This window comes from Rhinoraja longicauda, chromosome 3, assembly GCF_053455715.1.
Source record: "Rhinoraja longicauda isolate Sanriku21f chromosome 3, sRhiLon1.1, whole genome shotgun sequence".
Taxonomy (NCBI): domain Eukaryota; kingdom Metazoa; phylum Chordata; class Chondrichthyes; order Rajiformes; family Arhynchobatidae; genus Rhinoraja; species Rhinoraja longicauda.
The window spans coordinates 73,519,228-74,095,943 of record NC_135955.1 but is presented as its reverse complement, the minus strand read 5'-3'; the positions used below and the strand labels follow the sequence as shown (position 1 = coordinate 74,095,943).

General features: G+C 42.3%; 2 protein-coding genes and 1 long non-coding RNA gene across 3 annotated transcripts; 1 reads left to right on the top strand and 2 right to left on the bottom strand.

The window, feature by feature from the left end:
* Positions 1-174,893: 174,893 nt before the first annotated feature.
* On the bottom strand, positions 174,894-440,528 carry LOC144592092 (solute carrier organic anion transporter family member 3A1-like). Its single transcript, XM_078396429.1, has 10 exons — positions 439,006-440,528; positions 412,827-413,292; positions 244,492-244,590; positions 242,184-242,456; positions 224,135-224,299; positions 207,358-207,556; positions 199,780-199,918; positions 189,404-189,579; positions 185,249-185,313; positions 174,894-176,846 (listed from the first exon to the last, which is right to left on the bottom strand). The coding sequence occupies exons 1-10, from the start codon at positions 439,135-439,137 to the stop codon at positions 176,464-176,466; spliced, it is 2,097 nt and encodes a 698-aa protein (XP_078252555.1). The 5' UTR covers positions 439,138-440,528; the 3' UTR covers positions 174,894-176,463.
* On the top strand, positions 439,061-476,874 carry LOC144592094 (uncharacterized). The gene is made up of 4 exons (XR_013547069.1): positions 439,061-439,353; positions 440,932-441,624; positions 475,029-475,076; positions 476,584-476,874. It is a non-coding gene; the product is annotated as an uncharacterized LOC144592094 (long non-coding RNA).
* Positions 473,697-543,818, bottom strand: LOC144592093 (solute carrier organic anion transporter family member 4C1-like). Its single transcript, XM_078396431.1, has 13 exons — positions 542,496-543,818; positions 532,175-532,438; positions 522,645-522,839; positions 521,563-521,659; positions 517,081-517,202; positions 508,841-508,956; positions 505,425-505,569; positions 504,494-504,689; positions 502,593-502,752; positions 488,864-489,030; positions 484,389-484,453; positions 481,804-481,941; positions 473,697-475,746 (listed from the first exon to the last, which is right to left on the bottom strand). The coding sequence occupies exons 1-13, from the start codon at positions 542,719-542,721 to the stop codon at positions 475,625-475,627; spliced, it is 2,013 nt and encodes a 670-aa protein (XP_078252557.1). The 5' UTR covers positions 542,722-543,818; the 3' UTR covers positions 473,697-475,624.
* Between the last annotated feature and the right edge of the window lie 32,898 nt (positions 543,819-576,716).

Below are 576,716 nucleotides of genomic sequence, written 5' to 3'. Positions count from 1 at the left end.
TTGGGAAATGATCACCTATGCGTCCACGATTTCTAGAGCCACCTCCTTGAGTACCCTGGGATGCAGACCATCAGGCCATGGGGATTTATCAGCCTTCAGTCCCAACACCATTTCCTGACTAATGTACATTTACTTGAGTTCCTCCGTCACCCTAGATCCTCTGTCCACTAGTACATCTGGGAGATTGTTTGTGTCTTCCTTAGTGGGGACAGAACCAAAGTATCTGTTCAACTCGTTTGCAATTTCCTTGTTCCCCATAATAAATTCACCTGTTTCTGTCTTCAAGGAACCCACATTTTTTTCCCCTTTTCACATACCTGAAGAAGGTTTTACTATCCTACTTTATATTCTTGGCTAGCTTACCTTCGTGTTTCATCTTTTCTTCCCGTATTGCCTTTTTAGTTACCTTCTGTTGTTCTTTAAACGATACCTAATCCTCTGGCTTCCCGCTCATCTTGGCTATGTTATACGTCTTCTCTTTTCATTTTATACTGTCCTTGACATCCCTTGTCAGCCTCTTACTCCCCTTACAATCTTTCCTTCTCTTTGGAATGAAATGATCCTGCATCTTCTGGATTATTCCCAGAAATTCCTGCCATTGCCATTCCATCCCTGCTAGGGTCCCTTTCCAGTCAACTTTGGCCAACTCCTCCCTCAGACCTCCATACTCCCCTTTGTTCAACTGCAATACTGATACTTTTGATTTTACCATCTCCCTCTTAAATTGCAGATTAAAACATCATATTATGGTCACTACCTCATAATGGCTCATAGAAACATAGAAACATAGAAAATAGGTGCAGGAGACCATTTGGCCTTTCATTATGATCATGGCTGATCATCTACAATCAGTAACCTGTGCCTGCCTTCTCCCCATATCCCTTGATTCCACTAGCTCCTGGAGCTCTATCGAACTCTCTTTTAAATTCATCTAGTGAATTGGCTTCCACTGCCTTCTGTGGCACAGAATTCCACAAATTCACAACTCTCTGGGTGAAAAAGTTTCTTCTCACCTCAGTTTTAAATGGCCTCCCCTTTATTCTTAGACTGTGGCCCCTGGTTCTGGACTCCCCCAACATTGGGAACATTTTTCCTGCATCTAGCTTGTCTAGTCCTTTTATAACTTTATACGCCTCTATAAGATCCACTTTCATCCTTCTAAACTCCAGTGAATACAAGCCCAGTCTTTCCAATCTTTCCTCATGTGACAGTCCCTCCATCCCAGGGATTAGCCTCGTGAACCTAAGCTGCACTGCCTCAATAGCAAGGACCTAATTTGGTCTCCTCAAATTAGGAGACCAAAACTGCACACAATACTCCAGGTGTGGTCTCACCAGGGCCCTATACAAATGCAGAAGGACTTCTTTGCTCCTGTACTCAAATCCTCTCGTTTTGAAGGCCAACATGCCATTAGCTTTCTTCACTGCCTGTTGTACCTGCACGCTTACTTTCAGTGACTGGTGTACAAGGCCACCAAGGTCTCATTGCACTTCCCCTTTACCTAATCTGACACCATTGAGATAATAATCTGCCTCCTTATTTTTGCCGCCAAAGTGGATAATCTCACATTTATCTACATTATACTGCATCTGCCATGCATCTGCCCACTCACTCAACCTGTCCAAGTCACCCTGCAACCTCCTAACATTCTCTTCGCAGTTCACACTGCCACCCAGCTTTGTGTCATCCGCAAACTTGCTAGTGTTACTTCTAATTCCATCATCCAAATCATTAATATATATTGTAAATAGTTGTGGCCCCAGCACCAAGCCTTGCGGCAATCCACTCGCCACTGCCTGCCATCCTGAAAAGGACCCGTTTATTCCTACCTTTTGCTTCCTGTATGCCAATCAATTCTCTATCCATGTCAATACCCTACCCCCAATACCATGTGCTCTAATTTTGCTCACCAATCTCCCATGGTACCTTATCAAAGGCTTTCTGAAAGTCTAGATACACTACATCCACAGGCTCTCCTCCATCCATTTTACTTGTCACATCCTCAAAAAATTCCAGAAGATTAGTCAAGCAGGATTTCCCCTTCATAAATCCATGCTGACTTGGACCAATCCTTTTACCGCTATCCAAATGCGCCGTTATTACCTCTTTAATAATTGACTCCAGCATTTTCCCCACCAACGATGTCAGGCTAACTGGTCTAAAATTTCTTGTTTTCTCTCTCGCTCTTTCTTGAAAAGTGGGATAACATTAGCTGCCCTCCAATCCATAGGAACTGATCCTGATTCTATTGAACATTGGAAAATGATCACCAATGCTTCCACGATTTCTTGAGCCACCTCCTTGAGTACCCTGGGATGCAGACCATCAGGGCCTGAGAATTTATCAACCTTCAGTCCCATCAGTCTACCCAATACTATTTCTCGCCTAATGTAAATTTCTTTCAGTTCCTCTGTCTCCCTTGATCCTCTGTCCACCAGTACATCTGGAAGATTGTTTATGTCTTCCTTAGTGAAGACTGATCCAAAGTACCTGTTCAACTCTTCCACCATTTCCTTGTTACCCATAATAATTTCACCCGTTTCTGCCTTCAAGGACCCACATTTTTCTTTACTAATCTTTTTCTCTTAACATACCTAAAGAAGCTTTTACTGTCCTTCTTTATATTCTTGGCCAGCTTCGCTTCGTACCTCATCTTTTCAGCCCGCATTGCCATTTTTTGCTATCTTCTGTTGTCCTTTGAAAGTTGCCCACTCCTCTGTCTTCCCGCTACTCCTTGCTATCTTATACATCTTTTCTTTTAGTTTTATTCCATCTCTAACTCCCCTTGTCAGCCATGGTTGCCTCTTACACCCCTTAGAATCTTTCTTACTCTCTGGAATGAAATGATCCTGTATCTTCTGGATTATGCCCAGAAATTGCTTCCATTGCTGTTCCACTGTCATTCCTGCTAGGATCCTTTTCCATTCAACCTTGGCCAGCTCCTCTCTCATGCCTTCATAGTCCCCTTTGTTCAACTGCAACACTCTCATTCCTGGTTTAACCTTCTCCCTCTCAAATTAACTCCTTTTCCTTGAGTTCCCTTATCAAATCCGGTTTATTGCAAAACACTAAATCCAGAATTGCCTTCTCCCTGGACGGCTCCAGTACAAGCTGTTCTAAGAATCCATCTTGGAGGCATTCCACAAACTCCCTTTCTTGGGGTCCAGTACCAACCTGATTAGGTTGATTAGTTTAATTGTGGATATGAGGGGATGTCAGGGGGGGCTGAGTTTAGATCTGAAAGAGTCGGAGTGACTAACAACAAATTAAATTTTACTTGAGATCTTACTTGCACCACTCACACTTCCCTTTTGTTATAGATTCAGGAAAGAAAAGGCATGTTTCACTTATCAATTTTCTTGCAGGATACATTAGAGCATTTAAAGATAAGCCACAGGATCATTTTTCACATGCAAGACCAGTTTATCAATGGGTCCTGGAATCAGTGTAATTTGCATTCACTAGATTTAGTCAATCCTCTTGAACAACTTTAGGACGTCTTAACTAATACTGCATTTGATCATGCCATATAGAACAGTATAGCACAGGGCCTTCAGCGAATGATGTCTGCACTGACCATGGTGCCAATTTAAACTGCACATCAAGAGTCAAGAGTGTCTTGACTCTTGTTCCGAAATGGAGCAACAAAATTCTTACGTGCAGCAGCACAACAGATATGTAAACACAGGACTCTGTAAACACTATAATAAACAACAAAATGGTTTAATGTATAAAAAGCAAACAACAATAGTGCAAAAACTATTAATAGATAAAAGCATCCCCCCCAAGTCTATGTAGTTCAGAGCCTAGTTGGAGGTAGTGTTTAATAGGCTGATTGTTTTGGGGAAGAACCATGTGACATGTCACATGTCACATAGAAAATAGTTGCAGGAGGAGGCCATTTGGCCTTTCGAGCCAGTAACAATAAAGTACTATTAATTCATTCATTCCAGCTGCTCCTGAACCTTGACATTACAGTTTCTTCTTCCCTATGGCAGGAGTGAAATGAGAATGAAATGAAAGGTTGCACATGCTCTATATCAGACCGTTGAGTCTCTGATATTGTGTTTGTCACATAATATTAATGTCATTTCGAACACAGATCAAACTCGGGGATGAGAGTAAATTTCTATCTGGTACCATTTAACCCACTTGCACTGAATGCATTCGACAATTTATAACCAGGATGTTGTATCAACTTGCTGTCATTTCAGGAGCAGATGATATTTTACTAACTCACAAAATAAATGCAGAATATTAATTAGACTTAAGAATTTTCAATGTTGCAGCTGCAAAGGTTAAATTGTGATTAAAAACTATTGTTTAGTGGAAAATAATTTAGTATGTAACCTCATGGTAGATCAATGGCTATGTAATGGAACAGCTTGAAAGGGGTTGAATAACTTCTATGAGTTTAGTGATTTCAGCAATAAAAAATGAACTGTTTGAAGACCTCAGCAGGTCAAAGGAGATGCAAAGGGATGGTCAATGTTTTGTGAAAAGATGCTGTAGCAGGAGCCCTGCTGTTGCTGCTTGACCCTTTGAGTTCTTCCAGCAGTTTGTTTTTTGCTCCAGATTCCAGCATCTGCAGTTTCTTGTGTTTCCTGATTTCTGCCATTTCTCATTTTAATAGCAGTCAAGCTGAACACAAAGCACAGAGGAAAAATCCAAAGACATCCTTATAACAGTTTCATAGTTTCATAACATAACACAAGAAATAAAAAGTAAAAGAGGGCAGTGAGTTCTGTCTGCCCTACAACATCGTGACTGATATTATGCCTCAACTCCACTCTGCAGCCTGATCCTCATTCCCTTTGATTATCAAAAGCAATTGATTTATGTTCTGACTTCATAAAAGTAGGCTGATTCTCAGTAGCACAGTCAGTGCAATCGCTCCATCAATAATGACTTGATGTTTGAAAAGGTTTTATACTAGAAATGTCAAACAATTTAAGTAGCGAGAAGTTTTGTTCGTATAAGGTCACCACATTTTCTGCTGCCAATATTATGGTATGGGGTATGCAATGGTAAGAGGCACATTAACCCAAACATTGCAGGAAAGACCAAATACGAGCACTCGCGTTAAGACTTAGTCCTTTAAAATGGCTTGGCAGCAGAGGATGCAGATCTTTATATACGGCTCAATCGACAAGCTTAATGTTAAGACACTCAAGTAAAAGAGCACAACCATTAGAAAGTACTTTAGATGTCACTCAGCATTCCTTTCTGTTTGAGGGGACAGATGCACTCAAATACATAACGGGCTACTGCAAGACATTGCCCATGGTTGTCAATATATTTATTTTAATGGGTGGTAAAAGAACAACTCGTGATCTGTAATTTCCCCACGGTACAATTCCCATGAATATAATTCCCTGTTGGGAATGCAAGATCACACTTTTGCCACTTGGATAAATGCATCACAGGATAATTGACAACTTTATCCTCTTGGTGAGCATCTTCACCCACTGAGAGGCAATGGTTGAAATTCATCTGTGAGTTGCTGATGGTATTCTGACCATGAAAATTATAGTATGCAGTCTGTATCTGAATCCTGCCTTGTATCCCCCTGGGCAAGGCTCCTTCGGTAATGGGATGACTACCCTGTATGATTCCGTTTTTCTTTGCTGCAACGTTGGGTTAAAATTGAAAATAAAGCTTCCAACTTTCCAGTAATTGCATCTGGTGTAGGAAGTGCACACTTAGTCCCTTTAGTTGGGTGATCTTCCAAGCCATTTCATGCACATTCCAATTATAAGATAGGATTCAATGGAATTCAGCTCCCAGGATGGACATAGATCTTTACAACTGTGTGTGAAAGCTACGCACAGCACATATTTTGTAACATGGGACTAAATCGCGAGACATTTATAAGCACTGAAGGTTCCCAACTGAAACATTAACCTTTTTTTCCCACTCACTGACTGACCTGCTGTGCAATTCCAATATTTTCTATTTTTAAAAGAATCCTATTGATTTACAATCATTTCACTTTTATGTGAAATGAAAAATAAGAGCGAATAAGATTCTATGCTAGGCCTCGGAAATCAAAGATTTGTGCAGCAAAAGCAATGCACAGTGACTTTAAAGTGGCACTAGTAATGCAAGATAACCATTGTTTAGCTGGTAGACACAACCTGACATCAGTCTGAAGAAGGGTCTCGACCCAAAACGTCACCCATTCCTTCTCTCCTGAGATGCTGCCTGACCCGCTGAGTTACTCCAGCATTTTGTGTCTACCTTCGATTTGAACCAGCATCTGCAATTATTTTCCTACACATTATTTAGCAGTGTGCACTGAGTCTAGATGCCACCCAGCGTTTCATTGTTTGAGGGGACTGTAGCTCTCATGAGATACACTCAGCTGCACTGAGTCAAGTACTTGGAGGTCTGACCTCTGGGAGAATTGAAGGACGACAATTGGGATTGTCCATGTGTGGACTCTTGACAATTTAACCTTTGAAATGGTGGTAAATATTTCCCTTCCACGTTTAATGCAGCACAATGTTGGGGACATAAAAATTGGATGTTAAAAATCAGAGGATGACAAAATATTTATAAGAGAGGAAGAACAATTTAGTGCCTCAGTGATGGCATAATTCGCCAGCTTCCAGCCCATGGCGATCCAACCACATTATGTGGATCAGAGTCTTGCATCTGTGTCGAAGTTTATATAGTAGCAAATGTTGTTCCTTCATACGAGTCAAGAGTGGTGCACTGTCATGGATAGAACAATGAAATTCTTATTTGCAGCAGCCCAAAAGAATATGTAAACATCGTACTCTGTAAACAATATAATAAACGAGATTAAAAGTTCAGTGTGTGGAAGGAGGGGAGTTGAGAGAGACCATGGAACTATCCATGGAGGCCGATGAGCATCACGTCAGTGGGAGGGAAGCTGTTGGAGACGATTCTTCAGGATAGGATTTACTCCTTTTCGGGAGTTAATGGGTTAATTGGGGACAGTCAGCATGGCTTTGTACACAGCAGGTCGTGTCTTACTAACTTGATCAAGCTTTTTGAGGAGATGACAAAGGTGATTGATGAGGGCAGGGTGGTTGATGTTGTCCACATGAATTTTAGCATGGCATTTGATAAAGTCCCCCATGTTAGGCTAGTGCAGAAGATTAAGATGTACAAGATTAACTGACTTGACCATATGGATTCAGAACTGGCTTAGTGATAAAAGACGGAAGTACAATATTCTGGCTGGAGGTCTGTGACCTGTCGAGCTCCGTAGAGATCTGTGATGGAACCTCTGCTATTTGTTGTATACATAAATTACTTGGATGTATAGTATAGATGGGTTGGTTAGTAATTTTGCAGGTGACACACAGATTGCTGGGGTCGTGAACTGTGAGGAAGGCTGACAAGCGAGTTTTAGTGTTAGATTTAGCTCTTTGGGCTAAAGGAATCAAGAGATATGGGGAAAAAGCAGGAACGGGGTACTGATTTTTGATGATCAGCCATGATCATATTGAATGGCGGTGCTGGCTCAAAGGGCCAAATGGCCTACTCCTGCACCTATTTTTCTATGTTTCTATGTTTCTATAGATCAGCTACAAAAATGGGCAGAGATATGGCAGATAGAGTTTAATGCGTGTTACACTTTGGGAGTTCAAATGAAAGGAGAAAGAGATATACGGGGCAAGTTTTTATTAACGTAGAGGGTGGTGAGTGGTTGAAAGGTGTAACGTAGAGGGTGGTGAGTGGTTGAAAGGTGCTGCTGGTTGTGGCCGATTCAATAGCGGTGATTAAGAGACTTTTGAATAGGCAGAGATATGCAGGGAATGGAGGGATGTGGATTATGTGCAGGCAGGTAAGAGTTGGTCTTGGCATCATGTCTGGCACAGACATTGTGGGCCAAATAGCCTATTCTTGTGCTGTACTGTTCTCTCTTCTAAGTTCAATGGTACCTTTCAGAGCTCGAGATCATTCCAAAACAATAGACAATAGACAATAGGTGCAGGAGTAGGCCATTCAGCCCTTTGAGCCAGCACCGCCATTCAATGTGATCATGGCTGATCATCCACAATCAGTACCCCGTTCCTGCCCTCTCCCCATACCCCCTGCCTCTGCTATCATTACGAGCTCTATCTAACTCTCTCTTGAAAGCATCCAGAGAATTGGCCTCCACTGCAGGTGTAGTTATTGATAGAATGAGAAACTATATCAGCTGCATTTCCAGACACCAAGCTCCAACAAACGGAGTGGTACGGTGGTGCAGCAGTAGAGTTGCTGCCTTACAGCGCTTGCAGCACCGGAGGCCCAGGTTCGATCCCGACCACAGGTGCTGTCTGTATGGAGTATGCATGTCCTCCCCGTGACCTGCGTGGGTTTTCTCCGAGATCTTCGGCTTCCTCCCACACTCCAAAGACGTACAGGTTTGTAGATTAATTGGCTTGGTAAATGTAAAAATTGTCCCTAGTGCATGCAGGATAGTGTTAATGTGCGGGGATCACTGATTGAAGTGGACCCGGTGTGCCAAAGGGCCTGTTTCCGTGCTGTATCTCTAAACTAAACTAAATTAAACAAGGATCTACTTTTGTGAGGCATTTCATCAATAAATATTGGATGAGAATTCAGGGATCATTTATTTTCTAAAATATGGTGCCATGGTTTTTTTTTTTATCCACCTGAAAGAAAAGACAGGACCTCAGTTAATGTCCCCTGTAAAAGATGGCACCTCTGACAATGCCACACGTCCTCAGCACTCCACCACAGTGTTATCTTGGATTTTTCTTCTCAGGTCTGTGGAAGTGGGCTTGAACCCACTGTCTTGCAAATGGAAGCGGAGCAGGAGGAGGTGGGGGGGGGGGGGGGGGGTGGACTGAGATGGTACATTATCTTATATGAAGGATATTAGCAGGCACATTGAAATTTTACAAACAAATTGCAGACTTTAAGGAGGAGAATAGGTTGTGATTTACTCATTTCAATTTTTAAAGCTTCCTATGGGATTTGACCCACTTACTTTTCCGGATGGTAGTGTATCGTGGTCAATGGATTCATGATCAATGGATTCTCATAAAAATCCTTTGTACTGAATTCTGGTAGTTGCTCTATATTCCTCTGGGTGTAATCCAGTTTACTAAATGCACATATTCCTGACAAACCGGCATGTATTAGTATATGATGTAAAACTGCAATTGCTAGATACATAAAATGGAAGCAAAAATTGTTGTAAAATTACAGCAGATCAATAAACATCCAAACAGAGAAAACGAATACATGGCATTTATGGGGCTTATTGATAAAATACATATTTACATGTAAAATGTCATAACCAAACATTTTGTTTTTATAAATGCTGAATGTCTTCTTCACACATTTCCTGTTTTTATATTTGGTGCAGAAGGATGGCTTTCAAATTTGGAACCAATACACATTGCTCGGGAAGTTTAAAAATTCTTATGATCAGGTAAGCGTTAGGATTAGGCATTACAGAGGATGATTCAACAACAAATTGTGGAAGCAATAAAAGTAGAAAATGATAGAAGTGCTCAGCAGGTCAGGCAGGCATCTCTTTCAGGGCAACAATGCATCTTCAGAACAAGAGCAAAGCTTTTTCAAGTTGGCAACCCTGGAACAGAAGTGACTTCAACAGTAATTGAAAAATAAAAAGAAAACTACAGATGCCGGCAATCAGAAATAAAAGCAGAAAATAATAAAAACACTCACCAAATTGTGCAGCAGCTATGAAAAGGGAAACAAAGTTAATATTTCAGGTCAAGCATTCATCATCATAATTCAAGTGTGCTAATTGATGAAAGGTCTTTAACCTGAAACACTAACTCTGTTTCACAGATGCTGCCCAATGTGTTTCATGGCAGTTTTTGATTTTCATTAACTAAGGATGCACACTTTACTTTGAGTAATAAAGTACTTCATAATTTAAGAAGTATTTAATAGGGGCCCTATTTAATAATTTAATAGGGCCATCTGCTTTTCAGCTTGTTATTCATTTTTTAGATCATTCAGATCAATCCACCTGGAAGATATAGACAGGAGTCTGAAGTAGGGACCTGACCTGAAATGTCTCGACCTGAAACGTCACCAACGATAGACACAAAATTCTGGAGTAACTCAGCGGGACAGGCAGTATCTCTGGCGAGAAGGAATGGGTAACGTTTCAGGTCGAGACCCTTCTTCACACCCGAAACGTCACCCATTTCTTCTCTCCAGAGATGCTGCCTGTCCCGCTGAGTTACTGCAGCATTTTGTGTCTATCTTCGGTTTAAACCAGCATCTGCAGTTCCTTCCTACACTAAAACATCACCAGTTCATTTCCTCCCCAGATGCTGCCTGATTAGTTTAAGATTATTTCTTGAAGGATGTTGATAGAAGTAAGTTGATTCAGTGCTATTGCATTATAGATAACTAGGGCCTTCAGATGATTGGAGAAACAAGAGACCGTGGATACTGGAAACTGGAGCAGAAAACAAACTGCTAAAGGAGATCAGCAAGTCATAAAGATGATTGTTATGGGTGAAAACGTATAGTTCTGAGGTTCAGGCTCATGGATATTGTTGAGGCTGAGAAGCTTTCCCCTTTTTTTGCGTCCACCAATAACCCTGAAAGAATGCCTGATCCAGACACTGATTGTAAGCAGAAGCACTCTGATCTTTATGTACATTAATTTATCAAATAATTTATTAAAGAATTGAATGCAAGATTAGAATACAAAATCATGAGAGGAATAGATTGGGTAGATATACACAGAGTCTCTTGCCCAGAGTAGGCGAAATCGAGAACCAGATGACATAGGTTTAAGGTGAGGGGGAAAGATTTAATAAGAACCTGAGGGGTGACTTTTTCACACAGAGTGGTAGGTGTATGGAACAAGCTGCCGGAAGAGATAGTTGAGGCAGGTACTATCGCAACATTTAAGAAATGTTTAAACAGGTACATGGATAGGATAGGTTTAGAGGGATTTAGGCCAAACACAGGCGGGTGGAACTAATGTAGATGGGCCATGTTGGCTGGTGTGGGCAAGTTGGATCAAATAGCCTGTTTCCACACTTGAAAACTATGACTCGACTAACAGATAAATTATAATTTCATTCATTGGGACATCAAGAATCCTCCTTTGTTCAATAGCAGTTAAAGCCAGGGCAACTGAAAAAGAAACTTAAGGCTTTAGTGAAACTACCTTAACATTTAGGATTAGTTATATTATTTATCCTTAGAAGTATTTTGTAAATGACATAACAAACATGTGTCCACCTGTGGCATAAATATTCCTTCTCTCTAAACCAGATGTTAAAATGGAACTTCAGATTTGAATTCCTGGATAAAGGTTGTAGAAGTGAAATATCTGACCCCAGTCTATAGGGATCAGAAGATTTAGGCTCATGTTTATGATTGAATACTGACCCGAGCATGATGGCTTTGGGAATAAAGTCACCGCTGACAAAAGGAATCAAAATTTATGGTGAATGAGAGTGCTCTGGAAGTCAACATAATCATGTTCCAGTGCAGGTAAGAAGCAGTGGGAGGAATGAAGAAGTGTACAGTAGGAGGACAGTCTAGCTTGATGCACAGGAGGCCCAATGTATTTGATTGATTGAAAGATAGATACAGCATTAACAAAAAACTCTCTTGGCCCACTGAGTACACACCGACCATCGATCACCCGTTCATATTATTTCTATCAGTCTGAAGAAGGGTCTCGACCTGAAAGGTCACCCATTCCTCCTCCCCAGAGATGCTGCCTGTCCCGCTGAGTTACTCCAGCATTTTGTGTCTATCTTCGATTTAAACCAGTATCTGCAGTTCTTTCCTGCACATTATTGCAATGTTCTCCCACTTTCGCATCCACTCCTGACACACTAGGTGCAATTTACAGAGGCTAATTAACACACAAACCTGCACATCTTTGGGATGTGGGAGGAAACCAGTGCAGCCAAAGGAAACCCATGTAGATCTCGGGAAGAAGCAGCCCTATTTCTCCGGACCCACAAAAAGCTTTGCATATTTTTTTAAATAATGTGACTCACCAGGTCTTCCTGTAACGAAGGTTCCCTGTGTTTCTGCATAAAGTCACACTGGTAAGCTTATCTTTGTTCATTGTTTCTTCAAGTATCTGCAGCACACTGTGGCTGAAGACAGCCAGACTTTTCCCTCTGTGGTCACTCTGGGCTATCTGCTCTGCTGCAAGAACGTTTAATCAAAATTCTGCACATGTACATGTTTTCAGTGGCTTCCCAACAGTGGACTTCAGCATGTGTAGACACTAGAAAATCATCAACTGAATGGGCTACTACAGAAAAGTGACTATTTTCACCCACATGTTTAGACCGTAATGGTGTATCCTTATTGTTTCGATGTGTTTATGCTTTATTCTTAATTGTTAACTGTATGTTTGTGTTGCCATTTGTGAGCGGAGCACCAAGACACATTCCTTGTATATGCATACTTGACCAATAAATTTATTCATTCATTCATTCATTCATTCATTCATTCATTCATTCATTATTATGATGGCTTGGGATTTTATGGACCTTTAGTGCTTAAAACATTTTCATTTATCTTCAACGTGGCAATCTCTGCAGTTAAAACTGTAATCTATTTTGTAAGGATATCTTGTTCCAATTTTTTGCACTTTCAAGGTGAATGATGGCGCCTGATGCTATTTTAAAAAATCAAAATACAGTGATTAATCATTTAGTTTTGAGTTTTCTTTGCAACTTTTAACTGATACCTCGACTTAAGGTTGAGCTATCGGTTTTTAGCTTTCTGGCTGTATTTCCTCCATCTATCTTCTAAAAATATACTTTGCTACACTACGGATCAGAATTGCTATGCCATGGCATTATCAATGCTGTTGTTAAATTGGCTTGCTTCAGCACATGTACTGCCTCAGAAGAAATCTATTTTTTCACACTACCGTCATTGTTCTCTTACTTATGCATGATTGTGCTTTTGTATCGTATGGTTTAGTGAATTGTATGCAAAACAAAGCAATTCACAGTATCTAAGTACAGAAATGTAAGCCTGGAGATCTTCAAACATCCCCCCCCCCCCCCATCATTGAAAAGAAACTGGAAATCTTGCAGAGACACAAAATGCTGGAGTAACTCAGCGGGTCAGGCTGCATCCTTGGAGAACATGGATAGGTGGCATTTCAGGTCGAAAACCTTCTTCCCTCAGTTTGAAGAAGGGTCCCAACCCGAAATGTCATCTGTCCAATTTCTCCAGGGATGCTGCATGGCCCGCTGAGTTACTACAGCATTTTCTAATGCTGGAGTTCCTCCAGCATTTTGTGTCTTTCCTTGGTAAACCAGTATCTGCAATTCCTGTTTCTACATGGAAGTCTTGCAGAATGTGATGGATGGGAAATTGGTATATTTGGAGCAAGTGAACCTCTTTTGATTAAATGCAAGAAAGGCACAGTAAAAGGAAATGGGATCTTACTGCACAGAACAATTTTTTATGATTTAGGAAGACTGTTAAGCCAATATTATACATTTGTTTACATGTTGCATAACCCCGCTGCAATGTCTCAGCGATGCAATCTGCTGAGCTATTGACCAACATTCACATCTTACCATCCCCCACTGCTAGATCATTGAGGCTTTATTTTTAATTTGACCTCTGATGAAACCAGACACAAGCCTTTTTTTTTATCTGTTGCTTCATCCACTCAATCTGTTTTCCCCTTCACACCACTTGAGATTTAGTTTAGTTTAGAGATACAGCGCTGAAACAGGCCCTTCAGCCCACCGAGTCCGCACAGACCAGCGATCCCTGCACACTAAGACTATCCGACACATACCAGGCACAATTTTTATAATTATACCAAGCCAACTAATCTACAAACCTATACGTCTTCGGAGTGTGGGAGGAAACCGAAGATCTCGGAGAAAACCCATGCAGGTCACGGGGAGAACGTACAAACTCTGTACAGACAGCACCCGTAGTAAGGATCATACTCAGGTCCCTGGCACTGTAAGGCAGCAGCTCTATTGCTGCGCTACTGTGACACCCCAATGAGATGAAAAATGATTTTATGTAAAATACCAAAACTGTAATCCATTTTGTAAGGATATCTTGTTCCAATATTCCTTTCTTTTTGGACTTTCAAGGTTAATAATTTTGTTTAGAATTTTGTTTTACAAACTTTAACTGATGCCTCAACTTTAGGTTGAGCTGTTAGTTTTCGTCTTTCTGGCTGTATTTCCTCCATCTATTTTCTAAAAAAGTATACTTTGTTACACAACAGGGCAGAATTGCCATGCCATGGCATTATCAATGGTTTGGCTTACTTCAACAAGTTTCAGATTTTTTTTAAATGTCCGCTCACTTTTAGACAGTGCTCACAATAATTTTGCTTTGAGGGAATCTGGTCACTTGAAAGCTAAGTGAATATGGTAAGATAAAAGGAGAAGATCTAGAAACAAGGAACTGCAGATGCTGGTTTACAAAAAAAAAGACCCAAAGTGCAGGAGTAACTGTGAGTCCGGCAGCATCTCTGGAGAACATGGATAGGTGACATTTCGGGTTGGGACCCTTCTTCAGGGGAAGATTGATGCCTGTGAATGGGCTGCGAGTTCACCTCCTGTGCCCTCAGAAGAGCTCTAAAGGTTTTGAGCTCAGCTACGGGAAGCGAGCGATAGTGCCCCCACTCACGGAAGTAGAAGGGCGGCTACGGGAAACAATAGATGCCGTGTTTGGGGGTGGTCGCAGGTTGAGGAATTGTTGGAGTAGGTCTCTGGAGGCCCGACAGCAGCCAGGGGAAAGCGTAGATGAAATGCGGATGAACACTCAGGTCAGGCACAGCGGCGGTGGAAGATACCAACAGCATTAGCAGGCCAGGCTGACCCCCACATCACCCCTTCAGTCTGTACACGCTAGAGTTTAGAAGGATGAGGGATGAGTTACTCCAGCACTTTGTATCATTTTGAAAATACCAAATCGTGAAAGGCCTGGATAGAGTGGATGTGGTGAGGATGTTTCCACTAGTGGGAGAGTCTAAGACTAGTGGTTATAGTCTCAGAATAATAGGCCGCACCTTTAGAATGGAGACAAGGAGGAATTTCTTTAGTCAGAGGGTCGTGAATCGGTGGAATTCTTTGCCAAAGAAGGCCATGGAGGCAGTCAGATATTTTTAAGGAGGAGATTCACAGATTCTTGATTAGTACGGGTGTCAGCAGTTATGAGGAGAAAACAGAAAAATGGGGTTGAGAGGGAAGGATAGATCAGCCACGATTGAATGGTGGAGTAGACGATGGGCCGAATGGCCTTGTTATGCTCCTATAATTTAATAACTTTATGACAGAACAATGTGCCTTAAAGTCTAAGATTTTTTTTTACAATCAATATTTTTAAGAACGATATTTGAAAGCTACAAGATAGCACTGGAAACGTGTCAACTCTTTGTGTACTGCCTCAGCAGAAATCTATTTTCTCACACCACAGTCATTGTACTCTTTTACTTATTTATGATTGTGATTTGTATCGTATGGTTTTACTGAATTATATGCAAAACAAAGCATTTCACGGTATCTATGTACACGTGACAATAAAGAAACTTGAACTATGAGGTGTCCGACTTCTGCCTTAACCAACATTCAAGGATTGGAAATAAACAGCTAGGAGACTTAAAAGGATATATTAAAGTAGACAGACTTAATATCAAATTAAATACACAAAGGGGAAATAAAGGGAAGGAAAGAAAGGCACAATTGGGTATGAGAAAAATAATAGAAATGAAAATTAAGAAAAAATAATCTAAATATTACAAATTAAGAATTCCTTTAAACAAAGTACAATTTGAAGAAATGTAACATAGTTTGCAATGCTCAAGACATTTCATGGAAATTATTTATACATATCACGTTATTAAGATGCTTCTAATGCTTGTAATTACTAGTATTGTATTTAGCTCATCCACCATGCTAAATTGGTATTATTTAGCTCCACCACCATGCTAGATTGGAAATGGTCTAATCATCAAAAGCATGCTATAATGAGTCAGACACAGATTTCAATGCAACACAACCTTAACTGCAAAAGCTGAATATCGACGTTTCCATACATCTGCTCCTCACCAGACCTTGCAGCCCCAATTATACACGAGCAACTATGTCACATGAAGGGGGAAGTGCAGCATTTGCTGCAATATTTACTGACAGTCAGGCACGATGAAGGCTTGGGCATTATGGGCTTTATTATTTTTTGGTGGGAGATGAAGATGTTAGGCTGATGATCTTCAAGCATTGCCTCCTCATTGAAAAAAACTGGGAGCCTTGCAGAGAAGCAAAATGCTGGAACAACTCAACAGGTCAGGCAGCATGCCTGAGGAAAATGGATACGTGATGTATTGGGTCAGGACTCTTCTTCAGTCTGAAGAAAGGTCTTGACCCGAAACATCACCTGTCCATATTCTCCAGGGATGCTGACTAACCCACTGAGTTACTCCAGCGTGTTATGTTTTATGGTAAACCAGCATCTGCAGTTCCTTGTTTCTATATGGAAGCCTTGCAGAACGTGATGGAGGAGAAATTCTTATGTTTGGGGCAAGCAAAGCTCTTTTGAATAAATGTAAGAAAGGCACAGTAGAAGAAAGTGGGATCTTACTGCATTGAACATTTCTTATGATTTCTTAGGAAGACTGCTAAGCCAATATTATACCTTTGCTTACATGCTGAATTACCCCACTGCAATGTATCAGCAATGCCGTCTACAGACACTGCTTGGGATGGAATATGAGTTTGTGTTAAATACCAAAAATGTATGCTTTGTGGTTGCAACAAAGGGTAACTCACAACCTCTGAAAAGTTAGGCACATGGATATGCAGGGAATGCCTGAATGACCATGGCCTCTCTTTTGTTCATTGTTGCGTTATTCTGGGTTGAGGATGAGATGTTTCCACTCCAGCTCTGTGTGTTCTGAGGTGGCTGATGAGGACCAGAAACCAGCAAGCATTACTTTAAGGTAACAGGGGTAACCTTCAAAGGAGATGTGCAGGGCATTTTTTTTAACCACTCAGAGTATGGTGAGTGCCTGTAACATGCTGTTAGAGCAGTGGAAGCAGATATGATGCTCGCATTTAAGAGGCTTTTACATAGGCAGATGGAAATGCAGGGAATGGAGGAATATGGATCACCTGCAGGCATCCAAGATTAGTTTAACTTGCCATCTGGCATTGTGGGCTGAACGGCCTGTTCCTGTGCTGTACTGTTCTATGTTATCTGTTCTGGGATAGTGTAAGACCTGTAAGCTCTACTGTTGGGACAGAAGGTACTTAATGGAGCTGGCTGGTGTGTAATTTCAGAGACGTTGGACTCCTTTTGCCATTCACGCACGTTTATTTTGTACTACCACGTGAATTTGAGTTTTCAATTCCACCCTGTCATGCTCCTTCGTTTTGCTTGGCTGTGGGGCAAGGATTCCCACAGGTCATTAGGGATGTTTCATATTTTTATTTTTCATATTTCAGATACAGCGCGGAAACAGGCCTTTTCGGCCCACCAAGTCCGCACCGCCCAGTGATCCCCGCACACTAACACTATCCTACACACACTAGGGACAATTTTTACATTTTACCCAGTCAATTACATTAATTCCCAGGAGACTTTGAGAACATCCTTGAATCTTTTCTTCGATGCATCTGGTAAAGTCTTGCTATGACATGCTTGGAATAGAGTGTCAGATGCCTTCCGGAGTTGCCGCTGAGAAGCCGAGGCCAGAGCCTCATGGGTTGGAGCCTCGCCAATGGCTGGAGGTGGAGCCCCACGTGTCGACAAAGCCCGCGGCCAATGGCCCCTGGGTCGACGGAGCCGTAGCTCGGGCCTGGGTTCCGCTTGCAGCAACAGTGGAGAAGTCGGTGCGGCGATTGATGGGTCGACCGATGGATAAGAATGGACACGTGGAAGTGAGAACGGGCTGCCGGGGGAAGGAACAAAGGAGGACCTGGCATGGGAGGGGGGGAGTTTGTAATTTTATAAGCACCCTTTATGGGCGACCATTTGCATCCCTTGGGCATGCAAGCAAAGAATTTCACTGTGGCTTGTCACATGTGACAATAAAGTATTCATTCATTCATTCGGTTTTGGGAGACAGGCATTGCACAAGCGAATGATATGGATACAGAGCCAGAGAGTGTAATTAGAGTTAACGTCCTGGGGATTATTAATCTCGATGCTGACAATGGGCCGCCAGTGGATGTGGAGGATTTTGCAGAGATAATTTTGGTGGTATCTCTCCAACTTTGAGGGGCCTGCCATGGCACTGAAGCTGAGGGGCTTTACACGAGTTAGCCACTTGCGCTCATATTAGTATGTCGATGTATTCAAGAGAGAGTTAGATGGAGCTCTTAGGGCTGATAGAATCAAGGGATATGGGGAAAAAGCAGGAAAAGGGTACTGATTCTGGATGATCCGCCTGGATGAATGGTGATGCTGGCTCGAAGGGCCGAATGGCCTGCACCTATTTTCTATGTTTTCTATGTGTGCACTTCCACACTCCCACACCAGGGTCTTTTCAGCATTAGCACAGCCATTGGCATTCACATCATGATCAGGTGCAACAAATCCAACGTACAGGAACACAAAATGCTGCAGAGAGTGGTGGACTCAGTCTGATCCATCACTGACACAACCTTCCCCTCCATCTGAAGTGCCCACGTGAGGCACTGCCACATCAAGGTGTCATCTAAGATCACAGATCACCACCATCTGGGCCATGCTCTCTTCTCACTGCTACCATCAGGCAGATGGTAGAAAAGTCCTACATCACTAGGTTCAGGAACGGCTACTCTTCTGCAACCTTCAACTGACAGTTAAACTAACTAGCACAACCCTAATCCTACCTCAGCAACAGACCTTCTCTTGCACTTGTATTTTTGCACCAATATTTTGTTATTGCAGTCTCTTTCCTTTTACTGTCTTGTATCATTTGTATTATTTATGCATCATTTACATTTTTGTGTGTCATCTGATCCCATGTGCCCGTGAGGCTGCTGCTGCTGCTGCTGCTGCTGCAAGCAAGATTTTCATTGTATCTCACCGTACTTGTGCTTATGACAATTTTTTACTTGACTTGACGGAAAGATGTTTGCTTTTTCTGTCTAGCGATTTACCAGTGTGGAGGTACTGGCACCAGAGAGGAGCAGGAAGCAGCCCGCTGAGAACCCTTGAGAATCAATCAGACATTCGACTTCTCAAGAATTGACACGGAAATATTTTGGATAGAAAGATCAGAGATCACCTAATGATGCACAAGGCATGACTGGATCAAGAAGCGGAGATGACAGCAGACAAGAAGTGTCAGGCAGGGAATAAGTTCTATTGATTAATCCCCAGGAGTTCTTTATGTAGAAACCTTAAGAATCTTGATAGATCGCTGTATGGAATAATAGAGGGGGCATAGATATCCAAATCCCAAGCCCATGAAGGCGTGTGAATGCCATCTGTCCAGTCTCCTCTCTCCCTTTAGAACCTTTGACAGCCATAAAATGAAAATATGCAAGCAGATTGGGGGATGTATCAAGTCAGATGTATATATTTTGAAGTGCAAAGGAATAGGTGACATTTCAGGTCAAGACCCTTCTTCAGAAAAGATTGAAAACAACAGGTGAAGTTGGGTGTTAGCCTGTCGGTGAGGGAGAATTTATAAATTTCAAAAACAACGTCAATGTAGATATGGTTGATGATAAGCAGAGTGGCTCAGGAAGGAAATGCAAGTTTGCTGCTGTCAGCGCATTAGCGAGATCAAATCAAGGAAGATACGTTAAAAAGTTAACATGAAAGGCACTTTATCTGAATTTCCAAAGCATTCAAAACACAACAACCAGCTTGACAGGTACTCCATTCACTCATTCCACTACTGATCCACAATCGCAGCAGTTTGCATCACCTATAGGATGTATTGCAGCGACTCACCGAGACCCCTTAGAGGACACCTTCCAAACGCCTAACGCCCACCAGCTAGAAGGGAAAGGGCTGCAGATTAATGGAATACAACCACCAGGAAGTTCCCTTCTGAGCCATACACTGTGCCGACTTGGAAATATATTGCCATTCCTTCACCATCACTTGGTAAAAATCCTGGAACTGTCTCCCTAACAGCATTGTGCGTATACCCACACCTGAAGACTGTAACAATTCAAGAATGCATCCCACCACCACCTTGTGGTGGCGATTAAAGATTGTCAATTAAAAGCTAGTTCAGCCTGCAAAGCCCACATCCTTTGAATGAATAATAAAGGTAGATAAATAAATGACACGAGAGGAGATTAATGGGTTTGATTAAATTGTGGTTATGGAGATGTGGTTAAATGGCTGGGAACTAAAAATTCCAAGGCACGTGATGTTTAGAAAGGGAAGACAAATGGATATGAGGGTGTACGCAGAGCCTGCTTGAAAAAAATATAACATTTCCTTGACTCTTGAGAAGTCACAGCCTGTGAACTGCCCAAAATGGAGGCATATTCAGCATCTCTTGTCTCTTTAACGTGGGCCACTCAAAGACTTAGTGGTAAGAAAAACTGCAGAACCTCCCAGTTAGTTCAGGGGTTATGGGGAGAAGGCGGGAGAATGGAGTTGAGAGAGAAAGGTAGATCAGCCATGATGGAATGGTGTAGACTTGATCGGTTGAATGACCCAATTCTGCTCCTATCACTTATCAACATGAACTTATGAGCCCACCCTACACAGTCAAGGCTTTCCACCCCAACTGTGGAAGTGTCTGCCCCTTCCATATTGGCCTCAACAACCAGCTCAGGACCTGTAGAACAAGAGTAGAAACAAGTCATGCTGATTTTCATATTACTGCTTACAGGGAAGTAGTGAGAATAGACCTATGTTCATAGAATTGGGAAGTAAGTACCTATGGGTGGAAAGGATAATAAGGGACCAAGATCACAGTTGGGAGTGGTTTATATCTTCCGTTACAGGGTGCTTAAAGAGTGCTTTTGACAAAGATAATACAATATTAAGGGAGATATTTAATCTTAATATAGCCCAGATAAATATAGACCAATGACGTACAGGTTTGTAGGTAAATTGGCTTGGTAAATGTACAAATTGTCCATAGTGGGTGTAGGATAGTGTTAATATGCAGGGATCGCTGGTCGGTGCGGACCCGGTGGGCCTGTTTCCGCGCTGTATCTCTAAACTAAAACATAAAATAAATTGGACAAAATAGTTGAAAGAGAGTCAATTACATTATTGAGAGGGGTTAGCCAGCCAATGCGGATTGGAAAACGAATGCCATTTCCTCTATTTCCCACACATCTGCTCTGAACCACCTCTCTGCCAGATAACACAAAGGTGGAGTTCTCCGGTACCCAGCTTCCACCTTATCAGACAATTATCTTTCACAATTTCTGTCAGCTCCAACATAATTCCACCACCAATCACATCTTCCCATCTCCTGCTCTTTCCTCATTGTGCAGGGACTGCTCAGTTCAGTTCAGTTTATTGTCATGTGTTAGGTACCATGAAAAGCTTTTGTTGCGTGCTAACCAGCCAGCGGAAAGACAATAAATGATTACAATCGAGCCATTCACAGTGTATAGATACATGATAAGGGAATGACATGTAGTGCAGGGAAAGCCAGTGAAGTCTGATCAAAGATAGTCTGAGGGTCCCCGATGAGGTAGATAGTAGTTCAGCACTGCTCTCTGGTTGTGGTAGGACGGTTCAATTGCCTGATACGGCTGGGAAGAAACTGCCTCTGAATCATGAGGTGAGTGTTTTCACACTTCTATACCTTTTGCCCGGTGGGAGAGGGGAGAAAAAGGAGTGGCCAAGGTGCGATTAGATTATGCTGCTGGCCTTGCCGAGGCAGCGTGAGAAATGGCGTTATTGGAAGGAAGAGGCAAGGGGGGAAATGGGTGATATGAAAGGGGAGAGGCAAAGGGAGAAATAAATGGGTGAGATTCCAGTTGGGGCACAGGGAAGATGGGGTGGGGTTGGGTGGGGGGGGGGATAAGAGGAGGAGTTTAAGAGTTGTTTGTAGATTAGTTACCCAAAATTGGAGAATTCTATGTTCATGGTGTTAGGTTGCAGGATACCCAAGCGGAATACGAGTTGCTGTCCCTCTGCTTTCCATGGTGCTTCACTCTGGCAATGGAGGAGGCCAAGACAGATGGGTCAGTATGGGAAAGGAAAGAAAGTTAAAATAGTTGTATCCAAGGAGATCCAGCAGGCCTTATTAGACCACGCACGTGTTCAGTGAAATGAGACTATGCTTATTGTTAAGTTGTAAACTAGGGATAAAAAAAAGAGGAGAGGGTTAGAGTTATACCAGAGGACCGAGAATATTTTAGGATTTAGCAGCAGAAGACTATAAAAATGAAAAGAAATAAAATGAGAGAAAATCTTCATGTAGCATTAAAAATAAACAGTAAAAATATGTATGGATCTATAAATAGGCAGAGGGTGGTCATGGTAAACATGGAGTCTCCAGAGAATAAGGCTGATGAATAAATAACAGCAAATAAAGAAATGGCAGAAATGTTGAATACATTTATGGCATCAAGCTTTACCATTGCTGATATCTCTAAAATATCAGACAGGCCATTTTCAAATAACGGTAGAACTTACCAATTATAAGGGATGAACTCAGGGGCAGAAGGCAGACAGGTTGCCAGGACCCAATGGACTGCACACTAAGGTTTCAAAGAAAGTAGCTGCAGCAATAGTGGACCCATTGTGTTTGAAATCTTTCATAAGTCGCTACATTCTGGGAATGTACCAGAAGATTAGAAAACAGCCAAAGTGATTCGCTTGCTCAGAAACAAGTGAGAAAGGCAGACAGAGAGAACCTCAGGCCTGTTAGTTTAACAGTTATTATTGGCAAGATGCTCGAGTCAATAATCAAAGGGAAATAGTTCATCATTTAAGAAAGCTGAACTTCATTTAACCCAGTTAACATGGTTATTAAATTTGGTTGAATTCTTTGAGGATATAACTGGGAGAGTTAGTCGAAGGAACACATTGAAGAATTTAGATTTCCAGAAGGCATTAGACCATGATATCTGAGGAAGTGCATTAAAATGGACTGGAAATCAGCTGTCTCATATAAAACAGAGTTGGAATAAATGGGTCCTTTTCAGAAGGAGGTAGCTAGTGGAGTACTGCAGGCATCAGTTCTTGGCTGGCAATTCACTATATATATATAAATAACCTAGAGGAAAGAACATTATGTAAGGAAATTTGCCCATGATACAAAAAATAGTTGGAGGGACATGTTATTACAAGGATACAATGATTCTGCAACATGGTGTGGACATATTGGGTGAGTGGGCGAAAGACTGGCTATTCGAATTTAAAGTATGGAAGAACGAGGTCATGCACTTTGCTGAGTTTAATCAAAAACTAGATTATTATCTAAATGGAGAGAGACTGCAAGTGAATGAAATACAGAGGTATCTGCATGTTCTAGTGCATGAGTCACAGGCAGGTTCAACAAATTCTGAAGAAAGCAAATGGCATTTTGTCCTTCATTGCAAAGTGAATGGAGTTTAAACATAGGAAGGTTTTGTTGCAATTGTGTCGGGTGTCACCTAGAATAATTTGTTCAGCTTTGGTCCCCTTACCTAAAAATAGATATCAGAATATTGCATGCAGTGCAAAGGAGATTCATCTAGCTAATTCCCGGGAGAGAGACCAAGTAGTTTGGGCCTGTATCACTTCGAGTTCAGAAGGATGCACAGTCTCTTGTCCAGAGTAGGGGAATTTGAGGACCAGAGGATATAGATTCACAGTGAGGGGAAAAGATTCAATAGGAATCCGAGGGGTAACTTTTTCACACAAAGGGTGGCGGGTGTATGGAACAAGCTGCCAGAGGAGGTAGTTGAGGCTGGGACTATCCCATCGTTTAAGAAACAGTTAGAAAGGTACATGGATAGGACAAGTTTGGAGGGATATGGACCAAGTGCAGGCAAGTGGGACTAGTATAGCTGGGACATTGTTGGCCGGTGTGGGCAAGTTGGGCTGAAGGGCCTGTTTCCACACTGTATCACTCTACAACTCTAATGGGGGTGACCTTATTCAAACATATCAGATCCTAAGGGGACGTGATGTTCAACTAGTGGGAGAATCTTGTGCAAGGGGACACAGTTACAGTATAAGGGGGCAGTCATTTAAAACTGAGGTACGTAGAAATTGCTTCTCGCAGATGGTGGTGAATCTCTGGAAGTCTCTGCCTGAGTGGGTGATGGAAGTTGGATTATTAGAACTATTTAAAGTGGAAGTGAGTAAATATTTGATAGATCAAAAAATAGAGGGCTCTGGATATAGGGCATATGAGGAATTGAGGCTAGCTTAGATCAACCATGATAATAGTAAATGATCAGGAGCTTGAAAGGGCCTACTTCTGCTCCTATTTTCTTGTGTTCTCTTGTTCCTCCATCCCCACCCACCACTCTGTGCCCCATGACCTTTTCCAAGCAACCAGAGGAGATGCAACACGACCATTCGCCTTTTCTCTCCCACAATCCAGAGACCCAAACAATCATTCTGGGTGGAGATAGACACAAAAAGCTGGAGTAACTCAGCGGGACAGGCAGCATCTCTGGCGAGAAGGAATGGGTGACGTTTCGGGTCGAGACCCTTCTTCAGACTGGTTAGTGATAAGGGAAACGAGAGATATAGACGATGATGTAGAGAGATATCGAACAATGAATGAAAGATACGCAAAACAGTAACGATGATTAAGGAAACAGGCCGTTGTTAGCTGTTTGTTGGGTGAAAATGAGAAGCTAGAGCAGCTTGAGTGGAGGAGGGATAGAGAGAGAGGGAATGCCGATGCTACCTGAAGTGAGAGAAATCAACATCATACCACTGGGCTGTAAGCTGCCCAAGCGAAATATGAGATGCTGTTCCTCCAATTTGCGTTTAGACTCAATCTGACGATGGAGGAGACCTAGGACAGGACGGTCTGTGTGGGAATGGGAAGAATTAAAGTGTTTAGCAACCGGGAGATCTGGTTGGTTCAAGGTGGAGTGATTCAATTGCACTGTCTTCAATCTAGTCTAGTGCAATTTTTCACTATACTGCCTCCTCTAGACTGGAAAAGCCAAATGCAGATTGGGTGTTAATTTTATGAAACATCTGGATTCAGTCTGCAGGAATGACACTAAGCTTCCTATTGCTTGGTATTTTACTTCCGAATCCCACTCCCATTCCGATCTGCCTCTCAGTGGCCTCCTCCACTGTCATTGTGAGGCCCAACACAATTCATTGTCTCCCATTACCGTTTATATACCTTTCTCATCCTTTTTCTTTAAAATATGTTGTTAATAGTCAGTACGTGATGTTTATCATCTGACCTTTCTTAACCTATCTCCAGATAGGCTTTTGTCTAACATCTCAATTCTTATTCCAGCTCTGCTTTGAAATCTGTAAACCCTCCACTCTATCCTGAAGGGTCCCTAATGTGAAATGTTAACTGGTTTCTCCTTCCACAGATACTGATTGGCTGCCTGAGATCTTGCAGCATTTCTATTTCTGTTGCAGGTAAACAAAGGCAGGCATTCAAGGAAATATTTCCCACCCTATTTACATTAAGTTGGATCTGGATCTGCCGTTTGTCCGGTTGTGCAAAAAAAATATCTTGGAGGAACTCAACAGGTCAGGCAATATCTGTGGAAGAAAATGGAGAGACAATGTTTTGGATTGGGCCACATCTTTATTGCCTCGACAGATGCTGCCTGACCTGCTGAGTTCTTCCACCCCTCTTTATTTTGCTCAAGATTCCAGCTTCGTAGTTAGGTAGCAGGGTCAAGAAGCCTTTCAGACCACCAAGAAGGGAAGCACTGAAGACCTGAGCTATGGAGGGAGGTTGGGCAGGCTAGGACTCCATTCCTTGTAGTGCAGGAGGATGAGGGGTGATCTTATAAAGGTGCATAAGATCATGAGATTAATAGATAGTGATAGTCTTTAACTAGAGTAGAGGAATCAAAACCAGTGGACGTAGGTTTAAGGTGAGAGGGGAAAGATTTGAGGAACCCGAGGAGCAACTTTTTCACCCAGAGGGTCGTGGGTGTATGGAACGAGCTGCCAGATGAAGTCGTTGAGACTGATACTATAACTATTTAAAAGACATTTGGACAGATACATGAATAGATAGAGGGATATAGGCCAAACACAGACAGGTGGGATTAGTGTAGATGGGGCATCTTGATTGGCATTTCAAGTTGGGCCAAAGGGTCTGTTTCTGTGCTGTATGACTCTACGACTCTATGACTATAGGCCAACAAATTAGCAATTGATTGGTCAACATCCTTGGATTGAAAAAGCAGCGGCTACACAGGTAACAAATTTAACCCAGGATCCATAATTATTTTTTAAACACCTTTTCCAACTGACCTCCTCACTGATTGAGGTTAAGCAGCTCAAATCCCTGTCCCAGAGAATTCCTTTTCAACACCCAGTTTAAGTTCGTCTCCTAAAATATTCTAATGCCATAGGCAGCAGAAATCAATTTCCCAAAGCATTTCAGTCTCATAATTAGTTCAAATCCCTCACCCAGCTTTTTTCAGTCCTCTGCCAGTTGAAATCTCTCTTCCAGAAAACGAAGCAATTCCATTGCTGGATTGAAACCCCTCTACTGGAGTATGCAAATCCTGAAGCCACTTCATGTCACTCTCCCACGGCTTTCCTACTCCCAAAATATTCCTTTCCTGGAGCCACATCAAATCCCTCTTCCAGATCATTTCAACTTCTTCAATCAGCTTAATCCCTGCTCCAAGAGTATTCCAATCCAATAGCCTGCTCGTATCCCGCTCTCAGATTCCCACTGCATGCTCAAGTCTTGATTCAAGAGTTAGACCCTCTGAAAGCTTAAATGGGCATTCTCTCAAAATGTGTAGGAAGGAATTGCAAATGCTGGTTATGCACCAAAGATTGACACAAAATGCTGGAGTAACTCAGTGGGACAGGCAGCATCTCTGGAGAGAAGGAATGGGTGACATTTCGGGTTGAGACCCTTCAGACTCGGCTGAAGAAGGGTCTCGACTGGAAACATGAGTTACTCTGAGTTACTGAGTTCTGAGTTGCTCCAGAATTTCGTGTCACTCTCAAAATCATTAACAGCTCACTTTATCACGTGGGTGCCACAATGTGGATCTGAGCCAGAAACTATATCATCAGGATGATAAACACAAGAATGTGCAAATGCTGGAATCCCGACCAAAAACATGTGTTGGAGGAACCTAGCGGACCAGGCAGCATCTGTGGAGGGAGGGTACAGACAACGTTTCAGGTTGGTGCCACAGAGCAGGAACAATATACAGCCCACAATACTCGTGCCGAACATGATGCCAAATTAAACTGGTTTCATCCACACCCCTATTGCTTGCAGTTCCAAGTGCCTATCCAAAAGCCTCTTAAATGCCATTATCGTATCCGCCTCCAACACCACCCCTGGCATTGAGTTGCAGACCCACACCACCCTCCACGTAAAAAAACACATGCATCTCCATTAAACATCCCCCCTCTCACCTTATAGCTATGCCCTGGATATTTCCACCCTGGAACAAAACGTTCTGACAGTCTACCTTATCTATGCCTCTCATAAATTTATGTACTTCTATCAAGTCTCCCCTCAACCTCCGACGTTCCAGAGGAAAAAAATCCAAGTTTATCCAACCTCTCCTTCTAGCTGAAATCCTTTACTCAGGCAGCATTCCGGAAAACCTCTTCTCCATCCTCTCTAAAGCCTCCACATCCTTCCTCTAAAGTGGGGACTAGAATTGCACGCGATACTCCAAATACAACCTAACCAAATTCTTGGAGCTGCATCTTTGGAATTTAGGGTCCTGACCGAACACATCATCTGTCTATTCCCTCAACAGATGCTGCCAGATCCATTAAGTTCCTCAAACACATCGGGATTATTTTTTTTGTCATCAAAAAGTTGCCTTAAAAAAATTAACTGTGGAATCAGTGAAACAGCAGGCAATGTGAAACCTAAACTAAAACAGAAATGCTGAAAACACACAGTATCTGTGAAGTGAAACTGTTACTGTTTTAAATCAATGACCTTTCATCAGAAGTGTCAATAACCTCCTGGGCAGACGTGGTTTTTAGTTTCAAATATTTGCTCCCCTTCTTCTCTGCCATGCATTGCTGCAATGTACTTCTTAGCCACCTTCCATAATAATTCTGTGCTGTTTCTACATTGAATAATAAGCCAGCCACCCACAGCTTAGGTCCACTTAAGATGCCCTATACGCCATATCCTTTCCAAAATTATTGATTGCCTTACTCACATGATGACAAAGTCAATGTAAAAGCTGTAAACTATAACCTCATCGCTCTTCCTGCAATCATCCCATTGGATTTTGCACGACTGTGCCTTGAAGGAACTTATGAATCACTCTCAATCTGATACAGGTCACAATCTGCTGTATGTCGCAATGATTCCAAATGTGTTCATCAACTTATGACATATATGACATTCCACGAAAATCTTTTAAACAATGTCAAAGTGGCCTTCTCTAAATAATTACATCTGTTCCATGTTTTTGTTGAGTGCCCTTAGGCATTATAAAAGCCTTCATCATCAGCATTTAAAACCGGATATGAGTTGTCCTCTCTGTTTGTTAAATATCAGAGGACACACTTGTGGTAGCACAGCTGGAGCAATAAAGCGATTTCCTTCCATTATGAAAGCTATATGCATGTGATGATGCAAAATTCAGATGAGCTATTGTTGCTTTTCCTTCACACAAGCACCCTCTGGAAAATAAATGTTTAGATTTAGATTTATTATTATTGGCCTGTGTATCAGTCTACAGTGAAAAAAATTGTTTTGCTTGCTCTCCACGAGTATACACATGAGTATAACTGGCAGTGCAGAAAGAGAAACTGTGCACTATATTCTGCAGTATATAATGGCTAAGGATCTTTAGCCCCCCCCCATCGGTCATGACTGACTATGGGTGAAGGATAAGACCTTACAATCTATTGGGTTGTGGCACTATTTATCTGCACTTTTTCTGTAGTTGCAACATTTTATTGTATTGTGAATGGTTTTTGATTATGTTGGCTGCTTTCCCAAGGCAGTGTGGTGTAGATGGAATCGATCAAGGGATTAGGTGGAGCTGGTTTGCATGATATACTGGGCAGTGCACAACACTGCAACACTGAAGAAGGGTCTCGACCCAAAACATCACCCATTCTTTCTCTCCAGAGATGATGCCTATCCCGCTGAGTTACTCCAGCTTTTTGTGTCTATCTAGTGAAAAACCTGCTGTCTTGGGCAGAGCATTTGCCACCCCAAGCTGTGATGCATTTCGATGGGATAGTTTCTGTGGTGCATTAACAGAAATGTCATTGGAAACATATCAAATTTCCTTAGTCTTCTGAGGAAGTAGAGGCATTGTTGCGTTTTCTGCAAGTATCGTCAGTGTGATTGGACCAGGACAAATCATTGGTGATTTTGTGCTTAAAGACTACCAACACCTCCTCATTTGTGGATTACAGCTATTAGGTGTGCACAGTAACTAATGTAGACATGTTTTAAGATATCCCTATTTTCTTTCTTGAATTCATTCCCTAGCTTCCGTGACCATCTCCATGGTTAAATATAGAATTGCCAAATGTGTCCCCTTTTTCAGAAAAATACCCTTATTTGCAGTCCCTTTAAATTTCCTGGAAGTATTCTAGCCATCAGACATGAAAACAAGATGAGTTCATCAGTATAAAGAAGGGTCTCAACCCGAAACGTCACCCATTCTTTCTCTCCAGAGATGCTGCCTGTCCTGCTGAGTTACTCCAGCATTTTGAGTCTACCTTTAATTTAAACCAGCATCTGCAGTTCCTTCTTACACAAAACATGAAAACAAAATAGTTTGTGCTGAAATATAAACAAATGACCTACCAAATGTTTACAATGATCAAAGTTAAAACCAGGTGAGTTAACTTCTAATTACCACAGCAAGTGTCCTTTTCTGTACAATGTACAGCCATGATTTTGTTGGAATAGTTCAGAGGTTGTGACTCATTCAAAATTGGCATGACCCCATTATAGAACACTATTTGAGAGGAATAGATCAGGTTGATGCACAGAGTCTCTTGCCCAGAATAGGTGAATCGAGGACCAGAGGATCTAGGTTTAAGGTGAAGGGGAAAAGATTTAATAGGAGTCTGAGGGGTAACTTTCTCACAAAAAGGGTGGTGGGTGTATGGAACAAGTTGCCAGAGGAAGTAGTTGAGACAGGGACTATCCCAACATTTAAGAAACAGTTAGACAGGTACATGGAGAGGACAGGTTTGGAGGGATATGGACCAAACGTGAGCAGGTGGGACTAGAATAGCTGAGACATTTTGCCTGGTGTGGGCAAGTTGGACCGAAGGCCCTGTTTCCACATTCTATCACTCTATGGCTCAATGACTATTTCCATTTGCATTATCAGGCCCTTTTATGCAGTGGAAGTACTGACCACTTAATAAAAGTCTGCAGAGATGTCCAAATAGGATAACATAATATTGAATCATTAAACCTGAGGGAAAATAATACATTAGTTATTGTGCTTTCTTGATATTAGCATGTTATACCAAAATGGAAATTTTATAATAAAATATGCAGTAATGTTCATAAATTTTACACAAAAGAGGATTTTAAAATGGCATTGTACTAATGACATAATTTTGAAAGCAATATCTATTACAAAATTTGAAATTAGACAAAAATCTAATTTTCTTTTCAATTACATTATGAGAATTTTTCAAAGTCTCTTACCAATTTAATATAATCCCATTGTGGCAGGAATGAATATTAGCCAATATCTATTAAAAATATTATTAGAGAAACCATTTATTTCCTTGTCAAGTATTTTTATACTCAGCTATTAAAAACATTATAGGAATGGAGATGCCTGGGTTTCACTAGAGCAGCACTATTTCTGAAACAAAATGAATTTCCCCAAAAATATGCTTTAATTTGATTTACTCTGATTCAATGTTACAGGCAATATCCATATATAATCAGTAAGGATCTATTTTTAAAGACAAGGAAGTTGCGATTGGACAATGCCAGTAGTGGAATAGAGGCATATAGTAAAAGATATGTGGCAAAGGAAGAGATTACATTGATTTAAATAAGTTATGCTAGAAAGTTTGCCACTGCTACAGAGGTGGGTTTAAACTAAATAGTGGGGGGGGGGGGGGGGGGGGGGGGGGGGAAGACAAATTGGAAAGACAATGATGTTAAAGGGAAAGAGAGTATAGGACAAGTTAAGAAAGACCACTATCTTCCAGTGGCATTAAGGAATTGATGGTGGTCTTCCTAAAGCAGGTGGGAACCACACAATAAAGCAGAGAGTGGTTCCTTAATGACCACCGTCCAGTGGCGGTGTTGGTGGTGCAAGCCACAGGGTGTTGCATGTGTGTAGTGCCCTAGTATAAATCCAGATGCCGCTGGTTAGCAATTTTTGCGAAAAACGGAGCCGAGTACGTAAGCCTCCCCCTGCCAGTACATATCCTCTGCATCATCAAGACTCTCGTAATGCCTCCGCGAGGCAACACATGGTAACTGGGGCCACCTTCAGTCCCAGGCTAAACTGCGCGGGGATCTCGGAGGAACTCTGGCCGCCAGAGATGCGACGTGCAGGCCCACCGGCGTGTGGACACGTTCTGACGTCCATCAACCAGGTCCCAACTTTGGGTTAAATAGCACCACGCTGCCTTGTGGGTAATGCTCAGGAGAGCCAAAGACACTGGAGCTGGAGTCCCTAAAGATGGTCGGCTGATCCCTCGTGCGTCCGCCTTCCGGCAACTCCTGCAACCGAGTTGGCCCCAGATGTAGCAGCCACGCCATTCCTCTGGAATCAGCCTATCATGTCGAGAGGGGAATGCGTATGCTGGGCAAGTTTGTATTCCCATTTACCTGCCCAGGCTCAGCGGCCAAATCAAATGGAGAGGACACTGCATCTTTGCTGGGCACAGTGAGATGTAACCACAGATGAAAAATCCCCCTCTCCAAGCAGGACAGCGTCAAGCCACACCATCGTCTCTCACAGATGGACAGATGCCAGTACAGTACAATACCGTCCAGTGGCTCTGACAATCCACCATTATGAAATGGTTTAAGACACAGGTCATGACACATATCAATGTCCAGCCTCCCAAACAACATTGATTCACTGGAATTTATCTACTAGCTCAACAGTCCATGGCAGGCTCCATGTCCCTGGCCCTTTTTCTCAGGATGTTGGAGTCTATAACTAGTGCACATAGATTTACTGTGAGAGGGGAAAGGATTAAAGGGGACGTAAGAGGCAACATTTTTGCACTGTGGAACAAATTGCCAGAGGGAGTGGTAGAACTTTACAATTATAATATTTAAAACGGATCGGAACATAGAAAAGATTTGAGGGATAAGGTTCAAATGGAATTAGCCAAGATAGGCTAATTGGTTGACATGGACAAATTGGGCCAAATGGCCAGTTTCCATGCTGCAATATCCTCTGATTCCATGACTCTAATTCATTTCCTTCAAAAATAAGAGAAGAAAATCAGCATCACATTGAAGGACCACCTTCACCCGCTGCGGACCGTCCGGCGCGGCCTCCAACCACAACAACCTGACCGCGGGAGAAGACGGCAGGAGAAGGGAAAGACATTGTGGCCTTACATCACAGTGAGGAGAGGACTGGAGGAGACTCACTGTGATGGATGTTTCTTTGATGGATGTTTCTTTTTTTGTGTGTTTTTGGGGTTGTGTAATTTTAATGCCTATTTAATGCTTTTATTGTTGGACTGTGGGTGACTGAATTTCGTCCAATATTGGATGACAAATAAAGCTATCTTGAATCTTGAAAAGTCATGCCAAGTAACACGTAGAACGATTAGCGAAGGAATCATTCCTTTTCATCACAACTTTCCATTGTCAGAACCTTTTTCCCCAGGATGGAAATGTCAAGGACTAGAGGGCGTAGCTTTTAGGTGAGAAGGGTAACATTTAAAGGAGATGAGCAGGGCAAGTGTTTTACATGGAGAGTGGTGTGGGCCTGGAACAAGCTGCTGGGATTGGTGGTGGAGGCAGATACGAGAGTAGCATTTAAGGGTCTATTAGATAGATAGGCATGTGATATTTAGGGAATGGAAGGATATGTTCAGCGTGGACATTGTGGGCTGAAGGGCCTGTTCCTGTGCTGCACGGTTCCATGCTCTATGTTTTAACGGCTCATTTCTGTCAAGCAATGAATTAGAAGGCTACACTTTCTTCAGAGACTGGAGCCTCGTGTAAAAAGATCCTCCAGCACGTGTTCAGCTGGCAACACTGCACCTGCTGAGATTGCAGCAATCATCCACTTCCTTAGGTCGATAAGAGAGAGAAGCAAGAGTCGGCCAGTCACTTGTGCTTGCTCTGCACATGAGTAAGATCTTGGTTAATCCTTTATCTCAACAATATTTTACTGCACAAAATCTAATTCCCTTGATTACTTAACATACTCAACAAATGAGCCCTCATGGCTCTGTTGTGGAGTGAATTCCAGAAATTCCCCACCTCTTTTCATTTCTTCCTTGGATTACCAATTCTTAATTTTGAGATCTAGACACCCTAACTACAGGAAATATCCACACAGCATCGACCCTGTGAAGTCCTTAAGAATTTTGTATATGGTTCAATGGTTATTTTATTATAACCAAGGTACAGTGTGATTTTTGTTTTGTATGCAGATCTGTAAGATTATTGTCATAACTACCTTATGTCATAACTACCACTGTCAAAACAGTGAAGAAAGCTGATGGCATGTTGGCCTTCATAACGCAGTGAAGAAAGCTAATGGCATGTTGGCCTTCATAACGAGAGGATTTCAGTATAGGAGTAAAGAGGTTCTTCTGCAGTTGTATAGGGCCCTGGTAAGAACACATCTGGAGTATTGTGTACAGTTTTGGTCTCCTAATTTTAGGAAAGCCATCCTTGTAATTGAGGCAGTGCAGCATAGGTTCATGAGATTGATCCCTGGGATGGCGGGGCTGTCATATGAGGAAAGATTGAAAAGACTAGGCTTGTACTCACTAGAGTTTAGAAGGATGAGAGGGGATCTTATAGAGACATATAAAATTATAAAAGGACTGGACAAGCTAGATGCAGGAAAAATGTGGGAGTCCAGAACCAGGAACCACATTCTTAGAATAAAGAGGAAGCCATTTAAAACTGAGGTGAGAAGGAACTTTTTCACCCAAAGTTGTGAATTTGTGGAATTCTCTGCCACAGAGGGCAGTGGAGGCCAAATCACTGGAATGATTTAAGAGAGAGTTAGATAGAGCTCTAGGGGCTAGTGGAGTCAAGGGATATGAGGAGAAGGCAGGCACGGGTTATTGATTGTGGATGATCAGCCATGATCACAATGAATGGTGGTGCTGGCTCGAAGGGCTGAATGGCCTCATCCTGCACCTGTTTTCTATGTTTCTATGTAACTAAGTATAATCCCCGATTAAGTACAAAATGCATAGAAGCAATCTACTGAGTCCTTTGATTCCTCTACGTGTACTGCTTAATCTCTCCTAATACGATAAAGCCAGCATCCTGGGAATCAATCTAGTGGATCCCTGCCTAACTCCCAAAAGTATCCTTCCTTGTGGAGGAAGACCAGATCTATACAAGGCATTCCAGATTAAGGATTAATAAAGTTCTATGTAATTGGAGCATGCCAACTCTTCTCTGTTGCATAAATGTTCTTAAAATAAAGACCAATGTACTATTTCCCTTTCTGGTTGTTTGCTGAACCTACATATCAGTTTTCATCAATTCATGTACAAGGGCACCGAGCTTCCTGCTGAACACCAATGCCATTCAATCACATTTCAATTGAAAAACAAAACACTTAAGATGTTGGAAATTCTAAATAAAAATGGATTTCCACAACTTATACAGCATCCTTGAAGGAGACAAATTGATAAATAGAGCTTATATTAGTGGGAATGTTTACAACAAAGAAAAAGCCCATTCAATCCATTGGGTCCATGTCAGCTCCCAACAGAACAATCCCATCAGTTCCATTCTCCTCTCCTTATTTCCCTGTAGCCCTGCAATATATTGTCTCTCACATACTTATCAACCAATCTTTGAATCTTTTGCCCCTTATCTACACTGTGGGGTGATCAATATTATTGATGATATATTTTGTAAAATGATGACACCTGCATCCACTATTTTCATCACCACCACCTTTATCCTGCATCAATCTGTAAGGGATTCACATTCATCTTAGCTCATCTTTTCTTCTTTTATATATCTAAAGAATTGCACAGGATTTAATGTTATGCTTCTCTCTTGATTGCTCATGTTTTACAGAGAATTACAGAGACATGGCTGCAAGAGGACCAGGGCTGGGTGCGAAATATTCTGGGGTATACAACCTATCGAAAAGACAGACAGGTGGGCAGAGGGGGTGGGGTCGCTCTGTTGATAAGAAATGATATTCAGTCCCTTGCAAGGGGTGACATAGAATCAGGAGATGTTGAATCAGTATGGACAGAACTGAGGAATTGTAAGGGTAAAAAGACCCTAATGGGTGTTATCTACAGGCCCCCAAACCGTAGCCTGGATATAGTGCAAGTTGAATCAAGAGTTAAAATTGGCATGTCGCAAAGGTAAAGCTACAGTGGTTATGGGAGATTTTCACATGCAGGTAGACTGGGAAAATCAGGTTGGTACTGGACCCCAAGAAAGGGAGTTTGTGGAGTGCCTCCGAGATGGATTCTTAGAGCAGCTTGTACTGGAGCCTACCAGGGAGAAGGCAATTCTGGATTCTGGCAGTATTGTGTAATGAACTGGATTTGATAAGGGAACTCAAGGTAAAAGAGCCATCAGGAGGTAGTGATCATAATATGATCAGTTTTAATCTAAAATTTGAGAGGGAGAAGGGAAAATTGGAAGTGCTGGTATTGCAGTTGAGCAAGGGGGACTATGAAGGCATGAAAGAGGAGCTGGTCAGAGTTGACTGGAAAGAGACCCTAGCAGGGAGGACGGTGGAAAAATAATGGCAGGTATTTCTGGGAATAATACAGAAGGTGCAGGATCAGTTTATTCCAAAGAGGAAGAAAGATTCTAAGGGGAGTAAGAGGTGACCGTGGCTGACAAGAGAAGTCAAGGACAGTATAAAAATAAAAGAGAAGTATAACATAGCAAAGATGAGCTGGAAGCCAGAGGTTTGGGACTCTTTTAAAGAGCAACAGAAGATAACTAAAAAGGCAATACGGGGAGAAAAGATGAGGTACGAAGGTAAGCTAGCAAAGAATATAAAGGAGGATAGTAAAAGCTTCTTTAGGTATGTGAAGAGGAAAAAAATAGTTAAGACAAATGTGGGTCCCTTGAAGACAGAAGCAGGTGAATTTATTATGAACAAGGAAATGGCAGACGAGTTGAACAGGTACTTTGGATCTGTCCTCACTAAGGAAGACACAAACAATTTCCCAGATGTACTAGTGGACAGAGGTACTAGGGTAATGGAGGAACTGAAGGAATTTCACATTAGGCAGGAAATGGTGTTGGTAGACTGATGGGACTGAAGGCTGATAAATCGCCAGGTTCTGATGGTCTGCATCCCAGGGTACTTAAGGAAGTGGCTCTAGAAATCGTGGACGCATTGGAGATCATTTTTCAATATTCTATAGATTCAGGATCAGTTCCTGTGGATTGGAGGATAGCTAATGTTATCCAATGTTTTAAAAAAGGAGCAAAAGAGAAAACGGGAAATTATAGACCAGTTAGCCTGATATCAATGGTGGGGAAGATGCTGGAGTCAATTATAAAAGAAGAAATTGCAAAACATTTGGATAGCAATAACAGGATCATTCCGAGTCAGCATGGATTTACGAAGGGGGAATCATGCTTGACTAATCTTCTGGAATTTTTTGAGGATGTAACTCGGAAAATGGACAAGGGAGAGCCAGTGGATGTAGTGTACCTGGACTTTCAAAAAGCCTTTGATAAGGTCCCACATAGGAGATTATTGGGCAAAATTAGAGCACATGGTATTGGGGGTAGGGTACTGACGGATAGAAAATTGGTTGGCAGGCAGGAAACAAAGAGTAGGGATTAACGGGTCTCTTTCAGAATGGCAAGCAGTGACTAGTGGGGTACTGCAAGGCTCGGTGCTGGGACCACAGCTATTTATAATATACATGAATGACTTAGATGAAGGGATTAAAAGTAACATTAGCAAATTTGCAAACGACACAAAGCTGGGTGGCAGTGTGAACTGTGAGGAGGATGCTATGAGGATGCAGGGTGACTTAGACAGGTTGTGTGAGTGGGCAGATGCGTGGCAGATGCAGTTTAATGTGGATAAATGTGAGGTTATCCACTTTGCTGGTATGAACAGGAAGGCAGATTATTATCTGAATGGTGTCAAGTTAGGAAATGGGGAAGTACAAAGAGATCTGGGTGTCCTTGTTCATCAGTCACTGAAAGTAAGCATGCAGGTACAGCAGGCAGTGAAGAAAGCTAATCGCATGTTGGCCTTCATGACAAGAGGAGTGTAGAAGCAAAGAGGTCCTTCTGCAGTTGTACAGGGTCCTAGTGAGACCGCACCTGGAGTACTGTGTGCACTTTTGATCTCCAAATTTGAGGAGGGACATTCTTGCTATTGAGGGAGTGCAGCGTAGGTTCGCGGAATGGCGGGATTGTCATAAGTTGAAAGACTGGAGTGACTGGGCTTGTATACACTGGAATTTAAAAGGATGAGAGGGGATCTCATTGAAACATATAAGATTATTAAGGGGTTGGACACGTTAGAGGCAGGAAATATGTTCCCAATGTTGGGGGAGTCCAGAACCAGGGCCCACAGTTTAAGAATAAGGGGTAGGCCATTTAGAACGGAGATGAGGAAAACGTTTTCACTCAGAGAGTTGTAAATCTGTGGAATTCTCTGCCTCAGAAGGCAGTGGATGCCAATTCTCTGGATGCTTTCAAGAGAGAGTTAGATAAAGCTCTTAAGGATAGCGGAGTCAGGGGGTGTGGGGAGAGGGCAGGACCGGGGTACTGATTGTGGATGATCAGCCATGATCACATTGTATGGCGGTGCTGGCTCGAAGGGCCGAATGGCCTACTCCTGCACCTATTGTCTATTGTCTATTGTATTCTGTTTTTCCTTCCCTTATCAATGCCTTGGTTCTTCTTTGCTGTATTCTAAAACGTCCCAACCCTCAGTCATCCTGCTCTTCATGGCTACACTATTAGCCCATTTATCTAATGCCATCTTTAACTTAATGCCAAATATCCGCAACTGTACCACTTATCCAATTGTTCCATTGAACTAAATGGATATATATTACAAACGGTGCATTAATTCTTTAATCGATACCCACCTTTTTTTTAAACTATCATTACTTTTAATGTAATTTCCATATCTATCTTAGCCAACTCACACCTCATGCCTTCATAGATTGTTTTATTCAGATTTAAGCCCTGGTGTCACGTTGAACTAAATTACTTTCATATAAAACCTGATCAAATAATGATCATAATTCCATGAAGGCCCTTTAAGCACCAAATTAAAGTTAACCCTTTTCTCATTACATGATACTGGATCTAAAATAGCCTGTCCCCTTATTGTTTTCTCGACATACCAAACTACAAAATACTCTTGCACACTCCATAAAATGTCCCTTTCGGTATTCCTGCTCCTTTAGCTCACTCAATCTAAATGTAGATTAAAGGCCCTTATGATTACTCTTTTTGCGTGCTCCTTTAGTTTTCTGATTTTTACTATGTCCTACATTTCTATTACTATTAGAGGCCCATAGACTACTACTACCTAAATCTTAAAATTTCTGGGATATTTCATTTCCAACCTTGGTTACTTTGCAACCCTCTCTCTGTAATAGCATTTCGATTGTCGCCATTTATTTCTATTTGTGCCATTAGTTCACCCACCTTATTACAAATACCATGCCCATTCAAATTAAGATCTTTCAGTTTTGCCCTTGTATCATTGTTCGCTACTCTGACTCGAATTAGAGATAAATCTTATGTTTGTAAGATCTGTTCAGATTCATCAGAACCCACCATAATTGAAAGCTTTACATTCAGTCTTGTTTTGTTTATACATTTGAATACTTCTAGTTATGGACTTGTATCAATGTCATATATATCATATACTGTACTGTTACTTGTCGGTTGTGAGTCCGTTTTCTCTCCACATAAAAGCATACAAAATCCATTAGATTGATGAAGGATCTTATACACTCTGGAATGGGGGTGCTCTAAAGATTGGATTGCTAGATTAGAGATGTAAACAAAATTAGAACTGGTGAAATAGTATTGGCACTGTCTAATGTTTTCTGTCCAACATTCTAATTATTCTCACAAAGTGGCTGCATTGAAGAGATCATACACCTCCTAGGACTGGTATTGATTCCTTAACCATTTGAACAACACTGCTTCCAAAGCCAATAAAAAGAGTGCCATCAATCATAAAGCTATTCAACGATTGAGATGTTGTCATGTAATTAATCATTGCTAAGAAAGTTCCACTTTCACCGGATTAATAACATCCACTGATCAAGACAATGAAAATCTAATAGTCTTTGCAAATCAGAGAGGGGGTGCAGTTTATCGACTTAAAGATCATTCTTAAGTGGAGTTTTCAGAAAATTTGAGTGAATGAAACAATTTAAAATTAACACATTTTGTATTTCCTTACAAGAAGATTTACATACATGAACAAAATAAAGATTAAGAATGTTTAACCTGAATAGAAATGTTGCACATATAACTATTCATATTCAAGAAAAGAAACACCGATATTTGAAAGGTACAGGTATGCCTTCTTTAGACCATAAAAGAATGAAAAATATTTTCCAAATTTTCAGATCCCCTCTTGATCAAAGCCATTGTTAAACCCATTTTGCAATTATAACTTCTATTTTGCATATATCAGTTATCTTTCCACTTTCCTTTGTCACATGAAGTTAAGCCTATATGGATTAATTCCTACCTCTCATAGTAGCTAACACATATTATGTAATTACTTGTGGTCCTTGCTTAGTTTCTGTTCCATAGCTACATTTAGAAGCGTTGGATAAACAAGTGCTCAGTATGCCTAATTAAGGTCCTGTCCCACTTAGGCGATTTTTTAGGCGACTGCCGGCGACTGTCATAGTCATAGCAGTTCGCCGAAAAACAGGCGACTGGACCCCCCCTACGACAATGTCTATGACAAGCTACAACAACCTACCACTTAATCGACGTCAAATTACGGCAAGCTACCGACAACCAGCGACCCAATCGTCGTGAGTAGGACGTCCACCTACGACCGCACCTATGACAACTTACGACAACACAGGCGACAACCTACAACATCCGAAGTCAACCTAAGTCCACCCGCGACAAGCTACGACTAGCTACAACCCTGTCGGCGACAACTGAAGACAACTGAAGACAATTCATGCCATTTTGGCCTCCGGTTTTGACGCCAGTACCTGTCGCGGGTTGACATAACAGTATAACAGTATAACAGTATAACAGAGCTTTATTTGTCGTTCGGTACCGAAGTACCGAACGAAACTACATAGCAGTCACAGAAAAAAAAAAGAACACAAGACACATAACCCCAACACAAACGTCCATCACAGTGACTCCAAACACCCCCTCACTGTGATGGAGGCAACAAAACTTCCACTCTCTTCCCCACGCCCACGGACAGACAGCTCGTCCCTGACCAACCCGCACAGTCCCCGCACCGGGCGCTGAAACGTCCCGCGGCCGAACCGGGCGATGAAAGGCCCGCGACCAAGCCTTGCGCAGCTAAGTCCCGTGGTCGAGCCGCACCGGGCACTGTTAAGTCCGCAGTCCAGCGATGAAAAGCCCCGCAGTCGAGCTGCACCGGGCGGTGTTCAGCTCCGCAGCCGAGCTGCACCGGGCACTGTTAAGTCCGCAGTCGAGCCGCACCAGCGATGAAAAGCCCCGCAGCCGAGCTGCACCGGGATGTTAAGCCCCGTAGCCGAGCTGCACCGGGCACTGTTGAGTCCAGCGGCCAAGCCGCAGCGGGATGTAAAGTCCAGCGGCCGAGCCGCACCGGGGTGTAAAGTCCAGCGGCCGAGCCGCAGCGGGTGATGTTAGGCCCCGCAGCCGAGCCGCAGCCCGCGCCGTGAGGAAGAGAAAAGCCCCCCCCCCTCCCACACCCACACCCACCCCCACCCCCACCCCCACCCCCACCACCCCCTCCCACACATACACAACCAAAAAAATATACAAAAACCATCCCAACACCGACACTCAACAAAAAAAAGACGGACAGACTGCTAGTCAGCCGCTGCCGTTAGGTTGACGTAGGTAGTCGCCAATGGAATTGACCGAAGTCAGCACCGGCGACAACCTACGTCACCTGGCGACATCCTGGCGACAATCTACGACACCACCTACGTCAGGAGAAGTCAAGCTACAGTCATTGGCATTAAACCCACTGTCGCCGAAATTTTTTCAACATTCTGAAAATCCAGCAGCGACCAGAAAGACGCTTTGGGCGACTGAGGAGATTAATCATGACCATACAGGTGACACCGCGACCATGTGGCGACAGCCTAGTCACCTGTAGTCGCCTAAAAAAATTGCCTAAGTGGGACAAGGGTTTAAACAAGTGAAAGGTCCTGTGTCTGTATCACCCTACTTGAACCTGTGACTGATATCGAGTCCTCACCAACTAAAGAATCAAAGTGTACCTGACCCTTTGACTCAATAAATTATGGAATTTCCCTTGATTGAATAGGTTTGTCCAAGGGTAGAGCAAGAGGTCAAATCTACTGACATCTGTGTGCTTCTATGTTGCAGTATGCAGAATAAAGTTTCAGAAAGCACTGAAGATAGACAAATAAAAGCTGTAGTAATTCAGTGGATCAGACAGCATCTCTGGAGAAAAGGAAAAGGAATAGATGAAGTTTCGGGTCGAGACCCTTCTTCAGCCTTTCAGAAAGCACGATTATGTGCATTGCAGCAGGCTGTGAGTTCTGTATGGAGTAGTTAGCTAGCTACCAACATGATGCACCCACTATTAGATTAGTTGAGATATTCCACTTTGCATTAAACATGTAGTATAATTCACCTATTTGACATGAAACTGAATGTAAAACATTGAAAATGCTCTAATAGCTGATACAGCTATCCCTCATGTTAAGACAAAATATTCCCTTGTCTGCACCGTAAAAAGAATTCAATAGAAAAAATGCTGCAATTTATCACTCAGGTCCATTGCCTGCATGTGATGTGATTATCAAACTTTCAGTAGTCCCTGAAAATCACAAAACCTAAATCTTGGTTTGCAGAAATGGACACGGGTAAGTGTTGGCAGTGCTGATTTAAGACAGGGTGTAAGATGCTTCATGTGCATGAAGCTGTAAGTGGCTTCTAAGCTGATTAAATGCCAAGGATGTAGGGCAAGGTGTTTAATCAAATCATTCGAGCCAGGTTTACAGAGTACAAACGAGAAGAACAGAAATTAACACATTTTGTATGTTTTTTTTAAAGAGGCAAGTCGCAGCAAATTTGAACAGCAATTATATTCAGCCTGACAAATTATCTTATAGAAGCAATTTTTATGCCAAGTTTTTCTAAAGTAGACATTTAACGATTGCTTTAATTCATAAGAATTCTGTTTAAAAAGTACTTTTTAATAAAAATAATGTAATTGTACTTTTAGAATTTATTTATCAGCAATTAGTTTTCATTTAAGATTATTCTTCAACTTCAGTAGATTAACACAATTGTGTAAACTCCACTTTGGTAAAAACTAATTTAAGAGAAAACATGCAAATCAATGACTTTAAAGATTACATGAATCGTCATGAGAGACTAGAATGTTTAATTGTCATATGTACCGACAACGGAACAAAGAAATTCTTACTTGCAGCAGCATAATCAGTCTGTAAAGACAATACATATAGACATTACGCAATAAAATCTTGATTAATAAGAGTGTCAAAGGCTATGGGGAAATGGCAGGAAAATGGGATTGAGAGGGAAAGATAGATCAGCCATGGGATTGAATGGCGTAGCAGGCTCGATGAGCTGAATGGCCTCATTCTGCTCATATGTCTTTCAAACTTATGAACTTATAAACCAAAATTCAGTAAGTTAATAACCATTTCTAGTTTAAAAAAACCCTCCAAAGTCCTTAGTGCAACTGAAGCCAATCCATAATTCATAGATTAGTCATAAGGTCATAAGGTCATAAGGTCATAAGGAGTAAAATTTGGCCATTCAGCCCATCAAGTCTACTCTGCCATTCAATCATGGCTGCTCTATCTCTCCTTCCTAACCCCATTCTCCTGCCTTCTCCCCGTAACCTCTGACACCTATACTAATCAAGAATCTATCTCTGCCTTAAAAATATCCACTGACTTGGCCTCCACAGTCTTCTATAGCAAAGTATTCCACAGATTCACCACCCTGTGGTGTTGTGTAGTGTTCAAGAGCCAGATGGTGGTTGGGAAGAAGCTATCTTGAACCTGATGATTAGGATTTTCAAACCATACTCCTTCCTGATGGTTGGTGTGAAATGAGAATGTGGCCAAGGTGGTGTGGGTCTTTGATGATACTGGCTGCCTCTTATAGATTCCTTTGATGATGGGGAGGTCATTCCCTGTGTTGGACCAACTAGTGTCAACCATTCTCTGTAAACCCCTTCCTTCCTGGATGTTAGAGTCGCGGAGCCAGGCAACCAATCAATATGCTCTCTACCATATAGCTGTAGAGGTTCAAGAGAGCATTTGTCGGAATACCAAATCTCCGCAATTTTCTAAGGAAGTAGAGATGTTGATGAGCTTTCTTTATGATTGCATCTATGTGCTGGGCCCAGGACAGATCTTCAGAGATACGCATGTTCAGTAACGTGAAATTGTTGACTCTCCACACTGCCAATTTCTTAATAAAGACAGGGTTGTGGAGATTTTTGAGTCCTTAATAAGTTGCATGTATATGAACGAAGATTCCTCCAGGGTACAGTTCCAATGATGAGTTTCTCATGATGATGGAGAATGAAAAGCCTCGTGGGAAAAACAAACATATAGGACAAAATGGCAGCATTCTTGTTTAAAACTTGCTATAAGTTTTGAATTATATTTCATTTCTGAGATTGCTTTCCACCATTTCCTTAAGTTCTTCTCCAATCCCTTCTCAGCTCCATGTTCAACAAGTTGAATGTTCATGTCCATAAGATACAGAACAACCATTCAGCAATTTATCTCTCTTGCCCCTGTTCTCAAAGGCAGTCCCCCTTCCCAATTGAACCACTGGACACACTCTATTTTCTGGTTTCTCTCTTACACTGGGTGGCAGGGTAAAAATCAGGCCATTGATATCTCTTCCTCCTGGTAAGTCCTTCAGTAGCTCAATGATCCTTTACACCCTCTGAGTCTCTTCCCAAATCTTCTCCACTCTCTTCTCAGCTTACATCCAGTTGTGCGAAGTACTCCAGCATATCTTCAACCTGAGCCTAGAGAGGGTTCCTGTGATGTGGAAGACATCCTGCTTGGTTCCTGTACCAAAGAGGATATGCCCCAGCTCCCCCAATGACTACAGACCAGTGGCGCTGACTTCACACATCGTCAAGTCCCTGGAGAGGCTGGTGGGCACTCACTCACCTGCGACTCCAGATTAAAACCTACCTGGACCCGTGCAGTTCCCATAACAAACAAAGATGGGGGTTGAGGACGCCATCATCCCCCGCTCCATCGTTCCTCCGATGCTCACCTGGATAAGCTGGGAAGCATTGTGAGAGTCATGTTTTTTGACCTCCAGTGCTTTTAACACCTTTTAGCACTGCTAGGGAACAAACTGACGAAGATGCGGGTGAATGCTCCATTGGCATCCTGGATCACCAACTACCTGACTGGATGACCACAATCTGTCAGACTACAGAACTGTCTCTCGGACATGGCAGTGAGCAACACAGGGTCCCACAGGGGACTGTTCTCTCTCCCTTCCTGTTCACCGTCTATACCTTGGATTTCAGATATAACTCAGACTCTTGCAGAAGTTTTCACATGACTCTGCAATTGTGGGCTGCATCAGTGAAAGCAGGGAAACTGAATACAGATGTGTAGTCAATTACTTGGTTGAGTGGTGTGGGCCGAATCACCAGCAGCTCAACAATGCAAGACTAAGGAGTTAGTGGTGGACTTTAGGAGGAGAGGAACACCCCTGTCCCCTAGTCCCATCAATGGTGTGGATGTGCAGTTTACCAGGTTGCACAAATACCTTGGAGTGTACCTGGACAGTAAACTGGACTGGTCCAGGAACGTTGAGGGACGAAGCCATCTTTACTTCTTGAGAAGGCTCCTTCAACATCTGCAGTAAGATGCTGCAGATATTCTACCAATCAGTGGTAGCCAGTGCCATCTTCTTCGCTGTCGTGCGCTGGGGCAGCAGGGCGAAGGCTGCGGATGCCAAAAGAATTAACAAACTCATCAGGAAGGCTGGCTCCATCCTGGGGGCGGAGTTGGATTCATGGGAGGTGGTCTTGGAGGAGAGGTTGCTCCTTAAACTGCGGAGCATCCTGGACAATACAGTTCACCCCCTCCATGACACACTGGTCAATCTGAGGAGCACCTTCAGCAACAGACTGGTTCCACCAAGATGCAGGACAGAACGCCACAGGAGATCCTTCTTCCCTGCGGCTATCAAACTGTACAACTCCTTCCCCTTCGAGCGTGGGGTAGACTGACTCCCTCCCCCCCTCCCCAATCTTTGCACTCGTCATTTTAATTTCTGGTATTTTGTGATTTTATGACTGCTGGCAGATAAATTCCCCCCCAGGATAAATTTTAGTTCAGTTTAGTTTAGAGCTACAGCGCGGAAACAGGCCCTTTCAAATATAAGTGTTTTGCTTATATTTTATACAATTGGCTAACGAATTTCCTCCCTCAGAAAATAAATTTCTAACCTTCGATTGTGGATTATTGCTAATTTAGCTGAGCCCATTCGGGACACGTTGGGAATGCTGCATTGGCCCCTGTGAGATAGCAAGGAGCAATTATTCACGCAAAGTTTATTTACATTAATGTCAAGATAGAAGAGATGAGATTACTATGATACTTTGCGAAGTAGCAGTAGAGGGACTTAACTAACATGGGAGTCCATTTCAGCATCGCGTTAATAAGATCTGGTGGTTGAGGGAAGAACCACTTCCTGTTGATTAATGATCGTTCCTGAAATAAAGTGACTCAATATCACACACATCATTCCTTTCACATTTTGAACACAAAAACAAGACATCAAAGTACACTGATCTCACGATCACTGTGAAGGTTAAGCACAGCTGGAAGTACTTGGTTGAATTTCTGACACAATGTTTAACATGACTAAATACGTTTCAGCTGCTTTTTCCTCACTGAACTGATGCCTATTGGATCCTGTTGTGCTAAAGGACACAGCCTGGCAGGACTCAGAACAATGGGCTTCACCAGTAAAATGATGGCAGAATATTGGGAAGAAGAATCACACACACGTTTTGTCTACAGCATTGTAATGAGCAACTTCCAAATATATTTTTCAAAAAATGAATTCATTTGTAAATTTCTGTCATATATAAATCTCATATTTAAATTATAACCAACATTTCACAGCTCATTTCATGGTTTAAAGGCTAATTGATTCAAAGCATGCTTAACTTGTGCCGACCTAATGAAGTAAAGCAGACAACTCCAATGCTGTGTGCTCCCCAGGATGGGGGTTTCTCTGGAGTGCCTCCAGCCTCTGCATTGTACAAATATGACAAATTGACAGTGTGCAAGTGCAGGTGAGGTTGGTGCTTCTCGTCAACTGAGATTACAGCAGTGGAGCGGAAGCTGCTCTGAGGAAATCGCCTTCAAATGAGTCAAAGTAAAACACACTAAACCTCAAAGAAAGACACTGGAGTATTCAACGGATGTACAAGAGTCACTGCCTCAAAAGGGCAGCCAGTATCATCAGAGACCCACACCAGCCTGGCCACACTCTCATTTCACTCCTGCCATCGGGAAGAAGCCTGACAACTGTAACATCCAGGTGCAGGAGTAGCTTCTTCCCCACACCCATCAGGCCAATAAACACTACAACCTCTAAATAGGCTCAAAACCACATATACTTGGGGATATTATTTTTGATTTTGCACTATTATTGTTTGATTCTTTATCTGTTTGTTTAAATGTAAATACATCATATATTTATAATATTGTACATACACACACACACACACATATATATATATCTATACATATTTATTTATATAATTTCATATATATATATATATATATATATATATATATATATATATATATATATATACACACACACAAAATGATGGAGTAACTCAGTGGGATAGGCAGCATCTCTGATGAGAAATGGGTGACGTTTTGGGTCGAGACCCTTCTTCAGACTGATCTGTATATATACCCTGTATATATAATCACTATATATATATATATATATATCAGTATATATGTACTGAACTTTTTTTGTTGTTCATTATGGATTTTACTGAGGACTATTTTTACATATCTGATATGCTACTGCAAGTAAGGAGGGGGAAACGACCTTAGTCGTGGGTTAGTTACCTAAAATTAGAGAATTCATTTTTCATACCATTGGGTTGGAAGCTACCCAAGTGGAACATGTGCTGTTTCTCCAGTTTGGTCTTTCTTTGGTATAAACCAAGCATCTGCAGTTCCTTGTGTTTACACAAAAACTCAAGGTATGATCAGAATTGGTGGATGAGGAGAGTTAGTACAACTATAGGCTACCAATGAAACTGATGTAATTTCTATCCTGCTGAAGTTGTGATTGTGACGATAAAAGAAAGAATGTTTTGGAAATAATCATGAGTATGTTTCTTATGATTTGTGACACTGTTAACAGCATTCTATTTTCTGTATAAAATGTTTGTGCAGGATATGTTATGACGCCTGGACATTGATTTTTTTTTCTTCTGCCCTTGGAGGTTCAGCATGTAGTTGCTGGCATCTGCCTTGTAAGACACGTTTCCAAGTTTACTGACAAGACAAAACTCACTGCTGATGTAAGTAGAGAGGAGGATACATACATAGACATAGAATAGCGCAGCACAGAAATAGGCCTTTCGGCCCATAATGGACGTGCCAAATATGTTACCAAGTTAAGCTAATCTCTGCCTGCATGTGATCCACATCCCTTCATTCTCTGCATACCTTCTTCGTGCGTTTGAGGCAGCAGAAGTTATGAAGCTGCTTCTGCTTCTGCTGTCCCTGTTTGTTGTCGTTCGCCTGACTGAGGTCAGTTGACAGGGCTCACCACGGGGAGATCGACAACATGAGCCCCTCTGCATACCCATGTGCCTATATAAAGCCTCTTAAGTGCCACTCACTTATTTGCATTCGTCACCACCACTGCCAGCACATTCCAGGCACCTACCATTCTGTGTAAAACATTTGCCTTGTAAACCTTCTTTAAACTTTCCCCCTCTGTTCTATGCCATCTAGTTGGACAATACGTTGGCGAGGCCACGTTTGGAGTATTGTGTTCAGTTTTGGTCACCCTGCCATAAGAAAGATGCTGTTAAGCTGGAAAGAATGTGGAGATTTATGAGGATGTTGCCAGGGTTTGAGGATCTGAGCTGTGGGAGAGGTTGGGCAGATGAGGACATTATTCCTTGGAGCATAGGAGGGTGATGGTTATCTTATAGAGGTAGATAAGACCATCAGGGGAATAGATAGGGTAGATGCACAGAGACCTTTACCCAGAGTAGGAGAATCAGCAAGATTTAACAGGAACCTGAGGGGAAACTTTTGCACATCAAGAGTGGTGAGTATATGGAATAAGCTGCCTCCAGAGGTGGTTGATGCACATACTTTGACAGCATTTAAAAGAAATTTGGACAGAACATGGATAGTAAAGGGTTAGAGGGATATGGGCCAAATGCCGGCAGGTCAGACCTGTGTAGATGTGGTATCTTGGTCATCATGGGTAAGTTGGGTTGGGTTTTGTTAAGAAACCAATTTGTTGTACGACTCTATGACTCTATGACGAGTGTTTGATATTTCCACCCTGGAGTAAAAGGGTCTGAATGTCTACTTTATCCATGCCGCTCATAATTTTATATACTCCCATAAAGGAAGTGCAGGAAAAAGGTCACAAAACTACTTTTTTGGATGGTGAGTCTCTAACATGAGGAGAAATCGAGTAGACAAGACCTCTATTAGACATAGCGTCATGGAGTCATAGAGTGATACAGTGTGTAAACAAGCTCTTCGCCCCAACTTGCCCACACCAGCCAACATGTCCCAGCGACACTAGTGCCACCTGCCTGTGCTTGGTCCATATCCCTCCAAACCTGTCCTATCCATGTACCTGTCTAATTGTTTCTTAAACGTTGGGATTGTCCCAGCCTCAACTACCTCACCTGGCAGCGTGTTCCATACATCCAATACCCTTTGTGTGAAAAAGTTACCCCTCAGATTCCTATTAAATTTTTTTCCCTTCACCTTGAACCTATGTCCTCTAGTCCTCGATTCCCCATACTCTGGGCAAGAGACTATGTGCATCTACCCAATTTATTCCTCTCATGATTTTATACACTTCTAAAAGATCACCCCTCATCCTCCTGCGCTCCAAGGAATAGAGACCCAGCCTACACAACCTCTCCCTATAGCTCAGCTCCTCGAGTCCTGGCAACATCCTCATAAATCTTCTCTGAACCCTTTCAAGCTTGACAATATCTTTCCTATAATGTGGTGCCCAGAACTGAACACAATATTCTAAATGCGGTCTCACCAACATCTTATACAACTGCAACATGGCCTCTCAACTTCTATGCTCAAAACTCTGACTGTTGAAGACCAATGTGCCAAAACCCTTTTTAAACAACTTATCTACCTGCAACTCGACCTTCAAGGAACTTCATACCTGCACTCCTAGAACCCTCTGCTCTACAATACTCTCCAGAAGCCTACATTCACAGTGTAGGTCCTGTCATTATGAGACATCCCAAAATGCAACACGTCACACTTCTCTGTATTAAATTCCATCAACCATTCCTCAGCCCACCTGGTCAATCAATCCAGATCCTGCTGCAATCTTTCACAACCATCTTCACTATTCTCCAGAATTCTAAATAATGTGTGGTGTAGCATACAAAATTCTTTAAGACTTTGTCAGCTAGGGACAGGGAGGATGTTTTTTTTCCCAGCAAAGGAAAGTAGAACTTGGAGTAATAAAAACAACAAACAGTTAAAGGAGAATCTGTAGAGAGAAAAACAAAATAACAGAGCATGTGAACTGAGTACACCCATAATTTCCTGTTACTATTTCAGATTTTTGGCATCTGCAGTTTCTCTTTTGTTTTTATAGAACTGGGGTTCGCAGTCTCAAAATCAGGCAGAAGCAAAATAGAACTGAAAGGAAGAGAAACCTTGACACTCAAAGACTGGTGATTTTTTTGAATTCACCAGAGATCTGTGGAACTGTGGAACCATAATGAATGGATGTATTCCAATCAAAGATTGAAGGACTCCGGGAACTGGAGGAAACAAGGAAAGTGGTGTTGAGATGGAGCGTAGGCTATGTGCAGCGTAGGTTTAACTAGGTTAATTCCTGGAATGGCGGGACTGTCATATGTTGAAAGACTGGAGCGACTAGGCTGGTATACACTGGAATTTAGAAGGATGAGAGGGGATCTTATCGAAACGTATAAGATTATTAAGGGGTTGGACACGTTAGAGGCAGGAAACATGTTCCCAATGTTGGGGGAGTCCAGAACCAGGGGCCACAGTTTAAGAATAAGGGGTATGCCATTTAGAACGGAGATGAGGAAAAACTTTTTCAGTCAGAGAGTTGTGAATCTGTGGAATTCTCTGCCTCAGAAGGCAGTGGAGGCCAATTCTCTGAATGCATTCAAGAGAGAAGGCAGGAACGGGGTACTGATTGAGAATGATCAGCCATGATCACATTGAATGGCAGTGCTGGCTCGAAGGGTCGAATGGCCTCATCCTGCGCCTATTGTCTATTGTCTATTGTCTATTGTCTATTGTGGAAGACTAGTCATGATGCTATGGAAAGGCAACGTCACCTCAAGGGCCAAATGGTCTTCTCTTGCTCTTTTTTCTTATATTCTTATCATTCCTGCATTCTGTGCGATTCACAGATATTAACTTTTGAATGTGATTATCTGCTTTATTGCTCTGTAAGAAGCCAATTTGCAGTTAGTTTGTGAATGTTCAAGTACCTATGCCACAATGCTTTGTAATATTTAGAGTTTTGTGTCCGTTTCCTTAAGGATGCCAGGAGTCGTTTAAGAGTTGCTGATAGTCCACCCTTGACCCTTCTAGACATTCAGTTGTCGCTGTTACTGAAAGCATAGCCGGTTTTGTGAGCTGACCTTTCATTTCAAGATCAAATCATTAGCAGTGGCTCAATTGGTAGCGATCTCTCTGTGTCAGAAGACTATGGGCTTAAGTTCCATTTCAAAGGTTCAGGCATGAAATCTAACCCAATACTTTGTTAGAGAGATAAACATGTACTGAGCTACTGGAGGTAACATTGTTCAGATGAAATGTTGCACTGGTGTACCTCTTTCCTCTCAACAACATCGTGACTGACTTTCCACTTCAACAGTATTTTCTTGCCCAGCCCCTCTACCCCTGATTTCTCTCACATTCAAAGTCTCTATCCATCTTTGTTGTGAATACAATTAGTGATTGAGACTCTACTGATCCCATGGCACCATTCTGCAGAAAAGTAGAGGCACATTTTCACAAAGAACACAAAATGCTGGAGTAACTCAGTGGTTCAGGCTGCTTCTCTAGAGAACATGGATAGTTGAATTTTCGGGCTGAGACACTTCTTCAGGCTGTTTCATGTTTTCAGAAGTGTTCGCCAACATTTACCCCTCAGCCAGTAATCAAAGACAAATTATTATTGTGTCATTACTGAGATCTTGCAGATAGCTTAGCACATTTCCTATAAGATAACAGAAATTGCAAGTGAACAGTTCTTTAATTGCAAAATGCTTTGCAATGTCATCTGATCTTTTTCTTTTTCATTAGTCAGGCAATTCCTAAAGTGCTCAGGATGGAGCTGGGATATCCAATGCACCAAAACTAGATTAACAGCCTGATATATTTGTATAATATAATTTAATATTCTGAAGAGCTTGAAAATTCCCAAGATGAAAAAGGTTCTGCTTAGCTCATCTAGAAAGTTAAACTAATAAATTAATATTATTCCATTTCTTCACTTTTGCAAATGGCAATGATTACACAAATTTCAATTTAAATGACATTTTAATAAAATATTTCTTCAATGTCCCCTATACCATATTCTTTTGTTTCAGGGATTTACTTATGTACATGAATAGCAATTCACCATTAACTTTATGGTTTTATGAAATAATCACCTGATGTCTCATATCAATTCTAAATTTGGTACATACAAAATTCAGACAAATATTGCATTGTAAATCTGTTGAAATAATAAATGAATGATTAGTAACTAAATAAGTAAAATAGCTTTTCAACTTCCTGTCCAATACCCTATCAATGTCTGACATGAAAACTGAGCAACTTAAAGATGAATCGGTCTCATAACGAGCAATGTGCAGCATTTTCTTTTGTGGTCTTCACTTAATTCCTTTAAAGTATTTTCAAAATAGACAACTACACTGGTTGTAGTCACACCTCCCAAGATGGAAGATGGACGTGGATGCCACAGGTCATTCAATCCAGTCCCTGCAGGTTTTGCTCAGAGAAATGTCTTAGGCCCAATCTTCTTCAGCTGCTTCATCAATGTCCTTCTGTCCACTATACTATAAGCCAGGCTGCAGTGTAAATCGCAGAATATACCATCTACAAATGGCTCTGCAATTATTAACCCTGGCTATTCTTGACAGCACCTCCCAAACCCAGGATTCTACCACCAAGAAGGAAACAGACCACATGAGAACATAAGGTCATGAGATAGACCTTATGAGAACATGTCATAAAGTCATAAGCTTGATAGAGCTCTTAAGGATAGTGGAGTCAGGGGTATGGGGAGAAGGCAGGAATGGGGTACTGATTGAGAATGATCAGCCATGATCACATTGAATGGCGGTGCTGGCTCGAAGGGCCGAATGGCTTCCTTCTGTACCTATTGTCTATTGTCTATTGTCTAAGTGATAGGAGCAGAATTAGGCCATTCGGCCCATCAAGTCTACTCCACCATTCCAATGGCTGATCTCTCTCTCGCTCCTAACCCCATTCTTCTACCTTCTCCCCAAAACATAACATCACCACTTGCAGATTCCCCTCTCAGTAATACAGGGTGTTGTGCATCCTAAGCTGGAAATATATCGGCAGCATTGTTCATAAGAATAAATCTCAAAATTCCCAACCCAACACCTGTGTGGGAATATCTTCACCAGAATGGTGCAACGGTTCAAGAATGCAGCTTATCATTACCAGTGACACTCAGATCCAACAATTTATAATAAAACAAAAGTTCAAGAGAAATATTGGAATCATGAAATATTACGGGCTGCATTTGGCCCATCCTGTTCATGCAAGCAAAAAGTTGACTTAGCTCAAAGGTTTAAAGGTTCAAAGGACTGTTTATTGTCACATATACCAATTAAGGTACAGTGAAACTCGAATTAGCTAATTACATTTTTCAGGAAGTTATTATAACAGAAACCAAGAAGTCAAATGATTGGCAAGTAATTTACATAATCTTTCTAGAATTCTCTAATTACAGCAGTTAGAATGGTATGAATGCATGTTTAAAATGCATCTAAAAGATAGATAGGCCATATGAGGACTTTTCAAGTCACTGTAAATGCTCTGGGTTACGAGGAAAGAAAAAGACGTTCAGAATTAAAGGACGTTATTTTAGGAAGGAGATTAGGAGGAATTTCTTTCATCAGAGGGCGGTGAATCTGTGGAATTCTTTGCCACAGAACGCTGTCAAGGCCAAGTCAGTGGATATTTTTAAGACAGAGATAGATAGATTCTTGATTAGTACAGGTGTCAGAGGTTATGGGGAGAAGGCAGGTGAATGGGGTTAGGAGGGAGAGATAGATCAGCCCTTATTGAATGGCGGAGTAGATACGATGGGTCAAATGGCCTAATTCTACTATTCCTTCTGACCTTATGACATGAATGGATGGTGTTCGAGTTTAGATATTGCTCTAGGACTCAACAGCAAGATTTAAGGGTATGTCTGGTACTTTTTATTATTATTTTCAATTTCCAGTAAGTGTAGCATTTTGCCTTTGCCTGTTTTTTCATCTTTTGAAACAATATTCAAAGCAAAGAAAGAAATGCAGAATTCATATTTTCCCATTATGGCTACATAATTTTAAGAGAGGGAACAGAGTCCATGTTTCAAGTCAATGAGATTTCACCAAAACTGTGATTTTTAAAAAAAATAAACTAATTTTGTTGCAGAGAAAAATGTGAGGAGAACAACTGTAAAAGTGTACGATAAAATGGAGAGATTGAATGGGGCAGTGGAAGTAAGGAGAGATCTGAGATTAGTGGGCAGATTAAATAGCATGAGAATAGGTGGAGAAACGATACCTGGAAATGTGACTTTTATTTCTTTTGTTATTATCTGAATGGTGTCAGATTAGGAAAATTAGGAGGTGCAACGAGACTTGGGTGTGCTTGTACATCAGTCATTGAAAGTAAGCATGCAGGTACAGCAAGCAGTGAATAAAGGCAATGGCAAGTTTGCCTTCACTGCGAGAGGATTTGAGTATAGGAGCAAGGAGGCCCTACTGCAGTTGTACATGGCCCTGGTGAGACCACATCTGGAGTATTGTGTGCAGTTTTGTTCTCCTACTTTGAGGAATGGCGTCCTTGCTATTGAGGCAGTGCAGCGTAGGTTCACCAGGTTAATTCCTGGGATGGCGGGATTGACATATGAAGAAAGAATGGGTTGACTGGGCTTGTATTCACTGGAATTTAGAAGGATGAGAGGGGATCTTATAGAAACATAAACATTCCTAGAGGATTGGACAGGCTAGATGCAGGAAAAATGTTCCCGATGTTGGGGGAGTCCAGAACCAGAGGTCACGGTTTAAGAATAAGGGGTAGGCCATTTAGGACTGAGATGAGGAAAAACTTTTTCATCCAGGGAGTTGTGAATCTGTGGCATTCTGTGCCACAGAAGACAATGGAGGCCAATTCACTGGATGTATTCAAGAGAGAGTTGGATATAGCTCTTAGGTCTAATGGAATCAAGGGGTTGGGGAGAAAGCAGAACTGGGGTCCTGATTCTGGATGATCAGCTATGATCATATTGAATGGCGGTGGTGGCTCGAAGGGCCGAATGGCCTACTCCTGCACCCATTTTCTTTGCTTCTATGTTTCCTCGTTTCTCAGATTTTATTAGTTTGCTTCTATTTACACATCCGCCGGCCAGACCTTGCTCTAGAATTCCCTCCCTAAACATCTTTGTCACACTTTTTCTCTTTGTTATGCCCTGGAAAACCTATCCCTTTACCAACTTTGGAATATTTCAGGGTGAAAGTGACTTAAATTTCATACTGGTACAGTTGGTCACTAAAATTGTCTATTTCAACCACTTGTACTGACTGCACTGGCTGCTTTCCCACCATTACATGTTACCAATGGCTGATTTTCACCAATGACAGCATGTTGACTCAATGTCAAGTCTTTCTGATAGCTCCTTGTAAAGTAGCGTGGGATAACCATCCATGTTAAAGACGCTATATAAACATTAATTGATGGTGGGAGTTTTAAAACTGATGAGAGCCATGAGGTGCTTTCTGATGAAGCAAAAGAGATTTTTTTTTTTGAAAAGGCACCTGAGAAATTGGAGTAAAACACCAGCAGAATAATTTTATTTTCCGCTGGTCCCATAAGCCTTGTTACAACACTAAGAGGCCACAAAAACAAGTACAATTGCAGAGTACTGGTATATGAGATTGGGGGTGTGGGTACAGATTTGTTCTTCTGAACCACTGATGAACTGGAAAGATATTAGAGCTGATGATGCCAGCTAATCTTTTCCATCCCACGGGCCAATATCCAAGTGCAGATATCATAGGTTTAGGCTTAGGTTTGGGTTTATTATTCTCACGTGTACCAAGATACAGTGAAAAGCTTTGTTTTAGACAATGGACAATAGACAATAGGTGCAGGAGGAGGCCATTCGACCATTCGAGCCAGCACCGCCATTCAATGTGATCATGGCTGATCATTCTCAATCAGTATCCCATTCCTGCCTTCTCCCCATACTCCCTGACTCCGCTATCCATAAGAGCTCTATCTAGCTCTCTCTTGAATGCATTCAGATAATTGGCCTCCACTGCCTTCTGAGGCAGAGAATTCCACAGATTCACAACTCTCTGCTGAAAAAGTTTTTCCTCATCTCAGTTCTAAATGGCCTACCCCTTATTCTTAAACTGTGGCCCCTTGTTCTAGACTCCCCCAACATTGGGAACATATTTTCTGCCTCCAACGTGTCTAACATCTTAATAATCTTATATGTTTCGATAAGATCTCCTCTCATCCTTCTAAATTCCAGTGTAAACATGCCTAGTCGCTCCAGTCTTTCAACATATAATAATAATAATAATAATAATAATAATGCATTACATTTATATAGCGCTTTTCATATACGCAAAGACGCTTTACAGGGATTTTGAGAACATAGGGAAATGAATAAATAGATAAATAAGTAAATAGGTAAACGAACAGAGAAAGGAGACAGAAGGTGAGGTGACCTTCAGTGGTTGAAGGCAGTACTGAACAGGTGAGACTTCAGTGATGTTTTGAATGTGGTGAGTGTGGAGGAGTCTCTAACGGTCTGGGGTAGTGAGTTCCATAGGGTGGGAGCAGCGATGGAGAAACATATGACAGTCATTTGCATGCTATCCATACAAATCAGATAATACTATACATAAATACAATCAACCCTAGCTCAAGTACAATAGGTTGAGCAAAGGGGAAGATACAAAGTGCAGAATATAATTCTTAGCATTGTAGCGCACCAGTTCCAGACGGAAAGTCCAATCTCCGCATTGGGTTGGAGGTGAATAGAAGAGTACACAGCTTATGGAAGGACCATTCAGAAGCCTGATTACAGAGGCGAAGAAGTTGTTCATGAATCTCGTGGTGCACGCTTTCATCTGTCTGCAGGTTTTGCCCAATGGAAGTGGGGAGAATAAATGATTGAGGTGGATCAAATCTTGATTAGGTTATGTGCTTTGCTGAGGCAGCATGAAGTATAGATGGTGCTGACAGTGGGGAGTCTGGTCTGTGGACTGGGCTACTTCCACAACTCACTGCAATTATACGTGGTCTTGGGGAAAGCGGTTCTCCACTTATGGTGGAATTTCCTTATTAGGGTTTCAGTCAAAGAATTTTCCACCAGATGCAAATGTGATCATCCATAAATCTATTGCCTACGCCCTGAGTCAAGCTGTATCGCCTTTAAATCTGCTTCAGGCAATGTGCAAACCACCCCAAGAGTATTTTGAGGAAGAAGAAAGAAAACTTATAGTTATGGAAATATAGATTCCTTTGAATTTTGGGCTTTGAGAGACCAATCTTTGACCAATTGCATTAATTCCACCACTGTGATCTCAGAATGTTAAACTAGTTGGGCCTTTTGCTTGCCATAAAGAAGAATCTAATAGCGAAGTTGCTACTAATTTCAGAAGGCACATTTCACTGTTGAATGTCAAAGATCTTTTTCAACTAATTACCAAAAAGGGACAAAATCATTGAAAAAGGTAATTGGCATTCAAGAGTAAAATCTCACATGTACCTTTGAAAATTAATTGCACATATATCATTTTTGGAAACAAAACAAAACATTTGCAGACTCTAGTTTCTAATTTCCCCAGAGGATTAAAAACTAAATGTGGGAATTGCAGGTCACAAAGTTCATCAGCACCAAGTCCATAATCACAATCTTGGAACTGTGGTTATGGTCCATGAATTAAAGCACACTGTGTCCCTTCTTCAGTGCATGTTTAACATTGCATTATCTGTTGGATCCAAAACTGAGATCATTTAGCTTATTAATTAAAGTCAACTTTTGTATTTGTTTTCAATTAGTGGATTCATGACTGAAGCAAACATATTAAAGGAAGATGAAGGTAAAACATACAGATTTCAGCTCTTGTGAAGGAGAGATAACTGCAGATGCTGGTTTAAATCGAAGGTAGACACAAAATGCTGGAGTAACTCAACGGGTCAGGCAGCATCTCTGGAGAGAAGGAATGGGTGACGTTTCGGGTCGAGACCCTTCTTCAGACTGAAGAAGGGTTTCGACCAGAAACATCACCCATTCCTTCTCTCCAGAGAGGCTATCTGACCCGCTTAGTTACTCCAGCATTTTGTGTCTACCTTCAGCTCTTGTGAAGTTTGGTTAATTTAATATAATTTTTGAGGGAAAGAATGATGCTTGCACCACACTTTCAGTATATGGAAAATATTTCAAGTGGCCAAAGGGGCCCAACCAGGATACCATCAAATGTACAAAGGCATTATTGAGAGGGCACTAATTCTGGTGTGAATTTCCACATGCGAAAACCAGCAAAATACAGGTCTAGACTTTTTACATAGGTCTGTTTTTCTTTCCCTTCACCAGTTAATTTGATTATTTTATATCCTATGAATGTAACCTTCAAAGTTACATGAATTAACCTAATTGCTGGAATAGAGGGTTGTCCTATCACAAGTGGATGAAAACATTTAATCTATATTCTTTAGAGTTCAGAAGAATGAAGGGGTGTTTTATTGAAACACATAAGACCCTTAGAGGGCATCAGAGTAGAGATGTTTCAACTCATTTTAAATAAAGAGACATACAGTACAAGATAATAGGATCGTTACTTAAAACTGAAGATGCATAAAAATGTCTTCTTGTAGAGAGCACAGAGTGGCACAGCTGTAGAGTTGCAGCCTTACAGCGTCAAGGACCCGGGTTCCATCCTGACTACAAGTGCTGTCTGCACGGAGTTTGTACGTTCTCCCTGTGACCACGTGGGTTTCGGTTTCCTCCCACATCCTGAAGATCTACAGGTTTGTAGGTAATTAACTTCTGTAAATCGTCCCTAGTGTATAGGATAGAACTAGTGTATGGATGATCGCTGTTCGTCATGGATTCATTGGGCCGAAGGGCCTGTTTCCATGCTGTATCTCTAACTAAACTGTAATAAATCTAAACTATGGAAGGTTGTGGAAGCCACATCAAAAGGGTCATTTAAAGAAAAAGTGGGTGATTTTTTGAAAGATTAGGGAATTGAGGATATGAGGAACAGGTATGGAGGAGAAGGCACAGGGACAAACATAAGGGCTGAGTAGCCTAGTCCTATTTTTAATATTTATCGCTGTTTTTCAGAAGAATAAATCTTCATTTGCTTCTATATCCTTTCCCAGTCACCCAAAACCCATATCCTAAGATTACCCTTCATTCAATTCATTCACTGTATTTTATCTACCATAACTATTAATGACATTGAATTTTAAAATTTCTCCTTTACATTTATTTCTAAGGAAAGCAATCACAGTTTTTTCAATTTCTCCATATAATTAATGACCTTCATCTCTGATACATGGTAAATCTCTTCTGCACCCTTTCCAAGATCTTGACATGCTGCTTTGTGTCCTACACAGAGCTGAAAACAAATTCCTAACCTGTGTAGGAAAATAACTGCAGATGCTGGTACAAATCGAAGGTATCACAAAATACTCCAGCATTTTGGAATTCCTAACCTGTGCTTTATACAGATTTAGCACAACCTCCTTGCTTTTGTGATCTATTCATAAAGTATCTCTTTCTCATCAGTTCTATTGGTTTAATTTAACAGCCACCCCAATTACTTGATTTTTCTAAAGGTTCCTGTAGCAAGGGGAGTCATTAGCTTGGATGCTGTACAATCGTTATGGGTAGAACTGTGAAATAGCCAAGGGCAGAAAACGCTTGTTGGAGTTGTACACAGACCACCAAACAGCAGTAGGAAGGTTGGGGATAGCATCAAGCAGGAAATTAGGGATGCGTGTAGCAAAGGTATCATGGGTGACTTTAATCTACATATAGATTGGGCCAACCAAATTGGTAACAGTGCTGAGGAGCAGGATTTCCTGGAATGTATACAGGATGGGTTTTTAAACCAATATGTAGAGGAACCGACTAGAGGGCAGGCCATCCTACATTGGGTATTGTGTAATGAGGAATGATTAGTTAGCAATCTTGTTGTGCAAGGGCCCTTGGGCAACAGTGACGATAATATGGTGGAATTCTGCATGAGGATGGAGAGTGACACGGTTAATTCAGAGACTAGGGTCCTGAACTTGAATAAAGGAGACTTTGAAGGTATGAGATGGGAATTGGCCAGGATAGACTGGCAAATTATACTTAAAGGGAAGACAGTGGAGATCCAATGGCAAAGATTTAGAGACTGCATGAAAGACTCCAAAAAATGTTCATCCCTGTCTGGCGAAAAAATAAAACTGGGAAGGCGGCTCAACCGTGGCTGACGAGGGAAATCAAGGATAGTGTTAAATCCAAGGAAGAGGCATATACATTGGCCAGAAGAAGCGGCAAACCAGAGGATTGGGAGGAATTTAGAACTCAACAGAGGAGGACAAAGGGGTTAATTAAGAGGGGGAAAAAAGAGCTTGAAAGAAAGCTTGCGGGGAATATAAAAACTGACTGTAAAAGTTTCTTTATGTATGTAAAAAGGAAGATTAGTGAAGACGAATGTAGGTCCCTTCCAATCAGAGACAGGTGAATTTATAATGGGAAAGAAGGAAATGGCAGAACAGTTAAACGAGTACTTTGGTTCTGTCTTCACCAAAAAAGGCACAAACAATCTCCCGGAAATGCTAGGGGACCGAGGACATAGTGGGAGGGAGGAACTGAAAAGAATCCACATTAGTCAGAAAATGGCGTTAGGTAAACTGTTGGGACTGAAGGCAGATAAATCCCCAGGGTCTGATGGTCTGTATCTCGGAGTTCTCAAGGAGGTGGCCCTAGAAATCATGGATGCTTTGGTGATCATTTTCCAATGTTCTCTCGACTCTGGATCAGTTCCTGTGGACTGGAGGGTAACTCCACTTTTTAAGGAAGGAGGGAGAGAGAAAACGGGGAATTATAGATCAGTTAGCTTATCGGGAATTTGCTGGAATCGATTATTAAAGATGTTACAGCAGTGCATTTGGAAAGCAGTGATGGGATCGGTCAAAGTCAACGTGGATTTATGAAGGGGAAATCATGCTTGACTAATCTTTTGGAATTAATCTTTTGAATGTAACAAGTAGAATGGATAAGGGAGAGCCAGTGGATGTGGTGTATCTGGACATTCAAAAAGCCTTTGACATGGTCCCACACAAGAGATTAGTGTGCAAAATTAGCGCACATGGTATTGGGGGTAGGGTATTGACATGGATAAAGAACGGGTTGGCAGACAGGAAGCAAAGAATAGAAATTAACGGGTCCTTTTGAGAATGGCAGGCAGTGACTCATGGGGTGCCGCAAGGCTCGGTGCTGGGACTTCAGTTGTTTACAATATATATTAATGATTTAGATGAGGGAATTAAATGTAACATCTCTAAGTTTGCGGATGACACAAAGCTGGGTGGCAGTGTGAGCTGCGAGGAGGATGTACTGTGCCCTGGTGAGACCGCACCTGGAGTATTGTGTGCAATTTGGTCTCCTAATTTGAGGAAGGACATTATTGCTACTGAGGGAGTGCAGCGTAGATTCACCAGGTTAATTTCCAGGATGGCGGGACTGACATATGATGAAAGAATGGGTCGACTGGGCTCGTATTCCCTGGAATTTAGAAGGATGAGAGGGCATCTTGTAGAAACATATGTCCCAAAACATCACCCATTCCTTCTCTCCTGAGATGCTGCCTGACCTGCTGAGTTACTCCAGCATTTTGTGAATAAATACCTTTGATTTGTACCAGCATCTGTAGTTTTTTTTCCTATAAAACTTGGGGGATTGCTGGGAATGTAATTTTTTTTCAATGTGAAAGGTGGGATGAGCAAAGGATTAAAAGTACTATATTTGAATGCGTGAAGTATAAGAAGTAAAGTGGATGAGCTTGAGGCTCAGTTAGAGATTGGTAGATATGACATTGTGGGGATAACAGAGACGTTGTGGCTGCAGGAGCATCGGGACCGGGAACTGAATATTTAGGGGTACATGTCCTATAGAAAGGACAGGCAGGTGGGCAGAGGAGGTGAGGTAGCTCTGTAGTGAGGGATGAAATTCAGTCCCTTGTGTGGGGTGTCATATGACCGATGATGTAGAGTCACTGAGGATAGAGTTGAGGATATGATTAGTTTTAATCTGCAATTTGATAGGTAGAAGGCTAAACCAGGAATGTCAGTGTTGCAGTTGGACAAAGGGGACTATGAAGGCATGAGAGAGGAGCTGGCCAAGGTCGAATGGAAAGGGATCGTAGCTGGAATGACGGTGGAACAGCAGTGGCAGGAATTTCTGGGCATAATCCAGAAGATGCAGAATCATTTCATTCCAAAGAGCAAGAAGGATTCTAAGGGGAGTAAGAGGCAACCATGGCTGACAAGGGAAGTTAGAGATGGAAAAAAACTAAAAGAAAAGATGTATAACATAGCAAAGAGTAGCAAGAAGCCAGAGGATTGGGCAACTTTCAAAGGACAACGGAAGGTAGCAAAAAGGGCAATATGGGCTGAAAAGATGAGGTACGAAGCGAAGCTGGCCAAGAATATAAAGAAGGACAGTAAAAGCTTCTTTAGGTATGTTAAGAGTAAAAGATTAGTAAAAACAAATGTGGGTCACTTTGAAGGCAGAAACGGGTGAAATTATTATGGGTAACAAGGAAATGGTGGAAGAGTTGAACAGGTACTTCAGATCTGTCTTCACTAAGACACAAACAATCTCCCAGCTGTACTAGAGGACAGAGGATCTAGGGAGATGGAGGAACTGAAAGAAATTTGCATTAGGTGAGAAATAGTATTGGGTAGACTGATGGGACTGAAGGCTGATAAATCCCCTGGGCCTGATGGTCTGCATCCCAAGGTACTCAAGGAGGTAGCTCTAGAAATTGTGGACACATTGGCGATCATTTTCTAATGTTCAATAGGTTCAGGATCAGTTCCTGTGGATTGGAGGGCAGCTAATGTTATCCCACTTTTCAAGAAAGAAGCGAGAAAGAAAACAGGAATTATAGACCAGTTAGCCTGACATCGGTGGTGGGGAAGATGCTGGAGTCAATTATTAAAGAGGTAATAATGGCGCATTTGGATAGCAGTAAAAGGATTGGTCCAAGCCAGCATGGATTTATGAAGGGGAAATCCTGCTTGACTAATCTTCTGGAATTTTTTGAGGATGTGACAAATAAAATGGATGAAGGAGAGCCAGTGGATGTAGTGTATCTAAATTTTCAGAAAGCCTTTTAGAAGGTCCCACACGGGGGTAGGGTATTGACATGGATAGAGAATTGGTTGGCGGATAGGAAGCAAAGAGTAGGAATAAATGGGTCCTTTCCAGAATGGCAGGCAGGGGCGAGTGGAGTGTCGCAAGGCTCGGTGCTGGGGCCGCAACTATTTACAATATATATTAATGATTTCGATGATGGAATTAGAAGTCGCACTAGCAAGTTTGCAGATGACACAAAGCTGGGTGGCAGTGTGAACTGCGAAGAGGATGTTAGGAGGTTGCAGGGTGACTTGGACAGGTTGAGTAATTTGGCAGATGCATGGCAAATGCAGTGTAATGTAGATAAATGTGATGAAATAAAGGGGAGGCCAATTAAAACTGAGGTGAGGAGAAACTTTTTCACCCAGAGAGGTGTGAATTTAGCACGAATTTGTCATAGACAATAGACAATAGACAATAGGTGCAGGAAGAGGCCATTCGACCCTTCGAGCCAGCACCGCCATTCAATGTGATCATGGCTGATCATTCTCAATCAGTACCCCGTTCCTGCCTTCTCCCCATACCCCCTGACTCCGCTATCCTTAAGAGCTCTATCCAGCTCTCTCTTGAATGCATTCAGTGAATTGGCCTCCACTGCCTTCTGAGGCAGAGAATTCCACAGATTCGCAACTCTCTGACTGAAAAAGTTTTTCCTCATCTCAGTTCTAAATGGCCTACCCCTTATTGTTAAACTGTGGCCCCTTTGTCATTGCCAGGGCCGGTCCCAGCATCCTCTCTATTATCAACAGTTCTCTGGCCACTGGCACTGTTCCAACCTGTTTCAAGCACGCGGTGGTCCAGCCCCTACTGAAAAAACCTAACCTAGACCCCACCTTGCCTAGCAACTACAGACCCATTTCCAAACTGCCATTCCTGTCAAAAGTCCTTGAAAAGGCAATTCTAAACCAATTAGTGCCCTACCTACACCAAAACACCATCCTGGAAAGTTTCCAGTCAGGTTTCAGAGCCCACCACAGCACAGAGTCTGCCTTGTTGAAGGTACACAACGACCTGCTTCTCGCCATCGATACCGGCGACTGTGCAATCCTGCTCCTTCTCGACCTCAGCGCAGCGTTCGATACAGTGGACCATACCATCCTTATTGACCGTCTCCGGTACGCGGTTGGCATTGATGGCACTGCCCTGAGCTGGTTCGTTTCCTACCTCAAAGATAGGAGTTTCGCCATCAACATAGCCAGCTAGCCTCTCCTGCGGAGTTCCACAAGGCTCCATCCTAGGCCCCATTCTCTTCTCTCTATACGTGCTCCCCCTTGGCCAAATCATTCAAAGGCACGGCATTTCTTTCCACTGCTATGCCGATGACACTCAGCTTTACCTCCCCCTGAAACCCAACAACCAGTCAAATTTAAACAGCCTCTTACACTGCCTTGAGGACATAAAATGTTGGATGGCACAGAACTTCCTCCAATTAAACGAGAGCAAGTCTGAGGTCATCCTATTCGGCCCCCCCGACCATCAAATCGATAACAGGCAGTCTTGGAAGCCTATCCTGCCTAGTCAAACCGCATGTCAAAAATCTCGGCGTGATATTTGACTCTGCATTAAAATTTGACAACCAAGTCAACGCTGTGGTAAAAGCCAGCTTCTTCCAACTTCGTACCATAGCCAAAATCAAACCTTTCCTCCAATTCGACGACACTGAAAAAATCATTCACGCTTTCATTTCCTCCCGCCTAGACTACTGCAACTCCCTATACACTGGGATCAGCCAATCTTCCCTGCAACTGGTCCAAAACGCCGCAGCGAGACTCCTGACGGGTACCCGTAAAAGGGACCACATCACGCCGATTCTGGCCTCTCTCCACTGGCTCCCTGTACGGTACAGAATCAACTTCAAGCTCCTCCTATTCACATATAAAGCCCTAAATGGACATTCCCCCCCTACATCAAAAATCTTCTAACCCACCTCTCTAACTCCAGGTCCTTCAGATCGGCCGACTTGGGGCTACTCACTATCCCGTGGTCTAGGCTTAAGCTCAGGGGTGACCGCGCTTTTGCGGTTGCAGCTCCTAGACTGTGGAACAGCATCCTTCTCCCCATCAGAACTGCGACTCCTTTAAGTCCAGGCTCAAAACCTATTTCTACTCCCTAGCGTTTGAGGCTCATTGAGGAGGCGCTGTGAACTGTTTTGTATGTGCTGTTATGTTTGCTTGCTACTGTATGTTTCATTTTTTCCTTAGTACCTAATCAGATGTACAGCACTTTGGTCAACGTGGGTTGTTTTTAAATGTGCTATACAAATAAAATTGACTTGACTTGACTTGACTTGTTCTGGACTCCCCCAACATTGGGAACATGTTTCCTGCCTCTAACGTGTCCAACCCCTTAATAATCTTATACGTTTCGATAAGATTTCCTCTCATCCTTCTAAACTCCAGTGTATACAAGCCTAGTCGCTCCAGTCTTTCAACATATGATAGTCCTGCCATTCCGGGAATTAACCTAGTAAACCTACGCTGCACTCCCTCAATAGCAAGAGAGACCAAAACTGCACACAGTACTCCAGGTGCGGTCTCACTAGCGCCCTGTACAACTGCAGAAGGACCTCTTTGCTCCTAGAAGGACCTCTTTGCTCTGTGGAATTCTCTGGTACAGAAGGCAGTGGAGGCCAATTCACCGGATGAATTTAAAAGAGAGTTAGATAGAGCTCTAGGGGCTAGTGGAATCAAGGGAAATGGGGAGAAGGCAGGCACAGGTTACTGATTGTGGATGATCAGTCGTGATCACAATGAATGGTAGTGCTGGCTCGAAGGGCCAAATGGCCTCCTCCTGCACCTGTGTTTCTATGTTTCTATGTTTCTATGTTAAGGGAATAAAATGGGTTTAGTGTTAATATGTGCTTGATGGACAGCATGGACTTGGTGGCCAAAGGTTGAGTTTCTCTGCTCTATGACTCTCTGCCTTCATTATAAAGATGTTTCCTCTGTAAGTTTTTGACACTGTCAAATGATAATGGGAAGCCAAGAATTATATGCAATTTGGGACTATCAGTTTAACTCGTCAGCACTTACCAGAAGGGTCCAAGTCGTTGTATTAAAAATATTCATAAATGTGTTCTTATTTAAAGGTATTTTTACAGTAATACCTATGTGATTTATTGGATATGACATCAACTCGGGAGCATAATGGCTTGGATTTAACTGTGGTGGTGTATTTTTAGTTTTAGCCTTCCAGAAGCTAAGTAGTGATGTAAAGGCTTGAAAATTTGTTTTCATTTAATGGTCAAACAGTTTTCTTTATCTTAAAATTTGAAATATTGGCTACCTCGATTCAGATGGTGGATATTTGTGAGTATGTGGTAAAATGCCAAATTAAATGTTCTATTAATACATGTTTGAAAGGTAACCCGTAATTCTGTGTTGAACATTAAATGTATCGAAACAGAAAAAATGTAAATTAGGTTCTTTTATTCTGAGAAACAAAACCTGGAAAATAATTTATGTTTTTGAATATGGGTTGTAGCTGCTCACTAGCACAATGGCTTAACTTATTCCCTTTACACTACTGTTTGCTAATTATTTCTCTATGGAGACAATCAGCAGTTTACTTTTGATCAAAGATCTTCAGAACTGTAATTTTGGCTATTCTTCAATGTATCAAATGGAGCAGCGGTATAGTTGCAGTGCTTGCAGCGCTTGCAGTGCCAGAGACCCGACTATGGGTGCTCTCTGTACAGAGTTTGTATGTTCTCCACGTGACCGCATGGATTTTCTCCGAGATGTTTGGTTTCCTCCCATACTCCAAAGGCGTACAGATATGTGGGTTGGTGCATGTGTAAATTGTCCCTGGTGTGTGAAGGATAGTGTTAATATGCGGGGATCATTGGTCGGCGCAGACTCGGTGGGCCGAAGGGCCTGTTTCTGCACTGTACCGCTAAACTAAACTAAACTAAACTAAACTAAACACTTGCTTCACAAAATGCACAGAATACTTTTTACCAGCATCACACCCATTGCTGTTCAGACCATAAGATTGTATCTCGGGTAAATTTCAATGTTACGGAAAAAGGTTTTGTAACTTTTGAGCACAGATAAAGACCGAAATCAGCCGTACAATCTCTGTAGCTTGTCTCCATCATGATAATCTGCATCTCAACATCTCGCAGGATAAGTATTTACATCAAATAAAACAATTCACTGTGCCCAAGTGTGAGGTGATGCCTTTTTGTTAGAAATATAAGAAAACTGCTTGGATAATTTGGAAACAAATCAGATAGATTAGCAAAGGGATCTATCATATGATCATATAGATATAGACAATAGGTGCAGGAGTAGGCCATTCAGCCCCTCGAGCCAGCACCGTCATTCAATGCGATCATGGCTGATCACTCTCAATCTGTACCCCGTTCCTGCCTTCTCCCCATACCCCCTCACTCTGCTATCCTTAAGAGCTCTATCCAGCTCTCTCTTGAAAGCATCCAACGAACTGGCCTCCACTGCCTTCTGAGGCAGAGAATTCCACACCTTCACCACTCTCTGACTGAAAAAGTTCTTCCTCATCTCCGTTCTAAATGACCTACCCCTTATTCTTAAACTGTGGCCCCTTGTTCTGGACTCCCCCAACATTGGGAACATGTTTCCTGCCTCTAATGTGTCCAATCCCCTAATTATCTTATATGTTTCAATAAGATCCCCCCTCATCCTTCCAAATTCCAGTGTATACAAGCCTAATTGCTCCAGCCTTTCAACATACGACAGTCCCGCCATTCCGCGAATTAACCTAGTGAACCTACGCTGCACGCCCTCAATATCATAATGATCATAAGACATGGGAACAGAATTAGGCTATTCAGCCCATCGAGCCTGCTCCGCCATTTGATCATGGCTAATCTATTTTCCCTCTCAACCCCATTCTCCTGCCTTCTCCCCATAAACTTTGACGCTCTTACTGATCTACATGTATGCAAATCCCTTCATGAAAGAGACTAGGTTTATTTCTAGTAAAATAAAATTGAAAAGAAGAGAAATGATGTGTTAATTATTGGTTGGACTGCACTTGCAGTGTGATGGCCAGTGAAAAAGAAAAGAGAAACTAAGAAAGAACCATCAAGGATAATATGATGCTACAAATGCCAGGAAAGACTAAGAAGTAAAAGATTCTTTCTCCTAAACATGGAACATTTTTTTTGGAATATTTTTTTTTATTGAGTAGTCTAATGGCTAACTGTTTATGCATTGATTCCACTTGTGGGAGATAAAGTGATAAATTATAAGATTTCAATAATCACAAATAAATCCATCAGAGAATTTATGTAATATATCCTATTTATGTTTTTTATCCATACATAAAATTGGGACTCAGTCAAATCACACACACTTAAGATTTTAATAGACATTAGACAATAGACAATAGGTGCAGGAGGAGGCCATTCGGCCCTTCGAGTCAGCACCGCCATTCAATGTGATCATGGCTGATCATTCTCAATCAGTACTCTGTTCCTGCATTCTCCCCATACCCCTGACTCCGCTATCCTTAAGAGCTCTATCTAGCTCTCTCTTGAATGCATTCAGAGAATTGGCCTCCACTGCCTTCTGAGGCAGAGAATTCCACAGATTCACAACTCTCTGACTGAAAAAGTTTTTCCTCATCTCAGTTCTAAATGGCCTATCCCTTATTCTTAAACTGTGGCCCCTTGTTCTGGACTCCCCCAACATTGGGAACATGTTTCCTGCCTCTAACGTGTCCAACCCCTTAATAATCTTATACGTTTCGATAAGATCCCCTCTCATCCTTCTAAATTCTAGTGTATACAAGCCTAGTCGCTCCAGTCTTTCAACATATGACAGTCCCGCCATTCCGGGAATTAATCTAGTAAACCTGCGCTGCACACCCTCAATAGCAAGAATATCCTTCCTCAAATTTGGAGACCAAAACTGCACACAGTACTCCAGGTGCGGTCTCACTAGGGCCCTGTACAACTGCAGAAGGACCTCTTTGCTCCTGTACTCAACTCCTCTTGTTATGAAGGCCAACATTCCATTGGGTTTCTTCACTGCCTGCTGTTTTCTTTTTCTCACTTTTCCAGGTCTAATACAAGTCATTTAATTGAATTGGTTAAAATGCTTGTTTGCATAATATGGGAGTTTAATGCATGTGTAAAATGTTATTGATTGCATTGTTGAAATGCAGGCTACATGATTCATGCCTGTTTGCTTGAAAATTTATGAAATGACAAAAGTTTTGAGAAGACCTGCCTAACGTTCGGGAGTATTGTTCATAATAATTGTTGTCGGGATATAAAATGTTATCAAGGAGACCATGCGAAGCAAGAGGCTGATCAAGATCATGACTTTGCTTCGTAATCTAGAAAAAAACAAGAACCAACATTTGAACGAAGGTAACATCTCTACCCAGAGGTGAAGTGAAGTAATTACATTTATATTTTTCTGCAACTACTTCTTAATGGGATCCATGTCCTGAAAATTATTCCTAGCCATGTTGGAGTATTGTATTTTGTCACGAAAATTCATATTGACTTGAGTAGAATGAATTTTGGAGGTAGAATATAACATGTTGATGCCGTCGTGTACTATGAAATCTATTCTTGGCCCGGACTGGATTTCTAGCAAGTCTATGTCAAAGACTTGGGCAAACACATTTATATTACAAGAAAAGATAGGCATAAAGTGCTTGAGTAACTCTGTACGTCAGGCAGCCTCTCTGGAGAAAAAGGATGGGTGACGTTTCGGGTTGGAACCCTTTGTCAGATGTAATGAGTTTGGTGGTAAGAATTAGCTGAAGGTAATTTGAGGTTATAAAACCCTACACATAAATACAAACTCTATTTTATTTTCCCCATTTTAATTGTTAGTTTCTGGAGATGCAATTTGTACAATTTACCTCCATTGACTCAAATAATTTCCAATTCTGGATTGGAAGTTGAACTGTAGGTTATACGACAAGATGAGGTAGACGTTAGCTGGTATATATTGACGGCGTTGAAGTAGTGATGGTTGAAAGCTTCAAGTTCTTAGGAGTAAATATCATCAGCAATTTGTCCTGGACCAACCACATCGAAGCAATGGCCAAGAAAGCACATCGACTCTCTCCTTCCATACGGCATGTCTCTAACAACTCTCACCAATTTCTACTGATGAGCCATGGAAAGCATTCTATCAGAATGCATCACTACATGGTTTAGAAACAGCTCCATCTAAGACCACAAGAAATTGCAGAGAGTTGTGAATGTAGCCCAGACCCTCATACAAACCATTCTCCCTTCTATTGACTCTATCTACACTTCACGCAGCCTCAGCATGGCCTCCACCATAATCAAAGACAAGTCTCACTGCCTCTTCTCCTCTCTCCCATCAGGCAAGAGGTACAGAAGTTTAAAAACACATATCTCCAGATTCAGGGACAGTTTCTTCCCAGCTGTTTTCAGGCAACTGAAGCATCAGGTCACCAACTGGACAGTGGTCCTGACCTTCCATCTACCTCATTGGAGACCTTCGAACTATCTTAAATCGGACTTTACTGAACTTTATCTTGCACTAAATGTTGTTCCCTTTATACTAAATCTGTACACTGTGGACAGCTTTTCTCATCATGTTGTAATCATGTATAACCTTTTCGCTGACAGGATAGCATGCAACCAAAAAGCTTTTCATCGTACCTCGAAACATGTGACAATAATAAACTAGGGCGGCACTGTGGCACAGCAGTAGAGTTGCTGCCTTACAGAGCCAGGGACCTGGGTTCGATTCTGCCTACAGGTGCTGTCTGTACAGAGTCTATACGTTCTCCCTGTGACCGGGTGGGTTTTCTCTGGGTGTTCTGGTTTCCTCCCACACTCCAAGGACGTACAGGATTTTTAAAAATGGTCTCTGCTACTTGTAAATGGTCCCTAGTTTGTAGGACTGCGCTAGTGGTCGCTGGTCAGCGTGGACTCAGTGGGCCAAAGGGCCTGTTTCTGTACTGTATCTCTAAAGTCTAAACTAAACTAAAACCGTAGGTCTCTGTGGAGGAACTTTTCATTGGAGTTCTAATATTAAACTATCAATTTTATGGAAGAATGTAATGGATTTAGAGTGATCCATTTATTTAGGTATATATTCAGCTGAGTCAGAAATAAAAATAATAGTTGGGACCTCGATGATAACAATTACATTCCATTGAAATTTAATGTTGTATTTGTAGAGTTGCTTTATGTGGAACCTTGGCTTCACATTTCAGCATTTTTTTCATCCAATGAGAAAAACTCAATTTATTTCAGAATTAGATTTGTTTGTCATCCTATGCATTTTAGTTACAGTTTATGATACTATTAATTCCATGGCTTTTATTTCATCGCTTCTTGCGCCATTGTTGAAGGTATATGCACCACTATATTTTATCATAAGCTGTAAAATTACTGTCAGCATGAAGTGAAAGGTGGTCTCAATGTATGCCACGTAAATTCAGAATGTGGCCTCGCAGTTCATTTTGTATTTGATGATTATTTTGCACAAGGGTGAATTGATTCAACAATATCCAAATGTTGATGTGAGGTTGTCATGAAGTAAATTAAGGCAATTCTGAAATTCAGCACAGGAATGCAAGGTGAATTCAGGTCTCAGATAAATTTAGCAAGTGATTCAATGGGATTTCCTCAGGGTTGTTGGACACAATTACAAGGAAAGGCATGTTTTCAAACAGCATTTTAGAGTGTAGTACCGGACTTACCAGGTTTTGGCATTCTGCCAAATAGCACTGAATTACCTCAGGGTACATTATGTTCTCTATTTCATTTCTGCTCACTGGTTTCATTTCATATTTTGCACAATTGTAGACCATTCATTCTAGGATATCATATCATCATTATACCACAACTGCATTCTGAAAGGGAAGTTGGGTTTAAGAGGCCGCTTTACAGTTATGCCCTCTTATTGTGTCATCTTTTACAGGTTAATATTTTAGCACACTTATTTTCTTGCCTAGAATATTCTTGTTGACTGAACACATTCAATTTAGGGTCCACAGTGGTGTATGATACATCTCTCATCTCAACTTGTTCAGGTAACTGTTCTGCATTAATTATCTCACAGAACTAATCACGCTGACAACCTGCCATGTGTCTTTCAGAACAAGATTTCAGATAGTGATGTTGCCACAATCAGAGCTGATGTATCAAGTGGCTACACTTCCCCATCCTGTTTGTTGTGGGCCAGGTTCAATTTCGACCATATTTGTTAAAGAAGTTTAAAATACAGAACAACTTCTCTGGCTTTGTAACATAATGACATGAGAAGTAAAAGTAGGACAGTCACACAGTTATACAGCATGCAACAGGCTTCTTAGCCCGATAAGTTACCAAACTGAGCTAGGTCTATTTGCCTGCATTCTGTCGATTTCTTTCGAAACCTTTCCTATTCATGTACCTGTCCAAATGTTTTTTTAAATTTACCCACTTCTACAACTTTCTCGAGAAGCTTATTCGTACGGGTGCCAGGGGTTATGACAAGAAGACAGGAGAAAGGGGTTGAGAGGGAAAGATATGTCAGCCATAATTCAATGGCGGAGTATACTTGATGGCCCGAATGCCTTAATTCTGCTCCTATAACTTATGAACATTCCATATACCCATCACCCTCTGTGTGAACAGAGGTAGACCATTTGCTCCCTTATGCCTGCTCCAATCAATAAGATGATAGTCCGTCTTTTACCTCAATACCCCTGTTCCTGCACTAATCCCATAGCTGTCATCAAGTTTGATATGTAATACATGGTTAATCAAAAGTTGCAAAGACAAGTAGAGTCTGCAAATAAAGTTGCAATAAAGTCTATGAGATTCATCGAGACTGTTTAACATACTTTGTACTTGGAAGTGCCAATGACACTGCCAGACAATTGAATTCTGAGCAAGATTTGCTCATGACGGACATCAAGTGATTTAATTCATTACTAAACGAGAAGCTGTACTGACAGGATTGAGCTCTGTTCTGCCCTTTTGCAGAACGTCAAATGCATTAGTGTGGCAACTTTCAAACTAGGTGGAGCCAGTCACTGCCATATATATGAAGCTGACAAAGCTATAATGAAGCACATTAAGTGTAAACTTGATATTTGCTTTGGTATTCTGGAGTTGTGTGCAATGTGTTTGCATCAGGTCATGGATGTGATCATCCAAAGGACTGAATGTCCTTTCCGTGGGACCTGGCATAGTTAAATGTATCAAATGTCTCTGCTTCTCCATGAAGACTGTCACTGAATCATGCACTTCCAGTTGCCACAACTTGAGTCTCGTGGACATCATTGTCTTTCACCAGGACGGTCATCATGATCTCTGACTTTTTTGTTTTTTGCCATCTTGACATTTTGTCTTACGTTTTAATAAAATTGGTACCATTACAAAAAGCAAATTCAAGCTGTTTCTAATTGATAACAACATCATTACTGTTTTGCTGTGCAAATACTATGTATATATGTGATCAGCGTGATGTGGTTTCCCCACATGGAGGTGTATTGGCACCTCTCACCATGTTTATGGACCATTTAGAGGATAGGATTGGCATATCCAATTTGTCAATGGCATAAAGGTAAACAAGGTTGTAAACATTACATTACAATAAAAAGGCAAAACCATAGCTAATAAATTGCAGTGTCGACACGCATGAGCAGATTTACATGGAATCTAAAGAAGAACAAAGTCCATTCTAAATAGAAACAATGTTAGGAACAAAGCTCATTACAATGCCATAAGCGAGTGCAGCAATTATCAAAAAGCCTACTGGAATATACTTAGAGAGCTAGGATGCACATGAGAATTGTGTGCAGTGCTACAAAAAGCTACACCCATCAGTATTTCTGGGCTACATACCTTAGGAAAGATATCTCAGCTTTGGAGAGAGTGAAGATAACCAGAATGCTACCAAGACAATGTGGTCATACACACCACATTATGAAGACTTTATGCCCTGCGATTAAAAGTTTATAGTTATTTGGTGAAAATGTCCCTGATCATCAGACAGATTTGAAACAAATCAAAGTATTAAAATAATTTTTAAATAATATAATATTTAAAAAAGCACATTCAACTTATATAAATTGATTGAAATATTAACATTAATTAAAATAAAGTAGGTAAAATAAACTCTAAGTTTCAGGTATCTTTCTAGGCAGATTCATGGCTATGTTAACACGAATTGGACGGTGCTGGATGCACCAGCAACTGCTATTGTAAAGCCATAGGGTTAATGATGAAATATATGGGGATATGGGGAGAAAGCAGGAGCGGGGTATTCATTTTGAATGATCAGCCATGATCATATTGAATGGCAGTGCTGGCTCGAAGGGCCGAATGGCCTATTCCTGCACCTATTTTCTATGCTTCTATGTTTCTATATCTGGCCACTCATTTCAGTAGCTGACAGACCTATGCTTGGACTCAATAAGAATGCACAGACACACTTATCACAGCTATCCTGTGGTTCTCTGCAAAATCATCGGATGGTTACTAGCAAAGTGGCTATGAGGTTTATTCTGGCACCTCAAATCACCAACATCCCAAAATGCAACATCAACAAATGTAACATTAGCAGTTATTAGGAAATGTCACATATTATTGGAGGCTGGATCGGATCCATATGAAAAAAAATCTCACCTGTAAGTCTATTTATCCCCAATGATAAGCTGCCAGAAGAGATAGAAGTTGAGGCTGGGACTATCCCAACATTTAAGAAACAGTTAGATATGGATAGGACAGGTTTGGAGGGATATGGACCAAATGCGGGCAAGTGGGAATAGTGTAGCTGGGACATGTTGGCCGGTGTGGGCAAGTTGAGCCGAGTGGCCTGTTTCCACACTGTATCACTCTATAACTCTGTAGGTCTAGACCTTTTGAAAAATTTCCTAACTGTATGTTCCAAATGAAAGCAAGGTTATGAGAATTGGATGGCAACAAGTATAACTCTTCACAGTTATCATAGAGCATTGGGAATGTAGGTCACGTAATGTTAATAGTCCAGTGCTGGTTATCCACAAGAGCATATATTATCAACAGGTGTTGGTTGCATGAATGTACAGTGCATCAGAGAGCATCAACGTTGCTTTTGTAACTATATATGTCTACAACTTTGCAGAAATTATCTATCTGCAATTTACAGAACCCAAAATGTCAATATCATCCTGATAATAACATGTTAAATGTAGGCCAACACATCTCAAAAATCGCACTTGATGTGTGTATAAGACCAGTATGTTGTAAAGAGTGGTAAGGAAAGATTACATTCAAGCAACGTAACAGATTAAACTTCAGGATTATTCAAGAAACTTCAAGAATATCTACATTTCCTTTCAGTCATCATAAACAACCTTTATACTTTAAAGCTGCTGGTGAATACAATTTAGCAACAATATTTGTGCTTTGAGTACATTGCTCATTGTAAATCCGGTTAATCAAATCTAAAGAAAATCATGGTTTAAATGTAATAATTCTAAGCAGTAAATTCTAAGAGCTATTTTCAACAAAAAAATAAGATTCTGCAACTCTAACGATTGGGACAGGTATTAGACACTGCAGCTGAGGCCCTAGAAGATTTCCTGAGAACCCAACATGAAATAAATTCTGAAGGGTTCCATGTTAGTTTTGGAGAACATTACACTCACCTAATGGTGACAATGGAGGCTGACCACATTTTTCTGAACCTGGCAAGAATGGCCACCAAATAGGATGGCATTTAAAATTGATTTAAAATGCTGAAAACACTCAGCAGGTCGGGCAGCAAGTGCAGAAAGAGAAACAGTCAGTATTTCAGGTTGGATGAAGAATCTTGACCTGAAACGATAATCTCTTCTCTCTTTCACAGATGCTGCCTGAATTGTTGAAGGTTTCCAGCATTTTCTGTTTCAGAATGCTGGGACTGTCATATGAGGAAAGATTGGAGATACTGGACTTGTATTCACTGGAATTTAGAAGGATGAGAGGGGATCTTATAGAAACGTATAAAATTATTAAAGGACTGGACAAGCTAGATACAGGAAAAATGTTCCCAATGTTGGGGGAGTCCAGAACTAGGGGCCACAAATAAAGGGGAGGCCATTTAAAACTGAGGTGAGAATTTTTTTTTCACCCAGAGAGTTGTGAATTTGTGGAATTCTCTGCCACAGAAGGCAGTGGAGGCCAATTCACTGGATTAATTTAAAAGAGCTCTCGGGGCTAGCGGAATCAAGGGATATGGGGAGAAGGCAGGCACAAGTTACTGATTATGGATGATCAGCCATGATCACAATGAATGGCGGTGCTGGCTCAAAGGGCCAAATGGCCACCTCCTGCACCTATTTTCTATGTTTCTAGAATAAATTCTCATAAACCATTGCCAGAAATGTTTCTGGCTTAGCTGCAATCAACAATCAGGGTAGAAACTGTGATACTTGTCTTTTCAAGTAGGCTTTTGGTTCAATTTTGCCACAGAATGCTGTGACGGGTTATGCGATATGGGATTGCTGTCTGAGAAGAGATTAAGTTTGTATTCTCTAGAGTTGGGGGGGTGTGGGGTGATTAATTGACTACATACATTGGATGTAGTGAGAATGCGTCCCCTAGCTAGGGTGGTCACTGCCTTAGGTTTCAGGCCAATAGGTTTAGGACTGAGACATGGGAACATTCTTCTCTCAGAGGTGATGAACCTGCAGAATTCACTACCGCAGAGGCTGGGGAAGTCAAGTCATCCAATATTTTTAAGAAGGTGATAGATAAATTTCTTGATGCAAAAGGCAACAAAAATGTCTGGAATAGACTGGGAATATGGTACTGAGATAGAGCATTGGCTAGGCTCAAAGAGCCAAATGGCTCACTTTAAATTATTCTATGTTTCCATTAAAATTACTTGCAGTGTTAGGAAACAATACAATCAAGTAATATCTGCATGGTAGAAACAAGGAAATGCAGAGTTACAATAAATAGATAGAAAGTGCTGGTGTAGCTCAGCAGGTCAGGTGGCATCTCTGGGGAACATGGATGGGTTGCGTTTTCTGTTGGGATCCTTCCTCAGACTGAAGATATTATTGTGATATGCAAGTTTGAATAAAGGGATTACACTAGAAAAGAGAAGTATAGAGGTGGAGAAGTTTAAGGATGGATTTCCTGAACATTGGGAATTAGATGATTTGGGTGTTAAAGATGATATGTCATGGGGTAGCAATCAAACTGGCAAAAGATTGAAGGCAATAATATCTTAAAGGTGGCTTAGTGTAAAATGTTATTCGATAACTGGATGGATTTAAGAGAGAGTTAGATAGAGCTCTAGGGGCTAGTGGGATCAAGGGATATGGGCAGAAGGCAGGCATGGGTTATTGATTGGGGACGATCAGCCATGGCTCGAAGGGCCGAATGGCTTCCTCCTGCACCTATTTTCTATGTTTCTATGTAACTCAGGGATTGCTGGTCTGTGTGGACTGGGTGGGCCGCAGGGCTTTTCTGCGCTGTGTCTCTAACCTAAACTAAACTAACTGATGAAGTAACTTGGGATGTTTCACTACAGTATAGGTGTTATATGAATTCAAATTGTTGTTGTAAATAAGAGGCCAGTGGAGTTTAAGCTCTATGCTGCTTATTATTGTTATTGGAGCTTGAACTGCTACCTTACAGCTCCGGCAACTGGGGTTGAACCCAAATCTCCATCGATGCGCCCTTTGCTTTTCATCTATGACCTAAGGGTGACTCATTTGACCTAAGGGTGACTCATTCCCCTGAGCACATCAGTTTTCACTCCAAAGACGTACAGGTATGTAGGTTAATTGGCTGGGTAAAGGTAAAAATTGTCCCTAGTGGGTGTAGGATAGTGTTAATATGCGGGGATCACTGGGCGGCACGAACTTGGTGGGCCGAAAAGGCCTGTTTCAGGCTGTATATATATGATATGATATGATAATCCCAAGAATTTGTATAAATCGGTGATTGTATCGGTGAGTGTTGCAGTCTGGCGGAAGCTGATGGGGATGTAAGAAGAACAAAATGGGTGCATTTACACTAAATAAGTTCTTGATGGTTAGCGTGGATTGTCTGGATTGAAGGCCATATGATTGATTATCTCACTCTAATTTTAAGGAGATCACCCTCAAATTTGAGCTTGGTATATATTCTACTCTGAATGTGCTACAATCCGAATGCTATCTAGTTCCACTGGCGCAAGCTGATTTCGTTTCTTTACGATACTTTAAAAAGATAAGTAGCAGCAAAGTTGGTTAGGTTTGCTGAGGTCAGATATGCAGTAGATAAATGGAGATTATTTATCTGTAAAACCTGGCTGCATTACAGTTGTTTTTTGTTTATTTTCAAAACCCAGGCAGTGAAAAAAACACCATTTTCCCTACCCCACTCCCAATAAAAGCAATGCAATAAAAATCTCATATAATTCAGCCACTTGTGGTTCGAAGAAGAATCTATTCAGCAGGAAATTATGTGGGTCACATCTCTCTGAGGGCAGAAAGAAACATCGTCAGATTTTCCTAGTTCCTTTAAGTTTTTAATTATATTTCTAAATAACCAACTCCTTTTTAGTATCCATTCAGGCCAGTTTCTTGTTTTTTAATTTACTTTGCCTTTCGCATCAAGATTATATTATTTGTACACTTAAAACTTACATTGGCATATTTGAAACCATGCTATAATTCTCTGTTTAAACCAAACTTTCTTAATGTCAGTCAAGGCATGAGTGTGAGAAATTACAACCTTCTATTACAAGGATCACTTTAAACAGATATTGTCAGCTTTTGGTCCAAAGGACCCATTTGATGGCAGATCTTTGTTTTTTTAATTGAATATTGTGCTGATCATCAGGTAAAAGTGCGATAGTGAGAGCTCAAGTTCCAGTTAGACTGAAGATCAAGGTAAGCAGGGGTAAAATGGATGATAAGAGAAATTAAGGCTCTGATCAAGAAAAATAAGGAATCAAGTGGAGGAATACAGGGAGTTTATGAGCATTCTTAAGAGGGAAATCAGGGGATCGAAATAGGGGCATGAGATAGTTCAGGCAGATATTAAGAAGAATCGTAAGACATTTTAAAGATACATTAAGGGGAAAAACGTAATGAGAGCGAGCATAGGGCCCCTCAGAAACCACAGGAGCTACAGGAGACGGGAAAGGTTCCTATGAATATTTCTTCTCTCTGTTTACCATGGAGAAAGACATGAAGACAAAGGAACGGAAAAAATAATGGTGATGTCTTGAGGATAGTCCATATTACAGTTGAGGAGGTGCTAGGTATCCTAAAACATATGAAGATAGATAAATCTCCTGGGCTTGATCAGGTATATCCAAAGGCACTGTAAGAAGCTAGAGAAGAAAATGCAGGAGCCCTGGCTGATATGTATGAATCATCATTAGCCATATATGAGCAGCTGGAAGACTGGAAGGTATCCAATTTTGTGCCTCCATTTAACCAGGACTGCAAAGAAAAGCCTGGGAACGATAGACCAGTAAGTTTAATATCTGTAACAAAAACTTGCACATGCACATAGTCTGTGACTGAGCAAGTCATTGTTGATGTCTTCACTACAAGAGAAGGGGCATTATGTTTGTTATGCATAAAACAAAGGTCTTTCTTTTATGACTGGGCGATCATTTCGCTAAACACCTTTGCTGAGTCTGCCTGAACCTACCTGATTTCCCGTTTGCTAAACACTTTAATTCTCCTTCCCATTTCCACACTGACCTTTCTGTCCTAGGTCTCCTCAATTGTCAGAGTGAGGCTAAACGCAAATTGGAAGAAACAGCATCTCATATTTCGCTTGGGCATTGATTTCTCTAACTTCAAGTAATTCCTCTCTCTCTATCCCTCCCCCACCCAAGTTGCACCAGCTTCTCATTTTCACCCAACAAACAGCTATCAATGGCCTGCTTCCTTTATCATCGTTACTTTTTTGCATACCTTTCATTTGTTGTTTTTTTATCTCTCTACATCATCGTCTATATCTCTCATTTCCCTTTCCAATGACTTTCAGTCTGAAAAAGGGTCTTGACCAGAAATGTTACCCATTCCTCCTCTCCAGAGTTGCTGCCTGTCCCGTTGAGTTACTCCAGCTTTTTGTGTCTTTCTCTTATGTTGTGAGCCACCAATCTGATAACATTCACATTGTCTACAGAATAACAGTACAGCCTTCAGTTGACTGACAAACAGGGTGTCCGATGATCTAGACCTCAAACTTGGCTCAAAACCCATGGCAGCTGTGATTCTTGCCCTCCTCCATGCTTCTGACATGTGAACTATCTACAGCGGACCCTTCAAGGTGCCATCAATGCAAAATCTTTTATATTCACCAGAAAGATAAATAAAGAAAAACAATTAAAATTGTTCCATGGCTGAAGTATCAATTAATTTTGTTTAGTTTAGAGATTAGTTTAGTTTAGTTTAGTTTAGTTCAGTTAATTATCACAGTGATTATAAGAAGTACAGTTAAAATCTTTTTTTGATACAGTGTGGAAACAGGCCTTTTGGCCCACTGGGTCCAGTCCGACCAGCGATCGCCCATTCACTGGTTCTTTCCACCAGACGAGGGGCAAATTACAGAAGCCAATTAACCTACAGACCCCCCACATCATTGGAATGTGGGAGGAAACTGGAGCAGCTAGGCTAGGCTAGGCTAGGCTAGGCTAGGCTAGGCTAGGCTAGGCTAGGCTAGGCTAGGCTAGGCTAGGCGATGTAACTCAAATGCTCAAAACCAGATTCCAATTGCTGACACTATCTTGAGTTTTATCTTGCTTAACAATATCCTTCTTTTGATAGGGTGAACAAAAATGAGCTCCAAATGCAGCCTCACCAACATCATGTACCTGTGCCACCACTTTCAAGGAACTATGTACCAGGACTCCCAGATCCCTCTGCTCTATGACACTCCACATGGCCCTACTATTCACGATGAAGGTTCTGCCCTGTTGTCGGGAATTTTGAGAATTATAAGGAAGATGAGTAGGTTACAATAGAGTTAACCCTGAGCTCACATACTGGGGAAGCATGATGGGAAAAATGGCCAAGAATGTAGTCAGAATAGAAAAGCTGAAACATTCTACTGAAAAACAGGCTTCCTTACCTAGTGAGGGGGGATAGTCATTTGGAGTTCTGTCTAGGTGCTTATCCGTTGCAACCTTCAGATTACAGCTGCTCTTTCTCACTGTGTTTAGCAGGCAAGTCTCCCAAACATTATCAAACAGCCTTTTTTAATAAGTAGACCCCATCAATTCCCCATACAGGGATATTGAAATTTAAGGTATCGAAACAACAGGAATCGCAAGATTAATGTTAACCATTGGGAAAGACAAAGATGGAAGGTTACATAGCCATTAATTAATGATTTATTTCAACTCCACAAGTAACCATTGTGCCATGAGGATATAAAAATGTTGTGGTTACTATAGCTTATTGAAGCAGTTTGGGCTTGCTCACACTGTGATCTGATGTACATCGCTAAGGCCTTCAATAAACCGAATTGTGCGATAGACTCACCACTGATCAACGAGCTGTTTTATTTTTGTGTCTGTGCCCATCTGAGTAAAGTCAGATATAGGATATGGGTAAAGTACAAAATTCCATCCTACATGCCCTGGTTTGACATCCTGACAGTTTGTAGGAAAGCACATGGCTTTGAAATGGCTTCTCCATAATCACTTCCTCAAAGATGCCAAATAGTTGCTTTGTTTATCTGACTCTTTTTCTTCTGTCCTATGAGGAAACCTCATTCTCAGTTTTATTTTACCTGCCCAGCTAACTGAGATTAAGGATGAGATTAATTGGCATTATCGCTAAAATAACATTCCTCAGAATAATACATTTTTTGTTACCTTTACTGCCATTCATTCTTTATATTCAAATGTAAATCTAAATTCTGGACAAGGAAACAATGCAAAGGCAATAGCCTTAAAGACCTGTCCCAGTTACGCAACGACTGTGGCGACTGCCGGCGACTGTCAAAGTCATAGCAGATCGCCAAAATTTTCTTTTACCCTATGACAATGACCACGACAATGCCGAGTCAGGTCGATACAAGTTCCTTTTTTTGTGAAACGAGCATCTGGCTAAGAGATTACATCATTTTTGGAAACATCGCAAAATTCCCACGCTTACCTGACCGTCAAACTGTTGCCTCCAAGCTACCTGTCAAATGTCCTGATGATAAATAAATTGGTTAAACTAAACTATCTTCTGGTATCTTCAAATGCCTTTTCTTAATTTAATATTACGTGCTTCTAAATGCTTCTGCGACAACCTAGCAAACCTGGGGACAGCATGCGACAGCGCCCGCAATAAGCTACGATACCTGGTGACAAGTCAGCTGTCGCCGAGAAATTTCTATCTGGAAAATTCGCTACGATTCATTGATGACTCCTCACGATCATGCCCGCGACACCCTAACGTTTGGCAACAGCCTGGTCGCCGGCAGTCGCCTTAAAATCGCCTAAGTGAGACAGGCCCTTTAAGATACTGTGTAAAGACAGTAGCTTTGGAAACTGTGATGATGGCAGATAATTGATCATATTCTAATTGATTAATTAAGCAGCACTATTCAGCAAAACATCAAAGCAGAAAAGGTAGTTGTTATTGATTAAAAAAATATAGAAAAACGAAAAAGAGTTGTGGCGTGTACATTCCGAATGTGGCTCCTTTGACGCTATGACATGCCCAAGCAACAAATGATTATAAGATCTACAAATATATGTGATATCACTCCATTTGACTATTGCAATGAAATCAAAGATAACAAGGTAGTAATAATTATTGACTAAATGTAATACTTTCCAATGGAGCTTCTTATAGTTGCCAAGCAACAATCCAACTACAGGGTTAAGCACCTGAAAGATATTTGTAATAAAGGCTGTGATTATGACATTTTTGATATTACATCTGTAATATATATGGTGCAGTTAAACATAAATATTTGCCACAATTATGTTCACATGAATAGAGGAGCTCTTGATTCTATTCCTGGATTTCCCACAGTATACACTGCAAATATGATTTTATTATATGAAATGCTTGCAGGAAATGATTTGATAAAGAAAAAAAAGTCTAATTTACTGCTTGTCAGGCAGCATCTGTGGAGACAGACACAGTTATTATTTCAGAGTGATAACTGTTCAGACTGTATTTCCAGTGCATTCAGTTTTAATTTTAGCTTTCCGGTATTTGCTGCTTTTTGCTTTTCCCATTTTCTGCTTATTAGCTGGGTGCTTTTCCCATAATCTTAAAATGATTTTTTTCCAGATTATTGATGGAAGTCTGCCTGACACTAAACTGGTCTTTCTCTGTGTGTTACATGTAGTTTGTGTTCAGCCTCAGCTTCGATACTCTTTACTCCTATGGTTTCCTGTCTTTTCCCGAGGCCTCACAAAATGTGCAATGATTTAGTGCAGCCTATTTTTGTAGTTCCAATTCTAGTTTTTTTTTGAGATCTTCAATATCCTTAAGTTCAGCATCACCCCACATTTTATATTATTGGGAATATGTAAAAAAATAATAGCAGGAGAACTGACTCAGTGAAAAAGAAAAGCAATCACTGCCCATTGTTATAATGTAGGAAATGTCACGGCAAATTCTGGAGTCCACACAGTCACAGTGAAACAGAAAAATCCAGAAGTGATTTCTTGCCCCATCAGAGAATGTTGCCCTTTGTTGAATGAAATGGGAATAATGAACTAGAGCCGTCTAATTATGTCTCTAACCTTAAAAAATATTTTCTACTTGATTTTTTAAATTTTCCTAGATTAACACCTCAAAATTCCACTTCGTTTTAAAATAATGGTTAGGAATTTTATTTTATTTTTATAATTGGATGCTCATTTTATTATTTCAGTTTCTGTCTTAATTTCATGTGCAATTTCCTTATTTCACTTCATGTTTTGAAAAATATATTACACCTTATACTACTACTTCCTCATCTGTTGGAATGAACCGAAACATAACATGTACATGCAAGACTTTTTTTTCAGTTTTGCATTCAGTCAGAATTCTCCAGCTGCTGACCAAAACAATCCAAAGACATTGAAATCAATAGCACAGAAATATACATCCAGATGTATTGATCATGACTACAACATTGCAATTTATAACCAAACAAATGTAAGAGAAAGATAAGGGGTTTGATAGCTCTGAGGTCTTGAGAGTGAAAGAGGTTTAATTCCAAAATAATGAACTATGGGGAGGAAGAAGTACATCTGTGCAGCACAGTGGTGCAGCGGTAGAGTTGCTGCCATACAGCACCCAGGACCTGGGTTCCATCCTGACTACGGGTGCTGTCTGTACAGAGTTTATATATTCTCCCTGTGCCTTGCGTGGGTTTTCTCTGAGATCTTCGGTTTCCTCCCACACTCCAAAGATGTACAGGTTTGTAGGTTAATTGGCTTGGTATAAATGTTTAAAAGAATCTCCCTCGTGTGTCTAGGATAGTGTTAATGTGCGGGGATCGCTGAGTGGTGTGGACTTGGTGGGCCAAAGGGCCTGTTTCCATGCCGTTTCCTTTAAACTGAACTGAACTAAACATGATGTATTTTGGAATTAAAGGTGTAAGATTACAAGCTCACCTAACTCAAAATGAAGAAACAAGGAACTGCAGATGCTGGTTTACAAAAAAATGACACAAAGTGCTGGAGTAACTCAGTGGGTCAGGCAGCATCTTTGGAGAACATGGATAGGTGAAGTTTCTTCAGACTGTAAACTCAAGATGAAATGTTGTTTCCTGATCTGTCTTTAACATCCTAACATATCCCTTATTATTGTACAACAAACAGAGCAGCAGGATGTTCAAAGGCTACCTACAGAATTAAATGGTAATCAGCTAGTATGGAGATGGGTGTTGACGTGGACAGAGGCCCAAGGGCGATAAGACGGTCAAGGATCAGGAACAGGGAAGATGGGAAGTAGAAGTGTCCAGACAAAGGGTAGCTGCGAGATTCCTGTAAGGCGACCAAGGAGAGTGATACTTTACAACTTGGACTGTAACAGACAATTGGGAAGGGTTTGTTGATAAAGATAAAAGTGTGTTTGGCAGTCAGTATATTAGGATAGTTGAATCCAGGTGAACATGAATGTACCCTGGACAGTGCAGTCAATATCATTGTCATTAGTAATCTCAAATATGACATTCAGAGAGGTAATGTGCATTAATGAACATGGTTCTGTTTGTCCTTGGTATTCTGTATGAAAGCAGTTAGACACAAAGATGAACAAGGACAGCAGATTGGGACTCTTTTAAAGAGCAACAGAAGATAATTAAAAAGGCAATACGGGGAGAAAAGATGAAGTACGAGGGTAAGCTGGCCAATAACATAAAGGAGGATAGTAAAAGCTTTTTTAGGTATGTGAAGAGGAAAAAAATAGTCAAGGCAAATGTGGGTCCCTTGAAGACAGAAGAAGGGCAATTTATTATGGGAAATGGCAGACGAGTTGAACCGGTACTTTGGATCTGTCTTCAATAAGGAAGATACAAACCATCTCCCAGATGTTCTAGTGGCCAGAGATCATAGTGTGACGGAGGAACTGAAGGAAATCCACATTAGGCAGGAAATGGTGTTGGGTAGACTGATGGGACTGAAAGCTGATAAATCTCCAGGGCCTGATGGTCTGCATCCCAGGGTACTTAAGGAGGTGGCTCTAGAAATTGTGGACGCATTGGTGATCATTTTCCAATGTTCTATAGATTCAGGATCAGTTCCTGTGGATTGGGGGGTAGCTAATGTTATCCCACTTATGTAAGAAAGGAGGGAGAGAGAAAATGGGAAATTATAGACCAGTTAGTCTGACATCAGTGGTGGGGAAGATGCTGGAGTCAATTATAAAAGACGAAATTGCGGAGCATTTGGATAGCAGTAACAGGATCGTTCCGAGCCAGCATGGATTTACGAAGGGGAAATCATGCTTGACTAATCCTCTGGAATTTTTTGAGGATGTAACTAGGAAAATTGACAGGGGAGAGCCGGTGGATGTGGTGTACCTCGACTTTCAGAAAGCCTTCGAGAGGGTCCCACATAGGAGATTAGTGGGCACAATTAGAGCACATGGTATTGGAGGTAGGGTACTGACATGGATAGAAAATTGGTTGACAGACAGAAAGCAAAGAGTGGGGATAAATGGGTCTCTTTCAGAATGGCAGGCAGTGACTAGTGGGGTACCGCAAGGCTCGGTGCTGGGCCCGCAGCTATTTACAATATACATTAATGACTTGGATGAAGCGATTAAAAGTACCATTAGCAAATTTGCAGATGATACAAAGCTGGGTGGCAGTGTGAACTGTGAGGAAGATGCTATGAGGTTGCAGGGTGACTTGGACAGGTTGTGTGAGGTGGCGGATGCATGGCAGATGCAGTTTAATGTGGACAAGTATGAGGTTATCCACTTTGGTGGTAAGAATAGGAAGGCAGATTATTATCTGAATGGTGTCAAGTTAGGAAAAGGGGACATACAATGAGATGTGGGTGTCCTAGTGCATCAGTCACTGAAAGGAAGCATGCAGGTACAGCAGGCAGTGAAGAAAGCCAATGGAATGTTGGCCTTCATAACAAGAGGAGTTGAGTATATGAGCAAAGAGGTCCTTCTGCAGTTGTACAGGGCCCTAGTGAGACCGCACCTGGAGTACTGTGTGCATTTTTGGTCTCCAAATTTGAGGAAGGATATTCTTGCTATTGAGGGTGTGCAGCGCAGGTTTACTAGGTTAATTCCCGGAATGGCGGGACTGTCATATGTTGAAAGACTGGAGCGACTAGGCTTGTATACACTGGAATTTAGAAGGATGAGAGGGGATCTTATCGAAACGTATAAGATTATTAAGGGGTTGGACACGTTAGAGGCAGGAAACATGTTCCCAATGTTGGGGGAGTCCAGAACCAGGGGCCACATTTTAAGAATAAGGGGTAGGACATTTAGAACGGAGATGAGGAAAAACGTTTTCACTCAGAGAGTTGTAAATCTGTGGAATTCTCTGCCTCAGAAGGCAGTGGAGGCCAATTCTCTGAATGCATTCAAGAGAGAGCTAGATAGAGCTCTTAAGGATAGCGGGGTCAGGGGGTATGGGGAGAAGTCAGGAACGGGATACTGATTGAGAATGATCAGCCATGATCACATTGAATGGTGGTGCTGGCTCAAAGGGCCGAATGGCCTACTCCTGCACCTATTGTCTATTGTCTATTGAACCAGAACCCTAGAGTTCAGAAGAATGAGAGTTGATTACAATGAAGCTTACCAAATTCGTACGTTTGGCAGGCTTGCAGGAGGGAGGATATTTCCCCTGGCTAATGAGTCGAGAACCAAAGGTCATAAACTCAGAGTAAGGATTGAGGACTTTCGCACTGAGATGGGAAGAAATTTATTTTTCCAGATACTATGTTGTTTATAACTATCTACCTGGAGGGTGACTGAAACTAAGAACATTCAAAACTAAGATCGATGCAGTTCTGACCAAGGATTCACCCTGAAACATTACCTCTGTTTTTCCTTCCACGGATACTGCAGTGCGTTTTCACTATTTTGTAAGGAATTAAGGAATAAGGTAAAAGTGCAGGATGTTGGCACTGAGATAGCTGATCAGGATGAAATGATCAGGATTTCATGGCCAACTTTCTGCTTTGGTTTCCTAAGCTTATTGATTGATACAGCTCTGGGATGGTTATGAGTTAAAGCAAGGTTTAGCTCAGGGCATTGAAAGCAAGAGAGAAGGAAAAGAGTAAGTTTGTGTTAACCATTACATTGGGGTGGGAGCTGCTTTACATCCACCTCGTCCACTCTGGGTAGTTCTACGGAACTGACAAAATTTGCAGCAAAGCGTCAACTACGGTACTCTGAAGCACCAATTGCCACTTTTGACTGTTGTAGTTGACATACGAAAGAAGAACCATTACATTAAGATTAATCTAATCCCTTACCTCAAACAAAGATATTTCACCACAGAATAGGGCCCTAGTGAGACCGCACCTGGAGTACTGTGTGCAGTTTTGGTCTCCAAATTTGAGGAAGGATATCCTTGCTATTGAGGGCGTGCAGCGTAGGTTTACTAGGTTAATTCCCGGAATGGCGGGACTGTCATATGTTGAAAGACTGGAGCGACTAGGTTTGTATACACTGGAATTTAGAAGGATGAGAGGGGATCCTATCGAAACGTATAAGATTAATAAAGGGTTGGACATGTTAGAGGTAGGAAACATGTTCCCAATGTTGGGGGAGTCCAAAACCAGGGGCCACAGTTTAAGAATAAGGGGTAGGCCATTTAGAACAGAGATGAGGAAAAACATTTTTAGTCAGAGAGTTGTGAATCTGTGGAATTCTCTGCCTCAGAGGGCAGTGGATGCCAATTCTCTGAATACATTCAAGAGAGAGCTAGATAGAGCTCTTAAGGATAGCGGAGTCAGGGGGTATGGGGAGAAAGCAGGAACGGGGTACTGATTGAGAATGATCAGCCATGATCACAATGAATGGTGGTGCTGGCTCGAAGGGCCGAATGGCCTACTCCTGCACCTATTGTCTATTGTCTATTGTCTATTGATAAATAAATGAAACTGCAGGTACTATGATCTGAAACAAAAACAGAAATGCTGAACGAACTCAACCCATCAAGTAGCACCTGTGGAAGGATAAACCAGTTAATGTTTCAGGTCAGAGACCCTTCCGAGAAATAGGTGAAGAGTGAAGTGGTATCAGTTTTCAAAGCAGAGCCGGGTGAGGGAGAAAGGAGGTGTAAGGTAGAAGAATACACAGAGATGGGTTAAGATGGATCAGGTGATAAGGAGCATGAGTACTGACTGTTCGCAAGGTATTCCAAAGCAAAGGGTGAGAAAGGGACATAGGCATTATTATGGGGAACAGTGCTCTCATTATTTCATATCATATTTAGTTCTTTTTCTCACGCCTTTCCAATAAAATGTGTGGAATAAGGAACTCGATTTTTTTTTGCCATTCGATGAAAATCGCTGGACTGGACTTCTACACAGTTGGTAGGTGGTAATTTAATTCTCAGTCTGTTGCAAATATGTCAGGAATGAAACCAGCCTTTTATTACTGGGGAGAATCAGTCTCAATGCCATCTCATTTTTGCCAAGTTAAAGTAATCTCTTCTGCCTGTATGTGATCTGTATCACTCTATTCCCTGCATATCTGTAAGCCTATCTAAAAACCTCTTAAGTACCATTATCGTATATGCTTTCATCACCACCCCTGGCAGTGCGTCCAAGGTACCCCCCATTCTCTGTGTAAAATACTTGCTCCACACATCTTCTTTCATGAAGAAAATCTATAAATGCCTCTACTTCCTTAGAAGATTGAGGAGATTCGGGATGTCGATGAATCTCTCGATGAATTCTCGATGAATACTCTCATGACTTCTACAGCTGTATGTTAGAGAGCATATTGACTGGTTGCATCAAGGCTTGATTCGACAATTCGAATGCCCAGGAACGAAGGAGATTACAAAACGTGGTGCACACTGCCTGGTCCACGAGCAGGTGCACGAGCACTGACCTCCCCACCATCAAAGAGATCTATAGGAGGTGCGGCCTGCAAAAAGGTAGCCAACATCATCAAGATCCCACACCCCCCTGGCCATGCACTGATTTCACTCCTGCAATCAGAAAGAAGGCAGAGCCTGAAAACCCCGACTTCCAGGCCAGGGAACAGCTTTTTTCCCAACATCCATCAGGCTACTTAACACTACAACTACCAACTAAACTTCAAAATAAGAACTATCTTGATTGCACCTGGAACTTTGGATGTGTTTTGTTTTGCACGATATTTGGATATTTTATCTATTGAGCTTTTTTTGTTTGTTTATTATGCTATCTATTGAGTACTGTATTTGCAAACCTGTTGTGCTGCTACAAATAAGAATGTAGTTGTTCCATTTCTGCCTATTTCTCTAGTTCATCTATAACCCGTTGTATACTTTGACATCGTCCTTCACTTCCGTAATTCCACCAATGCTGGTGGCATCTGCAAACTAACTAACCAACCCTTCTACATTTACGCCCAAGTAATTTCGATACATCACAAAAGGCAGAGGTGTGTGCATAGATCCTTGCGGATATGGCAATTCCTGCATGTATGATCTATACAAAAAGAATTTCACTGAGCAGTGCACATGTGACAATCGATGTCAAGCGCCATTGAACCATTGAACCATTGAATTCCACTGGCCGTAGACCTCCATCCAGAATAACACCCTCCCACCACCACCCTCTCTGTCTTCTATTAATATGCCAGTTCTGAATGCAAAATGCAAAGTCACTGTGGCTCCCCTGCATCTTAATTTTGTGCATCAGCCTACCATAGGGGACTTTATCAAATGCCTTACTAAAATTCACGAAGCATCATCCACCACCCTACCCTCCTTGATCACATTTGTCACCTCCTCAAAAAACTCAATCAAGTTCGTAAGACATGACCTAACCTAGACAAAGCCATGCTGATTGTCCCATTCTCTTCCAAATGTGTGTAAATCCTAGCCCGAAGAATCATAGTAAAATAGAAACATAGAAAATAGGTGCAGGAGTAGGCCATTCGGCCCTTCGAGCCATCACCGCAATTCAAGATGATCATGGCTGATCATCCAAAATCAGTTCCTGCTTTCTCCCATATCCCTTGATTGCGTTAAACCTAAGAGCTATATCTCTCTCTTGAAAGCATCCAGTGAATTGGCCTCCACTGCCTTCTGTGGCAGATTTTTCCACAGATTCACAACGCTCTGGGTGAAAAAGTTTGTCCTCATCTCAGTCCTAAATAGCCTACCCCTTATTCTTAAACTGTGACCCCTGATCCTATTTGATATCTTCCCTGCCACTGATGTGAAACTCACCAGCCTATAATTTAATGGATTATCACTATTTCCCTTCTTAAACATAGGACTGTCCTCCATTCCTCCAGGACCTTGTCTCCTTTCTTTCGATGGCTGCCAAACAACTACTCTTCTGGACCTGGAAGCTCCCATCTATGCAGGCGTGGCTGTAAGTATGTGTTGCACAATGATTGACATTGATGGGCACACTACTGACTCTAGGAAAACATTAGAAATAGTAGCATGGATCCCAGCAATTGGCATGTGTTCACAAAGGAATGATTGATAATGCAATTTTCTCTGGATTACATCGATTTCAGACTGGATAGCGCAGAAGAAATATGGTGCTATGCAAACCAATTTCCAAGCACCTGCGTGTGATCTCTGCACTGGAATCAATACACTCAGGGAAGGCCTCATGTTCACCTTTGCCCCTTCATGAAAGTCAGTCTTCCAAGTGGCAAGCACCTACTGCCAATCCCCAGGGGCTCATCACTGAAGCCAATATAACTATATTCATGGTACCAGCAGCAATCCTCACAGAAGGAGGATTCATGGCGCCGTGGCAGAATTACTACCTTATAGCGCCAGAGATCCGGGTGCTGCATGGAGCTTATAGCTTGTATGTTCTCCCTGTGATTGCATGGTTCTAGTTTCCTCCCACATTCCAAAGCTGTGCAGGTTTGTAGGTTAATTGGCTTCTGCAAGTTGTCCCTAGTGTGTGGGATAGAACTATAGGTGTACAGCGGGTCGCTCGTTGGTCAGTGCAGACTTGGTAGGCCGAAGGGCTCGATTCCACACTGTATCTCTTAACTAAAGGAGAGAAGTCAGCTGAAGGAGATGAAATGCAATCGGGATATGTGGAGAGAACCTAATGAGGAGTATGAGCAGTTTTGCTATCAACATCTTTTGGAATCATGCAGTGTCTTGCTCCTTTTCCATATTTAGTTGAATATCTTTGGTGGACCTCTCTTGCAGTTTATTTAAAACACGTACTTCATGTAGATATGTGCACACTGCTTGTAGCTATCTCTTTGCTGAATGTCCAATCCATTCACTCTTTCACTTTTTTACACTATAGCATCCCTTTATATCAATGAAACACACAATTGCCTACTGCACCAGTGGGGTGGCACATTGGCACAGCAGTAGACCTACTGCCTTACAGCACCAGAGACCCGGGTTTGATCCTGACTGCAAGTGCTGTCCATACGGAGTTTGTAAGTTCTCCCCGTGACCTGGGTGGATTTTCTCCGCGATCTTCGGTTTCCTCCCACACTCCAAAGATGTACAGGTTTGTATGCTAATTGGCTTGGTATAAATGTATGTGTAGGATAGTATGAGTAGGATAGTGTTAAATGTGCGTGGATCACTGGTCAGAGTGAATTCAGTAGGCCGAAGGGACTATTTCCATGCTGTATCTCTAAACTGAACTAAACACCAAAAGCAAATGTTCTTGGATTCAGCAATTTATGTGGCCTACAGAAGAACACAGTGGCAGGCAATTAGAGTATCTAAAGAAGTGTCCTTTCCATTGTCATATTCATTTGTTCCTATTGTCACTGAATGGTTTTATAACTGAAATCATACGTCATAAGTTCGTAGGTTATAGGAATAGAATTAGGCCTATTCGCCCATGAAGTGGGGGGTTTGGGGGAAAACTCTTTCAAACTCTTACCTCGATGGAGATGAGATTTTTTCTGTGTCGTATCTCCATCCCCCATTGCGGCCTAACATCGTGGAGCGGCGTAACCTTTTCTGGAGAGCAACCCGGCGCTTCAACGCAGGCGCGACGTGGACTTACCATCGTGGGGCTGCGATCCCCTTGCCAGGGATCGACTGTGGAGAGTTCCAACCGCGGTCCTGTGGACTTTAACATCTTGGAGCCTGGTTTAAACATCGCGGTCTCTGGTTAGAGACTATGTTGGGGCTCCAAGCCGTGGTGAGCTTCAACCGTCCCGACGAGGGAGTTCCATCACCCCGAATCGAGGGCCTCGGATCGCCGGCTGCCGGAGCTTTGATGGCCCTGACCACAGATGGTTCGACAGCCCTGACCGCGGAGAAGATAGAGGGAGAGATTGGACTTTATCGCCTTCCATCACAGTGAGGAATGTGGGGAGCTGCTATGGTGTATGTTTATGTTAAATCTTATTTTATTTAGTTGTGTGTCTTACGGCTTTTCACTTGGTGTGGCCGTATGGTGAATTGAATTTCACTGTACCTTATGGTACCTGTGACAATAAACCCATCTTGAATCTTGGATCTTGAATCTCAGCATCTGTCATTTAGACAATAGACAATAGACAATAGGTGCAGGAGGAGGCCATTCGGCCCTTCGAGCCAGCACCGCCATTCAATGTGATCATGGCTGATCATTCTCAATCAGTACCCCGTTCCTGCCTTCTCCCCGTACCCCCTGACTCCGCTATCCTTAAGAGCTCTATCCAGCTCTCTCTTGAATGGGAAAGCCTATGTCTAAAATTTGTTGCACTTAAAATCAATAGTTAACGTCATAAATTTGCCTTAATTACACTTCTAGTTTAGTCTTTGTTCGCCACCCTCAAAGCAACAAAATCTTCACAACATTGATCACTGGTACGACTATTTAAATGTGATCCAGTGCCATCTGTGAAAGGGTTATCATGGGATTTGCATGCTGACATGAACTTCTGAGTTGACAAACATTAATGATTTATTGCTGAAATGAAAAATAGGTATTAAGTTTCTGACGCGTAAATTTTAAGCTCACTAAAAGAGAAATTAATTGCTTTTTAATGTACTTATTCTCATCAAAAGTTATTCTCATCAAAAGATCATTTAATCATTAAATCCTTTCCTTAAATAATAGATTTTAGGGATGTAGAATTTCTTGGTGCCATTTATCATTATGTTTTATTAACTTATTCAAAGAATATGGAGTATGCCCACAATATCTCTTTTTAAGATACCGGAAAATAGTCGATAATTGAATTAACAATAAAAGTGCTTTATTAAATGTAAGAGCAGTTTTTATTGGCAGGAGAGCATCTTCTACTGCAGCTTTCATCGGGGATAAATAGAGTCTGTGGAACTTTGCAACAATGGAGCAGCGTGATTCAATGAAACAATTCGTCCAGCCTTAAAGTAACTGAATATTCACAGCTAGTATTACATAGGAGCCATAGTCATAGGGTCGTAAAGCAGCACAGCATGGAAATAGGCACTTCAGCCTGACTCATTCAATCCGACCAAGTTGCCTAACCAAGCTAGTCCCACAATTGCCTGCACTTGGTCCATACCTTGCCAAACCTTTCCTATCCATGTACCTGTCCAAGAGTCTGAAAAACAACGCAATTATGCCCACCTCTACCACTTCCTCTGACATATCATTCCATGCACACACCACCCTAGGTATGAAAAAGTTGCCCCTCAGGTCCCTTTTAAATCTTTCCCTTCTCGTCTTAAACCTGTGGCATTTAGTTTTTGCCTGGAGAAAAAAACTGCAGCTATTTTATCTATGCCCCTCATGGTTTTATATACCTCTGTAAAGTCACCTCTCATTCTCCTATACTCCAGGGAAGAAAGACCCAAACTATCCAGCCTCTCTTTATAATTCAAACTGTCCAGATCCAGTGACATCCTTTTGTGTTTTTGCAGCCTTTCCAGTTTAAGGACATCCTCCTTATTGCAAGGTGACCAGAACAAACACTGTACTACCAATGTGGTCTTACCAATATGTTGTACTCCTCTAACATGAATGTTACAACGTCTGTACTCAATAGACAGACGGATGCCAAACACTCTACTGTCCAGCAGTGTCACTACTTTCATGGAACTATGTTTGTACACCCCTAGGTCTCCCTGTTGTACAATACTCCCAGGGTCCCTCCATTTACTGTGTAAGTACTGCCCTGTTTTCTTTTCTACCAAAATGTAATGGCCCACATTAATCTGAATTAAACTACATCTGTTGCTCCTCAGCCCATTGGCCCAATTGATCAAAATCCATGATATCATTGATACCCTTCTTACTGTACAACATACCACCAATTTTAGTATCATCAGCACACTTTTAAACCACAACATTTACATTCATATCCAAATTGTTAATATAAATAACAAACAACAGTAGACTCAGCACTGATCTCTGTTACAGGCCTCTGTTTTGAAAAACAAACCACTACTACCATATATAAACCATCACACTTCCACCATACTATAAACCCAATGACTACACATCCTTCCACCTGCCTCTTGCAAAAGACGCCATCATCGACTCTCAATTTCTCCACCTCTGCAGCATCTGCTCCCAGGATGAAGCTTTCCAATCTAGGACATCAAAGATGTCCCCTTTCTTCGTTAAATATGGTTTCCCCCCTGCTATCATAGATGGATCCTTCACCTGTATCTTCTTTGTGTCCTCTACTGCTGCTCCCACTCCCTCTCCCCTCACCCCCCCACCCCCAGACAGAACAAGGATAGAGTTTGAAGATGGGACTCAACATGAAAAGTTGGCTATCCATGTTCTCCAGTTATTCTGCTTGACCCACTGAATTACTCCAGCACTTTATGTCCTTTAAGGAGAGTTCCCCTGGTCCTTACCTTTCACTCCACCAGCCTCCACATCCAACACATCATTCTCAGACATTTCAGCCACTTTTAATATGATCCCACCACCAGTCACATTTCCCATTCCCACCCATTTCTGTTTTTCACACATTCTCTCCACCAGTACTTGATTCACTCAAATTAAACTAAACTCAACTAAACTAAACTAAACTAAACTCGGCATGATTTCCAATGCCCAAAGCCATGCTGGGTATCGCTAACAAATCCTTGCCTTTCCAAATGCAGATCTTGTCTCTCAGAAATCCCTGCCACTTACTCACCTCAGATGTAAGACTCATTGGTTTAGAGTTCCTCGGACATGTGGGGTACAGTTATGCAAGAGCTGGGTAGAATTTACTATTATGGTGTTAGCTAAATACAGAAAATTGTCTGCAGGTGAATAACTTCCATTGGAGTAAATCAAAGCTGAATTATGTTATGTCACTAACTCTAATTCTAACCCTAATTATGTTATGATGTTATGTGACTAACCCTAATGCTTGTCTTTAAAGGGCGACATGGTGGTGCAATGGTAGAGTTGCTGCCTTAATGTGCCAGAGACTTGGGTTTGATCCTGACTACAGGTGCTTGTCTGTACAGAGTATAGATTTAGATTTAGATTTTTAGATTTAGAGATACAGCGCGGAAACAGGCCCTTCGGCCCACCGAGTCTGCGTCGCCCAGCGATCCCCACACATTAACACTATCCTACACACACACGGGACAATTTTTACATTTACCCAGTCAATTAACCTACAAACCTGTACGTCTTTGGAGTTTGTATGTTCTCCCTGTGATCTTGGTGAGTTTTCTCCGAGATCTTCGGTTTCCTCCCACACTCCAAAGATGTAGGTTAATTGGCTTGGTATAAATGTAAATTGCCCCTGGTGTGTGTAGGATAGTGTTAGAGTGTGGGGATCGCTGGTCAGTGCGGACTCGGTGGATCGAAGGGCCCGTTTCCATGTTGTATCTCTAAGCTAAGCTAAGCTAAAGAAGGAGAACAAAATAAAAAATAATGTACTCTTAGCTCACAATATTAGATTATGTAACCACAGTAAAAACACTAAAATAATACTTCAATGATCACAAAACACTTCAGGATACCTCATGATGTGAAATATGCCACATAAGGAAAGTCTTCCCTTTTTTTGTTATTGTTTCCATTGATAGCAAATACCAAGATAAAAGAATAGAGATTTGATAATGGTCACATGTACTAAGGCACATCAGTCGCATGGATGCAGTACGGTCTACTTCTGAAATTCATGTCCAATGAAGACCAAGAATGAAGTGACAAGATCAAAATGACGTAAATGTTCCAGAGTTTTGGCATATACTTTGTGGGCGAACTTTACATTTTTTCTCCGCTAAGCAATATTGGTAGATAGTATCTGTATAACAAGATATTTGCACATGATCATGAGAATGCTGACTTGATGATCAAAATGACCATTAGACTTTAGAGATACAGCGTGGAAACTGGCCCTTTGGCCTACCAAGTCCGCGACAATCAGCAATCACCATACATTAACCTACACATACCAGGGTCGATTAACCTACAAACCACACATCTTTGGGGTGGGGAAGGAAACCAGAGCATCTGGAGAAAAGCCATGCGGTCACAGGGAGAATGTACAAACTCCGTACAGACAGAACCTGTAGTCAGGATCGAATCTTGGTCTCTGACGCTGTAAGGCAGCAGCTCTACCACTGCCCCAAATGCCACAGTGTTCTAATATTCTTACATTAAGTAAACTTTGCTTTGAACATTATTCAGCTTTGCAAAGTGATGCTGGATGTGAAGATTGCTTCCATTATTGATGCCTATATCTTTGAAATTGCATTCCTTCTTGTTAAGTACTGCTGGTCACACTGTTCTTTGCTTTGCCATTAACCAGAGCAATCAATCCGGAAAAAAGGAATAAAATAAATCTACAGAACAAATGAAGAACATGTCTGGAAACTCATACTTGCAGTTAATGATATTTTAATGTATGTGAACTTGGGTGCAAAATGGAAAATTATTGTTTGAAAATTGAAAAACAATAATAGAGATAGATAAATTCTTGATTAGTATGGGTGTCAGGGGTTTGGAGGGAGAGATAGATCAGCCATGATTGAATGGTGGAGCAGACTGGATGGGCCGAATGCCCTAATTTTGCTTCTATCACTTATGACCTTATGACCTTATGTTAGGCAGTATCTGCAGAAACATAAAAACAGATTTAATGGTTCAGGTTGAGTGACCTTCAACAGAACTGGGAATGAGAGAAAACAAGAAGGTTTTAAGTTGTGGAGAGGGTTGGACAGAGGTAGGGTAGGAATATCTCTGATTAGTTGAAGTCAGGGTTGCTGAGCTGATACATTATTTATGAAGCCATCTGGTTCATAAATTAATGAGAGAAGTTAGAGCGAGAAAGCACTACAATCTTGCACCCTTCTGCTGTTTTGTACTCTTGGGTGCATTTGTTGTTCAATTTATCTTCACTTTATGTGTACTGCTTATTCTGTGAGTTTTATGTGAATAAAGAATTTCATTGCACCTTAGTGTATTTCACAATCAATCTGAAAAAGCCAGAGGAAGTAGTTGAGGCAGGTACAGTCACAACATTTAAAAGATATTTGGACAGATACAGTACATAGATATAAAAGATTTAGAGGGATTTGGACGAAGCATGGGTAAATAGAATTAGTTTAGATGGAGCATTTAGTTCAGCATGGATGAGATAGGCAAAATAATCTTTTTTTTAAAGGTGGTGGGTGTATGGACCAAGGTGGTAGTTGAGGCAGGGACTATCTCAACATTTAAGAAACAGTTAGACAGGTACTTGGATAAGACAGGTTTGAGGGATATGGACCAAATGCAGGCAAGTGGGACTAGCTGGGACATGTTAGTCGGTGTGGCCAAGTTGGGCCGAAGGGCCTGTGTCCACACTGTATTACTCGATGACTCTATGACTCTAATCTGTTTCTGTTCTGTATGGCTCGATGACCCTATGAATCGAAACTAATCTAATCTAGTCTAGCAAACAGAATGACATATAAAAACTATGAATTGCAGGTCAAAGCTATTACAGTGACCAAAACCAAAAGGCTGACCATGATGGGACTTGAACAGCAAGCCAGACTCATGCATGCAGGATAAGGAAAAAAAAATCAGAAAATAGAAAATACTCGAATAGAGGTTGAGAAGGGATAATGGAAAAGAAACATAGAAACATAGAAAAATAGGTGCAGGAGTATGCCATTCGGTCTTTCGAGCCAGCACCGCCATTCAATATGATCATGGCTGATCATCTAAAATCAGTACCCCGTTCCTCCTTTTTCCCCATATCCCTTGATTCCTTTAGCCTTAAGAGCTCAATCTAACTCTCTCTTGAAAACATCCAGTGAATTGGCCTCTACTGTCTTCTGTGGCAGAGAATTCCACAGATTCACAACTCTCTGGGTGAAGATGTTTTTGCTCATCTCAGTCCTAAATGGCCTACCTCTTATTCCTAAACTGTGAACCCTGGTTCTGAAGTCCCCCAACATCGGGAACATTTTTCCTGCATCTAGCCTGTTCAATCCTTTAAGTATTCTATATGTTTCCACAAGATGCCCTCTCATTCTTCTAAATTCCAGTGAATATATGGCCAGTCGACCCATTCTTTCATCATATGTCAGTTCCGCCATCCCGGGAATTAACCTGGTGAACCTATGCTGCACTCCCTCAAAAACAATAATGTCCTTCCTCAAATTAGGAGACCAAAACTGCACACAATACTCCAGGTGCGGTCTCACCAGGGCCCTGTACAATTGCAGTAGTACCTCCTTGCTCCTAAATCCAAATCCTCTTACTATTAAGGACAACATGCCATTAGCTTTCTTCACTGCCTGCTATACCTGCATGCTTACTTTCAGTGACTGGTGTACAAGGACACCCAGGTCTCGTTGCACCTCCACTTTTCCTAATCTAACACCATTCAGATAATAATCTGCCTTTCTGTTCTTGCCACCAAAGTGGATAACCTCACATTTATCCACATTATACTGCATCTGCCATGCATCTGTCCACTCACCCAACCTATCCAAGTCACCGTGCAGCCTCATAGCATCCTCCTCGCAGCTCACACTGCCATCCAGCTTTGTGTCATCCGCAGGAGTTGCATCCCCTGTTCTCGTATGGGAATAAGAAGCTGTGCGGTTGCTGGAGAATGAAGAGCTGTCCAGGGAGTTGCAAAGGGTATGGGTCCTTGAGAAGTCTAAAAGGGGAGTCATAAAGTGATAGAGTGATTACAATGAGGAAACAGACCCTTCAGCCCAACTTGCCCACTCCGGCCAACATATCCCAGCTACACGTCCCACAAGGTCCATATCCTTCCAAACCTGTGCTATCCATGTACCTGTCTAACTGTTTCTTAAATGTTGGTATAGTCCCTGTCTCAACTAACTCCTCTGGCAGCTTGTTCCTTTCACCCACCACCCTTAGTGTGAATATGTTACCCCTCAGATTCCAATTAAATATTTCCCCCCTCACCTTAAACCTATGTCCTTTGATCCTCGACTCACCTACTGTGGGCAAGAGAGGAACAAATGTGTCTGGTTGTGGGATATCTTTGAAGGATGACAGAAATTGCAATTGATGATCCATGGAATGTATCGGCTGGTTTAGTAAATGTAAGAACCAGAGGAACTTTATCCTTGCCCTGTCCAGGATCAGCGGTGAGAGCAGAGTCATGGGTTCTGTCAACAGTAGTTGAGGAGTAGCCATAATTGAGGAAGGAGGAAGACATTTGAGAGGCACTTGGGTCTGTTGTCTTTTAATTGATGAAATCCAGAAAGGGAAAGACTGAGTCAGAAATGGAACATACGAAGGTGAAAAGAGGGCGGAAATTGGCATCACTTTCGAAGGTAGCTTAAAAAGAGTTGAAGGAGGAGTCCTGAGTAACACTAAGATGAAACCTGTTCCATGTATCCCAGAAAAAGGCAAACATAGCTTTGCCCCATGCAGGCTCCCATATTTGTGTCGCCATCTGGCAGATTCCTGATGCTGTTCAAAAGGAGGAGTGTGCATGAAAACAGGCAGGAGACTGAGTACATATTGTACATATTGTACTTGGGACTTGGGCGTGGGGAAGGGAGCGGAAGTTTTGTTGCCTCCATCACAGTGAGGGGGTGTTTGGAGTCACTGTGATGGATGTTTGTGTTGGGGTTATGTGGCTTGTGTTCTTTTTTTTTGTGTGACTGCTGGTAACGTAATTTTGTTCGGTACCTCGGTACCGAATGACAAATAAAGCTCTGTATTCTGTATTCTGTACTATGATTTGACTGACAAGGAAGATTAGAATTCCTGTACGGCCTCTTCTTATGCTTGTTCATGGAGGAAAGTTCAAATAAGTACAGCAGGAGAAGAGAGAAAGTATCAGACGTAAGAAAAGTAACATTTGCTACGGCATTTACCAGCCATGGTGATGTTAATATTTTGCTGACTGTACCAGTGGTGCAATTCTTCATTGTGGAACTGTTCCAACCATCTAAATAAGGTCAGCTATAATGGGAAGAACTGCAATGAGTAAAAATACCAATTAGCAGCAGTGATTACGTACAAATTACACAGGATTCCACAATAAAAATGCTTGTCGGGTGTAAAAATATAATAAGTTAAATGAAATAAAACCTGAGGATCGCACTTTTTACTGCTTTGTCTTAGTACCAGTAATTTGGCTTGATAAGTACCAGTAATTTGATAAGTAAAACTGCAACTTGGAAATACAAGAGACAGCAAATCCTGGAATATTGAGCCAAAAAAACAAAATGCTCGAGGAACTCACCAGGTTAGGCAGGATCTGAGGAAGGAAATGGACAGGCGACATTTAGATCTGGTCTCTTCTTTAGATATTTTTATAGGTCACCACTTTTTTTCTATAGATTTCTGTTCTTATATTAATCTATATTTACATACAAAGTATACTGTTACAACAAATAATATTTTAAAATGATATTGGCATATATTAGCTTAGATGGATATCGTTAGTTCAAAGGGCCTGTTTCATGTTCTATGATTCTATGACTTAAGACTGCTCTTTCAAGTTTTCATTTATGTTAAATTTATAGAATGATAATTATACATCGAGAGGTCATTAGCTCCTTCTTGCCAAGGCAGCTCTTACAGCTCTTCATTCAGACGTATTTACCCACCCATCTCCAGAGCCAAGCAAATCCTTGATAAATATTGATCCAATTACCCAGTGAAAGTCTTGATTGGGTGTCAGAGGTTATGGGGAGAAGGCAGGAGAATGGGGTTAGGAGGGAGAGATAGATGAGCCATGATTGAATGGCGGAGTAGACTTGATGGGCCAAATGGCCTAATTCTACTCCTAACGCTTATGATCTTATGACCTTATGAAAGTCACTGGCGTAGATCTTGCATATGTGTGCCAGCACTTTCACCAGGACTTACATATGTCTGTGCAAGGAAGGTCTGCAGGCCTAAGTCAGCGTTGGCGCCTTGTGCAATGTCACCTGTGTTACAGGATGCTCCTGCCCTGCACAGTAGATCCTCATTGAGTTAATCTAATTAGTGTGGCCCTCTGCAGACTTCCCGGTTCTCACATTGGGAAGTCTGGCAAGTACAGTAAATTGTGTAGGAATGAACTGGAGATGCTGGTTTAAACAGAAGACAGACGCAAAATGTTGGAGTAACTCAGCGGGACAGGCAGAATCTCTGGATAGAAGGAATGGGTGACGTTTCGGGTCGAGACCCTTCCTCAGTCTGAAGTGACATCAGTCTGAAGAAAGGTCTCGACCCGAAACGTCACCCATTCCTTCTCTCCTGAGATGCTGCCTGTCCTGCTGAGTTACTCCAGCATTTTGTGAATAAATACCTTCGATTTGTACCAGCATCTGCAGTTATTTTCTTATACTGACATCCTTGAAATCAATGGGAAGAATTGGCTACAGGCTATTTTTTTCAGTTCATTTAAATGTATTCTACTCTTTTTGTGTACATTTTTTATGTTTTAATTTTTTTTTAATTAATTTTTATTTGTAATTTTTTTACTTTCAAGAGTTGCAGAACACTTTTCATCTGTACTTCAAGGACATTGGTAGACACAAAATGCTGGAGTAACTCATTGGGTCAGGCAGCATTCCTGAAGAACATGGATAGGTGATGTTTTGGGTCAGGGCCCTTCTTCCTATCAAAAAAAGATACAAAGTGCTGGAGTAACTCAGCGATCAAGCAGCATCACTGGAGAACATAGACAGATGACGTTTAAGGTCCAGATCCTTCTTTCTACTAAGGAAAGATACAAAATGCTGGAGTAACTCAGTGGGTCTGGCAGCTTCCCTGGAGTACCAAGGTAAGGCACAAAATGCTGCAGTAACATTAATAGACATTCAGTTTCTGTGACATCTTTAATAACCAGTGAGCCCAGGAACAGGACTGTATTGGTTAGTCAAAGCGTGCAGGGTAAACAGCTGATCACTTTTGTTGGGAAAGTACCTGCACTTCACTATGTTGTGCTGGGCCACACAATGACCTGGGAATCAGCTTATATAGTCTATATTTACATATTTACTATATTTACACCCTACATAGGGGCAGCACGGTGGCACAGCACTAGAGTTGCTGCCTGACAGAGCTGGAGACCTGGGTTTGATCCTTACTATGGGTGCTGTCTGTATGGAGTTTGAAAGTTCTCCCCATAACCTGCGTGGGTTTTCTCCGGGATTTCCGGTTTCCTCCCACACTCCAAAGATGTACAGGTTTGTAGGTTAATTGGCTTTGGTAAATTGTCCCAAGTGTATAGGATAATGTTAGTGTGCAGGGATCCCCGGACGGCGCAGAGTTGGTGAGCTGAAGGCCCTGTTTCTGCGCTGTATCACTAAACTAAACTAAACTAAAAACCCAGGGCCAGATTGGAAGAAACGGTCTGGTGCAGGTGCAGGCATCCAAACAGAAGGCCTGCCCCAGTGGTGAATCTATTACTACCACTCTCAAGAAATGATGACTTTGTTTTATTATGCGGAGCAATTTACTTACAAAATCAACTTTAAGCTTATGGATGAGGCCCAATTAGACAGCAACCAATGCAAAAATATTTAATGAAATTAAAATATTTCATGTAATTACCATAATTATCTTATACATAGAAACATACAAATATAGAAAATAGGTGCAGGAGGAGGCCATTCGGCCCTTCAAGCCAGCACTGCCATTCATTGTGATCATGGATGATCGTCCCCCAATCAGTAACCCGTGCCTGCCTTCTCCCCATATCCCTTGATTCCACTAGCCCCTAAAGCTCTATCTAACTCTCTCTTAAATCCATCCAGTGATTTGGCTTCCACTGCCCTCTGTGGCAGAGAATTCCACAAATTCTCAACTCTCTAGGTGAAAAAGTTTTTTCTCACCTCAGTTTTAATTGGCCTCCCCTTTATTTTAAGACTGTGGCCCCTGGTTCTGGACTCGCCCAACATTGGGAACATTTAGCTTGTCCAGTCCTTTTATAATTTTATATGTTTCTATAAAATCCCCTCTCATCCTTCTAAACTCCAGTGAATACAAGCCTAGTCTTTTCAATCTTTCCTTATATGTCAGTCCCGCCAACCCAGGGATCAATCTCGTGAAGCTACGCTGCACTGCCTCAATTACAAGAATGTCCTTCCTCAAATTAGGAGACCAAAACTGTACACAATACTCCAGATGTGGTCTTACCAGGGCCCTACACAACTGCAGAAGAACCTCTTTACTCCTATACTAACATCCTCTTGTTATGAAGGCCAACATTTCATTAGCTTTCTTCACTGCCTGCTGTACCTGCACGCCAACTTTCAGTGACTGGTATACAAGGACACCCAGGTCTCGCTGCACCTCCCCCTTACCTAACCTAACTCCATTGGGATAATAATCTGCCTCCTTGTTTTTGCCACCAAAGTGGATAACCTCACATTTATCTATATTATACTGCATCTGCCACGCATCTGCCCACTCACTCAACCTGTCCAGGTCACCCTGCAACCTCCTAACATCCTCTTCACAGTTTACACTGCCACCCAGCTTTGTGTCATCCGCAAACTTGCTAGTGTTGCTTCTAATTCCCTCTTCCAAATCATTAATATATATGGTAAGCAGTTGTGGCCCCAACACCGAGCCTTGCGGCACTCCGCTCGCCACTGCCTGCCATTCTGAAAAAGACCCGTTTACTCCTACTCTTTGTTTGCTGTCTGTCAACCAATTTTCTATCCATGTCAACACCCTACCCCCAATACCATGTGCTCTAATTTTAGTCACCAATCTCCCGTGCGGGACCTTATCAAAGGCTTTCTGAAAGTCTAGATACACCACATCCACTGGCTCCCCTTCATCCATTTTATTTGTCACGTCCTCTAAAAATTCCAGAAGATTAGTTAAGCATGATTTCCCTTTCATAAATCCATGCTGACTTGGACTTATCCTTTTACTGCTATCCAAATGCATCGTTATTACCTCTTTAATAATTCACTCCAGCATCTTTCCCACCACCGAAGTCAGGCTAACTGGTCTGTAATTCACTATTTTCTCTTTCACTCCTTTCTTGAAAAGTGGGATTTAGATTTTAGATTTAGAGATACAGCGCAGAAACAGGCCCTTCGGCCCAACGGGTCCCCGCTGCCCAGCGATCCCCGCACACTAACACTATCCTATGCACACTAGGGACAATTTTTACATTTGCCCAGCCAATTAACCTACATACCTGTATGTCTTTGGTGTGGGAGGAAACCGAAGATCTCGGAGAAAACCCACGCAGGTCACGGGGAGAAGGTACAAACTCCGTACAGTCGGTGCCTGTAGTCAGGATCGAACCTGAGTCTCCGGCGCTGCATTCGCTGTAAGGCAGCAACTCGACCGCTGCGCCACCGTGCCGCCCCTTTTTAAAAGATGGAGTCATCTTTATCCTGTGGCCTCCCAACAATTACCTTCCCATGAGCAACCGCAGATAACATTAGCTATCCTCCAATCCACAGGAACTGATCCTGAATCTATTGAAAATTGAATCTATTGAAAATCTATTGGAAAATGATCACCAATGCGTCCACTATTTCTAGAGCCACCTTCCTGAGGATCCTGGGATGCAGACCATCAGGCCCAGGGGATTTATCATCCTTCAGTCCCATTAGTCATGGGCAGGAGATGTAAAATCATGCTATTAAATGCAGGAAAATATCAGCATGTGCTGGCTGAGGGAGGCTTGGTTGTAGTGGCAAACTTCAGACATTTTCTTAAAATTGGGGTGCCTGCACTGGGATATGACGTGTGGATAGTGTGGGAAAATGTAGGCATGTCTGTTTACGATAGAAACAAAGTGCTGAAGTAACTCAGTGGGTCAGGCAGAATCTCTGATCAACATGGATAGATGACGTTTCAGGTTGGTCTGGAGAAGGGTCCTGACCCAAAATATCACCCCCATCCATGTTCTCCAGAGATGCTGCCTGACCGGCTGAGTTACTCCAGCACCTTGTGTCCTTTTTTGCAAACCAGCAGCTGCAGTTCCTTGTTTCAACACTAAGAATATGATGGACATAATAATAATAATAATAATAATAATAATAATAATAATAATAATAATAATAATAATAATAATAATAATAATAATAATAATAATAATAATAATAATAATAATAATAATAATAACAATGCATTACATTTATATAGCGCTTTTAATATACTCAAAGACGCTTTACAGGGATTTAGAGAACATAGGGAAGTGAATAAATAGATAAATAAGTAAACGAACAGAGAAAGGAGACAGAAGGTGAGGTGACCTTCAGTGGTTGAAGGCAGTACTGAACAGGTGAGACTTCAGTGATGTTTTGAATGTGGTGAGTGTGGAGGAGTCTCTGACGGTTTGGGGTAGTGAGTTCCATAGGGTGGGAGCAGCGATGGAGAAAGCCCTGTCCCCCCAGGATCTGAGTTTGGTCCGGATGTGGGGGGATAGGAGATTGGCAGCAGCAGAGCGGAGGGTGCAGGTTATTGAATCTAAATGGAATCATCGGGCTTTTGTGCCACTACAGTGCTATAGCTACAAGCTCCATGTCAGTCAGATCTAGGAATAGTGGTGTGTTTGTCATATTGCCATGGACACAGTACTATCAAGAGAAGCACTAAAATTGCTGAACTGAAGTAGATAAGAGAATAAAAATGGATAGCCTACTCTGAGGAAAGAATTCACTATTTTATAAAATTCCTTTTGCGAAATGTTTTTGGGGACAAACACCTTCCAACAAATCCGATGACAGTTTCTGACAATTGCATATCATGTTTCAAAGAAAGAGAGGCCCTGCATGAGTACTTATTCTCCCAAATCTCTGCCGTGATCACGGTTTTCATAAAATGTTCCACAAACCCATCACTTTTTCCTGAAAGGATAAAAGCAAAGTGGCAAAGAACAGTAAGTAAAAGACCACAAAATTAAAAGTTTCTTGATAAAAGATGTCTGCTTTTTCAATAATATCTCACAGAGCAGTAAACGGAATCACCGGAGAAAAATTAAACAAAATTAACTAAATAGTTCACAGCTATCTTTAAAAGTTCTGTGGTGAATTTCCTATTTAATTAAGTATCAATAGGGAGAAAGATCCACTTTCATTTTTGGAAGACTTTGTCGCAAAAATAAAAATTCAAGGCCACAAAGAATAATTCACAGATTTCAATTTTTATAATGCATTTTGATGATAAAATTATGCTCAGTCTTCCCTTCCCTGATGTACCCACTTTCATATGACTGTTAACCTTGCAGAACATGTTACATTAGGCAAGTAAGAAGGTCACGATTACGCAAAGAGTAAGCACTCAAAGGTTTTGGGGAGAAGGCAGGAGAATGGGGTTGAGAGGGAAAGATAGATCTGTCATAATTGAATGGCAGCGTAGACTCGATGGGCTGAATGGCCTAATTCTGCTCCTGTGACTAATGATTTAAGATGAACAATTTGATTTGTTAGCCAATGTTTATATGCGAAACACGGAAAAATTTAGTCTAGCATAAAAACAGAAAATATATCCAACATTTCAGATTTCCAGCCTTGCAATGTTTAGATTTTTAATTTGAACTGGCAAATGTAATGTATCATTTGGCCATTAAATGATTTTTAGCCAGAACTGAATGGAAAATGGAAAGATGAAATAAAATGGATAATGTTTGAAATATTCTGCAGTTCAGTCAACAACCATGAAAAGAGAAACAGAGTAAATGTTTCAAGTTAAATACCTTTCATCAGAACTGAAATATGTCAGAAGTCACAAATGGTTAGATCTCATGAGCTGACATTTCTCTGCAGACGTTGTTAAGTTACAATCAGTAGGATATAAAAATATGTAAGGGGTAATTTATATCTACTAAAAACACGGTTGAACTGACCAAAAAGCGAACAGCCACCTCCACGCCTAACACCCAACTGCTCTGTGTTGGCATGAATGGGGCAGGGGTTAGACTGTACAAAAATTGACTGAATTATCCATGGACCTCTTGTTTGAGGTATAGGTTTGGGTTCATTATTGTCACATGTCTGAGGTACAATGAAAACTTTTGTTTTGCATTTTATCCAGACAGATCAGTTATATCATACACAGATACAACCAAGTCAAACTCAATTACAAGAGATAGAGAAAAGGGGAAAATACAGCATACAGAATATTGTTTGTGGCATTGTAGAACATTGTAGTATGTCAGTTCCTCAGACAAAGTCTGAAGACTTCAATGGGGCAGAGGTGACTCCAAAGGTGATCACTGCATCTTTATCAAACCTGGCCTTCCCTCTCCTAATCGTTATCATAAAACGATTATGTCACGATATTTTAGTGATATCAACCAGGAGTGGACAATGTTGAAAATATTGTAATTCAAACAAATGAACAGACACAAAAAGCTGGAGTAACTCAGCGGGACAGGCAGCATCTCTGGAGAGAAGGAATGTGTGACGTTTCAGGTCGAGACCCTTCTTACTCTATGGATGTTCATAAACAATTAAATTGTGATGAGGAAAATGTAAATAATCCTGAGTCTTGGATGGATCTTGGATAAATAGTAGGAAATAAATGAGTATGGGTTTGTCCAGCCTACTTCTCTTGCATATGATGCCAGGACTAGAATATTTATGGCATGGCACAACGTTTCATGCTAAAAGCATAGTTTAGTTTAGTTTAGAAATGCAGTTTGCAAACAGGTTCTTCACCCATTGATTATCCATTCAGACAAGTTCTATGTTCTCCTACTTTCTCATCCACTCCCTATGCACTAGGGGCAATTTACAGAGGCCAATTAAACTACAAACTACAAACCCACACATCCTTGGGAAATGGGAGCACCCGGGGAAAACTCATGTGGTCACAGGGGGAACGTGCAAAGTCCACACAGACAGCAGCCAAAGTCAGGTTCGCACCGAGGTAAATGGCTCTGTGAAGCAGCAGCTCTACCAGCTGCACCACTGTGCTGCCCTCTAATATACTCCTCTCAGTTCCTATTTTCTGTCTGGTGTATTTGTACATTTGTGGAGAGGCCGTGGAGCGGCTGCTAGTAATAAACATCAAATCTTGTGCAAACCATGGTTTAGCAGCACTTCTGAGAAATTAGTCTGTGCCTATGTCTTTGTGGCCACTCACACACAGAAGTAGATTTCCTAACAAATATGAGGCTTGCATGTTAAAAGGGAGCAGCTAACCTACTCTTTAAGCATACAGTTCGACATGCACAGTATGTCTGCTAAACCTCTCTCATAAACCGCCTGTTGCTACAGAGGTTTCTTGAGACAACCAACAGCCTAAGATTACTGTGTGCCTCTAACCTTCACTTTCCTCTGATTAACCATGCCCATACTGCCACTTCCAGACTGCCATTTCCCCCACCACATACCTTGACATCTGTCCCATCCTATCCTCCCCAGACAAAGACAGATCAGTAAAGGTTAGGGCTTGACATGCCTGCCACATCATTTTGTAATGCAAATATCTTAAACCTTACGGGTTACCTCTGGGGTAGACGAATCAAAACAGGATCAAGCATTAGCACCCATTGCAAAACCATGTGAAGGCAGAATAAATCTAAACCGAGGTGTAAGTCAGGGTTCTTATTTCTCTTCGGCAGTCTCATAGAAACATAGAAACATAGAAAATTAGTGCAGGAGGAGGCCATTGGGCCCTTCGAGCCTGCACCGCCATTCAATATGATCATGGCTGATCATCCAGCTCAGTATCCCGTACCTGCCTTCTCTCCATAACCCCTGATCCCTTTAGCCACAAGGGCCACGTCTAACTCCCTCTTAAATATAGCCAATGAACTGGCCTCAACTACCTTCTGTGGCAGAGAATTCCACAGACTCACCACTCTCTGTGTGAAGAAATGTTTTCTCATCTCGGTCCTAAAAGACTTCCCCCTTATCCTTATCCTTAAGCTGTGACCGCTGGTTCTGGACTTCCCCAACATCGGGAACAATCTTCCCGCATCTAGCCTCTGCCAGATGAAGTAGTTAAGAATTTTATATGTTTCAATAAGATCCCCCCTCAGTCTTCTAAATTCCAGCGAGTATAAGCCTAGTCTATCCAGTCTTTCTTCATATGAAAGTCCTGCCATACTAGCGAATAGATTAAGTACGGTGATGAATAAATTAATACACCCTGACCAAACAGGCTTCATTCAGAAACGATACTCATACTATAATCTAAGAAGATTATTTAATATTATATATTCCAAGAGAATTATTAATGAAGATCTAGCAATAATCTCACTAGATGCGGAAAAAGCATTTGATCAGGTTGAATGGTCTTATTTATTTTTGGTGATGGAAAATATGCAGCTAGGGGAGAAATTCTGTACATGGATAAAACTGTTATATACAAATCCCACGGCTAGAATATTTACAAACCAAAGGTTGTCATCGAAATTTAGCCTAGCTAGAGGTTGTAGACAAGGATGCCCGTTATCCCCATTATTATTTGCGCTTGCTATTGAGCCACTGGCAGAAAGAGTTAGGGGGCATCCGGAAATACATGGATATAACACAAAGGACACAGAGAACAAAATTTCTCTATATGCTGATGACGTATTAATTTACATCACAAAACCAGAAATTAGTATTCCAAACTTATTAAAGCAAATAACCCAATTTGGATCACTTTCAGGATACAGAATAAATTGGAATAAAAGCGAAATTATGCCAATAAGGGAACATAACAAACAGATAATACAACAATTTCCATTTAAAATAGTAAATGAAAAATTTAAATATCTAGGTATCTATGTAACTAAGATATATACATCATTATTTAAAGCAAACTTCCCCCCGTTACTGAACAAACTACATAAGAATATTCAATACTGGAAAACACTCCCCATCTCAATGGTAGGCAAAATTAATGCCATAAAAATGATTTTTTTACCGCAAATATTATACCTTTTTCAGACAATTCCGATATATTTGACAAAAAACTTTTTTAAAAAATTGGACTCTATTGTTAATGATTTCATCTGGGATTATAAGAATCATAGGATAAATAAAAGACACTTGTGTAAATCAAAAATAAATGGAGGCCTGGCTTTACCCAATTTTTTGTTTTATTTCTGGGCAGTTAATATTAAAAATATGAATTTCTGGTTGGAAGAAATAGATCTTCAACCAGACTGGTTAAAAATGGAAAAGGAAGATTGTTTGCCTTTTGATATTGGTTCGATATTATTTGCCACGTCTAAATTAAACAAAAAAATTTATAGGGAAAACCCTATAATATTTAGTGCTATACGAATTTGGAAACAATTAAAAAAGACATTAAAACTAGATAATTTATCGCTTTTTCTTCCAATTGTGAATAATCCTTTGTTTAAGCCTTCATGGTTAGACCGGGGTTTTACACAGTGGAAGAATTATGGAATTAAAAATATGGGACAACTTTATAAGGAAGGCACCTTTCTGACATTTCAGGAGTTGCAACAGATTTATGGTCTTCGTGGAAATGATTATTTCAGATATCTTCAACTTAGAGATTACGTAAAGTCGAACTCCCAAAATTTTCAAATTAGAAATTCAGAAATTCTTGACGAATGTTGGAACAAACATCCTAATACAGAAAAATTAATATCTTATATATATAATATTTTATTAGACAGTGACATGCCTTCTACGGATTTATATAGACAAAAATGGGAAAAAGAATTAAATCAAGTAATAACGAAAGATACTTGGGAAGAAAGTTTGCAACATATAGATCAGTGTTCACTAAACGCCAGACATTCTCTAATACAATTTAAAGTATTACATAGGTTACATTATTCCAAAACAAAACTACATAAAATTTTCCAACATATTTCACCTAAATGTGATAAATGTCAACATTTAGAAGCTACATTATCTCATATGTTTGCAAACTGTATAAAAATTAAAAAATTTTGGGTAAATATTTTTAGTATAATATCTAAAATAACCAGCACACAATTGGACCCAGATCCAAAATTAATTATACTCGGAATATTAGAATTAGAATTAAATAAAACATTCAGAACAACACAAAAAAACTTTATTGATTATAGTTTAATAACAGGAAAAAAATTAATTCTAAAATTTTGGAAAGGCCCTACGGCCCCCACAATTAAAATGTGGATTATAGAAATGACGGAGACCTTAAACGTGGAAAGAATCAGATTTTCCCTGTTGGACAAACAGGAATTATTCATTGAAACATGGTCTCCTTTTATTGATTACTTAAAGGGTCAGAATAGTTCAGCACAGGAACCTGACTAGCACTCGGACTAAAGAATGAATGAAATGCTATACTTTGGAATGTACGAATATATCTCGAATGAAGTTTTTGTTATTTTAATAAATTTTTCCATTCTTCTTTAACTAATTTTTTCCTTATTTTTATTTATTTTTTTTTTTTTTTGTTTTTAGTTATTTTTTCTTTTAAATTGGTTTTTGTTTTTAGTTTTCTTCTCTCTCTTTTCTTTCTTCACTTCATCTACTTCGTTAGCTTTATTTAGTTTATATAAAATAAATTTAAAAAAAGGGGTAAAAGGTATATAATAATAATTGACAATATTATCAATTCAAAAATGTATGACTGTAAAGATGTAAACAGGTTATGTACCTATCCCCAATAAAATTTTATTAAAAAAAAAAAAAAAAAAAAAAAAAAAAAAAAAAGAAAGTCCTGCCATCCCTGGGATTAATCTGGTGAACCTTCTCTGTACTCCCTCTAAGGCAAGAACGTCTTTCCTCAGATTAGGAGACCAAAACCAAAACTTGGCATTGAGGATCATATGCTTCCACCTCACTGAGGAATGGAAGGTGTCTGCGTGCCTATCTCACTCCATAAACAGGGCCAGTTTAAGGATCAGTTGAGATAAAGCACAAAGCCGTTGAAAGCAGGGTCATTAAAATCAGCACAAGCCCATTTATCTCAATGAAATTCATCACTATTTCCAGTGCCTGGTCTCAGAGCTCATCTAACTGTTGGGGGCAGAGAAGTGCTAGTGCGTCTCAGGTTAGTTTTTACACTGTGTTACCGGCATCCCAGATGAGGCCAATCAGTCAACAAAATCATAGCATGGGGCGAAACCAATGAGCCCTTTATGCACAGGCCAATCATTACCATTCCAGATCAGCATGCTCTGCAAAGCTTAATAATTTTTAACAAAGCAGTCAAAATGTCAAAGAATGGACACCACAGGCTGTGGTCATGCTTGTAAAAATAGGCTCTGACACAGCTGAAATTCAAGAAATAATTTACTGGTGACCAAAGGTCTATGGGCAAGTTAAAGTAAACAAATGTCCCTTACAATATGGCCTATAGCTCACTGGAAATCCACAATGCACTGTGTGATAAACCTCCAAGCTTTTATTTGCCAGATTCTATATTCAGCCTGGAGTGTTGTTTAGTTGAACATAGGGTATTAGAACATAGAAATTACTTCTCCTGGACCTATATGTAATGTAAGGGTTTAGTCAGGAGATAGCACAAATAGGTATCCCTTCTGGCTGCCTATCTTCTGGCAGAAAATCCACCTTGCTGACTATTTGTCATGCACCTCAAAAAGGCCAATGCAAGCTCATTTGTAAATCAGTTGTACAAACCATTAGTGAGGTTGCACTTGTGTTCAAAATTGTGTTCAGTTTTGGTCACCCTCCTACAGGAAATAAGCCATCAAACTGGAAAGAGTGCAGGGAAGAGTTATGAGAATGTTGCCTGGACTTGAGCGGCCTCGAGGGCCTCGAAGGAGAGGTTGGACTAGCTAGGACTTTATTCTTGGGAGCTCAAGAGACTGAGGAGTGATCTTATGAAGCTGGAACGTGCTGCCAGATGAAGTAGTTAAGAACATTTAAAATATACTTGAGCAGGGTTGTGGGTAGGGTAGGTCTAGAGAGATATGGGGCAGGAGCAGCCAAATACGACTAGCTTGGATGGGGCACCTTCATTAGCATGAACGAGTTGGACCAAAGGGGCTGTTTCCACGCTGTATGTTTCCAACTTCAAATTCCAGAGCATGAATATCTCTGAAGATCTGTCCTGGACCCAGTACATTGATAGAAACAGAAAGAAAGAAACAGGCTTACCAAAGGTACCATTCCTCGGAGAGGACAAAGGAAGAGACTCGTTATTGTACCTCTGAGAGTTCCACAAGATACCCATGTACCTCACCTCACCATTACTCCACCAGCTGTTTTTTGACACTAACTTATCAGAGTGCTATTTGTCAAGACAACCTATTGCTCCTCTTTCAGTGCTCCTTCTTATTTAATAATGTTCAATAAATGCTCTCCTGGTAAGCAGGTAAATATCCTGAAAGTGTTAAGAGCCTGTCCCACTTTAGGCGATTTTAAAGCGAATGCCGGCGACTAGGCTGTCGCCGACAGTTCGTCGGGTGTCGCGGGCATGATCGTGAGGAGTCTTCCAAGAATCATAGTGGATCTCAGCGCGTCGCTGAGAAATCATCCGGAGTGAAATTTCTCGGCGACAGCTGGCTTGTCACCAGGTATCGTTGCTTATTGCGGGCGCTGTCGCCTGTTGTCCCCAGGTTTGCTAGGTTCTCTTAGATGCATTTAGAAGCACATAATATTAAAATAAGTAAAGTCATTTCAAAATACCATAAAATGCTTGTGTTTAACCAATTTATTTACCGTCAGGACATTTGACAGGTAGATTTGAGGCGACTGTTTGACGGTCATGTAAGCGTGGGAATTTCGCGATGTTTATGGCCATCAGCCATTACATTTAAAGTTGGCTCCCAACCCAGATATGCAACCCAGAAACCAGATATGCATCTCCCGTACATTTTCAAAGAATGCCCATACACTTTTCACAAAAATCCACCTAACCACTTTAAAAAAAATTTTTTTTAATACAACTATTAGTAAACTGGAAGTAAATCCAGTTTATGCCTTGTTACAGTGATGCTTGGTTTTTAAGTGACCCATACAAGATGTTATAGTTCAAAACTCTCAAGTACTTACCGACTTGTCAGTGATTTCAGCGAAAATTAGGACGCTGGAGAAGCACTGACAGCGTGGGAATTTCGCAATGTTTCCGAAGACGCTGTAATCTTGACCTGACTCGGCATTGTCGTGGTCATTGTCATCAGGTAAAAGAAAATTTTGCCGATCTGCTACGACTTTGACAGTCGCCGGCTGTCTCCTAAAAAAATCACCAGTGGGACAGGCCCTTTAGTCTTGAAAAGATGTCTGAAGGCTGTACAAACTGGTTTTATTGGCACTTCTGATAGGGATAACTCCACAAGTTTAAGTTAACTCCATCACAGGATCTAGTTGAAGACAACAGTGATGGGGCCATCTTCCAAATGAAAATAAACATTTAAATTATAATGATGATGATACATTAACTTAGGAAGGTAGTGAACTGTTTCAATTGAACTGTGCCAGCATACTCAAACCTTCATAATGGTGACTTCTAGTTCTAGTTCAACTGATTTCTAGTTGAATGGGAAAGGAGTGTGGCTTTTTCTGTTGTTCAATGTTCTTTTCAAATAGAAGGATGCATCAAATGCCTCGCCACACATGATGCGATCAAAACTATGGAAATGGAGCTGGGTTTATAACAGCAGGCAATCTGTTCTGTGACTAGTCCACTTGCAGTGAAAGCAAAAGTTTAAACACCTTAATATTTAATATAGTCACTCTTGCATTTCTATAAAAGTCCCATCAGTTGAGGCAAAGGCAAGATTTCATTCCAACAGCCTAAAAGTTGCAGAATCTCATCCAGAAACTGGGACATATTATTTTTAATACTATATTCAGTGAGTGCTCTCATGCTTTTATTTCCAGGAATATGTTAGATTTATATGTGAAAAGTAAGGTTTATTTTAACCACATTTGTCTCTAACCCGTTCAGAACAAACAGCATTGGGAAAAAAAATTAGATAATTCTTGTGGGTTTAAGATGATTAGCAACATAATACGCAATTCAGCAGCATTATTGTCAACTTGTTTTTCACCATTTCTTCATGATTATAACAATACAAATTCACATGGTGTTCTGATTAATGTTGCATAGTCCTGACTTTGAGCATTGTAATGAGCACAGGAGGAAAAGCTAATTTTCATTGAACACATTTTTAATACCCTGGGTATAAATGAATACTCAATGTCTTTGAACTATCAAGAATTCTACACAAACTGCAAAGAAGATTGGAAGGTCGTAAGGATCAAAAATAGATATACCAGAACTAATTATTGAAGAACCTGATATGTGTTGACATCAGAGAGAATCCCCAAAGAATTAATTAATACATTCATACCAGAGCTCAAGTGGAATACGACAGGAAAATGCGTCCTGACCTTGAGATTGGTTTGAAGATGTTGAAAGTTACAGGAGAGAAAAGCTGATCAGAGTTTGGAGTGATGAGACTTTTGCCTGGTTGTCCTGTTGGGAATTCAAAAGTGCTGCAAGACGTTTTGTGGAGTTATTGTTTCATTAAATGATCTGAACCTTAGGTACACTCCAGTCTTCTTGGTCAATTGGCACTTTCGAAGGTGAACTTACTCCAGTACTTTTCGTTCTCAGAGGATATGAAAGTTAATCTGGTGAATGGGCAAGTAACTGGACCTGATAAGGGGAGTTGATTTAATTGGAGAAATCGTGCAGAATTATGTTACAAGGTGTTGCACCTTGGGAGGTCAAATGTAACGGGAAAGTATGCAGCTATTGTCAAAAACCTTAACAGCATTGATAAACAGAGGGACCATGGGGTCCAAGTCCATAGCTCCCTGAGGGTGTTAGCACAAGTAAATAGAGTGGTGAAGAAACTGTGTGGTCTGCTTGCCTTCATCGCTCGGAGCATTGAATATAAGAATCAGGAAGTCATGTTACTGCTTTACAGGACTTTAGTTAGGCTGCATTTGGAGTATTGTATGCAGTTCTCGTCGTCCCTTTACTGGAAGGATGTCAAGACTTTTGAGAGGGTGCAGAAAAGGTTTAGCAGAATGCTGCTTGGATTAGAGAGTATTATTTGTAAGGAGAGTTTGAACAAACTTGAATTGTTTTCTCTGGAATGAAGGAGGTTGAGGGGATTTCTGATAAAAGTATATGAATCATGAGAGGCCTAGTTAGGTTAGACATTCAGATGCTTCTTCTCAGGGTGAAAATGTCAAAAACTAGAGAGCATAGCTTTAAGGTGAGAGGGGCAAAGTTTAAAGGAGATGTGTGGGGCAAGTTTTTTTACACAGCGAGTGGTGGATACCTGGAACACTCTGCCAGGGGAGTTGGTGGAAGCAGGTATGATAGTGGCATTTAAGAGGCTTTTAGATTGGCAGATGGATATGCAGGAAATGGAGGGATATGGATTACATGCAGGCAGAGGAGATTAATTTAACTTGGCATCATGTTCATCGTGGGCCTTGCGTTTCTATGATGTGCTTTTCTATATATTCAATGTTCTATAGGTTTTGATTATTTTATTTGTAAATCTTACATGCACATTACATTGATCTATGAACTGATTGCCACGGTGGCATTGTGGTAGAGCTACTGCCTTACAGCGTCAGAGACCCAGCTTCGATCCTGACTACAGGTGTTTGTCTGCACGGAGTTTGTACTTTCTCCCCATGACCTGCGTGGGTTTTCTCCGAGATCTTCGGTTTCCTCCCACACTCCAAAGACACACAGGTTTGTAGATTAAGAAAATAACTGCAGATGCTGGTACAAATCGATTTATTCACAAAGAGCTGGAGTAACTCAGCAGGTCAGGCAGCATCTCGGGAGAGAAGGAATGGGGAAATCTGATGAAGGGTCTGGACCCGAAACGTCACCCATTCCTTCTCTCCCGAGATGCTGCCTGACCTGCTGAGTTACTCCAGCACTTTGTGAATAAACAGGTTTGTAGATTAATTGGCTTGGTTATAAATGTAAAATTGTCCCTAGTGTGTGTAGGGTAGTGTTAATGTGCAGGGTTCGCTGCTCGGTGCAGACTTGGTGGGCCGAAGGGCCTATTTCCGCACTGTATCTCTAAACTAAATTAAACTGATTGTATCAATGAGCTGACGCACAAAATTGTTTCGTAAATCCCTCTACAAGCCACCAATGAGGGATGATTGGTGGATATTACCAGAAATTCCAAACCCTTGACTTCATCAAAGGTCTATCCTGATTTTAGATGTAGGCTCATCACAATGTGTTGACAATAATCACATTGAGGGATACTCTAGTCGTGATTCACAGGTTGCAAGCATTCATTATATATCCAATGTAGACCCTTCTGTCAGGCGTGGTGAATGACACACGAGATGTGGTCAACTAGACAAGAGGGGAAGCCACAGTTCAGGAGGACTTCTTAGGGGGTACCTCTTTTTGTTTGGGATGAATTATTATGGTTTATATACTATGACTAAATCCCAAAGTCAAGCTGGCCAGATATGTGACCTTTGAGTCCGGACGCTAGCCATCGTTAGGGTTCTTCTTTATATTTGCCCAGTGGTTCTTTGGAGTTGACGCTCCTCTATACTCCCTGTGAAAGACTGATATAGGTCCACTGCTAGCTTCGTTCCAACTCTTGGGTCACAAGACAGCCCACATTTTGTTCAGTCAAGGTCTGAGCCTCTGTTGCTATGATCTTTGGAGCTCAACCTCATCCTTTATCTTGGCATGGTCATACATCTTGCTTTCTGTCCGCACATCCCGCTTCTTCACTCGCTGCTTATCAGGCACATCCTCGGATTCACTCCCCATCAGCCTCAGCCGGGCCAACAAGTGGAGGTGTGAGGGTCCTTGATGATGTTGGCTGCTTTTTTGAGACATTGTCAGTTGTAGATGGACTCGATGGGCTGGAGGCTGGTTCACATCAGTGACTGGGCTGTGTCCACAACTCTGCAATTTCTTGAGGTCTTGAGCAGAGCAATTGCTATTCTAAGGTGAAATGTATCCCAAAAAGAAGGGTCTCAACCCGAAACGTCACCAATTCCTTCTCTCCAGAGATGCTGCCCGTCCCGCTGAGTTACTCCAGCATTTTGTGTCCACCAAATTGAATGTTTTCTATGGTGCATCTGTACAGATTGATTATAACATTTCCTCCTCACTAAAATGAATGGTGACTACATTTTTGCTGAAATATTGTTGCATTAATCAATGCGGACTGCTAGACATAAAAGAAAGATGGAGTTGAATTACAGAAACAGTACTGTAATTGCAAACATGTTGCCTACATCGGAGGAAGGTCTTAATTTTATAATAATCTTTAAAACCCACAGTCAATCAGATGAGCGTATTCTAGTTAAAATTTAAACCTCATTAAGCAAATGGATTTTTTTTGGCATCTGCATGTCACATCCTTGAAGCAAAAGACTTGCAAAATACCCAGTGGATATTAGTTTTACAATAATTTATCATTGTGAAAGTCATTCATGTCACTTAAAACATTTAGAGGTGGGAATGATTGCATCTCATGAATGTATACCACTGTTTTGTTTGAAAATATATATAGATTTCAGTTTAATAGGAATGCTACACTCACAATATTGGTTTTTAGAGTTTGCATTCTATTTTATTAAAACACATTGAGTCGCCTCTTGGAAAAATAATGGTGTCTAAACCACTGACACATACCATTGTTAATGTAAAATTCTGTCAGCCACTCACTTTTTAATAATTTGCTGCATATGTAAATTAATTTCCATTAAGTTTAATAATTAGCAGCACAAAAATCTTAACCATGAAATCTGAGGTAATATTGGAATGTTAGATATGTCTTGCAGATTGCCTGAAATCAGCTTGCATGGTATAAACCCTGGGCAGGAAGACAGCCTTGATCATTGCAGTTTGCCAACTATTGCAACAGATCCACGGCCAACACCATCTCCCTGGACCGACAGTTATCACTGGAACAACTAGATAGCCAGGACACCTATGTCAAACTCCTATTTATTGATTACAGCTCTGTCTTTTAGAAGGATGAGAGGAGATCTTATCGAAACGTATAAGATTATTAAGGGGTTGGACACGTTAGAGGCAGGAAACATGTTCCCAATGTTAGGGGAGTCCAGAACAAGGGGCCACAGTTTAAGAATAAGGGGTAGGCCATTTAGAACTGAGATGAGGAAAAACTTTTTCAGTCAGAGAGTTGTGAATCTGTGGAATTCTCTGCCTCAGAGGGCAGTGGTGGCCAATTCTCTGAATGCATTTAAGAGAGAGCTAGATAGAGCTCTTAAGGATAGCGGAGTCAGGGGGTGACTGACTGAGTCAGCCCTGACTCACTGGACCCACATCAATTTGCATACAGGGCAAATAGATCCACAGAGGACGCCATCTCTCTGGCTCTTCACACTGTCCTGACTCACCTAGAGAGACAGGGCACGTACGTGAGGATGCTATTCATAGACTATAGCTCCGCCTTCAACACGGTCATCCCCACCAAGCTCATCACCAAACTCCACCAGCTAGGCCTCAGCTCGTCATTATGTGACTGGATCCTGGACTTCCTGCTGGAACGACCGCAGGCAGTGAGAATGGGCCCGCACCTGTCCTCCACTATCACCCTGAGTACCGGCACACCACAGGGCTGTGTTCTGAGCCCCATGCTCTACTCCCTCTTCACACACGACTGTGTTCCTGCATTCGACACCAACACCATTGTCAAGTTTGCAGATGACACAACGGTGATCGGGCTGATCACCAACGGGGATGAAACAAAACTATAGAGCGGAGGTGCAGAACCTGGCGGACTGGTGCTCGGATAACAACCTGTCCCTAAATACCACCAAGACCAAGGAGCTGATCATCAACTTCCGTAGGTCACATAACGGGGAATATGCCCCGATCTCTATCAACGGGGACAGTGTGGAGAGAGTGTCCAGCTTCAAGTTTCTGGGCACTCACATTTCGGAGGACCTAACATGGTCCAATAACACTGCTGCGCTGGTCAAGAAGGCACAACAAAGACTGTTCTACTTAAGAACACTGAAAAAGTCTGGTCTACCCCAACAGCTGCTGACGACCTTCTACCGCTGCACCATAGAGAGCATCCTAACGCATGGCATCCCTGTGTGGTACCTCAGCTGCACGGAGGCAGAAAGGAAAGCTCTACAGCGGGTAGTCCATAGAGCTCAGAGGGCCATCGGAACACAGCTACCAGACTTGGAGGGCATCTACAACACACGATGCCTCAGAAAAGCCACCAGCATCCACAAAGACTCTTCACACCCCTGCAACAGTCTGTTCGAACTCCTTCCATCGGGCAGACGATACAAGGCCTTCTATGCCCGCACCTCCAGACTCAGGAACAGCTTCATCCCCAGGGCCATAGCTGCTATGAACCGGTCCTGCTGAGCCGGATGGCCACAACGCATAGATCAACTTGCACTTTACCCTGTCCAAAACTGTTACAACTGTTTCGTTTCGTTGGGTTGCTGCTGTCTAAATTACCTAAATTATTGCATCGTATGGGAGGCGCATTCCCAATCTCGTTGTACCCCTGGGTACAATGACAATAAAGATATATTGTATTGTATTGTATTGTATTGTATGGGGAGAAGGCAGGAACGGGGCACTGATTGAGAATGATCAGCCATGATCACATTGAATGGCGGTGCTGGCTCGAAGGGCCGAATGGCCTCCTATTGCACCTATTGTCTATTGTCTATTGTCTATTGTCTTCAATACCATTAGCCTACTATACATTACCATTAGCCCACCTCCTACTGGGCTCTCAGAGTCATTGAGTCATAGTCATACAGCATGGAAACAGGCCCTTCAACCCAACTTGCCCACACTGGCCAACGTGTCCCATCTACCTGTGTTTGGTCCATATACCTCTAAACCTGTCCTATTCATGTACCTGTTTAAATGTTTCTTAAATGTTGCAATAGTTCCTGCCTCAACTACCTCCTCTGGCCCCTTGTTCCATAACCTTCCAGAGCAGCCTACCATGCGGCACCTTGTCAAATGCCTTACTAAAATCCATATATACAATGTCTACATCGACTTTTTTCTTCAAATAACTCAATCAGATTTGTGACACACGACCACTCACTTACAAAACCATGTTGACTATCCTTAATCAGCCCTTGTTCATCTAAGTGGATGTATATCAGAATAATATAAGAAAATAACTGCAGATGCTGGTACAAATCGATTTATTCACAAAATGCTGGAGTAACTCAGCAGGTCAGGCAGCATCTCGGGAGAGAAGGAATGGGTGATGTTTCGGGTCAATAGACAATAGACAATAGACAATAGGTGCAGGAGTAGGCCATTCAGCCCTTCGAGCCAGCACCGCCATTCAATGCGATCATGGCTGATCACTCTCAATCAGTACCCCGTTCCTGCCTTCTCCCCATACCCCCTCACTCCGCTATCCTTAAGAGCTCTATCCAGCTCTCTCTTGAAAGCATCCAACGAACTGGCCTCCACTGCCTTCTGAGGCAGAGAATTCCACACCTTCACCACCCTCTGACTGAAAAAGTTCTTCCTCATCTCCGTTCTAAATGGCCTACCCCTTATTCTCAAACTGTGGCCCCTTGTTCTGGACTCCCCCAACATTGGGAACATGTTATCTGCCTCTAATGTGTCCAATCCCCCAATTATCTTATATGTTTCAATAAGATCCCCCCTCATCCTTCTAAATTCCAGTGTATACAAGCCCAATCGCTCCAGCCTTTCAACATACGACAGTCCCGCCATTCCGGGAATTAACCTAGTGAACCTACGCTGCACGCCCTCCATAGCAAGAATATCCTTCCTCAAATTTGGAGACCAAAACTGCACACAGTACTCCAGGTGCGGTCTCACCAGGGCCCGGTACAACTGTAGAAGGACCTCTTTGCTCCTATACTCAACTCCTCTTGTTACGAAGGCCAACATTCCATTGGCTTTCTTCACTGCCTGCTGAACCTGCATGCTTCCTTTCATTGACTGATGCACTAGGACACCCAGATCTCGTTGAACTCCCCCTCCTCCTAACTTGACACCATTCAGATAATAATCTGCCTTTCTATTCTTACTTCCAAAGTGAATAACCTCACACTTACCTACATTAAACTGCATCTGCCATGTATCCGCCCACTCACACAACCTGTCCAAGTCACCCTGCAGCCTTATTGCATCTTCCTCACAATTCACACTACCCCCCAACTTAGTATCATCTGCAAATTTGCTAATGGTACTTTTAATCCCTTCGTCTAAGTCATTAATGTATATTGTAAATAGCTGGGGTCCCAGCACCGAACCTTGCGGTACCCCACTGGTCACTGCCTGCCATTCCGAAAGGGACCCATTTATCCCCACTCTTTGCTTTCTGTCTGTCAACCAATTTTCTATCCATGTCAGTACCCTACCCCCAGGTCGAGACCCTTCTTCAGACTGATGTTGGGGGTGGGACAAAGGAAGGATATAGGTGGAGACAGGAAGATAGAGGGAGCTCTGGGAAGGAGGAGGGGAAGGGAGGGACAGAGGAGCTATCTGAAGTTGGAGAAGTCGACGTTCAAACCACCGGGCTGCAAACTGCCCAGGCGAAATATGAGGTGCTGCTCCTCCAATTTCCGGCGGGCCTCACTATGGCACTGGAGGAGGCCCATGACAGAGAGGTCAGACTGGGAAAGGGAGGGGGAGTTAAAGTGCTGGGCCATCGGGAGATCAGTTGCGTTAATGCGGACCGAGCGCAGGTGTTCAGCGAAGCGATCGCCGAGCCTGCGCTTGGTTTCGCCGATATAGATCAGTTGACATCTAGAGCAGCGGATGCAATAGATGAGGTTGGAGGAGGTGCAGGTGAACCTCTGTCTCACCTGGAAAGAATGTTTGGGTCCTTTGATGGAGTTGAGGGGGGAGGTAAAGGGACAGGTGATGCATCTCGTGCGGTTGCAAGGGAAAGTGCCCGGGGTTAGGGTGGTTTGGGTAGGAAGGGGTGAGTTGCGGAGGGAACGGTCTCTGCGGAACGCCGAGAGGGGAGGGGATGGGAAGATATGGCCAGTGGTGGGGTCCTGTTGTAGGTGACGGAAATGTTGGTGGATGATATGTTGAGGCAGAAGATGGAGGCGCAGGCAAGTCCCAAGGAAGCAGATATATCAGAATAATCCCTAGTAACTTTCCAAACACAGAAATTAAGCTCACTGGCTCAGCCTTTTCCCAGCATCATTTCTTGAATAGAGGTACAACATTTGCCTCCTTCCAGCCTTCCAGCACCTCGCCTGTATTTAATGATGACTCATAAATCTCAGTGAGGGCTCCTGCAATTTCCTCTCTAGCTTCCCACAGTGTCCTCGGATATATCTGATCAGGTCCGAGAGGTTTGTCTATCTTCGTGCACGTCAGGACCTTCAGCACAGTACACTGACTGTTCTCAAGACACTTCCAGTGACTACCCCAAGATCCCCCGTCCTCCTGTCTTTCGCCACGGTAAAAAGAATGGAGAATTGAGGGCCTTGCCCATCTCCTGTGGCTCTACACAGAGTTGATTCCAGAGGGATCCCACTCTCTCTTTGGTTACCCTTTTTCTCTTTATGTGCTTATAAAACCTCCATTACCCTTAATGTTATCTGTCAAGGCCATCTCCTGTGCCCTTTTCGCCTTTCTGATTTCCTTTCTTAGCCTACTCTTTCGTTCCCAAAACTGCTCAAGGGCTCAGCAGCTTATATCTGTCCCATGCCTCCTTCTTACTCTTGACCAAAGTCTCAATTTCCCTCGTCATCCAGGCTTCCTTACGTTTACCTGCCTTGACCTTCATTCAAATAGGGATGTGCATGTCCTGAACTCTTGTCAGTACACTTTTAAAAACATCCCATCTGCCTGGAGTTCCTTTTCCATCAAACAACCTACTCCGATTTACTTGGGCGAGTTCCTGTCTCATACCTGCAAAGTTGGCCTTGCCCCTATTTATCATTTTAATTTGTGGACGTGCTGTGTCCCTATCCATAATTATCTTAAACCTAATAGAACAGTGGTCCTTGGTCCCAAAAGGCTCCTCCACGAACATTTCATTCACTTGCCCGTCCCAATTTCCCAAGACTACATCAAGCGTTGCCCTCTTCCATGCAATATATTGCTGGAGGAAACTTTCCTGAACACATTTGGCAACTTCCACCCCTAAGGTCTAAACCTTTTGCACCTACAGATGAACCTAGCAAGTGTTGCTCCTAACACTCAGGACCTCCTCCTAACATGTAATTTATTCAAGCAGGGTTTCCAAGTCTCACTCTGTGAATTGTGGCATTCTCACCCTCTCACTTCTTAAACTGCATTGCTGTCTAGCTGTTATAGGGAGTGCGTCATTAGGGACTGACAGTCTTCTTGAACTGCTGTTTAGTTTAGTTTAGTTTAGTTTAGAGATATAGCGTGGAAACAGTCCGCACCGACCAGCAATCCCCGCATATTAACACTATCCTACACACGCTAGGGGCAATTTACACATACACCAAGCCAATTAACCTACATACCTGTACGTCTTTGGAATGTGGGAGGAAACCGAAGATCTCGTAGAAAACGCATGCGGTCACGGGGTGAAAGTACAAGCTCCGTGCAGACAGCACCCATAGTCGGGATCGAACCTGGGTCTCTGGCGCTGCTGTGGGACATGGTTTGGCAGCTGCTTTGAGTTTAATACCGACCTCTTGGAAACTGCATAGGGCACAATTTAGTGCTTTCTTCTTGATGTAAAACATGCTTATTCTGTTATACACTTGATTATGACCAATTTAAAGATATTTTTGAGGTGGCCCTGATTTGGTGCTAGCACAAAATGAAGCAGCGTTTAGTTTGATTTATTGTCACATGTATCGAGGTACAGTGAAAAGCTTTTTTGTTGCATTGCATGCCATGCGTTGCAGTACATCAAAAATAGGTGAGATCAAATCTCACGATTCCAGTACACAAGAAGTTAGCAATGGCAAATCATCTCGGCCCCTGGACATTGCTGCCTTATTTCAACCCTATTTTCTTTTTAAATTTCAATGTCTTAAAATTCCTGTTAATAAACCTTGTCAACAGTGTGAGTCATCAACAAGAAACAATGCAGCAATTCACCACGACTTTTTCAAACAGCATCTTCACACCTGTAACCTCTGCACAAGATAATTCAATCTACTTTCCCATCAAATTCATAGTCCTGACTTAGAAATATAAGTCTGTGTCTGAAGAAGGGTCCTGACCCGAAACATCACCAATTCCTTCTCTCCAGAGATGCTGCCTGTCCCGCTGAGTTACTCCAGCATTTTGTGTCTATCTTTGGTTGAAACTAGCATCTGCAGTTCCTTCCTACACACTGTGCCTTTATTATTGCTGGGTAATAAAATGGATCCAACTATCTAAGAGCATTGGAGGAATCCCTTCAGTAGACAGACTGCAGCAAGTCAAGAATGTGCAGCTCACTGTAACTTTCTCAATAGCAATTAGAGACGGATACTTAATGCTGTTCTTCGCTCTGATACTCACATCACACTAAAGATGAAAAAATGCTAAAATAATGGATGGGTGATGAATTTTTTTTTCAGGTTAATTTGTTCTAATCTGGATATCGTGCCTGAAAGGCTGATGGGAGCAAAACAGATTCAATGTAGTGTTTCTAAAGGAATGAATGCTCTGAGAAGAAATAGTTGCAACACTAAGTTGAAAGAACTTTAATGCAGCCAGATTGGATTGCTCTTTCTACGCTGCCCTGGGTAAAATGGGTCAAACAGCTTCCTTCTGTCCTGTGTCAGACTACGATTCTATAATTTTAAGATGATCTTGTTTGCCTTCCATTGATCCAGTTACAATACTGCACAAAATGATCAGACACTGCTGTATGCATGCGTGTTGTTCCTGTGTGTGTGACCCTACGTCCTCACATTTATTGTCCCTTTGTTTTCAAAATAAAACGGCACAAATATGTTGTTGGAGGAAAATCTATCCCAATCTATTTAATGTTGTTAATTTATCACTTACAAAAATAAAGGATCTGTAATACTCGGTATTTTGTCTTTTACCTGTGCATTTCAGCACAATTTATGTATTTTATGTTTCAGCAAAGCTGCAATTTTAATAGCTTCCATTGATTTGCTTTACACCCTCAGGTCACAACCAGAAACATCTGAGAATTTTGTCTGAACATCAGTTTATAGTTAATTCAGATAGTTTTTTCATTGTTCACTTAATATTTAATAGTTTCAAGGTAGAAAAGATATGTTTATATATTTAAAATGGACACCAAAAAAATTTATCGGGATCATGATGCATTCATAACCCATACCCACAGTTCTGATGAAAAAGGCAACTTTTGGAATTCAAACTGCCTGTTTATTATAATGGCCTGTATTATGTAGATGTGCCAATAAAATGCTTGAGATCATAAGTGATAGGAGCAGAATTAGGCCATTCGGCCCATCAAGTCTACTCCACCATTGAATCATGGCTGATCTATCGCTCCCTCCTAACCCCATTCTCCTGTCTTCTCCCCAGAATCTCTGGCACCCATACAAATCAAGAATCTATCTATTTTAGCCTTAAATATATTCAATGGCTTGGCCTCCACAGCCTTCTGTGGCAAAGATTTCCACAGATTCACTACTTTCTGAGTAAAGAAATTCATCCTCATCTCCTTCCTAAAAGAACATCCTTTAATTCTGAGGCTATGACCTCTAGTCCTAGACTCTCCCACTAGTTGAAACATCCTCTCCACATCCACTCTATCCAAGCCTTTCACGATAGATTCTTGATTGGTACAGGTATCAGAGGTTATGGGGAGTATGGGGTTACGAGGGAGAGATAGATCAGCCATGATTGAATGGCGGTGTAGACTTGAATGGCCTATTTCTACTCCTATCATTTATGACCTTATGATCTTATGATCACCTACACTCAGGCATTGTATGAACTGTCACTGATCAAACCATGAAAGACCCATCACCATAATATAGTACATGTCGCTCAATGACACAATTCCATGGACATGGCAGCTACTATCACACAGGGCAGAAAGGTAACCTCATCACTTTATCGCCACAGAAGAGGCACTGTTGGCACTTAGAGTCATAGAGTCATACAGCATGAAAACAGGCCCTTTGGCCCAAATTGCCCACACTGATCAATTCGTCCCATCTGCACTTGGCCCACATCCCACTAACCAGTCCTATCCATGTACCTGTCTTAATCATGCCATTTGTTGCAGTTGCCGTTTAGGTACATGTGGCCGACACATACTTGATCTGCATCTCACATTTCATTTCTCTCTCATTATGCAACCCCTTCCCCTCTCCTTATTCCCTCTCATCCTCATGTGCCTTCTCCCTTTCATATATTCAAGAACTGCAAGCAAGCTTGCTTATAGAAAAGTGAAGTCAGAGTGAAAATAAAGATAAAACATTGCTCAATTTAGACGCAAGGGATTGCAGGTGCTGGTTGATAGAAAAAAGGACACAAAGTGCCGGAATAACGTAGCAAGCTTGAGGAAGCATTATTTTAACACAGGAAGCAATAATTTAACTCTTCTTGCTACCAGATCCGATTCCAGCAATACGTGCAACACAGAGAGGATTTAAGGCAGGGTCTGCATTTAGGATTAACAAACGCATGGCTGGCTATATCCTGGGGGCGGAGTTGGATTCATGGGAGGTGGTCTTGGAGGAGAGGATACTTCTCAAACTGCGCAGCATCCTGGACAATACAGCTCCCCCCCCCCCCCCCCCCCCCCATGACATACTGGTCAACCTGAGGAGCACCTTCAGCAACAGACTGGTCCCACCAAGATGCAGGACAGAACACCACAGGAGATCCTTCTTCCCTGTGGCTTTCAAACTGTACAACTCCTCCCCCTTCCATCATAATCATAATCATAATCATAATCATATTTTATTAGCCAAGTATGTTTTGCAACATACAAGGATTTTGTTTTGCCATAGAGTCATACCAATAAAACGCAACAGAATACACAAAATACATTTTAACGTAAACATCCGCCACAGTGACTCCTCCACATTCCTCACTGTGGTGGAAGGCGAAAAAAAGTTAAATCTCTTCCCTTCTTTGTTCTCCTGTGGTCGGGGGTCTCGAGCCTTCCATTGACGGGACAACCTTGGCTCTCGTAGCCGGCTGTCGAGCCCTCCGCGTTGGGGCGATCAAGCTCCTGCATCGGGGGGGGGGGGGGAATCTCAGCTCCCCCGTGACAGATGACCTGACCCTGGATCGGGGCTAGTCGAACCTTCTGTGACTTTGGAGCTTCCCGGCATCGGTCTCTACCCGAGACTGCAAGCTCCTCGATGGTGAAATCCGCAGGCTGCAGTTGGAGAGTCAATCCCAGGCAAGGGATTGCAGGCTCCGATGGTAAGTCCATGGTCCCGTGGTGGGGCTCAACGTCAGTGTCGAGCAAGGCCTCCAGCTCCATGATGTTAGGCCGCAGAGCGACCGGAGATACGATCCAGAAAATAAGTGCATCTCCGGCAAGGTAAGAGATTGGAAAAAGGTTTCCCCTGACCCCCCTGCCCATCCCCCACATAAAACAAACCACAGAACATTAACACAAACTTTTAAAACACTAAAAATTTAAAATAAGACGAAAAGACAGACAGACCGTTGGCGAGGCTACCATCGCTGACGGCGCCATCTGGTGGGGTAGACTGAGTCTGATTCCCCTCCCCCTCACTCCCCAATCTTTGCACATCCCCAATCCTTTCCACTCATTATTTTCATTTCATTTTTCATGTATTTTGTGTTTTTATGACTATTGGCAGATCAATTTGGGATAAATAAAATTCTATCATATCGTTGCATACGGCATCGTATCGTATCATATCGTGGGTGCTTCACCAAATGTATGGACTGAAGCCAAGGAAGAGCAAACGATAGTGAAGGTGCGACATTGCTGGAGAGGGATGTCACATCCCAATCCTTCTGCTGATGATTCATATAAGCACTTGGACCAGCAGTGCACAAGAGAATGCAGAAGGGTCAACACAACACAACCAGCAAGCCTACCGGGAAATCAATATATATATTTAAGGATGTGGATGCAACAAAGCCGAGGATGGCCTTCAACAGATTGTAAAGCCCAGCTTTACCAGCTCAGAAGTGATAAAGTAATTTATTTAACGCACTTGCAGGCCCAATCAATACACAACTTCTATTGGAGCAGCAGCAGGAAAAAAAAAATCTCTGAAGGATACTGGAGGAAAGACATTCATGAAACTAACAATGCGCTTTATTAAACAAAATAATTTACAGTGAAGGACAGAGCAATTCTATCTCTGTGTATCTACTTCTGGAAAGGCAACTGGTTTCAGACCGTTCAACCATGACAATGTAATAATGTATTTATGTAGAGAGCAGTTAATCACAAGGAACATTTCTTAAAGGGACATATATACAATATTGCATATGCCACCCATATTATGGAAAACATCAGTGGGAGCTCAGGCTGTTGTTAGGGATACCTGCAGGTAGTCACAGAATTCTAGAAATCAGTTCAGCAACAGGTTATTACTATAGATGGAGGAGTGGAAACAGCTATGTGGGACTTGAATTGTCCTCTCTTCACACCATTGCTATTCTACAAGAGTCTTCACTGTTACTGACCTGCCAGCACAGATTGCTATTACCCATGCTGCCAAATTAAACATTAAACCTGTGAATTCTAAACCCTAAACACAGGTTTTTTTCAGTCTTCTCCACTGTAAGGCAGCAATCTTCCTCAGACCATGCTTTAAGGTCATAAGGTCATAAGGAATATGGCCATTCGGCCCATCGTCCACTCCGCCATTCAATCATGGCTGATCTATCTCTCCCTCCTAATCCCATTCTCCTGCCTTCTCCCCATAACCTCTGACTCCTGAACCATTTAGCCATTGGTTTTGCAATGGATGGGAGGACACTCAAAGGCACTCAGGAAACAAGTCCTGAGAGAGTCCACAAAGATGACAATTGTTTTTCTCAATAGAGTTAGGTATGGTTTACTTTTTTTTTAAATCAGCTTGTTAATGTTTATTTTATGCGGCTTTTATTTTGTCATTGTGACCATGCAGATAGCGTGATAGTTTGTGACAAAGGAAACTGAAGGTGGGGTTGAGAGGAGATACCAGGAGCAGCAGATGCTTGTTTACAAAAAATGACACGAAGTGCTGGAGTAAATCAGTGGTCAGGCAGCATCTCAGAAGTCTGAAGAAGGATCCTGACCCAAAATGTCATTTATTAAAGTTCTCCAGAGACACTAAGTTACTCCAGTACTTTGTGTCTTAAGGTGGGGTTAAAGTTTAATGGGGAATTTGATGGTGTACATGATGGTGTACATGGTGCTTTTTGATGGTGCACATGGATGAGATGGTAATGGATAGCCCCTCAAAATGGAAATGTGCAAATTGACCCTTACCTCCCCTTGATCTCCTCCTCAAATTCCTCCATCTCCTCTTCCATGTATCTATTTTCCCTTCCTCTTGCTTTGCGATTCCCCATTGTTTTTTTTTTTGCTGTAAGAGGTGAGCAACATAAGGCAGAGCTGTATGAATTATGGTTCATTTTTTCAAGTCCTCCATTACTTCTCCAGAGCAGAATTGGAACTGTGGCTGCACTCAGGACGGATCTTTCATTTCCAATGTATTATGGATGCTTCATAATAGTCCAGTCATGAACAACTTTGATGGACGTGATGAGTGGGCCAGCCTCTAGAATAGAAATAGAAATCAAATAGAAATCAACCAGAAATTGACCAGCAGCGAGTTCATAAAGCTCTTAAGTAGCACATATAAGTGTGGAGGGTGCTTTTTCTCCTGATTAATGTTTGATGCTTCAGAAAATGCTGGAGATACTCAAGAGTCAAGAGTCAAGACTATTTACTTGACTTATGTACTGACAATAGAAGTTCTCATTTGCAGCAACATAACCGATCTATAAATGCAATACATACTGATAATATATAATAAACAAAAAAATCTATACATTTTTAGCTGCAATACTAATGCAAAAACCTACAGTCAGTGAAAGCAAAGGCAGAACCTCAGTTCGCAATTGTTGACAAAGAATTGTGGACTTTCGAAGTCAATCTTTTATCAGAACTGACCCTCCATGTAAGCTTAATTCTCCATGTGAATTCAACTCCTGGTGTTGCTTGGAGAGCTGAGCTGCAAATCGGCAGAGCAGTTGTAAGCAGACTGGATGAATGACCTGTCCACCTTGCAGACTTTTGGAGCAGATAACAATGAGAACACTAATCTAATTTCCACTAATGCGGATAGTGTGGTATGCTTGCTGGGTGTGTGCACCAAGTGGCCACCATTTTGTAAACAATTCAGCTTCCTCTGGCAGATTCTGTGGCCAATGCATATATAATAGAAGAGAAAAATGAGAAAAGAGTTAAAATAAAACTATATAAGTATTCTTATTAATATATATGTAACTCGCTTCCAGTATGAAGCATCAGTGATTAAAATTATTAAAAGAACAAAAATCAAGCCATTTGATTTTTATATTTCAAGGAGAGAGATACTTTATTAAAAACAGTAGGGCAATTTCCATTTTTGCAGAACATTTTCATCACATGCCAGTCCCTGTAGGCGTTTCAATTACTGATGTGCTAAAAATCTTACAACCCTTACTACCTGTTCATTGTCTTCTGAAATCCCTATAGATAATGAAATAACAGTGCACCAATTTTTTCTTTGAACCTCCCTCTCCTCAAGCTATACAACGTGACAATTCCCTGCAGACATCACGGGAATTATGATTGAATTGCCATATTACTTTCTGCAGACTAGAGGCACCAGTGAAGACAATTAAGAAGCTACACAGAACTGCACTGGGAGATTAATTATGTATATTTGAATCACCAACTTCAGAACATATTTATTTGAAAAATGTCCACTTACTGAAATGAAAATATAAAAAAAAACTGCAAACTAACTGCATAGTAAAAGTCATTCTATACTATTAGTGGGGATCATAATTTAAAGATTCTTTCATAATTTTCTGATGAAATTTCTTTACCCAGTTCCTGTGCATCACATATTCAGTGATATAACATACTATTACTTTGAAAATAATCAAAGCTTTCATGGAAACATGCAAACAGGTCCATGCAATGTTAATGTATTAAATTTAAATCACATTCTTTGCTGTTGGTTCATCCGGGACTAATGTTATTTTAGTTCATCAGATCCGAGGCAACTTATCTTTAGTAATGTTTACTATGCTCAATCCTAATTGTTATAAGAAATGTTTGCAAAGAATTGACTGAAACATTAACTGCACAGTTGCGAATGGCTTGAAATAAAGAAATATGAAATCAGGACAAATACATCATTGCTAGAGACTCAGAGTAAGCAAACACTTTTATGTTACTTTGTGGAAAAGGACAGATACAACTAATGGAGAAAAACATTTTTGAGATGGTGAATGAAAATTAAGCTCAGCAAGAAGCTGTCTCGATTCCTATTGATTGAAATTGGGAACAGTTGTACTCCCAGGTTTGGGAGTGAATAGATAGGCAAAGGAGGAATGGTTTATCTGTTAGTGATGCTGGGTCTAAAGCCAAATGCCCATCTGTCAACTTCTATACTTGGTTTGCTAAGGTAGGTGATTTTCTTGATAAATTTTCACTCAAGGTTCAAGTCTCTGCAGCCTCTTGCCTCTCCATTTTACTGCTCTTCTATGAAATTTCCCCAAAGCACATCTTCTTTGAAGGTCATAAGTCATAAGATCATGTGAAAGGAGTAGAATTATGCCATTCGGCCCATCAAGTCTACACCGCCATTCAGTCATGGGTGATTTACAGTATCTCTCCCTCGTAACCCCATTCTCCTGCCTTCTCCCCATAACCTCTGACACTTTTACTAATCAAATTTCTCTCTATCTCTGCCTTAAAAAGATCCACTGACTTGGGCTCTACAGCCTTCTGTGGCAAAGAATTCTACAGATTCACTACCATCTGACTAAAGAAAATTCTTCTCATCTTCCTAAAAGAACATCCTTTAATTCTGAGGCTATGACCTCTAGTCCTAGACTCTCCCTTTAGTGGAAACATCCTCTCCAATCTATCTGAGCCTTTCACTATTCTGGATGTTTCAATGAGGTCCTCCTTCATTCTTCTAAACCCCAGCGAGTACAGGCCCAGTGCCGACAAACGCTCATCATAGGTTAACCTACTCATTCCTGACATCACTTTTGCAAACCTCCTCTGGACCCTCTCAGAGCCAGTACATCCTTCCTCAGATATGGTGCCCATAATTGCTCACGTTATTCTAAATGCAGCCTTCCCAGTGCCTTATAGAGCCTCAGCATTACATTCTTGTTTACAAGTCCTCTTGAAATAAATGCTATCATTGAGTTTGCTTTCTTTACCACTGATTCGACTTGCCGATGAACTTTTTGGGAGTTAATCCTGAACCAGCCCTCCCAAGTCCCTTTGCACCTCCGATTTCTGGATTATCTCCCCATTTAGAAAATAGTCTACGCCTTTATTCCTACTACCAAAATGCATGACTCCACACTTTGCTACACTATATTCCATCTGCCACTTCTCAGCCCACTCTCCCAATCTGAACGTCATTCCTCTGAGTCCCTGCTTTCTCTACACTACCTGCCCTTCCACCTATTTTCATATCATCCGCAAACTTGGCCACAAAGCCTTCAATCCCCTCGTCCAAATCGTTAATATGCAACGTGAAGAGTAGTGGCCCCAGCACCGTGCCCTGCGGAACTCTGCTAGCCACTGGCAGCCAATGTTGAAGTTCTATTCCTCTCTCTAACAAGAGTTCTGTGAAGCTCTCGCCCTTGGTGAATCATATCGCTCTCTTACAATCTAAAGAAACGTCTTGACCTGAAATGTCACGTCCATTTCCTTCCATAGCTACCCCCTCCACAACTTTGTTTTAGGCTCATTGTCGGGTGAGGCAGGTTTGGCATCGCAAAATGGTGATTCTCATTTGACATTAAAGAAATCTAAATATAATGGATAAGTGCAGGAGACTACATAGTGAACAGTAGGGGTCTGGGCTGTAGAGCAGAGGAATCTAGAAGTACAGGTACATAGTTTGTTGAAAGTAACATCATAGGTAGAAAGGGTGGTCAGAAAGGCTTTTGGTACATTGGCCTTCATCAGTCAGAGCATTGAGTATAGAAGTTGGGAGGTCATGTTGCAGTTATGTAAGACATTGGTGAGGCCAAATTTAGAGTATTGTGTTCAGTTTTCGGCACCGTATTATAGGAAGGGGGTTGTGAAGCTGGAAAGGGTGCAGAGAAAATTTACGAGGATGTTGCCAGGACTCGAGGACCTAAGCTATGGGGAGATGTTGAGCAAGCTAGTACTCTGTTCTTTGGAGCACAGGAGGATGAGGATGACACAAAGCTGGGTGGCAGTGTGAGCTGCGAGGAGGATGCTATGAGGCTGCAGGGTGACTTGGATTGGTTGGGTGAGTGGGCAGAAGCATGGCAGATGCAGTATAATGTGGATAAATGTGAGGTTATCCATTTTGGTGGCAAGAACAGGAAGGCAGATTATTATCTGAATGGTGTCAGATTAGGAGAAGGGGAAGTGCAACAAGACCTGGGTGTGCTTGTACATCAGTCACTGAAAGTAAGCATACAGGTACAACAGGCAGTGAAGAAAGCCATTGCGAGAGGATTTGAGTTTAGGAGCAAGGAGGACCTACTGCAGTTGTACAGGGCCCTGGTAAGACCACACCTGGAGTATTGTGTGCAATTCTGGTCTCCTAATTTGAGGAAGGACATTATTGTCATTGAGGGAGTGCAGCGTAGGTTCACCAGGTTATTTCCTGGGATGACGGGACTGTTGTATAATGAAAGAATGGGTCGACTGGGCTTGTATTCGCTGGAATTTAGAAGGATGAGAAGGGATCTTATAGAAACATATAAAATTCTTAGATTGGACAGGGTAGATGCAGGAAATATGTTCCCAATGTTGGGGGAGTCCAGATCCAGGGGTCACAGTTTAAGAATAAGGGGTAGGCCATTTAGGACTGAGATGAGGAAAAACTTTTTCACCCAGAGAGTTGTGAATCTGTGGAATTCTCTGCCACAGAAAGCAGTGGAGGCCAATTCATTGGATGTTTTCAAGAGAGAGTTAAGGTTGCAAGGTTTCAAGGTCAGTTTATTGTCTCCTTTACCAATTAAGGTACAGTGAAATTTGAGTTACCATACAGCCATACTAATTGAAAAGCATCAAGACACATAACAACATAAAAGTTAACACAAACATCCATCACAGTGGATTCCACATTTCTCACTGTGATGGAAGGCAATAAAGTTCAAACTTCTTCCTCTTTGTTCTCCCGCGGTCAGGGTAGTCGGACAATCTGCAGTCGGGGCGATCAAAGCCCCCGCAGCCGACGATCAAAGCCCCCATCGGGGTGATCAAAACTCCCGCCTCGGGGCGGTTGAAACTCTCTCTGCGGCATGGAGCTCCAGTGTTAGATTTAGCTCTTAGGGCTAAGGGAATCAAAAGATATAGGGGAAAAGCTGGAATGGGATACTGATTTTGGATTAATAGCCATGATCATATTGAATGGCGGTGCTGGCTCGTAGGGCCGAATAGACAATAGACAATAACCTACTTCTGCATCTGTTTTCCATGTTTCCATGAGGTGTAATCTTCTAGAGGAGTATTAAGTCATGAGTGGAATAGATAGTCTCTTGCCCAGAGTAGGGGAATTGAGAACCAGAGGACATAGGTTTAAGGTGAGAGGGGAAAGATTTAATGAGAATCTGAGGGGTAACTTTTTCATGCAAAGGGTGTAGGTGTATGGAATGAGCTGCCAGAGGAAGTAGTTGAAGAAGGTACAATCGCAACGTTTAAGAAACATTCAGACAGGAACATGGATAGGACAGGTTTAGGGGGATATGGACCAAACACAGGTAGGTGGGACTACTGTGAACGGCACATGTTGGCCGGTGTGGGCAAGTTGGGCCTAAGGGCCTGTTTCCACACAGTAAGACTCTATGACTATCTATGATTCTAGAGCTGAGAGAAAGGTTTAGTTTTAGGTTTATTATTGTTATGTGTATGGAGTTAGAATGAAAACCTTTCTTTTGCATGTTATCCAAATAGTTCAGATAATGCTATACATGAATACAATCACGTCAAACTCAAGTACAATAGATAGTGCAAAGGGGAAGAAACAGAGTGCAAAATATAGTTTGCAACATTGTAGCACAACAGTTTCATAGACAAAGTCCAATGTCTGCAATGGGATAGAGGTGAATTGGACAAAACCAATTCACTTGGGCGGCACTGTGGTGCAGAGTTGCTGCCATTACAGCGCTTGCAGCGCCAGAGACCCAGGTTCGATCCCAACTATGGGTGCTGTTTCTACAGAGTTTGTACGTTCTCCCCGTGACCTGTGTGGGTTTTCTCTGAGATCTTCGGTTTCCTCACACACTCCAAAGACGTACAGGTATATAGGTTAATTGGCTTGGTGTATGTGTAAATTGTCCCTAGTGCGTGTAGGATAGTGTTAATGTGCAGGGATCGCTGGTCGGTGCGGACTCAGTGGCCCGAAGGGCCTGTTTCCACACTGTATCACTAAACTAAACTAAAACTAAACCCTGGCTTATGGAAGGATCTTTCAGAAGCCTGATAACAGAGGGAAGAAGTTGTTCCTGAGATAAAAGATCAACTGTGATGTTTTTTGCATGGTTGAGTAAGTGCCAGGGGTCAAATGAAGCTACTTAATTTCTTATATCTTCATGTAATGTTACTTAATTGAGCTTCCCAAGCTTTCTGGAATTCACTTAAAAATGAAGTGAAAATGCCAAATCGGTTAATTCTCCCCAACATTAAACTCCACATGGATTCTCATAGCCAGGCCCAGTCATGTTGAGTGATGCCAACAGTTACACTGGGGAACACCTTTTCTGATCCTGAATACAACAATACCGTGGCACTGCCATTACTAGAATGAGTGTAGCATCCAAGACTGTGGATCACCACCATTTCAAAACCAAGTGGAGCTGTAAATGCTGACACCTACATTCTGTGAATGAATAACATTACTTAAAGCTGACAAAGTGAGGAATCTGCAAGATAATTCCATTTCCCATGGAAGTGCAGGCAATAGAGGGATATGGATCATGTACAGGCAGATGTCCTTTCAAAGGACAACAGAAGGTAACAAAACGGGCAATACGGGCTGAAAAGATGAAGTACGAGGTATTAGGGGAAGCTGGCCAAGAATATAAAGAAGGACAGTAAAAGCTTCTTTAGATATGTTAAGAGAAAAAGAGCAGCAAAGTCAAATGTGGGTCCCTTGAAGGCAGACACGGGTGAAATTATTATGGGTAACAAGGAAATGGCAGAAGAGTTGAAAAGGTACTTCGGAACTGTCTTCACTAAGGAAGACACTAACAATCTCTCAGATGTACTAGAGGACAGAAGATCTAGGAGGATCGAGGAACTGAAAGAGATTTGCATTCGGCGAGAAATAGTATTGGGTAGACTGATGGGACTGAAGGTTGATAAATCCCCAGGGCCCGATGGTCTGCATCCCAGGGTACTCAGGGAGGTGGCTCTAGAAATAGTGGACGCATTGGTAATCATTTTCCAATGTTAAATAGATTCAGGATCAGTTCCTGTGGATTGGAGGATAGCTAATGTTATCCCACTTTTCAAGAAAGGAGCGAGAGAGAAAACGGGGTATTATAGACCAGTTAGCCTGACATCGGTGGTGGGGAAGATGCTGGAGTCAATTATTAAAGAGGTAATAACGGTGCATTTGGATAGCAGCAAAAGGATAAGTCCAAGTGAGCATGGATTTATGAAAGGGAAATCATGCTTGACTAATCTTCTGTAATTTTTTGAGGATGTGACAAGTAAAATGGATGAAGGGGAGCCAGAGGATGTAGTGTATCTAGACTTTCAGAAAGCCTTTGATAAGGTCCCACATGGGAGATTGGTGAGCAAAATTAGAGCACATGGTATTGGGGGTAGGGTATTGACATGGATAGATAATTGGTTGGCAGACAGGAAGTAAATGGGTCCTTTTCAGAATGGCAGGCAGTGGCGAGTGGAGTGCCGCAAGGCTCGGTGTTAGGGCCGCAACTGTTTACCATATATATTAATGATTTGGAAGAGGGAATTAGAAGCAACACTAGCAAGTTTGCGGATGGCACAAAGCTGGGTGGCAGTGTAAACTGTGAAGAGGATGTTAGGAGGTTGCAGGGTGACCTGGACAGGTTGAGTGAGTGGGCTGATGTGTGGCAGATGCAGTATAATATAGATAAATGTGAGGTTATCCACTTTGGCGGCAAAAACAAGGAGGCAGATTATTATCCCAATGGTGTCAGGTTAGGTAAGGGGGAAGTGCAGCGAGACCTGGGAGTCCTTGTACACCAGTCACTGAAAGATGGTGTGCAGGTACAGCAGGCAGCAAGAAAGCTAAGGGCATGCTGGCCTTCATAACGAGAGGATTTCAGTATAGGAGTAAAGAGGTTCTTCTGCAGTTGTATAGGCCCCTGGTAAGACCATATCTGGAGTATTGTGTACAGTTTTGGTCTCCTAATCTGAGGAAGGACATCCTTGTAATTGAGGCAGTGTAGTGTAGGTTCACAAGATTGATCCCTGGGATGGCGGGACTGTCATATGAGGAAAGATTGAAAAGGCTAGGCTTGTATTCACTGGAGTTTAGAAGGATGAGAGGGGATCTTATAGAGACATATAAAATTATAAAAGGACTCGACAAGCTAGATGCAGGAAAATTGTTCCCAATGTTGGGGGAGTCCAGAACCAGGGGCCACAGTCTTAGAAGAAAGGGGAGGCCATTTAAAATGAGGTGAGAAGGAACATTTTCACTCGGAGGGTTGTGAATTTGTGGAATTCTCTGCCACAGTGGGCAGTGGAGGCCAAATCACTGGATGAATTTAAGAGAGAGTTAGATAGAGCTCTGGGACCTAGTGGAATCAAGGGATATGGGGAGAAGTTGGGCACAGGTTACTGACTGTGGATGATCAGCCATGATCACATTGAATGGCGGTGCTGGCTTGAAGGGCCGAATGGCCTCCTCCTGCACCTATTTTCTATGTTTCTATGAGATCAGTTTATCGTGGCATCATTTTTGCACAAACATTGTGGGCCAAAGCGCCCATTCCTGTGCTGTAATGTTTTATGTTATATGTTCACCTTTACTGTGCATGCCAATAAGGCAGTTGATTGCCATCAACGGGTTAATTTTTTTTACACTAAAGTTTGAGGAAAGAATATTCGATTTTAGTGGTGACACAAGAGACTGCAGCTGCTGTAATCTTGAGCAAGACAAGTGATGGAGGAACTCTGCGGGTCAGGCAGCATCAGCGGAGGCGAATGGACAGGTGATGTTTTGGGCTGGGACCCTTCTTCAGACTGAGTGGTCATTGTATCTATCCATTGTATACAGTCTATCCATTCTTGTGGACGAAGCAGCACATGGTGCAGCTGGTAGCTGCTGCCTCACGTATCAGGTTTGATCCTGACCTAGGAAGATGCCTGAGTGAGTGCGTACATTCTCCCTGTGACAACGTGGATTTCTTCCAGGTGCTCCAGTTTTTTCCGACACCCCAAAGACATGCGGATTTGCAAATTAATTGGCCGCTATAAAAATGTCGCTAATGTGTGCGACGTGGATGAGAAAGTGGGATAATATAGAACTAGTGTAAATGGCTAATCGATGGTCGGCATTTACTTTGGTGGGCCAAAGGGCCTGTTTTCATGCTGCACCATTCAATCGTTCAATTTAATCAACTGTGTGCCTTAAAAATCATCCTCTAAATCCCCCAATGCTTTCTGAGATGCATTGAAGTCTTCATTCCAATTGATCTTTGACGTCTAGAGTGGATTTGAATACAAAGCTTCAAGTCCACCTATGCATCAGCCGGTGCTGCACCACTATCCTTCTTTCACATTTTACTGACGTGTTGACCACTCAGTGGAATATTTGCACTTTCAATTACAATGCCGTGTGGTCTTAATTGCCTCATTATTGTCCTGAATTATATTTCCTCAGATAATCTTGCATTGTCACTGACAGCTATCGTGAGCAATTCAGTAAACTGTTGAGCTGCAAATGATGATGAGTGAACGAGCACTGCAAATGTCATTACTCTTCCACTAATTTTTCTATCCTATCAGATCTGAAAGATTAGAAACAGCCAGAATCGTTCCCTGTGCAACGATGCACTCTCTCATTTTCTACTGCACTGATTTCAATTGATAATTTCCAAAGAGGAATTTCAAAAATTGTCAGGTTCTCTTGGGTACTGTTTGAAGCCATTTACCATCAGAGCAATGCTTAAAAATGTTAATACTTAAAATTCACACTAATACTTGCTGAAGGTTTAGTTGGTTGTTATAATTAATGCAAAACCACTTCTTTGAAAGGGTCAGACTGTCAGCTGAATGTTTAGCTGAAGTGCTAAGCGAAGCACTCAGCTGCAAATTCTCATAAACCACAGGTTTATGTCAGCACCATGGTCCTAACACACATTAATCTTCACCTTATTTTTGTTTTGTATCCTTTATTCCCCCTCCCTGAATGCATTCAAGAGAGAGCTGGATAGAGCTCTTAAGGATAGCGGAGTCAGGGGGTAAGGGGATAAGGCAGGAACGGGGTACTGATTGAGAATGATCAGCCATGATCACATTGAATGGCGGTGCTGGCTCGAAGGGCCGAATGGCCTCCTCCTGCACCTATTGTCTATTGTCTATTGTCTCCCCCCTAGATTAAGGAACTGGTAATTAAAAAATAATCCACATTAATACTTGTGCTATTTTCCTTGCAGTAACAAGGGAAATAAAGATGAAGATCTATTTTTATTCCTTTGATCTGTCTTAATATTACTGTCATTACCCTTTGCATTACATTAATTTAACTTGAGTATTAATAGATTAAATATAACATCAACTGAAGCCTATTGTGCATGTTATCTATCTATCTATCTATCTATCTATCTATCTATCTATCTATCTATCTATCTATCTATCTATCTATCTATCTATCTATCTATCTATCTATCTATCTATCTATCTATCTATCTATCTATCTATCTATCTATCTATCTATCTATCTCTAAAACTCTAGGTTTGTTTGTGTGTATGTGTGTATGTGTGTATGTGTGTATGTGTGTATGTGTGTATGTGTGCACCATAACCTTGAGGTTTCGGACCGCCAAAACGGTACACCATAGCGCCACAATGTTTGGCCCACCTTATTCACCATTATCCTGGGCACCACTTCATTCAAATTGAAGCTACATTTTTAAAGCTAGAGATTTTAAAGTTTAAACATTTCCTTTCTAACCGATTTCTTGAAAGTGCTCAGCGTATGACGTCACAATGGGGCACGTGCGACTTCAATTGCGCTTCTCTCCTCATTTGCCCAAACAAGATGGCTGCCCGCCCAGGATCAGTGGCTCCCTCTCCCCTCACCCCTCGCCCCTCGCCGCTCGCCTCTCGCCCGCACCCGGCCCTGGGGGAGACTCGCATGCAGGCAGTCAGCGCTGCACGCACGGGCACTGGTAAGTGGCTTTCGCTGCCAACGGGTCCACGGAGGGGAGTGGGCATGGGCGCTGAGTGGGTGGAGGGGAGGGTGAGGGTAGGGGGGAGTGGGGGTGGGGGGAGAAGAGAGTGTGGGGAGGAGGGGGAGAGTGGGGGTGGGGGGGAGGGGGTTGGGGAGAGTGGTGGTGGGGAGAGGAGGGGGTGGGGGGGAAGGGGGACAGTGGGGGTGGGGGTAAGAGAGAGTGTGGGTGGGGGGAAGAGTGTGGGGTGGGGGGGACGGTGGGGGCAGGAGAGAGTGGGGGTGGGGAGGAGGGGAGAGTGGGGGTGGGGGAGGAGAGAGTCCGGGAGGCGGAAAGGGGGGTGGGGAGAGTGGTGGTGGGGAGGAGGCGAGAGTGGAGTGGGGAGGAGGGCAGAGTGGGGGTGGGGGAGAGTGGGGGTGGGGAGGAGGGAAGATTTGGGGTGGGGGGAGAGTGGGGTGCGGGCAGGGAGAGTGGGGGTGGGGGGAGGGGAGGGAGATGGGGGGGAGTGGGGGTGAGGGGAGGGGAATGGGGGGAATAGGGGTGGGGATGGGGGAATGGGGGTGGAGGCAAGGCTGGGGGAGTGGGAGTGGGGGCAGAGGAGGGGCAAGTGGGGGTGGGGTAGGGGGGATGGAGTGGGTCGGGGGGGAGGAGAGGGGATAAGGGGGAATTGAGTGGGGGGGGTTGAGGGTGCTACACCAATACAGGAGAGGCTTTGGGTCCAGGGCTCACTCAGTCACACCCTCTCCCCTTCCCTTTTCTCCCTCTATGAGGAATGGGCCCAACAGGCCCACTTGTATATTACTAAAACTCTCAGTTTGTTTGTGTGTAAGTGTGTATGTGTGCACTATGCCTTTGTTGTTTCTGCACAGCCAAAACGGTACACGATAGCGCCACAATGTTTGGCCCACCTTACTTATCATTATCATGGGGACCGTTTAAAACAACTTTCATTCACATTGGAGTTATATTTTTAAAGTTAAAGAGATTTTAAAGTTTTTAAATTACCTTTTAAACCGATTTCATTATAATCTTCAGTGTGTGACATCACAATGGGACCAGCACGAGTGCGAGCCAATGAGAGAGGGGGACCAGGGAGTCACAGCCAATAAACTGACTTTAACAAATGCGCTCCCCCCCCCCCCCCCCCGCATGCCTCGCGCCTGACCTTCCTCCCGTTTCAAGAAGCCAAGGTGAGTTGCTCCCTCTCCCTTTCCTTCTCCCCCCTTGCCCGCACCCGGCCCCGGGGGAGACTTCAAGCAGCAGGCCAATGGTCGTCCGCCCCGTCCTCTCATTGTTCGCCTCGGTCTCCAGCGCCCGCTTCAGCTGACGGCGTCGTCGAGTCCCCGCTCCCACCAGTGCCCAGCGCCCTGCACCATCACCGGAATACAACCCCACCGGGCAGCTTCTCCTCCTCCTCCCGCGTCGCCTCCAGCGCTTGCTTCAACCGACGGCGTTGTCGACGACTCCACAAAAATGGCTGCCGCTCTCCTTCTCCGCCTCCTCCAATGACCCCAGCCGCCGCCATCACCGCTGCTCAGCGCTACATGCATGGGCACAGGTAAGTGGCATTCGCCGCCAATGGGTCCACGCATCGGTCGGCTTGCTGCCCCTGTCACAGCCCCAGGGAATGTTGCCCGCATGCTAACGTTTGCACACATCGGTTGCAGTGATGGGCCCGAGGGGGAGGAGGGGGAGCGGCAGTGGGGGGCAGGGGGAAGGAGAGGGGGGAGTAGTGGAGGAGGAGGTGGGGAAAGAGGGGGAGCGGGGGATGGGATTAGGGTAGGTGGGGTGGGGGGGAGGAGAGAGGGGGTATGGGGTGTGGGGAGGGGAGTTGGGGTGGCAGGGGAGGGGGGTGTGGGTGAGGAGAGAGGGGGTATGGGGGTGGGGGGAGGGGAGTTGGGGTGGCAGGGGAGGGGGGTGTGGGTGAGGGGGATGGAGGGGTGAGGGGGTGAGGGGGAAGGAGTAGGTGGGGGGGAAGGGGAGGGGTGAGTAGTAGAGGGGGAGGTGGGGAATGGAGTGGGATGGGAGTGAGGGGTATGTGAGGTGGGGGAGGAGAGAGGGGGAGTGGGGGTGGAGGAGGGGGGTGGGGAGTGGGGGCGGAGTAGGGGTGGGGTAGGGGAGGATGGAGTGGGTGAGTGGGGGGAGGAGGTGGGGGGATAAGGGGGATTGAGTAGGGGGGGGTCAGTGAGCTAGACTCTGGCTCACTCTGGCGCCACAGGGCTGAGGTAAGTGGCAACTTCTCCCCTTCTCTGTCCACCTTCTACGAGGAATGGGCCCAATGGGTCCACTTGGGTCCACTTGGTCTAGTAAATATTAAAAATCAAATAATTGCAGATATTGGAAAATTGATATGTAAACAGAAAATACTTGAAATACTCAGCGGGTCCGGCAACAAGTAGTGTGACCTATACCACTATACTACTATTAATGACTTTAGAAGATTTATTTTAATCTAGTTAACAGATTTCATAACATTGAAATCATATCATTGTTGGAAAATGGCTGAATGACAGGCATTAAAGCATTTGGACAATTAATGACAAAGGAAACTAACGTTCAAATTGCACTTCTCATAAAATCACGAATAAGGCAACCTTCTTAAAAAGCTACTAATATTCCCACAGATTCTTGTGACATATCTAATTTATCCTTTTATTAGCTTAGTGAATGTAATTATCCTGCTTTGCTGCCTATTGTGTAATGTTTTATTATTTTGCTAACACTTTGCTGGAACATTGAGATAAGATTAGCAATTCATGTAAAACTTCACAACAAAACTCAAGGCAGCATTTTCTTTGTTTCAGAATAACAGCGCATTATACAAGAAATTCACAGAAGGGATTTCAAGAAGTGTCACTTTGCTGAGGAGATTTGTTTGACACAAGTGTTTAAGTAACACTACTTTGAGCATTGTTGAACTAAATTCATTAGCACAACATCCCTTTCAAATTGCATAGGGTGGTGGTCGAACGTGATGATTAATAATAGTGCATTAAAAATTTAGTTGAGCAGTTTGTGGGTTTATTTCTCTAAATTCCAATTTATTATGATGCATAATAAGAAATGTTGTAGTGGAGTGAATCTGATTAGGGATAGCACAGCACACCTTTTTAATTGCTTTTGAGTGAACATAAAAATGGCATCAGATAGCAGCTTGAAACGTAATTAGTTTTAAATGTTATTTAGTCTGTTCTGGGAAATCATTCTGCTGACTCCAAAAGTGACTTACAGATTTACATAAGGGGAAGAGAATAAAAAGGGAAATCAATTGATAATAGAATTAGTTGACTTTTGACAAGAGGCTCTTATGCTGCATCAACAAATACTGTTGGGAAAAGTGCCTTTCCATGTGTCATTGAAATGACATATAGGATGATGCACTGAATAAATCTTTTGCGTCAAATTTAAGCTATTAAAAGAGGGTGGGCAATCTCTGACAGCGTCTTTTAGGATCTGAGTCTGCAATGATCTGGCTAGCATCCCAGGTGCCTTAAAATTAATATCACACACACACACACACACATTATATATATATATATATACACACATACAGTTAGTGTGTCTGTGTGTGCATGTGTAAGGAATTTAATTAACGTATATGTAACATAAGTATCTTTGAGATCCTGCAAACACAGGATCAAAAATCTTCCTGGAAAACAATACCTACCTCCTCCTACAATTTCATATTTCTCAAGGTAACTCATCTTTCATTCCGTCAGGACATGATCCGTGAAGCAAGCAGGGAAGATGCCATTAAAATGGTTATGTTGGTCTGATCTTCCTCTTCATGATCGTATAGAATACTATAGATGGGACTTGTGGAAACTATTAAGGCATGTGAGAGCAAAGGTGGAAAGCCTCAGGACATGTGGGTTGCAAAAGGCAATATGTCTTGCCATAGATGTCATGGAACTGGCCCATTCAAGGTGGCTTGGTGCAACTGTAGTCAAAGGATAAGGCAAGTTGTTTGGGTCTCACGGAACTCTGAATACATGATAAAAATGGCATTCCTTCAGGTACAAGGGAACATGGGTATTGGACAGTCCTGCAGAAATACTGTATTCCTTCCTCTGGCTTTACTATGATGTTAAGGAATGGACCTTAACATGGATATATGGATACATAAGCTACATGGATGGGACAGGTTTAGCGGTATATGGGCCAAAAGCTGGCAGGTGGGATGTAGATGGGACATGTTGGTTGATGTGGGCATGTTGGGCTGAAGGGCCTGTTTCCACACAATGATTCTGTGACTCTATGAGCTGTGAAGTAATGTACAAGCTGGTCAGAGAATTTGCTCTGGGTGAGATTTCTCTGAGGGCAAGATTGGGATTAATGAAAGACAATCCATTATACAGTAGATAATCCGATGATGATTTAGCATTTTCAAAACATACAACACAGAAATATTCATAAACTTGATGAAGGTCATTCAAAGGAATAATCTGAAATGCACTTAGGCAGTATGTGGAAACCATTTTGCATAAGTTTCAGGACAACAGCATTATTATTGCAGGAATCCAAAAGGAGACAAGAAGTATTAGCATAGGATGTTCTGGCAAGGTAACATCAACTGAGTCTGGTCCACACAAGACTGCTGCAGAATGTGAGAGTGCATGTGCTCAGGGGAAAACTCAGTGTCCACAGGACTCTGAGATGATTGAAATTATTGAATAGCTTTGAATCAAGCACAGACTGCATTGAATGCTTAATGAGAGGATTGCATTTGAATGTGGAGGCAGTTAAAATCCCCGAACATACTGTGAGAAATGTAACAGCTGGTTTAGACTTAGAAATGTTGGTTCAATACAATGCGTCATTTCAGACTGAAAACAATCATGGCAAAGTTAAGGCCTTGGAGATGATCCAGAATAGGAATTTCAGAGAAATCTTGATGTGATTTCAGATGGACAGAAGGATAGAGAAACAGACAGATGTCAACAGGGAGTCACATTAGGAGTCAGGATGAAAGATAGCTTGAAAGTAGAGGCACAGAAGTGAAAAGCCAAAAGCAGCCAAAGTAGAGATTGAGTACCTTCAAGTAATGCACCAAAAATAACATGTAACTGCAACTAAATTGTGCAATAAAAAATTTAGATATACTGTGGTTATTAATCTCCATGTTAAATGTAATTACATTTTTCAGCATTCAGCACTGAGATGTCTGTGCATAGGGGGAACTCAAACTAAATGTCCTACACTTAGAATTTCGATAGAATTCCCTGTCAGTTCAGAGAAGGAATAACTAATTTCTCTTTGATTTGATTTGGATGGTAGAAATGATAAGAGTTTGGTGTTGAAAAGTACTTTCAGGTAGATTTTTCCTTTAAAATACACTTTCAAAATTTCATACCAGAATTCCAGGAATATTTTCTCCTGCTGTCTTAAAGTAGATTACAGCACAGAAATGTAATTATTTAATACCAATTTGACAATTTTATTATGAGTTAAGAATTTGATTTATATATATATGACACTGTTCTTAGTTTTGATTAAGGTGCATTCTTTGAAATCTTTTAGATGGAGTTTTTATTATTTTAGGTGCAATTCACCCATAACCTAAGAAACATTCAGTACTGTCTTTCACGAGATGTAGGACTGCAATGTGCTTCATTTGTTATTTCACCAATAAATTCACATAAAAACATTTGCATAAGACTATTGGAGGTCACAGCGCTTCATGATCTCTGATTAAGCAACTGGTGAAGAATTTGATTTGTTCATGTGATATATTAACAGGTATATTCAGTGGATATTTTTAACGCAGAGATAGATTCTTGATTAGTACAGGTGTCAGAGGTTATGGGGAGAAGGCAGGAGAATGGGGTTAGGAGGGAGAGATAGATCAGCCATGATTGAATGGCGGAGTAGACTTGATGGGCCGAATGGCCTAATTCTACTCCTATCACTTATGACCTTATATTGTGCTTTTAACATTAGCTAATAAGATAGTGAAAGTGTTCATAGTTGGTAGGCAAAAAATCTTTTACAGAATACTGATGCAAATTCTTCACAGTTTATGATGGATTATGTTTTCATTAGCTGCCTCCTTTTTAAGTCACTTTGTTTTAGACAGAACAAATAAGATTTTCAGCTTCAGTCATGAAATATTCAAACAAAATAAATTACAAAGCCGTGTCTGATACACAAGGTTCATGGTCAAATTAATATTTTATTTATGAAGTGCAAGGTGTGTATAATTAATGTTTTAAATCAATATAATCAATACAATTAATTTTGTTTGATTCATCAGTATGTTTCTTGGAAACATCAGTTGTACAAGACATTGGTGAGGCTACATTAGGAGTATTGTGTACTGAAAAAAAACTGCAGATCCTGGTTTAAATTGAAGGTAGACACAAAATGCTGGAGTAACTCAGCGGGTCAGGCAGCATCTCGGGAGAGAAGGAATGGGTGACGTTTCGGGTCGAGACCCTGCTTCATACTGATGTCAGGGGAGGGGGCGGGACAAAGATAGAATGTAATCGGAGGCAGGAAGACTAGTGGGAGAATTGGGAAGGGGGAGGGGATAGAAAGGGGAAGCAGGGACTACCTGAAGTTAGAGAAGCCAATGTTCACACCGCTGGGGCGTAAATTGCCCAAACGAAATATGAGGTGCTGCTGTTCCTCCAACTTGCGCTGAGCCTCACTGACAATGGAGGAGGCCCAGGACAGAAAGGTCAGATTGGGAATGGGAGGGGGAGTTGAAGAGCTGAACCACCGGGAGATCAGTTTGGTTGAGACGGACTGAGTGGAGGTGTTCAGCGAAATGATCGCCGAGCCTGTGCTTGGTCTCGCCGATGTAGAGAAGTTGACATCTGGAACAGCAGATACAATAGATGAGGTTGGAGGAGGTGCAGGTGAACCTCTGCCTCACCTGGAAAGATTGTTCGGGTCCTTGGATGGGGTCGAGGGGTGAGGTAAAGGGACAGGTGTTGCATCTCCTGCGGTTGCAGGGGAAAGTACTTGGGCAGGGGTTGGTTTGGGTGGGAAGGGACGAGTGGACATGGGAGTTTTGGAGGGAACGGTCTCTGCGGAAAGCAGAAAGGGGTGGAGATGGGAAGATGCGGCCAGTAGTGGGATCCAATGATTTATACATTTTACTCTGATTATGTGCAAGACTCACAAGCAGGTGTACACGAGTGTGAAAATCCCTACTTTTTTGATGAGTTCTCATCACTTCTATTCCAATTGTGTTTGTATTGGACCCTTCATGGACCCCAAATGGTGGAAAGCCAACGTTCTGCAGCATCCCAGTGAATATACTGGGAAATCTGCCCATTGTAACTATGCTAGGTTAAACATAAGATAGACACAAAAAGCTGGAGTAACTCAGCGGGACAGGCAGCATCTCTGGAGAGAAGGAATGGGTGACGAGAAGAGAAGGAACGAGAGAAGGAAAGGTGCTGGAAAATCAATCTGAATAATACTGTCATCATGTGAAAATCTCCTACAGTCCCTACTGCTGCAAATCTGAACATGTAACGTATAGGTTGGAATATGAGACCCTTCCTCAGACTGAGAGTCAGGGGAGAGGGAGACGCAGAGATAAGGAAGGGTAAGGTGTGAAAACAGGACATCAAAGGGGGATAAAATCAAGGAAAATGTAGAATAGATCATTGTTAGCTAAGAGAAGGTGACAATGAAGCTTACAGAGATAAAATTTAATCAGGGGGACAGTCAGACTGGACAGAGAACTAGGAAAGGGGAGGGATGGAGAGAGAGGCAAAGCAAGAGTTACTTGGTCAATATTCATACCGCTGGGGTGTAAGCTCCCCAAGCGAAATATGAGGTGCTGTTCCTCCAATTTGCGCTGGGCCTCACACTGGCAGTGGAGGAGGTCCAGGACAGAAAGGTCAGTGTGGAAATGGGAGGGGGAGTTCAAGTGTTTAGCAACCGGGAGATCAGGTAGGTTTAGGCGGACTGAGCGGAGGTGTTCAGTGAAATGATCGCTATGTAAACTGAATGTAAGTTCAGTGAGTCCATTGAATCCAACGGAGATGTTGGTGCTGTGAAAATCAATGGAGATTAAAGAAGTTCTTGCCAGGGATTTTCTGTAATGTAGAGCAGGTATGGCAGGTAAGCAAGGAGTGACACAGGTTGCTCACAGCTCCCAGGAAATTACAAGCCATAGGAATGGCATTTCCCAGATTAAATTCAATTTAGCCCAATAACAAATGTGGAATTCATGATGCACAATTAATGTTACCTGTTGACTGCAAGGCTGGTAACACAGCAAGTTTCATTTGCCTTTTAATTGACCATTGTCCATCAACACTAGGACAACACTGTGCTGTTGATATCATATTAAAGTTCTAAGACTATTCAAAGAACTAAAAAAATGATAACACCTACCCATTTCCAGGCCTATACTAGCATGATAAAAAGTGCATTTTCGTTCATCACAAAGCCACTGTGAAAAAAAGGTGCTGGAAAATCAATCTGAATAATACTGTCATATTGTGAAAATCCCCTACAGTCCCTACTAATTTTTTTCCAAAATACTGCTGCAAATCTGAACATGTAACGTATAGGTTGGAATGTGAGCAGCAATTTGCAGAAAGGTTAAGCTAGCTGAGCTTGGGGTGCATGGTTCCATCAGTCTTCTCATAGCTAACAGTTCATAAGACACTCCTTGGTTCAATTTCATCATTATGATGGAAACAAGGAATTTCCACGTCATTATATCAATTTCACTAAACAGATTTTCATACATTGTGAATCAGCTAGTTTTTCGGATTTAGTCTGTTCCATCTGCCTGCCATTTGCTCATTTAATTTAATATTTCTCCTTTTAGAATGCTTATCATGTTGGTTTTTAAATGACCTTCACTAAAAAAAACTATAGGCAGGGTAATTACCTGGGTGCCGCCTGTGAAACTGATGTGGACAATTTGTTGGTCTCCACTATTTAACTAAAAATGTAATTAATGGAAATAATGTTCGAACTTAATGGTTTTAGGAATTACCAGACTAGAATCAAGTCATGCTCTACTGAAACAGCTTCTCCTTAGGCCAAACAAGAAAGCGCATTAAATGAGGTATTTTATCCAAGACAGCAATGAAGAGAAGGAGAAGATATCTCTCAAAGGCAGCGGGAAATTTCACTGTGATAGAAAGGACAAGCACAGCTCACACGAATGAATACATCAAACTCAGAATAATGTATGATGTTTTAAAAAGCTGGACAAATCCAGCACCATTCCGACTTTGGTGATGCTGTACTAGCAGATCATCTAAACAATTGTGTATTGTTCCCCAGTACATTTTTAATTCATTTAAAATGAATTTAGTTCTGCAGAGATATAATACATTTTCTATTGAAATTGGTGCATTTATATGGAGTACAGGAAATGGTGCCTCAATGGTATGAAGGGGACAGGGATAATAATAAGGACCTGATGATTTTAAAAGGCAAAGGCATACAGGCTCCCAGTGTGTTTCAAGGGAGCCAAGGAAACCGGGTCTTGGTGAGCTTATAGAAAGCATGGAAAACAGAAAGTTCAAAGGGAAACAGGGTCACGATAAGTTTAATGGGAGCGCGGAAATGGTGCCCTGCAAAGTTTAAAGGGAGTGTAGAAAACAGGGTCCAGTGTATTTCAAAGAGCATGAGAAATGAAACACTATATGCCAGATCCTAAACCATTGGAATTTCCAAACAATCAGATAGCGGATTATTGGATTTATACTGTACTTTGTTCCAATTGACATAACATCATTATATTTATTAGAATATCCGAGTTATGGCCAGATGTAATTATTTTTTGGAGAAAGGCCAACAGTATTATTGCAATCCAACACCATTGAGACTTTAGTGACGCTGGTCGATCTTCCAGCCACTTTGACTGCAATTTTGAGAATTAAAGAGATAGATTTATTTTAGTTTCGTTTAGTTTAGAGATAGAGCGCTGAAACAGGCCTTTTGGCCCACCGAGTCCGCGCCGACCAGCAATCCCCACATATTAACACTATCCTAAACACACTAGGGACAATTTTTACATTTACCAAGCCAATTTCGTCTTTGGAGTATGGGAGGAAATCGAAGATCTCAGAGAAAACCCACGCAGGTCACAGGGAAAACGTACAAACTCCGTACAGACAGCACCCGCAGTAGGGATCGAACCCAGATCTCCGGCACTACAAGAGCTTTTAAGGCAGCAACTCTACCGCTGTGCCACTGTGCCGCCGTATTTATTTTATTTCTATAACTTCTCAGTCCTTGGTCCTATTACTAGCCAGGCCCTGGATATGGTGTCCTGATTGTGAACGTCCACAAGCATTGCCTTCTTTCACTGGTCTCCTTTATATCCATGGTTGCCGTCCCTACCCTTAAGATTTTGTCATTTCCCCGATGGTAAAACTAGAATGATCAGCAGGCTGCAAATAGCCTAATATCCCTGGTTGGATCACAGATCATCCCCTGATCTCCTTTATCACCCAGAGAACAATTTGGTCAAAGATAGACACAAAATGCTGGAGTAACTCAATGGGTCAGGCAGCAGCTCTGGAGACCATGGATAGGTGGCATTTCAATTTGGTCAAGTTAGCTGAAATAAGCCTTTAGAGTATCAATGGTTTACCATACAACTTCTCGAACTCTGACAAATGCAACTGTGGAGAGTTACAGACAATGGTCCACCTACTGACTTGCAGCAGAGGCATGCACTGCGGACGATCTCTGCAGAGGCACAGATGTGGCACTGGCTGTGGCAAAGCGATGGCAGAACATTGTCTGACACACGAGCGAACGAACCATACAACTGCTCTTATGTCATTAATTTGCCTCATTCGCACTTCTAATGATATACAATATCCTACAGTGTTTGTGTTACCGATTCTTGAGGATTCTCTCCTGTGAGAAAGACTTTGGTGTCATCAGAAAGATACCGAATATTCTGGAGACTGAATGCTATATATGTCCTCTCACAGTTATAGAAGGAAAAACATTTCCACAGTCAAAACTTTCTGAAACTGACGGTGGAGAAAAAATATCAAATCATAATTCGGAAATATGTAGCAGGGACCGCATTGAAAGTTTCTGTGTTTGCAAATCTACTGCTGAATATTAAAATTCTTTGACCTATCTGGGGTTTAAAACAGTGGTCTCATTGAAACGCTGCTCATGTATATTGTGCTACTCCCAGGAAATTAGCCAAATATAGTACAGGTTTTTCTCTGCTGGAGGCACCGTAAAGCAATTGGCAAGATTTTATTATGAGGGCAAAGACTAAGAATTTCTATTTAAGTTTAATTTGTGCTGCTTAAGATTCGAAATGATTTACAGTACAGAAGCTTATTTATTTCACAATAGAAAACGTTGATCAATTAGTGAGATGTAGCATTAAATAATCTCTATTATTGTATGTCTAAAAATGTAAAACATTCCACCAGTTTTAGCAGTTTGTGTGACCTGTGGGGGTAGAAGATGCGAAGTATTAATTCATACATTATTTTAACAATGTTGTGTAGGCAGGAACTGCAGATGCTGGTTCACACGGAATATAGAGACAAATGAGACTCTTTCCAGAGATGCTGGCTAACCCAGAGTGTGGCACAGTGGCGCAGTGGTAGAGCTGCTGCCTTACAGCGCCAGATCCAGGTTTGACCCTGTCCATGAGTGCTGTCTGTATGGAGTTTGTACGTTCTCCCCGTGACCTGCATGGGTTTCCTCCAAGATCTTCGTTTTCCTCCCACACTCCAAAGACGTACAGGTTTGTAGGTTAATTGGCTTGGAAAACAATGTTTGTAAAAATTGTCCCTAGTGTGTGTAGGGTAGTTTTAATGTACAGAGACCACTGGTCGGTACCGACTCGGTGGACCGCAGGGCCTGTTTCCACACGGTATCTCTAAACTAAACTAAACTAAACTAATCTAAACTAAACAATGGATACGTTGCTAAAGAGAATTCTGTGGGACAAGATCTACCCGTATTTGGATAAGCAAGGACTGATAAAGAAGAGTCAGCAGGGCTTTGTGGGTGGATATCATATCCCACAAATATGACAACGTTTTTTGAGGAGGTCACCAAATGGATTGATTCAGGCATGATGGTAGACTTTGGAAGGATTTAGAAATTCCCTCATGGTAGGCTGGTGCAGAAGGTTTGATCACATGAGATCCAGAGTGAGCTGAATTTAAATTTGGTATTGTGGAAGAAGTCAGAGGGTGTTAGTGAAGGGTTGTTTTACTGATTCGATGCCTGGGGTCTAGTATACCACATACACTAGTGGTATGTTGCAGGCATCAATGCTGGGTCCATTGTTCTTTGTCATCTATATTAAAAATTTGGGTGACGATGTAGTCATGATAGTTTGTACATTTGCAGATGATACGAAAATTGGTGTTCGAGTGAACAGTGAGAAAGTCTACCTAAGTTTACAAATGTATCTGGATCAACCAAGGAAGTCAACCAAGGAATGGGATGGGATTTAACTCTGACAAGTGTGAGCTTAATGCATTTTGTTATGTCAAACCATGGCAGAACTCACACAGTAAATGGTAGAGCCCTGGGAAGTGTAGTAGGACAGAGAGATCTAGGGGTACAGGTAGACAAAAGGAACTGCAGATGGTGGAATCTTGCGTAAAGCACAAAGTGCTGCAGCAACTCAGCGGGTCAAGCAGCATCTCTGGATAGGAGACATTTCAGTTTGGAATCCCATTCAGAAATGTCATATAGTGATGCTGTCTGACCCGCAGAATTAGTCCAGCAGTTTGTGTTCTATGGATACAGTAAGCAGTTCCCTGAGAGTGGTGATTTAAGTAGATAGGGTGGTGAAGAAGGCATCTGGTACACTTGCTGACATTTGTAAAGGTATTGAGTACAGGAGTTGGGGACTTCACATTAAACCCTTACAAGCCTAGAGTGGCACTGTAGCGCTGTGGTCGAGTTACTGCCTTACAATGCCAGAGACCCGGGTTCAATCCTGGGTACAGGTGCTGTCTATACGGAGATTTTACATTCTCCCCGTGGCCTGTGTGAGTTTTCTCAGGAAGCTCAGGTTTCCTCCACACTCCAAAGACTACCACGTTTGCAGGTTAATTGGCTTGGTAAAATTGTAAATTGTCTCTGATGTGGGTAGGATGGTGTTAGTTTGCGGGGATCTCTGGTTGGCACAGACTTGGTGGGTCAAAAGGCCTGTTGCTGTATCTCTAAACTAAACAAAACCAAATGTTAATAATGCAACATTCCATTTAGAGTATTGTGTGCAGTTCTGGTCACCCTGCTAGAGGAACATGCCATTATGATGGAAAGGATGCAGAAAAGATTCATTAGGATGTTACCAGGACTCAAAGGCTTAAGATATAAGGAAAAGCTGGATAGATTGGAATTACAAGTAGTATAAGAAAATAACTGCAGATGCTGGTACAAATCGATTTATTCACAAAATGCTGGAGTAACTCAGCAGGTCAGGCAGCATCTCGGGAGAGAAGGAATGGGTGATGTTTCGGGTCGAGACCCTTCTTCAGATTGTTGTCAGGGGGGCGGGACAAAGGAAGGATATAGGTGGAGACAGGAAGATAGAGGGAGATCTGGGAAGGAGGAGGGGAAGGGAGGGACAAAGGAACTATCTAAAGTTGGAGAAGTCGATGTTCATACCACTGGGCTGCAAACTGCCCAGGCGAAATATGAGGTGCTGTTCCTCCAATTTCCGGTGGGCCTCACAATGGCACTGGAGGAGGCCCATGGCAGAAAGATCAGACTGGGAATGGGAGGGGGAGTTGAAGTGCTCGGCCACGGGGAGATCAGTTTGGTTAATGCGGACCGAGCGCAGGTGTTCAGCGAAGCGATCGCCGAGCCTGCGCTTGGTTTCGCCGATGTAAATAAGTTGACATCTAGAGCAGCAGATGCAATAGATGAGGTTGGAGGAGGTGCAGGTGAACCTTTGTCTCACCTGGAAAGACTGTTTGGGTCCTTGGATGGAGTTGAGGGGGGAGGTAACGGGACAGGTGTTGCATCTCGTGCAGTTGCAGGGGAAAGTGCCAGGGGTTGGGGTGGTTTGGGTAGGAAGGGACGAGTGGACCAGGGAGTTACGGAGGGAACGGTCTCTGCGGAACGCAGAGAGGGGAGGGGATGGGAAGATATGGCCAGTGGTGGGGTCCCGTTGTAGGTGACGGAAATGTTGGTGGATAATATGTTGGATCCGCTGGCTGGTGGGGTGGAAGGTGAGAACGAGGGGGATTCTGTCCTTGTTGCGAGTGGGGGGAGGGGGAGCAAGAGCGGAGCTGCGGGATGTAGAAGAGACCCTAGTGAGAGCCTCATCTATAATGGAGGAGGGGAAGCCCCGTTTCCTGAAGAACGAGGACATCTCGGAAGCCCTAGTGTGAAACACTTCATCCCGGGCGCAGATGCGGCCTAGATGGAGGAATTGGGAGTAGGGGATAGACTTTTTGCAGGGGACCGGGTGGGAAGAAGTGTAGTCCAGATAGCTGTGCGAGTCAGTGGGTTTATAGTAAATGTCCGTCACTAGTTTGTCTCCTGTGATGGAGATGGTGAGGTCCAGAAACGGGAGGGAGATGTCGGAGATAGTCCAGGTATATTTAAGGGCAGGATGGAAATTGGAGGTGAAGTGTATGAAGTCAGTGAGTTCTGCATTGGTGCAAGAGGTAGCACCAATGCAGTCGTTGATGTAGCGGAGGTAGAGTTCGGGGATGGGGCCAGTGTACGTCTGGAACAAGGATTGTTCGACGTACCCGACAAAGAAGCAGGCGTAGCTAGGGCCCATGCGAGTGCCCATAGCTACGCCTCTGGTTTGGAGGAAGTAGGAGGAGTCAAAGGAGAAGTTGTTGAGGGTAAGAACCAGCTCTGCTAGGCGGAGGAGAGTGTTGGTCGATGGGGATTGGCTGGTTCTACGGTCGAGGAAGAAACGGAGGGCTTCGAGACCATCCTTGTGGGGGATGGAAGTGTAGAGTGACTGGACATCCATGGTGAAGATGAGGGAGTGGGGGCCTGGGAACCGGAAGTTATCGAGGAGGTGGAGAGCGTGTGAGGTGTCATGGACGTAGGTGGGGAGGGATTTAACCAGGGGGGATAGGATGGAGTCGAGGTAGGTAGAGATAGGTTCGGTGGGGCATGAGCAGGCAGAGACAATGGGTCTGCCGGGACAGTTCTGTTTGTGAATTTTGGGTAGGAGGTAGAATCGGGCCGTGCGGGGCTGGGGAACTAACCAACCTCCACCGCCTCCCCGGGGCCGCTGCCACCGCCGCCGACCTCCACAACCTCCCCGGGGCCGCTAGATTGGAATTAGTTTTTCCCCAGAGAAGGAGGCTGAGGAGCCATGAGAGGTTTATACAATGTCACAGTCTTATTCCCAAGGAGTCCAGAACTAGAGGGCTTAGATTTAAAATGAGAGCGGTAAGTTAAAAGAATTGGGTTGAAGGGTCTGTTTTTTTTGTTCTATAACTCCAGGACTTGATAATTTTATAGCACAAGGATGAATTATAGAGCATGTTATGGGTCAGCCCTTTTACACAAATCCTCTGGATTGCAATTGACCAAGATCGGCTTTTAAAATATATGCTGCTAATGCAGATATATCAAATTTCTCTAACCAACTAACTTCATATTAATAAACATAACATTTTAGCACAAATTTCCTTTGTTGCCAGGTAAGGTATAACTGAGTTTTCAGTATTGACTTAATGAGAATTTTTCTGACAGGAAAGCTCCAGAGGTGATATTAGAAAATGACATCTTTGGATAGTGTTCTGTTCACTGATTTCAGTAATAAGGTTAAAATTCTGTGCATTCTTGATTTTAAGATAAGCTGATGCAGCATAAATTGATATCCTGCACATCAGAAAAGATGCATGCCCAGGAATGAGATTGTTAATTGCATCAATGCTAAAGAGGGCTCACTATTGCATTATACATAGACAGCTAAATTACCATTTCACAAGGATGTTGCCAGGACTAGCTAGAGGGTCTGAGTTTTTGGCAGAGGTTGGGTATGCTGGGTCTCTATTTCCTGGAGTTCAGGAGGATAAGGGGTGATCTTATCAAGGTGTATAAGATCATGAGAGGAATCTATCAGGTAGATCCACTGTCTCTTCCCCAGAGGAGGTGAATCGAGAACAAGAGAACATAGATATAAGATGAAGGGGATAAGGTTTAATAGGAATCTAAGGGGTAGCTTTTTCACACAAAAAGGGTGGGGGTATGGAACAAGCTGCCAGAGGAGGTAGTTAAAGTAGGGACTATCCCAACGCTTAAGAAACAGTTGGACAGCTACATGGATAGGAAAGGTTTGGAGGGGTATGGACCTAATGCTGGCAGGTGGGATTAGTATAGCTGGAACATGTTGGCCGGTGTGGGCAAGTTGGGCCGAAGAGCCTGTTTCCACACTGTATCACTCTATGACTCTATGACTCTACTGACAATGTTACTCTACCAAAAAGGCGTGCACAGATTCCTGTGCTCAGCACTGCCAGACCTGGAATATGGGAGCTGCGAATCTGGCGTGTGTCCTCACTGTCCACATTGTTGCATGCTGCCTTGTTATAAACCCACGGCCAATATGGCAATGAATTGACTGATAGCTGCATGTGGATGGTCTGCCTGTGGGACGAGTATAGTTTAGTTTAGTTTAGTTTATTGTTACGTATAACGAGGTACAGTGAAAAAGCTTTTGTTGCGTGCTAACCAGTCAGTGGAAAGGCAATACATAATTACAATCAAGCCATCAACAGTGTACAGGTACTGAACATTATAAAAGGAATAAAGTGAATAAAGTAAGCATACAGGTACAACAGGCAGTGAAGAAAGCTGATGGCGTGTTGGCCTTCATAAAGAGAGGAGTTGAGTATAGGAGCAAATAGGTCCTTCTGCAGTTGTACAGGGCCCTGGTGAGACCACACATAGAGCATTGTGTGCAGTTTTCTTCTCCTAATTTGGGGGAGAACATACTTGCTATTGAGGGTGTGCAGTGTAGGTTCACGAGGTTAATTTCCGGGATGGCGGGACTTTCATATGATAAAAGAATGGAGCGACTGGGCTTGTATGCACTGGAAATTAGAAAAATGAGAGGGGATCTTAGAGAAACGTATAAAATTATTAAGGGATTGGACACGCTAGATGCAGGAAACATGTTCCCGATGTTGGAAGAATCCATAACCAGGGGCCACAGTTTAGGAATAAGGGGTAGGCCATTTAGAACTGAGATGTGGACAAACTTTTTCACACAGAGAGTTGTGAATTTGTGGAATTCTCTGCCTCAGAAGGCAGTGGAGGCCGATTCACTGAGTGCATTCAAAAGAGAGTTAGATAGAGCTCTTAGGGCTAGCAGAATCAAGGGGTCTGGGGAGAAGGAAGGAACAGGGTCCTGATCGTGGATGATCAACCGTGATCACATTGAATGGCGGTGCTGGTTCGAAGGGCCGAATGGTCTACTACACCTATTGCCTATGTATATGTAATAATGTTTAGTACAAAATAAAGTCCAGTAAAGTCCGATCAAATATATTCCAAAGATTTCCAATGTTGTAGATATTAGTTCAGGATTACTCTCTAGTTGGTGGTAGGATGGTTCTTATCATCACCTCCTCTTGGATGTGGTGGAAGCAGCTATCTTCCTATCTTTTTTGGCAGCACAGCGATCCCCAGCCCAGTTTTTCCGTGGTAACATCATGTTTGTGCTAGCTGCTATTAAACTACAGTTTGATGTGTACCTGTGAATGTTCAGACAATGAGATCCAGGAGCACTTTTACAAATCAGTGCTCTAGAGGGTAGTGCCAAGTGGCAAACCAGTGTAAGCTCCTGCCTCCATGATAATACAGCGTAAAAAGCAGCATGTTGGCAGTGTAAAAACCACCATGTTCCTGGGCCTAAGGATGTCTGAGCCAAAATTAGGCTAGTTTCTTCAGTGGCTGACCATAACTGCCAATAGAAAAGGAAAAATAATCCTGAAGGTCCTGTAAATCTGAAATAGAAACATAAAATACTTGACATCAGCAAATCAGACAGTATCTGTGCAGAGAGGACAACAGGTTAATGTTTCAGGTAAATAGCATAACAGTTTGGTTACTCTTTCTGAGGGCATTCATTTCACAACTTCTGAATTCCTCTTTTTTATTTTACCTCAGATTTCCACTCCTGCCTGGTACTGGTTGGCAGGTATCTGTTGAAACTTTTGCAAAATGTTTTATTGATTGTGTGATGCCTGTTTTTAGCACATCATTTGAAAGCCATTGTTGAAATCAGGGTTTTTGTTTACTGGAATGTAGTCTGTAGGTAATAACTGGCAGTGAATAAATCAGATCATGAGCATAATAACCTCTTAAATGCTTTCATCATCATCCCTGGCAGTGCATTCCAGGCACCCGTCTCGCTGTGTAATAAACTTTCCCCACACAGTTTCTTTAAATGTTCTCATAAGGTCATAAGGTCATAAGTAATAGGAGCAGAATTAAGCCATTCGGCCCATCAAGTCTATTCCGCCATTCAATCATGGCTGATTTAACTCTCCTTCCTAACCCCATTCTCCTGCCTTCTCCCCATAACCCCTGACACCCGTACAAATCAAGAAATCTCCCTCTCTTTTTTTAGTTCTGATACTGCATCCTGCATTAACCATATAACCATATAACAACTACAGCACGGAAACAGGCCCGTTCGGCCCTACCAGTCCACGCCGACCACTCTCTCTGACCTAGTCTCATCTACCTGCTCTCAGACCATAACCCTCCAATCCCCTCTCATCCATATACCTATCCAATTTACTCTTAAATAATAAAATCGAGCCTGCCTCCACCACTTCCACCGGAAGCCCATTCCATACAGCCACCACCCTCTGAGTAAAGAAATTACCCCTCATGTTACCCCTAAACTTTTGTCCCTCAATTCTAAAGTTATGTCCCCTTGTTGGAATTTTCCCCACTCTCAAGGGGAAAAGCCTACCCACGTCAACTCTGTCCGTCCCTCTTAAAATTTAAAAAACCTCTATCAAGTCCCCCCTCAACCTTCTACGCTCCAAAGAATAAAGACCCAACCTGTTCAACCTCTCTCTGTAGCTTAAGTGCTGAAACCCAGGCAACATTCTTGTAAATCTCCTCTGTACCCTCTCCATTTTGTTGACATCCTTCCTATAATTTGGCGACCAGAACTGCACACCATACTCCAGATTCGGCCTCACCAATGCCCTGTACAATTTTAACATTACATCCCAATTTCTTTACTCGATGCTCTGATTTATAAAGGCAAGCATACCAAATGCCTTCTTCACCACCCTATCCACATGAGATTCCACCTTCAGGGAACAATGCACAGTTATTCCCAGATCCCTCTGTTCCACTGCATTCCTCAATTCCCTACCATTTACCCTGTACGTCCTATTTTGATTTGTCCTACCAAAATGCAGCACCTCACACTTATCAGCATTAAACTCCATCTGCCATCTTTCAGCCCACCCTTCCAAAAGGCCCAAGTCTCTCTGTAGACTTTGAAACTCTACTTCATTATTAACTACACCACCTATCTTAGTATCATCTGCATATTTACTAATCCAATTTGCCACACCATCATCCAGATCATTAATGTAAATGACAAACAACAGTGGACCCATCACAGATCCTTGGGGTACTCCACTAGACACTGGCCTCCAACCTGACATACAGTTGTCAACCATTACCCTCTGGTATCTCCCATTCAGCCATTGTTGAATCCATCTTGCAACCTCACTATTAATACCCAACGATTTAACCTTCTTAATCAACCTACCATGTGGAACCTTGTCAAATGCCTTACTAAAGTCCAAATAGACAACATCCACAGCCTTGCCCTTATCAATTTCCCTGGTAACCTCTTCAAAAAATTCAAGAAGATTAGTCAAACATGACCTTCCAGGCACAAATCCATGTTGACTGAATATCTTGCTTCTTGAATCGTGAACGATGCAGCCTGGAAATAGGCCCTCTGACCCACTGAGTCCAAGCTGACCATCGATTACTTTTCACACTAGTTCTACGTTGTCCCACTGTTTCATCCACTCATCCTACTGACTAGGGACAATTTACAGAGGCCAATTAACCTACAAACCTGCACATCATTTGGGTTGTGGAAGCAAACTGGAGCACCCTGAGGAAAATAGGGGAATATGCAAACTCCACACAGCCAGTGCTTGAGGTCAGGATCAAAGTTGGGTCTCTGGCGCTGTGAAGCAGTAACCCTATCAGCTGCACCACAGATGCTGTCTGTTGTGCTGACTGTTTCTAGCCTGCTTTTATTTTTTGATTTGTAGCATTGACATTTTTTTGACTTTCAATTTATTTAAGATTAGCAGGCTGAGTTTATATTGCAAGGGGCAGCTTTAAGTGGTGTTAACAGCTCAGGATATTAGTCCCCCGTCAATGGATGGATTCATTCAATGATGGAGTTAGTATAGGCAGTTACTCATCAACAGTACCGTAGGCTGCATATGAGAATGATGGTCATGCTGTCTATATAAGAGAGAGGGTAAATCCCTGGCTGAATATCAGCCCAATTAATTTATCCCTCTATTTCTCTTTAGATATTTCTGCAACTTTGGGATTAAACTGCTTCAAATTCAAATTAGGTATCACTTTAAACCAAACAAAACCACTTTTGTAAAATAACACAGATCAGTGAATCATTTGATTGAATTGTTTTCTTTACAATGGGGGGAATCTAATATATAAGATCATTTGTTTGTTCTACACGTAAGCACATTTTAAAGAATACTTTTCATGGAAATATTTTAGAAATTTTGCCATTTGCTACTCTTGCAGTTATTGCTTGAAGCACCAGATTACACTGTTTAACAATGGACATGATTGACTAATTGCCAATTGTCAGCTATTTTCTGGTACAGTATTATGGACCACAATGCAGGCCATAAACATTCATTGCTGAGGTGGAATCTAGTAGCTAACCTGACAAATCTTGCGCAGGTTAGATATTGCTGCTGTGCTAATAACTATGTGATCAGCCAGATGAGGTCATTGTGGTACTTATGTGGAGAGCTGAGGGAGAGACACATTGAGAGGTTTGTTTTGTTATATAGTTTTCACTTCCATCTAACCCCAGGTGGTAGAAGCCTAGTCTGTTCAATCTTTCCTCATGACAGCCCATCCATTCGAAGTAATTATCTAGTAAATCTTCTCTGAACAGCATTCAACTTATTAATACCTTCTTTAAATAAGGGGATCGATAACATGCGCATTCGCTACACTCCAGATGCAGTCTCACCAGTCTATACAACTAAAGCATAACCTCCCTATTTTGTACTTAATTCCCTAGCATTGAAAAGTAAACATTCTAATTAGCTCTCCTGATTTTTTTGTTGCATTGCATAATGCTTTTAAGTAAGAATTCAGATTGTTCTGCAAAACACATTTACCTATTCAGCTATCAAAATTTAAAACTCAAGCTTACATTCATCTGGCAAAATCTTTTGAAGCTTAAATTTTATTTCTCCGTCAACTAGTCCTGACACTGCTTGTAATTTTTCATTTCTGAATGCAAAGTATTGATAGTTAAACAAATCATGACCTTTACATTGCCACTCGCGAGATGGCCTGAGCATGGATTAGCTTCCGATATGCAACAGCCTCAGATGCCACAGGAGAAGGTCATTTATAAATGATATAGTAGGCATTCCAATTTTAGAGACAAACTGAACAATAACTAAGAAATAAAAGTTGTTTTTTTTCTTCAGCCACTTCACTTCACAATTGAGATTTTACAAGGCATTTAGAATAGATTTCATTTAATTTCTACCAAACATGGCTACAAGTTAAAGAGGATTTGATTAGAACATGAAAGAGTCGGCGCCGACCAGCAATCAATCACCAGTACACTACTTCTATCCACATTAGGGAAAATTTACAGAAGCCAATTAAACTACAAACCACCACATCTTTGGAATATGGGAGGAAACCGGAGCACCTAGAGAAAACCTACACGGTCACAGGGAGAATTGTACAATCTCCATACAGAAAGCACCCACAGTCATGATGGAACCCCAGTCTCTGGTGCTGTAAGGCAGCAACTTACAAAATTCTTAAGGGGTTGGACAGGCTAGATGCAGGAAGATTGTTCCCAATGTTGGGGAAGTCCAGAACAAGGGGTTACAGTTTAAGGATAAGGGGGAAGTCTTTTAGCACCGAGATGAGAAAGTTTTTTTTCACACAGAGAGTGGTGAATCTGTGGAATTCTCTGCCACAGAAGGTAGTTGAGGCCAGTTCATTGGCTATATTTAAGAGGGAGTTAGATGTGGCCCTTGTGGCTAAAGGGATCAGGGGGTATGGAGAGAAGGCAGGTACAGGATACTGAGTTGGATGATCAGCCATGATCATATTGAATGGCGGTGTAGGCTCGAAGGGCCGAATGGCCTACTCCTGCACCTATTTTCTATGTTTCTCTGTCTAACTCTACAACTGTGCCACTGTGCAACTGTGCCTTAAAGCAATACAGCAGAATATTAGGAGAGCTAATCAGAATGTTTTCTTTTCATTATAAGATCGTGAGAGTTTTGACAGGGTGGATGTAGAGAGGAGATGCACGAGGCAGCAGATGTTGGCATCTGGAGCAAAACAAAATGCTGGAGAGGCTCAGTGAGTCAAGCAGCATCAACGGAGGCAGAAACGTAGTCAACATCTTGACCTGAAACATCAACATCATCCATCTACCTACACAGGTGTTGCTGGCTTGTTGAGTTCCTCCAGCAGTATGTTGGATGCAGTGAGCAGCCTCCTTCTGTGGGAGAATCTAGAAAATAAGAAGTCGAGCTTTCAAGACAGAGGCAAAGGGTTTTCTCTTGATGTATCATGCGTCTGGAATCTCTTCTTCAGTGGAAGAAGATCCTTGAATATTTTTAAGTTAGAAAGCAGATAGATTCTTGATAAGTAAGAGAGCAAAAGGTGACCGTCGGCAGACAAGAACAAGGAGCTAAGATCGTAATCAGTTCAGCCGTAATCTTATTAAGTACTGGAACTAGCTTGAGGGGGTCAAGTGCCCTGCTGCTGCTCCTGATTATTTGTTCATATGAGCTGCATATGAAATGCTGCAATATCCTCCCATCCAGTCCACAGCCCCACAACTCTGACTTTCAGACTGCCAGGGGCTCCGTTTCTTCCTTTAGTGGGAGGCTTTCTATCATCCGTACAAAGCACTAGTGAGGACACGGTTGGAGTGTCGCATTCAGTTTTAATCACCCAGCTATAGGAAAGATGCTGTTAAGCTAGAAAGAGTGCAGAGAAGATTTAAAATGTCGTTGTCAGGGTTTGAGGGCCTGAGCTATAGGGAGAGGTTGGGCAGACTAGGAGTGTATTCCTAGGACCCTAGATGACAAGCTCATCAGGAAGGCTGGCTTTGTCCTGGGGGTGGAGTTGGATTCACTGGAGGTGATCTTGGAGGGGAGGATGCTCCTCAAACTGCAGAGCATCCTGAACAATACAGCTCACCCCCTCTAGGACACACTGGTTAACCTGAGGAGCACCTTCTGCAACAGACTGGTTCCACCAAGATGCAGCTCAGAACACCAGAGGAGACCCGTTTTCCCTATGGGTATCAAACTGTCCAACTCTTCCCACTTCTGTCTTGGGGTAGACTGACTCCCCTGCGCCCCCCCCCCCCCCCCCCCCCACTTTGCACTTCCACAAATCCTGGATTTTCCACATTACTTTAATTTCATGTTTCATGTATCTTGTGTTTTATGACTGTTGGCAGACAAGTTCCCTCCTGCACATCCACAATCCTGTTTCAGCACTGAACTATTGTGGACCTTGCAATACGAAGGTTGCACTATATAATTTGGCTTGCACTAATATGGACTGGTTTACTGAGAATAATTATTCACAAAATTCACAAAAAGGGCGGCACGATAGCGCAGCGGTAGAGTTGCTGCTTTACAGCAAATGCAGCGCCGGAGACTCAGGTTCGATCCTGACTACGGGTGCTGCACTGTAAGGAGTTTGTACGTCCTCCCCGTGACCTGCGTGGGTTTTCTCCGAGATCTTCGGTTTCCTCCCACACTCCAAAGACATACAGGTATGTAGGTTAATTGACCGGGTAAATGTAAAAAATTGTCCCTAGTGGGTGTAGGATAGTGTTAATGTGCGGGGATCGCTGGGCGGCGCGGACTTGGTGGGCCGAAAAGGCCTGTTTCCGCGCTGTATATATATGATATGATATGATATGAAAATGCTGGAATAACTCAGCAGGTCAGGCAGCATCTCAGGAGAGAAGGAATGGGTGACGTTTCGGGTCGAGACCCTTCTTCAGACTGATGTCGGGGGGGGGGGGGGGGGGACAAAGGAAGGATATAGGTGGAGACAGGAAGATAGAGGGAGAACTGGGAAGGGGGAGGGGAAGAGAGGGGCAGAGGAACTATCTAAGGTTGGAGAAGCTCAGAGCACCACAGGAGATCTGTTTTCCCAATGGCTATCAAACTGTCCAACTCCTCCCACTTCTGTCGTGTCGAGAATAATTGATAATTTATTGTATACTTATTTTTTGTGTTGTTGCGTAGATGTGCCTGTAAAGCTACAGCAAGTAAGAATTTCATTTTTCTGCTCCTGGTGCAGATGACAATTAAATACTCTTGATGCTCGATGTTAAAATTCATGTTCAGTTTTAAAGTGACAAATTTGCTTATAAAATTAATATCATAAATAGTCTTTTATATAAGCGTGAGGGGTAAATTGGCTACAATGAATGGAAGCAGATTAAAATGGTAAATAAGCAGTAGGGTATTTAAATATTTTATAATTCTCAGGAACTCTAAGTTCCACTGCGAAATAAAGACTCAAGGGGAAACTTGATTGAACCTTGACAATGGTATTCAATTGAAAGAAAAGGTTTATAAGTTGTGAAAAACAGCCGTGGGCCTGAAAATTTAGAGTATTTCAGAGAGCAGCAAATTAGGATGAAACAATTTATAAATAGGGTGAAGATGGAATATTTGCATCAACTAGCAAGAGATATAAAAGGAGATTTTAACAACCCAATTTGCAATAGGAACCCAAAAAATTGTACCAAAAATAAAGCTTCCAGGCGGTTATATGATCAAAGCATTTTCGTGGCACACACACACATACAATAATTGAACAAATTAATTATCCAAGCAAATGAAAATTAAAACACAAATGGTAGAATCTGTAAATTAGAAATTAAAACAGCAATGTTGGAAGCAGTCAGCGGGATAGGCGGCATCTGTGGAAAAATAAACAGTTGACATTGCAGGTCAAGGTCCCTTCACAAAAACTATGAGACAAACAAGATTGTACTTGTGATGCTTCGGGTCGGGTCTGAAGGATCCTATCCATGTTCTCCAGAGATGCTGCCTGCCCTGCTGAGTTACTCAAGCACTGTGTCTTTTTTCAGCAAGCAGAGAGAGTGGGGAAGACATTTAATAGGGCAAGAGATGTGACTGGAGGTAAGTTTGACCTATTGAGTGTTTCTGCCATTTCTTGTTTTTAATTCAAGTTTAAATTTTTTTTTGTCGTCTTTGATTCTAGTGAAAATTACATTTTTTGTCGTCTTTGATTCTAGTGAAAGTGCCAGACATAAAAATAGCTTTTTTCCATGGGTGGTAGTTTTACTCAATAACCAAAGTCTGTAGTTTATTTTTTGTTCTGGTTTATTTTCACCCACATGTTTAGACCTTAATGTTGTATCCTTATTGTATTGATGTGATTAAGCTTTATTTTTAATTGTTAGCTGAATGTTTGTGATGACATTTGTGAGCGGAGCACCAAGGCACATTCCTTGTATATACACATACTTGGCCAATAAACTTATTCATTCATCTTGAGTGCTGGGATTTTCCAGCATTCCATAATGACAAACCCAATTCTATTTGTTACTCTACTTTCCTCTCCCTAAAAGTCCAGGTCAGATAGATCAGGAAACTCTATTATCATTCGGGAGTCCGCAAAGCCTAAACCTTCAGCAGCCAGCACTGTCTGTGGGTGGGGGAGGGGGGGTAAGGCCTTGGGGTTCAGGAGCTGCCTTTGGACTCCTGTTTGTAAGTCCTGCACCACTGATGCAGTGAGAACTATGCAAGTGCATGCATAGTAGTGGATCAAACAATGTTATTGCCGAAATCTAAGGAAATTGAAAACCTAATTCAAAAAGGACAAATTAAAAAATTTACTTCTATTATATATAATCTAATTTAAAAAAAGGCCCCTAAACAAGGAATTCATATATCAAGGCGAAAATGGGAAACGGATTTGAATATCAATATTGATGGAACAAATTGGTCAAAACTATGCCTTGACAGTATGAAAAATACAATAAATGTTCGGTTTAGACTAGTACAATATAACTTTCTGCATCAATTATATATCACACCACAAAAATTAAAGAGAATAAATTCAAGTTTATCTGACCAATGTTTTCGGTGCAATCAAGAAATTGGTACTTTCTTTCATTCTACTTGGTCCTGTTCAAAAATACAACTTTTTTGGACAAACTTAAGAAGTTTTCTAGAACAGATTATCAGAATATAACTTCCATACAACCCAAGATTTTTGTTATTGGGTGATGTTGAAGGAATAAGACCACAACTTAAAATGAATAAATATCAGAAAGCATTTATAAAAATTGCATTAGCAGTAGTCAAAAAAACTATCGCAGTTACTTGGAAATTAGATTCCTATTTAAGTATGGACCTTTGGAATAATGAAATTTCTAACTGTATCCCACTTGAAAAAATTACTTATAATTTAAGGAACAAATATGATACTTTTTTAAATATCTGGCGTCCTTATTTACAAAAGATGGGCCTATATATATAGAAGAATTGTTCATATTCTCAATGGTCCTTTTGGGAGAGATGTACATATATATACAGTTTATTCTGTTTGGAATTCCATGGGGCGTGTGCAGGACCCCCAACACCCAGGCAATCTTTAATCTTTCTTTCTTTTCTTCTTTTTTCTTATTTGGGGTTAGTATAAGGAGGGGTGGGGGTTAGGGTGGGAGGGCTTGTTTTCTAAAAAGTTCTGTAAAAATAAAAATAAATACATTTAAAAAAAAAATATATATATATATATATATTAATTGACGGCCTCGAAAGCCTTCTGTGGCAAAGAAATTCACACCCTCATCATCTTCCTCATCATCTTCGTTCTAAAGGAACGTCCTTTAATTCTGACTATGACCTCTAGTCCTAGATTAGTGTAAACATCCTGTCCACATCCACTTTATCCAAGCCTTTCACTAATCGGTAATTTTCAATGAGGTCCCCCCTCATCCTTCTAAACTCCAGTGAGTACAGGCCCAGTGCTGTCTAAGGCTCATCATATGTTAACCCAGACGAGCAAATACCTTCTTTACTGCTCAACTTTTCCCTCATCTGATTTCATCCACCTACCTGAGACTAAAATGAGTATGTAGATCAGGCCGAAAACAAGGAGTTGAGGCCAAGATGAGATCAACCATGATACTGAATAGGGGAATAGGATCAGGGGGCTATATGGTCTATTCCTAATTAGTGAGTTTTGTCATAACCCTTACATTAGATTTTTAGAAGTGTGGTTCTTTCCTTCAATGTGCATTATCCTAAATCTTGTTTTGGTTTCTTAGTGAAAAGCTAACAGAATACACTACCATCTCATCATTATACAAGATAAATTTATCTATTGTGGTTTAATGACCTGACTATGTAGGTCAATATTCCATTGATTTTGTTGATTACTACCCTGCATTCGGTTGGACATTTTGAGCATCAAATTTAAAACTTCTAGCCAGTTCATTCTTAATCATTGATATGTTTTTTTGTCTTTTGAAATTCAATAGTTTACATATGCATGCAATACATTTCATCAGGTATTGCGAAGGTTTTTTTTCGTTGAACATCATGTTAGGGTTGCTTTGTTCATTTCTGCTGCCAGTCATAATTTGATGTTGTTTACAATTTCAATTAATTTCCAGAATTTGAGTCACTGCTAGAAAATCAAAAACATTGCCCTGCCATTAAAGATCACTGTACGTAGTCTTGCGTTTAGCATTGTTTTCACTCATCTGTCTCCATTAAACCAGGTGTCCAAACCTAGTTCAATCGGGAATGTAGAAGTATATGCAATGACAGATATCAAATCCACTTTAGAATAAGATATGCACTCTGCGAACACATGGGTTGTTTTCTTTTTAAACGCCAAAAGGGCAGACAAAAAACAGAGCTAGGTAGCCCCATAAATAATGGATCAGAACAAATATTTGAGCTCTAATATCTCATTGAGCATTTGATAGAGCCCCTCATAAGAGACAAATAGTTAAAGGTGAACCTCATCGAACTGAAGGATATTTATTGTCCAGATTAGGAAACTGGTTGCAACCAATATAACACAGTGAGTAGAGATATTAGCCAAATGTCCAAATATCAGGATATGATGAGTAATGACCCCCAAGGATTCACAAAATATATAAAGGACATACATAATCCAAAGACGTACAGGTTTGTAGGTTTATTGGCTTGGTATAAATGTAAAAATTGTCCCTAGTGTAGGATAATGTTAATGTGCGGGGACTGCTGGTCAGTTCAGACTCTGTGGGCCGAAGGGCCTGTTTCCTTACTGTATCTCTAAACGAAACTAAAAATAAAGAGATAGTATTTAAATTTGCCAGTCGGATGTGAAAAGGCTGCATTGTAAGAAGTACAGATAGTCTCTGAGTTACAGATTTTGAACTCTTTCAATATCATTCATCCATGAATCTGGTTTACTGCTCCATTAACAACTTTTCTACTAGTGTTCTTCTGTAACGTGATAAATTAAACCAAGGTGCTTCATTTTTAAAAGAAAATTGAGGTATGAGGAAGGGTTTCGACCCAAAACGTCACCTATTCCTTTTCTCCCGAGATGCTGTCTGACCCGTTGAGTTACTCCAGCTTTTTGTGTTACTCCAGCTTCTGGAGGTTTAAGCAATATCTTAAGGAAGGCTAGATGGAAAAATGATCAGCTTCACAGGGCTTCACAAAGACATGACAAATAGGAGCAGAAGTAAGCCTAAGCAATTTCTCCCCCCAACTGCCTGCTAGCAAGGCCAGCATTTATTGCCCAAGTTTAATTGACTTTTGGGAAGGTAGAGATGCGATCACTGCTATCCTTCTTGTCAGCTCCCTTTAATCCACTCCACAGGGTCATTTCATCACAACCAAGGCCTACTCAACAGCTTAAACCAATGCCTTTTACATTACTTTTGAGATATAGCATGGAAACAGGCCCTTCTGCCCACCGAGTCCATGCCAATCAGCGATCATAGAAACATAGACATAGAATCATAGAAAACAGGTGGAGTAGGCCATTAGAGCCAGCACCGCCATTCAATATGATCGTGGCTGATCATCCAAAATCAGTACCTCATTCCCATATCCCCAACACCTCCCTACAATAGCACTATCTTACACGCTAGGGACAATTTATAATTTACAGAAGCTAATTAACCTACAAACCTGAATGTCTTTAGAGTGTGGGAGAAAGCCCAGAAGGTCAGAGGGAGAATGTACAAACTCCGTACAGGCAGCACCCATAGTCAGGATGAAACCTGGGTCTCTGGGGCTGTAAGGCAGCAACTCTACCGCTGCACCACTGCATATGTCCTTGGTGGTGCATACATATCTAGTTTGATAATTAATGAAAATTGACACCTCTTTATTTCAGTAACATTCTGCATTTAGATCTAAACTGAAGCTGAAACTTGATGTACGTGCTTGCATCATTTGAAAACAAATTTTGTATTTTTAAAGAACTGTGCAATTAATAATCTTTCTTGGAGTGGTTAGCCTTTCTCATCATTAAATCATGCTGAAAACCATAGAAACACACTTAAACTTGCTTTCAACCATGGCAGTGTTGAAAAAACTGGCTTGTAGATACCTTGAAATTAATTCTCAAAATGACATTTGATTATAAAGTTGCCGTGAAAATGGTGTTAGTTGCTGAACTGTAAATGGTCCCCATTCCATTTTCCACCCTTCTGCTTTGTAATAAGTATGCAAATCGAGTAACATTACGGATGAAATTCCTTCAAGACTTTTTCCATCGAACTTAAGAGCCATATGTTTACCTGTGAATCATTAGTCAGTGCACTGGTTTCCAAAATGCGTAACTAAAATTGAAATATTACCATTATATTTCACAGCAAATTTAAAGACAGTACTTTGATAACTACAAACTTATCACTACCAAAATTATGACATTTTATGTTTATTATTTGAGCAAAACAAACTGTGAAAAGCTTATCCCTCAAATGATTATCGTGAAACCACTGAATTGTCACATAAATCCATTTTGGTCATGAATGCCTTTCATGGAAAGGAATCTGCAGTCATTACTTTCCGTCTACAGGTGACTTTAGATTCACCAATATGCTTCCTCTGTCCCTGGGTAATTGGTGAAGGATAATAAATGATGCCACGAGCAAATGAATAAATAGATTTGTGACCAAACACAAGGTTTAAGCTGGATGTGAGATTGGTGCTGGAAGAAGCAGACTATTATCAGGTCTGAAAACTAAGAATCAGCATCCCGAATGTCTGGCAGAGCTTAAGTATGATTCCTGTGTATAGGCAGCCTCAGTAGCTGGTGGAAGCCTTTAGAATAATACTCTACTTCATATAGCCAATGCCCCTGAGAGTCGGAAGAAACTGCAGATGCTGGTTTAAAATGAAGATAAACACAAAATGCTAGAGTAACTACAGCATATAGACGGTGATGTAGAGATGTAGAACATATGAATGTAGAGAGATATAGAACAAATGAACTATATCTCTCCACATCACCGTCTATATCTCACGTTTCCCTTTCCGCTGACTCTAGACTGAAAAAGTGTCTCGACCCGAAACGTCACCCATTCCTTCTCTCCAGAGATGCTGCCTGTCTTGCTGAGTTACTCTAGCATTTTGTGTCTAGCCCCTGAGAGTACATGGATGTGTTAGTGACGTGTAGACACAAAATGCTGGAGTAACTCAGCGGGTCAGACAGCTTCTTGGGAGAGAAGGAATGGGTGACATTTCGGGTCGAGACCCTTCTTCAGACTGGAGTGTTGGATTGGTACAGGCGTGGCGGTGAATAGCCTTGATTGTAGGCAGTGGACCCTCTTGTTTTTTGGTAAGCTCTAACTGAAGTTGCCTAGTCTTTTTTGTTTAAAGACACAGCGCAGAAACAGGTCCTTCGGCCCACTGAGTCCATGCCGACCAGCGATCCCCACACACTAACACTATCCTACACACATTAGGGACAATTTTCATTAATAGCAAGCCATTTAACCTACAAACCTGTACATCTTTGGTGTGGGAGGAAACCGAAGATCTCAAGGGAAAACCCACGCGGGTCACGGGGAGAACGTACAAACTCCGTACAGACAGGCACCCGAAGTCGGGATCGAACCCGGGTCTCTGGCGCAGCAAGCGCTATAAGGCAGCAGCTCTTCCGCTGATAGTGAGCAAGGGGTGACCAGAAAGGGTTAAACGTATAATATACTGGGCCTAGAGGAAGCACTCTTGTTCCTCTTGCCCACAGTTAGTGCTGCGAAGGCAATTCTGGATTCCACCTTCCTCGCTTCTCTTCACCTGTTGGATTTCTAAGTCTTTGGAAACTCAAGTAGCTGAGGTTATAAGTGCAGCAACTATTAAAATGATGCAGCCTTATTACTTGACCAACCACTTTATCACAAGCAGAGTAGTGTCCTCCTGTCTCTTCATCTGTCTTCCATGAGAATGAGAAGTGGGAGAGTCTGACACAAGGAATTGCAGATGCTAGTTTGCAAAAGAAAACACATAGGGCTGGAGAAACACTAACAGATCAGGCAGAATCTCTGGAAGACATTGATAGGTGACCTGGAACATCAGGGGCGGCACAGTGGCACGGTGGCAGAGTTGCTGCCTTACAGCGCCAAGACCCGGGTTCGATCCAGATTACAGGTGCTGTCTGTCTGAGGTTTGTATATTCTTCCTGTGACCACGTGTGTTTTCTCTGTGTGCTCCAGTTTCCTCCCAAACGCCAAAGATGCACAGGTTTGTAGGTTAATTGGCTTTGGTAAAATTGTCCTCAGTGTGTAAGATAGTGTTAGTGTATATGGTGGTCGCTGGTTGGTGCGGACTTGGTGGGCTGAAGGGTCTGTCTCTGCGCTGTATCTCTAAAGTCTAAAGTATTCTATCTATGTCGTCCAGAGTTACTTGAGCTCTATGTTTGTTTTGGGGAGATTCTGATACACGTTTGGTTTACATTCGAATAGTTCTGGATCTCAACCTCTGACGTGATCTCAACTCTTCTGCCTTAGAGAGTGAAAAGTTCAGTCACTACTGAGTTATCCAAATAAAGCAACAACAGAATCATGGATCAGTTTTACAGAAGTCAAATGCGTTTTTTTTCTTTTAAAATTCCATGGTAAAAAGCATAATATAAATGATACAAACAAATTGGTTTCAATACAATACACATTAATATTCTTAATATTTTTGCAGTAGAAAAAAACTGGGATATTAAAATTTACTCAGATAAAGAAGGCATGAACAATACAGACGTGGCTTTGTCATTTTCATCACCTTTGCTCAATTAACCGTGGTCACTGTACCATGTTAAAGTTTTGTGGTGAGTGGAAACCATGCAACTCAATTTACAATTGGCACTCTCGCACCGGAAATAGTGAGGGCAAAATCAACAAAGTAACATGAATTTTAACAGGAGCGGGGGAACATTGCCAAATTTTGTGTACCTGTGCAAGCATAATAATTGAAGCATCTCTATCTGCACTGCCTTTTGTTATTTTATTATGCCACACATCTGATAAGGTGACATGACTTGCATTAAATATGATAGGAGTTGACAACCCTAGGTGGTTGTTAAGAAAATTTCTTGAGCTTTTAAATCACGATGCTACTCTGCTCAGAGTTTGGTGATGAATGTGAGTGCCTAAATTGAAACACCATTCCTTTCCTTGCCAATGTTATTATTCGCACCTCAAACCTGCCACCGTATTTAAAGGAAATCAAAACAAATGCACTCATGCAGTTGGCATAAACTTTAAACAGTTGTGTAGTCTCCCATATTTCCAGTATGAAAATAAAAAATAATTTGTATTAAGAATAAATAATCGATCTGTCATGGGGTATCAGGGTTTCTTTCATGTACTTCATAAATGACCTGAGGCACCTTTTGGTATTATGATTCTAGCTATTTAGCAGCACCCAACATGTAACAGTACTGGATATTGCAGAAAGTTTTAAAAACAACAGGCAGGTATTGAATGGCCTCAAATGACTTGAATAATTGAGTAACTGCTTTAAAATAAAAGAATAAATTGATCCATTTCAGGTTGCATTATAAGCAATATGAAAAGTCATTATTGCAATATACATGATGGCTGTAATATTAAATCAGTAAAGATACTTGTTAAACGCTGCAGGGGGAAATACATAATCAGAAGCTTATATTGTTTGTTAATGTGGATTCTTTGGTCAAAGTTCAGGCATTGAAGCATTGTATACTTGGGATAAACTCAAGGCCAGAATCAGATTGTACACTTGTGCTTTAAACATTTCACTTTCATATACTTTGCATGATATAGATAGCATTTTATGCTGTAATGTGTTATATCTCTGCAGAAAATGCAAAATAAGCATAAAAGCCATTTAAATAGAACTTCTTTAAAAATAACTGACCACTAGGGCCTACTGCTTTTCCTGGTTTGGATCTGCTAGTTCTTGGTACTAGCACACCCCATTTGTTCACTTCTGTTGTGAGCCATTCAGAGTCACAAAATATTATTGCCGTAATTTAAACTATAGGGAGATTAATAAAAATATTTTATAAGGCCAGTGCCTTCTGTTGGATCCTTGTGATGCATAAAAACATTAAAATAGATGTTTAAAAATGGGTTTTTTTCTCCTACAAAACTATATATCTTCACAATGCTGCATTCATTCCATGCAAATGTTAAAGGACAGACTCAATGTTTTCGCACATCTCATTTTCTCCCAAATGGTAGATTAATGTTGTCCTTCCAGATGATTTGTTAGAATCGCCTGTGGCTGCATCTAATGTCAATGTTGATGCAAACAGATCTGAAGTGGTCATTCGGCCGACTGAGTCTTCATCTCCTTGAACGTACTTCTTGGAATGCCTCTTTATGTAATGCCAAGTAGTTGTGTACAATATAAAGGCGATAGCCTTTAGACCAATGGCAATGCTGACATAGAGATATCTGTATGAGTTGTTATCATATAAAGCACATGCTCCACTTTTATTGCAGGTTTCTGACCAGACCAGACAGGTGGAGTCAATTGCAGCTCCAAAAATAAGTGGCGGTGGGATGAAACCTAAACAAAAGTAGGACACAGAGATTAAGTTAAAAGTAGCCAAATACTAAATAAAACATGAATTAAAATATTTAAAATGGGAAGTGCAACATTCCATTGATAAACTTTTCAAACAGTACTTACTGTTCACTTTATTATATGTTATTTATGTATGCATTCACAATGATATAATTAGGTGATGGCAGAACTGGTTGAGAGTCTAGAGTGGATATCGAATGTACAGGTAAATCTATGATCATAGCAAAAAGGCCAGCTTGAAGGGTTGCAGGCTCAGACCGATCCACTCAAATTCCTGATTCCACGCAAAGAAGCACATTTCAGTAAAATCATATATTATTTGCGGGCTGATGGAATTTGCCTGCAATTTCAAAATGGAAATCACCAAGCAGATGTTCTTGTTTAATAATGACATAACTTTTCCTTCTGCTTTATAACTTGGTAAGACTATTGGTTTTCGTGTGGATAAATTGTGTACGCAGTGAAGGTTATTTTGACTTTGTAAAATTGTGTGGAAAACAATGATAGTAAGCCTATTTCACATTGTAAGCCTATTTCACATTGTTTACCAGAATGTAATTTCCATCTCAATGGTACATTATCAAAAATTATCTCCAGCGAATGAATGAACACATTCATTATACGGCTCAAGCCAGATGCTAATGCAGTGCACAAAAAGAAAGCCCTGTATCAAAAGTTAACAATTTATTTAATATAAAAGAAACCAAGATACAGCAGATCCAAGGAAAGATAGATAGCATTTCTATCTATCTTTCCTAGAAGGGTTATGGTTCAATATTAACCAATCCTTTCTTCCAGCAGCCTTCAAAGAGGCTGTCGATATATATAATATTTTCCTCAGAGTCATTTTTAATTTTCAAACACATTTTGATTTCAACTCCAATTTTCATGTAATGTCCTTTGTATTACATTTTACCAATAAATCTATGATTAAAGATGGCAGAAAATCATAGTTTTTAGTTTCTATGCCCATTGTTGAGAAAATTGGGGGAAAAATCTATCTTAATAAAATTGTCATCTTCAAGTCATTTATTAATTCCATCTCCTCAACAAACTGGCAACTGTTACCAAGGAATGTTATGAGGTGGAATAACCAGATTTGCCCAAAGCCTGTGCAAACAGATTCTGCCATACAAGCTGTAATAACAAGAAGGTTATAAACAACCCGAATCATCACCTATCCGTGTTCTCCAGATATGCTGCCTGACCCCGCTGAGTTACTCCAGCATTTTGTGCCTTTCTCTGCCATACAACATATATATTTCACCTTCAATGTCTGGATCGTAATTGTTTCACAGAAAAACATTATTGGCAGAACACTCTTGTAAAATATATTGAAAAATTACCAAGTTATAATCAAATAATTTAATTTTATGTTTTTTTTTTAATAGTGTAGAGAGCATCAACAAATAATTAGATTTAACCACGGGGGGAAGTTTTAATTTGCATAGTCTATTCGTGCATTGTAAATAAAATTGATTTCTTGGCAATCCCTTCCTCTAGGGGATTTAGATTATAAAAAACTTACTCCCACAAATTGGCCTTTTTAATCTATATTCCTTTATTTATATTTGTATATCTATATTTGGCCTTTTCTATCTATATACAGCTATGTGCAGTTCTGGTCACCCCCATTACAAAGTGATGTGGAGGCTATGGAGAGGGTGCATAAGTTTTTTCAGAATGCTGCTTGGTTTAGAGGTTGGACAAACTTGGATTGTTTCCTCAGGAGCATCGGAGGCCGAGGGGAGACCTGATTGAAGTATATAAAATTATGAGAGGCATAGATAGGGCAGACATTCAGAATCATTCTCTGAGGATGGAAATGTCAAAGACAAGAGTGCTTAACTTTAACATCAGAGACGGAAAGTTTAAAGAAGATATGCGGGACACATATTTTTTACACAGTGGGTGGTGAGTGCCTGCAATGTACTGCAAGATATTGTGGCAGAGGCAGATACAATAGTGGTGTTTAAGAGGCTGTTACGAGATACATGGCTATGCAGGGAATGGAGGGGTTTGGATCACATGTAAGCAGAGGAGATTTGTTTAACTGGCATCATGTTTGGCACAGACAATGTGGACCAAGGAGCCTATTCCTGTACTGTTCGGTGTTCTATGTTCCTTCCATTAACAATGGCTAAAGTAAATATTGCCTGAGGTTTGCTGGAAAAGAGCTCATAACTTGGAAATCACCTCAATGGTGATGTTTTCACAACACAGACCCAATCTAATACACACTTAGGGCGGCACAGTGGCGCAACGGTGGAGTTGCTGCCTTACTACACCAGCACCCTGACTATGGATGCTGTCCGTAAGGAATTTGAACATTCTCCATGATTGGTGGGATTTCTCCGGATGCTCCAGTTTCCTCCCACAGTCCAAAGATGTACAGGATTTTAGAATAATTGGCTTCTGTAAATCAGACCTTCCTGTGAGGGATAGGACTGGTGTACTTGTGATCGTTGGTCAGCGCGGACACGGTGGGCCAAAGGGCCTGTTTCCATGCTGTATCTCTCAACTAAAACCTAAACCTTATGTCCTGACATGAGAGCAAATTCAATACAAGTGTGGGAAACAGTTTGAGATGAAGAAAAATAAGTTTCTTCTGTCAGGGAGTTGTGAGTCTTTGGAAATCTCTGTCCCAAAGACTCGTGGAGGCCAAATCATTGAATATATTCAAGACTGAGATAGATAGATTTTTGAATGATTCAGTGGTTTACGGCACATTATTGTCACATGTATCTAGTGATCTTGTTTGTATACAATTGTAAAAATATTACTAGACATGGGCACTATTACACTTAAGTACAAGGGTCTACAAATAGTAGATTACACTGACGCAGTGCATAAGAGTTCCTAGCGCCACTTGTATCCTTCAATGTTGAGCAATCAATGGTTTGGTGTACTGGCAGGAATGTGGAACCAAGGCTCATTTCCAATGAGCATGATGTCGACGAATAGAGAAGCAAACTTGAGAGGCTACATAACCTACTCTTGCTCCTGTTTCTTATGTTCTTAGGCCAAACATCTTTGGCAGAAACATTCGATTTTCTTTCTTTTAGAGACCATTTCATTAATCCAAGGGTGCCACTAAATTCTCCATATGAATTCATATGCTGATTCAGCAAAATGCAAAGGAGACAGTAAGAAGTTACATGAAAAACAGTTTAAGTAGTAAATGAAAAATAGCTTGTATGCCATTAATGCAAGGTATTAGAAACCCCAGCCTTTTGGAAAGCTACTTTCCTTTCAGCACACAGAGAATTATCTGGCACATTAATGTGAAATAATGATGATGAAGAATTTAATCATATAATAAATTAATAAATATAATAATTAATTTGAACAAAAAATTTGAATTTGAAAATAGATGCAAGTTATGAGCAGGCACAAGGTTCTGTGAATCTCGGTGCAATCAGATTATGAAGTAACAATTCAATACTTCCTAATTACATCAAATTAATTGAAAGCTAATGTTTTTCTGACTGCAATTCAGATTTTAAACAGTGTAAATTAATTCCATGTTTCTGCTGAAAAACCCAGAGAGAAGATTTTGAATCACAAAATATGTCTGCTGGAGAGCTTATATTCACTGTGCCATGAAACTAAAATGAAGCTATCCTTTAAAAAAAAAAGCTTTTTGCCATGGTAAAGAGAAGTCAGGGATATGATGTAGTAGCAAATCAATTCAGTAATAATTAGCATACATCCTCATGAGTTATAAATGGCAACTGAAAAGTGCTTAAATTGTCCATCCCATTGCTAATGTTGTGATACCAATCAACTCCTGTGAGATCAATAAGAAAGGTATAATCACAACATTGACCGCCAGTAGAAAGGAATGTTAATTTTTGGCATATTTTATCCATAGGTGAAGTAAAATTCTGAAAATGTTGCTGTCCTTCTGAAGTGTACACAGAATGCCTTATTTTCCAATCTAATTTTACTAGATAGGCAGATTCTGTGATGTGCCTTTAACATCAGTTATTTTAAAACCCAGCATTGTCCTTGCCTTTAACATTCTATCATTTAAAAACCCAGTGCCGTCTTTGCTTGTAATATCCAGTTATTTTAAAACCCAGCCCAATCTTTGATTTTAACACCCAGTTATTTTAAACCTCAATGTTTCCTTCAACTTAACGCCCAGTTATTTTAGAACCCAGCCTTTGTCTTGCCTTTGCCTGGACTGTTTAAGATGCAGTGGTTTGTGGATGTAGAGCTATGATCTGTGGACTATGGGTGTGGTATTGCAAGCACTCTGGGATTACTGTTTCCCAATCAGCATTGACTCAATGGGCTGAATAACCCTTTCCCGTGTCATACGTTTTCTGTGATTCTCTCCGCATCAGCACAGGATGGAAGTTGTAATTTCATTTTATTAGTTTTACACTTTTGTTATGCAAAGGCAGTGGAAGGCAAGATGTTTTTAGTGTGCTCCGCTGAAGTGCAAATTCATAGTTGTGGAGAATCATTCTCAGAAGCTTGAGTGTGCAACAGAATTGCTATTGGTATGCGAAAGTCTTCCACCAAGCCAAATCTTGCCTTGATTCAACTTCTATTCCGTACAGAAGGAATCACAGTCTGGCTGTTGAGAATCACCAGCTATTTCTTTCCCAATACCCCATTGTCCCCCAGGTATTTCATGCACACTGTTCACTCTATGAGCTTCATGTGAACAAGGAAATTCATTGAAATAAACAAATCTGTAATCTGCCAGCAAAGGTAACTGTTGTCCTAATTGAGGTGATTTACCTCAGCACACACCAGAGGCTGTGCCAGCTTTAGCAGGCACAGTGAGCTTGAAGTGCCTCATGAACTAACCAGGTAGCAATTTTCAAGGAGCTCTGGACATTCTCTACACAACAGCACTCCACAGCTGTAAGTATGTAAACATGTTCAGTTACATACTTAATGTAATACATTTAAAAACATTTCAATTTCAACCTCATTTCACTAGCATAAGAGCAGGATGCAACTAACAAGATTACATTAATTTAAAATACAATTTTATCTTGTTCAGATTCAACCCCAAGGGTTTTGTCAGGTATTCATGGGACAGTGCTGTACATTGGTTATGTTAATAGTTTTTTAAATCTCGTGTCTAATCTGTTTTGCCTTGTTTACATCTGATTAAGTGGTTGGCCTGCATTTAAGTGGTGAATGGATAAAATTCTGCTTGATTCTGTCTGCATTGAATTGAAGTCCTGGCATTAGGTTGGGGTCGCTGCAGCTGTAATGACTATAAAAATAATAAACTGCAAATACATCCAAAACTGACAGACATTAATATCACAGCCTTTTCAATTTTACAAACCCACTGATGCTCGAAAGTATTAAACATTATTCAACTGTGTCTGACTGAAGCATTGCTGAATTTCATTACCAGATTTGAGTCATATTTTACTCCTTGGTGGCTACACCATTTGGTTAGTCCCAAAGGTTATAACTTGTCATCCTAGGGGGTACCATGTGGGGGTTACCATTCCAATGCAGTGATAATAATGAAAAATGTTTTGTTAATAGTTTTAATCTGCCATTCCAGAGAATTTTAAGATGTCGGGATGCAATAGCGAAGATTCAGAGGAAAATTATGATACGGATTTAAAAAGCATGGTTTTTATTTCCATATGTTTACATGGTTGACGGGAGACCTACTCAAGACTGAAAGTGATGAAGGGATTTGAGAGGGTGGCTTCAGATAATCTATTCCTTTGATGGGGGGGGAAATCCAGAATGAGAGGAACACTGAAATCTTGGTTGTTCAAGAGTGAAATTAGGAAGTGATTTTGCACACAAGGGCCATGGAACCCTTGGAATTCAGTGAATTTGATGACAATTGAAACATTCAAGATTGTGGTTCGTTAACTGTGACTTCGAATGGTTGATGGTGACAGAAAGGATTGAGGTCAAAACAGAAAGTGCTGGAAGAACTTGGCGGGTCAGGCAGCATCTGTGGAGGTAATGGACAGGAAATGCTTCAAGTCGGGGCATTGAAGATAAGATCTGGGACGGAATCGTGGCCTCTTCTTGCCAGAGATGTTGATTGTCTGAAATCTACATGGCAGAAGTGCGACTTGCCTCTTTACAATGTGGATATTGTCAAGATCTTGCTATCACTGATTGTGGTCACTATTTCATGGGGGGGTTGTAAGTGGAGCTGAATCTTGTAGAATTGTCCACAGACACCCCCAATTTTAGTCCGAAATTTGCTTATAATAAAGCAGCAAAATGTGGTTGAACCAAATACTCCTGTAATAATATTCTGATGCTGCCATGACTGCCTTCAGCAGTTTTAACTATCTTGTTTTGTTTCAGCTGTCAGTCCAACTACTGAAGATCTTTTTCATTGATTGAAATTGAGTTCAGCTTTTCCAAAGGCTTAATGATACAATATTCAGTTTTAGTTCCAGTCCAGCTGTTTCCATCCATCCCCTGACAATCTGCTTTACATCCATCTTTGTATCAGTGCACTGTCCATTATAAGAGCTGAGAGATTAAAATGGAATCTAAAATGAGCATTTGCATTAACTAGGAGTTTTTCTCATACCCCAATTATGGGGTTTTTTTCCATTACTTTGTTTTTGATTGGGATGAGACTGAAAGGGAAGTGTTACATTTATCTCACTTTTAGTGGATGGGACATAAATTGGCTGGGTTACCAAATTGTTGCAAGAGAAAGTATCTTTAGCATTGTTAGCCCTAATATCATGAGCCTACACTTCTTTATGTTTTAGTTATCGTCAGATTGATAGTTAATCTCTTTTCATCTTGCAGAAACATTGTTTTTGATCTAAGCATCTACATTTTAAAAGCAATTAGTTTTGAAGTACCTTCAGACAACCTGAAAGTTACTGTATAAGTGTATCTTTATGTTTTGTCAAACTCATGCGTTTTTTACTGGTGATCAGATAATCTGTTTATTATTTTTTCTTTAAAGTTAAGTCAGCCTGAACCATTCCATTCCGCTGAATCTTTGCTGTTTCCAGTCCAGTGCATTAACTTTGATAGTTGTTCACTTTGCAAGATGAGAACTTGGTGTGTAGACTTGGTGTGCAGACTTGGTGTGTAGACCTGGTGTGTAGACCTGGTGTACAGACTTGGTGTGTAGACTTGGTGTGTAGACTTGGTGTGTAGACTTGGTGTGTAGACCTGGTGTACAGACTTGGTGTGTAGACCTGGTGTACAGACTTGGTGTGTAGACTTGGTGTGTAAACTTGGTGTGTAGACCTGGTGTGTAGACTTGGTGTGTAAACTTGGTGTGTAGACCTGGTGTGTAGACTTGGTGTGTAGATCTGGTGTGCAGACTTGGTGTGTAGACTTGGTGTGTAGACCTGGTGTGCAGACTTGGTGTGTAGATCTGGTGTGTAGACTTGGTGTGCAGACCTGGTGTGTAGACTGGTGTGGAGACTTGGTGTGGAGACTTGGTGTGTAGACTTGGTGTGTTATAACTATAACCTCCCAAAGGTGGTAGAAGAGGCAGGTGGGGTTTTAGTGCCTCCGTTCTGCATCTCCAAAGCACATGAACTGACCTGCATGGAAACTCTGAAGGATTGTCCAACTTTAAAACCAGCACTTAATTTCACTTTTAAACAGACATATCAAATAAATGTATTAAATGAAAATAGGGTATGATGCAAATGGTTACTGGATGATATTAGTTTAGTTTAGTTTAATTACACGAGAACCAAAGTACAGTGAAAAGCTTTTCCACTGAAGAGCATGCTATCCAGTCAGCGGAAAGACTGTACACGATTACAATCAAGCTGCCCACAGTGTACAGACCATGACAAAGGGAATAAAGGAGTAGAGCGATTGTAATGAACAGGTTTAGATCCACTACTGGGACCAGCACGCAGAGAGTCGCCTGGCTTCAGTACCATATATGTATACACTGTCCAATAACGTCCTGAAGAATATACTGGGGGCGTGCAACTCTTGAGAAGAAACTGGACCTCAATGTAGTTTTTTACACAATGAACTAAAGGGAAAAAAACTCATATTTTAGGAGTTATTTCCATGCATCCTCGGGTGGCTGTGACATGATTACATTGATAATGGGCTGAGCAACACTTAGGAGTTCCCAACAGCCATATGAAAAGCAATTAGCCCTCCTCAATATGCTAATCAGGCACGTGATACCGTATTACAATATTACTTATTTATCAGTCAACTAATTATATTGCTTTATTATATTTAGCCAACAAGTGTGTCACTTTGATGCTGGTACCATATTTCAGACATCAGAGTGATAAAAATATTATCACATTACCATTCAAAGGATTACAAAGAATATTTTGGCAACATTATGACAACCTTCAGATGAACAGGAGCAAACTAAAATATAACAATAAATCACTGAATAACTGAATGAAACCACTCACCAAGTAATCTGAGCATTAAAAATTGGACACCAAGGGCATATGATTTGTTTTCAGGGTTTACAGATCTGTGGAGAGAAAGACCAATAAATATCTACCAGACAACAGCGCCAATATTGTCTCCATGTAAAACCAGCTCACATGAGAGTGATGTAGAATCTTCCACTCCAGAAGATATTCAGACTAACTAAATGTCTTTGTGCATTCTGTCTTTTCTGAGATCTTTTCTGAGATATTGCTTGGTTCATATATTTCGAGCAAATGGCAACCAAAGGAAACAAATCACATTGAAGTTTGCTGCTAATGTAAAGAAAAGGAAAATCACATGGGCATTAGAAGAGGACCTAGTGGAGCTGATTGTGCAAAGTTTACACTGCACATGAGATTTGCACTGGAGCAGCACAACAGCTGAGCAAACTGATTATACTGTTCAAAAATTCTCTCTGACTTTGTCTAGGTTTTCAAATAAAGTGCAAAAAGTAAACAGTCCGAACCTTTCTCCGAGGGTGAAAAGTCAAAGACTCGAAGCCTGAGCTTTAAGGTGAGAGTGGTGAAATAAGGTGAGTGGCGGGGCCAGTTTTTTACATGGTTAGCTGTGGGTGCCTGAGATGCACGGCAAGGGGTGGTGGTGGAAGCAGATACTAAAGACACATTTAAGAGGTTTTTACATAGGCACATGGATATGCTGGGAATGGTACTGTTTGATTCACCCCAACCCCAATTGAGGACATTGGACTTTTTCTTAGAAACTGATGTGGTATAATGCTGAGAACAATATTCTGCACTCTGTATCTTCCTCATTGCTCTGTCTATTGTAGTAGGGTGTAGTTTAGAGAGGCCCACTGAGTCCGTGTCGACCAGCAATCTCCGCACATTAACACGATCTTTCACAAACTAGGCACAATTTACACTTATGCCAAGCCAATTAACCTACATACCTGTACGTATTTGGAGTGTGGGAGGAAACCGAAGATCTCAGAGAAAACCCACGCGATCACAGGGAGAACGTACAAACTCCGTACAGACAGCGCCGGTAGTAGGGATCGAACCCATGTCTCTGGGGCTGCAAGCGCTGTAAGGCAGCAACTCTATCACTGCGCCACCGTGCCGCACAATTGTACTTGAGTTTGAACTGATTGTATCTATGTATGGTATATCTGATCTCTTTGGATAGGATGCTAAAACAAAGCTTGTCACTGTACCTCAGTACATGTGACAATAATAAACCTAAACGTGCAGAGAGAGGAGATTGATTAAACCTGTCCTCATGTTCAGTACGAACATTATGGACTGAAGGGCCTGTTCCTGCGCTGTACAGTTCTATGTTCTTAATTGTAGCTCAAATTTCAGTGTGGTCTCTGAACTCAACTTTATTGAGTTCAATAATCATAGAAACCAATGGTTTGACCTTATCTCCCAGCTACTTTTGATAAGATTTTGCTTTTCCCATTTTCATGCCCATCTTTTGTTTTTTCCTGTATCATTACCATTCACATTTGTCTTGCATTTATTGTCTCTTTCGCCGTTTACTTCCACCTCTTACAATCTTCCTATTTTGTTCTTTTTTTTTTTCCTGCCATCTTTCCCCACTTCTGTATTTGTTTAAAACGTGTTCACTGTGACCTTTTCTAATTGTGACAAATGGTCGTCCACCTTTACACATCTTAATTTTTCTCTCCAAAGATGCTGCCTAGCCTCCGTTTTTCTGCTTTTAATTTGAAAGAAATTAACCAAGACTGCAGTGAACATTTGTGAGTAATCTCTGCTAAGTTAATATTTTACTGTAGGGTTGGTTCGAGCTATGCAATATTTGTTTCTGCACCTTACTATTTTTTGGAGAAACTCAATAATTAAAATACACAAGTCCTGTCTGATCTTTCATTAAACTGCTTTCTGAAATGGTCATGTTATTGGTTGTAAATGTTTTCCCAAATTCTGTTGGCTGCTTATTCATAAGAGCTGGAAAGTATAATTTTTTATATTCTGATCGTACATAACAGCCAATTTCCCTATATTTAAATGTGATGGCACCCAGTTCCATTGGGAAAAGGGATTGGGAACTTCGACCTCTATTCACTTGGTGCAGTTTGTATTTTACTGATGTCATTCCAAATGTGATCATGTCATAATTGTGCGCGGCACTTATCTTTACCTTGCCAAGAGAAAGACAGAAACTGGAGCAATAAAGTGCAAACTACAGCATTTCCAACTCCCGGTAAAACTAAAAAGAAAAATCCTACAGCTAGGTGACGCATATTAAAGGAGCTCCACAGAGGCACAGAGCTGTCACTGTCTGCTGCCTCTGTGCCTGCCTGAGTTTTCAATACTGCAGAGAGCATGTGGGGAGAAATGCAGACACATACCACAGACAGGTGTTCTCTCCAGTGTAAATGCTGTTGTACTATGATCGCCATGGAGAGACCTACTTAAGTTTGTGACTTGCTTTCCATGACTCCTGGTGACAAAGGTGCAGAGGCTGTAACCACTGTGAGCAGCTGAGATTGGAATCACTGCAGTCAGTGTGGAGGTTATCTTAACAATTCTTACATTGGTATATTTCCCCAATTTTGAGATTTTTTTTTAAAGGTTCTTGAATTGGACAATAGAGCTAAACAGAGCATGCTGACCAAAAAATAGTGAAATCTAATGTTCAGATAATAGTGTCTAAAGCAAGGGTAACTGTATTTTTCAAACTGGATCCAGGGGCAAACAGCATGAGAGAGCAATAAATGTTCAAGATGAGAAATAAAGGCTGCCCCCTTGCAGTATACCAAAACATTCCAGCATCTTATATTTAGACATCTTATATTACTGAAATAAATGACAGTCAAAAACAAAAGCAAATGTGATTTTGCATTTCTGGATCAATTCTTACACGATTTATATGTAATACACCAACATGCGGTAGAGTTGCTGCCTTACAACGCCAGAGACCCAGGTTCGAACCTGACTACGTGTGCTGTTTGTACAAAGGTTGGATGGAGTTTGTACGTTCTCCATGTGACCTGCGTGGGTTTTCTCCGGAAGCTCTGGTTTCCTCCCACACTCCAAAGATGAACAGGTTTGGAAGATAATTGGCTTGCTATAGTGTATAGGATAGTGTTAGTGTGTGGGGATCACAGGCTGATGAGGACTTTGTGAGCCAAAGTGCCTGTTTCCTCGCTGTATCTCTGAGCTAAACTAAACAGTTTGGATCGATTGTCATCACTGTCGTAAGGAACAACACTCGGGTAAATAGTGTAAGATGCTGGGTGTGTGGTTTGTAGTTTGAATAGTGAGCTAGATGTGATATTTATGCACACTTCACATCTCTCCACTCTCTCCCAACTCCAATGTTCTCCACCCTTGGGACCTCCAATCCTCTTTCATCTTCAATTCCACATTCAACTTGTCCCTTGACTTTGTCTCTACTCCCTGATCCCCTATTTCTCCCAAACACCTTTTGCACTGCCAATCCCCGCTTCCTCTTCCTTTATGATCTCTTCTCCCCTCTTTGATCTTCAGCCATCTCCATTCCCAACAATTCCCTATCCGCTCATCCTTCCATTGCACCTCCCACATGCTTTCCCCTAATCTCCTGCCTCGCATCCCTTATCCTCTTTTTCTCCCCATGCTTCTGGCTTTCTTTGCCATTCACCAGGCGATTAACAAACTGATGGAAGAAACAATTGGCAGGAGGGCAGGAGCAGGCTTGTGCACACTGTGCCATGAAGCTTCAAATATATGTGTGCCAGCAATCTTTCTCACTAAACCTGAACTGCCAGGGTCATGATATGAAACAGGGTTGGTGATGGTATGTCGGGAACAGCATTTATCCAGGGAGAGATAACCCGGGCATTGATTCCAGATAACAGGGACAAATCGTGTAGGAAGGAACTGCAGGTGCTGGTTTAAACCGAGATAGACACCATAAGCTGGACTAACTCAACGGGTCAGGCAGCATTTCTGGAGAAAGACTGAAGATGGGTCTCAAACTGAAACGTCACCTATTCCTTTCCTCCAGAGATGCTGCCTGACCCACTGAGTTACTCCAGCTTTTTGTGTCTAACAGGGACATTGACAGTTATATTGATTAAAGCAGAGGCGACAAATCCAGCACATGTTAAACATTATATATTGCAACAGAGCAAAGATTAAACTGCATAAAATCTCACGCACCTGATAAGAATCATGACGGACGGTGTCTGTGCCATTGCACCCAACAAACTGCCCACACAAACAACTGCAAAAAATGCAGGGAAAGCAAATTCACAATTTGTCCTGGGACATTGTCCTGGCACAGCTGTGGCATTCTGGATAAACCCAGTGTTGACGCAGGAACAGTTGGTAAGGTTCTGGGGAAGGAGAGCATTTGTTATTAAGGATAGCATTTGCTACAAAGGTAAGTAATCAACATGGTCCAAACAAGAACATTTTATCAGACAAACTGCTGGAAGAACTCAGCAGGTCAGACAGCATCTGCAGAGGGGAACATAAGACAACATTTCGGATTGGGACTTTCCTCCAGCAGTATGGTTTTTAATCAGCATCTGCAGTCTCTTATATAAACATTTTATCAGACCTTCTGTTAAGACTGTCCATTTTCTTTCCTATAAATACAGAGCCACTAAATCTACAGATGATTACTGTATATTTCAGTATAGCTTTAAACATTTTTCTTTCAGTACTGACAAAGTTGAAGGAAAATGGTACATTTGCCTGGAAAGTATTTACCATTGAACACACTCATTAATTCACTTTTCTTTACTCATTCTGAAACAAGCTAGCTTTTTTTCTGAAATAATTCCAGGGTTAATAACCAATATTAAGACTGCATGTCATATATTTATTTTCCTGTATTGAAAAAAAATGTTCCTAATATTCTTTAGTTGCTATTTACCTGATTTAGTGTCCTCTTGTACTAAATGTTGTTAATCTGAAGTAAACTTTTGAGTATACTTTTCCCAATTGCTTAATCATCAGAAATCATTAAAATCAGCTCCCAAATCCACCTTCCCAAGACAAAGGCCTCTACATTTTCCAGTTTTGTCCAATTCAGACCCAAGATGGTGAAGATCAGATTTATGATCTTCACATGAATTGTGTCAAGTGTAGGAAAGACTTATTTTGGTCAGATTTTCCTAAAGCATGGTTTCCAGATGTACTGACAAAACTGTCATCTCTGCCTTAAAAATATCCACTGACTTGGCCTCCACAGCCCTCTGTGGCAATGAGTTCCACAGATTAACTACCCTCTGACTAAAGAAGTTCCTCCTGACCTCCTTTCTAAAAGAGCACCCTTTAATTCTGAGGCTATGACCTCTGGTCCTAGACTCTCCCACCAATGGAAACATCCTTTCCACATCCACTCTATCTATGCCTTTCATTATTCTTGAGGAAGATGGCAGAGCACATTTGGAATGCTCCTTAAGACATTGGGAGGACTTCATGTGGTTTTATAAACAGGGCAAACGTTAAAAAAACTAGACTATAACACGCTGCCTATGCCCAGCGGGATTACTGCACACGATTGTGAACATTGAGCATGGGAAAGGATACCAAATCCTTAAAGAACTGACAGGAGGTGTTTATGGGAATGATATCAAAGGTCATAGACAGAAGAAACTGTGCAAACCAAGGGAGAGGGGTTTGAAAAAGGCATTCAAAATTTTGAAGGAAGCAGAAACTGTTTCCGGGAGCAATCAAAGGGCACAGGTTTAAAGTAACTGGTAAAAGAATCAGAGTGACATGTGGAAATTCAACTGCAATTTATCATGATCAGAAACACTGCCCAGTTGTAAAATGTACTTGACTTGAATAAAAATATAAACATTTGATTATAAACATGAAATGGAAACATTTCCATAACTTTAGGGAATGAGCAAGAGTCTGTGTCTAATTGGATAGGTCTTTGAAACTGCAGGCTGGACATGTTGAGCTGAGATGCCTCCCATTTGAGATATATCATCCCACCATTCCACACTCTGTCTTTAGATTTGTAAGAAGGAGGAGGGGGTGAGGCTGGTGAGCAATATGGTTTAGGTCTACTTTCAGGTGCATTATTGCCACATGCACAGGGGTACAGCAAAAAGCTTTGTTTTGTATGCTATCCAAACAGTCAGATATGCCATATATAAATACAAACAAGTCAAACTCTAGAGTTTGAAAATTATAGAGCAAAGGGGAAGGCAAGAGTGCAAATAGAAAGTGCAAAGGGAGAAGATGCAGAATCAAATAGATACAGCAGGGGGGGAATATACAGTGCAAATAGATAGAGCAGAGGGGAAGATACAGAGCACTGAACTGGGAGGACACCGTCAATGTACCAAAAGCGATAAAACAAGGAAGGGCTTTTTCAGTGGTTGAATATGAAATACACACCATTTGTCATATCCCTAGATGCTATTCGTTCCAGCATATATTGAGCAGCACCAGTTCTCCTGATTACATGCAAGCCATTGTGCCTAGCTGCAGTGCTCTGATTGCCGTGAGAATCATAATCCATGAGAGCAGCCCAGGAGAGAAGCGAGGGCACATTTTAGTTGGTAATTTCCTAACTGTGTGGACACAAGCAACAGAGACCCGTGCATCCAACAGCTTCATTAAACAGCTACTTGTTACGTAAAGTTGTTCATTTTGCGAACAGCTGAATCTGCAAGTTCAGATGCTGCTTCACCACAGAGAGTTTACTATTACGGTGATAGACAAGTCATGAAATAGCATGTTTAATTCCTGCAGATGGTAAGCGTTGCTTGATGTGTTTTACAACAGAGCGTTGAAGATCGCCCTGTTTAAAGTTATTCAGAAACAACAGGAGGGGAGATGAGGAAAAGACTGAACACAATACAATTTTTCATGTAATTTCATTTTCTGGTTGCAATCTTGGGGGAACTCTTTAAAGGTCAGAACTTTATAAATCGTTATCCTGGCAGAATTATTTTATTCTCAGTGTCACTCTGAGCTCACTGTATTAGCTGCATTTCACAGCAACCATTGAGTGCAACATTGTTTAGCTGTCAGCAAGAGCAATGCCTTCACCGTATAAGGCACAAGCATTCGCCCATCTAGTTTGTCATCACTGTGGCTTCATCAATGTTAAAACCCGTGCCCTTCCTGTCTTGGTATCACCACTCCCGTGGTTAGTTCTGAGCTCCCAACGTCAGTCCACCACTGATCCTTCAGCTCTCTTTCTTTATCATTTTGACTACTGGCCTTGGCTCCATCTGTCTTCCCTTCAATCCATCCTCTGGATTTGGGCAAGGCCCACATTTATTATCTATTCCGAACTGCCGTCTGGAACAAGTTGAGCGGACTTCTTGAAACACTGTGGAGCAAGTTGACAAATTAGATCCAAAACTGGCTTGGCAAAAGGAGGCAGAGGGTGATGTTCGAGGGCTGTTTTTTAAACATTGAATGCCTTTGACTGGTGGGGTTCCACAAGGATCAGTACTAGGACCCTTGCCGTTTGTAATAGACATGAATGATGTGTATACGGATGTAGGAGGCATGATCAGTAGGTTTGCAGATGTCACAAAGACTGATGTAGTTCGATAGATTGGCCATGGTTGATTGGTCGAGTAGAATCGATGGATCGAATGGCTTACTTCTGCTCCTATGACTTATGAGTTGTTGACAGTATGGAGGGTCATCTTATGCTGCAAGCTGATATTGATGTGCTGGTGAAATGGGCAGAGAACTGGCAGATGGAGTTTAATCCGGATAAATGTGCCGTGTTGCATTTTGGGGATACGACAAGGTTTGGGACATATCGCATGAAAAGTGATATCTTCGGGAACATTGAAGAACAGAGTAACCTTGGCATTCAAGTACAAAGATCCTTAAAGGTAGCAGCACAGATAAATAATGAAGTGAAGTAGGCACATGGGATACTGGTCACTGGTCAGGGCAAAGAGTATTGGAGTGGTAGTCCAAATTCCTAAACTATTGGTCAGACTTCAGCTATTGCATGTGATTCTGGTTACTACACCACAACAAAGATGTGATAGTGCTGAAGAGGAGTTTTCCTGCATTTCCTGCTTCTTTTCCTGCCCAGTTTCGAATTCACCCATTGCTCAGTTTTCTCCTTTTTCCTGGTTTTCTCTTCTTTCTCTGTTCCCCTCTTTCTCAGCTTCCACATTCCCCTCATCTCCCTGGCAGATTCCTTCTGTGAATTAGCTTAAAATGTATTCAATCCATCTAAGGGAAAAAGCATTATCAGAGAATTGACAAATCCCAAAATATACTGAAATGTACTGAACCCTCCCCCCTCATCTCATGTAAAGGCCTAGAACTGATCCTGGTATTCAACGACATCCTGTACAATCTGTGACCAGATTCTATTTTCCTAGTCTGGTTCAAACCCTTAACAATCTGGTTAACAAAAAGCAATCATTTGCAGATTTAACATAAACAAATAACCTGTTGGCAACTCACACCTATGGAAGACCATTCCAAGTCGATGTTGCCCTTAGAGTTCAGAAATGTTTTTATCATTTTCACTCTTAGTTCCTTGGAAAACAACATTTGTTTAGATAAAATGTGCAGGAACGAACAGCAGATGTTGGCTTACACCAAAGATAGACACAAAATGCTGGAGTTACTCAGCATGTCAAGCAGCATCTCAAAAAGAATAGGTGTCGTTTCGGGTCGCAACCCTTTTTCAGACTAAAAGTAGATGTGGGGGAGGTTTGGAAAATGGAGGCATAAAAAGACCAGAACAAATCAGGGCCGGCAACAGATGACTTCTGGAAGGGTGGAGCCCATCAAATAATCTCATCTGCCCATCCCTTTGCAGGGTGAGGATTTACGAGGATGACCTGGAGAAAAATACAAGGGTCCTTGTCATGATTTATCCTGAACAGTTGTATAACAGGATTTTTTGATTTATGGACTGGTCCCAGGGGCAATACTTGGATTCGGACATCAAATGCTGCTGGAAGACCATCAATTCAGTGAAATATGCTCATTGTCTGCCTAAAACCAGTGGGCCTTCCAGTGTACTGAGATGTCCATAAGGGAATGTGGTCAGCTAGCTCATTTGGGGCTGTAGGAGTGTGTGCTGAGGGATGTACTGAAGCTTGGTGTCACCAAGACTCTATGGGTAAAGACCATCGTCTAGGGTCCTTGTTGCTGGACATTGAGGGGCTGAGTCTGGTGGCGTATATCACCCAAGGGTGGCACATAAGTGGCAATGGTGCTACGTGTAAACAAAAAGTGAGGTGCTAGTACTACCAGCTATAACTCTAGCAATATTGAATGTGCAGACACTAAGAATGTATTAAGAATTTTGCATGGTTTTTGCTTTGCCTATATTTTATAATCCGAATAAAATTTCTTTTTTGAAATATAAATAACAATCTCTCCTCAAAATTTAAACCTTGGATCCCGTTCTCATTCTGGGTTACCTACATTGTACTCTTAAAAGCCAGAAGGTGGAATTCTGGAATTCTCCACCCAGAAGGTGGTGGGGACTAGAATGTTAAAGATTTTTAAAGAGAAAACAGATGATGTTGTGAAAGATCAGAGAATGAAGGCTATGGGGAATTGACCCAGAAGACTTAAGGTCTGGGCAGATCATATTGAATGGTGAGACATGTTAAGATGGGTTAGTCCTGCTTCTACTTTCCTATGTCCTTATGTAATATATACTTGATAACATAACAACCACAAATCAACTGGTAGAACCTATATCAGTTCTTTATGAAATCAGCAGAAACTCGCACTGAATAGTTTTTCCAATAAAAAATAACATTGTCAGGGTATATTCAGTTAACCTTCCTGAACACAAACTGAGAACTTACTAAAGAGCAGAGACGGACTCTATTCTCACAGGTGAAACACAACTTCAAAATCATTTGTGCTTAAATGGTGCTCTCTAGTGGCAAGACTATGCTTTACCAGATGCATTCTCTTCCGGATAGGACTTACATGGGACCTAGCAAGAACAGCAGCCCTTAACTAATCTTTTTCTCCCAAGCTCCAAGATCAATTATATTACAACAAATAGCAACTTGCATTTATATTTTACTTTTAACACAGTGCTTTCTAACTTGCTTGACAGAGAGGTCAATGGCAATCTGATGGTGAGCTGTTACAAGATCTAAGTGTTGGCCAAAATGTTGAGAATATTTTTAAAGGATAAGAAGGCGGACTGATTTAATATTCAATACCAGTGAATGGGATCTCTACAAATAAAAGTTTTGCTACCAATTGGATGGATGAAGGGAGAGACAAATGCACTGTCAATGCCCATTTCTAAGCTCTCGGATTTTATCCTTATCCTCCAACTATCTTTAAGATGCTCCTTAATACTTTAGCTCTTAGACCAAGCTTTTGGTTCTCTCTCTTAACACCTCCTTGAATGGCTGAGTGTTTGAAAATTCTCCTGTGAAGCATCTTTGAAGATGTTGCTCGGTTAAAGGCACTGCATAAATCTTCTTGCTGAAAGGCCCTAACAGGCATCCAACACATCAAACCCACCCTACACTTGCGAGTTTTTATCACATCTAAGTGGACAAAGATCTATCGGACCTGAACAAGTCCACCTCTTATGTTCAGCACTCCCATATTTTGGAAATGCTGGCCCTCATTTCAAAGCACCAACCAGTAAAAGTGTCAAACATAAACAAGAACCGCAACTATTTACAATACATATTAATGATTTGGATGATGGAATTAAAAGTAACACTAGCAAATTTGCAGATGACACAAAGCTGGGTGGCAGCGTGAACTGTAAAGAGGATGCTCGGAGGTTGCAGGGCGACTTGGACAGGTTGAGTGAGTGGGCAGATCCATGGCAGATGCAGTATAATGTAGATAAATGTGAGGTTATCCACTTTGGCGGCAAGAACAAGGCGGCAGATTATTATATCAATGGTGTCAGATTAGGAAAAAGGGAAGTGCAACGAGACCTGGGTGTCTTTGTACACCAGTCACTGAAAGTTAACATGCAGGTACAGCAGGCAGTGAAGATGGCATGTTGGCCTTCATATCAAGAGATTTTGAATATAGGAGTAAAGAGGTCCTTCTGCAGTTGTACAGGGCCCTGGTGAGCCACATCTGGAGTATTGTGTGCAGTTTTGGTCTCCTAATTTGAGGAAGGACACCCTTGCTATTGAGGCAGTGCAGCATACGTTCACGAGGTTAATCCCCAGGATGGCAGGACTGTCATATGAGGAAAGATTGAAAAGACTGAGCTTGTATTCACTGGAATTCAGAAGGATGAAAGGGGATCTTATAGAAACATATTAAATTATAAAAGGACTGGACAAGCTGGATGCAGGAAAAATGTTCCCAATGTTGGGGGCCACCAGGGGCCACAGTCTAAGAATAAAGGGGAAGCCATTTAAAACTGAGGTGAGAAAAAACCCTTTTCACCCAGAGAATTGTGAATTTGTGGAACTCTCTGCCACAGAAAGCAGAAGAGGCCAAATCAGTGGATGAATTTAAAAGAGAGTTAGATAGAGCTCTAGGGGCTAGTGGGATCAAGAGATATGGGGAGAAGGCAGGCATGGATTACTGATTGTGGATGATCAGCCATGATCACAATGAATGGCAGTGCTGGCTCAAAGGGCCAAATGACCTCCTCCTGCACCTATTTTCTATGTTTCTATACATCAATGAAATGATTCAAATCTGATACAACAAAATATTCTGAAAATGGCCTGATTATTTAAATATAGCAAGCCACTTTCTAACAGAATGAGATGATTGAGGATATCATATTTAACTAGAATATACTTTACAAATTTGGAAAATAATTCATGGAAATATGTATACATTGTCCAAAGGTATGTTAACTTTCAGTGGGAATGCTTGAGCATAAAATTATAATTGATTCCAATGTGATACCGAGAAGCATTCATATAATATTTTTCAATTTGCTTTCTTTCCTCCTCACAAAATCTTCTACCTTTCTCTGTTACACAAAAAGGAGGCAGAGTTGACAATACACCAAAATATCTAGTGCTCAGGATATTGGTTAATAAAAAACTGCGAAATAAATTGTTTTCATCCCATTTATGTCCACTATCATGTTATAATGGACGAGTGAGTAGGATAACAAAGAAATAGTATGAACGGATGATCGATGGTCAGTATGGAATCGGTGGGCAGAAGGGCCTGTTTCCATGCTGCATCTCTAAACTAAACTAAAGCACCTTTATTACATTAAATATTCTACACAAATACAATTGCTGTTGTACTTATGCTTTGCTGTTGTACTTATGCTGTGATAGCAAAATCTAAATTACTCTTAATAAAGAAATTGACCTTAAATTCTCCAGTGAATTGATGCTGACTATCTTATATTTACAACATCTGATTCTTCTTTCCCAGCATGAGAAGATGTGTGAATCTGTTACTTATCTTGTTGTTCTGGCTTCAGTAATTTATATTGCTCACTAGCTGCTTACCACAATTCACAATTCACTTATCGAGAATGTTACGTTAATCCACCTTTTAATTCAGGAGACTGTTACTGGAAACCAAGCCGCCCATGGTCAAAGAGAAGACAGTGGCAGGGAAGCATTAACATCATTAAAATCAGTACTGCATAAATTCCAACATTAATGGACCCGAGTATAATATTTTATTCCACTAGAAAATGACTGCATCCCATCACCCGAGAGCTTTCAGCTCAACCCCTGATGCTGCAAGCAAGACTCCTATTACAGATAAAAAGGCAATTTAAATATTGCTATATTAACCCTAAGACATAAATATGTGAAATACAAATGTAACTAAAAAGAGAATGCTTTTAATTCTATCCATTTTGCCCTTTCCTTGATTCTTCTTCCCATTCTCTACTTTCCACAAATTTACGTTTCAATTTCAACATTTAAATTTATTTTCTAGCTTAATACCTTGACATTTTCTCTTAGTTGTCTCCACTAATTATAGCTGTAAGCATGGCCAGAGAGAACATCGACTGTGATCTGATGCCCTGTGAGAATCGTTTTTTTTTTAAAATGTGTTTTAATGACTCATTCTTCTGAAGTCAGATTATTCCACATTATATTCTGCCTGTTTATATCCCCATACACTCTTTCTCCTCACAGTCCATACTTCCAAACAGCTTTGTAATATCTGATTTTATTTTGATATATTACACCTGATCCTTTCCAATCAAAGTATTCTTACAGATTGTTAACTGCTGGGACCTAACCATTAATCTTTGCAACACCTCACCAGTCACACTGGACAAAACTGAAAAACACCTGCCATTCCTATTCTGTTTTCTGGCTGTTAACCAATTTTCAACCCGTCAGAATATTACGCCCAATAACATGTGTGCTATGTGTGTTTAAAATCTTCTGTTAAAGCATTCTGAAGATCGTTGAAAAATCTATACACCATATTAGCTAGTTTTGCTTATGTATTTGGCTAAATATGGCTTCCGTTTCTAAGGTTTGTCAAACAAGATTTCCCTTCGATAATCCATACTGACATTGCCTCATCCTCCAATTTTCTTTGCCACTTGCTTAATGATAGATTCCATCATTTTTGCTACTACTGATGGAAAATTGGAAAATAACAGGCTTTGTTTCCATTATCTTCTGAGTGACCTCCTTCAAATCCCAAGGATCCAGGTTGCCAGGTCCTTTAGTCCCATTAATTTCTCCAACATCAGTATTCTCTTGTACTAATGCTACTTTCTTTGAGTTCCTCATTCACTGTTGTTCTGTACCATTTCTGAGAGATTGTCTGTGTCTTCCATAACAATAGGTACAAATTACTTATTTAATTTCACCCTCATTTCTAGTCAACAAAATAAATTACGTTGTTTTAATTTATAAAGGACCCACATTAACATCAACTATTATCTTCCTCTTTACTTATCTATCAAAACTCCTACAGTATGTATTTTTTAGTTTTTGACTGGTCTTCTCTCATATTCTACTTTCCCATGTATATAGCAGTCTTCTATTGCTGAATTCTAAATGTTTCCTTATTACAGATGATACTTGAACCACTGAGTTCTTCCAGTGTTTTGCTGTTGTTGCAGATTCTACCAGCTGCAATATTTTTGACATATTTTGTCTTATTACTTATTTATGCAATGTTTTATGTCATATCTTTTGATCTAATATTATCTTCAACCTCTCTTACTAGCTGCAACCGGAGCACTTTTCTATTGGAGATGTTTTGTCTCAAGAGACCTACATCATTTGAAAACTATGTACTAATTCTTTGAATGTTAGCCATTGATTGATTTTACTTTAATGTCCTTACCGGAGCCAAATTCATTAAGTTGGAAAGAGTGTAGAGAAGATTTCTAAAGATGTTGCCAGGAATTGAGGAACTGGTTGGGCAAACAAGGACTTTATCTCTTGAGGCGTAGGAGGTGAAGGGATGATCTTATAGAGATGTTTAAAATCATGAGGAGAATAGATAGGATGAATGCACAGCATCACTCTTCTGCAAAGGGCTTTTAACTACCTGATTATCAAGGAACTCTTTATTATTGCACAATAGTAGAAATAAAGTGGCTTTGATTCTTCTTCTAAGTTTAAAATGCCAGAACACATCTATTTATCAATCAAGAAAATGCTCACCTTGTTGGTACATCCGGCAAAGCATGGGGATAGATAAGTGATGCCATCAGCCCCACAGACTGGGTTTAAAGTCTCTTTTGTACATCTACAATGTTCATTACATGGTACGGTTAGATCCCTTCTGAATTCATCGAAAGTACTGAAACCAAAATCAAAAGTCATAATGAGACATGTCTAAAAGCTAAAAGTTTTGTTTGAATTCTTAGAAGGCTATCATTCAGATAACACATTACCACAAAATGAAGCACAATGTTCCTACATAGTGGGAATGTGATTTACTGTATTGAAATGGCTGATGAAGTTGAGACTGTTCTCTGCACTATAGAATTGATATCTTCTTTTTTTGCCATTCCTTCAGCATTGCGAGGGTGTCACTGCGAAACATAGAAAATGGATGCAGGAGGAGGCCATTTGGCCCATCGAGCCAGCACCGCATTCATTGTGATCATAGCTGATCATCCACAATCAGTAACCCGTGCCTACCTTCTCCCCATATCCCTTGATTCCGCTAGCCCCGAGAGCTCTATCTAACTCTCTTTTGAAATTCATCCAGTGAATTGGCCTCCACTGCCTTCTGTGGCAGAGAATTCTACAAATTCACAACTCACCTCAGTTTTAAATGGCCTCCCCTTTATTCTTCGACTGTGGCTACTGGTTCTGGACTCCCCCAACATTGGGAACATTTTCCTGTATCTAGCTTGTCGAATCCTTCTATAATTTAATACGTTTCTATAAGATCCCCTCTCATCCTAAATTCCAGTGAATACAAGCCCAGTCTTTCCAATCTTTCCTCATCTGACAGTCCCGCCATCCCGGCGATTAACCTTGTGAATCTACGCTGCACTGCCTCAATAGCAAGGATGTCCTTCCTCAAATTAGGAGGCCAAAACTGCACACAATACTCCAGATGTGGTGTCACCAGGGCCCTATACAACTGCAGAAGGACCTCTTTACTCCTATACTCATATCCTCTTGTTATGAAGGCCAACATGCCATCAGCTTTCTTCACTGCCTGCTTTACCTGCATGTTTACTTTCAGTGATTGGTGTACAAGGACACCTAGGTCTCGTTGCACTTCCCTTTTACCTAATCTGACACCTTTGAGATAATGAAATAATAATCTGCCTCCTTGTTTTTGCCACCAAAGTGGATAGCCTCACGTTTATCTACATTATACTGCATCTGCCATGCATCTGCCCACTCATTCAACCTGTCCAAGTCTTTCTTTAGGTTGTGTCAAATGGTGGTTGATTTTTATTTAGGCAAATGCTTTCATATTACATACATTCTGTGTTCAAGAGATGCTGTTACATTCAGTGATAACTTGGTTTATTTATACAGTTTCCAGTAACTGCAGTTGTTAAATTGACAGATTATCTGTAAATGGCTTTTTAAAATATAGTTTCCATTTACTATAGGCTTAAATTCCAGTAACAAGCACACTTGTTGATGTGAGCAGGGATTAAATAGGACAAGCACAAAACCAGAACTGAGAGACAAGTAGACAATGTGCAAGGAATAGCTTTTTTCAATTTATCCATCTTGGATGTATGAAAAATCTGAAATGAAACTCCAAAGATTACATTCTAAAAGAGATTACACAAACTAAGGGGTGTACTTGGTGAAAATCAGGTTAAGGTGCAATTTAATACATGTTCTCAGGATAAAAGGACAAACATTTAGGTTGAAATATAATTCTATGGGTTGGGAAATTTAGGACTAGGGATCAAAGTCTCATAATTAGAATAAGCCCTCTCAGGAGTGAGGGTTAAAAAAATACTTTTATGGAAAAAAAAGGTAGGCATTTGGAATTGTTTTCCCTTTTCAATTGATGTCAGTGCTAATTTAGAACACGAGAGTGATAGATTTTTGTTAATGAAATATTTTAAGGCGTAGAGACCAGAGGTGGATATGTGGAATTAGGCTACTATATGCCCATAACTCATTAGAGACACAAGAGACTGCAAGCGCTTGAATCTTGAGGATAAAACAGACTGTTGTTTGTCATCTGTCCATTTATTTCCACGGATGCTGCACGACCCGCTTAGTTCCTGCAGCAGTTTGTTTTTTGGTCATCTCATTGAATGGCAGAACAGATTTGGGAACTAAATAGCATACTCTTTTTCTTTTGAACGAATCAAATTTTCACTTTACTATTATGCATGCAGATAAAGAACTTGGATTTAGATTTAGGCAGCACGGTGGCGTGGCGGTAGAGTTGCTGCCTTACAGCGGCAGAGACCCGGGTTCGATCCTGACTACGGGTGCTGTTTGTCCAGAGTTTGTACGTTCCCCCCGTGACCTGCGTGGGTTTTCTCCAGGATCTCCAGTTTCCTCCCACACTCCAAAGACATAGGTTTGTCAGCTAATTAGCTTGGTGAAATTGTAAATTGTGACTAAGGCGTGTGGGATAGTGTTAGTATGTAGGGATCGCAGGTTGGCATGGACTCGGTGGGCCAAAGAACCTGTTTGTATGCTGTATCTCTAAACTAAACTAAACTAAACTAAAGATCACATTGCCACAGATTTATTGCTGAATAATAAAAGTTGAGGAAATCAGGCAAAAATAGGGTGAATGGACACAGTATTTTTCCGAGGGTTGGGAAATTTCTCTCCTGGGATAAATAAAGTTCTATCGAATCGCATTGTATCATATCGAATCAAGAACTTGAGTCGTTAATTTAAGATGAGAGGGTAAAGATTTAATACATATTGTATTGTATTTCTTTTCTAGGATGCCTAACAACATCAGGCTAAGGGACTGTCGATGAAAACTAGCCTCTTGGCTAACTCGAGTACATTTACATTTGTTTGAATGTCAATTAATGTACATTGTCCCTTTTTCAAATAAATTATTTATTAATTAATTAATAAGAAATTGAGGAACAACTTTTTCTCACAGAGGGTGATTGGTAAATGGAATGAGCTACCAGAGGAAGAAGGTGAGGTAGATACGATAATGACATTTGGATAGTCATTTGGATCGGTATATGGGTTAGGAAAGGTTTTATGGGATATGGGCCAAACATGCGCATACGGGACATGAGTAGATGGGGCATCTTGGTCGGCATGGGCGAGTTAGGCCGAAGGGTCTGTTTCTGACTGACTCTATGACTCTAGGTAGCATAGTAGTGTGTTTTGCATCCCTAACGTTCTATCCAAACATGCCTTATATATGGGATGTCAATGTTATTTTTAGTTTAGTTTTGAGTTACAGTGTGGAAATAAGCCCTTCGGCTCAACTAGTCCACACTGACCAGCGGTCCCTGCACATTAACACTATCCTACACACACTGGGGACAATTTGCACTTATACCAAGCCAATTAACCAACAAATCTGTACATCTTTGGAGTGTGGGAGGAAACCAAAGATTTCGGTGAAAACCCACACAGTCACGAGGAGAACGTACAAACTCCAAACAGACAGCACCCGTAGTCAGGATCGAACCCGGGTCTCCGGGGCTGCAAGTGCTGTAAGATAGCAACTCTACCGCTGCGACACCGTGCCGCCCTTTAAGATTGAAAGTAACTGATAAGGAAATGATCAGAATTTAATCAACTGAGATTAGAGTAAATTATATAGATGTAGTTGAGTTGGGAGTTTATTTATAAGACTGCAGCACCAGGCACAGCTAAAAGTGAAGCACCCAACCCAGCTAACCTGCAGCACAAACTACATGTTTGCTAAACTGTGAAAAGAGCATGAAATAGATGACAATCTCATAATCAAGAGTTCAGATCAGTCTGAAAAAGGGTCTCGACCCGAAACATCACCCATTCCTTCTCTCCGGAGATGCTGCCTGTCCCGCTGAGTTAATCCAGCATTTTGTGCCTATCTTTGATTTAAACTAGCATCTGCAGTTCCTTCCTACACAGTACAGATCAAAGCTCAGTGGCCCTGCCTCATCTGCGCTTGAATGAAGTGGCCAATTAAATCGCTAATAGGAAAAGGAAGATCCAAGAACGCCGCTATCTTCAAAGATGTTCGGAGCCAACATATCATCAACCCAGAAGCATTCACCACCACGTTCAAACAGAATAGATGATCCATCTTTCTTCCTTGGCTTCTCTTTGATGACACAGTGCTGTTGAAGTTAGCACTGCTGATACACAGTTGCAAAGACCTGGGCTCAGTCTCAAATGCTGGGAATGTGGAGTTTGCACTTTTTCCCTGTGATCACATGGGTTTCCCTGAGTACTATGTTTCCTCCCACATGCTAAAGTCATGCAGGTTGATAGGTTAATTGATCAGCAGATGCAAAATTATCCAACTGCAAGCATTCCTTTTTTAGAAGAGGTGTGAACTAACCAAAATCTATGAGTATACTACACTGTTCCTGATGAAAATGTAATATAATTACCACATATGACTGTATAAACAGCACCTGCTGGTTTGTATCCCCTACTATAAAGCTAAATAGTCTTGAAAGTCTGACAGGCTGCATTGTCAGAACGCATCCTATGTGTTCGTAATGAACATGGCTGTTAACAATACCATCTGTTAAAAGTGACTTTAAGTGTCTTCGTTAAATAAAGACTGCTTGTAAAATTGCAAAATGACAATTCATCTACCGAGCAGAGCCTATCACAAGGCATACAATTCAACTGCAGCAATAGATCGTGTTAACACAAAACACCATCTGTTTTCATGCCACATTTAGTGAGTACTTCTTTTCTTCATGCACCATGTAGTGCGGGATGATTTTTGTTTCCACATCTGTTTTTGTTAATCTTGCTCGACTCCCTAATACAATGGCTCTTCATCTTCCTCAGAGCATACAGAAATTGTGATGCTTGATTTTATAAACTCTCTACAAATTAATTTACCAATTGTTGAACATTCCTTGATATTGTATCAAGGGAACAATTGGCTACTCCAGGCATAAATCAAACTATCCAATCATTTACAAATGCAGCAAACCTGAACCAAGAGCATAACAGGGTTGGCTGAATAACATTTTCTTTCTGTTGGTTTAGAAGCTCTACCTCAGTTATCTGCCAATACACACAGCAACACTGAGGAGTCTTCAATGCTGCATGACACACAAGATCTAAAGGTGCAATAATCCTAGCCTGAACATAGGACTGAACCCATGATGCAGTTATCATTGAACAGAACTTGGATCAGTAGACCCAAAGGCCAAGACCAAGACCGATAGACACAGCCATCCTTCCTCCACCCTCCCTCCTACCAAAAACGAATTTGTTTTCCAGAAGAAGGTTCTTGACCAGAAATATCAAATATATAGGAAGGCACTGCAGATGCTGATTTACACTGAAAATGGACACCTATGCCTTTCCTCCAGATATGCTGCCTGACCTGTTGAGTTACTCCTGCATTTTGTGTTTCCAGTCAAAAAGAGTTGATTGAAACTGAAGTGTGGTGTGGGCCAATGGCTGGACGATACAGCCTGAATGTTTTTCTTCTATCCTTGATGATGAAGTACTTTTTGCCTTTCACATGCATGAATGTAGAGATCAACAGGGAAAGGTAGGAAATCTGGTTCAATTGTACCACCCTGTGATGAACTGGTGAAGTGTTACACTCATTGTGAAATTTGTAGCATGTGCTACTTGCTTGCTTAAAAAGAGGCTGAGAGGGTACATGTTGCAGCTGGAATCTGAGTAATAATAAATAATAATTTAAGTAAATTACTTGAAGTCACGAGATCACACAGCACAGAGTAAGGCTCTTTGGCCCACTTGTCCAATGCAGTCCATCAAGCCCTATCAATAATAATCACATTTACCAGCACATGCACTGGCTCACACCACACTTCAGTTTCAATCAACTCTTTTCTGACTGGAGTGCTTATAATTAAGGCAGAATATAAATTGGCTGGGTAATTATCTGTCTGGGGAACAATAATGAATACAACACAAGCGGCTGCTTCGAATGTTGTGCATTTGCTCCCCCCACCAGTCCCAATCCTTCTATGGATCCATAGATTGCATTCCCTCCCTGACTTTATTCTTGGTATTATAAGAAAATAACTGCAGATGCTGGTACAAATCGAAGGTATTTATTCACAAAAAGCTGGAGTAACTCAGCAGGTCAGGCAGCATCTCGGGAGAGAAGGAATGGGTGATGTTTCGGGTCGAGACCCTTCTTCAGACTGATGTCAGGGGGGCAGGACAAAGGAAGGATATAGGTGGAGACAGGAAGATAGAGGGAGATCTGGGAAGGAGGAGGGGAAGAGAGGGACAGAGGAACTATCTAAAGTTGGAGAAGTCGATGTTCATACCACTGGGCTGCAAACTGCCCAGGCGAAATATGAGGTGCTGTTCCTCCAATTTCCGGTGGGCCTCACTATGGCACTGGAGGAGGCCCATGACAGAAAGGTCAGACTGGGAATGGGAGGGGGAGATGAAGTGCTTGGCCACCGGGAGATCAGTTTGGTCAATGCGGACCGAGCGCAGGTGTTGAGCGAAGTGATCGCCGAGCCTGCGCTTGGTTTCGCCGATGTAAATAAGTTGACATCTAGAGCAGCGGATGCAATAGATGAGGTTGGAGGAGGTGCAGGTGAACCTTTGTCTCACCTGGAAAGACTGTTTGGGTCCTTGGATGGAGTTGAGGGGGGAGGTAAAGGGACAGGTGTTGCATCTCGTGCGGTTGCAGGGGAAAGTGCCCGGGGATGGGGTGGTTTGGGTAGGAAGGGACGAGTGGACCAGGGAGTTACGGAGGGAACGGTCTCTGCGGAACGCAGAGAGGGGAGGGGATGGGAAGATATGGCCAGTGGTGGGGTCCCGTTGTAGGTGACGGAAATGTTGGCGGATGATTTGTTGGATCCACTGGCTGGTGGGGTGGAAGGTGAGAACGATGGGGATTCTGTCCTTGTTATCGGCATCCATTTTAACCCCTAACACACTGAAATAAGGGAAGATGAGGTTGTGATCGTACAGCTTTATGTATCCACTGCTATTCATGGCATCTGTCCATGGTTTCTGCTCAGCGAAATGCTAGGCAGATCAGGAGTACTCCTGGCGGCAGCACAGATAGAATCATAGAGTTAGACAGTTTGGAAACAGGCCCTTCGGCCCAACTTGCCCACACCAGCCAACATGTCCCAGCTACACTAGTCCCACCTGCCTACGCTTGGTCCATATTCCTCCAAACGTATCCTATCCATGTGGTGGAAGCTAAGCCCTACTCAACTCCCCTTGAAAATTAGCCTTAATGTTAACCTTATCATTACCCCCTTAACCAGCAAGTGCAGCTCCTTCCTACACACCCCTTCAACATTCCTCTGCTATGGTATCCAATTTGAGGATATGCAGTCTGTAATCTCTGAGCCTGATAATCCGACATAGTGACAGGGTGATCTGATGACTGCATTATTCAGTAGTTGTGGGAAGCTGCCCACAGCAAATGAAAACTTTCCCCTTATCGCTTTTCTATAATTGGAACACTAAAAATAAATCAGAGCCCATTATAAGAATCTGTGGAATGACTGAAGCATCACTGTTCTCCATTCAACAGATCCCATTTCATGACCAGAACAACTTTAATGTGATCTTGTGAGAAACAATTGCACAGGAAAAATTAAGAATGCCATGATTTTGTCATGTACTCCTTACCTGTTTTTATAGGCAACTGTTGCGCCAGCAAATGGCCCTGTTTCACAGCCCAGAAACAGCAGCATGACATACGTAATTGTTGACAGCATGTTGACCGTCATTGTCATTTTGATGGCTCCCAGTGGAGTTAGGCTCATTTTCTTCAACACGAAGCCACCCAGGAAAATTCCGAGACACACACAAGGAACAGCCGTGACTCCTAATAAGAAAAACGGGTCAGTCAATGAACCACACCTGTGTAGTGCTGAACGCACACGATGGAATATGAAACTCTGCTGAAAGGCAATCCCCGCATTAGAAATAAGACTGTGACTCTTGAAAATCCATGGATGTAGCATTGGGCTAATAATCTGGATGTGTGCCCAGGCCATCTGAATGGCCACCAATATTCACTGGTCAATGGAGGTGACAATTTACTCCACAGACTGCTCACTCAGGAATGCAATCTGCCAGAATGAGATAGTTTGGCAAAGGAAAGGGAGTTGGCAAACCGACTACCTATTCGATGCTGGAAATGGATTATGGTCATTATGTCCACTTTACAAGGAGGCTGAAAAAAAAAGGCTCAAGGTGTTATATGGCCTACACTCAGTTCCAAGCTGGCAGCCCAAATCAGATGCTGGCTGATGTCTATGCAAGGAATGAGCAATCTTCAGGGATTTTCTTCTGATATTCACAACCTACCTAACAAAGGTAACCACATTGAGACAGGTAAAAGTTCTGCACAAAACTGATGGGCAAGATCAGAAACCAAAGCATCAAGATCCCAGCCTGAATCTCAGAGCTTCTGCCAGAGTCTCGCAGCAATTACAAAAACGGTCCATAGGTGGTTAAAATGCTTTGGCTTACAAACTGGCATTCCAGACGCTTGGTACAGAAGGCACATGTCGAAATCTACCCTTGGTTGGTAGCTCTAAACATGCTTATTAGTAGTAAAAGTTCATCGTACTTTGCCACAGCATTTCATTGAATTTTAGTGGTACAATACAGCACATCCAGCGCTAAAAAAAGGAATTAATTTCTAGGCAGATATTTCCCTTGTGACATACTCTTAAAATCATTTATTTTATAATTAATAGAACATAAAAGAGTACAGCACAGGAGCGGGCCCTTCAGCCCACAATGTTTGTGCTGAACATGAAGTCTAGCTGAACTGATCTCATTTGCGTGCACATGATCCCTATCAATCTATTCCCTGCTTATCTAAAAACCTCTTAAATGCCACTGTATCTGCCTGCATGGCCGCCCCAGACAATGCATTCTAGGCCCCCATCACCTTCTGTTTAAAAAACTTCACCCGCACATCTTCATTAAACTTTCCCCCTCTAACCTATAGCTATGCACTCTAGTGTTGAACATTTCCACCCTTTGAAAATGGTTCTGACTATCCACCCAATCAATACCTCTCATAATTTTATTTACTTGTATCAAGTCTCCGCTCAACCTCAGACGTTCCACAGAAAACAATCCAGGTCTATAAAACCTCTTCCTGCTGCTGAAACCCTCTAATCCAGGCAGAATTCTGGTAAACCTCCTCTGTACTCTCTCCAAAGTTTCCACATCTCTCCTGTATTGGGACGACCAGAACTGCACGGATTATTCCAAATGCAACGTAACCGAAGTCCTAGAGAGATGCATCATGACTTCCTGATCCTTACAGTATATTCAATGCTCCTAGTAGTAAAGCCCAGCATACCATATGCCTTCTTTACCACCTTATCTATTTGTGTAATTAATTGTTTAAAAAATGTTTACTTTATTTTTATTGGGTTGCAAAGGTATTTGTAACCCAGAAGGAATGTTGGACATCCCAACAATGGTCTCATTTTAATCAAGAATTCAACTTCTGCAATTTTATTCAAGATTTGAGAAACATTTAGACACGTACATGGATAGGACAGGTTTAGAGGGAAAGGGGTCACACGTAGGCAGATGGGACCAGTGTAGATGGGATATGTTGACCGGTATGGGCAAGTTGGGGGGAAGGGCCTGTATCAATAGACAATAGACAATAAACAATAGGTGCAGGAGTAGGCCATTCAGCCCCTCGAGCCAGCACTGCCATTCAATGCGATCATGGCTGATCACTCTCAATCTGTACCCCGTTCCTGCCTTCTCCCCATACCCCCTCACTCCGCTATCCTTAAGAGCTCTATCCAGCTCTCTCTTGAAAGCATCCAACGAACTGGCCTCCACTGCCTTCTGAGGCAGAGAATTCCACACCTTCACCACTCTCTGACTGAAAAAGTTCTTCCTCATCTCCGTTCTAAATGGCCTACCCCTTATTCTTAAACTGTGGCCCCTTGTTCTGGACTCCCCCAACATTGGGAACATGTTTCCTGCCTCTAATGTGTCCAATCCCCTAATTATCTTATATGTTTCAATAAGATCCCCCCTCATCCTTCTAAATTCCAGTGTATACAAGCCTAATTGCTCCAGCCTTTCAACATACGACAGTCCCGCCATTCCGGGAATTAACCTAGTGAACCTACGCTGTACGCCCTCAATAGCAAGAATATCCTTCCTCAAATTTGGAGACCAAAACTGCACACAGTACTCCAGGTGCGGTCTCACCAGGGCCCGGTACAACTGTAGAAGGACCTCTTTGCTCCTATACTCAACTCCTCTTGTTATGAAGGCCAACATTCCATTGGCTTTCTTCACTGCCTGCTGTACCTGCATGCTTCCTTTCATTGACTGATGCACTAGGACACCCAGATCTCGTTGAACTCCCCCTCCTCCTAACTTGACACCATTCAGATAATAATCTGCCTTTCTATTCTTACTTCCAAAGTGAATAACCTCACACTTATCTACATTAAACTGCATCTGCCATGTATCCGCCCACTCACACAACCTGTCCAAGTCACCCTGCAGCCTTATTGCATCTTCCTCACAATTCACACTACCCCCCAGCTTAGTATCATCTGCAAATTTGCTAATGGTACTTTTAATCCCTTCGTCTAAGTCATTAATGTATATCGTAAATAGCTGGGGTCCCAGCACCGAACCTTGCGGTACCCCACTGGTCACTGCCTGCCATTCCGAAAGGGACCCATTTATCCCCACTCTTTGCTTTCTGTCTGTCAACCAATTTTCTATCCATGTCAGTACCCTACCCCCAATACCATGTGCCTTAATTTTGCCCACTAATCTCCTATGTGGGACCTTGTCGAAGGCTTTCTGAAAGTCGAGGTACACCACATCCACTGACTCTCCCCAGTCAATTTTCCTAGTTACATCCTCAAAAAATTCCAGTAGATTTGTCAAGCATGATTTCCCCTTCGTAAATCCATGCTGACTCGGAATGATCCTGTTACTGCTATCCAAATGCTCAGCAATTTCGTCTTTTATAATTGACTCCAGCATCTTCCCCACCACTGATGTCAGACTAACTGGTCTATAATTATCCATGCTCTAAGATTCAATTACTTTATACTCAGCTTCTGTAATTCTAAGAACTACAGGGACAATGATAGCATGAAATGCCAATCTCTGTTTGAGCTCTTCAACTACCATTTGTGTCCCAAACTCCCAAGTGTGCTGCACCTGCATACACATGATGTGTCACATTTGGCGCCACTATTTGTGAAGGCAATATTGTACATGCACTGAACTCACGCCTCAACAGTGCACAGAGCACAAAGGCAATCAATGTGCAACAATGATTTGAAGATGATCACCACTCTGAAGCAAAAACGTTCTTGCTAATGCCTCCCTTAAACATGCACAGCTGAAAACATGTTGACATGAAAGAGATTAATCCACCTCTGTAACTTAAAGAGGTCATTAATTACCTGTAGGTTTAAATTCTTACTGTATTCTACATGCCACTGTTATGATTCTACAAAGGATTGACCATATCTGGGACAGATTCAAATTGCAGAGGCGCTTAGTTCCTGATCCTGAGAAACTTTTGGTAAATTAGAGGTTCTGGACAAATCACTTGCTGCTCTGAGAAGTGGTTGCATGAGTAGACTTTGCTAAAGCAGCATGAGTGGGAGGTTGGGCGGAGAGAATGCAGAGCAGCAGAAGATGCTGGAAGAGGGAGAAGGAAGAGGAGAGTGCTCAGCAGAACACCAAATCAAGGTAGACACAAAAAACTGGGGACCAAGCAGGGTCTTGAACCGAAATATCACCCATTCCTTCTCTCCAGCAATGCTGCCTGTCCTGCTGAGTTACTCCAGCATTTTGTGTCTATCTTCGGTTTAAACCAGCATCTGTAGTTCCTTCCCACACACCGAATCACCAAGGCTTTTTCCCACATAGACTTCAGTGAGAAACTGCCTGTGATCTATTAATAATTTAGAGTCATGGACTCCTGCAGCAAGGACACAGGCCTTTCAGCCCAACTTGTCCATGGAAGAAATTCCTATACACTTCAGTTTTAAATGATTCCCCACTTAATAGTCACAAATATCCAACAAAACCCTTATGCAGTGATGCCTTCAGTCTTTACTGCCATCTACCAACCCTAAAGTTCACTATTTAAATCGTACATGTATCTAACAGAATAGCCTCAGTTATTTATTTTAGAGTCATGGACTCCTGCAGCAAGGACACAGGCCTTTCAGCCCAACTTGTCCATGGAAGAAATTCATATACACTTCAGTTTTAAATGATTCCCTGCTTAATAGTCACAAATATCCAACAAAACACTTATGCAGTGATGCCTTTTGTACTTTTACTGCCATCTATTAATCCTAAAGTTTACTACATAAATCACACCTGTGTCTAACAAGATATTATATGAAAAAAATATAAGATGAATTAATGAAACATAAAGCATAAACCATCCAATCCCATTAACTTTCTATAATCTATGATAACCAGTCTCCAGTTGTTAGCACTTGGTCCATCAGGTACCAGAGATCTTGGCTTTGAAATCCCCCCCAGCACCTTTCCACATCTCTCTCTTTTCTCCTTCATAGAATCTAACCACTTATCATACCTTAGACAATAGACAATAGGTACAGGAGGAGGCCATTCGGCCCTTCGAGCCAGCACCGCCATTCAATGTGATCATGGCTGATCATTCTCAATCAGTACCCCGTTCCTGCCTTTTCCCCATACCCCCTGACTCCGCTATCCTTAAGAGCTCGATCTAGCTCTCTCTTGAATGCATTCAGAGAATTGGCCTCCACTGCCTTCTGAGGCAGAGAATTCCACAGATTTACAACTCTCTGACTGAAAAAGTTTTTCCTCATCTCACCTCACCTTGTCATGTACCACCCCGTCTCACCCCTTCCCCTCTCTTCAATTTTATAATCCTTCCTCTCTGCTCTCAGTCCTGATGCAGTCTTGACCTGAACCACAGTACATTTCTATCCAACCACATGATGCTTGACCTGTTGAGTTCCTCCAGCATTGTTTTTTTCACTCCAGATTCCAGCATCTGCAATCTCTAGTGTCTCTACCTTGTCAGGCAGTTTGATGCCAAATTTATTTTTGCTGGTACCCCTGTGAAGTGTTTTGGGATGTTTCACTGAGTTGAAAGTGCTAAAGGGTACAGTTGGTTCTGTTGGAATATAATCCAACTGGTTAAAAAGGACAATGATGTCAATTTTCCTCCTCACTCCATTGGCAGTAATTCATCTCAAAAAATTATATACCTAATGTTTATTCAAATGATAATGATGGAGTTAAACCGGACTGGGTTCTAATAGGTAGAGGCCATTTGCTTTGACAGATTAATATGTTCATTCTAATGGCAAAATGCTCCTCAGAACCAATGTTACTTTGGTTTAGGAAAAAATCAGTGACAATTCAACAGGCAACAACATAGAACCCAGAAAATTTAAAGCTTGCATATCTAAAAAAAACATTTTAATAGCCGATGCAGTTGTACAACTGCAGTTATACAAGTTTTTTTTATAATCGTTACATTTGAAAAACAGTGATCAGATGAGCAATACCTTGTAAAATTTGTGTACTTGAAAATGAGCTGCAACAATAAGGGCAATGTCTGATGGCACTGTTACGTTAAAGATCTTATTCAACACCACAATTTTAATATAAATCATAAGACAGCAGGGGCTTATGCAGCTGATTTTCATTTAAGCTATTACTATGGCAACAAGATGATACTGTAGCAAGGATATCAGAAAACACTATTCCAGAAATCCAGACATGAATGATCTTTTTTTCTTTTGAGAATTGGTTCATTTGCAGTCCTAAGATGCTGACATGTCGATGACCTGTTACAGAGGTCTAATGTACAATTTGCAGTTGCAGCTTTGCCTGGAAAAATAGGGAGGCAGAACACTGTGCTGATCATTTTATCCGACATCATTAGAAATTATAGATTGTTTTTCCAGGCTTGTCTGCAGAAATTGAACCTCTGCATTTGACTTTTACAGCTAAAGGGTACTTAGTGCGAGATGGTTCCTAATTTGTTTTGGATTGCATTGCAAAAGTGTTTTTTAATTAGAAAAGGTACAGCTGTAGAATTTGCTCTGGTGACGTTTAATCAGTCACCCCTGGATACAGTCTCCAGATCTTCGAGCCCAGCAGCTTTGGAATCTTGTTCAAACACAATGGGGTCAAATTTAGGGCAGAGATAATTTGGAATAAAACAGAAAACGCTGGAAGTATTCACTGCAGCGGGTAGCAAAGTGTACCAGTGGTAGTTTCACCTTGATCGCTGCCTTCAGAAATTGGAAATGTTCAGAAATGTTCAGGTACACCCTCTTGGAAGCTGGTGGGACAGAATACACTGCCAGTCTGAGCGGCAGACAGGTCTGCGAGTCAACACTTGGCGCTGAGGCAAAGCCGAAGAGACAGACGTCAGAGAGAGCCGTGGTAGAAGAGGACTCCATAGTGAGAGGTACAGACAGGGGTTAATGGGCTGTAACAGGCGGGATTCAAGGATGGTGTGTGGCCTCCCCGGTGCCAGGGTCCGGGATGTCACAGACCGATTGCTGGGCATCCTCAAGGGGGAAGGGGTGTGGCTGGAAGTGGCAGTGCATGTCGGCACAAATGACTCTGGGAAAAAGAGGAAAGAGATTCTGCAGCGTGACTTTAGAGAGCTCGGAAGAAGGCTGAAAAGCAGGACCTCCAGGGTAGTTATCTCCAGTTTGCTTCCAGTTCCTCAAGGTGAGAGCAGGAGCAGGGAGATGGGGGATCTGATAGTGTGGCTGAGGAGCTGGTGCAGGGGGGAGGGATTTAGATTCTTAGACCACTGGGATCAGTTTTGGGGTAAGGGTGAATTGTACAAAAGGGACGGGTTGCACCTCAACAGGCGGGGGACCAGCATTCTGGCAGGCAGGTTTGCCACTGCTACATGGGTGGGTTTAAACTAAATAGTGGGAGGGGGGAAGACAAATTGGAAATACAAGGATGGAGTTAAAGGGAGAGAGAAAATAGGAAAAGTTAAGAAAGACACCAGAATTAACGGGACTGAAAGCTCACAAAGGGATAGGAGCGTATGGCCAAGTGAAATGGGAATCGATGTGAAAGGTGAGGTGAGTAATGGATTAAAAGTAGTATATATGAATGCACGAAGTATAAGAAATAAAGTGGATGAGCTTGAGGCTCAGTTAGAGATTGACATTGTGTGGATTACAGAGACATGGCTGCAGGAGGATCAGGACTGCAGACCTCCCAACATTCGTTTTTACGAATTCATAATTTTGATGTCAAAATCCAGAATTTTACATCAAAATTCACAATATGGCGCGTAATGCAACTTTTCAGCAAAAAAAAAAATGCACGCCAAATGCAGTTGCGCTACCATTCATGTGTGAAAAATGACTATTATTTCCAATAAGTTCATGGACTACATGTACAATGTCAGGCCTATCATGAGAATATTCTGCTATTTATAGAAAGGTTAATGAACCGAGATACTTTTTGCAACACAAAAAGAAGAAAAAAATTGTTTTGTTTTTACCTATTTTGCTTTTTCCTTACACATCCCAATTCTCTTGGTATTGAACATAAGAACAATGGTCATAAAATGTATGACTAAGTTATGAAGAAAGGGTTGATATATGCGACTCGACTAAGCATACTGAAGTATTTGTTGAAGTAAATTTGCACATTGATTGATAATCAGCCCAAAAAGATGGTAATTGGCTTTTCTGCTGTTTTATATTGTAACCCCGTCTTAATTAATTAATATAGCTATATAATCTTGCACTTCAATATAATATTTACTCATTACAGTTCCACCACTGATTTTCTGGCACTCTTGGTTCCAGAGCTTTGCTGGTTTATCCAGCCGGCCAAGGAAGTCGGCTATGGGGATAGATGTACTGGCTCCAGCTGGGCTGGAGTTCCAGAGCCCCGGCCGCAGGTTGCAAATTCAACCCACCGGTCGGCCATTGAAATCCTGATGATGTTGAGGTTGGCTGCCTCGCCCAGCCTAGGTGCCACATTTTCGGGGAGACTTCCAGGGCGTGGGGGATTTCTCGTGGAGCCCCTATCGACCTCTACCAGCCAAATTGGCCATGGAAGTCCCGATGAGGTCGAGATTGGCTTCCTTGCCCACCCTAGGTGCCACATTTTCAGGGAGACTTCAAGGGCACGGGGGATTTCTTGCGGAACCCCTAGCGACCTCTAGCGGCCGAATTGACAAATTGCAATTACTGACTGATTTGTGGAAAAATGTGAGGCGAAATCAGAATGGCGGAAATGAAATAAGAAAGCGGAAACTTTCCGCCAAATTCGGAAGGGTTGGGAGAGATGGGACTGGGAACTGAATATTCATTGTTATACGTCCTATACAAAGGACAGGCGGGTGGGCAGAGGAGGTGGGGCTCTGTTGGTGAGGGATGAAATTCAATCCCTTGTGAGGCATAACACAGGGACTGGCGAGGTAGAGTCATTGTGGATAGAGTTGAGGAATTGTAAAGGTAAGAAGACACTAATGGGAGATATTACAGGCCCCCAAAGAGTAGCCTGGATACAAGTTACAGCAGGGTGCAAGTTACAACAGGGGTTAAAATTGGCATGTAACAAAGGTAATGCCACTGGCCACTGTGGTTATGGGAGATTTCAATATGCAGGTAGACAGGGAAAACCAGGTTGGTTCTGGACCCCAAGAAAGGGAGTTTGTAGAGTGCCTCCGAGATGGATTCTTAAAGCAGCTTGTACTAGAGCTTACCAGAGAGAAGGCAATTCTGGATTTAGTGTTGTCTAATGAACCAGATTTAATAAGGGAACTCAAGTAAAGGAGCCACTAGGAGGTAGTGACCATAATATGGTAAGTTTTAATCTGCAATTTGAGAGGGAGAAGGATAGTATATCGCCAAGAATATAAAGAAAAGCTTATTTAGGTATGTTAAGACAAACAGATTAGTAAAGGCCAATGTGGGTCCCTTGAAGGCAGAAACAGGTGAAATTATTATGGGAAACAAGGAAATGGCAGAAGAGTTGAACATGTACTTTGGTTCTGTCTTCACTCAGGATGGCACAAACAATCTCCCAGAGGCACTAGAGGACAGAGAATCTTGGGAGACAAAGGAACTGAAAGAAATTTGCATTCGGCAAGAAATAGTATTGGGTAGACTGATGGGACTGAAGGCTGATAAATCCCCATGGTCTGCATCCCAGGGTACTCAAGGAGTATCAATGCGTCCACGATTTCTAGAGCCACCTCCTTGAGAAAGGATATCAGTCTAAAAATAAAGGGGAGGTCATTTAAAACTGAGATGAAAAAACCCATTTTCACCCAGAGAGTTGTGAATTTGTGGAATTCTCTGCCATAGAAGTGAAGGCCAATTCACTAGGTGAATTTAAAAGAGAGTTAGATAGAGCTCTTGGGGCTAGCGGAATCAAGGGGTATGGGGAGAAGGTAGGCACGGCTTACTAATTGTCGAAGATCAGTCACGATCACAATGAATGGCGGTGCTGGCCCGAAGGGCCTCCTCCTGCACCTATTTTCTATGTCTCTAATTTGCTTCTGCCCTATTAACGTTCTCTGTTCCTGTTTTAAACACTAGGACAATGATGATTTGCACGCTTTTCCTAAATTTCCTCGAGTTATGAATTACTCCCATCCTTGGGAAATGGTCATGGAATCTAGTGACAGTATACACACAAAGAGAATTTAGAAATATGTTATTTTACAATACAGGGAATCCCTATTCTTAACTATTAAGTGTCTCAAATCCCTTTAGCTATGTTGGTTTTCAGGGACAGGCACAACTTCAGCAATTAATTGGCCCATCTATCCAAAGGGGCTGTTTCCATGCTGTATGACTCCATGACTCTAACCTATTTAACCTTTTCTTGTAGAACCATGACACCATGGTTGGGATTATCCTGATGAACCTTCTCAACACCGCTTCCAATGGAGTTCTATCTTTCCATAACTAGGAGGATCAAAATTGTTGCAGTTCCATTTATGAACAGAACCACATCCTATGCTTTCCTGACAATACTGGGGTTGCCCGGGTTACGTTAGGCTTCCATTCCTGGTAACTGACTGTAAACCAAATTTTCTGAACAATTTTCCCCAAAGTCAGAATGTGAGATCTTTAACCTCGGCAGCCCTTGGGGACTGATTTGCAAAGGGTAGACTGGGGAAGGCCATTGTGGGCGGTAAAAAGCTGTTAACACCAACTGAACCGTGACAAATGTTTCTCTGAATGTTCCCCAGAGGGAGTGATGAGGGAGTTGATCTACTGATTAGCGAGAAAACTATCACCAGTTTAATTCAAGAAAGTGCGCTGATGGGAGGTGGCTTGAGGTTCGTAATGCTTGGTATGACCTGAAGTAGTGTTTGAAGGAGGCAATGGCCTTTTCTCTGGGTGATCTCTGCGTTGTTTCCTGGTGAAGAGATTCGAGTACTCAACCTGAGAGCAGAATCTGGGAAAATTGGCGTAAAGTGGAGATTCATTGTAGTGTAATATTTTGACCGTTCAACCACATGTGCACTAGCTTTTAGATCAAGTGACCACTGAGCCATGATTCACAGTGCCTGCCTGATGCTTCTAGAGCTGTGAAGAAATATATTCACAGCCCAAGGACAGAGTAGGAGTGGTTTACATGCTAATTAAATCACCTCAACTGGTTTTATCCACCATTTCTTTCATCAGCAATGTTAGATATCTTTTGTGCTATCCTAAAGCACAGTGTAAAAAGGGCCTTAAACTCGCATTAGCCCTTTAAAAATCTACTTACAGTATATCCTCATTATAATTCGCGATAACCGAGTACGGTATTATCATTGTATTTAGTCGAAAAAAAGAACTGCAGACGATGATTAATACTCAAAAGGACACGAAGTACTGGAGTCCACTGATGGGCATGGGAGACAGGGTTTGGTGGAGATGCCAAAATAAGGGAAGGGATTCCACGCCAGTGGGCCACATGAGTGGCAAGGCTGGGGGGTAATTTTGTGTAATTGGTGTTTTGAATGTATGTATTTAATGTATGTATAGCCTCCGAGATTGTCGGATAGAGTTTTGTAAGGAACATGTTTTGTATATATTTATTTTTCAAATAAAGTATATTTTGACATTTAAAAAAACTCAGTGGGTCAGGCAGCATCTCCAGAAAACATGGATCGGTGATGTCAAGACCCTTCTTTAGAATGATTCAGTCTGCTGAATTACTCCAGCACTTTGCGTCCTTTCACCCAAAAACTCAGTGCCGATGCCGTTAGTCTGCACCAGCGAGCCTTTCATCACCTGTAACACGGCTGCTGTTGTGGCTCATGTTGTAGCCCTCGATAAGATGCGCTTTCTTCAGGCCTCCACTACTGACAGGACGCGCTCGATCACCTTGAGGCTCCATCCCCTCCCACCCGCCATTTTGTCCGCTCCACCGCTGCCTCGTCCTCCTTCTCCCCAGAAGTCGCCGACATCTTCCAAGGTGAGGTTTGTCGGTGACTCCAGAGGAGGAGGAGGAGGAAGCGGTGGTAGAGGAGGTGGGAGGCCGAGTGGGCAAAGCGATGGCCATCAGAAAGAAGCGGCAGCTGGTGAAAGAAGGGGAGCCCCACGGTGACTGAGCATGTCCTGTTGGTGGCGGCGGCCTGAAGAAAGCACTGTCCACAGGGGCTACAATGTAAGCCACAATAACAGGCGTGACAACTGCACCGTGCGATGTGTGAAGAAGAGCTCACTGGTGCACCTTGCAAGCCGGTGGGGTGGCATCAGAAGCCGGGGATGGAGAGGTGGTGCAAGCTGGGATGGTGTTGGCAGGTCCATTATAAAGGGGTCCATTAAAACACGGGTTTACTGTGTTGAATGAATGGCCTTACGATTGAGTTTAACAGGGTAAAAGGGCCCCCATTCAATCCCTTGTGTGCTGAGTGAACTGATCACAACCAGGTTGTCATGAAGAGTGCTGCAATCAACCAACGAGCCCAGGGAAGTGCATGTGAGCATCTTATGTTAGATTTTCCTTGTGCTTTAAACATCACCACTGTTTGAATCAGTAATTGAAAGGAAACAATAACAGTTGATTAAAAATCCCACACCGTTCAAAGAGTACTTATCCAACATAGTTTGTTTTGGTTGGATAATGGCGGATATTATATAAACCATAAGTGCTTGTATCTACTCTTTTGAATTCCCAGACCACTTTCACTATACCCCTAACCCCTATAGGGAGAGATTGAGTAGGCTGGGACTCTATTCCTTGGAGCGCAGAAGGACGAGGGGTGATCTTATTGAGGTAACTGCGTGAAAAGGTTATCCCTCAGATTCCTATTAAATCTTTTCCCCTTCATCTTAAACCTATGTCCTCTGGTTCTTGATTCACCTACTCTGGGCAAAAGACTCTGTGCATCTACCCGATCTATTCCTCTCATGATCTTATACACCTCAAAGGATCACCCCTCAGCTCAGACACACTAGCCCTGGCAACATCCTCGTAAATCTTCTCTGCACCCTTTCCAGCTTGACAACATCTTTCCTATAACACGGTGCCCAGAACTGAACACCATACTCTAAATGTGGCCTCACCAATGTCTTATAAAACTGCAACATGACCTCTCAACTTCTCTACTCAATGCTCTGGCTGATGGCCAATGTGCCAAAAGCCTTTATGACCACCCGATCTATCTGTGACTCCACCTTTAAGGAACCATACACCTGCACTCCTAGATCCCTCTGCTCTACAGCACTACCCAGAGCCTTACCATTCACTGTGTAGGTCCTGCCCATGTTAGACTTCCCAAAATGCAACACCTCACATTTCTCTGCATCAAATTCCATCAACCATTCCTCAGCCCACCTGGGTATAAGATCATGAGAGGAATAGATCGGGTAGATGCACAGAGTCTCTTGCCCACAGTAGGTGAATCGAGGACTAGAGGACATAGGTTTAAGTTGAAGGGGAAAAATTTAATAGGAACCTGATGGCTAACTTTTTCACACAAAGGATGGTGGGTGTATGGAACAAGCTGCCAGAGGAGGTAGTTGAGGCAGGGACTATCCCAACATTTAAGAAACAGTTGATAGGTACATGGATAGGACAGGTTTGGAGGGATATGGACCAAATGCAGGCAGGTGGGATTAGTGTAGCTGGGACATGTTGGCCAGTGTGGGCAAGTTGGGCCAAAGGGCCTGTTTCCACACTGTATCACTCTATGACCTCTCTATGATCACCCCTCATCCTCCTGCACTCTCAGCCTCCTCAACCTCTCCCTATAGCTCAGATCCTCTAATCCTGGCAACATCCTCATAAATCTTCTCTGTACCCTTTCCAGCTTGACAACATCGTTCCGATAAAACGGTGCCCAGAACTGAACACAATATTCTAAATGTGGCCTCACCAACGTCTTATACAACTGCACCATGACATCCCAACTTCTATACTCCATACTTCCAGAGCAACCGACCATGTGGAATCATGTTGAATTCTTTGCTGAGGTCCATATATACAACATCTACAACTCTGCCCTCATCGAACGTTTTGGTCAGACTTCAAAAAAACTCAATCAGATTTGTAAGACACGACCTCCCATGTACAAATCCATGCTGACTATCCCGAATCAGCCCTGGTCCATCTAAATGGTTGTAGATTCTATCCCTCAGGATACTCTCTCATAACTTTCCAACTCCAGATGTAAGGCTCACTGGCCATCATGTTCATGAGCTTGACCATAGTCTTGCAGTTCATGAAGCAATCCTCGAATTCTGTGATGCAACTCAAAATGTTTACTTCTTTGGCTGGAACGTCCAACTAATTTTGTGATCTAAAAAGAACATTGACTTATTTGTACAAATCAAATCAGTCGTGCCTTGGTCCAGACACAGAACAAAGATGAAAATCCCAGTGGTGAGGTGAGAATGACATCAAGGCAGTATTTAACTGAATGGGACATCAAAGCACCATAGTAAAGCTGAAGTCAATGGGCAACAAAGGGAAAACATCCCAAACTGGAATCATACTTCACAGAAAGGAGGTCAATGCAGGAGTTTCACAGGGCAGGGTTCTTGGCCCAGCAATCCTCAGCTTCCTTCCATCATATGGCAATATTTGCAATATTTGCTGATGAATGCACAATGATGAATTCCATTTGCAACTCATAACAGATGAATCATTTTTTGTAAATAACAAGAGCTGCACAACATGGAAAGTGTGCAGAGAAGATTTACGAGGTGGTTGCCAGAACTCGACAGCCTGAGATACAGGGAGAGATTGGGCAAGCAAGGACTTTATTCCTTGGAGCACAGAAGGCTAAGGAGTTACCTTTTGGAGGTGTATAAAATCATGAGGGGAATTGATAGGGTTAATGCACAATTGTTCGGGTCTTTTACGCTTGGGTAGGGGAATCAAGAATGTAGGATATAGGTTTAAGGTGAGAGGGGAAAGATTTAATAGGAACTGAGGGGAAACTCTTTCACTCAAATAGTAGTGGGCACATTTTTTTTAGAGATACAGCGCAGAAACAGGCCCTTCGGCCCACCGGGTCCGCGCCGCCCAGCGATCCCCGCACATTAACACTATCCTACACCCACTAGGGACAATTTTTTTTTACATTTGCCCAGCCAATTAACCTACAAACCTGTATGTCTTTGGAGTGTGGGAGGAAACCGAAGATCTCGGAGAAAACCCATGCAGGTCACGGGGAGAACGTACAAACTCCGTACAGACGGCGCCCGTAGTCAGGATCGAACCTGAGTCTCCGGCGCTGCATTTGCTGTAAGGCAGCAACTCTACCGCTGCGCTACCGTGCCGCCCTTTCATGGAACGAGCTGCCAGAGGAGGCAGTTGAGGCAGGTTCAAGAGCAACATTTAAAAGGCACTTGAAGAGGTACAAGGATAGGTAAGGTTTAGAGAGATATGGGTCAAATGTGGGCAAATGGGATTAACTTAGATGGGGCATCTTGGTTGGCATGGACGAGTTGGGCTGAAGAATCCTTTCCGTGCAGTATGACTCTAACATTCAGGCATAGGCTGAAAAATGATAGGTAACATTCATACCACCAAAGTATACAACAATGTATATTTCCAACAAGAGACAGCCTTGACATTCAATAGCATGGCCATCAACAAGACCTCTGACTGTGGCTCACAACTGATCCGACACTCATAAACTCAAAAACACAGTGGTTATAAGAGCAGATCAAAGTGTGGGTATCCTTATGGGACATTCTCACCTCCTGACAGCACAACAGCTTTGCCCATCTACAAGCTATAAGCCAGGGATACAATGGAATGCTTTGTACTGGTCTGGAACACTAACCAGTAATTCAATAATGACAATTCAAAAATAATCCATCAGTAAGACAAATTAGGTCATTAAAATGTAGTCATTCTGTGAATAGTTTTATAAACCAGTGAGATTGAAGATCTTACTGCATTCTAATTTTGTGCACACCATTTCGTCGAGATTTACATCAGAGAACAAAAACTTTAATCAGAAATGAGGAGATAAATTTCCAGTAATGTGCACTGATATCGAGAAATGTTTGCAAAGTCGCGCTTGTTCAGGTGAAGGCCATTTTCAGCTGTACAGTGCTGCTACTTCTGACTTGGTGAACAAATTCTGAGGCCCAGTCATGTTCTTCTTTGGCAGAGTTTCAAAGAAAAATACAATTCCATGCCAAAATACATTGGATTAAAATTTGCAAGGTAAAAACCATGTTACATAATGCTATTTGAGAGATATGGTAGTTCCTATATCTCAGTGCTCTGATCGGGGAAATTAGTATTTTGCACATAATTCTGCAGAAGACAAACTATCTAAGTGTCGAGATAAATAGCTTGGCGGACTGAGCAACTTTGCTCTGTTTCATAGTATAGCATTGTATACTTGACTTTCACTTTTGAGAGAGGGGGTGGTTGTGGGGAGAACTTGCTGTACATACAATGAGTGCCATCCTGCATCATATTTGTACACTTCAAAATAACTTCAATGGCTGTAAGATGCTCTGGCATTCAAGACAGGGAGTGGAAGCTGCTATAAAATTACAAACTTTCTGTTCCTTCTCCCAGCTAAGTTTACTGCATTCTTGCGTAGCTGCCAAAAGGCATGGTGGCGCAGCAGTAGAGTTACTGCCTTAGAGCACCAGAGCTCTGGGTTCAATCCTGACTACGGGTGCTGTCGGTACAGAGTTTGCACATTCTCCCCGTGACCACGCGGGCTTTCTCCGGGTACTCCGGTTTCCTCCAATGCTCCAATGGTGTACAGGTTTGTAGGTTATTGGCTTCGCTAAAAATTGTAAATTGTCCTTTGTGTGCAGGGCAGTGTTTTAATGTGCGGGGATTGCTGGTGGGCGTGAACTCGGTGGGCCAAAGGGCTTGTTTCAGCGCTGTATCTCAAAAACCAAATAACGGTACAAATTGGATGACTATCGATTACCTGTGATTATCTTACCTATGAATTGGTTGGCATACGATGCACTCAGACCAAACTGCCTTTCCAGATACTTGCCCAAGAAAGCAGCAAAGCCACTGATGGCTGCAACCTCCATGCAGGCAGACAGCACAACGCAGGTAAAGACTGGGTTCATCAACAGCTGCTTAGTTACTTGCGGAATTGCTGAAAAAAAACATTAATAAAGTACAAGATTAACCACATTTATTTTTATAGGAAGAAAAATGTTGCTTTTGTTAAATTGCAAAAAAACTGTTAACAGCAGATGGCACCAAAGCACAAGGAACCTCAGGGAGTCACAAGAGATTTTTGTTACCCTGAACAAAAGAATTTGTTCACCATATCATTGTGAGCTTCTCCTTTGGTGGAACGAAAAGATTATTTACAGAGGACTCACACATTCGGGGATGATGTAACACAACACTATGCATTATGTCAACAGTATGCAACAAAAAAAATGGTGCTTCCAAAAATATCACTTCAACAAGCTTTTAGAATTTCCAAAGCCTTTCCAACACATCATTCTTTCACTAAGGTCAAATAAATTTACAGTATGATTGATATATGTGGAATTGCAACATTCTTGAAATTTCTAAAATCAAGATTTACCAGAAATGATAACAAGTCTTGCAGGTTGTGACTCCCTGTGGTTAAAGTTCTGCTGCCAGACATAAAATGTTAAGCATTATCATTGATATGGCATGTTTGTACTGGTAGATGCACAGAGTCCCTTGCCCATAGATGGATCGAGGACATAGGTTTAAGGTGAAGGGGAAAAGATTTATTAGGAATCTGAGGGATAACGTATTCACACAAAGGTGGTGGGTGCCTGAACAAACTGCCAGAGGAGGTAATTGAGGCTGGGACTATCTCAACATTTAAGAAACAGTAGACAGGTACATGGATAGGATCGGTTTGGAGGGATATGGAACAAACGCAGGCAGGTGGGACGAGTGTAGCTGGGACATGTTGGCCGGTGTGGGCAAGTTGGGCCAAAGGGCCTGTTTCTACACTGGATCACTCTATGACTCTAATTGTTGGAGTGCAAGATATCTTGGCGCACTGCACGACTGGAAGAAAATATAGATACAGGGCCATGGTATTTGAAAAGACATAGATATATAAACAGTCAATGTTTGTGCAGCCATACCTATCTGTTCAGAAGATTGTCAATGGCCGAAGGTTGTGAGCAATTTAGTCAAGATTAGGGAAAAGGAAGAAATTCAGTGTCCAAGGAGCAAAAAGCAAGAACAAAGATAATGGATGTGTAATTCCCAGTATTTAGTTGGAGAAAATTCTGACAAGTAATCTAATTATTTAGAGACAGTGGTGATATTAAGTGAAGTGTTGAGAAATGAGTTTTGGGTATTATCAGAAGACTTTTTCAAGTAGCAGCAACAAAAAAAAACATCCTTGATGGACAGTCAGAGGGGCAAATTAAATTATTCTAGACAAGTTTCTGGCTATAGTTGGATGAGTAAGAATCAAAGCAGAAGATTTTAGTCTCTCTGGTTGCACCATAATAAACAGACAGTGGGGAAATACTGTGAGAAACAAAGTTTATCTCTGACACAAACTCATGGGCTGCAATACACTGGGTTGTGAAACTAACAAATGGTGCAACCCCGGTCACATCACGGTTAAGGAGCGTGTGTGTAGCCCGGACATTGAACTGATGGCTGTGGGTCTCCGTCCTTACTATATGTCCAGGGAATTCTCACACGCCATTGTGGTGGCTGTTTACACTCCTCCGCCTGCCAACCCACCGCACATGTGTGACGTCATCCACATAGTCACCGCGAGCCTCCAGACACAACATTGCTTTCATCGCAATCTCAAATTTCAACCTCGTGACTTTGGACGCTACCCTACCCACTCTCACTCAGTTTGTTGACTGTCCCATCAAGGATATGAAAACATTGGACCTGCTGTATGCCAATGTTAAAGAGGATTACAGCTCCAGAGCTGTTCTGCCACTGGGAAGTTCCGACCACAACCTGGTTCACCTCCTACCCAGGTATAAGCCAATGGTCCAGAGGCTGCCTGTGACCGCAAGGTCAGTGAGGAGGTGGTCACAGGAGACTGTGATGCGCTACAGGGCTGTTTTGAGGTCACAGACTGGGACGCACTCTATAGTCCGCATGGAGCGGACATTGATGGACACACGGACTGTGTTACCAGCTACATAAAGTTTTGTGTGGATAACGTCGTCCCTGAGGAGGCTGTACACTGTTTCCCCAACAAGAAGCCCTGGGTCACTAGTGAAGTAAAGGCCCATCTCAACCAGAAGAAGTGGGCCTTCAGGAAGGGTGACAGGGAGGAGGTAAAACGGGTGCAGAAAGACCTGAAGGCAAGACTGAGACAGGTGCAAGGACGACTACAGTGGGAAGCTGGAGCTGAACAACATAGAAACCTAGACAATAGGTGCAGGAGGAGGCCATTCGGCCCTTTGAGCCAGCACCACCATTCATTGTGATCGTGGCTGATCATCCACAATCAGTAACCCGTGCCTGCCTTCTCCCCATATCCCCTGATTCTACTAGCCCCTAGAGCTCTATCCAACTCTCTCTTAAATCCATCCAGTGATTTGGCCTCCACTGCCCTCTGTGGCAGAGAATTTCACAAATTCACAACTCTCTAGGTGAAAAAGTTCCTTCTCATCTCAGTTTTAAATGGCCTCCCCTTTATTCTAAGACTGTGGCCCCTGGTTCTGGACTCCCCCAACATTGGGAACATTTTTCCTGCTTCTAGCTTGTCCAGTCCTTTTATAATTTTATATGTCTCTATAAGATCCCCTCTCATCCTTCTAAACTCCAGTGAATACAAGCCTAGTCTTTTCATCTTTCCTCATATGACAGTCCCGCCAACCCAGGGATCAATCTCGTGAACCTATGCTGCACTGCCTCAATTACAAGGATGTCCTTCCTCAAATTAGGAGACCAAAACTGTACACATTACTCCATGTGCTGCCTGACCTGCTGAGTTACTCCAGCATTTTGTGAAATAAATACCTTCGATTTGTACCAGCATCTGCAGTTATTTTCTTATGGTACATGGATATGATCGGTTTGGAGGGATATGGAACAAACGCAGGCAGGTGCGATGAGTGTAGCTGGGACATGTTGGCTGGTGTGGGTAGCCCTGTACAACTGCAGAAGAACCTCTTTACTCCTATACTGAAATCCTCTCGTTATGAAGGTCAACATGCCATTAGCTTTCTTTACTGCCTGCTGTACCTGCATGCCAGGAGAGGCTGGTGATCACTCACCTGCGACCCCTGGTTAAACCCTACCTGGACCCGTGCAGTTCACTTACCAAACAAAGGTGGGGGTTGAGGATGCCATCATCCAACTGCTCCATCGTTCCTATGCTCACCTGGATAAGCCAGGAAGCACTGTGAGTCATGTTTTTATTGACTTCTCCAGTACTTTTAACACTATCTTTTGTCACTGCTAGGAAGCAAACTGACAAAGATGCGGGTGGTTGGCCCATTGGTGTTGTGGATCACCAACTACCTGATTGGACGACCACAATATGTCAGGCTACAGAACTGTGTCTCGGACATGGTGGCGTGCAAAACAGGGGCTCTACAGGGGACGGTCCTCTCTCCCTTCCTGTTCATCATCTACACCTCGGACTTCAGATATAACTCGGACTCCTGCCACCTGCAGAGGTTTCCAGAAGACTGCAATTGTGGGCTGTATCAGTGAGAGGAGGAAAGCTGAATACAGAGGTTCCATGAACGGCTTTATTGAGTGGTGTGGGCTTAATCACCTGCAGCTCGACACCGACATGACTAAGGAGTTAGTGGTGGACTTTAGGAGGAGAGTAACACCCCTGTCTCCATCAATGGTGTTGGTGTGCAGTCGACCAAGGGGTACAAGCACCTTGGAGTGTTCCTAGACAGTAAACTGGACTGGTCCAGGTACGCTGATGCCCTGTCCAAGAAGGGACAGAGCCGGCTGTACTTTTTGAGAAGGCTCTGCTCCTTCAACATCTGCCGTAAGATGCTGCAAATGTTCTACCAATCGGTGGTAGCCGCTGCCATTTTCTTCGCTGTCATGTGCTGGGGCAGCAGGGCGAAGGCTGCAGACGCCAATAGGATAAACAAATGCATCAGGGAGGCTGGTTTCGTCCTGGGGGAGGGTTGGATTCATGGGAGGTTGTCTTGGAGGGGAATATGCTCCTCAAACTGCGGAGCATCTTAGACAATACAGCTCACCCCCTCCATGACACACTGGTCAACCTGAGTACCTTCAGCAACAGACTGGTTCCACCAAAATGCAGTACAGAACGCCACAGGAGATCCTTCTTCCCTGTGGCTATCAAACTGTACAACCCCTCCCCCTTCTGTTGTGGGGTAGACTGACTACCTCCCCCTTCCCCCCCCCCCCCTCCTCCTCTCCCCAATTTTTGTACGTCCCCAATCCTTTCCATTCGTCACTTAAATTTCATGTTTCATGTATTTTGTGTTTTATGACTGTTGGCAGATCAATTTTCCTCCTGGGATAAATAAAGTTCTATTGTATCGTATCGTATCGTAATCGCAAGGGCCAACCTGCCATTTTAAGACTGGAGGATTGTTCTTACTTAAAACATGATGTTGTATGTGTACTGAATATAAGACTGTTGTTCTCTTGTTACAGCTCCAGTAAGATCTGGTACAGGCAGCACGATGGCGCAGCGGTACAGTTGCTGCCTTAGAGTGCCAGAGACCCAAGTTCAATCCTAACTACTGTCTCTGTGGAGTTTATAAGTTCTCCCTGTGACCTGCGGGGCTTTCCTTAGGGATTTCCGATTTTCTCCCACACCAAAGAGGTACAGGTTTATAGATTAATTGGATTGGTATAATTGATAGCAAATTGGCGCCATGGAAGGAAGCAGAGGGTGATGGTGGATGTTTGCTTCTCGGACCGGAGGCCTGTGACTAGTGGTGTGCCTCAGGGTTTGGTGCTGGGCCCATTACTGTTTGTCATCTACATCAATGATTTGGATGAGAACAAACAGGGCAAGATTAGCAAGTTTGCTGATGATCCAAAAGTGAGTGGTTTTGCAGATAGTGAAGATGGTTGTGAAATATTGCAGCAGGATCTGGATTGATTGGCCAGGTGGGCTGAGGAATGGTTGATGGAATTTAATACAGAGAAGTGTGGGAGTTGCATTTTGGGGCTCTCTCAAGAGAGAGCTAGATAGAGCTCTTAAGGATAGCGGAGTCAGGGGGTATGGGGAGAAGGCAGGAACGGGGTACTGATTGAGAATGATCAGCCATGATCACATTGAATGGCGGTGCTGGCTCGAAGGGCCGAATGGCCTCCTCCTGCACCTATTGTCTATTGTCTATTGACCTACACAGTAAATCGTAGGCCTCTGGGGAGTGTTGTAGAGCAGAGGGATCTTGGAGTGCAGGTGTCTTATTCCTTGAAGGTCAAGTCGCAGGTAGATAAGGTGGTCAAAAAGGCTTTTGGCACATTGGCCTTCATCAGTCAAGAGTATTGAGTATAGAAGTTGGGAGATCATGTTGCAGTTATATAAGATGTAGGTGGGACCGCATTTGGAATATTGTGTTCAGTTCTGGGCACCATGTTATAGGAAAGATATTGTCAAGCTAGAAAGAGTTCAGAAAAGATTTACGAGGATGTTGCCAGGACTAGAGGGTGTGAGCTATAGGGAATGGTTGAGTAGGCTGGGTCTCTATTCCCTGGAGTGCAGGAGGATGGGGGGTGATCTTATAGAGGTGTACAAAATCATTAGAGGAATAGATCGGGTAGGTGCACAGTCTCTTGCCCAGAGTGGGGGAATCGAGGACCAGAGGACATAGATTCAAAGTGAAAGGAAAAATATTTAATAGGAATCCGAGGGGTAACTTTTTCCCCCAGAGGTTTGGAGGGATATGGACCAAGCGCAGGCAGGTGAAACTAGTGTAGCTGGGACATGTTGGCTGGTGTGGGCAAGATGGGCCGAAGGGCTTGTTTCCACACTGTATCACTCTATGACTTTATGTAAAATGTTTTAAGGCAGAGATAGATAGATTCTTGATTGGTACAGGTGTCAGAGGTTATGGGGAGAAGGCAGGAGAATGAGGTTAGAAGGTATAGATCAGCCATGATTGAATGGCGGAGTAGACTTCATGGGCTGAATGCCTACTCCTATGCCTTTTGACCTTGTAAATTGCCCCTAGTGTGTGTAGGATAGTGAAAGTGTGCGGTGGTTGCTGGGCGGTGTGGACTTGGTGGGCCGAAGGGCCTGTTTCCGTGCTGTATCTCTAAAACTAAATGTATAAAAAAACTGACTGTCACAGTAAACAAATGTGTCCTATCCTCCTGGTTGTGTCAATTAAAATACAACATATGGAAAAGAAACTGAATAAATGATATGTAATTTATGACTTCCATAAGAGCTATTTTGTATGTTTGCAGAAGTGAAACCTGATTAGAGGAATTCAACATAAAGATTCAAGAAAACGGGTTATGTGGTTAGATGTGGCGGAGGAAAGCGTGGGCGGAGATGATGCAAGAGATGTTAAGGATAGGAGACTTCTAGCTTGGTGCTTAGGAGAGAGGATGATCATTGCAGACTTGAAATGTAGGGTCAAATACCTGTGTAGAAAGAACTGTAGGTGACAACAGCTGACATGTGAAGCCAGATGGGAATTTGAGTGGTCAAAGGAAAAGGAGGTAGAGCTGAGAAATGGTGGGCCCAGGTAGAGCATGAAATGGGATCAGACAGAGGAATTGGAGAAAGATGCAAGTTCTGAAGTAGGGAGAGGGCGTTGCAATGTATATAGAAAGATTGGCCTGTTGCTCTGGGGACAGGGAGGGAGGCAGCAGTGCAGCTAATCCACTGGTCTCAACCAGAGTGGCAAACAGCCCACTTAACTCTGGCACTTGTTATTGGAGGCGGGGGGGGGTGGGTGGTGGAGAGGAGAGAAGTTGAAGATGGCAGTTTGTAAAAAAGAAATAAAGCTCACAATGATGTTCACATCCGGGATGATACGGGAATGTTGGCAGTTTTGGTGGATGAAGATTAGGCCATGTAGATCTTTATAAGATCCAGACATGGTGAACCAGCTGTTCACTACATCCATTTAAGTTTCTGCCCATTGGACTAATGGGAGCACCATTAAATTCATCATTAAATTCCTTGAGATGAAGAATTTTACAGCATTCATGAAGTGAAACGCAGAGATGTTGGTTATCATTTAACCATTAATTTTGAGGTATTGGTTAACTTCTATTTTCTTAAAAACCTAGGAAGAAGCAAAGTTATAATCAGTGGCAGAAGCAGCATCAGAGCCCCTGACACGGTATTCCACTGAGAATGATATGATAGCACAGCTGCTGCTTTGTTTAGGGAAGGCAGTTCCCAGAAGCCGACCCTTTCCAAAGTAATTTACCACTCAATCAACAATGCACTTTTATCATTTTCTTTTTCTCGATCGTCCATAACCTGCGGAGCTGAGAGCAATCGTGAAGGTTTAAACGGGTCAGCTCACTTGAACATAAACTTTTGGGTGCCTGAAGATAAGGTTGGGTGAAAACTTGTTTTTCCTTTTCTTGTTCCTAGCATTACTCCTAATCTTATCTCCGTTATCAGATTCAGAACGCCTGTCAACAGCAGCTCCTGTCGTTTAATTTACTACCTGTTATTCAAAGGTGTTTGCTCACTATTCAAAATTGAAGGGACATAGCTGCTCTCAAATAATGTTTTCTTTAAAAACTGGCACGCTTCATTGGAATTCTGCAAAATGTATAACATAGAACAAACAGTGCAACACAGGAATAGACCCTCTGGCCACAATGTCCATGAAGAGCACGATGCCAAGGTAAATGAATGCTTTCCGCCTGCACACGAACCACATCCTTCCACAATCTAAAAGCCTATCTAAAAGCCTCTTAAATTCATGTAATCGGAGAAAAAATAGGCCATTCGGCCCATCAAGTCTATTCCGCCATTCAATCATGGCTGAGCTATCTTTCTCTCTCAACCCCATGCTCCTGTCTTCAGCCCGTAACCCCTGACACTCTTAATAATCAAGAATCTGTCAATCTCCGCCTTAAAAATATCCATCGACTTGGCCTCCACAACAGTCTGTGGCAAAGAATTCCAAAGGTCACTTCACATCTGGTTCCACCAACGCATTGCAGGGATCCACCAAGGCTTTCTAGAAGGCATGGGTGGGGCTATATTTAGATTATTATGTTGAGTTTTGCTCCACAGAAAAGTCTGGTTTCATTCTTCATTGTTCAAACATCTGCATGTGATAATACCCAAACTTAGCAGAATTACTGTTCTCACGCAAGCCCTTAAGCTTATTTGGAAACAATTATTCCACAACAGTGAACTGTTAAAGAAATTACCCACCATCATGACTTTATCACAATTCAAGTCCTTTGTTTTTTGAGAAAATACATTTTGAGTAGTATTCCTTTCAAGTACTTTCAAACCAATCTGTTGTGCACTAATCCTATGTTTATTAAATATATATTTGGACATACCTTATCCATCCTTTAAACAAGGCTTTCCTTAATGTTATCAGATATGTCAATGAACAATTTGTACTTCAGATCCACGCCCTGCTTTACAGAGCCCATCCCCTATCACAAATTACCTGCTCAACTGTTCTGATTGACGGCCAGAAGTATATTTCTATTTAAAATGTTTTCATCAACTCTGCCATTAGAAGATGAAAATTCAAGATAAGCTTAAATTGGAACAAGTTTTAGCAATGAGCAGCTTCTCCAAAGTGTTTGCTCAAGGAGTCTGCACTTTAAAAATCTAAGAGTTCAATGTCCAGAAATTGGAATGGAGGAAAATCTATTTGCATCTGTTTTTTTAGGTGCAAATCAATTTAGTTCGATCAATTTTTCACAGAGAGAATGATATAGGATACCATAAGTTCCAAATGATCAAGAAACTGGACCACACACTTCCCAATTGTGGAAGAAATTAACCGAGGGAAATTAAAGGAAAAACAGAGCCGTCAAGGTTTGCTTCATCTTACTTTTTGATAACTTTTTGATATCTTCTTAATTGTGTATCAGGTCCTCTCTCAGTGGTACTATCTAATTCTGCTGTGAAGTCAGAGAACTGGTGAGCAGTTAACTGCCACCATCTCTCCATGATATCATGCAACAAAGTCTCTTGAAGCAAACCTCAAAGTCTCTGTTTTTTCTTTAATTTCCCTCTGTTAATTTCTTCCATACCAATGTAATGCACCCTAATGCTGAAGTCAGTTCTGCATTGTATTTTGCAATATTATTGTAAAACATAATTATTGTTTTAGTATTTTAGTTACTCAATGTCAGACACTGAATCAAACAGCTAATGTTAACTGCGTGTGCCGCTTGCCAATGGGTACATCACGCTGAAATTATTGAAGCCTTTGCAATTTAAAAGAATATTACTGGGATGTAGTCTTTGTATTTCTTTGTATGAATGAGTTGCTATTGCAATTGAATTTTAAATAAAACATCAGCTATCTACAGTATAGGTGGATGGGAGCAGGCCCCCAGTTCAGCCCTAATCTGAATGCAGCCACAATGTACCCCCCCAGACCTGAATAGGCATTCACCCCCTCTACTAAAGTCTTCCTGCTCGCCATTTTGGTTTCCTGCCCTCCAACAGGTCAGCATTGATGAGTTGGCCTAAAGGGCCTTTTACTGTGCCGTATAGCTCCATGACTATGACGCAGAGAGAAATCTTTAACTGCACAGACCTGCTCCACTGAGGTCAGTGGACAAATGCAAGTGCAGCTGGTGCCCAGCAAGCAACACTCTATGTATACGTTGCTAGGTCAGGTTTTAACCTCCCTCAGAGCTCATAAATCACACTAATGCTTTCTTAACACAAGGTTGACCCAATTGTATGATCTTTTTTGGGAAGTTCAGATGTCTCATTGGTGCTAAATATAGCACACATTTAGCATGCCAAAAATGTGTGCAGACTAATTTCACATCAGATCCTCTATACTACCTACATCTTTCTTTGGCCTTAAAGAGGACAGTTTCTGGTATCTTATTTGAAATAATGAAGCAAATCATGATCCATTTCTAAAGAGCGGGAGGTTAACCATGCTGTGATTAACTTATTCTGGATATGTGGCTCTGTGAATTTGACAGAATGGTAAAGCTGGCTACAATCTATAATATAAAGCCCAATCTGCTGAAGGAAGATGATATAAAATGTCATGTGGGACCATCTGAGAAAATATGGCAAAATTATTTTAGGATCAATAATATAACAAATATTTTATGCATAGAGCAAGTATTATTTCTTTTTAAACGAATCGCTGAAATATCCTGGACGAGTATTCCATTAAATGTTAAGCACTCATCTAATGATGGGGTGAGGTGGTTTACAGCTATGGAAAAAGACACCTTGTAGCGTGTTGATAAAGGCAAGGAGCCAGGTATTTTGGGAAGGTATATTTATTGGTTCGTGGGTCTCGGACGGGTCTATTCTGCCGGAATGGCTTGGCGCCCAAACCTTGTCCTTTTATACCTGAGTCCAGGACCGCCTCCCGGGACTGGTCCATTCCCGTGCCGAGGGGTCGGTAGTAGTATGGCCCGACCCTTGGGAGCCGCCACAGTACCCCCCCCAGATCCGGAGGCACGAAACGCACTGGTGGTCGCACAACCCGACCGGACCGCGTACGGTAATCGGTTGACAGAGGGGCCGGCGGAGGCACAGTTGGAGAGACAGGCGGTGGGACCCGCAAAGGGGGGCGACCTCGTGGCCGAGGCTGGGCCACCCGTACCGGTTGGTCGATGTCTAAGTGGGCCGGCTTCAGGCGGTCAATTGACACGGCCTCCGGCCGGCCCCCCATGTCCAAAACAAAGGTTGTCTGCCCGTGCTCCAGCACCCGGTACGGGCCTTCATACGGCCTCTGGAGTGGCGCCTGGTGGGCGTCACGGCGCAGGAACACAAAGGCGCAGTCCTGGAGGGCCGATGGCACGTAAGGGCGGAATGTCCCATGGCGGGACGTCGGCACGGGTGCGAGCTTGCCAACTCGCTCTCGGAGGCGATGTAGGGTGGATGAGGGCGGTTCCTCTCGCCCCGGCAACGAGGGCACGAACTCCCCGGGCACCGTGAGCGGAGACCCGTAGACGAGCTCCGCTGAGGATGAAGCCAGGTCTTCCTTGGGGGCAGTCCGGATGCCCAGCAAAACCCATGGTAGCTCGTCCATCCAGTCGGGGCCGGCGAGTCGCGCCTTCAGCGCTGCCTTCAGCTGCCGGTGGAACCTCTCCACCAAGCCGTTTGCCTGCGGGTGATAGGCCGTGGTATGGTGCAGCCGCACGCCCAACAGGTGGGCCATGGCCGACCACAGCTCGGAGGTGAACTGTGGCCCCCGGTCCGATGAGATGACCACCGGCACACCAAAGCGAGCAATCCAGTGCGCGGCCAATGCACGAGCGCATGTGGCTGTAGATGTATCAGCCAGTGGTATGGCCTCCGGCCACCGCGTGAAGCGGTCCACCACCGTGAAGAGGTGGGTGATGCCCCGGGACGGCGGGAGCGGGCCCACAATGTCCACGTGCAGGTGGTCGAAACGGCGGCAGGGCAGACCGATCCCTTGGAGTGGCGCCCGGACGTGGCGTTGAATTTTCGACGTCTGGCACGGAATGCAGGTGCGGGCCCATTGGCCAACCTGCTTGCGCAGACCATGCCACATGAACCGCGCAGCTACCAAGGAGATCGTTGCCCGGATGGATGGGTGAGCCAGCCCGTGGACCACGTCGAACACCCTCCTGCGCCACGCGGCCGGGACGATGGGGCGCGGCTGACCTGCCGACACATCGCAAAGTATCGTCGTCGCTCCGGGGCCGAGGGGAACATCCTCAAGGCGGAGGCCAGAGATGGCAGTCCGGTAGGCGGGCATCTCCCCGTCCGTTAGTTGGGCCTCCGCCAGGGCAGAATAATCAATGCCGGGTGCCACTTCTAACACGGCATTGATGGCGGGGCGAGACAATGCGTCGGCCACCCGGTTTTCCTTCCCCTCGATAAAGCGGATGGAGGTGGTAAATTCGGATATGTAGGCCAACTGGCGCTGCTGTCGGGCGGACCATGGGTCGGAGACCTTTGCCAGGGCGAAAGTGAGCGGCTTGTGGTCCGTGTAAGCGGTGAACGGGCGGCCCTCCAGAAAATAGCGGAAGTGACGAACGGCCAGGTACAGGGCGAGGAGCTCGCGGTCGAAAGCGCTGTACTTCTTCTGGGCGTTGTCGAGGTGCCGGCTGAAGAAGGCCAGGGGGCGCCAACCCCCGTCCGTGAGTTGCTCCAGTACGCCACCAACCGCCAACTCTGAGGCGTCCACCGTAAGGGCTGTCGGGGCATCCTCCCGTGGGTGAACAAGCAGCACAGCCCGAGCCAGGGCCTCCTTCGCGCCGTCAAAGGCTGTTACGGCCTCGTCGGTCCACACGACGGTCTTGCGCTTGCCCGCCAGCAGCTCGTATAGCGGCCGCATGATGTGGGCCGCGGATGGCAGGAACCGGTGATAAAATGCCACCATGCCGACGAACTCCTGCAGGCCACGCACCGAGGACGGACGGGGAAACCGGCGGATGGCGTCTACTTTGTCCGGCAGGGGAACCGCTCCTTGCGAGGACACACGGTGGCCGAGAAAGTCGATTATGGCCACGCCAAAGCGGCACTTGGCGAGGTTTATGGCCAACCCGTGTTCGCTGAGCCGCTGGAAAAGCTGCCGGAGGTGAGCACAGTGCTCCTGCCGCGAGCGGCTGGCTACCAAGATGTCGTCGAGGTAGACGAACAGGAAATCCAACCCGCGACAAACGCCGTTCATTAATCGTTGGAATGACTGGGCGGCGTTCTTGAGGCCGAACGGCATCCGTACGAACTCGTAGAGTCCGAACGGCGTGATGATTGCCGTCTTGGGTACATCCTCCGGGTGGACCGGGATCTGGTTGTAACCTCGCACCAGATCCACCTTTGAAAATATCGTGGCCCCAGCCAAATGGGCGTTGAAGTCCTGGATGTGGGGCACGGGGTATCGGTCCTCGGCGGTAGCGACGTTCAGCCGCCGATAATCCCCGCAAGGCCTCCAGCCCCCGTTTGCCTTGGGGACCATGTGGAGTGGAGATGCCCATGGGCTGTTGGAAGGGCGGACGATCCCCAAGGACTCCATCGTACGGAACTCCTGTCGTGCCAGGCGTAGTTTCTCAGGCGGGAGTCGGCGTGCTCGTGCGTGGAGGGGTGGGCCGGTAGTCGTGATATAATGGAACACCCCATGCTTGGGGGTCGATGACCGGAATTGCGGGGCCATAATATCCGGAAAGTCCGCCAGCACCCGAGCGAAATGGGAGTCCACGGACGACAGCGGGCGTATAACGGGGTCGTTCAGCCGCAACGCGATGGGCTCCATCGTGGCGGAGTGGACCAAGCGCTGCTGCCTGACGTCCACGAGGAGAGAATGAGCCCGCAGAAAGTCGGCCCCGAGCAACGGCTGGGAGACGTCGGCGATCGTAAACAGCCATGTAAAATGACTGGCGCCGAAAACGATGTGGACCGTGCGGACGCCATACGTCTGGATAATGCTCCCATTTGCCGCGGTGAGGATGGGCCCCCGCTTCCCAGAACGAATGTCCAGCGGCGAAGGGGGCAGGACGCTCAGCTCCGCCCCGGTATCCACGAGGAAGCGGCTCCCGGACCGCCGATCCCAGGCGAAGAGGCGGTGAATCTGGCCGGCCACCGCAGGGACTATTGGTAGCCGGCCCCGGCGTTTCCCGGAAATGTGCACGGCTGGCGGCATTGTCGGGCTGCCGCACCCCAGCGCTGGTGGTAATAACACCAGTACCTCTTGCTGGTGCTGGCTGGAGCCTGCTGATGTGGGACTGCAGGTGCACGACCCGCAATGGCCACCGGGGGCGATCTCGCAGGCCTCCGGGACGTAGCTGTCACTCCTTCCACAGCTCCCCCGCCCGACCGGAGAAAATCGGGCGCTTCTCGAGTGACGTTTAGCGCACTGACGTCATCACGGCGCGCCGCCCACAGCGCGTCCGCGCGCCTGCCGAGGGCCCGGGTGTCTTCCCAGGAGACGTCTGTGAGCTGCAGGCGAATGTCGGCCGGCAGCAGGTGCAGGTACGTATATTCAAACATTAGGCACGGTCTGTGCCCGTCGAGCAGCGCGACCATCTCCTTCAGGAGGCTAGATGGGCGCCGGTCACCGAGGCCTGGCATGTGGAGGAGCCTTTCGGCCCGCTCCATTCGGGTTTGCCCGTAGGTTTGGAGCAGCAGCTCCTTAAGGGCTTTATATTTACCGTCGGCCGGTGGGTCCTGGAGGAACTCCGTTACCTCTTCGGCCGCGTCCTGGTCAAGGGCTCCCACCAGGTGGAAAAACCGGGTGTCATCCGTTATGTTGCCCCGCAGCTGGAACTGGGCCTCCGCTTGGTAAAACCAAATGCGAGCCCGGGTGGTCCAGAAGGTCGGGAGCTTGATGCCTACCGCGTCGACAGCTGGGGCCTGGTCGGCCTGCGAGCCGGACGGGCGGTCGAATTCTGTTTTTCTGTCCATCCTAATGAATGGACCGTCGAGGTCACCAATGTAGCGTGTTGATAAAGGCAAGGAGCCAGGTATTTTGGGAAGGTATATTTATTGGTTCGTGGGTCTCGGACGGGTCTAGTCTGCCGGAATGGCTTGGCGCCCAAACCTTGTCCTTTTATACCTGAGTCCAGGACCGCCTCCCGGGACTGGTCCATTCCCGTGCCGAGGGGTCGGTAGTAGTATGACCCGACCCTTGGGAGCCGCCACAACCTGATAATATTGTGTTAATCCTTGGGAAAAATATCAGTAAAATGCTTAAAAGTACAAAAAGTGTTCTCATCAGTGACATTTGAGCTTTTGCTGCGTTCCCTGCTAAAGGCATCCAGGGTTGAGTCCAAGCCTTGTACTCCCACTTCGAAATGTGAAAATATGACAAAAGAATATTAATTCTGTCAATTGTTTTAATTTTCCTAATGCCTGTAATCATTGAAATTTACTGGACTTATACCTGGTGACTGAACCAATGGTGGCCAAATCTATTGGAGTTATTCCACCTGAAAATGCTACCTTTGGCAAATAAATAAATATAAGGGCAAGATTTAAAAAAAAGTCTTTGTAACTGCTCCTTAATTTACTTCACAGAAAGAGAACAAGACCTTTCAACTCTTTGAACCTGTTATGCAAATCAATTAAAAGGGTACCTCAACGTCAAATAACTGCCTTTGGCCCATAATCCCTTAAGATTGTGACTTAACACAAGTCCCAGTTCAGGAAAATTGAAAATGAAACAACGTCCCCGGCATTTTGCAGAATAATGAAAGATTTTCACAGCCCTTTGTGAGAAAAGGCTTCCTGGTTTCATTAACCTTTTGCTATTTTTAGGTTGATGCATCCAGTACACATTCCTCTGCCAGAGGAGACCACTTCTCTGCATCCACCCTTCTCAACCGCTATCATTTTCAACACCTTGAATACCTTAACCTCAAGACAGCAAAACCTCGGTTAATGCAAGCTATCCTGATAATTTAACCCAGTAAACTGCATTCAGTTATAATTAAATGCAGACTACAGTAACTTAGCATTTAATGTTGCAACCATCATAGGATGGCATTTGCTGCCTGGGCAATTAATCTCAACACAATGCATGAACAGACTTCCCTTTATTGAAACCTCCAGTGGACAATGATCTTGCATAGACAGGATTTGTCATCACTCAGATACAATCACCTTACATCTGGGCTTTATGACTGTAACTGTCAAAGACAAGACAGCTTTCAGTCAATAGCAATAAAAGTACTGACTCCCATCCGCCAGTGAGGATCACACCCATTATGTCTTGAAACAGGTGTGGTTTTGCTTACACAATGGGAGTATAATTGGAATTATTTCAGAAGTGGCCTTACAATATTGTGCCATCTGGTAACAAGGCTTTTGAATTAAATTGCAAGGATCAGCTCAGGAAGCACTCTGAATTGTTAGACCATGAGACGTGGCAAAAGCAACCTGCTGGAACATTTGATTAGTAATTGGGAAAACCCAAATCAAAACCACAGACAGAACGCAGGAAAGGAAATGATCAAGAGTTGATTGATGTCTGTTTTAATTTCCTGTAAACAGCAGACTGTTAAAAGAATTAAATATATTTTAGCCAAATTACTAACAAGGAAATCATCAGGGACCAGCTGCAAACCACTGGCAATATGTTATTCCATAGATTCAGTGCTGCATTCACAACAATGTCCTCAAAGTGGCAATGTAAGAATAGTCAAGATCAGATGCGTGTTTTCCTTTCTGCTTTGACAGCATCACGGGTGAAATAAAGCAGTGGTTTTATACTGATGTGGACCTGCTTGTTTCATTGTGTGAGGTTTACTCAGGTTATTCCTTTACCCAGGGCTCTTGCTATATGCTGTGCTTTTTATCACTAAGCACATCTTATCCAGCTTTGTATCGCAGGCAAATGTTAGGTGCTGGCATTAAGATGTTTTAGCAAGGTACTGAGAAAAACTCACGGTAATGAGACAAGGTCAATGTGGTTTTACAAAAGAGACCAATTGTGAATAATTTGGAAGGAGTCCTTTGAAGAAGCAGTATGTGGATATAGGGGAACAGGTTGATGTCAGTCATAGAGTGTTACAGTGTGGAAACAGGCCCTTTGGCCCAACTTGCCCACACCGGCCAACAAGTCCCAGCTACACTAGTCCATATCCCTCCAAACTTGTCCTATCCATGTGCCTGTCTAACTATTTCTTAAATGTTGGGATAGTCCCTGCCTCAACTACCTCCGCTGGCAGCTTATTCCATACACCCACCACCCTTTCTTTGTGTGAAAAAGTTACCCCTCAGATTCCTATTAAATCTTTTCCCCGTCACCTTAAACCTATGTCCTCTGGTCCTCGATTCACCTACTCTGGGCAAGCGACTCTACTATGTTTGGATTTCAAAAAAGCATTTGATGAGATGTCAAATCAAAAGTTTTTCTGAAAGTTAAAGCTCATGATGTAGGAAGTAACATATTTGCATGGATAGAAGATTGGCTGGTTCAAATATGTGTCGGCATAAATGTGTCTATTCCAGATTGGCAAGATATATCATATGGTGTGCCAGAGATCAGCGTTGGGTCCTCAACTTAATGTAAATTATCTGGATGATGGTAAAAAAGGTACGGTTGCTAAATTTCTTGATAATATTGAGATAGGTAGGAAGATAAGCTGTGAAATGGATATCTGAAGAAGGGTCTCGACCCGAAACGTCACCCATTCCTTCTCTCCCGAGATGCTGCCTGACCTGCTGAGTTACTCCAGCATTTTGTGAATAAATCGATTTGTACCAGCATCTGCAGTTATTTTCTTATACAAATGGATATCAGGAGTCTATAAATGGATATCAACAGGTTAAGTTGCTGGGCAAAGATTTGGCAATTTAGGTATAATGCCACAACCTTATTCCTTGAAGCACAGAAGGGTGAGGGGTGATCTGATAGAGTTGTATGAAAACATGAGGGGAATAGATAGGGTTAATGCAGTTTCCTTCCCAGGTTCGGAGCAAAAAGAACTTGAGGGCATTGGTTTGTGAGAGGGTAAAGTTTTATTAGAAAACTCTGGCAACTTTTTGCACAGAGTGTTTGTATATGGAACAACCTGCAGATGCAATAACAACATTTAAAATACATTTGGACAGGTATATTTACAGGAAACGTTTGGAGGACATGGGTCAACAGGGATGGGATTTCTCTGTGTAGGAAGGAACTGCAGATGTTGGTTTAAACCGAAGATTGACACAAAAAGTTGGAGTAACTCAGTGGGTCAGGCAGCTTCTCTGGAGAAAAGGAAAAGGTGACATTTCGGGTCGAGATCCTTCTTCAGATTTTGTTCAAAATTATTAATTACCAATATGCCTGCAATTCAATTGATATTTCTCACCAAAATAATTAAATTCAGCATCAAGTAGTTAATTTTAATTAACTCCTGGTATTGTTCATGTAATCGTCCAGCACATAAACATGCCCTGAAAACCACTTCTTTAACTGAAGAAAATGTGTTCACAAACCGCTTACCTTTCAGGTATTCTGCACATGTGGCTTCACTGTTTTTTTTATCATCTTTATTTTTATTGGCATCAGCCGCAGGCTTCTGCTGGTCTTTGTGGTTTTTGCGTGGGAGCATCGGCTGCTGGGAGCTTTTGCTCAATGAGTCATGTTTTTTAGGCATGGCCTGAGGAAATCCAAACATAAACAGAGACGAGAAGAACAGAAGCCCAGCGCAAAGCAGGAAGCCACCCCACCAAGCACCAATCCATCGAGGATCATCAGGGGTGATGTCCAATTTTTCTGAAAGACAAGCAATAATGGATTAACGTTCCAGAGGACATTCAAGAGTCAAGAGTATTTAATTGTCAGGAAGGAACTGCAGATGCTGGTTTAAAATGAAGATAGACACAAAATGCTGGAGTAACTCAGCGGGACAGACTCAATATCTCTCCTTTCCCTTTCCCCTGACTAGTCGACCCAAAACATTACCCATTCCTTCTCTCCAGAGATGCTGCCTGTCCAGCTGAGTTACTCCAGCATTTTATGTCTATCTTCTATATTCAATTGTCATATGTACCAAAACCAGAACAATGAAATTCCTACTTGCAGCAGCAACAGGTATGTAGGTTAATTGGCTGGGTAAATGTAAAAATTGTCCCTAGTGGGTGTAGGATAGTGTTAATGTACGGGGATCGCTGGGCGGCATGGACTTGGAGGGCCGAAAAGGCCTGTTTCCGGCTGTATATATATGATATGATATGATATAACAGGTCGGTAAACACAGTACTCATAGATAATATAATAAGCCAAAAAATGTTCAATATATTAAAAAAATAATATGTGCAAAAAATCCCAAAGTCCGTAATTCAACCAAGACCGTTCATAAGTTGTAGTTTAGTTGGTGTTTGTAGTGTTCAAGAGCCTGGTGGTTGGTGGGAAGAAGCTTTTCCTGAACCTGGAGGTCACAGTTTGCAGTCTCCTATACCTTCTTCCTGATGGCAGGAGTGAAATGAGAGGCAGCACCTACAGATCCCTTTCATAGTGAGGTGGTAGTACCTGTAATGGGCTGGGTGGTGCTGTACACCCCCAACAAATAAACATTATTTAAGAACATTGCTCATATTGGTATCAAGGTCTTCACATAAGTTCTACATAAGTTAAGCAATCTTTTTAAATTGCAATAACATTCAAAATTACTGATTTCATACACCAGTAATTAGCCTGATGTGCAATCCTATATTGTAGCTGTCTTCCTCAATTCTTTTATTCTCTCCCCACTAATGTTGGTGTCTGCTTTACCTTTCTGTTGTCGGCTTTACCTCAACGATGATCCTCTCTAAATCATGAATGCTGTGGGTTCATTAGCTCTGCTCCAGAGACTTGGACATATCATTCAGATTATAGTAGGCATTGGCAGATAGAGGGATACAGATCTAATGCAGGCCATTGAAATCAGCCTAAATAGACATCATGGCTGTCATCAAACAGGTAGGCTGAGAGAGCCAGCTTCTGTGATTCTATTCCACTCAGATTCTATGAAAAATTAGTGCATTACTGAGGGAGTACTCCACTGATGAAAGCATCACTTTGCAGATGTTAAACCCACCTGTATTCTCATTTTCCGAAAAAGGAGCAACAGAGCTTCTCTGGTGCTCTGGCCAATATTTATCTCTGAACCAGCATCACGGAAGCAGAATATTTGATTGTTTATCACTCTGCTGTTTGTTGGACCTCACTATTCAGATGCATTACCCACATTCCAACAGTAACCACATTCAATAAATAATTAAGAGGCTGTAAAGTATTTTGTCACATCTTGAGGTGATTTAGGACTATATAAATCAAAGTCCTTTCCTTTACTATCCAACTCTGTAAGCCTCACTGGGTCTTGTTACTGGATCACACAAAATGATGATCTTCTCTCAAAACTCCACTAAAACTACTTTTGAAATTGTGTTGCTTAAGAATAAACCAGTTTAATGAACTTGAATTGTTTCTTCATTTCCTTGGGAGTTTGTCAATTCATAGATCTCATGCTCGTCTTACGTTCCCAGATTCCAAGTTTAGATGATCCCAACATGATTCACAATAGGAAAATCGTGTTATTGTCATGATGGCATTTCGCTTCGGGTGGAGCATCGATTTCGCAGATTGTGGAAGTAAAACGTGCCTTCACTTCCTGCATTGACATGGAAGAGGATCTTCTGACACTCAGGTCCTAATATTTTTTTTTTCCAATGCTTTTAATGCCAACGCATTAAACGCTGACCAGAATGATTTTACAATGCGATTCATAATCTTCATTTCCTCTTCCTTCTAAATATAATATACTGACCTGTGTCAATGAAGATCGCATCCACATAGATTGTTGTAAACAAGGAACCGAGCATGAAGCCAAATGCAGGTCCAAACAGCATGGTGGTGAATAAGACTCCTGTTCAAAGAGAAAAAATTCAAGTGTCATTGTGGAATTAAACACTTAAATTATTTTCACAATCATCGGGGATTTCTAAACCCTTACTGTCAAAAATAAATATTTATTTTCTCTCCCGACTCCATCTAAACTACTGGAATTATGAAGAAAAACTTTCACAATTCACTCAAAATTTTTATCAACATTATTTTAAAAGATCTTTGGTGTTTTGCTTTTTTCAAAATTGTTTTACAAATTTTAGCAAAAAGCCTATGAAAGGACAGAGGAAAGACAACATTTCCAAATATATATATGCCTCGGCTAAATTTAACATATGGGAGTGACTGAAGAAATAGCCAATAACCAGTATATCTGAACATCACAAGTGAGTAAATAACCAAACTCTGTTGGGGGTCTGTCTACACCATGAACTGTTATTTTTTTAATTGAGTCAATTGAACAAATCTCTATTTTGTTGTATAGAATTTGGTTGAATGTTATTGAATTGCTATACAGGAAAACTAAAGTCCTAAACAACTAAAACATTGCCAAGTATGAGGAATAGGTCAGGCATAAGGCATGAATACCAGGTCACTGATCTACAAGAAAGATTTATGAACTGGAAAAAAGTTACAGATATACACATTCCATGAATTTTCTTCTATAAAAAAATTACTCCACCTTTCATTTTAACACTGAAAAGTTATAAGCAGAAATGTTCAATGCTATTGATCATCTTTGGCTCAGTTTTAGTCCTCTTGGCTCTGCTGACAGAAAGATTTAGGTTGAAGTCCAACTCCAGGAATCCAAATACAAAAATCTAAACTACACTTGAGTGCTGAAAAAGTGTAGCCCTGTCAGAGGAAACATCAAACAGAAAAGCTCTCTGCTTCCTAAGCTTCAATAGCAAGATAAAGAAGAATGGGTTAATTGTGGCATTCTGGCAAATATATTTTTTGAACCAGCTGGACTGCTATAATTTACTCATTAACTCAATAGAAAGTGAAGGGACATGTTGAATGCAGATTGACTGCAACATTCCCTAAATTTCAGCAGAAACAATGCAAGACTCTTCAGATATGTCACCTTCACTCCAGAACCAGGGTCACCCCAACCTCAGTCATCAACCTATACATTGGCAGCCACCTCGCACCAAAGCAAACATTAGTGGTGACAGTCACAATCCCTTTTTGTGTTCCAACATCATGCTTGTCTGTTTTAAAGCTAGGACTTCAAATCCGGAACATCATCTCTGGGTATCAATGATCCTTCCCTTCCTAAATGCTTCAGAGAGGTGGACCACCTACAGCAGGCACTTTGAATACTGTTAAGGTTAATGAAATTCAGTCTCTGCAAAACACTCCGCATGCACTGAAAGGATAAGTGACCCAATGTCAGCATCCTTTCACAGGCGAATGTTCCCAGTATCAAGGGTCTAATTATACTCAGTTGGATCCAGTGGGCAGCTCACATTACTCACATGTTAACTTCAGACGCTTAAAACAGGCACTCTTCACTGAGCTCCATTACAGCATGAGATTGCCAGGTGAACAATGGAAATGATTTAAAGATCTTCTCAATTACTCCTTGTCAAAATGTCAAATCCGGTCAACTCCTGGGAATCTTGCCCTTTGCCCGTGCAAGAGGGGCATTCAAAGTGGCACTAAAACCATCATGGCCCTTCGTCCAAAGTATACAAGCCCGATGCGAAAGCCTGAAGGAGCACAAAATACTCACCCTTCTGCCCTGTCAAACAACTCCTAAAATATTCCCTAATTTATTGCATTGTGCATTTATAAACAGAAGCATAAATTAATAGCTAATAGCATTTTCATTCAATTTTTATTCATGTCAAATCTGATTGTTTATTCTTTGCCCAATTATTCTAAAGGCATATCTCACTTAGAATAGTATCGACGCCAAATTTATTCATTGTGCGGTATGAACCAGAACGTGAAGAGTGGGTTGAGTTGCAACCAAACTGTATCGCTGTGATGTGATCCGCACTTAGTCTTAAATGACATTGGTTGGCATCCCAATTAATAAGTAGAATAGAGAAATTACTTTTCATAATTATTGCAGTTGTCCAATGGCTTTTGTCCCTGTTAATTGTGAACCCCATTATGCATTAGAGCATTGAGCTACAATCCCAAAGCTATGCAACAAAGTGGTACCTGAAATACTTCACAACAAGGCCGTGATAAATTGTGTTAAGCATTTTTATGGGTAACATCGGAGGAAAATATATCATTGAATCCATGTTATTATTAGTAAATAATATGCCCTTCTGTATTTTAATGCGTAGCTATAATATATAAGCAATACCAAGCAAGATTTGTATACACTGGAATTTAGAAGGATGAGAGTGGATCTTATCGAAACATAAGATTATTAAGGGGTTGGACACGTTAGAGGCAGGAAACATGTTCCCAATGTTGGGGGAAGTCCAGAACCAGGGGCCACAGTTTAAGAATAAGGGGTAGGCCATTTAGAACGGAGATGAGGAAAAACATTTTCAGTCAGAGAGTTGTAAATCTGTGGAATTCTCTGCCTCAGAAGGCAGTGGAGGCCAGTTCTCTGAATGCATTCAAGAGAGAGCTAGATAGAGCTCTTAAGGATAGCGGAGTCAGGGAGTATGGGGAGAAGGCAGGAACGGGGTACTGATTGAGAATGATCAGCCATGATCACATTAAATGGTGGTGCTGGCTCGAAGGGCCGAATGGCTTACTCCTGCACCTATTGTCTATTGTCTATAAGATTGCTGACTTAATTCAGTAATGTTGAAATTGATGATAAGATATGTGATTTGGAGTTCTTCAATATCAATGGTGACCATTTGGTATTATACAGAACTGAGCTACAACTATGTTTCGATTGAATCAATAAAATGCTACAAATACACTTCTCCAGAAAATGACATGTTCTCCACATGTGACTTTCAATTTTCCATCCCACCACCTAATGCTAAAAGTCCAGGCATGCAAATTTTGGATTCCTGCTTTTTTATATTTCAATTTCTCACTACTTTTCTCATTATCTTCTGCAATACAAAACAATCTTTAAAACTCTTTGTAAAATAGACAATGTAAAATGGAGTGGATGATGCAGACAATACTTTCATTGGAGCAGGTGGGTGTAAATGCTTAACAATGTGAACAATTTCTGAATAATGCCTTCTAGCTGGCAAAACTGTTAGAAGGAACACAAATGGAAGGTAGGGAAGAACTATTTCCAAACAGGATACCAAGCGTGTGAAGGTAATGTTTTTTCTCAAAATTAGAAATAAGAACAGAATATGCTGTATGACCCACTGAATAATTTTGCCCATTTTGTTTTTATTATTAAAAACATGGAAGTCCAGGGCCAGGTATTTCCTTGAAAGAACAGCAATGATCTGACCTAAGTCTGCCATTAATGTGAACAAATGAAATGAAACAAAAGTACTAAATTAGATGATTAAATAGCTGCTTTCAATAACAATGGATATACACCAATCAGCCAAAACACTATGACCACTGACAGGCGAAGGGAATAACATTGATTACCTTGTTACAATGGCACCTGTCAAGGGGTGGGATATATTAGGCAGCAAGTGAAGTCAGTTCTTGAAGTTGATGCATTGGATGCAGGAGAAATGCGCAGGAGAAATGCGCAGGAGAAATGCGCAGGAGAAATGCGCAGGAGTAAAGACCTGAGCGACTTTGACAAGGGCCAAATTGTTATGGACAAAAGACTGGGTCAGAGCATCTCTGAAACGGCAAGGTTTGTGGGGTGCTCCCGGTCAGCAGTGGTGAGTACCTACCGACAGTGGACCGAGAAGGGACAAACCACAAACCGGCGACAGGGTGTTGGGCGATATCCGGTCTGGTCCGAACTGACAGAAGGTCTACTGTGGCACAATTCACAGAAAATTTTAAATGGTGGTCACGGGAGGAATGTGTCACAATACACAGTGCATTGCACCCTGCTGCGTATGGCGCTGCACATGGAGGACCAACAGCATATTAGGCAGCTGGTCATAATGTTTTGGCTCATCAGGCCATAATGTTTTGGCTGATCAGTGTATAGAGACCAAGCACTGGGATAACTCGCCTATTTTTCTGCAAATTGTTCTTTTATAGGCACCTGAGAAATTGGGAATGATTAGGCCAATTCTACTTATCACTAAAAACCAGGTGTAATTCTGAGGTTTTTGCCTTATTTTTGAGCTGGAGTTCCAACAAATAAAGGTACAATCAAATTTTCAGCTCGTTTGCAGCTCTAATAACCCATTTGAATCCTATGCCTCCCAAGTGGGTGTTTGTGGATTTTACATTATATTCCTATCCTGGTGTTCCTCTCTGTGTGTTCTGATTTGCTCACACATCCCAAAAATAATCAGGTTAGCAGATTAACTACATATGTAGATGAGTGCTAGAATCTAGAGGGGGATTAAAGGGGAATGTGGGGAGAATAAAATGGATAACGGTAGGTTGGATGTAAATAGGGGACTTAATGATTGTTGCAATGGGCTGAAAGGCCTGTTCTGCACTGTGTCTGTCTATTATTCCATGGCAACAACACATTAATTTCATATGAGTTTGAAGAAAGGTCTCGACCCGAAACGTCACCCATTCCTTCTCTCCCGAGATGCTGCACGACCCACTGAGTTACTCCAGCATTTTGTGTCAACATTAATTTCATCGTTTAGTTTAGAGATACAGCATGGAAATGGGCCCTTCGGCCCATCGAGTCCGCACCGCCCAGTGATCCCCGCACATTAACACAAGCCTGCACACACTAGGGGCAATTTACACTTATACCAAGTATACAAACCCAAGCCAATTAACCTACAAACTTGTATATCTTTGGAGTGTGGGAGGAAACCAAAGATCTAGGAGAAAACCCATGCGGTCATGGGAAGAATGTACAAACTCCGTATAGATAGCACACGTAGTCGGGATCGAACCCGGGTCTCCGGCGCTGCAAGCGCTGTAAGGCAGCAACTCTGCCGCTGCGAAAAACAGGTGAAGTACATAGGTGGTATCGTAGACTGTGAAGATAATTATCAAAATATAATAGGATCTTGATCAAGTGGGCAAGTATATAGCTCCCTCGGGTAGATAGGGTGGTGAAGAAAGCTTTGGCATACTGGCCTTCATCTATCTAGGAATTAAGTACAGAAGTTGGGTCATTATGTTATGTTACAGTTGTACAAGACATTGGTGAGGCTGCACTTGAAGTACCGAACTCATTTTTGGCCACCCAGTGATAGGAAATATGCCATTAAGCTGGAAAGAGTATAGAGATGATTTATGAGGAAGTTGCCAGAACTCAAGGGCCTGAGCTATGGGGAGAGGTTGTGATCTAAGAATCTATTCTTTATAGTGCAGGAGGCTGAGGGGTGATCTTATACAGGTTAATAAGGCCATGAGGGGAATAGATAGGGTGAATGCACGGACTCTTTGAGGGGAATCAAGAACTAGAGGGCATTGATTTAAGGTGCGAGGGGGGAAAATTAAATAGGAACAACTTTTTCACACTGAGTGTGGTGGGTATATGGAACGAGGTGTCAGAAGAAGTAGTTGAGGCAGGTGCAGTGACATAATTTAAATCACATTTGAGTAGGAACATGGATAGGATAGGACTAGAGGGATGTGGGCAAATTAAGGCAAATGGGACTAGCTTCGATGGGACATCTTGGTTGGTATGGATGAGTAGGGCCGAAGAGTCTGTATCCATGCTGCATGACTTTACATTGAACTTTAAATACGTATCTATTTAATATATAACTTGAGCATTAAAAATAGACTCATGTCCATTGAAATAAGTCTGTTTTCCTTTCTCGGCATTTCAAACCTATGTGTAGTGTGTTTGGTTACACCAAAATTCCAGTAAGACAGTTTAACTCCTGACCAACTTCCATATAGATGCATTTAGAAAAGAGAACTTATTACAGCTGCATTAAAAACACATGGCCCACAGGGAATCAAAGCATAAGCTACCTTTTTAATGGACTGTGGCATAAATGAAATAAAGATTTCAGTATTTGTAATAACTTTCATGTTACATTCACCATGTAAAATAAACTTCCCAAGAAAGGAAAGAGTTGATGGGAATATTAAACAAGGTTGTTATAAACAAGAGCAAGGAGGTTAAATAAAAACGTGCAGTTGAACGATTTATACTGACGGAGAAGATGGATTTGGGGTTGAAACAGTATACATATGTGAAAATTCCTTTTCCCGGTCATTACCGATCACACCTTAATTTCAGTAGGTCTTGAGGATTTTGCACAAAGCTGCCTACAGGGCACTGAAGTCTAAGCGGAAATGGAACCTAATATAGATGATAATAGTGTCATTCATACTGCATGGCACAATATACCTCAAGGGGAAAATAAAATAGAAATGCATGTGTTAAGGGATATACGTATATCTGAGAGTTATTGAAGTACGGTTTAGGTCTGTTCTACCAGAATGAAAAAACACTTTATGACCATGCATTTTGATGCAAAGGAGGCCAATGAAGGTTATTAATGTATATTCTCTCACATTTCAGTCCTGGGGTATGCATCTAAATCCTGCCATTCTAGTATAAGGTGAATTCTCTGAGTGCCTCGAAGGCTTATGCACTTTCCTGGATTACAAGTGTTTTGATATTTTCTTGGCTTTGTGCTCCTTTTGATTATTCTAAACAAAAATTGCATAGAGTCATAGATTGATGGTGAGGAAACAGGCCCTTCGGCCCAACTCTCCCACAACGGCCAACAATGTCCCAGCTACCCTAGTCCCACTTGCCTGCGCTTGGTCATAACCCTCCAAACCTGTCCTATCCATGAACCTGTTCAACTGTTTCTTAAACGATGGGATAGTCCCAGACTCAACTACCTCCTCTGGCAGCTTGTTCCATGCACCCACCACCCTCTGTGTGAAAAAGTTACCCCTCGGATTCCTATTAAATCTTTTCTCCTTCACCTTTAACATATTCCTCGATTCCCCTACTCTGGGTAAAAGACTGTGCTTCTACCCAATCTATTCCTCTCATGATTTTGTACACCTCGATAAGATCTCCCCTCATCCAACTACGCTACATGGAATAGAGACCTAGCCTACTCAAACCTCTTCTTATAGCTCACACCCTCTAGTCCTGGCACCATCCTCGTAAATCTTTTCTGAATCCTTTCAAGCTTGACAATATTTTTCCTATAACATGGGTGCCCAGAACTGAACACAATATTCTAAATGCAGTCTCACCAATGTCTTATACAAGTGTTTTGTATACTTTTATCTCTTTTGAGCTAAATAAAAAGTATTAACATAAATGCCATAATCATAAAATAAGGTTTATCTACGTTACTATGCAAGCCACAAATGCTCTAAAGTAGAAGTTTTAATGATTCCCTGCAGAAAAATAAGAGCTCAATATTTAATAAATGCATAATTCTACACAAGTAATTACAGTACAGAAATCAACTCCAGCATAGCAGTGAATCTGTCCTGTTTTGAGAACGGAGCTGGTTAATGCTTAATAGAAACACATACATAAAAATGCTTATCAGTTCTTTCTTAAACACTAATGGTACACTGGTATCAGTGTTCTTTATTATTCAAAGTGAAAATAAATCACTGGCCGTAAAATTGTGGTTAAAGAAATCATGATAGTCATTGCATTTTCACTTCTGTGGATTTTACAGAACCCAGGGTTTTTGCTCAGAGTACCAATTGCTCCCATCTGCTACAGTTTTGCCCATTGAATTTGTATTCATGTTCAATCAGCTTTCAAAAGCTTCAAGAGGTGCAGCATCATGTGATGATTATTTGGTTGATCCAGAATAAGGGATATCATCATTTGTCAATATCATTGCTTTCAGTAGCTGAACTTGACATTGGCAAATGTATTGCTGGTTTTAAATCAATTGGTTAGAAGAAATAAGCAACGCATCAGCTGAAATAATTCAGAAATGTAAGGCCAACAAAAATTGCAAGAGTAAGCTGACAATGGCAATGAACAATTTAAATTAGATGCATGAATCTGATAAAATAATCCGAGGTTAATTTGAAGTGGATTTAAGTGACCAACATAAGTCGGTCTTATGTTTGCAGAGTTAAAGATATCTACACTCACAATATGTGTATTTCACTCACTGAAAATGCTGGTTTAAACTGAAGATAGACACAAAAAGCTGGAGTAACTCAAAGGGACATGCAGCATCTCTGGAGAGAAGGAAAGGGTCTCGACCCAAAACATCACCCATTCCTCTCCAGAGATTCTGCCTGTCCCGCTGAGTTATTCCAGCTTTTTGTGTCTATCTACACTCACAATATTTTGTTTTCTCCCTCTCAATTAGCCCTCCCATCCTAGAAATTAGTATTGACTGAATAGTTTCTCCTCGTACTTACACAGCATGACAAAGAGAGTGGCTACAAGCGGCAATAGATATGGTTGCTAGTTTGGTGAATACTGACATGGAAGCTGTTTTCGTTTCACATACTTCAACCAATATCAATTTTAATAATTACTCAACATATTGGCCTCAAGGACCGACCTCCCACTCCACAAGGCACAACGGAGCTTTGCACTCTTCAAGCTGCTGGTTATCAGGGTCAAATTCTGGCAGAAAAGAACTTCCACTCACTGCAGACTCTGGCATAACCTTTGCCCCGAGAGTGAGCTTTTTGGAGATCTGAGTCCCAGGTTCTCCATGGAAGAATGTGGTGAATTGGGAGTGGACACAGATGCAACATGAAGAGCTACCACAGCAGAGGGATATCTTCAACACTGTCCAAATCAGGAAACATTTTATGGAAAGAAGCCTGGCATTATTTTGGTCATGCAACCCCTATATCCAAGAAATGTGAATAAAGAACGCTCGAAGGACTCAGCAGATTAAGCAGCATAAATAACGAGAGATTATGCTTTGAGTAAGGACCCAAGCAGTTGAATACTGGCCAGTGGGCCCATCCTACTGGAGGGCATTGTACTGTTACTGCTCCCTTATTTACTTGGCAAATGGAAATTAAAATTGACGTTTTCTAAGCCATTGGGGCTGAATGCGGGGAAATGAAGTAAAGATGCACAGAGGTAGAAATGCGGTGAAAAGCATTCCAAAGAAGTTTACTGCCTGCCACATTGACATGTAAAAAACATGAGTCCTCAATATTATTTTTGAGGGAATGTGTAGAAACTAGATGCCTATCAGATGCCTATATAAGTGCTGAACACACTCTACCACATTCCTGTATGTGTTGTTTTTACAGCCATTGCCTGTTCATATTAAATATTTGCATTAAAAAATACCTTCAAACTACGGGTAGAGAGAGCGCACCGAGCTCTGATGTCGAAGCCGCCCGGGGATGCCCGACCGAGGTCCATGGTGGCCAAGTTGTCAAGTTACAGGATGAAAGAGGAGCTGCTTAGACTGGCCTGGCAGAATAGAGGATTTCAATGCCTCGAGAAGAGAGTTAACCTGGATCACGATTATGCGCCAGATGTGTTAAAAAAACGGAGGGAATACACCGAAGCGAAAAGAATCCTGAAGGAGAAGAAAATCAGATTTCAAACTCCATTTCCGGCCAAGTTAAGAGTTTTCTACCAGGAGGGAACAGTGGTATATGGATCGGCGGAGGAGGCGACGGAGGATATGGCGAAGAGGGGACTCCCGGTGTCGGTCATCAAACACCCGGAGTCCCTTTTGGAGCGGATCCAGCATCTCACTTGGCGTAGTGCCGGGAGACCGGGGAACCGGGAGAGAACGGTCAGGAAAGTGGATTTCAAGGAAAAGTTACAGGCTTTTAGACGCCAGGACTTGGGATAATGACTGAACCGAAAGATTTGAACGGCAGAGGTGACCAAAGGAAGCGGGTGAGCCGAGTTTTGATGTTGTGGAGTTTCAGGACCCGTCTCCCATCGGAGGACAGACTTTAAGGCCTTGTTTTTACTCGTTACATTAAACGAGCATGGTATAGGCTATGAACACGGATATTACGTATATGTCGGGTGGACTCTTCTAACCGGGTAGCCGGATAGATGGACAGCTTTCCGTTAGAAGACGGCCCTCTCCCACCTGTCAGGGGGAGAGGCAACACCTCAAAGCCCTCTCACCATCAGGGCTTTAATAGGGTCAAAATCAGGACCCCACAGTTGGAAGTCCGTTTATTTACTTTAGTGTCATTATTGTGTTTTTGTTCTGTAGTTGTTTTTTGGGGGCTGTTTCGTGCATGGATACTGGAGCTGGTATGGTTTATATACTTTTATTTCTTCTACTTATTGGACACTAAATGCAAGCAGTTAAAATAGTAACTTATAATGTGAATGGCCTTATCAATCCTATTAAGAGAAGCAAGATATTAACCAAAATAAAGAGAGATAGAGTCGAGATGGCCTTTCTACAAGAAACACACCTGTCTGAAACAGAGCATGCTAAACTAAAACGACTGGGCTTTAAACATCAGTACTCCTCATCATATAGTGCTGGTCATAGGAGGGGGGTGGCAATATTAATCTCTAGCAATATAAGTTTTGATCCCACCTTTGAAAAGAGAGATCCAGAGGGGAGATATATCTTCATGAGAGGTAATTTAGGCGGCTCATTGGTTACTCTGTTAAATATTTACGCTCCTCCCAACTCTGATTGGAAATTTTTTAAACAAGTGTTTGATTTGATAATATCTGAAACCCAGGGAGTATTAATCTGTGGGGGGGATCTTAATGTTAGATTAAATCCTAAACTGGACTCTTCAAATGTTCATATAGCTCAGCCGAAATTGATAAATAAAAAAATTAATTTGGCAATGAATAATATTGGATTAATTGATGTATGGAGAGAACTAAATTTGTCAAAACGAGACTACACATATTTTTCTAATCCACATTTGGCATATTCTCAGATTGATTACTTTCTTACCTTTGGAAAAGACCTTCATAGGGTTGTAAGCTGCGAGGTGGGGAGCATGGACCTTTCAGATCATAGTCCTGTGTATTTAAAACTACTTCTTGATCGGTATCAAAGAGACACTTTATGGAGATTAAATACATATGTACTGACTCAGATTAAGAACGATATTACATAGTATCTGGAACTAAATGACAATGACGAAGTTTCACCTCTGATACTGTGGGATGCATGTAAAGCGGTGCTTCGGGGCAAGATAATAGGATACAGTGCTCACATAAAGAAAGCTAGACATGAAAAGTTAGAGCGGCTGCAAGTGGAACTGAAACAACTGGAACAAAACCAGAAGGATACAAATGATCAAAAAAATCCGAGAACTACTTGTGAAGAAGAAGAATGAAATAAATGATATTTATACAAAAGATATAGAAAAAAAGTTGATTTTTGTTAAACAGAAATATTATGATGGGGGAGGAAAAGCCAGTAAATTATTAGCCTATAAACTAAAAAAACAACAGGCAGAGAATACAATTCATAAAATAAAACACCCTGTAACTAATTTTACACACTATAAATTGAAGGAAATACAAAATTGTTTTGATATATATTTCAAAAGATTATATTTACAACCTCAAATCAGTGGGGAGAAAATGGAGGATTTCTTTAAGGAGATTCATTTGCCAAAATTGACCAGTGAACAGAGTAAGTCCCTTGTAGCTGAAATAACAGAGAAAGAAGTTAGGTCTGCTATAGTACATCTTAAACCAAATAAGGCCCCGGGCCCAGACGGGTTCCCTTCAGAATGGTACCGGGTAATGGTGGACTCATTGGTCCCTACGTTACAACGTACTTTCAATTGGGTTCTCAAAGAGAACGTAATACCCCCCTCCTGGAAGGAGGCAGTAATCTCATTGATTCCGAAAGAGGGAAAAGATAAATCTGTATGTAGTAATTTTAGGCCAGTGAGCGTACTCAACCAGGATTACAAAATTTTTACTCACATACTAGCCAAACGATTAGAGTGTTTGCTACCACAAATTATTAGCCTGGATGAGACAGGGTTTGTTCGAGGGAGACAAACCCAAGACAACATTAGAAGGACATTGCACATAATTGACCACATAACAAAATTTAACTTAGAAGCAGTCCTAGTGGGGTTAGATGCTGAAAAAGTTTTTGATTGTGTAAATTGGTCTTTTTTGCTTAGAGCTTTAGATAGATTTGGATTTCACAATACTTTTATTAAAACAATACAGGCTCTTTATGATAGCCCCAAGTGCAAGAATTAAAATTAACAGAGTAGTTTCAAAACCATTTTTGCTAGAAAGAGGAACAAGACAGGGATGTCCAATCAGCCCCCTTTTATTTGCGGTTTTTATCGAACCTTTGAGTCAGTGGATTATCCAGAATAATAATATCAAAGGAATAGTAATGAAAGGAGGGGAACAAAAGATTTCCTTATTTGCCGATGACGTATTGGTGTATTTGTCAGACCCTGAACAGTCTTTGTTACAGTTATTTTATGTTTTGGAACAATATGGATCCTTCTCTGGCTATAAGTGAAATGTTATAAAAACACAAATTCTTAGTTTCAAATATAGCCCCTCAGTAAAAGTAAGGGAAAAGTTTAACTTGAGGTGGGATGCTGAATCCATGAGATATCTGGGAATAAACATTCCAATAGATCTGACTAAACTGCACTTGCTTAACTACCTCCCATTGAACAATAAGATCAGGGAAGACATTAGGAGGCGGGACCTAATACCTTATCTTAATTTTGGATCTCGTATTGAATCGGTCAAAATGGTTATGTTACCGAGGCTGTTGTATCTCTTTCAATCACTTCCACTAGATATATCAGACCAACAATTTCAAGAATGGGATAAACATATCTCGAGGTATATTTGGCAGGGACAAAGACCAAGAATCAGATACCAGGGGTTACAACTGACCAAAAATAAAGGTGGGGTTGCACTCCCGTGCTTGAAAGACTATTATGCAGCTGCTCAGCTGAGAACATTAATTTATTGGTGCAACCCCGACTATTGTGCTAGATGGAAGGAGATTGAGATTGCTATAACAGAGGAATTTCCGATTCAGGCTGCAATCGGAGATAAGGAGTTAACAAATAAGTTAATTAATTTGGGAAACTCATAGATTCGATTATCACTTAAGGTATGGAATAAGGTCGTTACCTAAAATCATCTGAGGGATGCTGTGAAGGTTTTGAGATGGTGCACGTTTGATCCAGATTTTGTACCAAAAAGACAGGACACTAGTTTTAAAAGATGGAGTTCTCAAGGTTTGACATCATATTGCACATTTTTACATAAGGGGTCTATGAACAGCTTTGAGAATCTGAAGAGGCAATTTGGTTTGAATAATGATGATTTCTACAGATACCTTCAAATTCGCCATTATATAGATCAAATACAAAAGGAATGTGCAGAAGTAAAATGGGATAATATTTTGTTAAATGTATTTATTGATGCTTACCATGGAGGTTCAAAACAGAAAACCATCTCAAAATTATACAAGGGTTTACGGCAGAGAAAAGGCAACTCACTGTATGTAAAACAGAAATGGGAAAGGGAAGGTAATCTGGTTCTAAAGGAAGAAACCTGGGAGAGCTTATGTGAGATACAATGGAAAACTTCAAGTTCAAATGTTTGGCGGGTGTTTTGCTGGAAAACCCTTATTAGGTTTTTTATTACACCAGTTCAAAAAAGGCATTACACAAATTCTCCTTCATGCTGGCGACAATGTGGGTGCCTTGAGGCAAACCATTTTCACATATTTTGGTCTTGTGTATCAGTGATCCCATTTTGGCAGGAGATTCATAAAGTTTTACAAAAAGTTTTTTATATGGATATTCCATTTAAATTTGAGTTTTTATATTTTGGTGCTTTACCAGTACAAAATGCTTCTATTAAAGATAAGTATCTTTTCCAGATCTTAAGTGCTGCCAGCAGGAAAGCTATTACTAGGAAGTGGTTGAAACCTGGAAAACCTAATGTGGATGACTGGATTAACATTGTATATGATATTTTTATAATGGAAAGGATAACTTTTGCTTTAAGATTGCAACAGGGAATATTTTTGAAAAGGTGGGAAAAATGGATGTTGTACATCATGCCCGTACGGCCATCATTCGTTTAAAGCGGATCTTTGTATCCTACTTCCGTGTCCTATCTCATTTTCCTTGATTTCATACCGCTCCAGAAGTAGTGATGAAATATTATAGAGGTATACCCCAAATGTTGGTTTTAGTTGTTTTTGTTTTTGTTTTTGTGTGTAGTTAAGTTTTGGATAAGATCAAATGTCCAGTAAGTTATTACCCATCCTTGTAGTAACTAAGGAGGGTTTAACGTGAATGAGAATGTGTATCATTGCGGAATGTATGGAACTGGAAAATCAAAATCAAAATAGAATTATAATAAAAAAAATAAAAAAAATACACTGAAATGTAAGTTGAATCCCTTAGGCATCCAATTGTGGGCATTTTATTCCAATCAGAAGCTCCACAGTGTAAGGTGGAAATGAACAGTGTTCTGTCTATCCATAGCAGGAATAAAATTCAATCAGTAATATAGCCCTGACTCTAGCTGTACAAGATTTGACTAAGCTGAGGGTACTTAGTGGTGAAATATGTTTTCTGGGGTACAATACACAAATTCATTTTTCACATGAACTGAAGTGGCGATTAAAAATAACCTACGATTACAGGCCTGGATTCCATTTGATTAACTGTTGTCTGAAGGACAGTCTACAATATCTATGGGCATCAGAGGTTATGGGGAGAAGACAGGAGTGCGCGATAGATCAACCATGAGTGAATGGCGGAGTGAACTTGATGCCACTTGAATGGCCTAATTCTACTCCTATCACATGATCTCATAAGGTTGAATAAATGTTTCACAATTTCTCTCTGAGAGAACAGAAACTTTAAAAAGCATTTTTTTTTTAAAATCACCTCCATCTGCAGTGTGTGTTATCAGCAGCCAAAGTTAGCAAATGTATTAATTCCTGAAAATTAGTGGTGCGAGATAAAGATGTTCTTAATCCGTATAGAGGAAAGGAAACAATGGAATTAGTCAAATATTAAATGAATATTAAATAAATGAATTTTTAAAAATCAAATATAAGGGTCTCACTCTATTCCATATATTCACAAGACTGTGGAACATTCCCCATTTTATACATGCAAGCTTTAATACTCATTCATTTAATCTAATTCTGCACGACAGTGTTGAGTGATGTGGGCTGAATCACCTGCAGCACAACACTGAAAAGGCTAAGGAGTTGGTGGTGGATTTTAGGAAGAGAGGAACACCTCTGTCTCCATCAAGGGAGTGGATGTACAGTTTCCCAAGAAGTACAAGTACCTTGGAGTTTACTTGGAAAGTAAATGGGACTGGTCCAGGCACGCTGAGGCACTGCATAAGAGAGTCGTCTGTACTTTCTGAGGAGGCTCTGCTCCTTCAACGTATGCAGTAGGATGCTGCAGATGTTCTATCATTCGGTGGTGGCCAGTGCCATCTTCTTCGCTGTCGTGTGCTGGGGTAGCAGGACGAAGGCCGCGGACGCCACAGAATTAACAAGCTCGTCAGGAAGGTTGGCCCCGTCCTGGGAGTGGAGCTGGATTCATTGGAGGTGGTCTTAGAGGGGAGGATGCTCCTCAAACTGCGGAGCATCTTGGACAATACAGCTCACTGCCTCCATGACACACTGGTCAACCTGAGGAGCACCTTCAGCAACAGACTGGTTCCACCAAGATGCAGCACAGAACGCCACAGGAGATCCTTTTTCCCTGTGGCTATCAAACTGTACAACCCCCCCCCCCCTCCCTTCTGTCATGGGTTAGGCTGACTCCCCTTCACCCTCCCTCGCCCCCTTCCCCAATCTTTGCACATCCCCAATCCTGAACTTTCCACTCGTTACTTTAATTTCATGTTTCAAGGTTTCAAGGTCAGTTTATTGTCCATGTACCAATTAAGGTACAGTGAAATTCGAATTACCATGTATCTTGTGTTATGACTGTTGGCAGACCAATTTTCCTCCTGCGATAAAAAAAAAAGTTCTATGGTATCGTATTGAATTTTATTTTCATTGGGGAATTTTCATAAAATACCTAACATGTCTTCCTCACTTCATTATTGTTTGTTCATTTACTTCAATTTAAACTTTTGCCGTCGCCTATTAATTCTTCACTTCTCTTTTCATAAACCTTAATCTCAGATCAAAAGATCTGATAACCCAATATTTTAATCAAATATTTCTTCATGTGTTTGAAGCAGCTGCTAAAGTCTAAAGGAGGCTACTCACTCACTGCTTTTTGTCTCTCCTTCTTGGCATGAATGACCCTTCTCTCTGTTGGAGGCTCCAAATGACCGGACTTTGATCTACATTCCAGTTTCTGGAGAACTAATGTTACTCTGTGCATTCACCTTATCAAATCCCCAATGCTTTTATATACCTCTATAAGATCACCCCTTAGCTTCCTGCACTTCGAGGAATAAAAACCTAACCTGTCCAATCTCTCTCTGTAGCTCAGGCCCACGGAAGAGTTTAAAAGCCATAATCTTATTGCTTTTATAGTTGTCCTCAGGCAGCACATTCCAGATAAGGACTATCCGTGAGTGAAAAAGTTGCCTCTGAGATCCCTATTAAATCTCACCTTACATCTTAGGCCTATGCCCTTCTTATAACCAGGCCACCAGAACTTCACATATTACTCATATTATATCTCTACAAGGGTGTCCATAAATGTATCCTTAGCTTCCCACAAGGTTCACGCCATGTAATTGGTCAGCCCCTGAGGATTTATCCACTTTAATGTGCTTTAAATACACCTATACCTCCTCTTTTGAAATTTGTATATGATCAAAGGCATCCTATTCCTCACTTCCTTAGCTTCTATGATCTTGTCCCCAGTAAATAGTAAAACTTAAGAGACTTTTACAAAGGCTCATGAATATGCTGGGAATGTAGAGGTATGTATCACGTGCAGGCAGAATGGATTTGTTCAATGTGTCATTGTGTTCGGCACAGACACTGTGGGCCACAGGGTCTGTTCTATGTTCCACAATTTGAAATAAGTACATATAAAGGTTCTATTGGCCAATTGGCTGACCAAATGAGTTGCCACATAAGCTTAAAAATGTGATAAATTCCTCTTTATGAAGCATCAGTAAGGAACAAATGATGTTCGCATTAGGCTTAGGAAGAGGCGATTTCTGTGCTCAAAGTTAACTATAATAGGCTTTTGTGGCAGGGGACGTATGCTGCAGATCAGCCTTCTGCAGCAGGTAGAGTTGCAACCCTAACTACATGGGTACAAGGCCATCTCATAATACTGCATGGCTTAGCACACGGGGGCACATTTTCTGGCAACCCCATCAAGCAGTTCTGTCAGGGTCTCAGCTGCTTTTTAATAACACATACTGATTACACAGGCCACATCTATTTTGATCTACTGTGGGTCATTTCAACAATGCCAACCAATTATAGGGTAGCCTTGATGACACGAGAACCTTGCAACCAGAAATAAGTGTAACTGTCCTGGAGACAGTGGCTATGACCTATCTGCACAATGGCTGCAAAGTGGTCCCTCGGGAATACTCACAGGCAAGGTCGTATATAATAAGTAACCAGAATAAAACTTTTGTTTCAACACAAAATATCTGTGATATAAATAGGAAGGCTTGTTTTGCAAGATTTCTTTTTGTAGCTTTGTCATTAGCAAATCACTTTTTTCACATGTAGTATAATTTGTTTAAAAAAAAGAATATGTAAGCAATATCTCTGTCTTAAAGGATAGAAGTTGTAACAGGACACAATGTTCTGATTAACACTGGATTATCTGCAATTCAGCCTGGCTTAGCTAACAATGAAGATAGACACAAAATGCTGGAGTAACTCAATGGGACAGGTAGAATCTCTGGATAGAAGGAATGGGTGATGTTTCGGGTCAAGACCCTTCTTCAGACTAACAGCGTGTTGATCTCTGGATTGGATGGTTATGAGCTAGAGGCAACACCAGCAGGTAACTGAGGCTGGTGCACTATGTAGTTGGAAACAAACTTGATTCAGCAATAATTTTTAAAGTAAGCATTATCGATGATTTAAATGGAAATTTTTTTAGGCTTATGGGAAAAGAGTTAGGGTGAGAGACTGGGTAGGAAGGAACTGCAGATGCTGGTTTAAACCGAAGATAGACACAAAAAGCTGGAGTAACTCAGCGGGTCAGACAACATCCTTGGAGTAACGGAATAGATGATGTTTCGGATCGAGACCCTTCAGACTCAACAGACTCTTGGATTACGTTGGTGCGGGCGCCATTGGCCAAATGGTCTCCTTTTGTGCTGTTGAATACTATGAGCTGTTGCAGAAACCAATCACAAAGGGCATAGGAACAGCCTCACACTCAAATAATTCAGTTTTAGGTTTTGTCTTTTTTGTTATGGTGAATGGAGTCAGTTCTGCTGTGCCAGAGGTGATGTCAGCAAAGAGAACATTAACATGAAGTCTTTTCACCTGCTGCATGACTTGACTTTTTCCAGAGCTCCGGCCAACAAAATTCTCCAAAACTCTGCCAAAACTGTTCTCTCATATCTTTGCAGCGTGAGGTGACCCTAATACTGCTATTGGTCTTGCCAGTAAAATATTGTCGGCTCTGCATTATGACATTTTTTTCCTTGTGCTGCAGCAAATTTGGGGAAAAAAAGTCAAATTGAATTCAGTGATTGTTCCCGCTTACCGGTATCAAACTGAAAATATTCTTATTCTTAAGATAAAATTGCCAGATATTTGAGTAAAATTGCCACTGTTTTCCGTAACAATGGTGAGCTCATCTTTCAATTTTCTGCTGTACCGTGGCAGAATCTGCAGGTTTTGAGCATCTGTTTATCTTGCGAATCCAGACGCAAGTAATCGTCGCTGATTGACTTGTTGAATGGAATTATGATAAAGTGAACCAATGTCTCCCACTCAGCATCCTATCTGTTTGAAAGGGTAGACTGAGGTTTGACAAGGAGTTAATCTTCCATGTCCTGCTGCACAGTTTTATTGATAAATGAAATTAGCTTTTGGCCTGCAACTGTCTGAGCACGGAGACAGTTATGAATCTAATCTGAAATGAGCCATTAAACGCTCATCTATCTGATGCCACAAATATCATCTAGATGACAAAGCAATGGGCCAGAACTTGCAGTCAATTGTAAGTTGCTCACACCTGCTACTCACATAAAACGCAACCAAAGACAAATTCTTACCTGATCCTCCCAACCTGCTGCAAAGCACAACAGTGTCTTGCATTATGTAAATGTTGTCATATGGGTGAGCAGTTTCCCAGGAAACTGCTGAAAAAAAACTTGTATTTCTAGGTATAATAGTGGCATTTGAGAGAATAGGCACATGGATTCAAACATATATAAATTACCTTATCTGTACCTTTGTCCCACACAGCCACACTCTTCCTTCAAATGAATATGCCCACTGGCCTTTTGACATGTCAACCAGTGCAATGTCAACAAGTACATTTCCGAGCAATAACTGCACTCAAAATTCTAGCATTGGAGTCCATAAAGAATCCAAAGTCAGAGATTAATCAAAGAATCACTGTTGAAGCACATCCAGTAAATTCATGTCCTGAATTTATCGGCTGAGCTTTTGATAGGAATTCCAAATTTGGTTCTGCTTATTCTAAGAATTGCTTTACATCAGTTTGGAGCTGCTGACATTTCGCAACATGTTCCAGCCCATTAAGTTTAGTGTCAGAATGTAATGCATAATAGTGATCATATACAGATGTGCCTGGCCCATAAATTATATCTCCAAACCAGGATAGAGATCCAGTATCAAAACCAAATTGCAACAACATTTGTGTCCTTGGACAATACGTTGACAGTGAGATTAAAAGTAGCATGCTATGAAGCAAAATTAATTTTCTCATATATATTTCATGAGTGGCAAGTGCCAAACTGAAAAATTACTATTTATTCTTTGCGTTTCAGTCTAAATAATGTCTTGATTTCTGAAACGCTGTTTGGTAATTAGATTTCCAGCTCAGATCGGTGACTTACAATGTGTTTATTCTTCGAGACTATGCCATCTGCTTGCTGTGTGTATTAATTAATTACTTATTGTCATTGTATTAATTAATATTATAACATAGTGCCGTCGGATATGGTACACCAGAGAGTGGTCTGATACAAGAACAAAAACATTTTATGTATGTCGAACAATAAGGTTCCTACTCAAATTTACAATAGAACACTCACCACGACATAACAGACCACACACTCACAATGCTTATTGTATCAAAGTATAATGAAGATTGCCCAGAATGAAGGAGAGGAAAAGCACCTTTTTCATCCATTTGTAAATGTGCTTCTATCTGGAAATATAGACCACTACACTGGGATAGCACAATGAAGCCTGAATATTTATGGCGCAATTATATCAATCGGCTTATCTCACCAGTAAATTTTTAGCAACACAGTGAAGCTCGCCGAACTAGCATAAAAATATAATAACTTTATCTTCAGTCTCTCGCAATCTAATTACCTTGTTGTTCGTGGGGTTGACATTTATGGTGATAGTTAATTTTAGGATCACCAAATTTAGCTGAATGGATTCCTTAAAATTTCACTACAGGACTTCCTATCTTCAGCTGCCCTACTGAATGCTTCCACTGTTGGTCACTTAATGCATCCAGTCATTTCCCCACCAGTTTGAAGGCTAAATAGCTCTTTGCAATCCATTTCCATGATTCTAAACAGTCTGTCAATTGATCAATATTTTTATCAAAATCTATGAAACAATTTTTTTTAAAGCACTTCATTTAATAGCTGCATGAGGTTTTCCTGCAATTACTCAAAATAGTGCTCCGGGGATGAACTTTTGGTATGTAAAGTTCAAGCAATTTGTGACAAACTAAATATGGTGTGTGGTATAAATCTAGCACAAATCACTGCGGAAATTGCATCACTGCAAAATAGACGCTTCCCTTCAATATCTCCTTGAATATTCAAATGTTGCATTTTCAAATTGAAGACCAATTAAACTTTCTGAAATTTGTTACGCTGTACTTAACAATCTAGTGCTGTTTTAATATTTATTCTCAAAATATTCACTTAGTTGCTTACGCTACAATAAAAGAAGTAAATCGCTTGCTACAGTAAAAAATTCGAAAAAAAGACACAAAATGCTGGAGTAATTCAGCGGGACAGGCAACATCTCTGGGTAGAAGGAATGGGTGATGTTTCAGGTCGCGACCCTTCTTCATTCCTTCTATCTAGAGATGCTGTCTGATCCGCTGAGTTACTCCAACATTTTGTGTTTATCTTCGGTGTAAATCAGCATCTGCAGTTCCTTCCGACACTGTACAAATTTTACACTGGCTAAGAAAGGGAACAACTGAAAACAGTGGCGTCTCATTCCACAGATAGTCACTGCTCCTTTCTGTCATTATTTTTGTATGTCAGTACTTCAATCATTTTCCCGCTCTCATGATTGATCTTTCCATAATCCAAATCACACTATTAGCTTGTACATCAAGACCTCTGTGGCACTAACATTTTCATTCAAAATAGTGATGAAAATATTTAGCAACAGACCAGATGCTTTGCTTGGCAAATTTTGGGCTATGCAGTAAATTCATAATTGTAGTGTATTACATTACAGTGTAGTGTAGAACATTACAGTTCTCGGTGGCTGTCCAGAGTTATAAAGGGGAAGTATGGATAGCTGTAAACGATGTGTCTGGTTCTTTCTTTTATTCCACCATATGCAAATATGATCAATATATCTTTCAGTGATAGCACTCTTAGTTACATAAGCTACAATGATAGAAGAAAAACTCTTGTTGCTGCGCACAAAATTCACGGAAGAAAACTCTTTGCAAATTAGATCAGGTTTGCGTATAATATAATGCCTCACATATTGAAGATAGACCTGAAACCAAATACATGTTGCGACGAAGGGTGTTTGACCAGAAATATTAACTCTGTTTCTCTTTCCACGGATGTTGCATGACCTAGTGAATGTTGCCATTATTTTCTATATTTATATCAGATTTTCAGTTTAGTTCAATTTAGTTCATTGTCACATGTACAGAGGGACAGTGAAAAGCTTTTGTTGCATGCTATCCAGTCAGCAGAAAGACAAGACATGATTATGATCGAGCCATTTACAGTGTATAGAAACATGATAAGGGAATAACATTTAGCGCAAGGTTTTCAGCATCTGCATTTTTTATTCTAGTCTAAAATTCTCACAAATAAAATGTGCAATAAAAGCAACAATTTAGCCATTGCCTACTCACTTCCATGCCATTCATTTCCATGGATTTGGAATGCTGTATGTCTGATGCATTTATTTTCCTTACCTGCTGAGGAGATTTTCTTGGTTCATAAGATTATTGATCAATTTTATTTTCCAGATTTTACACACGAATCACCTCAACATCAAATAGGATTTAAATTTCAATGCAAGTTCTCATTGCCATTTTTAGACATAAATTAATTTCTAACATTATGTGGAATCTAAAGGATTCAGCATGAACTGGTTTGTCTCTCAAAACCAAGCAAACTGCTATAATTAACTGTGAAGCCAAAACATTCAGTTAATACCACAAATACTATCAAAGCAAAGCCCATAGCACACCCGGAAAAGGGCCAGTAAATAGTTCAGCAAACAGCTGCAGCAAATAGATAACAAGTGTTATTAACTTTCGATTACATAGTACTCTCCTGCTGTCATCATCATCGTTATAAATACTTCCATTTCACAGAATACATTGAATATTGTGCAGGAATTTTTAACACTTCAACACATATTTTAGATTGTAAATGGTTAAATTGGGACGTTCACTATCAATTGCTTTCCATCTTCAACACTGCGTTCTCAGGCTTTGGCGTAGATTTTAAAACTATACAGAGGTAAAAGGGAAATCTTCATTGAGCATGTCAGGCTAACCTGAAATATTTTCTTCATATGGTTATAGCACTTCATCTAAATCCATGAGAAAAATGAATAGACACATTGAGGCTGTTGCCTTAATACTAAACGCACTGTGAACTCTAACAATCATGGAGACTTTTCCAAGAACAGCAGTGAAGTGTGTGTCAAGAAGCCCTCTGTTCTCAGCAGGATACTTTGCATCAACTTTTAATGTTATTCCGTCACACCTTGAAGGTTTGTTTTCCCTTTTTAGTACGTTTGAAGTTTTGAGAATGTTTATACGATATGTAGCGTATTTTTATTCATTGAATCATGGAGATAGATTATACCAGTTATCTTCCCTCTACCCTCTCAGCCTGAAGAGGGTTCCCAACCTGAAATGTCATCTATCCATTTGCTTCCACAGATGCAACCTGGCCTGCTGAGATCCTCCAGTAATGTGTCTTTACTCAAAACTCCAGCATCTGCAGTCTCTTGCGTCTCCTGCCTCCGATCTACTCCACACATCAAATAAATCAAATTATTGCCATAACTAGATTGCAAAGTTCACACTAGGAACACTAGGAGCAATTTTGATTCTTTTTCTTATACAATGTGAGGCCTTTTGCTCCAGGTCTTGATTAAAATTGACTTTTACAATCCCAGTCTGTAATCTACAAACCTGTGTGGTGGTACAATTTATCAAGTCAAATGAGGATGGTCTCTGAAGAACCACATAGAACACCTTTCACACTTTCAACACATAACGTTACCAGAAATTAGGAAACAGACTGAACTGATAATCTCAACAGTCATTTTCACATAGAACATAGGTCCTTTGGCCAAGATGTTTGTGCTGAACATGATGCCAAATGAAAGGTGAGTCCTGATAAGCATCTATCATACAGATTTCACAGATCTAATCTGTAGAATGAGATAAAATATTAGATTCATGCCTCATTGGGACATTTCCTATATCATATCCAATATTGTTGCGCAAAATCTGAATATCTAATGTTAGAAGGATGAGGGGGGATCTTATTGAAACATATAAGATAATTAGGGGATTGGCATTAGAGGCAGGAAACATGTTCCCAATGTTGGGGGAGTCCAGAACAAGGGGCCACAGTTTAAGAATAAGGGGTAGGCCATTTAGAACGGAGATGAGGAAGAACTTTTTCAGTCAGAGAGTGATGAAGGTGTGGAATTCTCTGCCTCAGCAGGCAGTGGAGGCCAGTTCGTTGGATGCTTTCAAGAGAGAGCTGGATAGAGCTCTTAAGGATAGCGGCGTGAGGGGGTATGGGGAGAAGGCAGGAACGGGGTACTGATTGAGAGTGATCAGCCATGATCGCATTGAATGGCGGTGCTGGCTCGAAGGGCTGAATGGCCTACTCCTGCACCTATTGTCTATTGAATAAAGTCATCACTATTGGATATATATTAACTAATCCCCTGATACTTTCTGAAGCAAGCAGTCTGTAGAACCAATTCCCATTTTTACAGAAGTGCATTTGCAATACCAAAAATATGAATTATAGAATTGTTGTTGCACAGGAGGTGGCTATTCATCCTGTTGAAAATCTACTCCACAAAGTACAGAGATTAATTGACATGAAACCACCACCAGACAAGGTTTGGAGAAAGTACAAAATAAACACTCCATAGATTTAAAGAAAACAACATTCTCCTAACTTTTGGGTGTTATATGGACTTTTGTGACCACCACATCCATCATGAATCAGCACCCATACCGACTCCTTCAGTCACATTATCAAAGCAGTAATTATTGTAAACCTTTACTTTAGTTTAGTTTAGTTTAGTTTAGAGAAACAGGCCCATCGGCCCACCGGGTCCGCACCGACCAACAATCACCCCGCACATTAACACAATCCTACACACACTAGGGATAATTTACACTTATACCAAGACATCTTTGGAGTGTGGGAGGAAACCAAAGATCTCGGAGAAAACCCACGTCGTCACGGGGAGAACGTACAAACTACATACTGATAGCACCCATTCTCGGGATCGAACCCGGGTCTCCGGCACTACAAGCACTGTAAGGCAGCAACTCTACCGCTGCACCACCATGCCGCCCTATAAATTTTAATTCAGAAAATTAACAAAACTCTACTTTGAATGTTATGAATTTGCTTTAACACTACTTCTGATTATAGACAAAAGTAGTACTGATTATTACCTATTACTCATAGTCTTGAATATTAAAAAGATGCACTTGTTTACCACTCCTGCATTTCAATAAATCCATGTTGCAGGCTTGGGTAGCAACATGGTTAAGATACTGGGCTAACATCCAGAGGTTTGGAATATTGATCTTGTGAGATGAGTTTCAGTCCCAGCACAGAGGTTGGTCAATTTAAATTCAAGAAATTAAAACTAAATCTGGAATAAAAAGCTGATATCAATGGATTATCATAAAATATTGGCCTACTTATGTACTTCAGACAAGAAACGCAGGCCCATATGTAACCCCATACCCTCAACAATCTGGTTAACGCTTAACTGCCCTCTGAAATAGTTTGCAAGTTCAGGGGGAATTAAGGATAGCTCCAGCCAGCCTTATCCACACCAATGAGCAAATAAAAGTTTCAAAAAAGTTAACGCAAATGTCAGACCAAAACGTTTACAGTGTTTATATTGAAACCGAGGAGTGTTGCATTTCTACATCTAATTTTCACTCTATAAAATCTTTTGGGGGAAAATGCAAAATATTAAACTTATAATTAAAACCATCCATTTGAAAGTAAGCCAAACCTTCTTTCTTGTGGTGAAGATCGATGGTTTAAAATGTTGCTAACCAGTGTGTATCAGTTTCAAAAATTATATGTGATCTAATGACATCATATGTCAGAGTTCAACTGCAATTTTAGATCTGTTCATCTGTCGTGTGAACAGCTACCAGATGAGATCCACTTTCAGCAGAAATCCTACGTGACGACATTCAGTATGAGGACAACTAAACTGAGAGGAACAGGTTAAAAGGCGAGAAGTGAAAGCAAGTGACTGAATGTCACAAACATCAATGGACAGGTTAGAACAGCGACTCGCAATTTCACAAGTTCTAGGAATAGAATGAGGCCTTTCGGCCCATCGAGTCTACTCCGCCTTTCAACCATGGCTGATCTCTGCCTCCTCATCCTTTTTTCCTGCCTTCTCCCCATAACCCTTGACAGCCGTTCTAATCAAGTCAAGTCAAGTCAATTTTATTTGTATAGCACATTTAAAAACAACCCACATTGACCAAAGTGCTGTACATCTGATTAGGTTCCAATGGAAAAAAAAAAAAATCAAGAATTTGTCTATCTCTGCCTTAAAAATATCCATTGACTTGACCTCCACAGCCTTCTGACTCATGAGAGAGGGCAGCCAGAGTCATGAATCACTCATTGTACTACATGTAGTAGAATACTAATGTATTTGAGCAGGTACAGAGTGGGCCTTGTGGGTACAATATTGCCAATATGTCTTTATAGCTGTGCTGCCTTTATAGCTTGAATGTTGGTGCTGAGTTGATGTATTCATTCCCATGTGAGTTCAATGTGGTTATTTCTCTTTGTTATTGTATAATATCAATTTTTGAAAAAGAGACACAAATCAAAAATGAAAAGAATACCAAAATCTATGTGGAGATGTGATATATTAGTAAATCGTCCAGTAGAATTATCTGCTGGAATTTACCTCATATAAATTCAATGATTCTTTCATTAGACAAACTAACGAAGCATTGATTTATTTGGTATTTTTTAACATTCGTTCCACTTAAGCAATGTCAAGCATTTCCCATTAGGCACGACTAAACCAAAATCAGCGCAAATGACAGATTAGTTAAATCTTAACCAAATTTAGTGTGTAGCAAGGAACTGGAAATACTGGTTTGTACCGAAGATACACACAAAGTACTGGAGTAACTCAGCGGGTCAGGCAGCATCTCTGGAGAAAAAGGATGGGTGGCGTTTCAGGTCAGGACCCTTCTTCTGACTCCAAATTTACCAAGTGTATTTCTTTGGTAAAATCTTCATTTCCCTTTGTGCAATTGTAAGGAAATTGAGGAAATACTTAACAAGCTGAACTAATATCTGCTGGAGTTTAGAAGAGTGACAGCAGATGATTGAAGCATATAAAATCCTGATGGATCATAAAAGGGTCGATGTGGCGAGTAAGTGATGAATGAGAGTAAATAGAGAGAGATATCTACTTAGATCAAATAACCCCATGCTCCTTTGGTGGACTGCCTATTGGCTGGTTTATGGAACTGAAAGAGTTGGGCCATACTTCTGTATCAAGAGATTCCTATTCATTTAATTTATTTTGCTGCAATCAATTCCTTCCAATTTTTCACCAACTTGTCCGGTAATAGCTGGAAAGGCCTTCAGAAACGGCTCCAATTAAAAACTGAATAGTTGTTACAGAAACAAGCAGCTGAATAAACTTAAATGCAAGGCCAATGTCAATTTGTTACTGATTTTAAATAATGTCCTTGCTTAATTATAGCAGAATTATTACTTTTTGATGAGCCAACCTTGGAAACAAGGTGCCCATAAAATGGCAAAGCCGGTGAAGGGACATTTACATGGAGTTGGAATGTGTTGCTCTTTTATTCGGAGGTCTTTCTTCCTCTGCTGAAAGCAAATAAGCAAATGTAAACATCTTGTGCCAACTTTCCTTGAATAATTGTAACTACGCTAACCCTGATGTACTCCAGATGTAGGGTTCAGTAGATACATGCATTCCTTTGCATAGTTAACAACTCACTCCCCTGTAAGTACGTTTAACTCTCTAGGATGCAGAAATCTAATCCTGAAAGCGTTGTTTAAAGACACAAGCTGCTATTTAACATCAGATGGTAGACTAAGCTCTGTTTGTACAGCTGCTGTCTCTATCTTCCATGTTAAGGCACAGATGCACTACATGGAATCATAGCCACTGCACATACATTTTTAAAATGTATTTTGGCTAATGTCTCACTATCTATGTCCAAATATTTGGCATGAATAAGGATGCTCAAATTGGAATAAAAATTAACATTGGGCCATAAAGTAGACAATCCAAACAATTACAAATCTTCAATCAAAACTTTGAATGAAATCCTCACTGTGCAGCAATTAAACAAATATTTAGAAACAAATCAATTCTCCTCAGCCCTTACAGATATGAGAATAAATTTCCCCAGTTTTCTCTCCCTGCCCTAATGTCAACACGCATCTCTGATGGGAAACTAAAATGCTGGGAGCAAGGCTTCCCCATTTCTATACAAAATGTCCAGCAGGCAGCTCAAATCTACCAATGTTTCCTGCTTGTAATCTATGTTCCACTTTCATTAGATTCAGAACAGGAATGTCATTATTGATAGCCCAGATAACAAGGCAAACAAAAGTTATTTGAGATATACGCACCATTACCAAGTACTCAGCATGTGTAAAGAACACTCTGGGTTTATTGGAAGTAATAAAACCATTTGCAATCAATATTGTGAAATCCATTGCAAGCACCATTCTCCTCCACCATTTACTGAGTCAAGGTCTGTATAATACCCATTGCATCTCTACACATCCATAATTCCAGCAAGGCATACATCTTTAGTTTCATTTGTTACCAGTCAGAGGGTAGGAATGCTGGATAATCATCTCAGTGTTAAATTACCTCAAATCTTTTAGTCTTCTGCAGATGCATTATTTCCTATCAGTGTTACCTCTGTTAATGATACATGACTGGTGTTTAGTAGCATGTTAAATCAACTTCATTACTTGTGCAAGTAGGTTTTTTTTGCGACCAGTATTTTAAATCCTGTCTCATGGATTGCAGAAACATATCCTCTGTATTGTCGGTGGGGTATTTGTAGCATCTTTTCACATCAATATACTACTAGTCAGTGAGAAGCTCTTCTGCTCTACTTCCCACTCCGATCACTGCAGTATGGGTCACTTGAAGAGTTGAATCGAGCTTATAGTTCTGTCACATGCTGATTTTCTAATCATTGCGGCTCGAAGATATTTCATCTTCAACCTGCTACTCTTTCCATAGATGCTGTCTAATCTTTAGTTTAGAGATACAGCACGGAAACTGGCCCTTCAGCCCACTGATTTTGCACCAACCAGCAATCCCTGCACTTCTGCGCACACTAGGGACAATTTTCCTTTTTTTATACCAAGCCAATTTACCTACAAACCTGTACATCTTTGGAGTGTGGGAGGAAACGGAAGATCTCGGAGAAAACCCACGCAGGTCAAGTGGAGAAAGTACAAACTCCATACAGACAAGCACCCATAATCAGGATCGAACCCGGGTCTCTGGCGCTGTAAGGCAGTCGTTCTACCACAAAGCTACTGTGCCACTTTTGAATGTTTTTGCTTCAGATAGGGTAGGTTTAGAGGGATATGGGCCAAACACAGGCAGGTGGTACTAGTGTAAATGGGTCATGTTGGTTAGTGTGGACAAATTGGGCTGAAGGGCCTGTTTCCATGCTATATATGACTCTATTACTATGAGATTTCTAATATCAGCAGGCTTTTAAAAAAATGTCCATTCATAGCTGTAGGGGTGAAAGTTTTTAAATAGAGAGAGATATCTACTTGGAAGAGGAGATCAAATTAACTCAGGCTTCTTTGGTGGACTGCATCTTGGTTGGTTTATTAAAACTGAAAGAGCTTGTCCATCCATTACTCATTTATTTCAAGTGACATATGGGAAGATCAAGACACATAGATATGAAGCAGGGAGCAGGGAGGTTCTACTGCAGTTGTACAGGGCCCTGGTGAGACCGCACCTGGAGTATTGTGTGCAGTTTTGGGCTCCTAATCTGAGGAAAGATGTTCTTGCCTTAGAGGGAGTACAGAGAAGGTTCACTAGATTGATCCCTGGGATGGCGGGACTTTCATATGAAGAAAGACTGGAATTTAGAAGACTGAGGGGAGATCTTATAGAAACATATAAAATTCTTAAGGGGTTGGAGAGGCTAGATGCGGGAAGATTGTTCCCGATGTTGGGGGAGTCCAGAACCAGGGGTCACAGCTTAAGGATAAGGGGGAAGTCTTTTAGGACCGAGATGAGAAAACATTTCTTTACACAGAGAGTGGTGAGTCTGTGGAATTCTCTGCCACAGAAGGTAGTTGAGGCCAGTTCATTGGCTATATTTAAGAGGGAGTTAGATTTGGCCCTTTTTGCTAAAGGGATCAGCGGGTATGGAGAGAAGGCAGGTACAGGTTACTGAGCTGGATGATCAGCCATGATCATATTGAATGGCGGTGCAGGCTCGAAGGGCCGAATGGCCTACTCCTGCACCTATTTTCTATGTTTCTATGTTTCTATGAAGAAACATCACTCGATTTGCGATTCCTCAAATGACTTGCCCAGTTGATCTAGATTCCACCTTAATACTTGATAATCATCTTCCCTGCCTACAATGCCACCTATTTTTGCTACCATCTGCAAACTTACTTATCATGCCTTGTACATTCTCATCCAAATCGTTGATACTCATTTCATGGATTGATTTATGGTCTCCCACAAAGCTCCACAATGGCCACATCCCTGATGTGATTTTGTCAGCAAAGCTTAATGATATTCTATCATTCAAAAGGTTGCATAGAAACAAGAAAGGTATTGCTTGTCTGTTCCACACATGTACTTCCAGAATTATTTCAGGTATCTGAGAATCAATTATCTGAGAATCAGAATCAGTTTAATTCTTTCTATTTTGGTATTTTTCTCTCTTATATCTCCTTTCGATCATTCAGGCTGGACTCCAATTCTAGCTGTAATTGAATGCTGAAACACATGTCTGTTCTGATGGGTTGGGGTCAGTTGGGGTTTATGGATTCTTCAAAATGCATTAACTCCAATGTACCTTTCACCCGCCCGTTCCGCACATTGCTTTTCATATGCACCTCATCTTAGGTGTGGAACAAGCATGAGAAACACCAAATCTTCAATTTAGAGTAAAAGACTTAGTTTTTTAACAAGTAATCCCTGTTCTGTAGGGTGAATACATCAGCAACATTGCTTATTACAAAACTTCATCAACAAGTCTGTAACTCTTGGAATGAAAATTTAATTGCATAACTAACTTAATCCCATTGAGGCATCAAAGTTGAAGCTTGAATTAACTGAAAGCTTGTATCAATATTAAATATAGCCAGCCTTTACAAAGAGCCAATTCATGTAGTTCAAAAGGCATGCCGAGGAAAAACATACCCACTGGACAAGGAATAGTGATGTAACAGAACATCAACTATCACTTGTTAACAATACACAAGGGACCATTTAAAACAAAAATAATGCAGAGTTTCTGCAAAAGATAACTGAAGCTTAAAATTACTGTCACAAAATCAAGCAGTTAACCAGCATTTATTTTAACAAGTATCATAACACAAACTCCTCCAGAGAACAGTAAAATTCAGGGAACCTTTAGATTTAGCAGAGAAAACACAATTGAGTGGGTAAAGTTAACATCATCTGCTGCATTCTTTTTCCGAGATGGAATTGTTTTACTTCCAAAACCTAATTGTTTTATGCATATTAATCATATTCATTGCTTACATGGATAATTTTTAATAGAAAGCACGTTAAAAGAAAGCATCGAGATGTGGCTGAAGGAAGAATCTGTTGAAGCAGCCATTGGTTGTGTTGTGGATTGGACCTACTTTTGATACGGTACTTTTATGACTTCTCATTATTATCACTACAAATTCTGTCCTTGCCAAACACCTTTTACTTCCAGGATCCGAGCTGAAAGTTGGTACATTTTCATTACTTAACTGGTTACTAGTGTCGTAGGGTCTTACAGTACCAATCATCTCCTTCACATCCCATGCACCATTAGCCATCTCACTGAAATCCTCATCAAGTCCCCCAGATCAGCTCTGGTATCTAATTTTGTTCTCAAGGGAGAAACAGTTGGGAGAAACCTTTACCCTGCCTGGCTCAGGATACTCACACCCAGATACACATCACAACTAGATTGTGCAAAGAAGAAAGACAAAGAATATCATTATGACTTGTCACAAGTGACGATGAAGTATCATTCATTCATTCATGCTACCAACCTAACTCCATGCCATACCAAATACATGGGTTTGATTTAACAGATACAGAAGAGAGAACCAGTGAAAGGTATGTCCATAAGTTAATCTAGAGCAGCTTTGCTGACTCCGCAGCCTAGACCTGTTCAAACAACAAACCACACCTCACTTGCTGAGTAAAGCAAGAATAGCTTGTGAGCCAACCAATGTACGTCATAGACATTGAACATAAAACGTTATAAGCATTGAGCACAATGTTTGTGCCCAACATGATGCCAAGTTAAAATGATCTCATCTGCCTGTACATGATCCATATTCCTCTATTCCCTGCACTTCCATGTGCCTTTCCAAACGCCTCTTAAGCACCACTATCATATCTGCCTTTACCACCATCCCTGAAAGTGTGTTCCAGGCCCCCACCACTCTCTGTGTAAAAAAACTTGCCCTACAGATCTACATTAAACTTTCCCTCTCTCACCTTATAGCCATGCCCTCTCGTGTTGGACATTTCCACCGTGGGAAAAATGTTCTGACTGTCTACCCTATCTATGCCTCTCATCTTTTTATACACTTCCATCAAGACTCCCTTCAACCTCTGATTCAAAAGCAATATGGTTTTTATTCCATGTTTTATAATAGAACTGCGTATTACCCTGCCAAATAGTAAGAGTGATAGGCAAAATCAAGCACCTGTCTTTTATGCAACAACACCCTTTTAAGATAGGAATTCAATTGGACAACATATATAAACATTGTACTTTGCAAAGTCATTTCAGGCCCATTGCACCATTGTACAATATTATGAGCGCCACAGATAGGGCAGAGAGTCAGAACCTTCTTCCGGGGTGGAAATCTCAGACAATAGAGGGCATATCTTTAAAGTGAGAGGGGCAGAGTTTGAAGAAGATGTGTGGGGCAAGAATTTTACACAGAGAATGGTGGGTGCGTGGAATGGTGGTGGTGGTGGTAGATATGATAGTGGCATTTAAGAGGCCTGGATAATCTCATGGATATGCAGGGAATGGATGAATATGGATCACCTGCAGGCAATCCATAGTTTAACTTGGCATCATGTTAGGCACAGAGAATATGGGCCAGAGGACCTGTATCTGAGTGTTCTATGTGCCGTGGCACCGTGCCTATTTCTCAGACACCTCAGGTAATCTGAGCGGCACCAACACTTGACAGCTGGAAGACAAAATGTACTTGCTGTGCCTATCCTACCAACAGCCACTCCCTCCCCTACCAACTATGGGCTGTGAAAGCATTTGCATTACACTTGACAACGTTTACGTGCATGCCAGAATTTATGCAAGGTTGCTGTCAAATACCTTCATCTTACACAACATGTTTCAACCATTCTCACTCCTGCCAAGCACATTAATTCTGCTCGACAGGTCACCTGAATATGTTCACAGTGTTATTTTGGATATTGTTTTGGTTATTTTGGACTCCTCCAGGGTGGTGGAGTAGATGTCCGTCTGCTGCATTTGTAGTAATCGCCCAAACTGATGCTATAATATGTAGGTAGGTACAAGCAATTTTTCACAAATTGCAGAGAAATCTTCAAACATATGAAATTATTAATAATGGTTGCGCCAGGTGCATCTTCACAAACAGGTCGTGCTGCCTGGGGCAGAGCTTTTCAATGCTCTTTGATATTCTTCAGAAGATGTCTGAGCTTAAAAAAAAAAGTTCTGTGCCAGTGAGAAATGAGTTCCAGGTTTGAGATGATTTGACCATATCTGAACCCAGCTACATGTTAAAGGTAAACTAACTCCTTGCCTCCAGCTCACCGGGAGCAAGGTAATGAGGCTGGGCTCAAAAAATCGACTGAGGCTTGGCAGCAGGTCAGTCAGTTGGACTGGTTGCTCATCTACTCTTAATTAACTAGGTGAGCAGTACTTCATAACACATGCTGCATTAAGTGTCTTGTGACATGAAAAACAATATTCAAATAAAACTGATGGTAGAGATATGTAACCTCATACTTGCAGGGAAATTCATATCTATGTACATACAAAATACTTATAAATAATTAAAAGATAAAGGGGAAATTTTGACTTGCTAAGATAGTGTAAAACGTTAAATTCTTAGCCCATTTTACGCCTTTCCCATTTTTTATTCCCGCCGGCTCATTCTTTATTATCTCACACGAGGTCAAAATTACTGCCAAAGGATTTAACCCTGCATGCACAAGATTGCTTTGTAACAACATATATCTTAAAACAAAATGTTCACATTGAAGTCTCCGTTCTCTGTCCTGCCTGTATCAATATGCTTTGTTAGAATTACAAGCAACGTATTGCACAATCACTGGCTATATAATTAAGTGACATTGCTAAGTTTTACTTTCTTTTTCCTTTACTTGGCACACCTATAGTCAAGTATTTCATGTGGTATTTAGACTCCTATAGGCTGTGTTTGTACAAGTGCCTGATTAATATTTCAAAGAAATTGCATCCATGTGGTTGAAAGGAACTGAGAAGGTGGTTTGTTTTAGGTTTGGCAGCGGCTTTAATTGGGAAGGAACCTCCAATACCAGTTGTCAATGCCATTGGCATGCTGCTTTCTCCTCCAAATCCAGTGAGATTATCTATTTTTCCACACAAGCACAGCAGACAGTGAAAACACTTGGATCATGAAGAGATCTGCATAGATCCTGACCATGACGATTCTCTGAATATTTGTAGGTAGTTCCATAATTAAAAACTCTAGTTTACCTTTAATGATTTAATATAAGGACGGCACTATGGCACAGCTGGTAGTGGTGCTGCCTCACAGGGCTAGAGACACAGATTTGATCCTGACCTCTGGTGCTGTTTGTGTGGAGTTTGCACATTCTCCCTGTGATCGTGTGGGTTACTTCTGGGTGTACAGGTTTCCTCCCACATCCCAAAGATGTGCAGGTTTGTAGGTTAGTTGGCAGCTGTAAATTTCCCCGAAGGAGTGGATGCAAAACATACCTATCTGCGATAACACAGAACTTGTGCGAACAATTAATCGATGGTTGGTGTGGGCTCTTGTGGTCAGAAGGGCCGGTTTCCGTGCTGAATCTCGAAACTAAATTTAAAAATTCTTTAAACTAGTCTCCCGTTTTTTCCTTACTTTGGTGTTTTCAATAATACTTTGCACTCATTAATGTAGTAAATCATCCCAGGATACTTGTTACCAAACATACACTCTTTTAAGTAGAGTTTAGCCTTGGGGGGTTAAAAGCTTGGTCAAAAGGATAACATTTAAAGGTTGACTTAACAAAGAAAGAGAAGGTATTTATTTCACAAAATGTTGGAGTAACTCAGCAGGTCAGGCAGCATCTCAGGAGAGAAGGAATGGGTGACGTTTCGGGTCGAGACCCTTCTTCAGACTGAGAAAGAAAGAGAAAGTATGGAATGGGAATAGGGAAAGTAGTACACAAAAACAAAAGTTAATACCTGGTGAAGGGATGGACAGAAGACAAACATTGGAGGACCTCGGCAATCTCAGAGAGGAATAGAGCCAGAGAAGACTGCATAAATAAGGATGCAGGGAGGCATGTAGGAACTGAAATTTGACTGCTCTGAGAGGAACACATTGAACAGGCGCATTTTAAACACAACTCGCACGCGCACGAGTTCTCAATGTGCACCTGAGTTATGGGGTAGGCAGGTCCGGGCTGGTCACAATGCAGTTCCATCACATGCCGGAAGGATTAATATACTGAGGGCTTGTGGTCTGGTCTTAGTGAACAAAAGAAACCAGTGAATATAATCAGTCAAAATAACAAACAGTGTATTGATTCCTAGATTATCTTTATTTTTATTTGTTCTGATATAGACATCATGGTGTTGCTAAATAACAAATAGCCTCATCTTTCAAGGGCGATTCAGTGGTGCAGCTGGTAGAGCTGCAATCTCACAATGTCAAGGACCCCGGTTCGATCCTGTTCTTGGGTGCTGCTTATGTGGAGTTTGCATGTTCTCTCTGTGATCAAGCAGGTTTCATCCAGGTGCTCCAGTTTCCTTCCACATCCCAAACATGTGCGGGTTTGCAGGTTAATTGTCCTCTGGAGAATTGCCCCGGGTGTACAGGGAGTGAGACAGTAGTGCTAACTGTGTTTCAATGTGCCACTCGTTAAGCCTAAACTAACTAACCTTGAGCCCAAAAAGTAAAAAGAGGAAGATAAGAAAATCACACAGCAAAAAACCCAAAAGAATCAGAAGACCAATTGTGCTTCTTCATCCGTTGAGTCAAACTGCAACTATTCATGAATCTAAAGAGAGCACATCCACTGAAGAACCAGTCTCCAAAACACGAAGTGATGGTGTTATTTAGGAAAGCAAGCCAGAATAGCAGGGAAGAAATGTCAAGAGAAAACACACCATTAATGGTACATGTTGACTGTCAACTATTTCATATGTTCTTGTTTAATTTATAAACATTATAATAAATGAATATTTACTATAATTATTACTTTACCATCTATAAAATTACTAAAATAGGTCAATAAAACTACAATGTAATCAACTATTTTCAGATGTTTGCTTTATTACTTCCACTCAAAAATGCTTGTACACCAAGCCCAGTAAAAATAGGTTGGCATGGAGCTCATGGTTTGAACTTGAGCCAGTGTGCGATGAAATGCCAGTCCCAGGCCAGTCCCAGCCACAACTGAGCCCTGTGCTGCCCAACTCTGCACATTATCCTGCAAGGATGAATTTCAAAATGAGAGTGTTGATTTTAAAAACACAGGTAACTGGAACCAATGTCTCTCAATGAGTACAGGGAAGAAGAATGACTTGAACACTGGTGCAAAACAAAAAGTACGTGTGGGATATTTGGTAAAGTTAAAATTCACAGAGAGGGCAAGGATGGCAGCCTAGCCAGTAGAGGACTGGAGGTACAGTGGTATAGATAAGGGTTTCAGCAGCAGGTGGCTGAGGCTGTAATATGGGCATGACTTCTTGGAAGAAGAAATAGGTAATTTCAGTTCATAATATACACAAATACAATCAAGTCAAACTCAAGTAAAATATACAGAGCAAAGCGGAAGATATAAAATGCAGAATATAGTTCTCAGCATTGTAGTATATCAATTCCATAAACAAAGTCCAATGGAATAGTGGTGAATGGACAATATCTCAGCTTCTGAAAGGACCATTCAAAAGCCTGATATCAAAGAGAAGGCGTTCCTGAGTCTGGTGGTGCACGCAATCAATCCTCTGTACCTTCTGCCAGAAAAGAGCAAGAAGAAATTACCAGAGAATTATGTCTTTGGTTATGTTGGCTGCTTTTCCGAGGCAGCGCATAGTGTAGATGGAGTAACTGGTCTGTGTGATCAACTGAGTCAGATGAACCAGATGGAGTCTGGTCTGTGTGATGAACTGAGTACCATACACAACTCTCTGCAATTTCTTGCAGTCATGGACAGAGCTGTTCCTAAACCAAGCTGTGAGGCAACCCGGCAGTATGCTTCTTCACATGCAGTTCACAGAGTAATGGTGTATGTACAGTGCTGATAACTACAATGATGAGTGTGAAACAGCAAAATGATGTAAGAATGTAATGAAAAACCTGAGTAGTGCAAAAGAATATTAAAGTACAATTATGGAATCGCCGAATGAGGTAGAGTTAAGAGGAAGAGTGTGTGGCACCATCGACTGGACTGGGGTATGACATATGTGATTGGTTCAGGATAGCAGTTAGTTCAGGATAGTGACAGGCATCCCTGATGACACTTCAAACTTTTCAGAGCATCGCAACATGACAATGGATTGGAGGGAAGGAAGTCCCAAGCCTATGACGGATTGGGCTATGTTTGCTGCTCTCTGCTTGCTCACGTATTCAGATGAGCAGATATAGAAACGTAGAAAATAGATGCATAAATAGGCCAGACTCTGAAGAAGGGTCTCGACCTGAAACGTCACCCTTTCCTTCTCTCCAGAAATGCTGCCTGTCCCGTTGAGTTACTCCAGCATTTTGTGTCTACCTTCGATTTAAACCAGCATCTGCAGTTCTTTCCTGCACATAATACATTATATATATTGATATGCAAATCTGGGCCAATTTTCCAAAACATTTTGTTCTGGTGATGTTAGAATGACTGGGAAGGAATCAACCAATAATCAAATGATACCAAAATAGTGTCATTTAGGCCACCAACAGTGCAAGAACATTGGTTTGGCTTCACAAGTGGTCATTCAGAGCCTCTTAAACACTATTATCTTATCTGTCTCCATCATGACCCTTGTCAGCATAGTCCAGGCATCCATAACTGTTTAAAAAACCTGCCCTCTCCATCTCCTAACTTTTCACCACTCTCCTTCAATTATGGGTCCTATCGCATTTGACATTTCTATCCTGGGTGAAAGGTTCACTCTGTCTAATCGATCTCTGACTTTCACGGAATAATATTCCCCCGTCCTGCGTGCAATATGGGGAACTTTCTTCAAAAGTACTGCTACAACTTTTGCAGTTTATAGTCTTTATCTTTTATTTGCTGGAGGCACAGTGGTAGTGTTGCTGCCTTACAGTGCTTTCAGCGCTAGATACCCGGGTTCAATCCCGATTACGGGTGCTGACTGTACGGAGTTTGTACGTTCTCCCCATGACCGCGTGGGTTTTCTCCGAGATCTTCAGTTTCCTCCCACACTCGAAAGACATATAGGTTAAATGTAAAATTGTCCTTAGTGTGCGTAGGGTAGTGTTAGTGTGGGGATCGCTGGTCGGTGCGGACGATGGGCCGAAGGGCCTGTTTATGCACTGTATCTCTAAACTAAACTAAACATATGCAATTTATGTTCCTATCTACATAGGTTAACAAAGCGTTTTGTTTTTCTAGTGTTTTCCACAATCCACCCATCCTTGTGGCAATAAATTTATGAGCAGTGATCAACCTGTTGTACGAAGCATCAAACATCATTAATTATTCAATGATGCAGGATATTCCAAACAAACCCAACCTCTCCCTGTTCCATTGTCTGCATATAGAGTATATTATCTCAATGCCAGCTGCTGGACTCTGACCAGAAGCAGGAAGCCTCTGCCTATTTTCTGTCTCACCACCAGGACTAATGACTTCAAAGCAATTCGATTCAATTCGCATGACTGATGAAGTTCTCAAACTAAACCACTTCTGCATTGCATACAAATCGTGCAAAAAATGTACGTGAAGTTTCTGTTTTATGAACAAGATATATTCTTCCATTGGGTTACAGCAACACAACACAAGGCTGGGGTAAGCACTTTAACTTGTGTTAAATCTTAAAAAGGCATCATTGAAACCAGCTGTGAGGCGTGGCCACCACGTTTACCTGACCCTGGTGACCCTCCAGTGGCGAGCAGAATCTTCAATCCCACCCAAGCACAGAATCACTGAACTGTTCCAGCACCAGCAATCTCAGTTTTATTTCTTGCAACCTGCTCCTTTACTTTGGAGTAACAACTACAAAAGGATAATTTTATTGAATCCAATATTACATGATAAACTTTTATTGGCCTGCTGCGATATAATTAACTATAAAAACAGTTTGTCATGTTTTCCAAAACAGAATAAAATCATTTCTGCGGCCTAAATGCAAAAAAAATATTTTTAACAATGTCATTTTGTTTCTTGTTCTTAGTTAATGCGGACCAAGGTGTCAAATTAATGGATTTATCTTATAACCCATTTAATCTCCTCATGTTACAGTGACATTGACCCATCTTGGCAAAAATGGATTATTTTGTTATTGCCTAATTCTAGATAATAAAGGGAAGCAAGCCAAAAACGTCATTGCATGTAATTCGACCCAAGCTTCCAATTTTTAAACATTAAATGTAATCTAGGTGTATTAGGTCCATTATTTTAAAAGTTAAGGTAGTTAAAAATACAAATAGAGGAAATGCTGTTATTAATCTCTATTGTATCTAATCACCTCAACATCATTTATTGCCTAAGTTTTGTCCTCTCCTTTGATGTAGATGGTCATTCTGGGAGAGCTGGATATTGTGCCAATTTCCAATTCTTAATCCTTGGTTCTGGGCAGCGATTGTTCTTTCACAATCAAACTTTACTCTGTTTTCACCTCGCAAATAAACCTATGAAAAGAAATCCCGGGATAAAAATCAAATCCAGACATTCTGGCTAAATACATTTGCCCCTCTCTGGTCTAAGGGGGATGGGACTGATTTTGATCTCCTATCTTGCCACATCACGGGGCTGATTCAACGTAAATCCATCTGGGGCATCCTTGATTAGGGTCACATTGTCAGCGTTTTACCCATCAGCAGCAGTCAAGGGTCCCAATCCTTCAATGAAAGTTATCAAGAAGATTGGTCATGTGAATGCATTGAATTAAGTCAACCATTGTGACGTTTTAATTGAAGACTTAAAGCTTCACAAAACATTTATTTGTCAATTGCATTAAATCAAATTGAATCAACTGGAGGTTCTTATTTACTGATTTAGAAACAAAAAACAACACAAGGTCATCAGCCTAAAATAATTAACAATTTTAATCTAGTCACATTCCTCATCGCTCACTTTACATGAAACCTTTTACAATGTAACAATTCAGTAACCATTCAATGATGTTTAAAAAAGCTGCCATCAACAATTTGGAATGATTTTTTCCATGGTTCTTTCGGGAGTAGAATGCAGTTAGAAATTCTCAAGCCTTCCAGGCTAATTGTGGTCCCTCACGCAGTTTAGTTTAGTTTAGAGATTGCGCGGATACAGGCCCTTCGGCCCACCAAGTCCGCGCCGACCAGCGATCCCCATACACCAGCACTATCATACACACACAAGGGGACAATTTACAATTATACCAAGCCTTTAACCTCCAAACCTGTACATCTTTGGAATGCAGGAGGAAACCAGAGCACCCAGTGAAAACCCACGCGGGCAGAGGGAGAACGTACAAACTCTAAACAGACAGCACCCGTAGTCAGGATCGAACCCGGGCCTCTGGCGCTCTAAGGCAGCAACTCTACCGCTGCGCCACCAGTTAGTGTTACTGTAGTCTCGGTAAGACAGTCTCAGGAGAGAAAATGACAGGTTACTCATGTTACTGGCCAGTCGCAGGGTAGCTCTGGTGAGAATGGTGGAATCTGCTGAAGACGTGGGTTCTCCAAATGGAAAATGTTACAAATGTCATTTTCAATGCCCACTGGGAATCAATATATTCTGTTTCTTTTAATGGATCAGTGGAGTGGCATATCCAAACATGTAAACAGAGGGTGAAGTAACATCAGCTTAATGACCCACTCCATCACAAATCAAAAGGAACCGAATTTGGGCAGATGTCTTACTAACGCCCAATGCTATTGATGCCCCCTGTTGTAAACAGCTTGGCCCAACAACTACAAAAGCACTCAGAGAACTCTTTCATACACATTACAGACATATTTGTTTCCCAAAAAATCATAGGTGATAAGGCTTTCAATGCACAGTCAAGCAATTATTTCACAATTATTAAGCATGGTTGTTATTATGTCAGCAAAGGTGGAGGGCTGTGAGCAGGAAATAGCCTTGAATTCTATACAGCTTGCTGAGATGAAAAGCTCCTGATCCTGCTGACTGCAGTGGTTTGATACATGTTTCAACAGTCTCGGCTCAATCTTCAGTGCTTTCAATCGTCAGCAGAAAGCTTGTCATGAATTGGCATTAAGTTGAGCTGCACAGAGGTGCAGCCGGTAGAGCCGCTACCACAGTGCTGGAGACCACAGTGCAGTCCTGTCTACAAGCTCTGTTTGTGTGGTGTCTGCAGTTTCTTCTTGCGACTGGGTGAGTCTCCTCTGAGTGCTCAAAGCTCAAATGGAAACAAACCAATCCTGTTCAACCCTCCCACATAAGATGAACCATCCATTCCAGGTACTAGTCTAGGAAAATCTATCTTAAATGCTTTCAGTTAGAGTTGTGGAGACATACAGCCTGAAAACAGGCCCTTTGGCCCAACTTGCCCATGCCAACCAACATGCTTCAACTACACTAGTCCCACTTGCCAGCGTTTGGCCTATATCCCTCTAACCTATTCTATCCATGTACCTGTCTCCATTTTTTAAAAACATTGTTCATTAACATCCTTCCTTAAATAAAGAACCCAATATTCCAAATGTAGTCTCACAGATGCCTAATTGAACATAACCTACTTATTTTTGTATTCAGTTCCCCTAGCAAGTGATAATAGATTTGATAGATTCTTGATTAGTACAGGTGTCAGTGTATATGGCGAGAATGGGGTTGAGAGGGAGAGATAGATCAGCCATAATTGAATGGCGGAGTAGACTTGTTGGGCCAATTGATAGATATTTCAACAGTCTCAGTTCAATCTTAATTCTGTCTAATTCTGTTCCTATTTTGTCACTTATGAACTTATGAACTTATAATACCTGCTATTACTATATTCTGCACTCAACGATCTCTCAGCATCTTGGAACTTTGTTTCAATTGGATTTTATCTTACCAAAATGAATAATTTCACATTTTCCCATTGTACTCCAAAGCTTATATCTTTTCTCATGTAAGCAGGCAAGTGGGACAAGCGTAGATGAAGTATGTAAGTTGGCGTGGTCAAGTTGGGCCAAAGGGCCTGTTTCCATGCTGTATGACTCTATGACTCTAATTGAAAGCATTTAAGAGAGGTTTTCCCAGACTAGTACCTCGAATGAATGGCTCATTTTATGTGTGGGGTTTGAACAGGATTGGTTTGTTTCCATTTGAGCTTAGAGCACCGAGGAGCTTCACCCAGTACCAGGAAGAAACTATCACATGGACTTTGTCTGATATTGTGAATTATACTGGTGCCTTGCTCTAATGTCTTCAACAGTTTCATTTTTAACAGATGTTGAGCAATCTGGGTAGCAGTTAAGACACAAAATGCTGGAGTAACTCAGCAGGACAGGCAGCATCTCTGGAGAGAAGGAATGGGTGACATTTCGGGTCGTGACTCTTCTTCAGGGTCTAGTAGTTACCCGCTTTCTCTATCTCTCCATTTGAAAATAGAGTTACTTTATTTTATTCCATTTAAGGGAACTTTCCTCAAGTCTTGGGAACAATGAAAATGTAAAACCAATACCTCGCCTTGTTTCTACCTCTAGTGGAGACTACTCGGAAGTGCAGTAATCAGCAGGTAATGGGCCGATCCAATGCAACCTGAGAATATGTGCATGAGCCAGCACAGTTGAAAGAAGTTGCAAAGGCAAGTGTACATGTTCGCACTCGATCAGCCAAGATCAAACTGAATGGCAGAACAGGTTCAAGGGCCAAACAGCTATCCTTATGCAATATTTATCAGACAGATTGTCCGTGTGAGTACTGCCAGTCAACCCATTCAACATGTACTGTTGGCCTGTCATGAAATCATGTAACGCTACAGCTCTTACATTACCAATCAGCGGGATTAGTTTGTGTCGTTGAAAGTGAAGCCTTAGCTTGCAGGCAGCACAGTCGAACTAGGGATTGGGCATATGGCTATCACAATGTGTGCTGTCAACTGATAGCAAATCAGGCTTCTATTCTGTATGCATGGCAAAATAGTACAGTACAAAGGAGCAAACCAGACCTACAGATGATTCCATTATAGCAGAAGAACATAAGATATTGAAGCAGGAGTAGGTCATTTGAGCCCCTGCACCTGCTCTGCAACACAGTAAGATAGATCATGGCTGATCTTTTACCTCAAGTGCTGCCCTGATCTCAATTTTCCTTAATTCCCTTGCACACATAGACCTTTTATGACTGATTAATTGTGATAATGGAAACAGGCCCTTCGGCCCACTGAATCCACGCCGACCGTTGATCACACGTTTTCACTAGTTCCATGTTATCCCAAATTTGCATCTGCACACTAGAGACAATTTACAGAGGCCAATTAACCTAAAAAAAACAATGGTCTTTGGGAGGAAGCAGGAGCACCTGGAGAAAAACCACGCGGTCACATGGAGAACATGCAAACTCCACACAGACAGCACCCGAGGTCAGGATCAAACTCTGTCTCTGGTGCTGTGATGCAGCAGCTCTACCAGCTGTGCCACATTTGGAAGAGGATGCAATCAATATCTTTACATATCAATCCATAAAGAAAGTAATGTCATTTGAGAATGCAGACTGATACCATCAGATCTCCTGGGATTCGGATTCAATGCTGCAGATGCTCACATATTTAGAATAACTAAAAAGTATATTTAAGTAAGAATTTAAATTCTTCCAGTTTCTCATCATTAGGGAATATTTAAAAAGGCACATTTGAATGCCCTCTAATTACTAATGAGGATTAATCCCGGAAATGGGAAACAGTTAATATCTCAGATCAAAGAGGCCATTAATTGAAATGCAAACAAAAATGCAGATGTTAAAATTTGAAATTAAAACGAAAAACTGCTGGAAATACTCCACGGATCACCAGGTTTTATGATCTATTGCCAGGAGTACTTCTGCTTCTCTCTCCACAGACAGTGCCTGTTGAGTATTTCCACTTTCTGTTTTGACTTCAGATTTTCAGCATCTGCATCTTTTTAAAACATGTTTTGCATTTTAAGGAAGGCTTTTACAATCTTTGCCTGGTTGTGTGTGACGCAGATTTCTCAATGGTAAGAAGCGCAATGAGCTGGGGACAGCAATGTGCAGAGAGGCAGCTTCCCTTGTGTGCAATATGAGAGACCGTAGGACATGGGTGGTCTGTCAACACATGGAGCAGCCACTACCACTCCCACCAATGGTCCGCCCACACTCACCTTCGTGGACGTTCTTTTAGGAAGGAGATGAGGGGAAATTTCTTCAGTCAGAGGGTGATGAACCTGTGGAATTCTTTGCCACAGAAGGCTGCGGTGGCCAAGTCAGTGGATATTTTTAAGGCAGAGATAGATAGATTCTTAATGAGTACGGGTGACAGAGGTTATGGGGAGAAGGCAGGAGAATGGGGTTAGGAGAGAGAGATCGATCAGCCATGACTGAATGGTGGAGTAGACTGGATGGGCCGAATGGCCTAATTCTACTATCACTTCTGACCCTGACAGCCGGCATCCAGTCCAGAGATCCCACCCCCCCAACCATCTCAGTCACCGCCACCCACCCAGTACCATCACTCACCGACAGGTTCTCTGCATCAAGTAATGGGGTGATTGATTGCTCTACCAGTGCCAGCTGTGTACAGGGATTCATGCCAGCTTCCAACACAGCAGTGCTGACAGTGCAGTGTTTATGTCTCCAATGCAATTATAACGCCCTTTAGTACGGGTTGTATTAGCGATCTTATTCCTGGGGTCTATCTGGGAAACTAGCGCAGGGTGGCAATATTTAGCTAGGGACAATAGACAATAGACAAAAGGTGCAGGAGGAGGCCATTCGGCCCTTCGAGCCAGCACCGCCATTTAATGTGATCATGGCTGATCATTCTCAATCAGTACCCCGTTCCTGCCTTCTCCCTGACTCCGCTATCCTTAAGAGCTCTATCCAGCTCTCTCTTGAATGCATTCAGAGAATTGGCCTCCACTGCCTTCTGAGGCAGAGAATTCCACAGATTCACAACTCTCTGACTGAAAAAGTTTTTCCTCATCTCAGTTCTAAATGGCCTACCCCTTATTCTTAAACTGTGGCCCCTTGTTCTGGACTCCCCCAACATTGGGAACATGTTTCCTGCCTCTAACGTGTCCAACCCCTTAATAATCTTATACGTTTCGATAAGATCTCCTCTCATCCTTCTAAATTCCAGTGTATACAAGCCTAGTCGCTCCAGTCTTTCAACATATGACAGTCCCGCCATTCCGGGAATTAACCTAGTAAACCTACGCTGCACGCCCTCAATAGCAAGAATATCCTTCCTCAAATTTGGAGGCCACACTCCTGTTAATATTCTCCCACATCAAGTACACCTACTCTAAGTATATGACTCTCAATGGCAGAACTCACAATTACATTTGTTGCAGATCGTCCTGCATTTGCTGCGAGGACAATTTATTTGTTTATTATTCAATTGATTCTGCATTCTCCTGTCTCCGGGAGATACTTCTTGCCAGATTCTACTTGCGGTGCCCGTAGTGGGTCTTCTAATTCACTGGCACTCAGGACTTCGCTCCCAGAACTCACCTACCAGGGAGAATCTCCAGATGTTGTTCACTAAATCTAGGCACTCTCACCTGCAACTTACCCTCACCATGACAGCCATAATGTGTAACGTCAGGGACTGACTATCAAGGGGGAGTGTGTCTTTAAGGACTGAAGTCCTCCGCAGACCGATGGGAGAAACAAATTGGAACATGTTGCTCTATTCAGCTGAGCCTAGTCGCATCAAGAACAGCACTGTTCTCATTTCCGCGTTGATTTCTAGGTACAAAGCATCTTAACGTCATTTCAAATGTATCTTTGGCCAATACTGTGATTTTTTTCTCTCTCTCGTGAGGGACCCGGTTGGGTGCTAGCCACTAAATGCAGCAACAGTAATGCACAGTAAAGAAGGGAGAAATCTAATTTCTATGCATAGGAGTTTAAAATGTAAAGGGTCACAGAAAGCAGCTGGAACACGAAAAATACTGCACTATTGCCCTGCAGCATCAACTTATTCACCACTTTGCCAAGAAAGTTAATTAAGTTTTATCCCACCACGCAGAGAGTTTTACTTTATGCTCTAGTTGAAGTGACATCAAAGCGGTTTCATTGAATTTAATTATGCTCCACTTCTTAAAGCTAAGACTGTCCAAACCTGGACGTACAGCTGCATCAATATGAAATAATCAGCAATGTCAAAGGCAGGAATTGTGCCATTAACACACTGGAAAATGACACCACAACTGATTCAGTCATTTCTAAAATAAATCCTGACATAATTATGGTGTGCCTCCTGCTGTCTCACTGTCCGGATCAAGTTAGAATTCTATTTGTTCAATGCTTGTTGAAGTAAGAACACTGTGGTGAACAAAGAACATTGAACAATTTTAAGAGTCAAAAGATAGGGGAGCAAACGAATAGCAGAGTGCAGTGGCTTGAAGAAGTGTTTCAATATAAATTAGCAGGAAAGATGAAGAAACAGGGCCGTGTGAACAGTGAGAATTCTGGCTCAGTAAGCAAGGAAGATAGATTTCGAGGCCGGGATATGTGTGCAAAGATTAAAACAGACAGCTGTGATAATGGATGCCTTCATATACCATTAGTACCCTTTGGTTTGTGGATGGTGAGTGCCCTGGCGTATTCAACTGCTTCCTGTGACCATATGCATTTAGAATGATGTACCCTTTAGAAGGGGTAGGAGACTGAAACATCAGTTTCAAAACACTCAGGAACAGTAATGCATGTTTAAACAATTGCTCATCTTCTCACAACAATGTAGACAAAAATGGAATGCGTTTCCCTCCCCCCCAAATTTCCTGACAGCAGAGAATTTTTTTAAATCGAATCATACCAGTGTCTGGAGTTGAAATATGTAAAATCTAATCTGTCAATAAATATCACTTGAAATTAATTCCTGCTGAAGGAATGAACTCTCTATCGCAGGTATTTATACCAAAATTGATTTTCTGCTAATCGGTTTTGTTGATGTTTAAATCTCGTGAAAGTGGAGAAAAAACACAAATGTACGCTGAAAATCTGAATACATTTTCTAGTAACAGGTAAGAAACTGGGTACACTTTATATTTGTACTTCACGAAGGGACCTTAAATCTCATTAAAACAATATTTTTGCAATAATTCTATGCTTATTATTCGAAATGCCATGTTTTTCTCTTCTTTTGTGACTTTTCTTACCATGGCTAGTATTGGTAAGGAGAGGGAAGGTAGAAGAGTTTGGGTCTCAGCTTAGTGACCGGACCTGCCTCCAGACCTCTGGCAATGATGTCAATATGAATACATTTTTTCGGCCTGTCTTCAGTTCAAAAGCAAACATTGAAGCTGCTTCCAAGGACTAGATGAATCTTTTACAATTTACCATCTGTCAGCATTCAGCCAGCAAACTGCCTCATGAATTTTAAATAAAAGATGCAATCTACCTGCTGCATATTCAAGTCTGAGGTCAATGGTAGGGGAATGGTGGCGGTTGGGAATTAGTCTTGAGCCAAAGTATGAACCACATAACAGAAGGCGAGCAGCCTGTTTAAAACCATGCTGAAGAGTGTTTACTTTGTATTTAATGGAATCAGTTTGACACCTCGTATCTTCTGAGATTCTGTAGCATCATTGTTCTTGGAGTGAATACTGTGCAAGGTGATTAGGCAGCTGATCTGGTATCACCAGTAGATACTCAAAATAATTCATTTCATATCTTATTTGTCTGACCACATTTTAATTAAAGTTAATTAATTGGGTTTTTTTAACTCTCTTTTGGTTTTAAAAGGCAAAAAATCCAGAAATGTAAAACTGGAATCACACTGTGTAGTCTTGGTCCATTCACCAATGATCCATTGTAAAGTATAATGAAAAAAACCTCTAACATGCATAATCTATATATTGAAGATAGACATAAAATGCTGGAGTAACTCAGCGGGACAGGCAGCATCTCTGGATACCCATTCCTCCTATCTAGAGATGCTGCCTTTCACGCTGAGTTACTCTAGCATTTTGTGTCTATCTTCGGTGTAAACTAGCATCTGCAGTTGCTTCCTACATACAATCTATATATTGACCCTTTACAAAGCAATAAATAATCTATGGTGTCGGGCTTTTATTTAAGAGGATTTCCCAATATCAAGCAATTTCCTGATGACGAAGAACATTCGTAATATCAGACAGATTTCAACATCAATATAATTAAACAATAATCGTACAAGATTGAACACCCATCTTCTTTGTGTTGTTGTATTAACTATGGCAGAGCTGCTCTGGGACTTGCTTCAGTTCACTACCATACCACAATGATAATCAGAACTATATACCTGGTGACTGTTTATGGTCAAACAGGACATTGGGTTCTTATACGCGATTACATTTCCCCCAAGTCTTCTAACTCTGAATTTGTCAATCCTTAAAGACTTAGTGTAGTTAAATCTGCAAACTTGCTGGGAAATTTGATGATATATAAATTGTATAGTTGTCACAGATCTGTGAATGAAACAAACCCGCTGCTAGCTTTGTTACCATGTCATCATTCTGTAACGAATCTGTTCCTGGTAGCGATACACCATTAATTATCACTGGTTGTATCTCATTGTTAATGTTTTAGCATGAATACAATTTCACATGGGCTACTGGCTGGATCCTTAATGTTAATTTCAAAAAGATGAAAACCCACTATTAGGGAAAGGAACATGAGAATTATCTAATTATGATGTTGTGCAAAAACAGACAATGCTGGACGTACATCACAGACCTATGCACGGACTCTTTGGCACAATGTCCATACCAGCCAACCAATTGAGCTCATCCCACTTGCCTGCACCTGACCCATATCCCTCTAAGATAGACACAAAATGTTGGAGTAACTCAGCGGGACAGGCAGCATCTCTGGATAGAAGGAATGGGTGACGTTTCGCGTCGAGACCCTTCTTCAGAGTAGCTGAAGTCTGACCAGTCTCTCCGGTCCCTGGTTCTCGGCGAGCAGGGCCCAGGGCTTTGCATTCCAGGTGGATTCCCGTTTCCACAGCGGGCAAGCCAAGCCTTCTGCCGGGACATGTAAATCTTGCCCTCTCAACTTAAATCTATGCCCTTTAGTTTGAGACTCATCTGTCCTGGTGAAAAGACTTTGGCTAGTCAACTTATATCATTTTATATACCTTAATAAGGTCTCACCTCAGGACTCTCCTTGTAACTCAAAACTATTTGGATAGCATGCAAACAAAGGTTTTCACTGTACCTCAATACATATGACAATTTTTAAAAAACTAAACCTAGGCCTTTTCAACTTATTTTCACCTACAGGCACAAAACGGTTGATCAGTCATAAACCTGTGCATTGGTAATCATATAGAGGACTTCTCCGCTTGAAGTTATTTTCAAGTGCCATGTGACTGCATGAAAGTGCAAATATCAATCAAATATACACCAGCAGCATTACTGCGGTTGGAAACTACACAATCTGAAAATAAATCATTGACATGTCGTTTGTATGTTCATCAACCCAGGAAATTGGGCCACTGGGAATTGTGAATGTTTATGGTTCTACACGCTCCCACCGTCCTGAAGTCCGTTAGCAATGTCACAATCAATTATATTTCACGAGAATTTGACAACATGAATTATGCAGCCATCGCAGAACGCTGAATGAAACAAAACCATCGGTGTCAACCTACACCACCACCTGTCTGACATTGTAGCTGTAATATTGCAGTATGCATAAAAAGGGAACAATGGGGTCCTCAACATTAAAGGTGGGATTCAAGGCCGATGATGAGGTGAAGGTACAGTCCATTTAAGTCACTGAAGCTAAACATGGAATCTTTCCGCAAAATCTTGGTAAGGTATTTAGTTGTTATTGAAGGAGATTTGGAGGTACCTATATCTCTGATGCTTCTGAGTGTCAAAGAGGAAATTATTCCACAGATCCCACAACAAATAGTACAGAGTTTTGTGCATCCTCCTTCATGAAACACAGAAGATACAAGCCGGAACAGCAATTAGGAAAGTAAATAGAATGCTGGCCTTATTGCAAAAGGGATTTTTATCTCCTGTATAAAAAAAGGGAGTCCTGACACAGTTCTTTATCACAGAGAGTTTTGGAGGCTGCATGACTGCATATACATTCAAGGCTGAGAGAGTTCTATGAGGGAATCAAGAGTATGGAGGAATACAAAGTGAAGCAGAGACTAATTCAGCCATGGATTTATGAATGTAGAATACTGTATGGTGTACTCCTGCATCCCTTCTTATGTTCTTATATTGTGGGAATTTATTCAAAGTGACTTAAAATCATAGAATCGTACAACACAGAAGTGGGTCCTGTGCTCACCACCATGCCAATTATTTTGCCTATCTACACTAATCCCATTTGACCACCTTCGGTACAAGTTCTTTTACGACTTGTGTATTTACAGAAGAACACAAGAAGTTTAAATGTTGCTTAAACATAGTGATTTGTGAACAGATGTACCTGGATCTACCACCTCCTGACTGATTGAAAGATACAGCATGGAAACAGGCCCTTTGGCCCACCGGCCACACTGACTATTGATCACCCATTCACACTAGTTCTATGCCAACCCACTAAATATAACAGAGCAATATCAGCCTAGTGAAATGCATTCAATCCCATATAGTGTCAGCCACAGCTAAAACTAGGTACAATTATTTTGTAAAGACCAGAAATTAATATCCTGGAGTGCAATGTAGTGGCTTTTAGTTTAATTTCAGTGTGCTGTCGTTCATAAGAGTGAAACCCATAGCTGCACAAGATACCGAAGTTCGGAAACAGTAACATTTATAATGACTGGAGAAGGGTCTCGGTCTCTCCTGAGATGCTGCCTGACTTGCTGAGTTACTCCAGCATTTTGTGAATAAATACCTTCGATTTGTACCAGCATCTGCCGTTATTTTCTTATACTTTATAATGACTGGGGAGTGCTTTCAAGAAGATACTGGTGATTCAGTTTAGTTCAGTTCCAGAGTCTGAGAGATTTAAAAGTGCCTGGGTATCAGCTATTAAAACAATATTTTTTTCTGCGGGTGGATGGTGGGGGGAGATTGTCTGTTGTTTACCTCAGGATTTCAATACTACAAACAGGGGACAAGGCATGTGGGTGTTTTGAAAAAAAATTGTAAGTTGTTAATTGGATATATCACATTGTAAATGGATAATGTATTTACAGCTGCAAACAGGATTATCTTAACCACCGTCTCGATAACCTGGAATATTTATATCCTCACACTGTGAACACTGAGATTCATTCATTACTGGATACATAATAAACTGGGTTTGCTACACAGCAATCTAAACTCATCCCCACTTCCCCATGCTCTCTCTCCTGTAAGTCATCTCCTGTCCGTGTGCAAGAACATTACTTGCCTGAAAATTGATTCCAGCCATCAGAAACCATCCAATATTAATGACACATTTTACAGTAATGAAGGATTATTAGCACAATGCATCACTCCAGAGAATTCAGATTGATGTTCCATGCATTAAAAGTTAAATTGATGCCCTGTTGTAACTAAACACAGAGGCTTCAGTTGTGGTCTGATTTTTTTTTACAGCAACGCTCACATACTATAGAGTGCAGGCAGCCAAAGCTTGTTCTTGTTGGTTGCAAGCTGATCATTGGTCCTGATGCCATCCCTCTCATTGTCCAAGTGTTGGACAACTGATATGCAGCTATATATACATTCAGCAGGATTGACTTCTCTAACTTCAGGTAGTCTCTTCTTTCCCTCTCGAAACCCTCCCCCTTCCCAGTTCTCCCACTAGTCTGAAGAAGGGTCTCGACCCGAAACGTCACCCATTCCTTCTCTCCCGAGATGCTGCCTGACCTGCTGCGTTACTCCAGCATTTTGTGAATAAATCGATTTGTACCAGCATCTGCAGTTATTTTCTTATTCTCCCACTAGTCTTCCTGTCTCCTATTACATCCTATCTTTGTCCCGCCCCCTCCCCTGACATTAGTCTGAAGAAGGGTCTCGACCCGAAACATCACCCATTCCTTCTCTCCCAAGATGCTGCCTGACCCACTGCGTTACTCCAGCATTTTGTGTCTACCTACATACATTCAGCAATAGCAGTCCTATGAATGATGACGGTGATTAGAACTATTTTTCTCTCCTCCAGTGTTGAGATTTTAACTTTAGACTTTAGAGGTACAGCGCGGAAACAGGCCCTTCGGCCCACCCAGTCCGCACTGACCAGCAATCACCCAGTACACTAGCATTACCCAACTCACTAGGGACAATTTACAATTTTACCACAGCCAATTAACCTACAAACCTGTTCGTCTTTGGAGTGTGGGAGGACATAGAAAAAACCCACGCGGTCACAAGGAGAATGTACAAACTCCATACAGACAGCACCCACAGTCAGGATCGAACCTGGGTCACTGGCCCTTTAAGGCAGTAACTCCACCGTTGCACCACTGTTGTACCTCCAGTGTTATTGCATGGTGTATGTCATTAACCTATTGCAAGTGACTTACAAATACACAAATACCACTTTTATGCATTTTTAGACCCTCCTTATTTATTCACTCTTGGAATAGGACTGTCAGCCAGTAATTCTCATTCATAGCTGGCCTTGAAGACAGTCCAAGATTTGATACATCTGGGAAGTCCCGAGAAGTCTGAAGAAGGGTCTCGACCCGAAACGTCACCCATTCCTTCTCTCCCGAGATGCTGCCTGACCCGCTGAGTTACTCCAGCATTTTGTGTCTACCATTGATACATCTGGGAGGTTTCTATATCCCTTCAAAGGGCAATTCTAGAGACAACCATGTTGATGTGAAAATTGGAATAACATATAGAGATAAATGGACAACATCAGCTAATGTTCTTCCCTGAAGGATCTTGATGCACCTTTTGGTTACAGTGACAATCAAAGAACTTTGTGGTTACTTTCATTGCTGGTGGCTTGTTAATTTACATAGAGCTACTCCAGGGACAATGAACGAATGTCACTGAAACACGACCATGCATGGAGCTTGAAAACATCTGTATTAGAACAAACTGCCCTTTCCTCTCAGGTTCTGATCATACCGTTGCGAACTTAAAAACATTTGCTAGCAGACGAAGCTAAAAGTTAAATCCTGGTAATAATAACGATAAGTATTTCAAATGCTTGGATGACATGTCTTGGCGTGCTCCTTTAACAAAATGGGAAGCGGTGAAGTAATATTGAAATTGAATTAATGACAGCCCTTTTTTAGAGTCTCAAGCAGAGGAAAAGTTATGTGTTAACCATTCGCTATCTGCAATCATGAACAGTCATTTCTACACTTTACTGGTTTTCCGATTAATAAATTATATATATATATATATATTGGGGCCTGAATCAATTGAACACGGTCTTCAATGAAAAGGAATATAAATGCACAAAAATCAGGCTTGCAGGAAGGGTAGACTGAATTATATATTTTCAGCCGAAGTCCATTGCTGTTAATTATACACATTAATTATTCATGCCACTTCTCATATTTACCTGCATATGTTGACTGTTCTAATATATACAGAGGAGGTTCTCGCAAAGTGTAGGAAAGAACTGCAGATGCTGGTTTAAACCGAAGATAGACACAAGAAGCTGGAGTCTGGCCCGCAGAGTTACTCCAACTTTTTGTGTCTATCATAGGTTCCCGCAATGGTTACAGTACAGTAAGCACCCCTGCAAGCATATGTGTAACTGAACAACATTTTCCAAAATGCAGAAACTTGCTCAAATCTACAACACCCAAATTTTTTAGGGCACTGCCAACATCATAAATCACTGCAGCACACAGTGGCAAACGATAAAGAAAGCTTAAAACTAAATAAAACACTTCATCATTCCAACCTTACTCCTTATTTTATTTCACGCCTTTGTATTTCTGCAAATGGGTTGACAGGAAGATTAAAATAGAGATATTTCATATATTCATACCTTATTGAACAAAGAGTTTGGAACTGGTCCCTAGGAAGCTAAATCTCTGAGAAAGGCAATCACCAGACATAAACCATAAAGATTCCCTTGAGGAAAATAAATTTTATGAACTGCATTCTAATAGCGTACTTATATTTTATAATAGTCCCAAATTTTCCACATGGGTTTAATCAATCTTCAATCGCAGTAGAAGATCATCTGATCCCCCAGGAAATTAAATGTCTGAAATTCATCATTGAACCAGTTTCTGGACTAGTTCCAGCCATGTTCAGTGACTAGCAGGAGCTCGGAGACTTTTCAGACACACATACCTGACCAACAAATACTGCACATCACACAGTGACTGGAACATCGGCTCATCTGACATGATATCTGCCTCATATTTTGCTCCCAACAATGGGAAAAACTATTGGCTGCTTTATTTTACACCAGCTATTATAATTGCCTTTGCTCTGGCTATTATGCTGGCAATGAGGCTTGTAATTGAGTCTTGAAAACAAAATAAAATCTAACTTATTCATATAAATATCCAATTAATAATATAATTGGGTGGTTAACATTATGTAGCTTAAATAAAGTTACCAATAAAAACATACCCACTGAAAATGTATGTAGGTTAATTGACTGGGTAAATGTAAAAAATTGTCCCTAATGTGTGTAGGATAGTGTTAATGTGCGGGGATCGCTGGGCGGTGCGGACTTGGTGGGCCGAAAAGGCCTGTTTCCGCGCTGTATCTGAAATATGAAATATAAAATAATAAATATGAAAATAAAAATGAATAGAAAAATCACATTGAATAGACTTCTTCAGCAGGTATGTACCAATGTAGAATGTGTAAATATATTTGAATTTAATGTTGAAGCCCTACAAAATACACTACATTTCCTTCTTTTGAATCCAATGTAAAAATATGAAATGTTTTTCTCTCCAGCTCTGGTGCAACCAACATGTTAAAAACATCAAGTTCCAAGATTAAGGCCAACAATTTTTCATAAAGTGTATTGCACAGATTGACTAGGAAGCTTTGAGAGAAGGCCTTTCTCCATGGCCGGCACTATATCAGTTTTGCAGTTGAAATTATATGGCTTGATTGCACTCATGTATAGCATTATTGGACTGGATAGTAAGTGAATGAAGTGTAATGACACAGGGAAATGGGGACACAAAGAACTGCAGATGCTGGTTTACAAAAAAGCACACAAACTGCTGGACTAACTCAGAAGGTCAGGCAGCATCTCTGGAGAGCATGGACAGGCAACTTTTTGGGTCAGGACCCTCCTACGGCAAGCAACTTTCAATGAAAGAGCTTAATAAAGTATAGTGAAATACAGTAAAAAGTTTAGTAATAATTTAAACAAGTCACAAGTCTCATGCTCTTCTGCTCATTAGATTTTCACTGATATGAGAAGTGACTGGTAGCAGCAAGTCCCATGCCCTTGCACCCATCGGGGTCTCCCGCAGGAGAACGCAAGGGTCCTGGTCCAGGGAGCTCACTCATAGCATGTAATTATATACTCAATAAGTTTCTTCCCTAATCTACAAGCAGTAGTCAACTATAATTTAGAAACCAGGTATTCTCCTTAGTGAGATAAGATTTCCTTCTGCTGAACTTAACTTATATGCAAACTTTCAGATTCCTCGGTTGTTTGGCAACTGGGTAATGCACGTTACACACTCTATTTTACCAGAGATAGCTATCACCAACTTGAGGCCTGATCTTGTCCTCTGGTCCAACTCTCAGTGCATGGTGTATTTTGTGGAGCTCACAGTCCCTTGGGAGGATGCTGTGCAGGAAGCCTTTGAAAGAAAGAAACTGCGCTACACAGACCTTGCAGCGGAGGCTGGAGAGCAAAGATCTGCCCGGTAGAAGTTGGATGTCGAGGATTTGTGGCAACATCTACCGTAAGACTGATGAAGGACCTGGGAATCAGCGGAGTAGCCAGGCTATCAAGGAAACATCACAGGTGGCAGAGCGGAGTAGCCAGTGGCTCTGGCTGAAGAGGAAAGACCTAATCTGGTCTCCCAAATAAGCCGGCTAGGCAGATGCAGAGGGGGGTGGTTCTGGGATGCCAGAGTGCACTGCTGAGCCCACTGGAGACGTCGTGGGTCCAATCAGCGAAACGTCGATGAAAGTAGGTGCCCACTTGATAACCCCAATGACGTGTCTGCCTAGCCTTTCTCAACATCGGAGGAGAATAGGTGAGTGCATAAGCCTCCCATTACCACCGGGTGCAAGTTGACATTTGGCACTTTGGATTTCTAACATCTTGTCCTGTGTATTTGGAAACATATTATATTTCTTTAGATCATCAGTCTATCATCCGATTAATCAGACTGCTTGATACTAATAACCTTCATTCCCATTGGGGGGAAGAACCATGCAAATGTGGGTTAAAACAGTGAAAAAATGTAAACACTGGGCATGTATATAATGTTACCGGGTACATATATAATTGCCTTACACCAGACAAATTGGCAGTGTAGATGGTTTAAGTCCAATTGTTTTGTTTCAGGTGTTCTTTCGACTGAAGTCAGGTAGCTCAGTGAAGGCTAGTGATTCTCACTAATTATCCAAGGGATTTTGAATCAGTATGGTGTAAGTTAAGGCACCGATGCACTGAGCCATCATGTAAGAACAATAACAAACAATTCCCCTTACCACCAAAGAATAAGAAGGCAGATTATTATTTGAATGGTGTCAAGTTAGGAAAAGACGACGTACAACGAGATTTTGCGTGCACATGTGCAACTGGTTGCCATGGAAACAAATTGATCTCTAATAAACACCAAGAGGCAATGTAAAGGCTATTTAATTTTCATCTTGAATAGATGTTTGAGATGAATGTACTGTGCGTTTGGTGTTATTAGCATTAAACATTTCAATAGGGTCAGTTCCCCGGTCATCACTCCCCCAAGAATCACAAGTTAGGAAAGACTAGAGCACAGTCCCTGGTTTTCTAATCATTCATTGATGTATCAACATCAATCAACAACTATGATTCTGCTATTTCCTGACCAGTGCCTCCCACAGATGTAACTCCCCCTCACCTACAATAATCCCTTACATGTGAACAGTGCTTTTTTTGTAGACAAAAAGGTGTTAGTTTAATGTTTATTACTAGTACTTTAATAAACCTTTAATGTTTATTAAAGGTACTGGCACTCACCTTTAATAAAGATATGCGTTACGCGGCCAAAAAAAGAATTTATAACATTTGACTTTTCAGAGGTGCCGATATGCCATACTGCACATGCCGTAACATAAAAAGCACTAAAAGGCAGTTGTCAGTAAACATGGAGATGACACGAAAATTAGTACAGTACACAGTGATGAAGGGTAGTTACATTTTACTGTAAGATCAAGACTGTTTAGAAGGTGGGCCAAGGAATGACAAATGAATTTATATCTGACAAATGTGAGGTGTTGCATGTTGGTACGTCAAACCCGGGCAGACTTGCACAGTAAGTGGTAGAGCCCTGAAAAGTTTTGCAGAACAGAGAGATCTGGGAGTACAAGTGCATGGTTCCCTGAAAGTGGTGATCAGGTGGACGATGTGGTGAAGAAAGCTTTTGGCACACTTGTCTTCATTGAGAAGGGTATTGAGTACAAAGGTTGGACATGATGATGCAGGTATGCGAGTCATTGGCGAGGCCACATTTGGAGTACTGTGTGCAGATCCAGTCAGCCAGCTAAAGGGAAGGTGTCATTAAGTTGGAACGGGTGCGGAAGAGATTCACCTAGATGTTATTTGGGTTATATGGAGATGTTGAATAAGGTGGGACATTTTTTTTGGAGCATAGGAAGCTGAAGGATAACCTTATTGAGGTGCTCAAGATCATGGGAAGCATGGATGAAGTGTATGTTCACAGTCTTTTTCCCAGGGTAGAGGATTTTAAAATTGAAGGGCATAGGCTTAAAAGGTTTAAGAGGAACTTCAGGGGCAAATTGTTCACTTAGAGGGTAGCCCATATCTGGAAGGAGCTGCCAGAGGAAGCTATAGAAGCAGATAATTTTTACAACTTTCAAAAGACATTTGTAGAGTTATATATATATATATGGATAGGAAGGCTTTAGAGGGCTATGGGCCAAATGCAGACAATTGGAATACCCCAATATGCCAATTTGGTCAACATGCAGAAGATGTGTTGAAGGGCCTGTTTCAGTGGTGTATAGCTCGAGGATTCTCTGATTCTAGAGTGATAAAATGTAAAAACAGGTAGAGAAAGAGAAATACAGTGTGGCATGGGAAAGTGTGATTTTGAGAGAGAAATAATGGAAAAAGAATATTTTAAAGTTTAAATAATTCCAATTAAATTTCAAGGGATTGAGTCTCCACAATTGCACAACTTGTCAGAGACTCGCTGGCAGTAATTAACATTCATTGCGTCACCAGAGTATGCTTGACTTGAAATTAGTTCATCAAACTTTCACTGGTGAGTAAACGTCTAAGCTACTGTGTATTTTGCATCATTGAATGCATCTGTGCAATGGACCAAGGATGAAATGTGGTTTACGTAAAGTTTGGAGCTGAGCATCTGGAACAGAATTTTTTGTATTTCCATGTACGATCATAGCCCTTGCCTGAAGTTACCATAGCAGTAGTGCATAAATAATAAATCTTTTGGATTTAATTTTAATAGCAAATTTTGGGGCAATGTTTAATACATACTTAATGATCTGCAGTCATTTGCCTCTGTGCAATTAATACTCACAGCAGTGGATAGTGGCCGGTTTGTACTTTGTAATCATCGTCAGCGTTAACGTGCTGAGTGCATCCAATAGAGCAAACCATCGTGGAAAGAGTTGGAGAACTCACAGCTGCCCACAGCTCCATCCTCAAGAGAAATTCTGGGAACCTAACAGGATGTGACCGGCAGCATTGACACATGTGCAGAATCACAGGATTCACTTGCTTCTTATGTCAGAGGCAACTCAGGCGAGCGTAAAAGATTGCAAGCAAACAGCGACAGCGCGAATTCCATTGGAGTTCTCGGGAGAAATCACCCTGAGATTAACGCAGGTATTTCAAAGGTACCTTGCCTGCTGAACCCCATGCAACCAATCAGTTGCCTGAACAAACACTTGTCCACTGCTTCCAGCAGAAAAAAACATTTAGGTTTAGGTTACCCTAACAACCAGCATGAGCAAGGTACAGTACATTTCAGAATATGGTAATGCAATGAGAAAAACAGCAACCACAGCGGAGGCACTTGTGGAGCGCATGCACAAACGTACAATAGATTTTCCATTGGATTTCTCACATTCTGCACCTGTGAAAGGGCAGAAATAACAACATAAATAGTCCCAACTGGATATCTCTCGGGTTTTGCACTTATCTTTCTCCAAGGTATATCGAGAAAAGTGTTGAAGAAAATTTTAATCAGGCATTAATTTCAACACCATCTGCATATACATGATGTAGACCCTGGCACTGAATAAATGGTACAATTTGTGCCTATTTTTGGAGGTGACATTTGCAGATAAATGTCAATGAAAAAACTATTACACAGTCTCAAAGAGCAATTATTACAGTCAGAAGGTGGATCACTGGCATTTAGTAGAGTTTAAACAGACAAAAGTATGCTATTGGCAAACAGGAATCCTACACATTTCAATTATTTCAATTATTTCACTGCAGAAAGGTGTTGCACTTAAAGCCTCCCTCCCTCCCTCCATCCATCCATCCCAACTGTTAAAAGACTGACAGGACAGTCCTTTTTAACAGAACCAGAAGATCACAGCAAACTTAAAAACCAGTCACCTTACGTTAAGCCATATAGAAACATATAAATAGGTGCTGGGGTAGGTCATTATGGTCCTTTGAGCAAGCACCAGTATTCAATGTGATCATGGCTTTTTCCCCATATTCCTTGATTCCTTTAGCCCTAAGAGCTAAATCCACCACATGTACCCAGGTGAGGGCAGAGATAGAGGCTGGTGGGAAGTCGCCGTACTACGAACGGGGCCGCAGCCAGCGATCCAAAATCTGAGCTGCTCTCCAGGGTGGGGGCTTTGGGTTAAGGTTAGGTGGGATGTGAAGGCGTGCTGGTAGTTATGCGGGAATAGGGAAGAGAAGGGAGAAGGTGGTGGTAAAGGAAGGGGAGGGAGAGCAGATGAGGGAAGGGAGGGTTTTTAGGGATGAGGAAGGGAAGAGAGGGTGTCGAGAGAGGGGAGTGGGGGAGAAGGTGGTAAAGAAAGGATGTAGGGAGGGAGGGGGTGAGGAAGGGAGCAGATGAAAGAAAGAATGGTATTTAGGGATGAGGGAAGGGAGGGGATTGAGGGACGAGGTAAGGAAAGAGAGAGGATAAAGGGAGAGGAGTGGGGGAGTAGTTGGAAGGAAGGAAGTGGGGATGAGAGAAGGGATAGGCTGAGGTAAGGGAGAGGGCAGGTGAGGGAGACGGTGAGGGTAGAGAAGGATATAAGAGGTGAGGGGAGAGGATGTGAGGGGAAGGAAGAAGGACCTAAGGAGAAGGATGGGGAGCGGGGCCTTCAGGTGAGATGATGGACAGACCATCTTTCACCATGCCAGATAGCTGCTGTTTGGTTGTTCACCACCCAGCCAGCCCACTGTGGGCAAAATATAAACACCGCAGGAAGACTATAATTCATGGGAACAGAATTAGGCCATTTAACCCATCAAGTCTACCCTGTCATTTAACCATGGCCGATCTATTTTCTCTCTCAACCACATTCTATTGTCTTCTTTCTCCCTGTAACCTAATTAAGACCTATCAATCTCTGCCTCAAAAATACCCAATGTCTTGGCCTCCACCGATGTCTGTAGCAATGAATTCCACTGATTCACCACCCATTCCTCCTCATCTCAATTTTCAATGTATGACCTTTTATTCTGATGCTGTGACCTCTGGTCCTCGACTCTCCTATTACTGGAAACATTATTTCCACATCCCCTCTATCTAGTGCCTAGATACCAATCATAAAAGTAATGCTTGCTTGGTAATCTTCTTCATAAGAAACGAAATTCGTAAAGTGAAACACTTTGTAGTTATAGCAGAGACTGAGACACATGAGAGCAGGTCGAAAAAACGAAGGCAACGAAAGCTGTGGGAGCACGCACGCATGTGTTCGCGCGTGCACAACTGATACGGCCCACATGAAGTCGCATTTTGCCCATTCCGGCCCGTGACCTAAAATGTGTTTGACACCCCTGCTCTATCATCTTCGACTTTTCCCATGATGTGCATCCACAGCTTAGTTTGCCTAAGTCTAAGGGATATACATCTGTTTGTATTTAATAAAACATTATTTAACCATCCATCAGCAAGAGTCAAGACTGTTTAATTGGCGTATGTACTGTATCAGAACAGTAGGTCAACCAGAGGAGCAACTGAGGGGAAGATACAGATTAGATTAATAAAAAGAAAAGGCAGGGCCAGGTTAATGAACACAGCAGTCTGAAGCATATTATTTCACCTGACCTGACCACTTACGAAGGCCATACAACCGATTTTCTTGATACCGATGAGGGCTGATATTATTAATGATTCTTGGTTCTCCCCATTTTCAAATCTAATATCTTTGCCCTTCTTGAAAAACAATATTGATTTCTCTGACCTTTCAGATTATTTCTGAAACATATCCTCCCTCCCTTTCAATTCAAAATCCCTGGAAGTGTTGTCACAACACAACTTCAGAACCCTCTCGGTTATCTTAGATTTGGCATATTATCTGACATTCAATCAGCAGGAATCTTTCAACCTTTCCATGCTACCAGTCTAAAAATCAGCTCCCAGATGACGATTCCTATCTTGGGAAATTGTTTGTTGCTAAATCAAACCTCAGTATTGTACTGACACAGATATGAGCTTTCATCCACCTATCCACACATCACTGATTCCCAGAGAGAAACCGTTTATTATTTTACATTTGATACGTTTCACTTTTTCAACTTGTAACCTTAATTTCTTTTCTTGTGCTAGTCATTTCCATCTCCCTCTCAGCTCACCAAGATATTGGTGCTTAACATTATGGCTTAAATAGTTATCTTTGCATAATTAACTCAATATTGCAAACTTTTTCAATAGTATAATAAAAATCATTGCACCAATTCCGTAAAAACCCAGCGTGGAGAAAACTATAATTACAGATTCACACTTATGCTTTAAAACTATCCATAAAAGCAATGAATCACAAAGATAACTGTCATTTTTTGGTATATTTATGGTCTTAAAATATATGATCATTACATTGCAACATTGCCACCAATATATAATGCAATGTCAGTTAGTCGTACAATTTATAGCATGGATTTTACAATGTTGTTGGTTTCCTTCAAAACAATTTTCTCCTTATATAAATCCATCATTTTCTTAAAAAAATATTTTAACTACTTATGCATTACCACTTTTAATGATATATCTACCTTTCTAATCAAAATTATTTAACTCAAACAACCTATTCATCTGCTATGTAAACATCTCTGCTAACCACTGATTAATCTGTTATTTCTTTCAAAATTTCAATCATTTCAAATTCCAATATCATTACCTTAAATTCCTCTATCTTTCTTCCAACTACTTCCTGCCTTTCAGGATATCTGTCTTTCTTCATAACACAGAATATTACAACATTCACTCTTCCATCTTGGCCGCACTGTTTACTTCAGGGTAAAAAATGACTGCTGGAGATACTCAATGGGTTAGACAGCGTCCGAGGGGGGAAATGGACAGACGACGTTTCGGGTTGGGACCCTATTTAAGGCTGATACACACCAAAGTCCCTTTTAATACAATTCCATTACAAATACACATCTTTAATAATTACCTTCAAATCTCAAATGCATGTTCATATCTTTTATCCTGTGTAATAATAGGTCCTTTTTTACACCATCTTCAAGGCACAAATCAGGTGCATGTCGGCATATCCACTTGTATGAGTCCGGCGCCAATAACTCTCAGGAAACTCAGCAGGATCAAATCCCTGCTTGATTGTCGTTCAACCCACCATGTTAAACGTACATTTCCCTCCACCAGCACCACACCATGGCTCCAGTATGTGCAATCTAAAATATATACTGCAAATACTTCCTTTAGCTACTGCAAAGGCATCTCTCAAACTCTGACCTAGGTCATCAGGAAAGAAAAGGGCAGCAAATGCAGGGCAGCACCACCACCTGAAGGTTCCCTTCCAACTCACACTTCGGAATATATTGGCAGTCCTTTGTTATTGAGTCTAAATCCGAGAAATTCTTACCGCTTCACAAGCATTTACTGCTTGTCCAACCTGTGCACAATGGATGCAGTGTTTACTAATCTACAAAAGATACTGTCACTCCTTACCAAGGATGCTTCAAATGAAAGCTCCAAAACTTCCGACTTCTACGTCAAGGAAGGACAAGTGCAATGCACACAAGGGGATGCATTAACTTCATATTCCCCTGCATACCACACACCATCCTGACTCACAATTACATTGCTGTTGCTTTATCAGCAATGGGTCTAAAAATGTGACTCACTATCAAATAACACTGATGGAAACTGAGTGTAGAGTGTTTTGGGCAATAAATACAGTCCCTCTCAGTGATATTGCCAAAGGTGCTATTTGATGCTTGTTGATTGGTTGACTTAAATGACTTTATCTGTCTTAATGGAGCAAGCTCATTATCCCATTTCACTCCCCCTCTCCCACCCTCAGATTACAGAGTGGAAACATCAGAATTATTAAATGTAGCTACAACTGAAATATGTTTAAGCATCAGTACAAGAGACATGTCTTGGCCTGAAATCAGGAACCCACATTGGATCAGATATCCTGTTCAGCTCCAAGTAGAAGGCAATTAGAAGCTATCATCCTTTTTCCACATGCATGAAATGACCAGTCTGCCAACTAGTTGTCAAAAGATCTGTTGGAAAAACTTTCAACATCTGGTGTGTGTATAAATGCTGATTACCATGCAAGCACCAACAATTACAAAAAAAAGTTGATCACTGACCAAATCTTTAAAACCTGCCAACAAATTCTAATGTTTATAATGAAATGATGGATCAATTAAAAGTAAATGGCATACATCTGATTCAGAGCAATGAAATGAAGATACGCTTTAGTGCAAATTCACTTAAAATACTCAATAGATTACCATCAAATTTGAGTCCTATTATTTTAATAAAGATGTTAATTATTTTGAAATTAGTTAGCAATTAGTAGATGGAAACACACATTCCTTGTATGTATACATACTTGGCTAATAAAATGTATTCAATTCAATTCCATTTATTCAATTCAATGGATCAACATCACCTTTACAACGGCAACTAGGGAGAAGCATTAAATACTGATATTGCCAGTAATCCCAGCAGCACAATCTTAAATACCAGGAAGAAAAGTATAGAATTAATGTATTAACTATATCTTAATGTGAACAAGCGTAATCACCACTTTTTTTCGTAACAAGAAGAAAACATTAACATGAAACATCAAATCTGCTGTTGAATAAAACCTTGATATGAAGTAACTCATCAGTATTTTTCCAAATACATTTCCCAAGTATTTTTCTCTGTGTCTATTTTGGTATAAACCAGCATCTGCAGTTCTGTTTCTAGTATTTTTCCAAACTCAACGCCACATCAGCAGCAGTACTAATCGTGAAACTGGATTAGGGTTCTCAGTCCAGGCTGTTTGCAGTAACATCAAATACAACTGCATATTGAGACATATTTGAAGTTCAGGAAGAAAGATGTTACAAATGTTTTACTTCTCCCCTTTAAATACTTCATAACACTCCTCGGTAAAAAATGTTTTTGGTATCTTTTTGATACTTTTACCATAAGTGGGTAAATTGGAGGTAAGCCTCTGACATGGAAACTATTTGTAAGAGAGCAGATTACTGATAAACTGTTCACAGACTGATGAGATGCAACAAGTTGCTCCCTCCTGGTGCCTCAACATGTTGGTCATGTTGGTCCACTAATTCCTTGCACAAAGGGATGTACGGTTGTAAATCAGACTTTGTGGTTAACACAAACTTGAAACAGATAGGAACTTGTATAGATTGGGGAGGAACAGGAAGTTCCAGAGAAGTTTAATAAAATATGTGAACAGCCAAGTCTGCAAGAGATGAGGTCCAACAAGAGGAAATGTGAGATAATTTCCTTTAGATCGGAATATTTTCTGAATGTTATAGACAATAGACAATAGGTGCAGGAGGAGGCCATTCGGCCCTTCGAGCCAGCACCGCCATTCAAAGTGATCATGGCTGATCATTCTCAATGTTGAGAGACGCGATGCTGTGGATGAGTAAAGGGAATTACATTTTCATGTGCACAGATCACTAAAAGGTGGTGTCTGTCAACAAAATGCATTCAGAAGGGTGAATGGAAACAGAGGGAACTAACATACAAAAGGGAGGGATTAATGTTCTAGTTATAAAAACTGAATTGGATCCCATCTGGAATATTACATTTAGTTCAATGCTTTAAAGTCTATGAACATTGAGCCACTTTAATTTAGCAGTTCATTTGTAGCATGCTAATCCCAGTCCATAAGGAACATTTATGATAAATACCTTAACAAGCAGCAGAGATACTTTATTTCGAATAGTGTACAAAAGAGTGTTCTCACAACTGATATCGGCATTGAAGTTCTGACATGATTGATTCACCTGTAAGAGCAGGTGAATGGCCTTAAATCTGAGCTCACAAGAACTCACAAGAGCTCTCAATTATACTCAAAAGCAGGACGTTACACATAATCTATTCATTTAAAGGTGCATGTTATGCTTTTATTTACATCTGTGAAATCAGTGGCTTATCAGTTGCCGTGGCAGGTATGAATCATAAATCACTATCTTTTCCATCGGAATAAAAAGCCGATCTTTCATTGAACCAAAGGCCTTAGCTTCAGTCTATTTTTAGATGAGGAAGTTTGAGTCATTTATAACATATAACATATAACATATAACAACTACAGCATGGAAACAGGCCTGTCCGGCACTACCAGTCCACGCCGACCATTCTCCCTGACCTAGTCTCATCTACCTGCACTCAGACCATAACCCTCCAATCCCCTCCTATCCATATACCTATCCAATTTACTCTTAAATAATAAAATCGAGCCAGCCTCCACCACTTCCACCGGAAGCCCATTCCATACAGCCACAACCCTCTGAGTAAAGAAGTTCCCCCTCATGTTACCCCTAAACCTTTGTCCCTCAATTCTGAAGCTATGTCCCCTTGTTGGAATCTTCCCCACTCTCAAAGGGAAAAGCCTACCCACGTCAACTCTGTCCGTCCCTCTCAAAATTTTAAAAACCTCTATCAAGTCCCCCCTCAACCTTCTACGCTCCAAAGAATAAAGACCCAACCTGTTCAACCTCTCTCTGTAGCCTAAGTGCTGAAACCCAGGCAACATTCTAGTAAATCTCCTCTGTACCCTCTCCATTTTGTCGACATCCTTCCTATAATTTGGCGACCAGAACTGCACACCATACTCCAGATTTGGCCTCACCAATGCCCTGTACAATTTCAACATTACATCCCAACTTCTATACTCGATGCTCTGATTTATAAAGGCAAGCATACCAAACGCCTTCTTCACCACCTTATCCACATGAGATTCCACCTTCAGGGAACAATGCACAGTTATTCCCAGATCCCTCTGTTCCACTGCATTCCTCAATTCCCTACCATTTACCCTGTACGTCCTATTTTGATTTGTCCTACCAAAATGCAGCACCTCACACTTATCAGCATTAAACTCCATCTGCCATCTTTCAGCCCACCCTTCCAAAAGGCCCAAGTCTCTCTGTAGACTTTGAAAATCTACCTCACTATCAACTACTCCACCTATCTTAGTATCATCTGCATATTTACTAATCCAATTTGCCACAATTATGAGCTGCAAGTGGCTCCAAGCCGGATGATTTTAACAAAATGTTGGCTTTAAAAAGGGGAAATTGGGAGACCACAAACCAGTTTTCTTGGTGGGGTGGTGGTGGAGAGAGCAGATTCCAATTTTGGACGTTACCATCTCAGATAACCTGTCCTGACCCAAGACACAGAAGTAATCATGAAGGAAACACACTAGCACTTCCACTTTCTTAGACGTTTAACGATACTTGGCATGTCACCAAATACTCTCACAAGCTTCCTCAGATGAACTGTAGGTTCAACAGACAGATACAAAATGCTGGAGTAACTCAGCGGGACAGGCAGCATCTCTGGAGAGAAGGAATTGGTGACGTTTTGGGTCGAGACCCTTCCGCAGACTTATGAAGGATCTCGACCCGAAACATCACCCATTCCTTCTCTCCAGAGATGCTGCCTGTCCCGCTGAGTTACTCCAGCATTTTGTGTCTATCTTCGGTTTAAACCAGCATCTGCAGTTCCTTCCTACACAGTAGGTTCAGTACGTCAGGCAGCATCTATGGAGAACATGGGAGGTGACCTTTCGGGTTGAGACTTTTGAAAAACAATTCAAAATGGAAACCTCCTATGCATGTTCTCCAGAGATGCTGCTTGACCCACTGAGTTACTCCAGCACTCTGTGTCATTTCTTTAATGTATAAAGGGGATGCAGAGAAGCTAAGTGAGTAGGCACCATGGTAGATGGAGTGTAGTAGACAATAGACAATAGACAATAGGTGCAGGAGTAGGCCATTCGGCCCTTCGAGCCAGCACGCCATTCAATGCGATCATGGCTGATCATTCTCAATCAGTACCCCGTTCCTGCCTTCTCCCCATACCCCCCTGACTCCGCTATCATTAAGAGCTCTATCTAGCTCTCTCTTGAATGCATTCATAGAATTGGCCTCCGCTGCCTTCTGAGGCAGAGAATTCCACAGATTCACAACTCTCTGACTGAAAAAGTTTTTCCTCATCTCCATTCTAAATGGCCTACCCCTTATTCTTAAACTGTGGCCCCTGGTTCTGGACTCCCCCAACATTGGGAACATGTTTCCTGCCTCTAACGTGTCCAACCCCTTAATAATCTTATACGTTTCGATAAGATCCCCTCTCATTCTTCTAAATTCCAGTGTATACAAGCCTAGTCGCTCCAATCTTTCAACATATGACAGTCCCGCCAGTCCGGGAATTAACCTAGTAAACCTACGCTGCACGCCCTTAGTGTAGTAAAATGTGGGTTCAACAGGCAAAACAGAAGTGCTGTGCATTTTTTAAATAGCAATAGAAAATATTTTTACCCTGAAGACACCTGGACTTCATACTTGAGTCACTGAAAACTAACATGTAGGTGCAGCAGACAATTAGGTTGCAAAGGTAAGTTGGCTTTGATTGCACATGGATTTGAATTCAAGAGCAAATATATCTCACTAAAATTATACAAACCTTCAGTGAAGTGAAGTATTGGAATATCGTGTTCTATTTGCTTTCTTTACATTAAAAATAATATTTCAACCATACTGGGAGAACAGCAAATACTCCTGGAGGGTAGTCCATCCCATGAGGAAAGACTGAGAAAGTTAGGCCTTTATTCTCATGAGGTCTGCAAGAATAAGAGGAGATCACAGTAAAATAAACAGGTAGAGTAAATCTAACGTGGATGTTTTCTCTGTGTCTAGAACCAGTTACCATTTCAGATTAAGGAATAGAATATTTAGGACTGGAATGAAGTGAAATGTCTGCTTTAAGAAGGTCGGAATCTTTTTAATTCCCCCACCCCAACTGCTTTGGAGTCTCAGTTATTAATTTCATGGATGGATAGATTTCTGGATTTTAAAAGAACCGAGTGATATGGGGATCAGGTAAGAAAATGGTATTGTGACAGTCATGATGGTATTATATTGTGGAGCAGATTTGAAGGGCTGAACAGCTTACTCCTGTACATTTTTCTTGCGTTTTTCTTAGCAATGAATGACCTACAACCATCACAGATGTAAAAGTGATTTGGACCAAATGAGAATTACCAAAAAGAAGCCAAGAAATAATGAGTAAGAATCCGCTAATGACAGTTCTGGTTAACAACCACACTCATTCTACTTCTCCACCCAAACAAATGCAATGTAAAGGCTCTGTATAAAAGTTCCTGTAGCAACAATCATTTATCACAGCAGTTTGCCAAAAGCTGCTTTTATTTTTACAGCAAAAAGAGAAGGAAGTGATTCATTCCATATCATGCTGTCAAGATAATCTTATTTTTTTACATCAAAATCATGATCTGAGAGTTCGTACTTCTCATAATTATTATGGGCATGATGGTGCTGTAAAAGGATAAGATCATCTTTATAGCAAGACACTTGGCAACCTAATTATGGGAAGTTCCAGCAGTTTGCCACAAGAGAAAAATTATACAAACACTGCTGTAGCAATAGTTTTCCTGTCACCCATCATAACAGCTTAAGAATGTTAGAAGCATTGTCAAGAGTAGACAATTTTGCTTCTAACTTCTATTCCACCATTCAATAAAACTGTAGTTGATCTTTTACCTTGGTAATATTCTCCTGCAATGACGCCCTTAATAAGCAAAAATCTATCTTTTGAATTCATTTATCTTTTGAGCCTCTGTAGCATTCTTTCATAGAAAATTCCAAAGGTCATCTCTCGTTTAATAATTTTTTCTTAAGCCATTCCTGAATGGTCAAATGTTTACTTTGAATGGATCTGGATATCCTTGCCAGGGAATACCATCAATGTATCTACCTGCTTAAGCCCCATAAAAATGTTATACATTTCAATTACATTAGTTATCATCATTCAGAATTTCAGACAATTTTTCGCCCAGTATGTTTTATATCTCCTCATGGAACAATCTCCTCATTCCATATACCATTGAACCTTTGTTGCAGTCTCTCTATCACAAGTAGTCTCCACCTGAGGACACTTGCAAAGACACTCGTCCCACCTTGGTTCAAGTAAAGCTCATCCAAACACAGCAGTTTCCTATTTCCGCAATATTAGAGCCAGTGCCACATGAATTGGAACCCATTTCCTCCCACCAATCTTTACGCCCCGCTTTCATCTTAACGATTCTATATCAATTTACTGGAACCTTACCTACCTTAGGACAAGCATATTCCTCAAAAACCTGCCTGGCAATCTATGCCCCATTGACAAAATAATCAGATTACCAACCTACTAAAGAATTCAACTTCATTAATCAGGAACCAAGCAATAGGTGTATGGTGCATTACTAGTCAATAATGGGATACAAAGCGTTTACTCCACTGTAATGATCCTGATTTTTGTTTTCATTCTTGGAATGTAGGCATCATTGCCAGGGTGTTTATTCACAAAATGCTTGAGTAACTCAGCAGGTCAGGCAGCTTCTCAGGAGAGAAGGAATGGGTGACGTTTCGGGTCGAGACCCTTCTTCACCCAGGGTGTTATTCCCATTGTCTGGTGAAGGCAATTCTTTTCCAACTGCGGATAATAGATTGATATAATTTGGGCAGCTTACAGAATAATCATTAGTCTCTACCTTGGTACGGAAGTGGAGACACAGATTCTGTAGGCCATGAAAAAGAGATGTGTTTCCTGCCACAAAAGTCATTTGTGCATTATCGGACTTTCTTTTACAACATCGCAGCATATTTATGGTCACTTGTACTGAAATCAACTTAATGTATTTTTCTCAAACTCAAACTGTCATGCCAGGATTAAGGGATTATAAAACTGTTATTCTCTGTAAGCAAGGAGTAAAGCGCTTCAGATAATTAGCCCAAAGATGAGTGACCATCTGGATCTCTAATGTAAGCTTTTTTCTATACTCTAATGCATAACTTACATTTGCAGGAGAAATATATCATTGTTGTCAGGATGAAGTAATCTACCAGCCTGCTTATGATTCCCGAGACACAAACAACAATCCACAAATCAAATAAGTGTTGAATAACACCTGTGTCAAGATCTCAAACGTCATATTGCCCGCTGTAAGGAAAGACACAAAATGCTGAATTACCTCAGCAAGTCAGGCAATCCTACAGAATCTGGATAGGTGATGTTTCGGTGTGACCCCTCTCTACATATTGCTCACTGTGTTTTATCCGCCCCGTTTTACAAAAGGAACAAGTGCTGTCAGATATGAATAATCCAAATTGTGTAATCAGTCACTTCAGATTTTTCAATTCAATGCTTTGTTGTCCTTGCACAATTGGCGACGCACATAAGCTGCACTGGCTGATGTTTCCTTCCCTCCAGTAAGAAAAGCCAAGAAAATGTATCCACTGTCGAAGCAATGGAAATTTCCAGATTCAATAAAACGCATTAAAAACCTTGATATATAAAATCCGCAATTTACCCAATTTTCTGTGCAGAGCATTCATTTCCAGTGCTCAGAGTTTTGGGCAGTTTCTCTCTTGCAGCATGATATATATTTATTTGCATTATCTGTCTAGCTAAAGTGATTCAGAACTAGCTGCACCCTCAGCTCCAGTAATGCTAATATCTTGGCTTTCACCCAACAAAGTGCAAGTCTAACATGGCTAATTGTAAACATATCATTCTACATTCAATCTTCAGATATCTCATGGTCTTGTGAAAGCTCATTCACCTATAATCTGCTCACTGATAGTTTGGATTCTGCAAGGACCTTTAGCTCTACATCTTATAACATAGTTGGTTTTAGACCTGGGTTTCAGAGGTAGTGGCTCTAAACATCAAAGTAGTCAAACTTGGACTGCTTTCTCTCGAGCGCGGAAGCTGAGGGGTGACCTGATAGAAGTATTTTAAATTATGAGAGGCATAGATAGTGTAGCCAGAACCCCCCCCCCCCCCCCCCCCCCTAGAGGGCAGAGCTTTCAGCTAAGAGGGACAAAGTTAAAAGGAGATGTGTAGGGCAACTTTTTTTTAACACGAAGGGTGATGGGTGCCTGGAACACTTTGCCAGGGGTATTGAAAGAAGCAGATACAAAAGTGGCATTTAAGAAGCTTTTGAATAGGTACATGGATATGCACGCCCCACAATCAACGAGGATAGGTGACAGCACCTCCTCCACAATAACTCTCAAAGCTGGTGCCCCACAAGAATGTGTTATCAGTCCCTTATTCTACCCCCTTTACATTCATAACTGTACGGCTAAATTTAGCTCTAATTCCGTCCACAAGTTTGAGGGCGACACCACTGGGATGGGCCAAATCACAAACAATGATAAGATGGAGTACATGAAGGAGATAGAGAACTTAGCGACGTGGTATCAAGACCTGTCCCTCAATGTCAGCAAAACAAAGGAGCCAGTTATTGAATTCAGGGTGGAGTACATGCCTCCCGTCTGCATTAATGGTGCAGATATAGAAATGGTTTTTAATATTACCAATGAGCGGGCATAGCCCAGCCACATTAATGGGAGAGGCAAGACAGCACACCAACGCCTCTACTTCCTGAGGAAACTGAGGACATTTGGCACGTCTCCGATGACTCTTACAGACTTTTACAATGCAGTATGGAACGCATACTGTCAGGTTGCATCACAACTTGGTTTGGGAACAGTTCTGCCCAAGACCAGAAGAAATTGCAAAGAGTTGTAGATGTAGCCCAGTCTATCACACAGATCAGACTTCCCACCATTGACTCCATCCACACTTCACGGTGCCTCGAAAATGCAACCAACATAATCAAAGGCTTGTTTCTCCACCCCATTGTGGACATTGGACTTTGTCTTTGGATCCAATGTGCTACAATACTGCAAACCAAATTCTGCACTCTATATCTTCCCCTTTGCTCTATCTATTGTACTTGAATTTGTCTTGATTGTATCTATGGAAAGTATTATCTGATCTGTGCGAATAGCATGCAGAACAAAGCTTTTCACTGTACCTTGGTACACTTGACAATAATAAACCTAAGCCTGAACCTAAACATTATGATGTTAACGGCCTGTTCTTAAGCTGCACTGTTCTCTGTGGTATTTGACCAAGGGCGGCAATAGGGATCCTCAATAAAACAGAAACTAAATGGAGATCACAGGATCAGGATTTAGGGCATAACTGGCATAAGTCTGAAGAAAGGTCTCGACCCGAAACGTCACCCATTCCTTCTCTCCTGAGACGCTGAGTTACTCCAGCATTTTGTGTCTACCTGGCATAAGTAAGAGTTTTTGTTTGCCCGAAACCTCAAGCCTAGTGTGGCATTACAGGCACCGCAGGCTCAATAAAAGTCAACGCCTTCAGTAAATATATTTCCTCCATCATGTGGTCTGACATGAAGCTGCTTGTTCGCAATCCATTACATTCACCACCAGACTCAATACACAGACAATAAGGAGGTTTATACTCAACAATGACTATTCATATTACTGCGAAATACACGCTAACACCACTGTGCTCGACTGCTCAAACTGAGAGGTAACAATGGCCAGGTCAACACTGGCAGGAGCTGGAACCTGATTAGAGGGGTTAAAACAAAGAGATCTAAACGGTGAGTTCAGAGACTACAGCATATTTGAAGGAATGGGAAAACAATTTGCAAGGAAGTTGAAATCAAATGATTTTTTCTCATGGTAAAGGACGGTGATAATAGACCTAAACAGGAAAGGTAGGGTTGTCTTAAATTCCTTAAAGGTTAGGATGGAGCAGACTGTGGGAGGCAGTTTGAGAAAACAATATACAGGACAAAAGGTAAGCTAGGAATTATCTTTGCATACCAGGAAGTTCCTGTTATAAACAAGGATGTTTTGGTAGATATAGACAATAGACAATAGACAATAGGTGCAGGAGTAGGCCATTCGGCCCTACGAGCCAGCACCACCATTCAATGTGATCATGGCTGATCATTCTCAACAAGTACCCCGTTCCTGCCTTCTCCCCATACCCCTTGACTCCGCTATCCTTAAGAGCTCTATCTAGCTCTCTCTTGAATGCATTCAGAGAATTGGCCTCCACTGCCACATAGGGCGGCACGGTGGCGCAGCGGTCGAGTTGCTACCTTACAGCGCCAGAGACCCAGTTTCAATCCTGATTAAAATTGTAAATTGACCCTAATGTATTTGTGTGCGGGGATCGCTGATCGGCGCGGACTCGGTGGGCCTAAGGGGCTGTTTCTGGGCTGTATCTCTAAACCCTAAACTAAACTAAAATAGCAAGGTTTTCATGTGGTGTTTTGTTATCAGCTGAACCTTTACTGGGCCAAAATTTGCAGGAAATGCTGGGCATTCTGCAGCAAAATGCCCATAAGCTTCAGGAAGTTCACTTCTCCTATGTGTATGTGCAGCTCTGTAACACACTGCCTACTCTTTACTGGGGTATTACCGAGCATGGTCTGACATTTGATTATTTATGGAATTCATCGTTGGAACAGAAAACCATTCCCGTTCTCCAGTTTTGACACTGAAGAATCTGCAATGAACCTGCACAGGTTGTGATGCAAAACTTATGCAGGTCGCGCACAATGGAGATGAACAACTGTGGGAGACAATGGCAAATGTTGGGTGCTTTCACTTTATTTGATGTAATTGCATTAACTTAAATATTTTTAAATGCAATTGTTTTTAACACAACCCTTTATTATGTTTCATAGTTTTATGATTATTTGTAATCATTATGTTGATGTTTAATAAACATTAAATGACTTAAAACATCAAAGACTTCAAAAAGATCCAAGGCAGCCACAGTGGGTCAGATGTCTTTGGATGACAAAAGGATATTGGCTGATCTGGAAAGAGTCATGCCGGCAGCAAGCAAGCAACTCCTAGCTGATTCTTTGCTGGAGATTATGAAGTTGTATTTGCAGCCTTTTAGTTAACGAGGTAGAATAGAACAATGGGACAGTGCAGCGGCACAGTGAAGTGGAACAGTTTCAGGTTAGTTCAGTTTTAGTTTATTGTCACGTGAACCGAGGTACAGTGAAAAGCTTTCATTGTGTTCTTTTACCATTCACAGTGGAACAGCTGCTTCACAGGTTCAGTCCTGACCTCTGTGCTGTCTGTGTGGAATTTGCATGTCTGTGTGGAATTTGAATCTCCCTGTGTCTGGATCCTTCAATTTTCTTCCAAATCTCCAAATTGGTCGGGTTGGAAGATTATTTGTAAAGAGTTTATAGGATTAATGATGATCAGTACAGACTCAATGGGCCGAAGGGCCTGTTTCCATGCTGTATGTCTCTATGGCTGTGGTATGACAGAAATTACAGTCAAAATAAAATGAAGCAACATCAGTAATGTAATTCAACAAGCTCTTAGCTCAGAATAAGATTGTATGAGTTAGTAAGAACCAGAATTTAACAATCTGTGCGTGTATTTTAAATCCATTTTCAATGTTGTTTCTCTGGCAATTTTCTCCTCTCCTCACTCCCATATTACAAGTCCTAATGCATAGATCGCCTGTGCACATGGCCCAGTGTTTGGGAGACCTGCAGGATGGATTTGCCGTTTGCTGGGAAACTGCAGGCACCTTCTGCCCATGGAAACTCAGTTTAGGGCAATAGGATTGCACCTTATAGAGAAATATGAATGGTTGAGTACAATGCCTTGGTTTAGCGACACAGTGCCCATAGTTTTAGTCATAGAGTGATACAGTGCGGAAACAGGCTCCTTGGCCCAACATGCCCACACCGACCAACATGTCCCATCTACACTAGCTCCACCTGCGTGCGTTTGGCCCAACTCCCTCTAAATCTGTCCTATCCATGTACATGTCTAATTGTTTCTTAAATGTTACAATAACACCTGCCTCAACTACATCCTCTGGCAGTTCATTTCATAAACCCACCACCCTTTTTGTGATAAAGTGTCCCCTCAGATACCTATTAAATATTTCCCCCTTCACCTTAAACCCATGTCCTCTGGTTCTCCATTCTCCCACTCTGGGCAAGGGACTATGGGCATCTCCAAGATCTATTCCTCTCATTTATTTGAGTATAGTGACAGTCCGCTGCACTTCCCGCTTACAAACTGTTCAGATTGCATACGGTTCACAGGAACTGAAAACTGCCATAACCTGAGAAGGACCTGTGTTTGGAAAAGAATCCACAGAATCTGGACACATCTAAGTGTTTGGTCTAAGGTATCTTTACTCATGTATGAACTTTCACAGTGAGTGCTGGAACTATATTTGAAAGTGATGACATTTCAAATTATCAACATAGTTCTGACGGAGCCCATTAAATAGCAAGCAGCAACACAATACACGGCAGGCACGACACTTGAGTGGTGTGCAAAGTCCCAAAATAATCTGGAGCTCCTGCATTCACACAGGGAATATAAACTAACTGGAGGAATCTTAAAAATGTGACAGCCTGAAAAAATGTTCCCCTTATGCATGAATTTAGCTTAAGGGGAAATTTTCAAGTTGCTTGACTTGTTTATCTTGGAAGAAGTCAATTTGATGAAATGTTATAAGCTCATCTTGAGAACCAATAGTTTTCAAACATACTTTTCCTTCAAACTCACAATGGCTAGGACTCAATAAAACATTGAAATTGTCATTGGGCAGCATAGCAGAACTGCTGCCTTATAGCGCCAGAGACCCAGGTTCGATCCTGACCTCAGGTGCTGTCTGTGTGGAATATGCACGTTCTCCCTCTGATTGTGTGGGTTTTCTCCAATTTCATCACACATCCAAAAGACATGTGGGTATGTAGGTTAATGTTAGGGGGGGCATGGTGGAGCAGCAGTAGAGTTGCTGCCTTACAGCGAATGCAGCGCCGGAGACTCAGGTTCGATCCTGACTACGGGCGCCGTCTGCACGGACTTTGTACGTTCTCCCCGTGACCTGCGTGGGTTTTCTCCGAGATCTTCGGTTTCCTCCCACACTCCAAAGACGTACAGGTATGTAGGTTAATTGACTGGGTAAATGTAAAAATTGTCCCTAGTGTGTATAGGGTAGTGTTAATGTGCGGGGATCGCAGGGCGGCGCCGACTCGGTGGGCTGAAGGGCCTGTTTCCACGCGGTATCTCTAAATCAAAATCTAAAATAAATCTAAAAATCTAACTGACCTCTGTAAATTGCTCCTAGTGTGTAAGAAGTAGATGCGAAAGAGGGATAACATATAACTCGTGAAAAATGGTCGGCGTGGACATGGTGGGGTGAAGGGCCTGTTTCCATACTGTGTCTCTAAACTAAACTCCTCATTGTTGTAAATGCATGAGAGTCCTTCCCCTTCTTAAATATGCAAGCTACAGGAGTAGCTTTGAGGGCAATTTGGAGTTCAGAGTGTCTTCAAGAAAGGATTCGCGCCAAGGCATGTGCTATCTTGCCTGGGACTGTCCTTCGTCACAGCTGAGGGAACCTTCCCGATATTACTTTGAGAGTAATTCACTAAATAACTGCCACAACTCGAGAGGAAGACTCAGGTTTACTCATGAGATCCACAAATGGTTAGTAAACGCGACCTTGCTGATAACAGACACACCTTAAAACTAAAGCAAACATCCTGCCAGAAAAACAATGAATGCGGCAAGCCCAAAAATTAAACATCACACAAACTCCACTGAGCCTCACCTTATATGAAATAGAACAGACCTCCCAACATTTGATTTTACAAATTCATAATTTTGATGTCCAAAATTCAGAATTTTACATCAAAATTGATAATATGGCGCTTAATGCAACTTTTCAGCAACAAAAAAAAGTATGCACGTCAAATGCGCATACGCGTTGCGGAACATTTATGTGTGAAAAACAACTATTATTTCCAACAGTCTGTAGTTCTTGGACTACATGTACAATGTCAGGCCTATCATGAGTATATTCTGCTATTTATAGAAAGGTTATTGAACAGAGATACTTTTTGAAACACAAAGAAAAATGTGTTTTGTTTTGTTTTTACCTATTTTGCTTTTTCCTTACACATCCCAATTCTCTTGGTATTGAATAAAAGAACAATGGTCATAAAATGTATGACAAAGTTATGAAGAAAGAGTTGATATATGCGACTTGACTAAGCATTAGGAAGTACTTGTTGAAGTAAATTCGCACATTAATTGATAATCAGCCCAAAAAGATGGTAATTGGCTTTTCTGCTGTTTTATATTTTAACCCCGTCTTAATTAATTAATATAGTTATATAATCTTGCACTTAAATTTAATATTTACTGATTACAGTTCCACCACTAATTTTCTGGCACTCTTGGTTCCAGAGCATTGCTGGTTCATCCAGCCGGCCAAGGAAGTTGGCTATGGGGATAGATATGCTGGCTCCAGCTGGACTGGAGTTCCAGAGCCCCAGCTGCAGGTTGCAAATTCAACCCACCGATCGGCCATGGAAGACCCAATGAGGTTGAGGTTGGCTGCCTTGCCCAGCCTGGGTGCCACATGTTTGGGGAGACTTCCAGGGCGGGGGGATTTCTCGTGGAACCCCTAGCGACCTATATCATATCATATCATATATATACAGCCGGAAACAGGCCTTTTCGGCCCACCAAGTCCGTGCCGCCCAGCGATCCCTGTACATTAACACTATCCTACACCCACTAGGGACAATTTTTACATTTACCCTGCCAATTAACCTACATACCTGTACGTCTTTGGAGTGTGGGAGGAAACCGAAGATCTCGGAGAAAACCCACGCAGGTCACGGGGAGAACGTACAAACTCCTTACAGTGCAGCACCTGTAGTCAGGATCGAACCTGAGTCTCCGGCGCTGCATTCGCTGTAAAGCAGCAACTCTACCGCTGCGCTACCTCGACCTCTAGCAGCCGAATTGACAAATTGGCCATGGAAGTCCCAATGAGGTCGAGATTGTCTGCCTTGCCCAGCCTAGGTGCCACATTTTCGGGGAGACTTCCAGGGCGCGGGGGATTTCTCGTGGAACCCCTAGCGGACTCTAGCGGCCGAATTGATAAATTGCAATTACCGACTGTTTTGTGGAAAAATGTGAGGCAAAATCGGAATGGCGGAAATTAAATAAGAAAGCGGAAACTTTCCGCCAAATTCGGAAGGGTTGCATAGAAGGATGCCATTCAGTCCACAGAGTCTAGTCTAGCTTTCGGAGTCAATTCACCCCTCTCTCCGTTTATTTCCTTGCAACTTCATCTTTTTCGCATGACAGTAACTCCCCACACAACTACACGGGTTAATTAATGGTAGTTGATTAATTTAACAGCCAGCGTGTCTTTGGGGTGTGGGACAAAACCAGAACATGCTGGGGAAACACACACAAGCAGAGAGAGCATGCAAACTCCACACAGAAAACACTGGAGGTAGAACTGAAGCCAGGTCGCTGAAACTATCGGGCAGCAGCATTACCTGACGTGACTTTGTCTCACCCATTACCTGCCGTGACTTTGTCTCACCACATTCAATGGTTCTTTATTATTACGTGTAGAAGGTACAGTGAAATTATTTTCTAGCGTACAGGTCAGTAAGATTATTGCCAACATATGTACAATCCTTTATTAAGTACAAAATAGAAACAGCCCACTGACTCCATAAGCAAGTGTTGCCAGTTTTGGCAGCATTTCCAAAGTCCCAGCTGCAGCTCGCCATGAAGGCCTATTGCAGCCATCGCCTTGATCCGGGTCATCCCGCAAACCATTATCCCTCTCCTTACCCAGTCATGTTGCTAGATTCCAATGATGAATCAAAAACTCAGTACGAAGTGACAAATAGAAAAAGGCAAATAAACTAACGCCATCTGTCCTTCATCAGAATTAACTTCATTGAGGAATAATGGACACTAATTTGATTTTGTTTTCTCTTTCAAATACTCTTAGCCCACTGACTATTTCAACCATTTTTGTTCTGTTGTTTCATAGTTTCTTTTTTTTTCAATAATAATTAGTGGACAAGGTTTCCAGCTGATAGCATGTACTCAGGAGCTCAAACCTAATGATGGTTAATTGCATCCCATTTGCCTTCAAACTGCATCAACGTCAGGAGCTGGTTTAAATTTAGTAACACCTTCAATTTTATGAACAGATGTTGAAAATTACAGCGACTGATCCTTTATATATATTTCTGGCAGGCAGGGCATTGTACTCACAAGCATTCATAATAGCACAGAAATCGGCCCTTCAGCCCACGATGTCTGTGCCGAACATAATGCCCAGTTCTCGTCTGCCTGCACGTGATCCATATCCCTCCATTCCCTGCATTTCCATGTGCCTCTCTAAACACCTCTTAAAATCCACTATTATACCTGCTTCCATCACCACCCCCTAACAGTGCGTTCCAAGCACCCACCACTCTCTGTGTAAAAGACTTCCCCTGCACATCTTCTTTTTCCACCCTGGGAAAAAGGTTTTGACTGTCTACCCCTTCTATGACTCTCATAACTTTATTTACTCCTATCACGTCTCCCCTCAAACTCTGATGCTTCAGAAAAAAACATCCAAGTTTGTCCGAACTCTCCTGTCAAAAGCCTTTTTGAAAGTTCAGATACACCACAACTACTGGCTCTCCCTTATCCATTCTACTTGTTACATCCTCAAAAAATTCCAGAAGATTAGTCAAGCATGATTTCCCCTTCATAAATCCATGATGACTTTGACCGATTCAGTCACTGCTTTCCAAATGCGCTGCTATAACATCTTTAATAATCGTTTCAAGCATCTTCCCCACTACCGATGAAAGGCGAACTGGTCTATAATTCCCCGTTTTCTCTCTCCCTCCTTTCTTAAAAAGTGGAGTTACATTGGCTACCATCCAGTCCACAGGAACTGATCCAGAGTCGAGAGAACACTGAAAAATGATCACCAATGCATCCACGATTTCTAGGGCCACCTCCTTGAGCACTCTGGGATGCAGACCATCAGGCCCTGGGGATTTATCTGCCTTCAGTCCCAACAGTTTACCTAACACCATTTCCTGACTAATGTGGATTCCCTTCAGTTCATCCCTCCCACAAGATCCTCGGTCCCCTAGTATTTTTGGGAGATTGTTTGTATCTTCCTTAGTAAAGACAGAACTAAAGTACTCGTTTAACTGTTCTGGCATTTCCTTGTTTCCCATTATAAAATCACCTTTTTCTGATTGTAAGGGACCTACATTTGTCTTCACTAATCTTTTCCTTTTTACATATCTAAAGAAATTTTTAGAGTCAGTTTTTATATTCCCTTCAAGCTTTCTTTCATGCTCTTTTTTCTCCCTTCTTAATTAACCCCTTTGTCTTCCTCTGTTGAGTTCAAAATTTCTCCCAGTCCTCCAGTTTGCTGCTTCCTCTGGCCAATTTATATGCTTCTCCCTTGGATTTAACGCTATCCTTGATTTTCTTTGTTAGCCACGGTTGAGCTACCTTCCCCGTTTTATTTTCGCGCCAGACAGGGATGAACAATTTTTGGAGTTCATCCATGCGGTCTTTAAATCTTTGCCATTGCATCTCCACTGTCAACCCTTTAAGTATAATTTGCCAGTCTATCCTAGCTAATTACCGTCTCATACCTTCAAAGTCTCCTTTCTTTAAGTTCAGGACCCTCGTCTCTGAATTAATTGTGTCACTCTCCATTTTTACAAGTGGAAAATCTACCAGAAATTTACAGGATAAACCTGTATCACCGGGAGAAATTTGGATAACGAGTCAAAAGGTCATAATCTGCTGCCAAAATAATGATGAAGCTAATGGCACATACTGTTGTTTATGTGTAAGTGCCACAAGGAGCAAGTGCATGGGTAAACTCAGAAATCCAGTCACTCTGACTTTATGAAATGTCTTGTCTATTCATCCTTGTTGATCTGGTATCTATTATTCTAGTCAAATACTTTGCTACTCAGAAATAATTGCTCAAAATGTGGTGGCTCACCACTTCATAATTTTAAAACGTTGTATTTTCTTTCCCCTTCTGCCTCTCTTTGTTCTCATAATTCAATCTTACATTCCCTCTTCTTTTTTTATCCTCCCCAACCAGTTAGAAAGCTGTATCTACACAATTCAATTCATAATTATTTCTCAGACAGTCACAATTTTTCATGGTGACAGGTCAAAAAGATGCCCTTTTGCTTGCTTTGTTCCCTCAAGTCCTTCCTGTCATGTTAGCTTGCTGTGATGTTACCAAATAACATTTTTCGGCAACCTGTCCAAAAAATGGTTTAAAAAGTAAGACGTGCAAGAACAAGTCTACCCATGAATGTTGTTAAGTGCTTGGCTGCAACAAATGAAGGGCCATTCCATATGCTCCTTTGCTCACGACTGTGCAAGAGATTACACATCAACAAAGGTCGCCCACCGTCCTGGTGGAAGTGTATTAACCTGTAGGAAACTGCCGTAGTGTAAGTGAAACAGCACCATAAAATCCCAGCATAATACTTTAAGACTTTAGAGATTCTTCAGTCTGAAGAAGGGTCTCAACCCAAAACATCATCTATTCCTTTTCTCCAGAGATGCTGTCTGACCCGCTGAGGTACTCCACCTTTTTGTGTCTATCTTCAACAGAGCGGAACTGTTCTGGCTATAATGCTGAGAATATATTCTGCATCCTGTATCTTCCCCTTGGCGTTGGCCAACATAGACTCTGCTGGCACCGCCATCCTCGGGAGCGGCTTAGGGGTCAAGAGGAGCGACCTTTGTGTGGAATGAGGGTGAGTTTGTGCAGCGCCCGTGTCTACTCTTGTCGGCGGCACAAATGATATTGCCTGGGGTGGGAGGTAGCTCTGTAACCTGCAATGAAGCACCAAGTGTGGGGATTTTTTAACGTGTAAGAAGGAGCTGTCGATGCTGGTTTACACCGAAGATGTAGAGACAAAATGCTGGAGTAACTCCAGATGTTAATTTGGTGTATTTATAGCTAATTTGTACTCCGGTAGGCACAAAATGCTGGAGTAACTTACCAGGACAGGCAGCATCTCAGGAGCGAGGGAATGGCTGTCGTTTCAGGTCAAGACACTTCCTGTAGGGTCTCGACCTGAAACATCAGCCATTCCGGCTCTCCAGAGATGCTGCCTGTCCTGGTAAGTTACTCCAGCATTTTGTGCCTACCGGAGTACAAATTAACCATAAATACACCTAATTAATACTTTTAAAGCAGTGTTTTCTTACCTCTACGAAGCAAAATTGGAAAATACGGATGAAACGCTGGTCTGTATACACGCAGCAGATCAGCCGGCGAGAATGCTTAGCCCTTGCGACCTATGACCTGCGCATGCTCATCAAGATACCGATCTTGCTTATTATGTCCTTTGTTCAGGACTCTCACTGGTTGAAGCTAACAAGGTTGCACAGCAGAGCTGTTGCCTGACAATGCCAGAGATACAGTTATTTCATGATCTCCTGCATTGGAGTTTGCATGTTCTCCCAGTGACTGTATGGATCTCCTCATAGTGCTCAGGTTTCCTCACACATCCCTAAGATGTACAGATTGTTAAATTAAGTGGCCACAATCCAATGCCCCTAATGTGTAGATATGTGATCAGATCTGGAAAAAGTTGATGGGAATGTGGGAAGAATAAAATTGGAAAAGTGTAGGTTTACCGTAAATGGAAGTTTGAACGTTGACACAGACTTGCTGAGCCAAAGGCCCTGAATTCATGCTCTGTGGCTTTATGCTTGGAGGCCACAAGTCAGGGGATAAGTTTTGATAATTATAATGAATAAAGTGCGACCAGAAGGTTCATTCTTCCTCCTCCTTCTCCTCAACCCAGTATCCACATGGTCCTATAATTGGCATCATCTTTGCTGAAACAAACCATCACTGCTCTCTTGTGTATCAATCAGCCCAATCCCTCACACTCCATTCAATAACCACCAATTGGGTGGCGCGGTGGCACAGCGGTACAGTTGCTGCCTTACACCCCAGGGACCCAGGTTCAAGTCTGACTTGGAGTGCTGTCTGGACAGGGTTTGTACATTCTCTCCATGACCATGTGGGTGTTCTCTGGGTGCTCTGGTTTACTCCCACACTCCAAAGGAGTACAGGTTTGGAGGTTAATTGGCTTCGGTGAAAATTGTAAATTGTCCCTAGCGTGTAGGATAGTGTAGTGCATGAAATTAGCTGGTTGTCACGGACTTGGTGGCCAAAAGGCCTGTGTCCGTGCTTTATCTCTAAACTAAACGAAACAATAAAATCCCATCATCCAATCACCACAGGTACTGTGCTTTTAATACAGTTTGCAAAATGTGCAATTAATTTTCAGTTTCTCTGTCATCTGTGGAATTAAACTCCAAGTCTTAAGAATGACCTGGAGGTAAACAGCGCAAGTATCTTCAAAATCCAGATATGTATGCACATTTTATACTGCATCTCTAATATGCTTTTGAAGGGTACTCATGAATATTAATTGCACTAAAAACATGTGGTGATCTTTGATGTGTAATTCTCACATCTCTTTCTTCTGTTTTGAGCCTATTTTACTAAAAATATATTAGTATGCAGGAGACTTCATTAGAACTCAGCAAGTGCTCATAAATAATCTTCTTACCCCACAAGAGTACATTATAATGGCTCTCCATAAATTTTCTAATTGTAATTTTTACAGAATAATCTAAGAGAAAATTCTAAATGTATCCATTTAGATTTATCATCTCTATTTCAATGGTACGCACAAAATGCTCTTCGCATAATAATTAAATTTATATGACAATTTTTACTTCTTTCTGCGACACAAATGTGAAAGAGAGATAATTTGCAAATCATATATGCGGTGTATTTTCGATACAGGTATAGGTTTTGTATCAGACTGTAGGGTGTATTCTTGTGGTAGCATTGATATCAATCTGTTTTAATTGGCCATATGCCTGGTAAATTCTTAGGTTTGCATAAATGTGTGTTCAATTTATCCTGGGTGCATTTAAACATTTCAGGATTGCTGCTCCCCCAGAAAAGTTGAACACCATAAGTTCATAAGTTCTAGGAGCAGAATAAGCCCATTCGGCCCAACAAGTCTACTCTGCTATTCAATCATGTCCGATCTATCTTTCCCTCTCAACCTCATTCTCCTGCCTTCGCCCCATAATCCTGACACCCTTACTAATAAAAATTCTGTCAATCTCCGCCTTAAAAACATTTATTGCCTTGGCCTTCACAGCTGTCTGTGGCAATGAATTCCACAGATTCACCACCCTCTGAATAAAGGAATTTCTTCTCATCTTTCTAAGGGTGCGTCCTTTTATTCTGAGGCTATGGCCTCTGGTCCTAGACCCTCTCACTAGTGGAAACATCCTCTCCACATGCAGTAAATGTGGCCAAAATGGAAGAGTCTACATTTACATGTCGCCCAGCTTCCACTGCCCATTTGTCCAGCTGATCAAGATCCCGATGTGATTCTGGATAACCATCTTCACTGTGTGTGATACCACTAATTTTAGTGTCATCCTTCTGTAACATAAGGAAATATAAAAACAAGCTCTGCACTAGGAAACCAACTTTGAAAATAGTTCTTGATAAATATATTTAACCTTTTCTGGGGTCCCGCAAGGCTCAGTGCTGGGACCCCAGTTATTTACAGTGTATATTAATGATTTGGACGAGGGGATTGAATGCAACATCTCTAAGTTTGCGGATGACACGAAGCTGGGTGGCAGTGTTAGCTGCGAGGAGGATGCTAGGAGGCTGCAGAATGACTTGGATAGATTAGGCGAGTGGGCAAATGCATGGCAGATGCAATATAATGTGGATAAATGTGAGGTTATCCACTTTGGCGGCAAGAACAGGAAAGCAGAGTATTACCTGAATGGTGACCGATTGGGAGAAGGGGAGATGCAACGTGACCTGGGTGTCATGGTGCACCAGTCATTGAAAGCAAGCATGCAGGTGCAGCAGGCAGTGAAGAAAGCGAATGGTATGTTGGCTTTCATAGCAAGAGGATTTGAGTTTAGGAGCAGGGAGGTTCTGCTGCAATTGTACAGGGCCTTGGTGAGACTGCACCTGGAGTATTGTGTGCAGTTTTGGTCTCCTAACCTGAGGAAAGACGTTCTTGCCTTAGAGGGAGTACAGAGAAGGTTCACCAGATTAATCCCTGGGATGGCGGGACTTGTATATGAGGAAAGACTGGATAGACTGGGCTTGTACTCACTGGAATTTAGAAGACTGAGGGGGGATCTTATAGAAACATATCAAATTCTTAAGGGGTTGGAGAGGCTAGATGCGGGAAGATTGTTCCCGATGTTGGGGGAGTCCAGAACCAGGGGTCACAGCTTAAGGATAAGGGGGAAGTCTTTTAGGACCGAGATGAGAAAACATTTCTTCACACAGAGAGTGGTGAGTCTGTGGAATTCTCTGCCACAGAAGGTAGTTGAGGCCAGTTCATTGGCTATATTTAAGAGGGAGTTAGATGTGGCCCTTTTTGCTAAAGGGATCAGGGGGTATGGAGAGAAGGCAGGTACAGGCTACTGAGCTGGATGATCAGCCATGATCATATTGAATGGCGGTGCAGGCTCGAAGGGCCGAATGGCCTACTCCTGCACCTATTTTCTATGTTTCTATGTTTCTATGTTTCTGTAAACTAGAGCATATTAGAAAATAGAATTTGTCACTCTGCATGTGCATTCCCTCTGGCCAATTAGGTCAAATTTGGATATTTACAGCAATCTTACAGTTTAATTACAATGGCTGTGGATGGGTGTGCATTAATCCGTTTCTAGTTGTTCAATGGCAAAACATTATCTCTATTTGATTCCCATTGATTTAACCGGGAAGTGCAATGCATTAACCCAAAGTGTGGTTCCATAATTGAAAGCATATAGAAGCAAATTAAATTATCTATTGATTTAAAGGGAAGGAAAGAATAGTATTTTATTCCCTGACATGAAAGTTTAAGCATTCTTGCCGAAACTGCCCCCCGATAAAGCCAACTCATGCAGTCTACAGATTTAAATCCATGATCATGATCATCCATGATAGATTTTTAGTTTAGTTTAGTTTAGTTTAGTTTAGAGATACAGCGCAGAAACAGACCTTTCGGCCCACTGAGTCCACATCGACCCCCGCACATTAACACTATCCTACACACACTAGAGACAATTTACACTTATAACAAGCCAATTAACCTATAAACCTGTACATCTTTGGTGTGTGGGAAGATATCAGAGAAAACCCACGCGATCACGGGGAGAACGTACAAACTCTGTACAGACAGCACCCGTAGTCGGGATCGAACTCGGGTCTCCAGCGTTGCAAGCGCTGTAAGACAGCAACTCTACTGTTGCACCACAGTGCCGGCCTTGTGGTGTGATTGAAATACCACATGATCTTCAGCTCTCCCAAATGGTTTAAAAATGCATTAGAACCACTGTGAAGGATGGATTACTGTTATCAAGGAGCAATGATCAGTGATAAATCTTACCCCCAACAAAATGTAGCTCCTCCCTTTTAAAACCTGTTTTCCTCCATCTTATTTCATAGTAGGATTTTAGTTTAAAACTAGACCAAGTGGACCCGTTGGGCCCAAACCTCTCCTGCATTGGTGCAGCACCCTGTTCTCCCCCCCCTCCCCTCTCTCCTCAACTCCCCTCGCCCTTCTCCCCCACTACCCCCTCCTTCCCTCCTCCCTCCTCCCCTCCCCCTCCCCTCCTTTTAAACTTTAAAATGTGAATAACTTTAAAAATGTAAGACCGATTTCAATAAAACTACTTGCATTATCACTAAAGTGACAATGGTGAGTAAGGTGGGCTTAAAATTGTTGCGCTGTCGTGTAACGTTTTGGCTGAAGTTCAGTCACAAACAAGATAACAAACGAGAGTTTTAGTATATAGATAATTCAAAACCAAAATAACATTGACTTATAGTCTCAAAACAAAGGCAATCAAAATCATAACAATTCTGGGAACTGTGCACAAGCTACAATTGGCACAAGTTAAGTTTCTTTAAAATATGATTTCCTGTGTGTGCAACCACACTGCCTCAATACTGTAACAAAAAATGTAAACCAGGGCCAGTTTTGTGTGAGAGGCCACCATTACAGAGAACATCTACATTTATGTATAAAAAACTAAATCTAACTATGAAGCGTCTGTGATGGATTCCTTCTTCAACTAAGTTTTTAAAACATTATACATTTCACACACTCAAGTGGAATTTTCTTTAGAAGTACGTATAATGATTGACAAAACAGTTTGTGTGTGATCGATCAATATTCTGGCATATTCGACAGGAAACAACAGGAAATGGTTGCACTGAATCTTTGATGTTTCTCCCAGTTTTCTTGTTGCTTTGTAATGTACCAGACTTTCTTTCATCTCCTTCTTGGCAAATGCAGGCTTGAAGGAATGCCTAAGCAAAGCCAAAACAGCATTTTCATAAACCACACAGAGCCTCCAATCTTTCTGGAGTTTAGTTTGGTTTAGAGATACAGCGTGGAAACGGGCCCTTCGGCCCATCGAGTCCACGCCGACCAGTGATCTCCCTACACTCGCACTATCCTACACACTAGGGATAATTTTATCATTTTACCGAAGCCAATTAACCTACAAACCTACATGTCTTTGGGGATGTGGGAGGAAACCGGAGTACCCGGAGAAAACCCACGCAGTCATGGGGAGAACATACAAACTCTGTACAGATAGCACCCTTAGGCAGGATCTAACCCGGGTCTTCGACACTGCAAGGCAGCAACTCTACCGCTGCACCACCGTACTGCCCCGCTGTACTGCACTGAAGAACGATACCCTCTGCATATGTACTTGTACAGAGGGACTCAGCTCAGCAAGCTCTGGACAACTAAAGAGAAAGAATACTTAAACAAACAATTCTGCTTAGCTTCGCAGGTAAGGGACAGGGTTGAAGATATTTCAGTGTCAGATGGGGTTCTGCAATAATATGAACTCTTTCTGGGACTAGAAGGCAGCTGGCTAAAATGTACTAGCAAGTTACATCAAGGATCAGTGTTCAGGAACTTGACAAGAATATCTGTCAGGAAAAGAACCCCAGGAATTTAATAATCTTCGAGGTGATATTGGTTGAGGTAATATTGGTCTAGACTATGCGGACTTAAGGCTTAACATAGAATTATGGATCAGTGCCACAAGGAGCTGGCTTCACCTTTATTTTCCATATAAAACTAAGAGCACATAGACTAATGGATATTTATTATCCCGATCTACCCGAGTTAATTGTAAAGAACTGCGTGCATGCTAACCATATTTGGTTATTGCTGAACCATTATAGAATCAATTATGGCTGCTCGGTGCAATCTAAATAAAGGCATTAGAATTCAGAGTAAAAGAGAGGACTTCTGCTTTCATTGACAGCAAGATTCAAATATTTATGTTTGAATTATGGAAACCCTTTAAAAGGACATAATCACTGTGCAAGAAGATTCATTTAATGAAGTTGCAGAATCTATTTGGTAGGTAGTTTGGTACATAGAATTGTGGCAATTTCCTCCAATTGTGCCTCTGACACAACTAGGAACTGCAGATGCTGGTTTAAACCGAAGATAAACACAAAAAGCTGGAGTAACTCAGCGGGTCAGCTGGCATCTCTGGAGAAAAGGAATAAAAACATAGAAACAGAAAATAGGTGCAGGAGAAGGCCATTCGGCCCTTCGAGCCAGCACCGGCATTCATTGTAATCATGGCTGATCATCTACAATCAATAACACATGCCTGCCTACTCCTCATATCCCTTGATTCCACTAGCCCCTAGAGCTCTATCTAACTCTCTCTTAATAAGGTCGTCAGAAGGGTCTCGACCGGAAACATCACCTATTCCTTTTCTCCAGAGATGCGCTCTGACCCGCTGAGTTACTCCAGCTTTTTGTGTCTATCTTCGTATTAACTCAAGGGTTCTCCTTAAACTAATGCAACAGCAGTCTGAAAGAGTCATACAGCATAGAAACAGGTTCTCCGGCCCAACTCGCCCATGCCGACCAAGATGCCACATCTTCACCTGCCTCAACTAACTCCACTGTTAGCTCATTCCACATACCCATCACCCTCTGTGTAAAAAAGCTGCATGTGAGGTTCCTGTTAAATCATTTTCCTCTCACCTTAAACCTATACTCTCTGGTTCTTGATTCCCTTACCCTGGGAAAAAGACTATGCATTTGTCCTATCTACTCCCTTGATGATTTTATACACCTCTACAGGGTCACTCCTCAACCTCCTGTGCACCAACAAATAAAGTACTAGCCTGTCCAACCTCTCCCCATTGACCAGGCTCTGGAGTCCTGGCACCATCCTCATATATTGTCTCTGCACCCTTTCCTGCTTAATGGCATCTTTCCTATTAGGTGATTGCACGTGAGGTCGCAAGGTCAAAGTGCATGACGCACGGAGTTGCTCAAGCCACCTGGAGGACATGGCAGCTTCCAGCATACACGAGTAACACATGCAACACGTATATTCTTACCTTTAAAAAGCCGCCAAAAGGCCAATTTTTGTGCTGTAAAAAATTAGCAAGAAGCTGGAGGATCCGGCGGAGGAAGAGGAACCGGGAGAAGGGCTGCCAAGCCTGCGGGCCCAAGAAGCAGCTGGGAAGAGGTCTGGCCAGCCAGCGGGAGAAGGGGAAACGCGGCCGGGAAGGAGACAGGAGAGCAAGGCCGAGAAGCAGAGGGCCGCCAACTGACCGGCGGGGAGAGAAGAGGAAGAGGAGGAGGAGCATAGGCCGGGGTTGAGCGAGCTGGGAGAGGAGCAGCGGGAAGAACCTGAGCTGAGGGGTCTGGAGGTCCGCAGGGGCAGAAGCAGCGAGCGCTGGAGGTCGGCGACCCACCTGAGGGCGAAGGGCCCAGGGAGGCGACGGCCTTGGAAGAGGAGGCGGTGGAAGGCGAGGAGCGGAGTGTCGAGCCCAAAGAGGAGGAGGAAGAGGACCGGGGAGAGGCCGATCGGCAGCGGAGGCCGAGCAGCAGCGAGAGCTGGGCCGGGCGCTGGGAGCCGAGGCGGAGGACCAGGCCACGGCTCTGCTCGGCGGCACCAGCCTCGAGGTGTTGAGCGCCGGCCAAATGGAAGCGGACCCCGGCTGACGGAGATGACGAGTGGGGAGAAGGGCCAGCAGGAGCGGCGAGGGGCCGAAGAGCCGCAGGAAACGAGGCGCGGAGCAGGGGCGCCGAGCCTGGAGGAGCGAGGAGCGCAGGAACGGGGAGAGGTGTCGGGACACTCGAAGTGCCGGGAGGGAGCCGGAGATGCGCTGATGGGAGAAGACCAGCCGGGCCCGCTGCACTGAAAGCCCTATTGTTATTTGAACTTAAAATAATAATGTTAAAACAGTATTTTTAAATTTCCCCTTTGTCGGTTGCTTTATTATTGTAGAAGTGTAAACACAAATTACTGAACAAAACAGGGTGGGGGTTAACTTACTTTTGAAAAGTTGCCAGGGTAAACGGGACGAAGAAGGATGGAAAGCCCTGCCCTAGTGAGTGCTTGTCTGCAGTACACGGCGTGCCCTCCAGGCGGCGTTGCGTGGCAATAGCGCAAGTCAGAGGGCGTGACCTTGCCTGCCGTGCAACCACTAAATAGTAGAGTGACCAAAACTGAACACAATACTCATTAGTGTCTTGTACAACTTAACATAACATCCAAAGGCTTTACCAAATAATCGGAGATGTCCTCGTTCTTTATGGAACAGGGGTTCTCCTCTTCCATTATAGATGAGGCTCTCACCAGGTCCTCCTCGATATCCCGCAGCTCTGTTTTTGCTCCCCCTCCCCTGATTCGTAACAAGGGCAGTGCCCCCCTTCATCCTCACCTTCCACCCCATCAGCTGCCACATACAGCATATAATCCTCCAACATTTTTGCCACCTCCAACGGGATCCCACTACTGGCCACATCTTCCCATCTCCACCGCTTTCTGCTTTCCGCAGAGACCGTTCCCTACACAACTCCCTGGTCAACTCATCCCTTCTCACCCAAACCACCCCCTCCCCAGGTACTTTCCCCTGCAACCACAGGAGATGCAATACCTGCCCCTTTACCTCCCCCCTTGACTCCATCCAAGGACCCTGACAATCTTTTCAGGTGAGGCAGAGGTCCCGTACATCGGCGAGACCAAGCGCAGGGTCTGCGATCATTTTGCTGAACACTGCTCAGCCCACCTTAACCTACCTGATCTTCTGGTTGTTCAGCACTTTAACTCCCCCTCCCATTCCCAATCTGACCTTTCTGTCCTGGGCCTCCTCCATTGTCAGAGTGAGGCCCAGTGCAAATTGGAGGAACTGCACTTCATATCTCACTTGGGTAGCTTACATTGACTTCTCTAAATTCAAACAGCCCTTGCATTCCCTCTCTCTCCATCCCCTCCCCTCCCTGTTCTCCCACCAGTCTTACTGTCTCCGACTTCTATTTCTGTATTCTATTTCTGTCCCGCCCACTCCCCTGACATCAGTCTGAAGAAGGATCTCGACCCGAAACGTCATCCATTCCTTCTCTCCGGAGATGCTGCCTGTCCAGCTGAGTTACTCCAGCATTTTGTGTCTACCTTTGATTTAAACGCACATCTGCAGTTCTTTCCTACACATAACATTCCAACATCTATACTCAACTCCTTGAATGATGTGCTGAAAACCTTCCTCACTACCCTATCTACCTGCGATGCCACTTTCAGAGAACAATGTACTTGTACTCTGAGATTCCTCTGTTCTACAACATTCCCCAGGGCCATTCTGTGAAAGCCCTGCCCGGATTTCACTTCCCAAAACGCAACACACCAGGCCTATCTGCATTCATCTACATTAATCAGTCTTCAGCCCGTTTGCCCAGCTGATCAAGATTTCGCTGTAAGCCTTGATAACCATCTTCTGTCCCTACAATACCATCTATTTTAGTGGCACCTGCAAATTACTAATCATGCCATGTACATTCTCATCCAAATCGTTGTTATAGATGGCAAGCAGCAATGGGCTCAGCACTGATCCCTGAAGCATATCTCGTCTCCTGTCTGTAAAACTACCTTCCACGACCACCTTGTGCTTTCTACAATTAAGCCAATTCTTTATCCAGTTAACCCAGCAGTTTGAATATCGACTTCTCTAACTTCAAGTAGCCCTTGCATCCCCTCTCTCTCCCGTCCCTCATCCACCTTAGTTATCGTACTAGTTTCATTGTCACCCTGTTGAGTTTCACTGTCTGTATAACCTGTTATCACCTAGCCCACAGTCAACGTTACTTTTTGCATATCTTTCATTCATTTGTTCTATATCTCTCTATATCAACATCCATATTTCTCTTTTCCTTTTCCCCTGACTACTTGCTTTTCCCCTGACTCTCAGTCTGACGAAAGGGTCTCGACCTGAAATGTCACCTATTCCTTTTCGCCAGAGATGCTGCCTGACCCACTGAGTTACTCCAGCATTTTGTGCCTGTTTCAAGTTAGTTAGCTCTCCCTGGATCTCCTGAGAGATCAGCCTACCATGAGAAACCTTATCAAAGGCTACTTCTATGGCCCTGCCCTCAAAATGTTTCTTGGTTGCTTCTTAAAAAAAAGATTCAAGTTTGTTGGATACGATTTTAAAATATGGGGAGTTTACAGCTTTCAAATTAAATGGAAAGGATAGTTCTGGCTTTGTTGCGAAACACAGGGTATGTTTCTATGGTATCACATTGTATTGTAATTCTCTGTGCCTTTGTAACTGTAATAATAAACGAGTCTCTGAAGCAATTACAATTAAATGATATAAAGCATGCAAAAAATCCAAGCACTAATATGGGTTCAGTTAAATGGTGAGGTGTTGCACTGCAGGGAGAAAATAAAGGGCCTTGGTTGAGAGATTGTAAATTATTTTTCCTTGTTTGGGCTAACCTTCTTTGCATGACTTACAGTACACACTGTTGTGAAAGTATTTACATTAATTTCTGCAATAACAAGCTGTCACACATTTGTGTTGTGTGCAGAGCACATCCTGTGAAACGTATCTCTATATCACTTCAGTGGAAGCTGGATAAAATATCGTATTGTTAAACTTCCGATAAAATTTTATGGAATACTTTCATTGTGTTAAATGCTCGAGGGTAAAGATACCCCTGGGTACATGCTTCACATATGTTATGCAACACCACAAGCTGGCTCAGAGAATTATTCAGAGCACTACCCTGAGCATAATGCTGTAATTAAGACAGCTACTTTAACAATGTTACTTTACATCTGTAATTTTCTCAATGTTTAGATCGGTTGTAAATTCTTCGTTCATAATGGCAATTAATGGTAATGGCAAATTAAGTTTATATTTAGTTTTAAATTTGATATATTACACACTTTGAAGACCGCATTTTGCATAGCAACCAAACTTTCCTCTGCTTTGGTGTAGGATGTTAATTTTTTTTCCTGCACAGTGGGAAATCATTTAAACGGAGATATGCCCTACAACCCTCGTTGCAACCCCTTTCCTCCTTCCCCTTCCTCCAACTCCTTTTACAGCCAATTGTGCACCCAGAGTGCTACGCTGCTGTAGCTGGCATTCATGGCTTTATGCTACATAGATCCTTAACAGGAATAAGTGGGAGCAAGGAACAGATCAAACTATAGCAGAGTTACAGTGCATTCAGAAAGTATTCGGACCCCTTCACTTTTTCCACATTTTGCTACGTTACAGCCTTATTTTAAAATGGATTAAATTCTTTTTTTTTATCATCAATCTATACACAATGCCCTATAATAAAAAAGCGAAAACAGGTGTTTAGAAATTTTTGCAAAGTAATTAAAAAGAAATAACTGAAATATTACATTTGCATAAGTATTCAGACCCTTTGCTATGACACTCAAAACTGTTTCCATTGATTATCCTTGAGATGTTTCTACAACTTGATTGGAGTCCACCAGTGGTAAATTAAATTGATTTGACATGATTTGGAAAGGTACAAAGCTATCTCTATAAGGTCCCACAGTTGACAGTGCATGTCAGAGCAAAAACAAGCCGTGAAGACGAAGGAATTGTCCCTAGACCTCCGAGACAGAATTGTGTCGAGAAACAGATTTGGGGAAGGGTATAAAACCATTTCTGCAGCATTGTAGGTCCCGAAGAGCACAGTTGCCTCTGTCATTCTTAAATGGAAGAACGTTGGAACCACCAGGACTCTTCATAGAGCTGGCCGCCCGGCCAATCTGAGCAATCGGGGTAGAAGGGCTTGGTCAGGGAGGTGACCAAGAAGCGATGGTCACTCTGACAGAGCTCCAGAGTTCCTCTGTGAAGAAGGGAGAATCTTCCAGAAGGACAACTATATCTTCAGAACTTCACCAATCAGGCCTTTATGGTAGAGTGACCAGACAGAAGCCACTCCTCAGTAAAAGGCACATGACAGCCTGCTTGGAGTTTGCCAAAAGGCACCAAAGGACTCTCAGACCATGAGAAACAAGATTCTCTGGTCTGATGAAACCAAGATTGAACTCTTTGGCCTGAATGCCAAGCGGCACCGCTCATCACCTGGCCAATACCATACCTACGGTGAAGAATGGTGGTGGCAGCATCAGGCTGTGGGGATGTTTTCAGCGGCAGGAACTGGGAGACTAGTCAGGATCGAGGGAAAGATGAATGGTACAAAGTACTGAGAGATCCTTGATGAAAACCTACGCCAGAGCGTTCTGGACCTCAGACCGGGGCGGAGGTTCACCTTCCAACAGGACAACAACCCTAAGCACACAGCCAAGACAATGCAGGAGTGGCTTTGTGACAAGTCTGTGAATGTCCTTGAGTGGCCCAGAGAGAGCCCGGACTTGAACCCGATCGAACATCTCTGGAGGGACCTGAAAATAGCTGTGCATCGACACTCCCCATCCAACCTGACAGAGCTTGAGAGGATCTGCAGAGAAGGGAGAAATTACCCAAATACAGGTGTGCCAAGCTTGGAGCGTCATACCCAAGAAGACTTCAGGCTGTAATCGCTGCCAAAGGTGCCTCAACAAAGTACTGAGTAAAGGGTCTGAATACTTTTGTAAATGTGATATTTCAGTTATTTCTTTTTAATTACTTTCCAAAAATTTCTAAACACCTGTTTTCGCTTTTTTATTATGGAGTATTGTGTGTACATTGATGATTAAAAAAAAAAGAATTTAATCCATTTTAAAATATGGCTGTAACGTAGCAAAATGTGGAAAAAGTGAAGGGGTCTGAATACTTTCTAAATGTACTGGACCTGAGTGCTCTGTCGAAAATGTTCACAACTCAGTAAAATCCCAATGATCCAGCGTGCTACACTGGCTGGCAAATCGTTCTGGACTGCAGCTATCACACGTCTGGTCGACAGCTTGACTCGTGTTCTTGCGCACAAAACACAAAAACAAGGTAGCATGAAGGTGCAGCAAGGTAATTAATTAGCAAATGGTACATTGACTTTTGTTGCAAAGGGGATTGAATTTTAAAAATAAAGTATTGTTTCAATTGTACGGTGAGGCCGCTCCCAGCGTACTGTGCAGTTTTGTGCCCCTTATTTATGGCAATGATCAGCTAGGATATAATAGTGGATCTTTGGAATTCTCTACATCAAAGGGTTTCAAGAGAGAGTTAGATAGAGCTCTTAAAGATAGCGGAGTCAGGGGGTATGGGGAGAAGGCAGGAACGCGGTATTGATTGTGAATGATCAGCCATGATCACATTGAATGGCGGTGCTGGCTCGAAGGGCCGAATGGCCTGCTCCTGCACCTATTGTCTATTGTTGTGGAGATAAAATCATTGGAGGTATTTAAAAACAAGGCAAATATATTTTAGAAGATAGGGGTGTATGGAATGAGCTGCCAGAAGAGGTCGTTGAGGCAGGTACAATAACAACATTTTAAAGACATTTGGATCAATTGGAAAGGTTTAGAAAAATTGACTAAATGTGGGCGAATGGGACTAGCTTAGATGGGGCATCTTGGTCAATATGGATAATTTGAGCTGATGGGCCTGTTTCCATGCTGCATGACTCAATGGCTCTATGTCGATCTGGAAATGGCACTAAAGAGGCAGTACTGGGGCAGATCATCTATGACCATTTTGGCTGGTGGGACAATCTTTACGAGTTAGGGGCCTTCTTCTAGGACTAGAGGCCATAGGCTCAGAATTAAAGGATGTTCTTTTAGGAAGATGAGGAGAAATTTCTCTAGTCAGAGGGTGGTGAATCTGTGGAATTCTTTGTCACAGAAGGCCGTCAGTGGATATTTTTAAGGCAGAGATAGATAGATTCTTGATTAGTACAGGTGTCAGAGGTTATGGGGAGAAGGCAGGAGAATGGGGTTAGGAGGGAGAGATAGATCAGCCATGATTGAATGGCAGAGTCGACTTGATGGTCCGAATGGCCTAATTCTATTGCTATTCCTTATGTCCTTATGTCCTTCCATTTTCTTATGTTTTCTGGTGTCCTCTGTAACTCTCCCATTCCCATTGCTCTATCCTCTTCTGGCCCCGCATTATTATCAGACCCTGCCTGTTAAATAACAATGAGATTCCCTCTTCCACAAGTGGCTTCCCCTGCAATGTGACAAAGATCTGGAAGTTGATACGTCAGATGAACCAATGAAATCAAAATGATTGTAGATGAAAATGGAATAAAAAAGGAACCAAAGGTATGTGGTAGTAATGATTAATTAGATGTGATGAAAACCAAGAGTCATACAGCATGGAAAGGGGCTCTTCAGCCCACCTTGCCCACACTGACCAAGATGTTCATCCACACTAGTCTCACCGGTCCCACCAGTCCACATTTGGCCTATATCCCTCTAAAGGTTTATATTTTGAGATAAATAAAAATATTAAATTCTCTCACCAAAGGACACAGGGCAAGGATAGTAATTTTTCAAATGCAATATCTGTGTGAAACCTATGCTCATGGATCAACCTTCCTTTACACATTCCACCTAATCAGATAGGATATTAAATACTCTATTACTGCTGTTTTTGAGTCTTTGCCAAAGTTGGTTCCCATTCCCACATCCCTCCAAGAACCCACAAGGTAATTCTAGTGCTTGTAATGGCTGGAATCTTCTTGCAATACATTCACACATGAAGTCTGTTCATTTGCAATGCTGTTCATTACAATATAATTGAAAAATAATGCTTGTCATTAAATCTGTTTCAAAGGAAATTACTCTTCCTAGCATTTCATTATTCCTATCATATTGCACGTAGTGAGATAAAGATAATAATAGTACACCTCAGCTTGATACCACGTAACTATGTACAACATAATTAGTATAAATGAGAACTCAGGTGAATGAATGATGCAGACTTCTATATTGAATCAAGGAAGATATTTTGAAAAACCGAACACCGAACCGCAGATGCTGGAAAGTGAAAAAAAAACAACCAGTAAATCTTTGTTGGGTTTATTGGTTAATTGACGTCTCTAAATTGTAAGTGTGCAGGACATAGTGTAAGGGGTAGACTCGGTGGGCCGATGGGCCTGTTTCCACTAAGCTCTAAGCTAAGTGATAGTGGTGCCGGCTGCAACAGGATGGTGAAGCTTTGTTAATCACAGCTGATCTATCAGGAGGAGATGCAGATCGGAGATGAATGAACAGAGAAAAGGGGGGGAAAATTACGCAAAGCCTTGAGATACAAACTATCCCTGCACTTGCTGGAAATCTGAAATAAACAGGGAATACTAAAAACAGTCCACAAGAGAAGCAACATCTGTGGAGAGAGGTAAACGGGTTAGTGTTACAGGTTGATGACACTCCATTCGATCTGATACAAACTGGGGTTATTATTTTGATCCTGAAGATAAAGGTAAAGTAGGTATTTTAGCTAAGGGATTCTGCTGATAATGAGCATTGATTGATAGTCAATATTGAGCAGCAGCCTAATGAAAACAACCAGCGTATATTTGATCTAATCAATTCAGCAGTTTTATGTTATGTAATCCAGGCGTGCAATCCATTAGGGATTTATGCTGGTTATACTCAGGTTTGGTTTATTACTCCACCTTAGGCAGAGTTCTGTCTGGTATCAATAATCAATGCATTTTGATAAATGAAGATCTTTACAGGAAGGGGTAATAATTATGTCTCATTCAATCCAAAGGTCATAATTTATTTTTGTTCTCCCCCTTACCATTTTTAACAAAGCTCATTGATGAGCAATTCCATCTTACTCATGTAGAAACAAGAAAATACAACTGCTGATTTACACAAAAGGGACACTAAGTGCTGGAGTAACTCAGCAGGTCAAGTAGCATCTTTTGAGAACAGGGATAGGTGATGTTTCGGGTCGAAACCCTCCTTCAGTCTGAAGAATGTTACGGACCCGAAACATCAGCTATCCATGTTATCCAGAGATGCTGCTTAACCCACTGAGTTACTCCAGCACTTTGTGTCCCTGAATCAATGTGTATAAAGGGAATGTGGGAACTGGGGATTTGACGAATTTCACTATTTTTATGCCACAGCATAATTCTAAAGTGCTGGGTATCGCTCTATCCTATTCCTTCTAATAATATGAAAGGCCATATTAGAACTCTACATCATCCATTGGAAAATTAAAAACCTTGCAGAAGTCAACCAAAGGGTTGAAAATAGCAGAGGTCCAAACAAAAGATGAAAACTCAATGATGGCTTGGAATCTCAACTCGGAACATGGAAACACAGTGGGATAGATTTTCATCTATCTGCACAAAACACCACGTGAGTGATGCACGGTACAGGGATTGTAATGCATAGTCACTGGGCTCACCTGCCTATGCCGACCATCATATCTATTTATACTCGTGCCACTTGCCTGCTTTAATTTCCTATCCCCCTTTGCCTTGCTCATTGCAGTCTGGATGCCTCTTAAATGTTGTTGCTTCCACAACTCTTCTGGCAGCTCACTCCACATACCAACCTCTCTGCGAGAGACATAACTCTCATTTGGTTATAAACTGCCCTCTTACTTAAACCTTTGTTCGTTAGTTTTAGACACCCCCATTATCATAAACCAGGCAGCACGGTGGCGCAGCAGTAGAGTTGCTGCCTTACAGCAAGCACTTCCAGGGGCAGAGATCCGGGTTCGATCCCGACCTCGGGTGCTGGTGCAGTCTGTACGGAGCTTGTACGTTCTCCTCTTGACAGTGTGGATTTTAGACAATAGACAATAGACAATAGGTGCAGGAGTAGGCCATTCAGCCCTTCGAGCCAGCACTGCCATTCAATGCGATCATGGCTGATCACTCTCAATCAGTACCCCGTTCCTGCCTTCTCCCCATACCCCCTCACTCCGCTATCCTTAAGAGCTCTATCCAGCTCTCTCTTGAAAGCATCCAACGAACTGGCCTCCACTGCCTTCTGAGGCAGAGAATTCCACACCTTCACCACTCTCTGACTGAAAAAGTTCTTCCTCATCTCCGTTCTAAATGGCCTACCCCTTATTCTTAAACTGTGGCCCCTTGTTCTGGACTCCCCCAACATTGGGAACATGTTTCCTGCCTCTAATGTGTCCAATCCCCTAATTATCTTATATGTTTCAATAAGATCCCCCCTCATCCTTCTAAATTCCAGTGTATACAAGCCCAATCGCTCCAGCCTTTCAACATACGACAGTCCCGCCATTCCGGGAATTAACCTAGTGAACCTACGCTGCACGCCCTCCATAGCAAGAATATCCTTCCTCAAATTTGGAGACCAAAACTGCACACAGTACTCCAGGTGCGGTCTCACCAGGGCCCGGTACAACAAGAAAACTTCAGTTTCCTCCCACACACCAAAGACGTACAGGTTTGTAGGTTAATTGGTTTGGTATAAATATAAAAATTGTCCCTAGTGTGTAGGATAGTGTTAATTGCAGGGATCGCTGGTCGGTGCAGACTTGGTGGGCCGAAAGGCCTGTTTCTGCGCTGTATCTTTAAATTAAACTAAACTAAACAAGACTGACCATCTACCTGGACCTGTCCATCCACCTGACCTACAATGTCCTGCATAGTTTTATATGTTTCTGTCATGTCCAAGCCTCCTTTGCTCCAGACAAAAAGACCCAGCTGTCCAATCCCTCCTCCCCCCCCAATCCAGGCATCATCCTTGTGACTTTTTCTGCACCATCTCTTGATTAATCACATATTTTCTGTACTGTGGAGAACAGAACTGCACAAAATATTCCTAATGCAATATGATACAATAAAACTTTATTTATCCACGGAGGGAAAATGCAGCCTAACCAACTTTTTGTACAACCCCAACATGACATCCCAACTCTTATAGTCTCTTTGCACCTTCATCACAACCCTGTCTACCCATGTTACCACGTTCAGGGAACAATATACTTGTGCCCCAAGGTCTCTCTGTTTAACAATACTCCCAGGCTCCTGCCATTCAGTGTGTATGGTTGACAATTGGTTGACAGACAGAAAATTGGTTGACAGACAGAAAGCAAAGAGTGGGGATAAATGGATCCCTTTCAGAATGGCAGGCAGTAACTAGTGGGGTACCGCAAGGCTCGGTGCTGGGACCGCAGCTATTTACAATATATATTAATGACTTGGATGAAGGGATTAAAAGTACCATTAGCAAATTTGCAGATGATACAAAGATGGGTGGTAATGTGAACTGTGAGGAAGATGCTATGAGGTTGCTATGAGGTCAGAGAGTTGTGAATCTGTGGAATTCTCTGCCTCAGAAGGCAGTGGAGGCCAATTCTCTGAATGCATTCAAGAGAGAGCTAGATAGAGCTCTTAAGGATAGCGGAGTCAGGGGGTATGGGGAGAAGGCAGGAACGGGGTACTGATTGAGAATGATCAGCCATGATCACATTGAATGGTGGTGCTGGCTCGAAGGGCCGAATGGCCTCCTCCTACACCTATTGTCTATTGTCTGCTCTGCCCTAGTTCAATGTGCCAAAATATTTTGCTTCACACTTGTTCGAGTTAAAATCAATCCGCTATTCCCTTGCGCAATTGCACAGTTGATCTTTAGACAACCGCCTTCACTGTTCATTAAATCGCCAATTTTGGTGTCATCTGCATTACTAATAATCATAAACAATTGAACTGTCAGCCATCTCCTAAGACGGAAGTGTTTTCATTTCAATAACTTCGCATTTTTGTTGAAGGTCTCTGACATGATATTTTGTCAATTATTTTCTAGATGTACATATACCCGTCTGCCACAATCAGTCTGCCACAATCAGTGGTGTCGTCAGAAATACAATTCAATTTGTTACAAAGTACATTTTCCAAATCCCTGCTGGGTCTGAATGATGAGTAATTATTTGTTCAAGTGTTAAATCAGTCTGCTATGATAACAATTCCCAGCCATTTCTCCCAGCAGATATTAGACTAACGGATGTACAATTCCCGAGGTATCTGCTGCTCGTCTTCAATAATTGGGTGATTGTGCTATTAAATTGTATAAAGTTGTTAAACTTTACAACGAATTATCTGAGAAACAGAAAAATATTGCAAGTTACTTGTTGACAAAAAAACACACATCATTCACCATGCTTTCAAAGAAACATTTTTGAAGAGTTTTATTCTGTTCAGGATATTACCATTCATGTTTAAAAACATTCTAAGAACTTTTCATTTATCATGCCAACCAACAAGTTGCTTAGTAGTGACATTTATGATTACTTATGTCTCATGGGTCATTATTATTCCAAGTAGTTTCATTTCAAATAAGACCTTCGGCAATGGGCTCGAATATTAGAAGGTGAATTCCTCCTATGTGATGTTGTCATAAAATCTGGAGGAATGGATTTCCTGAAAGGTTTTGCAAAATTTGGATGCATGGTTTCTTTGAGCAGGATTCTGGTCTGCACGGTCTGATTGATAATTGAATGTCCTTCAAGCAGAACGCTGGGTTCAGAAGATTAAACCCCACATGTAGCAAGCTAGATCATTGGATTTTTGGCAAAGACCTGGACTCAATGAAAGTCCTCATTGTGTTGGTACAAGGGATAGGAGTAAGTTGATGCAGGGTACCCACTCTCTGCTTGCAACCACAGTCTTTATGCAGCTGATGCACATACAGATACAGCAATGCTGGAGCTTTGGATTTTAAAAAAGGCAAGGAGTATGCTTTTCATGTAATTATACAGGGTTTACATTTATAATATTTATAATTTTAAAGTGTTTATTTGGTTGTCGTTTTAGAGATACAACAAGTATTTAGAGATACATCATGGAAACAGGCCCTTCAGTCCACTCCAACCATCAATCACCTGTTCACACTAGTTCTATGTTATCACACTTTCGCATCCACTCGCTACACGTTACGGGCAATTTTGCAGAGAGCAATTGGTCTACAAACCCGCACATCCTTGGGATGTGGGGGGAAACTGAAGCATCCGGAGAAAACCCACACAGTCGTAGAGAGAACGTGCAAACTCCATACAGACAGCACCCGAGGTCAGAATCGAACACAGACCTCTGATGCTGTGAGGCAACAGATCTGTGAGCTGCTCCACTGTTTAGTTTTAAAAAAATCCGCATTCACAAATAACATTTACAATATTTGTTTATTTATTTTGTTTTTAATTGCTCTCAGAGGCATTTGGGAGAATTTAAAATCCAAGTAAGCTTGACAACCAGTAAATATGGTACTGGGTTCTATCATGTTGTTCTGCTTTTACTTTGGGCCTCATTGTTTGATTTCCTGACCATGTGGACAAGCAAGAAAACTTACCAAGGAAGGTGAGACTGGTAGGTTTGACAGTAGATTTCCAGCTGTATCATTCATGAATATTTGAAGCAAAAAGTATACCAAAAAGTGCAATACCCAAATATTGTCAATCTTTATCCAAAATAACATAAATATGTCCCTAAATAAGTTCTGAACCCATTTCATATCACAAAATCTAACGCTGATCATGGATACAATGTCCATTAGATAAAGCTTTGTGAAATGTCACATTGACTGTCGGTAAATATTCAGCTTATCTGTTTGACATTTCAAACAAAGCTACTGAACTATCAAATTAATTTCTACAAATAAGTCAAGCACAAAGAATAGGTCGTTTTCTGGTAAATTTGACTGTCTGTGTCAATCCTAATCCTCACATGTTTCTCTACACTTGTGCGTCAGTTCCATTAATTGATTACACTTTGACCTCAAAATCAGAATGCCGTACATTCTAGCCCCATGCCAGAGTACACAAACTATGCTAACATTTTTGGCCACTCCTGAGGACATGCTGACATTGTACAAGTGCCAGTTTCTGATGAGATGTTAACCCATCAAAAGGTGCCCCAACAAAGATCATTCAACACCGCTTTACAAACACTTGTGAAGTCCTCTTAGTTTCTAGGCCAATGTAAATTCCCTATTCTCATCATCAAACCAGGCTAACTGGTCACTTATCTTATCCTGGGACTTAAATGTGCACCAAAAGCATTCCATGTTTCTTGCATTATATGTTTTATTCACACTTTAATTTGTTAGGGATGTAAAAGGCAAAAGGATTCATGTTAATTTTTTGTCTTTATGGCAATACTTAAAGTGTTTTATTGCCCAAGCATTAACTGGAGTCCAATCATACACCGACTTACAATTAAAACTTCATCTCTAAGAATTGAGTATATTTGTCCTCAGATAACTTTAGTTCTAGTCTCAGCAGCAAAGTCACATTCTGTATATTATTTAGACTCATGCACATCTTATTTTTATCTGACACTTTCCTCGCTGACTACTTATTATTAATATATATATGATTATGCATAGGCAAACTTTATATAAATTAAAAATGATTCAGTCAGGAATTGATTCTATTTGCTTGAATAAACTGTTGGTCTTGATGGCGCATTGAACAAATTAAAATGTTATTTCTTATTGTGCTCTATTGCCTTTTGATTGTTGTTGCTTTTCCTTGAGCTGTTTTCAATGTATTTATCTTTGTGGAGAAGCAGGGCAAAACAAACTGGTGGGCCAGTGTTTGTCACTTTAATTATTTCCTGAGTGATGAGGCAAAGCCAAAGCAACAATTATGCAGCTGAAGAAATGTTATTTAAATGCATGATTGATTTGGGTGGAATGCTTCTTCAGGGATTTCAGTAACTCCATTGCCTACCACTTGTTTCTTTAAATGAAATCGAGAGTATTCAGTTAAATAGACCTCACCAACTAATAGTTGAAGTGTCTTGGATGGAGAATGTAGAATTATCCTGTTTTGTTCAAAATCACTCATACAAAATAAAGGAATGCTGACCACGACAGAGGGAGCGGAGCATACATGTTTACCCCTGCTGCATCTACGTTTGGAATAAAAGTATAGAATCATTTCTGAGCAAGTAATCAAACTGCAATTTAACATTAATGGCAAATGTGACAGAGTGAAACATGCTGCCTAAGCTCATGGATGAGATATGTAATTGTCCCACTCTTACCTGGCTCAGATCCATATACAGAACCACGTGCTGAATGAAAGCCTGCCTCCCAAGTCCATCAGCAAAGCAAGTAAGTTAGTTTCACTACTAATGACCAGCTCATTGGCGCAGAGGTAGATTTGCTGCCTGACAGTGCCAGACCCCCTGATTTGAACCTGACCATGGGTGCTGTCTGTATGGAGCCTGTACGTTCTCTCTGTGAATGCCTGGGTATTCTCCGGGTGTTCCGGTTTCATCCCACATTCCAAAGACGTACACGTTTGTAGTTTAGTTTAGAGAGACAGCGCGGAAACAAGCCCTTCGGCCCACCGAACAGCAATCCCCACACGTTATCCTGCACACACTTGGAACAAGTTACAGTTACACCAAGCTAATTAACCTACAGACCTATACGTCTTTGGAGTGTGGGAGGAAACTGAAGATCTCGGGGAAAACCCACACAGGTCACAGGGAGAATGTACAAACTCCATATAGACAGAACCTGTAGTTGGGATCGAACACAGGACTGTAGCACTGTAAGGCAGTAACTCTACCACTATGCCACCATGCCACCCTTGTAGGTTAATTGGATGCTGTAAATTGTCCCTAGTGTGATAGAACTAGAGTATGGGTGATTGCTGACTCTCTAAGGCCGAGGGGCCTGTTTCCACGCTGTATCTCTAAACTAAACCCAACCCTTGAGGAGGTAAGAGTGAGCCACCTTCTTGAATTGCTGCAGTTCTTCAGGAATGTTAGCTGTTGAGCAGCGAGTTCTACGATTTAGCTGCAGCATCAATGGAAGAATTGTAATATATCTCCAAGTCAGGATGACGTGCAACTTGGGAGGAGAACCTGCAGTGTGTGGTTCTCCTGTGTGACTATGTCCCTCGGTGGTAGACGTTGAGTGACCAATGTGCACTGCAGATAGGCGGAGGAAGTAATTAAGTTTTAGAGTGGTGGATGGAGTGCCAATCTAATATGTTGCCTTGAAGAGAATCAAGCTTCCTGAGATGTGTTGGTGCTGCACTCATTCAGACCAGTGGACAGTGCTCCATCACCTCCAGACTAGTGATTTTGCAGATGTTGGAATGGTTTTGAGGTCTCAGAAGGTGAGCCATTCACCACCAGATAACCAACCTCTGATCTGCTCCTGTAGCTAAGGCATTTACTTGCCTGGCCCACCTGAGTTTCGGATCAGTGACGACCCAAGGATGTTCTCACTGGTAATGGCATTGAAAGATGGGTGATCAGACTTGATTGTCGGACATGGTCATTAACAGGAATTGTTGTGAAGCAAAACGCTATGTGTGCTTAAAAGCCCAGCTAGAATATTATCTAGGTTTTTTAATTTAAATTAAAAAATAAATAAATCACCAAAAGGCTCCAAAACACTTCAAATAATTAACATTTTCTGGTAACAGAAGTGACTTAATGAACGTGGCTTATTCTCATCTGTCTTCATCCCAGCAGTAAAATCTCCACTTAAATGAGTGGCTGGAGAATTCCAGCAAGGTTATCCTCTGTCACTGGAGTCCAGCCAAAGCTTGAATCTGTCATCACGTTCAGGGGGTTCTGCGTTCAGATACTCATGTGATAAAGTCCTGAACCAGCTGGGAATCACAGGTAAATGCTCACAATTTGCCATTGAACTGTCAGAAACACAACAAAATATAGGCCATTGTTTCAAATTCTACTTCTGAAATAAATGAAATTGTTGAAATTATATATACATCCACTTAATCTATCATTTCTGAGCTACATGTTTTCTAACCCTGTTCATTTTAAATGACCTATCAGTTGCCAGCTCTTGACCCCATCCATTCCCCTCACTTCTTTCCACCAGCAATCACCCCTCTACTCTAACCATCTGATGAAGAGTCCTGACCCTAAATGTTCTGTCCATTTCCCTCCACAGATGCTCGCTTGACTTGCTTAGGTCCTCCAGCGGTTTGTTTTTTGCTCCATTTAGACAATGTCTACCACCCTGCCTTCAAGATCAAGCTTCTTCGTCACCTCCTCAAAAGACTCTCAGAAAAGTTACATTTGTGAGACATGATTTCCGAAGCATAAATCCATGCTGACTATCCCTAATCAGTCCTTGTCTTTCCAAATTCAGGTCAATCACTTCCCTCAAAATCCTCTCCAGTTGCTTTCCCCCCCCCCACTGATGTTCGGCTCACCAGCCTGTAGTTAGTTCCCTGGCTTGTCCTTGCAACCCTTCCTAAATAAAGGTACGACATTAGCCATTCTCCAGTTTTCTGGTACATCACTGTGGCTAAAGATGATACAATTGTCGTTTCCAGGGTCCCTTCTTCCCAGCTTTGCACAATGTCCTCGGGTACAGTTGATCAGGTTTCGGAAACCTATCCATCTTAATATGCCTCAAGACCACCAGGATTTCCTCTGCTGTAATGTGAATATGTTCCAGTACATCACTCTTCATTTTCCTTCATTTTTTTCCGTTTTCATGACTTTCCCCGTATAAATACCGATGAAATATATTAATTAACACCTCACTCACCCACACAGGGACAATAACATTGGACCTGAAGGAAACCTGGTATTTCACTAGTTACCCGATTTTCTCTTAATACACTTGTACAGTTTCCTATAGTTTGCTTTTACCTTATCTACCGAAGCTATCCCAAGTTTTTTGCCCTCCTGATATCCCTATTAAGTGTACTCCTACACTTCTTATACTCCTGCTTTGATACCAGCTATCCATTAGTGATATATTTTTGTTGGCCAGTGCCTCAACATCCCTTGTCCACCAGAGTTCAGTAATACTGCCAGCCTCGCCCTTCACTCTGAAAGGAACACGCCGTTCCTGAACTCTCTCTAATGCACATTTAACAGCCTCCTATTTGGCAGGTATCCCCTTACCCGCAAACAGCCTTTCCCGATTGTCCTTTTGGAGGTCCTTTCTACTACCTTCAAAATTCACTTTGCCCCAAGTTAACTTGTGAAGCTGTCCTACCTTGTTCCTTAACCACTAAAAAAATAAATAGAATTATGGTTGTCAGTGCCAACATGTTTGCTTACAAACTCTTCAGTCACTTGCCCTGCCTCATTTCCCAATAGGAGGTCAAGTGCAGTCCCCTCTCTAGTAGGGCAGTCTTCATATTCAGTGGTGATCTGCGGCTTTGTCTTATCAATTGTATACAATGAATTTCTGGCTAGGTTATTTCAAAGGACACTATTGAACTTGGGTCACCTGTAAACCACGTAAACCAGACCAGTTGGGTTATGAAGGATAACCTTCAGTGAATCAGTGAGCTTTCAGTTTAATTTATTGTCACATGTACTGAGGTAGAATGAAAAGTTTTTGTTGCGTGCTATCCAGTCAGCAGAAAGACAACACATGCTTACAATCCAGCCATTTACAGTGTATAGATACATGATAAGGGAATAACATTTAATGCAGGGTAAAGCCAGCAAAGTCCGATCAAGGATAGTCTGAGAGTTACCAGAGAGATGGATAGTAGTTCAGCACTGCCCTCGGATGCTAACCAAGAGTTTACGGGAATGAAATGAATCTTGCAAAATCGTCACTGCAACATCTAACATCAATGAATATGGGCTGTGTTTGGAACAACTAACATAATAATTCAAAAATAAAATCTCTCTGTTGTTATCTGAAATAAAAACAAAATGCTGGAAATACTCAATGGGTCAAGCAATATCTGTAGTCTTTCCTGGTAGAGCAACAAAATAGATTTTAAATGAAACTTAACTCATACTTGTAATTACTTTCAGTCTCCGCACTTACAAGATATGTTGTTACACTTCTGTTAAAAGACACAGCCAATGAAGTCCTGCAACATTAAAAAAATTACAAATACAATACTCCTTGCTTATGTTTACATGGATTTCCAAAGTGTAGACCCCACTATTTTCCACATTTGCCTCGTTCTCCCTTGAAGATCTGATTACTTCCTTTCTTTGACCTGCCTATTTCTCTACCATGTTAATTATCTAGCTGTTCAGAATATTTGTTTCACTTTTTTTGAGAGAGAGTGATGGGTGCCTAGAACACGCTGCCAGTAATAATAGTGGGATTTAAGAGACATTTAAGTAGGCAGGTGGATATGCAGAGACTGGAGGGATACAAATCACGTGCAGGCAGAGGAGATTAGTTTAACATGACATCAAGTTTAGTACAGACATAGTGGGCTGAAGGGCCTGTATCTATGCTTCACTGTTCTATATTCTATGTTCTATGTGTATTTCATTGAAACCGAAAAAGTACAATAAACTTCAAACAGAATTTATGGAAAGAGAACAAGGTAAGTGAGAAATACTATAAAACCTTTCTGGTTTTAAGGAACTCAGTCACAAAAATGGCAGCATTGCTTTGCTCTCTGGTTTTCCTCGTCACAATTAACAACTTTACGTGATTCATTTCATAGACTTCCTGTAGTGGAGTGACTCTTGGTTTCTAAGAATAGGCTGATGATCTAAACCTGAACTTTTAAATAAATGCGTCTTGCATTGAACTTACAACACAAGAACCTGACATTTAGCTCCACAAATGCTTTCTCCTACGTGACTTCATCTGATTCTATCGGCCAAACTATACCATATCCTGACCAGCACAAAGATTTTATGTGACATGATGAACATTCTTTTGAAGATTGGTTTACTATTAGGTTTGGGGATTTTGGTTTTCACTGTAAATCATTTGAATACTGCAACCACAAGCTGTGCATGGAAAGAACACACAGTTTGGCTTGTGGTCTTATGATAAAGATACCACAGTAGTTTCCTTCGAAACACTGTTGAGATGATGCCTGGGCCTCTCTTTGGCTCTAACACAGAACTACTTGACTGCTGGCAGCTGGAACTAATCAGTTAGTTTAGTTGTTAGCACTTGGATCCCCTCCACCTACAGTTCCAGCTCAGCAGAGCGTGGTGGAGGGAGTTGGCGGAGATATGGTCGGGAGAATGGTGGCAGAGGAGGTCAAAAGGCCGAGCGGGAAAACGAACGCCAAAAGTCGTTTAATGTTAATACAAGGGGCACACAAAGTAAAAGTGTAGAAATGAAGGAAAATTAAATGTTAAATCCCTTGGGTGGAGTCACACTCTGATCAAATCTCTCAGTTATCACAAGAAATTGCTAGAAATATTTTAGAATCATTTATTTTTGGATTTTGGAGAGATGCCTGCAAATAGAGAGATGCAGATGTTGCTTTCATTGTTTTTTTAAAAAGTAGCGAAAGGTCAACACAGTGGTGCAGTTTAAGAATAAGGGGTCGGCCATTTAGAACAGAGATGAGGAAAAACTTTTTTAGTCAGAGAGTTGTGAATCTGTGGAATTCTCTGCGTCAGAAGGCAGTGTAGGCCAATTCTCTGAATACATTCAAGAGAGAGCTAGATAGAGCTCTTAAGGATAGCGGAGTCAGGGGGTATGGGGAGAAAGCAGGAACGGGGTACTGATTGAGAATGATCAGCCATGATCACATTGAATGGCGGTGCTGGCTCGAAGGGCCGAATGGCCTACTCCTGCACCTATTGTGTATTGTATTGTATTGTGATAGAGCTGCTGCCTCGAGACCCGGGTTCAATCCTGACTACGGGTGCTGTCTGTGTGGAGTTTGTTCATTCTCTCTGTGACCACGTGGGTTTTCTCCAAGTGCTCCGGTTTCCACCTACATCCCCAACGACGTGCAGGTTTGTAGGTTAATTAGTAAATTGTCCCCAGTGTGTAAGATGTGGAAGTGGAATAACATAGAAATAGTGTACAGGTGATTCATGGGCACTATGGACTCGGTGGGCCGAAGGGCCTGTTTCCATGCTGTGTCTCTAAAATAAACTAAAAGTGATCTCAGACTAAAGAAGGGTCCCAATCTGAAACATCAACTATTCATGTTTTCCAGAGATGGTATTTGACCCACTGAGTTACTCCAGCACTTTGTGTCTTTTTTTTAATAAACCAGCATCTGCAGTTCTTTGTGTCCACCATGACAAGGGGAAAATAGATGTACTTTATGTGATCTTCAGAGGCATTTGATATGGTGCCACCTCAATTGTTTCTTCATGGTGTATCCCTGCTTCTATTTCCTATATTTTAATGTTCTTCTAAATCTTTATTTTTATTTTTATATATTCATTCTCAAGTTGGAGTCATCCCAGCATTTACAGTGGTTTGAGAAGGTAGAAACAAGACTTCATCGTAAATTGCTGCAGCTTGTGTCATAAAATTACCTTGTAGTCCAGTTCTTTCAGGACTTAATTCCATCCCATTGTAAGAATAGTGATATATTTTAAAAATGGTATGCTTGTGCAAAAGACAGTAAAACAACCGAAAAACAGATCAATGTTTGTCGCTTTAGCAGAAATTTAGTATAAACAGCAATTTTACACCATAGGGCGATGCTTGAAACATTACAAATTGGCATGGTTTAGATTACATCAAAACTGCTGATATTTCACATGTATACATGTAACACATTCTGATGCATAAGCAGATGCATAGTCAATCTTTACAATACTGGCAGCCAAGCTCTTGCCTCCATCGTCTGCACACCAGGAAGCCTTCATTAATTGGATCAACAACTTCTGAAGACATTCCTATAGCTTTATATTTTTTTTATTCAGAGATCAAAGATAGTTCTTAGGAGATCAAAGATAGTCCAAGGGTCTTCAACGAGGTAGCTAGTCCTGAACTACTATCTTTGATCAGATTGCACTAAACCTTATTCCCTTTATCATGTATCTGTACACTGTGAATGGCTCGATTATAATCATGCATTGTCTTTCCACTGATTGGTTAGCACGCAACAAAAACTTTTCACTGTACGTTTGTACATGTGACAATAAACTAAACTTAACTTCTTGAACCGTTGGGAATACTGTCACCAGAGGAATCCTAAGTGCTGTTGGATAGGAAATCGCAGAATTTCGACCCAGCAAAATGAATGACCCATGATATATTTCTAACTCATAATGGTGCATAGCTTGGAAGGGAACATGCTTCCAGACATCTGCTCCCATTATTCCATTTGGTAGGAGATAGACATTTACAGGTTTTGAAACTGCTATTATTGTGGAATAGGTCACACCCAAGTAGGTTTGGTTGGTCCTGGATACCGTCTAGCACCTGAGGTGTTGTTGGAGCTGCACTCATCCTGGAAAGTACAGAGTGTTTTTAATTCATCCATAGGGTGTAGGCATTCCTGGCAAACACAGCACTCATTATTCATCCCTGACCCATAACCAGAGACCCCGTCAACATCATGATGGGTCAGGAGGCATGGTTTACGGCAATTCAGCAGTTTTCTTTTTAAACTCCAGTTTTATCTTATCCTGTTGTATTTAAATTCCCATCTGCCATAGTGGTTTTGCATCATGCTCCTGACTTGCGCTTTGTACTTGATGGAAAGGTTTTGAGGTGTAAAGAGGCAAGTCAGTGGCTGCAGGATATCGTGTGATGAAGGAATCTGCCTTGTTATCTGGCACGTATGGTATGTTTCTGTGAATTTGACTATGTCAGAATGTTGCTTGGCTACTCCATAAGACAGTACTCTCTCTTTAAAGGTCAATCCATTTTTGTCCATGATGGTAACTTTGATGGAACAATGTGGCCATGTCCAAATTCAATGCCTTGGTCGATGCCAGGCGGTCCATTTGGGTTTTAACCTTCTGTTTTAAAGCAGTGCTTACAATACACGCTTGAAGCTGCTGTCGGTAGCTGCAGAAATCGAGTGATTTCCTACTCTGTTGAAATCTGGGCAATGTCCATTCTAGTGAAAACAATGTAATGGCATTTAGCCAGCTTCGATTAATGTGATCCACTCTGCCAACTGTACTACCCAGGCAACAAAAGCTAAATTGTACCTCTATGGAAGTCCATTGTTTGGATACCAGCTAGGCCTTAGAAAAATATTAAGTTGGCAGTGAAATACAGATGATGACAATCAATTTTTTCAATGTACTGTTATTTATTGTCAATGCTTTGAAGCATATTAAAATTGATTTGCAATTCATGTTCCTTGTCCTCCATTGACAATATTAGTTACTAATATAAGTCAAATGCCATTAATTGAGAATCCAAATGTGATTTCAATGCACTTTGGATTAGTGCTTCTAATACTGATGTTCACCCTTGTGTATGTATACTTTAATTTGTTTCCATGTTTGTTAGTAGAATGAAAGCAGGTCGTGCCGGTGGCTTTCTTCTCGATCTTTGTAAGGGTCTTATTTCCATGGTTACTGAATGAGAGCAGATGTTTGTTAAGTAATTTTAAGCACATGAAATATATTTAATTGCATTCTACAGGTCATTTTGCTAAAATGCCTTTCGCTAAAATTGGATACACGTGGCTAAAACAATAACACTTGTGGCAGGACAGTGATTTTTTTAAGGCCCCAGCGGTATGAATGTTGACTTCTCCCACTTCAGGTAGTCCCTGCTTCCCCTCTCTATCCCTACCCCCTTCCCAGTTCTCCCACCTTTCTTCCTGTCTCCGACTACATTCTATCTTTGTCCCGGCCCCTCCCCTGACATCAGTTTGTAGAAGGGTCTTGATCCGAAACATCACCCATTCCTTCTCTCCTGAGATGCTGCCTGACCCGCTGAGTTACTCCAGCATTTTGTGTCTACAAGTGATTTTTTAAAATCAGACAATCCCTAAAGATTATATATTCTTTTTCTTTCTTTTCACAGCAGACCCTTCCACTATGGCACAAAATTGTGGTTTTTAATGGTAATATTAATAAACTAATTCAGCTTTACCAAATCCTTCATTGTTATTTTGCAAATAACTAGGATGACAGCAAGCAAAAGTAAAACTACAGATGGTTAACCAGCAAGAGAATTCTACAAAATCCCAACACATTGCAGGAAACAAACAAAGCCATTATCCATTTTCATAACTAGCAAAAAAATAAAATATTCGCACATCAAATAAACTACAAAAATAGAAAAAGGATGGATACGTTGGTCTCGTTGGTCTGAATATTTTAGAGGCTATTAATTCCTTTCCTTCAAGCATTTAACTGTGAAATCAGATTAATCTATCATGGCAATGTGCATTTAGAGTGATAATTTTCAAAAGCTCCTTAAAGGAGTTGGGGCTGGGGGGTTGTGAGGGGTTGGTGGAATGAACTTAAATCTCATCAATTTGTCAGAATTTTTTTTTTCTCTTGATAAATATTGGAATGATCAATCATAGTAAACGTCAGAGGAAGGTGATCTGCAGGAATCTGAGTTAATGAGATGAGTTATTTACATGCATCAAGGAAGGTCAGACATGGTAATCACTGTACTGAAACAGTTTTTCATTTGTGAGTACAAAGGGTCAAAGGGATTCCAGGAGTTTTATGGGTAGCATTTTTTTATCCCTCGCCAAATTATCACTTCAGAAATTTCACAAGTTGCAGCTCTTGCAGTAGGACAGCAGACAATGGCTAAATAAGGCAACATTTAATATACAAGGGGGTTAATTTGTACCTGAGAAGACACATTTTGAAGGTATCCAAGACATGGAACCTGAAAGCCACCCTGCAAAGGTTTCTTCATCTCCCAAGCTGAAAGCCAAACTGAAAGTTGTGCTACCTGCTATATTGGAACATGAGGATGGGCAAAAGGTAAATAAAACAGGCTCTGAAGGAATGTGCAGGAACACATAGATACATTCCAATGCAATATTGCATGGTATGGTTTACAAATCTAGTTTCTAGTCTTTCTATTCTCTTTGGCTTATATTATTCTATGGTAATAATTTGGGGTCAGTGATTCTCCAACAGAAGGAAGGGAGCCTGTGGAATGATTGCTCATGAAGAATTGGGTTGTGTTTATTGTATAAAGTCAGGCAAGCCATTCATGCGAAATATTGTATCAAAAGAGACACAATGGACTGCGGATTGTAATCTGGAGCAAAAATGCAGATTTTTGGCAGCAGTTGTGGAGGCAGCATTTGTGGAGGCAGAGTCATTGTTTCAACACAGTTTCAAGAGCTTGATTACTTTGTCTTCTCACTTTTTTCTCCTTTGTTCTTCCTTTTAGTCATTCTTTTGTTTTTGTTAACTTCTCTTGCCTTTCCTTTTTTCTGTTCTTTTTTTTGTTGCTCACCACTCGGCTGAAAGCAGGGCTAAGCTTTGCCGATGGTGAGGACTTACTGCTTGGAGCAATCAACCCAAATCTTAAGACTTGCTTCAATGAATACTGTAGGGCTCATCTAGAATGGACCAGACATTAGAGATTCATCCTTCAGAATGAAGACACCGTGTCTGCCAAGACCAACATGATTTGCAAAAGTGGTTGTCTCATGTCACACAGCATGTCAACGTTGCGGGAATGAAGTTCATTTTAGTTCCACTATATCCGAAAAATGACTCGAGTCATACACACAATATATTCTGTGCTCTCAATGATATCCTGCACCTTGGGAAAGTCTGTAATCCTTGTGAGGCAATACACTTGTGCAACCTACTCTTTTACAAGAAACCTTTAAATGTGACAAATATTCTTTCAATACAGGGTCACTGTAGGACGGTGTTGATGTGCGGGGATCGCTGGTTGGTGCGGACTTGGTGGGCCGAAGGCCAGTTTCCACGCTGTATCTCTAAACTAAACCGTTAGTTGATCAGCAATGTCATTGGTGTTTGTGGACAAATTAGCCATAAAAACAAGGATGGTCACACAGCAAAAGTATTGTCAGTACAGGCCTTCAGTATACACGGAGGATGTGGAAATATTTACCGTACCTGTCATTTCTTCCTTTATTTTACAGCCCCAAAGCTTGGTAACTGTAAAGATACACACCAACTTCTTCATTAGAAAATTGAACTTTACTATGTGTTATAGTCATCAAAGAAGTGCCAACAAAAAGTCATTTCTTAAAGAGATTCACAAGAAAATTGTTCAATCTTGACAGTATACAGTAATAAAATAGTTTCATGAACTAAAAAGGCATAGTTATTTTATCATTCAGGTGCTACTTTATATATTTGTATATTTTGTTTTGAAACATTTCCACATAGCTGACAAATTCCACATAAAATAGAGCAAAATATTTAGTGTAAGCTTAAATGAAGTCAGTAGAAATTGTCCTAAGTAGTATTTACAGTCAGATTAATGTGCTCTATTCAAAAGTTCACATGAATAAAAATGGCCAATTGACGTTCTCATCTACCATAAAGCATCAGCCACCATCTCTCCAAAGTCTGAAATATTTTAATTTATCCAAGGCAATGTAATGAAGCATTTGTATCGTAACCTTTGGAAGGGTGGCAAAACAATATCTCAATGCAGTTTAAGAAATAGAATGTAACTTTCACTAATTTTTCCAAAGCTTGAAACCTGGAAATTGAACTGACAGCAAATTTAACGCACTCATCTCTGAATCTGCGGCTAGTCGTTGCTCACAGGCAAACACAGATTATCTCTTTCATGCACGGTTTAAACACACCAATCATACTGGTAAAGCACAAACCAAAATCAGATCACAATAATTAAGACTTCACACATTAATCCTCCTGCAGATTTACTTAAAAGAGAAAATATTTTTAAATAATTATTGTCAGGATACAGATATTGCTGGGGGTCCAGGAATTATTGTCACTCTCTCCTTAACCTGAGTCAGCACTCCGAGCAGAATTAAGCACATTGGTGCAGTGCAGGACTGATACATCAGCTAAACTGGGTGCAGAGCAGGACTGATACATCAGCTAAACTGGGTGCAGATTGGATGTTTGCTTCCTTTAGCACACACTGATGAAGCAGTTGATTAAATGGTGCTGACTGCAGATTACCAATGAGTGGGGAGCAGAGGATGCAAGGTCAGCATAAAAACAGGCCCTTCGGCCCAATTTGCCGTGCCTATCAAGATGCCCCATCTACACTAGTCCCGATTGGCCTTATCCCCCTGAACCATTCCTATCCATGTACCTGTCCAAATGTTTTGTTAAATGTTGTTATGATACTGCCTCAACTACCTCCTCTGGTAGCACGTTGCACGTGTCTACCACCCTCTGTGTGAAAAGTTGCCCCTCAGGTTCCTATTAAATCTATCTCCTCTCGCTTAAACTGATGTCCTCTGGTTCTTGATTCCCCAACTCTGTGCATTTAAAACTGTCTTTTTTATATTAACTGCTAATATTGATTGCTTGTTGAAGGGGCCATGATTGTTGCAAAGTTACAGTGGTGGAGTTGGAGTAGACTCAATTCCAGATGGAGCTCTATCGAGGCCGACTGTTCTTTCTGTCCTCATCAAACCTTCCAAATCTCTTCCAAGGATATTTAGATAATTATGAAAGCTATGGAAAGGCATACTACATTTACTCTGTTGAAAGCAACAGTTCACCCATTAGAGTTCCACAGGAGAGCAGCTGGTAGAGCTGCCGCCTCACAGCGTCAGCTACCCAGGTTTGATCCCAACCTCAGGTGCTGTCTGTGTGGAGTTTGCAGGCAAAACAAAAATGAATCACTTTAGGTTTGTATTACTCAACAGGGGTAAAAGTGATTGTTTAGGATAACATTCCACCGCGAGTAGTAATCCAGAGAGACCTGTAAATTCAAATATCTTTCAAATGTTTCATGTATCCCAACTGAGTTAACAGAATGCGGTGGATCATACTCCTGCAACATAGCCAACGATGATCATGCGCGCTTGAAGGCAGCTTCAAAGGCAGCTCCACGCAGTCTTGGACAGTGCTCCAGCAGCTGCCGCCTCCAGCTGTTTGTGCCTCAGCTCTTCACAGTAATCAGTGTCGAGCATTCACATTTCTCCCTCTACATAACCTATCTGCAGTAACGAGCCATAGCCTTTTCTCTTGCTTTCCTGAGCAAAAAACACAAGAAATTTGAAGAGAAATTGCTGGACAAAAAACTGCAGGTAATATCCTCCCCAAATCTTTTGCTTAAAGCTGTCTACGTCAGGCAGATTCATTTCCCTAATAACTGAAAACATTTGATTGCAAACAGTGTTTAAACATAAGATAGCCATAGAGAGTCCAAGAGCTTTACTACACGGAATCAGGCCACTTGTCCATGAAAACCAAGATGGCAATCTGGGCAAGTCCTATTTGCCCGCATTTAGCCCATATTCCTCTAAATCCTTCAATCCACAGATTTGTCATAATGTTTAGTGAAATTAATTATACCTTTCTCCAGCAGTTCGTTCACCATGCGGACTAGTCTCTGAGTGAAAACGTTGTCCCTGAGGTCCCTTTTGAATTTGTCCCTTTTTACCTTAAGCCTCTAGTTATAGAATCCTCTAACCAGGAAAAATGACTGAGCATTCACCTTCCGTGCCCTTATAATTTTGTATAAAGTCACCGCATAGTCTCCTATGCTCCAAAGATAGATTCCAGTCTATCAAGCCTCCCCCTAAAAATCTAGCCCGCAAGACCAGGTAACATCCTGGTGAATCTTTTCTGCACCCTTTCCAAGTTAGTGACATCTGCCCTGCAGCGGGGTGATCAGAACGTCACATAGCACTCCAAGTGTGGTCGCTCCAACAACTTGCACAACTGCATCATGAAGCACAAACGTTTCCACTCAATACCTTTTCCAATGAAGGCAAGTATGCCTTTTTCACCCCTCTGTTCACTGAACTTGGCACTCTCGGGGAAGTTCACGATAAAATAGGCCAAAGTTAGCATGGCTTTGTGAAGGGGAGGTCTTGCTTGAAAATTTTGCTGCGTTTCTTTGAAGTAAATAACAGGACAGACAAAGAAAAGTCAGTAATGTTGTTTACTTAGATTTACTTCGATTTTCAGAAAGCCTTTGATAATGTGCCACACATGAGGCTGCTATAGAAGATGAGAGCCCATGGTATCAAAGGGCAGATACTAGCATGGGTAGCAGGTTGGCTGGATGGCAGAAGACAAAGAGTGGCAATAAAGGGGGCTTTTTCTGGTTGGCTGCCAGTGACTCGCGGAGTTCTGCAGGGGTCGGTGCTGGGGCCGCTACTCTTTACGTTGTATATTAATGATTTGAACAAGGGGATTGAAGGCTTTGTGGCCAAGTTTGTGGATGATACGAAAATAGGTGGAAGGGCAGGTAGTGCAGAGAAAGCAGGGACTCTGCAGAAGGACTTGGGCAGGTTGGGAGAGTGGGCAGAGAAGTAGCAGATGGAATATAGTGTAGCAAAGTGTGGAGTCATGCATTTTGGTAGTAGGAATAAAGGCGTAGGCTATTTTCTAAATGGGGAGAGAATCCAGAAATCGGAGGTGCAAAGGGAATGCTGGTGCAGGATTCCCAAAAAGTTAATCTGCAAGTCGAATCGGTAGTAAAGAAAGCAAACTCAATGCTAGCATTTGTTTCAAGAGGGCTTGTATACAAAAACAGGGATGTAATGTTGAGGCTCTATAAGGCACTGGTAAGGCCACATTTGGAATATTGTGATTTTGGGCACCATATCTGAGAATGTGCTGGCTCTGGAGAGGGTCCAGAGGAGGTTTACAAGAATGATCCCAAGAATGAGTTGGTTAACCTATGAAGAGTGTTTGTCGGCACTGGGCCTGTACTCGCTGGAGTTTAGAGGAATGAGGGGGGACCACATTGAAACATGCAGAATAGTGAAAGGCTTGGGTAGAGTGGATGTGGAGAGGATGTTTCCACTAGTGGGAGAGTCTAGGACTAGAGGTCATAACCTCAGAATTAAAGGACATTCTTTTAGGAAGGAGATGAGGAAAACCTTCTTTAGTCAGATGGTTGTTAATCAGTGGAATTTATGGAATTCTTTGCCGCAGAAGGCTGTGGAGGCCAAGTCAGTCATTCTTGATTAGTACAGGTGTCAGAGGTTATGGGGAGGAGGCAGGAAAATGGGGTTTCCGGAGAGATAGGTCAGCCATGATTGAGTGGTGGAGTAGACTTGATGGGCCGAATAGCCTAATTCTACTACAATCACTTATGACCTTATGACCATGCACCTGTACTCCTAGATCTCTCTGTCCCACAACACTCTGTAGGGTTCTACCATTTACAATGCAAGTCCTACCCTGACTTGACATACCAAAGTGCAACAGCTCACACTTGTAAGAGTCAAATTTCATTTGCCATTCCTTAGCCCACCTTCTCAACTCATCTGGATCCCGCTGTAAACTTAGATATCCTTCCTCACTGTCCACCATACCGCAAATTATGGTGTTAAATTGGGTTGCAGGTTTTGCAATTTTGAGGAATCTTGACTTTGGATATTTTATGTTGTTAAATTGAAGACCGATGCAATAAACTAGTTGTGAATCTGAACCCTCACTTGAGTGTCTGTTTGGTTGCTGACATTATTCAGCACACATACTGTGAAATCTCACTGTCTGAAAGAACTACCAATCTAGAGTCTTCCTCTTTGGTGTAATTTTGAATCAGCAGACAATTTATTATCATGGATCGACAGAGTATCAAAGTATGACTTTCTTTTACTGGCTGAAACACTTGGTTGTTCTAAACTAACAAGACATTGAAGCATTATGGCCATTGCAACAAAAGCAAATGACTGAACTACCCTCAACACTACACTATGGATTCAATCTATAGCCTTAATCATCACCACAGTTCTCTGACTTAGATTTCTGCTGTACTAGTCCATTGCCCTCAAATAAATTCACTCGTATTCCTGGATGCCATTTTTATCAAAACAAAAGGCAACAAAATTATAAAACCAGTTCTTTAATAAAATAATGTACATCTGACTTGCCTCTAACTCCTTGTCGCAAATTTATAGCTTTCATCAATTTCTAACAGCTTTGGATTAAAGTAATCTTCCAAATTCTAAATACCATTTAATATTTTTCAGGTATGGCACAAGTATTTGTCTTCTTCTGCCACAATCACCATCAGGAATCTATGCTCAGACACAGCATCATTTTAGGCTCTCACAATATTATCCCACACCCTTGTTTCTGAGCTTTGTCCATTCATTCTAAGCTAAATGCTTCTCAGGCTGGGTCATACGTGATGAGGCTGCCAGTGTAGCTAGTTGGGACAGCTATGTTGTCCTCTCCTATTCAACAGTAATAAAGCTAAATTTGGGGAGTGCAATAAGATAGCCCATTGAAAGGTCAAAGATGCCGTCCCTGGCTACTGTGACTTGTCATCTGTGCATTCTCATCGTTACACCAAGGCCTTTGACAAACAACATTCCATGCCATTGGCAACGGGAAAGAGCCATCTATATATTAAAACTCTTGTTTGTTTGTTTGTTTGTTGGTTCCTGAACTACAGCCAAAACGGTACACGATCGCACAACAATTTTAGGCCCACCTTACCCACCAATATCCTTTGGTGCTAATGGAAGAAGTTTCATTGAAATCGGTGTTATATTTTTAAAGTAATTCACATTTTAAAGTTTAAATCGATCTCCTAGGGAGGGAGGGGGAAGGGAGGGAGGGAGTGAGGGGGTAGGAAGGAGGATAAGGGAGGTTGAGGGGGATGGAGTGGGGGGAAGGGGGAGGGGAAGGGGAGAGGGGGAGGGGAAGGGGAGAGGGGGAGGGAAGGGGGTGGATGGAGGGGGGAGGGAAGGGAGGGGGAGGGGGGCAGAGAGGGGAGGGGAGGGGAGAGAGGGGAGGGGGGGAGAGGGTGCTGCACCAATGCAGGAGAGGTTTGGGCCCGACGGATCCACGGTCTAGATTGTATACTAAAACTCTCGTTTGTTTGTTTGTTTGTTCCTGAACTACAGCCAAAATGGTACATGATAGCATGTCAATTTTAGGCCCATCTTACTCACCATCGTCCCTTCAACAATCCTGAAGGAAACTACAAAATTCATTACTAATTTGCAATACCTTCACGAGTGCACTGAGACATAAATAGAGAAAATAGCCAAAGATTTATTTACATGACAACTCAAAAACTATTTACATTTTGAGTCTCTGAGCTGTCAGAACAGTAAAATCTGTCTGTAGAAAGGTCCCAACTCGAAATTTCATCCATTCCTTTTCTCCAGAGATGCTGCCTGACCGGCTAAGTTACTCCAGCATTTTGTGTCTATCTTCAGTAAAATCTGAACGTCTGTTACAGTGTTAAATTGTTCTTCTTCTTCTTGCATTTGAGGCAGCAGAAATGATGTAACGCCCTCCAGGCGCTGGAGCCAGTGCAATGTGCTGTTGTCGAGGGCCGTGAGGTCTACCCCTTCACCAAGGGGACGGAGGACAGTGCAGTCAAAAATGACGTGCTGCGCTGTTTGCTGGTCTGCTCCACACACGCAGGCTGCTGATGAACGCAACCCCTAACGATGTATGTTGGCGTTGAACCGGCCGACCCCTGTGCGGAGCCGGTTCAGGGCGACCCACTCTTTGCGGGGTATGTCCGAGCCGGGTGGGGCTGTGGTGTTCGGTGCGACAGTGAATTGAGGAGGTCGCGATGCCTGTTCCCAGCTGGTTCTCCATGTTCCTAGTATGTTGAAACCGGAGCCACAGAGGGTCGCCGCATGACGGGAGAAAGGGCGACGAGATGACAGGCGTTGAGGTCCCAGTTGCTGTGAATTCTGGGCGAGGTGGTGCAAAGGATCTAGGTTTGTAGGTTAAATTGTTGAGAAGCAGACTCTTTAAAATATGATTACAATATGAACTCACTCATGGATAGAGGTCAATCAGTACACTCAATGTTTAAAGGCATAATTCCAATGGTGGCACAGCGGTAGAGTTGCTGCCTTACATCGCTTACAACGCCAAAGACCGGGCTTCAATCTCGACTGCTGGTGCTGTCTGTACGGAGTTTGTAGGTTCTCCCGTAACTGCGTGGGTTTTCTCCGAGATCTTCGGTTTCCTCCCACACTCCAAAGATGTTCAGGTTTGTAGGTTAATTGGCTTGGTATAAATGTAAATTGTCCCTAGTGTGTATAGGATGGTGTTAACGTGCTGGGATTGCTGGTCAGTGCAGAATCGGTGGGCCGAAGACCCTGTTTCCGTGTTGTATCTCTAAACTAAACTAAACATAATCAATCCTGATCCTATCCACATCTGAAGTTTTCAGAACGGATCATTAGAAACCGATTAGGAATGAGACCCAAAGTTGTAAAACCAATGGAAGGCCCTGAACTGGATTAGATAAATCAGCATTGACCCATAATCTCCACAGCACAATAATTCACCAGATAAAAATGCTACTTTATTGGCTGAACTAAACAACACAACATAACTTTTTGCCATTGAAACTGTCTTGTATTATTCCTTAATTCAGACACTGCTGAGCACATCCAATACTGTATTCCATTTAACAAGGCTCAGCTCACAACCAAGACTTCATGATCAACCAATGTTGTACACTTCAAAAACTGACTCTATGAGCTAAACCAAATATCCTGGCAAAGAATAATAAAGACAGAGAACAACAAAAATTCAGAATGGGAAGAACTATTTCTTGCTAAAGCCACCAGTCTTGCCTAATGTAGTTAATCTCCTGGGAGAGTTAAAACGTAGCTGTTACTATTTAAACATAAAAAGGTTAACAGACTAAAAATACTAATGGCATTCTAATACTGATCGACTAAATAATTTAGATAACCAATTGATCAAGATAACATCATGGTAAATGAAAAAAGAAATTGCGGAACATTTACCAACAGGTCAGTAAGAATCAATGGAAGGAGATATAGCATTAACATTTCAATTGGAGATCCTTCATCAGAACGCTCTGACCAATGGTCTTAGATCCGAAACATTAACGCTGCTTTCTTTCTAAAGATGTTGTCTAACATGCTGAGTGTTTCATAGACCATAGGACAGAGAAGAGCACAGCACAGGAACAGGCCCTTGTCTGTGTTGAACATAATGCCAAGATAAACTAATCTCATCTGCCTACACATGATCCATGTATCCCGCCACCTGCACATATCCATGTCCAAAAGCTTTTTAAATATCGCCAACCCCCAACCCCCCCCGACAGCTTATTCCAGGCCACCCCCTGTGCAAAAATACTTGCCGCACCCATCTCCTTCACCTTTAAACTTTGCCCCACTCACCTTAAATCTATGCCCTGTGGCCTTTGATATTTCCACCCTGGGGACGGAGGTACTAACTGTCTACCCTGTTTCTAGCATTTTTCTTTTTTTTATTGCACATTTCCAACATCAGCAGCTCTTTCTGATTTTCTATCGCTATTAAGTAGGTTGCACTCCTGACACAATGGAAACCATGCCTCACTCTGTAATCAGTCACCAGCTAGAAGCAACTAGTCGAAGCTAGTCATGTATTCCCCACCGCCAGTCTGATCACATCTGGCCCCCCCACCCCCCCCCCCCCCACGTCACGCATGGATACAATCTGACTTTCACACTGATGAAGCAAGCAAAATAAAAACATGATCGAAGCATGAAATGAAGATAAAAGGAGAAATGTCATTGCAAAGTATTCTGCAAAGTCGGCCTCATTACAATTTTACACAGCCACATTGCTGTTATATTCCAGGAAGGGGTGTGTGCCATGGCGTGATGTGGCTAACTCCGTGAGTCATCTGAGCTGGGCTCACAGACAGATTGCTATTTTGTATGAAACCCAAAATGAACAGCTGGATCAGATTCCCATTGCTCCCTGCTAGCCATGGAAAATTTGAATCAAATGAAAATGATAATATGAGTGGAATCATTCATGCCATCTGAAAAAATCTTCTTGAAATTGAAATGTCATGTTTGATTTTGCTTCTGCCCAACATTAAAGTCCGAGATCACTGGAACACAGCCATTATTCCTTGAGGTTACTTCCAACATTCAGCATCCAAATTATCCAATTTAAATGCTGCTTTATATTTAGAATGTGGAAGGTGGAAAAATACAGTCTTTCGGCCCACAATGTCTGTGTCGATCATGATGCCATTTTAAACTGCAGATCTGCCTACACATCTCCAAATCTTTCCACCTGCTATGTAGAAATAAGGAAATGTAGATGCTAGTTTATAAAGAAAGACATATTTTGTCCTGCCTCTCCTCTCACCCGCCTTTCATTCCCCCGCCCCCGACAATCAATCTGAAGAAGGGTCATGATCCAAAAATACCCACAAAATGCTGGAGTAACTCAGCAGGTCAGGCAGCATCTCTGGAGAAAAGGAATGGGTGACGTTTCGGGTCGAGACCCTTCTTCAGACCGAGAGTCAGGGAGAAGGAAACTAGAGGTATGAAAAGGTACAGAACAAATCAGAGCCGGCACTGATGACTAAGGAAATGTGAAGCTCAAAATGTTCATTGTTGCCTGTGGAAAAGGTGATAACGAAGGGATTTAAACAGTGAAACTAGCAAGGATGACTCAGATGGTGGACGGACAGCGAGAGGAAACGCAAGGGTTACTTGAAAATAGAGAAGTCAATATTCTTACCGCTGCCCAAGCGAAATATAAAGTTATGACCCAAAACATCACCTGTCCATGGTCTCCAGAGATGCTACCTGACCCACTGAGTTACTCCAGCACTTTGTGTCCTTCCCTCCATTCCCGGCTTGTTCATGTGTTTGTCTAAATGACTCTTCATTCAGCGATTCCTACCATAGCCTAGATACTCAAGTTTGGACCCGATAATATGAGCCTGGTTCGGATCGGGTGTGGGCTCTGCTGAAACAGCTTCAGGTTTGGGTTGGGTTGTGCTGTGCCAACCTGGCTCAATACATTAACCAGGACCCTCAGACTTGGTATCAGACTGTGGTGGTTGTAATACGCTTGGCCCGTGAACAGACAAAGACCATGATCTGGAATAGGTAGCTGGGTTTTGAGTGTCAGTGGCAGGGTGTGATACCCAGGCAAAAGAGAGGCCTCAGTTTGGGGCATGTTTCTCAGGCATCAGTTTCAAGTTTGTCTTGGAACCAGAGTCATGCTGGGATGAGGAACTTCCCCAGGTATTGAGTACCATTTTTCTGATGTGGTTGTTAAGTCTGACTTGGCATCAGTATCTAGGTATGTTATTCTGTACATTCCGTCAGGATGGGTATGAAAAATGCTATTCATACTCCGAATGGGATCAGTTAGATGTTGGTTCTAGCCTTGTTGCTCTTTCAACAGAGTGCCCCTGCTGTTGCTGTTTTTTGAACTAGAGGACTAACCACAAGCAACTTGCTGAAACTTACGGCATTCCACTTCCCGTTCCTTTCATTGAGAAATAGAGCTAATTAAGGTCACTTTCTTCTTGGAGGTTTGCAGCAGATGTTTACATAGACTCTAATTTGTAGCCAGAACCTTTCTAAACTAGGGCAGCTTTCAGTTAACCTTTTGTGAGCACAGTAAATTGTAACACATGTACAAAATTACACTGCCTTCCCCCTTCCCCACTACAGTCTCAAATCTACTTTGGCATCATTAATTGGACTGAAACAAATTCTTTGCCAAGCTATTTAACTCAAATCATTATCACTGTCAACCAAATTCTAAAGTGGCAAAGGAAAAGCGCTATTTTGCTCATTGTGTCATGCTAACCCAAATTTAATAGGTCTTTCCAAACCAAAGGTTTGATCAAAGTGGAGCCTTAGCAGTTTATATTCAACAAGCTGGGAACAGGTTTAATGGGCACCAGATTTGGGCAAGTAGTTTCACCAGAAATAGCTATCATGTAAGTGCAAGATGAGGTAGGAGAAGTGTAATAGTAACACATGTTGGTCTGGCAAGACTTGAATGATGCAGGGGCTCAACACGAAGCTCTGACAATTCCCCCCCCCCCCCCCCCCCCCCCTCCCCACCACAGATGCTGCTCGACCTGCTAAGTTCCTCCAGAAGTTTGTTTTTTGGTCCTGCAAGATTCTGGAGGAGCTCTCCTGATCCTCCCAGGCACCACACAAATGCAAGCTTCGAAAAGTCTGCTATTTAACAGCTGCCCACAATTGCTCCTTTAAGAACCTGAGGTTAGATCACAGAAGAAACGGTAAAACAGGTTTCAACACTGGCCAATTCCTGGGAGAGGTCGAGAAGAAAGTATCGATCAACATGCATCCTTCTTAAATCTGCCTGGGTTTGGAAATACATCTCTGCCTTGCATTTGCTACTTGACGGCATGAGAAGTATGATCATGAGAAGTTGCTTGATGTATGAGAAATATGATCTTATCCAATGGGTACACAACAGAGCCATTCTTGGCTCTGATGAAGGATCCCAACTCAAAATGTTACCCATCCTTTGCCTTCAAAGATGCTGCCTGGCCCCCTGAGTTACTCCAGCATTTTGTGTGTATCTTTGGTATAAACCAGCATCTGCAGTTCCTTGTTCCCACAGAATCATTCTTGGTGCAGACAAGTGTTAATCCGGGCTGCATCATCATTGTGACACTTTCTTTAATTTTTCCCTCTCTGCACCTTGCATTCAAGTAATTCACTCATTTGGAGAGGAGCTCATCTACAGAACAAATGGAAAAGCATTTGAAATGCAACATTGGTGTGGCAGAACCAAGCGGATTCCGACTTCAGTCATCAAGTTGCAAATGTTTCTTGTGTTTGTGCACACTGTGAAAACTAACTCAGAACCATCATCACTAACTCAGTGGGACATTTAACAGGATGGTTCAAACACTCTACATTAGCAAAATGAAAATCCTCTATCAGCCTGCCCCTGGGGTACAACCTGACAATAAAGTTCCACAATGAGAACCTGTCAAGAAAAGGCCACCTCCTATATTTCGAAAAATGAGGTGTTGGAGGCTGATGGGGTGACCTTATGGACGAATACAAATGTATGAGGAGCATGGATTTAGGGCGGCCATGGTGGCACAGCGGTAGAGTTGCTGCTTTCCAGCGCTTGCAGTGCCGAAGACCCGGGTTCGATCCTGACTACGGGTGCTGGTGTGGAGTTTGTACGTTCTCTCCGTGACCTGCGTGGGTATTCCCCGAGATCTTCAGGTTTCCTCGCACATTCCAAAGAACGTACAGGTACGCAAGTTAATTGGCTTGGTGTCAGTGTAAATTTTCCCTAGTGTGTGTAGGATAGTGTTAGTGTGCAGGGACAGCAGGTCGGTGCGGACCCGGTGGGCCGAAGGGCCTGTTTCCGCACTGTATGTCTAAACTAAACTAAGATAGGTGAATAGCCACAGCAAGAGGAGCTTGCCAGCTCTATGGAGGACAGAGATGTGTGGTGCGTCCGTCGACGTGCCCGTCGGAAACCAGCACCACTGCATCGCTAATGTTTTCAACGATTTTTAAGTTATTTCCCATAGGATAGAGGAGCCTAAAACTAAAGGTCACGGATTTAAGGTTAGAGGGGAATGGTTTAAAAGGGACCAGAGGGACGACACATTTTTGTTTACATAGAGGGTAGTGCATTCACAGAACAAGCAACCAGAGGAAGTGGTAGAAATGGTGACAATTAATAAATTTAAAAGGCACTTAGACAGGTATATCGATAGGAAAAGGAATATGGACCAAATGAAGGCAAATTGGACTAGCTGGGTTAGACATCTGGTTGAGCATGGACATGTTGGGACGAATTACCTGTTTCCAAGCTGCATAGCTCTATGACTTTCTGACTCTAAAAATTTGGCCCCTTTAAGCTTGTTCTTAAAAAATGTTATCTTTACCGCATTGAGATACATTTTAATTTTTTTTTCCTTCAGCCACACTGCCGGGAAAATAATTCACTGTCAACATTACTTGATAACTAATTTACAAGAATAGAAAAGGGGTCAACTATGGGAAGTTATATTTTTATACAAACACATGATAAGGCATGACTCATCTTTTTGGAACTCATTGTTTAACTTCCTTTTGTCAGATGGCCCCAGTTAAAAGACTGTTTAACTGTCCCCAATTTGTCAAAGATAGCACTTCCTTTCTGAAGCAAAGCTGCCTACCCTCATGGTTTAGTCAAAATAAAGTCAGCTCAACTCATTGCTATTTTTTGCACTGGCCATTCCACCATTATCTTCAGAGTTCAGCCCTGCAACTTTGTTCCTTTAATCAAACCAGTATGAACTCTTCCAGCAATTCTGAATGTTTGCTTTATAACAACAACTCTCCAGAAATGTGCACTTTGACCTGAGATACTGAATTAAAGCTGTGTTGTGAAAGTTTGTCCATTTTTTAGATTTTTTTTAATGACTCTGTAAACTTTTCACACCTACCAGAATATTCTAATTGCATGAAACATTAAACTAAAATTTTATTCCACCTCTCAAACTGTGGGCTGACAATCACAGATTACAGCAAGGCTAAAATATAGGAAGAATATATTATTTCTATACATCAACTTTATTGGTAAATATAGCAACATGTGAAATGACACACTCTGGACACAATGGATGTTTTGTCTCTGTTTGATCCCCACACACGGTCTGAAACTCTTTAAAGCTCTCTCTCCACTGTAGGTGCTTGCTCTGATGCGACAATCTTTTGAGGACTACAAAGTAAAAAAGTTTCTTGAACACTTTTAGATATATTGAAAGCTGTCTTCTGATTGGATTTATGTAAGGCTAATGTCATTGTCCTAACTCTCATAGAGCCAGCAGCAGTTGTCAAGAAAATGTTGCAGGCTGTGTAAACACTTGTCTAAAGTTATGGAGTCATCAAGCAGGGAAACAGGTCCTCTGGTCCACCACATCCATGCAGAATATCAAGTATGTAGGAAGGAACTGCAGATGCTAGTTTAATCCAACGATAGACACAAAAAGCTGGAGTAACTCAGCGGGTCAGACAGCATCCCTGGAGAAAAGGAATACGTGACGTTTCAGGTCGAGACCCTTCTTCAGACTGAAGACGTCTGAAGAAGGGTTTCAATCCGAAATGTCACCTATTCCTTTTTTCCAGAGATGCTGTTTGGCCCGATGGGTTACTTCAGCTTTTTGTGTTTATCTTCAGAATATCATGTACCCATCCCATTTACCAGCACTTGGTCTGTAACCCCATTTGTGCCCCATATTTGTGCCCCATATCTGAGGAAGGGTGTGCTGGCTCTGGAGAGGGTCCAGAAGAGGTTTACACGAATGATTCCAGGAATGAGTGGATTAGCATATGATGAGCATTTGTTAGCACTGGGCTTGTCTGCACTCACTGGAGTTTAGAAAGTTGAGGGGGGACCTCATTGAAACTTATAGAATAATGAAAGGTATAGATAGAGTGGATATGGAAAGGATGTTTCCACTGGTGGGAGAGTCTAGTACCAGAGAAAATAGTCTCAGAATTAAAGGGCACTCTTTTAGAAAGGAGGTGAGGAGGAACTTTTTTAGTCAGAGCGTAGTTAATCTGTGGAACTCATTGCCACAGAGGGCTGTGGAGGCCAAATCAGTGGATATTTTTAAGGCAGAGATAGATAAATTCATGATTAGAACAGGTGTCAAGTTTTATGGGGAGAAGGCAGGAAAATGGGATTAGGAGGCATAGATCAGCCATGATTGAATGGTGGAGTAGCCTCTACCATTCACTCAGCTGATGAGTTCCAGATTCTAACTACTTTCTGGGCAAAAAAAAGTTGTTTTTCAAGCCAAATGAATCTAATTACATCTTTTTGATAGTTACTGGCCAATACTTTTTCCAACAAAATGGAGATGAGGAAGGAAAAGGAAGGAGATACTGCAACGTGAGTTTAGAGAGTTAGGAAGAAGACTGAGAAATAGGACGTCGAAGGTGGTTGTCTCTGGACTCCTACCTGTACCTGGTGCTAGTGAGGGCAGGAACAGAGAGGTCGGGGATATGAATGTATGGCTGAGGGGCTGGTGCAGGGAGCAGGGATTTAGATTTCTAGACCACTGGGATATCTTCTGGGGTAGGGGTGACCTGTACAAGAGGGACGGGTTGCACCTTAACAGCAGGGGGACCAACATTCTGGCAGGCAGGTTTGCTAGTGTTACACGTGTGGCTTTAAACTGAGTAGTGGGGGGGAGGGGATGACAAATTGGGAATATGAAGATGGAGTTAAAGGGGAAGCGAATACATGAGAAAATGCAAAGGATTCTCAAATAAATGGGAAGGGAAGTTCTAGAATGGATAAGAGAGTAAGGTCAGGGCCAATTGTGACCGGTGTGAGAGGGGAGGTGAATACCGAAATTAAAGTGTTGTATTTAAATGCGCGAAGTATAAAAGGCTGTATTCATGTACAGTGTATTTTTGACTGGATAGAATGCAAACAAAAGCCTTTTCACTGTATCTCGGTGCACATGACAATAACAAACAAACAAACCATCTTCACTTCAAGCACTTGCTGCACCACATCGTCACATCATGCTGCTGAAAAACTCACCCACACATTTCCCAACACTGACACATGATGGCCAGCTATTCACCCAACACACCTCACGCATTTGGAGATGAAATAAGATGTCTGAATAGCCTGAGCACCCGCCCCATAATGCCATGACAGCCGCCGCATCCTTCACACAGACCACACAACATGCTCTGACGCACTGGCCCCTCTCCTGCAGAGTGATGCAAATCCAGATAGTAGTAACCAGCTGGCAGAGGCAAGGCTGCCGATGTTCCCTAATATCCTCAGGAGTTAATCGTGGTCATTAAGAGAACAGCTGCTGAGCCTTTGGCCAGTACAGAATGAGTAAACTAAAAATAGTGACCTCCTCATACCTAAAGCTCCTTGCCAAATCCCTTTTCCACATCTTTCCACCATTTGAAGATAATTTAAATACACGGCTCTTAATTTCTCACCCACTTTACCTCACCTTCCCCTCCCTGTAACGGGATTATTGTGCCCTTTGCTTTACAGATACCCGAGAAGTCCAAGTCGATTAAGTTAAACACCAAGAAGTCCCAGCCTGAAGAAGGGTCTCGACCCAAAACACCAGCCAATAGTTCTCCCCCGAGATGCTGCCTGTCCCGCTGAGTTACTCCACCATTTTGTGTCCATCCCAGCAATGATACTCTGACAGCAATAGTCCCAGTCACCAGCTTAGTGAATGACATTATTTATAATTTAGAGCTGGCTGAGATGTGTGATCTGCAGGTTTTGAGACACTAGGTCTTGCTGGCATGTTGTCTCTGCACAATAAACTGGTAGCACATATTCCAACACTCTGGAGGGGGGAACTGTGCAGACGTTCTACTGCCAAGAGCTCAGATAGACAAGCTACAGAAGACCATAAACCATACCAACAGAATTAGACCATTCAGCCCATCAAGGCTACTCTGTCATTCAATCATGGCTGATCTATTTTCCTTCTCAATCCCATTCTCCTGCCTTCCCCATGTAACCTTTCACACCATTCTAAATCAAGAACATATCAATCTCCGCCTTACATATAACTACTTGGCCTCCACAGCCGTCTTTGGCAATGAATTCTGCAGATTCAGCACCTTCTGGCGAAAGAAATTACTCCTCATCTCCATTTTCAAGGTACGTCCTTTAATTCTGAGGCTGTGCCGTCTGATTCTAGACTCTCCCACAACTGCAAACATTCCTTCCACATCCACTCTGTCGAGGCCTTTCATTAATTGAATATTTATTTATCGTGCAGCCTGCCAGCAAGCCTGAGTTGATTGTCAAGATGCATGGAGGAGTCCATTATCAATAAAGACCACAAGGTTCAGCACAGAGCATGCTACTACCCATTCCCTTCTGCTTCGAGGCTAACAGCACATTGTGAGGCTGCGTTCAATGATCAATGTTACAGCTTCTATTGCAACATGTTGCTACTGTTCAACACAATGGTGCAGCCAATACAACTGTTCCTCCCTGTTCCCGCAACCAAAGATGTGTGGGCAGGTAGGGTTATTTTTCCACTGTAAATTGAACTTAGTGTGGAGGGGAGTTGGTAGAATCTGGGGAGAATAAAATAGGTTAAGGTAGGATTAGAGCAAATAGTTTCTTGATGGGCCAATGTTTCCTCCCTGTTTCTCTCTGCAACCTCATTGAGTGCCACAGTAGAGACTCAGGCTGCTGGTGTGTTAGTTGATGCAAGTTGCTAGCTGCTAGTTGTTGCGCTAGGTCAGATCATGGGTTGCAGTACACAAACATGATTGCAAGGTCCAGCAGTCCAAGACCATTGTCACCCATGCTGACGCAGATCCAGGCAGAGAGATTCTCAAGATTAACCTTGCAACCCATCTGTAGACACTTCTACTGAGAGTCAGCAGCCTTCCACATCCACCTTGCAGCCTCTGGAATAGTACTGCACATGAGCATTAGGGCTGGGAAAAGAACATAGATGGCAGACACAAAGGAAATGCCAAGGGTGTCGCACTGATTTGTGCGGATTTGAGTGGCACAGTAGCGCAGTGGTAGAGTTGCTGCCTTACAACGCCAGAGACCCGGGTTCGATCCTGACTACGGGTGTTGTCTGTATGAAGTTTATATGTTCTCCCTGTGACCTGCGTGGGTTTTCTCCAGGTGCCCCGGTTTCCTCCCACACTCCAAAGACATACAGGTGTGAAGGTTAATTAGCTTGGTAAAATTGTAAATTGTTCCTCGTGTGTGGGATAGTGCTGGAGTAGAGGGTCATCGCTGGTCATCGTTGCCTTGGTGGGTCGAAGTGCTTGTTTTCACACTGTATCTCTAAAGTCTAAAAGTATTATGCTGGGATTTCGTGAAGTAAAATTTTGTATCCACTTTAAAACCGTTTCTATTTTTGTATTGTAGCCATTGTGATGATTGTCAAAAAAGGAGATGGTTGGATGTGGGAGCGTTCGAGAATGGGAAGTTAGAGTTGTGGTCATTCTCAAAGTAGGGTAAGTTCCTCTTCGAGAGAGGGTCTGTTCTCCCTTCTTTTGTTCCTCTTGTTTCTGATCCTCAACTGCTCACTGACATCTGGTAACAAGAGCTGATCTTCATGAAGGGAGCTGCCTAGCCCACAGCAGACAAACACAATACTCGAAACAAACACAGAAACACTGGAAACACTAATCCCGTCAAGCCGCATCTGTGTTAAAGGTCCATTTGTGAAGACGAATGTCTAAACTGAAACGTTAACTGATTTCTCTTCCAATAGAGGCCGGTTAACTGCTTGAGTTCTTCCACCATTTCTGTTTGATTTCATGTTCCAGCATCTGCAGTTTTATTTGTATCTGAACACAAACTGTACGGCTGTGGTGCAGGGCTCTTTCAGGATAGCCCAGATATCAGAGGAGCTGGTTCAGCATGTAACTGATCTGCACTATCAGATATCAAGGCTTTCACTGTACACATGCTGGGATGCACGCATGTCTACGCAACCAGCCAGCTCGTCAGGCCTGGCTCTTGTTACCTTGCAAATACGTTTGGCTTTGCTGAGGTGACTCCAAAGGAGCCAGCACCGTGGATAATGGACTGATGCAGAATGAGGGCATAATGACTGCAGCCAGCATTCCAAACACTAGCTTGATAAGCTGCCTAATGACTGCATGCTAGCTGGGCATGAAGAAGTAGTATCCCTTGAGGCTCCAACATAGGAACATTGGCATCCACCCTCCACCCTCCCCCCCGCAAAGCAATGTGAATGGGGTGGATTGCATTGTACGTCATTGCAGTTCTCAGGAGGCCACACGCACTTTCCACCTCCTGGTTTCTGGCAAGAGGGAATGAAGTTCTCCTTGAATGAAGAACCTCGGTAAAGTCCTGCATACAATAGGATATTATTGAGGCTCTTCATTCAAAGAGAGAGTTAGATTTAGCTCTTCGGGCTAAAGGAATTAAGGGATGTGGGGAAAAAGCAGGAACAGGATACTGATTTTAGATGATCAGCCATGATCATATTGAATGGCGGTGTTGGCTCGAACGGCCAAATGGCCTACTCCTGCACCTATTTTTCTGTGTTTCTATAAATGGAATTAAGTATTTTTCAACTCTGCAATTTGCAACAAATACCTCCAGCTTCAGCCCTGTTAAACCTGATTCAGACCCTCCACGTCATTTTTTTTTGAGATGACATGACTGAATAGCTGACCACATATCAAACCCCCTCTTCACCATCCTCCTCGCTGCATGTTCCAGTAACCTCTCCTGCTCTGTGTGCCCGGTATTTTCTCCCTGAGAGATGCTGTGTTTCAAGGGGAAATGCCGACTGATGCGCCAATAACTGTGAACAACTGGTTATCCAGATTCCTTTAAGTCAGTAATCAGCCTTTCAGCACTTACCACACCACTCCCAGTGGACTTTTAAAGCTCAGTACAACAATGGAACGCACCAAATGTTTGTAAAATCAGAGCAAAGGCCGGAAAAAAATCAAGCAGCAGTGATCCACGAATAGTGGATGGATTCTTTAAATAGCCTTCGTGCAGGGCATTGTGATTCCTGCTGCTTACGCGTGTCCAGTGGCATAACTTTAAGGAGAGTTTTAACTGGGGAATTACGTGGCAAAATAGCAATCCTGGTGTTAAAGCAGCAATGTACTCAGACTGGTATTGTTCACTGCCTGCTCTATGTACTTACAGTAGTTGTTAAATGCAGGCATACTGACACTTTCATTACGTATAAGATAATACTTGACACCACGCAGACTTCAGCCACTTGGGTCCCTGCCAACTCCCAGGGGAGCAATGTCATTATTCCCTTTGCCTCTCTGTTTTTTTTTTGTCTTCCCCCTCTCTCGTGCATGACACATCAGCTCTCCTTGATTATTCTTGCATTAAGCGCTCTGCCGCTGTGCCCATTGCACAGGTTATGCTTTCAGCCAGCAATGAAAATGTGCTACCTGTGATTTTGGTTGGCACAGTGGTGCAGTTGCTGCACTACGGCGCATGCAGCACCAGAGACCCGGGTTTGATCCTAACTCCAGCTGCTGTCTGTATGGAGTTTGTATGTTCTCCCCGTAACCTGCTTGGGTTTTCTTTGAGATCTTCGGTTTCCTCCCACACTCCAAAGACTTACAGGTTTGTAGGTTAATTGGCTTGGTATAAGTGTAAATTGTCTCTCATGTGTGCAGGATAGTGTGCGGGGGTCGCTGGTCGGTGCGGACTCGGTGGGCCGAAGGGCCTGTTTCCGCGCTGTATCTCTAAACTAAACACTAGGAGCTAATCTACAACATACAATTAACCTACCACGGCATCTTTGGGATATGAGAGGAAACCAGAGTACAGAAAAAAAACCCATGTGACCGTGGAGAGAGAGACCAAACTTGCAGATATAGAATGAGTAAATATAGAAGGCACACAAGCTGGTCAATGATAGTGAAAATCCACAAGTTTGAACCAGCCATCAGCCACCCATTAACACAAATCCTACACTCATCACATTTTTCATCAAACGCCCTTCATGATCTATCGTCCTATTCTTCTTACCCAGCCACCTCAACTTAAGGTGCAGGCCTGATTCAATCACTCAATCATGGCACATTCTCCTTACCCAGCCACCTCAACTTAAGGTGCAGGCCTGATTCAATCACTCAATCATGGCACATTCTCCTTACCCAGCCACCTCAACTTAAGGTGCAGGCCTGATTCAATCACTGAATCAAGGCACATTCTCCTTACTCAGCCACCTCACCTTAAGGTGCAGGCCTGATTCAATCACTGAATCAAGGCACATTCTCCTTACCCAGCCACCTCAACTTAAGGTGCAGGCCTGATTCAATCACTGAATCAAGGCACATTCTTTTTAGTAACGGATATCTTGTGAAGCTTCTCCTCCACCCGACCCTGGACACATGTCTAATCTCATTTGCCACCCTACAACTCCAACACAACACAGGTCCCATCAATAGCATCATTCCTTGCCACTCTTCCACCAAATCTGGTCATGAATCAAAATCACAGGTAGCACATTTTCATTGATGGATGAAAGCATAACCTGTTCAATAGGTGGCACGGTGGTAGAGTGGTAGAATTGCTGTCTTACAAGTGCTTACAGCACTAGAGACCCAGGTTCGATCCTGGCTACAGGTGCTTGTATGTATGGAGTTTGTACATTTTCCCTGTGACCTGCGTGGATTTTCTCTGAGAACTTTGGTTTCCTCCCACACTCCAAAGACATACAGGTTTGTAGATTAATTAGCTTGGTCTAAATGTGAGAATTGCCCCGAGTGTAGGATAGTGGAGGGATTGTTAGTCGATTCGGATTCGGTGGGCTGAAGGGCCTGTTTTCACCCTGTATCTCTAAAATAAAATAAACTAAAACTAAATTACACACGTCTTTGGTGTGTAGGAAAATAACTGCAGATGCTGATACAAATCGAAGGTATCACAAAATGCTGGAGTAACTCAGCAGGTCAGGCAGCATCTAGGAGAGAAGGAATGGGTGACGTTTTGGGTCGAGACCCTTCTTCAGACTGACGTGACGTTTCGGGTCGAGACCCTTCTTCAGACAGACCTCCCCCTTTCAGATACCGAACGGTCTGTCCTCAGCAGAGACCTCACCTTTGTTCCCCTCCGCCCCCACATCAACAAGTTCCGGGTCCGCCATGACGTGGAGCTCTTCTTCCGTCGCCTCCGCCTCCGAGCCTTTTTCCATGGGAAGGAGTCCTCACCTCCCAGTGATGACCCCTTCTCTCGTCTCCAGTGGATCCCCTCCTCTTGGACTCCCCTGGTTGGCCAACTACCATCACTAGAACTTTTCATCTCCAACTGCCAGCATGACATTAACCACCTCAAATTCTCCACTCCCCTGACTAACTCTAACCTCTCCCCTCCTGAACGTACAGCCCTCCACTCACTCTGCAACAACCCTGACTTAGTCATCAAACCCGCTGACAGGGGAGGTGCTGTGGTAGTCTGGCGGGCTGACCTCTACCGGACCGAGGCCAGACGACAACTCTCAGACACCTCCTCCTACTTATCCTTGGACCATGACCCCACTGACGAGCACCAGACCTTAATCACTAACACTATCACTGATCTCACCAATTCCGGCGCTCTGCCCTCTAATGCCTCCAACCTTATCGTTCCCCAGCCCCGCACTGCCCGATTTGACCTTTTCCCTAAAATCCATAAACAGAACTGTCCGAGCAGACCCATTGTTTCTGCCTGTTCATGTCCCACCGAACTTATTTCCACCTACCTCGACTCCATCCTATCCCCCCTGGTCAAATCCCTCCCCACCTATGTCCAAGACACCCCACATGCTCTCCGTCTCCTCAATAACTTCCGGTTTCCAGGCCCCCAATCCCTCATCTTTACCATGGATGTCCAGTCACCCTACACCTCCATCCCCCACAAGGATGGTCTTGAAGCCCTCCGTTTCTTCTTCGACCGTTAGAACCAGCCAATCTCCATCTACTAACACTCTCCTCCGCCTAGCATAGCTGGTTCTTACCCTCAACAACTTCTCCTTTGACTCCTCCCACTTCCTCCAAACCATGGGCACTCGCATGGGCCCTAGCTATGCCTGCCTCTTTGTCGGGTACGTCGAACAATCCCTGTTCCAGACGTACACTGGCCCCATCCCCGAACTCCACGTCTTTGGTGTTAAACACAATCAAAGTTTGCAATGGAAACTTATAATCAAATGGGTCATGGGTTCCTTACAAGGCTGCAATAGAATTTCGAGGCATACAAATTTAAAAAAAACATCACTGGCAATTTACATGGAGATCAAGACATGTTGGAATTTGGTTAAAATAAAACTGTATTTTTCTTCTGCTAACCAGTTTCAGCTGTTTAATTAACGGGATTTTAATTTGTTTTTATTCCTCAAAAAGGGGGGAGGGGGAAGTGGGGAGGGGGAAAGAGGGGAGGGGGAAAGAGGGGAGGGGGAAAGAGGGGAGGGGGAAAGAGGGGAGGGGGAAAGAGGGGAGGGGGAAAGAGGGAGGGGGAAAGAGGGGAGGGGGAAAGAGGGGAGGGGGAAAGAGGGGAGGGGGAAAGAGGGGAGGGGGAAAGAGGGGAGGGGGAAAGAGGGGAGGGGGAAAGAGGGGAGGGGGAAGAGGGGAGGGGGAAGAGGGGAGGGGGAAGAGGGGAGGGGGAAAGAGGGGAGGGGGAAAGAGGGGAGGGGGAAAGAGGGGAGGGGGAAAGAGGGGAGGGGGAAAGAGGGGAGGGGGAAGAGGGGAGGGGGAAGAGGGGAGGGGGAAGAGGGGAGGGGGAAGAGGGGAGGGGGAAAGAGGGGAGGGGGAAAGAGGGGAGGGGAAAGAGGGGAGGGGGAAGAGGGGAGGGGGAAGAGGGGAGGGGGAAGAGGGGAGGGGGAAAGAGGGGAGGGGAAGAGGGGAGGGGGAAAGAGGGGAGGGGGAAGAGGGGAGGGGGATTGGGAGGGTATAGGGGGAGTGGGCGGCAGGGGGGACGGGGGGGAGGGGGGAGAGGGGGAGGGGGGAGGGGGGAGGAGAGGGTGCTGCACCAATGCAGGATAGGTTTGGGCCCAACGGGTCCACTTGGTCTCGTAACTATCTAAAAAGCAGATAAAGAAGTAATAGACAAAGAGGAATCTTTTCACCTTCGTCACAAACAATTAATTATAGGTCTGTATTGCTCACTTTGATTATTCATACACTGTCATGCACTGGTGTCCTTGCGAAGAAAAATATCATTTTCAGACTTAAATTTAAGTCGTTTAAAACTGTGCAGACTAATCAATTGTAAATTAAAAGCAAAATAAAATATTAGTTAAATAAAATCAAATTGCACAGCTATCTGGAATTCCCAACTCTGGTAGGAAAAGAGGCTTCATATTCCCCAATTTGAAAATCAAACATTCAAAGCCTAAAAAAAATAGTGACAGGAATTTTGATCATGTTAGTCCCAGTTGGGTGGGTCTGTCAAAGCAAAGGACAATAAAACAGAAATGAAAGATCATGCAAGTGCTAATCAAAGGGAGAGCAGTATTTTGTTTTACTTGGACATGCTGCAACTGAGATAAACAGGTTCCGGAGCATTAGCACTACATGTATAAAGTATGCCGACAGGCAAATTATGAAGATATAACCAGCTTAAAAATCTTTGGAAAATTGAAAGCAGGGAAAAAAAATGAGGAAGTGAAAATTGAAAGTGAGAAATGTTGCGAATTAGGAAATGTGGGAAAAATGAAGGAATATAATGTACAAAATAGAAATAGATAAGTAACACTACAACGTCCACAAGCAATGCAACCTCATTTTTCCACCTCCAATTTAAATTCCATTTGGAATATTTTGGAGGATCAAGAACCAAGAACACCTCAGCTTCACTGGCAAGGCCACCATTCATAGCCTATCCCTAACTTGCCCTTGAGAAAGAGCCACTTTATTGAATCACTTCATCATATCATCATCATATCATATATATACAGCCGGAAACAGGCCTTTTCGGCCCACCAAGTCCGTGCCGCCCAGCGATCCCCGTACATTAACACTTATCCTACACCCACTAGGGACAATTTTTACATTTACCCAGCCAATTAACCTACATACCTGTACGTCTTTGGAGTGTGGGAGGAAACCGAAGATCTCGGAGAAAACCCACGCAGGTCACGGGGAGAACGTACAAACTCCTTACAGTGCAGCACCCGTAGTCAGGATCGAACCTGAGTCTCCGGCGCTGCATTCGCTGTAAAGCAGCAACTCTACCGCTGCGCTACCGTGCGCACTTCTGGTGGAGGAGGAGCATCAGGGAGGCAGTTCCAAGAACTAGACCCTACGGTGATGAAGGACCAACAGTATATTCCAAATCAGGTGGATCTATGGCTCAGTAGGAACCTGTGGGCGATGGTGACCCCATGCACCTGTTGCCCTTGTCCTTCTCGGTGGTAGATGTTGCAGGTTTGGAAGGTGTTAGGGCAGCCTGGGTGAATAACAGCATGTCGTGGATGGGAATTATGGCATCTGGTGGTTGTAAGCCATGCCTTTTTGCCTTGGATGGTGCCAAGCTTCTTGAGAGCTCCTAGAGCTGCCCTCATCCAAGAAAGTGGAGAGAATTCCATCACTACCATGACTTGTGAGTTATGGATGATAATAGCCTGCCTCCAACCAGCTCTTTCAGCTACGGTATTTTTGTGCCTGGTCCAGTGAATTTCTGATTAATAGTGACTCCCCAGATGTTGATAGTGGGAGGACAATGACACTGATGTCATTGAATGAAAGAGTGAAGCGGTTAGACTCTCTCTTGTCGGAAATGGTTTACGATGGGGGCATAACCCCATTTCAACATTCTGGATGAGTACGGTATGAGTGGAGAAGAAAGAAATGTCTGTTAAAAATCCAGGCAATCAACCAAAACCCACTGATTTTTAGTACATTACAAATGCACACATTTACTCCTGTTGTGTGAAAGTAATCTGCTGTAGGTCACCAATGCAAACAAGCATTTTCCTTCTCACATTCAGAATTATCTGAATTGGTCCAAACTTTAATCATTTGCAATTTCATCTGTCCAGTTTAATTAGCATCAAAGATTGACACAAAGTACTGGAGTAACTCAGGTGGCATCTTTGGGGGAAAAGAATGGGTGACATTTCGGGGCGGGACTTTTCTTAAGACCTACAGTGGCCGACTGAAGTTTTGTTTTAACTTTCACTGCCACATTTTTGGTCCGATTGCAGTCCACACTGATTTTGACTTACAACATGTGCAAGACCACCTCCAGCACATGACTTGCTGTTTTTGTTTTCCATTTGTCTAAAGAGGGTTCCCGACCCGAAACGGCACCCATCTTTTTTCTCTAGAGATGCGACCTGACCCGCTGAGTTATTCCAACACTTTATGTCTATCTTCGGTATAAAACAGCATCTGCATTTCCTTTCTACACACGAATCATGTTGAATTTGGAAAATGTATTTGAAGCAATCGGGAAAGTATATTTTAATTTTTCATGTTAGTCATTGTATTTTGCTCATTTATTTGGTGTAGTTGGAATCAATATTCTTGACCTTAATGGCAATATGGGTCCTGCACTCGTAACATAAATATTCCAAAGCATCAAAACCAATTGGGTTGCCGAAGAACTATCTCATTTGAACCTTGTGATCATTCTGAATACGTCAGGTGTTTAAGACCGCTTCTGTAAGGGGATTGCATTAATAAAACATACCTGCCAGGAAAACCTCTGTGGAGGCACAGATGCTGGTTTACAAAAAAAAAGACTCAAAGTGCTGAAGGAACTCAGCGGGTCAGGCAGCATCTCTGGAGGACATGTTTTTAATTTAGTTTAGTTTAGAGATACAGCGCGGAAACAGGCCCTTCGGCCCACTGTCCGCAACGACCTGTGATCCCTGCACATTAACACTATCCGACACACACTAGGGACAATTCACATTTATACCAAGCCAATTAACCTACAAACCTGTACGTCATTGGTGTGTGGGAGGAAACCGAAGATCTCGAAAAAAACCCCACACAGGTCACAGGGAGAACGTACAAAACTCTGCACAGACAGCACCCGTCGTCAGGATCGAAACCAAGACCCCGGCGCTGTCAGGCAGTAGCTCTACCGCTATGCCACAATGCCAACATGGATGGACAACGTTTTGGATTGGGACCCTACACTTGTGTTTTCTACAAAGATTCCAGCATCTGCAGCTCCTTGTGTCTCCACTGACATGCTGATCATTTTCTCAGTGCAAGGAAATCTATATGAATATAATTGTTGTTTGTACACTAGTAGTTTCCCTTGTGTGTTGTCTGTAAAAAGTGTGAACATGTGAATGAAGAGCATGTTTTTGATTTTGCCCTGCATAACGTACACATAGAGGATTAGCTAATAAAGACACAAAGTGCTGGAATAACTGAGTGGGTGAGGCAGCATCTCTGGAGGATATAGATGGGCGATCTTTCAGGTGGGACCCATCTTCAGACTATCACTCGAATCATCTGCAACTTTTGCACAATTTTTTATGAGAGATGTCAAAAACATATGTAGGTGTTTGATTAGTCCACTTGGCCCAGTTGTTTAAAGGTCGATTGTACAGTCCTGACCACATCAGAAAGAAGTGCAATGGAAGGTTACGCCTTGGACCTATTTCAAATTATTATAAATTGCTCTGCTGCAAATCTCAGGCCTAATGGGAGGAGAAATCATATTTATGGATTTATTCAAACAAGGCCAGGATTTCTCATGAAACAAGCTTCATACTATGCCTGCATTATGGATCTCTGTGCTACATTTTCCACTATCCCCACCAATTCCATCCATGGTTAAAACAGAACCCAAACCATCCAAGTGCTTTCATTTTATGGCCCAGTATTGGCTGGTGAGGGTATTCAAGGCAGGTCTCATTGGTGAGACTGTCCTCTTCACCTTTTGGGTCCAAAATAATGAGTTCAGAAGTTACTATAGTAAATGAGTAAAGGATTAACACCACATGCTTTTAACCAGAGAGATTGAATGACTATTTAAATCTAACTAGGTACAGAAGAGGAAACAAAGAGTGGGGGAGAAAGATATGATTTAGTAAAGTGCAAAATTAAAAAAAAGAGAAATTCTCACATTTTATTACTTGTTGATGCGAATGAGTCTACATTATAGATCTCGGCCAGTCTTTTCTCGGCCAGATAGATTGTTTGATGTTGCATTATGACCACTGACAAGTAAAGTGAATAACATTGATTATCTTGTTACAATGGCACCTGTCAAGGGATGAGATATATTAGGCAGCAAAGTGAACAGTCAGTTCTTGAAGTTGATGTGTTGGATGCAGGAAGAATGGGCAGGAGTAAAGACCTGAGCGACTTTGACAAGTCTGAGCTACGCCTGCCTCTTTGTCGGGTATGTCGAACAATCCCTGTTCCAGACGTACACTGGCCCCATCCCCGAACTCTACCTCCGCTACATCGACGACTGCATTGGTGCTACCTCTTGCACCCATGCAGAACTCACTGACTTCATACACTTCACCTCCAATTTCCATCCTGCCCTTAAATATACCTGGACTATCTCCGACATCTCCCTCCCGTTTCTGGACCTCACCATCTCCATCACAGGAGACAGACTAGTGACGGACATTTACTATAAACCCACTGACTCGCACAGCTATCTGGACTACACTTCTTCCCACCCGGTCCCCTGCAAAAAGTCTATCCCCTACTCCCAATTCCTCCGTCTACGCCGCATCTGCGCCCGGGATGAGGTGTTTCACACTAAGGCTTCCGATGTCCCCTCCATTATAGATGAGGCTCTCATTAGGGTCTCTTCTACATCCCGCAGCTCCGCTCTTGCTCCCCCTCCCCCCACTCGCAACAAGGACAGAATCCCCCTCGTTCTCACCTTCCACCCCACCAGCCAGCGGATCCAACATATCATCCACCAACATTTCCGTCACCTACAACGGGACCCCACCACTGGCCATATCTTCCCATCCCCTCCCCTCCCCTCTCTGCGTTCCACAGAGACCGTTCCCTCCGTAACTCCCTGGTCCACTCGTCCCTTCATACCCAAACCATCCGGGCACTTTCCCCTGCAACCGTACGAGATGCAACACCTGTCCCTTTACCTCCCCCCTCAACTCCATCCAAGGACCCAAACAGTCTTTCCAGGTGAGACAAAGGTTCACCTGCACCTCCTCCAACCTCATCTATTGCATCCGCTGCTCTAGATGTCAACTTATTTACATCGGCGAAACCAAGCGCAGGCTCGGCAATCGCTTCGCTGAACACCTGCGCTCGGTCCGCATTAACCAAACTGATCTCCCGGTGGCCGAGCACTTCAACTCCCCCTCCCATTCCCATTCTGACCTTTCTGTCATGGGCCTCCTCCAGTGCCATAGTGAGGCCCACCGGAAATTGGAGGAGCAGCACCTCATATTTCGCCTGGGCAGTTTGCAGCCCAGTGGTATGAACATCGACTTCTCCAACTTTAGATAGCTCCTCTGTCCCTCCATTCCCCTCCTCCTTCCCAGATCTCCCTCTATCTTCCTGTCTCCACTTATGTCCTTCCTTTGTCCCGCCCCCGACATCAGTCTGAAGAAGGGTCTCGACCCGAAACGTCACCCATTCCTTCTCTCCCGAGATGCTGCCTGACCTGCTCAGTTACTCCAGCATTTTGTGAATAAATCGATTTGTACCAGCATCTGCAGTTATTTTCTTATACGACTTTGACAAGTGCCAAATTGTTAAGGCCAGACGACTGGGTCACAGCATCTCTGAAATGGCAAGGCTTGTGGGGTGCCCCCGGTCAGCAGTGGTGAGTACCTGCCGACAGTGGTCCGAGGAGGGACAAACCACAAACCGGTGACAGGGTGTCGGCCGCTCAAAGCTCATCAATGCACGAGGGCAACGAAAGCTAGTCCGTCTGGTCCGAACCGACAGAAGGTCTACTGTGACACAACTCACAGAAAATTTTAATGGTGGTCATGGGAGGAATGTATCACAATACACAGTGCATCGCACCCTGCTGCGTATGGGGCTGTATACGGAGGACCAACAGCATATTAGGCAGGTGGTCATAATGTTTTGGCTGATCGGCATAAATCTCCTCTGTAAAAGACACCCCCGCTCTCCTAAGTTTAAGCCCTCACTTTCATTTGCAAATTAAATTGGGAAATAATACAAACACAGCAATGTCTTTAAAACCAAGTGGAGGGAGAGGACAGGACGCCGTTCAAATCACCAGCAATTTGCAGCTCTCACCGTCTACTTTGGCTGTTACAAATAGCTGCATTATCTACACATTAATATGTGTGTCCAAGTTAAACATTTAGCAAGATCTCAATGTTTCAGATAAATCAAGGGTTTCAGGGAACAGCCATGAATGTGGAGCTGAAGCCAAGATCAGATTAGCCACATTTGAACCAAGTTTGAACCCATTACTCAATTACACTGAATAGGAAGGACTGGCTAGTATAATATAAGGTTCAAATATGAATGGGGTTGGGTTGGAAATGATGTTAAATTATAACAGACAAATCTGGAACCAACTCACGTTAAGTAACTGATCACTCTCAGAAAATTGGTTACTCATTTAAACATATCAACAAAGACCCAGCCTTAGATTTTATCTCTCTTACAACTCCAATGTTGGTTAGCCAGGTTTAGCTTAGAGCTACAGCACGGAAACAGGCCCTTCGGCCCACCAAGTCCGTGCCGATCCCCGCACATTAACACTATCCGACACACACTAGGAACAATAGTCACAGGGAAGACGGATCTCCTGTGGCGTTCTGTCCTGCATCTTGGTGGACCCAGTCTGTTGCTGAAGGTACTCCTCAGGTTGACCAGTGTGTCATGGAAGGAGTGAGCTGTATTATCCACAGAGCGATATGATAACCATCATAAATAAGTACTTTAGATAGTTCCTCTGTCCCTCTCTTCCCCTCCCCCTTCCCAGATCTCCCTCTATCTTCCTGTCTCCACCTATATCCTTCCTTTGTCCCGCCCCCCTGACACAGTCTGAAGAAGGGTCTCGACCCGAAACATCGCCCATTCCTTCTCTCCTGAGATGCTGCCTGACCTGCTGAGTTACGCCAGCATTTTGTGAATAAATACCATCATAAATAATGTGTAGGAAGGAACTGCAGATGCCGATTTACTTTGATGATAGACGCGAAATGCAGCGGGTCAGGCAGCATCTCTGAAGAAAAGGAATAGGTGACATTTTGGGTCAAAACCCTTCTTCAGACTGAAGTCTGGAGTCTCGACCCGAAACGTCAGCAATTCCTTCATCATAATTAATGACTGTTTGTATTTTGAGTGGACAAGTATTTATTTTCTCTTTGTTATTTATATCTAACAAAACAGATTATTTCACGGCATTTCTACATAACCTAGCCACAAATATTGCACAATGACAACTTGCTGATTTTAGGTGAGGAATTGAGACAAATCAACTTATTTACTTCTTGTTTGTGCAATGAATCCCACACATTTCAGAAAATAGGAATTCCCAGACATTACTTGAATTCTGTAGTTTCCCAGACATTACTTGAATTCTGTAGTTTCTATTCACTGGCCCCCACCCATTCTGCTGCTTCAGGCATTTCATAAGATGTAGGCAGCATCTTTATCAGATTGCACACCACTTGAATGAACATGGTGGTTTATGAAGCCTTACACTGTAAATTGTTATGTTTATTATAAACTGCTGAATCGGCAGCATTGGAAAGAATGCAGCATTCAGAGGCAATTGTTAGCCTCAATAAACAGAAACTTTTGCCAAAGTCCCAGTGCTGCAAATTAATGAGAGCAGAAATAGGACAGGCCAAATGAATGTGTGGTTGAGGATCTAATGCAGGGTGCATGGATTCAGGTTCTTGGATTATTGGAATCTCTTCTGGAGCAGGGGCTCTGAACTTAAAGGGAGACCATATCCTGGGAAGGTGATTTGCCAAAGCTACTCAGGAAGGTTTAAATCAGATTGGCATGTAATGACTCCAGAAACTGAAAAGAGGCAGATGAGAGGTCGGGCGAAAATACTGTGGTCAAAGCAAGCAAGGGAAGGGCAGTGGAGGTTGGCTATGTGGACTTCTGGAAGGCCTATGACAAATCCCGTGTGATAAGTTAATGTGAAAGGTTAGATCTCATGGGATCCTGGAAGAGGAAGCTAATCGGATATTAAATGGATGAGAATGTACAAGGCATGGTCAGAAAGTTGGCAGATGACACTAAACTAGGAGGTATCAGAGACAATCATTAATGGCATAGGTAAGATGAATGCACAGAGCCTTTATCCCAGGAAAGATTAATCAAAAACTAGAGGGCACACATTTAAGGTGAGTCATAGAGTGATGCAGTGTGGAAACAGGCCCTTCGGCCCAACTTGCCCACACCGGCCAACATGTCCCAGCTACACTCGTCCCACCTGCCAGCATCTGGTCCATATCCTTCCAAACCTGTACCGGTCCAACTGTTTCTTAAATGTTGGGATAGTTACTGCCTCAACTACCCCCTCTGGCAGATTGTTCCATATACCCACCACCCTTTGTGTGAAAAAGTTATCCCTCAGATTCCTATTAAATCTTTTCCTCTTATCCTTAAAAGATGAAAGGGAAAAAATAAATGGACGAGTTGGGCCGAAGAGCCTGTTTTGTGTTGTATTACTCGATGAATTTGTAATCCTATGGCTAACTTTGCACCTGGGAATGGAACTGCAAAGTCTGCAGAGTACGTCAAATGCATTATTCTCCCATCCATTTTGAAAGGTTTGTCTACCTTTGCTTACAGCTTGCTTACACACATTGCCAGTCAGGGTATAAGGAACAGCATGGTGAGAGTGGAATAATAAAGGGGGGAGAAATCAACCCTACAAGATGGGAAAGCAATGGAGAGACTAACACAACTCTCTTCAAACTTGGTCCAATAATTTTTTTAACATGCACATTTCAGTCAGACTGTAAATCAGCACTGTCAATTTTAGAGCTGCTTGCACAGGAGGGATCTGATAAGGTTCAGTGAGCAGACACTCCCAAGCATTAATCTTCTGTTAACATTTGTTTCCTGATTTCTCCTTCAGATTCCGACCCATTATGGTAGATCTAGATTACCAGCATTCACTAGAGTATATTTCCTTGGATGTCGTCAATACATTGATAGTTTCAGCCTGGTCAGTGATGCCTTCCAGGGTCCTTCATTAGAAACATAAAAAACAGGTGCAAGAGGAGGCCTATTCAGCCCTTTGAGCCAGCACTGCCATTCATTGTGATCATGGCTGATCATCCACAGTCAGTAACCCATGCCTGCCTTCTCCCCATACCTCTTGATTCCGCTAGCCCCAAGAGCTCTATCTAACTCTCTTTTAAATTCATCCAGTGAATTGACCCCCACTGCCTTCTGTGGCAGAGAATTCCACAAATTCACAACTCTCTGGGTGAAAGTTTTTTCGCATCTCAATTTTAAATGGCCTCCCCTTTATTCTTAGACTGTGGCCCCTGTTCTGGACTCCCCCAACATTGGGAACATTTTTCCTGCATCTAGCTTGTCCAGTCCTTTTATAATGTTATATGTTTCTATAAGATCCCCTCTCATCCTTCTAAATTCCAGTGAATACAAGCCCAGTCTTTCCAGTCTTTCCTCATATGACAGTCCCGCCATCCCAGGGATTAACCTTGTGAAACTACGCTGCACTCACTCAATAGCAAGGATGTCCTTCCTCAAATTAGGAGACCATAACTGCACACAATACTCCAGATGTTATCTCACCAGGGCTCTGTACAACTGCAGAAGGACCTCTTTACTCCTATACTCAAATCCTCTTGTTATTAAGGCCATCGTCCCATTAGCTTTCTTCACTGCCTGCATGTTTACTTTCGAGCAGGATTTCCCCTTCATAAATCCATGCTGACTTGGACCAATCTTTTTACTGCTATCCAAATGTGCCGTTATTTAATTGACTCCAGTATCTTCCCCACCACCGATGTCAATCTAACTGGTCTATAATTCCCTGATGCTCTTTCGCTCCTTTCTTGAAAAGTGCGATATCATTAGCTACCCTCCAATCCACAGGAACTGATTATGAATCCATAGAACACTGGAAAATGATCACCAATCCGTCCACGATTTCTAGAGCCACCTCCTTGAGTACCCTGGGATGCAGACCATCAGGCCCTGGGGATTTATCAGCCTTCAGTCCCATCAATCTACCCAATATTAATTCTCACCTGATGCAAATTTCTTTCAGTTCCTCTATCTCCCAAGATCCTCTGTCCTCTTGTACATCTGGGAGATTGTTTGTGTCTTCCTTAGTGAAGACAGAAGCCTCTTCAACTCTTCTGCCATTTCTTTGTTCCCCATAATAATTTCACCTGTTTCTGCCTTCAAGGGACCCACATTTGTCTTTACTAATCTTTTTCTCAACATACCTAAAGAAGCTTTTACTATCCTACTTTATATTCTTGGCGAGCTTACCTTCGTACCATCTTTTCACCCCATATTGCCCTTTTTGTTACCTTCCATTGTCTATTGTCTATTCTGATGTCCTTTGAAAGTTTCCCAATCCTCTGGCTTCCTGCTACTCGTTGCTATGTTATACACCTTTTCTTTTAGTTTTATACTGTCCCTAACTTCCCTTGTCAGCCACGGTTGCCTCTTACTCCCCTTAGAATCTTTCTTCCTCTTTGGAATGAAACGATCCTGCATCTTCTGGATTATGCCCCGAAATTTCTGCCATTGCTGTTCCACCGTCATTCCTGCTAGGATCCTTTTCCAGTCGACCTAGGATCCTTTCCAGACTGCTCTGTAAAGTCAGAGGAAAGCACTCTTCTTAATGCCAGTCACTCCCACTACAATGCATCTTGGATGCCCTCCTGCCCAAAATGTGAGAAATCACTGTCAGGTCAGCATTCGGAGCTCTTGTGCTCCCAGGGTCGAAGAATAAAGAGACATTCAATTTACGGCCTCCCGGCCTTGATGCTGGCCTGAAGACACATCCTCCACCATCGCACCCACCTCAGTCCTTCAGAAGCGATTGTACCTCGGCACCCAACCAGTCGTCCACTTCCCACAACCATGTTCCCACGATCTTACAATATTGACCTTGTGCACATTGCCTGTAGCTCCACAAGGCCACACAGTAAACTTAAGCCTATATTTGGGACTCACTAGCATTTGTGACCTTCTTGGCAGATGTCCTATCGCATGGGAGCTGGCAAGATGCCCAACCCTGCAATCCCTTGTGTAGTCTTGTCCCTGGATGCGATGGAGCTTCAATTCATAAGCATTACCAATGTAGCAAGCTAGCACGAACCAAAAGATCTTTATCACAAGCAAAACATGTGAGCGGATGGAATAAGTTTACATTATGTATACAATTCCTGCTGCTTGATTCAGGACACGTTGAGGGGGAAAGTTAATGCTTTCTCCTCCGTGACTAAAATCAACACTGAAGCAACTCATTTCAGAATCCATCTCCCTGTCTCCGTACTCCTATGGAAATTCACAAGCTTCCAGATTAAAAGCTGGTGACTTCTGGGTCTGCCGGTGGTCTCTCCATTGGCCAACCTCCCGGAAGAGCTTCAAAGTACCATCTGTGACCAAGCCGAAAATAATCAGAAAACATTTCAATAGTTCAATTCGCGTGGAGCCAAGAGAGAGGGGAGGAGATAGGCACAAAATGCTGGAGTATCTCAGCGGGACAGGCAGCATCTCTGGAGAGAAGGAATGGGTGACGTTTCGGGTCGGGACCCTTCTTCAGATTGATGGTGTCACCCCGAAACATGACCCGTTCCTTCTCTCCAGAGATGCTGCCTGTCCCACTGAGTTACTCCAGCATTTTGTGTCTATCTTCGGTTTAAACCAGCAACTGCAGTTCCTTCCTACACAGGGAAGGAGTGCACTTCTCAACCTCACCAGAATAAGGTGGGCCACAGAGCACTTGGGCCCAGTTAACTGTCAGCCTCCGCTACCTTTACCCTCCAAACTCTGGCTCACAAATAAAGGAGATGTCAAAACTCTCAAAACCTAACTGAGCTGCATTGGTGAATTCGACACCTCAGTTTCCCTGTTTTAATCAAACAGCCTATTGTCAAGTTTGGCTTGGGCCTTTTGGTGACATTTTCAGGCATAGCTTTAGATTACATCTTCCTTTGTCGCCATGATATTTCATGATCTTTTCCCCCTTCCCACCTCCTGGAGAGAGAATACTCAAAATTGTCCTCAGATAATCTTTTACACTCATGTTTCCTTCATGACTATGTGCCAAGTTTTAGACTCTTCGATATCCATTTGATTTGGGTGGCCCTCAGTCGATTTAAAATATGATAGCTGTCTGGTGATAAGGGTATTTACATCTCTGAGTTGACTGAAGCTCTGTATTCAAGAAACTGATAATTACTGTAAGAATGTTTTATTTACATATTTTCTGCTGAGTCACTGCATATTAGTGTGTCTGGGATCAGTGTCCAGGAATTTCCTGGCAAGATCGAGCCACCTGTGTTTACTGGTGCCTTATTCTCCAGGGCTGCACTCACTTGCAGTGCATCCACCAGCATCCCTTTCCTGAGGGAATCCCAAAATGGGTAGTGAGGCCTCAGATTCGTCAGGATCTTCCAATTTGTAAGTGGCTTCATGAGGACGGTCAGAACAAAGCACAGAAGGCCCGGACACAACTTCCACGCGCAAACACAACTTCCACATTCTCAAACCATCACATTCTATTAGAAATACAAACTCTATTGAATTAGAGTGCTTTTATAATGTTCCCGAAATACAGCCAAAACGGTACACGATAGCACAACAATTTTAGGGGCACCTTACGCACCATTCGCCTGCGGTGTGCAGTATCAAGTTTCATTATATTTTAAAAGTAATTCACTTTATAAACTTTAATAAACTTTATACTGTGAATGGGACAAGTTTCAACATGGCAGTCTCGCCTGCGCAGTGCGCGCCCACTTGCCGGGCCCTACAGCTGTGCCTGCGCAGTTTGGGGAGGGTTGCCGGGCCCTACAGCTGAGCCTGCGCAGTTGGGGGAGGGTTGCCGGGCCTGGCGACGGCGCGCCTGCATTATCGGACTGTAGCAGAAAGTGCAGATGAAGAATTGCACGGGCCGCCACAGGGTAGGTTGGGAGATCGAGACTAAACCCTTAGCTGATGAGAGGGCCCTTCTGTCATCTGATGACAGCAAATGAGAAGCTGTTCCTGAATCTGGTGGTACATGATTCAAGCTTTTGCATCTTTTGACAAAGGGAGAGGGGAAAAAGAGGGAATGACCAGAGTGTAAATGGTTCCTGATGATCTTGGCTGCATTTCCAAGGCAACGTGAGGTGTACATGGAGTCAAATTGGGGGGTGGAGTGGAGGGGGTTAGGAGGGGGGGGCTGGCCTATGTAATATACTACCCAATACAGGGTTTGAAATGATGTATGCAGAAGAACAGGTATACAATGATGGCTGAGATGGCATCTAGAACCAGACATCATTGTCTCAAAATAAGGGGCTGGTTATTCAGGACAGAGAATAGAAATGTATTTACCCGGAAAGCAGTGATTCTTTGGGATTATGATTCCACAAGGTCCACTGAGGTCAGTTACTGTGCTTTTATACAAGACATTAGATTTTAAAGGAATTAGGGGGCATGGCGTTGGATCATTAAAGTGACACTGAAGGAAAATATCAGGCATGATCTAAACAAATGGTAAATTAGGGACAAGGCGCAAATACCGAGTGTTTGCTTTCATTTCTTTTTTTTAATTACAGCGCTCCTGAAGATTTTTTAATGAATGACATCAAGGAAGAAGTCAAAACAAAAGCATGTCATTGGCGTGGTGGGGAAATGGTTAAAATACAACAGCTGCTTTTAGGTACTGTTTAAATCCCTTCCTACTCCAAATAGCTTTATGATTTTTTTTCTTTATTAAGCTTTTCATTATTTAGCATGTCTAAAATAATCTTGACAAGCATGTTCAACAGTCCTCAACAGGCATGTTTACATTATCTTCCAAGCAAGCTGGGAATCACGATGTCTGAATCAAGTAAATCCTAGTTTGTATCACAGGCCGATCTCATTTCTTATGTCGTGAACGTTGCTATTTTCAACCACTTGATTAATTCTAGAATTGAAATTGAGCCAAGCGCTTCTTCTAGTATCTACTTTAAGAACTCAATCCCTGTTGCCATTTGATCTACTATGGGCCCTTTTATTGATCTGCGATTGTCATGGGATTCTCAAGCAATAGATGCCATCCAAGCTACAGGTATTTCTGGGTTCTCCCACTGAAATCAGTCAAATGTTTTATTAATAAGTAACCGAAGTTTTACTTTGCATGCCATTTGGGAAAGGTAAATAATTTGAAACCACATTGTTTCCCTGCCCTTTTGGTACTGAAATACCATGATTTATTTCAGACACTTATGTCAACAGTTAAAATTTAACATATGAAATTATTTCTTGATTAAAAAGTCCACAGCAAACTTTATCCATAACAGCTAGATGCTGCCTGATCTGCCGAGTTACTCCAGCATTTTGTGATACCTTCGATTTGTACCAGCATCTGCAGTTATTTTCATACACGTCTAACTTAACATGCACTACAATGTGTAAGAAAAAAACTGCAGATGCTGGTTTAAATCGAAGGTAGACACAAAATGCTGGAGTAACTCAGTGGGTCAGGCAGCATCTCGGGAGAGAAGGAATGGGTGACGTTTCAGGTCGAGACCCTTCTTCAGACTACAATGCACTACAATGTAATACCCTTATTACTAAAGTGAATCATAAAACACAGAGTTTGAAGAAATCCTGTGCATGTACAGTATTAGTCGTGTTGTCCTGATTAATGCTGAAGGCACTGAAAAGCGTAAGTATTTATTGTATCACAAAATGCTGGAGTAACTCAGCAGGTTAGGCAGCATCTAGGAGAGAAGGAATGGGTGACATTTCGGGTCAATAGACAATAGGTGCAGGAGTAGGCCATTCGGTCCTTCGAGCCACCACCTCCATTCAATGTGATCATGGCTGATCATTCTCAATCAGTACCCCGTTCCTGCCTTCTCCCTATACCCCCTGACTCTGCTATCCTTAAGAACTCTATCTAGCTTTCTCTTGAATGCATTCAGAGAATTGGCCTCCACTGCCTTCTGAGGCAGAGAATTCCACAGATTTACAACTCTCTGACTGAAAAAGTTTTTCCTCATCTCCGTTCTAAATGTCCTACCCCTTATTCTTAAACTGTGGCCCCTGGTTCTGGACTCCCCCAACATTGGGAACATGTTTCCTGCCTCTAACGTGTCCAACCCCTTAACAATCTTATATGTTTCGATAAGATCCCCTCTCATCCTTCTAAATTCCAGTGGATACAAGCCTAGTCGCTCCAGTCTTTCAACATATGGCAGTCCCGCAATTCCGGGAATTAATCTAGTAAACCTACGCTGCACGCCCTCAATAGCAAGAATATCCTTCCTCAAATTTGGAGACCAAAACTGCACACAGTACTCCAGGTGCGGTCTCACTAGGGCCCTGTAGAACTGTAGAAGGACCTCTTTGCTCCTATACACAACTCCTCTTGTTTTGAAGGCCAACATTCCATTGGCTTTCTTCACTGCCTGCTGTACCTGCATGCTTCCTTTCAGTGACTGATGCACTAGAACGCCTAGATCTCGTTGTACGTCCCCTTTTCCTAACGTGACACCATTCAGATAATAATCTGCCTTCCTATTCTTACCACCAAAGTGGATTACCTCACACTTATCCACATTAAACTGCATCTGCCATGCATCCGCCCACTCACACAACCTGTCCAAGTTACCCTGCAACCTCATAGCATCTTCCTCACAGTTCACACTGCCACCCAGCTTTGTGTCATCTGCAAATTTGCTAATGGTACTTTTAATCCCTTCATCCAAGTCATTAATGTATACTGTAAATAGCTGCGGTCCCAGCTGCCGCCTCCTTCCAGTCAAATCTGGCCAGCTCCTGCCTCATGCTTCTGTAATTCCCTTTGCTATACTGTAATACTGACACTTCCGATTTTCACTTCTCCCTCCCTCTCGAGACCCTTCTTCAGACTGATGTGAGTATTTATTGTGTCTTTTCAAGGACAGTGATTGAGAATGACACAACTGAGTAGACACAAGTTGAATTGCCAATTATTTTAATTTGAAAAGTTGTTAGCTTGATATTTCTTCATTTCTCGTTTTCCATGAATGGTTAAAAGAGAGTTTGTGACTTTGCACTGTGTGCCAACCTATATCATCGCCACCTTTCTGTCAGTAATTAACATTCCTTAGTAACATGCTATTTAAAGCGTGTATGTTAGTTCTAAATGGACAGTGGTGAGGGAGGCCAGAATGCAGGCAAAATTCGGTAGGTGAGTAACAGGGAAGGATAAGAGTGCTGTTGGTTAGAGCACAGCTGGCAAAAAGACTTCATGCAAGGGGTGTGAGTAAAGGAATGATTCAGAAAGCTGGAAACTGTGAGTAAGCTGGGGAGGTGCCCCTTGTAATTACAAGGCAGGAAACACAGTGGATCCTGAAACTGTGTGATGGGAAATGTCGACGTATCCATAGAGACTGAAAACATCGGGAAGAATCCGAAACAATCAGGTCAAGACCCAAAGAGATATTAAAATCTTGAAATGCCTGCTTACAGGGTAATTTACTTCTCTTAAGACTCTGGATTGCCCCCACATTCATCCATCTATTCATGCTCTTTTGTTCAATGCTTTCAATAAAAGCTGTTCAATTTCATAGCAACAAGGCAAATTAAAGAGTGCGGCATTTGCAATGAACCCATCCCAGGCTTCAGTACGTATGAAGCATAGATAAGCAACAGCATGGTGAGAGTGGAATAATAAAGGGGGGAGAAATCAACCCTACAAGATGGGAAAGCAATGGAGAGACTAACACAACTCTCTTCAAACTTGGTCCAATAATTTTTTTAATATGCACATTTCAGTCAGACTGTAAATCAGCACTGTCAATTTTAGAGCTGCTTGCACAGGAGGGATCTGATAAGGTTCAGTGAGCAGACACTCCCAAGCATTAATCTTCTGTTAACATTTGTTTCCTGATTTCTCCTTCAGATTCCGACCCATTATGGTAGATCTAGATTACCAGCATTCACTAGAGTATATTTCCTTGGATGTCGTCAATACATTGATAGTTTCAGCCTGGTCAGTGATGCCTTCCAGGGTCCTTCATTAGAAACATAAAAAACAGGTGCAAGAGGAGGCCTATTCAGCCCTTTGAGCCAGCACTGCCATTCATTGTGATCATGGCTGATCATCCACAATCAGTAACCCATGCCTGCCTTCTCCCCATACCTCTTGATTCCGCTAGCCCCAAGAGCACTATCTAACTCTCTTTTAAATTCATCCAGTGAATTGACCCCCACTGCCTTCTGTGGCAGAGAATTCCACAAATTCACAACTCTCTGGGTGAAAGTTTTTTCGCATCTCAATTTTAAATGGCCTCCCCTTTATTCTTAGACTGTGGCCCCTGTTCTGGACTCCCCCAACATTGGGAACATTTTTCCTGCATCTAGCTTGTCCAGTCCTTTTATAATGTTATATGTTTCTATAAGATCCCCTCTCATCCTTCTAAATTCCAGTGAATACAAGCCCAGTCTTTCCAGTCTTTCCTCATATGACAGTCCCGCCATCCCAGGGATTAACCTTGTGAAACTACGCTGCACTCACTCAATAGCAAGGATGTCCTTCCTCAAATTAGGAGACCATAACTGCACACAATACTCCAGATGTTATCTCACCAGGGCTCTGTACAACTGCAGAAGGACCTCTTTACTCCTATACTCAAATCCTCTTGTTATTAAGGCCATCGTCCCATTAGCTTTCTTCACTGCCTGCATGTTTACTTTCGAGCAGGATTTCCCCTTCATAAATCCATGCTGACTTGGACCAATCTTTTTACTGCTATCCAAATGTGCCGTTATTTAATTGACTCCAGTATCTTCCCCACCACCGATGTCAATCTAACTGGTCTATAATTCCCTGATGCTCTTTCGCTCCTTTCTTGAAAAGTGCGATATCATTAGCTACCCTCCAATCCACAGGAATTGATTATGAATCCATAGAACACTGGAAAATGATCACCAATCCGTCCACGATTTCTAGAGCCACCTCCTTGAGTACCCTGGGATGCAGACCATCAGGCCCTGGGGATTTATCAGCCTTCAGTCCCATCAATCTACCCAATATTAATTCTCACCTGATGCAAATTTCTTTCAGTTCCTCTATCTCCCAAGATCCTCTGTCCTCTTGTACATCTGGGAGATTGTTTGTGTCTTCCTTAGTGAAGACAGAAGCCTCTTCAACTCTTCTGCCATTTCTTTGTTCCCCATAATAATTTCACCTGTTTCTGCCTTCAAGGGACCCACATTTGTCTTTACTAATCTTTTTCTCAACATACCTAAAGAAGCTTTTACTATCCTACTTTATATTCTTGGCGAGCTTACCTTCGTACCATCTTTTCACCCCATATTGCCCTTTTTGTTACCTTCCATTGTCTATTGTCTATTCTGATGTCCTTTGAAAGTTTCCCAATCCTCTGGCTTCCTGCTACTCGTTGCTATGTTATACACCTTTTCTTTTAGTTTTATACTGTCCCTAACTTCCCTTGTCAGCCACGGTTGCCTCTTACTCCCCTTAGAATCTTTCTTCCTCTTTGGAATGAAACGATCCTGCATCTTCTGGATTATGCCCCGAAATTTCTGCCATTGCTGTTCCACCGTCATTCCTGCTAGGATCCTTTTCCAGTCGACCTAGGATCCTTTCCAGACTGCTCTGTAAAGTCAGAGGAAAGCACTCTTCTTAATGCCAGTCACTCCCACTACAATGCATCTTGGATGCCCTCCTGCCCAAAATGTGAGAAATCACTGTCAGGTCAGCATTCGGAGCTCTTGTGCTCCCAGGGTCGAAGAATAAAGAGACATTCAATTTACGGCCTCCCGGCCTTGATGCTGGCCTGAAGACACATCCTCCACCATCGCACCCACCTCAGTCCTTCAGAAGCGATTGTACCTCGGCACCCAACCAGTCGTCCACTTCCCACAACCATGTTCCCACGATCTTACAATATTGACCTTGTGCACATTGCCTGTAGCTCCACAAGGCCACACAGTAAACTTAAGCCTATATTTGGGACTCACTAGCATTTGTGACCTTCTTGGCAGATGTCCTATCGCATGGGAGCTGGCAAGACGCCCAACCCTGCAATCCCTTGTGTAGTCTTGTCCCTGGATGCGATGGAGCTTCAATTCATAAGCATTACCAATGTAGCAAGCTAGCACGAACCAAAAGATCTTTATCACAAGCAAAACATGTGAGCGGATGGAATAAGTTTACATTATGTATACAATTCCTGCTGCTTGATTCAGGACACGTTGAGGGGGAAAGTTAATGCTTTCTCCTCCGTGACTAAAATCAACACTGAAGCAACTAATTTCAGAATCCATCTCCCTGTCTCCATACTCCTATGGAAATTCACAAGCTTCCAGATTAAAAGCTGGTGACTTCTGGGTCTGCCGGCGGTCTCTCCATTGGCCAACCTCCCGGAAGAGCTTCAAAGTACCATCAGTGACCAAGCCGAAAATAATCAGAAAACATTTCAATAGTTCAATTCGCGTGGAGCCAAGAGAGAGGGAAGGAGATAGGCACAAAATGCTGGAGTATCTCAGCGGGACAGGCAGCATCTCTGGAGAGAAGGAATGGGTGACGTTTCGGGTCGGGACCCTTCTTCAGATTGATGGTGTCACCCCGAAACATGACCCGTTCCTTCTCTCCAGAGATGCTGCCTGTCCCACTGAGTTACTCCAGCATTTTGTGTCTATCTTCGGTTTAAACCAGCAACTGCAGTTCCTTCCTACACAGGGAAGGAGTGCACTTCTCAACCTCACCAGAATAAGGTGGGCCACAGAGCACTTGGGCCCAGTTAACTGTCAGCCTCCGCTACCTTTACCCTCCAAACTCTGGCTCACAAATAAAGGAGATGTCAAAACTCTCAAAACCTAACTGAGCTGCATTGGTGAATTCGACACCTCAGTTTCCCTGTTTTAATCAAACAGCCTATTGTCAAGTTTGGCTTGGGCCTTTTGGTGACATTTTCAGGCATAGCTTTAGATTACATCTTCCTTTGTCGCCATGATATTTCATGATCTTTTCCCCCTTCCCACCTCCTGGAGAGAGAATACTCAAAATTGTCCTCAGATAATCTTTTACACTCATGTTTCCTTCATGACTATGTGCCAAGTTTTAGACTCTTCGATATCCATTTGATTTGGGTGGCCCTCAGTCGATTTAAAATATGATAGCTGTCTGGTGATAAGGGTATTTACATCTCTGAGTTGACTGAAGCTCTGTATTCAAGAAACTGATAACTACTGTAAGAATGTTTTATTTACATATTTTCTGCTGATCAGTGTCCAGGAATTTCCTGGCAAGATCGAGCCACCTGTGTTTACTGGTGCCTTATTCTCCAGGGCTGCACTCACTTGCAGTGCATCCACCAGCATCCCTTTCCTGAGGGAATCCCAAAATGGGTAGTGAGGCCTCAGATTTGTCAGGATCTTCCAATTTGTAAGTGGCTTCATGAGGACGGTCAGAACAAAGCACAGAAGGCCCGGACACAACTTCCACGCGCAAACACAACTTCCACATTCTCAAACCATCACATTCTATTAGAAATACAAACTCTATTGAATTAGAGTGCTTTTATAATGTTCCCGAAATACAGCCAAAACGGTACACGATAGCACAACAATTTTAGGCACCTTACGCACCATTCGCCTGCGGTGTGCAGTATCAAGTTTCATTATATTTTAAAAGTAATTCACTTTATAAACTTTAATAAACTTTATACTGTGAATGGGACAAGTTTCAACATGGCAGTCTCGCCTGCGCAGTGCGCGCCCACTTGCCGGGCCCTACAGCTGTGCCTGCGCAGTTTGGGGAGGGTTGCCGGGCCCTACAGCTGAGCCTGCGCAGTTGGGGGAGGGTTGCCGGGCCTGGCGACGGCGCGCCTGCATTATCGGACTGTAGCAGAAAGTGCAGATGAAGAATTGCACGGGCCGCCACAAGGTAGGTTGGGAGATCGAGACTAAATCCTTAGCTGATGAGAGGGCCCTTCTGTCATCTGATGACAGCAAATGAGAAGCTGTTCCTGAATCTGGTGGTACATGATTCAAGCTTTTGCATCTTTTGACAATGGGAGAGGGGAAAAAGAGGGAATGACCAGAGTGTAAATGGTTCCTGATGATCTTGGCTGCATTTCCAAGGCAACGTGAGGTGTACATGGAGTCAAATTGGGGGGTGGAGTGGAGGGGGTTAGGAGGGGGGGGCTGGCCTATGTAATATACTACCCAATACAGGGTTTGAAATGATGTATGCAGAAGAACAGGTATACAATGATGGCTGAGATGGCATCTAGAACCAGACATCATTGTCTCAAAATAAGGGGCTGGTTATTCAGGACAGAGAATAGAAATGTATTTACCCGGAAAGCAGTGATTCTTTGGGATTATGATTCCACAAGGTCCACTGAGGTCAGTTACTGTGCTTTTATACAAGACATTAGATTTTAAAGGAATTAGGGGGCATGGCGTTGGATCATTAAAGTGACACTGAAGGAAAATATCAGGCATGATCTAAACAAATGGTAAATTAGGGACAAGGCGCAAATACCGAGTGTTTGCTTTCATTTCTTTTTTTTAATTACAGCGCTCCTGAAGATTTTTTAATGAATGACATCAAGGAAGAAGTCAAAACAAAAGCATGTCATTGGCGTGGTGGGGAAATGGTTAAAATACAACAGCTGCTTTTAGGTACTGTTTAAATCCCTTCCTACTCCAAATAGCTTTATGATTTTTTTTTCTTTATTAAGCTTTTCATTATTTAGCATGTCTAAAATAATCTTGACAAGCATGTTCAACAGTCCTCAACAGGCATGTTTACATTATCTTCCAAGCAAGCTGGGAATCACGATGTCTGAATCAAGTAAATCCTAGTTTGTATCACAGGCCGATCTCATTTCTTATGTCGTGAACGTTGCTATTTTCAACCACTTGATTAATTCTAGAATTGAAATTGAGCCAAGCGCTGCTTCTAGTATCTACTTTAAGAACTCAATCCCTGTTGCCATTTGATCTACTATGGGCCCTTTTATTGATCTGCGATTGTCATGGGATTCTCAAGCAATAGATGCCATCCAAGCTACAGGTATTTCTGGGTTCTCCCACTGAAATCAGTCAAATGTTTTATTAATAAGTAACCGAAGTTTTACTTTGCATGCCATTTGGGAAAGGTAAATAATTTGAAACCACATTGTTTCCCTGCCCTTTTGGTACTGAAATACCATGATTTATTTCAGACACTTATGTCAACAGTTAAAATTTAACATATGAAATTATTTCTTGATTAAAAAGTCCACAGCAAACTTTATCCATAACAGCTAGATGCTGCCTGATCTGCCGAGTTACTCCAGCATTTTGTGATACCTTCGATTTGTACCAGCATCTGCAGTTATTTTCATACACGTCTAACTTAACATGCACTACAATGTGTAAGAAAAAAACTGCAGATGCTGGTTTAAATCGAAGGTAGACACAAAATGCTGGAGTAACTCAGTGGGTCAGGCAGCATCTCGGGAGAGAAGGAATGGGTGACGTTTCAGGTCGAGACCCTTCTTCAGACTACAATGCACTACAATGTAATGCCCTTATTACTAAAGTGAATCATAAAACACAGAGTTTGAAGAAATCCTGTGCATGTACAGTATTAGTCGTGTTGTCCTGATTAATGCTGAAGGCACTGAAAAGCGTAAGTATTTATTGTATCACAAAATGCTGGAGTAACTCAGCAGGTTAGGCAGCATCTAGGAGAGAAGGAATGGGTGACATTTCGGGTCAATAGACAATAGGTGCAGGAGTAGGCCATTCGGTCCTTCGAGCCACCACCTCCATTCAATGTGATCATGGCTGATCATTCTCAATCAGTACCCCGTTCCTGCCTTCTCCCTATACCCCCTGACTCTGCTATCCTTAAGAACTCTATCTAGCTTTCTCTTGAATGCATTCAGAGAATTGGCCTCCACTGTCTTCTGAGGCAGAGAATTCCACAGATTTACAACTCTCTGACTGAAAAAGTTTTTCCTCATCTCCGTTCTAAATGTCCTACCCCTTATTCTTAAACTGTGGCCCCTGGTTCTGGACTCCCCCAACATTGGGAACATGTTTCCTGCCTCTAACGTGTCCAACCCCTTAACAATCTTATATGTTTCGATAAGATCCCCTCTCATCCTTCTAAATTCCAGTGGATACAAGCCTAGTCGCTCCAGTCTTTCAACATATGGCAGTCCCGCAATTCCGGGAATTAATCTAGTAAACCTACGCTGCACGCCCTCAATAGCAAGAATATCCTTCCTCAAATTTGGAGACCAAAACTGCACACAGTACTCCAGGTGCGGTCTCACTAGGGCCCTGTAGAACTGTAGAAGGACCTCTTTGCTCCTATACACAACTCCTCTTGTTTTGAAGGCCAACATTCCATTGGCTTTCTTCACTGCCTGCTGTACCTGCATGCTTCCTTTCAGTGACTGATGCACTAGAATGCCTAGATCTCGTTGTACGTCCCCTTTTCCTAACGTGACACCATTCAGATAATAATCTGCCTTCCTATTCTTACCACCAAAGTGGATTACCTCACACTTATCCACATTAAACTGCATCTGCCATGCATCCGCCCACTCACACAACCTGTCCAAGTTACCCTGCAACCTCATAGCATCTTCCTCACAGTTCACACTGCCACCCAGCTTTGTGTCATCTGCAAATTTGCTAATGGTACTTTTAATCCCTTCATCCAAGTCATTAATGTATACTGTAAATAGCTGCGGTCCCAGCTGCCGCCTCCTTCCAGTCAAATCTGGCCAGCTCCTGCCTCATGCTTCTGTAATTCCCTTTGCTATACTGTAATACTGACACTTCCGATTTTCACTTCTCCCTCCCTCTCGAGACCCTTCTTCAGACTGATGTGAGTATTTATTGTGGCTTTTCAAGGACAGTGATTGAGAATGACACAACTGAGTAGACACAAGTTGAATTGCCAATTATTTTAATTTGAAAAGTTGTTAGCTTGATAGAATAAATATTTCTTCATTTCTCGTTTTCCATGAATGGTTAAAAGAGAGTTTGTGACTTTGCACTGTGTGCCAACCTATATCATCGCCACCTTTCTGTCAGTAATTAACATTCCTTAGTAACATGCTATTTAAAGCGTGTATGTTAGTTCTAAATGGACAGTGGTGAGGGAGGCCAGAATGCAGGCAAAATTCAGTAGGTGAGTAACAGGGAAGGATAAGAGTGCTGTTGGTTAGAGCACAGCTGGCAAAAAGGCTTCATGCAAGGGGTGTGAGTAAAGGAATGATTCAGAAAGCTGGAAACTGTGAGTAAGCTGGGGAGGTGCCCCTTGTAATTACAAGGCAGGAAACACAGTGGATCCTGAAACTGTGTGATGGGAAATGTCGACGTATCCATAGAGACTGAAAACATCGGGAAGAATCCGAAACAATCAGGTCAAGACCCAAAGAGATATTAAAATCTTGAAATGCCTGCTTACAGGGTAATTTACTTCTCTTAAGACTCTGGATTGGCCCAACATTCATCCATCTATTCATGCTCTTTTGTTCAATGCTTTCAATAAAAGCTGTTCAATTTCATAGCAACAAGGCAAATTAAAGAGTGCGGCATTTGCAATGAACCCATCCCAGGCTTCAGTACGTATGAAGCATAGATCTCGTGTTGAAGTGAACAATTGATAAATTAGTACTTGGCAGTAGTAAACTTTAATCAGGTGCTCAAGTTGAAACATTGACGACAAACTTCAACCAGGGGCAAGAGTTGAAACATTCTTAATGTTTGAACAGTTGATGTCCTGTTCCAATGTTCAATGACAAAACATAAGATAATCTCTATATTTACCCTGCTATAACTGTCTCTCTTGCTTTACAAAGCCTGGTTCTTTATCTTCTGGGAATGGAATTTCCAGTCGAGTTCTCCTAATCTTCCCTTGCGGCTTTATTCAAAACCACCAGAAATCCTAAAATAACTTGTACTGCTCTTGGCCAGACTGTGCTGAACTCAGCTGGCTGCCTCATCTCACTGCCTGTGGTGCTCCCTCACCGCTCCCTCTTGATAACCCCCATCCCCCAAATAAACTTCGCTATCCACGATTCAGAAGGCCAAGTGAAATGATGTCCACACCCGCAAGGCAGTACAGGTTCCAAGTGCAATGTGTAGGAAGGAACTGCAACTGCTGGTTTACACCAAAGACAGACACAAAACACTGGAATAACTCAGCAGGACAGGCAGCATCTCTGGAGAGAAGGAACGGGTGACATTTCGGGTCGAGACCCCGAAACGTCACCCATTCCTTCTCTCCAGAGATGCTGCCTGTCCCGGTGAGTTACCGCACCATTTTGCATCTACCAGGTGCAATATTGGCCTCAGGTGGGGAATCACTGGTTCATGACACTTCAACAAGATCTGAGGACCTCTGACAACTTGCCAACATTTAACCGCTTTCCAAATGGATTAAAATATAGCGCACTAAACAAAGTTTCTCATGATATCTCAGTACATGTGACAGGAATAAACCAATACCATTACCATGTGTTAAACTCGGCAACAAGATGAGTTACCAACGGCTAACAAGAATAGTTCCCTCCACAATGGCCTGTTGTCTGTCAACTCAAAATGGCCGTTCACAGAATTCCTCCTGTTCAATCTCCCATTCTGTACACTTCTCGCACTTCCTCCGTTAACACTTCTGCATATTTTTTTTAATTAATTATTGGATAGTGGGCATCACCGTGGAGTTCAGTGCTTGTGGCCAATCTGATTATAACTACATGTTAGACTACAGCAGAGGGAAAGTGTGAGTGAAGTGCTGTGTGATTTGGCCAGAAAGTGGCTGAAAGACAGTGGGTTTCCTCACCCTAATGCATGTCAGCAAATATTTTCTCACAGACACTCCTGTGCTTGTTTCCAACTTGTTTCATGCTTCCCACATTTTTGCTTTGTCTGGTTCTTTCATCTGACTGGTCATTTAGGATTTTGTTTAATCAACAACTTTCCAAAGCTATCGAGAACAGATCAGATCAAATGAACATTTATTCTGCAAGAGGTCCAAAGTTGTTGGTCTTAATAAAGTGCATGTGTCTGAGGGTACTGAAGAGCTGTTAGAAATATCAATGGATGATGGAGTTATTTTCCAATAACCAAGGACTCCACCGATTTTAACACTCACTACCAAAGAAAATAATGGGATCTTTATATATTGATACTTAAGTTCTGCTTACTGATTTTTTTCGCTACAAACTTTATCATTGGGAAACAAAAGCACTCAAGTAACTTACACAGAGTTATTTATTCACAAAATGCTGGAGTAACTCAGCAGGTCAGGCAGCATCTCTGGAGAGAAGGAATGGGTGACGTTTCGGGTCGAGACCCTTCTTCAGACTGAAGAAGAAGGTCTGAAGAAGGGTCTCGACCCGAAACATCACCCATTCCTTCTCTCCCGAGATGCTGCCTGACCTGCTGAGTTACTCCAGCATTTTGTGAATAAATACCTTCGATGTGTACCAGCATCTGACGTTATTTTCTTACACATAGAGTTATGATGCACAACTGTCTAGCTGAAAATAAACAAAACATTAACTGAACCAATATAATAGATAACTTAGCTTGCAACAACTAATCAGGCAATCACAAGGAAATAAATGATTTAGCAAATAATCCCCCAAATGCTTTTATAAGGTTGCCCATTATGCATCTATAACTCCACATTATTACATTATTAAGAATTTTCTAGTGATGTGTCTTCTTTAAATACATTAGCAACTTCAGATAATCATTTCATAATCAAAATTGCAATACAGCTGTCTCAAAATTTGGTGTCCTTACTGCCTATTGATCAAATCTGGCCTGTACAACATGTAGGTCAGAAAGTAACCCAAACAAGCTCAGGGCAGACATACTGACCATTTCCTTATCATTGATTCAGAGGAAGATCAATGCCTTCAATGGAAGACATTATAATAACACCTGGCATTTAGTATCATTTTTTCTCTCCGAGATCTTCGGTTTCCTCCCACACTCCAATGACGTACAGGTTTGTTGGTAAATTGGCTACATAAGTGTAAATTGTCCCCAACATGTGTCGGATAGTGTTAATGTGCGGGGACCGCTGGTCGGTGCAGACTCGGTGGGTCGAAGGGCCTGTTTCCGTGCTGTATCTCTAAACTAAACTAAACAGTTGCCATTGATTGAATCTTTAACTCTACTTAAATAGTCCTTGAAGATCAATTAAAATGAAGGAAAGAAGTTAATAATTAGAAAGAACAGGAGCATTACAAACAGTTAACTTCCTTGTTGCTATCCCAGGAGGTTTAACTTCCAACTCCGTCTTCACACATATGGCTGTAATACATATAATCAATAACATCCACTGTAGCAACACACCAAGTTTTCTTTGGCCATGCCATGCTTACTGTCACCAAAATGAAACAGCAAAAGTTCAGGAACACAATTAATTCCCGGTTTTCCTTTCGAAAAGATGGTGCATGTCTGTGGTGGCATGTTGCAAACAGCACAACACAAAATAGTCAAATATAGCATTTCTGAGATTACCTCGATAAAAGAAACAACACAAGCCGGTGCTGTAATTAACAAGCTGCTAATCCATTTAAATGGATTAGCGCTATTGCATTTTTGTTTATTAAATTGTTTTACAGAGTACTATGTTTACATATTATCTTGTGCTGCTGCAAGTAAGAATTTCATTGCACTATCTTGGACATATAACAATGAAACACTCTTGGCTCTAGATCATGAACAACTCTATCAGAAACTCTCAGACATTCATTGTAGGTTCCTTCTGCACTGCCCTATGAGAATCCTGGACCTGCCAAACCATACCAACAATACAAGGATTGTAATCATTCAAAACAAAATCCATTGCATCTGCCTCAGGTAACCAGAGATGGTCAATTAATGTGACTTTCCCAGCAGTAGCTACACCCCAAGAATATCATTTTTTAGAAAGGGGTCTTGGTGGGTTAAAGGCTGCAACCGTAAAAGCAAAAAGCCTCTAATTTGATCTTCTAAATTAAGAGTAAATTTATTCCATGACATTTGCCGTGATTTAACAATCTGAAAATGTTAATTGGCATCTGTCATTTGCAAGAATATTGAAATAATAGGTGAGCAAATTGAGTACATTTCCATCAGTAAACTGCCACAGTTTTCCGTTTCACAGTAACAGATTGAATTTCAACAGGTGCTAAAGGTCCACATGAACACCATGAAAGGTCTGATAACGTGTTAATCGATAGGATGCTGAGAAAATGGGAAAAGCACTGACCTAATTGATAAAAGTACAGCTCCAATACTTGTGCTTATAATGTGCCTCTACTCAACCTCCCCCTCTGAAACTCTGTAAAATGCACTTCCATTTCTTCTTCAGTTGAGGTAACTTTCAATACGGACTTTGTAGATGACTTGCAAAAATCATTTAAAAAAAGACAGCTTTGGTACCGCAAAGTAAAATTAATTTTAACTGCAAAGCAATATATCAAAAAGAAGACATCGTGTCAAACTGCCATTTCCGTGGATTGTGCAATTTAAACACGGCTGTGCAATTATGGTAGAGTGAAGTTCGTTAAGTGTCAACTATTCATCTTCATTAACTTATTCAGTGAATAATACTCCATAAATATTTACAGAAATCTTCTTTTCAATTGTAAGGACATTGAGGAGTCTACATTTCTATGGGGTCATGAAAGCATTTTCTCGTTAAAGTCATTAAATGTGGGTTCTGAAAGTGAAATAAGCCGTAAATAGTTTCACTCAGGTATAAATTATTTACACTGCCATGCCATCTTGTTTCAAACTACAATCTCTGAATAGAACAGATGACTGCCAAATGATCAAATATAAAAGTTGCCATTATCTTAATTCACCCAATAAATGCTGGACATTTGGACAATAAATGCTGGACAATAACAACACAGAAGGAGCTGTTAACAATGCAATCTCTTTCAAAAGTTCGTCTAAGAATGATAAGTAGGTACTCACCGATATAAAGTGAAGAATCCCTCTTGCGTACATGGTCATCAATGTAGGAGACCCCAAGTGGTTGAATAGGAGTTGCTCCAGCCCCAATGATAACCTGGGCCACAATAACCAGGACATACATCATGTTTGTTGTTTCCGTTTCTGCGCATGTCTTTAGATTCTTCTCCACCTCAATTTGCGTTTCCTCCAAAGAAAGGTTTGTTATACAGGTGTCCTTCAATGCTGATATATCCACCTGCTTGTATTTATACTGATGACTCAGAAACTCAGGCAATGCACAAAACAACGACCCAATGGCCATTATAATTCCACCGCAACCTATCAGTCGCGGCCTATGACCCTTGCCACCGAAATAGCTCACCAACAAAATTATCATGAGGTTTCCAATTTCAAAGCTGCTTGCAATCACTCCCAGTTCAGTGCTATGCAGGTCAAACCGTCTCTCCAGTGTCGTTAGAATACTGACCTGTGAAACACATGAGAAAGAGCATGGTCAGTATCCAGAAAAATGTGGAGAATTAAGTTTAAAGAACAAAAACTTTGTCCCCCCGCCCAATTTGAGGAAGGATGTGCTGGTACTGGGGATGGATGAGTAGAGGTTTGCAAGAATGATCCCAGGGATGATTGGGTAAATGTATGAGGGGTGTTTCACGGCTCTGGGCCTGTACTTGCCAGAGTTTAGAAGAATAATGGGAGGTCTCATTGAAACCTACCGAATAATACAAGGCTGAATAATAAAATAAAATAATAAAAGTGGACGTGGAGAGGATGTTTCTAATAGTGGGGTGTCCACGATCAGAGGGCACAGCCTCAGAATAAAAGGACTTACCTTTAGAATGGATATAAGGCAGAATTTCTTCTGCTACAGGGTGGTGAATCTATGGAATTCATTGGCAGAGACGGTAGTGGAGACCAAGTCATAGGGTATTTTTAAGGCAGAGATTGAGATGTTCTTTGTAAAGACATCAAAAGTTATGGGGATTAGGCAAAAGGACAGAGTTGAGAGGGAAAATTAGATCAGCAACGAATAGCGGAGGAGACTTGATGGGCCGAATGGCCTAATTCTGCTCCTCTGCCTTATGAACTAGGCTAATGCTTATTTATTCTTAAGGCTTGAGTCTATTTCACAGCATATTTACAAATCTTTTTGTGAAAAGTGGGTTATTTTCTGTTCGCAAATGATTCTGTCATGCCAGCATCCATAATTGGACGTGGTATGACAAAAGGGTACTGTGTATGGTAGCCATTTAATCATCTATCTATCTATATATATATATTATATTACTAAAACTCTCATCTTGTTTGTTCCGTATGTTTGTGCCGTAGTTGTTTCTTTGTGCGATTGTTTCTTTGTGCGGTTTTCATCCACAATAAAACGGTACACGATTGCGCGACAATTTTAGGACCACCTTACTCACCTTTGTCCTGGGGACATCTTCGTCCAAGTTTCATTCAAATTGGCCTTATATTTTTAAAGTTAGAGAGATTTTAAAGTTTAAAAATTACCTTATAAACTGATGCTTGCTTGCCATGTACAGTACAGTGTATAACGTCACAATGGGACCCACCCGAGGAGGAGGGGGGGGAGGAGGGGGGGTTGAGGGGGGGGTGGAGTGGGTGAGTGGGGGGTAGGGGAGGAGGGGGAGATAAGGAGGTTTCAGGGGGATCGAGTGGGTGAGTGGGGGTGGAGGAGGGGGGGATAAGGGGCCTGGAGGGGGGATGGAGTGGGAGAGTAGGGGAGGGAAGTGGGAGGGGAGGAGGGAGTGGAAGGGAGGGGGGAGTGGAGGGGAGGGGGAGGGGAGGAGGTGGGGAGGAGAGGGTGCTGGACCAATGCAGGAGAGGTTTGGGCCCAACGGGTCCACTTGGTCTCGTGTTACAATAAAAAGGAGAGCTGCTGGAGGAACAACGAGTCAAGCAGCATCTTTGGAGGGAAATGCACAGTCCAAGTTTCTGAACAAGACTACCTCTGGACTGAAAGAGTAGTGATAAAACAGACAGTATAAAGAGCTGGAGTAGAGGGATGGGCAAAAGCTGGCAAGCAATAAATGGTTACAGGTGAGGAGAAGCTGATAGACAGATTAGACATGGGGGTGGGAAGAATAGAGATGGTAACAGAGACTGGGAGGTGATGAGAGGAGAATTAAGGGATGCAAATTCTGGAATCTGATGGGAAAGGAAAGTGAAAAGTGGAACTGAATAAAAAGGATTGTGGCAGATGGAAACTAACAGAAGACGGGATGAGCATTGAGCGAGGGGATGGGTGAAATGGAATCTGTTGAGAGGAGTATGTGGGTGATGGGTGGGGAGGGGGTGTGGATGATGGGAGGGGCAGGGGGCGGGAGTGTGGGTAATGGTCAGGGCAGGGTGGGTGATGGGTGGGGAAGGGATGTTTGGGTGATAGGTGGGGTGGGGCAAGGGGTGTGGGTGATGACTGGGGCGGGGGGTGTGTGGGTGTGGGGTGGGGTGGGGCAGGGGGTGTGGGTGATGGGCAGGGTGGTGTGGGTGATGGGCGGGATGGGGTGGGTGATGGGCAGGGTGGTGTGGGTGATGGGGTGGGTGATGGGTGTGGAGGGTGGTGATGGGTGGGGAGGGGGTGATGGGTGGGGAGGGGGTGATGGGTGGGGAGGGGGATGTGGATGATGGGTGGGGTGGATGGGGCAGGGCTGTGGGTGATGAGTGTACCGGGGGAGGGGTGTGGGTGATGGGTGGGATGGGTGGGGCTGGGCAGTATGGTTGATGGGTGGTGTGGGTGATGGGCAGGGGGTGTCGGTTTTGGGCGGGGCAGGGTGGGTGATGGGTGGAGTGGGGGGTGTGATGGTGGGGCGGGGGGTATGGGTGATGGGTGGGGCGGGGTGGTGTTGGTGATGGGCAGAGGGTGTGGATGATGGGCAGGGCAGGGTGGGTGATGGGTGTGGAGGGGGGGTGTTGGTGATCGGTGGGGTGGGGCAGAGGGGGTGTGGGTTATGGGCGGGGCAGGGTGGGTGATAGGTGTGGAGGGGGTGTGGGTGATAGGTGGGGTGGGGCAGAGGGTATGTGGGTGATGGGCGTGCAAGGGGGTGGGGGAAAGGGGTTCTGGTGAGAGGAGTGCGTGGGTAATGGGCAGATGGGGTAAATGAGGGAAGGGCAAGGAAACAAGTGTGATCGGGAGCTCGGGGCCTATAGTGGGAAGGGGGTGTGTGAGAGGACCAAGCTGGATAGGAAGAAAGAGAAAGGGAGAGAGAGGTGTGCAGGTTACCTGAAACTGGAGAATTAAATGTTCATGTTATTGGGTTGAACCAGCAGAATATACGACGATGCTCTCTGGGTGTGGAGTGGACCAGGGACAGGCAGGTCAATGTAGGAATGGAAAGTGGAATTAAACAGATATCCACTATATTTAGATGGCTCTCCTGGTTGTAAGCAAATTTAATCCCTCTTCCCATTCTCACATTTCCTCCTGTCTATACATACACACTTCTCCTGCTGAATACCATGCCACGCCAGCCTGTCCACCTGCCACTGCTCACCCCTCCCCTCCCTCTGATGCCACCTTCCTTTTGCCTTCCCAAATTTAAATCTGTAGCCTGTTGTTCTTAATTTATCACCTCCCCAGCCTCTTCCACTATCTCTACCCTCCCCTCCCCTCCCCACCTGACTCTATATCTTTGACTATTTTCACCCTTGTATATAATTGGTGCAAACCATTGGTTCAACAAAGATATCTCGCAACATCAGAAGAACTGCCCTGACAGAGAGGAACCCAATTAACAATTTATATCTTTCTACTGCCAATTGAGAAAGAACCAACAAACAATAGCCAATGGTGTGAACGTCATAAGATCATAAGTGATAGGAGCAGAATCAGGCCATCAAGTCTACTCCGCCATTCAATCATGGCTGATCTATCTCTCCCTCCTAACCCCATTCTCCTGCCTTCTCCCAATATCGTCTGACACCTGTACTAATCAAGAATCTATCTATTTCTGCCTTAAATATATTCACTAACTTGGCCGTCTGTGGCAAAGAATTCCACAGATTCACTACCCTCTGACTAAAGAAATTCCTCCTCATCTCCTTCCTAAAAGAACGTCCTTTAAATCTGAGGCTATGACTCTCCCACTAGTGGAAACATCGTCTCTATCCAAGCCTTTTGCTATTCTGTACGTTTCAATGAGGTGTCCCCCCCCCCCCATCCTCCCAAACTCCAGCGAGTACAGGCCTAGTGCCGTCAAATGCTCATCATATGTTAACCTACTCATTCCTGGCATTATTCTTGTAAACCTCCTCTGGACCCACTCCAGAGCCTGCACATCCTTCCTCGGATAGGGTGTCCAAAATCGCACACACTATTCCAACTGTGGCCTGACCAGCGCCTTATGGAGCCTCAGCATTGCATACCTTGTTACTTAGAATGATGAGGTGACAAGTAGACTACTACCAGAGACACAATCATATAGAAAGACAAACCACTACCTTCACATTTTTGTAGCCAAAATAAATCAAAACGTGAGGGCACCCAGTCTCAAATCTATGATATGGAGCTGCTGACAATATGTAGTATGAGTTAATAGAATAAATACAATGAGATCAGGGAAATGATTGAAAGACAGGCTTTACTTCTAAACTATGGTCAAACAGAGGGTAAGAACCCTGCTGCAGAATACCATTCATAGAATAAAGAGAAGAAACCTCTTTAAAACCAGCTGATGACAAGAGCGATCCAAAAGCAAGCTTGTGCAAAATGACTGCAATGTGAAGAGGACAGATTCTCTGAAGCATTGTGGACAAAAGATGCTGGTACGCACATCAATTGAAAATTAAGCTACATTCATCAACGATGTTTTTACATCAATATACTCCCTTCTTCTGTTTTGATTTTAAGACCAATCAACTTCTAATTTCATAAACTAATAACTAAAACGTGCAAAACCAAATTAAAATCTAGTTTTCAACATTTTAGAGTTGCCGACATGCCGGCCAATCATATCAGCACAAAAACAGCATTGCCCTCCAGTGACTTGTGTCAACTAGAAACATAGAAAATAGGTGCAGGAGGAGGCCATTCGGCCCTTCGAGCCAGCATTGCCATTCATTGTGATCATGGCTGATCGTCCACAATCAATAACCCGTGCCTGCCTTCTCCCCATATCTCTTGATTCCACTAGCCCCTAGAGCTCTATCCAACTCTCTCTTAAATCCATCCAGTGATTTGGCCTCCACTGCCCTCTGTGGCAGAGAATTCCACAAATTCATAACTCTCTGGGTGAAAAAGTTCCTTCTCACCTCAGTTTTAAATGGCCTCCCCTTTATTCTAAGACTGTGGCCCCTGGTTCTGGACTCGCCCACTGCGTGGGTTTTCTCCGAGATCTTCGGTTTCCTCCCACACTCCAAAGACGTACAGGTATGTAGGTTAATTGGCTGGGTAAATGTAAAAATTGTCCCTAGTGGGTGTAGGATAGTGTTAATGTACGGGGATCACTGGGCGGCACGGACTTGGAGGGCCGAAAAAGGCCTGTTTCCGGCTGTATATATATGATATGATATGATATGATGATTGGGAACATGTTTCCTGCATCTAGCTTGTCCAGTCCTTCTATAATTTTAAATGTTTCTATAAGATCCCCTCTCATCCTTCTAAACTCCAGTGAATACAAGCCTAGTCTTTTCAATCTTTCCTCATATGGCAGTCCCGCCATCCCAGGGATCAATCTTGTGAACCCACGTTGCACTGCCTCAATTACAAGGATGTCCTTCCTCAAATTAGGACACCAAAACTGTACACAATACTCCATACGTGGTCTTACCACATATACCCTATACAACTGCAGAAGAACCTCTTTACTCCTATACTGAGATCCTCTGAAATACTCTGCCCCTGCACTCACTCGACAGCTGTCTGGTACCAATTGGAAACATATGACCATTCTCTACTCTTGGTCATAATCAAGAGTCATTTCACCAAACCGATCAGGCTATGAACCAACTTATTTAAAAAAATTATCACTGCTCTGTAATATAGAGTTAACTCTACTTATCCTCAGTTGAATTAGGGTTGGGATGATCAGATGCACCCAAAAGGTGTTCAAAAAATGTCTGTATTTCAGAAAAAGGGACTTTGTATGAGATAAGTAGCATTTATTTAGTATTCTGGTTGTGCTGTTGTTTACAATTACTAAGAGTTACAACGTCAGTGGTTGAACAAGAAGAATGCCAGTATTTGACAGGAAAGGAGAGAATAAATTTGTTCTGTTGGTAATTTCACAGTGGTAACACATAAAGGCGCAGTGAGGCTGGAGCTTATACCAGCCTCTATGAAATGGATTCTGTATCCTGGACTAAAGACACCAAAGCCATATTGATATTTGAAACAGATGAAAGTGCATTAAAATTACTGTTTTCTCAATTATACGAATTCTACAAAACAAGATGTAGAAGATCCAGGGGCTGATCAAATATATCTGAGGTCATTGTGGGAAACCAGAGGGAAAATTGCGAGAGCCCTGGTTCAAATTTACAAGTTGTGCAAGTAGTGCAAGTTCATGGTTCTTTGAAGGTGGAGTCGCAGGGAGATAGGGTAGTCAAAAAGGCATTTGGCACATTGGCCTTCATCAGTCAGAGTATTTATTGAGTATAGAAGTTGGGAGGTCATGTTGCAGTTGTATATGACATTGGTGAGGCCACATTTAGAGTATTGTGTTCAGTTCGGGGCACCATGTTATAGGAAAGATGTTCTAAAGCTGGAAAGGGTACAGAGAAGATTTGCAAGGATGTTGCCAGGGCTAGAGGGTGTAAGCTATAGGGAGAGGTTGCGAAGGCTGGGACTCTATTCCTTGGAATGCAGGAGGATGAGGGGCAATCTTATTGAGGTGTATAAAATCATGAGAGGAATAGATCGGGTAGATTGAGTCTCTTACCCAGAGCAGGAAATTAGACTTCAGAGCAGCCCTTGTAATCTGCATAACCATGAAAGGTTCCTAGAATATGCGGGAAATATATAAAACTATTATTTTGTCACATGCACTGCTGTTGACTCAAAGGCTGAAGAGACATCCATGTAACTCTGGAGAGCAGTCTAAAAATGTTTTAGTCACGTCTTTTTTCAATTTTCTTTGAAAGACCACGCTCCAGTTTTCATTGGTGGGTTAGTGGTGAGTGGGTGACCAGCTTCAAATTCCTGGGCATTAACATCTCGGATGACCTGTCCTGGGCCCAGAACATCGATGTGATCACAAAGAAGTGCCTCTAATTTCTTGAAGTATTTGGCAAGTCATTGAATGCTCTAAAACCTTTCTACAGATGTATGGTAGAAAGTATCTTGACCAGCTGCATCATGGCCTTGTCCTGCGATTTCAATGCACAGGAACGCAAGAGGCTCCAGAGAGTGGTAGACTCAGTGGGGTCTATCACTGGCACAGCCGACCCACCATAAAAAGCATCTACATGAGGCAATGCTTCAAGAGGGTAGTATCTATCAAGGATCGGTGAAAGATAGTATGCCTTCTTCTGGCTTCTGTTGGGAAGTAGGTACAGAAGCCTTGGAAGTCTCATACCACCAAGTTCATGAAAAGCTACTTTCCAGCAGCTGTCAGGATCTTGAACCAACCCTCATCCTAACTTGGCTACGGAACACTAGGGACCACGTCTGGCACTACCATGGACTTGTTTTACTTTCTATATGTGTTTGAATCATGAATTGATGAATCAAATTCATCAATTCGATTCAATTGATTGATTCAATTTAATTCATGAAATTGAAATTCAAGATTCAATTTCAATCATCATTGAAACTACGATATATGCCCCACCGAACTTATCTCTACCTACCTCGAATCCATCCTATCCCCCCTGGTTAAATCCCTCCCCACCTACGTCCAAGACACCTCACATGCTCTCCATCTCCTGGATAACTTCCGGTTCCCAGGCCCCCACTCCCTCATTTTCACCATGGATGTCCAGTCACTCTACACTTCCATCCCCCACAAGGATGGTCTCGAAGCCCTCCGTTTCTTCCTCGACCGTAGAACCAGCCAATCCCCATCGACCAACACTCTCCTCCGCCTAGCAGAGCTGGTTCTTACCCTCAACAACTTCTCCTTTGACTCCTCCCACTTCCTCCAAACCAGAGGCGTAGCTATGGGCACTCGCATGGGCCCTAGCTACGCCTGCCTCTTTGTCGGGTACGTCGAACAATCCCTGTTCCAGACGTACACTGGCCCCATCCCCGAACTCAACCTCCGCTACATCGACGACTGCATTGGTGCTACCTCTTGCACCCATGCACAATTCACTGACTTCATACACTTCACCTCCAATTTCCATCCTGCCCTTAAATATACCTGGACTATCTCTGACATCTCCCTCCCGTTTCTGGACCTCACCATCTCCATCACAGGAGACAACTAGTGACGGACATTTACTACAAACCCACCGACTCGCACAGCTATCTGGACTACACTTCTTCCCACCCGGTCCCCTGCAAAAAGTCTATCCCCTACTCCCAATTCCTCCGTCTACGCCGCATCTGCGCCTGGGATGAGGTGTTTCACACTAGGGCTTCCGAGATGTCCTCGTTCTTCAGAAAACGGGGCTTCCCCTCCTCCATTATAGATGAGGCCCTCACTAGGGTCTCTTCTACATCCCGCAGCTCCGCTCTTGCTCCCCCTCCCCCTCCCCCCACTCGCAACAAGGACAGGATCCCCCTCGTTCTCACCTTCCACCCCACCAGCCAGCGGATCCAACATATCATCCACCAACATTTCAGTCACCTACAACGGGAGCCCACCACTGGCCATATCTTCCCATCCCCTCCCCTCTCTGCGTTCCACAGAGACTGTTCCCTCCATAACTCCCTGGTCCACTCGTCCCTTCCTACCCAAACCACCCCAACCCCGGGCACTTTCCCCTGCAACCGCACGAGATGCAACACCTGTCCCTTTACCTACCCCCTCAACTCCATCAAAGGACCCAAACAGTCTTTCCAGGTGAGACAGAGGTTCACCTGCACCTCCTCCAACCTCATCTATTGCATCCGCTGTTCTAGATGTCAACTTATTTATATCGGCGAAACCAAGCGCAGGCTCGGCGATCGCTTCGCTGAACACCTGCGCTCGGTCCGCATTAACAAAACTGATCTCCCGATGGCCCAGCACTTTAACTCCCCCTCCCATTCCCAGTCTGACCTCTCTGTCATGGGCCTCCTCCAGTGCCATAGTGAGGCCCACCGGAAATTGGAGGAGCAGCATCTCATATTTCGCCTGGGCAGTTTGCAGCCCGGTGGTATGAACATCGACTTCTCCAACTTCAGATAACTCCTCTGTCCCTCCCTTCCCCTCCTCCTTCCCAGATATCCCTCTATCTTCCTGTCTCCACCTATATCCTTCCTTTGTCCGCCCCCCTGACATCAGTCTGAAGAAGGGTCTCGACCCGAAACGTCACCCATTCCTTCTCTCCCGAGATGCTGCCTGACCTGCTGAGTTACTCCAGCATTTTGTGAATAAATGAACTATCTATCATAGTTTCAAAACGACAGACAGACAGACAGTATTGGATCAAATGCTCCATGTGGGTCAAAGAGACATTTTGCTGATGCCATTTTTCTTTATGGGCCTATTAATAACAGAGCTTTATTTGTCATTCGGTACCAAGGTACCGAACGAAACTACATAGCAGTCATAGAAAAAAAGAACACAAGACACATAACCCCAACACAAACGTCCATCACAGTGACTCCAAACACCCCCTCACTGTGATGGAGGCAACAAAACTTCCACTCTCTTCCCCACGCCCACGGACAGACAGCTCGTCCCCGACCGACCCGCACAGTCCCCGCAAGGGGATGGAAGTCCCCGCGGCCGAGTCGCTCCGGGCGCTGAAACGTCTCGCGGCCGAGCCGGGCGATGGAAGGCCCCGCGACCGAGCCTTGCGCAGCTAAGTCCCGTGGCCGAGCCGCACCGGGCGATGTTAAGTCCCGCGGCCGAACCGCACCAGCGATGAAAAGTCCCTCGGCCGAGCCGCACCAGCGATGTAAAGCCCCGCGGCCGAGCCGCACCAGCGATGTAAAGCCCCGCGGCCGAGCCGCACCGGGCGATGTTAAGTCCCGCGGCCGAGCCGCACCAGCGATGAAAGGTCCCGTGGCCGAGCTGCACCGGGCGATGTAAAGTCTCGCGGCCAAGCCGCACAGGGCGATGTTAGGCCCCGAAGCCGAACTGCACCGGGCACTGTTAAGTCCAGCGGCCGAGCCGCACCGGGCGATGTAAAGTCCAGCGGCCGAGCCGCACCGGGCGATGTTAGACCCCGCGGCCGAGCCGCACCCCGCGCCGTGAGGAAGAGAAAAGTTTCCCCCACCCCCCCCCCCACCCACACCACCCACACCACCCACACATACACAACCAAAAAAATACAAAAACCATCCCAACACCGACACTCAACAAATAAAAAAGGATAAAAGACGAACAGACTGCTAACGAGCCACAGCCGTTAGGCGCCGCCACTTCCCCTAGTTTGTTGTATGGTGCTGTCTCAAAGTTGAGAAGACACAGCTGGCCACCAGTTCTTCATCAGTGGTTATTATGCAACGTCTGGACCCATGTGCTCCAGGATTCTGCACCTACTCACTGCCTTAGAGATTAAATACATCTGACCTCTCTCTCTGTCCCTGTACTCACCATTGAGTTTAGGGGCATTCCCTCCATAGCTGAGCCAAGAAACTGGTTATACTTCGTAATTGTCTTTCACTATCAATTTCACTCCAATCATCTAACATGGCACCATTCTTCATTTGAACGCTCAGATCGGGTAATTATTTTTGTGTAGTTTTCTTTATTTCTTTACAAATTTGGGTTTTTTTTCAACAAATAAACATCAGTTCCACAGGTTTTTACATAAATGTTCTGTTTTAGCTCTACTATTTTATTTTTAATTCCTCTTTTTGTAAAATTTTCCTATATGCACACCTCATCAGCATCATTTGGAAAAGGTGTGGATGACTTCTGACAACGAAAAAGGAGCAACAAGCCTTGTGGCTACAAAAGATCAGTGCAGCCACGAGATACTGCGACAGAATGATCCCAGGAATTAGTTGGTTAACTCATGATGAGTGTTTGTCGGCACTGGGCCTGTACACACTGAGGTTTAGAAGAATGAGGGGGGACCTCTGAAACGTACAGAATAATGAAAGACTTGGATAGAGTGGATGTGAAGAGGATGCTTCCACTCGTGGGAGCGTCTAGGACTAGAGGTCACAGCCTCAGAATTAAAGGACATTCATTTAGGAAGAGGATGAGGAGGAATTTCTTTAGTCAGAGGGTGGTGAATCTGTGGAATCATTTGTCACAGAAGGCTGTTGAGGCCAAATCAGTGGATATATTCAAGGCAGAGATGGATAGATTCTTGATTGGTACAGGTGTCAGAGGTTATGGGGAGAAGTTTTCAGATGACACAAAGCTGGGTGGCAGTGTGAACTGCGAAGAGGAGGTTAGGAGGTTGCAGGGTGAACTGGACAGGTTGTGTGAGTGGGCAGATGCATGGCAGATGCAATATAACGTAGATAAATGTGAGGTTATCCACTTTGGTGGCAAAAACGAGGAGGCAGATTATTATCTCAATGGTGTCAGATTAGGTAAAGGAGAAGTGCAACGAGATCTTGGTGTCCTTGTACACCAGTCACTGAAGTAAGTGTGCAGGTGCAGCAGGCAGTGAAGAAAGCTAATGGCATGTTGGCCTTCATAACGAGAGGATTTGAGTATAGGAGCAAGGAGGTCCTTCTGCAGTTGTATAGGGCCCCGGTGAGACCTCATCTGGAGTATTGTGTGCAGTTTTGGTCTCCTAATTTGAGGAAGGACATCCTTGCTATTAAGACAGTGCAGCGTAGGTTCACGAGGATAATCCTTGGGATGGAGGGACTGTCATATGAGGAAAGATTGGAAAGACTGGGCTTGTATTCACTGGAGTTTAGAAGGATGAGAGGGGATCTTATAGAAACATTTAAAATTATAAAAGGACTGGATAAGCTAGATGCAGGAAAAATGTTCCCAATGTTGGGGGAGTCCAGAAACAGGGGCCACAGTCTAAGAATAAAGGGGAGGCCATTTAAAACTGAGGTGAGAAGAAACTTTTTCACCCAGATAGTTGTGAAATTGTGGATTTCTCTGCCACAGAAGCCAGTGGAGGCCAATTCACTGGATGAATTTAAAAGAGAGTTAGATAGAGCTCTAGGGGCTAGTGGAATCAAGGGATATGGGAAGAAGGCAGGCACAGGTTACTGATTGTGGATGATCAGCCATGATCACAATGAATGGCGGTGCTGGCTCGAAGGGCCGAATGGCCTCCTCCTGCACCTATTTTCTTTATTTCTATTAATGGGGTTACGTTCACAGTTCGAGTTCGCGTTCACAGGAGGGAGATAGATCGCCCATGATTGAATGGCGGAGTAGACTTGATGGCCTAAATCTGCTCCTATCACATGATCTTATGATCTTATGACAGACAAGCATGAAGTACAAGCATGGGTGACCCAGCCCAATGTGTCCCTGTGAATCTCTGCCTTAAAGCACCATCCTCAGCATTTACAACTGCACTTTCGGGTGATGAATGCCGCGCCAATGAATAAATTGAAATATATAATTACAAAACACAGATGAAAGAATACGCCACAACAGATCTCATCAAGTGCGTTCATTGATCTAGACTACTGAAGTTATTACAGTAAAAAAAAGGAGGAAAAGGTTCAGACAGGTCTACACCTGAAGGGCTGTGAATTTATATTAAGCAAACAGTGTAATTATGGTCAAAGGATTTCATAACTTGTCTTAAGTTTCTCCCGGCACTTTTAATGAAAATGTTAGCAAACCTAAACAGATATTGCCCTGTTTAATATCATGATCTGCTTCCTTAAGTCTCCTCATCTTTGGTTATTTTTTTCTCCAAAATGTTTAACTTTTTAGTGAGTTCTAAATCATCAGAACTAATGAGTAACACAGAGAGGAAAACTGAATAAGGAGAATGTTATTTTTTAAATTAATGGAAGATAAATCCAGCAGGATCTGTCGTGTGTGTTCTCCACCCAATAGCATCTATCAAACCCACTCTGAGCATTACTAGGTTAATTCCCGGAATGGCGGGACTGTCATATGTTGAAAGACTGGAGCGACTAGGCCTGTATACACTGGAATTTAGAAGGATGAGAGGAGATTTTATCGAAACGTATAAGATTATTAAGGGGTTGAACACGTTAGAGGCAGGAAACATGTTCCCAATGTTGGGGGAGTCCAGAACAAGGAGCCACAGTTTAAGAATAAGGGGTAGGCCATTTAGAACTGAGATGAGGAAAAACTTTTTCAGTCAGAGTTGTGAAACTGTGGAATTCTCTGCCTCAGAAGGCAGTGGAGGCCAATTATCTGAATGCATTCAAGAGAGAGCTGGATAGAGCTCTTAAGGATAGCGGAGTCAGGGGATATGGGGAGAAGGCAAGAACGGGGTACTGATTGAGAATGATCAGCCATGATCACATTGAATGGCGATGCTGGCTCGAAGGGCCGAATGGCCTCCTCCTGCACCTATTGTCTATTGTTTCAACCCTGACCAAGCAAGTTAATGTTCATAAAAGACTGCCCATATCTTCATCCGCATTAACTACTGACTGTTCCCTCACTTTGTGACTTCCAACATTCATCAATTGACACTAAGGTCCAACCCTCATTTTTCAAATATCTATTTAATTGGCCTGACCTTTCAAAATGTCATCTATTTCTCCTGTTCAAGTGCTCTACCTGCATCCGTAGATATTATACTACCACCACCTGCAGGTTCCCCTCCAAATCACACACCATCCTGATTTGGAATATACTGGCTGTCCTTCATCATCACTGGTTCTAAATCCTGGAATTCCCTTACTAACAGCAATGTTAGACGGCAGGGGAAGAGAAAAGACATTCTGGCCTTCCATCACAGTGAGGAGGTGACTGGAGGAGACTCACTGTGACGGACGTTTCTTTTTTTAGTTTTGTGTTGGTTTGTGGTTTGTGGTTGTGTGTGTAATTGCTTATTTTATTGCTCTTGTTGTTGGACTGTGGGTGACGGAATCTCCTCCAAAAGACTTGGTTTTTTTTGGATGACAATAAAGGTAATTCTGATTCTGATGTGGGAATGTCTTCCTCACAAGGACTGAGGAAGATGGCTCATCCTTTCACTTTAAGGCATGTAGGGGCCAACAAACTCTCGCTTGCTTGCCAGCAACAGCCAAATCCCCAGAAATCAATAAAACAAACCAGAGTGTGAAAACATGACTACAAGGAGAACTTATATTTATGCATCTTATTTCCACAGTAGATTTGAATTTAGTTCCCTAATTTATCATTAATTTTACAAGCAATTCAAACATGTGAATGAACAACCTGAACAAAGATCATCTGGTAATCTACGTGACTGCTCAAAGAATTTCAGAAGACATTCAAAGCCACAACATTTTACTTCTGTGCTCTTCAGGTGAATATTAACGGAACTATAAAACACGTTCCCTCGATGCTTTTCACAATTAGGGATTCTTGACAACCTAAGGCAAGTTTTCCCAACTTTAAACCTCACTTCTCTCTAAAGTTAGAACAACACATGGTGCATCTATACGTTTTATGGAATCTACTGGAATTCCTTTCCTTTCTCAATCCTCCGTGTAATTTTGTTTTACAAATTCACGAGCTGCAACAGCAAACTAATACCAACCCTGAGTTACAGCATTGTACTTTACTTCTAATTTTCATATTCATAATTCCTTACAACATTAAAAGCGGCCATTCAATACACTGAGTCCATGTCAGCTCTCAAAGCAATTCCATCAAACCTAATGCTCCACTTGGTTCTTATAACCTATTCTCTCACACATGCCCATTAAAACACCTCCACATTTCCTATTACCCAGGTATTCTGGAGGCAATTTACATAATCAATTAGCCTAATAACCAGCACATCTTGATGATGGGGAAGAAAGTTTACTATACACAGGAAATAATACAAATTGATATATAAAATTATGAGAGGCATAGATAAGGTCAACAGTCAGAACCTTTTTTCCCAAGGGTGGAAATGCCCAATATTAGAGGACAAAGCTAAAAGGTGAGGGGGGCAATGTTTAATGGAGATGTGTGGGGCATGTTTTTTTTATACACAGAGTGATGGGAGCCTGGAACACAATGCCAGGGGTGGTTGTGGAGGCAGATACGATAGTGGCATTTAAAAGGCTTTTAGATAGGCACATGAAAGTGCAGGGAATAGAGGGATATGGATCATGTACCGGCAGATGAGAACAGTTTAACTTGGCATTATGTTCAACACAAACAATGAGGGCCAAAGGGCCCGTTCCTATGCTGTACTGTTCTATGTTCTATGTTAAACCCATGTGGTCACAGGGAGAACATAAAGACTCCACACAGACAGCACTGGAGATGACAATTAAATTCAGGTCCCTGGAACTGTGAAACTGTTTCACTACCTGCAGCACCTCCATGCTATCCAGAGAGGCTAAAACTGCAAACATCACACATCGACTACTTCCATTTAGAACACAATGTGCTGGGGTAATTCAACGGGTCAGGCAACAACTCTGGAGGACATGATCCAGAGATGCTGCCTGACCATTGAAGTGCTCCAGCACTTTGTGTTCCGCGCAAGATGCCAGCATCTGCAGTTCCTTGAGTTGACAACTTCCATTTATAAACTGCCTTGAACAAAGCAAAACTTTCCTTCACAAATCTCAGCTGCATAATCAAATTAAAAAACGACTCCAAGTCACAATATGAAATATTACATCGAAAGCTTGGACAAAGAGCTGCACAGAGGTGCAGTGGTATAGGTGCTGCCTTACAGTGTCAGAGACCTGGGTTGGAACCTGACTACGGGTGGTGTCTATACAGAGTTGTACATTCTCCACGTGACCTGCTTGGGTTTTCGCCGAGATCTTCAGTTTCCTCCCACACTGCTAAGACACATAGGCTTGTTGGCTAATTGGCTTGGTATAAATGTAAAATTGTTCCCAGTATGTGCAGGAGGACTGTGTTAATGTGTGGGGATCACTGTTCGGTGCGGACGTGATGGGCCAAAGGACTTGTTTCTGCGCTGTATCTCTAAACTTTAAGCTAAACTAAACTAAAGAGCATCTTACCGAAAAATTGGTGTTCGAAAGGGAAGGGTGGTGTTTTTGGGGAATGGTTTTTCAGAGCTCAGGGCCAGGTCAGCTGAAGGCACAGTCACCAAAAATGGAGAGGTTATATTCAGGGATCATCACATCATCAGAATTTTGGTATGCAGTTGGAGCTTCATAAGGGTGGAGATGTTTACGGAGATGTACAAAGATAAGACCATGGAAGTATTTGAAATTAAGGATGAGGATTTTAATATCAAGGCATCACTTAACCCAGCATCAGAATGGCTCAGCGCACATAGAGGTGGAGGCGTGAAGACTTTGCGATGCAGGTTTTAGAGTTTTGTTTGACCTCAAAACTATAAGACGTGGAATGTGGAGACCCTCTGGGAGAGCACTGGAGACAATGCTAGAAATGCCAACTAGGTCAGGGAGCAACAACGAAGAGAGAAACTGAGCTATCATTTCAAGTTGATGACCTTTCATTTCAACTGGGAAATCCTTCACAAAAACAGATTTTAAGACGCAGTGAAAGGGAGGTGAGGGGTGGAAAGTGAAAGACAAAGTCTGTAAAAGAGTGAAAGGCAGAATAGATGAAAGGACAGAAAGTGATGGTAGGGTAAAGTGAAGACAGATAGTAACAAGAAAAGTAAATAAATCTCATTTGCCCTCAGAACATTTCCAATATTTCCTACACTAGTGGGAGAGTCTAGGACCAGAGGTCAGGGCCTCAGAATTAAAGGATGTTCCTTTAGGAAGGAGATGAGGAGGAATTTCTTTAGTCAGCGGGTGGTGAATCTGTGCAATTCATTGCCACAGAAGGCTGTGGAGGCTGTCAATGGATATTTTTAAGGCAGTGTTGGACTAATTCTGCTCCTATAACTTATGAGCTTATGCTTTCAATTCAGATTTCTAGCAGTGTTTTACTTTAGTGTTTGAGTGTGAAGTAGTTGGGCAGATAACATTTCAGGTTCAAGCCAGGATTTTTTTGTTGTTGTTAATTACCATGTTTATTCTTCACAAATTGAAAAAGTTACATTTAACGCAAGTTTCTCTAAGCCTGTGACTTCCCATTGATCACCCGTGAGCCAGTGGATATGTTCAAGTGACAACTGCATTCATGTGTGGCAACTACTGTGACGAGAGTCAGGGCCCAGAGTGAGAGCCAAGTGTGCAGCCACAGCCAAGGTCAAGATAGGGAACACTGGTCGGTTTGTGATGGGCAGGGTGTGCGGACAGGGCCAGAGTTGAGCTTAGGATCGGGAGCACCAGCGTTCAGGAATGTGTGCAGTTTGCACCCGGAGCTGTGCGTTGGAACACAGGTGGTGATGCTGACAAACATTGCTGCTCACTGCCTCAGCTGTAGTCACTCGCTAACAGCTCACGGGAGAAAAGCCCAAAGCTAATCAATCTCCTCCCTGCAGTAAATCTAAAGCAAACCGTGCTTGTCTTGACAGGCTGAAACCGACAAGCTGAAACTTACATAGATTTTGTTGCACCCATGAAGGAGTTGACCACAGTATTTCAGTGTAGTTTGCTTTTTCCCTATTGGACTCGGAGTGGCTGAATTTCATTATTTACCGCCAGTTACAGCTAACCCTGTTTTATTGTTATCCATAGGAAGACTGTGTCCCGATCACTCCTGGATAATGAGTGTGGATACGAGTTATGAGATAATCACTTGGAGTATACGACATTCACACGTGAACCAAAGTGTATACGTTGAAATGCATAAATCGTCATAGTTGAGTGGGCAGAGACTATATCTGTGGGACACTGTTTGCAAGCTTATAAATGTTCCAATACCCTGTCATTTCTGCCCAAAAGCAATTATGTTCAGAATGACCCAAGACAAAATTACAGGGAACTCAGATTTATATGATAATTGTAAAAACATATCAAAGAGTGCCAGTTACGGTGAATAATGACATTCAGCCACTCTGAGTCAAATAGGGAAAAATCAGACTATAACTAGCCTTTTTAAAAACTATTTAATTACAATCAATATCAGCTGCGTGGGGTATGATGGCTGAACATGATGCTGCCTCACAGATCTAGCAAATTGGATTCAATCCTCAAGTTCATGTCATGTGATAGGATCAGAATTAGGCCATTCGGCCCATCAAGTCTACTCTGCCATTCAACACAGCTGATCTATCTCTCCCCCTGACCCCATTCTCCTACCTTCTCTCCATAACCCCTGATACCCGTACTAATCAAGAATCTATCTATCTTTGCCTTAAAAATACCCACTGACGGCCTCCGCAGCCTTCTGTGGCAAAGAATTCCACAGATTCACCTCCCTCTGACTAAAGAAATTCCTCCTCATCTCCTTCCTAAAGGAACGTCCTTAAATTTTGAGGCTATAGTCCTAGACACTTCCACTAGTGGAAACATCCTCTCCAAATCCACTCTATCCAAGCCTTTCACTGTTCGGTACATTTCAATGAGGTCCCCCCTCATTCTTCTAAACTCCAGAGAGTACAGGCCCAGTGCCGTCAAAAGCACATCATATGTTAACCCACTCATTCCTGGCCTTTGGCAACGTCTGCACTGAGTTTGCATGTACATACTGTGGCCCACTGTGTTCCATCAGGTGCTCCAGATTTCTTATGTCCTAAAGAGATAACTGGGCACTGTAAAAGTGCCCTCAGTGTCCAGTTGAGTGATAAAATCTATCAGGAGTTGATGGGAATGTGGGGAAAATAAAATTAGATTAGTGTGATGGCCATTGTGGATTTGGTGAGCTGAAGGGTCTGTTTTTGTGCTGAACAGCTCTATGATTTTGATTTTGAGTTCATAAGTTCATAAGTGATACTAGCAGAATTAGGCCATTCACCCCATCAAGTCTACTCCGCCGTTCAATCATGGCTGATCGATCTTTCACTCCTAACCCCATTCTCCTGCCTTCTCCCCGATGCTCGTACTAATCAAGAAGTTAAGTTTATTGTCAATTGCATCGAGGTACTGTGAAAAACTTTTGTTGCATGCTAACCAGTCAGTGGAAAGACTATACATGATTACAATTGATCCATCCACAGTGTACAGATACACGATAAAGGGAATAACATGAATAACGTTTTGTGCAAGATAATGTCCAGTTAAGTCCAATCAAAGATAGTCCGAGGGTCTCCAATGAAGTAGATAGTAACTCAGGACTGCTCTCTAATTGTTGGTATGATGGTTAGGAGATGAAGCAGAGCATAATTAAACTAAGAAACGTTGCTGTTGGAGTAGAGATTTAAAAGAGTATAGCGATTGCTATGTGTGATTGCAGATCCACTTCTGCGGCTAGCACACAAAGAGTCACTTGGGTTGCGCGCCATCTTGGAAGCTGGATAATCAAGAAAAAGGTTTGAATCTAATCTCTCTCTAGGTGTTATGGTTCAGCTGTTTAACAACTAAACTCAGTCAACCAAACAACCGTCCCAAGTGGACTCAATTCCCCACTGCCTGTTCAAGGTGTCGTAAGCTTTTGCTCAACTCAGATTTTCCCTCACATTCTGGTTTAGTTTCATTTAGAATAGAGGTACAGCACACAAACAGGCCCTTCAGCCCACTGAGTCCACCCCGACCAGTGATCCCCACACGTTAACACTACCCTACACACACTATGGACAATTTACATTTTATACCAAGCCAATTAACCTCCAAACCTGTACGTCTTTGGAGTGTGTAGAAGAAACCGAAGATCTCGGAGAAAACCCACGTGGTCACGGGTAGGATGTACAAACTCCGTACAGACAGCACCCGTAGTCGGGATTGAACCCGGGTCTCCGGCGCTCCAAGCGCTGTAAGACAGCAACTCTATCGCTGTACCACCGTGCCACCCAGTCTTTTGTTAATCATCTCAGCCTCTACTGCTTGCAGTCTATTGGGTTTATTAAAATATTGAAAAAAAAGTCCTTTTGCTAATCTCTAATCAAGCCGAAAGCCGGTATTTTGAACTCTCATAATCTACTTCTTTTCTCATAAACCAGACATGCGACACTGTTTCTGCACCTTGTGAACGGGCAACAGGATAACACCTCCCTTTCTGTCGTCTTCTAAGTAAATGGCAGAAAGGTAAAGTGCCCATGCAGTGCATTATTTTTAAAAGTAATAATAAACCACAGCCCTCATGGATTTGAGCGATGTAGGTAAGGATAGGGTAAGCTACAGTTCATGAATATGGCATTCACAAATCAGAGAATACTGAGATCATCAGAATTATTGCCTCATCTCTCAGAGCTACTGAGAAATAGCAGAAACGAGTTTCTAGTTCCTGGAGTAACTCAGCGGGACAGGCAGCATCTCTGGAGAGAAGGAATGGGTGACGTTTCAGGTCGAGACCCTTCTTCAGACCTCTAACTGTTAAAACTTCTAAATGTTGAACAGTATTTGGAGTTTTTATGTTTTAATATTTCATTATTAACCAACAAGTGTGAATAGTTTTCTGATTCTTCATAATTCTTAAATGTTTTTGAATATTTCCGAATACGGAGGCATTCAGATGTATTTTAAAACCATGTCAGGTTTAAAGTTGGATAAGGCTGGGGAAGAGGCTTAGCAGATTGTCGGTGATTTTCAGCTGTTTCCGTCGTCAGGACGAAATATGTAGGAAGGAACCGCAGATGCTGGTTTACACCGAAGATAGACGCAAAATGCTGGAGTAACTCAGCGGGACAGGCAGCATCTCTGGAGAGAAAGAATGGGTGATGTTTCGGGCCGAGACCCTTCTTCAGACTTCTTCAGGTGGAGGGTCTCGAACCGAAACATCACCCATTCCTTCTCTCCAGAGATGCTGCCTGTCCCGCTGAGTTACCCCAGCATTTTGTGTCTGTCTTTTGTGGATAAAGTTTGTTTCAGCTACCCATATGATGGTATTACATTGAACAAGGCCCTGCTTCCTTACAGGACCACCTTATCTTGGATTGAGATGCTTGTCTCCAACAACGATGAGAAGGCCTACCGGGAGGAGGTGGCTGATCTGGCACTCTGGTGTCAGGACAATAGCCTCCTCTTGAATGTCACTAAAACAAAGGAGCTGATTGTGGACTTCAGAAGGGCTAAACATCCAAGGACGTACACGCCACTGGAGATAAATGGGTCTATTGTGGATAGGGTGAGCAGTTTCAAATACTTGGGAGTCCGCATCGCAGAGGATCTGACGTGGGCAACGCACATTGCCGCACTGGTGGGTAAGGCTAAGCAGCGCCTTTACCACCTTAGACAACTGAGGAAATTCAGAGTGTCGCTGAGGATCCTTCATTGCTTCTACTCTGGGGCTGTAGAGAGCATCCTGTCCGGCAACATTACAGTCTGGTTTGGGAACAGCTCTGCCCAGGACAGGATGGCCCTGCAGAGAGTAGTGCGTTCGGCAGAACGCACCATGGGAACTACACTCGTCCCCCTGCAGGACCTATACATCAGGAGGTGCAGATCCAGAGCAAGCAAGATCATGAGGGACCCCTGCCACCCCAGTAACGGACTGTTCCAGATGCTACGGTCAGGCAAACGCCTCCGCTGTCACGCTGTGAAAACGGAGAGGATGAGACGGAGCTTCTTCCCACAGGCCATCAGGACTGTCAACTTTGATAACCCCAGAGACTAAATTTTTGTCGACACTTTTGGTGCTATGTTTAGTAACTTATTAACTTTATTTATTGTAACTGTAATTATTTTTGTGCACAACCCGCAGGCATTGCCACTTTCATTTCACTGCACATCGAGTATGTGTATGTGACAAATAAATTTGACTTGACTTGACTTGGATCCGGCAAAGGTGGTGACTTACTGCTAACAGCAAGTATTAGGCAAGTCTATTGTCCGGATTGTTTAGAGGCGGCTAGTTAAGATAACAGAAGAACTTTCCTCCTCGCTTATCTTGGCAGTCACACTGACCTTGATTTTATGTTTTGTAGCCCCAAGTGGACAGAAATCAAAAGACAGAACCCAGGCCAGGAAAACTAAAGTCATACATAGCACTCGGGAGGGATGAATTAAACCAAAAATCCAACCAGCAATTATTCTGGAATCTTTGGATCAGTTCCATATCACACGTTGAATTCACCAGCTGAGCCAGAGTCCCCAGATATGGCTTTGTTATTGCTTGAACTACCTGGGTAACAAGTGAGAGACGTAACAAGAGCCAGCCCATCACAACATTTTCAAATCGCCATTCTAAAAATGAAAACATTTTCAAAGCAATTATTCCCTGCAAACTCACAAAAATAAATAAAGAGGTCAGCATCCTTTACTTTTTAACTAGAGTTAGAACTAAAAATATATAACTTTCGGGCATTTTGATTTGAATTACAAAACTGTGTGCATAATTCCTGAAATCGGTTGTCAGTACTGCAGGGGTAAAACTAGTTTAATGTTAACTGCTTAAGTAAAATATTGAACAGTATAGTTAAAGCCACAATTTATTGCCAGTGTCATCACAAAATAGCATTGTGCAATGATGTGTGGTGTTCACATTGTTCAGTAGTGCGTGAATAAATGGTATACTCTAAACCTCTCATTCAAAACAGCACCAGCATTCAATTCAATGTGCAGTGCGCCACAGGGCAAACAATTACGTTACTTTTGCACTTAAACTCACACTTGTATTAAAGGTGTAAGAAGGAACTCCAGATGCTGGTTTATACCAGTTAGACACAAAATGCTGGAGTCACTCAGCGGGTCAGGCAGCATCTCTAGAGAAAAAGAATAAGCAACATTTCAGGTCGAGACGTTTCATCAGTCTGATGGGGTCTCGAACCGAAACAAGGCCTATTCCTTTTCTCCAGACATGCTGCCTGACCTGCTGAGTTAGTCCAGCATTTTGGGTCTATCTGTCTTGTGATAAAAGCATTCTCATAACCACACAACTGAAGCAACAACAAGCAGTTATGTTGTGTCTTTAACATATAAAAGCAACATACATGAAAATGATGGGAAACCCTTCCCAAATGATTGGGGAAGACCAAATTGGCGAGATGAGAACCTGCATGGAGTCCAAGGACTATAGGAACGGAGGATGAAGTTGGCAGGTGCTCATGTTTAAACAGAGAGTTCTGGAAACTCTCCTAGATTTGGTAAGACATAGGAATGAGGGGGAAGAGACCAGATACACACAAACCTGCAGAGTCAGTGGGTCAGAGTCAGAGGATGTCAGTTGTCATTTGCAGAGCAAAACAGAAAGTTCCAGAGGAACGCAACGGGTCAGGTAGCATCTGGGGAGGGAATTGACAGGTGATATTTTGTTTGGGGACCCTTCTTCAACCTAATAGTAGGGGAGAGAAACCTAGGAAAAGAGAAATGGGGCAACATGACAAAGCATAGAAATATAGAAAATAGGTACAGGGGTACTATTCGGCCCTTCGAGGCCAGCACCGCCATTCAATTTGATCATGGCTGATCATCTAAAATCAGTACCCCATTCCTGCTTTCTCCCCCTATCCCTTGATTCCGTTAGCCCTAAGAGCAAAATCTAGCTCTCTCTTGAAAACATCCCGTGAATTGGCCTCCACTGCCTTCTGTGGCAGAGAATTCCACATATTCACAACTCTCTGGGTGAAATTTTTTTTTCTCCTCATCTCAGTCCTACCCCTTATTCTTAATCTGTGACCCCTGGTTCTGGACTCCCCCAAAGCATGGCAAGTCTGTCATTTACAGAAGTATGGTAGGGGTGGGGTCAATGACATAAGTAGTTATTGTGGAGTTTAAAGTGAAACATTGAGGTGCAGAGAGCTAGGACATCGGGAAAGGGTGAACAGGTGAAAGAGAGAAACAGCAAAGGAGACAGAACAAGAGCCACTCAGTTGTGACAGGTTGGAACCTTCAGCAGCTCAGACGTTAATAAATTATAGGGAGCAGAATTAGACCAATCGGCCCATCAAGCCTACCCCACCATTCAATCATGGCTGATCTACCTTTCCCTCTCAATCCCATTCTCCTGCCTTCTCTCCATAAACTCTGACACCCGCACTAATCAAGTATCTATCAATCTCTGCCTTAAAAACATCCATTGACTTGGCCGAGACCCTTCTTCAGACTGAAGAAGGGTCTCGTCCCGAAACGTCACCCATTCCTTCTCTCCAGAGATGCTGCCTGGCCCGCTGAGTTTACAAGTTCTAGGAGTAGAATTGGGCCATTGGGCCATCGAGTCTACCCCGTCATTCAATCATGGCTGATCTCTGCCTCCTAATCCCATTTTCCTGCCTTCTCCCTAAAACCCTGGAGCGCCCTTTAATTCTGAGGCTACAACCTCTGGTCCTGGACTCTCCCTCTAGTGGAAACACCTTCCACACCCACTCTATCTATGCCTTTCATTATTCTGTAAGTTTCAATAAGGTCCCCCTTCAACCTTCTAAACTCCAACGAGTAGAGGCCCGGCGCTGTCAAACGCTCATCATATGCTAACCAGTTACTCCAGCATTTTTTGTCTGCCTTCGATTAACACCAGCATCTGCAGGTTTTTTTCCCCTACACATCCATTGACGGTCGCCACAGCCTTCTGTGGCTGGGGACAAGGAGCACAGGAGAACAGCAAAGGCCGGCAGCAATGAAAGAGTTGTGGTATACCTAACCGTGTACCAGCAGCTGCGGCAGGTGGACAGGACATGGGGTTTGGCCATTGGGTGGGAATTCCAATATGTTCTACAGTTTACCTTAGCCGGGCTGTAATCAGGAGGGCGGAATCAACGGCAAAGGGACAAAACAGGTAGAGAATATTTGCTGGGACCTGTCTATGACTTGACTTGTTTGTCTGTCCGCAGGGGGAGCGCTGAATATGGGCAACGTCAGTGTACTCGGGAAGGGAAGGGAAGGGAAGGGAAGGGAAGGGTACACGTTGCGAGACACAGGTCACAGTATCAACTAGGCGGCAGCAGCTTTACCAGAGACGGGACCAGACCTGGGGTCTCGGGAAGTAGGGAGGGCCGGGGGCGCAACTACTTGTCGGCATCTTCAGTGACACTGGAAATACAAGGGAACAAATGGGTCTTAAGTTTGAAACTTCCAGACCACAGACCAGATGCGGTGGGAGAGACTCCGCCAGTAACTTCCCCACTCCCCCGTCCTCCCTCCCTCCCTTCCCAGCCCACACTGGCTGTCCCACTGCTCACACCCACACGGCCAGACAGGCACACACACAGACAGACAGACAGACCCCCAAGAGCCGGGCGTGTTCCAGCCCCCGAGTTACACTCAGACAGCCCAGCCCGTCTACAGACAGCGTGCCCGACCGCCCGGGATGGATGTTCACTGTCAATTGTAACGGAAACTAAAGAGGTTTCGCGCAGAATGTCACGCTGAAGCTGGACGAAAGAGTAAAGAGAACGACTGCAGATGCTGTGAATTTTAAACAGGGACGGCAAAAGGGTCAAGATACCCAGCAGGTCAGGCAGCATCTACAGAGAGAGAGAGAGAGAGAGACGGCTATCGTAGCCTACAGGTCAATGACCTTCAATCAGAGTTTTAATCGGAATTGAAAGGGGGTGCTGCCGGGCAAGCAGAATTCATTCGGCCACATTGATTTGTTTACCTAAAGCAAACACAGTCGGTGCCTGGCGCCAGCCCAGCCCCCATCCTCAGTCCAGCCCCAGCCCCCAGCCCCATCCCGTCCCCCAACCCCAGTCCAGCCCCCATCCCCAGTCCCCAGCCCCCAGCCCCATCCCAGCCCCCCAACCCCAGTCCAGCCCCCAACCCCAGTCCCCCAACCCCAGTCCAGCCCCCATCCCCCAACCCCAGTCCAGCCCCATCCCCAGTCCCCACCCCATCCCCAGCCCCAGTCCCCACCCCATCCCCAGCCCCAGTCCCCACCCCATCCCCAGCCCCAATCCCATCCCCAGTCCAGCCCCCATCCCCAGTCCAGCCCCCAGCCCCAGTCCCCCAACCCCAGTCCATCCCCCAGCCCCAGTCCAGCCCCATCCCCAGTCCCCACCCCATCCCCAGCCCCAATCCCATCCCCAGTCCAGCCCCATCCCCAGTCCAGCCCCCATCCCCAGTCCAGCCCCAGCCCCCAGTCCCAGCCCCCATCCCCAGACCAGCCCCCAACCCCATCCCCCAGTCCAGCCCCCATCCCCACTCCAGCCCCAGACTTACCAAGTAGGCGCCGCTGATACCCTGGGTCAGCATCAGCAGGCACTCAGCCGTGAGAAATGTCCGGATATCGGAGAAGTAGGATTCCCGGGGGGTCCCCGCCGCCGAGCGCTTGGCGACCCTGTCATTGCACATCCCGGTGTCGAGTTGGAAAAGTTGTCAATTGAACAGAAAGGCCCCGGCCGAGTGGAGAGTGTGGCGAAGTCTGCGTGTATCCAACACAAGAGCCACACCCACTAGCAAACCCCGCTGCTGGCTGCTGGATCAGTCGCTGGCTGGGAGACTGTAGCACCGTGTCAGACAGGAGGAGAGGTTGGCAGGCTGGAGGGAGTCTGCTTCAGAGTAGCAAAGGTGTGTGTGTGTAAGGGGGGGAGTGGTCTGCGTTAACGAGTGAGACTGGGAGGCAAAAGGAAGATACTTAGAGAGAGAGAGAATGGGACTGTGTGTGACTGAGGGGGGTAATGAAAGGGGTTTCTATTGAGAGGCGTGTGAGAGAAAGAGATTGTGTGTGCGAGAGAAAGAGGGGGTACTTTTTAAAAAAGTGTGTAGGAAAGAACTGCAGATGCTGGTTTAAACCGAAGGTAGACACAAGAAGCTGGAGTAACTCAGCGGGACAGGCAGCATCTCTGGAGAGAAGGAATGGGTGGTGTTTCGGGTCGAGACCCTTCTTCAGAGAGTGTGTATCAGAGAGTGTGTATCAGAGAGTGTGTATCAGAGAGTGTGTATCAGGGAGTGTGTATCATCAGGGGGTGTGTATCAGAGAGTGTGTATCAGGGAGTGTGTATCAGAGAGAGGGTGGGGGGAGGATGCAATGTGATGCCGGGGAATATAAGGAGACTTAAGTATGCGAGAACTGTGCGAAAGGCAGTGCGCGTTTTAGAAAGGACTGTTTGTGTGAGAGGGAGAGGGTAAAAGGTAAAGACGGAGGACGCACGATGTGGGTGTGTTTGTGTTTAAGAGAGGGGAAACTGGGCCGGAGGGTGAGAGAAAATGAGTGAATAAGCACTGAATGAGTGAAGGAACAATTACTTAAAAGGTGGGAGAGATGAATTGGGAGAGTGCATGTGCGAGAATGTGGCGTGAAAGCAGGGGAGAAGAGTATAGAGTCTGTGATACTCAGCGGGTCAGGCAGCATCTGTGGAAGGGGTGGACAGGTGATGTCTCGGATAGGGACCCTTCACTTCAGACTGCCTGTTTAATACAGTAGGTTGGCTCAGAGTAAGATCGTGTGTGTGTGAGAGAGAGAGAGAGAGAGAGAGAGAGAGAGAGAGAGAGAGAGAGAGAGAGAGAGAGAGAGAGAGAGAGAGAGACAAGGGGGACGTCGTGAGACAGGGAAAGACTAAAAGGTGGATGTTCAGTGTGTGGGAGGGGGTATTACTGAGAGTGAAAGACGAGGAACAGTGTGAGGGGCAGAGGGGGGACGTGAGCGTGTGAGAGACGGACACACTGTACACAGGCACAGGAGGTACTGTGAGTGAAAGGAGGAGGAACTGTGTTGGAGGTGGGACACTCACTGTGAGAGGGAGATACTGTTAAAAGGAGAGAGAGAGAGAGAGAGAGAGAGAGAGAGAGAGAGAGAGAGAGAGTGATTGTGATAAAGGAAGGACTGGGACAGACTTTGAAAGAAAGACTACGTGCAAGAGAGAATGGAAAGACTGAGACAGGCTGGGTGTGTGATAGAGAACTCGAAATGAGTTGTCACAGATGTTCCTTCCGTGGACTAGAATGTCAGCCAAAGCAAACTGGCAGCGAAATCCCGGCGCAGTCCTTTTCACGTGAATTTCCCTGGGCTCTGCATATTCCACCGAGAGTGCCCCCAAAAATACACGATCTCCAAACTATCTTCAGTTGTGGCAGCTTGTTTTAATTCCTGAGATAGTCACGGTTCTCTGGAAAAGTCAACTTTGCTCTCTCCCTCTCTCTCCGCAGATGCTGCCTGACCTGCTGTGTGTTTCAAAATATTTCTCAATAATGTTTGAATAGCCCAGGCTGCTGATTCGAGGTCGCTTCTGTCAGTCGCGGAGCTCCAACGCCCAATCCGCTCAAGTATCTTTGCCCCTGTGAATCTTCCGACTCCATGCAACGTGGACGCGCCCGACGAGCCAAACAACACACTTCTGGGTGGAATGTATGTCCGTACTTTGAAACTTCAGCACTGATCTTAGGGCAGCTGCAACTTACTTTGCGATAGGTTTGACGGCGAGATAACCACCAGCCGTGACCGTCCTGGTTACTGCCAAAGGATTTGCAAAGATGACAAGTCCTGAAACCTTACATCCCATGAAATACATTTGATTTATTCATGCATTCAGAAATAATTTTTTTTTGACCAAAGAACCAGAGAAGGAAGTTCAGGTTTAAGGAACTCCCCTGCGCACGGTTGGAGCTTTGCAAATTCTTCTCTCTGCCTCCTCTCTCCCCTCCCAAGTAGATATTTTTGGCTGATCCAAGACAACGGGGCGTGGGCTGCAGTCAGAAACCACAGAAGGCAATGGAACAACATTGCAACTTCCTCCCCGGGCCGCTGCTCTGAGGAGGGGGAGGTGACTTCGCTGATCGCGAAACATGAACCGGGCTATTTCTCTGCACACAGCGCCACGTCGTGGGTTCAGCGCTGGCCGAGTGAGTGAACAGGAATGTTGCAAAATTGGGCGGCGAGGAGAGCCAAACTAATTCTGACTGTCATATAATAGGGAGATTCCCAAAATATCATTGATGATATTCGGTAGCTTATGTTAAGAAAATGGGAGTTAAATTTAAAAAAATTTAAACCCTACCAATGCTAATTATTTTCAGGATAGTCAACATTAAAATGTAGGATTGCCATTTCAGTCACTGAAATAAGTGGTAATAAATGGAAGGGTTTCATCTCAATTGTTCCAATTTTTAAAGAGGCATTTATTAATTCAAAATCCGGGACTCGCCTATCCTTGTTTGTTTACCCAAAAGTTAATGCCTAATCCAACTGTTTGCTTCGCCAAAGCTTCTTATTGGGCAAATAGTCACTGTGAAAATTGTATGGAAAGGTTGCTAAAAATAATTCTGTTACAGCAAGTCATAGAGATTCCACTGGAAAAGTTGACTCTAGTTTGTGGTGAATTGGAAATTATGTTGAATGCCACACAAACATGGAGGACATGGCACGCTCATGTTCACAGGATGACCCAGCACACAGCTATTCATATGAAGCATCATGCACATGCCTGTTCAGACTGTGGACACTGCACACACCTGTTCACGTGGAGGACAGTGAGCGACAGGAAGAGGTTGAGTAGGCTGGGTCTCTATTCCTTGGAGCGCAGGAGGATGATCGGTGATCTTATAGAGGTGTACAAAATCATGAGAGGAATAGATCGGGTAGATGCACAGAGTCTCTTGCCCAGAGTAGGGGAATCGAGGACCCGAGGACATAGGTTCAAGGTGAAGGGGAAAAGATTTAACAGGAATCCGAGGGGTAACTTTTTCACACAAAGCGTGGTGGGTGTATGGAACAAGCTGCCAGAGGAGGTAGTTGAGGCTGGGACTATCCCATCGTTTAAGAAACAGACATGGATAGGATAAGTTTGGAGGGATATGGACCAAGCGCAGGCAGGTGGGACAAGTGTAGCTGGGACATGTTGGCCGGTGTGGGCAAGTTGGGCTGAAGGGCCTGTTTCCACGCTGTATCACTCTATGACTCTATGACCTGTTAACATGGAGCACCCTGCACAGGTCTGTTCACATGGAGTCTACATAGACCTGTTCACATTGGAGGACAGTGCACATACCTGTTCACATGTAAAACACCACACAAACCTGATAACATGCAAGGCCATACACACCTGTTCACATGTAAAACACCACACACACACCTGTTCACATGTAGGACACCACACACACCTGTTCACATGGAGGACAGCGCCCACACCTGTCCACATGGTCCAAAGGAGCAAGTTAAACATGCACTGGAACCTCAATACTATGTTTCAGACGTGAAGCCAATGCCAGCAGACTATAGATGAAGAAAAATCTGAAGTAAAATCAAAAATATACAAAACATATTAAACAGCATCTGCACAGGAGAATGGTTGCAGTTTATTAACCTTACAAAAGAACTGCAAAAATAGAGATGTAACTGGTTTTAAGTGTGCACAATAAAGAGTAGCTCTGTACGTTTAGCGAGACCAGATACATTATCCACAAATGCTACCTGGCCTTGTTGAACATTTCCAAATTCTCTCTTTCTAGTACATCCATTGAATGCATCCCTGTTTTTGGAGGATGAAAAAAATAGGCTCTTCTGCCAAAGACCAGTAGCATTAGCAAGTGGTTCAGATATTGTGTGAGGTGGGAGTGGTGGGGCTTTGCAGGAGAGGCAGATAACTGTTCCACACCAGAGGGAAGGCAATTCAAGGGAAGGTCATTGTGTCTCCTTCGTTGGTTTCCTGAACATGGCTGCAGAGAAATGTAGAAACATAGAAAATCTGTGCAGGAGGAGGCCATTTGGCCCTTTGAGCCAGCACCGCCATTCATTGTGATCATGGTTGATCATCCACAATCAGTAACCTGTGCCTGCCTTCTCCCCATATCCCTTGATTCCAATAGCCCCTAGAGCTCTATCTAACTCTCTTTTAAATTCATCCAGTGAATTGGCCTCCACTGCCTTCTGTGACAGAGAATTCCACAAATTCACAACTCTCTGGGTGAAAAAGTTTCTTCTCACCTCAGTTTTAAATGGCCTCCCCTTTATGACAGGAAACCTATAAACAATGACTGCATTTAAGAGACATTCAGGCAGCCACTTAAACAGACAACACACAGAAGCATACAAACCTAATAATGACCAATGGTACTGGTGCAGATGAACACAAATGTTAGCATGATTGTGATAGGCTGCAGGGTCCATTTCTGTGCTGTAAAGCTCCATGACTTTATCTTCGAGGATTTGTCGCAGGAAGATATTCCTCTCCCATTCTTCTCATTCCATGACTATTATATCCTTGCCATGAAAATGCAACCCATATCCTTTACCTCCATCACGCCACTCCATCATCTCCTTTCCACATTCACACCAATTACAATCACAGCCATCACTTCTTCCCTGCACACACACTATCCCTCTTTGACTGGTACATCCTTTAAAGGGCTTGAGTCTTTCATTAACACTCATTTATCTCATCAGCAAGTCACCCGAGACAGATCCGACCCGACACCTGAGACAGAAAGTTCCTATCAGACTGGACACCACTTGTGCAATGGAAGAAAATATACAGGGCAACATTGATAGAAGGAAAAGCACAGATCCAGTTATCAGCAATGCTAGAGAGTAAACGTACAGGGTTACTCAAGCCCTGCCTCTTTTAACTTTTATGTTGTCTGTAGGACAAACAAATGTAGCTTTTGTGGGATTCTTCGAACTTTCTCTTCCTTTGCAATCAGTGGTAATCTGATCCGTTTCTATCTTAGTTGATGTAAATGCAGTAATAGATCTATCACAAGAAGACGACACCAAACTTCTGGCCAATGTAATTACTTTTTCAGATGATGCTTCTTGCCTCATTTAAAGGTATAGCTAGAGAAAGGATATTTATTCAGGAGCTAACATGTACACATCGGAAGCCTGATGTGCCAGCTCAAGGGATGGTGAGGTCAATTTCTGGTCCACAGCAGAGGAGTCGGATGCTCTAACCGTGTATGGGATGTACCAAGCATTTTCCACAATAGAAGTTATTGCAGCTAAGTCCTAAGGCAGCTAACAAAGCTTCCATGGAAAGCAATTGATTGCCATCTCAGCTTTGAGGTCAGTGTTTGTGGTACCCTGTTCTTCCCTCTTCTGTAGGGTGTTTTCATTTTCTCCTTTCTTCCTTATAATTTTCAATCCTTGCTATTGAGGGCGTGCAGCGTAGGTTCACTAGGTTAATTCCCAGAATGGCAGGACTGTCATTTGTACAATGAGATCTGGGTGTCCTAGTGCATCAGTCACTGAAAGGAGCATGAAATTACAGCAGGCAATGAATCCTGTCCGGCAACATTACAGTCTGGTTTGGGAACAGCTCTGCCCAGGACAGGATGGCCCTGCAGAGAGTAGTGCGTTCGGCAGAACGCACCATGGGAACTACACTCGTCCCCCTGCAGGACCTATACATCAGGAGGTGCAGATCCAGAGCAAGCAAGATCATGAGGGACCCCTGCCACCCCAGTAACGGACTGTTCCAGATGCTACGGTCAGGCAAACGCCTCCGCTGTCACGCTGTGAAAACGGAGAGGATGAGACGGAGCTTCTTCCCACAGGCCATCAGGACTGTCAACTTTGATAACCCCAGAGACTAAATTTTTGTCGACACTTTTTGTGGTATGTTTAGTAACTTATTAACTTTATTTATATGCTGTAACTGTAATTCTTTTTGTGCACAACCCGCAGGCATTGCCACTTTCATTTCACTGCACATCGAGTATGTGTATGTGACAAATAAATTTGACTTGACTTGACTTGACTTGAAGAAAGCCAATAGACTGTTGGCCTTCATAACAAGGGGAGTTGAGTATAGGAGCAAAGAGGTCCTTCTGCAGTTGTACAGTGCCCTAGTGAGACCGCACCTGGAGTACTGTGTGCAGCTTTGGTCTCCAAATTTGAGGAAGGATATTTTTGCTATTGAGGGCGTGCAGCGTAGGTTTACTAGGTTAATTCCCGGAAAGGCGGGACTGTCATATGTTGAAAGACTGGAGCGACTAGGCTTGTATACACTGGAATTTAGAAGGATGAGAGGGAATCTTAACGAAACGTATAAGATTATTAAGGGGTTGGACACGTTAGAGGCAGGAAACATGTTCCCAATGTTGGGGGAGTCCAGAACCTGGGGCCACAGTTTAAGAATCAGGGGTAGGCCATTTAGAACAGAGATTAGGAAAACGTTTTTCAGTCAGAGAGTTTTAAATCTGTGAAATTCTCTGCCTCAGAAGGCAATGGAGGCCAGTTCTCTGAATTCTTTCAAGAGACAGCTAGATAGAGCTCTAAAGGATAGCGGAGTCAGGGGGTATAGGGAGCAGGCAGGAACGGGATACTGATTGTAAATGACCAGCCATGATCACATTGAATGGCGGTGCTGGCTCGAAGGGCCGAATGGCCTACTCCTGCACCTTTTGTCTAATGTCTAAACCTCCCAGACTGTTTGGAAGGCAGTTAATAACAGTTGAGCAGCAGATCCTTTCAGCCATCAGAAAAATAATTTTTCTGAAAGAGGAAATAGAGCAAAAACATATAGAAGTTCAAAAGACTCAGATGATAAATCCGCAGCAAAAGCAAATGAGGTGTATGTAACAACTCTTTAAATGGTGTTACTGGATGATGCTTCCTGTATAGATTAATTGATTATGGGTCAGGTGGCAAACCAAGCAATTAGCATAAAAGGGATCCACGAGCATAGGATGTATTAATTATTTTAATCAGCCATTTAAATAACCGCCAAATGCTGCAGTCTGATTCAGTTCAGTAGGCTATCAGGACATGTCGTGTGTACATACCACACACCTCTGATATCCACTCCCCAGTTGGATTGGATGGTTCTTTTGAGCAATGTCTTAAGAATAGCACCCGTTATGTTGGTCCAAAGAGACCTATGATGTTTGATCTGTGAGCATGATGTTTTCCCCTTTAATATGTATGTAATTCAAGTAGGCCTTTAACAAGACGCAACATAGCCATCTTACTTCTTAAAATCTGAATATTTTCATGAAACTGAGATGATGGAGGCAGTTGGCCTATTTCTCAGGAACATTAGTAAAATAAAATATGAAAACTGACATCCCCTGCAGTTTCGCGTCAGAAGAACAATTGAAATCAGCAAACTACACCATGTAACTCAAACCTTTGAAAGATAAGGGAGTTAACTTGTTGATTTATTATTTATCAGCATTTCTATTGGCAAGCTGTTGGCTTCAAACTGCTGCAGGTTGTGTAACACAAGTCAGCAAATTTCCCTTCAAACAATAATTATGACTTCATTGACAACAGCAGGGGCTTCAAAGCACTGAGCAGCTCAAAGCACCAGTGCTGTGCCCGTAAAGTCCTCCAAATCGACTGGCAGCGTAAGTGAACTGACCTCGGTGTCCTCTTCAGGCCAACATCCCTGGAATAGAAGCCCTAATTACACTCGGATGATTCCAATGGGCAAGTCACGTCATTTGCTTGCCTGACACCAAACTCTCAAAATAGATATTCTGTTCTGAGCTCCATCACAGCAAGAATGTATTCAGTGGACAGTGGAGAAGATTCAAGGACATTTTCAAAACCCTCTTGAAAAAGTAACATCTCCACTGACTCATAGTCAAGACCCTCGGAATTAAGAAGAAGTAATCGGGATGCCACTGCCAACTTTGAGTCCATTTATGGGGATCTCATGGAAGCCCAGCTTAAATGATGGCAGGATCAATGGTAGAGATAACTGGTAATGACTGAAGCTTGCATGTGCCTAATGACGTTTTATGGCTGAAACCAATGGTGAAAATTATTGCAGAGATCTTGGAAGCTTTTTGAAAAACATGTCTGAACAATGGTAAGAGCTGGCACCCAGATTTGAACACTGGGGAGAGTACACTGCTTAATGTAGTACAGCTCCCTGTAACAATCCCTGTTAATCACATCACAATAATCTGTGTCACTAGTTTCTTGCATTTGCTGCTACTTACAACCTCACAACTTGCATATGTTGACAGCTATTCAGGCATGGCAACTACATGGCATAACCTTATACAGTGCATGACCTTCACATATACTTTCCCATTTTTCAGGGTAAGGTAGCACATATTTATTTGGTGCATCAGCAACAACAGTCCGACAAGGAAAATCTGCAGTGCCTTAGGGTGGCGCCGTCAGCGATGGCAGCCTCGCCAACGGTCTGTCTTTTCATTTTGTTTGTTATTTTTAGTGTGTTTTAAAAGTATGTGATAATGTTCTCTTATTTCACAAAATGCTGGAGTAACTCAGCAGGTCAGGCAGCATCTCAGGAGGGAAGGAATGGGTGACGTTTCGGGTCGAGACCCTTCTCTGAAGAAGGGTCTCGACCCAAAACGTCACCCATTCCTTCTCTCCTGAGATGCAGCCTGACCTGCTGAGTTACTCCAACATTTTGTGAAATAAATACCTTCAATTTGTACCAGCATCTGCAGTTATTTTCTTACACTGATAATGTTCTCTGGTTTGTTTTATGTGGGGGGTGGGGGAGGAGGTCGGGGGAAACTTTTTTCTATCTCTTACCTTGCAGGAGATGCGATTATTTTCCGGATCGTATCTCCGGTCACTCATGGATCTGGCGGCCTTGCTCGAGACTGACTTTGAGCCCCACCACGGGGCCGTGGACTTACCATCGGAGCCTGCGATCCCTTGCCTGGGATCGACTCCAACCATGGCCTGCGGATTTCACCATCGAGGAGCTCATAGTCTCGGGTAGAGACTGATGTCGGGTAGCTCTAAAGTCGCAGGAGGTTTGACTAGCCCAAGCCCGGGGTCCGATCCCCCGGCGCGGGGGAGCTGAGATCCCCCTGATGCGGGAGCGGGATCGCCCCAATGCGGAGGGCCCGACCGCTGGCTACGGGATACAAAATCATCCCATCAACGGAAGGCTCGAGGCCCCCGACTGTGGGAGAACAAAGAAGGGAAGAGATTGAACTTTTTTTCGCCTTCCATCACAGCGAGGAATGTGGAGGAGTCACTGTGGTGGATGTTCATATTAAAATGTATTTGTGTGTTTTGTTGCTTTTGATTGGTATGACTGTATAGCAAATCAAATTCCTCGTAAGTTGCAAAACAGACTTGGCTGATAAAGTATGACTATGATTAGTCCCTTGCTTGAAGAGTGTTGGCAGTTTAGACTTTAGAGATACTGCATGGAAACAGGCCCTACAGACCACCGAGTCCTCACCAACCAGTGATCACCCCATACATTAACACTATCCTACACACTAGGGATAATTTGTTACAATTTTATCACAACCAATTAACCGACAAACCTGTACATCTTTGGAGTGTGGGAGGGAACCAGAGCACCTGGAGAAAACCAGTAGCATACAATCATAAAATTTTGACCCACTATACATTGAACAAGCAAATACCACTAGAGCTTTCCAAGCAATGGACATAACAAAAGTGTCTCCCACAGATGTGGTCTGTCCTGCTGAGTGTTTTCAGCATTTTCTGTTCTTGTTTTAGATTTCCAGCATCTGCAGATGTTTCGATTATGCCAGATCTGCTCAGAAAAGTTGCAGGTGGCTTATGTTATGCAAATAGTTTGTATGAGTGCAGGCTTCATGCAGGTTTCAAGAGCCAGTTGATGCGAGTTCAGGTTTTGTCCCCTGGTAGCCATCTTTCTTGTGTGGCGTGTTCATGCAAATATTGAAATCACAAAGACCGCTCAAAAACAAAACATGATGGCTCTGAAGAAGGGGTCTCGACCCAAAACATCACCCGTTCCTTCTCTCCAGAGATGCTGCCTGTCCCGCTGAGTTACTCCAACATTTTGTGTCTTGCATTATGACCTCCTTCTTTCGTATGTCAACTACAACAATCAAAAGTGCAACTGGTGCTTCAGAGTACCGTAGTTGACGCTTTGCTGCAAATTTTGCCTGTTCCGTAGAACTACCCAGGGTGGACGACGAGGAAATAAAGCAGCTCCCATCCCTTGCATTATGATAATTTCTTGAGATCATGATGGGCTGGTCATCGGCCACCTGTATACTCTGGGAATTTTTTTAATTTATGAAAAATTCAGTGCTGTGCATCCACATTTTGAGACATAAGTCTTAACATTCCATGTGCCCACATACAGAATATGACTCTGATTAAATTATATCAATTTTTCAAATTTAAAGTGTTACCTTTTTGTGATGCCAAAATATCAATGATACCAACAAAATGTATCATTTAATTTCAGATAGCAGGAGTATTCCGAGGCAACCCCTGCTTTGAGATCTTGTGTTATCTTGTGTTATTTTGACATCACAGTGTCAAAATAACACAAGATAGCACGCTTCAATGACTACTGTCCAAAGACTCTAACATCCAACCTCATGAAATGCTTTGAGAATTTGGTTATGGTGCTGCTCATTATCTCCAGCCTCACTAACAGACTAGATCCACTGGATAAGTGACAAAACAAACTCCACGATCATTCTCAACACCGGTATCCCGCAAGGATCCATTCTCTGCCCCTTACTCTACTCTATATACATTCAGAACTGTGCGGCCAAACTCTGCTCTAACTCCACATACACGTTTGCAGATGACACCACCTTATATAGTGGGTCTTATACAAAAAAATGATGAAACAGATTACAGGAAGGAGTTAGAGAGATGAGTCTTTCCAGGTGAGACAGAGGTTCACCTGCACCTCCTCCAACCTCATCTATTGTATCCGCTGCTCTAGATGTCAACTTCTTTACATCGGCAAAACCAAACGCAGGCTCGGCGATGTTTTGATTTGAAATCCGCAGTGTTTTGCTTTTGTTTAACCTCTGAATGATGTTAATTAACCTGTTTACCACAGTAATATTAACTTTGTACACTATCTTTATGACAGAGATCATATGACAGCCCAACCTTCCTTCCATGAGAAACTTTTGGTGCCAATCCACATAATTTCATATTTTTAGGTTCAAACGATAGATCATTAAACATGAATGATCCTTCATTTGAATGGGTTATTAATATTTAATGACCCCTCTCCACTGATCTTTTCTCTCCACAGATGCTCGTTCACTTGCAAGTATTTTCAGAACATTTCTTTTGATTTTGTATTTTAACTTCCTGAATCATCCTTTATCATTCTATATCAATGCACAAACGTCATTGTTCTATTTCATATTAAATGACCAAAGTCATGCAGGTTTTGGCTGTGAGGCGATTACCGTCATGCAGAGCCACCATAATATGTTTCTATTTATAATCCAATGCATGGAGGACCATTAAAGTACTTTAGATTCGTGAAGGGCAGCCCTGCGTTGGTTGAGTATCGTTAGCAAATAATTAATTACTATATCTAAATCTTTTTGCCTTTATACGTCCCACTAGTCCACTTCGCATGTATTTGAATCCAGATCGCAAAATTAAAGAGGGTGTACTAACCCATAGCTTAGCTCCCAAGGCATTTTTTGATCCTGATCTCTGTCATTTATAATGTCGGTACTTATTCCCATCTCAATTACTCCAGATTCAACGGATGAGGGTATTAACTCACAGCGCTTTCCAGTTCACCCCAATAGCATTCATTCCGCTTTTCCGTTCATCTATCAGCCATCTGCTTTTGCCGCCCTGTTAAAAATTCTAAAGTTTCAGTTCGATAGACAACAGGCAGGAGTAGGCCATTTGGCCCTTCCAGCCAGCACCACCATTCACCGTGATCAAGGCTGATCATCCACAATCAGTACCCCGTTCCTGCCTTCTCCCCATATCCCTTGACTCCGCTATTATTAAGAGCTCTATCTAACTCTCTCTTTCAGTTCAGTTTAGTTTAGTTTATTCTAATGAACACATTCTATTGAAAAATTGTAATGAACACATTCAATGACCATAAATTGGTTTTCTTGCACGTTTGGATAAAAAGGACAGAGCGTTTAAATTGGATAGAAAATGCAAGCATTGTGAAGATGAAGGAAATCTATTATACAAGATGTAAATGGCCTTCTAAATCTCTCGCCAAGTCTCAGGTCAGCATTGCACAGGCAATTAAATAGCTGGAAGCTGATGGTGCTGATCGTCAATGCCAGCAACAATCAAGCCCATCATTTTCTCCATTACCAGGGCTGTGTTCATCCTCATCAGCATCTTTGTTATTTCTACATTGACTGTTCCAATATTTCTCCTGGCCGACCTTTGCAGTTTGCACTTTCCTGTATTTTGTGAAATCATCCAAAAGCATATCTGCTTCATTACGCACTCATAGTGCTGCTTATTTACAGGGTCGCCCTCATTGACCTTGAAATGGCTTCAACTCCAGCAAGGTGTTTATTCCCAAACCTCTCTCGGCATTAATCTTCTCTGGGCCTTCAACACTCTGTGAGCTATCCTACCCTTGCCTCTGCACACCCAAGTCGAAACTCTGCAGTTCTGCCGATGTTGATGGTCAACTAATCAGCAGGTGGAAGAGTAGGCCCCAAGAATGCTTATCTTGTCATCATCAGCAAAATCCCAGCACACAAATGCCACGACATATGTGTATGACTCCATGACTCTATATGCACAATTCTACAACTCTGTTACCATGGTGTATGACTTAATGACTCTACAAAAAGGTGCAAATTCCAGGTAGAAAGTACTGGAGGTCAGGATTAAACCTGGGCCACTGGAGTTATAGGACAGCCGCTCTACAAGCTATTCTAGATTTTAGATTTAGAGATACAGGCCCTTTCAGCTCACCATGTCCGCGCCGACCAGCGATCCCCGCACATTAACATTATCCTTTACCCTCTAGGGACAATTTTTACATTTACCAAGCCACTTAACCTACATACCTGTATGTCTTTGGAGTGTTTGAGGAAACCGAAGATCTCGGAGAAAACCCACGCAGGTCACGGGGAGAACGTACAAACTCCGTACAGACAGCACCCGTAGTTAATAATGAAGTAGATGTAGTTAATAATGAAGTAGATTTTCAAAGTCTACAGAGAGACTTGGGCCTTTTGGAAGGGTGGGCTGAAAGATGGCAGATGGAGTTTAATGCTGATAAGTGTGAGGTGCTGCATTTTGGTAGGACAAATCAAAATAGGATGTACAGGGTAAATGGTAGGGAATTGAGGAATGCAGTGGAACAGAGGGATCTGGGAATAACTGTGCATTGTTCCCTGAAGGTGGAATCTCATGTGGATAGGGTGGTGAAGAAGGCGTTTGGTATGCTTGCCTTTATAAATCAGAGCATCGAATATAGAAGTTGGGATGTAATGTTAAAATTGTACAGGGCATTGGTGAGGCTGAATCTGGAGTATGGTGTGCAGTTCTGGTTGCCAAATTATAGGAAGGATGTCAACAAAATGGAGAGGGTACAGAGGAGATTTACTAGCATGTTGCCTGGGTTTCAGCACTTAAGCTACAGAGAGAGAGAGGTTGAACAGGTTGGGTCTTTATTCTTTGGAGCATAGAAGGTTGAGGGGGGACTTGATAGAGGTTTTTTAAATTTTAAGAGGGACAGACAGAGTTGACGTGGGTAGGCTTTTCCCTTTGAGAGTGGGGAAGATTCCAACAAGGGGACATAACTTCAGAATTAAGGGACAAAAGTTTAGGGGTAACATGAGGGGTAACTTCTTTACTCAGAGGGTGGTGGCTGTATGGAATGAGCTTCTGGTGGAAGTGGTGGAGGCAGGCTCGATTTTATTATTTAAGAGTAAATTGGATAGGTATATGGATGGGAGGGGATTGGAGGGTTATGGTCTGAGAGCAGGTAGATGAGACTAGGTCAGAGAAAGTGGTCGGCGTGGACTGGTAGGGCCGAACGGGCCTGTTTCCGTGCTGTAATTGTTATATGGTTATATAGTTGGGATCGAACCCAGGTCCCCGGCGATGCATTCGCTGTAAGTCAGCAACTCTACCGCATCGCGCAACCGTGCCCTTGATTCCTTTCATATCCAGGAATCTATCTTCTGAATGTTCCATTGACTAAGTTTCAACAGCCTTATGCAGGCAGAGAGTTCTAAAAAAAATCACCCTCTGAAGACATTTTTCTACATCTTAGTTCCAGATATTTCAGTCAGGGAAAATATTCTGCTTGTTTCCAGCTTGTCAAACCCATTAAAAATCTTGTGTGTCCATGAGATATCCTCTGATCCTTCTAAATTCTAGAGAATGCAATCCTGGTCTACTCTACATCTCGTCATGCAGCAAACTTGCCATTCCTGGATCTAGATTAATGAATCTCCAAGGCGCTTCCAGTATGTCAAACATCTCCCTCCTCAGTAACGGAGACCAAATCTGTGCACAACATTTCAGGTGTTGTCTCACCAAAGCCCTGTATAATTGTAATAAGACTTCCTTACTCGGGGAGTCTTGGAGTCATGGAGTCATACAGAATTGAAACAGGCCCATCAGCCCACGCCCCATCTACACTAGTACCACCTACCTGCGGTTGGCCCATATTCCTCTAAGCCTATCCTATCCATGTACCTGTCCGAATATTGTGAAATGTTGTAATCGCTCCTGTAATTGAACTCTCTTGTCAAAATGGCAAGAAAACTATTTGCCTTCCTACTTGTTTACTACACCTGCATGTTAGTCTTCAGTGACTTGTGTACTGGCACACCTAGATCCATTTGTACTCCCCAATCTCTCACCACTTAACAAATATGTTGCTTTTCCGTTGTGCTCACCAAATTGGATGACCTCATTCTTTTCCACTTTATATTTCATCTGCTGTTATCATCCACACACTCACCTTATCGACATCCTTTTGAAGCCTCTTTACCACCCTCCTCCCTGTCGACAAACCGACTGAGCCAGAAATTAGTTCCCACAGTCTATTGTTTTTCGAAATTGTGTACAGTTGGAGCCCAAGCGCAAACACAGAGGTGTTTTACTAACCACAGCCTGACAACTTAAGCCACATCTATTTATTTCCTCTTTTTGCTTTCTGTCCAATTACCAATTCTGAATTAATGTCTGAATATTCACCCCAATGCTGTAAATTCTAACACTTTTGATCACTCTCCTGCATGGGACCTTATTTGAAAATTCAGAACTTCCACATTCACAATTTCCCCCTTATCTTTTCTATGAGATGCATTCTCAAAAAACTGTAGTAAATTAATTAAACACAATTTATCTTTGATATCTACATCTATGGTGACACTTGTCTTTTAATGTTTTCACCTATCATACCTATTTTTTCCAGAGGTTATTGTACCAATATTCCTATGACCAGAAAAGGTTTCCTCTTCTCTCAAGACACAAGAAGCTGCAGATTTTGGAACATTGAGCAAAGAAGAAGTTAATCCCAGTTCTGAACGAAAATTTGTCTCTCAGGCCACATTCCAAGGCTATTTACCCGTTGCCTGATCCTGAAGACAGACACAAAGTTCTGGAATAACTCAGCGGGTCAGGCAGCATCTCTGGAGAAAAGGAACAAGTGACGTTTTGGGTTGGAACCTTTCTTCAGACTGCACAGTCTGAAGAATGTTTCAGACCCACAATGTCACCTATTTTTCTCCAGAGATGCTGCCTGGCCGGTTGAATTACTCCAGCACTTTGTGTTTATCTTCAGTATTAACCAGCATCTGCACTTCCATCTGAAACAATTTGTCTGATCCCGAGATAGTACTGCACTGTTGGATGAAATAATAAACAGACACTCCCATCCCCAATCACCTCCACTCATTTGGATTGCAAACAAGGATCTTATGGTTTCTGGAATTGAAGTATATTGGATTGACCAGAATCCTTCTCTCGGTCAGTATTGTGAAAGCAAATTAACAAGACCTAGACATGGAAATTATGCCTCAGACGAAGGCAGATTAATTTGTTTTGTAAATAAGTTGCCATCATTTCACACTCAGCCAACACTGGAACATGGATAAACACCAGCAAATAGCTGCCTTAGCTTTCTGGATTCCTGTGGCATGTCCAGTATACTTGGGAATTCTAAAAACAGACATCTGAAGGGTCATATAGTCACACAGTATAAAAACAGGCCCTTCAGCCCACTATGTCCATGCTGGCCATCAACCACCTGTCCAAACTAATCCATTTTCCAGCACTTGGTCCTTCTACGTCGTGCTATTAAGCACTCAACTGAGCATTTCTTAAACGTCCCACGGAACATGCTGCCACTTAGTGGCCAACTCTGGAAAATCTGAATGAAGGAAGCAGCGTGGAATCCTGACCAATCAGCTAGTTTTATTTTCTTCCATTTTCAGGGCATTCCTGACAGAGCCAGCATTTATTGACCATTCCGTGGACCTGAGAATGTGCTGGTGACACCCCCTTCTTGAACCACTGTAGCCTCATTTGTGGAGGTGCTCGCCCATTATTCTTGAGCATTGGATTCCAGGATTTAGACCAAGAAACAATGAAGGCAATGAAGTGATAGGATTCCTGCCTTGTAAAGTGCACTTTAGCCCACGTACTTGCCATCTTGGTGCGTTTTGTGTCGAGGCAGGAGAATCATGCAGGTACAGCAGGCAGTGAAGAAAGTCAATGGAATGTTGGCCTTCGTAACAAGAGGAGTTGAGTATAGGAGCAAAGAGGTCCTTCTACAGTTGTACCGAGCCCTGGTGAGACCGCACCTGGAGTACTGTGTGCAGTTTTGGTCTCCAAATTTGAGGAAGGATATTCTTGCTATTGAGGGCGTGCAGCGTAGGTTCACTAGGTTGATTCCAGGCATGGCGGGACTGTCGTATGTTGAAAGGCTGGAGCAATTAGGCTTGTATACACTGGAATTTAGAAGGATGAGGGGGGGATCTTATTGAAACGTATAAGATAATTAGGGGATTGGACACATTAGAGGCAGGAAACATGTTCCCAATGTTGGGGGAGTCCAGAACAAGGGGCCACAGTTTAAGAATAAGGGGTAGGCCATTTAGAACGGAGATGAGGAAGAACTTTTTCAGTCAGAGAGTGGTGAAGGTGTGGAATTCTCTGGCTCAGAAGGCAGTGGAGGCCAGTTCGTTGGATGCTTTCAAGAGAGAGCTGGATAGAGCTCTTAAGGATAGCGGAGTGAGGGGGTATGGGGAGAAGGCAGGAACGGGGTACTGATTGAGAGTGATCAGCCATGATCGCATTGAATGGCGGTGCTGGCTCGAAGGGCTGAATGGCCTACTCCTGCACCTATTGTCTATTGTCTAATCCACAGCTGCAACAGGGGATGGTCAAATTTACCTTCAACTTTTAAGGTTGTAACAACAACAAGAATAAGAGGAGAGATATTCTGCTCCATTGCATTTGCATGGGAGAGCAGCTCCAAGAAATGTCAGTGCATATTGATTTAGCCGTGGAGTGAGACGAAGTCACGATCACTACATTCAGAGTCAAGAAAGCAATTAACTGAGCCAAAATCCTTGTTATTTTAGGATTATGTAAGTCATTGTTTATTTTTTGCTACTTTACGGAATACTTTGGGATTGCAGACTTCTACCCATCTATATATTACTAAAACGCTCATCTTGTTTGTCCCATTGTGTTTGTCCCGTTACTTGTGCGATTTTTTCTTCCTTTTGTGTGTATGTTTTTCACCACACTCCCACAGACGATATCGCGACAATTTTAGGACCATCTTACTCACCATCATCCTGGGGACACTTTCATCCAAGTTTCTTTTTTTAAATTTTTTATTTTTTTATTTTTTATTTTTTATAATTCTATTTTTATTTTGATTTTCCAGTTCCATACATTCCGCAATGATACACATTCTCATTCACCTTAAACCCTCCTTAGTTAACAAATACTGCATATCCCAAAATAAAGCATATAACAGGTATTGGAAGCACTACAGGGATGGGTAATGACTTACTGGACATTTGATGATATCCAAAACTTAACTACACACAAAAACAAAAACAACTAACACCAACATTTGGGGTATACCTCTATAATATTTCATCACTACTTCTGGAGCGGTATGAAATCAAGGAAAATGAGATAGGACACGGAAGTAGGATACAAAGATCCGCTTTAAACGAATGATGGCCGTACGGGCATGATGTACAACATCCATTTTTCCCACCTTTTCAAAAATATTCCCTGTTGCAATCTTAAAGCAAAAGTTATCCTTTCCATTATAAAAATATCATATACAATGTTAATCCAGTCATCCACATTAGGTTTTCCAGGTTTCAACCACTTCCTAGTAATAGCTTTCCTGCTGGCAGCACTTAAGATCTGGAAAAGATACTTATCTTTAATAGGAGCATTTTGTACTGGTAAAGCACCAAAATATAAAAACTCAAATTTAAATGGAATATCCATATAAAAAACTTTTTGTAAAACTTTATGAATCTCCTGCCAAAATGGGATCACTGATACACAAGACCAAAATATGTGAAAAAGGTTTGCCTCAAGGCACCCACATTGTCGCCAGCATGAAGAAGAATTTGTGTAATGCCTTTTTTGACCTGGTGTAATAAAAAACCTAATAAGGGTTTTCCAGCAAAACACCCGCCAAACATTTGAACTTGAAGTTTTCCATTGTATCTCACATAAGCTCTCCCAGGTTTCTTCCTTTAGAACCAGATTACCTTCCCTTTCCCATTTCTGTTTTACATACAGTGAGTTGCCTTTTCTCTGCCGTAAACCCTTGTATAATTTTGAGATGGTTTTCTGTTTTGAGCCTCCATGGTAAGCATCAATAAATACATTTAACAAAATATTATCCCATTTTACTTCTGCACATTCCTTTTGTATTTGATCTATATAATGGCGAATTTGAAGGTATCTATAGAAATCATCATTATTCAAACCAAATTGCCTCTTCAGATTCTCAAAGCTGTTCATAGACCCCTTATGTAAAAATGTGCAATATGATGTCAAACCTTGAGAACTCCATCTTTTAAAACTAGTGTCCTGTCTTTTTGGTACAAAATCTGGATCAAACGTGCACCATCTCAAAACCTTCACACACCCCTCAGATGATTTGGGGTAACGACCTTATTCCATACCCTAAGTGATAATCGAATCCATGAGTTTCCCAAATTAATTAACTTATTTGTTAACTCCTTATCTCTGATTGCAGCCTGAATCGGAAATTCCTCTGTTATAGCAATCTCAATCTCCTTCCATCTAGCACAATAGTCGGGGTTGCACCAATAAATTAATGTTCTCAGCTGAGCAGCTGCATAATAGTCTTTCAAGCACGGGAGTGCAACCCCACCTTTATTTTTGGTCAGTTGTAACCCCTGGTATCTGATTCTTGGTCTTTGTCCCTGCCAAATATACCTCGAGATATGTTTATCCCATTCTTGAAATTGTTGGTCTGATATATCTAGTGGAAGTGATTGAAAGAGATACAACAGCCTCGGTAACATAACCATTTTGACCGATTCAATACGAGATCCAAAATTAAGATAAGGTATTACGTCCCACCTCCTAATGTCTTCCCTGATCTTATTGTTCAATGGGAGGTAGTTAAGCAAGTGCAGTTTAGTCAGATCTATTGGAATGATTATTCCCAGATATCTCATGGATTCAGCATCCCACCTCAAGTTAAACTTTTCCCTTACTTTTACTGAGGGGCTATATTTGAAACTAAGAATTTGTGTTTTTATAACATTTCACTTATAGCCAGAGAAGGATCCATATTGTTCCAAAACATAAAATAACTGTAACAAAGACTGTTCAGGGTCTGACAAATACACCAATACGTCATCGGCAAATAAGGAAATCTTTTGTTCCCCTCCTTTCATTACTATTCCTTTGATATTATTATTCTGGATAATCCACTGACTCAAAGGTTCGATAAAAACCGCAAATAAAAGGGGGCTGATTGGACATCCCTGTCTTGTTCCTCTTTCTAGCAAAAATGGTTTTGAAACTACTCCGTTAATTTTAATTCTTGCACTTGGGCTATCATAAAGAGCCTGTATTGTTTTAATAAAAGTATTGTGAAATCCAAATCGATCTAAAGCTCTAAGCAAAAAAGACCAATTTACACAATCAAAAGCTTTTTCAGCATCTAACCCCACTAGGACTGCTTCTAAGTTAAATTTTGTTATGTGGTCAATTATGTGCAATGTCCTTCTAATGTTGTCTTGGGTTTGTCTCCCTCGAACAAACCCTGTCTGATCCAGGCTAATAATTTGTGGTAGCAAACACTCTAATCGTTTGGCTAGTATGTGAGTAAAAATTTTGTAATCCTGGTTGAGTACGCTCACTGGCCTAAAATTACTACATACAGATTTATCTTTTCCCTCTTTCGGAATCAATGAGATCACTGCCTCCTTCCAGGAGGGGGGTATTACGTTCTCTTTGAGAACCCAATTGAAAGTACGTTGTAACGTAGGGACCAATGAGTCCACCATTACCCGGTACCATTCTGAAGGGAACCCGTCTGGGCCCGGGGCCTTATTTGGTTTAAGATGTACTATAGCAGACCTAACTTATTTCTCTGTTATTTCAGCTACAAGGGACTTACTCTGTTCACTGGTCAATTTTGGCAAGTGAATCTCCTTAAAGAAATCCTCCATTTTCTCCCTACTGATTTGAGGTTGTAAATATAATCTTTTGAAATATATATCAAAACAATTTTGTATTTCCTTCAATTTATAGTGTGTAAAATTAGTTACATCCAAGTTTCATTCAAATTGGTCTTATATTTTTAACGTTAGAGAGATTTTAAAGTTTAAAAATTACCTTATTATACCGGTTGCTTGCGATGTTCAGAGTGTGACGTCACAATGGGACCCGCCCGAGTGACGGCCAATGAGGGATGTGCAGTTGGGTCCCGTTCATCTAATACTTACGTGTCGCCCGAGTGGGGGGAGTTCAGTTTAAAGTACTTACGTGCGCAGAACAAATGGGTCCGTACCTGCGCAGTTGGGGCCCATTGTTCTAATAATTATGTAAGATGGCCGCTAGAACCGCGCATGCGCAGAACAGAACGGGCCCACACCTGCGTGGTTGGGGCCCATTGATCTGATACTTACGTAATATGGCTGCCAGATCCGCCTGTGCGCATAACCCAAAGGGTCCGAATGGGATGGGGTGGGTGAGTGGGGGGGGGATCGGGGGGGACTGGGGGCAGAGGGGAGGGGGGAGTCGGGGTGGGGGGTGAGTGTGGGTTGGGGAGGGGAGGGGGAGTGGGGGGGAGGGGGGAGTGGGGAAGGGGAGGGGAAGGGTGGGAGTGGGTGGGGTGGGGGGAGGGTACGGGGAGTGGGGATGGGGGGGGAGGGTAGGGGGGAGGGGTGGGGGGAGGGTAGGGGGGAGGGGGTGTGCTAGACCAATGCAGGAGAGGTTTGGGGAGTTTTAAAGGGGGTTGAGGGGAGGATGGAGTGGGTGAGGGGAGGGGGGGTGAGGGGATGGAGTGGCTGAAGGGGGAGGAGGCTTGAGGGGGGATGGAGTGGGTGAGTCAGTCGGGGGGGAGTGGAGGTGCTAGACCAATGCAGGAGAGGCTTTGGGTCCACGGCACACTCTGGCTGCAGCGCTGGCGGCATGGGGCCAAGGTGAGTGGCACCCTCTCCCATTCCCTGTCCCCCCCCCTCGCCCACCCACAACCCCAGGGGACACTCCCTGCCCTGCAATGGGCTTCGTGTTGGAGAGGGTTGTTGGAGAGGGTCCACCTCAGTCTTGTTAACAACTGAAACTGCCAAAGCCGATTAAGAAAGAGAGATAACTTCCTTTTCACCTTGCTCTGCAATCAAACGCAGATCTGCAGAGGTGCAGGGAATATGTGCAATTTGCAACCCTGCACATTTCATTCAAAGAACAAAGGTTATATTTTCATTCTAACTTTGTGTGTGCATTTTCTGAGCACCTTAGGACATTTTACATTGATAAAAATGTTTGGCTACTAATTTTGTTGATCTTTTATCTTTTAGCTTTAAACAAATCTCAGTAAAGTAGCCAAATGATTAATTGCACATAAGAATTTATTTTTGTAAGTCTCACAGAATTCACATGTGTGGGCCCCCCAAAATTTGGTCTGAGCATCTTGAGATGCATGACGTTTCTATTAATTACAATGGTGGATATCAGGTATTATCTTCCTTGCTCCATTTTTCATTTGTGCAATGTTCTGACAAAATGGCAAGGCCTGAATAGAGTGGATGTGGATGTTTCACAGGGGTCACCGCATCAATATAAAAGGATGTACCTTGAGGAAGGAGATGAGAAGGAATTTCTTTAGTCAGAGAGTGGTGAATCTGTGGAATTCTTTGCCACAGAAGGCTGTGGAGGCCGTCAGTGGATGTTTTTAAGGCAGAGATAGATAGATTCTTGATTAGTACAGGTATCAGAGGTGATGGGGAGAAGGCAGGAGAATGGGGTTAGGAGGGAGAAATAGATCAGCCATGATTGAATGGGCAGGATGGCCAGATTTTTCTCCTATCTCTTGACCTTATGACCTAAGCTCTGGGACCCCCTCCCTAAATCTCCTCAGGTCTTGCTCTCCCTTTGCCTTGAAGGGTCTCCTTAAATCCTATATACTTGAGCAAGCTTTTTGTTGGATCTGCTGCCATATTTATTCATGAGGCTAGGTGTTATATTTATTTGATAGGTTTCTGTGAAGCACCTTGAAATATTTTCTTCAGTTAAAGGTCCTTTATAAATAGATGATATTGGTATTTCAGAAAGCTTCATAATAATGTTATGTTGGGAACTGAGCAAGAGTACAAATTTATTATAGACACAGATATTTTGTTTGTTTATATTGATAAAGGTCAACTTTATGGAAATGAACAATTATCCTGATGTAGGGCCTTGACCAAAATTTTGACAATTTGCTGCTTGACCTGCTGAGTTTCTACTGTAGCATCTCCTTCCTAAGAGAACGCCTATGACCTCATGCATTTGGCAAGTAAAAGTGGAGGAGTTAAACACCTTTTACTGTAATAATAATAATAATAATAATACATTTTATTTATATAGCGCTTTTCATATACTCAAAGACGCTTTACAGAGATTTTGAGAACATAGGGAAATTAATAAATAGATAAATAAGTAAATAAATAAATGAACAGAGAAAGGAGACAGTAGGTGAGGTGACCTTCAGTGGTTGAAGGCAGTACTGAACAGGTGAGACTTCAGCGATGTTTTGAATGTGGTGAGTGTGGGGGAGTCTCTAACGGTTTGGGGTAGTGAGTTCCATAGGGTGGGAGCAGCGATGGAGAAAGCCCTGTCCCCCCAGGATCTGAGTTTAGTCCGGATGTGGGGGGATAGGAGATTGGCAGCGGCAGAGCGGAGGGTGCAGGTGGGAGTGTGCCTGTGGAGGAGGTCGGTCAGGTAGGATGGGGCCAGGTTATGGAGGGCTTTGTAGGTTATGAGGAGGATTTTGTACTGGATTCTCTGGGGGATGGGGAGCCAGTGGAGTTTATAAAGGACGGGGGTGATATGGTCACGGATCGAGGTGTGTGTGAGTAGACGGGCAGCGGAGTTTTGAATGTATTGAAGTTTATTGATGATTTTTGAGGGTGCGCCATAGAGGAGGCTGTTGCAGTAGTCCAGACGGGAGGTGATGAAGGCGTGGATGAGGGTTTCTGCAGCTGTGGAGGAGAGGGATGGACGGAGACGGGAAATGTTTTTGAGGTGGACGAAGGCTGTCTTTGTGATGTGTTTGATGTGTTTGTCGAAGGAGAGGGTTTGATCAAGGATGATTCCAAGATTCCGGATGTGAGGTGAGGTGGATACTGGGAGACCATCAATGTTGAGGATGAAGTTTTGGGTGGATTTGGTGAGCATTTTTGGACCAATGATGATGATTAAGCATGATTAAGCATGTTGGTCAAATGTCACATTAAAAAACATATATACTTCATGGATGTAAAAGACCACATAGGTTTACTTGAAACAAAGTGTTAGATCTCTGATGTTCTGGTTGATATTTAATGCTCTGCCAATACGTTAGAAAATAAATTATTTGGCATTTCATCTAATTGTTTTTGTTGGCACCTTTATGTGCTCATATTGTTTGAGCATTAATAATACTGATGCCCAAAATATTTCCTAAGTTCTGAAACATTTTAGAATATTATGTTACGAAAATTGTCTAACAAGGGGCCACAGTTTAAGAATAAGGGGTAGGCCATTTAGAACGGAGATGAGGAAGAACTTTTTCAGTCAGAGAGTGGTGAAGGTGTGGAATTCTCTGCCTCAGAAGGCAGTGGAGGCCAGTTCGTTGGATGCTTTTAAGAGAGAGCTGGATAGAGCTCTTAAGGATAGCGGAGTGAGGGGGTTTGGGGAGAAGGCAGGAACGGGGTACTGATTGAGAGTGATCAGCCATGATCGCATTGAATGGCGGTGCTGGCTCGAAGGGCTGAATGGCCTACTCCTGCACCTATTGTCTATTGTCTATATGTAGGTTAGTTCTTTAGAAGAAATTCTTGAGAGAATGTTACTGCTCTAATGTTGTTCCCAGTTACTTATCATTCTCTGTCAACATTTAGTGATCAAATTTACTCTCAGCTTTTAGAGTTGTAACATTTGATCACTTATGTCACGGCTTTCACCAACTTCAGTTCAGTTTAGTTTATAGTCACATGTACCGTGGTACAGTAAAAAGCACAGGAAGGAACTGCAGATGCTGGTTTAAACCGAAGATAGACACAAAAACCTGGAGTAACTCAGCGGATCAGGCAGCATCTCTGGAGGGAAGGAATAGGTGACGCTTCGGGCTGAGAGCCTTCTTTGGTTGCGTGCTAACTGGTCAGCAGAAAGACAATACATGAATACAATCGATGCATTTACAGTGTATAGATACATGATAAAGTAAGAAATGTTGCTGTAGGAATAGAGATTTAAGAGTGTGGAGTGATTGTAATATGAATTTGTAAATCTGGTTCGGTGGCTCGCATGCAAATAGTCACCTGGGTTGGGCGCCATCTTGGAAGCGGCAACTTAGGGCATCCTAAACTGTTTCATTATTTCTGAAAGTGTTTCTGTCAAAGGCAATCCCTGGGGGGCGTGGCTGCGCCCTGCAGCTGCGGCTCACCGGCAGTCTCTCTGTCTTTTTTTGTCTTTGTCTATTGTTATCGTTTAAATGTATGTTTTGATTTATTTTTAGCTCTGTATATGTGGGGGTGGGGGGGGGGGGGGGGGTGGGAAACCTTTTTTTCCAATCTCATCCTCAACGGAGATGCGACCATTATCGTGTCGTATCTCCGTTGGCGCTACGGCCTAACACTGTGGAGTCGGCGGCCTCCAGCTGGGATCGACCTTGAAGACTCCGGTCGCAGGGCCTAGACTTACCATCTCGGAGGCTTCGGCCGTGGGCCCTGCAGACCACAACATCGGGAGCTCGCAGGTCCCTGGCTGGCGACCGGCTTTCGGGAGCTCCAGCCGTAGCAGCGTCGACCGCCCCGAAGCGCGAGGTTCGATCGACCCGCTCGCAGGACCTTCATCGCCCTGCGTGGCTCGGCCACGGCACTTAGCCCAGTGGGGGCTTAGGACCTTCATCGGCCTGCTCGGCTCGGCCTGGGACTTTCCATCGCCCGGCGGTGGCTTCGAAAGTCGGGAGCCTCGATCGCCTCGACGCAGCAGTTTGACTGCCTGATCACGGGAGAAGAATGAGGAGGAGATAAGAATTTTCTTTGCCTTCCATCACAGTGAGGGTGTGCCTGGAGCAATCACTGTGATGGTTGTTTGTGTTAAATTGTAATTGTGTGCCTTGTGTTCTTTATTGTTTACTGCCGGACCCTGACGTGAGAGGACGCTGGCGCTGTTTGTTCGCCGCTTCTCCGTCAGGACAAATCTTTTGTTTGTTTGTTTTTATGTCTTGTTTGCTTTGTAAAGCGTCTTTGAGTATCTTTAAAAGCGCTATATAAAATAAATGTATTATTATTATTATTTGTTATCCTCTTCCATTCTGAGAATGACTTCTCCAGTTTCTCATTACAAGATGAATGTTTTTCGACCGTTTTTGCTTTCTCTGTTCTATTTTGTTTGCTGTACATATTCAATGAAGATAAATTCTTAATTGCTACGAGTAAAACTCATAAAACTGATGATATTTGTGAGCATTTTTCATGGAAATGTATTTGTAACCGTAGTCACAAATAAGTTGCCAGAAAAAAATGATTTCACGTGCTTCAAAAAGATTTTTAAAATTGTGAGCTTTTAAGAAGCAGATATTTAACTTTTCAAAATAAAGAGATAAATTATAGCAATAAATGCCATCTGCAGTACAGTCTCATCACATTGCAGCACATCACTGTATGAAATATTTGTTTCTCTCATGAGTAATTGATAAGTTATTCCCAGTTTAAAACATTACCCATTTGTAATTTCACACTCAGTTCTTCAGCTGTGCCAGTTTATTTTAATATTTTACCCTCTGAAAGGTTTTGAATCACATACCACAGAATAAACAGAATGGTGTGCCATTTCAGCAAATGGAATCTGCCCCTTTTTATAGTTTGGTCAGAGGAAGGGTAACATTTTCATCTTGCACTACATTTGGATATGCTGCTGAAATGTTGGCACAAACGTAAGTGATCTCGGTATCAGACCAAGAATGCACTCTGTAATTTCTAAATAAAGCAAAAAGGTTGGTATCACACATTTTCATTCTGGACTTATGCATTCCCCTTTGGCACAGAACATAGAAGATGTAGAATAATTGGGCTTTGCAGTGTGAACTGTGAGGAAGATGCTATGAGGTTGCAGGGTGACTTGGACAGGCTCTGTGAGTGGATGGATGCATGGCAGATGCAGTTTAATGTGGATAAGTGCGAGGTTATCCACTTTGGTGGTAAGAATAGGAAGGCAGAGTATTATCTGAATGGTGTCAAGTTAGGAAAAGGGGATGTACAACGAGATCTGGGTGTCCTAGTGCATCAGTCACTGAAAGGAAGCATGCAGGTACAGCAGGCAGTGAAGAAATTGCTTTGTAGGGAACCTACATGGGCCCAGTGAATGGCCTCCTTCTACGTTATAGTAAGTTACTTTAGTAAAATAAGTGAAAAATAAAATAAAAGGCTGACAAATTAATGCTGAGGCCTGTTCCGGGTCCCTCTGAATTTCAGCACATTAATCAGAATTCCTGAATCACTTTCATGAAGAAACTGTGGTAAGAGATAGTTATAGGTCTTAACAGCACATGCAAATATTACTTTCATGTTCTTATTTGCCCTGGCCTTTACACGTCACCCCTTCTGCTTCTAATTTGCTGGCATTTGATGGACTTTCTCAGATGGAGAGTCATAAATCCATGCTGATTCGGAACGATCCTGTTACTGCTATCCAAATGCTCCACAATTTTGTCTTTTATAATTGACTCCAGCATCTTCCCCACCACTGATGTCAGACTAACTGGTCTATAATTTCCTGTTTTCTCTCGCCTTCCTTTCTTAAAAAGTGGGATAACATTAGCCACCCTCCAATCCACAGGAACTGATCCTGAATCTATAAAACATTGGAAAATGATCACCAATGCGTCCATGATTTCAAGAGCCACCTCCTTAAGTACCCTGGGATGCAGACCATTAGGCCCAGGGATTTATCAGCCTTCAGTCCCATCAGTCTACCCAACACCATTTCCTGCCTAATGTGAATTTCTTTCAGTTCCTCCGTCACCCTAGGATCTCTGGCCACTAGAACATCTGGGAGATTGTTTGTATCTTCCTTAGTGAAGACAGATCCAAAGTACCGGTTCAACTCGTCTGCCATTTCCTTGTTCCCCGTAATAAATTCCCCTGCTTCTGTCTTCAAGGGACCCCCATTTGCCTTAACTATTATTTTCCTCTTCACATACCTAAAGAAGCTTTTACTATCCTCCTTTATATTATTGGCCAGCTTACCTTAGTACCTCATCTTTTCTCCCTGTATTGCCTTTTTAGTTATCTTCTGTTGCTCTTTAAAAGAGTCCCAATCCTCTGGCTTCCGGTTCTTCTTTGCTCTGTTATACTCCTTCTCTTTTATTTTTATGCTGTCCTTGACTTCCCTTGTCAGCCACGGGTGCCTTTTACTCCCCTTAGAATCTTTCCTCCTCTTTGGGATGAATTGATCCTGCAACTTCTGCATTATTCCCAGGAATACCCAGCATTGCTGTTCCACCGTCTTCCCTGCTAGGGTCTCCTTCCAGTCAAATCTGGCCAGCTCCTGCCTCATGCCTCTGTAATCCCCTTTGCTATACTGTAATACTGACACTTCCGATTTTCCCTCCTCCCTCTCAATTTGTAGATTAAAACTGATCATATTATGATCACTGCCTCTTAATGGCTCTTTTACCTTGAGTTCCCTTTATCAAATCAGGTTCATTACTCAACACTAAATCCAGAATTGCCTTCTCATTGTTGGGCTCCAGTACAAGCTGTTCTAAGAATCCATCTCGGAGGCACTCCACAAACTCCCTTTCCTGAGGTCCAGTACCAACCTGATTTTCCCAGTCTACCTGCATGTTGAAATCTCCCATAACCACCGTAGCATTACATTTTCGACATGCCAATTTTAGCTCTTGATTCAACTTGCACCCTATGTGGAGGCTACTGTTTGGGGGCCTATAGATAACTCCCATTAGGGTCTTTTTACCCTTACAATTTCTCATTTCTATCCATACTGATTCTATATCTCCTGATTCTATGTCACCCCTTGCAAGGGAGTGAATATCATTCCTTACCAACAGAGCAACCCCACCCCCTCTGCCCACCTGTCTGTCTTTTCGATAGGTTGTATACCCCTGAATATTCAGTTCCCAGCCCTGGTCCTCTTGTAGCCATGTTTCTGTAATTCCCACAACGTCATACTTGCCAATGTCTAACTGAGCCTCAAGCTCATCCACTTTATTTTTTATACTTCGCGCATTTAAATACAACACTTTAACTTCGGTATTCACCTCCCCTTTCACACCGGTCACCATTGGCCCTGACCTTACTCTCTTATCCCATCTAGAACTTTCCTTCCCATTTATTCTAGAGTCCTTTGCAATTTCTCCTGTATTCTCTTGCCCTTTAACTCCATCTTCATATTCCCAATTTGTCAACCCCTCCCCCCCCCCCCACTACTTAGTTTAAACCCACACGTGTAACACTAGCAAACCTGCCTGCCAGAATATTGGTCCCCCTGCTGTTAAGGTGTAACCCGTCCCTTTTGTATAGGTCACCCCTACCCCAGAAGAGATCCCAGTGGTCTAGAAATCTAAATCCCTGCTCCCTGCACCAATCCCACAGCCATAGATTCATATCCCCGATCTCTCTGTTCCTGCCCTCACTAGCACGAGGTACAGGTAGCAGTCCAGAGACAACCAACTTCGACGTCCTACTTCTCAGTCTTCTTCCCAACTCTCTAAACTCACGTTGCAGTACCTCCTTCCTCTTCCTCCCGACGTTGCTCATCCCCACGTGCACAACTACCTCCGGTTGATCGCCTTCCCTCGCTAGGATGTTCTGAAGCCGCTCCGTGATGTCTTAAACCCTGGCATCAGGGAGGCAACAGACCATCCTCAAGTCCGCCTGCAGCCACAGAATCTACTGTCCGTACCTCGGACAATGGAGTCACCCACTACTATGGCTCTTCCCGACTTCGGTCACCCCGGTCGGGTCTCCTTGCCTGGATTAGAGCCACCGACCTGTCCGCCGCTCGGACTGGAAGCTTCTTCTGCCCCGACAGCTCCCAAGAGGGTGTACCTGTTTGCAATAGGCACAGCCACCAGGGTCTCATGTAGTCCATGTTTACTCCCCTTTGAAATGGTCTCCCACCTTCGTTCGACCTGGACCCTTGGCGTGACAGCCGCACAGTAGGTCCTGTCCAGGAAACTTCCGTATTCCCGGATGGCTCTGAGATCGTCCAGCTGCTTCTCCAACTCCACAACACGTCCATTCAGGAGCTGCACCTGGACACAGTTCTTGCAGGTGTAGCTCCCAGAAGCTCTAGCTGAGTCCCTACCTTCCCACATCCTGCAGGAAACACACTGCACCAACTTGTCCGCCATTATTTTAGTGTCAAAAACAAATCAGGCTTAAAAACAAGCATATCCTCCTCACCTCAGCCTCCTCGCCGAAGACTTGCAGCCAAAGACTCGCACTTTTCTCACAGTGCACTTCCCTCAACAGGGCCGCAAGCCTTGTTTATATCACTCACTAAATTGACTAATTGGCCAATTTACCAAGCTTCTAATTTAATTGCTGTAATTCACACTTACTTTCTATCAGCCAACGGTCGTCCTTGCTCCTGCTGTTGGTCTCCCGACCTTTACTGACTGACACTAATAGATGTTAATGGATGAAAATAGTGAATTAAAGTAATGTATAAAATTATACCATTACAGCACTATTCTTCCTAAGGAAACAACAATTGAAGTCCCACAGCTTTAACTTATGCTTCTATTTCCTAAGGTATTTCTGTTGTCATCTGATGATTAGAGGAAACTGATAACAATACAATCGCAAACTTTATTAAAAAAACACAAATGGATGACCTGGATAAAAAGAAAAAAATATGTAGTGTTATTTTCCCTGATGTTTCTAAATACAGTGAATTGCAGCACAACCTCACTGTGTGAACCCCACGTGGTAACTGGGGTGCAATGGCCACCACACTTTCAAGTAATTCATGCACAGGCATATTTCACTCCCCAGTATTCTGTAGAAGCAAATCATTTTTGACCACTAGGGGCTCCTATAGAAAAGAAGAAGGCATCAAGATTCATTTGCAATGTCATTTGAATGAAACACTTTCCTTCTCTGGTTATGAACAAAATTACTTTGGAAAATATAATTCAGTTTACAATGCAGTCAAATAACTATTTGTAGTCTGGATGGAATAGAATTATGAATGAAAGCTATATTGTAACATGACAATGTCCCAGATTGATAACCTTATACAAAGAAACTGCTCACATGGGAAGTGAAAATGCAATGCTGGTGAAAGCTCAGATACTATGCTAAAGGTTATGGTTAAAGGAGATGTGTTGCATTTTGAAGGGAACTTCAATCAAAGTCAAAGCTATAGTTAACCATTGGGAAAACCCAATGCTAAAATTAAATTAAAAAAAGATGGCTTATTCTGCCTTTGCCTTTGCCATAACTTTGAATCATGAGAGAAACCCTTGTTATGAAAATGGCTAGTGAGGTAGAGGCTGAATTTATTTATTTACTCTCTGCAGAGGGCTTTGGATGTGGAACACAGATGAAGGTCCTGAATCTTAACTCCAACAATTGCAGTCTTTGTTCCTTCATACAACCAAGGTATCTTTGTTTAATTCAAACAAGCCAATGTGTTTCAAATAATTTATGTTGATTGAGATCTGAAGGAGGGTCTCAACCCGAAACATAATCTATCCATGTCTTTCAGAGATGCTGCCTCACCCGCTGAGTTACTCCAGCACATTGCGTCAATTTATGTCGATTAGCCTCAATTCCTCCATTAAACGTGGGTATTGCTGGTGGTTCATTTCACTTAAACAAATAAATCTGTGCATTTGAAAACACATTCCTGTTTTATAATCTAATGCTATATCCTTGTGACATTAATCAATACTGAAGATTATCTATATACTAAAACTCTCGTTTGTTTGTTTGTTTGTTCCTGAACTACAGCCAAAACAGTACATGATAGAACAACAATTTTAGGCCCACCTCACTCACCGTCGTCCCTTTGGTGCTAATGGAAGAAGTTTCATTGAAATCGGTGTTATATTTTTTAAGTTATTCACATTTTAAAGTTTAAATCTATTTCCCAGGGAGGGAAGGAGGGGGGGGGGGGGGGGGAAGGAGGGATAAAAGGGGTTGAGGGGGATGGAGTGGGGCGGGGGGAAGGGGGGAGGAGGGGTGGGGAAGGGGGGAGGAGGGGTGGGGTGGAGGGAGGAGGGAGGGGGGGAGGAGGAGGAGGGAGGGGGAGGGGAGGAGGGATGGAGCAGGGAGGGGGGAGGGGGAGGGGAGGAGGGATGGAGCAGGGAGGGGGGTGGAGGGAGGGGGAAGGGAGAGAGGAGAGGGTGCTGCACCAATACAGGAGATGTTTGGGCCCAACAGGTCCACTTGGTCTAGTATTATCTAATACTTGATGGAGAAAATTAGACTGGAAAGGTGACATGAAATTGCTGCCAGAAGTGACAGAATGGTTTGAGGTGTCTGATTTTGAACGGCACATTCTCTTTGAAAGATTAGCAGTTCATGACATTGAACTGAACCATCCTTGTGTAACATCTTGACATTATGTAATTATGTGTTATAAAGGATCTGAATCTGCATTGGTACCCTATCATACAGTCCATGCAGGATATAATAGTCATAGAGCATGGAAACAGGCCCTTCGGCACAACTTGCCTATCCTGACCAAATGCCACATCTACGCTAGCTAGTCCAACCTGCCTGCATTTGGCCCATATCTCTCCAAACCTTTTTAATCCGTGTACCTGTCCAAACGTCTTTTAAATGTTGTTTTGGTACCCTACCGCAACTACCTCCTCTGGCAGCTCATCCATATATCCACCACCCTCTGTTTGAAAATCTTGCCCCTTTCACTTCAACTTAGAGGCGCAACAATATTGACCAGGGGTTAAGGGAAGAAGGCAGTAGAATGAGGTTAGGAGGGAGAGATAGATCAGCCATGATTGAATGGCGGAGTAGACTTGATGATCTTGAGGCAAGGTCTTAACCTGAAACATCAATTACCCATTTCATTGCACAGATGCTACCTGTCCACTGTGTTCTCTGAGCAGCTCTCATTTACTTTTGCTACACATTCCAGCTTCTGCAACCCCATGTGTCTGACATTTGTTAATGTTTCCCTGCTATTTTTGAGTTTTGTTCACACGTAGAAAATTCAAAAAACTCTCAGCAATAAATAAGACTGGATTCATTGCTATTTTTTTCAGATCATCACATGTACATTTTTCATGGGTGGGAGACTAGGGCCAAGTCTGATTTTTTTTTTCTCTCATTAAGCTATCCCTCAGGAACAGGGATATTGCACGACAGGGACAGGTTAGTAGAGTACCTCTTCTTTGTACATTTTGTATATTTCAGCAATCAAGTCATCCATAACTTGGAACTTGGCCTCCGAACATATGTATTCCCAAGTTTGACTGCTGAGGTTAATGCAGCTTCTGACTTGGTTGATGAAGCAAGTGTGGGGTCCTACAAATTTTACCACAGTGGGGCTGAATAGTTTGAGATGGTGAACTTTTTCCTGTGTTTACGCTGAGTTTGTGTCTGATCTCACATTGAATTAGTCACCTTGGATAAAATAAAGGGTCCGAACCCAAAATGGTGTCTATTCATGCCCTCCAGCAATGCTATGTGACCCACGAGTTACTCCAACACTTTGTGTTCTGCCTTGGATAAAAGCTTGGCCATCTATATACTAAAACTCTCATCTTGTTGGTTTGTTTGTTTGTTTGTTCCTGAACTACAATTTTAGGCCCACCTTACTCACCATTGTCCTGTGGTGCTATGGATGAAGTTTCATTCAAATTGGTGTTATATAAGGGGGGAGGGGGAGGGGGAGGGGAGGGAGATTGGGGGGAGAGGAGATGGGGAGGAGAGGGTGCTGCACCAATGCCGGAGAGGTTTGAGCCCAGCGGGTCTGCTTGGTCTAGTTAGTTCTAAAGTTAACTGTTGCGGTTTAACATATTTGTGAGAAAGACCTTACAATAGTTTAATATATTCAGCATCCAGGTGCACCAATCTTTGTTAGGCAGAATAACAGCTTGAGAAGCTTAAAGTGAGAGCGTGATGAATGTAATTCAAATGCTGTACATGTTGTGCAGTATCTGTGGATCCACAGCAACATGAAATGGTTTATGTATATTTAGATGTAATGAAGTTTTCTGCAATTGAGAAGAGCTTTTGTTTCTAATTCGGAACAAGGTTGGTTGTAGTGATACGTCTCCGTGGTTTCTCAGCTGCGGTGTGAAGAAAAAACATGGAACACAATCAGTTAAATGATGGGGTTGGATAAATATTCTAGTTTTGCTTGATTTTCAGTGGAGACGAAGACATGATAGATTAAAGGTTGGAAATTGTCCAATAAATTCAGTAAATCTTAATTTTTTTAATGATCAAATAACAAAAAAATCTAGACATTTGTCTTCTTAAAGTACACAACAAAATATAATTTCTGAATAGTTCAAAGTCTTTCATTTTATATATTTACAGACTTGTGCATGCAGACGTGCTATTTTCAATTTGTGAATACATGGAAAAGAAAACACAAATGATTAATGATAACTCCAATGGAACAGTTTTGCAAAGTTTTTCCTCAAAATATTCATGCATAACTGCAGTCGATGGCCAAGAATGCTCCATGCTAATGACCAAAGGCTTTTCCATATATGAACTGAATATATATTTGGTGTCTTGAGCTTAATGCTATAGACTATCAACTGCTGGTTGTGTTCTATTCTCTTTGGTTAGATTGAAGTAAATGAACAAAATGTGTGAGGTGAGTACAGAAGGCACTCATGTTGAGGCTTCACATTTAGCAGCTTTAGCTACTAAAGATAACATTTTCCCCAATATGTTGTGGAGGTTTAACACAGGCATTTAGGCAATTAAAAGTAATGGACCTCATTTCACTATTAAATGGCTGCTTGTTTGATTTCCTTAATTTGATTGTTCATTGGAGTTTCATAAAAGAGAACTCCTGTGGCACAAGTATACTTTCTCTTACAGGTTAGCTTTGGACTTGGTAGCATCCATCCCATAGATAGGTAAAATTGGCCACCTCAATTAAAGAATACCATTCTACTGATCGACTCCCAGACTTTTCACTCATACAACTTTTATTTAGTTCATTGTAGATTTACGGGAGATAAGCAACAATTATTTTATCCAGTTTTTGTCTTCCTTCTAAGTTAGGATTGTATGACTGATGTTTCTGCATGAGAAACATGCCTGAGCTCAAATGCTCAACAGGATGGGCAAATTAAACCTCCAAAATAACACTCCATTGATTAATTCAGTTTCTATATTACCGAGCTTGTAGCAGGATCTAATAAATGTATTTATTTGTTTTTCAGTTCTTTCTTTCATCTTTTTATCACTGGAGAAGTAGTGGTAAAATCTCAAGCAGTGTTCAATTGATCCCTTTTGATTTAAGTAGTGGTAATTCTGCAGTACCTTACCAAACACTTATTTCCCATGTGAGGATGCAACAGAGTTGGGAGAACCTCTTAAAAACACACATACATGTGCACTTGTCATGAAGACAATGCAACCGTTGGGGCAATTTTTCACGCATTCTCCCACAACTCATCGGGTTTGATACCATTCATAAAATCAAAAGGGATCAATGGAACACTGCTTGAGATTTTAAAGTTCAGAAATTCTTTGGCCTGCTTGGCTGCATACAAGTTCACAATGCATAGCACAAGTTAAAAATCATACAGGAGAATATGAGGTAAAGTAATCCAAGAAGTGGTAATTAAGCTTGTTATTAAATGTGTAGGCTATTGGAAACAATTAATTAATTTGCTTTCAAATTTTGCATTTTGCTGCAGAAGTCAAGTCAAAGATGATGTGAGGTCATGCTGATGCACAGAGACAATGTAAGCATTAAAATGCAATGTAAATTCAAGTTCTAGAGTGTTGTACTTTTAAGTTGTTGAAGGACTCATGAATATTCCATATGGAGATATTTTTAAAATATTATTTTTGGCAGAGGCTACAGGTCACCCATTCCACCTAAACCATTAATAGGACTTCTCCATACTTAACGATAGCACATCCAATATCAGTATTCCCCATGCTTTTCTATTGTATAAAGCAAAATGCAGACTTTTTTTACATGCAGTTTTTGTGTTTAACCAAAAAAATACAATGTCAACAAGATCTAATAAACCTTGGCTCTCAATCAGATCTAAATAATTGATCCAAGGAACATCATAAATCAATATATTTGCTTATGGTAAAGATACATTTTCTGGTGCAGGGCATTAAATGCAGAAATCTCTTATATTTTTTAAATATACAAAGTAATTTAGTTTCTCATACAAAGTTGTTTTGTATTCATTTTTGCACATACTATTGGTTCATTCATCACAATTCATTAATCAATCTAAGTAATATTTTGGTACTTTGTCCTCAAATCCTGATTTTATTTTCGGCCTGCCCTGCCAAACGCTTGTGGAATATTTGAAGGTAAACTTTCTCTTGGAGGCTTATATAGGAAATGAGCTGCAGCAAGTGTGATAATGGTGATCACTTTGCAAGTTGTACCTGGAAACAAATTGTGCAGAGTTAGACCATGCTGACATTGCATCAGCAGAGAGGGAAACTCACATTAGAGCTAGATTAGAGCAAGGGTCTACTGTGGATAGGGTGAGCAGTTTTAAATACCTGGGAGTCCACATCAAAGAGGATCTGACATGGGCAACGCACATTGCCGCACTGGTGGGTAAGGCAAAGCAGCGCCTTTACCACCTTAGACAGCTGAGGAAATTCGTAGTGTCTCTGAGGATCCTTCATTGCTTCTACTCTGGGGCTGTAGAGAGCATCCTGTCCGGCAACATTACAGTCTGGTTTGGGAACAGCTCTGCCCAGGACAGAAAGACTGGATAGACTTTTCATATGAAGAAAGACTGGATAGACTTTTCATATGAAGAAAGACTGGATAGACTCGGCTTGTACTCGCTGGAATTTAGAAGATTGAGGGGGGATCTTATAGAAACTTACAAAATTCTTAAGGAGTTGGACAGGCTAGATGCAGGAAGATTGTTCCCAATGTTGGGGAAGTCCAGAACAAGGGGTCACAGTTTAAGGATAAGGGGGAAGTCTTTTAGGACCGAGATGAGAACGTTTTTTTCACACAGAGAGTGGTGAATCTGTGGAATTCTCTGCCACAGAAGGTAGTTGAGGCCAGTTCATTGGCTATATTTAAGAGGGAGTTAGATGTGGCCCTTGTGGCTAAAGGGATCAGGGGGTATGGAGAGAAGGCAGGTACGGGATACTGAGTTGGATGATCAGCCATGATCATATTGAATGGCGGTGCAGGCTCGAAGGGCCGAATGGCCTACTCCTGCACCTATTTTCTATGTGACTATGTTTCTATGACAGGATGGTGAGAACTACACTCGCCCCCCTGCAGGACCTATACATCAGGAGGTACAGATCCAGAGCCAGCAAGATTATGAGGGACCCCTGCCACGCCAGCAACGGACTGTTCAAGATGCTACGGTCAGGCAAACGCCTCCGCTGTCACGCTGTGAAAACGGAGAGGATGAGACGGAGTTTCGTCCCACAGGCCATCAGGACTGTTAACTTTTATAACTCCAGGGACTAAATTTTGTCTTCTCTTTATTAACTTTATTAACTTTATTTATATGCTGTAACTGTAATTATTTTTTGTGCACAATCCGCAGGCATTGCCACTTTCATTTCACTGCACATTGTGTATGTGACAAATAAACTTGACTTGACTTCACTTAAAATGTGAATTAGTTCAATGTTGGAGCACTGAAAAAGCCAAAATGTCACTCAAGTAAGAAACCACCCTTGATCTTGTTGATTGGCAGAACGGATGTGAGGGATTGGATGATCTATTCTTGCATTTACACTTATATTCTTATAGGAATTATTCTCCATTCTCTGTCCCTGACTGCAAATCTTTGGGTATTCATTCAAATACCAGTGAAGTCTTTTCCACCCTTTTGGGTAGTGAGTTGCTGAAACCTATATTTTTGAAGGTGAAAACAAATGTTCTTCAACTCCCCACTAATCCTTCTATCAGTAAACTTAAAACCATAATAAAAACAGAAAAAAAGACACTACAGTATGCATATGCTGGAACCTCGAGCAGATAATAAGCTGCTGGAGAAACTCAGTGGATCAGGCTGCATCTTGGTATTGGTATTGGATTATTATTGTATATAAACTATGATACAATGAAAAGTTTGTGTTCTATCCAGTCAAATCATTCTATAGATGAGTACAATCAAGCCATGCAAAAGTATATCTAGTACAGAATATAGTCCTACAGAGAAAAATGCAGAGAAGACTGAACCCCAGCTTATGGGAAGACCATGCAGTAGTCTGATTACAGAAAGGCAGCAGCTTTTCCTGAATTTGGTGGTGAGTGCCTCCAAAAGCTTGGAAGCACGCATCACCAGATTCAGGAAAAACTGAATCGGGAGAGGGGAGAACAGGAATTAACCAGAACAAAAGTAGTCCTTGATTATGATGGCTGCTTTCTTGAGGCAGCATGAAATGTAGATGGAGTCATTTAGGGGACAGCTAATAGTGTGATGGACTGGGTTATTTCCACAATTCTCAGCAATTTCTTGAGGTTCTGGGCAGAGCTGTGGACAAACCAAGCAGCGATGTATCTCTGGAGGATGCTTTCTAAGATGCATCTTTAGAAGTTAGTAAGAGTCATTGGAGACATGCAGAACTTCCTTTGTTTACTGAAGAAGTTTACAGAATTCTCTGCCACAGAGAGTAGTGGAAGCCAAATCACTGGATGGATTTGAGAGTTAGATAGAGCTCTAGGTGCTAGTGGAATCAAGGGATATGGGGAGAAGGCAGGCACAGATTATTGATTGGGGACAATCAGCCATGATCACAATGAATGGCGGTGCTGGCTCGAAGGGCCGAATGGCCTCCTCCTGCACCTATTTTCTATGTTTTTAAGTAACGGGCATTGGTGTGCTTTCTTGGCTGAATTCAATGTAGACATGGATAGAGAACTGGTTGGCAGATAGGAAGCAAAGAGTAGGAATTAACGGGTCCTTTTCAGAATGGCAGGCAGTGACTAGTGGGGTGCCACAAGGCTCAATGCTGGACCCCAGTTATTTACAATATATATTAACGATTTAGACGAGGGACATAAATGTAACATTTCCAAGTTTGCGGATGACACAAGGCTGGGTGGCAGTGTGAGGTTCAAGGAGGATGCTATGAGGTTGCAGGGTGACTTGGATAGGTTGGTGCATGGGCAGATGCAATATAATGTGGATAAATGTGAGGTTATCCACTTTGGTGGCAAGAACAAGAAGGCAGATCCTTATTGGAATGGTGTCAGATTAGGAAAAGGGGAGGTGCAATGATACCTGGGTGTGCTTGTACATCAGTCACTGAAAGTAAGCATGCAGGTACAGCACGCAGTGAAGAAAGCTAATGACATGTTGGCCTTCATAGCGAGAGGATTTGAGTATAGGGACAAGGAGGTCCTGCTGCAGTTGTACAGGGTCCTGGTAAGACCACACCTGAAGTATTGTGTGCAGAGGGGACGGGGGTGGGGAGGAGGCGGTGGGGGAGTGGGGAGGGGGGAGGAAAGGGTGCTGCACCAATGCACCAGAGGTTTGGACCTAACGGGTCCACGGTCTAGTGGAAACATAAAACTCTTAAGTGATTGGGCAGGTTAGATGCAGGAAAAATGGTCCCGATGTTGGGGGAGTCCAGAACCAGGGCATCACAGTTTAAGAATAAGGGGTAGGCCATTTAGGACTGAGATGAGGAAAAACGTTTTCATCTGCAGAATTGTGAGTCTGTGGAATTCTCTGCCACAGAAGGCAGTGGAGGTCAATTCACCGGATGTTTTCAAGAGAGAGTTAGATACAGCTCTTAGGACTAACGGAATCAAGGGATATGGGGAAAAAGCAAGAATGGGGTACTGATTTTGGATGATCAGCCATGATCGAAGGGCCAAATGGCCTACTCCCATACCTGTTTGCTATGTTTCTATGTTATGTTTAATGTAGTTGGTCCATGACAAATAGTTAGTGATATTTACTCAACTTGAAACTCTCAAGCATCTCCACTTTGGCACCATTGATGATGGCTGAGGCATGTACATCTCCTGATGTCAATAACTAGCTCTATCATCTTGCTGACATTAACGGAAAGTTTGTTGTCTTGACACTATGTTACAAACTCCTCTATCTCCTTCCTATACTTCATCTCATCATTGTTCGAGATCAGACCCACAATAATGATGTCATCTGCAAACATGTTAAAGTAGAATTTGGCAATGCAGTTGTGAATGTATTAGGATTATAGTGAGAGGTTGAGAGTGCATCCTTATTAGGCACCGATGTTGAGAATTATTGTGGAAAATGTTTTTTTAACTGTCTTCACTAATTGTGGTTTATGGGTTAGTGAGTCGAGGATCCATTTGCAGAGGAGGGTGCTGACTCCTATGTCCAAGAATTTGGAGATAAATGTGTTCAGGACTATAATGTTGAAGAAGGAGCTATAGTCAATAAATAAGTCTGATGTAGGTGTTATCTAGAATTTCCAGTGATCAGTGTTGGGAAAAGAAAATATCTGCTGTGGACCTGTTGCGATGGTAGGTAAAGTGCAGTGGATCAAGGCTGTTTGGAAGGCTGGAGTTAAGAGTTAATGTGCGTTATTGCCAGCCTCTGAAAGCATTTCACAATCAGTGCCATTGGAGAGCAGTCATTAAGGGATGCTGATAGTGGTCTTCTTAAAGCAAATGGGAACATCTGATTGGATTAAGGAGCGGTTAAAGATGTCTATGAATACTCCTGCCAGCTGGAATATGCTTGTCCTGTGGGTGTTGCCAAGGATTGCATCGGGGCCAGTTGCTTTCCGCAGGCCCACTCTCAGGAAAGCCGATCTCACATCCGCGATAACGCTCGTGGGTACAGTCACACCCAAAGCAGTCAGAGCAAATGACATAATTCCACCGAAATGTTGAGTCGAGATCCTTCCTCTGGACACCCAAGTCCAGAAGAAGGGTGTCAACCTGAAAGATTTCCCTCCACAGATTCTGCCTGACCCACTGAGTTCCTCCAAATGCCAGAAGCCCTTATATCAGGTTAGGCAGCATCTGTGGCGAGAGAAATAGCATTAATATTTCAGGTCGAAGTTACTACATCACTTAAATATACTGCCCCTAGTTGTCAACTTCTCTGAGAAATGGTATATATACTTCCTATCCATATTATCTAGGCCCTGCATAATTTTTTACACCACTCAGTCTTTTCCAGTTACTCCATCTTTGGCGTAACTAAGCATCTGTGGTTCCTTGATATTACATTTATCTCATTCTCCCAATTTCCCATGCTAGACCAATTTTCCTGTAACTTATTCTCCCAATGCCATTAACACTCCTTGATTTTCCCATCACCCACTTACGACCAAGGGATAATAGTAATTTACAATAACCAATTAACATGGCAACCTGCACATGTTTCAGATGTTGGCGGAAATTTATGTAGCCATGAGAAGCTGCACCTATCCATTTTCCCCAGAGAAGCTGCCTGATCTGCTGAGTTACTCTATAATTCTGTATTTTTTTCTACGCCACATCTGCAGTTTCTTGTTTCTAGTTTGATAATCCATGTGGGAGAGATCTTCGATTGGTCTGATCATTCATAGGAACATAGAAACATGGAAAAATAGGTGTAGGAGTAGGCCATTCAGCCCTTCGAGGCAGCATCACCATTCAATATGATCATGGCTGATCATCTAAAATCAGTACTCCATTCCTGCTTTTTCCCCATATCCCTTGATTCCTTTAGCCCTCAGAGCTAAATCTAACTCTCTCTTGAAAACATCCAGTGAATTGGCCTCCACTGCCTTCTGTGGCAGAGAATTCCACAGATTCACAACTCTCTGGGTGAAGAAGTTTTTCCTCATCTCAGTCCTAAATGGCCTACCCCTTATTTTAAAACTGTGACCCCTGGTTCTGGACTCCCCCAACATCAGGTACATTTTTCCTGCATCTTGCCTGTCCAAACCTTAAAGAATGTTATTACTTTCTGTAAGATCCCCTCTCATCCTTCTAAATTCCAGTGAATACAAGCCCAGTCGACCCATTCTTTCATCATATGTCTGTCCCGCCATCCCGGGAATTAACCTGATGAACCTACACTGCACTCCCTCTGGAAGCTGGAACACTTCAACTGGAACCGCAAAACTGGTGTGAAGGCAAGTTATCCTCGATCCTGAGTGATTGGCTAAGAAGAAAAGTCAGAAGCAGTGAAGGCATATGTGTTCCAAAAGGCCTTTATCCTCTCTATTCAACTTTGTGACACATTACTCTTTATCTAGTTAAAGAACTTCCACCTGACATTCATAGTCTTAGAGAAGGCTAGACTTCCTATTGACAGTTTGCACAGGTCTGAGCATCACTTTAAATTCAACATTTACAATTCATTTTGATCTCAAGACTAAAATTAGCTCGGGTGATCCCATTTGGTCAGGACCTTAACTCATGATGTTTCAACTCAAAGAACCATGAAATAAATTGACTACTTAAAGTTTAGAATTTCATTTACATTTTTCCAAATAGAAATTGAGTGAATATTTTACCAATTGCGATAAATAAGAGAGCCATTTTTGGGTTGTTATACGTCCAGCATGCACCTTGATTGCCACATTCATCTTCATTCCATATGATACAGGATTTATCAATCACTGTACCAAAAATAATCGGTCCTGGAATGGCACCTGTAAATTAGCAAAGGAAAAGTTAAAACAGCAGTGAAAGGAATATTGAATATTAATAGAAAATGCTCAAAATACTCATCAGTTCAAGCACCAACTGTGGAGGGAGAAACAGAATTAATGATCAGGATCAATGACTCTTCATCTGAACCTTCAACAAGTCCTTCTTGTTCTGAGAACCTTTGGATTTCCATCATAACCTACCAACTTAAATTGTGACAAAAGAATATTATTGAGTAAATATTGATGCCAATAAAAACAACTGTCCCTGGCTTACCAAGGTGAGGAGATCAGTTCTGGAGAATGGAACAGCCTTTCTCTTCTCAATCCCCAAAATGCATTTCAGACTAAGAACACTCTGCCATTTCCATCTATGAGAAATTTTCTAATTTCTAATCCAATATGATGCAAGGATCATGTATAATTACTAATAGGCGTGAACAGATTCATTTTGATCAAATCATAGTTTTATTCAGAAAATCCATGTAGGGGACTGAATTTCATTCTGAAGAGCTGGCAAAAGTTTGGTCACAAAAAAAATACCCACCAAATTTTTCTCTAACCAATTCTTCAACTATTGTATTTTAAAAAATGACCTTGGCGTAATATGGTTTAAAAACACACCCTAGAAATTATAATGTAGGGACAAGGAACTGCAGATGGCGGTTTATAAAAAAAGATACAAAATGCTGGAGTAATTCAACAGGTCAGGCAGCTTCTCCGGGGAACATTGTTAGGTGACGTTTCAGATAGGGACCCTTCTTCAAACTCGCTGAGTTATTCCAGCATTTGGTTTTTTTCCCAGCAATAACAATGATCTCTCAATCATCAGCTTCTCCCAGCTGTGATCTTGTCAGAACTTACAAGATTCCACTGTGGTTGAATGAAGTACACAGCACCACAGTGCAACATTACAGTCCATCGGTAGACACAAAATGCTGCGGGACAGGGAGCATCTCTGGAGAGAGGAATGGGTGACATTTCGGGTCGAGACCCTTCTTCAGACTGATGTCAGGGGAGTGGGTGGGGCAGAGATAGAATGTAGTCGGAGACAGTAAGACTCGGGGGAGAACTGGGAAGGGGGAGGGGATGGAGAGAGAGGGAAAGCAAGGGCTATTTGAAGTTAGAGAAGTCAACGTTCATACCGCTGGGTGTAAGCTACCCAGATGAACGATGAGGTGCTGCTCCTCCAATTTGCGCTGGGCCTCACTCTGACAATGGGGGAGGCCCAGGACAGAAATGTCAGATTGAGAATGGGAGCGGGAGTTAAAGTGCTGAACAAGAGGGAGATCAGTTAGGTTAAGGCAGACTGAGCGGAGGTGTGCAGCGAAACAATCGCCGAGCCTGCGCTTGTTCTCGCCAATATGCAGGAGTTGACACCTGGAACAGCGGATACAGTAGATAAGGTTGGAGGAGGTGCAAGTGAACCTCTGCCTCACCTGAAAAGACTGTCGGGGTCCTAGGATGGAGTCGAGGGGGGAGGTAAAGGGGCAGGTGTTGCATTTCCTGTGGTTGCAGGGGAAAGTACCTGGGGAAGCGGTGGTTTAGGTGGGAAGGGACAAGTTGACCAAGGAGTTGTGGAGGGAACGGTCACTGCGGAAAGCAGAAAGGGGTGGAGATGGGAAGTTGTGGCCAGTAGTGGGATCCCGTTGGAGGTGGCAAAAATGTTGGAGGATTATATGCTGAATGCAACGGCTGATGGAGTGCAAGGTGAGGACAATGGGGACTCTGTTCTTGTTACGAATGGGGGGAGGAAGAGCAAGAGTGGAGCTGCAGGATATCGAGGAGTTCCCACCAGTCTTATTGTCCCCCTTCTCAGTTCTCCCACCAGTCTTACTGTCTCCGACTACATTCTATCTCTGTCCCGCCCATTCTTTCTCTCCAGAGATGCTGCCTGTCCCGCTGAGTTACTCCAGTATTTTGTGTCTGCCTTCGATTTAAACCAGCATCTGCAGTTCTTTCCTACTACAGTCCATCACTGGACTTGCATTGCCAAATGCCACCTATGCAAGAGGACAGGTCCAGACTTTTTGAAGAACATTGCAGGAATTTATGAGGTCAGGATGTTTCCCTGGTTTAGTCCAGTTGCACCTACTTGGAGTCAGTGTGCTTCAGCCCTGTAAATGTATGGGTTTTCAGGTCTGAACATGCTGTGGGCATGATCAGTTGTGATATTCAGCATGAACACCAGTTCCATATCACCAGTTCTATTTTCTAGTACCAGTATCCTCAGAAGGCACATCCCGAAATCAAGACCCTAAGGCTTAATAATAAGTTTCAGGAATGACGTGAATCTAATGAAAATCCAAGGAAATTTGGAGTGACCATGTTATGTGATTAGTTTCACTCAGGAAAGCCACATTCCATTTATAAATCAGGTTTTAAAGATGTATTTAATTTTATATTGCAGAAGCTTTCACAGTATTAATGTAATCATGGCTGCTTCTTACCCAGGAGCCGTACAAAGACCCAATTAATTCCTAATGAAAACGAGCGTTGGCTACTTGGAACACACCTGCAAGCAAATAAATCAGGAAATTCTTGTTGATTAATTAACAAAAACAGAACATATAAATATTATATATGAACACATAAATATTAGTGAGGATATATACCAAATAAAAGTATGGTGGAGATTTCTAGGAGCAAAGAATTTGCAGGAGTCAGTCAGGATGTTGCGTTTCTTCAGTAAGATTATGAACACATTCTTGAACATTTTTATCTGCCTGCCTGGTAATGACATAGCCTGGACTCGTGTGTCTGTATCTGGAGACTGGCAAAGGTGTGCTCTGTCACAAAGTGGCTGATTTGAATGTCAATGGAGCCTCAATGTTCACCTGGGAGACAACTCAGAAATCAGTTTGCTTGTCCTTCTATAAATTAGAAGTATTTTGCAAAGATGGTATTGGTGGTATTTTTCTCGGTGCCTTGTGATGTTGGTAACTATGGCAGACTGGCACACCATCACTACCAGCACTCTAAGGAATACTGCAGGGGTGGGAAAACCAAGTTCCTCAAATGCCACCTATTTCTCACTGAAATCAAGTCGTTGAAATTGTTTCTTCACATTGCTTGGGTGACCTTACATGAGGAGCAAGTTAGAGAAATGCTCGAGATGTACTATGGCTACTTGGATAGAATAACTCTTGAGGGATTCGAGAGGCAATATGACTTTGAACTCTGACGGAATATGACTTTGAACTCTGATGGAACTCTTTGAATAGAGTGATGGAAACATCAATCTAGACATAAGGACGTGGTGAGTGGCCCAGCGGCAGAATTGCTGCCTTACAACGCGAGAGACCCGAGTTTGATCCTGACTACAGGTGGCATCTGTGTGAGTTTCCTCCAGGTTCTCTGGTTTCCTCCCACATTCCAAAGACGTGTGGGATTGTAGGTTAATTGGCTTCTGTAAATTGCCCTACAGAATTTGTAACTAGTATACAGGTGATCATTGGTCAGCATGGACTCAGTAGGCTGAAGGTTCTGTTTCTACGCTGTATCTCTAAACTAAACTCAACATTGGTACCATCTTTGGAACACTCGAGGTTGAAAATGGATTGTTGATCAGATAGGTCCAGGTAGAACAAGGTGTTTCTGAAGTGTAGAAACAAGAAATGCAGATGCTGGTTTGGAAAAAAATACGCAAAGTGCTGGAGTAATTCAGTAGGTCAGGCAGTAACCATGCAGAACATGGATAGTTGACGTTTTGGGTCGGGGCACTTCTTAGGCTACAATACTGGTATGCACAGGAACATCGCTGTATAATACTGTGGGCCTATTTAGTGAGGGCCTACATTTGGTGAGGGGAAAGTGGTACTGGCAATATATATATACAGGCATGGGGCAGTAATTGGAGTAATGAGAAAGGGGCAGAATGATTGAAACGTCAAGAAGGCTGAGTGGAACAGTAACTACTATGGCATTTGTGTCTTTAAATAAGACAAATATATTTATCTGGTTGTACACATTTAAAGTAAAACACATTTCTCAAGTGTGGCCTTCAGAGGTGGCATGGTTATAAATTTAGCCTCCGCACATAAATGTTGTATAGAAATGCTGATCTGTTCATGGTTGAACTGGCACAGACAAACAGTTACAAGTCACATGCCTCATGGCATCCCTAAATCAACCATTCTGTGAACTAACCACGCAAGCTGGCTGGGGTGAAATCAGAAGAAACTCAACACTCAAGAAGACCTAAAGACACTGAAATCTTAATCTTAAAAGCAGGTGGCATGCTAAACCACTACTGTTCTTGTCAGAAATTCTGTGATGCAAAATGAAAAGTTGCTTGAGGTCAGAGGCATAACTCAGCTCCTAAAGTTATGACTGCTGATGTCGATGTTTCAAGTGCTTGCCATTGTCCACTGAGGATGAATGGCATACAGAACTGTTTGTTCACAAGGCAGCAAGTAATGGGGCGCCATGTCAAAGCAATAAATTTGCCAGCATTCAGCTGCATATAAATGTACCAATTTTGCAATTGGTGTGAATTTACCCAAGAAATAATTCTGGGTAAAATAGGCTGCTTGTTCCTCGAGCCTGATCAACCAATTAATATGATCAAGGCTGATCGGATTATAATCTTTATTCTATATTCTCATTTATTCTCATTTACCCACAGTAACCACTCACCCCATGTTTAGCAATATTTAAAGACTGCTTTTTGAGGAAAAGTGTTCCAACGTTTCTTGATTCCGAGAGAATCATGCACGAGCACCTAAAACCTTCTGAACTCTGCCTTTACTATAACATTATTCTTCTTTTTTTTTTCCCTGCCAAAATGGACAATTTTTCAATTTCTAATATTATGCCCCATTCACTAGATCTTTTGCCCATTTTTATAACCCATCTATATTCTTTTGTTGCCTCTCTACATACTTTTCATAACTTACTTTCCTACCTTTCTTTGTGTCTTCAGCAAATTTAGCAACTATACTTTCAGTTTTTTCATCTAAATCATTTATATAAATTGTAAAATGTTGAGGCCCCAGCACTGATCCTTCTGGCACACCACATTGACATGTTAACCTCTGAACATCTAGGCATAGCAAATCCACCCTCACACACATAGATCCCCCTTATCCCCCTGTACATTACTTGCAAAGAAGTCCAGCAAACTAGCCAAATGTGATTTCATTTTCACAAAACCATGTTGACTATGCCTGATTCTGTTGAACTTTCCAAAATGGCTTGTAAATAATATACTCAATAATAGCTTTTACATTTTTCCCTATGATAGCTAACTGGTCTGCTATTTCCTACATTCTGTCTTCCTCCCTTATTGAATAAAGGAGTCACGTTGGCTTTCCTTCCATCTCATGTAATTTTCACTGAGAGAATTTTGGAAAAATTAAAAGCAATAAACCAACTATCTCACTACTGATCAAGAACAAGTACAACATAAAGTACTGAGCAGAAATGCCACAACATGACCTGATCTGAATCCTGGATATTTTATCAGAATGCACTTTCAACTTGTACATGATTTATATAGTCAGATCCCAACAAATCTGGGTCAGTTAGTCATGCTCTGCTCTGGGTGACATAATGTTGGTTCTGTCTCAATGATTAAGCCACTCACGCTGCTCTGCATTATGCAAGAAATTTAGGAGAAAAGGTCGGATGTTAGCAGAGGGATTTCTAGCTTGATTCTGGGCTCGGCATAGGCAGGTACGATAGCCACAAGCAAAACGCAAATGTTTTTCACAGACTGGGGAAATATGAATAACACTGACTGTGTTTTGGGGAATGTACAGCTGGCCACCCATGCCATGGAAAATACAAGACATTAGTTAGCAGAAATGTGCTTTTACTTCTGCAAGATCACCAAAGATCAATGCGCAGCACAGAAGCTGCAAAAGTAATCAGTGCTAAGTGTACTGTGCACAATTCAGATTGAATGCCCTTTCAATATATACAATTAATGTCTATATTCATACAGGAAGAAGATTGTCACAGGCTTGTCACTTCCTTCCATCCAGCTGATCTTCACAGTGCATTGCATTAAGAAGGCTGGAAAGATTGTCAAGGATGCCTATTACCCTGGAGATTCACATTTTTCTCATCTACTTTCTGGGAGAAGATACAGGAGCTTGAAAGCTCAGACACACCCCATTCACAGAGGAGCTGCCACACACTCTTACTCTCTTACCTTCCTTCCTTCTCCTCAGAGATGCTGCCTGTCCCGCTGAGCTACTCCAGCTTTTTGTGTCCATCTTCGGTTTAAACCACCATCTGCAGTTCCTTCCTACACACTCTTACTCTTAAAGTCTACATCATCCAATTTTTCATTGTTGTACTTTAATATATTTTTTGCACAACTCAGGCCTCACAACTCTTGCACCATTCTGTTCTTTTGCACTTATTGATGTATTCATTGTTGTATTTATCATTGTTGCATGCATACTGCATATACTACTCTGTAACCTTCATGTAAACTAGCCATTTCATTTGCAGCTTGGTTTATATGACAATAGTTGAATTTGAATCAGAAACTAATAAATAATATGTAAAACCTTATTTAGTTTGGTTTAGTTTAGAGATACCGCGTCAAAACGGGCCCTTCGGCCCATCGAGTCTGCACTGACCCACAATCCCCGTACACTAGCACACTATGGACAATTTCCAATTTTTACCAAAGCCAAATTAACCTGCAAACCTGTACGTCTTTGGAATGTGGGAGGAGACCCCAGAGCACCCGGAGAAAACCCACGCAGTCACGGGAAGAATGTACAAACTCCGTACAGACAGCACCCGTAGTCAGAATCGAACCCAGGTCTCTGGCGCTGTAAGGCAGCAATTCTACCGCTGCGCCACCGTGTTGCCTCTTATTTCTTGACATACCGCAAAGCATTTTACAGTGCCAATTGGTTTCAAAATACTATGGCTATGTCAAGAGGGTATTGAATATACAACATACCTGAGAATAGCCGTTGTAATTGCCGTGCTTGTCATGAATGTAAAAACGACAGCGAACAAAAATAATCCCAAAAACATGGGCATGTGATTACATGCCGAATCACATCTCCCTCTACTTGCATCGTAATCAAAGATATTTTGGGGGATACAAGCACACCCGTCAAAAACCTGTAATACAAAAAGCAAACACAATTTAGACATCCAAAATATCCCCAGAGTTGCCTCTACTTTGCTTCAACACTGCTGCAGAAACTTTGTTTCTGACAAACCTTCGATATAAGTTATGGTGATGAAACAAGAGCGACAGCTAGAATGCCAGGATTTGCAAATGGTTATCTTTTTTGTTTTGCATAACTGTTTAATATTACTAAGCCACCTAGCCCACAGCTGGATTGTTTTTTGTCTCAAAAAATATTTCAATTAGTACTGTGTTCTGAGGCAAGCTTGAGGCTAAACATGAACTATATTTGGACATTCTAAAATCTGCCAGAGAATACATAGCCATATCTACTATTCCATGTAATACGTACAAACGTAATATATTTGATTTTAGTTATAGATTTTAATTTACATCTCAGAAATTCAGGTGCATTTGCTTTTTAATACATACCTGGAAGCGACACTGGTCTGGGATATATGCTTCCTGCTATTTACAGCACCGAAGCATTTGATGTATGTTAAAAGTCAACAGAATCACTCAGTAAATATGCATGTGAAATGTTCAATCATCAGCAAAGGTAAGGAGGATGAGCCACGGTTGGTCATTTAGCTGAAACTTGATTTTCTTCAATAATTATCAAAACTATCTCTACCTCTACATAATTTTCCTCCACACCCTTTGATTTTTCCAATATCCAGAAATCTATTGATCTCAATTTTGAAGGGAACCAATAACATCACAGCCCTCATGATTCACCACTTTTGATGAGGACATTTCTTCCCATTTTAAACCTACTGTATATGCTGCTGTGACCCTCGTGTTTGTTTTAATTAGGTCACATCTTATTTTCCTTTAGACTAAAGATTAGAGGTCTTGCTTACTCAATCTTTTCTCTTATGACACCTGCAATTGCTGGAATCAGTCTTTTTTTGTGAATTTTCATTGCTTTCATTCTGTAATTTGAATATCCTTTTAGATAAAGAGACCAAAATTGTGCTCATTAATCAAGGTATTCATCAAATTATTGGTATCCTATATGTAATTGTATTAGGATGACTTTATAATATATATGTATATTTTTTCCTCGTTACCCAATGTACCAGCATGTTAACTTTGCACCAAGATATCAATGTATCTTTGAGCATCATAATTTTCAACTATCTCACCATTTACAAAATACTCAGAATTTCTGTTTTTCATATTTTTTCACATTTCACTCAATTTGTCCTTGATCAACAACTCCATTTGAATCCTTTTTGCATCCCCATCACTTTTCATATTACCACTTAGCGTCATGGCATCAACCAGGATGAACATGCCATATTTGGCATGCCAATATAATTGTTGAAATAGGTTGTAAAGATTTTAGGCAGAGGCTCCTGTGGTGTCCAACAAGTCACAGAAGCCAGTCTTAGAATGGCCTATATATTACTACCTTTGGTTTTCTATCGGTTAACCAACTTTCAATCCACACTGGTACCCTCTATTCCAAATGCTCTCACTTTGTTCGGCAACCTCCAGTGAACCTCATTGCACATTTCCATTTTTGACCTTTACAATGGAAGAAAGATTGTTTACTGTATGTAGCAGCTGACAAAAGTTGAGCCTAGATCACTATTCTGAATAACTCTAAGCACTGACATCCTATGGCTGGGATGAATGACTTCCATCACCTACAACCATCTTCCTCGGTGCGAGGAATGGCTCTAGCCATTGGAGTCCTTGTGCTTTGATGTCCATTGATTTCAGATGTTCTACATTAATGTAATTTTGAAAATAATTAAACAGAAGTAGAGTAAAAATGTACTTCACAATGTATAAATGTCTTTCCCTCCAGAAATTGCTAAAAGAAACTTTCCGGAAGACATGGTAAAGAATGCTTGAATGAAAGAGTTTGAGCAATGAACTTCTGAATATTTTATGACCATCCTGAACAGTTCAGATTGATATCCAAATATTACTAGGCCTCTTGTCAGGGTTGGAAAGAAAAAAGAGAAATAAAGATTTTGTGTCTATCTTGCTTGTGGATAGTTCTTCATATCATCCTTGGTCATGTATGCTTGTTGGTAATCTATGTTTTTGTGAACCATCACATTTAAATACAATTCAACCCCTAACCAGTGTTTGAAAACCTGGACTTACAGTGGGGGTGGAGGTTAATGAATAACAACTAGAAACAACTAGGGTGGCACTTTGCTGCCTTACAGCGCCAGTGACCCGGGTTCGATCCTGCCTAAAGGCGCTTGCCTGTATGAAGTTTGTACGTTCTCCCCGCAACCTGCATGGGTTTTCTCCAGGATCTCTGGTTTCCTCTCACACTCCAAAGATGTACAGGTTTGTAGGTTAATTGGCTTGGTATAATTGTAAATTGTTCCGAGTGTGTGTAGGATAGTCTTAATGTTCGGGGATCGCTGGTCAGCGTTGACTCGGTGGGCCAAAGGGCCTGTTTCTGTGCTGTATCTCTAAACTAAACTAAACTAAAATGGGACTCTTTTCTCTTAACCTTGGTGATACTTTTCTAGAATCTTGACATCCTAGGTGCACTGATCACATAAATGATCACAATAATTGTGATAACTACTAGATCACATAAATGAAATCAAGGTGAAGATTTTCTAACAAGTTGGTACAGCTTAGTATAATAAGATGTATTGCCTTGAAATAGAATCATTCATGAAATCTTGTGCTAACATAATGCTTTCTGGGGGATGCATGCCAGTAGGTTCCAACACCATTTGTAGGAGCCATTTACACTTAATTTAGTTACTGTCATTGTATTATGGCTATGTTTAATATTTCTAGTTTCGGTCTTTTTTGCATGCTTGTTTACGCTACGAGGACATAAGAAAACCAAACTCGCAGAGCATGATCTTGAAAATACGTAACGGGGAGTGTACATATCTGTGGAGGCTTGTTTAGCCATGGAGATTGTGGGTCAGTTTAGTCTCGGAGGATGGAGAGAATACAGTTTTTTACCACACTCGCGCCAGCCACACTCGCGCCAGCTACACTCAAGGGCCACATGGTAACGACCACACGATTTTTACTGTATTGTTTGAAGAAGAAACAGTAGATAAGAACGAAAAGTTGTGAATTACTCTTTTGATTTGTGCTACTTTAATAAAGACCAACTAATCAAGAAACAGCGTTTGGAAGATTTGTTTTTGTTATCTCAGAGTGCTGTGTGTGCATAAGCCATACCTCCATTCCATCCCCGGACATGAGAAAACCAAACTCGCAGAGCACGACCTTGAAAATTAACGATGTTGTGAACTTCTACAAGATAACGTGCTCAGCTAGCGATTGTTTACCATAGGTACTGGCCGAAGACTCTCAGCCTTGGAATTAATGATGTGTTTTGAAAAAATACTCATTCTGTTTTGAATTCTTCTGGTGTTTATGGAACATAGCGATAAGCACCAATTCATCATGGATCTTCCATCAGGTAAGTATGAAGAACCGCTACAGGAGGGAGGTGCCGAGCAAAAATCAAGAAGATATGGGAAAAAAAACACTAAACTTTCGGAGAAGGGAGAGGCAGCCTATCTGGAAAGATGCCAGAAGGGTAGAGAAATGTTGTGGAAGCAAGCCATTGTGGCGGCTCCCGAGGGTCGGGCCATACCACTCACGACCCCTCGGCACGGGAATGGGTCGATCCAAGGAGGCGGACTTCGGCCGGGAGTATAAAGGTCAAGGACCGCATGACTCTCATCCCCCTTGCAGTTCCAGCTAGATACAGTAAACACACTTTCGTTAACCCTGACTACTTGTCGTTATTTCGGCCTACTTGGCACACTACACCATCAAATTAATTGAATATCAGAAGGAACTAATGGAATCAGATGAGAATGCGAACATTGTACAATCTAATCTGGATCAACTACTCAATCTTTGCCATGGGGTTGAAGAAAAACAACACTCAATACCATGTTTACAACTACCAAAGGAGCAACTTGAATGGCACACTCAGTGGTTCCTAGGGAATTTTTCGATGGTTTCATGGCTGACGTGGAGAATTTGTTGTCTGAAACCATAGCTCAAACATTGCATTATACAGTAGAAGGTGCGATGCAACAAGGCGTTGAAGTGGGAGAAGAAATTACATCCTAGGATAGTGTCCCAAACGATTCAACGCAAAGATCCAGACGTAAATCTGGTTCTGTAGCCAGTTCAACTACGAGGTCTCTGCTCAAATGGAAGCTGAACCTGAGATGGCTGCTCTCTCGCTAGAAGCTGCCGCCTTAGAGAAAAAATATGAGATTGAGGGATAAGAAAAATAGGTGAAGAGGCAGGTAGAACAGCTGAAGAGGGTGAAGGAACGGTTGGAAATAACCACAAAGCTGGCAGCTTCGTGGCAAGGAGGGACATACTGGAAGGCCAAAGATCAAAATGCGGCTCAAGAGTATCTCAGAAGAAGAGTCCCTTAGTCCAAGAAGGAGCTACTAAGCTGGAAACAGCAGCTAAAGTCAACCCACAGCCAGAGCCAGTCTGGTCTCGTGATGCAGAACTGGCACTAAGTAAGTGGATGGCCGACAAAACTTCACCAAAGCAACCGGGCGCTAGACTGAAGCAACCAACCTTTGGGATGTCTGTTAATGATCGAGATGGGCCAACCCAGTACTCTTCTCAGAGGCCTGTTCATCAGCCACCTGCACCCAGCCAGAGACAAACAACTGATTATGGGACTCATGACAAACTTTATCTGGATCGATCTGCACTAAACCAGGTAGTGCAGGAAAATAACTGCAGATGCTGGTACACATCGAAGGTATTTATTCACAAAATGATGGAGTAACTCAGCAGGTCAGGCAGCATCTCAGGAGACGTTTCGGGCCGAGACCCTTCTTCAGACTGATGTCAGGGGGGCGGGACAAAGGAAGGATATAGGTGGAGACAGGAAGATAGAGGGGAACTGGGAAGGAGGAGGGGAAGAGAGGGACAGAGGAACTATCTAAAGTTGGAGAAGTCAATGTTCATACCGCTGGGCTGCAAGCTGCCCAAGCGAAATATGAGGTGCTGTTCCTCCAATTTCCAGTGGGCCTCACTATGGCACTAGAGGAGCACAGAAAGGACAGACTGGGAGTGCGAGGGGGAGTTGAAGTGCTCAGCCACCAGGAGATCAGGTTGGTTAAGGCAGACTGGGCGAAGGTGTTGAGCGAAACGATCGCTGAGCCTGCGTTTGGTTTCGCCGATGTAAAGAAGTTGACATCTAGAGCAGCGGATACAATAGATGAGATGGAGGAAGTGCAGGTGAAACTGTGTCTCACCTGGAAAGACTGCTTGGGTCCTTGGATGGAGTTGAGGGGGGAGGTAAAGGGACAAGTGTTGCACCTCGTGCGGTTGCAGGGGAAAGTGCCCGGGGATGGGGTGGTTTGGGTAGGAAGGGACGAGTGGACAAGGAAGTTACGAAGGGACGCTGTAAGGGGTGGGGATGGGAAGATGTGGCCAGTAGTGGGGTCCCGTTGGAGGTGACGGAAATGTTGGAGGATGATTTGTTGGATACGCTGGTTGATGGGGTGGAAGGTGAGAACGAGGGGGATTCTGTCCTTGTTACGAATAGGGGGAGGGGGAGCAAGAGCAGAGCTGCGGGATATAGAAGAGGTCCTAGTGAGAGCCTCATCTATAATGGAAGAGGGGAAGCCCCGTTGTACTAAACCAGGGATCTCAAAGTGAATTCTATGAATTGGTAAGGAATCAAACGAGAATCAGCGAGCTCCTGGCTCAACAAAATCTCTCTTCCACCTTACCCCCAATGGAAATTCCTAAATATGACGGTGATCTTTTACAATATGAAACTTTCATAGTAGTGTTTGAAGAAGGAGTGGAAATCAAAAGTACAAGTCGCAGAGATCGCTTACGATATCTGGAGCAATACACAAGTGGATATTCGAACCAGCTTGTTAAAAGTTGTCAACATTTGCCTGCGGATGAGGGCTATCAAACGGCAAGAGAGTTGCTTAAATAGCATTTTGGTAACAAACAGAAGATTGCTAACGCATACATGAAAAAGGCCTTTGCTTGGTCAGTTATCAAGGCGGAAGATGTGAAGGCTTTGCATGAGTTTGCGATATAGACAATGGACAATAGACAATAGGTGCAGGAGTAGGCCATTCAGCCCTTCGAGCCAGCACCGCCATTCAATGCGATCATGGCTGATCACTCTCAATCAGTACCCCGTTCCTGCCTTCTCCCCATACCCCCTCACTCCGCTATCCTTAAGAGCTCTATCCAGCTCTCTCTTGAAAGCATCCAACGAACTGGCCTCCACTGCCTTCTGAGCCAGAGAATTCCACACCTTCACCACTCTGACTGAAAAAGTTCTTCCTCATCTCCATTCTAAATGGCCTACCCCTTATTCTTAAACTGTGGCCCCTTGTTCTGGACTCCCCCAACATTGGGAACATGTTTCCTGCCTCTAATGTGTCCAATCCCCTAATTATCTTATATGTTTCAATAAGATCCCCCCTCATCCTTCTAAATTCCAGTGTATACAAGCCCAATCGCTCCAGCCTTTCTTAGGGGTTGTTGTAATTCGATTAGAAATAGCATTCACATGAAAAAAATGAATGTTGTTAGTAATATGAAGGCTATCATTCTAAAACTGCCCTATAGGCTTAGAGAAAAGTGGAGAGATAAAGCAGGCCTGATACAGGAGGTTGACGATAGAGAGCCATGCTTCCTGACCTGAATTTCATGGAAAGAGAAGTACGGTTAATGTCAAACCTACGCCATGGGAATATTCAAGATCTTAAACCAGCGACCGTCAAAGGCTCTACCTTTACTAAAACAAAGGGGAGATCAGGACCTAAGAAAAGCAGTTTTGCCCGTCGAAACAAAGGACGGAATGAAAAGAGATGTATCTACCATTAAGCCTCAAGGGTTTTGTTTTTCATGTAATGAAGTTGGTCATACTATAAGATGGTGTCGAAAATTCAAGAAGAAGGAATATAAAGAAAAAAATGACTTCTTGAAGGAGAAAGGAATCTGTTATGGATGTCTGAAGAAAGGACACATGGTTAAAGACTGCAGGAATTGGATAACTTGTAATATATGCAAACAAGATGATCCTGAATTGCTTCACATTGAACAGAGGAATACGGACGAGAAGCCGGAGCAAATGGAACAAAAGGAGAAGCCAGCTACGAGTGATGTTGTTGCCTCACCTCAGATAAATGCGCATATTGGGGCCGGGGTAGAAACCTGTATTTTCTCCATCTTACCAGTACAGGTAAGGAGCAGTGAGGGGAATACAGTGTTGCAAACATACGGATTTTTGGACAGTGGAAGTTCAGCTACCTTATGCACAGAAAGCTTGATGAGAAGGCTGGACGTTACAGGAGAAAAGATTAAGCTTCTCTTGAACACCATGAATGGTCAGAAATGCTTAGTTATCATATCACAAGTATGGAAATATCTAGTCTGGAGGAAGACCATTTTTATACAAATACCTGATGTGTTTACACGCGAGACTATGCCCATCTCTCATCCAAATATACCTAAGCAAGAAGACTTGGGAAAAATGGCTTTACTTGAAGGATGTCAAGATACCTAAAATAAATTCTGATATTGACCTACTTAATGGAACGAATACTTTGAAGGCATTAGAACCTAGAAAAGTTGTCACCAGTCAAGGAGATGAACCGTTTGCTGTGAGAACCATACTCGGTTGGGTTATCTATGGCTCCTTGAGAAGGAACAACAAAGGCAAGAAAAAGAATAACTATACTGCTGCTGCCATCAATCAAATATCTATTGTAAATCTAGAGGAGTTGTTGACCAAGCAATATAATCACGACTTCAGTGAAAGAACCAGCAAGGAATCAGAAGAAATGTCCAGAGAAGAAGTAAAAATTTTGGAAATTATGAATCACTCAGTAAAGATGATAGAAGGACACTATTGCCTAGACTTACCTTTCAAACAAGAAAGTGTTAGTCTGCCGAATAACCGTTGCATTGCAGAACGCATTCAGAATCAGAAATGCAAATTTGGCAAGAATACGAAATTTCATGATGAATGTACATCTTTCCTCACAGAGATGATTGATAATGGTTATGCCAAAAGGGTGCCAGAAGACCAGCTGAATGGAAGTGATGGAGAGCTTTGGTATATCCCACACCATGGGGTGTATCATTCAAAGAAAGGAACATTAAGAGTGGTCTTCGACTGTGCTGCGGTTTTCAAGGGTAAATCACTTAACTGTCAACTGCTGCAGGGTCCAGACCTAACGAACTCACTCATCGGAGGTCTCATCAGATTCAGACAAGAGCCGGTAGTTTTGATGGTGGATATCAAGGCAATGTTTCATCAGGTCAAGGTATCGGAAAAGTATGTCGACTACTTGCGATTCCTATGGTGGCTGGATGGTGATGCACAACAAGATCTCGTTGAATACCGGATGAAGACACATCTCTTTGGAGCAGTGTCATCACCAAGTTGTGCAAACTTCGCATTGAGGAAAACCGCAGAGGACAATAAAGCTCACTTTCCAGAAGAAGTGACAAACACAGTAAAGAGCAATTTCTATGTGGACGATTGTTTAAAATCCATGTCAACGGAACAGGAAGCAATTCAAATGGTATAACATTTGACTTCCCTCTGCAACGAGGGAGGATTCATGCTATCAAAATGGATTAGCAACAGCCATGCTGTATTGGAAACCATTCCACTAGATAACAGAGCCAAGGAGACCCGGGAGTTGGATTTGGATAAAGACAATCTGCCCATAGAGAGAGCACTAGATTGCACTGGTGCGTTGAAACAGATGTGTTCAAGTTCAGAATTTCGATTCAGGATTGACCATGTTCAAGACGGGGCATCCTGTCCGTGATTGGTTCTGTTTACGACCCTTTGGGATTTCTTGCACCATTTACACTACCAGCCAAGTTAATTTTGCAGGATCTCTGTAAGAAGAAATTTGGATGGGATGAGAGTATAACGCAAATCTTCTCTCAGCGTTGGCAATAGTGGTTACAAAAACTCGACAAGATCTCGGAGTTCCGAGTGGGCCGGTGTATGAAGCCTACAAACTTTGGTCGAATCAAATATGCACAGCTGCATCACTTTTCTGACGCAAGTGAAAGTGGTTACGGTACTGTTTCATATCTAAGACTGGAAAATGATAACAATGAAGTACATGTTGCATTCTTAATGGGAAAGGCTAGAGTGGCACCATTGAAGCAAGTGACGGTTCCCAGAATGGAGCTTGCAGCTGCAGTCTTAGCTGTCACAATTGACATATCATATCATATCATATATATACAGCCGGAAACAGGCCTTTTCGGCCCTCCAAGTCCGTGCCGCCCAGCGATCCCCGTACATTAACACTATCCTACACCCCACTAGCAACATTTTTTACATTTACCCAGCCAATTAACCTACATACCTGTATGTCTTTGGACATATTGCTGCAAAAGGAATTGCAGCTTAAGCTGGAGGAATCTACCTTCTGGACCGATAGTATGACGGTGCTTAAGTACATCAACAATGAAAAAAAACGCTTCCTAACATTTGTAGCAAACAGGATCTCTTTTGTAAGGGATGCTACTAATGTATCACAGTGGAAATATGTTCATACCAAGGAAAATCCTGCGGATGAAGCCTCTAGAGGATTAACAGCAGACCGCTTCTTAAGCAGTAAGAGATGGATCAATGGGCCAGAGTTTCTCTGTAAACCAGACTGAGAATGGCCAAAGTTTAACCTGGAAACTGAAATCTCTGCTAATGGTCCGGAGATCAAGCAAGACATCTCAGTGAAGGCCATTATCAAGGATCTATTGGATTCAACAAACTATTTAATTACCCATTTCTCATCATGGAATAAGTTGAAGATTGTGGTAGCTTGGTTTCTTAAATTAAAAACAATGCTTTTGCAGTAGACTCGTAAGAGAAAGGAAACTCGGGCTGCTGTGAGTAGCTTTGAAACGGATCCTGGCAAGCTAAAAGTAAAGGTTGACAGAGAGATGCAAGTTTTTAAGGCATCTGGTTTATGTCTGGATAATCTTTTTAAGGCAGAAAATGCAGTTATCTCTTTCTGTCAAAGACAAGAATACAGGGGACGTACAACGAGATCTGGGTGTCCTAGTGCATCAGTCACTGAAAGGAAGCATGCAGGTACAGCAGGCAGTGAAGAAAGCCAATGGAATGTTGGCCTTCATAACAAGAGGAGTTGAGTATAGGAGCAAAGAGGTCCTTCTGCAGTTGTACAGGGCCCTAGTGAGACCGCACCTGGAGTACTGTGTGCAGTTTTGGTCTCCAAATTTAAGGAAGGATATTCTTGCTATTGAGTGCGTGCAGCGTAGGTTTACTAGATTAATTCCCGGAATGGCGGGACTGTCATACGTTGAAAGACTGGAGCGACTAGGCTTGTATACACTGGAATTTAGAAGGATGAGAGGAGATCTTATCGAAACGTATAAGATTATTAAGGGGTTGGACACGTTAGAGGCAGGAAACATGTTCCCAATGTTGGGGGAGTCCAAAACAAGGGGCCACAGTTTAAGAATAAGGGGTAGGCCATTTAGAACTGAGATGAGGAAAAACTTTTTCAGTCAGAGAGTTGTGAATCTGTGGAATTCTCTGCCTCAGAAGGCAGTGGAGGCCAATTCTCTGAATGCATTCAAGAGAGATCTAGATAGAGCTCTTAAGGATAGCGGAGTCAGGTGGTATAGGGAGAAGGCAGGAACGGGGTACTGATTGAGAATGATCAGCCATGATCACATTGAATGGCGGTGCTGGCTCGAAGGGCCGAATGGCCTCCTCCTGCACCTATTGTCTATAAGGAAGAGCTATCAACATTACAAGCTGGTGAACATGGTGTTAAAAGAAGTAGTCATTTATACAGGCTTGATCCGATACTGGATAAAGGACTTCTGAGAGTAGGTGGTCGCCTAAATAAACTAGCGATGCCTGAAGAGACTAAGCATCCTATTATTCTCTCGAAGGACTTTCATATTTCAACACTGCTGTTACGACTTAATAATGAACATGGAGGAAGAAATCACATGTTGTCGAAACTTCGTAAAAAATATTGGATTGTCAAAGGTAACTCCGCTGCAAGAAAGGTTATAAAGAATTACATTGCGTGCAAACGTCAGCGAGGAAGCGTTGGAGAACAGAAAATGGCAGACTTGCCTCTGGAAAGGATTCAACCTGATAATCCTCCATTTACAGAGGTAGGAGTTGATTATTTCGGTCCTATCGAGGTCAAAAGAGGACGATGTCTGGTAAAAAGGTATGGTGTAATCTTCACTTGCATGGCAAGCAGTGCGGTACATCTTGAAGTTGTATCTACACTTGACACAGACTCCTGTATTCATGCATTACGAAGAGTTATTTGTCGACGAGGTCAAGTTTTATCATTAAGATCAGATAATGGTACGAATTTTGTTGGAGCGGAAAGAGAGTTGAGAGAAGCACTGAAAGGCTTGAATCAGAACAAGATTCAGAATGATATGCTTCAGCAAGGGATACGATGGAACTTTAATCCCCCAGCGGGATCCCATCACGACGGTGTTTGGGAACGATTGATCCATATGGTTTGAAATGTGCTGCGCTCTGTTCTTAAACAATAAGTTCTGGATGATGAAGGATTGCAAACTTTGTTTTGTGAAATTGAAGCAATTTTGAATGACCGACCCATTACCAAGAGTTCTGATGATCTGAGTGACCTGGAAGCACTTACACCAAATCATATTCTTCTGTTGAAAACAAAGCCAATGTTACCACCTGGGCTCTTTGTGAAGGAAGATTTGTATATTGGACGCAGATGGAGACAGGTACAATATATGGCAGACCTTTTTTGGAAACCGTGATGGTTGAGAGTAAGAAGAAATTTTATTCCAGGTGATATCGTCTTGGTGGTTGATTCTATTGCACCGAGGTTCTTGGTCGATGGGCAGGATACTGGAGATCATGCCAGACGTTAAAGGTTTTGTGCGTACTGAACGACTTTAGACTAAGGACAACATCTTGGTAAGACCGATAACCAAGATATGTCTGCTTCAAGAAGGTGAAGGAGAAGATTGAAGAATCGCTAAAGAAGTTTGAATGCCAACATATAATGCATATTACTTTTGTTTTTGATATATATTAAGCTTTTATAGCTCCTTTTAATATCTATTGGTAATTGCTTCGTTATATACGCAGAACAATTAGGGGCCGGTGTGTAGGAACCATTTACGCTTAATTTAGTTACTGTTATTGTATTATGGCTATGTTTAATATTTCTAGTTTCTGTCTTTTTTGCATGCTTGTGGGTGTGATTTGATACGTAATGGGGAGTGTCCATATCTGGGAAGGCTTGCCTAGCCACGGAGATTGTGGGTCAGTTTAGTCTCGGAGGATGGAGAATACAGTTTTTTACCACACTCGCGCCAGCCACACTCGCGCCAGCCACACTCGCGCCAGCTACACTCACAAGGACCACACGATAACGACTACACGATTTTTACTGTATTGTTTGAAGAAGAAACAGTTGATAAGAACGAAAAGTTATGAATTACTCTTTTGATTTGTGCTACTTTAATAAAGACCAATTAATCAAGAAACAGCATTTGGAAGATTTGTTTTTGTTATCTCAGAGTGCGGTGTGTGCGCAAGCTATATCTCCACCACATCCCCGAGCAGTAATGGCTATCGAAGTTGGACTTTGAGAAGGTATAGAAACTGCCATTATACCATTCATTGTATGTAGGAAAGAACTGCAGATGCTTGTTTAGACCTAAGATAGACACAAAATGCTGGAGTAACTTGAGGGACAGGCAGCATTTCTAGTATTGTATATTGAATACATTCATCGTATACCTAGTATAAGAACTTTGGATACATTGTCACATAACCAATTAGGATGGTTTCCTTATTAACACACATTTCATCGTGAATAATTTCAGGTCCCACTCAGTTGAAACTAATTTGCACATATGCCAGATATACCTCCACTCTTAAAAGGCAGGAACCTGAATTAAGGCAACATTATGCGTCATTTTACACCTTGGGGAACAAGAAACAGGGGGTAAGAATGAAGGCAGCGCTGGAAGTGGACACCCTGATTCATTGATTCAAATCTTGAGACCTTGGTGGAAGATGTAGACATCTTCCCTAGACAAGCTAGGGAAGTACCAAAAGGATGAAATGGAATATCAGTGGGAAGAGGTGATCAGATAGATAACAACCCAATGACAAATGACCGAATACCAGTGTCAGAAGAAGTTTAATGGCTTCATCAAATCAAAGTAAAGGAAACTGCAAAACACCACATTTACCAATAACTTTACTTAGATGCTTACCAATACTCTAATATTCACTTGCACATCTCATATCAGATACTTCAGCTATTCAACTATGCAAAGCATATCACACACACATATGGCAACACACTCACTATCGCTCATCTCCCTCTTTTGCAGGTGATGCACACAAGTGCAGAATGCAGTATCCAACAGGTGTGTACCCTGACATGCCCACCTTACTGTTACTTTTCAGTGTACCATTTGCATAATTATTGGATAATTTAAATTCAATTTACAATAAATCAGAAATATCAATAAATTATCTTAAGTTAGAGGGACTTACTTGATGGTCATCTTTCATTGTTGTATTCGTACAACCGGCATAGCATCCAGAAAAATACTGGACGTGATCTACACCACAGATTGGATCAAATAAATGACGGTTACACTGACAATGAGCATTACAGATTGCATCAAGTTTAATCTCTCCTGTCGTTATGTTGCTATGAGATAATACACAGAGAAAAAAAAGGGTCAGATTATGCCCCTGTGAACACAAGCAAGAGATTAACGTCAAAGCAGTTACATTCCATCATTGAAAACGCTGGAGTAACTCAGCAGGACAGGCAGCATCTCAAGAGAAAATGGATAAATGGACCCAAATGGACCATTTTCAGGACCAAAAATATTACCGATTCATTTTCCCCATAGATACTGCCTGACCCGCTGAGTTACTCCAGCATTTTGTGCCTATATTTTGGTATAAACCAGCATCTGCAGTTTCTTTTTTAGTATATTATATGTAAATATTACATTTTTTGGTGAGTCATCATGTTATTTATTGATTTTGCAGCTGCTTAAAGTGTATCTTCCAAAATAAGCAAACAACTATGATATGCGTTAAAGCATATTGCTAAATGATTATGATCATCTGTCCCATAATGTGTCAATACCCTTGAAATTGAACCTTGATGACAGGTGAGGATATATCCTTTCCTGAACACATATCTCGAAACCTATTGAAACAAAAATTCTACTACACGGACTTGGGTATTAGAAATCAGTAAATATATGCATTTGGACAGAATATGAAGGACGATTTTCCTGCCAGGATAGTGTGAATTAATTTTAACGCTGATCATATCCACAGGTACTGTTACAAAAGACTTCTTTCACTGTTCATGGTATCATATCCTTTCTGATATTATATAACAAGATAGATAATTTCCATCCCAATGCTCGTCTTTACTTTTTACCAGATGAATATTAGCTGATAATGTAATACTTATATTTATACTTTTTTTTCATTTCAGCTGCATTTTTAAACATCATTGTCCCCTTGTTTTTTTCCCCCTTCATTCAGCATATTTTGGTTAATCTATTCTTCTATTTTTCTTAATGCAGTTGTTCCTCTTCCAGCCCATTAAACATAATCTATTCTTCACCTATTTATCTGAGCATTATCACTGATAAACCCTTTCTCAGCATGAGCAATGATTCTGTTTGCCAAAGGATTTTCTCCAACCTACTGCAAGATTGAAGGCGAATGAGACTGCTGATGGTTGAATCCAGATGTTTTAAATATGTTCAAGCAGCATCTGCGGAACTAAACAGTTTATATTGACATTTAAGGTTGAGACCCTTCATCTGGACTGAGAGGAAAAGAATGGCCAGCATGTAGCAGTACAAGGGAGGGATGGGACAGAGGCTCATAGATATTAGGTGGAACCAGATTGGGATGGGGTAATGGGCTAGTGCAACCAGGTGGGAGAGGGGAAAGGAGGTAGGAATGGTTTAGTTGAACAAAGGAAGGAGAAAACTAGGTGAACAGGTGAGTGTGTGTGAGAGAAGAACACCAGGGGCTGTGGGTTGCCTGAAGTTAAAAATTCTAAGTTTATGCTATTGGGTTATAAACTATACAAGCAGAACATGAAATGTTGGTTTTTGAATTTGCACTTGGATTCACTTTGAACAAAATCATCAAAGACATAATTTTTAATTATTCACCCTGTTTCAGTTATCACTCTTTAATCAGTTTTTTTTTGTAATTTGAGTATAATGCTTAATCCCTATTTATGTAGGCTATAACTTTGACCAACTCGTTAAATTATTTAAACCAAGTGATGAAACTATTGAATAATCTTTTATATCAAAATAAATTCCCACCTTGTGAAAATCAAGAACATACCACTTAACTATTCAGGATAACTATTATAAAGTGAATCTAATTAAATATTTACTTACGAATAATAGTTCTGGTTGACTCCGGCAAATGGAATATTTGTACAATAACTAAAAATGAAAACAGATGCGAAGAGCAGTGATGTGCCAGTTGTGGCCAGAGCCATCTTAATCATACTTTTACAAAGGAATCTCAGCTTGGATATAATGACCCCACTGGAAATTTGACCAATAACTGCTCCAGGAATAAGTGTTGCTCCTGCAAAGTAAAGTTAAAAATCAATTGCATTTGTGTTATATCATTGACCATTGTTTTGTATTTTTCTGGAATAATGATAATTAGCTGCCAAAATAAAAGTTCTCTAAGCTTTAATTTTATTTATTTTCAAAATTTGGGCAAAAGAGTGGTGAAGGTGTGGAATTCTCTGCCTCAGAAGGCAGTAGAGGCCAGTTCGTTGGATGCTTTCAAGAGAGAGCTGGATAGAGCTCTTAAGGATAGCGGAGTGAGGGGGTATGGGGAGAAGGCAGGAACGGGGTACTGATGGAGAGTGATCAGCCATGATCGCATTGAATGGCGGTGCTGGCTCGAAGGGCTGAATGGCCTACTCCTGCACCTATTGTCTATTGTCTATTGTCTATCTAAATCATTAATAAAAATGATAAACAACGATTGTTCAGTATCAATCACTGGGAAACATTGCTTCCTATCTTTTGTCAATTTGAATAACTCCATTTCACTCTCTCTAGTTTATTTTGCTATCCATTTAGCTATTTGACTCCTAAGTTTCCATATTCTGATCATAGTCACGACTGTACCTTTTAAAAGCCTTTTGAAAATCCAAATGCAACGTTATATAAATTAAGATGCCCCTTTCACAAGGCTGATAGAGCAAATTGGCCAACAATGTGTGACTAGGAATGTCCCTTTTAATCAATCATAGCATACCTATTCACCATAATCTTAGCTGTCAAGAAAATTATTTAAACTACTTACCTCCAACAATTGCTGCTAGGCTAGCAGTTTGGCTAAACTGATTTTCAATGTATTTTGGCAAAAATGTCACAAAGCCTGTGATCACGAGACCTTCAGTGCAGCTTGCTATAACTAAGCACATGAAAACCGAATTCTTCAACATTTTCTATGAGGAAAAAATAGGGTGAACAATTAGTGAACACAAGCCTCTGATGGTTCTATAAGCCAGTTTGACTCTCTTTATAGAAAGTGAACCATAAAGATCAAAAAGGTGTTGACCTAAAAAAACATTTACAATTTAATATGAATATTGAAACAGTTCTGTGCAGTCACTCCGGCCAAAATATATTGGAGCATAAGGTTCATGTTTTTAACACACAATAGACAGTGTAAGAGCACAGACAATTCTTCCTAATAAGGGGACCGATGCTCACAACTATACCTTGTTGGTAAATTTTGTGTGACTAACACATCAGGACATCTTTAAAAACTCTTATAGAACCTTCTCCTCAGTCAAGCAATTACTAAACGTGGTCTGCAAGGAGCAGGAAAGGAGAGAACGTGTGTCACCATGCCCACCACCACTTTTTTGGAATGGAAATCCTGTTGAATGAAATCCAAGCTGGGAGGGAGCTGCTACACACCAAGGGAGCCAGGAGGCATTTACGGGCAACAGTTTGTGTTCTCTACGACTCTATACCTGCGAATTTAGCAACAAAACAGGGGCAGTGCATCATCATTGCAACATCATTGTGGCAAGTGGCTGTCTCGTATCATCTGAACAATGTCACGGCCACCATGAACAGAAAACATTTCATTCATATTCTCACACTTACTGAATTCAATTAAGCTGACATGATGTGCTAGCATTGCTGTCAGTTGGGAGTGTGGCCCAAGGAAATGTGGAATAATGAAGTAACAAGTACTTTGACTACCCAACGTAGGTCAAGTTGAGAGTTTTAACACTTCAAACTGCAGCTCAGTGACAAATAAATATGCAGAGACATTCAGAGAAGGAAATTAAAAAGGTTTGGGCACGCACATACATACCCATGTTCTGTTCGAACCTCAACTGAGATTGCTTACTCACCTCAGTATATCCAATTTAACCCTGTTTGTATTCTTCAGTACTGTGTGTTTAGCAGTGCACCTGCCACCAAAGTGCCACCAGAGTAATTTAACATAAGTATAGCTTTAACTTATGCTTTCGATTTGGCTGCTCAAGTACCCTTCACTCACTTAATATGATCTTGTTTTTCTTGTTTTTAATTGAAGAGTTTGAGTGATATAGCAAGGTTAACTTCTGACCACATCTGCCATATCTGAACTTTTTTGCCCATCTATATTCATTCTATTTACCCACAAATACTCCAGCATTTTGTGATTAAATTCCTCTGATTGAAGGTAGACACAAAATGCTGGAGTAACTCAGCAGGTCAGGCAGCATCTCTGGAGAGAAGGAATGGGTGACGTTTCGGGTCGAGACCCTTCTTTAGACTGATGTTATGGGAGGGGGCGGGACAAAGATAGAATGTAGACGGAGACAGTAAGACTAGTGGGAGAACTGGGAAGGGGAAGGGATGGAGAGAGAAAGCAAGGGCTATCTGAAGTTAGAGAAGCCAATGTTCATACTGCTGGGGTGTAAACTACCCAAACGAAATACGAGGTGCTGTTCCTCCAATTTGCGCTGGGCCTCACTCTGATAATGGAGGAGGCCCAGGTCAGAAAGGTCAGATTGGGAATGGGATGAGGAGTCGAAGTACTCAGCCACCGGGAGATCAGATAGGTTAAGAAGGACCGAGCGGAGGTATTCAGTGAAACGATCGCCGAGCCTGCGCTTGGTCTCGCCGATGTAGAGAAGTTGACACCTGGAATGGTGGATACAGTAGATGAGGTTGTAGTAGGTGCAAGTGAACCTCTGTCTCACCTGGAAAGACTGTTAGGGTCCTTGGATGGAGTCAAGGGGGGAGGTAAATGGACAGGTGTTGCATCTCCTGCGGTTGCAGAGGAAAGTACCTGGGGAGGGGGTGGTTTGGTTAGGAAGGGACGAATTGACCAGGGAGTTTCAGAGGGAACGGTCTCTGTGGAAAGCAGAAAGGGTGGATATGTGAAGATGTGGCCAGTCGTGGGATCCCGTTGGAGGTGACGAAAATGTTGGAGGATTATATGCTGTAACTTTCTATTTGATCCCATTTCTTTAGTGTCAACTTTTATTTGACTTCCCAAAATGTGTCACCTCACACTTGTCAGAATTAAATTTCATTGAAGTAAGATCAAAAGGTATGTGGAAGGGTGATTAACCTTAAGCTCGTCTATTGCCATTCAAGTTAGATGGATTAAAATTACATCTTAACTCTATTTTGCTTTGCCTAATTTACTGAGGGTTTCCACCATTTCCTGTTTGTGTTTCAGAATATAACCAGAGTTGGGCCTTGTAGAAGCACAAACTATAATTCTATTCGTAAAGTTCTATCCTGCCCTCCAACTCTATGACCACATTTTAACCCAGACTCGCTACCACAGCCTCCAAATCCTAGGCGTAGCTATGGGCACTCGCATGGGCCCAGCTATGCCTGCCTCTTTGTAGGGTACGTTGAACAATCCCTGTTCCAGGTGTACACTGGCCCCATCCCCAAACTCTACCTCCGCTACATTGATGACTGCATTGGTGCTACCTCTTGTACCCATGCAGAACACACTGACTTCATAAATTTCACCACTAATTTCCATCTTGCTCTTAAATATACTTGGACCATCTCCGACATCTCCCTACCGTTTCTAGATCTCACCATCTCCATCACAGGAGACAGACTAGTGACCAACATCTACTACAAACCTACTGACTTCCATAGCTATCTTGACTACACTTCTTCCCACCCTGTTTCCTGTGAAAACTCTATCCCCTACTCCTAATTCCTCCGTCTACGCCGCAACTGCGCCCAGGATGAGGTGTTTCACACTAGGGCATCAGAGATGTCCTCATTCTTTAGGAAACAGGGGTTCCCCTCTTCTATTATAGATTAGGCTCTCACTGGGGCCTCCTCTATATCCCGCAGCTCTGCTCTTGCTCCCCCTCTCCCCATTCGTAACAAGGATAGTCCCCCTTGTCAATAGACAATAGGTGCAGGAGTAGGCCATTCGGCCCTTCGAGCCAGCCCCGCCATTCAATGTGATCATGGCTCATCATTCACAATCAGTACTCCGTTCTTGCCCTCTCCTCATACCCCCTGACTATCCCGCTATCATTAAGAGCTCTATCTAACTTTCTCTTGAGAGCATCCAGAGAATTGGCCTCCACTGCCTTCTGAGGCAGAGAATTGCACAGATTTACAACTTTTGGTGAAAGATGCCCTTGTGAAGTCAAAATAATTGCTGTAAAAATGACAAACATTCTGGAGAAATATCCTAGGCGTAAACAATTTTTACAGTAATCTTACCCTCAATACCGTGATGAAATCCTTAAAACTTTCTCCAAATTCTTCCCGTGTTAAAAAAAATGAATCGGTAGTATAGTGGGCCTCAGAAATCTTTTCACGTTGTATTTGTTCTGTGCCTGGAATGAACAAGATACTTAGACAGTGTGATACTAAGAATGTGAAGAATTGTTGTCTATTGTCACGTCTGCAGGTCTTGGATTCTTTTTAAAACATCACCAATTTGCAAATGGAAATTAGACCAGTACAGATGTAGAAACAAGGAACTGCAGATACTGGTTCATCAAGGGAAGAAACGAGTGCTGGAGTAACTCAGTGGGTTAGGCAGCATCCTTGGAGAACACAGATAGGTGACATATCAGGAGTCCAAATAAGGGTGCTGACCTAAAACATCACCTATCCACGTTCTCCAGGGATTCTCTCTAACCTGCTGAGTTACTCCAGCATTTTGTGTTTTTCCTTGTGAACCAGCACCTGCAGTTCCTTGTGTCTAACACTCAAGTGCCCATCTGTGACTCCAGCTTAATCTAAAATTCTCTCTTCATGCTTGCAAAGGCCTTAAGAAGGTTGTCCTTGGACTTCTTATAATACTCTTGATCACCAGTCCTGAAGTCCACAGATATAGTCCTTAGCAGATTACAAATCTTCTGATTCATCAAGGGCTTATGATTGAGGAAGCCTCCAAATATTTTTGTAAGCACACACTTGATCATGTATTTCTTTATGAAGTCAGTAATGACTTTGGCATATTCATTCAAGTCGCCTAATCAATCCTCGAATACGATTCAGCCCATCAATTTGATATAGTCCATTGATTTGAAGTAATCCCCCTCTGCCTCCCCTGACTAGTCCTTCATCATCCTGTTTACTGGGGTCGCACTCTTCAGCCACTGCCTGTGAGCAGGAAGAAGCACAGCCAGATGATTAGATTTTCCAAAATGTAGGCGAGTGGAGCAAGCAGTGGGCATTCCTGATGGTGGCCAAGCAGTGGTTGAGTGTGTTGGTTCCTTTGGTGTTAAAGGTGATGTGTTGATGGTAGTTGTGCAGATACTTTTATAAGCTAGCTCGGTAGAAGCTCCCAGTGATGATGAGAGAAGACTGTAGTGTGATTGATGGAAGCAACACTCAATTCCTCAAGTGTTATTTGACATTTGTCTGAGGTAGGATGTAGACTGCAATTAGATGACAGTGAAGAACTTCCTCAGTAGGTAGAATGGTCGCCACTTAACTATTAAGTGTTCCAGGTCAGGGGAGCATAAAGGGTACATGGCCACCAAGCCCAAACACTATGTAGAGTTTATCATAAAACAGACACCACTGCCTCTTCTTCTTCCTGACGTTGGCATTTAGTCCATATAGTGGATGGAAAAACCCTCGGGCTGGTGCACCGATTTTGGAGAGTTTGGGGTGAGCCATGTCTCAGTTAAACAGAGTGCACAACAGTCCCTCATTTTCCTCTGATACAACTGTGTTGCTCTTAGGTCTTCTACCTTGTCCTCCAATGATAGTACATTGAAGAATTTTGGGGAGGGGAGGGTTGCATGCCCTGATGCTTCAGTCTTACATGAAGGCCTCATTGGCAAGCACTCTTTCTAGAACAATGGAGGCCCTTCCAACACTGCCAGGTGCTGTGCTTTTGTTCCTGGGGATCAAGTCTGTGTAGCATGTCAAATGATCGTAAGATCATTAATGCATTTAAATAGCTTAATGTACCTTCGATTTGTACCAGCATCTGCAGTTATTTTCCTACACAACTTGCCGCTCCACTGCGATTTCTCCTCAAGGTATGTCTACTTTGAAGTTCTTCTCCTCTCTTCGACGAGTTTAGCAACATGCTCTCGCTGCTCTCTCTGTGATTCCTCCTGCCCTCCTACTCTACGACCACGTTTTGACCCAGACTCGCTCTCCCACTGTCTCCCTGTCTCCACCTATATCCTTTCTTTGTCCCGCCCCCCCTGACATCAGTCTGATGAAGGGTCTCGACCCGAAACGTCACCCATTCCTTCTCTCCAGAGATGCTGAGTGTTATGGGAATAGCTCACCCGGTGGTGAAGTACCGGGGATATATTACCCATGAGGCTCTAGCCAGAGGTGATCCTGAATTAAAATGGCTGAACCCAAGACTTGAGTGTAAAGCCTCTGTTAATTAGTTGTGTAGCTGTAATGGAACAGGTTACAGAAAGGAAACACACTAACAAAACATGGTGTCAGATCGGGGCCTGCTTCAGGATCAATCGAAAGGACGACAGCAGACGACATTTGTGAGTAATTACTGCTGAGAGACGACTGTGGGGCCTACATTGTTTCCATTGATAGAGGGGCGGATTTATCAGGAAAATGGAGCAGCTGAAGCCCCCTAGGCAAATGAATTTTGAGGCAAGGGACCTGCCAATGGAGTGGAGACAATGGAGGGAAGAGTTTGAGCTCTATGTTGATTTGAGCATGGAAGGGAAGGAGGACAAGACAATGAGGAAACTGCTAATGTACCTAGTTGGACCGCAAGGGAGAGAGCTCTACCAGACGCTCGAGACACGGACGCCAGAGGGCACCGTACAAGAAGTTACGCTAGCGCAGGCACTCGATGCTTTCGAAAAGCATTGTCAACCCGTGAGGAACGAGACCGTCGACAGGTATAGATTCTTTATGCGGAGCCAAGAGAGAGGGGAGACTTTTGATTCGTTTTTAATAGAACTGAAGCTCTTGGCAGCTCATTGCGGTTTCAGAGAGTTGAAGGATTCACTGATACGTGATAGAATAATATGCGGCATAAGGGATGACATGCTGCGGGAAAGACTTCTCCGAAAAACCTCACTTGACTTAGAAAAGTGTGTGAAGGCATGCCAGGCTTCGGTGCTGGCCAAGGCCAGAATTGATGTCCTGGTAGGGGACCAGCGACAAGATGTCTGTGCAGTGAGACATGAGGGGAAACGATACCAGCCAACCATAGAGTGCAAATACTGTGGATACAAACATGAGAGAAAGGAGAAATGTCCGGCATATGGCAGGGAGTGTTTCAAATGCCATCAGAAAGATCATTTCGCCTCACAATGCACGGAAAAGCAGGGGCAGCAGAAGAAAGAAAAGAAAGGGAAAAAACCTGTGCATGCAGTGGTGGAAGTGGAGAGTTCCAGTGATGAGTATGATGACAGTCAAGAGGTTGATGAAATTCACACAATGGAACTGCAACCAGAAGCAGGAAAAGAAGAAAGTGTGCACAGGGTTGAGGAGACTCAATTCCCAAAGAAAATCTTTGTGACCATGATGCTGAAAGGGAAGGAAGTAAAATTCCAGGTGGACAGTGGAGCCACATGTAACATCATTCCCAAGATGTATGCGAAGGATGTGGATAAAACCAAGCAAGTATTGTCCATGTACAACAATACGACAGTGGTGCCTCTTGGGAAAAGCACGGTGAGACTGGTGAACCCAAAGAATGGAAGGAAATACAAAGTAGAGTTTGTAGTCCTGGAGGAAGACTGCATTCCAATCCTGGGAAGCAGGGCAGCCCAGCAGATGGGGCTCATCTCAGTGTGTACAGAAAACATAATGACACTGAATGGCAGTGAAATCCCTCTGACCAAGGAAAGATTGATAGCGGAGTATGCTGATGTATTTGAAGGGACAGGTACATTTGAGGGCAAGTACCATCTGCTGGTAGCTGACAGCATAACGCCGGTGATCCACCCACCACGAAGAATCCCTGTAGCCTTACGGAGTAAGCTGAAAGAGGAGTTAGGCAGACTGACAGAAGCGGAAATAATTGCCCCAGTAGAGACCCACACACCATGGGTATCCAGCCTTGTGTGTGTAGAAAAGCCCAATGGGAAGTTGAGAGTGTGTTTAGATCCGAGGGATCTGAACAAGGGGCTTAAAAGAAGTCATTACCCAATGACGACGATAGAAGATGTCCTCACCGACCTGAATGATGCCAAGGTCTTTAGCACGTTTGATGCCAAGAATGGGTTTTGGCATGTGGAACTGGATGATGAGAGTTCTCAGCTTACAACATTTAACACACCATATGGTAGATATAGGTGGAGACGCATGCCGTTTGGTCGGTCCACGGCCCCTGAGGAGTTCCAGCGACGACAGAACCAAGTGCTGGAGGGCCTGGAAGGAGTGAGGTCTGTTGCTGACGACATCCTAGTGTTTGGGAAAGGAAAAACGGCAGAGGAAGCAGAAAGAGACCATGACAGGAAGGTTAAAGCTCTGATGGAGAGATGTCGTGACCGTCACCTGAAGCTGAACCTAGAGAAGGCAAAGCTGAAGGTGAAGGAAGTCACTTTCATAGGACATAGAGTCTCTGCTGCAGGACTGAAACCAGATCCAGGGAAGGTAGAAGCCGTGCTACATATGCCTAACCCAAAGGATGTCCAAGGAGTTCAGAGATTTATTGGCTTTGTTAACTACTTGAGCAAATTCCTTCCTGGATTAAGCGACCTAGGTGAACCGCTACGCAAGCTGACACAGAAGGATGTAGTTTGGTGGTGGGCACAGGTGCATGACAGGGCGGTGATGGACATAAAGAAGCTAGTAACTGCCGAGCCAGTACTCAGATACTATGATCCATCCAAGGAGCTGACAGTACAGGCTGACGCGTCAGAAACTGGACTTGGGGCGGCGCTGATGCAGGAGGGCCATCCAGTTGCCTATGCCAGCAGGGCCCTGACGGATACGGAGACCAGATATGCACAAATAGAAAAAGAATTGCTGGCAGTGATGTTTGGTCTAGAGAGGTTCCATGTGTACACATATAGAAGGCCAGTGAATGTGCAGTCAGACCATAAGCCACTGGAGATAATCGCCACAAAACCACTTCATCGGGCACCAAAGAGATTGCAGAGGATGCTGGTGAGGATGCAGACCTATGATGTGACAATAAGATACAGACCAGGGAAGGAGATGCAGCTTGCAGATACGCTGAGCAGAGCATATATTCAGACTGGCAAGACTGACAAGACCATGAGAGAACTGGAGACTGTAAACCTGGCAAGGCACATCCCAATAGCACAGCCTCTGCTAAATGGCATAAGGGATGCAACAGGAGAAGTTGAGACTATGCAGAAACTGCAAGAGGTGATCAAACGAGGCTGGCCAGAGAACAAGAAGGATGTTGACCCAGAGCTCATCTCCTATTTCCATGTGATGGACGAGCTGAGTGTTGGAGATGGTCTCATATTTAGGGGAGAGAGAGTAATCATCCCTAAAGCCAGGAGACGCGACATGCTCACAAGAGTACATGATTCCCACATTGGTGTGAATGGCTGTCTAAGAAGGGAAAGAGAATATCTGCACTGGCCCGGAATGAGTGCAGAAATCAAGGACTTCATACAAAAATGTGAGACATGTCAAGCTCAAGGGAAAGAGCAACCAAAAGAAACGCTGCATTCCCATGAAATTCCAGAGAGACCATGGGCGAAGGTGGGTACAGATTTGTTCCACTTGGATGGAAGGAACTATTTGATCACTGTGGACTATTTCTCAGGATATTGGGAAATAGACTATCTAGAGAAAACACTGGCAATGAATGTCATCCATAAAATGAAAGGCCAGTTCGCAAGATATGGAATACCAGATCAGCTCATCACAGATAATGGGCCACAGTTTACAGCTGAGGAGTTCAAGAGTTTTACCAAGAAGTGGCAGTTTGAACATACGAGCACATCACCCTATTATCCACAGAGTAATGGAAAGGCAGAAAGCAGTGTGAAAGTTGCGAAGTCATTGCTGAGGAAAGCTAAGGCTGCCGGAGCTGACCCTTACCTGAGCCTACTAGCTTTTCGCAACACACCAACACCTGGCATGAGTAGCAGTCCAGTTCAAAGATTGATGAACAGACGTACCAGGACCATTCTACCGACTACTCAGAGGCTGCTCAAACCTGAAATTCCGAAAAAAGTAAGAGATGAGTTGAGAGCAGCTAGAGACAGACAAGCAGACTACTACAACAGAGGATCTCAAGATCTGATTCCCCTGAAAGCTGGCGATCCAGTTCGAGTGAAGCCGACCGATAATCGACATCAGTCCTGGAGGAAGGCTGTGGTTGTAGGCCGTGTTGCGCAACCCAGATCTTATGAAGTCAGAACCGAGGACGGCGTCATCTATCGTCGGAATCGGCGCCATCTGAGGAAGACCAACGAGCCATTTCATCGCGTTGATGTTGACCTGGTGACGTTGCCTGAACCGGAGCGAGAAAATCGACCTATGAGCCGACCACCGGTCCCCAGGGAGCATCAAACCCTGACAACAAGATCTGGTAGATGCGTTCGAAAACCACGCTATCTGCAGGATTATGTGCCCACATAAGGATAGGGCCTGTACATGTAGTTGAATATAGATGTAAAGGATATTAGGTTATGTTTAAAAAGTTAATGTTATGTTTTTGGGTATAGTTTGATATGCATTGTTTTATGTAGAAGTAGTGGTAATGGCTAATAAAACGGAATAAATAAAAAGGGAAAGGGAATGAGGAACCAGACATGTGTTGTTCAAAGTTTAGATAATTCCGAGCACTGAACTAAGATGCCAAGGAAGAATTTAATTTATGGCTATACATGTAAAGTTCCTGTACATATCTGTTTTGTAAATAAAGGGGGATGTTATGGGAATAGCTCACCTGGTGGTGCAGTACCGGGGATATATTACCCATGAGGCTGTAGCCAGAGGTGATCCTGAATTAAAATGGCTGAACCCAAGACTTGAGTGTAAAGCCTCTGTTAATTAGTTGTGTAGCTGTAATGGAACAGGTTACAGAAAGGAAACACACTAACAAAACACTGAGTTACTCCAGCATTTTGTAATACTTTTGATTTGTACCAGCATCTGCAGTTATTTTCCTACACAGTTCCTACTGCTGTCATTCTGGCTGAAGACTTTAGCTTTATAAGGTCAAAATAAAACATAAATGTACAGCACCACCTTGCATCAAGAGATGGAAGTGTAGTGGAGGAACTGGAAGAAAGTGAAAATATGTCATTGTTGTCTCAGAATTGAACCTCACCTACTGTATCTGATGTTCCCAGTGTAGCCTCTTTACATCAGCAAGACCAAGTATGGATGCCTTGACCATTTCGCTGAAAGCTTGCCCATCAAAATCTACTGAATCTCCTGGTTGCTAACAATTTTATCTCCTCTTCCCATTTCCATACTGACCTTTCTGTCCTGGGCATCCTCCATTGCCAGAGTGAGGCCACACACAAACTGAGAAACAGCACCATATATTCCACTCATAACCCACTGGTATGAACATTGAATTCTCCAACTTTAGGTAACATACAGGCCCCTCCTTTTTCTCACTCCCCCCCCCCATCCCCCCACATACACACTTCACTCCCCCCCCCCATTCCCCCACATACACACTTCTTGAAGCCCCACCAGGAGATGTACCCAACTTTGCTCCTCCACTCTTCCAGTTTTCTTCCCCCCACTCCCCCCCGCATATCAATCATTCTGAAGAAGGGTCCCAAGCCGAAACAACACCTATCCATGTTCCCCAGGGATGCCGCCTGACCCATTGAGTTAATCCAGCACTTTTGTCTTTTTTGATGCTCAAACCATCATTGAACATTGAACAGTACAGCACAGGAATGGGTCCTTTAGCCCATAATGTTTGATGCACCAATAAGATGCTAAACTGATCTCATCTGCACATGATCCATATCCTCAATTCCCTGCACATCCATTTGCCGATCTCAAAGCCTCTGAAACACGACTATCATATCTGCACCACCACCACCCATGGCAAGGTGTCCCAGGCACCCACCACCCACTGGGCAAAAGATTTCCCCCACTCATCTCCATTAAACCTTTCCCTCTCACCTTATAGGTATTCTCTTTAGTGTTGGTCATTTCCGCCTGACTATCTGGTTCTGACTATCTACCCTATCTCTGCTTCTCCTAATTTTATATAATTCTGTCAACTCTCCCGGCTGCCTCAGAAGTTCCAGAGAATACAGGACCAAAAGAGAAAAAATATATGAAACATTTTATTTATTAACTAATAGGTATAGCCTCAAATATTACCAAGAATACAAAACAGGAAGTAATTTTAGTTCTCTGATTAAAAATATTTTTAAAAATGTAATTTTTTTAGTTTTCTACTTTTCTACACACGAATATCCACATACACAAACACTGTCTTAAACTCAAAACTACTGAAGTTTTAAATATTTATCATAATTTTTGTGCCATTTCAGTAATCTATTGTTTTTTTTATTTTGAAGTGAATTAGTCATGGTATTTACCTGGTAGATGTTTTGGGAAGCAACTTAGAGGTATGATCATACACCAGGAAAGTAGCCAACAGAAAATAAATCCAATCCACCAAGCACCAAGCCATCGAGAATCATCTGATTCTATTTCAACGCTGCAAAGTAAATAGTGTCATAATTTTACCTTATAGAATTGCACAAAAATAACAAAAAGTGTAGTTTTGGCAGTGGCCAATTTTAAAACAATTTTGATCAGATTAGTTTTCTCTCACCTATCTGAGGGTTTTTAGCAACAACAATTTCACTGCGAACACTGTCAATGTTAGGTATAACTTGGGCTATAGATTATTAATGTCGTCTTGAGAAAAATAAAGTTTGAAATGATCAAATGAACATTGAAATATTAATTGAAATTTCCTTTTGTAAAACCACATTAATCAGTTTCAGAGAAGAGTGGACAATTGAGTGCTAAGGATAATGATGATGCAGTCTGAAAGAGAGGTTAGATCCAAGAGATTATTTCTTCTCTGTGCTTGATATACTCAAATGGAAACAACATCCCGGTCTCATTTAGGTCAAACATCAGTCAATAAATACCAAATATCTGTCAATAGATTGCATTTGCTGCACCTGTCCTCAAAGACCTCTGATCACATTATTTTGCATTACCGAAACATAGCCTGTTCATTGCAGTCCACAGATGCTGCCTGACCTGATGAATTCTTCCAGCAGTCTGGTTTTTGCTCAAGATTCCAGCATTCTTCTTCACATAACCAGGCCCAGGAATGGGCAGCAAGTCTTACCTGGAGGGCCTATGCTTGGTTCAGCATTAGTTGTTCATTTGACAATCTTAAATCACAACTAGTTAAAGTTGTTCATTTTACACTGACAATTAACATCTTTTCTCTTTAAACGCACACATTTACATAGTGTTAGTATAGTCCTCCTGAACTCTCAGAGTAAATACCAAGTAACAGTGGGAGAAAATGTAATTCGAATGAATCATTCTTGAACAATGACAAAGTGCTTCAAGAGCACATGTTCCTCTATTTCACATGAAGGAATGTTATCAGCTCCCATAAAATAAATTCCTGTAAACAGCTGGCAATCATCTAAAATTAAAGACCAAATAAAATATCTCTTAAAATTAACGGCAAATAAAATACCAAACAAAGTATCTCTTCAGCTTTTTAAATATTTGAACATGTTAACCTCAACATTGTGTTGCATACTGCACTACGTAATTGAATTGACTGAGTGCATTGGCAGCAAACGTCTGCAAAGTCGTTCCAAACACTCCATTTTACTGTAATTTGCACAAATATATTTGGCTCAAACCAGGCCAGTTAATGGGAGCCAGTCAGCCTGCAGAGATAATATTAGTTAAAGTTGTTTAACAAACACATTCTCATCCATGTAGGCCCTCCTTTAAATTGTTTGTTTGCTGCCATCTCCTCCCCCTTCCATCCCTAACTGGTCCCTCCTGCAGCCAATACATGAGCTTAAAAGCAAATGTCCATCTATCTGTTTGACCCTTAGCCTAGTCCTCCCACTGACCCTAACCTGATTCTCACAACAACCACTACTCTGTCGAACGTACATCTTTAACTATTTTCAACTTATCTGAATTCTCTACCAGGCCTGTAATGCCAGAAAGGTGGGAAACGTCTTTGGGCACTCCTGCAGTGCCACTTTAATGTAACTTTTAAGACACTGTACAATTCCTTCCAAAGCCTTACACTTCAAAAAGGATGTCAAGATTACATGAGGATGTGAGCAGATTTATTTAAACCACTGTGCAATGTTAAAAAAGCAATCTGTCAATCTCTTGATCTCTCTGAACCTCAGCCTCTATCCCTGTATCGTTGCAGCCTTGAAGAAATTCTGAATGAGAGAAAAATTATGTTGAGTCAGTTTTAATGGAATTTATGCATGAACCATTAAGTGAGTTGGAGATTAATAGTAATCTGGATCAATCAAAGTTAAGAATGGCAAAAATAAATATTGTTTGTGGTACAATAGGCAATATGTCTGCCCCTGATGCAGAACAAAATCTGTTTATCCAGAGTTTCGAAAAATGTGAGCTAATTTGAATGAAACATATAAGCTATTTAAGGTTATTTGCAGAAGTTCTGAGATATTTTCCTCTGGTAAAGAATTATACGGCGTGATCTTGGATAATGTTAGCCATATAGAACCAAAACGAGGAAAAATATTTTTACTCATAATATTATGATGCTTTAGAAGTCTCCATCTAGAGGCCTGTGGATGCTCATCTATTGAGTATATTTAAAACTAAGCAAGAAAGATTTAGGACCAAAGCAAATTAAAGTATGTATGAATCAGGCAGAAAAAGGGTCTTGAAATGGAGGATCAACCATGACTATAATGGATTGCAGAGTAGGTTATAGAAACCTTGTGGCTTATTCCTGTTCTCAAGTCCTGCTGTTTCCTACAGTCAGATTCTAACACTAATATTTTTTCATGCCCAAATTCCAATCTAACATAATTAAAAAAGAGAAACATCATAAACCAGGATAAATCATTAAAATGAATATGTATTGGAGCTGCAGAACAGTTTGGAAATGTATTGAAGTGGAGAGAAATGGAATGCAAAAGGAAAAGAGGACAGAAACAATGAGAAAGTCAGACAAAAGGAGAAATACAGAACTGAAAATAAGAGTGATATATGTTAGAGAACTTAAGGAGGATGACTTTCTGACTATTCCTGTCCAAATGGGTTCAGATTCGAACCGATTAAATAAGGAGGTGGAAACTAGGAATGGATAGCAGGGAGGGAGCCAGTTAGGGTAGGAGGAAAAAGAAACAGAAATGAGAAGGACTCATAGGATTCAAGGATTGGTGACATGATAGGAATGACAAGAGTTGGAGATATTTTCTCTCATAAATATATCCCAAGACCAACTAATTTCTGTGATTTGCTGTAGAGCCTAACATCGGTAGTGGGGGAAATGCTAGAGTCAGTTATTAAAGATGTGATAGCATCACATTTGGAAAGTGGTGAAATCATCGGACAAAGTCAGCATGGATTTACCAAAGGCAAATCATGTCTGGCGAATCTTATAGAATTTTTCGAGGATGTAACTAGTAGAGTGGATAAGGGAGAACCAGTCGATGTGTTATATCTGGACTTTCAGAAGGCCTTCGACAAGGTCCCACATAGGAGATTGGTGTACAAACTTAAAGCACACGGTATTGAGGGTTCAGTTTTGAGGTGGATAGAAAATTGGTTGGCGGACAGGAAGCAAAGAGTAGGAATAAACGGGTCCTTTGCGGAATGGCAGGCAGTGACTAGTGGGGTACCGCAAGGCCCAGTGCTGGGACCCCAGTTATTTACAGTGTATATTAATGATTTGGACGAGGGAATTGAATGGAACATCTCTAAGTTTGCGGATGACACGAAGCTGGGTGGCAGTGTTAGCTGCGAGGAGGATGCTAGGAGGCTGCAGAGTGACTTGGATGGATTAGGAGAGTGGGCAAATGCATGGCAGATGCAATATAATGTGGATAAATGTGAGGTTATCCACTTTGGCAGCAAGAACAGGAAAGCAGAGTATTACCTGAATGGTGACCGATTGGGAGAAGGGGAGATGCAACGTGACCTGGGTGTCATGGTGCACCAGTCATTGAAAGCAAGCATGCAGGTGCAGCAGGCAGTAAAGAAAGCGAATGGTATGTTGGCATTCATAGAAAGAGGATTGAGTTTAGGTGCAGGGAGGTTCTGCTGCAGTTGTACAGGGCCTTGGTGAGACCGCACCTGGAGTATTGTGTGCAGTTTTGGTCTCCTAACCTGAGGAAAGACGTTCTTGCCTTAGAGGGAGTACAGAGAAGGTTCACCAGATTAATCCCTGGGATGGCGGGACTTGCATATGAGGAAAGACTGGATAGACTGGGCTCGTACTCGCTGGAATTTAGAAGACTGAGGGGGGATCTTATAGAAACATATAAAATTCTTAAGGGGTTGGAGAGGCTAGATGCAGGAAGATTGTTCCCGATGTTGGGGGAGTCCAGAACCAGGGGTCACAGCTTAAGGATAAGGGGGAAGTCTTTTAGGACCGAGATGAGAAAACATTTCTTCACACAGAGAGTGGTGAGTCTGTGGAATTCTCTGCCACAGAAGGTAGTTGAGGCCAGTTCATTGGCTATATTTAAGAGGGAGTTAGATGTGGCCCTTTTTGCTAAAGGGATCAGGGGGTATGGAGAGAAGGCAGGTACAGGCTACTGAGCTGGATGATCAGCCATGATCATATTGAATGGCGGTGCAGGCTCGAAGGGCTGAATGGCCTACTCCTGCACCTATTTTCTATGTTTCTATGTCTATGTTTCTATGAGTCTAGCAATTTCAGATGTAAACTAGGGATATTGCTAGTGATGTGCTGGCTGTGATTTTTTAAAATTAAGCTTTTAATATTAATAAAGTTTTACATTAATAATAACAGATAAATGGGGGGAACATAGCTTGAATAAATTTAAAAGAATGAAATATCAACTTACTTGGAAACATAATTGAAATCAATATAGATGTCCAGCATCTGACCACCTAAAGTATATCCAAAGGCTGGGCCCAGAACTGACATGCCACTTCCAATACCTGCAGTGTATCACAACACATGCTTATTTAATTAAGACTTAAACCTCTATAATGTTAAAAATATGTTTGCAATTCAATTACCTTATCTCTCAGTAATTGTACTTTCAGATACCTGAGCTCAAATGTTCAAGAACCCTCCCATAACAGCAGTCCTGTAAGGGGTCAAATGGTGGCAATGGGAGGTTCGGAAGTGTGGGCAGAGGCCAGAGAAAAGGCATGAATGGCAATGGATTTGCAAGGGGTCAGACACTAGCAAGAGGAGGTTTAAAAGGGCAAGGAGAGGCATACCCTCAAGCACTCCCACAGCAACAGGGATGGATCCATAACTGATATCAAAGTTCAAATAATGATGTGTTGCAAGAGGAGGTATTAATATGCAAGTTGGAACAGTGGGCATTTCTACTTATTTTTTTACTACTTTCATTTTCTGAAATATTGTATTGTAATGTTTGAAGGTCCCTAGCAATATTTTTTTTCTAAATTAAAGGAAGTAACTAAAGAATAACCTAAGGGCAATTTGTGGCAGGAGAGGTTGGTTCCTTCTGTGCTTTATGGGAAATGAGGGCATCGGGTGCTTAAAGGGCCTGGAAGGAAAACTACAGACTTTGCAGGCTACATGGTCAGTCCTTAATATTCTTTAACATTCTTTAGCATTTTTTTTGTAATGCACATTATTATTGCACCACTTAATGGAATTTCTAAGCCTCACTCTTCAGGAAACAAAAGCTTATCAAAATTATTTATTCTCTTAAAAAAAGCTTTAGAGGAATCCACCATCACATTACTGACATGGTGATGGTGAAAATTGTTTGTTGCCCACCCTTCAAAGCTCCCACCCCAGCTATTTACCACAGAAGTGCTTGAAAATGTGATGTAATTTACAGTGTTAATCATATTATTCTTAATCCAGAATGCCACAATTTCACGAAAAATCAGAGATCTTTGAAGAAAACATAACATAACTCAAGCAGTCATGTAATCATACCGATATAAAGGGAAGTTTTATCATTAGGAACAGTGTCATCAATGTAAGCTGTTCCCAGTGTATACAAAGGGGTTCCTCCAACTCCATGCAACAATTGGCCCAGAAGAAACAGATACAGAAAACTGGATGTTTTACTTGGCGCGGAGGAATCGCAGTCTACTTTGGTGGAATTACTAGTGGAAAAACTACAGATATCTGAAAGAAAAAAAATATTATTATCTTAATAGTTTAAAAGTTAGATCTCAGGAGCTTTCATATCTTTATGTTTATATTTTATAATTATTTTCTCCATTTATTCTATAACATGCGTAAGGCCATTAGTTAACCACATACTAAATTACACCACATAATTTGCAACAGCACCCAACTGAATATTAAAGAACTATTGAGAAGAGGCCGATTACAAATTATTAGAATATAAATTAACAAATTCCTTTGAGCTTTAAAATAATCTGACAATCTAAAAATAGTTGGCTGAATTTGTCTGATTGCATAGCCAGTTTATCAATCTAAGCAATTTAGTAGATGCACAATTGAGTTCTCTGTTAACAAAGATCAAGTTTGTTAAAGAGTGCATTGCACCAAGGTGGCCTTCTGTTGATAGCAAGTTCCAGTTTAAAACCTGATGCACAACATCAATGATAGCGATATCAATATATGCTGTATACAAAGTGTAAATCAGATAGCAATTTCCAGTGAACATGGTTAAAGATGAAAATTGGGAAAATGTTGAGCCAAATCTATCGTTGCATTAAAACAGAATCTCATCAAAAGGCAAATGGATGAAGAAATGTTATTTAGTGGAGAAATAACATTGAAATTCAACAAAAAATAGGGCTATTCCAGTGTAAGCAGATTTTTAATGGTTTGATAAACCTTGATTACTGTCAAATAACCTCAGTGGCAGTGGAAATTAACTCTTAGAGGTGTAGACATAAAATTCTCAGATTTTGATTATTACTGAAGCCATATCATTGAATTAAATGATCTTAAATGCCACTTCCTAGATCTGACCCTGCATGGCTCAGTGCCATTTAATCAATCTGATGTGTTAAGTAGATACACAATTATTTGTTCTTTCGACAAAGTTCAAGATTGCTAGCACAGTGCTCTGCACCAAGGTGGCTTTCTAATTACTGCAAACTTCTGTGTATTAACTGAGTTTTTGGATAGATGGTTAAGCATAATTGTAATAAGCTTTCATGCACTGCTGACCATAAAGTTCAGCACATTGTTTTCCCACATGTTGTTTAATCAGATTAATTTTAGTAATTTATAGAGCCAGTAAATAATGCTAATAAGTCATTACATGGCACAGACAAAACCTTGATTACCTGCTTCACACTTTCATTTGAAGAAAAATATAGCATATTCAGGACCGGGACCAGTTAAGGGGGAATTAGCAGGGTTGGCAGAGGTTACATCTGGAACGCAAGGGTCCAATTATAATTGATGGGAAGTGGGTGGGAGCTGCATCAGAGAATGCAACATGGGAGGTGGGCACAGGAAGGGTGGGACTTCTGCCAGGGAGAAGTATGGGTTTCCTTGATAATAATAACTTGAGGTGGGCAGGGAAGCAGTGGCAGTGGCCACGATTCTGAGACCAGATCACTAAATTGGGGTGGGGAGAAGGGTGGGTGAATGTAGGAAGATCAGCAGGATGTTTGTCATATGGCCATAGCATCAGCGGAGAAGTGGGTGGAAGGCCAAGGGATGCCCAAAGAGGGCAGGTAAGTTACAGAAATTGAAAGGAAACAAAACAGGTCAGGTTCCAGTCCTGGGGTGTAATACTTCAGGTCTCTGTTAAATAACAGCAGTAGAACACAGAACATAAAAAGTACAGTGCAGGAGCAGGCCCGTCAGCCCACAACGTCCATGCCAAACATGAAACCAAGATAAATTAATTTCATCTGCCTGCACATGATCCATTGCTCTCTATTCCCTGCATATTCATGTACCTATCTAAAAGCTTCTTAAACATCACTCTCATATTTACCTCCACCACAAACTCTGGCGATGTGTTCCAGACACCTACCAAGACATCCTGGGAAAAAGGTTCTGACTGTCAACTCTCTCTATGCGAATCAAATCATAGTTACTCTTGGAGTGTCCAATCATGTCCACATCTCAAAACAATGTGACATAATTTGATAACGTTCCAAATGTCAAATATCTCCAGTAGTGCACTTGGAAATGAAAATAACTGATATTTATAAGCACACTCATATACTCATGACTGTGCCGCCTAATACCAATCCAACTCAATTTACAGGTTCACACATGATACTACTGTACTGGGCCGAATATAAAATAATGGCAAGGCGGAGTTCAGGAAGGAGATTGAGAACCTCATAACCTGCTGCCGAGACAACAACCTCTCCCTCAATATCAGCAAGGTAAAGGAGATTCTGATTAACATCAGGAAGTGAAGCAGTACACACACCCTGGTATACGTTAATGGTGCAGAAGTAGAGATGGTCGAAAGTTTCATGTTAGGAATATCCCCAGCATTTTGTCCTGGAACAGCCACATCAAAGCCATGACCAAGAAAGCACACCAACGCCTCTACTTCCTTAGAAGGCTTAGGAAGTTTGGTATGTCCCGTGTAACAACCCTCACCAACCTCTACAGATGTGCCGTAGAAAGCATTTTATTGGAATACATCACAGCATGGTTTGGGGACATCTCCATCCAAGATTGCAAGAAATTGCAGAGAATTGAGGGTGTAGCCCAGACCATCATGCAAACCAGCTTCCCTTCCATGGACTCCTATTTACTCTTCACAGTGCCACCAGCATAATCAAGGAGCAATCTCGCCCTTGTCATTCCTACTTTTTCCCTCTACCATCAGGCTAGAGGTACAGAAGTTTGAAAACACATACCCTCAGATTGAGGGCCAGTTTCTTCCCAGGTGTGCAGTCCTGACCTCCCATCTACCTCATAGGACACCTCTGAACTACCTTTAATCAGTCTTTATTGAACTTTAGCTTGCACTAAATCTTATACACTTGATCCTGAATCCGTATACTGTGGACTGTTTGATTGTATTTATGTATGGTCTTTTCGACGACTGGATAGAATGCGACAAAAAAGCTTTTCCCTACACCTTGGTACACATGACAATAATAAACTAAACTAAACTAAACAATAAAAAGTTGCACCCAACGTCCAAATTTCGTGGTCATCATGTTTCCGCATCCGAGGACATTACAGCCAAAAATGTGATTCACAGTGATGCAGTTCAGCTTTAAGAGATCAGAAATGGAGACAATCGTGGAGGGCTGCAGATGTGTAGGGACTTTAAATGGTTCAAAATACTAGGATGATATTCACAAAGTGAATTTTCTTCCCTTTCCCCACTATAACCCTGAACATCAAGATCACCTTCCACAAATTAGAGTCAAATTAGTGTGCACAAGAGAATATCTTTACTGATTAATAAACAATCTGAATGTTCCATTTATCAACATTTTAATGCTGACAAGCCAATGCTTCTTGCAAAGCTATTTAGTGATAGAATAGATAAGAGTACCACCTTGTATACAGGCATTTGCATTTTCTTGTCCTTGTCAAAGGTCAGTAACTTTACTGACTATGCACTTAAAATACAATAACTCTTCCTATTTATCTCTAAGATAACACCAATTGATGATTACAACAGTCTTTGGCACACAAGTATTCCAAAATATATTGTCGGTTCACAGCTTCAAAATTATACCTTGTCACCAATAAACAAATAATGTTTTGAAAAACTTTCTCCAACCGTATCTGCCTCTTCCAGATTTTCAATTGCCCAATTAAGTTTGAATCATTAGCAGATTGGCAAATTAAGCAACAGCACTTCTTGTAGAGATTGGACAAGCACATGAAGGTGGTGCTGAGAAGAAAAGATCAGGCTTGATCTCAATGAATGAGTGTTCTCAATGATCTATTTTTGTAATCTACTTTTATCAATGTATTTTTTCTTTACTTCTGTTTCACCAAGCATTTAATTAATTCTTCTAATTTACTCTTCCATTGTCAGACTCTATGTGACTCAACGGGTGTTCTTCGTTCTGATTGGTTAAGGAGATGCATAGAACTATAATTGATTTTGCAAAGTGATCTTTTTATGTGAGGTAATAGATGTGAAGTTGAAATATGTTTAGCACTTAGCATATAATATGAAATAGTATAATGGGTTCCATGCACCTGTTAATCCCTTTGAATCCCCAGCAGTGGCTTCAAAAACAGGACATCCACCTTTGTTGCCACACAGAATATTCATTTGCAAATACATAATAAAGAAATTGAAAATGCCTTGACTGGATAGATAGGCCTTAACAGAAGGATGAGGGATTGCTCAGGTAGGAGGGAGCCTATCACTAGAGACCACCAAGAAATCTCCGAAGGTAGACACAAAATGCTGGAGTAAATCAACGGGACAGGCAGCATCTCTGGAGAGAAGGAATGGGTGACATTTCAGGTTGAGACCCTTCTTCGGACTGAAGGTCTCAACCCAAAACATCACCCATTTCTTCTCTCCAGAGATGTTGTCTGTTCTGCTGAGTTACTCCAGCATTTTGTGTCTATCTCTGGTGTAAACCTGCACCTGCAGTTCCTTCCTACCAAGAAATCTCCAATTGATCATTTATTCCAGGTAAGGCCATCGAAGTCACTGACTGTTTATCCAATGGTGATTTTGTGGTAGCCACGCACAATCTCCTTCCTGCCATTCTTTACTTGGAGTGATAATTCCCGCTGAGCAAAAGCACTTAATGTTCTGCTGTTAAGGCAAGCAATAACATTTGTAAGCTCAACCCTCTGTCATGATTTGTAAAATTGTGAATGGAAGATCTGGCAGTGGTCTCCTGTGCATTACTATTTTAGCATGTCTTTTTGTACACATTGTAAGCTTTAGGCAATGGTTGCTGGCTTGTTTTCAGCAACCGTGGCACGTTGTAGAAGGTTTCTAATCCTGAAAATTATAATGCAAAAATAAATTGAATGAATGTTCGCTGATGTAGCTATACTGAAAGGTCAATGCTGTTTCTTCATTGTTAATTCCCAATTCTTGGCTGCTTTGTGAGCAAACATAGAAGTATCAAAATGTCTTTCATGCCAAAATCTGGTTAATCATTAGATGTAAGATTTAAAAAAAGGCTGTTACAGTAGAAGGTGTAGATCCTTGTATTAGTTCTGACATGTAATGGTCAGAGGCCAACTTCAAGAAGCTGATTTACTTAAAATTGCATTAAACTGTTCAGGTACATCAAGGAAATAAACTGGCTTATTACTGTAACAAAATTAATCAAAAATTCAATCTCTACAAGAAGTGCTGACGCTTAATTTGCCAATCTTCTAATGATTCAAACTTAATTGGGCAATTGAAAATCTGGAAGAGGCAGATACGGTTGGAGAAAGTTTTTCAAAATATTATTTGTTTATTGCTGACAAGGTAAAATCGGAAGTGTCAGTATTACAGTATAGCAATGGGGATTACAGAGGCATGAGGCAGGAGCTGGCCAGAATTGACTGGAAGGAGGCCCTCGCAGGGAAGACGGTAGAACAGCAATGGCAGGTATTCCTGGGAATAATGCATAAGTTGCAGGATCAATTTATCCCAAAGAGGAGAAAAGATTCCAAGGGGAGTAAGAGACACCTGTGGCTGACAAGGGAAGTCAAGGACAGCATAAAAATAAAAGAGCAGAAGTACAACAAAGCAAAGAAGAGTGGGAAGCCAGAGGATTGGGACTCTTTTAAAGAGCAACAGAAGATGACTAAGAAGGCGATACGGGGAGAAAAGATGAGGTACGAGGGTAAACAAGCCAATAATATAAAGGAGGATAGTAAAAGCTTTTTTAGGTATGTAAAGAGGAAAAAAATAGTCAAGGCAAATGTGGGTCCCTTGAAGACAGAAGAGGGGGAATTTATTATGGGAAACAAGGAAATGGCAGACGAGTTGAACCGGTACTTTGGATCTGTCTTCACTAAGGAAGATACATGCAATCTCCCAGATGTTCCAGTGGGCAGAGATCCTAGGGTGATGGAGGAACTGAAGGAAATCCACATTAGGCAGGAAATGGTGTTGGGGAGACTGATGGGACTGAAGGCTGATAAATCCCCAGGGCCTGATGGTCTGCATCCCAGAGTACTTAAGGAGGTGGCGTTAGAAATTGTGGACGCATTGGTGATCATTTTCCAATGTTCTATAGATTCAGGATCAGTTCCTGTGGATTGGTGGGTAGCTAATGTTGTCCCACTTTTTAAGAAAGGAGGGAGAGAGAAAACAGGAAATTATAGACCAGTTAGTCTGACATCAGTGGTGGGGAAGATGCTGGAGTCAATTATAAAAGACGAAATTGCGGAGCATTTGGATAGTAGTAACAGGATTGTTCCGAGTCAGCATGGATTTACGATGGGGAAATCATGCTCGACTAATCTTCTGGAATTCTTTGAGGATGTAACCAGGAAAATTGACAGGGGAGAGCCGGTGGATGTGGTGTACCTTGACTTTCAGAAAGCCTTTGACAAGGTTCCACATAGGAGATTAGTGGGCAAAATTAGAGCTCATGGTATTGGAGATAGGGTACTGACATGGATAGAAAATTGGTTGACAGACAGAAAGCAAAGAGTGGGGATAAATGGGTTCCTTTCAGAATGGCAGGCAGTAACTAGTGGGGTACTGCAAGGCGCTTACCTCTCTGACAGACACCAGTTCATCTCCATTAACAACTGTAAATCCCCCACCGCTACCCTCCCCCAAGGTGTCCCCCAAGGCTCAGTCCTTGGCCCCCTCCTCTTCATCCTCTACCTGTTCCCCCTTGGTCAATTAATCCGCCGTCATGGTCTCAACTTCCACTGCTTTGCCGATGATATCCAGCTCCTCATCTCCACCAAGTCAATCTCCCCCACCACACACTCTACACTGACAAACTGCATCACTGAAATAAAATCTTGGCTTCAATCAAACTTCCTCAAACTCAATTGCAACAAATCTGAAATCACCATCATTGGTCCAAAAAAGCTCACCAAATCCACCCAAAACTTCATCCTCAACATTGATGGTCTCCCAGTATCCACCTCACATCACATCCGGAATCTTGGAATCATCCTTGATCAAACCCTCTCCTTCGACAAACACATCAAACACATCACAAAGACAGCCTTCTTCCACCTCAAAAACATTGCCCGTCTCCGTCCATCCCTCTCCTCCACAGCTGCAGAAACCCTCATCCACGCCTTCATCACCTCCCGTCTGGACTACTGCAACAGCCTCCTCTATGGCGCACCCTCAAAAATCATCAATAAACTTCAATACATTCAAAACTCCGCTGCCCGTCTACTCACACACACCTCGATCCGTGACCATATCACCCCCGTCCTTTATAAACTCCACTGGCTCTCCATCCCCCAGAGAATCCAGTACAAAATCCTCCTCATAACCTACAAAGCCCTCCATAACCTGGCCCCACCCTACCTGACCGACCTCCTCCACAGGCACACTCCCACCTGCACCCTCCGCTCTGCCGCTGCCAATCTCCTATCCCCCCACATCCGGACCAAACTCAGATCCTGGGGGGACAGGGCTTTCTCCATCGCTGCTCCCACCCTATGGAACTCACTACCCCAAACCGTTAGAGACTCCTCCACACTCACCACATTCAAAACATCGCTGAAGTCTCACCTGTTCAGTACTGCCTTCAACCACTGAAGGTCACCTCACCTTCTGTCTCCTTTCTCTGTTCATTTATTTATTTACTTATTTATCTATTTATTCATTTCCCTATGTTCTCAAAATCTCTGTAAAGCGTCTTTGAGTATATGAAAAGCGCTATATAAATAAAATGCATTATTATTATTATTATTAAGGCTCGGTGCTGGGACCGCAGCTATTTCACAATACGCATTAATGACTTGGATGAAGGGATTAAAAGTACCATTAGCAAATTTGCAGATGATACAAAGCTGGGTGATAGTGTGAACTGTGAGGAAGATGCTATGAGGTTGCAGGGTGACTTGGACAGGTTGTGTGAGTGGGCGGATGCATGGCAGATGCAGTTTAATGTGGATAAGTGTGAGGTTATCCACTTTGGTGGTAAGAATAGGAAGGCAGAGTATTATCTGAATGGTGTCAAGTTAGGAACAGGGGACGTACAACGAGATCTGGGTGTCCTAGTGCATCAGTCACTGAAAGGAAGCATGCAGGTACAGCAGGCAGTGAAGAAAGCCAATGGAATGTTGGCCTTCATAACAAGAGGAGTTGAGTATAGGAGCAAAGAGGTCCTTCTGCAGTTGTTCAGGACCCTAGTGAGACCGCACCTGGAGTACTGTGTGCAGTTTTGGTCTCCAAATTTGAGGAAGGATATTCTTGCTATTGAGGGCGTGCAGCGTAGGTTTACTAGGTTAATTCCCGGAATGGCGGGGCTATCATATGTTGAAAGGCTGGAGCGACTAGGCTTGTATACACTTGAAATTTAGAAGGATGAGAGGAGATCTTATCGAAACGTATAAGATTATTAAGGGGTTGGACACGTTAGAGGCAGGAAACATGTGCCCAATGTTGGGGGAGTCCAGAACAAGGGGCCACAGTTTAAGAATAAGGGGTAGGCCCTTTAGAACTGAGATGAGGAAAAACTTTTTCAGTCAGAGAGTTGTGAATCTGTGGAATTCTCTGCCTCAGAAGGCAGTGGAGGCCAATTCTCTGAATGCATTCAAGAGAGAGCAGGATAGAGCTCTTAAGGATAGCGGAGTCAGGGGGTATGGGGAGAAGGCAGGAACGGGGTACTGATTGAGAATGATCAGCCATGATCACATTGAATGGCGGTGCTGGCTCGAAGGGCCGAATGGCCTCCTCCTGCACCTATTGTCTATTGTCTATTCCCTAAATATTCAAATATCTACTGAAGAGACAGAAAGAAAAACAAGTTGTATTTATTAACTTTTTAAATGCCAACAATCATTGAGGGGTAAAGTAATGTGACTATGTATCTAAACAGATATTTTCACTGTTAATTCGAAAATTACTTGATTGAATTTGCCTTTACCAAAATCACTTGCATGTGAATAGAAAATGTAATGGTCATTTATCAAGTTAGTTTTGCAACTTCACCATCAATGTAGCAGAACTTTCAATGGAGCAGATCAAGTAAGATCCAATGATTTCTATGTTTAACGGCACATTTGCTGTCATAAGGAATTGCTCGCTGATTTACTCTTTCATAAAGGTGAGGGCCAATAATTTTACTTTACATTCACTTCCAAATCTGCGATGGCCACAGAACATCATAAGATTTAAGTGCTATTCAACAGAATAATTGAACCCATTGACTCATTAGACATGAACAAATTAGCATAAATTACACATCAAGAGAAAGTGCAAAATTTAAAGAGAAGTTAGCCTGCTATGTTTGATCAGTTGACTTTCTTTCTATCACTTCCTTTTATTTTATTGATACAAGGTTCAAATTAGATTGCATTATCTTATTTAAACTACGGCAATAGGAGCATGAACAAAGTTATACTTCTCAAATCCAAAGATATAAACAGACCTTTCATTTGAGCACCATAATTATATAGGCCACTACAGAAATGCGGAAGACAAAACACCAAAGATCCCAATCCAAGCATAAAAGCTGAAAAGGCCACCCAACGTGGTTTGTGTCCCTTTTGTCCATAATAAGAGATAAAGAGACATAAAGCGCAGAAGGAGATATCATAACCAGTAGAAATCAATCCTGCGATGGAGCTAGACAAGTTGTATCGCTTTTCGATTGTGGAGAGGTTGACATTGACTAGGCCATTCACCAGAGCACCTGGAACAAAAAGAATATTTATTATTTTAAATATATAAAAGCAGGGAATAATATCTCAATAATAATAATGCAGTGACATCAAACAAACAGCATCAGTGCCATCTTTCTAAAAAATCACACACTAAGACGTGCATCTGCAAGTGTGTAGGACAGAGCTAGCATACGGGTGACCGTTGGTTGGTGCGGACTCAGTGGGCTGTAGGACTTGTTTCCACGCTGTATCTCTAAAACTAAAATTAAAATCACCTTCTTTCCTCACATCCCTCGGGAAAATTTTTCATTTCTTTCTTAAGTAAAAAATCATCAAGTCCAATTTTTGGGTTCCTTAACTTCTACATATGCCATAACAATACTTTTCTATTAATACTAATTTAATTTTATTTTTCATTTACTTTGGACCCTTCATTCTCTAATATTTCTTGAAGATTATTTACGCTTTTTGCTGTGACGAAACAAACTACGTTTAATTCATCAGTCATTTTTATGGAAGTTATAATTTGGGGCAATAGTGTAGTAGCCATTTGTACAAACAAGAAACAGCCTTCAAACTTCCCAAATGTAACAAGCAGAAATTAATCTTTATTGATTGGATAGATGTCATATTATTTAACAAAGCAGCGGTTAAGAGATTGTCTTGTCAGGTTCGAAAGCATGACCTCCTGCTCTGGTAGTCACGAATGCAGTATTTGTTTGCACAGTCTTTATAATGTAAATGACACTAATTTCAGTGCACTGAAATCAGCCATTTCACATACGTTTGTAACACATGGATGCAATTGATAAATTATTTTTAGTTGGACTACATCAAAACCTCTCTAATTGAGATCAGGGACAGCCCAAATAGGCTGCTTTACCACTAAACCCATAATCATGGTCATATTTCACCATCAGCACCTGAGATGTTTGTGTATCCAGAGAGTCACCCCTCACAATATTGGGGTAAAAGGTCCGGATTCAGAGCAAGTCTTGTCGGTTAAGATGTACTCCCATTGTTAATGTAATGCTGCGGAATCAATTGTCCACATCCAAGAAGTTGAAGCAAATTATGCATTGTAACTAGGGAAATTGTATTTATTCATCTGCTGTTATCTTTGTGCTTAAAGCATTTTTTTAAACTCAATGTTCTTTGAGTTCAGAGAGATTCCACCACCAGGTCTCTCCTGTGTGCCCAGTTGTGCTGAATAAATCTGAAGTACATCTAGAACTTTGATCTCCATGTGGCTTAAAAGTTTAAAAAAATGTAAAGAAGATAGCAATAGATTCAAGAGGACATTCACGGACTGGTGAAAAGAACACATTGTGAATAAAATTTCAGAGAATGCAATAATGCACTTTGGAAGAAAGACTTGGAAGTATAAACTAAATGATCCAACGTTAAAGGGAGTCGCTATAAAAGATAGATGTAAAGGATTGCTTTTAGGTTGCAAGACAAGTTGAAATGGCCATTATAAAAGCATATAGCTACTTTGGTTTTATAAATGTTTTATAGAGCACAAACACAATAATGTTATGCTCGACCTTTATAGATTGTTGGTTAGGTTTCTTGTGAAATATTGAAGATCTCACTTAGGAAGCAATTCCTAAAATGGAAGCAGGGATGCAAGTCCTCGGCTGCAGGAAATTTAAGAGAAACTGGGTCAAAGGAATAGGAGTAGAATTAGGCCATTTGGCCCATCATGTCTAATCCGCCATTCAATCATGGCTAATCTATCCACAAAATGCTGGAGTAACTCAGTAGGTCAGGCAGCATCTCAGGAGAGAAGGAATGGGTGATGTTTCGGGTTGAGACCCTTCTTCAGACCTCTTCTCCCCTGAGATGCTGGCTGACCTGCTGAGTTACTCCAGCATTTTGTGAATAAATATCTTCGATTTGTACTAGCATCTGCAGTTATTTCCCTACATGGCTAATCTATCTCTCACTCCTAACCCCAATGGGGAAAGGAGGAGGGAATAGGAGATTTAATTGAGGCATTCAAAATCATGACGTTTTGACAGAATTAATGAGACGAAGATGCTTTCAAATCATCAGCGAAAATGGATTTAAGATATTTGACAAAAATGTCAGAGGCAATAGGAGAATTTTTTAAACAGCAAGTAATTTTAACTTGGGTTGCATTGATGTATCTTAAGTAAGGGAGTAAATTTAAGAAACTGTGACCAGAATATTGCCGAGAAGTTGATTCAGTTGTAACTTTCAAATAGGAATTTGATAAATACTTTAGTGGAATAAAGCTAGGTGACTATGCAGAAAAAAATGGGACATAATTTGCATACTCCCCAAGGCAAAGCCACATATACTGTGTGCTAGATGGCTACCTTTGTGCCTTATGTTTTGTTTATGCATTACTTGTTAATTTAATTTTTTTATTCCATTCACATTATTTGTAAACGCAGTTAAATTACGCTGCACTAAACTCAATGCACTCTACATGTTCAATTTGCTATGTATGCAGTCACATTTGATGATAAGGCAGGAGATCTATATTCCACCAGAGATTAAAAAATAACAAAATATGCATTAAAGCATCATATTCAACAGCATTCCATTTTGTAAAGGTTTTGCAAGAAAGCAAGGCAATATTTGATTGAAAGATGCAACATGAAACTATGCCCTTTAGCCTTCAAGTACATGGTGAGTACACCGTCCAGCAATCACACTAATTCAATTATCCCACCTTCCCATCCACTCTCTGCACATTAGGTAATTTACAGGCACTAATTAACTTACAAACCAGCACGTCTTTGTGCTGTGGGAGGAAATCGGAGCGGCCAAAGAAAATCCATGAAGTCACATAGAAAATGTGCAAACTTCACACAGAGAGCATCAGAGGTCAGGATCGAATCCGGATCTCTGGCGCTGTGAGGCATCGGCTCTACCATCTGTGCCACTGTGCGTTGTCAATTCTAATCAGGTGATGATGAAAAATTAAAATATCCAACAATATTCATTTTTCGTGGGGAATGTCTGAACAGCTACTATGGCAGCTGTGGGATTTAACAAACAATTTATCTTTGAACTCCAGCACGAAACATGTGCATAAATATCAGATCCTGATTATATTTTCTGTGCAAGTTTAGATCCAACTTCAGTGAACACAGCAGTGAATACACTCAGCACTGGTCACTAAAGAATAACTACCTTTTTTTAAATTATCCATATATACCCTTCCAGAATGGTGTGCAGTGATGCGGCGGCTTAAATCTCTTATATGGGGCACGTACTCTACATCCGAGAATGTGCGTTTGGCTCATAGATTGAATTCCTTAAGGTCACCTGCTATAGAAGCACATTATGTTCTCAAAAGAGACACTCAGTGTTACTACAGTCAGTGATGATACAGCTGCATCTTTGCTCAAAGAACATAAATGTAATAATAATAAAAACTAATTGTATTTATACAGAACTAGAAGAGGTTACAGAATGGGAGGGGCAAAGTCCAGGAGATATTTTTAAAGAATTTTAATTCTGAGATATTAGTGGATAACGTCTCAGCTCTTTCACAGACAAAAACTTTATCTGCATGTTTGTAGCTTTAAATTTTACTATTTCTTCGAGCTCCTGGCCTACTTAGCATCTGCTATCCTCTGGGGAATTAATATAAATAAAATTAATCAATCCGGAAAATCCACTGGATTAACACCAAAATACCAAGTATGCCCGATTATTTGAATTTTACTGCCATGTGTCCACTGATGTAATTAAAAGGAAACATTTAATGAGGTGAGTGGCATTGTAGATAGCAAAGATGGTTATGAAAAATTGTAGCAGTATCTTGATCAGTTGGGCTGAAGAATGGTTAATGGAATTTAATATAGATAAGTGTGAGATGCCGCATTTTGGGTAGTTAAACCAGGGCAGGACCTTTACAGTAAATGGCAGGGCTCTGGGGAATGTTGTACAGCAGAGGGATTTAGGAGTGTAGGTACATAGTTCCTTGAAAGTGGTGTCACAGGTAGATTGGGTGGTCAAGAATGCTTTCTTGCATTGACCATCAGTCAGAGTATTGAGTATAGAAGTTGGTATATTATGTTACAGTTGCACAAGATATGGTGAAGCTAAATTTGGAGTATTGTGTTTCAGTTTTGGTCTCCATATTACAGAAAAGATGTTAAGCTGAAAATGGTGCAGAGAAGATTTATATGGATGTTGCCAGGACTCGAGGGCCCAAGCTATAGAGAGTGGTTGAGCAGGCTAGGACTTTATTCCTTGGAGCGCAGGAGTCTGAGGAGTGATTTTGTAGAGGTGTATATGATCATGAAAGGAATAAAAAGGAAAACACACAGCCTTTTACCCAGAGTTGGGGAATTAAAAACTAGAGGCACGTTTAAGGTGAGAGGGGAAAGATTTCATAGAAGCCTGAGGGACAACTTTTTCACACAAAGGGTTATGGGTATATGGAATGAGCTGCGAAAGGAGGTGATTAAGGTACCATCACAATATTTCAAAGATACTTGGATAGGTACATGGATAGGGAAGCTTTACAATGATATGGGCCAAAGCAGGCAAATAGGACTAGTGTAGATGGGGCATCTTGGCTGGCGTGGGCAAAAAGGCCTGTTTTCATGCAGTATGACTATATGACTCCAACAGCTTCAAATGAGGAAAGATAACAAATTATTGAAGAGTAGCAAAATGTTACAAGATGGAAACAGGCCTACATAAGCCATTCTCTATGATGCTGTTTGTTCAATATAACCACCAAATTAAGGCCCTAGTTAAATTGTGGGATAAACTTCAAACATTGCAGCTGAGTTACAGGAGAATAAGTCATACTTTATTATTTACTTGTTGGCAAAAGTCAGCAGACATACCTGCTTCTCATGGGGAAAGCAGTTTGAACTGCATTATTTAAAAAATATATATATATATTTTTTTAAATTTGCCTTTAAATAACCATCACCTCAATTTGCAAGGATGATTTGAACTGGGATGAGGAAAGACTTTTTCATCCAGAGAGGCTGATTCACTGGATGCATTCAAAAGAGAGTCTATCTGCTACCTAAGAGCTCTATCTTAGGGCTAGCGGAATCAAGGGATATGGGGAGAAGGCAGGAACGGGGTACTGATTGTGAATGATCAGCCATGATCACATTGAATGGCGGTGCTGGCTCAAAGGGACGAATGGCCTAGTCCTGCACCTATTTCCTATGTTTCTATGACTGTGAGTTGGCATAGATTGTGGAAGCAGCTGCCAGAAGCCGCAGGGTGTTGCTAGGCGAGGCCAGAGATTTTAGTAGCAGCCCAGGAGGAGTTCAGGGGCTTTAGGAGTTACTGAAAAGGAACAGAGGAGTCCTATGAGAGGTGAAGTAGGAGGTCAGAGATCCAAGATGTGGCTGAGAGTGAGGCCAAAAAAGCGACAGTGAAGACTAGGAACCCTGCTTTTGTTGCATCTTCCCATTTCCCTTTGATAATATTTATCAATTTCAATAAATAAAATGCACTGAGATATCCTGAAAACTGATTCTTGTCTTTGCAAGATATGCATCCTATTCTCCAATTCCTTCACCAAGTCCACTCTATCTAGGCCTTTCATTATCTGGTATGTTTCAATGGGATTTCCCCCCTCATTTTTTGAAACACCAGGAAGTACAGGCCCAGAGTTGTCAAACTCTCCTCTTACACACCTTCTTCATTCTCTGAATCGCCTGGGCAAAATAACACCTTTAATTCATGTCCAATGCACAGTTTCTATTCAAAACTGTAATATTTTAGAATTACCAAGGCTCTAATGTTTTCAGCTTGCAAGAGAACTATCCCCAAATTTCACATCATCTGAGGATTTTTTAACGTGTATTTCACTGAGAACACACCACCACACAGCATAATATTCAAGCCTTTGAGGAGTACTGTGATCAGGTTTGGTCACCCTGTTACATGTATCATTTCAAATGATGGGCAAGAAGTCAGATTTTGAAAATTAAGACTGAAGCTTATTAAAATAATGTTTTATCCAGGCTATGACACATAAGGAATGAAATTGGGATAGGAAGGTGTATGTGAATATGGAAAGGTATTAGCAAGTGATCGGATCAGGCATTATCTGTGACTTGAAGAATAAGGAGTATAAAGATAAGATGACAGAGCAAAGTCAAGGAACAGCTATAGAGCTTATGTAGTAGACTCTAATGGAAGGTTGAGAAGTCATGAACTCAACAGAGAGTCTACATGATTAATTGAAATAGAGGATGAAATCATCAACAATGATTGATTGCTTAGTCCAAAGGTTCAGGAAAGAAAAGCAGTGATAAAATATTTGTGAATATTTATGTTTTTTGGACAGAAAAAAAAATTAAATTAGAGATTTAATGAATGTAACACGTGAGATACTCCATATAAGTAACAAACTGCCAGAAGAGAGGAGGAAAGATTATGTTGAAATTTGATGTTGAGATTTTGGGGAGTCTTAATAAAGATCTTTGTGTCTTCTCTAGCCATAGATGAGGTCCTACAGGACTGGAGAGTAGCTAATGTTGCTCCTTTGTTTAAGAAGATAGGTAGAGAGAATCCAGAGAATTATAGGCCAGAGAACCTCACTCACATCAGTGGTAGGAAAGTTATTGGAGATTGTTTGGGATAGAGATTTCCTTCTGTTTTGAAGAGAATGGGTTATTTATGGACTGAGTATGGTTTTGTATACGGCAGGTCATGTTCTATTAACTCAATTGAGTTTTTCTAGGAGGTGACAAAGGTGATTGATGAGAATAGGGTGGTCGATGTTGTGTACATGGATTTTAGTAAGGCACTTGATAAAATCCCCCATGGTAGGCTGACCCAGAAGATTGCGATAAATGGGATTAACTGTGACTTGGTCATATGGATTCCCCATTGGCTTACTGATAAAAAACAGAGGGTTGTAGTGGAAGGACGATATTCTCAATATTCAATTGATAGTTGGAGGTCTGTAACTAGTGCAGTTCTGCAGGGATCTCTGCAGTTGTGATGTATACAAATGACTTGGATGTACATGTAGACGGGTTGGTTAGTATGTTTGACACCAAAACTGCTACGGTTGCGAACGGTGAGGAAGACTGTCATAGTATATAGTGGGGTATAGATCACTCACAGGAATAGACGGAGAAATGGCAGGTGGAGTTTAATCCAAGTAAATTGAGGTGTGGGATTTTGGGGAGGTTGAATGCAAGGCGAAAATATACAACTAATGGCACGACCTTTAACAGCACTGATGTAAAAGAGATCTTGGGTTCTTAGTTCATAACTCCTTGAAAGTGACAACACGAATTAGATAGACTGGTAAAGAAGGCATCTGGTATGCTTTTTATTAGTCAGGGCACTGAATATGAGTCAGGAAGTCATATGCTGAGTTGTAGAACTTTGGTTAAACTGCATTTGGAGTACTGTATGCAGTTAGCCCATTACAGGAAGGATATGAAGGCTTAAAAAGGGTACAGTCGTGGTTTACCAGAATGATGCCTGGTTTAGAGGATATTAGCTACAGGGAGAGGTTGATAGACTTAGTTTTTCCAAGAATGCTAGAAAAGCTGAGGACCCGATAGAAATATCTAAAGTTATGAGAGGCTTAAATCAGGGAGGCAGCCAGAACCTTTCTCCCAGGATGGAAAATTCATATACTAGTGGGCACCGTTTAAGGTGAGAGGGGCAGTCTAAAGAAGATGTGCGGGACAAGTTTTTTTTTCACAACGTCAGCTAGTACCTGTAACAAGCTGTCAGGGTTGTGGTTGTCAGATGTCATAGTGGCATTTAAGAGACTTTTGAATAGGCAAATGCACATGCAGGGATTGGAAGGATATGGAATATGTGGAGAAAGATTAGATTTGGTCATGACATTAAATTCAGCACATTTTGAACTGAAGGGTTTGTTCCTGTGCTGTTCTACATCCTCTGTTTTAAATGGGAATGCACCAGGATTGGAGTGGAGGGCACGGGAAAGAAAGGGAAGATGGGAGAGGTATTACTTGAAGTTAGAAAATTCAACATTCATTCAATTGAGTTGTAAGCTACCCAAATGGAACACGAGTTGCTGTTCCTCCAGTTTGTATGTGGCCTCACTCTGGCAATGGAGGAAGCCAAGGACAGAAAGGTCAGTTTGGGAATGGGAAGAAGATTTAAAATAGTTAGCTGCCAGGAGACGCGGCAGGCCTTGGCAGACAAGTGTTCCACAAAATGGTCGCCTAATCTACAGTTCATCTCACTGATGTAAAGGAGGTCACATCATAAGCACCAAATGCAGAGAAATGAAGTTTGAAGATATGCAGATAAATCACAGTCTCGCCTGGAAGGGCTGCTGGAATCCTTGGATGGAAGTGAGAGAGAAGGTGTAGGAACAGATGTTACATCTGCAGTTGCAGGGGAAAGTAGCTGGGAAAGAGGCAGGTTATGTGGGAAAGGAGGAGTGAATAAACGAGTTGCAGAGGGTTTGGTCTCTGCGGAAACCGTAAAGACACGGGGACACAATGATGTGTCTGATGGTGGGAACACGTTAAATGTGGCAGAGAGTTATGTGTTGAAAGCGGAGGTTAGTGGGGTGAAAGGTAGCGAACAAGAGATCTCTATCCTTGTTCTGTCTGGGGGAGAAAGGGATTGAGAGCAGAACTGTAGGATGCAGAGGGGACACGGTTGAGGCCTCATCTGTGTCCACAAGCCTATCACTTGCCCAGCTTTGTACCGCCCCCACCTATATTTCCATCTTTCTACCTCGAGACTTTAGTGCAGCGTTTCACAACTGGGGTTCCCCGGAACGCTAAGGTTCCGCTAGAGGTCGCTAGGAGTTCCAAGAGAAATTGTGACAAATACGCTAATCATACGTAAATGCATTTGAGTCATTTTTGTGTTTAATTTCATATTCATAATTTTATTATACACATACAGCATATTCTTGGAAAATGCTTTGTGTAGGGGTTCCCCGAGACATGAAAATTATTTCAAGGGTTCCGCAATGGTAAAAAGGTGGAGAAACGCTGCCTTAGTATGAAGAAGGATCGCAACCCGAAACATGTCCATCCCCCCCCCCCCCCCCCCCCCCCAAGATGTTGTCAGACCTACTGAATTCTTTCAGCGCTTTGAGTAAAGTCTGGAACCACATCAAGATATGTATTCACAAAATGCTGGAGTAACTCAGCAGGTCAGGCAGAGAGAGATGCTACCTGACCTGCTGAGTTACTCCAGCATTTTGTGAATAAATCGATTTGTACCAGCATCTGCAGTTATTTTCTTATACCACATCAAGATAGTTTGGTCTACGCCAGGAGGTTGTGGAGGTCTCAAAAATTTGTATAGAGATTCGAAAGGGCAGATTAGCAGGAGTGGAAAAATGAAATGAAGCATGATGATAAGAGGGACCTGGATTCAGAGTAAATATATTTAAATATTGTTTCATTTAAAATATATATTGTAATCTTCAACTTAACAAATTGACAAGAAAAGGGAACGTTAATTATAAATATCTGTAAGACAGAGATTCTAATTAACATACAAGTGCTAGAAGGAAGAAAGTATGACAACAGCAAAACTTAAGTGCCCTTTCATAACAGTCTCCTCATACTTTGCATACATTTAAAATGTGTGTTTAGCTGTGAATAATAAGTTGTAATACATAGGCTATTATGCTGGTAATGTAGGTTATTTGTGCATCTCTTTATGTATTCAAAGAGCAATAGCTTATATTAAATGATATTAAATTAAAACAGACTTCAATGCTTTGTCCTTTGTTTGACTAAACGGAGAGCTAAGGATTTTGTAAAATGCCTAAAAAGCCAAAGATGACTTGGTATTTTTTAAGTCACTCCATTTAAATGATCCTCTATCTTTAATCACAACTGTAGGGATTCACAGTTTTCTTTCCTAATAACTTAAACACATTTGCTGAAAGATAGTCAACATACATTTCACAAATCTACTTGTTCATGAGTCAAGAATATTTAAGAATGAGAGAATTTGGCTGTTCATCTCTGTCGTAATGGTAACTTTGATAATAATTTGAGGGGATTTAAAAAAATAATATTAACAATTAAAGGAATAAAAACATGAAAGAAAAATAGACATTTCTTTAAATGACTGTGAAAGAAAACTAAAACCTACCTTGGACAATAGCTAGCAGACTGTAACAAATTAAATATCCTTTTGGGTTGTTACATCGTTGAATGCAATCGAAGGTGAATGTTCCCCAGCCACATGGTCCTTCCTCAAATTCATTTGGTTTTGCTTTTGGACTTTCTTGGATTTTTTCTGTGCTAGATGTTGGCGTTTGTTGCTCGTGTGGATCATCAGTCAATGTGAACGTTGGGTTATCCGTACCTTTAATCATTTTCTTACTAGATTTTATTTAAACTACTATATATTGTCAAGCAGTTTTTTAAAACCCACAGCAGTCAGAATTCAGTGAACAAATTATACATCCTAAAGTTCTCTCACACTCTAGTTGTCTTGTTTGATGTTGATTTCAGGAGGTTCTTGACTTGATAACAATAAATTCCAGATCTGCTGCTGAAGACAGAAGAAAGTTCTACCTGGCACACACTAGGTTATTTGTAATCCATCTAGTTGCAAACTCAGTACATCTCTGCCCTGAAGTGATATGTAAAATTGTATTTGCATTAACTGGAGGTGGAGCAAAAACGCTAGTTAACCCAATCAGTATACTGATACTTCCGTTTAATCATCTGATTAATGTACATGCCAACAGTTTCTGTTTTGCAAATTGTTGTACAGGGGAGACATACTTCCAATTAACTGTTCACTGTCTATCAATTTTCAAACAATTAAGTCCTGACATTCAGAACTATTATCAAATTCTGAGTTTAAGTTCATGCATTGCTAATTTAAATTTGTACAAAACGGGAAGTTCATTCTCTGCCGTTTCCTTGAAGAGTCGTCAGTTGTTTAACCTCTTCGTGACTGAAAGAGCTTCCTACATTTGAAATTTGACCAGTAAGGCCAAATGAAGAAAATCATCTGCTGGGATTAATATTGCCGTGTATTGGAGAGCAGTAGATACAGCGAGGAAGGCAGGGCAAAAGAACGGGGAAAGTTACAAAAAAGAACATTTGTACATATGTACAGCATGATCTATTTAAAAGATTCATTATCTCGCAAAAACTTCGGAAACATAATAATCCACTGAGTTGCGAAATTTACAGAGGTGCAGGGATTCACAGGTAATGTTGAGTGAGCTCTGTCGAGGGGGGAAAAAGGAATTAAACCTTTGAAGTGTGTTGCGGCCGGGCGGCGGTGCGGTTTCGCGACGTGAGGGCCCAGTGCAGTGGTAACGGCGGGCAGAGAGGCGGCAGGGCAAAGGGTGAGGTCAGGAGGCGGCGGCTGGTGGACGCGAGCGAGCGAGCGAACAGCTCGAGCCCAGCGGTTGCTACGGAGCCGTTTTTAAACGTCGCGGGAGCGTGCCGCCTCTTCGCGGCGCCGCCAAAGCCCTTCGGCCCGTCCTGTGTGTGTGTGTGTGTGTGTGCGTGCGTGCTGGGGACGGCAACAAGCGCAGGCCCTTCGGCCCGTCCTCTGTGTGCGTGCTGGGGGTGACAACAAGCGCAGACTCAAGAAGCGCAGACAACAAGCGCAGTCCTCTGCGTGTGTGCTAGGGGTGACAACAAGCGCAGACACTGTGTGTGCTAGGGGTGACAACAAGCGCAGGCCCTTCGGCCCGTCCTCTGTGTGTGTTGTGTGGGGGGGGGGGGGGGGGGGGGGGGGTCGACAACAAGCGCAGGCCCTTTCCTTTCATCTATTGCATTCCATAGCTGTGGAGCTTTTTCAGAAATATTTGCCTTATCCTTCTTTCATAGACTCGCACAGCCATAGAAAAAGACCTTTCGGCCCAACGTCCATGCTGACCAAAATGTCTGAGCTTGTCCCATTTGCATGCGTTTGGTCCCTATGCCTCGAAAACATTTCTAATCATGTACCTGTCTTAGTGTCTTCTGTGTGTGTGTGTGTGTGTGAGTGGGGCGGCGACCGGGACTGAGACCAAGCGCAGGCTCGGCAATCGTTTCGCTGAACACCTTCGCTCGGTCTGCCTAAACCTCCCTGACCTCCCGGTTGCTAAACACTTTAACCCCCCCTCCCATTCCCACACTGACCTACCTTTCTGTCCTGGGCCTCCTCCATTGTCAGAGTGACGCCCAACGCAAATTGGAGGAACAACACCTCATATTTCGCTTGGGCAGCTTACTATCCTGCGGTGTGAACATTGATTTCTCGAACTTCAAGTAATGCTTGCTTTCCCTCTTTCTCCATCCCTCCCACTTCCTAGTTCTCCCACCGGTTTGACTATCCCCCTGATTAAAGTTTATCTCTGAACGCCTCATTGTCACCTTCTCCTACCATCAATGATCTATTCTGCATTGTCCTTGATCCACATCCCCTTTGTCAAGTCAAGATGTCTCGTTCTCACACCTTTCACTTCATTATCTCTGTGTCTCCACTCCCCTGACTCAGTTTGAAGAAGGATCTCGACCTGAAATGACACTCATTCCTTCTCTCCAGAGATGCTGCCTGTCCCACTGAGTTACTCCAGTATTTTGTGTCTATTCTCTGTGCGTGGCCCAGTGCCTTCATCTATTGTATTCCAGTGCTCTGGAACTTTTTCAAAACTATTTGTCTTACCCCTTTTCAAAATTATACAGCCATGGAAACAGGACCTTTGGCCCATTCTCCAGGTGTGGCCCATTGCCTTCATCTGCTGCCTAAGACTTTCCTTTCATCTATTGCATTCCATAGCTCTGGAACTTTTTCAGAACTATTTTTTTTTTCATATTTCATATTTCAGATACAGCGCGGAAACAGGCCTTTTCGGCCCACCAAGTCCGCACCGCCCAGTGATTCCCGCACACTAACACTATCCTATAGACACTAGGGACAATTTTTACATTTACCCAGTCAATTAACCTACATACCTGTACGTCTTTGGAGTGTGGGAGGAAACCGAAGATCTCGGAGAAAACCCACGCAGGTCACGGGGAGAACGTACAAACTCCTTACAGTACAGCACCCGTAGTCAGGATCGAACCTGAGTCTCCGGCGCTGCATTCGCTGTAAAGCAGCAACTCTACCGCTGCGCTACCGTGCCGCTATTTGCCTTATCCTCCTTTCATAGACTCGCACAGCCATAGAAAAAGACCTTTCGGCCCTGCGTCCATGCTGACCAAAATGTCTGAGCTTGTCCCATTTGCATGCGTTTGGTCCATATGCCTCGAAAACATTCCTAATCATGTACCTGTCTTAGTGTCTTTTAGACAAAGTAAATTTATTTGTCTCTAAAGTCTCCTTTGGCAACTCTTTCCATATACCCTGGGAAAATGACAGTGACCATCCATCTTATCTATGCTCCTCAAGATATTGTGTCTCTCTATTGGGTTACCCCTCAATCTCATACACTCCAGGGAAAAAATGCCATCTTCTTACAAATCAAGCCCTCCAGTTGGAGTAACATCCTCATGTATCTTTTTTGCACCCTTTTCAGCTTCATGACATTCGTCCTATACTTGAGTGACAAGAACTCAGTAAGTTTGTTCTCACCAATGACCTGTACAACTGTAGTGTGACATCTCAATTCCTGTACTTAGTCCCCTAATCGATGAAGGCAATTGTGGCAAAAACTTTGTTCATCTCCCTGTCTACCTGTATCGCTAATTTCAGGGCAGTGTATATCTGTACCCAGAGGTCTCTCTTCACTACAACACTCTCCAGAGCCTTAACATTTACTGTGTATACCCTGCTCTGGTTCACCAAAATGTAACACCTCACACTTATCCAAGCTATATTCCATCTGCCATTCCATGGCCTACTTCTCCTGGTCATTTAGATTGTGTTGTAACATTCTACTGTACCACCAATTTTGGTGTCATCATCAAACTTACTAATCATATTAAGATTATTATTCACATTGTTAATCAGATGATAAACAACAATGGACCCTGCACCAATGCCTGTGGCACACCACTGGACACAGGTGAATAACCACCCTTCACTACCAATCTCTGACTCCTTTCATCGTCAATATCCAAAATGTGTAGGAAGGAACTGCAGATGCTGGCTTATTCCGAAGATAGACATAAAATGCTGGAGTAACACAACGCGCCAGGCAGTATCTCAGAAGAAAAGGAATAGGTGACGTTTTGGGTCAGATCCCTTCTCCAGTCTGAAGATCAGCCATGATCATATTGAATGGCGGTGTGGGCTCGAAGGGCCGAATGGCCTACTCCTGCACCTATTTTCTATGTTTCTAAGAAGGGTCAGAGATGCTGCCTGACCTGCTGAGTTACTACAGCATTTTATGTCTATTTTCAGTTTTGTATCCAATTGGCCAGCTCACCTTGGATACCATGTGATCTAACCTTCCAGAGTAGCCTACCATACTGGACTTTGTCAAAGGCCTTGTTAGTCTTTGTAGACAATGTCTACTGGCCTGTGTTTGTTAATCCTTTTCATGAATTCTTCAAAATACTAAATCTTATCTGTGAAACACAAATTCCTATACACACAGCCATGCTGATTGTTGTTGACCAGACTGTGCCTTTCAAAATGCTGTCCCTTAGAATGCTCTCCAGTAACTTTCCCACCATCAGTACTAGGCACACCAGCTAGTACTTCTCTGGCTAATCCTTGCATCCAATCTGAAATAAATGCACAACATTAGTCGCATTCCAATTTTCTGCTACCTCACATATGGCTAAAGATTATGTAAATATCCTTACCCTTCCTTCCCTAGCTTCCCATAATGTCCTGGCATACATTTGATCAGGCCCCAGTGATTTATCCACCTTAATATGCCTAAAGACTTCCAGCAGTTCTTTTGTAATGTGGAGATGTTTCAATATATTAATATCCATTTCCCTTGATTGTTTAGCATCCATGGCCTTTCTCATGGTAAATACAGATGAGAAATATTCATTTAACATCTGGCCCATCTCCTGAGGCTTCATACATCAATGACCATATTGATCCTTAAGGGAATCTATTATTTTCCAAGTTACCCTTTTGCTCTTCATATACTTGCAGAATCTTAAAAGCATTAAAGGCTTTCTGGCGATCTTTTCAACCGTAATGTATTTATTTCATAAGTAGCCTGTTACCTGACAGCATGATAAAATGAAGCACAGAGTCAGGAAATGATAAGAGATTAATCTATTCAGAACATCTGGGCAAATGCTTGTGAATACTTCAGCTTTCACACATACTTTACTCCTCATAGCTGTTTAATTATCCATCTCTATGGATAATTGGCAAAGGGTCTCCAACTGAAAAATTAACTTTATTTCTCTTCCCACAAATAGAGCCTGCCCTGGTGTTTCCAACATTGTCGTGTTTTGTTTTAGCTCTCCAGCAACTGCAGTTTTATTTATTTTCACCACTATGTGACTCGATGTGGTGGAACTGCTGAGTATTATTCTGATCCATTGATTGTGGAATTGTTTAGGTCTGTTTATAGAAAGTTATTTCTGTTCTTTAATATGGATATAGTCCTGTGTCAAGTTGGCACCCAATTGTTTGTACGACTGGTGCTTTTGTGTCATGCACCTCTGCACTCCTCATTTGGGTTGATTTTCTGGCTTGACAGCGTAATGGTGGAATCAGTACAATGCCAGATTGTCGCGGGGCACTATTCTGCAGCTGGTGATGATGGTCCATATTGCCTCGTGGATGCCCAGTTTCGATATTTGGGTCCGTTGCGAGTCTCCCATTTAGCTTGAGTATCGAGCACACAAAAGACGTGTGTTCTCAGTATGAAGACGAATCTTTGTGTGTGGTGCTATCTTCTATCACTGACATACATAAAAATTAAAAATAATACACTGAATACAAAAAATATATATTAGAAGGGAGGCTAGTGCAATTTTAGGTGAAAAAATGTGTCATTAAGAAATGACATTTTATGTATTGTCCATTTCTTTTAGTTCATTATTGGCAGCCATTCCTCCAATCATCTTGAACTCATGTTCTGAAATTATCTTCTTAAAACCCTCAGTTTCTTCCCTTTGCTCCTTAAAAACCATTCCTTGGTTTTAGATTAGCTCTCCATTTAAATGCTTCTTTTGTGATAATGTCTATATTATTATACTTTTATGAAGTATCTTAGATAAAAAAAAATAATTGAAGGTATCATGAAAGCATTAATTATTGTTTTGACTATTGTACATAGTGCTGTTTTTGAGGAAGCATTCTTATAACTGCAACTGTACACAATGCTTAAAATATAAAAGTTCTGAGTATGATTATTGCAAAGTTTTTTTCCAGCTCACTTTTCATCATTTATTATCAAAGTACTCCAAGATCATTGCCAATGTCGTCTGTAATTTTGTAACATGTGGAACCACAACCAATGATCGGTTTTAAATATTTTTCTGCCATGCCTATGATGTGTCTTGTATCTTCTGGTAAATTTAGCATTCATCTCTCTTCATAGTCAAAAAACTATACAGCTGAATAATTATTTCAGTGTTATTTCATATAATAAAGTGATAATATTTTCAAAGGGCGGCACGGTAGCGCAGCGGTAGAGTTGCTGCTTTACAGCGAATGCAGCGCCGGAGACTCAGGTTCGATCCTGACTACGGGTGCTGCACTGTAAGGAGTTTGTACGTTCTCCCCGTGACCTGCGTGGGTTTTCTCCGAGATCTTCGGTTTCCTCCCACACTCCAAAGACGTACAGGTATGTAGGTTAATTGGCTGGGTAAATGTAAAAATTGTCCCTAGTGGGTGTAGGATAGTGTTAATGTACGGTGATCGCTGGGCGGCACGGACTTGGTGGGCCGAAAAGGCCTGTTTCCGGCTGTATGTATATGATATGATATGATAAAGATCTAAGGAACTCTGACCTTTTTTGTGGAGAAAAGAACTAGTGTCGTTGTTATCTCCAAATTAAGCAATGATTAGGCAAGTTTGCGAAACCCAGCGGTATGAAAGGAACAGCACCTCATCTTTTGCTTGGGTAGCTTACACCCCAGCGGTATGAACATTGACTTCTCTGACTTCAAATAGCCCGTGCTTTCCCTCCCTCTCCATACCCTCCCCCCTTCTCAGTTCTCCCACCAGTCTTACTGTCTCCGACTACATTCTGTCTCTGTCCCGCCCACTTCCCCGACATCAGTCTGAAGAAGGGTCTTGACCCGAAATGTTACCCATTCCTTCTCTCCAGAGATGCTTACTCCAGCATTTTGTGTCTACGTAATGATTAGGCAAACCTGATTCACATAGATTCACTGAGCAAATATGGAATATAATGCATTAAAGCAACAAATAACTTTCAGATTGAGCAGTTAAGTGATAAATATAGATTAATGTGGATAAAGGCAACAAAAGTACTTAGATTTCATACACAGTAAAATCTATGCTGTAGAAAGTAAGAAAATGAAAAGAGCAGAAGAGCATTTTCCAGTTCTGATGATAAATCAGCGGATGAAATGTTAGCTGTTTCTCCCTTCATAGATGCTGCCTAACCTGCTGACTATCCCCGCCATTTTCCATTCTTATCAGAGCAGAAAAGCAAATGTTTCCAGGTGAACAAATTTTTAAAAGCACTATTGCAGGTTAATAAAGGATTAAAGTTTATTTCTGGGATTATCAAACTCAAACTTATTTTCATGTTAAACTTGTCAGGTGGCACTCAAAGTACTTACCCTGCATGGCTCTGAACTCCACATTACAGGAAAGTTACAGAAACACAAAAAAAGTTACTACTATACCTGGAGAATAGAAGAATTGCTGAGATGAGTTTGCTGCAAAGGCTACGATATTTTGTACATTACACTTACATTTTATGATTACACCTCTGAAGAAGAGGTGGCACAGTGGCACAGCGGTAGAGCTGTTGTCTTACAGTGCCAGAGACCCAGGTTCGATCCTGACTGCGGGTGGATTGTGTATGGAGTTTGTATGTTCACCCTATGACCACGGTATTTTCCGGGTGCTCCGGTTTCCTCCCACATTCCAAAGACATGCTGGTTTTCCAGTTAATTAGCTTCTTTAAATTGTCCCTAGTGTGTAAGATAGAACTAGTATATGGGTGATCACTAGAAATGGCATGGACTCGGTGCGCCGAAGGGCCTGTTTCCACACTGTATTTCTAAACTGAATTAAATTAAAGTAAGAATCCGATTGGCTCAAATCTTCATTTGGAAACCTTCAGATGAAGAAAGGCACTGGCATATAAATGCCAGTGTCAATCTTTCTTACCTCGATTTGAGTCAAAGCAAAGTGCAGAATGGATCATGTGTGCATCAGGCAATTGTTCTGAAAAAATGAACAAATATTGTGAACCTAGGCATAATAAATCTGCTGTAATGTAGGTAAATAAATATTAGAATTTGCTGAGTCAATCTATTCCGTGGTATATACACAGTGCATAATAGATATTCGCTGTTCCATTATTTTAACTTCATCCCAGAAATAAGGAAATTTTGGAAGATCCATGATTGTGTGGTTTACCCTGCGGAAAATTTAAGCCATGCATCGATTGATGCTTTCATTTTCTTCTATTAGCAGGGAGGGAAGTTTGGCAACCAAAGGGAATACAGAGAAACGAGAGAAGAAATTTTAAACGAGGGAAGCAATCATTGTGTCCATTGTTTCAGATATATGCCTTGATAGGAAGAGATTGAAAGATATCTATCCTCATTTTTACTCTTTATGTCCCTAAACGTGACGCAAATAGCAGTGTTAATAAACATGCATTTTTATTGTATGGATATGCCAGGTATGCCTGCCAAGGACATAAAGTTGATTACTTCAAGATTATTTGTATAATTGGGATCTAAAGGTTAGTGCAATATCATGATCGTGATAACAGCCTGGGCTAAGATCTGAACTTGAATCTCGTGAATGATATTTCAAAGTCTACAGCGATTGCACCTTCATGTACCATGTTTATAAAATTTCAAGAAGGATGAAAAACCGACATTGGAGATGTTACATTTTCATGTAGTACAAATAAAGCTGTTGAGTTAAATGATTCATAATGACGTTAATCAAACTAGAGCTATTTATCACTTTTCCCTAACCACGATCCAGGTTATCTTCTTTCCCTTCAATCAAGGAAAAGATTAACATATTAGGAGAAAATAGACAGGTAACATTTCCAGTCGGAACCCTTCTTCAGCACAAGGAAAAGATTAGTGAAGACAAATGTAGGTCCCTTACAATCAGAGACAGGTGAATTTATAGTGGGGAAACAAGGAAATTGCAGACCAGTTAAACAAGTACTTTGGTTCTGTCTTCACTAAGGAAGATACAAACAATCTCCCAGAAATACTATGGGACTGAGGATCTAGTGGGAGAGAGGAACTGAAGGGAATCCACATTAGTCAGGAAATGGTGTTAGATAAACTGTTAGGACTGAAGACATAAATCCCCAGGGCCTAATGGTCTGCATTCCAGAGTACTCAAGGAGGTGGCCCTAAAAATCGTAGATGCATTGGTGATTATTTTCCAATGTTCTATAGACTCTGGATCAGTACCTGTGGACTGGAGGGTAGCTAATGTAACCCCATTTTTTAAGAAGGGAGGGAGAGAGAAAACGGGGAATTATAGACGGGGAGTTAGCCGTACATCAGTAGTGCTTTCTTGGCTGGATTCAATGTAGAGAACTGGTTGGCAGACAGAAAGCAAAGAGTAGGAATTAACAGGTCCTTTTCAGAATGGCAGGCAGTGATTAGTGGGGTGCCACAAGGCTCTGTGTTGGGACCCCAGTTATTTACAATGTATATTAACGATTTAGACGAGGGATTTAAATGTAACATCTCCAAGTTTGCGGATGACACAAAGCTGGGTGGCAGTGTGAGCTGCAAGGAGGATGCGATGAGGCTGCAGGGTGACTTGGAGAGGTTGGGTGAGTGGGCAGATGCATGGCAGATGCAGTATAATGTGGATAAAGGTGAAGTTATCCATTTTGGTGGCAAGAACAAGAAGGCATTATTATCTGAATGGTGTCAGATTAGGAAAAGGAGACCTGGGTGTCCTTGTACACCAGTCACTGAAAGTAAGCATGCAGGTAATAATAATAATAATAATATATTCCTTTATTCATCCCACACCGGGGAAATTTACAGTGTTACAGCAGCAAAGTGGATAGCAAGAGAGCAAGAGATCATTCATTATAAATAAAAGATACACAAATTGTTATCAGTTTTCTGTGTGTTCTTAGCTGTTATTGTTGACTCGTCTGTTGGGAGCAGTGCTGGTTGTGCAGTCTCACAGCAGCGGGAAGGAAGGACCTCCTATATCTCTCCTTCACACACTTGGGGTGAAGGAGTTTGTCACTGAAGGAGCTACTCAGTGCAGTAACAGTGTCCTGCATGGGGTGGGAGTCGTTGTCCAGCAGCGATGTTAGCTTTGCCATCATCCTCCTCTCTCCCACCACCTGCACTGAGTCGAGGGGGCCACCCAGGAGAGAGCTGGCCTTCCTGACCAGCTTGTCGAGTCTCTTCTCTTCCGCCGCTGAGATGCTGTTGCTCCAGCAGACCACTCCATAGAAAATGGCCGATGCAACCACCGTGTTGTAGAAGGTCCTTAGGAGTGCCCCCTGCACTCCAAAGGATCTGAGTCTCCTTAGCAGATAAAGTCTGCTCTGGCCCTTTCTGTATAGTGCATCGGTGTTTTCAGTCCAGTCAAGTTTATTGTTGAGGTAGACACCCAGGTACATAAGAATCCACCCTCTCGATGTCCATTGCCTGGATGTTCACCGGTGTAGGGGGGACCTGGCTGCGCCTGTGGAAATCTACCACCATCTCCCTGGTTTTTCCCGTCCAGAACCAGGGGTCACAGTTTAAGAATAAGGGGTAGGCCACTAATTCATTAATTAATTGATCCGGTGGCAGTTCCGCTGGCACCAGTCCACAAACGCCTTGATCAGTTCTCTGAACACCCTGTCCTTGTCGCCCGTGATGAGGTTGACGATGGCAGAGTCATCAGAGAACCTCTGTAGATAGGAGTCTGCAGAGCTGTGCCTGAAGTCAGTGCCAGTGTACAGGATGAACAAGAATGGAGCTAGCACTGTTCCCTGCGGAACCCCAGTGCTGCAGATCACCCTGTCCGAGACCAGGTCCTTAGTCCTCACATACTGTGGTCGGTTGGTACAGCAGGCAGTGAAGAAAGCTAATGACATGTTGGCCATAATTGCGAGAAGATTTGGGTTTAGGAGCAAGGAGGTCCCAATGCAGTTGTACAGGGCCTGATGAGACCACACCTGGAGTATTGTGTGCAATTGTGGTCTCCTAATTTGTGGGAGGAAATTCTTGCTATTGAGGGAGTGCAGCGTTGGTTCACCAGGTTAATTCCCGGGATGGTGGGACTGACATATGATGAAAGAGTGAGTCGACTTGGCTTATATTCACTGGAATTTAGAAGGATGAGAGGGAATCTTATAGAAACATATAATTTTTTTAAGGGATTGGACAGGCTAGATGCGTCTTGCCTGATTCCTATCGCATCCAGACCCACTACACTGGTGACCCTCGACATTTCCTCGCAAGTCGCGATGGACCCGAACGTTCCTCAACCCGCACTACCCGGTCAACTGCCCCTGGACCCTGCTGGTCAATCACCCCTGGACCCTGCCGTTCAGCCGCCTCTGGACCCTGCCAGACCACACCCCTTGGACCCTGCCGACCTCGCTGCTCTCCACGCCGTGGCGTTGAGGCTGCCTCCCCTTTGGACCGACGACCCTGATTTCTGGTTTTACCAGGCCGAGGCGCAGTTTGCACTGCGGGGAGTGACTGCCGACGCAACCAAGTACTTTTCCGTTATCGGCGCCCTCGACCAGGCCACTGCACGACGGGTCAGACCTTTCCTCCATGCCCCCCCCCCCACCCCCCCCCCCCCCCCGGCGGGTAATAAGTATGAGGGCCTCAAGGCCTTTCTCCTAGGGAAGTTCAGCCTCAGCGAGGCCGAGCGGGCGACCCAAATCCTACGGATGACTGGCCTGGGTGACCGCCGCCCGTCAGTACTGCTGGGCGATATGCTGGCCCTGATGGGTGACCACGAGCCCTGCTTTTTATTTAAACATGCTTACCGGCAGCAGCTGCTGTCGGATCTCCGCCAGCAGCTGACTAACGACCCGTTTACCGACATGCAGGCGGTGGGCGAGCGCTCCGATGAACTCTGGATGGCCCGTCAGCTGGCTCTCAACGCGCTGGATGTTCCCCCGATGTCCGACGACGATCCGTAGGTCGGTGCCTCGATCGCCCGCGTCACCACCGCTCCTCGACGTCCTTCGCGGCTGGACCATCATTATGGATAATGATGAGTCGGTGTCTAGGAGAGAGATTGATAATCTGATTAAACGGTGTCAGAACAACAACCTTGCTTTAAACATCAGCAAAACTAAGGAGGTGATTGTTGACTTTAGAAGAGAGAAGCCAAGGATCCACAAATCTGTCTTCATCAATGGGTTGGCGGTGGAAAAAGTAAAAAACCTAAACCTCCTGAGCGTGCATATCTCTAAAGATTTGTTTTGTACCCAGCACATTGATGCAAACGTAAAGAAAGCTCGTCAACACCTCTACTACTTTAGAAGATTGAGAAGATTTGGTATGTCAATGAATACTCTCTTAAACTTCTACAAGTGTACTGTAGAGGGCATATTGAATGGTTGCATTACTACTTGGTTTGACAACTCGAACACCAGGGATGAAGGAGATTACAAAAAGTGGTAGACACTACCCAGTCCTTCACAGGTATTGACATATCCACTATCTAAGGGATCTATTGTAGAAGTTGCCTCAAAATGGCAGTCAACATCAAAGACCCCCATTAAATGGCTACACACTCATTTCACTCCAACCATTGGGAAGAAGGTATAGGAGTTTGAAAACCATGACCACTAAGTTGAAGAATAGCTTCTTCCTAATAACCATCATGCTCTTGAACACTACAATACACTAACTAACCTGTAAACTTTGGACTGTTTGTGGTTGACTTTGGGGTATTTTTGCACTTGTTTTGGAGTTATTAATTTATTGATTTTGCTTTTGTTTATTATATATAATCTCTAAATGTTGTGTTTACAGGCCTATTATGCTGCTGCATGTAAGAATTTAATCGTTCTGTTGTTGGTGCATAAGACAATTGAACACTTTTAACTTGACTCCTGTCTTTCTCAGTGCTTGTAACACATCAATGTCCTGACAGAAGCAAGGTTCTCCAATTTCTAACAGCTGTAATTTGGATTTTAGTCAACTATATTTTCCATGTCATTCACAAAGAATAAGTAACTTATTCCCCATAATTTTACGTGGATAAATAATATGGTATGGACAAATATAATTTTCAAGTTTTCCATCTTTACTGATTACCATCTATTATGCACAGATGAGGTGTTTCCGTGAACATAACATTTTAATCAATGTTAATTATCTCTTCAAGTGTAATTTGTTTTTATCGTTTTTGTCACCTCTGCATCATTATTATATTGAATGACCCATGGAGAATAATTATCTGCATAAGTTCAATAGGTTTCACACACCTCGTCTACCACCTACTTTTAATTCCCAAACTAACCTTAAATTTATGATGTACATTTTTTATGTTCCATTAGCATTTGTCTTCTTTATAGGTCACAGATACTTGCCTTGGAATTAAAATATATAATTGGATTTGGGACTCGGGAGTACCTCTACGGACCAATTAAATTTCCTGGTCAAAATTCCAGTTATGGAATAAAAGTCTATTTCTTTCTGATAGGGCAACTTTATAGGGATACTGTAATCTTAAAATTGCACCAACCTGCATCAACAATCCTCCCTCAGATCAACATATTCCAATTGTGGTAACAACAGATGGGGCTCCCTGCTAACTGCTGCAGGAGAGGTCATCTCAAGGATTCTCCTAACCACCTCCCTGCAGCTCAAGAGCTACTTCATGCACTATGCAATAGCTCAAAGAATGATACACATAGTAGCATGCATTGCTGTTATTGTTCTTATGAACTTTGTCAACTAAGGAGGTCTGTGTAGAATCGTTTTCAAATTTGATTGTCCTTATAAATTAGTCTCCATTCTATGTCTGTTACAAGATATTACGCAAACCATAAATCTGATCAGAAACACACAGCGAGTAGCTCAGCTACAATATTAAAGCTGATGTCTCACAGCTCCATTGATTTGGGTTTGATCCTCCGGTGCTGCCTGTGTGAAGTTTGCACGTTCTGCATCTGCTGAATAGATGTACACCCTTAGCTAACTAGGAAGAGCTAGTTAACCTATCAACCTGTGAAGACATATTGGTTGTACCATACCTCCAGTGTCTCCCTCTCTAATGAAAGGTTTCAACCCAAAATGTCACCTATCCCCTTTCTCCAGATTTGCTGCCTGACCTGCTGAGCTACTCCAGCATTTTGTGACTATGACATGTTGGTTGGTAGGTTAACTAGCTACTGCAAATTGTTCCTAGTGGTGGGTGATTAAATTTGGAAGGAGTTGATGGTAATGAGGTAAGGAATAAAAATGGAATGAGCGTTGGATTAGTATAAGTGAGTGCTTGATGGTTGATATGGTCTTGTTGGGCTGAAGGGCCTGTTTTCATGCTGTTTCCTTCTCTGATTCCATAACTCTGGGTAAATTATGCTTTAGCTCCAACTCATTTTTCAATCTTTCTTCTGTAATAACGAACTTGATATCCAACAAGCTTTCTGTTGGAGTGGACCAAATCTGCAGGAATAATGCCGAATTGTTCAACTAGCATTGCCTCCATTCCAGAACCAAACGCTTATGCAGAACTCACTGACTTCATCAACTTCACAACTAATTTCCATCCTGCACTCATATTCACTTGGACCATCTCTCACATTTCCCTGCCGTTTCTAGATCTCACCGTCTCCATCACTTGAGACAGACTATTGACTGACATCTATTACAAAACCCACTGACCCCCATAGCTATCTTGACTACACCTTCCCACCCTGCTTCCTGTAAAGACTCTATCCCCTATTCGCAATTCCTCCGTCTATGCCGCATCTGCGCCCAGGATGAGGTGTTCCACACCAGGTCATCAGAGATGTCCTCATTCTTTGGGGGTTCCACTCTTCCATTATAGATGAGGCTCTCACTCGGGTCTCTTCAATATTCTGCAGCTCCGCTCTTGCTCCCCCTCTTCCCATTCGTAACAAAGACTAAGTCCCCCTTGGCCTCACCTTCCACCCCATCAGCCGTCCCAAACAGCACATAATCCTCCGACATTTTCGCCACCTCCAACTAGCCACATATTCCCATCTCCACCCCTTTCTGCTTTCCGCAGAGACTGCTCCCTCCGCAACTCGTCAACTCGTCCCTTGCCACCCAAACCACCCCCTCCCCAGGTACTTTCCCCTGCAACTGCAGGAGATGCACCACCTGTCCCAATACCTCCCCCCTTGACTCCATCCAAGGACGCTGACAGTCTTTCCAGGTGAGGCAGAGGTTCACCTGCATCTCCTCCAACCTCATCTACTGTATCCACTGTTCCAGATGTGGACTGCTGTATATTGGTGAGACCAAGCGCAGGATCATTTCACAAAACATCTCCGCTCGGTCCGCTTCAACCTACCTGATCTCCCGGTTGTTCAACACTTTAACTCCCCCTCCCATTCCCACACTGACCTTTCTGTCCTGGGCCTCCTCCATTGTCAGAGTGAGGCCCAGCACACATTGGAGGAACAGCACCTCATATTTCACTTGGGTAGTTTGCACCCCAGCGGTATGAACATTGACCTCTAACTTCAAGTAGCCCTTGCTTTCCCTCTTTCTCCATCACCTCCCCCTTCCCAGTTCTCCTACCAGTTTTACTGTCTCCTCCTATTTTACCTCAAAATACTGGATAGGAACAACCACCGCAGTTTTTGAAAAATACTTCAGATCTATTGGGAGCATGTGAACCTATTTCAGTGCCATCTAATAGGCCTACATTCCCAGCATTAATTATGGATTAAATTGGTCTGCCAACAGTCATAAAACACAAGATACATGAAACATGAAATTAAAGTGAGGAGTGGAAAGGATTGGGGACATGCAAAGATTGGGGAGGGTGGGGGAGGGGGAAGGGAAGTCAGTCTACCCCACGACAGAAGGGAGAGGAGTGGTTCAGTTTGATAGCCACAGGGGAAAAAGGATCTCCCGTGATGTTCTGTGCTGCATCTTGGTGGAAACAGTCTGTTGCTGAAGGTGTTCCTCAGGTTGACCAGTCTGTCCTGGAGGGGGTGAGCTGTATTGTCCAAGATGCTCCACAGTTTGAGGAGTATCCTCCCCTCCAAGACCACCTCCAGTGAATCCAACTCCACTCCCAGGATGGATCCTCCTGAGATGGCCGAGAGGCCAAACTTCAAACTTCATTTCACGAGCAATTATAAGATGGACAGAAAAAAATGTTTCAAGGATGCTTCAAAATCACTTTGATAAAATGTAGCATCCTCATCAAAGTGAGAATCCTTGCCTTGTGACTACTTAAAAAGGAGAAGGAGCATACCGGTAGGCACTGCGAATGCTGAGTCTTTTCTTCTGCAGAACACAGAAGCCAAGCAGCATCACCCAAGTAATCCATTCACCTGACCTTTGAATTACGACCATCCTCATCTGTGGCACGATCTGCAGATCTCACATTGGGATCACATTGCTGGAAATATGAACATATGAATTAACAACAGGGGTACGTCAATTGGTCCCTTGAGCCTGCTTCACCATATCATAACAAGATATGAATATAATTTCAACTTCATATTTCTCATGAAATCATTTTACCCCCATCCATTATTAAATAACTCTGTTTTGAAAAAAAGATATTCAAAGACTCAACACAAAGAGATAGCATCTCCACATCAACTCTATCGAGACCTCAATGGTGCAAGTCCTTCAAGAAACCCATGGCTAACAGGGTTGACAAAACGGGTAGAGGTTGACAAAACGGAAATAGGAGTACCAAATGCACGAGAGACAATAGACAATAGACAATAGGTGCAGGAGGAGGCCATTCGGCCCTTCGAGCCAGCACCACAATTCAATGTGATCATGGCTGATCATTCTCAATCAGTACCCCGTTCCTGCCTTCTCCCCATACCCCCTGACTCCGCTATCCTTAAGAGCTCTATCTAGCTCTCTCTTGAATGCATTCAGAGAATTGGCCTCCACTGCCTTCTGAGAGGACATCATGCCTTGGGGAGAATGACAGTGAAAATGTATATTGACACCATAGTGAGCCAAGTGTATTGGGAATATTTCCATCACATTCCTCTCAAACAGGACAAGATGGTGTTATCCTCCTACCCAGGAGATACCCTCATGAGTCATGGGTTGAATTACTTATGGATATCTGGCAGGAATGATAGGATCCAGTGACCTATTTTTATTAACGGTGAGTGATCAATCAAGGTCTTGGGATGAACTTGATTGAGTCACTTGGATTGAAGGATAGTAGCCTAGGGTAGTGGAAAATGCAGAAAGCACTCACGTTCTGGGTTGAAGACATAGATTTATTTTTATCTGAATGATAATTTTAACTGATCATGTAACTCATTGGTGTTTACAAAAATTATTTATTTTTCTTTATTCACCTTATTTATCCCAGGAGAGAAATTGGTCTGCCAACAGTCATAAAACACAAGATACATGAAACATGAAATTAAAGTGAGGAGTGGAAAGGATTGGGGACATGCAAAGATTGGGGAGGGGGAGAGGGGAGTCAGTCTACCCCACGACAGAAGGGAGAGGAGTGGTTCAGTTTGATAGCCACAGGGGAAAAAGGATCTCCCGTGGTGTTCTGTGCTGCCTCTTGGTGGAAACAGTCTGTTGCTGAGGGTGTTGCTCAGGTTGACCAGTGTGTCATGGAGGGGGTGAGCTGTATTGTTCAAGATGCTCCACAGATTGAGGAGCATCCTCCCCTCCATGACCACCTCCAGTGAATCCAACTCCACCCCCAGGACAGAGCCAGCCTTCCTGATGAGCTTGTTAATTCAGCTGGCGTCCGCGGCCTTCGTCCTGCTACCCCAGCACACGACAGCGAAGAAGATGGCACTGGCCACCACCCAATAATAGAACATCTGCAGGATCTTACTGCAGACGTTGAAGGAGCAGAGCCTCCTCAGAATGTACAGTCGGCTTTGTCCCTTCTTATACAGTGCCTCAGCATTCCTGGACCAGTCCAGTTTACTGTCCAGGTAAACTCCAAGGTACTTGTACTCCTTGGTAAACTGCACATCCACACCCTTGATGTAGTCAGGGGACAGGGGTGTTCCTCTCCTCCTAAGTTCCACCACTAACTCCTTAGTCTTGTCGGTGTTGAGCTGCAGATGATTCAGCCCACACCACTCGACAAAGTAATTGACTACACCTCTGTATTCAGCTTCCCTCCCCTCACTGATGCAGCCCACAATTGCAGAGTCATCCGGAAACTTCTGCAGGTGGCAGGAGTCCGAGTTGTATATGAAGTCCGAGGTGTAGATGGTGAACAGGAAGGGAGAGAGGACCATCCCCTGTGGGGCCCCTGTGTTGCTCACTGCCAAGAGACAGTTCTGTAGCTCGACATATTGTGGTCGTCCAGACTACGGCAGCAAGTTCCACATTCTGACCATTTTCTAAGAAAAGCAATTCCTCTTTTTAAAATGTTTTTTTTTGGTAAATATCCTGTCTTGATGACCTATTATTTTGGATTGTTTTTCTCCACCATACCCCCAGGGGAAACATTAATTTCTAATGATACGTCTCAGCTCATCTCAACAATTTCTTACTAAATAATCAATCTTTGAGAGGTTTAACCTTTCCCATTCCCATTACCGTAATCTTTTGGTTCGAGTATCCTTTCTTGGAATTTGGATTCATGGGAGGCAGTCCTGGAGGGGAGGATGCTCCTCAAACTGCAGAGCATCTTAGACAATACAGCTCACCCCCTCCATGACACACTGGTCAACCTGAGGAGTACCTTCAGCAAAAGACTGGTCCATCAAGATGCAGGACAGAACGCCACAAGAGATCCTTATTTCCTGTGGCTATTAAACTGTACAACACCCCCTCCTTCTGTTGTGGGGTAGACTGATTCCCCCCTCAATCTTTGCACATCCCCAATCCTGTCCACTCATCACTTTAATTTCATGTTTCATGTACCTTGTGTTTAATGACTGTTGACAGATCAATTTCCCTCCTGGGATAAATAAAGTTCTATCGTATTGTATCATATCATGTTTACTTTGCAGTTTGCAGTGCAACAACCTGGCTCTCAAAATGAGTAAAACCAATGAACTGATTGTGGACTTTGGAAGAGGAAGGATATGACCCACAATCCTGTTTATGGAAATTGGTCTGCCAACAGTCATAAAACACAAGATACATGAAACATGAAATTAAAGTGAGGAGTGGAAAGGATTGGGGACATGCAAAGATTGGGGAGAGGGGGGGGGGGGGGAGGGTGAAGGGAAGTCAGTCTACCCCACGACAGAAGGGAGAGGAGTGGTTCAGTTTGATAGCCACAGGGGAAAAAGGATCTCCCGCGATGTTCTGTGCTGCATCTTGGTGGAAACAGTCTGTTGCTGAAGGTGTTCCTCAGGTTGACCAGTCTGTCATGGAGGGGGTGAGCTGTATTGTCCAAGATGCTCCACAGTTTGAGGAGTATCCTCCCCTCCAAGACCACCTCCAGTGAATCCAACTCCACTCCCAGGATGGAGCCAGCCTTCCTAATGAGCTTGTTAATTCCGTTGGCATCCGCGGCCTTCGTCCTGCTACCCCAGCACATGACAGCGAAGAAGATGGTTCTGGCCACCACCGAATAATAGAACATCTGCAGGATCTTACTACAGACGTTGAAGGAGCAGAGCCTCCTCAGAAAGTACAGATGGCCCTGTCCCTTATACAGTGCCTCAGCATTCCTGGACCAGTCCAGTTTACTGTCCAGGTAAACTCCAAGGTACTTGTACTCCTTGGTAAACTGCACATCCACACCCTTGATGTAGACAGGGGACAGGGGTGTTCCTCTCCTCCTAAGTTCCCCCACTAACTCCTTAATCCTGTCGGTGTTGAGCTGCAGGTGATTCAGCCCACACCACTCAACAAAGTAATTGACTACACCTCTGTATTCAGCTTCCCTCCCCTCACTGATGCAGCCCACAATTGGAGAGTCATCCAGAAACTTCTGCAGGTGGCAGGAGTCCGAGTTGTATATGAAGTCCGAGGTGTAGATGGTGAACAGGAAGGGAGAGAGGACCATCCCTTGTGGGGCCCCTGTGTTGCTCACTGCCAAGAGACAGTTCTGTAGCTCGACATATTGTGGTCGTCCAGACTACGGCAGCAAGTTCCACATTCTGACCATTTTCTAAGAAAAGCAATTCCTCTTTTTAAAATGGTTTTTTTTGGTAAATATCCTGTCTTGATGACATATTGTTTTGGATTGTTTTTCTCCACCATCCCCCCAGGGGAAACATTAATTTCAAATGATACGTCTCAGCTCATCTCAACAATTTCTTACTAAATAAACAATCTTTGAGAGGTTTAACCTTTCCCATTCCCATTACCGTAATCTTTTGGTTCGAGTATCCTTTCTTGGAATTTGGATTCATGGGAGGCAGTCCTGGAGAGGAGGATGCTCCTCAAACTGCAGAGCATCTTAGACAATACAGCTCACCCCCTCCATGACACACTGGTCAACCTGAAGAGTACCTTCAGCAAAAGACTGGTCCATCAAGATGCAGGACAGAACGCCACAAGAGATCCTTCTTTCCTGTGGCTATTAAACTGTACAACAACACCCCCTCCTTCTGTTGTGGGGTAGACTGACTCCCCCCCTCAATCTTTGCACATCCCCAATCCTGTCCACTCATCACTTTAATTTCATGTTTCATGTACCTTGTGTTTAATGACTGTTGACAGATCAATTTCCCTCCTGGGATAAATAAAGTTCTATCGTATTGTATCATATCATGTTTACTTTGCAGTTTGCAGTGCAACAACCTGGCTCTCAAATTTAGTAAAACCAATGAACTGATTGTGGACTTTGGAAGAGGAAGGATATGACCCACAATCCTGTTTATGGTGGAGAGAGTCAAAAACTTCAAATTCCTGGGTGTGCATATTTCCAAAGATCTTTCCTGGACCCAGCACATTGATGCAATTATAAAAAAAGCACATCAACGCCTCTACTTCCCGAGAAGATTACGGAGATTTGATATGTCAGAGAGGATTCTCTTGAGCTTCTACAGGTGTACAGTAGAGAGCATATTGACTGATTGCATCATGGCCTGGTTCAGCAACTTGAATGCCCAGGAGCGAAGAAGACTGCAAAAAGTTGTGAACACTGCCCAGTCCATCACGGTTTCTGACCTCCCCACTATTGAAGGGATTTACCGGAATCGCTGCCTCACAAACGCAGCTAGCATAATCAGAGACCCACACCACCCTGGCCATACACTCATTTCACTCCTGCCATCGGAAAGAAGGTACAGGAGCCTGAAAACTGCAACGTCCAGGTTCAGGAACAGCTTCTTCCCTACAACTATTCGGCTATTAAACACTACAACTTCAAATAAGCTCTGAACTACATAGGCTATTATTATTATTGCATTATTATTGTTTGTTTTTGTGTGTGTACGTATGTGTGCGTGTGTACATATATATATATATATGCTGGTTTAAACCGAAGATAGACACACAAAGCTGGAGTAACTCAGCAGGGCAGGCAGCATCTCTGGAGAAGAAAGCATCATCGTTACTTTTTTGCATATCTTTCATTCATTGCTCTTTATCTCTCTACATCATTGTTTATATCTCTTGTTTCCCTTATCCCCAACTAGTCTGAAGAAGGGTCTCGACCCGAAACCTCACCCATTCCTTCTCTCCAGAGATGCTGCCTGTCCCGCTGAATTACTCCAGCTTTTTTTGTCTATCTCATTTTACATATTTGGTTGTGCTGCTGTAAGTAAGAATTTCACTGTTCTATCTGGGGCATACGACAAGAAAACACTTTTGACCCTCAAGTGCTTCTCTTTCATTTTAATCAATCAGAAAAAAATGGAAGGATGTACAGCTATCAATAGTATCTGGGTCCTATCCTTATTTTGGTATTACTTCAGTATTTCTGAATTCCACACCCCAAGAAAAGCTTTCTAGCATATAAATTTGTTTTGTTGACCTGGGTTTATCCTTTTAACGTAGAGGTAAGGAACTCCAGATGCTGATTTTTTTTAAAAGATACAAAGTGCTGGATTAACACACCTAGTCAAGCAGCATTTCTGAAGGACATGGACAGGCGACTTTTCAGGTCAGGACCTTTTTTCGGACTCCTGTCTTAAGGGTCCTGACCCAAAACAGAGCTAATCCACGTTCTCCAGAGATCTGCCTGACCTGCTGAGTTACTCCGGCACTCAATGTCTTTTAAAAATCGTTTTAATGCTTTGTTCACCAGTTTCCCTGGATCATTTTCCTTCCCACTCCATTCGGGTGCTTTATTTTTTAAGCTGGAGTTGATTATTCTGTTTCTCTATTCCAAAAGTGATACTTTCATATTTATCTAAATAATGCTATCATTTTTTGTATTCACCAGTGAGTGCTCAACTCTTAGCATTGATTTTAGTAATAGTATCCCGGTATTTGACTAGGCCAATTAACCTTACTAAGAGGTGACTGATGCAATGTGGCATATATCTTATAGAAGCTGGATATCGCATCAATAATTGCATTGCAATTGACTAAAGTAAAACAAACAAGGATACAGTAAAGTCTGTTCATCTCATCAAATTTACAAATTTCATGTATCTGATCTCCCTTCTAATAATTTCTTACCAATTTCACTGACGTGGACAAATTCTGCACAGAAAATCCCTTGTGAGGCATCTATTCATAATTTGCCCATACTCAAAACTGGCCTTTCATCCTAGGTCAACATTCTCAGTCCCTTTCCTCCATACCCAATTTCAACAAAATAATTCATGTTTCATGATATCTGACTCTAATTCTGCGTATATTAATCTTTAAAAATCATAGTTCCAAAATATTTATCAAATTTCTCTCCTAGTACAAAGTTTAATTCAGATCCAAAGTCCCGAGGGTATTGTATAGTTGTTTTGTAATGCATTTTAAAAAAAATCATTCAATCAAAACAAATTAGAGCGATTCCTAAAGCAACGTGCTGCCACCTTAAGGCAAGATTTAAACACAGCCATTATGGTTTAAGCCATATTTTTTACGTGAAAATAATGAAACAACCTTGCTGGGAAATTTCAGCAGTTTCATACTGAATTGTCATCAATTTCCCCTGTATGTCTCAGGAAGTTTGGGGTCATAAACTAAGAGTCATAAAGTCATGCAGCATGGAAACATGCCTTTTGACCCAACTCATCCTTACTGACCAAGATGCCCCATCTAAGCTAATTCAATTTGTCTATGTTCAGTCCATACTGTTTTAAACTTTTCCTATCCATGTACCTATCTGAATATCATTTAAATGTTGACCTGTCTCAACTACCTTCTCTGGCAGCTCATTCCATCCACCCACCACCCTCCAAGTGAAAAATTTACCCCTTTAGTTCCGATTACCTTTAAAAGTTGCCCCTTTAGCCCCTCCAACCTGAAACCTACAGTATATCCTTTGTTTCTGGGTTCCCTTACCTTGGGTAAAACACTCTGCATTCATCCTATCAATTCTCATGATTTGAAGTCGGAAGAAGGGTGTCGATCCGAAACGTCACCCATTCCTTCTCTCCAGATATGCTGCCTGTCCCTCAGCGTTACTCCAGCATTTTGTGTCTACTTTCGATTTAAACCAGCATCTGCAGTTCTATCCTACACCTCATGATTTTATAGATCTCTATAAGATCATCCCTCAACCTTCCGCACTCCAAGGAATAAAGTCCTAGCCTGTCCAATGTCTCCCTTTAGCTCAGGTCCTCAAGTACTGGCAGCATCGTAAATCTTCTCTGCATTCTTTCCAGCTGAAAGGAATCTTAAATATAAAAGGGTGACCAAAACTGACAAATATGGCCACAGCAACATCTTGTACAACTTTGTGACACAAGGAACTGCAGATGCTGGAATCTTATGTGGAACACAAAATGCTGGAGTAACTCAGCAGTTCAGGCAGCATCTCTGGAAGACGGATTTGCGACATTTTGGGTTGGTATCCCTCTTCAGACTAGCATATTGGCTGTTTTGAAGTGAGTTTGCCAGCTACATACATAAATTATACTCCCTTTAGACTGATAGGGTAGAGGGAACCTGCTACAGTTCCCTCGCACTTATGCTGCCAATCCTTCTCACTGTACCTGCCAGATTGGATTCGACACAGTAATTATGGGTCCATTCATTTCAATGGTGAGGAATGATTGTAAAGGACAAGGCTAAGATTGTAGTTTATATAATTTTTGTATTGTTACTCAATTGTTTTTAATTGATTAAAGATATATATGTTTTTATAAACATTAATGTAATGTTTCGGGGCAGCACAGTGATGCAGCTGGTGGAGCCGCTGCCTCGTTGTGCCAGAGGATAGAGTTTGTGTGGAGTTTACACATTCTCCGTGACCCTGTGGATTTCCTCTGGGTTCCTTCATGTCCTAAAGACATGCACATTTATAGATTATTGCCTTCTGTAAAAATCTCCTCAGTGTGCAGAGAGTTGATGTGAAATTGGGATAACATAAAATAAGTGTGAACATGGGGCCCAAAGGGCATAGTTCCATGCTGTATCTTTTCAATCAAACAATCAATGATTTTAATAGATTTAGAATTTTTCTAAATGATTGGAAATACTCTTGTTGTTTCTTGTTGGGTTTAGCAGTAGCTAAATCTGAGATTGTGCCATAGGTAGCTGTCAAAGTTTTTTGTATATAGACAATAGACAATAGACAATAGGTGCAGGAGGAGGCCATTCAGCCCTTCGAGCCAGCACCACCATTCAATGTGATCATGGCTGATCATTCTCAATCAGTACCCCGTTCCTGCTTTCTCCCCATACCCCCTGACTCCGCTATCCTTAAGAGCTCTATCTAGCTCTCTCTTGAATGTATTCAGAGAATTGGCCTCCACTGCCCTCTGAGGCAGAGAATTCCACAGATTCACAACTCTCTGACTAAAAAAGTTTTTCCTCATCTCTGTTCTAAATGGCCTACCCCATTATTCTTAAACTGTGGCCCCTGGTTCTGGACTCCCCCAACATTGGGAACATGTTTCCTGCCTCTAACATGTCCAACCCCTTAATAATCTTACACGTTTCGATAAGATCCCCTCTCATCCTTCTAAATTCCAGTGTATACAAACCTAGTCGCTCTAGTCTTCCAACATATGACAGTCCCGCCATTCCGGGAATTAACCTAGTAAACCTACGCTGCACGCCCTCAATAGCAAGAATATCCTTCCTCAAATTTGGAGACCAAAACTGCACACAGTACTCCAGGTGCGGTCTCACTAGGGCCCTGTACAACTGCAGAAGGACCTCTTTGCTCCTATACTCAACTCCTCTCGTTATGAATGCCAACATTCCATTGGCTTTCTTCACTGCCTGCTGTACCTGCATGCTTCCTTTCAGTGACTGATGCACTAAGACACCCAGATCGCGTTGTACGTCCCCTTTTCCTAACTTGACACCATTCAAATAATAATCTGCCTTCCTATTCTTACCACCAAAGTGGATAACCTCACACTTATCCACATTAAACTGCGTCTGCCATGCATCCGCCCACTCACACAACCTGTCCAAGTCACCCTGCAACCTCATAGCATCTTCCTCACAGTTCACACTGCCACCTAGCTTTGTATCATCGGCAAATTTGCTAATGGTACTTTTAATCCCTTCATCCAAGTCATTGATGTATATTGTAAATAGCTGCGGTCCCAACACCGAGCCTTGCGGTACCCCACTAGTGACTGCCTGCCATTCTGAAAGGGACCCATTTATCCCCACTCTTTGCTTTCTGTCTGTCAACCAACTTTCTATCCATGTCAGTACCCTACCTCCAATACCATGTGCTCTAATTTTGCCCACCAATCTCCTATGTGGGACCCTGTCGAAGGCTTTCTGAAAGTCGAGGTACACCACATCCACCAGCTCTCCCCTGTCAATTTTCCTAGTTACATCCTCAAAAATTTCCAGTAGATTAGTCAAGCATGATTTCCCCTTCGTAAATCCATGCTAACTCGGAACGATCCTGTTACTGCGATCCAAATGCTCCGCAATTTCGTCTTTTATAATTGACTCCAGCAACTTCCCCACCACTGATGTCAGACTAACTGGTCTATAATTTCCCGTTTTCTCTCTCCCTCCTTTCTTGAAAAGTGGGATAACATTAGCTACCCTCCAATCCACAGGAACTGACCCGGAATCTATAGAACATTGAAAATAATTTTTGTTCTACATCATGTGTGAATTTTTCCTTAAATACAATGGCATTACAGCCCATAAGATATCTGCCTTGAGGGCCATGCAGCAAGTTAACACTTGACCTCGACTTGAAGGGTCTCGACCCGAAACGTCACTCATTCCTTCTCTACAAGAAATGCTGCCTGTCCCGCTGAGTTACTCCAGCATTTTGTGTCTACCAGCAAGTTGACACAAGCAGATCTGGAAAATAAAAGTCCACAATTAATTAAAAGTTACAATTCCCCGTGGTCATTAGCATGAAATGTTAGTTTTGTTTCTCTTTATGCTGAGTCTGCCTGTGTAAGATATTACAGAATGTAGACAGAAACAAGCACAGGTTTTCAGTAAATGCTGTTGCTCGTGTTGGTCATCTTTATTTTACAAAAGTACATTGCTCATACATCTGAACTTGGAATAATACCAAAGTCTGACAGATCTGCTTCTTTGTCTATGCTTTGTTCATCCCTTTCTGGGATCATATGGTTTATGTACACACTTCTAACACGTCCTCCAATTTCTACCAAGTACCTCTCGGTGCCACACTTCAACTACTGTTCCCACCTCCCATTTGTTTGCTTTATAAGGGGGGGCTGAGAACACGAACCTGATCATGTGTATTGAACCTACATTCTTTTTTACTTCCACCATAACGACGTTTCTGATCAGATTGTTTGCGTTCAACCTTAGGAGATAGGTTAGGTAGAGCGAAACAGTCTTGTTCTGAGCCTTCTTTTCATGAGAAGTTCTGATGACGTACACCCTGTGGTAGATTGTGGCATGGTACTGTAGTGGGTGCGGTCACCGCGGTAATCAGGCCAGACGCCAGGTGAGTAGTTAATATACTTTATTACCTAAGGCACCAAACACCGCACTCAAGAACTCGTGAGTCGACACACCCAAAACCTTTTATAGTCCCAGACCACCTGACCCAAGGGAACTGACCCAGGAAGTGACCTAATCCCTCCCGTCCACTGAGTGCCGAGTGGAATGACCAAGGGAGTGGCCTAGCCCCCGGGCGCCGCCACAGGACCCCCCCCCCCCCAAGAACCGCCACAGTACGATATTTCAGTAAGAAACGAGCTAGCCGCTGTGACATACTGAATTCTGAATTCCCTTCCAGAACTTGTTTCTTAAGAGCTCCTTTGACTATCCTTATTGACCTTTCGGCTGCACCGTTAGATGCCGGATGGTAAGTTGGCACTAAGGTGTGCTTGATACCATTTTGCAGTGCAGCACAAAATTGGAGGCCGTTGTCAGAGACAAGCTCTTCAGGTAATCCATGACACACAAAGATAGACCGCAATGCGGGTTTGAACTAAATAGCGGGGGGGAGGAGTCTACAAATTGGAAGAATAAGGATGGAGTTAAAGGGAAAGAGAGTACAGGAAAAGTTACGAAAGACACCCAAATTAATGGGACGGAAAGTTCAAGAAGGGATAAGAGAGTAAGGTTAGGTGAAATAAGAGAGGGGAGGTGAATACCGCATTAAAAGTGTTGTATATGAATGCGCGAAGTACAAGAAATAAAGTGGATGAGCTTGGGGCTCAGTTAGAGATTGGTAGGTATGATGTTGTGGGAATTACAGAGACATGGCTACAAGAGGATTGGAGCTGGGAACTGAATGTCCAGGGTAATAGGTCCTCTCGAAAAGACAGATGGGTGGGCAGAGGGGGTGGAGTATCTCTGTTGGTAAGGAATAAAATTCACTCCTTTGCGAGGGGTGACATAGAATCAGAAGATGTAGAGTCATTGTGGATAGAACTGAGAAATTGTAAGGGCAAAAAGAGCCTAATGCAGGGGTGTCAAACTCATTTTAGGTCACGGGCCGGAATGGGCAAAATGCGATTTCATGTGGGCCGGATCGGTTGTGCACGAGCGAACGCATGCGTGCGTGCTCCCACAGCTTTCGTTGCCTTCGTTTTTTCAACCTGCACTCATGTGTCTCACTCAGTCTCTGCTATAATTACAAAGTGTTTCACTTTACGAATTTTGTTTCTTATGAAGAAGATTGCCTAGATCTTACACATAGAGAGGTTGAGATATGAATTGTCTGGCAACCCTCAAAAGTTCTTCAACATATGGAACCCAGTGCTGCAGCATATTAAGGACAAGTAAAACTATCCCCTCAATGCCACATGCTTTTGTACCTTCTTTGAATCCAGCAGTGAAAATACTGAAATATTTGACTTGTGAAAATTACCTTGCCTCATGTTTTTGTGCTTTTGTCTTTTTTGTCACATTGTAGTTATGTTTTTTTTTAAATTTATTTTTATTTATTTATTTGTTTGTTTTTGATTGTTTGTTTTCATGATTATGTAGGGAAGGGGAGGGATGGGGTTTACTGTTGTTGTTATATGCACTGTAATTAATTAAATTAAAAATTAAAAAAATAAACATGAAAAAAAAAAGAAGATTGCCTAGCAAACATTACTTTTATGATTGGTATCTAGGCCCTCGATAGAGTGGATGTGGAAATAATGTGTGGAATTCATTGCTACAGACAGCGGTGGAGGCCAAGACATGGGTATTTTTGAGGCAGAGATTGATAGGTCTTGATTAGGTTACAGGGAAAAGGAAGACTGTGGTTAAGAGAGAAAATAGATCAGCCATGGTTAAATGCCAAAGTAGACTTGATGGGCTAAATAGCCTAATTCTGTTCCCCTGAATTATAGTCTTCCTAAAGTGTTTATGTTTTGCCCACAGTGGGCTGGCTGGGTGATGAACAGATGGTCTGTCCATCATCTCACCTGAAGGCCCCGCTCCCCATCCTCCTTATGTCTTTTTCCTTCCCCTCACATCCTCTCCCATCACCTCTCATGTCCTTCTCTACCCTTACCTTCTCCCTCACCTGCCCTCTCTCTTTCCTCACCTTGTCCCTTAATCCCCCCTTTCCCTCATCCCTAAATACCATTCCTTCTCTCATCTGCTCCCTTCCTCACCCCCTCCCTCCCTACTTCCTTTCTTTACCACCTACTCCCCCACTCCCCTCCCTCAACACCCTCTCTTCCCTTCCTCATCCCTAAAAATCCTCCCTTCCCTCATCTGCTCCCCCTCCCCTTCCTTTACCACCACCTTCTCCCTTCTCTTCCCTATTCCCGTATAACTACCAGCACGTCTTCAAAATCCCACCTAACCTTTATCCAAACCCAGAGCCCCCACCCTGGAGAGCAGCTCAGATTTTGGATCGCTGGCGGTGGCCCCATTCACAGTGCGGCAACTTCCCACCAACCTCTACCCACGCACTCACCTGGGTCTCAAGTACATGATGGCCATTTTTGTGGTATCCCGGTGCCCATAACAACGCTGACACTCCCCACCTTCCCCAGCGCTGGTCCCTTCCCGTCCGTATCATCGCATGGCCTATCCCGGGAGAGAGTGGAGAGGGAGAGCGAGTGGCGAGGGAGAGCGAGGGAGAGAGAGTGGCTGGCGTACAGATATATAATAAATAGTTGCTAATATACGTTTTTTACCCCAAATCATCCCGCGGGCCAGATTGGATCTCTTTGCAGGCCTGATGCAGCCCGCAGGCTGGTAGTTTGACACCCCTGCCCTAATGGTAGTCATCGACAGTCCCTTAAAGTTGTATCAGGAATCGAAATTGGCATGGAACAAAGGAAATGCTACGGTGGATATGGGGGATTTTAATATTCAGGTAGATTGGGAAAATCAGGTTGTTTTTGGACCCCAAGAAAGGGAGTTTGTCGAGTGCCTCCTAGATGAATTCTTAGAGCAGCTTGTACTGGAGACTACCAGGGAGAAGGCAATTCTGGATTTAGTTCGATAATGAACCGGATTTGATGAGGGAACTCAAGGTAAAGGACCCATTAGGAGGTTGTGACGATAATATGATAAGTTTTATCTGCAATTTGAAAAGGAGAAGGTAAAATCAAAAGTGTCAGTATTGCAGTTGGACAAAGTTGACTATGGAGGCATGAGGGAGGAGCTGGCCAAAGTTGACTGAAAAGGAACCCTAGCAGGGATGACGGTGGAACAGCAACGGCAGGTATTTCTGGGACTAATCCAGAAGATGCAGGATCATTTTATTCCAAAGAGGAGGAAAGATTCTAGGGGGAGTAAGAGGCAACCATAGATGACAAGGGGAATCAAGGACAGTGTAAAACTAAAAGAGAAGACGTATAACATAGCAAAGATGAGCAGGAAGCCAGAGGATTGGGAAACATTTAAAGAACAACAAAAGGCAATATGGGGAGAAAATATGAAGTATGAAGGTAAGCTAACCAAGAATAAAAAGGAGGATAGTAAAAGCTTCTTCAGGTAATTGAAAAGGAAAAAATTAGTTAAGACAAATGTGGGTCCCTTGAAGACAGAAACAGGTGAATTTATTATGGGGAACAAGGAAATGGCAGACGAGTTGAACAGGTACATTGGTTCTGTCTTCACTAAGGAAGACACAAACAATCTCCCAGATGTACTAGGGGACAGAGGATCTAGGATGTCAGAGGAACTGAAGGAAATCCACATTAGTCAGGAAATGGTGTTGGGTAGACACGGGAAATCCCCAGGGCCTGATGGTCTGCATCCCAGGGTACTCATGGAGGTGGCTCTAGAAATCGTGGACGCATTGGTGATCACTTTCAAATGTTCCATAGATACTGGATCAGTTCCTGTGGATTGGAGGGTAGCTAATGTTATCCCATTTTTTAAGAAAGGAGAGAGAAAGCAGGGAATTATAGACCAGTTAGCCTGACATCAGTGGTAGGGAAGAGGCTGGAGTCAATTATTAAAGATGTAATAGCGGCACATTTTGATAGCAGTAACAGGATCGGTCCAAGTCAACATGGATTTACGAAGGGGGAATCTTGCTTGACTAATCGTCTGGAATTTTTTGAGGATGTAACAAGTAAAATGGATAAGGGAGAGCCAGTGGATGTAGTGTATCTGGACTTTCAGAAAGCTTTTGATAAGGACCCACACAGATTAGTGGGCAAATTTAGAGCACAGGTATTGGTGGTAGGGTATTGACATGGATAGAAAATTGGTTGGCAGACAGGAAACAAAGAGTAGGAATTAACGGGTCCCTTTCAGAATTGCAGGTAGTGATTAGTGGGGTGCTGCAAGGCTCGGTGTTGGGACCGTAGCTTTTTACAATAATATTAATGATTTAGATGAAGGACTTAAAAGTAACATTAGCAAATTTGCAGATGACACAAAGCTGGGTGGCAGTGTGAACTGTAAAGAGGATACTATGAGGATGCAGGGTGACTTGGACAGGTTGTGTGAGTGGGCAGATGCAGTATAATGTGGATAAATGTGAGGTTATCCACTTTGGTGGAAAGAACAAGAAGGCAGATTATTATCTGAATTGTGTCAGATTAGGAAAAGGGGAAGTGCAACAAGACCTGGGTGTCCTTGTACATCAGTTACTGTAAGTAAGCGTGCAGGTACAGCAGGCAGTGAAGAAAGCTAATGGCATGTTGACCTTCATAACGAGAGGATTTGAGTAGAGGAGCAAAGAGATCCTTCTGCACTTGTACTGGGCCCTGGTGAGACCACACCTGGAGCAGTTGTGGTCTCCTAATTTGAGGAAGGACATTCTTGCTATTGAGGGAGTGCAACGTAGGTTCACGAGGTTAATTCCCAGGATGGTGGGACTGTCATATGATGAAAGAATGGAACGACTGGGCTTGTACTCACTGGAATTTAGAAGGATGAGAGGGGATCTTATAGAACCATATAAAGTTATTAAGGGATTGGACAAGACCATGTTTGCAAAGGGGTTTGGGCAGGCTTACTTCTACAACTCTGGCAGGTGCTACATTTGCTTGCCATTGCTTCTATGTCATTGTCTAATTCTGGCCAATACATGCAACCTCTGGCTGTAGACTTCATTCCCACAATACCTTTGTGTTCACTATGGAGTTCTTTAAGTATTCTTTGTCTTAAACAATTGGGTACTAGTACTCTGTGACCCTATTTAATACACCCTTGCTCACATGACAGTTCATGTCGTCTATTGTGATAAGATTTTAGTTCATTAGTACATGGTTTTATTTCTGACCATCCACACAAGGTTTGTTCGTATACTTGTTTAAGCACTGTGTCCTTTTGAGTTTCAGCAGCAATTTCAGCTGCTGTGAGTGGAAAGTCATTGGCTTAAATAGTACCTTCAGTACCCACATCTGATTCTTTATGAGGCAAACGTCACAATGCAACAGCGATAGCATTTTCTTTTGAGTTGCGTTACTCAATGCTGAAGTCATACTGTGACAGAACTGCCCAGCGCTGCATCCTCGAGGCTGCCATGGTAGGTGTTGCTGACAGAGAACCAAGAATAGCGAGGTGGCTTATGATCAGTAACCAAGGTGAATTTCCAACCCAACAGATACTGATGGAATATCTTGATCCCAAAGGTGATACCAAGGGGTTCTTTCTCAATTTGTGCATAATTACGCTTACTCTTGGTAAGTGTGCGTGATGCAAATGCTAAAGGCTTTTCTTATCCATGTTCCATTACATGTGAAATCATAGCTCCTATCCCACAACTACACGCATCACAAGCTAACTTTAACTCGTGATTTGTATTGTAGTAAGCAAGTAATGCATCACTGGTCAAACTCTTCTTACATGCACGACAAGCATTTTGTTGCTCTTTGGATCATTCCCATCTTTTATCCTTGTTCAACAACTTGTGAAGAGGAGCTAGCTTTGTTGCTAACTCGGGTAAGAAGCATGAGTAATACTGTACCATATCCAAGAAAGAGCGGAGTTGAGACACATTCTGTGGTGATGGTGCATTTGCTATCGTTTCAATCTTTTCCTTCACTGGTTTAGTCCATGTTGATCCACTTTCAAACCAAGATATACTACTTCGGTCTGTAAGAATGCACATTTGCTTCTTTTCAACTTTATATTGTGATCATCAAACCATTTCAACACTTCACTGTCTCCAGATTTTCCTCCTCAGTAAGTTGCAATCAGCAAGTCATCTTGTTTGCTCAAACAATATGATGTTCCTTGCAGAATCTTGCCCATTGTAGCTTGGAAGATTTTTGGTGTTGACTCCACACCATAGGGTAGTTTTGTGTAGGAATACAGCCCCATGTGTGTGTTTATCATGAGTACTGCTGGCTCTTACAGTCAACATTCAGCTGAGCATATGCATGTGACAGATCTAGCTTAGAGAATACCTTGGAAAAAGGAAGTTCAGCGTATAAATCTTGTGAGGTTGGTAGTGGATACTGTTCATCATCTACTGTCTGGTTGATGGTCACTTTGTAGTCTCCACATAATCTCACTGTGATGTTCCCTTTCGGAATCACTACTATTGGAGTAGCCCAATCACTGTGATCTGTTTTAACCAGTACACCGTTTTGTTCCACCTTTTTGATTTCAGCTTCCACTTTACTTTTCAGCGAATATGGTCCTGGTCGCGGTCCACAGTAGACAGGTTCCACATCGGGTCGAATTCTGATGTGTGCTTGCTCACCCTGTATGCCATCGTAGCTGTCATTGAAGATAGCATGATGTTTCTGCAACAACTGATCCAGCTGTGATTGCGCTTCGACTTGGAATACAGATTTCCAGTCCAGTTTCAGTAAGCGGAGCCAATTTTTGCCCATCATCGTTGGCCTATTGACATAACTTGCAACAACTATTGGCAACTTCAAAGTCTTGCCTTTGTGTTGTACATCTCAAACTATCTCTCCACATGTCTCCAATACTTCGTACGTTTTCTGCTGAACGTTTGTTTCTGTGATAGGCATATTGCTAAACTTGGATTCATAGGTGTCTTTGCTTATAATTGTGCAATTAGCATCGGTATCAATACACAGTAATGTATTGATTGTTCACTTTGACCTTTGTCTGAAAGACTTCCTTTCCAGACCCACCGTTCGCAGTATAGATGCCGTACAGTCCGAGTTCATTACTCTCTGACTGTTCTTCGAGGTTGTGAATCCCATACATTTGGTTTTGTCAAGCCTTTTGTTTTGCTTTGTCCTGTGATGGTGCTCTACATGCTGATGCAATATGGCCTTTCTTTTGACAGTTG

Bases quoted from the DNA above. Each gene is read 5' to 3' on its own strand.
- LOC144592093 (XM_078396431.1), bottom strand. From the start codon at position 542,721: ATGATTAAAGGTACGGATAACCCAACGTTCACATTGACTGATGATCCA. The intron at 517,203-521,562 runs GTAAGTTGATAT...TTTACTTTGCAG, and splicing joins GATTTCAATTATGTTTCCAA to CGTTGAAATAGAATCAGATG. The intron at 505,570-508,840 runs GTAAGATTACTG...TTTTCCTCATAG, and splicing joins ATTTCATCACGGTATTGAGG to AAAATGTTGAAGAATTCGGT.
- LOC144592092 (XM_078396429.1), bottom strand. From the start codon at position 439,137: ATGTGCAATGACAGGGTCGCCAAGCGCTCGGCGGCGGGGACCCCCCGG. The intron at 242,457-244,491 runs GTCAGTATATTA...CTTGTCTTTCAG, and splicing joins TGCGATCTTCATTGACACAG to AAAAATTGGACATCACCCCT. The intron at 185,314-189,403 runs GTGCGTGAGATT...TTCTCTCCACAG, and splicing joins TCCGTCATGATTCTTATCAG to ATCTGTAAACCCTGAAAACA.